This window comes from Strigops habroptila, chromosome 16 (assembly GCF_004027225.2).
Source record: "Strigops habroptila isolate Jane chromosome 16, bStrHab1.2.pri, whole genome shotgun sequence".
Classification (NCBI taxonomy): domain Eukaryota; kingdom Metazoa; phylum Chordata; class Aves; order Psittaciformes; family Psittacidae; genus Strigops; species Strigops habroptila.
In genome coordinates this window covers 1361116-1838213 of record NC_044292.2, presented here as the reverse complement: position 1 = coordinate 1838213, position 477098 = coordinate 1361116, and the positions used below count along the sequence as shown (strand labels likewise).

Here is a 477098-nt window from a genome sequence, read left to right as displayed (position 1 = left end):
GAGGAAGAAGAAGAAGCGGGAGCGAGCGAGCGAGGGCCGCGGCGGGAGGAGGCAGCGAGGAAGAAAACCCTCGTCGGAGGGGGAGCCCGCCGCCCGCCAGCCGGCCCGCCAGCCAGGGGGCCCCCCCGCAGGGGATGGTGTCGTCCGCCGCGGGGGGAGGCAGCCGGCGGCGCTGAGGGCGGCAGGGCCCCGCGGCGGAAGAGGCGGAGGGCGGCGCGGAGGAGAAGGAGGAGGCGGCGGAGGAGGAGGAGGAGGCGGGCGGCGAGCGGCGGCCGGCAGCGCTGCGCGGGGAGAGGCGGCAGCGAGCCGGGGCAGGGGCGGCGGGCTCGCCCCGCGCCGCGCAGCATGGTGCGGGAAACCAGGCACCTCTGGGTGGGCAACCTGCCGGAGAACGTGCGTGAGGAGAAGATCATCGAGCACTTCAAGCGGTGAGTGCGGAGCCGAGGGGGGTGGTGGTGGTGGTGTTGGAAAGAGGCTCCGGCGGGGCCTTCCCGCGCCTTCGGGTCGGGGTCCGCAGCCGGGGAGGCCCCCGCCTGCCCTCGGTGTGGGGAAAATAAGGGTGGAAAAAGCCATAAAAGATGGAAATAGCGGCGAGGGCCGCGGGGGGACGGGGCTGCCGCGGCCTGCGGGGAGCAGGAGGAAAACAAAATCGCTGTAAATAACCCGCGCCATGGCGAGGAGCGCCCGCAGCGGGACGGCGGCGTGGACGGGCCGCGGGGGGAGCTGCCGGAGCCGAGGAGGATCATCACGGTGTGATCGTACCGGTAACAACACCACCAACGGCTGAGCATAAGGCGCAGGAGAGGAGCAGCGTGTGGAAGCTCTGCACGGAGTGGATCTCGTACCGAGGGGTGCGCGGTGCCGGAGCTTGGCCATCTTGCTTTTTTAATCGTCGTTTTTTTTTTTACCGTTATCCAACGTTTTTGGAGTTTTCTCTCTCGTTATTTCCCTTCCTTTTTTACCCTGTTTTTCTCCGTCTTGGAGCCACCCCGGCCATGAGGATGCTGCGTGTGTGTGTGTATGTGCGTCCCACCGAGGTGCAGCGAGCGGTGGGAACCGAAGCGGCTGCGGCAGCGAAAACGTGATTTAAAAACCCCTAAAAATCACACAAACGCACGAGGAAAACACGGGATTCCTGCACGCGGGAAGCACTCCGGACTCCTTACGATATCATGGCTTTTTGGGTGTTTTACCTTTTTTGTTGTTGTTGCGGAGGTTAATCCTGCTCATAAGGAAGTAGTAGCTGTTTGCATGGTTGTGGTTTTTTTTCCTCATGTCTTTTCATGCGAGGAGGAGGAGGAAGAAGAAGAGGAGGAGGAGGCAGCAGCAGCTTCTCCCCCGCTGCCTCAGCAACACCTTTTTCCTCGGGAAATGGTCTTGCACAAAGTTGGTGGAACCTTTTATTTTTAATTATTTTTAGGGGAAACAGAAGGTAAAGAGCCCCGGGGTGGCTGCTCAGCTCACAGCCCCTCCAGCCGGGCTGTTATACACACACACCCCCCCAAAAGGAAAAGGATTTTAAAGCTTCCTTTAATCTTCCTGCATTGGAAAAATGACGGCGCGTCCTTAATAATGAGTCACCATGGGAAAAATAGATGCAGTGACACTGAGGGGGAAGGAAGGTCCCGGCTCCTGCTCGAACCCCCATCCCCACGGCACCTAAAATGGTGTCGGGGCCCCGGCTGAGGTGATGGTCACCCCGGGGTGCACCCCCGGGGTCTCTTCCATCCTCCTGGACTGCCTCCGCAGCAGCAAAGCCCCATCCCGGCATCGCCAGCACTTGGAATTGCTCTGGTTTAATGGAGCTGCTCCTTTTATTCTCCCCCCGAGCCCACAGCACGGGACCGTGGTTCTGTGCTCGAGGTGGTTTGTCTTGTCGGTCAGTCCGGGTGCCGTGACCCAGCGTTGTACAAAGACGGGGTTTTGGGGGAGGAAAACCCGCTCTGGGGTTGTTGGTTTGATTCCAGGCATGGCTAACTGAAGGAACAGGCACTCAAAAGTGGGAATCTGACATTCCTGGGTCTTTATTTTGTCCAGTCCTCCTCCTTTTGTAAGATGTATTAAAGCAGGGAAAAAGTTGCTATGGTACTGTTGCTTGGAGATGGATGGGAAAAAATGGCAGGCGCTGAATTGTTAATTCCCTTTTTTTTCTTTATGGTTGTTTTTACCTTCCTGAGTTTCAGTCGGAGGTTTGGGAAGGAGATTTGCAGCCAGGCAACCCCCCATTCCTGCAGTTCCTCGCTGTGTTTTCCAAACTGCTTTTTAACCAGGATTAGTGTGTTCGGAGGAGGCTGATCTCATGCACGTAAACACGGATAAAATACTCTTCCCGTGGTTTGGCTGTGGGCGCAGGGGGGGGAAATGACACGTCGCCTCTGTAGCGCTTTTGGGGGTGCCAACACCTCGACGTTTGTGGGTGTAGAAGGGGCGAGGGGTGTAGGTTGAGTGTGGTTGCAGGCTCGGTGTGTAGGTGCTGTAGGTGGACAATGGAGCAAGGCTTCCTTTGTATGCTGGTCCTCGCTGGGGGGAAGGGACACGTTACACAAGGATTGCGTGGCAGGGGGGGGTATATCCATAGGGAAGGCGGCTGCCTGAGCGCTGGGGTGGGATGCGGGATGCTCCGTCCTTGGAAAGGATGGTTTAGTTTGGAGAGAAAGTCATTTCGGATGGAGCTGGGCTTGGCAAAACCCAGTTCCCACCCATCCCCCAGCCTGGGAGCAGGGTGAGGAGCAAGCGGGAGGAAGGGTTTAGGGAATTGCTGCCTGGAATCTCAGCCGGGAATGCTGATACCCCCGAAGCCTCTGTGCAACCCACGGTTGTGTTTGCTTTTCCCCTTTCCTTGGGAAACACTGTCATTTCCATGTTAAATCCTGTACACAACTGGTCCTGCTGTTGCACAGCCTCTGCTAGGGGCAAGTTGGAGAAACACAACCATTTTGTGTCTAAAGCAGCAAAAAATCAAGGGAGACTCCAAAACTTAAAACCCAACAGGCATATCCAGTGTGAGGGGGTCGCCGCTTCTCCCCCCACTTCAGTGAACCAGTGGGAACTGCTGGGTTCCCAGTCTCACCAGTCATTCTCTTAAGGGATGAATTAAGATGAAAGAGGTGTTCTCAGACAGTGTATTTTGGGTTTTGCAGAATGCTCCTGGTTGGTTTTGTTGAGTGTGAATTGAAAAAACACTTTTTGCTTATGAATCCTTCCAACTAGAGACTATTGAAGCTGATCTCAAGAAGCGCCGGCTTATGTGAACAGGGTTATTTTTTTCCTTAAAACCCCCTTTTTGCAATCTCCGTATTAAAGTGGATTGCAAAAAAACCCCTCACTTTCTGTGCATTTCGACAAGCTGAAATTGTTCCAGCCTTTCAGTTCTGTAAACCAGCATTCTAATGCACTCTGTTCTCTTTCAGTTGAGTTCTTAAGGCATTCCCAATTCCCAAATAGGAAAGCTGGGACTGGAAATGTGCTGCTCAGATGGAATAAGCAGCAAATCTGTGTGAGGATGTGGGGAAGGGGCCTGGGCACTCAGGGGAGCGGTGGGTTCACCCCATCAATGCTGTCTTGACTAGCAGGGAAAAGAGTCGTTCACCATCGCTGAACCAGATGCTCGGCAGCTTTGCAGAACAAGGGCACTAAATATAGTAACAGTTGTCCCCAGCACTCTGTGGCCTTCCATGGCTTGTTTTTCCCTCTGTGTTTTCTTCCAGTTATCTGAAAGAACGTGGCTTTGTCCCTTTATTGGTGTTTTAAAGGGCAAAGAGGAGTAAAAGCCTCTTAATTATGAAGCATGTGACTTTGGTATGCCAGCTCCTGTTCTGTGGGAGAATTGAGACATTCACAGTGGCAACCGAGGCCAGGAGAAGCTCTGGATTCCAGGAGACAAATGTGCTCATTTAAAATCATTAGAAATAAATTGTGGACCAGCTCAATCTTGGAGAAGACAAATAGCTGTTACGGGTTTTTTTTTGGGGGGGTGGGAAATGGGCTTTGCGTGGCTTCACCTTGTTCTGATTTCTGTGTTGGGGGAGATGCATAGGAGAGATGAGGAGATGCCTTCTGTGGTTTGCATTTTAAACACAGGAGTTGCTCTGCAGAAAAGCTGAGCGTGTGTTTGTTTTCACTAACTTCCAAGGCATATTTGGTCAGTTTACATGGAAATGCTTTGTCTGATGCCTGGGAGTGTAAATTCAGCTTGGGAGAGCGAAACCTCTGCACTTCCTGCTCCCTACGTCACCCCTATGGGCTAAGGTGGAGTAGAGGGGCTGTGATCAGCTCCTCTATGGATTGTGTGCAGGAAGAGTGAGGATTGCTGCTGTGTGCCGGCTTGGAGCTCCCAGAAGGAAAACCCTCTGTGCTGCTTCAGGATGGTGGCTGTTCCTGCTGCTGCCTTTTCCCACGTTGGACACCAGCAGGTCCCGCAGTGCCTGTCCATGGGAACAGGCTGCAGTCAGCACTAGTAGTGCTCCTGTTCTTCTCTAATGTGTTCCCAGGCTTTTATTGCTTATAGTGGAGTAATAGTTCTTGGATATCACTTAGGATGCAAACACACGGATGGTTGTACTAAATGAGCTTTGCATATAGAGATCTCTATGCATGTTATTGTTATTTTAGGAAAATACAGAAGTCAGGTGACAGAATGAACTATTCCTGTTTCTTTCTTGGTTTGTGTCATTTTTAAGTGGTGGTGTTTTCACAGATTAAGTTCCAGCTTTTCCAGAAGGGAGGGGAAAGGGAACATTTATGCTGGTGTGATGTCTAGAATGGGGCAGCATCAGGGCTTGTTTATGCTGTGTTTTACAAATCCGTAAGGTAATTTTAGCTTTGCAGAGTATGAACCCCAGGAAGATCATGGGAGGACATTTAGTTGGGGGATTAGGGCAAGGGGATTTAATCAGTTGCCCTGAATCAGAAGGGAAAGAAAGGTGTGGAAGACACGAGGTGAGGCCTCCTGTCTCAGGTCTTGGTTGGTTCCTAGTGGAAGTCGGCCTGGCACTGGTGGTAGGTTCATCAGTTGGGTGGTTGGTTGAGGAGACGGTGGTGTTGGTTCTGCTGGTGGCTCTAGTCTTTGTTTTCTACTACATCTCCTTTAGTAACTCTATTCCTAATATTGATTCACTGTAAAGCAGCAGCGGCATCACCCCCGTGGTGTTCTGGGGGTGTTGCTGAGCTGTGTTTGTCTGCAGCCACCTACTTCTTCCCCCGAGACTGACTCACGTTGAAGGTTCATGAATCCTGTGGCTGCTCTGATTGTGCTCTCGCAGGCACCTGAGGTGGCAGCTTGCTGATGCCACGCTGGCCGAGGAAATGCCTATATAATTATTTCAAAGAAACTTAATGAAAAGCCACAAAGAACCTAGATTTGGTCTAAGCTTCTATGAAGCGTTTTTATACGCTGAGCTGTGTTACAAAGATAAGCTGATGTCACTCGGTTACAAAACTCTGTCATCTGCTGAGCCTTTCTGGCATGGTTTCTTCTCTGAAGCCTCTTCAAAGGTCCTGGCTGTGCGTGTTTGTGATTTGATGAGAACAGCTTCTGTTGTCACTGAGCTGCTCCAAAGTGATGTTGGCTTTTGGTATTTCTTCTCTTTACTCTAAATTCGTCTGGTACAATGGTGATTTAATCCTAGTGCTGAAGGCAGACTCGTGTGTTGAGGACTTACCAGCCCGTGCGAGGCTTATGGAGGTACTAAATCCATTCAGCAAGTTAGAACAGGGAGTGAGAAGAGGCTTAAATTTGCTTTGTGGTAGCCTTGTTGGCTGGTTTTCCCCCTCCTTGCTCCTCAGAGGGCAGCAAATGATGCCAAGTTCTCAAGCAGATGACCTTGTTGCTGTCGAAGGTGTGTCCAAAATTAGGTCCTTGTCTTCACTGAGGGCAAAGAGGTGCTCGGCAGCTTTCCATAAAAAAGGAAGTAAATGTCCAAATGAGGAGAGGGCAGGTTGCAGGTTTTGGATGTGTTGGTGAGTCAGGAGGAACCTGGGGCTCCTCAGGGGTTCTGTTTTCATGAGCTGATGTGTCACAACCACAGGCTGTCCTGCTGTTGGGTGGTTTCACACTGTTGTCAGCTTGTGAAGAAGAGGAAGAGATGCCTGCTGTGCATGAATGTGCACCTGAGAACTAACAAACATCAAAACAGGCTTCAGAAGATGCTTGGGAAGGGGTAGGGCTGAGGGTCACCCCTCTTGGCTGGTTTTGGAGTACTGAAGGTTTTGGGAGAGGTGCTGGCAGCCGAGGTGCGAGGAGTTGAGCTGCTGCTGGGGTGGGTGCGTTCTGGGTTTGGTAGCTACCAAAAATAAGCACTTGTGAGATGTTTTGCATGTGTTTTTGATTAAGTTCAGTGAACTTGCTGAGGTCTGAGAACGCCCTGAAACCAAAGACTGCCAGGGCAAACATTCCTAAACAATGAACTGAGGAATAAACTAGAAAATATGATTACTCTCCATAATAAGATTCTGAGTTGAGCTGCATCTTCGACATGCCAATTTAGCAGTCTCGTGGGAGGAATATGAGCCCGAAGATGGAAATTCACAGTGCCCAGCCAGCCTTGCTGCTTGCAAGTCTGTAGTGTTCTGAAGACTGCTCAAACAGTTAATGAAAATCACACAAAAGCTGCTTTCTTTTTGTTGCCCCAGCTGATAAATCGGTGTTTTCCCACCTCGTGATGGTACACACCGGGGTAGCATCCTCATCTAGAGGTTTTACCTTGCTGTCTGCCTGGTGAGTGATGGCAGCTCTGGTCTCCTTGAGCCTGAAAAGCCATCTCCAAGGCTGTTCTGCAGTAATATGTGAAGACATGCTGAAGGCTTCTGCACGATGACTAAAGCGCAGCAAATGCTTTCTGCATTTCCATAGTTATTGTTTAACCTGTGAACACCCCGTAATCGTCTCGTGTGATCTGTAAAATCTGCCCTGTGAAGATAACATCCCTTGGTAAAAGAATAAACATTGTCACAGGCTTTCATAAATACACCAGGATGTGTTCCAGGGCCTGCTGCAAGCCGATCTGTTGCAGAATGGATTCGATATGGAGGCAGCATCTCTGAATTGGGTTAAAACAACAACAGAGCATCTACAAAGGTCCTTCTCAGGCTGGAATCTTTGGAAGCATGTCCTGCGGCGCTGCACGGGGCTGGCTCTGGGCTGCAGTCTGTATATTCACGCCTTGTCCCAGGTCCAGACATTCGTGATGATTTGGGTGAAAAGGCAGCAGAATCGGATGTGGAAGGAACATCAATTTTCCACTCAGACACACTCATCATAGGAGAAGAGCAGCAGTCTGTCTTAATGACCTCCTTCTGTATAGACTCAGGTGCCTTTTAAGAACAAAAGGGACCTTTTTTTTTTGCTTCCTTTCTCTTCCCCTTTTTAATGAAGCTTAGCAACTTAACATTGAAAGCACTTCTGGTTTTTTTTCTTTCTTTTTTAAGCACACTTAGATCTGAAGTGTGAGCTTCCAAATCTGATTCAGAACGGCGTGAATGTGCTCTCATCTCAACGCTGAAAAGCAGCTCAATCCAAACATCTCCGGAAGGAGCTTGAATAGATGGTCTGCACTGCTGTCTGTTGGATACCGATGGCTCTCTCCACAGCCTTGGGTGTGTGTTCCTCTTGGATATCCCTCAATCCAAATGGAAGAGCTTGTATGTCTTTGGTTATCCCCTGATGGAAATGGGAGCTGGCTTCCAACCAAGTTCTTGTCACGAAGGTGGTCAGGTGCTCGATCAAAGCTGGGTTTGAAATGCTCTTTTAGCTCAATAAAAAGACTGCTGCAGGATGGTAAATCATTATTTTTATCTCTTAGCAAGTGGTGAATCACCTTCAGCTTCTCTCCAGGTACGGCCCGAGCTGGTGGTGTTTGCTGTCAGTGGGATTCATTGAGGGTAACTCAATGGCCCTGCCACACATCTCCCCAGCTGTGGTGTACGTGTCTGTGGTGAGATGCTCACTGCTTCCGTGCGGCACAAAGGCCTGAGCTGTGGTCCCTCTGCCTCCATCCCCGTTACCAGCAACGCCTGCCAGGAAGCACACAGAGGCTTATTGAAACGTTCCCTCTTCAGGCTCCCTGTGGCAGCTGTGGGTGACCTGTAATAGTTAATAGGGCAAAATAAGAAAAATAAATTGCCACGTTGTTTGGTTAAAGGAGTAGTTTTTGGAGGAAAACGGTCTTCCGGCCTCATTAGCATCCTGACTGTGAGGAGAATAAAAGCTCAGGATGGACAAATATCTCCCTTGTGTATGTACTCAACATCTGATTTAACTTCAGGGGCTGTGTTTGTGTGTGAGATGCTGCAGCTCAGTGTGCATCGAGGCAGTGAATGATCCACACAGGAACCGATGAGCCACACAGGAACCACTTTCTAATCAACGTCTAAGTAAACCTTTGGTCTTTCTCTAAGATAACTTATTGGAAGTGTTGGTAGCAGAGAAGTTGTGCCATGTTTAAAAAATAAACCCAGTTTCAGCACTGGTGCTGTAGATGCTGCACTGGTTGTGGGTATGGCGATACCCACTGGGTTTTGGCAGCAACTCAGCTCAGGAAGCATCTCTTCCTCTACCTCCACTCAGGGATTACAGTCTCTTGGTTGTGGTGGCAGTTCATGCTCTTGCCTAGCTTGGGTCAGAGTGATGTTTGAAAACAAGCATTTAAAGGTGAAGCCGATCACCTTTAATGAGGAAGCAGCTTTCCTGGTGGTTATGGTGACGTTCCCAGTTGTGTTGTGGATGGCACAGTGTACGTGGCTGTATCCTTAAACTGCAGGAGGGGCCCCATTGGTCTGGTAGTACCTCAAGAGAAGGGGCTGCTGAATTCTTCACTGTTGTGAGGCCTCCTTTAGGTCAGTTCCTAAAAACAAAGTGGGAAACCTCCCCTGTCGCTGCGATGACATTCAAGTAGCCTGTTTTCAGCTCGACTTTGCCAAGCCTTGACTTTGAGTTGCATCACAAGCAAAGCCATTAAAATCCGGCTGTCTAAGGAGCTCAGCTGTGGAAAGTTTCATGCTCTCATCTATGCAGAAGGTGCCCGGAGCACAGGTAGTCCCTGCAGACAGAACACCCGCGTGGTGCCTGTCAGCAGGAATACTGGCTTCCTTGGGCTGACGCATGGCTCGCGCCGGGTGTTGCACTGCCAGTTGGGTTAGTCACAGGAACAAGCACTTTCTCCAGGGTGATGGGAGCAATGAGTCATGGACCAGCAAAATAACATTTGCACATCTGGATTTGGGTGACTGTGGCAGGGCAGGAACAGCTGCCAGCTTGAACACAGGGATAAAGCCATGGAGGGGGCTGGACTGGCTGGGAACTGACTTTGTTTTCAGGGTGATTTCCTTTGTTTTCAGGAGTCTTCATCAGGGGCTCTAGCGATAGGACAAGGGGGAACGGCTTTAACCTGCCCGAGGAGAGATTGAGATGAGCTCTGAGGCAGAAGCTCTTCCCTGTGAGGGTGCTGAGGCGCTGGCACAGGGTGCCCAGAGAAGCTGTGGCTGCCCCATCCCTGGCAGTGTTCAAGGCCAGGTTGGACGCAGGGGCTTGGAGCAACCTGCTCTAGTGGAAGGTGTCCCTGCCCGTGGCAGGGCTTGGAACTGGAGGAGCTTAAGGTCTTTTCCAGTCCAAACCACTCTGGGATTTCATGGCGATGGGACTATTTTTTTTCCTCCCTGGTTTCAAGATCGTAACCTTTTAGCAGTAGGTGAGCTTTTGGGGTTGGTGACTTGACTGCAAGTCCCTGGATCCGTGGCTGCTTTCTGTTAGAAATGAATTTCAAGCTGTCCAACCTGAATTGAAGCCGGTTGCTTGTGCAAACCGAGCTGTGGTTCAGGGGAGAAAGAGCAATCCCATCACCGGGGATGGTCTAAGAGATTGCAGGCGGTCTCTTTATTTCTACTGAAATCCTGTTTTCTGGAGAACGTACAAAACCTTGGAGAAGAGGTTGTAAAGTTTGTGTTTGCCTGGAACCAGTGAGCACCAAGACTCACAAAGCCTGGAGATGATACGTATTTAAAGCACTCTGCAGCATGGCAGGGAGACCATAATGTTCTGACTCTGCATTTTCCTCCATCTGCTGCCGAATACATGCAAAGCAGGGCTTGGAGCAGCAAAACTGAGATGGGGAATTACCCTTTTATGTAAGAATGAAAAACTTGATTAATCAAGAGATTCCCCTACAGTTGTGATGCTGCACGTTCTTAAACCGAATCCAAACAAATCCTAAAATCAGGCGTGCAAAAGAACAGGCTGGAGCAATTCCTCTGCAGAAAGCACTTAATGGAGCCTATTGCCACTGGTATTTTTGAAGCAAATCTGCAGATTATACTTTAAGCTGGAAGAAAAACCCGCCCTGGAGATGGAATTCAGGGGCTCTGTGCGCAGCATGTAGCAACGTGATAGCGTGCATCTGCGTAGGTTGGTGGATAAAGCATCACAGCACATTGGACTTGATGCAGCACAGCCCAACATGCAGAGTTTCTACACATTTCCAACCTTTTTGGGCTTCAAACATAGTTGTATTTATTCTGATCTGCTTGGGAGAGCAAAATCACTGTAATCCTGCCATGTCTATGGATCTTCCCTAATGAATTTTGAACCTGTGAGCCAGTTTCAGCTCAACTTGAGGGTGAAGGGGATGCTCATGGTCTCAGAGATGAGATGTTCCTTTGAGTTGTGTGAAAACAAGCGGTTTTAATAGAGGAGAGAGGCCTGATTAGTGGCCCCATGGAGAGAAAAGCTGCAGCGAGACTGCAGCCCTTATTAGACATTAAAGAATCCACATGGGAGAGAGGTGTTCCTGGCCGTGGGAAAAGCTGCAGTGGGAACTGGCAGTTATTGGATGCCGGAGAATTCAACCTCAAGACATGCATCCATAAGAAATGAGTCTTCATTATTTCTGCTCACAAAGCCACTTTGATTTCTACTTTTTTTAATAACACATATAGCAATGGGCCCTGCTGCGGGTGCTCTGTGAGTATCCTTCATTGTACAGAAGTGACAGCTGGGAAAAGTGCCTTAATAACACAGGTTCTGCCTCTTTCCTGGCATTGGGAACAAGCAGCTCATACGGTTCAGCTACACTCGGGCAGCTTCACCTCGGGAATTTCGGGTTCAGCCCTTCATTACAGCTCAGTCAGGATCTGCCTCCTGACAAAGAAGCCTTGTGGCCTGCGGCCGGTCTGATGCAATGCTGGGCTCGCCTGGCGTTGCAGGGAGCTGCTGGCTTGGGCGAGGATGTGCAATGCAGCCCAGCGAGGTGGTGTGTGGAGTGCTGAGGTCAAGCTGGGGCTCTTCCATTATTCATACAGCCTGATGTAATCCCAGTATCCCAAGCGTGGATTTGTCTCCCCTCTGTCGTCTTCACCCTTGGTTGAAATGTTGCTAGGGCTCCTTTTGGGTGTTGTGAGGGTGTTGCAGTGGAGCTGGTGCGTACCTCAAGGAAGGAGTGTACCGATAGTCAAGTTTCACCTGATGTGTGCACACCAGAACAGCTTATCTGTGGCAGAACTTTTGTCATGGGGATTGCAGAAAAATTACCTCATGTGCTGGCTATGGGAAGGTTGCTGCCCACAGCAGCAACCGTGGATAAACTGCTTTGAATACTCCGTCTCTCCCCTCTCTGCTGGTACATAATAGTTTCATTTGTGTATTAATCCCTCAGCAGTACCCAAACGGTGACTTTGCAATAAAGGCAAAAATAAAACGTCTTAATTAAGGATCGCTCTTCCTTTGTGTCTTAAAATGGAGCGTTCAGCTGAGCTGTAAAGCAAGAAGCGAGCGCTTATTTCAGCACAGAGTTATCTCCAGGACTATCTGATCTGCCGAGCGTGTTGCACTTAAATACCAGGGAGAGCAGAAGCAGCAGTGAATGTGCCTGTGCTCGCTTTTTGATTTCCTACTTTGTCATCTCTTTGGGAGGGATTACGGGCTCAGACAAAGCCCCGGCTGTTTGCGGTGCGTGGCAGAAACATGTGCTGTGTCTATTAACAAAACCCCTGTTTGTAGCTGGTGTTGGAGGGCTCCTGTGTGCTGCTGGGGGCTGAAGGGACCTGCACAGTCTGACAGTGGAGTCGTTTGGGGAGAGCTCTGAGCATTGTGCTGAGGACTTGCCTCTGTCTGAGGCTCGGCCTGGCTGTGCTCTGTAACCTGCTTCATGGTTTCTGCTCCTGAATGTTGAGGTTTCCCTGAAGGTCTCCTATTGCTAGGAGGAGAGCTGTAAAGAATGCCCTGAAGAATGTTGGTTTTTTCCCCCCAGAGGATGCGGACCCAATAAAGATCACTCTAAACAGGTTTTAAAGCATCTCAGATTGCAATCTAGAAAATTATGGGAGCTGGGTAATTAGGGCACGTTTCTGAATCACTGCTGTCACAAGGGCTGCTCTTGGTATAGCTTGAAACCAGCACTCCTTGTGATATGAGGAGCTCTCATTTTGCCTGCCTTTGGGAAGGTGAAGGTTTTCAAAGCCTTGCATTGTTGGGATTTATCACTCACTGATGGGTTCTGCTTGTGATCATCCAGAACTCTATCCCGGCTGCTCACGATGGCTGCTTGTTACAGCAGCAGCAATTTATCTACACCAATGCCTGCAGCACCGGCAGAAACCAGGAGGAGCTGGAAGCTGTTGTGCAGCAGGATGACATAGTTGTCATCATGGAAACACGATGGGATGACTTGCACAACTGGAGTGCTGCAGTGGATGGCTACACATTCTTTGGAAGGGATAAGCAAGGGGGGAGAGGTGGTGGAGGTAGCCCTGTGTCTTCAATAGAGTTTTGATGGTCTAGGGCTCGATGATGGTGATGAAAGGGTTGAGTGTTTATGGCTACGATTGGGGTACCTAATTGTAATGGGTACAACAAGGCAGAGATCATGGTGGGACTCTGTTCTAGACCACCCAGGAGGAAGAAGCAGACAAAATACTCTTGTCAGAGCTGGGAGAAGTCTCACAATTGCTGGCCCTTGTTCTCATGGGGGACTACAATAAATACAACACAGCGGTGAGGAAACGGCCAGGGAGGTTCTTACAGTGTGGAAGAGATCTTCCTGACCCAGCTGGGGAAGGTGCCTGCTGGACCTGTTTGTGAACAGAGAAGGACTGGGGGTGATGTGATGGCTGGAGGCTGACTCGGGCACAGCAGTCACGAAATCATCGATGAAGTTTTCAGTTCGTAGAGAAGTCAAAAGCAGGGTCAGCAGAACCAAAGCTTTGCCTTGGACTGCCTGAGGGCAGACGTTGGCCTGTTCAGGATCTTGGTTAACAGCATCCCTTGGGAGAAAGTCCTGAAAAGCAGAGCGGTTCAGGAAGGCTGGACATCCCTCAAGAAGGAACACCTGAAGGCACAGGAGTAGCCTGTCCCCATGTGCTGGCAGTGATGGCAGCCAGCCTGGCTGAACAGAGACCTCTGGAACTCAGGAAAAAAAGGAGAGTTGATGACCTTTGGAAGATGGGAGATAGGGAGAGCTAATACCATCCGTTGAATCTCCTCTGGAGGCTGCTGGAAGTGGTCCATCCATTGCTGCAGCCTTTGTGCTGGTACTCTCATCCTCGTGGGTTTGGTCACTAAAACCTGTTTGGAGGAGGGTTACAAAACGGTGCTGTCAGGCTCTTGAGCAGGGCAGGTCTGTCTGTGTAGGTTGGATAAATGCCCACAGGATCTCCACCGCAATCCTGAGTAGCCAGTTTCCAAATCTCAGCATATATAACTGATGTGTCTGCATTGGTGCGAGGGATTTCTGCTGTCCTGAGGGTTCTGGTGTGCTGTTCCGTGCACTCTGGTGCCCTTGGGAATGAAGGCTCCAGCTTTCAGCCAGCTCTGGATCAGGCCCTTGGTTACAAGCCATGTTTAGTTGTTCATAGATCATGCTGCCTTTGGTCTCCCCACACCAGTGTTCGTGTGTGTGTTGCTGTATTTTTCCCGACATGTTGGAGATACCCTTTGACAAACTCCCTGGAGTTGAGTGACAGTCCTACAGAGACGAGTGATTGTTTCACAGGTCCCTACATTTGTTAAGATTGATTTCAAGTGTAGTTTTCCAGGATGCTGGAATTCTGCTTGTTGTTTCTGTCCAGATACATTGCAGTTAACTGGCATTATTTCCATCCCAGCCCTGGGCTGGTGATGCTCTGTCTTTGGTTTTGGTGTCTGCTACAGACCAGCTGCTCTGTTTATGGCAGGACCTAAGCCCAATAATGTGATCTGTGCATTTGGGGGTGTTTTTTGCTTAAATTCCTTTATTCTTCTGTATCTGTGAGCTCTTAAGTCTTCCTTCCGTGCTGGGCACATGATGATGCTGTCAGAGTTGGAACTGAATGCGCTGCATTACTTGAAGCAGACTGTAATTCCTTGGGCTGCTCAGATCTGAAGGTGGTGAAATACTGCCTGGTATCACTCTTGATGTGAAATTCCCTTTCTAAAAGAAATGTGGAAGTATGTAAGTGTTTTCATGGCAAGTAAAGTAGGGGGCTATAATGAATATGGAGCATGGAGCGAGGAGGGATGTCATTTTCTTAGGCCCAGCACGTAATGACTATTATATGGTATATTTTATTTATTAATGCCCTCGTTGTGATCAGTTACAGTGCCTCCTTCTTTCTGAATGCCTGTGTAAAAACACAAGTTCCTCGGTGTCGCTGACTCAGGAACTTCTAATGTTAAACGCAGTGACTGTTAAACCCTGATGACATGAATGTCTGTGGTAGCAGAAGACCCTAGAGCTGATGTTCATGGAGTTGAACAGACTTCAGCAGCCTGGTGGCAAACCCCGATGGTGCTGGTGGTGGCAACTGCTTCACGGCAGCTTCAGTGTTTGCCCGTCTTGTGCTTCCCTGTGTCTGAAGCAAAACCACACGGAGAAATACAGGAGTAGAGGAGCCCCGAGCATGGGGTGTTTGGACTGAATCGGCGTTAGGAAGAAGGAGCGAGGCACAGACATCTGGAGAAGTATTATTTCAGGTCACATTATGTAGTTACGAAATCACAACAAAGGGAGAGGAATGGGATTGGCCCAGAGCAGCTTCAAGCTGTGCGAGCACTGCACTGAGTATCGCAGGCCGGGGCTTGCCTGGCTCCTATCACACCGCAGGAGAAAGGAGCTGGAGTGTGGCACGGAGAAACCATCCTGCTGCTCACGTGGCTAAAGGTGCCTGGCTGCAGTCTGGCAAACCCAACTGAACCCAGTGTATTCTGATGTCAGGCTCTATGAGGACATCTTGTCTGATCATGCTCTTAATGAGTGGTGCAGGAAGAAGTGCAAACCCCTCCTGCGTTGTTTTTGATCTTGCAGTGTCTCTGGAGCGCAGTGTTGTGCCGGCTTCTCGATGGAAATACAGGGCAATCTTTTACACTGGGATGTAGCTGACCTGCAGAATTCTGTGGGGATGAGAATGGATGGGTAAAAAGGTCGTCAGAGGTGTTGCGAAGAGCTCAGTGTGAGAAACAGGGAGGTAATATGATTTAGACCGGGATTTGGTTTAAGTTAAAAAGCATTATCTCCCCTGATTTCAACCTACCTTTTCCTGTCACGTAGATACCAACTCATAAAGATCCTTATCCTTATAACATATTGCAGCTAGATTTTCTTTTCAGCTAAACAGTGTCTTGCTAAACGTTTGCTGTCGGCTTTCTTGTAGTCCATCCATCCTTTGTTTAAAATGCTTTCCCTTGGGAATAGCAGAGACTGTGTAGAAAAGTCAATGTTCGGAGCAGGGACCTGCGATGAAGTGGTCGCTTAGAAATGGAAAGGCCAGGAGGGTGCTGAGGTGCAGGGTACCCTGTGTAGGGTGAGGGGTGGCTGTGGCTGTGTCTGGGCCACACGTTGCCCCTGGGGAGGACGAACCAGCCCGACCTGGCATTGCCAGAGGCTGCGCTTCCCAATGGGAGGAAGAGCTGGGGAGGAGGAGGAAGGGCCGGAGAGTGAGAGAAACATGCCGAGCAGCCATGCCAATAGCCCAGAGACGTTTCAGCTGCTTGAATACAGAGGTGCTTTGATCTGCAGTGAATAAACCGATAATGCTTAAGTTCTGAATTCCTTCTCTTTGTCTGAAAGCAGGATTAGCGTGGCTTTGTCGGAGCAGTGATTATCCAGCAACTTTCCTGCTCTGAAAGGGCCGCTGGCTCCGTGTTTACAGCTGGGTGCTGGCGGAGGGGCTCGGTGACACCAACGGCTCCCACACATCCTCCTCTCCTCTGCTTCGGTTGGACTGTAAAACCCCGCCGAAAATCCTTACAGCATGGAGCAAATGATTAACCAGCGTGAGGGAAGAGGCATTGGAAGCCTTGTTTTCCTTAGGGCTGCGGGTTCGGAGCGGAGCGAAGGCGCCTCTTTGTTGTCTGCCAGTGATTGCAAAACGCAGCCTTCTTGGAAAAGGCTGACGCACAGGTATAGAGATAGGAGGCGAGGGGCAGAGGAGCCGCTCTGCGAGCGTTACCAAAGGTCGCAGCGGTGCCTGCCCTGGTCTTTTGTCCCCTCTTCCCAACCCTCGGCATCCGGACAAAGGTCGCTCCTCGGAGCGCGTTCGCCTCCATCTTAACTTGGATCCGCGTAACGGAACGGATTCCAGAAGGAATCATGGGTTTTTTTTTTTTCCCCTCTTGTAATGTATTATTCTGCTGCAGTAAACCCGTGTGGTGATGCAGCACTGCAGATCCCCCCCTCCTCTCCCCTCGATGCAGTCAGTCCTCCTCCCGGCAGCATCTGCCAAGACGGGAGCAGCTCGGAGAGACGCCAATGGGTGGGGACGGGTCGGATCACCAGACGGATTAATGCTCGCGGTGGGGGACCGCGGGATGTGTGTAATCACAGGACCACGCTGGGGCAAGGAGAATGCAACCCTTCCTCTGCAGCAGCTGTCCTTGAGCGCGCAGGGCGCTCTGCTGCCCGGTTTTCTTTCATCCCCCCCGCCTTCTCCTGCTCCCTTTCTCCTCACCCTGGCTGCTCCCTCGCTTTCAGCAAAGACGATTGTCACAGATTATCCTTGGGGCTCATCAAGGGTACGGTGCAGGACACCAAACACGGGCAATGTCTGTGAGGATGGATAACGGGTGGATTAAAATGCACCCTCTCCAAGTGGGGTGACTTAGGGCTGCAGTGGGATACAGAAGTAGCCTCCCCCATCCATTCCTTATTTAGGGAAAAAACAATAATTTAAATGACATATTCTATTAAAATCAATCTTTACATTAATGGCAACCAAAGTGCACTTTTCCCAATATAAAAATTAAGCCCCAGCCAAAAGAACTGGGTGTGTGTTGGGTGATTTTGTTGGTCCATGGGGAGCACATTACATGGATGTTCTGGATCTTCTGTGCTCTCTGAGCAGCATTAGCTCAAGTATTTGAACATTTGGACACATTCTGGATCTTGTGCAGCAAAAGAAAGGATAATTGAGGTCTGTCTGTGTATGTGTTATAACAACACATACGTGTTAGGGTTTCAGAACAGGGAAGTGAAAGCACTGCTGGGACAGTGAGCGGGAAGGGAATGCTTTCCGAGCCCACGTCTGATGGAGCTGGCAAGCAGCACTGCATAGGAAGGTCAATTAGGATTTTAGGTTTTTGGAGTGATGCAAAGATGCTAATTCCCCTCCTACTGTACACCAAGGATGTGCTGGTGTTGCCAGAAACAGAACGTGTAAACAGGGAGCAGGAGGAAGGTACGTGTTGTAACCAGTTGCTTCTGTGCCTGTACTGCTAAGGAGAAAATTCAGTGGATGTCAAGAGCTGGAGCACTCTGTGCTCTGACATCTTCCCTTTGTTGTCTGTAGAGAATTACTGCTGAAACACGTTAGAGGGTGATGGTAATGAAGATACTTGATTATTTTTCATATTTCTTGGCATGTTCATGCATGGCATGAACATTTTTGCAAATAACCACTTTCCTGTTTTCCTTCCCCCTTCCTTCCTTTCCTGTTCCTTCTCTCTTTACATGTGCCACGTCCATTTTCCCCTCACACAGATTTTAATGACTATATCCTCTACTTTTCTGGTCTTCCCAAATCTTGCCTTCAAGGCAACATAAGCATATCCAGCTTCAGAAGAGCGTAGACTGAGAAGTATCTTCCTTGCAGTCCCATTTGCTATTACTTGCTCATTGCAGCTTTTAATTAGAGTGAAAACTAACCAGTGCATCGGTTTGGTATCACAGGTTAGGAGACTCCTGAGAGTTACCATCATTGTGCTGTACCCATGAGAACGAAGGCAGCAAGCTCTGCTCTGGAAAGCTTCGAGGCAACCTTACCTTTTTATGCCTAATGTGACACTTTTGATGTGAAAGATGCTCTTGTTTGTGCACATATTCCTTAACAGAGAGTGCACCGTGTTTGGTGGAGTACAAACCAGAGAAAAATGAGGTGTAAATCCAAAGCAGATTAGATACAGAGTCTAGTAGGTCAGGTTGGAAGGGGAAGGCAGCAGTCAGCCAGGCAAGCTCTCAAATCTTATTCAAGGATTAGTCATCCCACAACAATGGGGAGATGTGAAGGTGTGTGGAAAGCTGTGTGTGCTCTGCAGACAGGCAGCTGAAGGAGCTTCTCCCTCCACGTACAGCTCAAAACACCTTTTCTTGTCTAAGATCTGTTCACGGCTGTTCAGCATCGTGCTGCCTCTGTGAAGGTTTTTTGCAAGAATTCTTCATATTCCTTTATCACTTTTTTATTTGTGTGTCAGTTTGTCAGTTTTGGCCTCTTTTTCTCATGGATATATTAATTAAAGACATTTAACCTGCTTTGCTCAAAATCTGGGTGAAACAAGCAACCAAAATATGACCAGCAGCTCTTTGAAAAGGCTGTTTGAAAACGTGGCTGTGTTCAGCCTTCCAGTTTTATCCTTTGTGCTGTGAGTTGACACAAGTTGTGTAAAAACATCTTTACGTCAGGTTTTCTTGTGTGCACAGACGAGTTCGGGTTTATTGTTTGTTTTGCGTAGACATTTACTCATCTGTTTGTGCCTGAGTTGCAGTAACTTGACATACATTCAGCAGGGTGGTGTCACATTCCCATCAGCGTTCCTCAGTGTCCCTGTTGTGTTTCCTGGTCCATGATGGGGGTGTAAGCTTGAACCCCACGTGCAGCCTGGCCCAGGGGTGCCTTGTGGCTAAATGGGTTTGAGATAAGGAACAAGGAGTAGAATGAAGACTCTTGTTTCAGTGCTGAATGGATTAAATATAGATGGGAGTAGTGGAATTGCTGTGTCAAGGTCATTCTCTGAAGAAAATCATCAGGATGTCGTTATATTTTTAACTGGTGGTGACACAGTTTTGTTTTAATTGTGTCTTGCTCGTCAGATCAGAAGTGAGAAGGGCTGCTCTAATTGCAAACACTTTCTGTTCCTCCAGCTCTGTTGTTATAAAAAGGGCGATCTTGTGGTAAGCAACCGAAAGGGAGGAGGTTTAAATGTAGTAATGGAAAGTTAAAATGGCTTTTTCCCCCTCCACAAATGGCTTTTTCCCTTTCTGAAAACACCTCTGCCAACCTCTGCTGCGCTTCGCGATTGATTTTCCTGCCGTGTGGGAAGGGCAAATGGTTGGAAATGGATGTTGATTTTGCAGGAGGCAATGTTATTAATTGTGGGCTGTTTCCACCAGCACTAATATTCCTGCTCTGCTTTGCTTTTCTTCCAGATATGGACGTGTCGAAAGTGTCAAAATACTCCCTAAGAGGGGGTCGGAAGGCGGAGTGGCAGCGTTTGTGGATTTTGTGGACATCAAAAGTGCGCAGAAGGCACACAACTCTGTCAACAAAATGGGAGATAGAGACCTCCGGACGGATTATAATGAACCAGGAACCATTCCCAGTGCTGCTCGGGGATTGGATGATACAGTTTCCATAGCATCTCGTAGTAGAGAGGTTTCTGGGTTCAGAGGAGGTGGCGGGGGGCCCACTTACGGCCCCCCCCCATCGCTTCATGCACGGGAAGGACGTTATGAGCGGAGACTTGATGGGTAAGTTCCAAGGTTTCTCTAGGCAGGTATTTTGTATTTGATATGGTGAGAAACACAAACTCGTATCTAGGGCCCCCAGATGGATTTAAAATTTTGGGAATTATCTATGTTTCCTATTTTGGGTTGGAAACGGAAGTGATTTCTATCCCAGTGGCTGGTACCTTGTGGATCCATAGAGGATGTTTTCCGCAGCTGGTTGGATATCTACACTTGAAATAAGGTGGTTTTAAGATGGAAGATTTCCTTTGGCCAGCACCGATATTGGAGTTACTCTTTTCTAGAAGTAACGATTCCATTTCTTGGATAATATTAAGGCCTTGCTCGGATGTATCCCTGCTGCCAGATGGAGCTATCTTACTCTACAACATGTGGTGAAGTTCTCTGTGGAGTATCTTCGGAATACTAGAACCTAAAATTCTGTGAAAGCTCGATGCCTAGTTCTCAGCTCTCACTATACGCAGCGGGTATGTTAATTGGATTGTCACCACAAAATTTCTAGTAGACTCTAATGATGCAGCCCCTTGGATTCTACAGACAACACTTAGCCCTGGAGATAACGCTTGGATGGAGAAGACCGAAGGCAGCTTGTGATGGTTCCATTTTGGATCTACATCATTTCCAAGTTATTGGGATTATTCCTTCTGATGGTATTGGCAAAAAGAGATGATGGACATTACTAAATTTTGGAAATTATAGCCTTTTTTTTTTTAATGCTGGGATAAGAACTACTGCCTTGAATTTATTGGATGGTATACAGTCAAGACGCCAGTAGCCATGGGGAGTGGATTACTATCTAGTCTCTTAAAGAGCTCTTTGCTGCTCCACATTAAACATACTTTAGCTTTAAGGACGTGGTGCTAATACCAGTTTGTGGATACACCAGTGCAAAATGACTGGGCTGGATGGTTACAAAGGCTACAGAGGATGCCTGCTGGCCAGCAGCGATGAGAGCCCTGCAGCATTGGGTGATCTTCTACCAGCTGCTTGATTCAGACATAGGGCTGGAAATTAAAGTAATGGATCTATTTAAGTGCCTACTGTCTCAAGAAAGAAGTCTGGGGGTTTCAGAGTTACGGTTTCAGTCTGGGACTGCTTCCTTCCAGTGGAATTTTCCTTTTTTTCCTTTTTTTTTTTTTTTTTTTTGTTGTCACTAAGATTTTTTAAAAATTTTTTTCTTGTTGGTTCATCTAAAATATCATTTGACACCCTTGCCCATTAAGAAGGTGGATTACCCCTGTAAGAGGGGCCAAAATTGGGGAAGTTATGTTCAGAATTCTCTCCCTAGATTTAATTGGGAATATAGGTCGTGTTTCCACACTTGGAAAAGGTTGGTATGTCCTGCCCTGTGTATCTTAGCCCCTCTCCTAACCCAAGTCAAACCCTCTCTTTCCACTAACTCCAGTAGTACTTAGTACTAATAGATAAATCCAGAAGCGCTGTAGCTGTTAGATTTCCAGCTCTGCTAGCTCCTCTGTCTGTCTTCTGTGTCCTTCTCATGGATAAGGACTTTGTTCTTTTATGTCAGCTGTATAGCAGTAACCCTCTAGAAAATACTGCTTTTTCTCTTACCTCATTAAAGCAGCTTTCACTGATTAACACTCTGTAGGATGCTAAATGCAATGGTTGATATAAAATTGTTGGTCTTGGTCCTTCAAAAGGGGGGGGGAAGAGACATGTTTCTGTGCCAGATCCTGAAATCCAAAATGCCATTGTTGCGAGCAAGAGATAATGCAAATAGAAAGGCAACAATGAATTTTGAGTGGATGTATAAGATAATAATGTTGTGTTGCACTGGTTGGGTAGCTGCTTATATATAATTTGAGAGGAAAAACGCAGGCAAAATATGAACTAGCTCTGTAGAAAGCTTAAAAATGAGATATAATTTAAGAGCAGAGGGTGAATATATTTAGAGCATTAAGGTTCTAGTGATTCATTGGAGGAGGAATGGAGGAACTTCCTGAGATGCTAATGGAAAAAGATTCAAATCCCATTTTCAGTTCATAAAAGCTACCTGCAATGTTTCTGCCATTTTAAATAGAAGCCAGAGCTGTGATGCAGGAGAGGAGGAGGAAGCACGAGGCAGAAGTGGGTTATTAGGATTCAGGGGATTGAAGTGACTAATAATTGATTCTGAAGAAAGAATCAGAGAAGGCTGAATAAAAAAAAGGTTGAAATGTCCTTCATGCGATGGATAATGAAATTCTTAAATTAACTTTGCCCACACTGACATACTTAGAATTTTACAAGTATTTTTTAAACATTGAACGTGATCGTTCCCGATCTTTCATTTTGTGGATGTAACTCTGACGTACCGTCCTGGTGCTCGTCTAAATTAGACTACTAAACCATTTGTGATGCTCTTTTAACTTTTACCTGTCAGTTTTACTGTCTCTTTATTTGAGAGATCACAAGAACTTTCTCAGAACGTGGAGCCTTTCTCGATTGATGTACAAAATGTTTGAAATACCAAAACAAAATGGACTGTAGCTCCTTGAGAGCAGCTTGAGAGAGTGTAAATTGTGTGATGGCAGTAACAACAGCAGGCTCAACAAATAAAAATACCTGCTGAGAAATGTAATTCCCACTCTTTACGTAGGGTCTTAGTATCTTTTGGGAGCCTGCATCCTACAGTTGAAGTATCCTGACATTAGGGATCAAGATGTACCTTTAGCTGATGAGAATGGAGTGTAGCAGCCTGGTAACAGCAAAATTCCCTCTGAGAGGATGAACTGTTTTAGAACAGCAACAAGAAACCCCCTAATTTTCTGGGTCTTCTCTCTGGGTTGTGCTACCCCTTTTGAAAGCAGCTTCTTACCTCTGGGTCATGCTTTGCACGGAGGCTTTCATGGCTACAGCCCACCTTGCCATGCCATTTTTGCAGAAGGATAATAAGAAGAGCTCCAGTAATCAGCAAATTCCAGAAAATTTTTTGAAGCTCTTAAGCAAAAATGGAGGGAAAAGAAAAAAAAAAAAATGTTAATTTTGATGTCCACAAACCTGAAGTTTTTCCTGTTTATTGAATTTAAAAGAAAAAAACCCCAAATGAGGATTAAATGAGGATTCTGCACTGGAACAAGTGATACTTTTTCCCTGTGCAGGCAAGATGCTGGTCATGAAAGCCCCATATTGTGATTAAAACAAGATGATTGCTCAGCTTGATTGTATATGAATATAACTTTGGAGTCAAGTAAGATGTTTTTAAGTTTGTCAGCGTTTGCTTGATAGGTTATTGCTGTTTAGTGGAGAAGCAGTTGCAAAAATAAGTCCAGTGCTGACGCGAATGTTTGCATGATTTGCTTGGAGTTGTGCTTGCCCCTTTCTGATGGAATATTTTTCCCCCCTTCCTAAATGCAGGGCTTCAGATAACAGGGAGCGTGCTTATGAACATAGTGCCTATGGACACCATGAGCGGGGGACGGGAGGATTTGATCGGACGAGACATTACGATCAGGATTACTATAGAGATCCTCGAGAGCGGACTTTACAACACGGGCTCTATTATACTTCTCGGAGTCGAAGTCCAAACCGTTTTGATGCTCACGACCCCCGTTACGAACCTAGGGCCCGGGAGCAGTTTACATTGCCCAGTGTGGTACACAGGGATATCTACAGGGATGATATTACACGGGAGGTACGAGGCAGAAGGCCAGAGAGGAATTACCAGCACAGCAGGAGCCGGTCGCCGCACTCGTCGCAGTCCAGGACACAGTCCCCGCAGCGCCTGGCCAGCCAGGCAGCCAGACCCACCCGCTCCCCCAGCGGCAGCGGCTCCCGGAGCAGGTCTTCCAGCAGCGACTCCATCAGCAGCAGCAGCAGTACCAGCAGCGACAGGTAGGTCCTGACCCAAAGCGACCGTTCCCTGGGTTTTGCGGGTCGTTTCCGAGGCACGCTGAGGAGTTGTGAGCCAGGGCTGTGAGAATAGAAGGTGTTTGGTGGCAAAGCGTTACTCACTGGTGTAGAAGTAAAGCGGTGTGAAAGGCAGAAGGGCTGAGCTGGCACGAAACGGATCCGAGGAGAATGGTGTTGCCGTGGTTAATTATTTTCCATGGTGGATCTGTGCAGCATCCATCAGGCGCTGGCTGGGCAGCGCGGGGTGCACGGATGCTGCCTGTCTGTGTGGGGAGCGGGGAGCTCCTTCCTTTGCCAAGTGAGGGCATGAGCAGGTTTTAAGGTCAACTACATTTTACAGGACGTGCTGTAAAATACTTTGGGAAAGGATGGATGGTGGTGTTCAGTTTCCTCTCGTTCCTGTCGCCGTGAACATTTACAAGGTTGATCTGTTCCATTTTTCCCCTGTTGCCTCGCAGCAAAAACTGTAGACTTGAAAGAATTAGAAAGAAGTCATAAATCCAAGTGTGCATTTCCTGGTGATACACCCACGGCCTTGGTTCTGCTTTGCTGTGGCTTTATAAACTAGTACAGGGAAGGGAAAAAGAGTGCTGGAGCTAATCATTGGAATGCTGGTAATAATTCGAAAGTTCATGTTGAAATGCCTCTTGGATATTTAGCTTTTTAAGAGTAAATTCACCCTAAAAGTAGAAAGCAAGAAGGTGCCATAGCACCCAGAAGTGTTGGGTGAAGAGCTTTGAGGGGTTTGCAGAGTTGGAAACGTGTCCTTTGTGTGCCAGTTGTTTTCCAAAGCTGAAAACACTAATTCAATGATTATCAGTGTAATTAATAGTTGGGGTTTGATTATCACTACGAATAGAATTCTACCACTGGTAACTCTAATTTGTCTTACAAGATCCTAACCTACTCAATGCTGGACTGTCGGGAAGGGTTTTATGGGCTGATGCTGGGGAGGGCAGACAGAGGGAAGGATGAGGAAGTTGAGAACCACGTGAAGGTTTATTTACTCCTTTTGATTCCTGTTTTCTCCTCCTGGATTTAGAAATCCAGGTCCTGGCTTGGCTGGAGAGCAGGTGGGAAGAGAGGCTCTTCTAGAATGATTGAGAGGACTTTGGGCTGCTCTGTTTATTTCTAACACCTCTCTTTGAATGAGATCTCAGCACTTGGAGAAGGACAACCCCTTGTCAAAGATCTTTCACACCTATTACAGCTTAAAAAAAACTGGTCAGACTTCCATTGGTCTCTAATAAAAAAACCCTGGTGAAGATGAATCAAAAGGAGGTCTGGTTACATTTAAGGTTAAAAAAAATCCCAAGCAGGGAGAAATAAAACCTCTCTCCTCTGGTGCTCCTTTGTGCATTGCAGAATGGGTAGAAGGGAGTCCAAGAAACTCGTCATATTTATAAAATGTCTCTGTTGGGAGGTCGAGATGGGATGAAATAGTGGTTTGAATTTGAGAGGACTGAACGCGATCCCACTGGAACAAAGTTTTAGGATTAATCAGAAGAAAAGCAGTGTCTGCGGCGCTTCAGCGTTCCATCTTGGCAATTTCTAGTTGTAGTAATGGAAAACTAGATGATACTCTGGGAGGAAAGGGAAATAAACATACTTTTTTCCTTACTAATACAGAAATTCAGTACAGCAAGTGGTGGATTCTGGTGGACTCTAGTGTATTCAATTTTGAAGGCTCAGAAAGGAGTTTTACATGTTTCTAAGGGATGAGTTAGAGATGAACAAACATTTATAACTGTATTTTGTAAAGCAAAACCCCAACTGGCCTTAAAGCACAAGTGGACTTTTCTGTTGAATTTTTAACACGCTTTGAATTCAGCCTCATACCCCACAGGAGCAAAAGCCACCTTGTCCCCTTCTCAGTGGCACTCGCTGTGCAAGGTACTCAGGGATCATATACCCAGAGCAGGCAGAAATTGAGTTCCATTTCTATAGCCTGGGTAGTAAATTCTGGCTGTGTCATCCCTGGATTGCTTTACCAAATCCCCTTATTTTTCATTTCTGGAGTAGGATATACCTGGAATAACTGAGGGTGGTTTGTTGTTGTCTGAGGAAGAATTACTTCTTGTAAATCCCATGGTATTTTCTCAGGGATTTCAGCAAACTGGAGATCCTCTTATGGGCTAAGTGGAAATGGCTGATTTTGTGATGCTGTGAAATTATTGAGGTCTTTATGACACTGAATTCTTCTGAAATTGGTATATCTTGATGAACTTTGTCACTTGGGTCTTGTCCTGTCCCTCCACGGGCAGGCTGGAAGAGGCAAAACACGTTTTGCTCACATAGAGGTGGGTCCCTGTTTGGGGACAATGTCGAACGTGGTGGTGTTAAAACACTTGGGAGTGTTTTTGTGTGTGGCACCATCCTTCAGGCACTGTGAAAACCAGCACAAAGGTGGCAGAGGAGAAGCTGGGGCTTTGCTCCATGTGGTTTTCAAAGAGCTGTGTGAAGTAAATATGATTTTTGTTAAATGGAGGTGATTTTCCTGGACAGTAATGTGAGGAAAGATGCTCTGCAGGTGGTTTAAAGAAAAAAAGGGTGAAAAAAGCCTTTATTTCATAAAGGTTTGTTGCGTTGGGCTAAGCTTTAAATGTGTATTTGGAGGCCTTTACAGGGGCGTGTAATGGGAGCTGCACAGGGGTGATGTAGAAGATAAGACCAAAAAGATCATGGTAAAAATAACCCCTGTTCCCTGCAGCAGGGCTCTGTTCAGTGTGTCCTGAGGCCTCGGCAGTTGCTGGGACACTGGTGGCTGCGGACGCTTGAGTCGGAGCCGGTTCCGCACCTGGAATAGTTTGCGATTTGGAGTTGTCTTAACGCGAGATTCCTCATTTTCCACATTCATTGTGGAAAAGGGTCGTTGGGGTTTTTTATCATCTTAAAAGTTTAAAAACCTCCAGAATGGTGTTTGAATCTTCTGCCACCACCAGCCTCCATTTCTCCGCTTTCCCAATGCGAACACGCACCACAAGCGAGCCATTAGCAAACATGTTTTCCGTATTGTGTCATGGACGAAGCAGAGCACGGGTGGGAGCCGGGGGATCCCATCGGAAGCAAACCACATTCTGCTTGTGCCCTGCCCCACCTCCTGGAAAAAATCCCCCCTTTTCTATGCTTTTGGTAGAAAACGATCTTTTGTAGGCTGCTGCTCGAGGTGTTCCAATGTGCTAAAAATAATTTCCATGCTTTTTTTACTGCGTTCTGTAATGTCAGGCAGTTCAACACGTTTCATGCTGTTCCATGTGTTAGTGATTATTTTTAACACTTTGCTGCTGTGCCGCCCCCCAGCACCGAGCAGCGGGACGTGCCGCTCTTAAACACCGGGTGAGGTACCTCATCCAGATGGGACTTAAACTGATGCACAGAATCCTTGGATTTCCTGGAGGGGATGGTCCAGAATGTGAAAGTATGAGCACTGCGTGCACATGTGTGTGTAAAGTCACGGATTGGTGACCTGAGGTTTCCTTTTGTGCCTTCTCTCATGTATTTTCAAACTCTTTATTAGGGACTGTGGTGATAGGACAAGGGGTGATGGGTTCAAACTGGAACAGGGGAGATTGAGATGAGCTCTGAGGCAGAAGCTCTTCCCCGTGAGGGTGCTGAGGCGCTGGCACAGGGTGCCCAGAGAAGCTGTGGCTGCCCCATCCCTGGCAGTGTTCAAGGCCAGGTTGGACACAGGGGCTTGGAGCAACCTGCTCTAGTGGAAGGTGTCCCTGCCCATGGCAGGGGGTTGGGACTGGATGAGCTTTAAGGTCCCTTCAACCCAAACCAGGCTGGGATTCTGTGATTTTTGTGAGTGCTTATTTGGTTGATGTTGATGCTGGATTGTTACTAGTGAGGTGAATAATATCCTATAGCTTGTAAAATAGATCTTGCTCTGGGATTGAAATAACAACTTCAGCTTTGATGCAAGGTGACTTTATTTTCCCCAGGATCTAGGAGAGCACAGTGGTGAAATAAAGCAGAGGTAGGAAGCTGCACATAGAGATGTTTGAAAATGGATTTTAAACTTCTAATGAGGAGTGGGCAAGTAATTAGACATTTTTGTCTAAGTTTTAGATTGTGATGGAATTCTTTCTGCAGCAGTGAGTTACAGTTGGAAAGGAACACGTATGTGTTATTTTATGTGTCTTAATATTGAAATAAACTGATGAAAAATACTGCCAAGAGAATTTTAATCATGGGAAAAACAGGCTCCCTGCAACCTCCCGTGGAGGCTCCAGTGGATTTTGTTTTGTCAGGGACTTTCTTAGCCTGTTTAAACAACTTGAAGTGAAAGTAGAAGAAAGTGAATTTAGTTTCATTGCATAATGCAAACCTTTACCGACCATTGTCTTCATCGCCTCTTTCCCGCTTAGTTTGTCTGCCAGCAAGTGATGAATCACTGACTTAGACTCGGGATTCAGGGTTCTGGAGTGGGTTGAGAGATGCCTCTGCTGGGGACGGCTGAAAAACCAGGAAGAATGAGGTTAAATGGAGCTGTTGATTCTTTATTTCAGAATCCGTGCGATGGCCTTTGCCGATGTGAAGTAATTCCACCTCAGTTCTGCACTGTAGAGATAACCTCAGTATTTCTCATCTCTTCTGGTAGGATGAGAGGGTTGAGCACGTTCCTGTTGTGTGGGGAAGAGAATTAGGCTAAGACTGAAAAAAATACTAAACAAATGACATAGAGCAGGAAGCTTCCTTTTCACTTACCACGAAGGCAACAGTAAATCCTGTAATAGTCAGGTGAAGCAACACCTCATCTGTACCTCCTGTTCCCATACAGCCGTGTGCCGCTTTGATGTTCTCTCTGTACAGGGAAATGTGAATTAAGGGAAGGAAAATTAAAAACTCAGATACTCTCAGGTTTTTGTTACTGACTGTCGAGCGTTTTCACTTTGTTCTTTCTTGTGTTTCTGTTCATGTCAGCCTGCGCTGCTTCTCATCTAAATATAACCCACACCATCCTCTTAAAACATCTTTTCTTACCTTTGGGAGCGTTTCGAGTGTCTTGAGATTGAGCAGAGATGATTTTAAACCCCTTTCAAGAGAGATGAGATCATTTTTGCGCTCAAGAGATGTAACATATGGAAAGCAAACCTTTACATTCTCCTTTACAAACCGGCCGAAAACAAGACGACCACCTCTGCACGCACACGTTTACACATAAATAGATAGTATATAGATATATCGCCCGGGATCGAAGCTCTCAGGGCAGCAAGCGGTGTCTCCGTCCCCTTGTCACCGAGGGAGCCGAGGCCGTGCCCGCGGTGCCGGGGGAGGGCTCCGCTCGCATCACCTCACTGTCAGCTCCGCAGTCAGCAATTAACAACGCGCGTTGCATAAGGAGATTTTAATCTCGCTCTGAAAATCCGCCGCTTTAGGTCGCCGCGGAGCGCTGTGATGGAAGCGGGGGGGGACACACACCGCGGGGCTCGGGGCCGCCTCGCCCGGGTGCTGGGAAGCGAAGGGCGGGGGGTTCCGCGGCCGCGGAGCGGGGGACCCGCAGCGCCGGGGCCGGGGAGCGCGGAGGGCGGGTTGTTTGTGCCGGAGAACCGGTCTGAACCGGCGGGAGCCGGCCGGGCGCGCCGCCCCTCAGCCGCGCTGGGAGCGGGGCGGTGAAAAACACCTCCCGATGTACACAAAAAACCCTTTAGAAACAGTGAAAATAGTTAAAAGAGAACCGCGGCCCCTCGCTGCGGCGCCTTTCGCTCCTGTGTGAAGGGTTTTACCCGCACAGAGCGCAGGGGAACAGCAGCGCCTGTGTGGAAGCGAGGGCTGAGGTAACCGGGCTCTTTGCTCTGCCTCAACCTCGTGAGTTTTAGCTCGCTTTTTGTCTTTAAAACCTTCCTTCGGCGCCCGACGGAGAAATGAGCCCCCAAAAAGAGATCCGAAGATAAATATCATCTGATACGAAGCAGGTAGGACGCAGTTGTGAAATAAAACAGAGATTTCTCACCATTGCCAGCCCCTCCGGGAGAACCCACCCCCCGTTTTTATGTGAATGTGCAATAAAATCCTTGCAGACGGTATCATCAAGTGGCTTTTTTTTATTGTTTACATAGTTTTCATTGCATGAGCGGCCCCAAAAAAGAGTGGAGGTTTTGCTGCAGTTAATAACACCACCCCCCTTCCCCCCAGTACTCACAATAATAGTTGGTAATTGCTGGCTCTAAATGACAAAGCAATTAAGCTTCTTCCTAAATGTGCAGAAGTAGGTGTTTATCTGGATCTCGTCTGTCAGCCTTTGTTTCTGTAGCAAGGCCCCCAGGAGCTGAACTGCTGCTGTTTCAAGGGGCATTTGATTTCTACAGGCAAAGAAATCCATCTTTTTTCCTAAATAAATCTCGGGAAGGTAGTCTTAAAAATGCGTTATGTTGGGGGTGGATGCAAAGGGAAAAGGGGTCCTGAAAAACACCCACTTTATTATGATAACTGTTTTGATCGTCTTGTGACTTTATTGTATTGCATTCTGTTAAAGAGATTGGTTTTGTTTAATGCTGTAAAAGCTTCTTGCAGTTAGATCAGAGTCTTTGTTAGCAAATACAGAGCAGCTAAATCTAGACCCTTGCGTAAACCTGCCTTATCTGCTGAGGGAGGAGAACCTGCTGTGTCTTAAAAACAACATCTCCAAGTCACAGCTTCAGGTCTGCGGGAGCCGGGATCTGGTGTGAGGTTTGGCAATTTGAGGTCTTCCTAACCTCCTCCTTTAGGAACGGTGGGAAAAACCGGAGCCGTATGGAAGGCATTGCTCCCATCAGTGTCGGGGGACACGTCGTCCTCCTGAGTTTTGTGTTGTGCTGTTTGTGAAACCCGTGGGAGCTGCTAAACATTGATTATCATTAATAATAGCCCTCCTCCACGGAGGAAGGACTGGTGCTGCTGGTGGATTGGGTTTGACTTTGGGGTTGTGCGTGCGCGTGTTAACAAAATGGTCACTTCTAATTGCGTTTTTAAGGCTTTGATTTCCTTCCAAGTATTTTGCTTAATCATCTTGAGTAGGCTGAGGGAAGGAAAGAATTAGCTGAGGTCAGGGAAGTTGAAGCTGCCTGTGTTTCATCTCAGAAGCCGGGCTTCGACTGAGGGATCCTGAAGGCAGGAAGGAATCTGCCTCCTGTTCCCTTCCTGCTGCACACCCGAAGAGCAAGGGGGAATCAAACCCCCCAAAAGCCAAACAAAACCAGGGAACTGTGTAATGCTGGGGGCCTCCCGCTGCGGGAATGGTCCAGATTCCTCTTTCTTTGTGAGAAATACAACTGGGATGTGAATCATCACTAAAATAGATTAGAGGGATCATAGTCTAGAAGTGCCTGCTTGTCTGCACGGCTGATGGAGTCTAGACAGCTCAGATGGAGACACATACATTACAGGCACCAAAAGGTGGGGGAGAGGATTCCTGGCGTAAAGACCTTTGGAATAATGGGCTGTTTAATAATTTCTAATGAATATTCACACAGAGGGATGAATAGCAAAAGAGGAAGGTTGTACTGAATGCTTCCGGAAAAAATACTGGTCATTAGGATGATCAAAGGAAGAATCCAGCCGCCGCCTGTGTTCAGTCATATGTGTTGCCATTAAAGCACACACAGAGCGTCCCTTCACATCTTAAAGGTCGGACTTGTAAAAACAGGGATTTGGGGATTTTTTTCCCCAAAGAGCATGTTTCTGGCTCTGCCAGAGGTGTGGATGCAGGCGCTGTTGTACCTTCAGGAGGAGAACCTTCCCCTTTAAACCTCTTTTTGAGGTATTTCTAGGCATTAATCTTAAAAACAACTTTAGGTAGAACATGCTGTGCTTCAGCTGAGGTCACAGGGATGTGAATAAATGGTAAATAAACCTAAGTGGGGTAAAATAGAATATCATCCCTCAGCCTTTGCCAACTGAATTAACCAACGTAACTGATGCACTTAGGTTTGCCCTTAACATCCAAGCATCAAATGTAGTTGATCCGCGACATCGCAAGTGCTGAAACCACTAATGATGGCATCAAGGTTTTAAGCGTGAAAGCTTCTTAGCGGGTGATTAGATATCCCTCTCCAAATCATCTCTGTCAGCTGGTAATGCTGTGTGGAGGGGAGGATGCGGCACGTTTCCCAGTGGAAAATCACAGACTCAAGAGAAGTGAGGGCTTTGTTGTACAGAGGAGAGACAATTCATGTGTTTTGGGCCGTAGTCATAATTTTTTAAGATCTTTAAGGGAAGCAGAAGCTGAGTTTCCAAAAGGAGGAGGAGGGGGACGTTTGCTGAGTAGATGCTGTATGAATAAAACCCATGAACACCTCAGGTTATTAAGTGCCTGATACCCTTTTGTGTGCATGGTATTAAGAAACAAGCCTTGAATCCCTCCTTCCATAAGAATCCCATAACAAGGGTAGGGGGCCTGGTCTTTGGTTTCCTGATGCTTGCTGGGTTTTGGGAGCAAACACCCCGTCTTCTTCCAACTGTCGAGTCCTCTCTCATGTTTACAGAAGTGAAATGTGGAGCGTTTCAAATACTTCTCTTTGTAAAACGTCTGGGCTTATGTGTACAATTGCTTTATTTAGCTCAAAGTGATGATTTTGGCTGAAAGACACTTAAAAGTCTCAGATGGCAGCAAAGGGACCCGTTGGAGAATCCTTTCTATGGGAGGGCAGTGGTTTTCAGGGCCCTCTCCTCATTTCTTCCACAGTTGCCTTATATTTTCCATAGATGCCTAGTAATTATCATTGTTTTTATACCTGGGCAAAAACATGATGAGGAAATATATATATATATATATAAAAATATATAAAATAAGACTCATCAAGCCCTTTAGGAACAAGGAGAGTGATTAAGATGCATTTCCAGCAGAGCCTGGCAGTGGGGGCCCTCATGTATTAAAGTACATTTCATCTATTTGAGAGTAGAAAGCTTTTCCAGCGCTATAAGGGGTGAAAGGAAGGCAGTGTTCTCCTCCTGAACGAGAATTCCCAAGAATGAGCTGCACTGGCTCCCTGTGGGCAAACGGAGCCGGGCTGGGCTGGTTGAGAGATGCAAAGCGCCCTACTTACTCTGGCTGCTACAGGTTTGACCTCCTTGTATCAGCTTGTTTGGTAAGAGGTTGCTGCAAGATCTCAAACCCTCAAATTATGTAAGATTTACACAGTGGCTTTGAAGTTAGTCCCTCCCTTCGGTGTTTGTTTACTGCCTGGTATGCCCTGCTGTCTGGATTGGGAAGGATGAATAGTCACAGAAAGGGAGCTATCGGGTTAGTACCACTTTTCGATCCCTCTTTGCCTTCTAAACGCGTGTGGAGCTGGGGTTATCCCTGATCCAGAGGCCTGGAATACACCACAGACATCCTGTCCCGCGCCGGCTGGGGCTTTGCTGGGTAGATGCTGGCTTGTGAGTTTTCTGTTTGTTTGTTTTGAGGTGGAGGGAGGTGAGGAATGGCTTGTTGGGTTGTTAGAGGAGAAGCAAATAGATGCTATCTAACAGTTATTCCAGGAGTTTATGTTGGGTTTGCTTTTTAACATGCAGTTTCCCCGTAGCTTCTGGAAACCCCATGTGAGAAAAGGAAGATGCTTCATTAATGCTGTGTGTGTGGCTTCTAGACCGTGCCTGCCACGGGTTGGAGGTTGTAAAGCACTGAATCCCGAAAGGGAGGCACGCACGTGGGGCATGTGGGCTTTGCCTGTGGGAATTCCTTGGAGGACTTTTCTCCTGTCCTGGATCCCAGTGTGCCAGCTGAATTGCCTCCTCCTTTCTCAGCCCTGGTAACGATACGCTGCCGTGTGGTTTGGAGGCCAGGGGTGTAAAAGCAGTTGATCCAGGGAGTTGGGAGGATGTTAAGGCAGTTTTTATTTGCATGTTTCCCTATTTTTGCATTTTTCCCACAGCTCTTAAGTCCTCACCCTCGTGTTACAATCCCTAGTCAGTGAGATGGAACTGTCCCAGGCTTTTGGGAAGCGGTATCTGTGGACTATTGACTGTGTGGAGGTTTAATCACTAAACCATTGCCAAACTAAATTACAGTAGGGTGCTTTATCAGAAATTACTCTTAAGAGACCATCACAAGGACCACTCTGATACTGGTTTTATGGGATTTTTACATACCTAAGGCTGAATTACTCTGTATAGTTGCTTGACAAATGTAAAGCCATATTTTCCCCTCCAGCACGATACACATTCACTCTGCTGTGGTGCTTCACCTGTTTCACACAGAGATTGTCTTTCTCATTTTATTTTCATGACTGAAGTGTTTTCTCCCCATGTGAAATCTCACAGAAAGTTCCACTTTTAGTTGTATTTTTATTTGCATGTGGGCAGAAAAATGAAGTAATTCCCAAATATAGTCCTAGCCAAGAGATCCATCTGTTCTCTGCATTTTTAAATGGCAAATTAATCCTTAGCATACAACTCATCAAATGTCTTCTCTTTCATAATGTATGCCTGAGATCACAGAAATGACATTTTTTTCCCAGGCCTTCCATTTTAAGTAGGTCTTTACACAAGAATAACAGCTCCTGTTCTGGTTGTACAGAGTGCTCCTGTGCATCATCTTCCAGTTGCTGTAGCTGGTCTAGAAAAGGCTATGAAAAAAAACCCCTCCAAAATTATTCTTCCCTTCATCTCTTTGGTGTTCCTTTAAAAGGCTGTGGAAGGTAGAAGATGTAAAGCGAGAGAAACTCTGTTTGAAACACAGCCTTAATAAATGTCCCTGTTTGTGATGGAGAACTGGGGTCACTCTGTCTCTTTTCTCCTAGACTGAGCTCTTTGGACAATGGTGACCATTTTTAGAAGTACTAAACTTCCACAGCATTATCTGCCATAAATGGAATTTCTATATTAAGCTTTGTGTGTTCCCAATTTCACTTCACATTGTTTATCAGCTCTGGATCTTGGCGTGCCCTTCAGTGCAACTCGCAGCACAAGAACGATTCCATTTGTTTATACCAGAGGATGCCCTGTTTCAAAACTGCTCCAAATTGGGAATTTCAACGACTGGCATTCTGTGTAACACTAAAACCCAGCTCCTTGAAGAGGGGAGGTGGTTGATGCTGCTCATCTTTGGGAGGGCAGAGCACAGGGCCGGGGCTTGCTGCCTGTGCAGGCAGGAGGTGAGGAGCAGCCCGATGGGAGCTGTCAGGGATGTGGGATGTACAAACAGCACCAGCTTTGGGCTTTTCGAGGCAAGATGTGATGCTTTTCTAAAACACAAAGACAGAATTGATTCCATGAGTCTGTTTGCTGAGATCTACCAGCAGCTCTATGTTAAAAAGCACTTATACCTCTGCAAGACTGAAATAACCCAGCGGTGAATCAGCGCCGGTGCTTTTTTGGTTTTAACATTGTATAAAAAAGGCTTTTCTTCTGAAAAATGGCCAGTGCTCATGTCAGGATCGTTAAAGCCAAATGGTTTCAAAATTGTGTTATTCCCAGGAAATAATTTGACGGTGCTTTTAAGGTGAAAGAAGTTGCTTTTCACTCCTCAAGTAAACACGTAGTAGCATAGTTGGACGCAGTCAGGGTTACATTTTAACTGGGATTTCACGCTCCTGGCTTATGGGCAGTACTTGGAACAGAGCTTTGTGTGGTGTTTTTTTAAGATGCACAGTAGATCCCTTCAGGAAAGCAGGGCAGTTATTGAGGAAACTGCCTTGAAATGTTGCTTTCTTGGTATTTTGAACAGATTTGGCCTCCATGAGCCAGGAGATCGAGTTCCTCAGCCTGCTCCTTCCGTGATTCATTGAATGACCTTTGGCAAAGCCCTTGGCCTCCTCTTACCTTATATTTCCATCTGCAATGCAGGGATGTTCACCCATACCTGCCTCCCTGAGTCTGGAACTAAAATGGTTGTTTAAAAGCAGCTTTTCATATGCTCTGAGGTTGCAAACTATCAGCTCACATCACTGCAGATAGCTGGTAGAAGCTGTTTACTTTAACAGTATTATACTAATTTTGGCCAAAGGGGTGAAAGCAATTTTTCCTCCAGCCCAAACAAGCCGTTCCTGTGCTGCAGCAGTGAACTCTGCCTTGTTGTTCTCTTCTACACCCCGTTGCCATCGCAGGGCTGTGGGTGCTGAGCAGCAGCTCTTCTGCAGGCAGGTCCTGGCGGTGCTTGAAGTGATTTGGCTGAAGCTTGGCATGGTCAGAGGAGGTGGGAATTTGGGGTGGCTGCAGCCAGACTTCCCACAAGGGCTGGTTCTTGACCCAGAGTTGCCTGGATGAAGATAATGTTAAGAAATAGAGGCTCTTTGGGCTCACGCATTCTCACACCCACCCTCTTTCTTCTCGCTTTGCATCGGTGGAAGTTTAATTGTGGGAAAGCTCCGCCAAAGAGCTGGCTTTGTACTTCACCCTTTAATCTTTCCCAGCACCGAGCTCTGTCACCGTGGCTGTTTGCTGAGAAAGCATTTCCTCCAGCTTCTCGGAGTTTCAGTTTTGAGCAGCCCCACCATTCCCTGGGAGCATCCATGTGGTGCCAACTCCAGCTCCTCCTGAGTTCAACAGCAACCCCATCCATGCAGCCAGTGTGGGGAGCAGAGGGCTGAAGTAGCACCTTCGCAGCAGTAGGAGGCTGTGGTGGTTGCTGAGTTGGCTCTTTGCTATGCACACGGGCTGATGTGTTTGTAACCAGGATTCTTCTTTTTCCCAGGTTAGTGTTCTTTATTCCTGCCTGTGCAGAGTTCAGGCCTGAGGACACAGGGATGTAGGTTGAGGAGCAAGGTTGGAACACTGACTGTGGCTTGGGCACAGTCTCCGTCAGCCAGACAGGGATTAATATAAACATCTTTTTAGTATCCAAATGGATACTAATGGATTAATGGATTATTTAGTTGAAAGGAAGAACTGAAAGGGTGTCTTGAAACTCATGGAGCACGTGGCTCCAGGGAAGGTGGTTCTGGGGGTGGGAGTACCCATTTCCCCATCCTTCTGAACAACATCTTCACCTTTTCCGTGGTTCATTTCTCTGTTCTCATTCGAGATCAGGTGTCAGACACCACGATAAAATGACTAAGTAAATACATTAATATGGCCTGTCACAGAAATTAAAATGGGCTGTTAATAAGCCAGTCACTTGGTTTGGGTTAAATAGATGGTATGTTATTATTATATATACAATATTATTTGGAGACTGCATCTTAAAAACTTACTTGTCAAAGGCTGAAAGCGATGCTGCAGCAGCCAGGATCATCGGGCCAGCTGAAGGACACTGAGTTCTTGTGGCTCTGTTGCTTTCCCATGGCCTTTAAACATAGTTGAACTTCATTTCATTCTATTTAGGATCCCAGCCCAGCAGGAGGTTTCTTAAGTCTCTTTTCTGGGTGTGGTAAGGCAGAAAAAGTGAAGGGGAAGAGGATGTCCTGGTTTCATTCATCTGCAACATTAAATGGTCTTTCTTCAGAGCAGTAAATGCTCTTTTTTATTTGTTGAGTGCTTTTTGTGACTGTTTTCCCCTTCCATGCAGTAGGTGTTTTGGTTTTTCTCCTCCGTAGCTTATCATAGCTGTATGTTTTATCATAGCTGTGTGTTGTTAAATACTTCAGGGTGTGTGATGTACAAACCAGAGTTCCTTGGGTGGCGAGTTCTCAGCAGCTTGAAAGGGTGCCAGGGACATCACGCAATCACATCCTGGCGTGCGTTCCACCACGAGCAACAAAGGTGCTGGAGGCCGGGGTGATGGGCACAAGGTAATTACACCATACACCAAGAGAATATTAGGTGTAGCTCTCTGCTCCCCAGCTTGCTTCCTCCACCCTTTCCCACTAAGCAGCTTATATACTGCTTACATATATCTATACTTATATCCTGGTGTGAAATGCAGAGCTTTGGTATGAAGTGGAGGAACAAGGTTCAAGCTCTTTGTGCTGGGGGCTGAGCCCCTCCAGCTGTAGCCTGTGAAATACCATAACAACGTGTTACCTCTTGATCTCCTCATACAAACAAACTTCAGATGTTGGACTGGGTTTTCTGAGATATTTAACTTCAGGTTCAACAACTCTTTTAACTAGGGGGGAAGAAAACCCTGTATTTATTTCCACAGATGTTTTTTTCCCATTACAAACACTGAGGTGGACTGGAATTATGTGGGACGCATCGTTTGTACGGCACTTGAATATTTGGGTCAGCATTGCAATCGGCTCTAACAACGCAGTGTCTCCCCAGAGCTCCCGAGTTTTCATCCTGGTTATTCCTCCTGGAACGTGCTGAACACCCATCTGGATTGCTGGAGCAACCTGGCGGTGTCTCAGGTTTTTGGGAATGGGTTTATTATGGTATGTGTGATTTGAGGTGTGGTTTTTGACCTGCACGTTTATAGAGAATGGGGAAAATTCTGGTTAAATACCTGTAGTGTTTTGTAGTAGGACAGAAATAGCACCTGCAGTAGACCTGTGCATATATGATTTCAGTATATCATTTTTTATCCAGAAGTCAAAGTGTTTCGTGGGCAAAGATCTTTAATCTGTAGCTACACTGGAATGTGATGTTTTTTTTAAGGTTTTTCTTTTTTAAGCAGTTAGTGTCATACTTTCTGCTGGCCGTTGGCTGGCAATAATCAGGTCTTTTTAATTACAAGACATGGGTGCATTCAGGATGCTTTGACCCATTTTCTGGTGCTGTTTTCCCAGGGCCAAGAAATCCAACTGGCAATTTGTTTCCAGAGCCTGTTAATGGTCATAGAACCCCAGACTGGTTTGGGTTGGAAGGGACCTTAAAGCTCCTCCAGTTCCAACCCCCTGCCACGGGCAGGGACACCTTCCACTAGAGCAGGTTGCTCCAAGCCCCTGTGTCCAACCTGGCCTTGAACACTGCCAGGGATGGGGCAGCCACAGCTTCTCTGGGCACCCTGTGCCAGCGCCTCAGCACCCTCACAGGAAAGAGCTTCTGCCCCAGAGCTCATCTCAGTCTCTCCTCTGGCAGGTTAAAGCCATTCCCCTTGGCCTGTCCCTACATTCCCTGTCCCAAGCAGTGCTGTTTGTACAGCACTATCACAAGCGGCGTTTTGCACAAGCTCGTGGTTTTTTGTGTTTGGGATTGTCTGCAGTGACTTAACTCGGATCTGGAAAGGGAGGGACAAGGAATAAAGGGTTCCTGTTGCCATTCAGAGCTGACTGTACATTAACTTTGGATTTCCTGACTCGGGAATCTGCTGCTGACATCAGGCGTGAGAACAACCCGCTGTCAGCTGGGGCTGGAGCTTGTCCTGGGTAGATCTTTCTAGGAGATAATCTTGACTTGGAGATCATTTTGACAGCGTATTGAATCATAGCTGATGTAGGCAGAGTTCCTGATCTCAGTTAATTTTGGCAGGAAAAGGAGTAATCGCTCTGCATATTTCTCTAAAAGGAAGCCTGGATCATTTACCAGTTCTGGTTCAACATATTTTGAAGGCAGCTATTAAAAAAGAGTCATTTTCAGTTTTTGCCCTGCTGAAATTTGGCATTGAAAACTGCAGAGGGTTTCAGCTGCTGTTTGGTGGCCTGGATTTCACCTTGCTCCAGCATTCAGAGGTCCTTTCTGCTTTGCTGGTGTTCTCAAACCTGACGTTTGGCAGCACATCACCCGCAGTGCGCATTAACGCTTCTGTCTGCTTGATTTTCCACGAAGGCCGCGGCGTTTCCTGCCTCCCGGAGCAGTCCCCGGCCTTGCAGCTGACTCACCGTTCCCAAATCAATTCCTAGGAATGACAATTGTCCCACGTTTTAAATTGCAGCCGGGGAAGGCAGGTTGTGAGATGCCTTGATTCAGCTCGGCTGCCTTTGACGCGAAGCAGCGGGTAGCCTGTTCCAGCCAGGGTTTGGAGTCTCCCTTTTATCTCCTTTCTGCTGGGGAACAAAGAGAACCGCTCACTTTGTGTCCTTGGCTCAGGCTCTCTCGGTTTCTCACACATAAACGCAGTGTAACTTCCTAGTTAGTTACTAGAACTGCAAAAGGCAATTACTTAAAGCTGAGATTTTTCTGTGGGAACAAGGACTGGTTATACAGGACGCGTGCACCAGGATTGGAAATGTCGTCTTTGCACTTAGAAGTGAGAAAAGGAAAATTCTGTGTGCTAAATGAGATGCGCCCTATTGAAATCTGGTGTGTTTGGTAGATTTAATTTGGGTAGATGGTAGATGTTGGTAGATTTAGATAGAGGGAATGCTTAGATGAGCTCTTAGGCAGAAGTTCTTCCCTGTGAGGGTGCTGAGGTGCTGGCACAGACTTTTCCCAGAGAAGCTGTGGCTGCCCCATCCCTGGCAGTGTTCAAGGCCAGGTTGGACACAGGGGCTTGGAGCAACCTGCTCTAGTGGAAGGTGTCCCTGCCCGTGGCAGGGGTTGGAACTGGAGGAGCTTTAAGGTCCCTTCCAACACAAACCAGACTGGGATTCTGTGATTCTCTGCTATTTGGGGTTCATTTTTGTGATTCGAACAACATCACTGGATTGTTACATGTTAAATCTTTGGGATTCAGCCCAAAAAAATTAAAGATTACAGATAGATTTTATCTTGATTAATAGGGAATAGATACATAGATAAACACTGTGAGTAAGAACACACACATCTTTATATACTTGTAAGCAATTATGGAAGGCAGATTAGTATTTTAAAAGGGCTTGTAAACTACACTTGTAGTAAAGTGCATGTGTAAGCAAAGGATTTCATGTCCACCTCCTTATTAAAGTAGGAACAGTCGCGTCTATGGCTCAGGGTTTCCATCTGATTTTGCTGACAATACAGTCAAAAACCTCTATTCTGCATCGCAGTGGTGCCATGATAAAAGCTGGAGTGAAACTGATTTTAGAAGCTGTCTGCGCTGCACCAAAGAGCTTCTGAGATCCCTCCTGTTAGATGCTGCTGTTCCTCATACACAGGCACATGTCACCAGGAACAGTCTGCGAGGCACCGAGGAGGCAGCTCCAGCCTGAGCCCGCCGTGTTCAGCAGCAGAGTCCCAGCCCGGCTCCCTCCCTGCGCAGCGCTGTGTTGTGACAGCTCCGGAGATGAGCTTCCCGCGTGCTGGCATTCTGCTGCGCTGAGTTTACAGGGATGTTGAAGAGCAGGTTCTCCCGTGTTGGGAAAAGGCCGGGTGCCAGAGCATGCTTTGCTTCTGGAACACATCACCCCGGGTTGAGTACTGCTAGAAGTGCAAAATGAAGTTAGAGGCATTTTCTTTTGGCCTGCTCCAAGCCCTATTGATCACTTCCAGTACTCTCAAGAAGTAGATTATCAGAGCTGCTGGTTTAACCCATCTGTTACATTCCCACCTTCACATTTCCCCAGCTTGTTTTTCCCAAAAGCCTTAGGAACTAACTTTTGCTAGAGGAATTTTTAATAACTTGTTTTCTGTGAGTTGGCAGCGGACAGTTGCTTTCACAATTACTCCCAAGGAAAAGCAAAGCCATATTCTCATTTTAATATTCTGGGAACATACCCTCATGCAGCTTCCATGCTTCAGTCTTGTGTATTTTTAAAGCTGGGGTAGTTGAAAGAGAGTTCTGTTTTTCTGCTTGAGACTACACAGAATTCCCTGTCAGATGCTTTGCTTTGCCTCTGCTGTGTGCTCTAACTGCATGACACAGCAGCTATAATTAACTCTTCCATCATTCTCCTATTCACACAACATAAAACCTTTGACTGACTTTTGAGTTATTATATCCACATTTCTTCAATTGGAAAAGCGATGAGGCTTTTCCTAAAGAAAGGGGAATTGTTCTTGTTAACGTATTTTTTCCCTTTCTAAAAACAGAGTCAGGAAATAAGGATTTATTTATTTATTTATTTTTCTTTCTGGAATGTCACAGGAAGTCTGGATTTGCTTAGGGACACGTATCCCCAAAACTCCCTGGGCAAGTGGAATTCTCAGCGTGATCCTTGTTTCCCAGAGCCGTGTGGAATTCAGACTCTTGTAGAATTTACCACCCTGTTATGCTGCTGTTTCATGGCTGAGGGTGGTACCTGGAGAGTATCTTTATTTCCCACTGGAATGCTGTGATTTTAACAGCATGTTCCATATTTTAAACATCCTCATTAAATAAAAAGCCAACACAAAACCAAAACAACTAAAAATAGCCTGTTCCATTTTAAAGCACTGCTTAAATAGAAATTCAGTGCTGCCTCTTAAAAGATCCAATCTTAGCAAAGTCTAACATTTAAAATGCTTTAGGAAGGACATTGTTGATCATGATCCTGAGCATCAAGATGTGAGAAGGGAAAGTAAAAATACACACAGGGCAAGAGGCTTGCTGCAGCCCTAAATTCTTTCTTCAGCCTTCCCCAGGGCAATGTGAACCATGTGGCACCACGCTCCACTTGGGAATTATTTTCAGATTCTCCACACACACATTCTCTGACTGTATTTGTGTATTCAAAGAAGTTTTTCTATTCTTTGCCAGTCTGTTTCATAGCAGCAGGCGATTGCTGGTGTTGCCCCTTGAGACTGCTGAGGAGCTGCTCATGTGGGGCTGGGTTTGTCCTTTCCCAAAATGCTGTAGACAAGAACTTCCATTAACGAGGACTTGAGGGGATCCAGCAGTGCCAGAGTTAGCAGAAAGGTGGGAGACAGAAGGAATGGGATAAATCATGAGTTAATGAAGTGGTTTGTGAAGGGACCTTAAAGCTCCTCCAGGTCCAACCCCTGCCACGGGCAGGGACACCTTCCACTAGAGCGCGTTGCTCCAAGCCCCTGTGTCCAACCTGGCCTTGAACACTGCCAGGGATGGGGCAGCCACAGCTTCTCTGGGAAAAGTCTGTGCCAGCGCCTCAGCACCCTCACAGGGAAGAGCTTCTGCCTCAGAGCTCATCTCAATCTCCCCTCTGGCAGGTTAAAGCCATTCCCCTTGGCCTGTCCCTACAGGCCCTTGTCCAAAGCCCCTCTCCAGGTTTCCTGGAGCCCCTTTAGGCCCTGGAGCTGCTCTAAGGTCTCCCCTTGAGGAGCCTTCTCTTCTCCAGGCTGCCCCAGCCCAGCTCTCTCAGCCTGGCTCCAGAGCAGAGCTGCTCCAGCCCTTTCAGCAGCTCCGTGGCCAAAAATGAAGAGTGAATTGCAGCATCCTTCTCTTTTAGCAATTTAATTAACAAAGAGGCACAGAATCAGGTTGCACAAACGCAGGTGAGGCAGAAATAAAGGCAGTTTATGAATTCAGAAGGAAAACGTGGCTGGGAATGGGCATCCTGGTAGGAAATTCAGAGCTGAGTAACAAAAGGGTCTATAGATTGATTTGATAAATGTGATTCCATGTGAAATAACAGGATGGGTGTTGCGGGGTGGCCACCCCTTGGTGAGCACGGAGCAGGGCCCGCTCGGAAGAGGAGGGCAGGAGGAAGGGCTCAGTTTTTCACTCCTCCTCTGGCTCAGCTTTGTTTTCTCTCCTCTCCCCCAGCGACGCTGAACTTCCTCCTCTGGGGATGGAGGAGTAGGAGGAGAGTGTGTGGGAAAGGCACCAACGTGTGAAGCGGCTCGATGTCAACTGGATGGGAGGGTTGTAATGAGAGGGTGAGATGGGAGGAGAGGTTCTCATGTTTATTATTACTTTTGTGGTTCTTGACCTGTTTTGTTTTGGTCTGGTGTGGTTTTACATCCTCCTTCAATTGTTTGTAAGTATTTTGGGACAGAGATTCCCTTCTCTTCTGCGCATCCAAATATAATGGAGACGGAGCCCAGGGGCTTTTCGTAATGTGCCACAGTGCTCATTGCACCAAGATGTTCAGGGAAAAACCACAGTTTTCTGGAATGCTTGAAGAAAAACGATTCTGTGGCTGCTGCCCTAAACTGCACCCCCATAAAAAGGGGGTGTAGTAGAAGAGAGGTCACAAAATCAAGTCAGGAGAATGATTAGAAGCCTGAAATGTTTTTCCTGAGAAAAGGACAGGTGACGTGGTTTAACGTAAAGAGGGTAAGAAACCCATGATATAATGGAGATAAGATAAACTGATGTTTCCTTTTCCTGATACGATGTGGAGAGGAACACAGAAAGCCAATGGCAAGCAGCAATGTACAAGTGCAGGGGTTATTTTTGTACGTGGCAGCTCTCCCCCCGCCAGGCTCCGAGTTCAAATTCCAGCAGAATGTTTTAGAAGGCTGCTCGTGTGATGGAGGAGGAGAGTCTCCAGGGTTATGTCAGACACAATTATTTTTAGCCATGTTATGAGCCCTCGTGCCTCGGGGAAGGAATCAGCCACTGAAGGAGGATGACGTGTCCCCACTGGGCAAGCTCTAATAACATCATTCTCTGTATTTCTTTGCTCTCCTGCGAAGCGTCTAATGATCTGCAGCGTCGAGAGTCGGTGGAATAGATTGATTCCTGTATGATCTAACATGCAAATCCTCTTCTGCTGTAATTATTGTTTATAAAAGATGTTCTTGGGTCTGAATTCTTCATACCCCAGAGTTGAACGCTGTGGCTAAGCCTGCAGATAGTGTTGGCTGGTTCATATTCATCTGCCCAGGTTATCCTATGGTGGGGGGTTGGAACTGGATGATCTTAAGGTTCTTTCCAACCCAAATCAGTCTGGGATTCTATGGTTGACCCAAAAACTTGCCACGGTTTTCTCACACGAGGTTTTTGTATCAGAAGTACAGATCTTTCCTTAAAGATACGCAGGAGGCGACGAGGAGAGCTCCGGGGTCAACTCTTGGATTGACAGCGGCGCCTGACAGCACGATGCTATTTCTTCCTTTACACATGAGAGCACTGGGAGGGATTTTTGGGCTTCATCAGACCTGTGTGTACCCTCTCTGTATCTCTCCAGCCTTCCAACACAGCTCCTAAGCTGATACAACATTGTGTTACACTTAATTAAATCTCCACCATTGTCACGGCGCGTAACAGGATCTATCTGACATTTTACCCATACACCGCTTCCCTGCGCCTCCTCTGAGGGCTCGGTAGGAGAATATTTGTGGAATGACTCTAAATTCCTCTGTATAACCAGGCTGTGTTATGGAAACGGGATTCTCTCCGGCAGGCAAAGGAGGGAGGAAGGTCTTTGGGCGAGCAAAAGCTCTTTAAGCAGAGGCGCCGTGTCCTGCGGGCGCTTTGTGCCTCCGCGCACTCACGCCGCTCCCTTCGTGCCCTCCACAGCAGCGACTCCAGCAGCAGCTCCAGCGACGAGTCCCCGGCACGGTCGGTGCAGTCCACAGCAGTCCCAGCACCCGCAGCCCAGCTGCTTCCGTCGCTGGAGAAAGATGAACCCCGGAAAAGCTTTGGGATCAAGGTGCAAAATCTTCCAGTGCGCTCAACAGGTAAATGCATTCGGGAAAGTGAAGTCGGGGGGGGAAAGAAATAGGGAGTGGGGTAGGGACAGGTTAAATAACCTTGACCGTGTGTCTTTGACTGTTGGGATTCTCTCTCTGCTTGTGTGACAGTGGGAAAATTGCTTAATTAGTGGCCATCTGTGGGAAGGAATCCTGCAGGTTCCAGCTCCAGTCCCTGTGCTTGAGCCCTTCCAGCTGCTGGAACTGTTGCTCTGGATTTCCCCAGGGAAAAACCTGAAGCACTCAAATTTTTCACTTAGACCGTTTATCCTCCCCCCACCTCAGTTTCTGTTTTAATTATTTATGAACATTTATTCTTCTTCTTTCAGTTATACTTTTAAAAACTTCAGGGTTTTCTGTCAGTGTTGAGTGCCCTAAACCCCCAGGAGTATACTCATAATGGCACTGAATGGTAAATAATGCAATAAACCACTTGCTGAGGAGTGCACATGGTCACTCTGTGCTCCCTGTGCTGGATGTAGGAGAGATCCCATGTAAATAACCAGCATGAGGTCACTCGTAAAGCATTTGTCACATAATTCATGTGGAGGCCACTGGCTGAATTAAAATAATACACATGAACTTTGTGAGCAGCAGACCCCACAGTGTTAATATTCTTTCTATAGACTTTTATTTCTATCTTACTCATTCAAGTGGCACGACGCCGAGGTCAGTGCCCTGCAGATCCCAGGCAGGTTGTGTGGCTGTGAGTCAGACTTTGCAAAATCTGATCAGTCTGCTTGGTTACCTTTCTGAGCTGACTGAGCTGAATGCTGTAGAGGTTCCATCTCCAGTCCAGGTGCCTCATCCCAGCGTTGGAATACTGCTGTACGCAGTATCCGTGTGGGATTATTCATGAAGTAATGTTGTTTAGTTTTTCTTCGTCTTGAATTGGGTGTCTCTTAGAAGTAATAGCCATACACTGCAAGCTTCAGAGATGTAAAACCTTGTGTCTGTGGTTTCTTAGGTTTAAAAATGGAGGCAGAGAGAGAGATCAACCAGAAGCTTTTGACGTTGGCAGAATGAGTATCTAAAATTACAAAGGCACTTCTGTGAACACCGAAGTTCAGGTTAAACCGGGTGAAGTCCCATTTCAGAAGGAAGATCAGATTTCTTCACGTCATCTGTGGTGCTGCTAAGTTGGTAAAAACTATGTTTGTTTATTTGTTGGTTTAGATACAAGCCTTAAAGATGGACTTTTCCATGAATTCAAGAAGTATGGAAAGGTGACGTCGGTGCAGATTCATGGGGCTTCTGAGGAGCGGTATGGACTGGTGTTCTTCCGGCAGCAGGAGGACCAGGAAAAAGCACTAAATGCCTCGAAAGGAAAACTTTTCTTTGGCATGCAGATCGAAGTCACAGCCTGGATAGGACCAGGTAATGTCCGTGCCCTGCTTGCACTGGGCTCGTGGCTGCTCTGGGCTCATTCATGGGCTGTTGTAAAGAGGCAGCAGAAACATATTTTAAAGAAACTGGGAAATACACCAAAACCAGAGCAAGAGGAGTGGCTGCCCTTGGGTCAAACAGGGAGAGAGTTCCAGTCTTAAACCTCAGAGAAGGAAACCTGCCATCCTCTCAAATAGTGGGATCTGCTGGAAGAGACAACTTCATCTTCCATGTGTCAGTAGAGCAGAAGCCAGTGGGTGGTGTAAGCACAGCACTGAGTCCTCACAGGCTTGTTTTGTTCTGCTTTTAATTAAACCAGCTAATGATGGCTGCAGTTTTGAGGCCAAGGCAGCATAGCCCAAAAAACCAACCAGTGAACACTCCAGCACTGAGCATGTGGTGAAGTTTTCAGTCTGTCCTTCAACTGCTTGTTTAAAAATTGATCTGTGAAAACAAACTTCTTCCATGTGCTGTTCCCCAAGTACAGTGAGGCCTTATTTGAATTCACGCATTCCAGCATTAATACTTGTTAAAAGAGTGAATTTCTGGGGAAGCAGTTGGAGAATGCAGCCACCTCTCGCCCCAGGGTGCTCAAATTCCTCAGCACTCCCCAGTGGTGTGATGCAGAGGTTTCACATTGCACATAAATAACAATTCACAGGGTAGTTACTGCGTGGTTCTGTCAGAGTGAACCAAACCCACGTGAAAAACCTCTCCCTGCATTACAAATTTCTTGCTCTCTTTTGCTTCTAGAAACAGAAAGTGAGAATGAATTTCGTCCTTTGGATGAGAGGATAGATGAGTTTCACCCGAAAGCAACGAGAACCCTCTTCATCGGCAACCTGGAGAAAACAACCACCTACCACGACCTCCGCAACATCTTCCAGCGCTTCGGTGGGATAGTGGTATGTGAGTCCTCTGTGCTCTGCAGGGCATTGCTTGCTCTGCCCATGCACACCTGTAAAATGCTCCAGACAGTGGTAAATCTGAGTGTCAGCGACAGGGAAATCAGTTTTTATATGGTGATCTGAGTTGTTCATCTTGCTGGAATACACCTGGAAGCTTTTCTTTGCGTTTAGAGTGAAATCTTAGCACACATGTTGAGGGGATAACTTAATCCTGGGAGCATTCACAAGACACGTGTCTTCTGCTAGCTCAGTGTTTGTAGAAAAGCCCAGTGAGGTAGTTGGGGTGAAAATACACCTGGTGTCATTTTCACTTTGAATCACTTCAACTCTGAAGTCTTAAGTTTCCTGCTGAGCTCTGAAACAGAGGGTTTAGTTGCTGCATGTGGAAGCAGCTATGAGCTGTCACAGTCTGTGTCCCAACAGCAGGACAGAAGAGGCACAGGGTGGATGGATTAGTGATGACATGTGTGGGATTTGGAGTTTCTGCTGAGCAGGCCTATCTGAATGAGAGAAGCAGTCACCCCTTTCTTCTTCTCCTCCTTCTCCTCCTTCTCACTTTCTATCAAGTCATACCAATGTTGCATTGAAGAGGAATTTTCCAGAGACGTGCAGCAGCTACCCACAGTCAGTTTAATTGGATCCAGGCCTCAGCACCAATAGTTGATGTGCTCACTGGTAGCTGTGGCTGCTTATGAACATTCTGTGCCTTCCTCTGCTCTGAAATACTTCTGTAACCATTGAGGTATCAGTCTCACGTACATACTTCCCCTCACAAAGGGGGGGTGTGCTTCCTCATATGATGTGGACAAACACAGGATTTACCTTTTCTGATGTCTGGCAGCTCTTGTGCATCGAGCCTCTGCTGCATCCTCAACACCAGCACTGATTTATGAATCCACACGGTGTTTGCAGCTTAAAACCTTTCTAATGTTAAACCAGAAACTCTCTCCTGATAAAGATACTTATCAGGAGTAGTGCCCTGTCTTGTAAATTGGCTTTTCTGAGAAACACCGTGTCCTGACAGCATTATTGATGCTCAGAACTGGGCGGCAGTGCTGCCTCGAGCAGTTTCCATCAGAACTTGCAAGCTCAGGTGCAGAAGGCACCAGCTTTACAACCCTTCCGATGGCTGAGGAGCAAAGTGATGACATTTTATGTGCCTGTCAGAAGGACTTGCTTGCCCAGGGTGAGTGGTCAGGTATAATTTGCCATGGTTGTGATTGTGCTACTTCAGACACTTGGAAATTTAGTCCTCTACTAGAATTCCACTTAAATCATTAGGCCAGGGCTGTAGAAGTCTGAATAGATGTGTAAATCTCCCTGTTTACTTCTGTTCTCCCAGATAAAGTGCTCTTGGGTGAGACCATATCAAACTGCTGCCTTGTCCCTAAATTTATTAACCATGAAATTAGTCTGTCCTGGATGTTGGGAACGTTTGTGTTTCAATCCATGTGCTGGCCTTGGCATGGAGCTCACAAAGGAAGCTTGTGCTCTTTAAACAAATAAAACGGAACACTCCACCTTCTATTTTCAGCTCAGAATGAATCATAATATCATGAGTTTGTTCCGATGCTTTCAGTACATTTGCCAGTACTAGTGCTGAGCTTGAATGTTAACCAAATGTCAGCTCCAAGCTTGCTGGGGTTTTAAATCGATTCAGATCAGCCTTTATTAGGCTTTGGTAGCTCCCTCGTGACTGCACTTCCTTCTGGATGCGCGTGTGGTGGCTGGGGATCAAATACCAGCACCGATGGAAGCTGAGGATCTTCTCTGCCTTTGCTGTGTCAGTGCCACGGCCACATTGGTTCAGGATAGGAGCCCAGCACCACTTTCTGTTTCTAGGAACAGGATGGATCATGTTTATTTGGCAAAGGAACCCCACTTGCCTTTTGGCTCACGAATGAGGATCGGAGCAGGTTGTTTTGAGCCTTTACGAGCGAAGATTAATCTGTATTTCTTTGATTCTGAGTTGTCTCGTGTTGACATAATATTAACAAAATAAAGCTGCTGTTTGTTGATCAGGTCAGGCTTAACTTCTACAGGGTTGGATTTAAATCTGCCTTACGAAGGGCTTTCCCTGGCTCAGTAAGGATTTGAGTTTGACATTGAATGAGACGGAGCAGAACAGTGAAGTTTTAACTGTCTACTATTGTTTAAATCCTCTCTCTGAAGAAAATATTAATTAAAGAGTGCTTGCTGTGCCATGTGTCTCTAGAAAAAGTCCACTTAGATCTGACCGACACTGTGGAATGTCCTTTTGCTGACTGTCAATTGTTCTGTTTTGTGTTTTTTTCCCCAGGATATCGACATTAAGAAAGTGAATGGTGTTCCTCAGTATGCATTCCTGCAGTACTGTGATATTGCAAGTGTGTGTAAAGCCATTAAGAAGATGGATGGGGAATATCTTGGAAATAACCGGCTCAAGGTAAAGAAATCCTCCCGTGGGCTGTATCCTTCTTGTTCCTTTCCTTTACAGCATCACAGGATAATAGTTTCCCTATGCAGCATAGTCTATGGAAATAAGATGGTTTTTAATGAGCAGGTCAGATCAGAGCGTGATGCTTTCAACCACCACCATAATTGGGATTAATCAACATTTTTGTTGGCTGCCTCAGCAAGGAGCCCAGGATTGAGTAGACTTTGGAGACTGACATTCCCTGGCCTTGAAGGTCCGTGTCTGGCGAGGTTGTACTGGGAAGCTGCTCCGGTACCAACAATGAACAGAGGCTGTCGGTCCCCGGAGCTGTCAACCTGTCACTTTGCAGATACATTCAAATTGCATAAGAACAGAATGTTGTCAAACACTGTATTTGTTTAAGCATGCACAGTTATTTTCATTAATTGCCATTTGATTTTTGTCTTGCACCTGCACGAGATGCTAATTTTAGAAAACCCATACAAATGCCTTTAGTTTTCTGCACATAATTAGGTGTGTTCTGTTCAGTCACTTTAACTCTTGTGAATTGTACTGATGGAAGTTTTGCCCTTTTGTGTTCAGCTGGGGTTTGGGAAGAGCATGCCTACAAACTGCGTGTGGTTAGATGGGCTTTCTACAAACGTCACAGATCAGTATTTAACCCGACATTTCTGCCGATACGGGCCTGTGGTGAAGGTAGGTGGGAGGCTTTGGCGTTTGGTTTGAAGTTGTTACTGTCTTCCTTTCTTCCCATCCTGTCCTTTCAACCCCGGCTGTCCAGGGCTTTATAGCTCAGGTAGAGCAATTCTCTCTGGGGTGCAATTTGGCTCTTGGGGCTCTGCAGCTTTGCATCGGGTTGATCCAACACGTGGAGCAGCTGCTTCTGGTGTTTGGAAAATAACAACCAAAAGGATTTTGAATGAGCCGAGATAGCAAGTATTGGAAACCATTTGTTGCTCTTGTGCAGTACAGTCTCTCCCCAACAAAATTGCTTCAGAAGGAGGAACAGTTGAATTCCATAGTTACACTCATGCTAATGATATAATTAGACATAAAGACCTTTTTTTTCCCCTCATCAGGCCAAAAAATGACTTCTTGAAAGCAGTTGGGATAGTCCCACTGACAAGAGTACCTGCAAGAAGAGAGAAAGCCAAGGATGGTGCCCCCTGCCCATATCATGCAGTGGGAGTGTGTTACCTGCCCCGCTGTGGGTTGGTGCCACTGATTTACACACGTGCTTAAACTTCAGCACATGACCTGTCCCGTGTGTATCTGTTGGACATTAATGTGCTTAAAGCCAAGCAACGTGCATAAATCTTCACAGGATCAGGGTCTTGCCTCCTGAAAGGATTTTTGTGGGTTTCTCTTGCAGTTTTGACATTCTTGATTGTAGCTGTTGTTGCTTGAATGACAAGTTGATGTTGGTAAAGGAAGCTAATATTTGGAAATTTGGGCAACTGACGAGTGGTACTGCAGACTGATAACAAAAACTGTTTCCATTTTGGGATTAAATGTTCCTTTTACCTTTTTTCCCCCCTAAAACACATTGGAAATTTTTTTAAAAACCTAAAGATAAACAAAGTGAAACTACAAAACTCAGTCACCAAAGGAGAAAAGTTACAAGTAAAATACAGAAAAACAAAATAAAGGCATAATATACCTCAAGCCACAATATCCACAATTCAAAGCAGTCCCGTGTCCTTTTATTGTCTCTTCATTACAATATGCCTCATCAGAAAAGCCTGGAAAAATTTACCTTGCTAAAAAAATTATCTCCTTACTGGTATCCTCATGACTTAGGATTTTGTTGGGACTGACATTAAGTCCTGTGGATGAGGCTCTTATTTGGTTTTTGTTTTGTTTTTTTGTTTTTTACAGGTGGTGTTTGACCGCTTAAAAGGCATGGCCCTGGTTCTCTACAATGAGATTGAATATGCACAAGCAGCTGTAAAAGAGACCAAGGGGAGGAAAATCGGTGGGAATAAAATTAAGGTGTGCAGAATGACCTCCAAAACAAACCCAAACCAAACAAAAAAGAGAGAAACAAATTGCATTTTAGGCCTTCCCCCTTAAACGCTGGCATTTGCAGACTGCCAGACAACAGGAATACTTAGTGGGACGCATGTCCCAGGCATCAAAGGCTTAAATTATTTTTTATACTCGGCTTATCAAGATGTCAGGGATCTTGAACTGTTACTTACGTAAAGCCTTCTCCAGTATTCTGCCGTTTGTTTCACTGAACTTGTCTCTCTGAGCTCCTGAGTGTTGGTGTCCGTGTTGCTACCACATTTACCCCAATCCAAGGCAAACTTTTGTCCATTTTCATATTAGAAAAGTGGAATTGGAGGGGGTAAGTTGCTCCAGTTTCAACTGCTCCATGCTGATGTCCAGCCTCTTGACCTGGCTAAGGTGACCCATGGTGGCTTGCATGCCCATTATAGGTACACAACCCGAGCATGCAGCCTGCTCTTGTGATGGCAGCTCCTTCTTTGTAACAGATTGAAAACAGTAATAATTAAAAACACTATTTAAAAAAATAGGTAGAAAGTACTTTTTCCTGGAGCAGCATTTCATATTTACAGGGATGTCTTGGATTTGGGTGACTGTGGTAATACCTGTTATGACTGTCCCATGAGTTCCGCTAACTGGGGACATGAGGTGTCAGCCAGCCCTCTGAATTATCTTCCTCCTCCTCCTTTCTTCTCTCCTAAAGAGTGATTTCAAGCATGGTCTCTCATCTGGTGTATTAACCTCGCAGCCTCACACCCCCTGGGGCTAGGAGTTGGATATACTGTAGCTTCTAAGCGTGGTGGTTGAGTATGAGGAGCCTTTATATGCAATAAAACGTGTGGTCGTTCAGAAGTTTCACATCCTGTGTTTGTGGGTCTTGCTACTTAGTGACTTTGGAATAAGCAACACCCTTAAAGCACGTATGCCTGTGCTCCACTGCTGTGGTAACACAGAGTCTAGGCTGATTTAAAACAAAGGAGCCTGAATGTTAAAAATATTGCATTATGTGGCATACACATTGCTAAATTCATTCTAATCCTGAATGTTTTGCATCAGCTGTGCTGTTAGCTTCTTAATATTGTCACCCTTGGCTAGAAAACATCAACTCTGAGTAGCTAGAACAGGGAGCTGCAGTTCAGGAGGTTTGGTTCCTTTCCCATCCCTGCTCTTGCCTTGCTCTATAACCCTGGGCAAATAGCATGGAGCCTGAAATAGGTCAGTGCTGACCTGCTGTAGTGCTACCTTGAGATAAAAGGGACTTTGGACCTGTAATTTGAAGCGTAGTATTAAAAACGTCAATACCACAATAACAAGGACTTTGGAACTGTAATTGGAGTCGTAGTATTGAAAACGTCAATACCACAATAATAATGTGTATTCTCCTGCTGGTTTACTGCACAGAAGCTTCTGGTGTGGCAGCTACAACAACATACCCCAGTAAGGAGGTAGTTCCAAAGCTCCCCACACCTCCACTGAGTTGGGAGAGGAAGGTCTTTACTCGTGGGGATGGGCAGGGCCACTCCCGAGGAGCGTTTGACATGGGTTTTGTTAAATATTAGCCCACTTCCCAGTTCTGCTCCCACCTTCAGGCAGTGAAATGTTGTCCAAAATGGGATGTTTCTCTCACTGAACATGATTTACCCTTTATTTTTCAGGTGGACTTTGCAAATCGAGAAAGTCAGTTGGCATTTTATCATTCCATGGAGAAAACGGGTCAAGATATCAGAGACTTTTATGAAATGCTGGCAGAAAGAAGGCATGTGTCAACATCTTCATTACAGTCTTTTCCTTTCCAGCATCGCCTTTAAGTGCAATCAAACTTTCTTTAAAGTTTTATTTAACAAGATTTTAGCATATTTTTAATATCTTCTACCCTTTTCAATACTTTTAAACAAATCTAGGTGGTCAGACTGCAAGGGCGCAGATAGAGGCAGGCAGGATATCACACAGCTGCACTGTAGTGGGTACTGAAATTCGTACTGAGGTGGAGGTTTTGGCTCTGTCTGTGATCTCTATATTTAGCATCCAGTAACTGTGATGGGTCACCAGGACACAGTTGTGAGTCATTCATCACTTCTCAGGAATGTGAAGAACAGTTGATCTTCCTGTACGTACCCTCAAGAGCAACGTGTATGTGAACAGTGTACATAGAGTCTGATAAACTACTGCTGCTCATCTGTTGAGCAGAGAGTGAAATTTGGTCTTCCACCTATCCCTTTTCAACAGTTTAATTTGTTAACTTGATAAAGTAATAACATACAGGTGAGGCTGCACTTATTTTTCTATTTATTTTTTATGCTGTTTGACATGACAGACGTGTTCTGTGCTGGTGCCCTTCTGCAGCATCTGCCATGGTGGTGTCTGGCAATTTTGCACATGCCGAAGGGTTGTGTCCCCTGCAAGGCCACTTATTTCTGCAGTCCCTGGCTGGGAGCAGCCTGGCACAGCAGCACTCCCCATTTTGTGCTTCATTTTTCTCCAGCAGCTGAATAAAACATCTGTGTTTTATTACCTTCAGAGGCTGGCTTAGTTCTTAGGGTTCTTTACCTATGAATAAGCCCAGCGTGACGTGAGGGTAGATTTAGATTAGTCATTAGGCAGAAGCTCTTCCCTGTGAGGGTGCTGAGGCGCTGGCACAGACTTTTCCCAGAGAAGCTGTGGCTGCCCCATCCCTGGCAGTGTTCAAGGCCAGGTTGGACACAGGGGCTTGGAGCAACCTGCTCTAGTGGAAGGTGTCCCTGCCCGTGGCAGGGGGTTGGAACTGGATGAGCTTTAAGGTTTCTTCCAACCAAAACCATTCCATGCTTCTGTGGCACTGATTATACCTGTGAGCTAGATAAATTCAGTGGGTTTTTTTCAGCAAAACAGATTGATCTAACTTATATGCAAAATTGCTGGATTTAAAAGTGAGAAGGATTTGGAAATTGGCAGTCAGGATTTGCATAATGCAAATAAATGTGTGCGTTACCTGGTCCTTGCCAGATGTTGGGATGCAGCAGCAAGCAGTCAGTAATGATTTCCTCTGAGCTACACCAGATTCAGGAAAGAGAAGTGCATTATCAGATGTCTGCTAACACGCAAGGGTCAGCTGGACTTGTCTCTGCTATGAAGTAATTCTGGGTAGAACACTGATCTCTGGAACAACGTCGTACTTGGGTAGACGTTAGTCTTGGTTTTCCTTTCCTGTCATTATGCTCACATAGTCATTACAAGATACTTAGGAATAATGAATCCTGGGGTGATGGAGCGAGCTCTGCACTTGATCTTGTCATTCCACATCTGGTGGTCCTCTTCCGAGCTCCTCCTGGCACGTGGTGCTCTCTTGCAGGGACACTATGATCTGCGCTAACCAGCTTCTCTCAGGTTGTAATTGTAGCCAGTCTCAATGGGACCCAAAGGGAAAGAAACCCACAAAAACCTAAACAAACCCCGTCATTAATCCTTTTAACTTCACAGCTGCCTTTCACAACATCCCACTTGGCTTGCAGAATGAGGCTTTAGTCTTCCATGGTTTGTTTCTTAGCATTCTTTTTTAAGTTTGTCCCTTTCTTAACACCTGAGAGCTGTCAGCTTTTAATGTAATCATAAACTGTGAAAGCAAGTAAACATGTGTGAAACAGAGTGTGCAAAATCCTCTGTAATGGTGGAGAAGTGGAGCACCAGCTCGCTGCCATCCCTCTGCCAGAGAGGCACGTTCAGGGTTAGAAATGGCTTATTTTTGCTGTTGGAGGTATTGAGGTAATAACATTAATTGCTTGAGTTATTTTGCTGAGTGCTTTCTGTGAATTCACCTGAGCTCATTTTTGTTGAGTTGGTCTTACTGTAAATAGGCAACGTCAGCATGGCACATGCAGAGAAAGAGCTGGTTTTGGAATTAAATGCTTGCTTACAGGGTTTAGGATTTTTAAAGAAACCTTATTGCCACTTTACTGCTTAGTAATGGAGAGCTTCCAACCTTGAATTTTGATTCGACTCAATTTTTCAAAGGTAGGTTTCAGGTTCTTAAGAGGGGATGGTCTTCACCATGCTGGGCTGTACATGGGGGCACAGGTTTTACCTTAATTTAACACGATATTTGAATTTGGCAGAAATGCAGCAGTGAGTTGATAAGCTCACAAAGCACTTACTTAATCCACTTCACACTCGTTTGTTGTCAGACCTCCACGTGCAGCTCTGTACAGTTGCCTCCATACAAAGAAACTGCCATAAACTACATAGCAAAGAACACAGTTGAGGAGGAGAACTAACATGTTTATTCTCATATTTAGCAGAGATGAGCGAAGAGGATCTTACGAGTACGCCCCTGATCGTACTTACTACGAGACTGTTCGGACTCCAGGGACGTATCCTGAAGATCCTCGTCGAGAATACCCAGCTCGAGGCCGAGAATTTTACGCGGAGTGGGATCCCTACCAAGGAGACTACTATGACCCACGCTACTACGACGACCCGCGCGAGTACAGGGATTACAGGGGCGATCCTTACGAGCAGGACATAAGGGAGTACAGTTACAGGCAACGGGAGAGAGAGCGGGAGAGGGAACGGTTTGAATCCGATCGGGACAGAGACCACGAACGGAGACCCATTGAACGGAGCCAGAGCCCGACGCACTCCAGGCGCCCGCAGAGCCCCGGAGCGTCCCCGTCGCAGTCGGAGCGGCTGCAGAGCGATTCGGAGAGGAGGATTTACAGTAGGTCATCGGATCGCAGCGGCAGCTGCAGCTCTCTGTCCCCTCCACGATACGACAAACTCGACAAAGCCCGTGTGGAACGTTACACAAAAAACGAGAAAGCGGAGAAGGAGCGAGTGTTCGACCAGGAGAGGGTGGACAAGGAGAAACGGCTGGTGAGGAAGGAAAAGCCAGAAAAACTGGAAAAGGAAAAGACTGATAAGCAAAAACGGAAAGCAAAAATCCATTCGCCCAGCTCTCAGTCTTCCGAAACGGATCAAGAGAATGAGAGAGAGCCCAGCCCTGAAAAACTGAAGGGTAACAGTAAACAGAGTAAAGAGAGAGGTGACAAAGAAGGAACAGCTAAAAACCGCCTGGAACTAATGCCCTGCGTCGTGTTGACCCGAGTAAAAGAAAAGGAAGGGAAGGTTATTGACCAGCCCGCTCTGGAGAAACTGAGAGCAAAGCTTGACAACGACACTATGAAGTCCCCACTTCTTGAGCAGAAAACACAGACATCTCAAGCTGAGCAAACCAAGTCTGATCAGTCTAAACTGGAACCTGCCAGAACCAAGGTACAGAAAGAGAAAGCTCTTGCCAGTCACGTGGAAGTGGTGGATAAGGAGGGAAAACTGAAACCCAAAAAGCACTTGAAGACAGAGCAAACTTCTGAGGGGGCCAACGCAGTGGATTTAGACAAGTTGGAGGCTCGTAAAAGGCGTTTTGCCGATGCGAATCCGAAGCCTGACAGGCAAAAACTGGAAGCAAAAAGAAGTAGCCAAGATGAGGAAGATGCACGCATGGTTTTGAAGAAGCAGCTTGACACAACGGCTTCGTCTAGAGAAGCGACCATGTTAAGGGAGGGCGAATTGGAGAGAAAACCCCTGAGGAAGGAGATGCTTAAAAGGGAATCTAAAAAACTCAAACTGGAAAGACTTATTCCTGTTACCAGTCCCAAAGAAATACAGGAGACTCTTAATGTTGGTGGGATTGGCTTGCGTCCCACCCTGGATCTGCAGGCGAGGCTCATGGAGGCAGCCGATGAACCAGCAGAGGTTCAGGAACTCTCTGCTAAAAAACTGAACCCAGTAAAACCCCAGCATAAGCAGGTACAGCTACTAGATGACCAAGGAACAGAGAGGGAGGACACAAGGAAAAATTACTCCAGTCTTCCTGAAGACGCACCTGACCATAAACTTGGCCAAGAGAAACCTCAGTCAGCTGATACAGAGGAGAAAATCGGCATTGACATTGACCACACACAAAGCTACAGGAAACAAATGGAGCAGAGTCGCAGGTTGAAACAGCAGCTGGAAATGGAGATCGCCAAGTCCGAGAAATTCGGCAGTCCAAAGAAAGATGTGGATGAATATGAAAGACGGAGCTTGGTCCACGAGGTGGGAAAACCACCGCAAGACGTCACCGATGACTCTCCACCAAGTAAAAGGAAAAAGACTGACCAGTTTGACTTTGAAATCAGCACTAAAAGAGAGAGGAACTACAGAAGTTCCCGTCAGGTGAGTGAGGACTCTGAGAGGACATCCTGTTCCCCTAGTATCAGACACTTCCCTTTCCATGAAGATGACGACACGCTCGATTCTCCGAGGCTAATGCCGTTGAAGGAAACCAAAGAGTCACCCAAAATAGAGGAAAAGGGTCTTTCATATTCCAACATGACTGTGAGGGAGGACGCGCTGAAATTCAATCCTTATGATTCCAGCAGAAGGGAGCAGATGGCAGAAATGGCTAAAATAAAACTCTCTGTACTGAGTTCTGAAGATGACTCGAGTAGGTGGGAAACACAAGTGAAGCAGGAGCCTGGGAGAGTCGATATCAGCTTTCCAAGCAGCATCGTCAAGAGAGACAGCATACGCAAGCGCTCTGTCCGAGACCTGGAGCCAGGGGAGGTGCCTTCAGATTCGGATGACGACGGTGAAAATAAGCCCCATTCCCCAAAAGCCTCATCCTTGTTAGAGAGTTCCAGGTTGTCTTTTTTATTAAGGGACAGAGAAGAGAAGTTACGTGAAAGAGAGGAAAGACTGTCAAGTTCTTTAGAAAGAAACAAATTTTACTCTTTTGCATTGGACAAGACAATCACACCAGACACCAAGGCCTTGCTTGAAAGAGCTAAATCTCTCTCTTCCTCCAGAGAAGAAAACTGGTCCTTTCTAGATTGGGATTCAAGATTTGCTAGTTTTAGAAACAATAAAGACAAAGAGAAGGTTGACTCGGCTCCCAGACCTATTCCATCTTGGTATATGAAAAAGAAAAAAATCAGGACTGATTCAGAAGGTGGAAAACTGGATGATAAGAAGGAAGATCATAAAGAGGAGGAACAAGAGAGACAGGAACTGTTTGCTTCTCGTTTTTTGCATAGTTCAATCTTTGAACAGGACTCCAAACGCCTGCAGCACCTCGAGAGAAAAGATGATGATTTTGACTTCATCTCTGGTAGATTGTACGGGAGACAGTCCTCCTCCGATGGGACCAACAGCGCGGCCGATCTGGTGCAAGAGCCAGTGGTTCTCTTCCACAGTAGATTTATTGAACTGACACGAATGCAGCAGAAAGAAAAGGAGAAAGATCAGAAACCAAAAGACGTGGAAAAACAGGAAGATAAAGAAAACCGGCCAAAAACACCAGAGACTGTTCCTGATAGTAAAGAACCAGAACATAAAACTCCCTCAGTGGTCGGTCCCTCTTCGGTCACTGTCCTACCACAGGAACCAGCACCAGTGGCTTCTGAGAAGGCAGTGAATGAAAAGGTAGTGGTGGAAACAGCTTCTGTGAAAGAAGAAAAAGCCTCCGAACCTGCTTCTGCAGCAGAGGAACAAAAACCTTTCCCTGAACTTGCTGCTCCTGTCAAAATGGAACCACCCGAGCAAACAGAACCCCTGCCAGTCGTAGAAGCCAGCAAAGAAGTTGTTGCTACAACCCTGGCACCGGAGGAAGATGCTGTGGCAACAGAGCACCCTTCATACTTGGATACCAAGCCTCCTACACCTGGATCTTCATATTCCCAAGCAGACAGTGTAGATCCAGAACCTGAAGCTGCCCAGTTAATTCCACCTCCGCCCAAGCTGGTTCCAAAGTCCGATGAAGCTGCTGAACCTAAAGAAGAAAATCCTCCACCTTCTGCCAGCGCTGATGCTGGTGTGAGTCAGAAGGTGGAGGTGGCTGCCGAGGTCCTGCCACTTGTTTCTGACAATGATATGGAAGTCGAAACTCCGGTTGTGGTAAAAGATAAGAAGTCCTACAAGAGTAAACGCTCCAAGACTCCTGTGCAGTCGGCTGCAGCTAATGTCCTGGAGAAGCCTGTCACGAGGAAGAGCGAAAGGATTGACCGTGAAAAGCTCAAGAGGTCGAGCTCGCCTCGTGGGGAGACGCAGAAGCTTTCTGAATTGAAAGTGGAGGCCGAGAAGGTTTCGAGGAACGCTGCTAAATCCCCAAGTTCTGCTGCAGAGCCAGAAAACGTGGAGCCAAGCTTGCCTATAGGCCGGACTAGGCGCAGAAACGTGAGGTCAGTCTATGCTACCACAGGAGACAATGAAGGCCCATCTCCGGTGAAGGACTCTGTGGAGGTCACTCGATCCACCAGGAAGAGAGGGGAGAAGGAACCGCAGGAAACAGTGACAACTGTTCCTACAACCCCGAGGAGGGGAAGACCCCCAAAAACCCGCCGTAAGCCAGAGGAGGACATCTCTCCAATAAAGGCAGAACCAGTTCAGCAAGAGGTGGAGGAGGCTGAAACTAAAGATGCTGTGGAAGCTCCTAAGCCTGCGGAAGGTTGGAGGTCTCCTAGATCCCAGAAGCTAACACACAGTCACTCCTCAGCTGCAGCCAGCCAACAGGGGAAGAAAGGGAAGAATGAACCAAAAGCTGATACATCGGCTGAATCTGAAGATGCCGCTGAAAGAAGCAGTCAGGAATCAAGCGTTGGTGACAACAGCAATAAAGCAAAAGTGACTGAGAAAGAGCCGGCAGCGAGTGAGCAGAAACGTGACAGGAAAGAACTGGATGTGGAGAAAACCCAGCTAGAAATCCCCACGGTTGAGATCATTGAGAAGAAGTCGGTGCCAGAAAAGGTTACGAAATCCAAAAGGGGAAGGTATAAAAATACCAAAACCGTTGTAGATAAAGCATCCGTGTGTCTCAAAAATGTGGAAATACGCCTCAACGTGGACGAAGTCAAGGGCGCCTTGCGGCCAACTGAGGAGGAGGCAGAGCCGGTGGCGGTGTCACCGGCCAAAATGAAGAGCCCCCCAAAGGAGGACATCTTGCCACCTCATTTTGCTAAGAATGAGGTAGAAGATTCATTCCCAGAAACGGAAAAGGAGGTGGTTCGAGAACCCAAGCAGTCCCCTGAAGCTGCCCAGTTGGCAAAGCAGATTGAACTCGAGCAGGCTGTGGAGAACATCGCAAAGCTCACCGAAACTCCTCCGTCCATTGCTGCCTACAAAGAGCCACCAGCAGATGTGCCTGAAGTTCGTCAGGAGGAGGAAGGAGATAAACCTGCGCATCAGGCCAGTGAAACGGAGCTGGCAGCTGCCATCGGCTCCATCATCAATGATATCTCTGGGGAGACAGAAAGTTTTCCTGCACCCCCGACGTATCCTGCTGAATCGGAAGCTGAAATCGCCACCGAGCCCTTGGTGTTGCCGTCGCCTCGGGAGGAGATGGAGCCCGAGACGGATCAGGCAGTGAATAACATCCTAGAAACTGAGGCTGTCATGGAGCCTGCGGTGCAGCCGCTTCCCAGTTCTGCCCCATCCGTGGTAGAGGCAGAGAGCAAGGAGACTGAAGTCAGCTTCAGCGAATCCTCCAACTCTGCACAGGAGACAGAGACCTTGCAGGAGGCTGAAGTTGCTCGGAAGGAAAAGGGCCGTCAGAAAACCACGCGGCAGAGACGCAAAAAGAGCACGGGCAGAAAGGGGGACGCTGCTGAAGTCAACGCCTTTGAGCCGGAGAGGCTGCAGAGCAAGTCACCCCCCACCAGTGAAGTCAAGGCAAAACCTGAAGAAGTCTCCAAGGAGGAAAAGCAAACAAAACCCGTGGCGCAGGTGTCCGTGGATCCAAGTGCTGCTGACACAGGCAAGGCTGCAGCTGCTGACGTTGTGGCCGCACACGAAGCTGTTGCTGAGAGCAGCACGTCTCCAAAAGCACCAGCTCCAGCTCCTCTGGACCTGGCCTCCCCACCGGTTCCCCTCGAGGAGGGCAGCCAGAGCGGGTTCAAGATACGGTCGCCCATGGAGAACGTGCCCATCACTCCACCGAGCGCCCCAAACGCCGCCCTGGCTGCAGTCCCCTCGGCCGTGGCAGCAGCCAAGCTGCCCACCCCGGTGCCCACCACCATCGTCCCCCTTCACTCCGGCGCTGCCAAGGTCCCAGAGTGGATGGTGAGGCACGAGGAGCCCCGTGCCCGTTCCACACCTCCGCCTGCTCTCCCGCCGGACACGAAGGCGTCTGATATCGACACAAACTCCAGCACTTTGAGGAAGATCCTCATGGAGCCCAAGTATGTCTCGGCAACGAGCATAACCTCCACGCACGTGACGACGACGCACGCTGAGCCGGTGAGCGCTCCTTGTCTGGAGGAGGCACCTCTCCACCCTGCCATCGAGGCCATAAAGCCGGTTTCGGAGGAGAAGCCGGCAGTTCCCATCACCAACGCCTTGGACCCACCGGTGGCCGAGGCACCCGTGTTTGGTGAGAAGGAGAAGATAAGCACCGTGATTGCGCCCAAAGCCACTTCTGTTATAAGCAGGATGCCCCACAGCGTGGATCTGGAGGAGGCTCCCAGGATCACCTTGGTGAAGCAAGCTCCCCAAGCCCAGACGTGTCTGGTCAACGCTCCCTCGCCGAAATTTAAGCAGAGGCCAAGCACAAATGATAACAGCAGGTTTCACCCGGGATCCATGTCTATTATCGAGGAGAGGCCTGTAGAGACTGGCTCCAGTCCAGGGCTGCGGGTGAACACCTCGGAAGGTGTAGTGCTTCTGAGTTACTCGGGGCAGAAGACAGAAGGCCCTCAGCGGATCAGTGCCAAGATCAGCCAGATCCCCCCAGCCAGCGCTGTGGATATAGAGTTTCAGCAGTCTGTGTCCAAGTCTCAGATTAAACAGGAACCCATCACGCCATCTCAGCCGACGCCGAAAGGCTCCCAGACCTCAGCGGGCTACGGGACTGTTTCCACCCATTCTTCTTTGGTACTAGGAACGCAACCTTATAACACGTCACCCGTCATCTCCTCCATTAAACAGGAGAAGTCCGACTCGTCCCACCTTTCTGTCCAGACTCCAGCATCTCAGCCTGGGAAGGTCCTCACACAGACTGTAAACACTCCACCCGTACTCGTCCATAACCAGATGGTGGTGAACAAAAAACTGTCTGACCCAGCTGCTCTGAAAGTGGAGACCAAGACTCTGCAACCCTCCAACTTGAGTCCTGGAGTTAGTCCTCACCACCCTTCCCTCTCTGGGAAGATGCATTCGGAAGCAAACCACGTCAGCTCGGGACCCAGCACCCCGACGGACCGGGCCATTTCCCACCTGGGGGTCACCAAACAGGAGCCGCACTCGCCACGCACGAGCGGGCACTCGCCGTCGCCGTTCCCCCGCGCTTGTCATCCCGGCAGTACCTCATCCCCAGCTTTATCCAGCAGCACCCCAGTCATGCTGGCGCCGGGGATTCCTGTTCCCCAGTACATATCCAGCATGCATCCCGAGCAATCTGTTATCATGCCTCCTCACAGCGTAACGCAGACTGTGTCCCTGGGCCATCTGTCCCAAGGCGAGGTGAGGATGAACACCCCTCCTCTCTCTGGCATCCCTTACGGCATCCGCCCTGAAGCGCTCCACTCCCCCCGAGCTGCTCTGCAACCCCAGATAGAGATCAAAACCCAGCGATCCAGCACGCCCCAGCCAGCTCCGATACGAGACATCGTCATGCCTCCTCTGTCCTCTCAACATCCCCCTGAGGAGGAGATGCACTACCACCACACCACGGTGTGCCGAGGACCAGCCCCTGTCCAGTCCGACGTGCTGGTGATGCAGCCGGATTACCGCATGCACCCCACGAGCATCAGGCTCGACCAGTACAACGTGCCCCGGGACGTGAGGATGATCATGCACCCACACATGGCTGCAGTGGGTGAGCACCACTCGGAGACGAGACAATCCCGAACGCCCGAAGGGGCTGTGAAGACTCCCCCTGTCAGTAAAACCCCACAGCCTGGGAAGGAGACACCCAAACCCTCGGAAGGGAAGATGGCGCATTCTCCCCACAGCGAACCCCGGCTCCTCAGCGTCCCCTCCAGCAGCCAGCTGCCTGGACTGCCCCTGTCGCAGCCGGTGGTGGTACCACACGGGGTACAGATCATGCACCCCGCGGGGAGCTCCTTTCACGACTACCGGTCTGTGTACGGTGACATGAGGAATTACCACACCGCGGCACAGCTCGGGCACCCTCAGTTCCCGGGCGCCTCGCCCATCGGGCTGCCTTCCCGGAGCATGACCCCGTCTCAGGTGAGAGATACAAACCTACCTTCTCCTCCTGCCTGAAATCTGGAGTGCTTTGAGCTAATAACAGCCCTGGCATGGCTCTGCGTGGCCTCAGGAGCTGGGTTTAACTCTCTGTGGTTAGTCTCCAAGCCCTGCTCCAGTTCATAGCACAAGAGGAGCCACTTCTGTTTGGAAGTGGGATTTGAAAACTGCTCAGCATTTCGAGGAAGCTAAAATGACCCATTTTCTGAACCACTCTAGGGCTCAAACCAGAAGGTGTGAAGCTGCCTACAGGTTTCTAGACATAGAGGTGTTGGGGGGAGAGTTGTCAGCATTGGGGTGGTGCGTAGGCCAGACATTCTTGGATGGATGCTGTGGCTAAGAATGGGCACGGGACAGGATTCAGGGGCTGTGGTTTCAGCTCTCAGGTGTGAGAGTCTGCTGGGGTGGCCTCGGAATGGGGGGGACTAGTCCAGGCACCACCACAGCAGGGCTGGCGCTGTGTTGTGGAGACCCACATTTCTCCACCAGCGATCTGATGGTGTCCTGGCAGCTTTGTCCTTGAATTAACAAGTTCTGATATGCCCATTGCCTAAAACCTTGCCTTTCTCCCTGCTGCCTGCTTCCCAGGGTCTGTCGGAGGGCGAACACTCGCACCCCAGCCAGCCAGTTCGCAGCAAGACCCCTCAGATCCCTCAGGATCCCAAGGGCCAAGCGGCAGCAGGGCCGGAGCAGAGTCACCACCCCACTGTAAATAGGCATGCAGCACAGATAGACCCTCACGTCCACCTTCAGAGGGCACAAGGGGACACGGGCCAGACCTCCTACCCTTCGCCTGTGGCCATTTCAATCAAGCAGGATCTTCCATCACCGCACCAACCCCAGGCTGTTCCCAAGCAATCCATGTTTATCCCCACGACATCAGGTGCCGGGGCCCCGCCGGGGCTGCCCCTCAATCGCCCTGAGCCCCAGTCTGCGCTCAAACAGGAGCCGTCTCCTCACCCTGTGTCGCAGAGACCTGTGGATATGGTTCAGCTTCTGACGGTGAGTATTGCTCCATCCTCTTCTCCTGGCCAGGGAGAAATAATCAGGTTCTGTGTAGCTTGACTGGCCTCTGGTACCAAAACTGACCTCTCTTGGCATCACACACGTCAGACGTAGAGAAGGAGATCGATCATCTGTCAGCTCCCTGGGCTGTTTCTGTCCCTGGTGAATTTTAGCCACGTTTACTAGATCCTCACAGTAAGGCAGCGTGAATCACAGAACCCAGACTGGTTTGGGTTGGAAAGGACCTTAAAGCTCCTCTAGCTCCAACCCCCTGCCACGGGCAGGGACACCTTCCACTAGAGCAGGTTGCTCCAAGCCCCTGTGTCCAACCTGGCCTTGAACACTGCCAGGGATGGGGCAGCCACAGCTTCTCTGGGCACCCTGTGCCAGCGCCTCAGCACCCTCACAGGGAAGAGCTTCTGCCTCAGAGCTCATCTCAATCTCCCCTCTGGCAGGTTAAAGCCATTCCCCTTGTCCTGTCCCTCCATCCCTTGTCCAAAGCCCCTTTCCAGGTTTCCTGGAGCCCCTTTAGGCCCTGGAGCTGCTCTAAGGTGTCCCCTTCAGGAGCCTTCTCTTCTCCAGGCTGCCCCAGCCCAGCTCTCTCAGCCTGGCTCCAGAGCAGAGCTGCTCCAGCCCTCGCAGCAGCTCCAGGGCCTCCTCTGGCCTCGCTCCAACAGCTCCACGTCCTTTGTTTGTGTTTAATATTCCCTCTCCTCTCTTCCCAGAAATACCCCATTGTCTGGCAGGGCCTCTTGGCTCTGAAGAACGACACGGCCGCCGTTCAGCTCCACTTTGTCTCCGGTAACAACGTCCTGGCTCACCGGTCGCTGCCGGCGCCGGAGGGGGGACCCCCGCTGCGCATCGCCCAGCGCATGCGGCTCGAGGCCTCGCAGCTGGAGGGAGTCGCACGCAGGATGATGGTGAGGGGCTGGGACGGGGTGTTTGGGAACAGCTAAAACCTGTGTGCCAAAAACAGGGCTGGTCTTACCAGCTGGGTAACAAACCCCACCGCTCCTGCCACAAACTTGGGTGCTCGTTCCTTTTGTCACGTTATTTTGGGGTTCTGGTAGTAGGTGGGTGTGATTCCTGCATCCCAGAGAGCGTGTGATACGGATTGCAGTACGTATTGGTAGAAAAGGGAATGGTGGAGGTGGGAAACCTTTGAAGGCACCCACCCCTCAGCCCTGGAACAAATTCCTGCTGCCTCCAAGAGCCTGAGTAAGGTGGGAAGTGGAATTCAGGGCAGTGGAAATCAGTTTTCAGACCTTTTCACCATCGCCTGGGCCAGCCCAGCTGTCAGCAAGTCTGTCATAACTTGGTAGGAGTTCAGAGGTAGGATTTTCCACTGCAGATAATGGATGTGTGTCAGGAAGAGGCCCATTCCCAGCAAACATCTGCCTTCATGAGTGTATTTTCTTGCAGGTGGAGAGCGATTACTGCCTGTTGCTGGCCTTGCCTTGTGGCCGAGACCAGGAGGACGTGGTGAATCAGACGGAGTCGCTCAAGGCTGCGTTCATCAGCTACCTGCAGGCCAAGCAGGCTGCAGGGATCATCAACGTGCCCAACCCCGGCTCTAACCAGGTACAGGCAGGGAAAGCCCCGGAATGCTGTAGATAAACTGCATTGACAGATAATGGGATGTATCCGGCCTTCCCGTCTTTGCTTAAGGGTATAGTTGAGCTGCCTGGTTTAGTATGGAAACAAACCCCCCACATCTACTGTGCTGGCTTCTTACATCACCACTCAAAACCACACCAGTATAATGGATGTAGTTACTGAAAATGATCCCCAAAAACCCCCAAAAGTCTGTTCACTGCACTCACAGCCCTGCGGCTCCAGCCTAAACCAAACCAAGCCTGTTTTCCAGCTCTTCTGTGTTTGGAGTCTTCTTGTTGCATCCTGATTTTTCCAGGATACCTAGGGATTTCTTGCTCTTGGCCACGTATACAAGACGTTGGTGATGTGGAGCATTTACTCCTGGTGTCTTGTTGCATTGAATCAAATTGAATGTGTTCCTTGGGTGTAAACAGCTCAGAACGAGCTGTCAGCGCTGGAATGATAATGGGAATTTTTCAGCCTTTCCTGATAAAACCAGCCAGGTCTTACATCCCCGGTGTGGAAAAGTTCCCTTCCTTGGGAATCACACCGAACAGCATCACCTTTTGTGCACGGTTGTGCTGGTTGAGCCCTTAAACACCCAAACCCCACCCGTTTTATCCCCCCTCGCCCTGGCTCCGCTCTGATCCCTGTTTTTCCCTCCTTGCAGCCTGCCTACGTTCTGCAGATCTTCCCACCCTGTGAGTTTTCGGAAAGCCACCTCTCCCGCCTGGCCCCGGACCTGCTCGCCAGCATCTCCAACATCTCCCCTCACCTGATGATCGTCATCGCCTCCGTGTGAGCCCTTCGCCACGCACTGACTCGAGTCGGGTTTGAGTTTTTAAGTCGTTTTGTTTTCCTTTTTCCAAGGCCCTGCAGCAAAAAAAAAAAAACAAACCACAAACCAACCAACCAACCACACAAGAGCCCACAAAAACCACACACCGAAAAAAAGAGAATTAATGTAAAAATATAAATAAAAAAACAAGAGAGAAAGGAATGAACCAAGAAAATGCTGCCAGATACCAGCCTCCTGCCCTGACCGGCCTCGATCAAACTGTCGCTGGGGAGCGGATCTGCTCCCCTGGATGTTTACATATTGCTTTAGCTTATGGACAACGGCTGCACTCAGCAGGCGCCTGGTTTGGGGTTCCCGTGCCTCCTTTTGGGGAAGAAAAAAAAAAAAAAAAAGACAAAAAGACAAAGGATGGCTTATTTTTTTTAACAAAAAAAGGAAAAAAAAAAAAATAAAATAGAACCTGAACTGCCTTTGCACTAAATGAGTGACTCGGACCTTTGCACAGTTGGAGACACGCTGTGACGCTCTGGATGTTCTTGACACACATCGAAACGCGCCGTGGACTTAGAAACGCAGGACCTGGGGCCTTCCGCCGAGATCTGTGGGTCAAGGAGCATTTCACACATCACCCCCTTCGCTTGAGTTGGTTTTAGTTGACTTTATCGCTTGGTTTTGCCTTTTTCCTTCTTTTTTCCCCCCCTCCCGCCCCGGTTTTTGTTCCGCTCTGGATGTGAACCTCCCTCTCCTGCGCTCGCCCCCCCGCTGCAGCGTCTTCTCTTCATCTGGGATGTACAGTTTACACTGAGAAACCCAACAGAAAAGAGAAAAATAGACAAAAAAACCCTCAAACATAACACGAAAGGGAGAGATTTTTTTTTTTGTTTCCTTCCCGGTGGGATATGCAGAACTCAGTGGGTGTGTGTATATATAAATATATATATAATATATATAAATATATATAATACTGACTTTAAAAAAAGACAAAAAAAAAAAAAACCAACAAAAAAAGGAAAAAAAAAACGAAAAGAAAAAAAAAAAAGAAAATCCAGATTCCCCACAACATACATTTTTTTTTAATCTGTGCCAAAAAAAGAAAAGACAAAAAAAAAGACAAAAAAAAACCCCACAAAAAAAAACCAAACAAAAAGAAAAAAAAAAAAGTGTTTTCAGAGAAAAAAAATCTTATTTTCATACTCAGACTTTGTATTGTCACCCATTTGTAAGTGCTTCATTTAACCACCCCCCGCCTCATCCGCTGTGGAAGTGTTTTACACTTGTACAAAGACTTCCCCCCTCCCCCCCCGATAACACTTTATTAATTTATGGAACTGGTTTATTTTTCCTGTTTTGGTTTTTTTTTTTTTTTTGGTTTTTTTTTTGTTTGTTTGTTTTTTTTTTTTGGTTTTTTTTTTTTTTTTTGGTTTTTTCCTCAGCAGTTTTGTTTTGTGTGTCCATTGGATTACAAACTTTATTAAAAAATACAAAACACTCAGTGCCTGTTTGTGCTCCATTGGCCGGGGGTGGGGGTTGGGGGGGCCAAGTTTGGTTTAAAACCATCAAAGGTATTTGAAGCAGAATCACCCAAATCTCTTGGTTTTCCCCAGAAATAGGGGTTGGAAACCAAAAGTTGCCATTTTTTTCCCCCCTGCTTTCACCACAACTACTCAAAAATGTCCGTTTCCCACTTTAAAGCACCAGAGTTAAACCCAAACACCAGAATTCACCTTTTTCACTGGTTTTACACCCAAAACCACACTGGCCTCTGGTGTGGGACTGGTGCGATGGTGGGAGCCACTGAACCTCCCCCTCAGTTCATCGCTGTTGATGCAAATGGGTTAAAATCAAGAGGATTTGGTAAAAAAATATGAGAGTGAAAAGATGTGGAGGGTGGATGCCCTGGAAGCAGCTGGGGGGGGGGAGAGGAGGGAGGATAAAGGGGGGGGCCCTCATCCTCCTCCTCTGTGTTGGGGTGGGAGGGGGGCTCCAGCCCCCTCCTTCTGTCAAAGGACCCCCTTGTGTGAAAGGACCCCTTGTGTCCTTTGTCCCACTTGGGGCCAAGAGAGGGGGTGTGGGTCCCTGGTAAGGGGGAGACATGGGGATGGATGAGGGGATCCAGGACCACATCCAGGCTCATCCTGGGGCACAGACACCCCCCAGGCAAGTGTTGGGGGGGGCAAGGAGGCAGGATTGGGCCTGAGACACCCCCCCTCCCAGCAGGCCAGGGTGGGAGACGGATATGGGGATGGACAGTTGGATGTTGAGCCACATGTATGGCTCCCCCATGAAGCCACATGGGCAGGATCAGCCCCTTCACCACCAACCCCCATAGTCCGTGTGTCCGTCTGTGCCCATCCATGTGTCTGGAGCTGGGATTGGGCCTGAGCACCCCTCACCAGAGCCCCGGGGTAGGGATGGACACACAGACTGGGCAAGGACACACGGACACTTGTACAGTCAAGTGGCAATGGGTGGCTGCAGGGCCAGACAGACACACGGACTGAGGCAGGACAGACACACAACCAGCCCCAGTCCATGTGTCTGTGCCCTCTCCATGCATCCAGAACCAGGGATTGTGAGCGGGGCCTTTGGGCAAAAAAAGTCCAGTCTGGGGGTCGGGGATTTTGTGCTGATGGGTTGATGAGGTGAGTGTTGGGGGGGGTGGTGTCTGTCTCTGCACATACAGGTGTCCATGTAGCCGGCTGGATGTACAACTGTCCATCTGCCTGTTCACCCATCCAGCCGCTGAGCAACCACCCAGTGTCCACCTGAACATGCTCCTGTCCATCTGTCCAGCTGGATCCAACCATCCATCCATGTGCCTGTCTGGACTCACGCCCGTCCTAGTGTCCAGCAGGACCTGCAGCCACCCCTGTTTCTAGTTGAACGTGGCACAGACATCTGTGTGTCCGTGTGTCCATCCACCCATCCATGCATCCAGATGGACAGGCAACTGTCCGTGTGTCCAGCTGGACATGGATCTGTCCATACATCTGAGCTTGTAACAGTCCATGTGTCCATCCATGTCCATGCATCTGGCTGGATGGGCACGTGTCCATCCACCACCCGTCAGTGCGGCTGTACATCTGACTGTCCGTGTGTCCAGTGGTACAGGCACCCATCCCCCCGTCCCCTTGTCCCTCTGTCCCTTTTGCCTTTCCCCAGCCCATGGTGCTGAAGCAGGGGGAGCAGGGGATGGGCTGAGCTGCGGCCGCACGGACAGACGGACACATGGACACTGGTATGGATGGATGCACGGATGGTTGGATGTGGACACATGGATGGGGCACAGACAGCTGGACAGTTACATGGACAGACAGACACATGGACAGGTCCTGTCCAGCCCAAAGCACAGGCAGATGCATGGAGTGGGGGACACACAGAGTCATCTGTACCCCTGGACACACGGACACTTGTCACACCTCCACATGGATGGATGGACACATGGACACTTGCTCCCACCCCCCAGACGCCACATCCTGCCCCAAAGGCCCCACTCACAACCCACGTGTCCATCTGTCCCCGCCCTGTGTGTCCACCCATCCCTGTTTCCACATGAACATGCAACTCTCTGTGTGTCCAACCCAGTCTCCAACCCTGGAGCCCTGGAAGGTGGTTGGTGGGGGGGGCTCAGGCCTGATCCCAGCTCCAGACACACAGACAGACGGACACACGGACTGGGAGGGAGGTGAAGGGTCTGGCTCTGCCCCCAGGAGGAGCCATAGGGGTGTCTGTCCGTGTGTCCATCCCACATCCCAGGGTGCTGGGGGGGGATGTTTCAGGCCTGATCCTGCCTCCAGGGGCCCCAGGACCCCTGGGATTGGGTCTGTGCTCCTGGGAAGAGCCTGGATGTGGCCCCAAAGCCACCCCTGAACCTGGGCCTCCCCGTAAGATGCAAACCCTAAATGACCCTTTATCATCTTCATTATCTCCATTTCCAACAGATCCCACCCTCTGTGCCCCCCCCTCTTCCCCCTCCAGCATCACCGGGGGGGGGGGGCACAACCTTCCAGCACCATCCCCCCCCCCCCAAGCACCAGCCCTTAGAAAATATTGCCATTTATTCCGTCTCCTTCCCGAAATCCACTTTTTACACCCATTCCCAGCACTGTCTCTTAAATAAAGGCGAAGGGGGAGGTGGGGGGTGTCGGGGTCACTCGGGGGGGGGCTGCCCCTCTCCAGCCGCAGGTTGGGGACCCAAAGGGGCCGGGGGGGGCTCGGGGGCAGCATCCCGGGTGCGGAAGAGCAGCTCTCCAGCGGGAATGACCTGCTCCGTGTGCCAGGCGCCGGCGGGGCCGTACTGCTGGTAAAAGTCCGTGTCGGCCTGGAACATGACGAGCGCCTGAGCCGTGTGGATGCGGACGTGCTGCGCCAGGCTGCTGGCGTCCAGGAACTTCTCCCCGCAGGAATCGCAGGCGTAAAGGATCTGGGTGTTGGGATCTGCAAGGGAAAAAGGGGGGGGATGGATGGAATGGGGGGGGAATGGGGGTACACGGCTGAGCCCCCCCTTTCCCCGTGGCCCTGTTGCTGCTCACCCGCCTCCTGCACTTGCTTCACTGCTTTGGTGATCTCGGCTTTAAGCGCTTCGGTCTCGTCCGCGGTCACGGCGGCCGCCACCGGCACCACTGCGGGAGAGGGGGAAAACGGGATCAGGGGGATCCCGGCTGGAGCGGGATGCTGGGATGTGCCCATTGTGGGGGTTAAGGGCAGACCATGCCAAGCTGTGCTGTTTCCCAACCTTGACGCCACGACAATGGGTGCTGCACCCCATGGATAAGCCTCCAATATCCTTTAGGATAGCTCCAGGAGCCCTGTGCTGCGCCTCATGGATATACCTTGCTTTTGGAATGGGAATCCCCAAGCTGCAGCCTATGGGTAAGTTTCCCTTCCAGAATGGTTCCAAGACCCCCAGCCTGCACCCGATAGCTAATTTTCCCTTCTGGAATGGCTCTTGGAATCCCCGCACTGCATCCGGTGGACAAACCTCACTTGTGGAATGGCTCCTGGATCCCCAAACTGCACCCTAGGGATAAGTTTCACATCCAGAATGGCTCTTGGGACCCCCAAGCTGCACCTCATAGATAAGTTTCCCTTCTGGAATGGGTCTAAGACCCCCAAACTGCACCCTACGAATAAGATTCCCTTCCCAAATGGCTCTTGCCATGGATAAACTTTGCTTTTGGGACAGCTCCTGGATCCCCAGACTGCACCCTATGGATGTTTCCCTTCCAGGAAGGCCCCAGGCTCACCTGTGAGCTGGGTGACAGCGGTGGCAGCCAGCGCCTCGGTGGCCAATGTCACCATGTCATCGGAAGCCACCGTGACGATGTTGACCTCGTCGCCTTCCTCCGGCTCCAGGATTTTGATCCCAGCCTTGCCCTGGTGCACGGTCTTCACGTGGGAGCGCAGGTTGTCCACCCGGTTGAAGCCCCGACCACACTTATCACACAGGAACGGCTTCTCCCCTGGGGTGAGAGGAGGGATTTAGGGAGGTGGTTAGAATCACAGAACCCCAGCCTGGTTTGGGTTGAAGGGACCTTAAAGCTCACCCAGTTCCAACCCCCTGCCATGGGCAGGGACACCTTCCACTAGAGCAGGTTGCTCCAAGCCCCTGTGTCCAACCTGGCCTTGAACACTGCCAGGGATGGGGCAGCCACAGCTTCTCTGGGAAAAGTCTGTGCCAGCGCCTCAGCACCCTCACAGGGAAGAGCTTCTGCCTCAGAGCTCATCTCAATCTCCCCTCTGGCAGGTTAAAGCCATTCCCCTTGGCCTGTCCCTCCATCCCTTGTCCAAAGCCCCTCTCCAGGTTTCCTGGAGCCCCTTTAGGCCCTGGAGCTGCTCTAAGGTCTCCCCTTCAGGAGCATTCTCTTCTCCAGGCTGCCCCAGCCCAGCTCTCTCAGCCTGGCTCCAGAGCAGAGCTGCTCCAGCCCTCGCAGCAGCTCCGGGGCCTCCTCTGGCCTCGCTGCAGCAGCTCCACGTCCCTCTTGTGCTGTTGCCCCAGAGCTGGATCAGGACTGCAGGGGGGGTCTCCCCAGAGCGCAGCAGAGGGGCAGGATCCCCTCCCTGAGCTGCTGCTCACGCTCTGGGGGTGCAGCCCAGCACACGGGGGGGTTCTGGGCTCAAGCCGGGTTGTGTTCAGCTAAAGATGGGGGGAAGGTGGCTAAGGATTGGGGGTGTTGGAGCCTCGTGCACGCACCAGTGTGGATGATGATGTGCTTGGAGAGGTCGCCCACGTTGACAAAGGCTTTGTTGCAGACAGTGCACTTGTGGGGCCGGATGTTGTCGTGGTGGCGGATGTGGTTGGCCAGTTGGCTCGACTGCACGAACCTGGAGGGGGGGGGACACAGTTGTCACCACAGTCCCTGTCCCCAGAGGTGACACCCTGGCACCTCCAGCCCGTATTCCCAGCGTGGACCCTCACCTCTTCCCGCAGCGCTCGCAGACGTAGGGCTTCTCCCCCGTGTGCTGCCGCACGTGGGCAATGAGGGAGCTCGCCTGGGTGAAGGCTTTCCCGCAGATCAAGCACTGGCACGGCTTCTCCCCTATGGAATAACATAGGAAAGGTGCGTGGGGGGGTCACCAACGCCGAGATTCCCCCCCCCCCGGATCCAATGGGAAAGCACAGAGCTGCCTCACTCACCCGTGTGGATGCGGACGTGCCGCTGCAGCGCCCCGGGGTCGGCGAACTGGCGCTGGCAGTGGACACAGACATAGGGCTTCTCCCCGCTGTGGATCCGCAGGTGCCGCTTGAGGTTCCCTGAGGGAGCAGACGAGGGTCAGTTGTGGGGCACAGGGACAGCAGCACCCCCCATCCCTCCTTCCCAGCACCCTGGAAGCTCCCTTGGGAAAGCCTGTGGCTGTTTACAGAGGGATTGAAGGGCACCTCGCCCAGAGCCAAGGATGGGTGATAATGCGGTGGTGGGGACAGGCAGAACAAGCACTGAGTTTTGAGGGGACAGAGAGGTGCTGTTGGGCTCATTCGGACCCCTCCAGCTCTGCAGTGGTTTGGGAAGATGGGAGGAGACTTCCCCATCCCCAGAAGCTGGATCAAAGGCTCCTTCCAGGGGCATTCCTAGGGCGCAATCCCACAGGGGATGCCCCGTAGAGGGAGAAACATTCATACACCACAGTGAGAGGTTTAAAGCCAGGATGAAATCCTCCCTCCAGCTCCGATCCGGACACAGAGCAGTCCCTATTCCCCCTGATCCACCCCAACCTCATCACCCAGCCCCACACTACCTGAAGTGGTGAACTGCTTCCCGCACTCCCGACACTTGAGCGGCCCATCCGCGATGTGAATCTTCAAGTGAGCCTTCAAATTCCCCACCTGGGGACCAACACAGACACCCCCCCCCCCCCCCCAAAAAAACAACCATCAGTCCATCTCCTTCTGGAAGGCTCCAAACCGCCGCGGGTCCGGCTCTTCCCTGAGCCCACCTCACCTGGTTGAACTTCTTGTCGCAGTGGGGACACTTGTGCTCCTTGTCGGTGTCGTGGGTCTCGAGGTGGCGCATTTTGGAGGTGGGGTCGGAGAAGGAGCGCCCGCAGTAGTCGCACTGGTAGGGCTTCTCCCCGCTGTGCACCAGCTGGTGCCGCTTCAGGTTGCCCGAGGTGGTGAAGAGCTTGCCGCAGTCGTCGCAGCGGTACTTGGCCTCCCCCGTGTGCCGCTTCTTGTGCAGGTTCAGGAGGCTGATGAGCCGGTAGCTCTTCCCGCACTCCTCGCAGCCGTACGGCTTCAGCGGGCTGCGGGGGGCACGGCCGTGGCACAGCGTGGGGGAGGAACCAGGCTGCGGAGCTCCAGAGCCCCCATCCGAGCTCCAGCACCCCCCAATCTGAGCTCCAGAGCCCCCATCCGAGCTCCAGCACCCCCCAATCTGAGCTCCAGAGCCCCCATCCGAGCTCCAGCACCCCCCAATCTGAGCTCCAGAGCCCCCATCCGAGCTCCAGCACCCCCCAATCTGAGCTCCAGAGCCCCCATCCGAGCTCCAGCGCCCCCATCTGAGCTCCAGCACCCCCCAATCTGAGCTCCAGAGCCCCCATCCGAGCTCCAGCGCCCCCATCTGAGCTCCAGCACCCCCCAATCTGAGCTCCACCAGCCCCCATCCGAGCTCCAGCACCCCAATCTGAGCTCCAGCACCCCCATCTGAGCTCCAGAGACCCCATCTGAGCTCCAGAGACCCCCATCCGAGCTCCAGCACCCCCCAGCTGAGCTCCAGCACCCCCAATCCGAGCTCCAGCACCCCCCAGCCGAGCTCCACCAGCCCCAATCCGAGCTCTACTACTCTAATTCGAGCTCCAGCATCCCCCATCTGTGCTCCACCAGCCCCAATTCGAGCTCCAGCACCCCCCAGCCGAGCTCCAGAGCCCCCCATTCGAGCTCCAGCACCCTGAATCTGAGCTCCAGAGCCCCGATCCAAGCTCCAGCACCCCCATCCAAGCTCCAGAGCCCCCAATCCGAGGTCCAGCACCCCCAATCCGAGCTCCAGTGCCCCCCATCCAAGGTCCAGCACCCCCAATCCAAGCTCTACTACTCTAATTCAAGCTCCAATCTCCCCCCCCGAGCTCTATCACCCTGATCCGAGCTCCAGTACCCCCCACCCAAACTCCAGCACACCCAATCCAAGCTCCACTACTCCAATTCAAGCATTGCCCTTGGGTGCCCCCCCAAGCTCCAGCATCCCAATCCAAGCTGCACCACCCCCAATCCGAGCTCCAGTGCCCCCAGTTTGAGCTCCAGCACCCCCAATCCAAGCTCCAATGCTCCCCATCCAAGTTCCAGCGCCCCAATCCGAGCTCCACCACCCTCCATCTGAGCTCCACTGCTCCCCATGTGAGCTCCAGCACCCCAATCCAAGCTCCAGCATCCTCTATCTGAGCTCCAGCACCCCAATCCAAGCTCCAGCACCCCCAGCCAGACCCCTCCGGATCCCACAGCATGTCCTGAAGCAAGGGAAGGAGGGCACAGACAGATTTCCTCCCGCACCAACCCAACACCTTCCATCAGGATTTGATCTTATGTGGCAAAAGCCACATCTTTCAGCCCTTCCCATGGCCGCTCCCTGCAACGAGCCTCTCAGAGCCCCCCAGCGCTGAGCCCGCGGTGGCTGCTGGACCAACACCAACCTCTTCCTCCAACCCTTCCCCAGCCACCAGAGCCTCCGAGCTCTTCCCATCCCGGTGGCAGCTCCGGTACCTGTGGGTCTTCTCGTGGGCTTTGCAAGCGGCCGGGTCGGAGAAGGCTTTGTTACACTCCCTGCAGGAGAAGGGCTTCTCGCCCGTGTGGATGCGGATGTGGCGCTTGAAGTTGCCGGTGTGGGTGAACTCCTTCCCGCAGTCCTGGGGGACACAGAGGGACGCTGGCACCCGCTGGCCCCAAGGGAGCAGAGGCACCACTCGGGGCTGGGACCAGCCTCACCTCACACTTGTGTGTGATGGAGCCGTAGGCTTTGGACTCGGTCCTGTCGCTGTAAGTTCCTGAACGCAGCAGGCGGGATTCTCCCGAGTTTTCCTGCCCGGAGTCGGTGCTCCCGGATTCGTTGTCCTCGGCGGTTTCTCCGTTTTCCAACCGGGGCTGCTCTTCCTCAGGAATTTTGGCCTCCTCTTCCTCCTCTGCTGTCATTTCCCCCTCTTCTTCCTTCCCTTCCAGCTCTGTGAGGAGTTAGAAAATGAGGATGGTAAAGATTGAGAGCAGCAAAACGCAAGGCACTGGTGCTGAGAGCCCTACCTGCAGCCAGTTTGGATTTGCAGGTTATTAGCCCTAAAATCCAACCACTTGCACAGACACAGGAGCATTTCCCAACCTTTCCTACCTCTGCCCCAGGAAAACTGCTCCCATAGGCTCCTGTGACACACAGGAGGCAGCGTTGGCCCAGCAAAACTCACACAAACACTATTATTGCCCAGAAAAGCAGGGTCCAACCCCTGCCCGGGGTTGTTTCAGCTCTGCTGAATGGAAGGAGCAGGCAGCAAAGTCCTCACCATCACCCTCGCTCCTCAACACACCTCCTGCTTCAGTGCCCTGAGAGATGCTGCCCTTCACTGCGGGGCTGCTGCTGCTGACCACGCTCTCCGGGCAGCCAGGACCTGCGGTGCTGGGACCCTCTCGTGTGGCAGCATCTGCCCCTGCAACCAAAAGAGCACCTCAGGCACGTCCCAGGACACACACCGCCTTCATACAGCAGAGCCTGGCAGCAGGACAGGGTGTGCTGGGGGGTGATGCAGGATTTGGGGTGCCAGCCGTTGGTGTCTCACCTTCGTGGGCACCCAGTTGCTCTGTCTGTGCCTTGGGAGGCTCTTCCTTCCCCTCCAGGTCAGGAGGAACCAGTTTGGGTTTGTCATGATCGCCCCCTGCTTCTGCTACCGATGGCTTGTCCTCGATGGTCACTTTATCAGCTGCTGTGAGGGAAGAGGCAAAGAGATCCAGGTTCTGCTGCCCCAGCGGCTGCTAGGAGGATTCCCAAATCCCATAAGGATTGAAGGAATTGTTTCTTCAACTGCTGGTGCTGCACAAGGAGATTTGGATGGCCCTGTGCACCACATGTACCCAGGATGTGGGTTTGGAAGGTGGCCAGAGAGTGTGGCTGCATTGTGGGACAATTTCTGGGCTGTGCTCACATCGGGGCTGTTGAGCCTGGAGAAGAGAAGCTGCATGGAGACCTCAGAGCAGCTTCCAGTGTCTGAAGGGGGCTACAAGGATGCTGGAGAGGGACCTTCATCAGGGACTGGAGTGATAGGACAAGGGGTGATGGGTTCAAACTGAAACAGGGGAGATTTAGGTTGGAAATAAAGAAGCTCTTCCCTGTGAGGGTGCTGAGGCGCTGGCACAGGGTGCCCAGAGAAGCTGTGGCTGCCCCATCCCTGGCAGTGTTCAAGGCCAGGTTGGACACAGGGGCTTGGAGCAACCTGCTCTAGTGGAAGGTGTCCCTGCCCGTGGCAGGGAGTTGGAGCTGGATGATCTTAAGGTCCTTTCCAACCCAAACCATTCCATGATTCTATGAATTTTGGGAAGCAGGAGGGTACGTACCGAGCTCGGCAGGGGGCTGGGGGCTCTCTGCTGGTGCAGTGAGGGACTTGAGAGCATTGCAAGCGCTGACAATCTCCTGCATCTGGAGGAAACCCGCCACGGCCAACACATCTTCCACGTTGTCAGGGTTTAGGCTTAGCTTAGCCGTGTACATGAACTCCAGAACCTGGCCCAGGCCTGCAAGGGAGGCGACGCAACCAGAAACACCCTCTCAGCGCTCAGCCACACAGTTCTGAAAAGCCCAAAGCGTGTGAAACAACAGCCCCTGGGCACCAAAGTGTGTTCCAGCAGCTCAGAGGGACGTGGGACAACCCCCCCCTCCCTACCTGCTGCGTTGCTGATGTCGAGGTGCACCACGTCCTTCTGGTCGACGAAGAGCATCCTGAAGTACTCGCTGCAGGCCGCCAGCACGGCTTTGTGGGCCTTGAAGTCGATGCCGTCCACCACGAAGGTGCAGTCACACAGCAAGCCCAGCTGCCGCTGCTGGTTCAGCTGCTCCAGCACTTGTTTGCTGTGCTGGGGGAAATCCATGGCTATGGGGAGCAAAAAGAACCCACAAATCCCAGGAAAAGGGGGTGAGAAGGGATCTGAAACGCTGATTCCACATCAGAAAGGGCCACGAAGCAAAAGGCCCATGAAGGCCCAGATCTCGAAGCCACACATCAACCATAACCTGGCCTCACTGTTAGTTAAAAAACAGGGCCCAAAAAGCCTAATTCCAGCTCCTTGCTACAGCCACCTCCTCCAACACCAAACCCAAAACCTCTCCTGGAACAGCCACAACACCAGCACGGGGCTGGAGAGAGACTTGATTCTACAGTCAATGTATTTGTTGCCCTCCCAACAGCATTTAAAGCACATTGATTGCTCCTCAACTGGTCCAAGCTGCGAGCAGGAACCCTGCTGCCTCCACAAAGACAAGTGCCATCGTCCCTTTGGTGAGCAGAGGGTGCCACTGCTCCCTCTGAGGGCACAGCATGGAAAGAGATATCCAAATCATTAAGTTCCGGCTCATTTTAGGTGCTTCTGTCACGATATTGAGGGATTTTCATCTTGTGCTGTGTGTGTGGAGGGAGCTCTCCCTGCTTGAAGCATGGCTTTGGCTCAGGAATGCTGCAAACTCCCAGGAAAACCACAAAAGCCCATTTTTCAATGGCATTTTTCAAGCAGGTCCTCGTTGGCAAAGCTCGAGGGGCACCACGAGCTTGGTGTGCTGCCACATGTTGGGTTTTCTCCTGAGGGTAGAGAATGAAGAGCTTTCGCTTGGCTTTCTTACCCAAAACGTGATTCCTGAGCGGGCTGAAGGGATCATTTCATCACTTGCTGAGCAAGCAATGAGCAAGGAGGGAGGAGAAAGCAAATGGGGACTTGTTATTGTTCAACCTGCCAGGGCAGGAAGTCCCCAAAGCTGTGGATGCTGGAAGAAACAAGGCTGTGGTCAGGGAAACACTGTTGGATTCGATGCTAAGCCGGTGCTCGGTGTCTCTCTGAAGGTTTCCAGCACACAGCAGTTGCTTTTCCACTTTACCAGCTCTTAAAACCAGCACAGGGAGTCTTAGGTCCGGGAAAGGCAACAGGTCTGGATCCATAAAACCAGGTTAATTCCCAGCAGCAGCGAGCACGTCCCTTCCTCTGGATCCATGTGAGTGTGCACAAGCGCACAGCGGGTGAGCACCATGGGCAGAGGGAGCCTCCTCCTGTCCGCTGTGGGTGTTAGCAACTCACTCCGTGAAAGATCTTCTGGCCAAGGATGAATTGGCTTCCAAAATCATTCCCAGCAGGAATGAGAAGCCCAGACACCTCCAACATCATCAGATCACAGAGAGAGTTTCACACCCCAAAGGTGTTGTTTGTCTTTGTAATTCATCACAGAATCCCAGAGTGGTTTAGGTTAAAGGAACCTTAAAGCTCCTCCAGCTCCAACCCCTGCACGGGCAGGGACACCTTCCACTAGAGCAGGTTGCTCCAAGCCCCTGTGTCCAACCTGGCCTTGAACACTGCCAGGGATGGGGCAGCCACAGCTTCTCTGGGCACCCTGTGCCAGCGCCTCAGCACCCTCACAGGGAAGAGCTTCTGCCTCAGAGCTCATCTCAGTCTCCCCTCTGGCAGGTTAAAGCCATTTCCCTTGGCCTGTCCCTACAGGGCCTTGTCCAAAGCCCCTCTCCAGGTTTCCTGGAGCCCCTTTAGGCACTGGAGCTGCTCTAAGGTCTCCCCTTCAGGAGCCTTCTCTTCTCCAGGCTGCCCCAGCCCAGCTCTCTCAGCCTGGCTCCAGAGCAGAGCTGCTCCAGCCCTCGCAGCAGCTCCGGGGCCTCCTCTGGCCTCGCTCCAGCAGCTCCACGTCCCTCTTGTGCTGTTGCCCCAGAGCTGGATCAGGACTGCAGGGGGGGTCTCCCCAGAGCGCAGCAGAGGGGCAGGATCCCCTCCCTGAGCTGCTGCTCACGCTCTGGGGGTGCAGCCCAGCACACGGGGGGGTTCTGGGCTCAAGCGCACACTGAAGCCGGGTCATGGGGAGCTTCTCATTGACCAACATCCTCAAATCCCTCTCAGGGCTGCTCCATCCAGTCTCCCCCAGCCTGTAGCTGTGTCTGGGATTGCCCCAACCCAGGGGCAGGACCTTGCCCTTGCCCTTGTTGAACCTCATGAGGCTCACATGGTCCCACCTCTCCATCCTCTCATGATCCCTCTGGATCCAATCCCTTCCCTCCAGCGTGTCGACTGCACCACACAGCTCGGTGTCATCAGCACCCAAGGGTACCCTTGATCCCACTGTCCATGTCATCACCAAAGACATGCAACAGTGCTGCTCCCAACTCTGATCCATGAGGAATACCACTCACTGACTCACTGCTGCGACTCTCCCCAGCTCTCCAAAACATGGGCTACTTTTTAACCAAACACCCACAGCCTGTCCCAAAATACATCCCTTGAGAGCCAGAAAAATCAAGTCTTTGGATTAAAATCTGTCTAAACCCCCACATAGGTACAACCCTGTAAGGTTTGCAAAGGAAGTTGTGGGGAAAAATGGGGGGGTTTTCCCAGCAGGATAAACAATGCTGCATTCTTTGCTGGGAAAGCTCTGTGCAGTGAGACCTGAGAAACTGGGATGGTTTGATGTACTAAAAGGCTATTTTTGGTAATTTGTAGGAGGCACTTTGCATCTGAATGATGATTTTGATTGCTCCCTGATTGGACTCGCCTCAGCTTCACATCTGAGCTTTGCAAAGGAAGCAAAATCCCAAGCAACTCAATCCCTTTGGAAAAACTTCATCTTTGCTGTGGTTTCCTCTGTAAACATCACTTTATGGCTTCCTTGGAGCACAAGAGCACAAACCCAGCGCCCAATGTCCCCCAGCAGCCGAGATCTCCTTTGTACACCAAAATCCCTGAGGCGAAGCCTTAAAAATCCCAAATATCTGGATCAAAAACCCCACAGTGCACCCAAAACACCACCCTGGTTCCTTGCCACCGCTCGGGTAAGGCCAGTTCCCATCTCCAGTGCCAAGACCCACCTCCTTCCCCAACCGAACGGGATGTGCCAGAACGGGGATGGATCCAGGGAGGGCAATTCCCAAAGCAGGCATTGCTGGCCCACCACACTATTGGCACTGCCTGAGGACACGTGTCACAAAACCCCCATAAGCCAGGAGTGGTGCCTGAACTCACCCCTGTGCTGCAAGGAGTGGAGATATCCAGAGGACCGGGTCTGCGGGCGAGATGGTTGTGGCTCTCCTTCAGAGTATTCCCCTTTCCCAGTGCTCAGCTCAGTCTCTACGCAGCCATCCTGGGAGAAACGGGATGAAAAGCTCAGCCCCAAACTGAGGCGTTCAATGGGCCATGGTCCGATGTCACCCACCCAGGACATTGGGCACCCCTGATTTCACCTTGTCAGAGGTTTCCCCTCCCAACCTCTCTGCTGAGTCTCTCATTACCCAATTAATCACAGAGAAGCTTCGTTATGAGAACACCCCCATCTGCTGCCTGTGTTCACAGAGAGAAATACAGCGACTACAGTCCCAGGGAGCTCCAACACAAGCTCCATTAAGCTCTCTAGCTTATAACAACACTAATCTCACCCTGTACCTGCCACCCAAGCATCTACCTATTAAAAAAACCCCCAAACCTCAACAAATTAGGAAAAAACCCAGTGGTTTAAATATTGCCTTTTGATGCTGTCACCATCCAGCCCTCCAATCTTATGCTGAGAACAGAAAAAGAAGGGATTACTTTCTGCCTACCGTCATCTCCCTTCCTGCGTGTCAGCTCGGGGAACAAAGCAGCCCTGCTCCTTTCAGTCTCTGCAAAGGGGAGTCTGTCCTCATTTCCAGGAACTGATTCTGCAAGGTTTTCAGTTAAAATGAAAGTTAAGGGCTGATCAAGACACGGATGTGTTAATAAGTTGTGAAATACAGAAGGGCTGAGCTTGTGGTCAGCAGCAAAACCAGAAGGCGAGAGAAATGACTGCAAGTGATGACAGGGTAGCTAAAAAACCACAGGGAAAAGGAACTAAAAGGAGAATGACACGAGGAAAGGGGGGAGCAGAGACTCTCTGGTCACCCCTCATTGAACAGACACCCCCCAGACCCCTCAGTTTTCCAGCGTTCAGGCGCATGGATGCGCTGGTGCAGCTCCTGCTGCCCCTGTGCCTGCAGGTAACCGGAGCCCTGTGCTGCAGCAGGCAGGGAGCCAGAGGAGCCGCTGAGCTCTGCCCTGGAAACCTCCCGTCTCTGCAGCACGGGCTGATTTTAGTACTAAATCCTTGTTTTCCTCATCAAAACCCTGCCTCAGGAGCGCTGCCCCGGCTCTGACACCCCAGCGGGAGCTTCTGGTGCAGAAATGGAGTTAAGGCAACGCGCCTTGCCCATGGAACACAGCAGCCGTGCCCCGGCAGGGGCAGCTACAGCCAGGACGGGCTGTCAGCGCCCAGAACGATGCCGGGACACAAGCACCCTTCTCCCTTGAGCCGCCGCACGAAGCTCCCCCAAATCTCCTCCGCTCGCTGGGGGCATCCCCGCTGCGCAGGCAGGCACCGCGCCTGGTGCCAGCGCTGCCGGGGGGGACGGACAGCGGCTGCCCCACACGTGTGGGGCACGGGCTGTGCTCCTCGCCCCACAGCTCGGGGCGGGGGGGACACAACAGGGTGAGCACCAGCCGCCCCCCGGCCCCCTATGTCGGCCTGGGGGGGATCACTCGAAGTGGGGGGCACAGCCCGGGGGGGGACGGACGAGAAGCCGCAGCCCCACTGAGCGCTAAAGGGACGGGGGGGACCCCAATGCCGCCCCCCCCCCCCGTTAAAACAGCGGTTCCACAGCGCGGTGTCCCCGAAACGGCTCCTTGTGGGGGGCAGCCCCCCAAGCAGCGCGCGGGGCCACGGCCCCCTTCCCCTCGCAGCCCCGAACCCCCCCCCATACACCCCCCCGGCGCCCCCCGGCCCCGCCGCCCCTACCTGCCATGCCGGGCCCGGCGGCGCTCACCGTGACACGGACCAGACAAAGGGCGCCGCCATCTTGGCGCCGGGCGGAAGCGGCGTCGCCCTCCTCCGCCCCCCGGCGGCGCAGGCGTGCAGGGGCGCGGTGAGGGCGGTAATGGCGCCCTCTGTTCCCTCGCTGACGCCGTGGGCGCCGCCATGACAGTGCCGTGATGGCGGCCCGGAGGGTCTCCTCAGGGAGCGGGCGTGAGGTGAACCCGCTCAGGTCTGACCCATGCTCGGGACCTTGCCCTTGTTGAACCTCATGAGGTTTCCGCAGCTCCATTTCCAAAGCCTGTCCAAGGAATAGGCACATCCACACCGGGGTCTGTGCCTGTTCGGCCACTAAATGATGAACTATATCATCCATATGAGAGCCCAGCTCCAAAAGTGCAAACATCCACCCCTGCTCCCACAGCACTGAAGGTCCCAGTGAGTTTGGGCAACCCCAAAAGCTCAATATTCCTCCTTCTATCACCCTGTTTCTCCTCAGGGATGCATTCCCTGGTGTGCCCAGGGCTAACGGGGTTTGTGGGCGCTGGGGCTCTGAGCCCTCGCTGCTCCTTGCTTCAGAGACCTCCCCTGTGCAAAAGCAGCCAGTTTCGGGGAGAAAAAAGGGGATTTCATCCTCTTTTTGCTGGGGTTTCATGGCCTGTCACCACTAGATGGCAATCTGTGACCACAGCAGGTCACCCAGGGCACCCTGAGCACCCTGGGGTGGCATTTTGGGGGCAGAGCAGACACATCCCATCACCCCGGCTGGACAACAGGACATCACCGCTGCTCGTCGCCTCCACGGCTTCAGTTTCCCAAGTGGTGCTGGGGCGTTTTATAGCCATTAAAGGGCTTTTTAACAACTTTTAAACACTTTTCCTCGCAGCCTCCTGCAGCAGAACATGCCCTGGGCGAGCAGGACACCCCTTGAGGAGGTGATGGAGGAGCCACACGTGTCTCTGCGCATCCCTCCACACTGCAAGTGTGTTAGAGCAAGTCACGAAGGGGACAAACAGGGACAAGTTGACCTCAGGGCGGGAGCAGCAACACGAGCTGGGTGCTGTGTGGTAGCTATAAACAGGAGCGGGGCGTCCCTGTTTGTGTGTACACATGGGGAGACGGAGCTGAGCCCGCGGGGGACATTCAGGGCAGCTTTTGAGCCCCTCCTTCTCTCCCCCAAAATGAAGCCACACCATCCTGCTGGCTCGTTGCACTGCTTGGGTCTTCCCCAAGGGTGGTGGGTGCGGGTGGGTGGTGGAAGAGGAGGATTTGGTGCCTTTCCAGGTGGGATGGCAGCCGGACAGCTGAGGGAATGGCTCCGAAATAGAGCGTCCGGGAAGATATGAGTCACCCCAGGCTGGAAATAAACGTGGCCACGGGCACAGGGGAGTTGTGGCAGCTCCTTGTCCATGTTTTTGTTGGGAAAGAGGGGTTGCTCGTGATGTCTCTTACCAAGGGGCTGAACCCGCAGCTCTTTTGGGGGGAAAACATCAAGAAAAGGTTAAAAAGGAGGAGGCAGGAGTCAGGCATTCTCCGTGATTTATCACAAGCTGTATATACAGAGACAAGCTATGGCTGAGGGTCGGGGAAGGGAACCTCCCTCCTGGCAGGGCTCTTGGCACGCCGGCTCTTCCCCATCAACCCATTTGCCAGCTAAAAGTCACCGGAGCCGGGAATCCTATCCGGAGTTTCTCTGATGGGTGATGGGATGCATCCCTCCACGCCAACCCCTCAGGTGTGAGCCCGAGGGGGAGCGTTCCCATTCCCTACCTCCTTCCTAAACCACCCGAATGATTACTGAGGGAGGTGATGGGGGGGGAAAGGACCCCCCCGGCCCCTCAGATCTTGATCTCAGTCCGGAAGGTTTGCTGGACGTGGTCGGGATGCTTGGGCTGGCGCTGAGCGCGGATGGTCAACGTGCCATCGTCCCCCAGCGAGGACGACACCGACGTGGGGTCCACGTCCTCAGGCAGCTGGCATTTGTGGGTGAAGGTGTTCATGACTGTGCCATCCGCAGCCAGCTGGGGGGGGGAAAAACGGGTGAAAAGGGGGTGATTTTGGGGCGCTCGTCGCTCCCTGCCCTTGGGTGAGGCTTGGGTCACGCCTTGTGTGTGGTCATAATATTTGTCTCCCCGAGGGATGTGGGTGGCATCAGAGCAGGGGACAAAGGTGCTGGTTTTGGTTACCACCCCCTTGGGATGGGTGATTACAAGGCATGAGTTTGTTGGGTCTTGTGGGCTTTGCTCCTATGAAATTTGGGGCAAAAAAGGCGAGGAAATGGTGAATTAAACCACTGTGGGGCCGTTAGGAAGTTGGCTGGGAGCTGGGTGAGGATTTTGGGGTCTCCCACGTGTTGGGGGTGAGCGGGGAAGGGAGGAAGCACCCACCTTCTCAGCGTGCACCTCGATCTGGTTGTTGGAGGTGGTGACAATGATGTCCTCGGGGGCAAAGTCGCTGACATCCACCGTGAACTGATAGGTATTGCCCAGGGTCTTCACCGTGCCGGTGCTGCCAGGCCGAGCTGCCGGAGAGGAGCGGTGCGGATCAGTGTGGGGGGGTCCCCCCTAAACACCTCTTTGTATCCCAGCCACATTTCACCAGGGGTGTCCCCCCCCAACATAAACCCTCACCTGGGAACCCCAAGGTCTCCCCACGAGGCCGGACAAAGCTCCCAAAAAGCTCCATGGAGCCGGCGGGCGATGCCGAGCGGTGGAAGCTGCGCTCCGAGCGGAAAGCAGCCGCGGATTGCACGTTCATCCACCGCTTCCACGCCCCCCCCGACCCCCAGCTCCTGCTGGGGAGCAAGAGCAAAGCCCCTCTTCCTCGTCCTCCTCCTGGTGAAGGCAAAATGAGGCTGGTTGTTCCATGGGGGGGTGGCTTGGGGAGCTTTTAAAGCCTGGTTACAGCTCCCGGCCGCCTGCCAGAGCGCTCGTAAAAGGGGCTAAATTTAGGTCTTGCGCTGGAGAGGGTGGAAATTTTTCCCTCTGCGTCCTCCCCCCTCAGCACCATGGAATGCCGTGCCCGTGTGCTGCCTGCTGTTAAGGAATAATCATGAGAATTAATTGAATTACTCATTAAAGACTCCCCGGGATGGATTGGAGGTGATGGGGCGGCGGGGGGGGGAGAGGAACCCGGCTCACTCCAGCCCGAGCGGGTCCGGTGCGTTCCTCAAGGTCGTTTTTAATGAGCTTGTTTGCAAACTCAGTGCTGCAGCAGAGGCCGAGGAGGGAGGAACGGTGAGGGGGTGCTGGCAAAAAGCGGGGGGGGGTGTTTGTTCTGTCCCCCCAAAAAGTCCCCAGGATGAAGCACCCCGTCCCTGGGGGGCTGCGGGAGGAGGAAGAGGAGAGAGTGTTGGTGTCGGAGCAGAGCTGGAGACCCTGCCCCAAAGCCCGGAGGAGGCTCCGAGGTGAGATCCCAACCCAAAGCGAGGGGACCTTGGGGGTGTTGGGGTGTTTTGGGGGGTCAGCACCCTGTTTTCACACTCCACAGGGTGCCTGGAGTGGGTGAAGCAGCAGCTATTCCGTGTCGGGGAGGATTGGTATTTCCTCTTCATCCTGGGGGTCCTCATGGCCATCATCAGCTTCATGATGGACCTTCTCATCTTCAGGCTCTACGAGGGTAAACGAGGGGCTTCACCTGCCAATTTGGGGGTACACCAAGGATGAGAGGGGGTCTTTTTATTGAGGAGGGCATCTGCCCTCCTGATGCTTCTTCTCCAGCCCACCGGTGGCTTTACCAAGAGGTTGGCGATGTTTTGGTGCTGAAGTACCTCTCGTGGACCATGTACCCAATAGTGATGGCAACCTTCTCCACTGGCTTCTCCCAGAGCATCACCCCTCACTCTGTAGGTGAGTTGGCTGCACCCCAACCTTCCCCACTCCCCAAAACTCCCCTCTGATAGCAGGGAGAACCCCAAAACCATGGACACCTCCCTTTCAGGCTCTGGCATCCCGGAGCTGAAGACCATCCTGACGGGGGTGGTGCTGGAGGACTACTTGGCCATCAAGAACTTCGGAGCCAAGGTGGTGGGGTTGACCTGCACCCTGGCTGCTGGCAGCACTGTTTTCCTTGGCAAAGTGGTAAGTGATCCCTCCTAAATGGTTCGCAGCATCACCTGGTGCTGGGATGGTGGTGGAAGGTCCTTCAGTGCCATGTCCCCCCTCTCCTTTCTCCTTCTCGGCACCCAGGGGTCCTTTGTGCACCTCTCCACCATGGTTGCAGTGTACCTGGGGAAGATGAGGACCTCGGTCATGAAGGAGTATGAGGTAGGGGTGACACCCCCAAAAAATTAAAGGGGGAGGGTATTCCCCTCCTAAAATAAGGGGGATTTTATCTTACCCCCTAAAACCTGGAGTTACGAGCAACCTCCTGCCCTGCAGAACAAGTTCAAGCAGAACGAGATGCTGGTGGCAGCACAAGCCGTCGGGGTGGCCTCGGTTTTTGGAGCACCCATTAGCGGTGAGAACCCCCTCACCCCATCCCACCCCACCCCACCCTGGGGACCCCCAAATCCCCCTCCTAAAGACGCTCCACCTCATTCCCCTGTGTTTTCCAGGGGTGCTTTTCAGCATCGAGGTGATGTCCTCCCACTTCGCTGTGCGGGATTACTGGAGGGGCTTCTTCGCTGCAACCTGTGGTGCCTTCATGTTCCGGCTCCTCGCCGTCTTCAACAGCGAGCAAGGCAAGGGGAGCAGGCAGCACGTCCCCCCCCCCATCCCCTCAACAACCCTTTTGGGGTTCTGCAGCATTTTTGGGGTGCCCACCCCGAAAACCACACACTCATTGTTCTACACCCCTCCCAGAAACCATTGCTGCTATTTTTAAGAGTGACCTCAAGATTGATTTCCCCTTCGACCTCCTGGAGACCTTCTTCTTTGCAATATTGGGGTAAGAAGGGTCCTGCCTGTGCCCTGCCTGTGCGCTTGTGTCCCTGCCCATGGCCTGCCTGTACCCCTGTACCCCTGTGCCCTGCCTGTACCCTGCCTGTGCGCTTGTGTCCCTGCCCATGGCCTGCCTGTACCCCTGTACCCCTGTACCCCTATGCCCTGCCTGTACCCCTGCCTGTACCCTGCCTGTACCCTTGTGTCCTTGCCTGTGCCCTGCCTGTACCCCTGTAAGCTGCCTGTGCCCCTGTACCCCTGTACCCCTGTGCCCTGCCTGTACCCCTGCCTGTACCCTGCCTGTACCCTTGTGTCCCTGCCTGTGCCCTGCCTGTACCCCTGTACCCCTGTAACCTACCTGTGCCCCTGTACCCCTGTGCCCCTGCCTGTACCCTGCCTGTACTCCTGTAACCTGCCTGTACCCCTGTGCCCTGCCTGTACCCTGCCTGCCCTCTCCTCCCCAGGGCTGTCTGCGGGCTCCTGGCCTGTGCCTACCTCTTCTGTCAGCGCTGGCTGCTGGCGGCCGTCAGGGAGAACCGGCTCACGGCCAAGCTGCTGGCGACCGAGTCCGTACCGGGCGTCCGTGTGTCTGCACCCTGCACCCTGCGCCCTGCGCCCTGCGCCCTGCACCCTGCGCCCTGCACCCTGCTCGTCCATGTGCCCACCCCGTGCACCTTGGCTGTCCCTATGGCCACCCCAGGCACCCTGAGTGCCCACCCCATGCACCCTGCATGTCCCTATGGCCACCCCACACACCCTGAGTGCCCACCCCATGTACCCTGTGTGTCCCTATGGCCACCCAATACTCCCTGCGTGTCCCTGTGTCCACCTCATGCACCCTGTAAGCCCACCCCGTGCACCTTGGTTGTCCATGTGCCCACCCCACACACCCTGAGTGCCCACCCCATGCACCCTGTGTGTCCCTATGCCCACCCCATGCACCCTGTAAGCCCACCCCATGCACCTTGGTTGCCCATGTGCCCACCCCATGCACCCTGTGCATCCAACCCAGCGCACCCTGTATTTCCCTATGTCCACTCCATGCCCCTTCCACAACCACCCTGGGCACCCCTGTGTCCCCCCCATACACCCTGCCCATGCACCCCATACATCCTGGGCGTCCCTATATCCCTGTTCCTCCCAACCCCGGGCACCCCTGGCTCCACCCCATGCATCCCATGTGTCCATCTGTTCCCACACCCCCAGCCCTGCCTCTCCCCCCTCCAGCAAGCCCGTCTACACGGCGCTGGTGGTGCTGCTCCTCGCCTCCATCACCTTCCCACCGGGGCTGGGGCAGCTGATGGCTTCCAGGGTGAGTGGGTTGGGGGGGACACGGGGCTCCCCAGGGCACCCCGACACGTCCCAGCAGGTTCTCAGGGTGTCTATCTGTCCTTCCAGCTCACCATGAAGGAGTATCTCATCACCCTGTTCGACAACCGCACTTGGGGCTTGCTGGTCCCCAACGCCTCCTCGCTGGCTGACCCCCCCAGCAAGGACCCCTGGGGGCTGTGGCAGGAGTGGTGCCACCCCTCCGCCACCATCTTCGGCACGTTGGCCTTCTTCCTGATGATGAAGGTAGCCATGACCCACCCCCCCCAGGCCCTGCATGTGTCCCCTCCATGGGGATGACCCCCCACACCTCTCAATGGGCTCTGTTCCCCCCTTTCCCCAGTTCTGGATGCTCATCCTGGCCACCACCCTGCCCTTGCCTGCTGGCTACTTCATGCCCATCTTCGTCTATGGTGAGGCTGGGGGTCCACTGGCTTAGATCAAGGGGGTACAGGGGGGGCAGCCCCCTTTGGGAGGCACAGGGGGTACATCCAGCCCTGGGGAGGGGGTACAGGGGGTTGTGTCCATCCCTGGGGGGGTACATCCAGCCCTGGGGAGGGGGTACAGGGGGTTGTGTCCGTCCCTGGGGGGGTACATCCAGCCCTGAGGAGGGGGTACAGGGGGTTGTGTCCGTCCCTGGGGGGGTACATCCAGCCCTGAGGAGGGGGTACAGGGGGTTGTGTCCGTCCCTGGGGGGGTACATCCAGCCCTGAGGAGGGGGTACAGGGGGTTGTGTCCGTCCCTGGGGGGGTACATCCAGCCCTGAGGAGGGGGTACAGGGGGTTGTGTCCGTCCCTGGGGGGGTTACATCCAGCCCTTGGGGGGTACAGGGGTGATGTCCAGCCCCAGGGGGTCACCTCCAGCTGCACCGTTTTGGGGGGTGTCTGGGGGGGGTTCCCACCTTCCCCCTCCCCATTTCAGGAGCTGCCATCGGGCGCCTGCTTGGGGAGACGGTGGCTCTGCTCTTCCCTGAGGGCATCCGTTCGGAGGGGGCCCTGCACCCCGTCGTTCCCGGCGGATACGCCTTGGCTGGTGAGTCGGTTGGGATGGGGTGGTGGTGGGGACACCCATGGGTGGGGGGGCACCCACAAACCATACACTGAGCTCCCCCTATGCCTTGGCTCTCCACCACAGGCGCAGCCGCCTTCTCGGGCTCGGTGACCCACTCCATCTCCACGGCTCTCCTGGTGTGTGAGGCCACCGGGCACCTCAGCCACGTCCTCCCGGTCATCCTGGCCGTGCTGGTGGCCAACGCCATCACCCAGAAGCATCAACCATCCTTCTACGACGGCACCATCATCGTCAAGAAGCTGCCCTACCTGCCCCGCATCCGCAGCCGGCACATGGCGTAAGCCCCCCCCCCTTTATAAACCTCTATATTTTGGGGTGATTTGCTGTGACATGATGGAAATTTGGGGGGTTTCTGGCTCATCAGCTCCTACCAAGTGGTGGTGGAGGAGTTCATGGAGCGCCGGGTGGTGGCCTTGGCCAAGGGTAGTGGCTTCGAGGAGGTGCTGGCAGCCTTGGACACCTCTGCTGATGCTGAGTACCCCGTGCTGGAGAGTGCAGGTGGGATGTGGGGTACAGGGGGGGTCACTGGGACCGGGGGGGACATCACTGGGCTTGTCCCCATCCTCCAGGGTCACCCACGCTGGTGGGCACCGTCAGCAGAGCCCAGCTCGTCACCTTCCTCCAGAGCCACAAGCACCCTCAGGCACCCAAAGAGGAGAAGGTAAATGGGGGGAGGAGCACCTTACTGCACCCAAAAAAGCTGGTTTTCCACCCAAAATTAACACGTCACCTTCCCCAAGCTGCCAGCAGCGGGGACGCTTGGTGACAACTGTGCCATCGAGCCCATCATGCTCCAGCTCTCCCCATGGACCTCCCTGCACCAGGTTTGGGAAGGGGGGGGCATGTCCTGGTGGGGCTGGGAGCCACCAGTGTGCCCCCCCCAGTTCTGTGTCACGTTGAGGGGACGTGGCAGGGGTGGCTCTGTCCCCACATGTCCCCGTTGTCACCTCCCCAAGGCCCATCACCTCTTCGAGCTGCTGAGGCTGCAGCGCATCTTTGTCACCCGTTTTGGGGAGCTGGTGGGAGCCGTCAGCAGGGCCGAGGTGAGGGGGGACGGGGGGGGACAAGCGGGGGGCACGGGGGGGGGACAAGGGAGGGGGAACAACGTGGACAAGCCCCATCCCACCTCCTCTGCCCCCCTACAGCTGCGGAGAGCGATCGAGGAGCTCGCCAACCCCAAGTGATGAATGTGGGACCCCAAAGGATGTCACCCGTGCAAAGAGGGGGTGTCCTTCCCCACCCCTCCAGGTGATTCGGGGTGTCCCAGCCCCCAGGTGTCTGGGCTGGGGGTGGGGGGGGTGCTTTTGCATTAAATACATCATCCATCGAGGCTTCCTCCTCTTCCTCCTCCATCCCTATGGGGTTCATTTGGGGGGGGGGCCATCTCCTCCCCATCCCTCACACAGCGCTTAAACCCCCCCAAATCTGTGCCCAGCCCCAGGCCATGTACCAAAGTGTCCCCCTATTGCCCCCCCCTTATAATTATCAGCACATAATTAGTCTTAATTACTGCAATTAATAAAGGGGGGGTGGGGGTGCTCAGCTCCCCCATCCCAGCTCTCTGGTGCCCCCCCAGCAGGGGAGCAGCGGTTTGGGGGGGCAGCGGGTGGGGCGGGCGCTGGGTGAGGAGCACGGTCGGGCAGGTTGGGCGAGCCCGGGCCCGGCCCGCGGCGGGTGACGCGGGGTCAGCGCCAGGGAGACACCCCAAAAACAGGGCAGGGGCTGGGAGAGGCGCTGGGATGGGTGCGGGAGCGGGGAGGGGTGGGTGCAGCCAGCAGGGATGGGCTGCAGCACCCGTGTGCCCCGTGGCGGGTGCTTGATGGGGTGAGGAGACATGGTGATGGAGACCCCAGCACCCATGGGGGGTGCTCAGTGAGGTGAGGGGACCCCAGCACCCATGGAGGGTGCTCAGTGAGGTGAGGGGATCCCAGCACCCATGGAGGATGTTTGGTGGGGTGAGGGGACCCCAGCACCCATGGAGGATGCTCAATGGGGTGAGAGGACCCCAGCACCCATGGGGGGTGCTCAGTGAGGTGAGGGGATCCCAGCACTCATGGAGGGTGTTTGGTGGGGTGAGGAGACTGCAGCACCCATGGAGGGTGCTCAGTGAGGTGAGAGGACCCCAGCACCCAAGGCGGGTGCTCAATGGGGTGAGAGGACCCCGGCACTCATGGAGGGTGCTCAATGGGGTGAGGGGACCCCAGCAGCCATGGAGAGGGTAAATGGGGTGAGGGGACATGGTGATGGAGACCTCAGCACCCATGGAGGATGGTTGATGGGGTGATGAGGGCACCCCGGCACTCATGGAGGGTGTTTGGTGGGGTGAGGGGACTGCAGCACCCATGGAAGGGGCTCAACGGGGTGAGGTGACATGGGGAGAGGGACCCCAGCACGTATGGAAGGTGCTCAGTGAGGCAATAGGGCCACAGCAAAGGGGGTCCACAAAACCCACAGCCCATGGGGAGGATGCTCAGTGGGACATGGGGACCGCAGCACCCATGGGTGATGCCCCCATCGCCCCACGCCTGCTGCCGTGGGGATTAGGATGGGAGCTGCATTGAAACCGTGCCAGGCACCGGGGAAGGGGCACCCAAGGGTGCCGCTTGCCCTGTGCCTCAGTTTCCCCATTGCCCTTACCCGGCCCCACCATGTGCAAACAGAGATTAGGTGCTGCCATGCACCCAAATCCGGTGTCTCCCCCCTTCCCGGGTGCTGCTGGACGCTGAGCCAGGACTGAGGGTGGTGGCAGGGCTGAGACCGGCAAACTCGTGTCACACATGAGGCATCCACAGGCCCGAACACCCCGAAATAGGGTGAAAACCACCCAAACAGCAGCTTGTGCAGCCAGATGCTGGTTCCCCCCCCAAGCACCCCCCACCTCCCCTGTTCTTTATGGTTTTGGGCAAACAAAAACCCCCTTTTCCAGCTTTTTCCCACCCCGTTATTTGCAGGCACCGGGCAGCCGGCCCTGGCCCCGCGGCTTTGGCTTGGCTTTGGCCAAATTCCTTGTGGATTTTGCTGATGGAAAGAGCTTTTGGATGAGAAACGCTCCTCGAGCTGTGCAGGACCCCTTAAAACCCCCTGAAGAACCCAATAACCCCTTAAACCCCCCTTAAAACCCCCAATATCCCCTTAAAACTCCCTTAAAAACCCAAATAACCCCATACCCCTTAAAATCCCCATCCACCCCTTTAAAAACCCCTTAAACCCCCCAATAACCCCTGAAAACCCTCTTAAAAATGCTGATCACCCCTTAAAAACCCAATAACCTCTTAAAACCCCTCATAACCCCTTAAAAAACACTGATAACCCCCTTAAAAACCCCATAACCCCCCTCTTAAACCCCCTTTTAAACCCTTAAACCTCCTTAAAACTCCCCTTTTAAACACCCCTTTAAGAAATCCTTAAACCCCCCCAAACCCTCTTAAAAATCGCTTTTAAACCCTTTTAAACCCCCTAAAAGCCCTTAAATCCAGCCCCCCCTTTAGCCCCCCCAAACTGCAGTGATCTCCCCAAGCCAAAGATGCTAGAAAACAAAAAAAATCACATTTTTATTTAAATCAAAACCCCGTGAAAATACCTCAAAACCCCCCAAAATCCATAAAAAAAAAGGGGGGAAACCCCCCAAAAAATAAAGGGATCCAGATTTTCTTTCCCTTTTCCCTCTCCCGGCTCTGCCCCGACCTTTGCTTCCTCGCAATAAATATACAAAAATAGAATAAATTAGGATTAAAAAGGAAAGGAAAAGGCAGGAGGGGCAGATCAGCCTGACTGGGGGCTAAAACCCACCCCAAAACTGGGGGGGAGAGGAATAAATAGGGAGCAAAAAGCCCAAATGAGCCAGTTTGGGGGCTGAGGCCTTGGTTTCTTTCTTGAAATGTGGAAAACTAAAGAGGAACCCCCCCAAAACTGCCTCCCCCAGCCCCAAATGAGCGTGAAATCATCATGTTCATCATTTGATCTTGATTTTGGGGGGGGGGGGTGCACCCGTTTCATCCCCAACCCTGGGGATTGCTCGTAATAATAATAATATAAAAATCACCTTAATAATAATAGAAATAATAAATAAGCCCCTCGGGGAGGAGGGGGGGGTCTTCATTTGGTTGCTTTCAAGTAGGTTGGGGGGTCAGAGGGGGCCCCCCCCGGCGCTGGCCTGCTCCTGCAGCCCCAGCAGGCTGTAGGCGATGCGCTTCTGGTGCCCCGGCAGCCGCACACCGACCTTCTTGATGTCACTGGAGGGGAACAGGGAGGAAATGCACAAAAATCAGGGATTTGGGGTGGAAAATGGTAGTGCAGACCCCCCCCACCCCGGCCACAGCATTCCCAAGGGATGGATGCAGCTCATCCTAAGGTCTTTGGGGTGGTCCATGGTAAGGGAAGGGCTTGATTGATCCCGACCCAACAAGGCCAGTGCCACGGAAGTGGTTTCATTTCCCATGGGACAGTGTAGGGACAGTATGGAGATTCCATGGGGATATCAAGAGGCAGCGTGGGGACAATGTGGGAATATAGAGGGGAGAAGATGGGACGCCATAGGGATGGCATGAGGGCAGTGTGGGGATACACCATAGGGACATCATGGGAATGTTGAGGGGATGGCATGGGGACAGTACAAGGACAGTGTGGGGACAGAATGTGAATATGTGGGGATATGGGGATATGTGGGAATGTGAATGTGGGGATAGTAAAGGGACACCATAGGGACAGAGTGGGGATAGTACAGGGACACACCATAAGGCACCATGGGGACAATATGGGAATATCAAGAGGACAGTGTAGGGACAGTATGGGGACACTATGAGGATATCAAGGGGCGGTGTGGGAATAACAAGGGGACAAGATGAGGACAGTACAGGGACAGCATGGGGATGGCATGGGAATATCAAGGGGACAGCATGGGGACGACACAGTGATGGTATTGGGACAGAATGGGAATATCAAGGGGAGACCATGGATGCAGTATGGGGATAGTGTGGGGACAACATGGGGCTGTGGACTCACTCGCTGGTCATCTGCAGGACCTTCTCAATGGTGCTGTAGCCCGAGGCCATGAAGTGCTCCGTGTACTGGGGCATCCGGATGGATTCCAGCCACTCCGGGACGGTGCGGAAGGGAATGCCCTCAGAGCCACTGGTGCTGGGCAGGCGGATGGAGACCCTGCGGGGCACGGGGATGGGACAGGGGGTGCCCAAATGATGTGGGAATGGGAGGAGGGACAAATGGAAGGATAAAAAAAGAGGATGCAAAAATAACACGGAAATGAAACCATGCGCCAAAAATGATGCAGGAAAGCAAAGATGCAAAATATAATGTGGAAGTGGAAAGATGCAGGAAAATGATGTGGAAATGGAAGGATGCAAAAAGTGATGCAGAAGTGGAAGATGAAAAGGCAAAATTGGAAGGATGCAAAATGCAGAACTAGAGAGGAACCCAAGCAAACCAAAAGCAGCAGTGCACAAAAGCAACACCTGAATGTCCAGATGTGTGGATGTGCAAAGCAACGTCCCAGGGCAGAGATGCAAAAAGCGAAGGCAAAAGCCCCAGTGCAAAGTGGAAAAGCAGAAGTGGAACACACAAGAGGTGATGGGGAAGTGCCCAGATGTGGAAAGGAAGGGAGAGATGTGAAGATGCAAAGGGGAAATGCAAGAAGTGAGGCACAAATGCAGGAAACCGTGTGAAAATGGCAAAGGGAAACAACAAAAAGCACTAAAATGCACAAGCGCAAAGAAGGAAATCGGGCAAAATGTGAAACCAGTTACAAATGCAAAGGGGAAGTGGAGAATGAGAGGATAAAATGGCAAAATCAGTTTACAAGAGCACAGATGCAAAGAAGAGCACAAGGAAGCCAAGGGGAGAATGCAGAGGTGCACAAAGGAGCGCGAGAATGCAGGGATGTGAGGATCCAAGCGGGAATGTGGAACTGCAGAGCCAGGGCAGGAATGCAACGATGCAAAAAGGAGCATGGGAATGCCAGGGTGTGGAAGAGCAGCACGGGAATGCAATGGGGCAAAAAGCAATGAGGAAAGGGAGAGCTGCAGTAAAGTGTGAGGTTGCAATGGTGCAAAAAGCAGTGCAAGAGTGCAGGAGGCAGGGATGGAGGGATGCAGGGATGGAGGGATGGAAGAAGCAATGCAAGACTGGAGAGATACAAGCAGCAATGCAAAAATGCAGGTGCAAAACCCAACGTGAAACTGCAGAGATGCACGAATCAATGCAAGAGTGCAGGGGTGCAAGAAGCAATGCAAGGGTGCAGGGAGGCAAAAATCAAGGCAAGAAAGTAGACATGCAGGAATTCAAAGGTGCAAGAATACAGAGATGCAAGGATACAAGGATGCATTCTTGAATGCATCTGCAACCCAAGAATGCAGAGATGCCAAAAACCCAACCCAAGAACGCAGAGATGCCGGGATGCAGATGCAAAAACCAATGCAAAACTCCACAAAGTGATGCAGGGGTGCCAGAATATAGAGGTACAAGAAGCAATGCAAGAATACAGAGATGCAAGGATGCAGGGATGCAAGGATTCAAGCATATATCCTGCATCCCTAGGGTTAGGGATTCAAGGATACACCCTTGAATGCATCTGCAAGCCAAGAATACAGAGCTGTGAGAACACAGAGATGCAAGAAGCAACGCAAGACTGCAGAGGTGGAAGCGTGCAGAGATGCAGAACCCAACCCAAGGCTGCAGAGGTGCTCAATGCCAGGCTGCAGCCCCCCAAAACCACAACCCCCCAAAACCCACTGCCAGAAAGATGCAGGAGGTGCAGCAGCACGTGCAGGGGCACAACCTGCCCGTCACTCACCGGGGGTCGAAGTCCGCCAGCGCCTTGAGGGACTCGGGGGCGCGGATGAGCTTGTCCAAGATGCTGACGACGTCGGCGAACTTGGGGCGCCGGGAGCGCTCCTGCTGCCAGCACTGCATCATCAGCTGGTAGATGGCCGAGGGGCAGTCCAGCGGCGCGGGCAGGCGGAAGCCCTCGTTGATGGCCTTCATCACCTACGAGGAGGAGGAACCATTGAATCCCAGAGTAGTTTGTGTTGGAAGGGACCTCAAAACTCATCCGGTTCCAGGGCAGGGACACCTTCCACTAGAGCCGGTTGCTCCAAGCCCCTGTGTCCAACCTGGCCTTGAACACTGCCAGGGATGGGGCATTCACCACTTCTTTGGGCAACCAGCACCTCACCACTCTCAAAAGGAGGAGGTTGAGAGGTGCTACCCCCCCTCCAAAAGTTGTCCATTTGCCAGAATGCCCCCCAAAAATCGGGGCTGGAGGTGCTCACCTCATGGTTTGAGAGCTCCCAGTAGGGTCTCTCTCCATAGGACATCACCTCCCACATGACGATGCCGTAGCTCCAGACGTCGCTGGCGGAGGTGAACTTGCGGTAGGAGATGGCTTCAGGTGCTGTCCAACGGATGGGGATCTTCCCACCCTGTAGTAGCAAGCTTGGGGTCAACCCTTCATCTTCCTCCCCCAAAACCCACCCTCACTGTGGCCAAGCCCCGTGGTGGCACTTACGCTGGTGGTGTAGGTGGCTTCAGGGTCATCTTCCAACACTCTGGAAAGGCCAAAATCCGACACCTTGCACACCAGGTTGCTGTTCACCAAGATATTCCGGGCGGCCAGATCCCGGTGGACGTAATTCATGTTGGCCAAGTACTTCATGCCGGCGGCGATGCCCCTCAGCATCCCCACCAGCTGGATGACACCAAATTCCCCTTCTTTTTCCTGGGAAAAGGGGGAGAATCCAGCCTTAAATCCATCTCTCAGCCCATCTGCCATGGGGGAAGTTTGAGGGTTCTATCCTTGCCTGGGGTGGTGGGACACACGTTGCCACCACACCTCACCTACCCGCAGGAACTTATCCAGCGCGCCGTTCTCCATGTACTCTGTGATGATCATGAAGGGTTTGTCTGTAGGAAGACCCAAAATGGGTAAAAATGGACTCCAAAAATCCCACCAACCCCTCCCAAAACCAACCCCAAAACAACAACCCCCCAAAAAACCCAATTCCCACCAAATAAACATCACCAAACCCCCCGAAACCTCCTAATCCCCTCAACAACACCCAAAACCACCCCAAAACCACCCAAATAAACTCCCCAAACTCCCGACCCTCCCATATATCGTTGCTCAAAACACCCCATTCTCATAGAGCCATTTTTGGGGTGTTTTGCAGGGAAATTGAGGGGTTTTGGGACACACACACACGACACTCACACTTGGAGACGACCCCTTCCAGGCGGATGATGTTGTGGTGGCAGAACTGGCCCATGATGGTGGCTTCGCTCAAGAAGTCCACCCGTTGCTTCTCCGTGTAGCCCACCTTCAAGGTCTTGATGGCCACCGGCACCTCCTTCTTGCCACGCTTCAGGGTCCCCTTGTAGACCTCCCCAAATTCACCTGCTCGGAGGATGGGGGGATGTTTATCCCTTCACCATTGTCCAACTTTGGGGTGTCTTTGGGGTGACAAAGCCACCTGAGCACCTACCGGCACCGATGACCTTCTGGCGGGTGATGAAGGATGGAGGGATCTCGGTGGTGAACTTGAGCATGGCTTGGTTGGGGTCCTCATAGGTGTGCGGGTCAACATAGGTCTTGAGGGGCTTCAGCTGGTCTGTGGGGTGCCATAGGGGGGTGTCAGCACCCATGTCGTCCCCCACCCATCCGCATTGAACCCACCGTCCCATTGCTCACCTGACTTGGAGAAGTAGACGTCCTCAGCAGACTGGCGTGGCCGTGACCTCCTCCTCCTATGGAAAAGTGGTATTTTTGCCATTTAAACGCCATTTTTGGTGGTGGAAAATGGTATTTTGGGGGATTTTGAGGAGGTTTTGGGGTTTTTTTATCTTCTTACCGCCGGAGGACATAGAGGAGAGCAGCCAAGAGCAGGAGGACAAAGAAGACACCAGCGATGGAGCCGCTGATTACAGTGGCGGATGCCATGGCCTCGGCGCCTGTTGGTATGATTCGAGGGGGAGATTTGGGGTGAACCAAGCACCCCCTGCACCCCCCACCCCAAAATCCTGCCCCCAAGGTCCTCACCCTCGGGCAGGGTCTCGAACTCGTGCTGGGGGCTGTAGGCCCCATGGCCGTCCGAGGTGAGCGCCTGGACCCGCACCACGTAGGTGGTGGCAGGGGACAGCTTGGGGAGGGTGACGGAGGTGCCCTCGCAGCGCAGCACCGAGTAGCTGTTCTCGTCCACCTGGGGACACGGCGGGGTGAGACAGGGATGGAGGTGACAGGGAGGGGATGTGGAGAGGGGCAAGGGTGGAGGTGACATGGATGGAGGTGACACGGATGGCTGGGAGGGTGATGTGGATAGGGTCAAGGATGGAGGTGACATGGATGGAAATGACGGATGGAGATGACATAGATGGAGATGACATGGATGGATGGGAGGGTGTGGATAGGGTCATGGATGGAGGTGACATGGATGGAGATGACATGGATGGATGAGAGGGTGATGTGGATAATGACATATGGAGGTGACATGGATGGAGATGATGGATGGAGATGACATGGAGGGAGATGACATGGATGGATGAGAGGGTGATGTGGATAACGACATGGATGGAGATGATGGATGGAGATGACGGATGGAGATGACATGGATGGATGAGAGAGTGATGTGGATAGGGTCAAGGATGGAGGTGACATGGGTGAGGCGACAGGGTTGGATGAGAGGGTAATGTGGATGGAGGTGACGTAGATTGGAGGAGATGTGGATTGGAGGGGATGTGGATTGGAGGGGATGTGGATTGGAGGGGGCTGGCACAGATCTGGGGTGATGGGCTGCAGCTGTGCCATGGGACGGACCTTCTTGCTGTAGGTAACCTCATACTTCCAGACCCGACTCTGCTGCCGCGGTGGCACCGTCCAGGAGAGGACCAAGCTGGTGGATGTCCGTCCATCCAGGCTCACTGATGTCACCCGGGGTGGCTCTGCCAGGGGGACATGGTGGTGTCACCATCAGGGGTAAAGACATCATGAAGGTGCCCCGTGGGTAACAAGGATATAACAGAGTTGCCTGGGGGGGCACAAGGACATCACGGAGGTGATGAAGGAAGCTGTGGGAGATGCTGGTGGCCCCTTACCCGTCTGGTTGACGCTGATGGTGGCAGTGGCCACGCTGCGGTGGTGGCTGTATGACGACACCCCATTCCGGGCTTCCACTGTGAAGGTGTAGTTGACGTACGGCTCCAGGTCGGTGACAGTGACCCCCGTCCCCGTCAGCCCCCGGGGGGGCTGCGAATACCGGAGCCCCCCGTCGCAGGGCCGGCACTCGCCGCTCTCCGGCCAGCACTGCTCGCAGGTGACGCTGTAGGTGACATCCTCACGGCCACCGGGGTCGGCAGGGGGGGACCAGCGTAGCTGCACCGAAGCCCCCAGCCCGATGGCTGTGACGCCTTGGGGTGGCGAGGGGGGACCTGGAATAAGGGGGGGACACACAGAGAAGGGGGTCAGGAGAGGGATGGTGGCGCCGGGGCTCAGCTTCCCTGCCCCAGAGGTCACTTACGGGTGCAGGGGTCCTCGGGGGGGTCGCTGGGGGTGCGGAAGAAGCCGTCCTGGCAGGGGCAGGCTGCGGCGGCCGCAGGGGACGGCAGCGTGTGGGGCGGGCAGGGCTGGCAGCCCCCCGCGGACACGGTGGCCTTGAAGGAGCCGGGGGGACAGGCTGGGGGGGCACAGAGAGAGGGACACCAGTGAGACCCCAGCGCGCCCCCTCCATCCTCAGCCGGGCGGGCTCTGGGGTGCAGCAGGTTGCTTGGAGCAACCTGCTCTAGTGGAAGGTGTCCCTGCCCGTGGCAGGGGTTGGGACTGGAGGAGCTTTAAGGTCCCTTCAACCCAAACCAGGCTGGGTTCTGTGATTTTTGGACCTTCTTCATCTGTGGGGACCCCTCTCAGGCCACCCCCTCCTGGCTGAGCCCTCCCGCACTCACTGCACTTGTGATGCTCAGAACTGAGGATCCAGGATGGGGGGGAATTTGGGGGGGGCAACACCCAATTTCTCCACTCACCCCTTGGCATGCACTGAGCTGATGGGTCCTCACCCCCTAACTACCTCCTCAGCCTCCAACTCCTCCCATCCCACCCCATCTCATCTCATCCCACCTGTATCTCACCCCATCTCATCCCACCCCATCATGTTCAACCTGTATCCCATCCCATCTGTATCTCATCGCATCCCACCTGTATCTCATCCCATTTCATCCCATCTTGTCCCACCTGTATCCTGTCCCATCTGTATCCCATCCCATTCCATCTGTATCTCGTTCCATCTCGTCCCACCTGTATCCCATCCCATCTGTATCCCATTCAATCTGTATCTCATCCCATGTCATCGCACCACATCATGTCCCACCTGTATCCTGTCCCATTCATATTCCATCCCATCCATCTCTATCTCATCCCATCCCATCTGTATCTCATCCCATTTCACCCCATCTTGTCCCACCTGTATCCTGTCCCATCTGTATCTCATCCCATCTGTATCTCATCCCATGTCATCGCACCCCACCATGTCCCACTTGTATCCCGTCCCATCCATATTCCATCCCATCCATCTCTGTCTCATCCCATTCCATCTGTATCTCATCCCATTTCACCCCATCTTGTCCTGCCTGTATCCCGTCCCATCTGTATCTCATCCCATGTCGTCCCACCCCACCATGTCCCACCTGTATCCCGTCCCATCCATATTCTGTCCCATCCCATCTGTATCTCATCCCATCCCATCTGTATCTCATCCCATGTCATCACACCCCATCATGTCCCACCTGTATCCCGTCCCATCCATATTCCATCCCATCCATCTCTATCTCATCCCATCCGTATCTCATCCCATTTCACCCCATCTTGTCCCACCTGTATCCTGTCCCACCTGTATCCTGTCCCATCTGTATCTCATCCCATCTGTATCTCATCCCATGTCATCGCACCCCATCATGTCCCACTTGTATCCCGTCCCATCCATATTCCATCCCATCCATCTCTGTCTCATCCCATTCCATCTGTATCTCATCCCATTTCACCCCATCTTGTCCTGCCTGTATCCCGTCCCATCTGTATCTCATCCCGTGTCATCCCACCCCATCATGTCCCACCTGTATCCCATCCCATCCATATTCTGTCCCATCCCATCTGTATCTCATCCCATCCCATCTGTATCTCATCCTGTCCCATCTGTATCTCATTTCATTTCACCCCATCTTGTCCTGCCTGTATCCCATCCCATCCATAGTCTGTCCCATCCCATCTCTATCTCATCCCATCCTATCTGTATCTCATCTCATTTCACCCCATCTTGTCCCGCCTGTATCCTGTCCCATCTGTATCCCATCCCATCTATCCCCTGCTCCCCACCCCAACCAACCCCATGTCCTACCTTGGCAGGTGTCCCCCACTCTCTCGTGCCCGGCCCGGCACAGGCACTCCCCGATGGGCACCAGCCACTCTCCATCAGCGTTGCAGTGCAGGGCGGGCGCCTGCTCCGCCACCGCCTCCTCCACGCACGTCCCCCGCACCTCGGCCAGGGTCTGCGAGTCCGCCCCGGCCACGGTCTGCGGGAAGCGCGCCATGCCCCGCAGCACCGCTGGGCACCGCTTGTAGTAGATGCGGACCGAGAGCAGCGCCACGCATGCTCCCAGGTCCTGGAACGCCAGATAGAACCCTTTGCGAGTGAGGGGTCCCACCGACCGCACCTCCACGTTGAGCTTAACATTCCGGGCAACAAAGTCCTCCTGGACGGTGATTTCATCCGGAGCGATGGTGTCGATCTTCTTGAACTGTCTCTTCTGGAAGTTGGTGCCGTAATCCACGTCGGATTCGGCGTAGTAGAGGTTGAAGGTCTCTTTGCAGGTGCCGCCGCCGCCGCTGGGGAAGCTGTTGCAGTCGCGCACGGTGAACTGGAGCTCGATGAAGATGCGCTGGGCCACCCCGCGGTAGATCCAGTTGGTGCGCAGCCAGTTGTCCTGCTCGCCCTCCAGCACGTTGCACACCAGGTAGATGTAGATCAAGGAGTCGTTCAGCACGTTCTGCAGCAGGTCCCACTGAGAGAGAGAAACCGTGGCTACAGGGGGGAAACTGAGGCACGGGGGGTGGTGGCCTCGCTCCCTATGGATGCGCTTGTCCTCATCACCATGGATGTCCCTATTTCTGTCCCCATGGAGGTCCCCATCCCAATGAACGTCCCCAGCCCCATGGGTGTCCTCATCCCCATGGAGGTCCTCATCCCCACGCATATCCCCAAGTCCCAGGGATGCCCCCATCCTCAAGGAGGTCCCCATGAATCTCATGGATTTCCCCATAGATGTCCCTGTCCCCATCCCCATGGATATCCCCAACCCAATCCCTAGGGATGTTCCCATCCATATGAGCTCACCATCCCCCATCCCTATAGGTGTCCTCATCCCCATGAATGCTCCCCCATGGAGGTCCCCATCCCCTTGGAGGTCCCCATCCCCTTGGAGGTCCCTGTCCCCATGGACATCACCATGCCCATAGGTGCCCCTGTCCCCATGGAGGTCCCCATCCCTGTCCCCAGTGCTCACCCCTTTGCCGTAGGGCTGGGTGAGCCAGCCCAGCTCCCCGTGCGCCTTCGCGAAGTCCAGCAGGACCACTGCGGAGAGAGGAATGGGATGAAGGAAAGGAAAGGGAGAAGGAGAGGATGAGGCCCCCAGTGAGCACCCACGGGTGGCCCCAGGCCCTGCAAATGCCACCAATACACCCCTTGGACCCACGGACGTCCCCCAGGACCTATGTGTATATCCTTGGGGAACACAGACTCTGCTGGGACCCACAGATGTCCCAGGAGCCATGGATGTCCTCGGGATCCATGTGTATATCCCTGGGAGCCACAGCTGCCTCTGGGACACATGGATGCCCCCAGGACCTATGGATGTCCTTGGGACCTATGGATGTCCTTGGAATCCATATGTATATCCCTGGGGTCCACAACATGCCCCCAGGAGCCACGCATGCCATTCCAGGACCTGTCTGTATATCCCTGGGTCCCATGGATGCCTCTGGGACCCACGGATGCCCCCAGGACCTGTGGATATCCTCAGGACTCATATGTATAACCCTGGGGCCCACAGATGCTACTGGGACCCACAGATATCCCCCAGGACCCATGAGCATCCCCCAGGACCCACATGTACACCCCTGGAACCCACGGATGTCCCCAAGACCCAACATATGCCCCCAAAACCTGCAAACCCTCCCGGGACCCCCAAGGAACCCACCGGTGTCCCCATTCCAACAGTTTTCCTTTGGATCCCCACACAGGGACCCCCAGAAGAGGGGCAGGACCCCCCGAGGGCTCGGTGCGGGACCTGCTGCGGCACGTCCAGGGCGGTGGCGCCGGGAGGAAGAGGAGGAGGAGGCGGCGCAGGGAGGGAAGCGCTGGCGGGGCCCCCCCCCCGGTGAATCACCCCCCAGGAATGTGCCCGGACGCCGGGTTCACATCCCGGCGGGATGGGGGGAGCGCTGGGAAAGGATGTTCCCCCCCCTCGACCTCCTCTGCTGAGAACGGGCGAGCTCGTGATATGCCCCAACAGGGTAAAGTCTTTTGGGGGGGGGGGGGAACCCCAAGAACCTGGTTTGGGGGGGACACGAGTGGTTCTGTTTGTGCCCCCCCCCCCCCCCCCCCCCCCCCCCCCGCGTCGCCCCGTGCCCGGGGTCAGGAAGGATGCCGGAGCGGATATCCCGGCTTTCCTGTGGCTGGAATTCCCCCCCGCGCCTCCGGAGAGCGGAAAGGGAGGCTGGAGCGGGAGCCGGGCCGGTGGGTTCCTGCGGGGTGTCCCCGTGTGTCCCCCCCGCCCCGGGTGCAGCACCCACCGGTGCCACCTCCATCAGCATCCGCACCCCCTCTGCCACCATCATCATCGTCACCAGCATCAACCCCCATGTGCAGCCCCTGCAATGCTCTCGTCTTCCTCGTCCACCCTCATCTTCCTCCTCTGCAGCTGCATCTGCAGCCCCTTTGCATCAGCGCCACCGACCCCCCGACCCCCTGCGCTGGTGCTGTCCCTGTCCCCATCTGCTGCTGCCATCACCATCATCATCATCACCTTCACCCCACGTCTGCATCCCCGGTCCAGCCCCCGCTGCATCCTTCTCCCTGTCCCCAACCGCATTTTCAACCCCATCCCTCTCCTGTCCCCATCCCCATCCCAATCCCCATCTTAATCTGAATCCCAATCCCCATCCTCATACCAGTCCCCATCCCAATCTTAACCTGAATCCCAATCCCATTCCCACCCCCCAAACCTCAGCCTGAGGTGGGCAGGATCCAGCCAGGGCACCCCTAACCTCCCCATCCCACTGGATCTCACCCTTTCCAAGTGATGGGAATCACACCCCCCCCCCAATCCCGCTACTCTCCCAATGCTTCCCCCTTATTTGCACTTTTTGCACCCCAAAAATCCCAATATCCCCAAAGTTCCTTCACAGGAATTGGCACTTTGGGAACGCACCCAGATCGCAGTGCTGCGGTGGGAGTCTCTCCTTTCCTCCTGCACCTCAAACCCCTCATTTTGGGGTTTTTTAGCCAATTTTTAGTTCCCGGGAGGGGGGGGGATTTTCCATCCCAAACCACCCCCCGGCCTCCCATTTGCACCGGATCCTTCCATCTTTCCCTCAAAAAAACACGGATCCAACCCCTCGGACAGAGCTTTTGGGAACTTCAACGTGGAAAAACTTCAGTCGATGTTTTTCAAAGTGACTTTTCCCACTTTTTGAACCCAAAACCCCCCAAACTGAGCCCAAACCCGGGCCGGGGCGGGGGTTACCAGGAGGAGGCTGGAATGTCGCTTGGTTTTCCCAGCGATTTTGGGGTTTTCCTGACATTGTTCCCGGCTCTCCGGCCGGATCCAGCCCAGCCCCGCGCCGGGCAGGCCCCGCGCTCCATTTCGGGGGCAGATTCCCCCCTTTTTGGGCTGGTTTATTTCATACCCCCCCGAACCCCCACCCCTCCATAGGGACTATTTGTGAGGCGCAGGCGGCGGGATCGGGCCCCAGCGCGCGGCCGCTCCGTATGGGAAAAGTTGCCCAAAACTCCTGTTTTTTCCCCCATTTTAGCTTTTTCCCCGCATTTTACCTTTCCCCCTCCTCTTTTACCTCCCCCCCATCCCCTTCCAGCTTTTCCCCCCCCATTTGAGCTTTTCCCACCCCCTTTTCAAACTTTTTCTCCCTTTTCAAACCTTCTTCCTCCCTTTTCAACTTTTTCCTCCCTTTTAAACCGTTTTCTCCACCTTTTAAACCTTTTTTCCCTCTTTTAACCATTTCCCCCCCTCTTCTAAACATTCTTTTTCTCCCCATTTTAAACTCCCCCGCCCACTTCAACACCCCCCCAACAGCGATTCCCCACCGCACCCATGGGTGCCCCGTTCACAGAGGACCCCCCTCCCCATCATCCTTGACTTTAGGGGCTCCCCCAAACCTCTAACACCCCCCCGCCCCTTTGGGTGCCCCCACCAAAGTGGGTTTGGGGGTGCTCCCCCTCCGAAAAGGGGGAACTCACCTTCCTCTGCTGCCAGGGGGGTGAGCGCGGTGAGGAAGAGGAGGGTGAAGGCCGGTGGGGTGCCCGCCATGGTGTGTGGGGGGGTGTTTTGGGGTGCGCCCCACAACCGGCGGCACCAGCGCTATGGGGCTGAGCACCCTGCTCCTGTTCATTCATGCCCCGAGTGATGTCACCCGGACACGCCCGCTCTGAAAGGGGCAGGAGCTGCTCCCAGTACGCACCAGTATGGGACTGGGAGGGGCCGAGGCTGGGGATGGGCAATGGGCAGGTTGTGGGGGGAGCCCCATTGGGAGCACAACGCGGGGCTTGGGGGGGTTATGGAGGAGTGAGTGGGTTTTGGGGGGGGGGGTGGTTTAGGTCCGGATCGAGCCCACACAACCGGGACCCCCCCGCTCCGGCCCCGAAGGGGTTAACGCGCCCCCCACCCCTTTCATTCATGAAGCGCCGTGGGAAGAGAAGGGGGGCGGCAGCCAATGGAGGCAGGGGGCGGGGCCAAGCGGCTACTACCGGCCACGCCCCCCGCCCACCACTCAGATACGGGGGGCGGAGATCAGCAACGGGGGGGTCACGGCGGAAGGGTCGGGATCGGGCCCCAGCGCCCCACATCCCCCCGAGCCCAAAGCACCCCAAATCTTGCAGCACCCCCATCCCCAGCATCCCATTGCACCCCAAATCCCGCACCATCCATAGCACCCCAACCCCCCAACACCCCAAATCCCCCGCACCCCCCTTCCCAGCATCCCAAAACCCCGCCATGACCCTGCAGCACCCCAAATCCTGCACCATCCGCAGCACCCCAAAGCACCCAGCACCTCAAATCCTGCCGCATCTGCAGCACCCCTGTTCCCAGCATCCCATTCCTGCACCACCCGTAGCACCCTAAACCTCCCCGCACCCCAAATCCCCAGCATGCCCATCACCCCGCAGCACCCCAAATCCCCTAATACCTCCCAGCACCCCAACTGCCACAGGATCCGAAGCACCCCAAACCCCTCAGCACCCCATCCCCATGACCCCAAAGCACCCGAAACCCTCATCACCCCCATTCAGACGACTCAGGGCACCCACAGGGCTCTTTTTGCTTAAGAAACATGGATTTTGGTTAAAACGCCCCTTTTCCCATCCCAGGCACGGCCGAGCCCAGAGACCACGATAAGGGGCCCCTGGTGCTGCAGGACCCCCCCCCCAAAGAAGGGGTTCAGGCCGGGGGGGACCCGTCACCCTCTGGGGCGACACCGGCAGCGATTTGGTCCCGGTGCCAGAGGCTCTCGACCAGAGCATCGAGGATGGGGCTGACCCGGGCCAGGCCCCCCCGGCCCCCCCCGGCCCCCGGCGCGCTGCCCGCCCGCAGCACCCGCACCCCCCGCGCCTCCTCGAAGGCCACCACGTCCCGCTCCGTCACGTCCGCCTGCGGGGACAGGTCGAATCTGGGGGTTGGGGGGGGGAAACATGGTCAAGGGAGACACCAGCAGCATGAGAAACCCACCCAGGGGGAGCAAAACACGCACTCCTCCCCCCCACCCCCCCCGGAATAAGTGAGTCCATCGGTGTCATGAAGTGTGCCTGTTCTCAGCCTACTGAGACGCCAAGTGGGGTGAAACGCTGGGGTGTGAACCCGCTTGTGGGACACACACACGTGGTCAAGGGAGACACCAGCACCCCGAGAAATCCCCCCAAACTCCCATAAATATAAGTGGCAGAAGGCGGCGCATCGGTGTCATGAAGTGTGCCTGTTCTCAGCCTAGCAAGGGGCCGAGTGGTGTGAAACGCTGGCGTGCAAACCCGCTTGTGGGACATACACACACACGTGGCCAAGGGAGACACTACCACCCCCAACAATCCACCCCAAAACGCCATTAAAAGAAGCGGGAGCGGCCGGCCCATCGGTGTCATGAAGTGTGCCCGTTCTCAGCCTAGCAAGGTACTGAGTGGTGGGAGCTATGTTGGGGGGGTGTGCAAATGCGCTTATGGGGGGCATGCACATGGTCAAGGGAGACACCAACACCTCACCCAAAAACCGAGCGTGTGCTGTGAGGCCATCGGTGTAACGAAGTGCGCCCGTTCTCAGCCTATTGACGTGCCAAGTGGTGTGAAACCCTGGGCTGCAAACCCGCTTGGGGGGGGGGGGAATGTGCTCCCCACAGGGGCCCCCCACACCGCCCCGAGAAGGATACTTGGTGCCCACGACCACCCTGACGAGCCTCTCTCCATCAGGACCCATCACTCGGCTCATCTGCGCCGGCAGCTCCTCGAAGGACGAGCGGTCGGTGAAGGAGAAGAGGAAGAGGACGGCGTCTGCTTCCTCCTTACAGGCCTGGAGATGGGGATGGCACCATCAGGGGGGTGCCCTGTGACCCCCAAACCTGGGGGGGGTGTGTGTGTGTGTCCCCAGAAAACCAAAACTCACGGGCAGGAGATGCTCAAACTTCCTCATGGCTCCATCTCCACAGTCCCAGAACTGGAGCTGGAACATGATGGGGCGGCCGCTGGCCCGAGCCTTGGCCGGCCAATACACGGTGGTCACCTCAATGCCTGGGGATGGGGGGCACACAGAGGGACTGTCACCCCCATGGGACACGGGGGGCTCTGTGGGGGTCCCCCGCCTCGACCTACCGAGTGTCTCATGGTGGACGGGGGGCACGGGGGTCCCCGCCAGCGAGGCCACCAGAGCCGTTTTGCCAACGCCGCTCTTGCCGTGCAGGAACAGCTTGTAGGTGACGAAGGGGACGGCGAGGTTGGGGGGCAGCGCCGGGCGCTCCAGCAGGCCTTGGGGGGGTGTGTGTGTGTGTTGAGAGTGGGTTTTGGGGGGGCTGACCCCCCGTTTTTTGCGGGGTGGGGGGGAGCACAGCGGGTGTGGAGCTCACCGAACACCCTGCGCTGGTTCTTGTGCAGGATGGAGGACAGGTAGGGGCGGGCGGCGGGGGACAGGAGCCAGCCCGGCTCCAGCACCGGGTCCCGCTGCGATGACATCGGAACCTGGGGGGGCACAAGGAAGGGACCCCCCCCCCCGCCCCACCTACCCCCATGGGGGTCACTGCTTGGGGAGTGCGGTGGCCCCTTCTAACCCCAAATACTGGGTACCAGCATCCCCCACCCTGGGTACCAGCATCCCCCTACGGGTCCCTGCATCCCCCCCCAGTATCAGCATCCCCCCCGGTACCAGCATCCCACTATGGGTCCCTGCAACCCCCCGCGCCTCAGCATCCCCCCCATGGGATCCCTGCCCTTCCCCATAGGGTCCCAGCATCCCCCTATGGGTCCCTGCACCCCCCCATGGGGTCCCTGCACCCCCCCATAGGGTCCCTGGTCCCTCCCCGCCCCCTGCACTCCAAACGCCGCGGGGGGGGGGGAACCACGCAGCCCCCTCTCGGTGTCTCTGCCCCCCTCTTTGCTCCTCCCCCCCCACACCCTCCCTTTGGGCTCGCCGCACAGGGGGTGCGCCCCCCCATGGGGTCCCCCGTTTTCCCCCCCCGCGGTCCCTTTAAGACGCGCCCCCCCCCCCCCCGGCCTTACCGGTGGCCTCTTCCGCCTCGGGGTGACGTCAGGGAGGGGGCGTGGCGAGTGCAAGCCACGCCCCCATGGGCCGCGCGTGCGCAGAGGTGGGGGGTGCACGTGGAGCGATGGGAGCCGGGGGGGGTCCCCATTCCCAGCCTCCAGCCCCAGCGGGACTTGGGGTCCCCAATGCACATCCCCGGCAGGGTTTGGGGTCCCCATCCACAACTACCGGCACTGAGGTGCTTTGGGGTCCCCAGGCTCCATCCTATCATGCCTTGGGGTCCCCCATTTCCAGCCTCAGCAGGATTTGGGGTCCCCAGGCCCCATCCTGGAAGGATTTGGGGTCCCCCATTTCCATCCTCAGCCTGATTTGGGGTCCCCAGGCTCCATTCCGGCAGGATTTGGGGTCCCGTTTCCATCCCCAGCCTGATTTGGGGTCCCCAGTCTCCAGCCGTGGCAGGATTTGGGGTTCCAAATTTCCAGCCATAGAAGGATTTGGGGTCTCCATCCCCAGCTACCAGCACTGGGATGCTTTGGGGTCCCCAGGCTCCATCCCTGGAGGACTTGGGGTCCCCATCCCCAATTCCCAGCCCGATCATGCCTTGGGGTCGCCCCTTTCCATCCCCAGCAGGATTTGGGTTCCCCAATTTCCAGCCCTGACAGGCTTTGGGGTCCCCATCCCCAATTTCCAGCCTTGGCAGGCTTTGGGTTCCCCATCCCTGACACTGGAATGCTCCAGGGTCCCCCTTTTTCCAACCCCTCCCATCCCTGTGCCCCCTTTTCCCACCTCTATCTCTCACTGTGACCCCCCCCCCCCCGGTACAATCATTGCCCCTTAACACCCCAACCTCCCCCCTGGCACCCCCAACCATGCGGGGTTCCCCTCCCTGACATCCCCCCCCTCCCCATTCCCAAAAGCACCAACCATCCATTTCTTTTCCTTTTTATTTGTTAAACTGCTAAAAATCCACCGGGATGGGGGGAACCCATCACACCCCCCCCCCCCCAAATTGTACACAAGGGCTTAAATATCACCAAAATCTGCGCTTCTCATTCCTACACGGGGGACACCGACATGGGGGGGGGGACACCGGAGGGGACACGGCCCCTCGCTCACAGCACCAGCGGCTCACGGAGGGGTCGGGAATGTGCCCAACTTTGGGATGAAGTCCTGGGTTTGGGTGCGGAACATGCCCCGGGGATGGAGCAGGGATGGACCCGGCGGGGTTGGGGTTGTTTGAGGGCGGGATTTGGGGATGGAGAGGATGGAAGTGCTGGGAAAAGGGGATGTCAACCCAGCGCCGTTGTCCAGCCCTTGGGGACTGCTCTGTAGGGGCTGGATGACGAGGGACATGCAAAGGGAATGCCGAAGCCTTCCCAAGCTTCGAGTGGAGAAACAAGGAATGTCATCCATCACCTCCGGTGCTCCTGAGGGATTCTGGGGTGGTTTGCTTTCCCCTTTGGATATAAATCCAAGCTGGGATTGGAGCTGGACAGGGGGGTTTATCTACAGAGGTGGGAACGCCGCGGATGAAGCAAATCCCTCCCCATCCTCACGCGGCTGCGATGGGGTTTAAGGCTCCGGCCGGCAAAAAGCTCAGTGGGGCTGGAAGTGAGGATAGAAAAGAATCCAACGGGAAAAGGGACCACGTCATGGCGCTGCCGGCTTGGGGAGGGCTCCCGAAGGAGGTCGTTGACCAAAACCTGGCAAAACACACCCGTTTTTCCCACCCCCCCATCGTCTCGAGGGGAAAGGGATGGAGGGAGGTTGTCCCAGAAGGACGCACAGGTTCAATCCCTTTGGATTTTAAGTTGGTTTAATCTTTGCGGAAGGAGGCACGTGCAAAGATGAGCTGCAGTTACCGCTACCGAGGCTGCTCACGCCCTCAAATCCACCCAAATCCATCTTTTTGGCTGGAAAAATACCTCCATTCCCAGGCTACGAGGTGCTGGTTCAGCCTTGAAGGGGTTCGGGCTGTTGAGTGACACGAAACCTTTGAGCGTGGAAGGGATTTAGCAGCCAAATTGCTCAGCTTTCTGGGAATAATGGGATTTTTAGGGTGAACGGGGTGGTTTTCATGGATCAGAAGGGATCAGGGCTGATCCCAAAGCCTGATCCAGCCCAGGGCATGGAGAGGATCCCAGCGCCCAGCTCATGCTTAGTATATTTGGCATTTGGACACACTAAATCCTGCCCTTTCTTCCTTCTTTACGCTCCAGAGGACAGGAACAAGGGGTGAGAGGCAAAACCTGACAAAGGCATCGTGTTTGTGTCAAGCAAAGGTTGGCGCAAGGGAGATTCCTGCCGGGATATTGCTGTTGTTTTCCTAACGGAGTCAAGCAAACAGCCTCCAGCCTGCTGGAATTTGGTGTTCCTCTAAAAACTGCTTTCACTCACATCCCAGGAGGAGTTTGGGAGAGACCCGGAGCCTCCCTGAGCCCCTGCATAGAACAAACCCAACCTCCAGAGCCTGGATGGTGGATTTCCCCAATTCCCTACCGGCTCACCCCGAATCCTTGGCTTGGATCGCAGCAGTGGGGGGGCTCTCCCCACCTGTAAACACGATTCACTTCCCTGGGGGCTCACTGGGAACCAGTGGGGCAGCGCTGGAGGTTTCTGCTTGGATTTTATTGGATTCTTGCTCCCTAATTCACAGTTTGAACGCCGGCGGGACAGGGAAAGGGCTCGGGAAGGAGAGGGAAGAGCCGCGGGGAGGGAAGGGAAGTGGTGGTGGTGCAGGACGGGGCCACATTATCTCTTTGCTCGCACAAAGTACAAGGCATTTGTTTTGGGGTAGTACTTCACGTTTTGCTTCTTGTCCATGAGGCCACCAAAGATGATTAACTCGCCTCTGCCTTGCACCACCGTGTGTAAACTGGTTTCGGGTGGTCCCACCACCGAACTGCTGTTGAACACTTTCCATTTGACTCGTCCTTGTTCCTTGGTGTCTTTAATGTCCAGGACGTACATCTGCATGGGTTTGCAGTTCATGCTCTGGTATAAAGGCTTCCCAACGTTGAGGGATTGGGGAGGGTGGTGGCCCAGGCGCCGGGCGATGGGAGGTAAGGAATGGCCGTCCCCTTGGGTAGAGCCTGGACGTGCTGCTGAGCCCGGCTCGGCGCCCGGGGAGCCCGGGGAGGAGGCCAGGGGAGGGCTCAGCGCCGCCGAAGCCGAGGGGCCCTTGGAGGAAAGGGCTTTGACAGCTTCCAGGCTCCTCCGGAGCGCGCTGGGGGACACGGCGCCCGGGAGGGAGCCGGTGACGTGGGGCGGCGTGTGGATGCCGTTGGTCTGCTCCGGGGGGTTCCTCACGCTCGCGCTCACTGTCCTGCCCTCCACAGCATCCAGCTGGCACAGGATGGAGCCCGGTTTCTGTTCCCAACTCACGTCGACGGATCCCAAGCGGAGATCTTTCTGCTCCGGCAGCGATCCCCGCCGCGGCGCCAGGGCCAGCCCCACTTTGAGGTCGTATCCTTCGGCTGCAGAAGGGGTGCTGGGTGACACGAGCTGCACGGGGCTGTCCAAGGAGGTGCCGCCGGCCGCCGTGGCACCGGGGGACAAAGTGCCACCATTGAGCACGGGGGAGCTGTCCCCTCTGGCTGGGGACAGGCTGCCCTCCCGGGATCCCGAGGGGGTCTGCCGCTGCGCGCGGGGCCGCAGGGTGCCCCAGCGGCCGTTGACACAGGGAGCTTCGTCTGTGTTCCTGACGGGAGACTGGGAGCGGTATTCCCGCGTTTCGGGGACCAGGGCGGGCGGCGTGGCGCTGATGGGAGAGGGGCGGGAGTTCAGGCTGGGGCTCAGCGGGGCTCTCCCGCTGGGAGCTTGGCTGAAGACCACCACACATTGTCCAACCTGGAAGAGGAGAAGGGGAGAGGACGGGTTAGAACGGGAGGATGAGGCTTGGTGCTGTATTAGGGGGAAAGTTACAGAATCATGGAGTCATGGAATGGTTTGGGTTGGAAGGGACCTTAAAGCTCCTCCTGCCACGGGCAGGGACACCTTCCACTAGAGCAGGTTGCTCCAAGCCCCTGTGTCCAACCTGGCCTTGAACACTGCCAGGGATGGGGCAGCCACAGCTTCTCTGGGCACCCTGTGCCAGCGCCTCAGCACCCTCACAGGGAAGAGCTTCTGCCTCAGAGCTCATCTCAGTCTCCCCTCTGGCAGGTTAAAGCCATTCCCCTTGGCCTGTCCCTGGCATGGAGCATTCTGGGCTCTGATAAAGATCCAGGGATGGATACGAGACCCTGGTGTGTCCATACCCTGCAGGCAGGATGGCACCACAGCTCTGGGGCTCCGTGGTCTTCGTTCTCCACCTTGAGCGGCTGCCACGTCCAGGGGTTGCTGTGCATGTGCAGTAACCAGGCGTCTTTAAACAGCTGTGGAGGGAAGTGTGACAGGTTCAGGAGCCTGGTCTGCTGCTGAGCTCAGCCCATGGGAGGCAGGAGCGGTGCTGCGCTGCTGCAGACAGAGGAATGGTGACCCAGATCAGGATCTGACCACCCAGGAGTGACTACACCCTATGTGGCTGTGGACAAATCCCATCATCTGCATCTTCCATCCCAGTATAAAATCTAATTCTCTCTAATTCTTCTGAGGTTCAATTAACCTCAGCGAGCTGCTGGGATAGCGCCTGAGGTGCTTCTTTCTTCATTAAAGCAGCTCTAGCAATAGGCAGACAGCTTCCTTGGAAAATCCATCACATGGGAGCCTGGGATTCATGGAGTCACCGAATGGTTTGGGTTGGAAGGGACCTTAGAGCTCATGAAACGCCACCTGGATGAGGTGCAGGGTGCCCCCCAGTCCCCACTGCAGCACCCAGGGCTCACTGCTACAGCGTGCAGCTCCTGCCCATGTTCCCCCTGGGTACTTACTGCATTGGGCCCACCACAGCCACCGAGGATTAGAATGGTTTCGTTGTCTATGACGATCTGGAGGGGGCAAAGAACAGAGTTTCAGACCGGGAAGGATGTGAACCCATCCCCGGTGCTTTCGGTGAGGCCTCCAAGCACAGACAGAGCCAGGTTCTGGCTTCTTGGCTGCGCAGATGCTGCTGAATTGTGCCTGCCCCGGGATGAGGAGTGGAGCTGGGATGGAGAGCAGGTTTTGCTGGGCCTGAGGCAAAGCAGGACGCAGGGTGCACCCCGCTGCCTTGTCCCGAACGGCTCACAAACCAGTTCCTCTTTGGGAGGAGAGCAATTACCCTTCGTGAGGCTGAGCCAAAGCACAGGGGCCTTAACATCCCTCTTCAAGTAAGGGTGGAAGGGTTGTCTGGGAGGGCATGTGCTTGGAGCAAGGTTTGTTAGGTGCTGGTGGTGGGTGAGAGTCCCTTCACCTCCTTTTCCAGTGGAGGAAAGACATGTTCAAGCACGACCCATCCGATCTCCTCTGGGCCCCTGAGAGGAACCACGGATTGGGAACCACTGACTGTCTTCCCAAGGGACCATGAAGGGAAGCAGGGATGCCAGCTGTGATGGAGACACCTGCATCAAGCTGGGTGACACCCATGAGCTCCTGCCCCAGGCAGGCAATAAACCAGAGCGGGCACAACCCAGAGTCACTCAAACCAAGAAGCAGGAGAGTGGAGCAATCAGAAAGGGCCCTGAGCCAAACCAACGTGTGATAACACACTTGATTGATCTTAACTGCCACGGGGGGGTGATGGCTGGGTTCAAACAGCAACGTGTGCTCTGGAAAGGCTCATTAGAGTCTGAGTCATGTGCCAGATACAGCACGGTACCGGCATCAGTGTTATGGAGATGAAAAGCTCACCCTCACCAAACAGATGGCTTGGGGGGGGAAAACCAGAGCCCGTTGAGCAGAGGTGGTGAAGATAACTTGGAGATCAGGCAGTAGCTTTCGGGCAAGCTGCTGAGAGCTGCCTGGAAGCTGGGAATTAAGCTCCACCAGGTTTATCTTCGGCAGTGTGCTGGTGCTGAGCTCACCTGAGACTGGCCACCTCGCGGGTGAGGGCTGGGCCCGGAGATGTTGGGCTTGGACCAAGCCCACTGCTCCAGATCCAGCACCCAGACGTCGTTGCTCCTGCAAGGATGAGACAACAAGTGTTGATGAGACAACGAGGCTCTGTGGGCACGTGAAACATGGGTTCAGGGCACAGTTTTATGGCAGAATTGGGTATTTTGTGGGCTGGGGCCTCAAGGGGATTCACCGTGAAGAGGCAAAGGGTGTGCTTATGGCAGCAGACTCCAAACCCTGCAGAGATTTCCTTCTGAAACACTATGAGCTACCCAGTGGTCACCACAACACGCTCCTCGCCTGCAGGAGCTGTTGTCAGACGCCTTCACCCCAGACTCACATTTGTCTTGATCCCAGTGAACCCCCAAAGACGATCATTTTGTCTTCAATGACACAGGAGGAGTGTCCTGCCATGGGAGGGGGGCCATGGGTGGTCACGATGCAGTTCCACCTAGGGAAAGAGGGAGGAAGACGTTCACCACTGGATGGAACAGGCTTCCCAGGGAATTGGTGGAATCACCATCCCTGGAAAAGCTCAAAAACCAGGTAGCTGAGGCCCTCAGTGCCATGGGTTAGTGGTGGCCTTGGCAGTGCTGGGCAACGGTTGGACTTGATGATCTGAAAAGTCTTTTCCAACCTGGTTGATTCCACGATTCTATGAATGGCAAAAAGTCCTCAAGAGCATGTTACAGAGGAAAACCTCAGGGAAAACCTCCAAAGACCCAAATCCTAATGAAACTCATTAGAAATCCTGATGTGCTGTAACCATTTCTGAAGCAGGATGAAGCCCCAGGGCCACGCTGGAAATATCGCCCCTTTCAATTAAAGTTCACCCTGAATGATTTCCAACATGGTTTAATTACAGTGTTCTGGTGCCTCTGCACTGCATAATGGACACTTTTGATGATGAGAAGTTCTCAGTGAAGAGGAGCAGGAACCATCGCTGCTTTGATACAGTGTTTGCTCCTTTCTCACACAGCATCAGTGGGAAAAGCTGGTCTGAAACCAGCCAAACGGTGCTTAAAGGGAAAGGAAAATTCCTGCCATCCCTGTGGTCACTGCTGGATGCTTTGGAGCAGGAGCCGTGAAGGCAGAGAGATTCCTAACCTGGTGCAGGTACCTGCATCACACCTCCCTTGGAGGCTGCGGGACCACTGGTAAAACCCAAAACCTCCAGGAGTTAGGGCTTTATCTCCTCCTTTCCTCAGAACGACCTCACTGCTCACAGCCGAATCGATGAAGTGTTTAGAACACACAGAGTCACGGGGTGGTTTGGGTTGAAGGGACCTTAAAGCTCCTCCAGCTCCAAGCCCCTGCCACGGGCAGGGACACCTTCCACTAGAGCAGGTTGCTCCAAGCCCCTGTGTCCAACCTGGCCTTGAACACTGCCAGGGATGGGGCAGCCACAGCTTCTCTGGGCACCCTGTGCCAGCGCCTCAGCACCCTCACAGGGAAGAGCTTCTGCCTCAGAGCTCATCTCAATCTCCCCTCTGGCAGGTTAAAGCCATTCCCCTTGGCCTGTCCCTCCAGGCCCTTGTCCAAAGCCCCTCTCCAGGTTTCCTGGAGCCCCTTTAGGCACTGGAGCTGCTCTAAGGTCTCCCCTTCAGGAGCCTTCTCTTCTCCAGGCTGCCCCAGCCCAGCTCTCTCAGCCTGGCTCCAGAGCAGAGCTGCTCCAGCCCTCGCAGCAGCTCCGGGGCCTCCTCTGGCCTCGCTCCAGCAGCTCCACGTCCCTCTGGTGCTGTTGCCCAGAGCTGGCCTCACATCCCGATTCCCACCTGGCTGGCTGGGAACACTCAGGGAGTTCGGCATATTTCAGGTGCAAGTCAAGAGCCATATGGAAGCAACCACCACCCAAGAGGTGCCAGACAGCCCCATACCCACGGCTCCGGTGCGCTCCTGTGGTTTTTGGCTTTTTATTCCCTTCTGTTCCAATAAAAGCCTGGCAGCCACCCTGGAATGAGACACACTGAGGAGAGCAGGACCACGCCGAGCTTCCCAGGCGGGCTCGGAGAGATGCCCTCCAGCATTCCTTCAGCTCAGTTACATTCTGAAAGGATCAAAGGCTGAGCTTTGAATCCAGATGTGCTCTTACCAGTTTTTGGAGGGTGAGTAGGTATGGATTTCATCGAAGAACCTCTCTGGCTGGTGCAGAGGGTAAGGGCTCGGCCGTGTCCACCCACCAAAAAGCACCAGCAAGTCCTTGTAGACCACGAGCGTGGCTCCAGCCTTGGGTGAAGGGTAAGAACCTGGGTAAGGAAAGAGAAGGGGGAGGTCAGAAGCCACCGTGGAACCACGAGCACTGAACTCTGCATCGCTTGTATTGAAGTGAGACAACGCAGAGGCTCCACCTTTAAAAACCTCCATCTTTAACACTCCATCTTTAAAAAAGGAAGAGGAATAGGAGGAAAGAGGCAAAATTAGAGCTGGGAGCCTGGGAAGAAAACGTCTCCTGCCAATTTGTGTCAGTGTAATTAGTAGGAGCCTGAAAGCACGTCTCATGTGTGGCAAAACTCCTGTCACTCACTGCCAGGAAATTGCTACTTTCCAACGGAGCCCTTGAAATTAGTGCTTCAGCACAGAATCAAAGCAGTAATTACCTCCAAATCCCTCCTAACTTCCCCCTCCCCGAGGAGGGAGAAGGAATCCCAATCCCTCTGCATCCAGAGAGGCTCATGGCAGATCACTGGGGTACTCACGAGCAGCAGCAAACACTGAACCCTGTTTGTGCCAAGCAGCACAATGAAAGCCTAAAGGCTTTGCTGTGTGAATGAACAGTCGCTCCTCGGGGCTGCACGAGGAAGTGCACCTCAAACATCACTGACAGACTTTGTTTGGCTCTTTGAGGTGCAAAAGGCTCCGCAAGGGCCAGGGACCTCCCGAGCAGCAGGATGTGAGCTCTCGGGCTGGGCCATCGCGAGTCACTGTGCTCAGAAAGGGCCACACATCCCAAAGGTTTTCCAAGTGCTGAGCTCACCTCTGAATCTGCTGCTGCTCTGTCAGGAACCTGGGTCCTTGGCCACCACATCGCTGCTTAACCAGCTGGGAGCACAGAATCCAGCCTGGTTTGGGTTGAAGGGACCTTAAAGCTCATCCAGTTCCAACCCCTGCCCCGGGCAGGGACACCTTCCACTAGAGCAGGTTGCTCCAAGCCCCTGTGTCCAACCTGGCCTTGAACACTGCCAGGGATGGGGCAGCCACAGCTTCTCTGGGCACCCTGTGCCAGCGCCTCAGCACCCTCACAGGGAAGAGCTTCTGCCTCAGAGCTCATCTCAATCTCCCCTCTGGCAGGTTAAAGCCATTCCCCTTGTCCTGTCCCTACAGGCCCTTGTCCAAAGCCCCTCTCCAGGTTTCCTGGAGCCCCTTTAGGCACTGGAGCTGCTCTAAGGTGTCCCCTTGAGGAGCCTTCTCTTCTCCAGGCTGCCCCAGCCCAGCTCTCTCAGCCTGGCTCCAGAGCAGAGCTGCTCCAGCCCTCGCAGCAGCTCCGGGGCCTCCTCTGGCCTCGCTCCAGCAGCTCCACGTCCCTCTTGTGCTGTTGCCCCAGAGCTGGATCAGGGCTGCAGGGGGGGTCTCCCCAGAGCGCAGCAGAGGGGCAGGATCCCCTCCCTGAGCTGCTGCTCACGCTCTGGGGGTGCAGTCCAGCACACGGGCAGGTTCTGGGCTCAAGCGCACACTGAAGCCGGGTCATGGGGAGCTTCTCATCACCCAGCTCCCCCAAGTCCCTCTCCTCAGGGTCTGGGCATCCTCTGCAGCCTGGGGTCTGCAGCTGCAGCCTTTCTCTTCAGCAGCTCTGTCTGAGCGAAGGCACCAACCACCAGCAGCGCAGATGGTGCATCGTCAGCGCAACGAGTCTCTTTGGGAGAGCAGCTATCAAAGAATCGGATCCCTTTGAGCTGATGTGAGGAACCAGGTCACAGCCTGCTGCAGAAACACCCTGCCTGCCCCAGCAGCTGTGTCACTGATGTCTTCAGTGCTTCCCAGGAACAGCTAAACCGTCTCCAGGCAGGGCTGAGGCAGCCGAGCATCCTCCTTCCCGCCGTCCCCACCAGCACCAGGCACATTCCTGCACCTCTGCAGTCACCCTTTCAAAACAAACCCCAAACCCCTCACCCCAAACCCATGGATGCGGGAAGCAGGGGCAGCTCAAGGGCAAAGCACGTGGCCACGGGAACACTGTCACCCTGTCCAAAAAGGCTGATGCACCAAACCTCTCCTCCGCTGTCCCAACAGGACCTGGGGAAGCGTTTTTAGCAGGTAATGACAAGCAGAACAGGGACTATTTTTAAAAGAAACCAGAGCAGCTATTTTAAGATGCTGCAGCTGAGAAAAGCGATTCGAGTGCGATGGGTTCCAGTTGGGAGAGGGGGAAGAGCCAGACGCAGAGGAGATGGGAGCCGGGTCCCCGAGCCTTTCTCAAGAGCCAAAACACACTTTGCTGCTGCTCTCAGGTGTAAATTATAGGGAATCAAGTGGTGCAGGAAACAATCCTTGTGCTGGGGCACAAGAGCTACACCCACAATCTCCTCAAAGACCAGAGTGCCAGAAGAAGGTCACATTTGGTTACTCTTTGTTCCCAAATTCCAGTCTTCCTGCTCATTCTGTGGCTGTATGCAATTCATTAATCCCCAGCAGCAGGTTCACAGCCTAAATATTGTCCCTGGTAGAGTCTAAAGTTGCTCTCCCAAGCGTGGTATTGCAAACTAGGCTGCTAGAAATGTTCCTACCTGACTTGTACAGGATCAGCTGTTGGGTTCTCCACCGAGGAGAACCAGAGTCATGGAATGGTTTGTGTTGGAAGTAACCTTAAAGCTCCTCCAGTTCCAACCCCTGCCACGGGCAGGGACACCTTCCACTAGAGCAGGTTGCTCCAAGCCCCTGTGTCCAACCTGGCCTTGAACACTGCCAGGGATGGGGCAGCATCTCCATCCTGGGATGTGTCGTCTCCGAAAGGGCTGGGATTGTTGGGAGTGAGAAGAGCCACCCTGCTCCTGCTGTAACCTGAAGGTCAACCCCAGCCTCAGACACCAAGACGGTTCCCAAATGAGTCAACAACACGCAAACAGCCCAGGGCAGGGGCTGGCCCTGGTTCTTCAGGAAGCTTTGCCTGTTACTGGCTGTCGTAGGGGTGTAAATGAGCGGAGTCTCATTCCGCAATGCAGGAAAAGTCTGAATTATACCACTCAAAGGAGAGTTGGCCTCTCAAAGCCTCTTCCAACCAGGCAGTCAGGGTACCTACGCTGCAAAAGAGCAGCAAGTGGTAACCAGGAGGACTTGTGTTGAGTAGAAACACGTGGACAAAGAGCAGAGAATGAACCCTGCTTGTGTCTAAGGCTGGGTGCTGCTGCCATGGGCATCTCGAGGCAGACAGAGCACCTCCTGCCCTGCCCAGGGCAAAGGGAAGGCAGCCTCTGTGACTTCAGGTCTCAGGTATGCAGAGCAGCAAAGGGACATCAAAGGGACCCGGCTCAATTCCATGGGGCCTCGTGACAACCTGCTCCAGGCCCCAGCTCCCTGGAGGATGTGCTTCAAAGCCTGGCAGCAACACACTTGACATGGGAGGGCTTCCTCCTCGCCGGGACCGTGCTTCCCGATGGAACAGCTCCTGTCCCCCCGCACCGACTCCAGCGCCTGCAGAACATGGGAGCTAATGCACTGGGTTCTGCTGCAGGGTCAGGGTGCAGCGCGGGTTTCCACACCCTGATAACACCACCCAGCCCCAGCTCAGATTATCCTTCCTTCGGGATAAAGATTGAAGCGTGCAGAGGGTGCAGCACAACTAACTGCTCCTAAACATAGAAGGTAACATCTCTTCACAGCTGACGCTGTTTATTCAGTCGGGATAAGCAACTAAAAGCTCGTCTGAGATACTGTGTTCTCCACTTGATGGATTTTCCTGGCTCGAGAAGCAGAGACAGGCTTTTAAAACAAACAAACAAACAAAGATCTCTGGCTTCCAGGGATGTTTGGAAGAGAAATTCCAGCCTCTGATCGCTTCTGACGCGAGCCCTGGGCCTATCTCTTTAGGATCTGTCCTTATAAGCAGTTTTTAAAGCCCATTTATTCAGCCCTCTAATGCAACCGGAGCAGCACACGCAGAAATCGGTGGCCACAGAAGAAAAGGCTGGCTGAGAGAGCAGGAACAGCCCAAACCCCCCCGTGTGCTGGGCTGCACCCCCAGAGCGTGAGCAGCAGCTCAGGGAGGGGATCCTGCCCCTCTGCTGCGCTCTGGGGAGACCCCCCCTGCAGTCCTGATCCAGCTCTGGGGCAACAGCACAAGAGGGACGTGGAGCTGCTGGAGCGAGGCCAGAGGAGGCCCCGGAGCTGCTGCGAGGGCTGGAGCAGCTCTGCTCTGGAGCCAGGCTGAGAGAGCTGGGCTGGGGCAGCCTGGAGAAGAGAAGGCTCCTGAAGGGGACACCTTAGAGCAGCTCCAGTGCCTAAAGGGGCTCCAGGAAACCTGGAGAGGGGCTTTGGACAAGGGCCTGGAGGGACAGGACAAGGGGAATGGCTTTAACCTGCCAGAGGGGAGATTGAGATGAGCTCTGAGGCAGAAGCTCTTCCCTGTGAGGGTGCTGAGGCGCTGGCACAGGGTGCCCAGAGAAGCTGTGGCTGCCCCATCCCTGGCAGTGTTCAAGGCCAGGTTGGACACAGGGGCTTGGAGCAACCTGCTCTAGTGGAAGGTGTCCCTGCCCGTGGCAGGGGGTTGGAGCTGGAGGAGCTTTAAGGTCCCTTCCAACCCAAACCAGTCTGGGATTCTATGAAATGGTTTGTACCTCTACAACTTCAGAGCACTTCAGTATAATCCATCTGCAGAAGAACAAGAAGTTTTGGGGGTTTTCAGCCCAAAGAGCTCGTGTTGTGTCAAAAAGAAGTAGTAAAAAGCCAATTCTATTTAAGAAGGAAACATCTGACCCTGCTGATGGATGTCACAGCAGAAATGAGGCTAAAAGCACGGCTTGGACTCACTGCACTCAGCCTAAAAGCCCCATCTCTCACCTTTCCTCGTGGAGCAGCCGGCTGTGTGGTTGCTGTTTGAACCTGTGTGCATCTCCAGGGGAGCAGCCCGTGAAATGGAGAGGTGAAACCTCCTGGTGCTCAGGCTGGATTTATCAGCCCGGCTTTTAGGCTGGCAGAGACGTGACGATGCCAAATCAGAGCTCCTGAGCTGGAAACCTCCACCTCATCCAGCCCAGCACCACCTCGAGTCCCCTCCATCACACAAAGGTCCATCCCAAACTTGCGCGACAGCACGAAATCCCCAAATCTTCCCCCTTCCCTGGGAAGGGAAACCAGAGATGGAAAAACAAACAGCCCCTGTGCTTCCCAGGCCGGGATGTTTCCGCAGCCGTCTGCGGATCTGCCCAAAAGCTTTTCCCCTGTCAGCAGTTCCTGAGGCTTCCCAAAAGGAGGATGAGAAGCTGGTGAGCAGTGGCCCAGAGGCTGGAACACAGGGGATGAGCATCCCAGCAATCCCAGCATTAGCACTGGATTTGGGAGCCAAAAGAGAGCTCCTTGAAGAGTGGGTATCTCCATTGCACGCTGGCTCTTTCCCCAGGTCAAACCCAACATTTGGGGCTCACTGAGCCCTTGATTCAGCATCTGACCTTCACCTGGTTTCATCCCCAAGCCCCCCAAAACAGGGCACTGGGATTACAAACGTTTTCAAGACTGGCTTTGACGGGCCCTGCCTAAAGCTTAAAGCTTTTAAGTGCCAGGAAAGTATCATTTTCTCTCCCAAAGCCACACGTGATTTAGTGTTCCCTCAAATCTGGCTTCGAGAAAAACCTCCAAAAATTCCTTGCTTGGAAGTAAACAGGAATTGAGCTTTGCAAGAGTTTAAAGAGAAACCGAACACGATGCTTTTGTCTTCCCAACAGGGAGACAAAACCTTTGCAGGCACATTCTGCTGCCTGAAAACCCCTCTCAGAGAGGGGAGGGGAATACCTAACGCAGAGGTTTTCTTGCAGGTGAGGGGGGGATGTAACCAAATCTGACGTCTCCACTCAAACCCCCTTCCCACCACGCTCTCCACGTGGAGTTTCCATGCTCCAATGGCACATGTATGTGGTACAAGCCCAGTCAAACCCACGGTGCTGAACCCAAAGAGCTGGTTTCATGCAATCCTTCGGAGGCGGAGGAGCTATCCCCGCCGGGGAGGATCAGTCACCTCCAGTGCTGCAATGTCACAGTCATTCGTGTGTTTCTTTCTTTCACCCAGGAAATTCTTACATGCTGCAACTCGGAGCCTGATAAAGTGTTGAAAAGGAGAGGCCGTGCCCTTGGAACCCCGCGGAGCAGGATTACTGAGTCACCCCGTGTAACGCTCAGCAATGTCCTTACGCAGCACATTGAGCAAACAGCGGTGAGATAAGAGTGGGGAACACAGTGGGGCTTTGCCCCCTGCTCTCCCCATGCTGCAAACAAGGGTCTCTGCAACTTAAGGATTGCCCAAAAGCTGTGGCTGCCCCATCCCTGGCAGTGTTCAAGGCCAGGTTGGACACAGGGGCTTGGAGCAACCTGCTCTAGTGGAAGGTGTCCCTGCCCGTGGCAGGGGTTGGAACTGGAGGAGCTTTAAGGTCTCTTCCAACCAAAACCATTCCATGATTCTAATCCACGCACCTCGATGCTGTAGGAGAGGTTCCGAGCACTCCCGAGGGTGAGGTCACCCCGTGTTCCCCTTCGCAATCACCTCCCCAGCTTCTGGGAAGTGCAGACCTGGCTCTGCGGTGAAGGGCGCCGCCGTTGCAAAAGCTGCTTTGCCCTGGAGGAGGGTGGAATCAAACCACCAGCCAGCACCCACCTCCCTCTGCTTTAATACTTGTTTTCTCACACCCCCTTGAAGCGATACCGTACCCTGCAGACTACCGAGTGACTGGAGTAACAGTCTGACATCCTACACAAACCAGCCCTGCTGCTAATTACAGAGCTCAGCAGAGAGGGGGGTGATCAGCTCCCGCGGCTCCTCTTCCCTCCAGGAGGCAAAGGGAGAGATGGAAATTGCTGTATCAGACTACACGAGGCCGTAATAACCAGCTAATTGCAGGGAAGGGATGGAGGGATGTGTGGGGCAGCGCAGGAGCGTGCCCTGGCCCTGCTGAGCTCCACACTTTTGGCTCCAGTCACGCTCCCGTTGCGTTCGCCGCAGCGGGAGGGAGGCGGCTGAGGCATCGCAGACGTCGGAGAACCCCCAAATTACTGGTGTTTCAGGAAACGCTGCTGTGTAATTTGGTGAGGTTGGAGCTACCACGGGGCTGAAGAAACCTCAAGTGTCCTTTCAAGAGCATCCTGTGGGCACGGGCAGGAATGTCTGCTCGAGTAAAGCGCAAGAAGCTCAGGGTTGGGAAGAGCTCGTCTCAAGATGTGCTGTGAGGGAAGCGCAGCTCCTCACTGAAACCCCAACATCGACCTGCTGGAAGCCCCAGCACAGCACACAAAGGGATATTCACTCCAGCTCTTTCATCTTCCTTTTAACCAGCCCTTCCCTCACGTGCTGCCTTCCCCCTCACCTTCATTTTCAAGCCATTGGTTCCTGCACTCCGCTCCCTTCACACAAGGACTGTGCTTCCCCCCCTCATTCCAGTAAATCCAGTGCTTAATGCCAAATCTGCTAAATATTTCATGTCAGGAATAAATATTCACCTTTTGGACTGCAGACAAGCATGAGTTAGTGCTTTGTCATTCCGTGTGCCTTCCAGAACTAAGGTTTTACAGCAGATGCTTTTGGGAAAAGAGGTAAAATCCGGCTATGCAGAGTGAGGATTTAAAGAGACTTTGAAAGCACAGCTTGTATAGATCAAAAAGGGAATAGTGCATCTTCCAACTCGAGATTTAAATACAGAATCCTGGTGGATTGGTCCCAAAGGCAAAGGCACAACAGCAGGAACAGCTAAAAGAAGGAAGACTGAAGTACCTGTAGTCCTACATCCAGCTCTGGGGCAACAGCACAAGAGGGACGTGGAGCTGCTGGAGCGAGGCCAGAGGAGGCCCCGGAGCTGCTGCGAGGGCTGGAGCAGCTCTGCTCTGGAGCCAGGCTGAGAGAGCTGGGCTGGGGCAGCCTGGAGAAGAGAAGGCTCCTCAAGGGGAGACCTTAGAGCAGCTCCAGGGCCTAAAGGGGCTCCAGGAAACCTGGAGAGGGGCTTTGGACAAGGGCCTGTAGGGACAGGCCAAGGGGAATGGCTTTAACCTGCCAGAGGGGAGATTGAGATGAGCTCTGAGGCAGAAGCTCTTCCCTGTGAGGGTGCTGAGGCGCTGGCACAGGGTGCCCAGAGAAGCTGTGGCTGCCCCATCCCTGGCAGTGTTCAAGGCCAGGTTGGACACAGGGGCTTGGAGCAACCTGCTCTAGTGGAAGGTGTCCCTGCCCGTGGCAGGGGTTGGAGCTGGAGGAGCTTTAAGCTCCCTTCAACCCAAACCAGGCTGGGATTCTATGATTCTACGAACACCTCCGATGGGATGTGTGCCTGCTGGCAGGGAAGGAGCTCTTGCCGATAGGTGTCAGCACAGCCTGTCTGAAGCCTCCGAGCAGGACCTTTCTGAAGGCTCCTCAAAGCTCCTTCCCAGCTGACAAGCCACGGGATCACGGGGCTTGTAAAGAAGAGAAAGGAATAACTTGATATAAACCACCCAGAGAGCTCATGGTCAGAGACCCCTCCATGAGGGCAGCACCCGGGATGACGGCACCAGCCTGCGGCAGGAGCCGGGTCAGGCTATTGGCTTCCTCTCCAGAGCAGCACATTAATCCTATCTGAGACACCACCAATGCAAACATGCAGCCTGTGCGGCTGGGGCACCCGTTGGAAGGGGTTTAAGCTGTATTTCCTGACAAGGAAATCAAACAGAAGGTTTCAGAGATGCTGTGGGTGCTCCAACCTCGGCTCCACTCAGCCCGACTCGGACAAGCAGGTATCTGCGAGGAGGTGAGTTCTCCTCAGGGCTGTGAAATCAGGTGTCAGGAAAGAGTCAGAGCCCTGAAAGGGAAGAAATCTTATAGAAAACTAAAACAGCTCTTCAAAATCAACCCTGAAGAAGGTCAGGATTGAAAGGTTACAGGCCTGCACGTGGAGGAAGGGACACTGCAGGAGATGTTTCTCCTCATCATCCCAACAGCAGGTACCCAGCTCCCAGAAGTTCCCAAACTCTCTGGGAGATGCTCAGCACCATCAACGAGACCCAACTACTTATTGGTCTATATAAGGCCTCCTAACCCCAAGAACCTATTTTTACAGATCACGGGCTCCTTATTGCCCAACAGGCTGCAACGAGTTTTCCCCAATTTGGGTAGAACCTCGAAAATCCAGCAGGATTTTCCGAGGGCCTGAGGGTCACGTTTCAAATGAGCATGTACCACGCTGGGAAGCACCGTGCACCCACCAGCCACCCTGTCCCTGCTCGTGGGTTCCGTTGTGTGTCAGAAACTGGGACCAGGGAGGCTAAAAATTCCCCCCATCCATCCCGGAAAAAGGCCATAGTGGGAAAAATTCCTCTGTTAATCTCTGGAGGAATCTGTGCCCAGGGAACATCTCTCTGGGAATCTAAATCTGACAAGGTTAAAGCAACAAGCTATTTTTCACATTGTTCTGCTCCATCATCATAGAATCCCAGACTGGTTTGGGTTGAAGGGACCTTAAAGCTCCTCCAGCTCCAACCCCCTGCCACAGGCAGGGACACCTTCCACTAGAGCAGGTTGCTCCAAGCCCCTGTGTCCAACCTGGCCTTGAACACTGCCAGGGATGGGGCAGCCACAGCTTCTCTGGGCACCCTGTGCCAGCACCTCAGCACCCTCACAGGGAAGAGCTTCTGCCTCAGAGCTCATCTCAGTCTCCCCTCTGGCAGGTTAAAGCCATTCCCCTTGGCCTGTCCCTACAGGCCCTTGTCCAAAGCCCCTCTCCAGGTTTCCTGGAGCCCCTTTAGGCCCTGGAGCTGCTCTAAGGTGTCCCCTTCAGGAGCCTTCTCTTCTCCAGGCTGCCCCAGCCCAGCTTTCTCAGCCTGGCTCCAGAGCAGAGCTGCTCCAGCCCTTGCAGCATCAGGATAACTTACTTAATGCCAGCTAGGATCAGGTGGGATCAGGGAGGGAGGAGCAGGGAAAGCCATGCAGTGAGATGGTTTTCAGACACAGTGCTCACAAACAGGAGGCACGGGTGCATTCTTCTCCCTGCTAGCAGCAGTCCCCATCCATTTCCCATCATGCTGACCAGTAGATAGTTTAAGAGCTTTACTTCTGAAGCATCTAACCAACCAGTCCTGGCAAGCAGGCAGCAGACTCCCAAGAGCCATAGTGACCCCTGGGAAGGAGAGGGGAATCTTTGGGCTTTTCCTCCCCGGTTCAGTGAAGGCATTTGCAGGGTAGATCCTTGCAAACAGCAGATTGCACACCCACAGCCCTGGCTTCATTCACGCTATGGGTCAGGCGTGGTGTCCATCCCAAGGAGTGCAGTCACACTGCACACAAGTGATGCTGGAGAACAACAGATCCAGACCAAAACCCTGCCAGAGGTTAAACACGAGCAGCCAGAGAGGCCACGAGACCGGAGCAAGCAAATCAAAGGGAGGGTAGACGTGTTGTAAACCTAAACCCGCTCGGATTAAGCATCTAATCACCACACAGAGCAATCCTATTGAATCAAACAGCGATGGATTACGGCGCTGGAAGCCAGCCCGCCACGCACAAGCTGTGCTTTGCCAATGGCACATCACAGCTCTTGGCAGAAAACAACCCTTCACCTGCTGAGCTTCTGATTTTTCATCTCTTGCCCTTGAAATATTTCATATTTCACACCACAAAGTTCATTAGAGCCGCTTTTCCAAACCACCCAAGCGAGGAAAGGAACAAATGAGCACCCGAGTCTGCCTCACACACACTAACCAAGGGACTGAGAGGCACCGAGAGGCACCCGAGCTGCGGGGAGCCTCAGAGCCTGCCAAACAAGCTCCAGGCTCACTCTCTGCAGGGCACTAATGAAGTTGAAACTCGCTATTCAAGGCTGAATGTGGAGCTCCTGCAGAGAGCAGGGTGTAGCTCGCTGTTTCCAAACGCAGCAGACCCAGTTCCCACTCCCTGCAACGTGGTGTTTTGCAACAGAGGTTGTTTAAGGTTTGCACAGATGCAGTTTTCAGCCAGGAGCAGCAAGCTGGGCAACGGGATGACCCTGGTGTGCTGTGCTTTGGGACGTTTCTACATGTACCACCAGGTAGATCACACTTGTTACGAGGATTCAGCTTCAAAGGATGCACTTTGCCTTTTTACTTCTGCACTGCTGCTTACATTTTGGAATGGTTTCATCCTCCAGTGTTGTCACTCCCAGCCCCATAGGACAGAGGATTTGGCTGTCAAAGGCTACTACAACTTTGCACGAGTGGTTACTCATCTCCTTGTGAACCTGTGAGCTCAAAGAGGGGAAAAAACTCAATCCCTTTAAATCAGACAAAGCAATTCCAAGCAACAGCGTCTGTCCCAAAGGATGGTGTAGAAGGAAGCCCAGAAACTCCTGGTTTTGTTCCAGGACAGTGTGTGATAAGCGAGCTCTGGCCAGGCAGCGGCCTCACCAGAATTAAAGCAGTTTCCAATGGGGTCAAGTCACTCTGGGCTTAAGGGCTCAAAGAGCATTTTGATGGTGGTGGGAAAGTCAGGGATTGGTTTTGATGATAACATGGAAAGTTTTAGCTCTACAAAGGCAGAAATACAGCCTACTGTGACTGAACTGAGCGGACAACGAGAGAGAAACGAGCCAGACCAGGAAAAGAGCTGAGGAAAAAGCTTTCCTCTCCTCCAGGATGCGTTCAATGCAGAGGGCTTGCATCCTTGTCATTAACCTGTTCTACTTTGAAGCACCAGACACCCGCAGCCAGCAGCTGCAGCCACAGAGGTGTTCCTGTGTGCCAGGCACCAGCTTTTCACTCCTTTTCATTCCCAGGGGAGCAGCACCTACGATGTGGCTGCAGAGAGCCCAAGGTGATCCCAGAGTTTAATAATAACTTTGGCATCTCTTTCATTAAAAAGGGATGTTCAGCACTTCACCGAGGTCAGAAACACACAGAACCATGGTTGGAAGGGACCTTAAAGCTCCTCCAGTTCCAACCCCTGCCACGGGCAGGGACACCTTCCACTAGAGCAGGTTGCTCCAAGCCCCTGTGTCCAACCTGGCCTTGAACACTGCCAGGGATGGGGCAGCCACAGCTTCTCTGGGCACCCTGTGCCAGCGCCTCAGCACCCTCACAGGGAAGAGCTTCTGCCCAAGAGATCATCTCAATCTCCCCTCTGGCAGGTTAAAGCCATTTCCCTTGGCCTGTCCCTCCAGGCCCTTGTCCAAAGCCCCTCTCCAGGTTTCCTGGAGCCCCTTTAGGCCCTGGAGCTGCTCTAAGGTGTCCCCTTCAGGAGCCTTCTCTTCTCCAGGCTGCCCCAGCCCAGCTCTCTCAGCCTGGCTCCAGAGCAGAGCTGCTCCAGCCCTCGCAGCAGCTCCGGGGCCTCCTCTGGGCTTGCTCCAGCAGCTCCATGTCCTTCTTATGTTGAGGACACCAGCCCTGCACACAGTGCTGCAAGTGGGGTCTCCCCAGAGCGCAGCAGAGGGGCAGGATCCCCTCCCTGAGCTGCTGCTCACGCTCTGGGGGTGCAGCCCAGCACACGGGGGGACACTGAGACCCTTCAGCAGTTCTCCCTTCAAGGGCTGGCAGTGGCAATGAGCTGTACTAGATTTTGGAAGCTCATTTTCCAGACCTACCTCTCCTGGTTTCCCTCCTTGCATCCACTCTTCTAAGAATCTGTCTGCTTTGCTACGAAACATCTCACAGACCGTGTCTCAGGGACTGGCAGCAGTGCCCAGACTGAGAAATGCTGCTCTAGGGAGGCCATTAGCACAGTCAGGGCATGGTTTTGTGGGGGGGGTTTTAATCCCCAAAGTAAAGATGTGCCTTGGATCACTTGTTACGTTACCAGGAGCTCAGTCATGCTGAAAGGGGAACAGAAGAACATGGGGTCAGGGCTGAGTGTTTCAGTGATGAGCCGGTTCCGCCTGTTCAGAAACAAGATGATGCAGAACACAACCCAGGACAGAACAACCTGCATGCTGCAGACACGGTGGGGTTTAAATCCACACAGGAGGAGGTTTCCACTCCTCTGATGAGTATTTACCCATAGAAACCCCAGCGCTCCCTTGGGGTGCCCGGCGTGACGGTGCTGCACTGATGTGTGGATGTGGAGGGCTGGATGGTGGCTGGATCAGCCCTGCACAACCACCTCCATCCCTTGGGAAGTGCAGTCCTTTGCTGTGGCTCGTGGCTCCTTTTGGCTCCACAAAGCTCACATCCCTGAGGAGGAAGCTCACTCCAGACCAGGATCAGCACTATGAGACTTCACCAACTGTTCTGAGCACTTGCCCTGGTTTCTTGAAGGGGATGATGAAAACAGGGTTGGGTTTTTTTTGGCTCCAGGCAAGGTTTTTGCAGAGCTTTATCAAGGACAAACCACTCCTCAGCTAGCAGGGACCACATCTGATACAACCACCTCGGGCAGGTGACAGCAGAGTCTCTCCTACCTCCTTTGGGCTGTTAGTTCTGTTGACACAACAACATCAAAGGCACCTTCCCCTCAGCTCACAAGGGGAAACCTGAGCCTTAAACTCCTGCAGCTCCCACTCAAAGCACTGAGAGGAGCTGAGGGAAGAACAGAGCCAAGAAGAACCAACAACCAACATGGGAGAGGGCTTTTTGCACACTTACTGTGTTGGGTTAAGGCTACCTGGGAGGTTTGAAGCACAAACTTCAGGCTGATGGTCTCTACTCATTTTCAGGCTAAAACAGGGAGCATCAGCAACTCTGATGTGGCTACGCCTTGACACTGTGAACATGGACAGATGGGATCAGAGCATCTAATAAAGAAGTTTTACCTCCAAGCCTGGTTTTATCCTCAAATCCTGAGAGAGATGAGCAGCTTTCCCGTCTCCCAGCGAAAGCAAATGCAGCAGGGAGAGCAAAACAGCAGGAAGCAAGTCCTGGAGTCGCAGCTCCCCGGCGGAAGGGTGGGCACATGGAGAGCCTTCCACAGCAAACAGGAAGAGCGGAGCCACGACTCTCCTCAAGTCCTCTGATAGCACAGAGGGATCTCACAGCCTGGCAGTGGGAAAACACACAGCACCAAGAGGGGAACTGGGGCCTTTCCAGCTCTCCTGCCTCCCCAGGTAGCTGGAGAGAAGATGGGAGCAAAGGGGGGGATCGTGCTTGGCTGAGGATGATAAAGCAGAAACAACAGGGAGGATGAGCAGATCCTGTAGGACTTCAGCTGACATCCCTCTCCCTCAAATACCTGCTCTTTATAACATCATTCCTTACTCTGCAAGCACAGCAAAAGGCTTGGTTTGGGAAAGAAAAGCTTTCCATCCCTGTCCTTAAGCCCCCGGGAGCATGGGCAAGACTCCTGGCATTTTTCTCTCTGGTTTATAAAAGGTATTTCCCAGTTTAGAGTAGGCAGAGGCCAAGTGCAGGGCTCCTGAGGAATATAAGCTAACAAGTACAGGAAGGGAGAAAGTGTGCAGGAACACACAGTCTGAAATAGCATGGGCAGGCCAGAAGGAAAACTGCCTGGGGATATGGATATACCTCTCAGTTATCCCCTGCAGCCCAAGGAGGACACAACAGGAGACAGAGATGATGGTGAAGCTGCTGGGTCAGTGTTGGTGGCCGAGGCAGCCTCTGCCAGCAGTATTCATTGCAGAGATGGAAGGGATCTCATCCAGAGTGCTTCACAAACACATGGAAACGGGACAAACCTTCCCTGCCACCAGCACAGCAGATCCAGGGCTGGATCCTGCATCAACCGACTCCAACCCCATGCCAAAGCCCCCACCATGGGAAGCCCAGCATCCCCCATTGCATGAAATCCTGGCAATCTCCATCCCAAAGGGGTTTGGTTTCTTTCCTGGCTGTTTCAGCTGCACAAGAGCTTGTTTTTGGGGGGGCACCAGAGGATTATTGCCATCGAAGCCATCCTGCCTGCGCCCTCGCCGCGGCGGCGGCATGCTGCAGCTTGAGTTAGAGCTGAGACTAACCCTTGCCTCCAGCTGGATCAACAGACTCCAGAGTAAACCACCTCCAGTCCTCTCTGTGGGGTTCTCCTCTGTGCAGATAGGCTAAAAGTCAAACAAGTGCCCAGGTTAATTATGCAAATACAGCAAGAATAAAGCAAGCATCCCTAACACATGGAGAAAGGCTCCTGCCCCCCAGGGACCACCTACCCCGGGATAACATTGCAGCCTTCCCACGTAATGCCAGGGCCATTAATTACAACTCCCCTCCTGCTCTGGCAAGACTCACACGTGGGAGTGGAGGAGGTAGAAAACAGCTCCAAAGTGGCCAAAAGAGCTTGAGGGAGAAGAGTTGAGAGGCATTCCTGTTCACGTTCCTAAAATAGAGATCCTGCTGCCTTACGCCCTCCTTTGTAGAGCGTTGAGCCCCACCAGGAAAAAGCCCTACATAAAAGCCAGGCGTTGACTCTCTTGTTCTGCTCCAGCCTAATAAGTCGAAAGTCAATGCCATTGTTTTAGATCTAAGCACAAAAATACTTTGCAACCTCAAAAATTAGGGTTTTTGGAAGCAATTATCTGCCTCCCCCTCTCCGAGACGAAAAGCAACACAGGCCAATTACTCCTTTGAAGGCTAAATATTCACTGCTGGGTGAAGTGCAGCAGCTCGGGCTGGAGGAGAATGATCCAGCTCTGATGTCATCTAATGCCTGCAAGGAAGAAAACCCAAAGGAAAACCAGGTATGAACAAACAACAACAGAAAAGGGTGTTTTCTCCTGGAAAAGCCCTTTGGAGAGGGGAAAGGGATGAAGTTGTTTCAGCTCACCCATGTCCAAGGCATTTAGTGTGGCTCTGGCACTGTTCTCCCAGTCTCTTTAGGTAGCCCTACCCAGGTCTCATTAAATAAGATGCTCACACTTAATAAGGGTGCAAACAGAGTGTGATCCAAGCTCTCTGAGCAAGAACTGGCCTCGTGGAACAGCCGGTGCCTTATCCTGGAGCAAGACCTACCCTATAGAGTCCGTAGGGGCAGGTGTGGGAACTCCTCAAGCTCCAGCAGCAATTAGCCTGCACACAGCGAGGGTTAATCCATCACTGTCAACTCTTTTAAAGAATAACATCTCTCCTGCCTTATTTAGATGTGACTCCCGAGTTTCAAAGCTCTCAGCTTTTGCCCCCTCCAGCCACTATTCTTTCCCAGGCAGCGGGTGCCAACCCTCTGGTTAAGGGCACCAAGTTAAAAAAGAGGGCAGTTACGTGTAAGATACAAAAAGGAGAGCAGTGATGTGTAAGATACAAGCAGTTATGTGTAAGATAGCACCAGGGGCACAAGCAGGGAGTGACTCATCTGCTCTGCAGCCCAAGGAACAAGAGCTCTCTGTTTGGTGAGGCCGCCTGAAGTTTCAGTTGCGATCCCATCTCGCTCCACGCGCTCGTGACAGCATGCAGAAAGATCTCCTCGGGGGATCTTCCCATGGGACTTAACTCTGACACATATTCCCACAGGACTCGTTCTTTTCAAAGTGTAATCTGTTAGTAAGGCAGCGGGAATTTCACTTGGTGAAATACCAAGAGGGTGAGTGAGCAGAGCTGGGTGCCGGCGGCTGGAGCCATGGACACGACTGCGAGTCGTGCCCCACATTCAATGTGACGGAAGAACTCGTTGGGCTGGAAGAATAGATGTCCTGGGTCAGAGCAGAGGTCTGCATCGCCCAGTATCCTGTTTATGCTACCCATGGCCTCTTCTCCACCCCTGAGCACAAGGAGAGAGCTCCAGCTTGGAAGGGGGAAGAGCAAGAGCCGGTTTCCACATACGTGCAGGCTGTGGTTGCTTTTCTCCCTCCGTTTTAAGTCCATGACTGGTTAATTCTCACCTGCAGGCATCATGCAGTGCATGTGCAAAAATCAAACTATGAAGAGTTGCTGGGTGTCAGTCTGCACGGGCAGTCATCAAGCACCGAGTTACATGTTAACATGTCAAAGTGACAGCCCACCAATTCCTAGAGCACACCAGTATGCAGAAACATCTGGATTTGGGAGGATTTCATATAAGGGAAAGAAGTGTCAGACAACAAAGTATGACTTTAAATAATAACTGAGTAATCCACAACACTTAAGAGTACAACGAAGGAGGATCTGCACCCAAGCAGACACATCAGCAAGGAGCGGTTGGTGGATGCTGAGCTCCTTTTCTTCCTCCTCCTCTTGGTTACACACCAAGCTTTCACTGAAATGACTGCTTTAACACTGACTTTCCTCCCCCAAAGAGCTTCCCCCAATTCTTCTGCTTGTCTCCAAAGTTATTTTAGTCAAATTGAGAAGCAGAAGGAGAACAAGCACAGTGTGTGTGTATGTGTGTGTGTGTGTGTGACGTTTGGAGCCCAAACCCCAGTGTGGGAAATCAGTTGTGGTGTTTTCCTGCCCTGAGCACGGGGACTGCAGGAATGTACCTGCTTTCCCACGCTGTGGGTAGCCCGCACGGGCATGTCTCCTCCACTCCTCAACATACCTGAGGTGGCAGCTACCAAGGGTATTAAAGAATACAAATGTCTCAGCTTTGAGACATCAATTATTAACAAGACAGGCTCTTGTGGTCGCAGGGAAGTGTCACTCATCCCGCATAGCACCGAGCTGCTCCTCTAGACAAAGAGGAACAAGCCAGCACGGTGCTGCAGGCATGAGGATACTGAAGTCTGTGGCCAAAAAACCCTCTAATATCACCTGAAAACTGGTCAGGTAATGATAAAACGTGGGGAAAGCCAGAGTCAGAGCAGCCAGCCCAGGGCTGAGGTGGGTTTTGCACATCTGCCACCTCCCCTGACCGAGAGGGGCATTCCTCACCTGATGCCAGGGGCCGGATCCATTCCTTGCTGTTCAGGTCAAGTCTCCAGAGGTCATTGAAGGCAGCGTTGCAACTGCTCTGTGTGCAGCCACCAAACACGTACATCGACTGGTTGGAGTCATAGTAACACGCACCTGGAGAACAGAAACACACACATCAGGCACGGCCTCAACATGTGCTGCTTGAGGTGAAAAAATAGATCATTTTCTTGCTCCCCTGGGTTTCATAGAACCCCAGAGTGGTTTGTGCTGGAAGGGATCTAAAGCTCATCCAGCTCCAACCCCCTGCCACGGGCAGGGACACCTTCCACTAGAGCAGGTTGCTCCAAGCCCCTGTGTCCAACCTGGCCTTGAACACTGCCAGGGATGGGGCAGCCACAGCTTCTCTGGGCACCCTGTGCCAGCGCCTCAGCACCCTCACAGGGAAGAGCTTCTGCCTCAGAGCTCATCTCAGTCTCCCCTCTGGCAGGTTCAAGCCATTCCCCTTGGCCTGTCCCTCCAGGCCCTTGTCCAAAGCCCCTCTCCAGGTTTCCTGGAGCCCCTTTAGGCACTGGAGCTGCTCTAAGGTCTCCCCTTGAGGATCTTCTCTTCTCCAGGCTTCCCTCCCATTTCAGACAGAAGAACAGCAGACGAGCTGCCCCAACTTCAATAAAACCATGGGCCAGCTTAGGGGTATCCCTGCCCAGCATAAACCTCCAGGAAGAACCTTATCCCCTCAAGCAGAGCTGCTCCTGAAAGTCCAAGGAAAGCTGCCTTAGAAGCCTGCAGTTAATGAGATCAGCTATGATTAGCACTCAGCACACTTCCCTTCTCTGAGCTCATTCCTATGATGTACAGGGTCACCAGATTAGATTAAGAAACCAGCCCATGCACCCAGACCTGGCACTCAGGGTCTTTTTCCAGATCTGACAGCATTTCATAGAATTATTTAGCTTGGAAAAGACCTTTAAGATCATCGCGTCCAACCCTTAACCCGGCACTGCCAAGGCCACCACTACCCCATGTCCCTGAGTGTCACGCCTATAGGTCTCCTAAGTCCCTCCAATGATGGTGACTCCAGCCCTGCCCTGGGCAGCCTGTTCCAATGCCTGAGCACCCTCTGGGGAAGGAATTGTTCCTCATCTCCATCTAAACCTCCCCTGGTGCAGCTTGAGGCCGTTTCCTCTTGTCCCATCCCTTGTTCCTTGGGAGCAGAGACCAGCCCCCTCCTGGCTCCATCCTCCTGTCAGGCAGTTGCAGAGAGCAATAAGGTCCCCCCTGAGCCTTCTCTTCTCCAGACTAAGCCCCCCCAGGTCCCTCAGCCGTTCCTCATCAGACTCTAGACCCCACCTCAGCATCACTGAAACACATCTTACACAAGCGTTCCCTTTGCTCCTTATGGGAAAGGATCAGGCAGCGAGATGGGGAACAGGGAGGGAACACCACACTTGACAGCCCCCCAACGATACCCAGGGAAATAAAGAGCTTTTGGCCCCAAACCAAACTGCAGCAAGAAGAAATCATATGCAAGTGTCTGCCTTTGGCAGTGCCCCATGGTACCCAGGCACCTGTGCTGAGAAATACATTAAACATTAGAGCAGAGAGGACTCGCTCAGCTTTTCTGCCTTGGAGCATGAGGAAGATTCAAACGTGTTCAGAAAGTTAAATCCCTGCAGCTACAAAGAGGATTTCCCAAGTTCTGCATTTCCCTCCTCAAATGCAACGAGCCCCATTGACCTCATAGAACCACAGAGTGGTTTGGGTTGAAGGGACCTTAAAGCTCCTCCAGCTCCAACCCCTGCCACGGGCAGGGACACCTTCCACTAGAGCAGGTTGCTCCAAGCCCCTGTGTCCAACCTGGCCTTGAACACTGCCAGGGATGGGGCAGCCACAGAGATGGGCACCCTGTGCCAGCGCCTCAGCACCCTCACAGGGAAGAGCTTCTTCCTGCAGTGCTGTTCAGAGCTGCTCGCCAGTTAAACAATACAAACAGAGCCAGATGATGTGACCTGAGGGGACACGGGACGCTCGGAGCTTGCACAGACATAAAGGTTTTTTTCCTTTTGGAAACAGCAGCCAGAAAATAGAAGCAAAAGAGCCTATAAAAGGAGCATCTGGAGCAAAAAGGCTGATAACCTACTTTTGGTAGCAAGAGAAAACGGCTCAGAGCAAATCCCCATGAGAAGTCCCTGCTCCCAGCTTTGCTCTAGGCCAGTACAAGCACGTCCCTGGTTTCCAGGGATCCAACACCACAGCCCTACTTCTGCAGGCTGGAGGGAGGTAATCCCAGTGTGGAAGAGCCGGGTAACACATCCCACCTGTACATACACCAGTGACACTCATCCTGCTGCGCGCTCAGCACCGTGCTGGGGACACAATGACACCCGGTGGCCTTTGCTGAGGGTCCCATTGTCTGATCCTCTATTGAAAAGCCAGCAGCCCTCATGCCCTGGGCTTTTAGGGATCAATCCAGGGTGCTTGGATTGATCAGGAATGGGGAGCTGGGCATATGGGATGTGCTCGTAGGGTGAGAGCACACAGCTCTCCCTATCTACAACGTCCTTATGTGCAACTGAACTGTCTTCATGCCAACCCACATCTTGGTGAAGGATTTAACACCTCTAACACCACGGCCCATCGCTTTGGAGCTCTGTCTGGGTCGGAGGATCTATAAATGATGGTGCAGTGCATGTACCTGGGACAGGATTGAGGAAGAAATAATGATTGAGAACAGTTTTAGAGCTTCGGCTGCTCCTTGAGACTCGAGCCTGACGCATTTTCACACAGCAGACCCTTGGAGGTCACCTCCACCCAGTACAGGGTGAGGTGCTTCACACCCTAAGCCCATGCAGTTAACACCCAGCGCAAAGCACCACTGGGCCTTTTCTGCTTCACCTTTCAGGAAAGGCTTAGTTCCTTTAGAAACCTAATCCCCACCTAAACCACGACACGTTGAGAGCCTCTTCCTCCTCCCCACACCGATCCCTTGGCAAGCTCAGCCTCCACACCACAACCCAGCTCCTCTGTTATTTTGGAGGGGAGGTGGCAGCATTCTTCTCCTCTATTTGGCTTCAAACCCCAGGCCAGCCAGGCAGGCACCATGACGTCTGCACCAGGAGGCATTTTAATCCTAGACCAAAAGAAGCTGAACTTATTGTGCTTTCCTGCTCCTTGTAAAGCTGCTGAAGCTGAGGAAGGCAGACTGGTTTGGGGAGGAAAAAGGACATTAGAGGTCAGGGGGGGAAAGAAGCACAAGTAAAAGCTGCACTTTAAATCAGGCTTGCAAAGGTGTAGAATAAATCAGGGGAAAAGGGTGCAAGTCCCTGGTGCCCAAAAAAGGGTGGAAAACACTGGATTTGGACTTGATTTTTGTAAAGTCCCAGTAAAATTCAGTGTCCCCCATGTTTCAGTATTGCAAACACACCTATCTTTGTAACTGGAAATGAGGGAAAGAAGTACTTGGGCTGTTTGAAGATGCTGATACCTGAACAGAGCACAGAGCAGCTGGATTTGAATGTGTTCCTGTTCCCTCTCTGTGCTGCACCACAAAGCATCAGAGACCTCTGCCTGGAGCACGAGATAACTGAAAGAAAGATCAAATGGGAAGGGAAAACTGATTGCAAAGCACATGCCCTTTGTGGTAACTGACTTTTTAAATGTCGAGTACCTCAAATAAAGTAACCTGAGTTGAAAGGCTGCATTCTCCATCGGAGAGAGGGGAAAGAGTCAGCTTGGCTATTGGAATCCCACTGCAGCTAAAGGCTGACAGCCCTCGGTGTCGGCATTCCCAGGAGGAGCCTGGGCCAAGCTGATGCTGCAAGTGTTGCACATGGAGCTGCTGGCACTGGGATCGGAGGGAACCTCTCCACACCCAACCACACTTGGCACCGGAGCTGTGCACCGCGGCGCTGAGGAGGGTGAGCTGCAGGTGAAGGCTCCAGGTCCTGCTTTACACCAACCATACACACGTTGTGGCATGAGAAATACACAGCAGAGCTCAAAGCCCAGCTCCACACATCTTCAGGGGGCAAAACCCCACCAATCCATGTCCTTATGCTCTAAAACACCGTTTCCCTGCTCCTTGCAGTGCAGGGACTCAATGCAGCTAAAGGCAGGGCTCCATTGAGCAATGCTGGGTGATACAAGCAGCCCATCCTGTAAACCAAACAACATTCCAGCTTCTACCTGCCTCTCAGGGTGAAGGCAGGGGATTGCTTTCGTTAGTCATCACACTGGTGCCACACTCCCCAGCCTGCACGGAAAAACCAGAATCAGGCTTTAAAATTAGTCACTCTTCCACCAAAGGATCAATATTCCTGGCACAACGGGCAGCATTCCTCTGCTGCTTCCCCCTTCCTGCATTCCTCCTGACGTGGCGTTCTGACCGGGGCCAGCTATTTAACCACATGAGTCACTGCCCTGCTATGATGTTTGTAGGTTCATACTTTAGGGCTAAAAAGGAATTACATGATTCCTGCAAACACCAGACCTGGTGTTCGGCTCGAAAACCTACACGGGAAGTGTTTCTTTCACTAAGATGGTACATTTAGACCTGAATAAACCACCATTATTGCTATAGGGTGATGTTCTGCAGCTTTAAATCCCTCAGAAAAGCCACAGCTCATCCCTGAGGTTTGTTATCAGTTGTATGAGCTTTGCCAAACGCTCCCTCCCCGTGAGACGCCGGGAACATCCATTCATTATTCCTTATCAAACAGTTTTTCTGTTCCTCCCTTTGGAACTGAGAGAAGACATTTTGACCTCCAACTATTTAGAATTCTCTTGCTTGGCCTTTTATGCTCTGTAAGAGCATTTGTGGGATATTTCTAACACATCCTGGAAGTCAGACAGCCCTGACCACTGCTCTGGTGCCAGCGCCTGCTGCCTGTTGCCTTCAGTGGCTCGTGCCTGGGAGATGACGTCTTCTCCAAGAACTGCTGCATTACGCACCCCTAGAAAGAGATTTGTGAGTCCCAAACCTCCTGTTCTTATTCACCTCAGCATCTCAGTAGCTTAGGTTTAAAGATTCCATTTGAGTTTCTGCAATTAATCACTTGCAGCTTCAGTTTAATGCAGGAATCCACCAACACGCGACACTCTGGTGGAGGGAAAGCAGATACTGCAGATCTGCTTTAAAAAATCCATTTAAGTCAGCAAACGAGTTAATCCAGATTAACTTTCTGCACAGAAAGTGCATTAATAACGCTTGTGGAGCAACTGAGGGCTGACCAGAGCCAGGACAGCATCAAACAGAGAGGCTAATCCAGATGACATGCTCCGAGGGCAGTGGCTTTAGGGAGACAGCACATGTTGGATGGAGCGTAACAGCGAAGCCCCCAGTGGGCAGCAGAATAAATTACAGAGCACTCAGTGTCTTTGGAGCAATATTTGGGCTTATATCAGGCATTTCCAGACAGCCTTAAAGCTCACAGGTTGAAGAAGGCTGCAAGAACTGAAGGGAAATACACACAGGTTGGGAAGTCATTAATAAGCACTTTGTGAACACTTCAAAGCAAGCTCTGAACAGAGGGGACTTTCAGTCTTTAGGAGGACAAGGAAGTCTTTAAAGAGCTCCATGGCTTCACCAGAGCTTCCTGCAGTGTCTCCTGGAATGCTCTCTGATGCACTGGTTGCTTCATGAATTATTAGTGGGAATGGAGCCATTTTTGCCTGCTGGCTTTGGGATCACAGGGCTTACACCGCGGTTATTCACCTTCAGAGGTGTGACATTGGCTCCCTGCAGAACGGCCTCCCAGAGGGATCAGAGCCAGGGACAAAGCCCTGGGGATGGAAGTTGGGCCTATGTGACCGTCCACCTGGCAGAGCAGGCTGAGGCAGCACAGTGCTGCTGCACTACAAGCAAGTTTATTGCAGGATCAATTCAAGGCCAGGTTGGACACAGGGGCTTGGAGCAACCTGCTCTAGTGGAAGGTGTCCCTGCCTGTGGCAGGGGGCTGGAGCTGGAGGAGCTTTAAGCTCCCTTCAATCCAAACCATTCCATGATGCTATGAAAGCCAGAAAGCCAAGGTCCCACCCCAGCTCCACTGACACTTCCTAGGAGCAACAAGCCAATAACCACAAGAAGCAGCCACCAAATCCCCATCCCTGTGCAAAGCACTTGTGTTGGCAGAGCTGTGTGTTACTCTGCCGCAGTGACAGGCGCCTGCAGCACTGCTGGATCCCGAGGGATGCAGTGTCCAGTGGCAAACCAGGATGAGCAGAGCTTTCCCAGCAGGTACTTACTGTGTGAGAAGCGCTGTGTGATGGGGGTGCCGGGGTAGGGGTAAGTGCGACTCTCCCACTGGATGTTTCCTTCTTGCACTGCTTTGATAAAGCCGTGATAACACTGATGGGCCACGCCTGGGGAGAAACGAGACATCAGCAAAATTGGGACACATTAGAAACAAACTTGCCTGCACAAGCAGCGTGACAGCAACTAGAAAGAGCTCCTGTATTTAGACAGGCTGAGAGAGGTGGGCTGGGGCAGCCTGGAGAAGAGAAGGCTCCTCAAGGGGAGACCTTAGAGCAGCTCCAGTGCCTAAAGGGGCTCCAGGAAAGCTGGAGAGGGGCTTTGGACAAGGGCCTGTAGGGACAGGCCAAGGGGAATGGCTTTAACCTGCCAGAGGGGAGACTGAGATGAGCTCTGAGGCAGAAGCTCTTCCCTGTGAGGGTGCTGAGGCGCTGGCACAGGGTGCCCAGAGAAGCTGTGGCTGTCCCATCCCTGGCAGTGTTCAAGGCCAGGTTGGACACAGGGGCTTGGAGCAACCTGCTCTAGTGGAAGGTGTTCCTGCCCCCAGCAGGGGTTGGAGCTGGAGGAGCTTTAAGGTCCCTTTAACCCAAACCAGTCTGGGTTCTGTGATTATAAATAAGCTGGTGGGAATTCGGGGGATTAAAGAGAACAGAAAATAGGGACGTGGCAAACGTGGCACTGAGCAACGTTCACTGAACCAATTCACTGTGTTTCTGCTGTCACCTCCAGCCTGGCAAACAAAGCCTCTGGGAAAGGGCAGCACACGCGATGCCTTCACAGAGCGGGTTTCCACCCTCCTCTGCTGCAACCCAGCTCTGTGTTCCCTAATCACACCCCAGAGGAGCAGCTGCCCTTCCCTTAACAGACCTTCCACGACAAACAACATGCACCCTCTTAAAACACCATTCCTGTGTGAGCTGCTGTGCAGGAATGCAGAAGAAATGTGAGAGGAGCCATCAGTGCTAGAAGTCAGCATGTCCCAGGTGACAACATTCCTCCTCGGCTGTGTGAGGGAGCAGATCTGGCTGCCATCAGCTCCTCCACGGAGCAGGTCAGCTCCAGAGCTGTGTATGGAGCTCACTGTGGCTGTGTGTGTGCTGAGAGGGGCTGGATCCTGCTCCCTGCCCAAAGAGGAGCCTCTGGAGAAGTTCTGTGACTGCAGAAAACGTGGTGGCTTCTGCTCCACTACAGAGGATGCCACAACCTGCCAAGAGACTTTGCCAAGGATTTGCTTTCTGGAAGGCCGGTGCTGGGAACAGCCCCAGTAAGGAATCACGCTTGGGATAGAAAGCAGGAAGTTTTGTTAATAATAAGAAATGAAACCCAGGGTCCTCGAGCAGCTGGTCCCAGAGAGTCACGCAGGAAACGGGATCTAACTATAGGATTTGATAGCAGATGTATCCTGACAAACAGGAAAAATGAGCCAGGATGAAAGGAATCAATGCTTTACCTCGAGTGACCCCTCGCAGGTTGGCAGTTTCACTGCCCTTTTGTGCTGTGATGGCCACAAAAGCAGCACAGCTGCCCAGCACCACACATCCCATGGGACTGGGGACTGCAAGGCCAGCTCCAAGGCCAGGCTGTGCCTCGGGCTGCTCATCCCTCCCCTCCACTGCAGGGATGTTTCCCACAGTCTCTTTTGGGGTGAATCAGCGGGTGTTTGATTCCAGCTGCATCCTTTGCATCTCCAAGGCTGCTCCAGGAACAAGCCCCGGGTGAGAAAGTGCATCCAAGCAGCAACTCAAGGGCTGCTGACACTTGAAATCATCGAATCCCAGCTTGGTTTGGGTTGGAAAGGACCTTAAGGTCATCCAGTTCCAACCCCTGCCACGGGCAGGGACACCTTCCACTAGAGCAGGTTGCTCCAAGCCCCTGTGTCCAACCTGGCCTTGAACACTGCCAGGGATGGGGCAGCCACAGCTTCTCTGGGCACCCTGTGCCAGCGCCTCAGCACCCTCACAGGGAAGAGCTTCTGCCTTATCTCCAACCTGAACTTCCCCTCTTTCAGTTTGAACCCATCACCCCTTGTCCTATCCCTCCAGTCCCTGATGAAGGTCCCTCTCCAGCATCCTTGTAGCCCCCTTCAGACACCGGAAGCTGCTCTGAGGTCTCCACGCAGCTTCTCTTCTCCAGGCTGAACAGCCCCAATGTTCTCAGCCTGTCTCCATACGGGAGGTGCTCCAGCCCCTGCTCATCCTCGTAGCCTCCTCTGGCCTTGCTCCAGCAGCTCCATGTCCTTATGTTGGGGACACCAGCACTGCACACAGTGCTGCAAGTGGGGTCTCACGAGAGCGGAGCAGAGGAGCAAGATCACCTTCAACCTGCTGCTCATGCTCCTTTTGATGGAGCCTTTCAACAGGGGTGCAGGCTGCTGCTGCCCCAAAATGATGCAAAAAGAGTCGTTTTGTGCTGCTGAAGGAGCTGTGCTTCATTTAACCTCCAGCCTGTTCAACTCTGGGCAAGGCAGAGGATGCCAGGACCCCGAGCAGTGCTCTCACACGTGCAGAGGAGTCACAAGTGAGCCATCACCCCACACAGCACCCACAGGCACCTCTCACCTGACACCCGCTCTGTGCTCTCCCCTTGTGCAGCAGCGTGCCTCATTCCTCCACATTTACCTGTGGGCTCCTCTTAATCTGCTTGGGTTTAATGAAGTTTGCACTCGAAGCACATGCTCCCAATGGAAACATACTGGAAACAATCCAATGTATTCCAGAAACACTCCGGAGCAGAGCACTCAGGTTATATCCTTGTCCAAACTTTACCTATCTACCTGTCATATCATACCCATCTAGCATTAAAATATCCCCATGAGGCTTCAGGGTTCAGGCTGCGTGGAAGCAAAGAGAAGTATCTCTATCTCAGGGCTACTCTTTGAGGAAGTCTGACTATGCAGATCTATGTTAATGTGCATTTTATACAGCACTTCTCTTCAGCAGAGCTGTAAGAACCAGACAGGGTTTTGTTTCCAGCTGGAAGCAAAAGCTTTGGGAAGGTTATTACCAAGCAAGATGTAAAGGAAGCACAATCACAGCCACATTAGACATGGGATCTGCTGGGTGGTGCAGGTGGAGGGCCAGGTCAACAGGGAGCATTCAAAAGCAACCTCAGTGAGCTCTGTCCTGGGCTTTGGGGGTTCTACTCCTTTATACTTCAAAGAGGTTGAGGGGCTCAATTCTTTGCTGTTATGAGCAATGCCTTGAGCAAAGCAAGTGACCTGGTGGCTGTAGCTGCTGTTTTGGCATCTTGCAGGATTCAGATTTCCCAGTTGAAGGGGAAAAGAAGAAGTGAGGCTAAAACAAAGCAAAGAGCAGGTGGGTTACACATCCCCAGCAACAGAAATGCCCCCTCAGAACCGGGATCTGTACCTTTGATTAGTCGATACCACTGTTTGCAGACAAGGGCAGCAGTTTTGTGCTCCTGGTAGGGTGAGAGGAAGGAGAGGATATATTCCAAAACCTCTTCAGGAAGCTCCAGCATCGATCTGTTGTGCCTGGTCTCCTCCACCTCCAGCTCAGCGTGTGGCTCATCATCTTGCTCCATCGTCCCCTCCACCACAGCGTCTTCTGGATCCACAGCCATGAAACCATCATCCTCACTGTCCGAGGAGCTGGCCATGGCATTCCACTTCACAGCTTCAGGAGGGGGAAAGAGACAACAGTGAGCTCACAAGGAAAATTAACAGCACCAGTGGCCCCACTTGGTTGGTTTGCACCGTGGGGCCAGGCAGTGGTGGGGAAAGGGATCCCCACGGAACTGAGAGCAACTCAAGGTGAGACAGGGTGGAAGCGACAGCTCTGCAGCCCCTGCTCCCCTGTGAAACCAGTTTTGCCAGCGAGGCTGCTCTGCCCCAAGCGGCACATGGGGGGAAAATACCCCTGTTCCATTCCCCCTTAACACCCCCTTTTTTCCTTTATTTTTTATAGGAACCCAGCCTGGTTTGGGTTGAAGGGAGCTCAGAGCTCCCCCAACTCCAACCCCCTGCCACAGGCAGGGACACCTTCCACTAGAGCAGGTTGCTCCAAGCCCCTGTGTCCAACCTGGCCTTGAACACTGCCAGGGATGGGGCAGCCACAGCTTCTCTGGGCACCCTGTGCCAGCGCCTCAGCACCTCACAGGGAAGAGCTTCTGCCTCAGAGCTCATCTCAATCTCCCCTCTGGCAGGTTAAAGCCATTCCCCTTGGCCTGTCCCTCCAGGCCCTTGTCCAAAGCCCCTCTCCAGGTTTCCTGGAGCCCCTTTAGGCACTGGAGCTGCTCTGAGGTCTCCCCTTCAGGAGCCTTCTCTTCTCCAGGCTGCCCCAGCCCAGCTCTCTCAGCCTGGCTCCAGAGCAGAGCTGCTCCAGCCCTCGCAGCAGCTCCGGGGCCTCCTCTGGTCTCGCTCCAGCAGCTCCACGTCCCTCTGGTGCTGTTGCCCCAGAGCTGGAGCAGGACTGCAGGGGGGCAGAATGTACCTCGTTCAACACTTGCTCAGTTGGTGCTGGCAGCTGGGGAGGGAAGGACACGCTCCCTCCTGTCCCGCAGGATTTACTGCTGCTGAAAGCTGGAATATCAAATCTTGTCCCTCCAGCTATTCCGAACATCTGCAGTGTCAGGTAACGCACCGACAGAAATACACCAGGAAATAAATCCACCTTAAGAAGAGGGTGAGGCCAGTTTCCAGTTGGCAGAGCCTGCAGCCATCCCCGTGCTTGTCACTGCAGAACAAACCCCTGGACCTTATTTCCTAGGAAGCGGCTGAGCTGTTTTGGGAAGAGCAGTGATAGTTTCCCCTTCCAGCGCCGCTGGGTGATGACCATGGGATGGAACATTATTGCACAGGCACTGATAGCTCAAACCAGAATCACAAAATCACTTGGGGATCTTCCCTCCCAGAAACTCCCATCACAAATTCCCTTTGCATCCTTTCCCAGCACAGCAGGTTGTACCAAAGGGCCCAAACCAGGGCAAGTGCCAGCTCTTATGAAGATGAGCTTGAGTTCCTCCTGATGGCACAAGGCAGAGGCTGCCCACATCCACCGGGATGATGGGATGCAGATCAACACAGCCCATGGGATAAATCCCACCTGCAGCAAGGCCAGGAAGCAAACTCGCTGCTCAAGAGGAAGACGAGGGTGGGCGAAGATGGATTTATCCATGGAATGTGTTCCATGGAATGTGTGAAGCCCATGGAGGCTTTGATGGGCAGCTCCCATGGAGGAAGAGCAAGGTGAAAAGGGGTGAACAGACACGGAAGGGTGAAGTCCAGCACATGGTGTTCAATATCCATCCTGGTGCATTTTAACATGAGCCTGTAGGTTGGTCATTCAACAACATCCCAAGTCACAAACACACAGAACAGTCGAGGCTGGAAGGAACCTCTGGAGAGCATCTGGTGCAAGCCCCTGGTGAAGCAGGCACCAACCCCCTCAGGGTGCAAGGAGCACCCCAGTGATGCCCCTTGTCGCATGGTTTAGCTTTAGGTAACCCTGCCAGGAGCAGGGAGTTGGACTTGATGATCATTGTGGGTCCCTTCCAACTCAAGACACAGCTTTTAGCCCAACACACTTCGATACAAGGAGGTAGCATCTTGTTTTTACCAAAGTCTCAGCACCACAGAAAACATGGATGGAAGGAATTTAAGTTATTAGTTGTCAGGATTAAACTAAGCTGTTGTAACAAGCTGCCAGAAGTGCAAACTGCAGGGACAGGAGCGATGGGACAAGGGGTGATGGGTTCAAACTGGAACAGGGGAGGTTCAGGTTGGGGATAAGGCAGAAGCTCTTCCCTGTGAGGGTGCTGAGGCGCTGGCACAGGGTGCCCAGAGAAGCTGTGGCTGCCCCATCCCTGGCAGTGTTCAAGGCCAGGTTGGACACAGGGGCTTGGAGCAACCTGCTCTAGTGGAAGGTGTCCCTGCCTGTGGCAGGGGGTTGGAACTGGAGGAGCTTTAAGGTCCCTTCAACACAAACAGTCTGGGATTCTCTGATTGCCTTCCCAGCTAAACCCAGGGTTTTCCCAGCCTGGCATGCACACGAGAGCCCTGGGAACAGCAGACAGCAGAGATTTGGAGCGCAAAAGCTTTCCACGACAACTAATTCATGCTCAGAACCTGACATTTGACAGCACTACTCTGCTGTTGTCAGCTCCGCGCTGCAGCAGCTGAGGAAACCCCAGGGGCTGTCAATCTGCACTGGAAAGCACGTCAAAATGAAAGTCCCAGTTCCCATCCTGACAGATGCTCCGTGTGTCTCCCGTGTCACTAATCCTTCTCCCAGACAATGTTGTGACAGAGAAGGGCTGAAACCGCCCCCCCGGCACCAAACTGCATGACACAGCACGTAAAGCACCAATTCCCAAAGGTTAAGAAATGGAAAACGAAGGGAAAAAGAAGAACAAGTGGAGCTGGGCTAAAAAAAATGATGAAACCCAGAGGGTTGGGGCTTTTCCAAACCAAAGCATCCATCACTGGGAAGTGCATGCACTGATCTCCATCCTGACACAGCGCGGCGGGAAGCCAAAGCTGCCGGTATTCCAGCCTCAGGATGCAGGGAGGTTGGAAGCAGGAGGGTTGGGAAGGTGGAGCAGCACATCCAGCCAGGCAGAGGAGGTGTTTCACACCCTGAGAACGCGCTACAAACCCAAACGGGAGCGTGTCTGCATCCAGAGCAGATCCAAGGGGACACGTGCGGTGCTGGTGCTGAGCATCAGCCTCGGCTCGCCAGCGTCCCACAGACCTGCTGTGGTGCTGAGGTTTGGAAGCACCACAAACCTTGTGGTGTGATTCCCAACAGCTTTTATCTGCCCTTTAAGTAACATTCCAAACCTGCTGGAGGACGTCAGCTGAGCAGGGCAGGAACGAACGCCCAGTTAGGAAGGGGTTTTCCAATTATTAAATCCCAATTTCAATGCTCTGGAGCAGGTTTGGGAATAACACAAGTTCATCACAGGCGTAATCACAGCGCAGGGGTTAGAACAGCACCTCTAAGGCCAATTTAAAAAGGCTGGAGGAGCAGGAAGCCCCTCACTGCCTCAAACAGCACATGATTGTGCACATCACAGAACCCAGACTGGTTTGGGCTGAAGGGACCTTAAAGCTCACCCAGTTCCAACCCCCTGCCATGGACAGGGACACCTTCCACTAGAGCAGGTTGCTCCAAGCCCCTGTGTCCAACCTGGCCTTGAACACTGCCAGGGATGGGGCAGCCACAGCTTCTCTGGGCACCCTGTGCCAGCGCCTCAGCACCCTCACAGGGAAGAGCTTCTGCCTCAGAGCTCATCTCAGTCTCCCCTCTGGCAGGTTAAAGCCATTCCCCTTGGCCTGTCCCTCCAGGCCCTTGTCCAAAGCCCCTCTCCAGGTTTCCTGGAGCCCCTTTAGGCCCTGGAGCTGCTCTAAGGTCTCCCCTTGAGGAGCCTTCTCTTCTCCAGGCTGCCCCAGCCCAGCTCTCTCAGCCTGGCTCCAGAGCAGAGCTGCTCCAGCCCTCGCAGCAGCTCCGGGGCCTCCTCTGGCCTCGCTCCAGCAGCTCCACGTCCCTCTTGTGCTGTTGCCCCAGAGCTGGATCAGGACTGCAGGGGGGGTCTCCCCAGAGCGCAGCAGAGGGGCAGGATCCCCTCCCTGAGCTGCTGCTCACGCTCTGGGGGTGCAGCCCAGCACACGGGGGGGTTCTGGGCTCAAGCACACACTGAAGCTGGGTCATGGGGAGCTTCTCATTGACCAACACCCCCAAGTCCTTCTCCTCAGGCTGCTCCATCCATCTGGGGAAGGAGAAGCTGCACCACGTTTTGTCTGGCCTTACCAGACCACTTGTTAATATTACAAGTATTCGAACGCACCCACTTGTCTGGAGCGTTGCTTTCTGTGTGTTTGAGTGTAAGCAATAACCATCCTCCAGGCTTTCACACCCACCCTGTGCTATTTCCTGAAGGAAAGCAAGGCTACAGCAAGCAATAAACCCAACTCCCAAAAGACAAGACACCGTCAAAACAACCCTCCAAGCCTGACATGCCACGGATCTGGACTTTGCTCTTATGGCCCAGGAAGAACAGACTGGGAATAACCACCCCTGACTGCAAAGCAGCAAAACCCTGTCCTAGAACCCTGCTCCAACACTGGAAAAGGGAAAAGCAAGGCAGGTACAAGAGCTAAAGCATCCCAGCCAGCTCTTATCACCAACTATTCAGCAGATCCACGGGAGACCATCCCACGGCAGTGTTTTTCCTAGAGCAGAGCAGTGGTTCTGTCCCGTTTGCCCTCAGTGGGGATGCAGGAGGTGCTTTCTCACCCATCCTGGCTCTCCAGGCGCTCTCTGCTTGCACCAAGCTGGGCTCCAGCTTGCCCAAGGGCTAAAATGAATCTCAGAGCACTCCAGAAGCCGCAGTGAAGGGATTTAAGCAGTTGTGTTCAATCCAAAAGTACAACTCCATTAACTCACTGGGATGCAGCCAGCAGCCCCGCTCTGCTTGGATCGATCTCTGCGCTGGTTACCACGAGCCCCTTGAAGCATCGTATCCTATTCTGCACCCTCCAAGCCTCTGGTCTCGGAGAAGTGCCTTTATATTGCAGCAGCAGCAATGGTTTATGGTGCTCAGAAATCAGGCTGAAGCTCTACCAAGGAGGAATTGCAGCTGCTTTAAATAACACATAAGGAAACGCTAGAAGGGCAATTGAACGGGGCCGTGCCAGTGCTGATCAGATTGGCCCTTCCTAAAAGCTGCGTCCCTGCCAGTTGGCAGAACACTTTATAACTCTTTTCCTCCTTCCAGAGCACTTCAATTTTCCCTCTCACCCCTCCTGGAATTATTTAAGAAGCTGCTATTTATTCTGCTAAAGTAATTACCCACTGCAGTGGAACAAACAGGTCACAGAGTGATGGTTTGGGTTGAAGGGAGCTTAAAGCTCCTCCAGCTCCAACCCCTGCCATGGGCAGGGACACCTTCCACTAGAGCAGGTTGCTCCAAGCCCCTGTGTCCAACCTGGCCTTGAACACTGCCAGGGATGGGGCAGCCACAGCTTCTCTGGGCACCCTGTGCCAGCGCCTCAGCACCCTCACAGGGAAGAGCTTCTGCCTCAGAGCTCATCTCAATCTCCCCTCTGGCAGGTTAAAGCCATTCCCCTTGGCCTGTCCCTCCATCCCTTGTCCAAAGCCCCTCTAAAGACGAGGAACATTGAATGTGGACAGAAAGAACGATGAGGTTTAACATTTGCTGAAGCCTGGCAGTGCTATCCTGCAGGCTGTAGCCTGCTCCTGCAAACCCCCTCTTGACCCACCAAGGTTCTCCTACCTGCAGGCACCTCTCCCGGTGCCACGGACCCCCATGCACAGCTGTGGGTGGCATCAGTGGTTCCCATCCTGAGCTCCCTCCTCTTCTCCACAGCTCTCAGCTGGTTTAAGAAGCGCCTGAAGAACCCGCAGGGTTTTCAAGTCAACAGATTTTAGTGGTGGTGGGGAAAAGCCTCTGAGGGAAAGCTCTTGAACGAAAAGAAGAGGCCGTGCGAGAGGACTGAGTCAGAGCACGTTACGCAGGAGGGAATGCTCATTTTCACGTGCCACAAAACACTTCTCTCTCCAAACAGGATCACAGAAGTGATGTTCTCACCGGGGGAAAACTAATGAAGGTGTGTGAAAGGACCCAGCCCTGCTCCGGCTGGAAGGAGAAAGGAACTCTGTGAACAGAACACTTAATTGCATTTGGCAATCAGGAGCTCTGGTGTTCGTTTAGGGCTGGGAGATAGCAACTAACCCGCTCCAGACTCTTCCTCAGCCTTTGCAACTGCTTATTGTGCTTGTCAACAGCCCCATCGGCACAGCAGGAGAGCATTTATGGAGATATTTAGACCTTTTAGGCTTATTCTCTTACCCAGTTTAAACTATCCATCAGACTGACACGTTTAATAGTAAGTCTTAGGCGGCTTTCCTGGCAAAACAAGCCTGGCTGTGTTGGAAGGGATTGTTTTGCATGATACTGTATTGCACAGTGCAGCTGTGCCATCGAGGACTTCAGTGGCAGCTTCCTCCTGCCTCCAGTTGGGCTTTTCCTACCATCAAGTCACCCTACAGAAACCTCAAGCCCTTTTCTAGTGATAGAAGGGAAAAATAAAGTGTATTTCTTAGCTAGAAGTGTCATTTAATTAAAACAACAGCACAGGGAGAAAAAGGTCTGTGGAAGCCACTGGATTAGGGTAGGGATAAACACTGATAAGTGAGATGATGTTTCCAGTCCTCCCAAACTGGCACCACTTAAAGCCACCCCATTTGAAACCCAACTGCTGGAGAGGTTCAACAGTGAGGGGAAAAAGCAGATTTTAGTGAAGAAAAGGAAAACAAAGCCTCTGGAAAGCAAATGATGAGCAATATCCTGTCTGTGCTGCTGTGGAGCATCACCCAGAGGAGCGGGTGAGACCTCGGGGATCCCTGCACCACGCTTGTGTCATCCCTGCAAACCAGTTCCAAAGCACTTTGAAGTGGAGCTTTTCCTTTTCTCAACCCCCTTTAGCTGCCTTTCCACAGGAAATGGTGATTTTCTTTCACACAAGAGCCACAAAGCCAGAGGTTTCCTAAATTCTCTCTGCGAGTGTGACAGTTCGAGTACAGACCCTGCAGCACGACTTCCCTGTGGGTGCTTTGCCTGTTAAACCAGGATCTTTATAGAGAATCCAGAGGCAAATTCCAAATGAGCTGACTTCATTCTGCAGTGCCAGCTAACCTGCACCACACTGGGATGAAACAGCAAGAGAGCAATTGAATGGTAATTGATATGGCTGCAATAAAAAGGGTTTGTTACCAGAAACCCTCCTGCTCTGGTGATGAACCACCTCGCGGCTCCTCCAGATTCCTGCTCAGTTTTGGTCTAAGCTTCCATATAAAATAGGAATATAACATTCTGCAGCAAGATTTATTGCACAAACAGCACAGCAACCTAAATATAAATCGTGCTTAACCCACCTTCCTAAAGGAGTACGGAAAATGAGAAGGAAATTGGATTTATTATAGGAACACAAACCTCCATGTGGGTTCTACACTCGGTTTAGTGTACGGTTCATGAGAGCAAGGGGGATGAGCAGAGCTGAATGATGCTGCACTGCAGGGGTACACAGCAGAATGGGACATTCCAACCTGCTCATGGAATAAACAGGACAAAACCTCAGAATGGGCCAAAAAGCTGAATAAAATATTAATAGATCAAGAACTGGATCGAGAAGCAGAGGCACCAGAACCAGCCCTGCAGAACAGTGCCCGGAGCACCCAACAGCCCCACACCAAATGGCATTTGGAGACTTTCTGATTTCTTTTGACACTGTTATTAGCCTTTAAAAGGGTGTAAGTTGTTTAAAACCTGGCAAAAGCAGAGAAGCTGTGGCTGCCCCATCCCTGGCAGTGTTCAAGGCCAGGTTGGACACAGGGGCTTGGAGCAACCTGCTCTAGTGGAAGGTGTCCCTGCCCGTGGCAGGGGGTTGGAGCTGGAGGAGCTTTAAGGTCCCTTCAACCCAAACCAGTCTATGACTCCATGAAACCCAGCTTGATAAGCACTGGCAGCACAAAAGAAGCTGGTTTATTACTTATTTAGGTACCACTTGAGCTCACACGTGTGCTGTTGGCAAAGAAGCCTCAAATTTAGTCCTGCCAGGCATTAAATACATTGACTCTTTGGTTAAAAGGGTGATGCAGGATGGGTCAGGCACCCACAGACTGGGAACTGTGCTCTTTGGGCTTCCCTGCTGGAAATTCCAGCCTCCATGTGTGCACCTTCAACTCCAAATCAGTGACTGCTCAATGACACTGCATCCTTCCAACCAAACCCCAGCAACATCCCTGCCCACGGCAGGGGGTTGGAGCTAGATGATCTTAAGGTCCTTTCCAACCCAAACCATTCTGTGGTACCATAATACCAACCCTAGTTGGGGTTTTCCAAATGTAGGAAGGGTCACTGCAGTAGCTTAGACCCAGATTTGGCTGGTTTTAAGAACTGTTCCTCTCTGCTGCAATAAATACAGAGCAATACCTGGTCTGTATCGAGGTTTGCTCATCCCCTGCACCGAACTCCCCCTACACGCTGTGGGGCTGAGCAGGGAGCAGGATTTGGGGCTCACGCACTCCCTCTGCCGGCTCCCTGCCAGCTCCTCAGGAAGCTTTGGCCTCGCCTGAACTTCACCCCCCAAAACAAACCATCGTGATTCATTGCAAAATGAAGACAAAACTGCACACGAGCCAGAAACGGAGCCCGAGCCCTCCACAAGCGAAAAAGAGGCTTGGAAAGAGAGGATTTACCAAGAAAACGGGCAGATGCTTCTCCTGTTGGAACAGACGCTGAGGATAAACAGCTCGTCCGGATAAAAACAGCTGATGGGATTTATTCAAACCTGTTGGTGATGATTCAACAGCAAGAACTCGGTAACAGCAGCAAACACACCACAGCACATCCTGGAAAGAGCTGTCACCTTCCTGCTTCCCTGAGGGAGCACAGCAGGGCTGGAGCTCATGGGCACCACTTGAAAGCTGCAGGTCAGTTACCTGCAGAGGGGCTTTGGACAAGGGATGGAGGGACAGGCCAAGGGGAATGGCTTTAACCTGCCAGAGGGGAGATTGAGATGAGCTCTGAGGCAGAAGCTCTTCCCTGTGAGGGTGCTGAGGCGCTGGCACAGGGTGCCCAGAGAAGCTGTGGCTGCCCCATCCCTGGCAGTGTTCAAGGCCAGGTTGGACACAGGGGCTTGGAGCAACCTGCTCTAGTGGAAGGTGTCCCTGCCCGTGGCAGGGGTTGGAGCTGGAGGAGCTTTAAGCTCCCTCCAACCCAAACCAGGCTGGGATTCTATGATGACTGTGGGCACAGCCTGTAAAAATGACACAGCACTCCCTGCTTTTCCACAGGCATCTCTTTAAGCTACCAAAGCCTCTCAAACTGGTTCATCTCCATACGGGTTTCAGGCAAATGAAGGCAAATTTCCAGCTGAAGCATGAGGAAATCATGTGCTGCTGACCTGAAACCCAGCCCGGCTCTGACTGCATGAAAAGTAAGTCTGAGAACACAGCTCTGAAACATCATTTCTCTGTTTTCCATTTCCACACAGCCCAAAGCCCATTTCTACACCCAAACCACGCAGAAAACCTGCTCAGGCCAAAGAATTCCACGGAAATGTCTTTGGGAAGGGTTTGCTCACAGGAACTAGGAGGTACCCAAACACACTGGCTGATTTTGACAGGCTGCAGCAATGCTTCTCAGTGCAGTTGGGATGATTTTTGAGACAATCACACCTTTCCTTTGCACAGTGTAACCCAGGGAATCCAAAAAGCTGCTCCCAGCACAATTCCCACTGCAGTCCCCAAGGTGCCCACGTGCAGAGCAACCACTGCCACAGGAAAGCACCATGGCAAGTGTCAGAGTCCGACCCGGCGCACGACTTCCTTGGCCAGGAAAGCCCTGGATCACATCCACCTCCTCCAGCTCAGCCAGCACAACAGGCAGCTCGGGAATGTCGCTTCCTACCAATGCATCGCCTGCGGGTGCCTCTCTGCTGTCTGCAGCCGCCGGCCTGGTTCCTCCTGGGAGCTCCTCTGGTCTGCAGGGTTTGAGCTTCACTGAGGGCACTCACAGGGTTATTTCCTCTCCCTTCCCCACCCTGTGAAACGTGGGGAAGTTTAAGGATCACAGAATGAATCCCAGCCTGGTTTGGGTTGAAGGGAGCTTAAAGCTCATCCAGTTCCAGCCCCCATGCCATGGGCAGGGACACCTTCCACTAGAGCAGGTTGCCCCAAGCCCCTGTGTCCAACCTGGCCTTGGACACTGCCAGGGATGGGGCAGCCACAGCTTCTCTGGGCACCCTGTGCCAGAGACCTTCATCCTTTTGTTGACTCAAGCATAAAGGGACGACAGGATCAGGAATCAGTGTGAGAGAGAAAGCTTTGCTTCCAAACCCAACCCTGACAAAAGCCACTGAGAGACAAGACACACACACGGCTCCACATGACTCCCTTCAGCACTTCAAGAGACTGAAATGATCAGTGTTAATGCCCACACTGCAACACTGGCCACAGAAACCAGGCAACCTCCTGTTGCTTCACACAGTGGGACAACCAGTCAAGATTAAGGCTTCCAACCCTGCTGCAACATTCCAGTTTAATGTTTCACCACAGGAACAGGGAATGAAGTTTAATGCTCAGGAAAATCAAGTGAAGCAAACACCAGGTCAAGGTCAGGGTTTAGCAACAGGCAACTGGTCAAGTGCTCACAGTGAAGCCTCTGGTTCCCCCCCTGCAACGTGGTCTTCGGCTTAGCACCCGCATGGGAAGGAGGAAGAGGGGGGAAGGATTTCAGTTTTGCAAGAAACCAAGTTGTTCTGCAGCTGAATTCACACCCACAACGTTCCTCCATCCACCACGAAATGTAAGTGACGAGCAGCCTGGAGAGACTTCATCTCGGGTGGAGATGAGCTCAAGGGCACTTCCAAGCCAAAGAGAAGAAGGATGCACTGGGAAAAGCCGTGTCTTGGCGCAGACTCGGTGGCCAAGGTTTAGTTTAAATCAATATCCCAGCGCTCAGCTGGTGCTGACTTGGCAGCAGTCGGTGCAATGGTCTGATCATGGTGAGCAAGCAGGGTGCTGAGCTATCTCACACCATCTCCACACAGACATCAGCGGTGTCTGAGCACAGCAAACAATGTTCTCCTCCTGCTCTTAACTCCTCGCCGCTGGGCTGTGACATGTAACACACTAAAATGGGTTCTCATGATGTCCACTCACCTCAGATCTACATTCCACCTTCAAACTAGGCTGTGTAATTCCTGGTGCGAAGCCTTTGATGAGAGCTGCCAGCTCTGCAGTGAACCATCTAGCAAGTATTGCCCAGGAGCAAGGCTGGATCACCCCACAAAGGCAGAGCTGTTTAAGCGGTGATTGCAACAACACAGGAGGTATTTTCTGTCTCTTACTGGTGGAAAAAAAGGAGTTTACATGGATAGATCCACACCCAGACAGAAACCCCTCTGGCCACAGAGCACCCACCTGCCTGCCACAGCCTCCAACACCTTCACACATGGCACAAGCACAGCATCGGGTGTCCCAGCACTGGGCTCGTTGTGATTAACCCCATTTCATAGGTAAAGGAACAAAAGCAGCAAGAAGCTGAGGTCAAATAAGCTCTGGGAAGCACTGGGATTACAAGACAGTGTCCTGGCTCCCTGACCTGTGCTGAGGAAATGAGGCCACCACCTCTCCCCAGTTCGGATGAACACAGAGAGCACCAAGAGCTCTGGGTTTGAGCTGAAAACAAAGGTAGGCTGAGCAAAAGAGAAGGAGGTGATGGGGAGAAGAGGAAGATGCATGAAAAGCAGGCACAGATTTAAGTGCTTGCCTTGACAGCCACGAAGAGAGCTCAACCAGAGCATGCCCAAACCCATCACTGGGGTTTGTTAGCAGAAGATATCAACTAGGGAGGGCAAGCACCTCTCAGTGTCCGTGAATCCAAGCCTACGTACCCCCTTGTCACAGTGGATGGAGAGCAGAGCGGTGCCTCAGGCTCTGCAAGCACGAGATGCTGGCAAAGGGCATCACCAGAGCGTGGTGAAGAGGCAGACCCGGGTCTGGCTGCGGCAGCGTGGTCTCCTCCTCACCCAAACCCCACCGGCGCCACGGGCAGAGGCCAGGCAGCGTCTCCTGCAGTCGCCGTCAGTGCGGTGCCGGCAGCAAGAGCTCTGCTGGTGCTCGAGCTCCTGCTGACCACGTTCCTCCCATCAATCAGCTTCTTAGGGAGGGAAAATCCCAACCAGCTCCCAGCAAACAGCCGTGTCGTTTAAAGCGAGCCACAGAGGATTCCTTTAAGGCTTTAGGGAGGTAAAGCAGATGGGGAGGGAAGGATAAATAGTTTCCTCTTCAGCGATATGAGCTTGCAAGCAGGGTGGTGGCAACTGCAACCCTGTTATTACAGAACAGGGAGGACTGCTCCGTGTCCCCTCTGAGGCTTCAAGGGACAGGGAAATAGGGAGAGAGCCCCAGGGAAGAGCCACACACTCAGTGTGCGGGGTTGCAAACGGCACCAACAAGCCCACCAAGCACAGACCTTCACGCAACTTGAGCCCCCTACAGGGAAACACGACCCAGCAATTCCATGTAAAACACGTTTCCTGAGCCACCCAACAGGCTGGAGGAGGATCTGCTGCAGCTTCCACACATGCTGGGAATTGGCGTCTCTTTTTGTAGGAGTTTCTTTTATTCCCTGGCTAATGATAAAGGGGATGTGCTGAGAAGCAAAAGCACTGTGAGCCAGGGATGCATCACCATGGGCAGAGCTGCTCTTTCTGTCCTACCTGTCATATCTTATGTCCAGTTGTTTAGGGAGGCTTTAAAATACCAGATATTCAATGCTAAGAAAGACAGGACCTTCCTTGAGGAACATCCCAAATGAGAGCACCGCTGCCACTCAAGGACACCCCTTTCTAACTGATAACCACAGCCTGGCCTCACACCGAGCACGACATTATCACATATCACAACACTCTAGGACATCACAGCATCCAAAAGTCAGGTTCAGAGCAGGCTGAAGCACCTCTCGTGTCTGCAGAACAGGTCACAGTGCTCTGAACACTGAAGGTCCAGGAGGTTTGATGGAGTCGTGATGGGGAAAGAAAACAGCTGCCTAAAAACAAATGCAGGAAGAGAGCGTGTTCCACAGGGCAGAGGGAAGGTGGTGGCTCCACGGAGGAGCTGAGCTCAATAACTGCAGGATGGATGTGACAACCACGGCACAAAGTAGCTGCTTTTGGGGTTCTTAAGGTGTTTTGGGCAGGTGCCTTCACACAGTGGCAGGAGGAGCTGATGTGCATCCGATAGCAGCAACAAATGAGATTCACTGCAAGTGCTTGACTTGTGCTTTTTGGACAGGCTGCACACACTGAGCCCCTTCCCTGGAAGCTCACCATGAGGATAACGGCACCAAAGGGGGTTGGGATCACACAAATATGGGGTTTGTTAAGGTTAACGTGTATTTTGGGTAATGACCTTGAGCATTCAGTGACAGCCCCTTGGTCTTGCCCCCGACCCGAGGCAGCAGGACACCTCCTAACACCGTCCCTTCCAACCAACTCAAACCAAAGCATCTCTGCACCAAACACAACGTGCTGTGGAGACCTGGGGGACCCTTAAACGCATCTCGAAGCCCTGATGGGGCTGTCGCTTCTGATCTGAGGTTGGACAAGGCTGGCAGTGGAAGGGAGCATCCCCACTCCTCATCAATATGAACCTCCTGAGAAGCCCCAGATCAATTCAAGCAGCTCGACCACCTCACCTTCAGCCTTCAGAAGCCCACACTGGTACAAAACATGCACAAGCCCAGCATAAAATAAGCCAGACAAGCATTTCAAAAGGGGTCTGGAACATAGGAAGAGATAGAGCACATACGAGTTGCAAACGTTGCCTGGACTATATTAAGGAGGGGGGGAAATGAACATTTGAAGCCACAGATGTTTCAGTAGGCGTTCAGCAAGCAAAGATAAATACCATAGAAATGGGGAAGCAAACAGAGACCACAGCATGGTCCAGTGTGGAAGAAGCAAAGCTCTAAGAGAACATCTGCAGCTTCTGAAAGCAAACTCCCGAAGGCAAAAGCCATGTTTGCTGCACGTTGCTCAACACCAAGCACAGTGTTCGATGCTGATGCATCACCCTGCTCTCCTTTAATCTAAGACACAAGCAAGTTGAAAAGGGATTTTGACCTGAATATCTACACGACATCAAAAAGCTGCATTAGCTGTTAATGGCAGCACAGCCCAGATACCTCGATGCAGCTCTCAGGGATGTCACAACTGCAGATGGTCCCACTCAGGTCAGAAAACGCACTCAAAAGGAGCTCCAACCTGCAGAAACACACACTGAGCACGTTATCAGGGCCACTTGTTCTCTTTTCACAGGGTTTTATCTGGATTTGGACCGAATCTGAGCCTACCTCTGCCTCTGACACCTTTCAGAAGCCCTCTCAGCCATCCCCACACGATGCTGCATTGCAAAGCCAAGGGCTTGAAGCTTATTTAGGTCCAACCTTAAGGACAATTTCCCAGGGCAAAGCTTGGCCCAGTGTTTTCCAACAAAGCTTGCCATGCCTACATACACAGGGAAAAAGAACTTCCCTGCGAGGAGCAGCGCTATTTACACAGAAAGTGGGAAGCCTTTTCCAGCAGCCCTCACTCACATCCTGTGGAAGCAGCTGGAATGGGCAGCGGGCGAAGCTGCCAAACCCCAACGCTGCTTTGAAGCCCTGCAGAAACCTTTACAAACCAGTTGTGTGCTGGGAACACAGGGAGAACGGACCATCCCCATCCTCCCAGAGCAAACTCCAGCGGGTGGCACTCCTCCTGAGGCTGAGGGAACTCCAATCACAACTGGAAAGCACACATAATGCTTGGAAAGCCAACAAGCGGAGCAGTAAAATCCTTTCAAACCCCAGAGCTTCACTTGCTACGGTGGAAAAAATGCTGCTTGGGTGGAGCCACCCATCAGTGAGAACATCAGGTAACACAGCAGGAAAAACACGCACAAACATCTTCGCTATGTGAAAACAAGCACTGGATGGGATGCGGTCTCTGCTAGGAGCACGCCGGTACAAAAGACACAGTGAGGATGGGACACGATGCAGAAACAACTCTTGTTTCTTGCCCCAATCCTGCCCAGGGTCCTGCTCTCTCCTCTCCCGGTTCTGGCAGCAGGGAAAGACCGACCCCAGGCAAACCCAAGGGACACAACCTAAGGGAAAGGCACCGGTCTTGAGCCTTTCTGTGGCACGAGCGTAAGGGAAAAGGAAGGAGAGATGGTGGTGGGAACACGCAGGGCTACGGAAATGAGGGAATAACAGCGAGCCTCTTAACTCTTGAATTAACCACCCAGCTCTGAGATTTGGCTCTTCAGCAGGGCCAAGCCCAGGCTGCAACTGCTGCGTTGTGCTATCAAACAGCTCATTAGGGCACTGCATCAGCAGCACGGATTTGGGGCTTCACGAGGCAGAGGATGGATGCAGGCTCTGGTGGGTAAAGGCATCCTTCCACCAGGTTACAGATTTAGGTCAGCAGCATCTCCAGCGTGATGTATTGTAATTCATGCTCCTTTTAGGAGAGGGGAGGACTTCCAGCTGCTGAGCTGCCAGGCTCCCCAGTGATAATTAAAAGCCATTTTAATCCCAGCACCATCCCCGGTGATCAATCGGGTTATCTACACCCAGCCACAGCCCCCACTGTACCGAACCGACTCACCACACCGCAGCCAAGCGCCTCAGTTGTGTTCTCTTTTGTTCTTCCCCCAAAGCATTCAAGATTATCAAGAGCAAGATTCCAAGGCTCCTGTTCCCGTGGCTCCTACCAAACGCCCTGCTCCATTTGAAAGCCCAAACGGGCTCCAAATGATCCCTTTCACCCCGGAGAGGGCTGCAGAGCATCTCGCAAGCAGCATGAGCTAATCCTCCCGAGCCCCTGCAGTGTGTGCTCAGCCCAGCCCCATCGTGACAAGGGAAATAACAATAAATAAAGCCATTCTCTAATCACCCCACAACAGATTAGCAGCGAAGACAATGGGCGGGAACGACCCAAACGCCGCTGGGCTGATAAATACCAATCTTACCGACTCGACACAACGCTTTCGGGACCAAAACAAGCGCACACACACCCGTGGGGCGAGCAGCACACAAGGCACGAACGCGGATGCGAGTCCAGACGGGGATTCGCAGGGAGTTAATGGGGAATAACCAGAGGCTGAGCCTCACCTTTGTCTTTACACCGGGCAGCCCGGCACCCCGGACGCGTTTTGGGGGGGAAATCCGGTGTTTTTTACAGCGGGGGGGGGGGGCAGGTTTTGCCTACCCGCAGCAGTAACAACACCCGAGGCTGCGCTCCCCTCTCCCGCGGGGAGCGAAGGGGCGAGGAGCACCCCGCAAGCCGGCGGCAGAGCGGACAAGAGGGGCTCAGCCCCTCCACCGTACCCCCCTCCAGGCGAGGCCCGGCCTGCCCTCAGGGGCCCGCCGCCCCGCTCCCCGGTTAAAGGCCAACGCCCGCCCCACGGAGCCCGCCCCGCGGAGCCGCTCACCTGCCGCCGCCCGCCGCAGCCAGGCCGGGCCCTCAGGGCTACCGGGGCCGCCGCGTCGCCCGGGTGACGGCTCGAACCGGCGCCGCCATCTTCCTTCCTTCCCTCCCCTCTCCTCCCCTCCGCCGCCAACCGCCGCTCCGGAGCGCACTGCGCAGGCGCCGCCCCGGCGGCTTCGCCTCACGCAATAACGCGGCGAGGGGCGCCATGATGGGAAGGTCAATTCGCGCCCTCCGCCTTCCTCCATGGGGCGAGAGGGGGGAGGACGCCATGTTGGGGAGGTCCCGTCATGGCGGGAGAGGCGCGGCCGCCATGTTGGGGAGGTCGCGCTGAGGAGAAGGCGCCATGTTGGGGAGGTCGCTTCCCTTGGGTTTGGTGCCCTAGGACATGTAGCCATCTCCCTTTCCTGCACAAAAGAGAAGCTTCCTTTCTGCTGCTTTCCTTTCCACTGGGGAATGATGCCCTGGAAAAGGCGGAGGGGATGGAACAGGAGCTGGGAGGCAAAAGGAATCTCTCCCGCTGCTGCTATAATGGTGCATCTTCAGGCTGAGCTGACACAGGCAGAGTCCTTCCAGGGGTCACCTGGATTTGGGGTTCCCGCTGGGTTTTCCCTGTGACAGGAAATGGTGGAAGTCTTTGCCGTGTCATTGCTGCCCGGGTGGAAGCAGAGGGAAGAGGTCGAGCGGGTCCTGTGAGGTGGAACCCACTGCAGCTCTCATGGCGGTGGGATGTGGCTGATCTGCTTGTGGGGCTCTGAATGGAAAGGAACAGCTTTGGCAGGACGAGTTCTCTGTGTCTCCATGCGGGGAGGACGGGTCTGTGCTGTGCTGGGAGCGCTGCTCAGCCTGGCTTCCATAGGGAAGCTCTGCCCCTCCAAAGATGGACGATACCGTGTGCTGGTGAGGAGGGATGCAGAAGTAAAACAAACCAAGTTGTTCTGCAGCTGAATCCGCACCCACAACGTTCCTCCATCTGCCCGGAAATGCCAGTCCGATGGAGAGGTTCCATCACAAGTGGGGCTCAAGGGTACTTCCAAGCCAAAGAGAAGGATGCACTGGGAAAAGCCGTGTCTTGGGGCAGACTCAGTGGCCAAGGTTTAACGCTTAAAATACAAGACATTAAATATGAAAGAGCTGATAAATCCCTGGTGTCATCACACACTAAAAGCAGCCATAACGTTAATGCCTACCAGCATTTAGGAGCAAAAGGAAGGATTTTGGGGCAGTTCTGCAGCTCCCCGTCCAAACAATGAGTTTATTTATGGATTTATTGATCTTTTAGGGTTTATTGATTGATTTATTGATTTTTTTTATGCTGCTGGAATGGGGGAATGAGACACAACCCTCACCCTGGAGACCTTCCTGTCCCTCAGCACTCAGGTGGTGAACGCACTTGTGTCCATCCCAGCAAGAAACGGGAGGAAATGAATAAATAACGTTTTATTTTGGGTTTAAAGATCGAGGGGCAGCTGAGGCGTTAAGGGAGCAGAGGTGGGAAGGACGGACGGGCCGTGTGAAATGAAGAGACTGGCTAAATCAAGGGAAACCACCCCAAAACCTCGTGTGCTCCCAACCCCGCCCCGGGTCCTCCCGCCCGCCAGGGGGCGCGGGCGCGCCGTCTCTTCTCCTGCCCCCTCCCTTCTCCCCTCCGCTCGGCCGCACGTGCTCGCCCGCCTCACCTCTCCCCGCGCCGCTCGCGGCGGTGCGCGCATGCGCGGTGCGCGGCTGGCGGCGGCGGAGGGCAATTAAAATGGAAGATGAGGAGGTCGCCGAGAGCTGGGAGGAGGCGGCCGACAGCGGGGTGAGCGCGGCGGCACCGCCGGCATCGGGTACCGGGTACCGGGCGGCGGCGGGGCGCGGCGGAGCGGGAGGGGCTGCCGCCGGCGGGGCGCGGCCGGCGGGCCCCGAGCGCCTGCTAGGCCTCTTAAAGGGACCGCGGCCTCGCTCGGCGAGGGGCGGGGGGGCTGCAGCCGGGCCCCAGCGCCTCCCGCTCGCCTCTCCTCCATCCCCCCGGTGCGGGAGGAGCCGCTGCCCGCCCCTCCGGCTGCCCCCCCGGTGTGCGAACACACTTGTCTGTGCCTCCGGCCCTGCGGGGCTGCGGGCAGGGCGGCAGCGGCCGCGCCGGGACAAAGCTGCGGGCGCTGGGGAGCGTGGGGGGGGGCTGCGGGGTCCCTGTGCGGAGGAGCACGGCGGGATGTGCCGCGTTAAGCCCCGCGGGGGGGGCTGTGTCTGCCGGGGGGGTCACAGCAAAAGCCCTTTTGCTCCCTTGGCTCCGTGTTAACGTGCTGCTTCATTAGGACGAACCGTGGCTCGGAGCTGAGGTTCTCGCCCGCTGTTAACAGCAGCTCCAGAGCTGAAGTTCTCCCCCCTGAGAGGCTCTGAAGCGTTTCTGCTTGTGAACTGAAGCCATTGCTTGAGCAGGAGGGTGGGTTGGGGTTTGGGGGGGGCTCAGACCGGGGCAGAGGAAACCCTCTCAGCCAGGCACGCTCCTGTTGGAGCGTGTTCATTAACAACCAGAGGGCAAAAGGACTTTGTAACAATGACTTGGTGAAAAGGCTGAGTTTGAGGCTGGCCGGGAGATTGGGTTACGGCTGCCCAGCAAGAGGGTGGCAAAATAGAGCCTGTAACTCAACCCTCCCTGAGCCCAGCGCTCGCCCCGTGCCAGGGCCTGGGGAGCCTCGTGCTGGGTGCTGCGGTTCAGTCACTCCATGAAGGGACATAACTCGTGTCCCCGGAGCTGCTGATAGCTGCGGCCTTGAGTAATGGTTTAAAATTGTAGGGCTGCTCAAATCCCGGGCAGCAGTTGTCTTTCCTTGTTGTCCTTTCCAGCCTGCACCTCGTAGGTGTGCTTCTGAAGCCCTTAGAAGGAAGAAACCTTTCTCACCCCCTTTTCCAGCCCAAACTCGTGGGGTTTTTGCCTTCATCAGCTCCCTGCTGCTGAGCAGGGAGATCTCTTGAGGAGCTGCTGCTACTCTCGCAACTGCTTTGGCAGTTGTTGGAGTTTGGGAGCCTGCAGAAGCAAAGCTGTCTGTGGTAGGAGCTGCTCTTGTGTAAGACAAGAGCCAGGAGCTGCCTCCTGGCATCTGTTGTGATTTAGAAAGGTCATTTTGAACCCGTGCCTGGCAGGAAGGAGCTCCTCTGCTGCTGCTGCTGGCCGCAGGAAGCACAGTGGGATGGAGCAGAGGAGAGCCCAACCTCGGCCCAGCCATGGTCCGGGTGGATGTCGGTGCAGTTGGGCTGTGCTGCTGCAGAAATCAGAGCTACCAGAGGAGCAGAGGGCAGGGAGAGGCTCTGCTCGAGAGAGCAGCACGACTGGTTCACTTGTTGGCTGGTCTCGGTGCCTGAACCCTGCTGCAGTTGTGGGCCTGGAGCCTGGGGCCTGCCTGACTGAGATGGGCCTGGTGGTGGTGGTGAAAAAGGGTGCCCAGGGCAGGGGTGTGGGGTGGCCAGGTCCTGTCAGCACAGCGGTACCTGCGTCTTCAGGCAGGCTGAGAACACTGGGGCTGTTCAGCCTGGAGAAGAGAAGCTGCGTGGAGACCTCAGAGCGGCTTCCAGTGTCTGAAGGGGGCTACAAGGATGCTGGAGAGGGACCTTCATCAGGGACTGGAGTGATAGGACAAGGGGTGATGGGTTCAAACTGAAAGAGGGGAAGTTCAGGTTGGAGATAAGGCAGAAGCTCTTCCCTGTGAGGGTGCTGAGGCGCTGGCACAGGGTGCCCAGAGAAGCTGTGGCTGCCCCATCCCTGGCAGTGTTCAAGGCCAGGTTGGACCCAGGGGCTTGGAGCAACCTGCTCTAGTGGAAGGTGTCCCTGCCCGTGGCAGGGGGTTGGAGCTGGTTTAAGCTCCCTTCACCCCAAACCAGGCTGGGATTCTGTGATTCTGTGGTTTTCTTCTACTTTTATCTTACTTGCTGTGGGTTGGAGGCGGCACAAGCCAGCAGCAGCCAGTACTCAAGAGGAATATGCACTAAACATGTCACACATCAAGGAGCAGCTTTAAACACAGACTCTTCTCCTCATACTTCAAACACTTGAGGGCCCGAGTTGGTATTTTCTATGTTAGACCCCTCAGCACATCTCTGAGGGAGCAGCAGAGGTGTAGCAGGAGATCCCTGATGTGCTTTGGGATATGTTGCTTGCTTCTCAGTGTGTAACTTGTTAATATTCCACCCAGATGTGTTCCTTAGGACAAAGAGCACATCCGATGTTAGTGCTGGGGGGGTACTTTTGGGTGTTAGGCTGTGAACTTCTCCGCAAGGCCTTCAAGAAGGTGCTTCCAGCCTGCCCAGAGATGCTGCAGCCTCCCAGCTACAGTTCACCTCCCATCCCTCTGATAGATCTGCCTTCCAACAGAGGCAGCACTAAAATCTCTTTGAAGTTGAGGGGAACCCCCCCAAAAAAACCTAACACAGACCTTCTGCCTTGGTTTGGTCAGTGTAGAAGCTGCAAACCAGCTCCTCAAGCATGGCTGCTGGTGTCTACATCTTCAATGTGGCTTCCGTTTGTGTTTTAGCCCCCTGGGCCACTGGAATTCCCCAGTGCTTGGCAGGGAAAGGAGCAGCTCTTTGGGTACGTGCCACCCCCTGAGCGACCACGTGCAGCAGAGCTCTGGGTTCTCTCCATCCCTGTTACCCCACTGCTGCCTCATGACGCCTTGAAAAGGCCCGTGAAAGGGGGAGGTTTTGCTGCTCTCGGAGTTACAGGTGGAAAACAGGGTGTAAATAACAACTGAGGCATCTAAATGAGGAGTCTGGGTTGGTACACACTCAGATGACTTCATACAGGGCTTTCGTGTGGCCTGCCTGGCTGTAGGGAAGAGGGAATCAGGGATGAGGAAGGTCTATTTGGGACAGCTCAGGCTATTTACCTGCCTAAACCTAATAATTAAGCATCAGGCGGGAAGCTGAGCTCCAAAACTGGGCTGGAAGCCCCGTGTCCTGGGTCACAGGTAACCCTCACTCTTGAACTGGTGCCCTTCAAGCTCTTCAGGGATTGCTGCTTCCTTTGTTAAGCAGAATTTGAGTGTATCAGTGTCATCTGAATTCAGAACTTGCTTCAAGTCAGAATCTGTGCAATGAAAACATTACTCTGGCAGCCCAAAATAGGTTAAAAACTATAAAACCTGGTCCTCTTGGGTGTCTTTTCTTTTTTCCACCTCACTTTGCTGCTGAGCACTTTGCTGATGGACAGTTTGCTCCCAACTGCTGCATCCAACCTCCCTGCTGGCGCTTAGCACTTACCCCAGCATGGTCCAGAGTCGAAGCCCCTTGCTCAGGCTGCACCTTGCTTCACTGGTCACCACCAGCAAGAGAAGCTGCCCCTGATGATCTGCTCCCAGCCACCCCGGGAGGATGTGAGCAGCTGAATGTGTGGCACTGAACTTTGTCCCTCGTGTGTGGGGACAGGGGTTGTCGCCTGCTCGCGTTGGGGCACTTGGTGAGGACCCACGGTGGGGAAGAAAACCTTGTTTCTGTCATCTCTGAAGTGGTCAGAGGGCCTGGGTTTGACCCTGCAGCAAAGGCAGAGTGTTCCCTGCTTGTAAAGCTTTTAGCTTTGAGTTGCTAAATGGGATTTGGGTGGGAAAGGACCTTAAAGCTCCTCCAGCTCCAACCCCTGCCATGGGCAGGGACACCTTCCACTAGAGCAGGTTGCTCCAAGCCCCTGTGTCCAACCTGGCCTTGAACACTGCCAGGGATGGGGCAGCCACAGCTTCTCTGGGCACCCTGTGCCAGCGCCTCAGCACCCTCACAGGGAAGAGCTTCTGCCTCAGAGCTCATCTCAATCTCCCCTCTGGCAGGTTAAAGCCATTCCCCTTGGCCTGTCCCTCCAGGCCCTTGTCCAAAGCCCCTCTCCAGGTTTCCTGGAGCCCCTTTAGGATGGGTTTTGACTTCACGGACCAAAATGCTGTTTGTAAAGCTTTGGCTGACTGTTTCCTTGAGGTGTTTGCAATGTGTCACCAAAACCTTAACGCTGGGAAAGGAAAGTTTCTGTTCCTGCTGCTCAGCGTTGCTGGGGCAAAGGAGGTTGGTTTGGTAAGAAAAAACGAGCTGGGAAGGGAATGGCTTTGGGGATGGTGCAGCAAGTCCTGCCCGTGTCACTCAGACCTCGAGGAGCAGCTGGATGTGACCCTGTGCAGGGACATGGGTGCGAAGGCAAAGGTGATCCTCAGGATAAAGGATGTTCCAGTGCCTGAGGAGAGGGCTTTTGCTATGTTTTAATCTCTGGTTTGCTTTTAGGTTGATAAAGGGTGTCAGTGAATTCCCACTCTGCAGCCGGGAAGTGTCTGTCCCCAGTGCTTCCCCCTCCTGTAACGTGTCTGTGCTGGGAATACCGTGTGGCACCCGCCAGGCTTGTTCCCAAAAATACTCCTGTGTCTTGTTTCCCGGTATCCCACTGCATTATCTACCTATGGAAGATGTAAATGCCAACGCAGCTGAGAAGCATCTGAGGCTTTCTCAAGCACCATCCACCGCCAGGGCTTAACATAAGCAGAGTAACATGGGGAATTAATTAATGGAGCAGTTTCGATTCCCAGGATAGCCTCAGGAATGGGAATGTTCCAGTAATTAATAGACGATTAATTTGTCTTCAGAGCCAAGAAGTAGATACCTAATGAGGAGTCAGCGCGGAGGTAGCTGAGGATTATCTGCTCCTGCTTGTACTTGGTGGTGGTTTTGGTGAGTGTGTATCTGCTGCTGTGAGGTGTTAGGAACCGGGAGCAGCTTTGGTAACCTCAGCTCCGAAAACCTGAGTCTTTAAAGAAGAGAACATGAGCCAGGCCTTGAAGGTCATCTCCTGTCCTTTGGAAGATGCCAGAGGATCTGGTGGTGCTTTGGTTCAGACAAGGCTTTGGCTCAGTTGGTGAGGGAGGATGCAGCTCCAGCCCCAATTCCCTCTTTCTGGGTTTGATCTTACACATTGCTTGAGTGAGGAAAGGTGGAAGGTTGTGCTCGGGAGGAATGTCCAGTAAATACATCCCAGACTGTGGTTAATGCTTTTCTAGAGCTGTATATGTGACATGTAATCCCCTATCTAGGAGAGCCTCCTGTATCCATGACGATCCTGGTAGGTGAATCCTGGATTCCTGCAAAGTCACCTCATTTGGGAGGTAGAGGGGAATCATCCTCCCAGCAGAAGGGGTTGGTATAAAGCCCAAACCTCTGCCTGCTTCACACATTCAGTCCTGGTTACTCACTAAACTGGAAATAACCCCCAGCACTGTCTTCTTGTTCCTTCCCCTGTGTCACCAGAGCTGCTGTTTAGTCTGTTCAGAGTCTTTGCTGGCAGGGATGGGAAGGATAATTCCATATCCATGTCTGATGCATTACAGTTACTCCAACAAAGTTCTTCCAGCCACGGCTAGGGCTGACTCCAGCCTCTCCCTGTGCTTTGCAATACTCTGGAAAACTGGGTTTCCTTGGGAATGTGCCTAAACGCCAGGTGATCCATGGGGACACCCCTCCTGAAGGACACGTTTGTGGGGTGTGGGGGGCAGCGTCTGTCTCCAAGTCCCCATAACATCACTGCAGTGTCCTCTGCGCTGGTGGGGTTGTTGTTTAGGAGGGGTCTGAGCAGCAGGTTCGTGTGTTGGTGTCTGTCCAGCTCCCTTCCAGGAGGTATTTTCTCAACCCTTTTATGCATTGCTATTTGTCTCGGGGTTAAAGGGTTGGAAGGATGGCTGGAAGGGGGCTGGAGTTGTTTCCATGATGTCCTCCCCTACAAATGCAGCTTAAATGTCAAAGAACAGTGTCTTCCTCATGCTGTGTGTGTTTGGGTCCTTTTTAGTCCCCAGACATAATAGCCCTAAAAATAGTTTGCTGAGATTCTTTGCTAATCCTTGGGGCGGGTGGTTTGAACTGGGGTGGGTGTGTGTGAAGTATAGAAATAAGGGGGGGGTTTGAGTATAGAAATAAGTTGATTTGGGAAATAAAAGCTGGGAGAGCTTCCTAAGGAGGTTCATAGCTGGGATGTGGGAATGTGCAGCGTGATGCCCTGGGGTGCCAGCTCTGGTGGCCTCTCCTGTGGGCTCGTGCCTTTGGGTTGTTGTAGTGCTTCTGGCATCCACCCTGTACGTCAGGGCCTAATTTTACCTCCTGACCCCCCCAGCTGGGTGGCAGCGTGACACAGCATCGGACAGGGGGTGACATCAGCAGACAAACACATCCCCCGGCGCAGCGGCAGGGAATTTTGGGGTGCTTTTTCCTTAGGAATAAGCCACATAAAGGTGATTCTGCTGCTCCAGCTTGTCCCTTCGTGCAGTGTGATCCCCGTGCGAGGCTGCTGCCTCACCTTGGGGTGGCAGCGTCATTCGGGGCTGCCTGTCTGCACCCCTGATGCTCTCCACATCCAAGCACCTCCACTTCCAGACACAGCCATATTCAACACCCAGAGCTTGACTCTTGCTGAGGGAAAACAGGGTCAATCCCTGCATTCCAAAGGGAACACAACACTGAACACATTGAGAGGTGCATGTGAGGAGGGAGCTGCTGTTTTCACACTAGCCATCCGCTTTGAACACAAAGAGAGGCTCTTTGTAGCCAGGGGAGGCAGCTGGAATCCTCTCAGCAGTGCAGCATCGTGTGAGACTGACAGTTGTGTGGATGGGGTGAAGTGGCACGGGTGTGTTTGGGGTGCTGGTTGTTTTGTGTTCTGCTGGGATATTTCTGAAGCCAAGCACATCGTGGCTCTAAGCTGATGCTGGAACTTGGAGGATATTTTAGCTGCCTTTTACTTTGCTGCTTGGTGAAGAGCCAGCATTTGGTGGCTTGTGAACAGCATTTGGTGACCATTGGCAACTGTGGAGGGATGTGGAGACCTCAGAGCAGCTCCCAGTGTCTAAAGGGGCTCCAAGGACGCTGGAGAGGGACCTTCATCAGGGACTGGAGTGACAGGACAAGGTGTGATGGGTTCAAACTGAAACAGGGGAAGTTCAGGTTGGATCTGAGGCAGAAGCTCTTCCCTGTGAGGGTGCTGAGGCGCTGGCACAGGGTGCCCAGAGAAGCTGTGGCTGCCCCATCCCTGGCAGTGTTCAAGGCCAGGTTGGACACAGGGGCTTGGAGCAACCTGCTCTAGTGGAAGGTGTCCCTGCCTGTGGCAGGGGCTTGGAACTGGAGGAGCTTTAAGCTCCCTTCAGCCCAAACCAGGCTGGGATTCTGTGATGAGAGACAAAATACAAGTGTTTTGCCAGCAGTTGTCTGCACAGGAGCAGGCAGGAGTGAAACTGAGACTGTGAAGGGCTTGTTTTGGGGAGCAGCGTGTCCCAAGCACAGGGTCTGAAGGATTCCTTGGGATACGTTTGTGTGCGTTAAGCAGAGCACAGGAATCTGTGTGTTTCTGGCAGGGCAGCTGCAGGCTCTGCCGTCAGAGCATGCAGTCAGAGGAAGTGTGTGTGTGTGAGGGTGTGCAGCGCTGCTCAGCCCTGTGACAGCCGCATTAATCAGGTGTTTGTCACCCGCTGAGGTCGACCCGACGCTGTGCAATTACAGGATCTCATTGTCCAGCACCTGGACCACGACTTCAGCCCCAGGACTGACCTGCACAGCCACCAGGAATGTAGGAATGTGGCTTTTGTCAAACCCAGCTCCTGTGCCAGGGACGAGGGAGGTGAGAGCAGGCAGAGCCTTCCTTGACATGCTTCTGTGCCCCTTGGGCCTCACTGTGGGCTGCTGAGCTTGTCTCATGTGGTTCAGCACCACGGCTCTTGAAGGTGCTTTCCCCACCCTGCATCATCTTCCTGTCATCCGTCGCCCTTGCTGAAGGCTTGAAAGAGGGATGTTTAAGGATGTTCCTTCCAGTTCACTGCTTCCAGATCCCCCAGGGAGGTGTGATGAGCTATTTGAGTAGGAAAAAGTGTTTTAAAGACCCTTCTCCAGCAGGATGCAGCCTCTCCTGGTGTGGGCAGATGGGAAACCCCTGTCCCTGAATTTGACTTTCATTGTTTGCTGCTCTCTGTGGTCTCCATCCTTACTGGGACATCCATTTCCCTGCTGGCTGATCCTTGGTCTTTGCAGGTGGGAAGCAGCTGACGCACGTGTTATTCCTTCCTCCTGAGCAACTCTGGGATGGGATTTGCCTCCCAGTGAAGAAGAAGGAACCTGCAGGTTCATTTGCCCTCGATGGGAGGCTCTAGCCACAACCTGGCCTCCAGCTCAATGGTACATCAAGTCCCTGGTTTTGTTCTTGCACATCACTCGTCACCTCCCAGTACAGAGTTTGGGAGAAAATCCAACCTCCCACCTTTTGTCTTCACAAACACTTATTTTATTATACATGGAGGCTACTTTGGGCTGCTGGCCTGCAAAGAGCCATAGAATGGTTTGTGTTGGGAGAGACCTTAAAGCTCCTCCAGTTCCAACCCCCTGCCACTAGAGCAGGTTGCTCCAAGCCCCTGTGTCCAACCTGGCCTTGAACACTGCCAGGGATGGGGCAGCCACAGCTTCTCTGGGCAACCTGTGAGGCCTCCCTGGAGCCTTCTCTTCTCCAGGCTGCCCCAGCCCAGCTCTCTCAGCCTGGCTCCAGAGCAGAGCTGCTCCAGCCCTCGCAGCAGCTCCGGGGCCTCCTCTGGCCTCGCTCCAGCAGCTCCACGTCCCTCTTGTGCTGTTGCCCCAGAGCTGGATCAGGACTGCAGGGGGGGTCTCCCCAGAGCGCAGCAGAGGGGCAGGATCCCCTCCCTGAGCTGCTGCTCACGCTCTGGGGGTGCAGCCCAGCACACGGGGGGGTTCTGGGCTGCGTGACCAAGCACAAACACTGTGGTTTGGCATCTTGTTGTGACTTGTGTTCGTTCCCTGCTTACTGGGGCAGCAGGGAGTTACTGTGCAAACCAGTTTCTTCCCCGGGTTGCGGTTTGTGACGGCAGGCAGGGAGCTCACAGTGCAGTTAAGCAAACCAGCCTCAAAAGTAGAGCAGCTGCATCCTGCCAGAAGCTTGGAATTCCTTCAGTATTGCCAGTTATCAGCTGGTGGAACTGGGACACTCTCAGGTAGCTCTTTTCCCCTTTTCATTGATGATTAACCACATCGCTGCATCAATGAGGATCTGATGATCCCATTGAGGCTGGGAAGGTTACCTAAGGAGAGTCCAGGCCTTGAAGCTGGCTTTGTTTTCCTGGTTAGCAAAGATTCCCTGCAGAATTGCTGCAACTGCAAAACACCTTTAGGAAGGTAGGTCCAAGCCTGGGACAGAAGTTGACGTGCTCAGAGCCGCGCTCGGTTGGCACTGGGGGTCTTTGCAATGTCTTTCTGCCGATGGATGACTCTGATGATGGCGCAGAGGGAAGGGGAAGCACAAGGAGGCTCAGCTCTGCTCTGCTCCTTGGGTGCATGTGGGGCAGGGCAGGGCTGGTTTGGGCAGGAGGGTTCATTGCAGCAGGAATGTGGCCCTGCCGGCCAGGCCTCCGGATGGCTGCAGGCTCCGGGGCTGAAATCAGGCGTACAGAAAGATGTGCATCGCCCCGGCCGGCGCCTGCTGCTGCTGCTGCTGCTCTGCCCGAGAGGCTTGGTGCCAGCTCCTGCTCGGATCTGGGAATACCTCGCTGCGTATTCCCATGGCTCCTCACCCTTAATAGAGCTCTGTTGCCGGCTGAAGTCCTTAAAATGAGCCATGAGTGCCCCTCAGCTACCCTCGCGCCGTGACACACGGGACCCACGGCCTGCTGGAGGTGTATTAATGGCTGTGAATGTAGGTGGTGGCTTGGCTTTTGTCTGCTTCTTGATTTGCAAGTCATCCTCACATGGAGACACACAGGCTCTTTCTGTCCCCTTTATGGTTTCACTCTAAAGTGGAGTGAAATGTGGGTGCAGACAGGCTTAAACTCCAATCTCTGAGATAAACCTTCAGATTTTCATGTTTCATCTTCTTCCTTTCTAGGAGATAGACAGACGGTTGGAGAAGAAGCTGAAGATCACACAGAAGGAAAGGTAACGATGCTGCACGGCTTGGTTTAAAACCCAGCCTTATTTTCCTGAGGTGCTCTTGGAGATCTGCAGGTCTGGGGAGAGGGAACAGCAGGGAAACGGCTTCAAACTGAGAACGCACCGAGTGCCGAGTTCAGAAGTAGGGAATTCCATGCTCAAGCCACTAGATGGCCCTTTCGATCCATAACAGGGGAGTGGAAAGCTGCTTGGGAGTGAGTTTATTTCAGAGCTGGGTCTTTAGCTGCAGCTCTGGGGAAGCCAGGTAAGGAACAGGCACTCAAAGGGTGAGTCAGGTAATCCCAGCCCTAAATTGGTTTGACAGGTCTTGCATCAGTGAGACCTTCTTTTCCTGCTTCCTTTGGGTTGGGATGGGGGGGGTGTGTTACTGCCTGCTGGTAGAAACGTTTCTAATCACTTCTGACAAGTCTTTTGTTGGTTTGGGTTCATTTTCAGCCCTTTGATTCCTGGTAGGGCACTCAAGGAGTCATGGTATGGCTTCTCTGGGAATTCCACATAGGGAAGGGACCATAACAACAACTCAGGTGGTGACAGGGACCAAGGCTGGCTCTGAGGTGTGAAATGGCAGCTTGGGCTGGGCAACCCTAATGGTCCTTGCAGGGAATGGAATCACGGTGCTTATACCAATATCTTCACGCAGAAGCACTGGAACTTCAGCCCAGTATCTGCTTCCCTTCACTTGGAGGTGGGGAAGGCGGAAGGGACTGATTTTCCATCCCCTCCTGAGCTGCTCTAGTTTAGGGTTACAAATCTAACAAGCTCTTTAATTACCACAGGCTGCCTCTTAATCACAGGATGACATCTGACGGGCAGGAATTCCCGTGCAGAGCAGGAAAACCCTCTCGGTGCCAGGATCGAGACCCAACCGCGTGTTTTTTCCCTTTCCAACAGCAGAAAGTCCAAATCTCCTCCTAAAGTGCCGATCGTGATTCAGGACGACAGCCTTCCCGCAGGGCCTCCCCCCCAGATCCGCATCCTCAAGAGGCCCACCACCAACGGCGTGCTCAGCAATCCCAACTCCGCCAGCAGGCCGGCCTTCCCGGTGAAATCCTTGGCGCAGCGGGAAGCGGAGTACGCGGAAGCCAGGAAACGAATATTGGGCAGCGCCAGCCCCGAAGAAGAGCAGGAGAAACCCATCCTAGATAGGTGAGAGCAGCTCCTCGTGCACTCTGCGTGCTCCTTGCAAACTCCCTTCTGGAGCAGAAGCTCCTTGAAGAGTCAAAGGGAGGCCATCAAGGAGAAGATGTGCTTTGCTAGCAAGCAGGGTGTCCTTAAGCTCAAATAGATGGGACTGCAGGGAAGTGGAAGTGCCTGATGGGGCTGTTCGGGTGATGTTAGATCCTTGGAAGAGCATGCTGGGGGGAGAGAGAGGCGTGTGGACAGTGAGGGTTCATAGGATCATAGAATGGTTTGGGTGGGAAGGGACCTTAAAGCTCCTCCAGTTCCAACCCCTGCCACGGGCAGGGACACCTTCCACTAGAGCAGGTTGCTCCAAGCCCCTGTGTCCAACCTGGCCTTGAACACTGCCAGGGATGGGGCAGCCACAGCTTCTCTGGGCACCCTGTGCCAGCGCCTCAGCACCCTCACAGGGAAGAGCTTCTGCCTCAGAGCTCATCTCAATCTCCCCTCTGGCAGGTTAAAGCCATTCCCCTTGTCCTGTCCCTACAGGCCCTTGTCCAAAGCCCCTCTCCAGGTTTCCTGGAGCCCCTTTAGGCCCTGGAGCTGCTCTAAGGTCTCCCCTTCAGGAGCCTTCTCTTCTCCAGGCTGCCCCAGCCCAGCTCTCTCAGCCTGGCTCCAGAGCAGAGCTGCTCCAGCCCTCGCAGCAGCTCCGGGGCCTCCTCTGGCCTCGCTCCAGCAGCTCCACGTCCCTCTTGTGCTGTTGCCCCAGAGCTGGATCAGGACTGCAGGGGGGGTCTCCCCAGAGCGCAGCAGAGGGGCAGGATCCCCTCCCTGAGCTGCTGCTCACGCTCTGGGGGTGCAGCCCAGCACACGGCGGGGATTCTTCCTTGGTTATCCCACCAGGACCCTGAGGGTTTAGACTTGAGGAAGCCACCACGTGCAGGCGAGAGGGTGTGAATACTCTTTCCTGCACACAGGTCACTCGGAGGCATTGTGCTGTGAATTCTTTAGATAGAAACTCAAGTGCTAGTTTGGGTTTTGCCGCATTCCTTGTCCCAGGGAGTGATGTGCACCGATTGTCCTGTGGTGCTGGCTTCCCTCCGAGGCGGGTGCAGGATCGCAGCATCCCAGCTTGGAAGCGACCTCAAGGATCATCTGATCCAACCTCCTCTCTCCTTGCAGGCCCCCGAGGATCTCGCAGCCAGAAGACACCAGGCAGCCCAACAATGTGATTAGGCAACCCCTGGGTCCCGACGGCTCCCAAGGCTTCAAGCAGCGCAGATAGAGGCGGGCAGGAGGGAGATGCTGCTGCGGGAGGCAGCCCCCGCTGCCCCGCGTCGCGCCGCCGCCGCCGCGCGGACTTGAGCGAAGGGAACTCCCCGGGTTCTTTGCACTGTGATCCCCTTTGCTCTGCCCACTGTGACCTTCATCCCCACGCACTGTGACCTCCCCTCGCCACCCACTGTGACCCACAGACGGCGAAGGGCTGTCCCCACATGGCCGGGACGACGAGGGGGGGGTTTAAAGGACTCGGATGGGTGCAGGGAGCCGTGGGCGCGGCGCTTGGGCTGCAGCTAGCGCCAGCAATAACGTTTGTTGTCCTCGTCACCCGGGATTTAAGGAAGCGAAACCCCTGGGAATGCTGCCCAGACGCACGTGTTGTCCTCATCACCTTAGGAGCGAGTTCTGGTTCAGAGGATCTCGATTTCGTGTCCTCTTTGCTGTCTGTATGGCAGAGCAGCGGAGCGCATGGGACGGGTTTGAGCTCTTGGGGTTTATTGTGAGAGGGAGTTAAGCTTCCCGCAAGGAATTTCAATGAATTGCTGCAGCTTTTCCCAGCTCGCCTTTGGCAACCGCTTGCTTCTCCTTCTCCATTTCCACTTCTGCCAAGCACAGGGGGAGCAGGCTCCAGATTCCCAACTTTGGGAGCTGTCGGAGCCCGATGACCGAGTTTACATACTGCTCCTGGTAAAGCTTGGCTGGTGTTTTCTGCTGGCTTTGAGGAAAAGCTTCCAACCATCTTCTTTTTTGGTTGTTTTTTTGGCTTTCTTTTTGTATTTGGGGAGAAGGGAGCGTGCCCCATCCCAGGAAAACACTTCCCACCTGGCTGAGAGTGCCAGGAGGTGAAGAATTAGGAATCCATTGCAAGGAGGAGAAGAGCTGGTGCTGCTCAGGTCCGTGGAGTGAGTCTCGTCGCGTGGCCAGGGAGTGGGATATCCCAAGGCTCTGACTCCAAGCGTCACGGATGGTCACGGTACGAGCTGCGTTTCCCTCCCGGAATCACAGACATCAGGGAAGAAAACCAGCGTTGGATAAAGTCTGGATGATTCCCCCCATCGTACTGGCGGCTGCTGGGAAGCGCTATTCCTCCTCCAGCTGCCAGGAAGAGGACAGGGAGGCTGGTGGCTGGTGAAAACGTGGATATTCCCACCTGGATGAAGCTGACCTACCTTAATAGCGAGGGGATTAGATGAACACTAAATGCTCGTCCTGGAGGGGACGGGACCTGGAAAACCGTTGCTGGTTCTGGGCGCATGATTGTGCCGCTTGGTGCTCAGTAGGTTCAGGGGTGAAGGAGTGAATCCCGGTGTCCTCCACGCGCAGGGAAGCGCCCGGGTCCCACGGGACATGTTAAACCCGATCCCAAACGGTGAAATAAACCTGCCTGTGTCTCAAAGCACCCGTTAGAGCATCGATGGGCTCATTGAAGCACTGAGGATGGTGGCGAAGGGGGGGCGGGCAGGGATCCCCCGGGTATCCCTGTGGTTTGGGGGGGGGGGGTCTAATGCTTATCCCGCTCCCAAGGTCAGGCTGAGGCGCTGGGGGGAGCGGAAGGGGAGGAAGGCATCAGCAATAACCGCAGTCACCGCGCCTTTCCTTAAGGATTACCCAAACTAGCTTGGAATAACCCCAAATCCAGGGGGGGTTTGGTGTGGCTGATCAAAGTCGCTGCCTCTGAACTATCCCATCTCCGGCACCGAATCCCCCCCGTTGCCAAACTCTCCAGCACCGGAATCTCTGTTTCCAGCACCCAAAGCTCCCATCTCGGCACTGAAACCTCCAGCACCAAAACCCTCCTTTCCCAGCACCCGTCTCTCCCGGCTCCTCCATCCCGGTGACCAGGAGCCGGCCGGCCCGCGGGCAGGGCTCGGCGGTGTTCCTGCGGGAAGCCCCTTCATCCCGGGAATGCTGAGGATGAGCACGGTACCACGTGTGTTTTCACCCCCCCCTCCCACAACCGTGCGCCGTGAAGAAAACGTTTTATAAAATTGTATTTTAAATAAATGTCTTTAAACTTTTAACGACAAAATCCGTTGGGTTCTTCTTTATCCGCCCCCCCGCTCCACAGGGATGGCTGCGGGAAAGGTGCTGGGAAAGCTCCCGGTGTGAGCAGAGCCGTAGAAATCCCTTGGGAAGGTGAAACCGGGGGAGGGTTTGGGCCATAATGGTGCTGGGATTAAGCCGAAAAGGGGGGATTTTGCCCCGGTTTTAGGCTCGCTGAGGAGAGGGGGAAGGGGCAGCGCTCAGAGGGGGGATTCCCTCACGTTTCCCACCATGGAGGGGGGAAAAAAGGGATATTTAATATTAATTAAATTAACTTAAGTAATTTAATTAATTAAATGTGATTAGTTTAATTGCCACATGCTGACCTCCCTGCTTGGGTGTTGTGCTGGATAACCCTTGGAGGAGGGGGGCAGGCTGTTGGGTGCCTCTGGCTGAATTGGGATGCGCTGGTAGACTCCCTTTTAATTCTTATTAATTAATTATTAATCCCTATTAATTGATTCTTATTAATGAATTCTTATTAATTGATTCATATTAATTCTTATTAATTATTAATGATTCTTATTAATTCTTATTAATTGATTCTTATACATTCTTATTCTTATTAATTAATGCCTATTAATTCTTATTAATTCTTATTAATTCTTATTAATTGATTCATATTCTTACTAATTTTTATTAACTAATTCATATTAATTAATTCTTATTAATTCTTATTGATTCTTACTAATTCTTATTGATTCTTATTAATACGTATTAATTGATTCTTACTAATTATTATTCTTATTAATTGATTCTTATTAATTCTTATTGATTCTTATTCTTATTAATTCTTATTAATTGATTCGTATTAATTCTTATTGATTCTTACTAATTCTTATTGATTCTTATTAATTGATTCTTATTAATAATTTCTTATTAATTCTTAATAATTAGTCCTTATTAATTAATTCTCACTAATTACTTAATTCTTATTTTTAATATCTTTTACCTACGCAGGCAGTTTAAACGCGCCTCTGGCTGTCCCGCCGCAGCGGGGCCGGGCTCTCCGCAGCCGCTGCCCCCATCGCGGTTCCCCGTTCCCGCCGCTTACTGGGACCAGTTCCCCCCCATCCCAGCCCCTCCCTGCAGTGCACCCTCCCGCCCGCCAGGGGGCGCGGCGGCGGCGGCGGCTGGTGCTGAAGCCCCTCCCCTCCACCCCGCCCGTTGCTGAAGGGGGCGGCACCATGGAGGCGGCGGGGCAGAGCGGCGCCGCGATGGCGGGCGCGGCGGCGGAGGAGCGGGGGTACGAGGCGGTGCTGTGCGTGAAGCCGGCCGTGCACGTGTACCGCCTGCCGCCGCGGGCCTCCAACCGCGGATACAGGTGGGGCCGGCGCCGTGCCCGCAGCCCTGCTCCGCCGGGCGCTGCTTCGCGCCCCGCAGCCGCCTCCGCGGCGCGCTCCTGCCGTGGGGTACCGCGGGGTGCTCGGGACCTGCCCCTCAGCCCTGCCCCATAGTCCTGCCTTATCCCTGCCCATTATCCCTGCCCCTCATCCCTGCCCAATAGCCCTGCCTTATCCCTGCCCCATACCCCTCATACCCCGTCCCTGCTCCTCAGCCCTGCCCCATAGTCCTGCCTTATCCCTGCCCCTCATCCCTGCCCCTCATCCCTGCCCCTCATCCCTGCCCCTTATCCCTGCCCCTTATCTCTGCCCCATCCCTGCCCTATACCCCTCATACCCCATCCCTGCCCCATACCCCTCATACCCTACCCATGCCCCATAGCCCTGCCTCATCCGTGCCCCAGACTCCTCATATCCCATCCCTGCCCCATACCCCTTATACCCCATCCCTGTCCCTCATCCCTGCCCCATACCCCTGCCTCCTCTTTGCCCCATACCCCTCACGGGCACCTCCGTCCCCTCCCCGTCACGGGGACGGAGGTGCCCGTGAGGGGTATGGGGCAGAGATGGGGGGCAAACAGGGCTCTGCCCCCCCGAGAAGCTGCTTCCTTGCTGCGGAAAGGGAAGCGAAACCTCTCGCTCGGTCCCTGCCGTCTGTTTGTGTGTGGGGCAGCCCTTTTGGGCTGAAACGAGGGATGTCAGGAGGAACCTTCCTCCTTCCATAGGTGCCCGGGAGGGGGGTGTCTCTCTCGGTGCTGTCGCTGAAGCAGATGAGCTCCACGGGGGTGTTCCAAGAGCTTGGTGGTGGTGTCGGGACCTGCTGCTTCCTCTTCCTGCAGGGCTGCGGAGTGGCAGCTGGAGCAGCCGGCGTGGAGCGGCAGGCTCCGGGTCACCGCCAGGGGCAGCGTCGCCTTCATCAAGCTGGAGGATAAGACCTCGGGTAAGGAGGGGAGAAGGGGAAGGAGGCAGCTCTGTGCCTCTCCATGGCGAGGAAGATGCTGCACCCTGAGCTCAGCCCGCTCCCCCTTCGTGGTTTGCCCCATCCCTGGCAGTGTTCAAGGCCAGGTTGGATACAGGGGCTTGGAGCAACGTGCTCTGGTGGAAGGTGTCCCTGCCCGTGGCAGGGGTTGGAACTGGATGATCTCAAGGTGCTTTCCAACCCAAACCACTCTGAGATTCTGGGATCCTATGCTTAGTGCAGGAGCAGGTGACAGCTGCAGATCACATCCTGCCCTCTCCCAGATGTGGGGTGATCCTTGGGGGTTGAACCTTGCAGCCCCAGCGCTTCTCCCACATCCTCTCATGATCTCTCAGATCCCTTCTCACCACAGCTACTGTGTGGGGATGTGTCCAGACGTCCCGGAGCTGCTGCGAGGGCTGGAGCAGCTCTGCTCTGGAGCCAGGCTGAGAGAGCTGGGCTGGGGCAGCCTGGAGAAGAGAAGGCTCCTGAAGGGGACACCTTAGAGCAGCTCCAGGGCCTAAAGGGGCTCCAGGAAACCTGGAGAGGGGCTTTGGACACGGGCCTGGAGGGACAGGCCAAGGGGAATGGCTTTAACCTGCCAGAGGGGAGACTGAGATGAGCTCTGAGGCAGAAGCTCTTCCCTGTGAGGGTGCTGAGGCGCTGGCACAGGGTGCCCAGAGAAGCTGTGGCTGCCCCATCCCTGGCAGTGTTCAAGGCCAGGTTGGACACAGGGGCTTGGAGCAACCTGCTCTAGTGGAAGGTGTTCCTGCCCGTGGCAGGGGTTGGAGCTGGAGGAGCTTTAAGGTCCCTTCAGCCCAAACCATTCCGTGATTCTATGATTTTTCCAGGGGAGCTTTTTGCCCAGGCACCAGTGGAGCAGTTCCCCGGCATCGCTGTGGAGAGTGTGACAGACTCCAGCAGATACTTCGTCATCCGGATCGAAGATGGGAACGGTGCGTTGTGGTACATGGGGCACATGCTGGGGGAGTCACCTCAGAAAGTGTTCATTGCCCTCTCTGCCCTGATGTGTGAAGGATTCTTGCTTTTGGGGGCTAAATATTCCCAGCATCCAGTGGCAGAGGGATGAGTTCTCCCACTCCCCTGCTTCGGCCACGCTCTTCATCTGCTGCTTTGCAATTCCAGCCCTTCCTCTTCCTCCTTCCCAGGCCGCCGTGCTTTCATCGGAGTTGGCTTTGTCGACCGAGGGGATGCTTTTGACTTCAACGTGGCTCTCCAGGACCATTTTAAGTGAGTTTCTGCCTCTCCCTGTGTCTTCTCCGCTCCGTTTTTGTTGCAGGTGTCCACCAGGAGTGGTGGAGAGGAAGCTGTGAGGTGTGTGTGAGTGGGGTGAAGAGGTGGAAACGCCTGTTTCTCTGTGAAGGCAGCTCTCCTCTCAGATATTTCCCACTCTGCATTAGCAGGGTCCCAAACTGGGCTTCCCAGTCCAAAATCGAGCAAATTCCTTAATTCCTTTCCTTCTTTTCTCGTGCCACCTCTAAGGGGCTGCTCCTGCAGGACTGGGATGCTGCTGCGTTGCTCCAGCAGGAAAGGTGTCAGCTCCCATCCAGCACCTCTGAGTCTCTGCTGCCAAGCAGAGGGGGATGATCTTGGGCAGGATTGATCCTGGAGAGCCTCAGGCTGGTTCCTGACAGCTCCTTTCCTGCTTCTCTGGTTGCTGCAGGTGGGTGAGGCAGCAGAGCGAGCTGGCCAGGCAGGCCGAGAACCCCGACCAGGGCCCCAAACTGGATCTGGGCTTCAAGGAGGGACAAACCATCACACTCAACATCGCGGTGAGGAGCTCTTCCAGCTTGATCCCACCTTTCCCTTGGGTGAAACAAGAGGAAGCAGCAGCTTGTCCCCAAAATCCTGGGCAGAGCCCTTCGTGAGAACGCTGCAGGCAGGGATTTGGTTGTGTTATGGTTCCCAGTTCCAGAGCTGGGTCTGTGGGTTCATGGTGGGGATTTGAGGGTAAAACCCATCCTTGGTTTGACCCTTTTTGCTGCAGAGCAGGTTTTTTCCCCCAGGATAAAGGGATTTGGCTCTGGACGAGCTGTGGCTGGGAGGAATCACGCTCTGGCTCCGGATTGAAACCCGCTACCACCCAAATTCCCTTCTCTTCTTTCAGAACATGAAGAAGAAAGAAGGAGCAACAGGGAACACCAGACCCCGGCCCGTGGCTCCCGGTGGTCTGAGCTTGCTCCCACCACCTCCTGGAGGGAAACCTCCTTCTGGAGAGCGCCCGTCTTCACACTCCACTGCCACCCAGCTCCCGGGCACCCCCATCACAGGTCTGTGCTCACACAGCCAGTAAAGCTCTTTAGACTCTGTTTTATCCATTAAAATGGGGAAATAGAGCGGGGAATCTGGGAAAAAGAGTGGGAAATAACCCTTGGTGTTTGTTTTCTCTCTTCCTGACTGCCCTGGCTGCCGACAGACTCCCTCTTGTCCTGGCCACAGCCGCCTGCTGCTCCCTCTGCCACCACCAGTGACGTGTGGGGAGATTTTGCCAAAGCTTCAGGGTGAGGCCCTGGGTGGTTTGTGTCCTGCTCATTTCCCTGGATAAACCCCCGTGGGGTTTGTGTCCTGCTCATTTCCCTGGATAAACCCCCGTGGGGTTTGTTTCCTGCTCATTTCCTTGGATAAACCCCTTGGTGGGGGCATGGCTGCACCCAAACACCCCTTTGGGATTTAAAAGCAGCTCCAACTGCTGCACATTCCCTGTGTGCAGCGCAGGGCTGTGGGCGCTGCCTTCCTCTTCCTCCTCATCTTCCTCTGGGAAGTTTGGGGTGATCCTGAAGGACTCTCCTTGTGTCCCACAGGTCCTTTTGGCATCTAAAACCTCTTTTTCCTCTCTCTCCAGGTCAGCTTCTACCCAGACGAACACAGGCTGGGTTCAGTTCTGATCCCATCCCCTTGGCTGCTCTTCCCCGCACGGGTGCTGGGATCATTGGGATTCCTTCAGGACCAAAGCAGCAGCTTCAGGACACCCCACTCCTTGCCTTAAATCCCGCCTGGCATCCGAATCCTGCACTAAATGCCAGGAAGCAAACACACACGTGCCTTAAAACACTCCATATGGGTGCTCTCTGTCTTGGGGGGCTTTTCAGCCTGGATCGCAGGAAACTTCCCGAGGCTTCTCCGTTGGGAAGAACAAGCCATCACCTTCATCACCTCCTCTTAATAACAAGAGGGGGAGCGAGTGCTCCCAGCACTGCCCCACGCGAGGTGTATTTTACTAAAGGTTTATGTGTTAGAGCTGCTCCGTGTGTATTTGGGCTGGAAAAACCCTTCCGTCAGCGGGAGCATCCTCCTGGATTCATCTCACCTGCACGATCCCAATGACTGCAACGCTGAGCGTCGCCCTGATCTTCTATTGAGTGCTTACCTCCACGGTGCAGGAGGTGGGGAGCTGGACCACTGCTTTTCCATGCTGGAATTCCTCATTTCTTGCTCTGGGAAGTTTGTTTTTCCTCCTTTATTTTGGGAAGACACGTTTTTACTTCTTCATTTTATGAAGCAGTGAAGGACAGGACATTGTTGGTCTCTTTGACAGAGCTGGGCTTGAGATTCCTCTTTACACAAATAAATATTTTCTTACCTATTCCTGTGATGGCTTTTTTGGTGTCCAAAATCCTGCTCCTGTTTTATTTTTTCCCGGTGTTTTGGGTTTTTATGCCTTCCATTTCCAACTGGATGATGGATTCGAAGCCTCACTGTGCCTGGCAGTGAGGGCGCGCACCCAGGTGAGGGATTAGTGCTTCCAAGTGAGTAATAAAATGCTTTTCATGCCCAAGAGGAATGTTGTTCCCCCCTCGGAGGGGCTGGGATGTGGTTTTGTGGTTCCCCCTCCTTGCTGCTGTCGAGGAGACCGTGTTGGATGGCAAAGCACAACAGACACTCGTTGCTTAGCAGTGGCTTTACGGCTGGGAAAGGCTCCAGGAGAGGAAGGTGAGGAAAAGAAATGGGGGGAAAAAGGATGGTTTTGGCATCCCCAACACCTGGAGGAGCCCTGAGGCAGGGACCTGGTAATGCCATGAATCCCATCCATTCCCTCTGTCCCCCTCCCTGTTCAGCTTCAGTTCTCCAGATGCTTCCCAAAGCTTTTGGGGCAGCGATGGGCTGTGGGTCGGAGCTGGGGTTTAGTTCAGGAGCCGGGATACTCCAGCCCACGGTGTGGGGGATTTGGAGCTCGGGTTGGGCATTTACTCACAGCTTTTCCTGCCGGATGGGGGCACAAAGTCCTTAATTACCCCGGGGGGGGGGGTAAATTTACTGCCCCGGGGTGGCTGTGGAGGCTCCGGGGGGGGGACACAGACACATCCCAAGGGGACTTTTACTGCATCTTGGCCTCGTAGCAACCCCGCACGCTCCTCCCCGCAGCTTTTCCTGCCAGAGCAAACCCCGGGGCTTTAATGAGCTTAATGAGAGCCAGGGCTTAAGGAAAGGGCTCTCTCCAAGGAGCTCCTTTCCCTGGTGGGAGCCAGCACCATCCTGCTGGGGGGGACAGCACCGCGACGTAAGCCCGTTTCCACTCCTTTTGGGCATGGGGATGGGTGGGTTTTAGTATTTTGTGTCATTTTGATCATTCTCCTTTTGCCAAGAGCCTCCTCGGTTGGGTTTTAGTTACAAATCCCTGCGGGGATGGGGGGATTGGTGGTGGTGGATGTTAAAGTGGTGTTGCTGGAGGCATTGGGACCCCTGAGGCAGCCAGGAAGAGGAGGGTCCCTGCTCTCGCCGTCACACAGGGAAGGGGAAGGCAAAGGCCGGGATTTCGGGCTAATCCTGACCACGCATCCGCTTTCCTCTCGCAGACACGGAGCCCCAAAAGCTCCTGGGAAAGGGGTTTTGGAGCAAGGAGCCTGCAGCAAAGGGGTGCCAAGGGCTCGGCGGCCGCCCCTGGGGAGCCCATGAGCGATCCGGAGGCTGTGGTTGAGGTGGGGTCCCCACATTGTCCCTTCCTTGTCCCCCCCATAGCGGGATGTGGCGGCTGCTCTCGCGGGAGCCGCGGCAGAGGGGGTGGATCAGGTCGGTGGTTGCAAAAGGCACTTGTGCAGCGGGTTTTGCCGCTGCAAATGGGGCTTCGGGGAGGGCAAACAGCAGCTCTGCAGCGGCTCCATCGCTGCTGCTGCTGCGGTTGAGGTGGGTTTGGGATGGCAGCTGGGGAGATGCAGCGCCCCAGTGATCACAGACACGAATTCAAGTGGGTTTGCGAGTGCAGCTGCAAATCTGAAGTGGTTTTGGGACCGCAAACCCGTATCTGCAATAGTTTTGTGATCAGAGCTGCAACTTTGCAGCGGTTTTGCGACTGCGGCTCGAAATCTGCAGTGGTTTTGTGATGGTAAACACACATCTGCAGCCCTATTGTAACCACAGCTATAAACCTGCAGTGGATTTGTGGTCACAAACTTGCAGTGGTCTTGTGATTGCCACTGTAAATCTTCAGCAGTGTGATTGCAAACACAGATTTGCAGGGGTTTGGCAGTCCCAGTAATAAACCTACAGCAGTTTTGTGGTTGCAATTACAATTTAGCTGCAGTTTTGTGATCACAGCTGCAAATCTGTGTGTTCTTGCAGCTACAACTGTAAATCTGCAGCGGTTTTGTGATCACAAACACAAATTCAAGTGGGTTTGTGAGTGCAGCTGCAAATCTGAAGTGGTTTTGGGACCACAAACCCATATTTGCAATAGTTTTGTGATCAGAACTGCAACTTTGCAGCGGTTTTGCGACTGCACCTCTAAGTCTGCAGTGGTTTTGTGATGGCAAACAGATCTGCAGCTCACAGCTATAAATCTGCAGTGGATTCGCGATCATAAACTTGAATTTGCAGTGGTCTTGTGATTGCAACTGTAAATCTGCAGCAGTTTAGTGATTGTAGCTATAAATCTGCAGCGCTCTTGTGATCCCAGCTGCAAATCTATAGTGGTTGTGTTACTGCAAACACCAATTTGCAGGGGTTTTGCTATCACAATAATAAATCTGCAGGGGTTTTGTGTTCACAGCTATGAACTTGCAGCAATTTTGTGATCACAAACACAAACCTGCAGCAGTTTCATGGTTGCAACTGCAAATCTGCAGCAGTTTTATGATTCCAATTGCAAATCTGCAGCAGTTTTGTGGTTGCAATGGCAAACGTGCAGCGGTTTTGTGGTCGCACACGCAAACCTGCCCCCCTCTTGTGATTGCAACTGCAGATCCGCAGTGGTTTGTGATCACAGCAAGTTTCCAGTGGAAACCTGCAGCAGTTTTCCCATTGCATGTTAAGGTTCCCATTGCATGTTAAGGTTCCCATTGCAGCTGGAGGGGGGAATATGCTTTTCATGGCCTCAGCCGATGCGTGGGGCAGGCTCAGCCCCTTCCTCAAGGATGGAACAAAGCGGCTTTTGGCAGTGTCTTGGCTCCATCTCGGAGCTGGATCCGTGTCCCGCTGCTCCCGGAGCCGCCCTGAGCCCGGTCCCGGTCCCGCAGCGGGGGCCATGTCCTCGCTGCTGTCCCTCCAGGAGGAGAACCGCATCCTGCAGCAGGAGCTGTCCCGTGTCGAGGACCTGCTGGCCCAGAGCCGGGCCGAGCGCGATGAGTTGGCCATCAAGTACAACGCCATCAGCGAGAGGGTGAGTCCCAATAACCCCCAAACCACCCTTTTTCACCCCAAAACTCACAGCAATCCAAGCTGGAATCTTTGCATTCCCCATGCTGGGAGCTGGAGGTGCTGCGGCATCTCGTAATGTGCCAGCAATGGGAATTTCAGACCTGGCTTGTCCAGACCTGTCCTGGCTTGCCAGAGCTTGTCCTGCGGGATGCACAAAGCATCCTCATCCCCATTTTATTTATCCCGCTGCTTTTCGGGAAGCAGGACCCCCTGCTGTGGGCATCTTTCACCTTCACATCCCTTCACTGTGGCAACAGGGGATTAAAAAGGGCTTTGGGCAGTGGCCAGATGCTGAACGTGGCTCCTGAGGAGACTCCAATTGGGGCACTGCCAGGAGTTTGGGGGGCAGCCCCTCTGTTTGTGCCTGGTTATCCATAAAATACCCCAAATATGAGGATAATACCCCAAAGTGAATCGCTGTGGCTGCACCTGGGATTCCTTTATCCTGGTGCAAACCAGGCTGGGGCTTTGCTGAACCCCCAGCTTCAAAGTTGGGGTATTTTTGAAAGCACCCCCAAAATGTCCTGTTCCTCCCTTCCCTGTGCATGCAAAAGGGAGGGATGCAGAATTTGGGGGGGGGCGGATCTTAGACAGTTTGTATAGGACTCCCTGAAGCGATGGCTTGGTCTGGGACTGGGTGTTGCAAGCGAAGTCGGAGGATGCTCAGAGGGTGCTCAGAGGATGCTCAGAGGGTGCTGGCGGGGGTTCAGCATCCCGATGGATTCAGGGGGTGTCCTGAGGCCAATCCTCTCCCCCATCCCAGCTGGAGCAAACGCTGCGGCTGGAGGCGGGCGAGCGGGATGCGGCGGAGAGCCGGAGCCTGGCGCAGCACAACATCGAGCTGCGGCGCCTGCTGGAGGAGGAACAAGCCGCCTACAAGCGCAAGCTGCAGGCGTACCAGGAGGGCCAGCAGCGCCAGGCCCAGCTGGTGCAGAAGCTCCAAGCCAAGGTAAACCCTTCCCGGGGGACACAAGGATGTTTTGGGGACCCCCGTGTCAGTGTCATCCCCCCCATTCCCTCCATCCAGGTGTTGCAGTATAAGAAGAAATGCGGTGAAGTGGAGCAGCAGCTGCTGGAGAAGGCGACAGAGCTGGAGCAGGAGAGGCTGACGGTGAGGGAGGGATTTAGGGGTCCTCCTGCCCTGAACCCCCCCCAAATTGGGATGGTGCTGAGTGAGATGCTGTCCCTGCAGAGCCAGCTGGATGTGAGCGGTGTGCAGCCGGAGGAGGAGAGCAGCAACGAGCTGGAGAATGCCCTGATCCGGCTGGAAGAGGAGCAGCAGAGGTGAGCGGGGGGTCCCTGAGGAGCTGCGGGACCCCTTTGGGGTGATGCTTTGGCCTTGCATGACCCCCCCATTCCCCACATCCCAGGAGCAGCAGCCTGGTGCAGGTGAACTCGATGCTGCGGGAGCAGCTGGAACAAGCCAACGTGGCCAACGCGGCGCTGAGCGAGGACATCCGCAAGCTGACGGCCGACTGGGCACGGGCGCGGGATGAGCTGGAGCAGCGAGAGGCAGAGTGGAGGCGCGAGGAGGAGGTTTGGGGGGGTACAGGGATCCCACAGGGAGCAGGAGCAGGGAGAGACGGATGTGGGGATGCGGCATGGAAAGGGATGTGGGGATGTGAGAGGGATGCAGGACCATGGTCATGGGGGATGTTGCATGGAGAAGAATTTGGGGGTGCAGGGGATGTAGATTGTGATGGGAAAAGGATGCGAGGAAGAGGGGTGCAGGAATGTGGTATGGAAAGGGATGTTGTATGGAAAGGGGTGTGGGACCACTGAGGAAGATGCAGAACCATGGAGGATGTTGCATGGAGAATAATTTGGGGGTGCAGGGTATTTACATTGTGATGGGAAGGGGATGCAAGGCAGAGGGATGCAGGGATGTGTCATGGAAAGGGATGTAGGACCACCAGGAGGGATGCAGGACCATGAGAGATGTTGCATGGAGAATAATTTGGGGGTGCAGGAGATGTGGCAAGTGATGGGAAGGGGATGCAAGGCAGAGGGGTGCAGGGATGTAGTATGGAAAGGGATGTGGCATGGAAAGGGATGTGGGACCACCGGGAGGGATGCAGGACCACGGGGAATATTGCATGGAGAATAATTTGGGGGTGGAGGAGATGTGGCAAGTGATGGGAGGGTGATGAGTCCCCCAACCCTTGCCTTGCAGGGTGGAAGGGAATTGGGATGGGGGCTGTGGGACACCATGGGGGTGATGGTTGTGGACGCGGGAGGTGTGGCAGGAAGATTTGGGGACCAAACGGAAGAGGGATGCAGGGCCAGGGGAGGTAGGGATGCCCCTGAGGAGGGACCCCACCGCTGCGGTCTCGCACCAACACACTGCACCCCACGAACAGACCTTCAACACCTACTTCAGCAACGAGCACAGCCGGCTCCTGACCCTCTGGAGGCAGGTGGTGGCCTTCAGGCGGCACTTCGGGGAGATGAAAGCCACCACGGAGCGGTCAGTGGGGAGCCGGGGGAGGGCTTATGGCGATCCCTGTGGATGCGCAGGGATGCCGGGTCCCATCCTGCACCTCCCTGCGCAGGGACCTGTCGGAGCTGAGCCACGAGGCGTCGCGGGCGGGCAGGGCTGCCCATGCCGCCTGCCTGCACCTCGCTGCCAACCTGCGCCTGGCCGAGAGCCACGCGGGCGCCGCACGGGAGCAGCAGGAGCTGCGGCTGGCGCAGCTGCAGGAGCAGTTGGCGGCGCGGGCGCGGGATGCGGAGCTGGAGAGAGCAGCCCTCGAAGCCAAGTATGAGGGGTTTGGGGGTCACAGCGGGTGGGTGCTGCTGGGGGGGTCCCCGGTGCTGCCCCATGTCCCGGTTGCAGGCTGTCGGAGCAGGCGTTGGCTCTGGAGCGGCTGCGGGAGGAGAACGTGGAGAAGGAGCGAGCAGTAGAACAGCTGAAGCTGCAGCTGCAGAGCCTGGTGAGTGCTGGGGGTGAGGGTTGGGGAATGGGGGTGCAGGGATGTGCCAGGGCAGGGAGTACCAAGCTGTGGTGAGTGATGCGCATTGGGGCAGGATGCAGTGCACGGTGTATGCGGGGCAGGGTGCATGCAAAAACAGGCTGAGAGAGCTGGGCTGGGGCAGCCTGGAGAAGAGAAGGCTCCTGAAGGGGAGACCTCAGAGCAGCTCCAGGGCCTAAAGGGGCTCCAGGAAACCTGGAGAGGGGCTTTGGACAAGGGCCTGGAGGGACAGGCCAAGGGGAATGGCTTTAACCTGCCAGAGGGGAGCTCTGAGGCAGAAGCTCTTCCCTGTGAGGGTGCTGAGGCGCTGGCACAGACTTTTCCCAGAGAAGCTGTGGCTGCCCCATCCCTGGCAGTGTCCAAGGCCAGGTTGGACACAGGGGCTTGGAGCAACCTGCTCTAGTGGAAGGTGTCCCTGCCCGTGGCAGGGGTTGGAACTGGATGAGCATTAAGGTCCCTTCAACCCAAACCAGTCTGGGATTCTCTGATTCTATGCTGGAGCACGATGCATGATGCACACCAGGGTGTGATGCATGCTGGAGCACAACAGGATGCGCGCTGTGCCGTGCTGCACACCGGGGATGATGCAGGATGCAGCCAGAGCATGGTGCATGCCAGAGTGCAGTACACGTGGGGCTGTATTGCATGCTGTGTGTCAGGGTGTGATACATGCCGGGACAATGCACGGTGCATGCCTGTGATGCAGGAGGGTTTTGCAGGAGGCTGCACGTGCCCAGGATCCGTCTCCAGCAGAGGTGGAATCGCTGCGCTCGGAGGTGGAGCTGCTCCAACAGACACTGCAGGATGTCACCCAGGTGATGGGGACACCCGGACTCCCAGCCTCAGTTTCCCCCCTCCCTGCCTCAGTTTCCCCCCGGTGACACAGGGGGTCTCTCCCCTCTCTCTCAGGCCGTGCTGGCGGATGATCCTGAGCAGCCCCCGCTGTCCCCCCCGTGTCCCCCCACATCCCCTCACCGCAGCCTCTCGCCCAGCGCCGCTGCTGCAGCTGTACACGGTGCCCTGTGCCGCCGCCAGCTCCAGCTGCAGGTGAGCAAAGGGAGGGCTGCAGGAGGAGGATGATGATGATGACCTGGGCAGGCTGGAGAGGTGCGACTGTGTGAACCTCATGGGGTTCAACAAGGCCAAGTGCAAGGTCCTGCCCATGGGTCAGGGCAATCCTGAGCACAAACAGGCTGGGGGAGACTGGGTGGAGCAGCCCTGAGAAGGATTTGGAGGTGTTGGTCAATGAGAAGCTCCCCATGACCCGGCTTCAGTGTGCGCTTGAGCCCAGAACCCCCCCGTGTGCTGGGCTGCACCCCCAGAGCGTGAGCAGCAGCTCAGGGAGGGGATCCTGCCCCTCTGCTGCGCTCTGGGGAGACCCCCCCTGCAGTCCTGATCCAGCTCTGGGGCAACAGCACCAGAGGGATGTGGAGCTGCTGGAGCGAGGCCAGAGGAGGCCCTGGAGCTGCTGCGAGGGCTGGAGCAGCTCTGCTCTGGAGCCAGGCTGAGAGAGCTGGGCTGGGGCAGCCTGGAGAAGAGAAGGCTCCTGAAGGGGAGACCTTAGAGCAGCTCCAGGGCCTAAAGGGGCTCCAGGAAACCTGGAGAGGGGCTTTGGACAAGGGCCTGTAGGGACAGGCCAAGGGGAATGGCTTTAACCTGCCAGAGGGGAGACTGAGATGAGCTCTGAGGCAGAAGCTCTTCCCTGTGAGGGTGCTGAGGCGCTGGCACAGGGTGCCCAGAGAAGCTGTGGCTGCCCCATCCCTGGCAGTGTTCAAGGCCAGGTTGGACACAGGGGCTTGGAGCAACCTGCTCTAGTGGAAGGTGTCCCTGCCTGTGGCAGGGGTTGGAACTGGAGGAGCTTTAAGCTCCCTTCCAACCCAAACCAGTCTGGGTTTCTATGTTGATGATGAATGATGATGATGATGATGATGAAGACTCACCCCTCTTTCCCCGCTCCAGGATGCCCGGGGCCAGGCAGACACCAGCCGGGAGCTGGCCGGGAGCCTGCGGCGGCAGCTGGAGGACAGCGAGAGGCGTCTGGGGACGCTGCAGCGGCAGCTGGAGCAGCTCAGTGCTGAGGCTGAGGTCCTGCGCAGGTACCTGCCGTCTGTCCGTCCATCCCTGCACATCCACCCCCTGCATCCTGGCCAGGATGTCCATCGTCCGTCTGTCCACCCATCCATCCCTACACATTTGTATGTCTGTCTGTCACTGTGCATCCTGCCCTGCCAGTGTATCTATCCATCCATCCATCCATCCCTACACATTTATATCTATCCATTTGTCCCTGTGCATCCTGCCCTGTGTCAGTCCATCCATACATTCATCCCACCCTATACATTATTATTTATCCGTCTATTCCTTTGCATCCTGCCCTGTCCATGTTTCCATCCTTCCATCCCTACACATTTGTATCTGTCCATCTGTTCCTGTGCATCCTGCCCTGTGTTTGTCTGTCCATCCATCCATCCCTACATGTTTATTTCTGTCCGTCTATAGCTGTGCATCCTTCCCTGTCCATCCATCCATCCATCCATCCCTACACATTTATATCTGTCCATCTGTCCCTGTACATCCTGCCCTGTTTCTGTCCATCCATCCATCCATCCCTACACATTTATATCAGTCCATCTGTGCCTGTACATCCTGCCCTGTTTCTGTCTGTCCATCCATCCATCCATCCATCCATCAATCCATCCATCCATCCCTCCCTACACATTTATATCTGTCCCTCTGTCCCTGTGCATCCTGCCCTGTTTCCATCCATCCATCCCTCCGTACACTTTTATCTCTGCACATCTGTCTGTCCCGTTCATCCCTGCACCTCCCTCCATCCCGGCACACTGAGCATCACCCCATGCATCCACCCACCATGTCCGTCCGTCCATCCACCCGCCCCGGTGTCCGTGTGTCCGCCAGGGAGCGGCAGCGCGCGGAGGAGGCGCTGGCGGGGGAGCAGCAGCGCGCGGGGGCCCTGCAGCAGGAGCGGGCGCAGCTGCAGCGCCGGGGCGAGGGGCTGGAGGATGCGCGGGACGAGGCCGCCCGCGCCGCAGAGACCGCCCGGGGGCAGCTGGAGCGCAGGTACGGGGACAGGGGGACACGCACAGGGGGTGCTGCAACCTGCCCCTAACCTGGGTGCTGCAACCTCTCCCCTCCATTTGGGTGCTGCACCCACAGCAAGTGGGTGCTGCAAAATTGCAGTGGGTGTTGCAGTCTCTCCCTCAAACGTGGGTGCTGACACCCCTCCAATGGCTGCTGCAATTCGCCCATGCAGATGGGTGTTACAACACAGTGGGTGCTACAACCCCTGTCCTTAGTGGGTGCTGCAACCCCTGTCCTTAGTGGGTGCTGCAACCCCTGTCCTTAGCGGGTGCTGCAACCCCTGTCCTTAGCGGGTGCTGCAACCCCTGTCCTTAGCGGGTGCTGCAACCCCTGTCCTTAGCGGGTGCTGCAACCCCTGTCTTGGGTGGTTGCTGCAGTAGTCAGTGCTGCAGCATGTATCCTGAGTGGGTGCTGCAATCCCTGTCCTGAGTGGGAGCTGCACCCCCTGTCCTGGGTGGGTGCTGCAATAGTGGGTGCCGCTGTGGTGGGTGCTGCATGCCCAGTGTGTGCTGTAACCCCCTGCCTTGCCGTGGTGCCGCAGCCAGCAGCAGCTGGAGGAGCTGGAGGCGCAGCGTGCTGCGGTGCAGCAGGAGCTGCTGGAGGCGCGGGAGGCGCTGAGCCGGGTGGCGCTGGAGGCCGAGGTGGCGCGGGGCGAGCGGGAGGCGCTGGCTGAGGCGCTGAGCAAGGTGGGTCCCCCTGACATCACCCCCTGTGACACCCTGCAGTGGGTGCATCCCCTGCAGCGTGCAGTCGCCAAGCAGTGGGTGCATCCCCAAGCAGCGGGTGCAACACCCCCATGCATCAGGCTTATCCCCTCTGCAGTGGGTGCTACCTTTCCCATGCAGTGAGTGCAACCCACATGCAGCAGGTTTATTCCCCCCCAGTGCAGCGGGTGCAACCCTTAAGCAACAGGTTCAGCCCATGCAGTGGGTGCAACCCACATAAAACAGGCTTACACACACCCACCCTCCAATGCAGTGGTGCAACTCTTAAGCAACAGACTCAGCCCTTGCAGTGGATGCAACTCCTTTATGCAGCCGGTGCATCCCACATCTGCAGCGGGTGTAATTCCCAAGCAACAGACTCAGCCCATGCAGTGGGTGCTCTCCATCTGCAGCGGGTGCAAGCCCCATATGCAGTAGTTACAACCCTCATATGCAGCAGGCACAACCCCTCAGCAACAGGCTCAGCTTATGCGGTGGGTGCAACCCCTACAGTGGGTGCAACCACCAAGCAACAGGCTCAGCCCCGCATCAGGTCCCCCCCATGCCCCAGGTTGCCCGCATACAGTGGGTGCTGCAGCGGTGCAGAGCCCATCAGCTCCGGTCTCACTGTCAGGCACAGGGATGCTGCGGGGCTCTGGTGGCGGTGCAGAGCCCATCAGCTCCGGTCTCACTGTCAGGCACAGGGATGCTGCGGGGCTCTGGTGGCGGTGCAGAGCCCATCAGCTCCGGTCTCACTGTCAGGCACAGGGATGCTGCGGGGCTCTGGTGGCGGTGCAGAGCCCATCAGCTCCGGTCCCAGTGTCAGGCAGAGGGATGCTGTGGGGCGCTGGTGGCGGTGCAGAGCCCATCAGCTCCGGTCCCAGTGTCAGGCAGAGGGATGCTGTGGGGCGCTGGTGGCGGTGCAGAGCCCATCAGCTCCGGTCCCAGTGTCAGGCACGGGGATGCTGCGGGGCGCTGGTGGCGGTGCAGAGCCCATCAGCTCCGGTCTCTCGACAGGCGCAGGGGAACTGCGGGTCGCTGGCAGCGGCGCTGCGGGAGGCACAAGCGGAGGGCTCCCGGCTGCGGGACGCGCTGGCCAAGACGAGCGAGCTGGCGGCGGGGCTGGCGCGGGACAAGGCGGAGCTGAGCCGGGGCCTGGCGCGGCTGGAGGCGGAGCGGGACAGCGGCAGCGTGCGGGAGCTGCGGCAGGAGCTGGCGCTGCTGCGGGCGCGGCTGGAGCGCGGGCAACGCGCCGGGGCCGTGGAGCGGCTGCGGCTGCAGCGGGCGCGCAGGGCGGCGGAGGAGCAGCGCTGCGGGGGGCTGCGGGACGAGCTGCGGGTGCTGCAGGACCAGCACCAGCGCCTGCGCCAGCACCTCGGGCAGGTGCGTGCGGGTGCTGGGATGGGCATGGGGGGACTTGGAGAGGGAATAGGGAGACTGGGATAGCGCCAGGGGCAATTGGGAGGGATGTGGAGGGTACAGGGAGCAACTGGGATGGTGAATGCGGCAACTGGGAGAGATGGGGAGAGTGTAGGGGTAACTGGAATAGTTCATGCGGCAACTGGGAGGGATGGGGAGGATGCATGGAACAACTAGGATGGTGCATGGGACAGCTGGGATGGTGCAAGGGGGAACTGGGAGAAGTGAGGACCATGCATGGGGGCTGTTGGGAGGGGTGGAGAGGGTGCATGGACAACTGGGATGGTTCATGGGACAACTGGGAGGGATGAGGAGGGTGCAAAAGGCAACCGGGAGAGATAGGGATGGTGCATGGGGTAAGCAGGATGGTGGACAAGGCAACTGGGAGGGATGGAAAGAGTGCATGGGGCAACTGGGAGGGTGAAGAGGGCAACTGGGAGGGATGCTGAGGGGGCACAGGGTAACCGGGCAGAGGCATGGGCTAAGTGGGCGGCTGCACGTGCCGTTGCTGTGCTGCAGGCGGTGCAGGAGCAGAGTGCGGCGGGCGAGGCGCTGGCGCAGGCACGGGCAGAGCAGGAGCGGCTGCGGGAGGACCTGCTGCGGCTGAGCCGGGCCCGCGAGGGGCTGGCCAAGGAGGGGGCCAGCCTGGCCGTGCAGCTCGCTGCTGCCCAGCGCCACGGACAGGATCGGGCCCAGGAGGCGGCCGGGCTCAGGTGGGTGATGGACAGGGGTGAGGGGTGTCCCCAGCCCTGGAGCTGGGCTCTGGGCAGTGTTACTGGTGCTGTTCTGGCTCTGGGCTGTGTGAGTGGTGCTGTTCTGGCAGGTCAGAGAAGGAGGGGCTGGAGAGCAGCATCTTCCAGCTGCAGCAGCAGCTCACCCAGCTCGATGCCCGCAACCAGCAGCTGGAGGCTGAGGGACGGAGCCTGCTCCAGGCCAAGGAGGCACTGGAGGGTGAGGGGTCCCTCACCCTAGCCATCCCCATCCACCCTTATACCTCTGCATCGTCTTCCACATCCCCATCCTCATCCCTGTCTCCATATTCATCCCCATCTCCATTCTCATCTCAGTCACTATCTTCATCCCCATCCTCATCCCTGTCCATCCCTGTCTTCATCCTCATCTCCAACACCATCCCCATGTTCATCCTCATTTTCATCCTCATCCCTATGCATTCCCCATCACCATCTTCATCCCCATCCTCGTCCGTGTCCATCCCCTCATTATGCTCATCTCCAACACCATTTCAGTCCATACTCCATCTGTATCTTCATCCTCATCTTCCATCTCCATCCATCCACCATCTTCATCCCCATCCACCCTCCATCTTCACCCTTGTCCATCCCCATCTTCATCCTCATCCTCCATCTCCATCCATCCACCGTCTTCATCCCCATCCGCCCTCCATCTTCACCCTTGTCCATCCCCATCTCCATCCTCATCTTCACCCTCATCCACCTGCAGCAGGGTCATGACAAGCCCTTCTCCACCACCGTGTGCCCCTCTATCACCCTGCTCCTGTCCCCCCACAACCCCCCTGCCCTCCCGGGGGTGTCCCCACTGACGGGTGTCCCGCAGCGGAGCTGGGCGCCGCGCGGCTGGAGCGGGAGCGGGAGCTGCAGAGCCGGCGCGAGGCCGTGGCCGCGGCCGAGACCGCGGCGGTGACGGTGGCCCTGCAGCGCGCCCGCGACGGGCACCGCGCCGAGCTCGACCGCCTGCAGCACGAGAAGGTGGGCGCGGGGGGGCTGGGTTTTGGGGGGGCAAGAGCTTGGGGGGGGATGGGGATTTTTTGCAGTACAGCGCTCGTTCTTGGGACGTGATGCTGATGTTTGTGGTGGGATGGTGGTTCTTGCGGTGCAACAATGATTCTTGGGGCGCAAAGATGCTGATTTTGGGGGGTTGCTGGTGATTTTTGGGGTTCACTGATTTTGAGAGGTTCACTGTTGATTTTGTGGGGTTCACTGTTGTTTTTTGGGGGTTCGCTGTTGGTTTGAGGGGTTCGTTGTTGGTTTTGGGGCTCTGTTGGTTTGGGGTTCAATGTTGGTGTTGGGGCTCGCTGTTGATGTTGAGGCTCACTGTTGGCGTTGGGGTTCACTGTTGGTGTTGGGATTCACTGTTAGTTTTGGGGGTTCACTGTTGGTTTGGGGCTCACTGTTAGTTTTGGGGGCTCACTGTTGATGTTGGGGCTCACTGTTGGTGTTGGGGCTCACTCGTGGTGTTGGGGAGCAGGAGGAGCTGGAAGCTGAGCGGGGCCGGCTGGCGCGGGAGCAGGAGGAGCTGGCAGCCGAGCTGGCGGCGATGCGGCAGCAGCAGGAGAGTGAGAAGCAGCGGGTGGGTGTCCCCGGTGTCCCCCCGGCCCCGGTGCCCCTCCATGGGGCTGACCCGTGTCGCCGCAGGCGCTGGCGCTGCAGGAGGAGGAGAGGGCGGCGCTGGCTGAGGCGCTGCAGCGGCTGCAGCGGGGCCTGGCCGAGGCCACGGCCGAGCTCGAGCAGCAGCGCCGGGAGGTCTCCAGCCACCAGGAGAAGGAGGAGGTGGGTGTGAGGGGTCCTGGGCCCCCCCCAGGGTGACACAGAGCCCCCCATGGACCCTACTGCAGCCCCCCATGCCTGGGTGTCCCCTCTCATTGCAACCCCCAATGCCTAAGCATCCCCTTCCATTGCAACACCCATGACTGGATGTCTCCTATGTTCCCTCATTGCAACCCCTCCACCATGTCTGGGTGTCCTCCCCCATTACACCACCCATTCCTGGGTGTCCCCCCGATTGCAACCCCCCTCCTTGATGATCTTAAAGGTCTGTTCTAATGCAGTTGATCTATGATTCCCTAGTGTCCCCCCCACTGCAAGACCCCTTCCTCCCCACCGCCCAGTTGCAAGCCCCCTGTGCCCAAGCATTCACCTTCATTATATGCCCAAGCGTCCTCTATGTCCATCCCCCCCATGCCTGGGCACCCCCCCATTGGAACTCCACCATGCCTGGGTGTCCCCTATGTCCCCCCATAGCAACATCCCTACGTCTGGGTGTCCCATATGGCCCCCCCATTGCAACTGCCCCATACCACCCCCATTACACCACTGCAAACCCCCATGCCTGGGCATCCCCCCTATTGCAAACCCCACTTCCCATGGCTCACCCCCATTATTCCAAGACCCCCCACTACACCACCCCCACCGCTTACAGCCCCCCTAGTGACCCCCCCATCTTTCAAGCCCTCCATTGCGATCCCCCCCTCTCCCCCTTGCAAGCCCCCTGGGTGATGGGGATGCTCAGGTGCGGTACCCAAGCATCCTCATCCCTGCACCATCCCCATCGCAATTCCCCCCGGGATCCCAAACAAGCAGAGAAGGGGGGCTCAGGGTGCTGTGTCCCCCCCTCCATGCAGAGCCTGGCAGCGGAGCTGCGCAGCCTGCGGGCGCAGGCAGAGGAGACAGCGGCGACCCATGAGCGGGAGGCAAAAACCCTCCGTGACCAAGTGACAGCAGCAGCCAAGCAGCGGGATGGAGCCCTGCGGGAGGTGAACCCCCCCCAAACCCCTTCCCACCATCCCGAATATCCCACATCCTAAATCCCCCCCCGGCGCAGGCAGAGGATGCGCGGGCGCAGCTGCGGCTGGTGGCGGAGGCGCGGGCCGCGGGGCGGCGGGAGCTGCTGCAGGCGCAGCGGGAGGCGCGGGAGAGCCGGGAAGGCCGGGAAGCGCAGCGGCGGCAGGCGCAGGAGGCGCGCCGGGCGCTGGGGGACGAGGCGAGGGAGAAGGAGGCGCTGCGGCGGTCCAACGAGGAGCTGCGGGCGGCGCTGCGCCGCGCCGAGGGCGAGCGCATCAGGTGAGGGGCGAGGGGTGCGCGGGGCAAGGGGTGCCCCGGGGGGAGATGCAGGAGTTGGGGTGATGCTGAGGGTTGGGATGATGTGCAGGACAAGGGGCTGCTCAAGTTGGGGTGATGCTGAGGGTTGGGATGATGTGCAGGACAAGGGGCTGCTCAAGCTGGGGTGATGCTGAGGGTCGGGGTGATGTGCAGGACAAGGAGCTGCTCAAGTTGGGGTGATACTGAGGGTCCGGGTGATGCTTGGGACAAGGGGATACCTAAGTTGGGAGATACAGGAGGTGATTCAATGCTCAGGGTCAGGGCAATGCTTGGGATAGTGCAATGTTTTGGGTGCTCAGGGTTGGGGTGACATGCAGGACAAGGGGCTGCTCAAGCTGGGAGATGCAGGAGATGGTGCGATGCTTGGAGTCGTGGGATGCATGGAGTGATGCAGTGTTTTGGGTGCTCAGGATTGGGGTGACACTCAGCACAAAGAGATGCCCAAGTTGGGAGATGCCAGGTTTGGAGTAATGCTCAGGGTTGGTGTGATGGTTAGGACAAGGAGATGCCCATGTTGGGAGATGCAGGAGGTGGTGCAGCACCTTGGATGGTGGCGCTTGGGGCTGGGATGATGCTCAGGACAAGGGGATGCTCAATACGGGAGGTCCACGAGGTGGTGTGATGCCTTTGGAGGGTGATGCTCAGAGCTGGGGTGATGGTCAGGACAAGGGGATGCTCCAGTTAGGAGATATTTGGGGTGGTGTGATGCCTTGGAAGGTGATATCTGGGGTCAGGATGATGCTTGGGACACAGGGGTGCTCAGGCTGGGAAATCTATGGGGTAGTGCAATGCCTTGAAGGGTGGTGCTCCATGTCAGGGTTGATGCTTGGGGACAAGGAGATGGAAGTTTGGGCATGGGGAGGGATGTGTAGGGATGGGATGCACTGGAGCAAGATGCTCAGTACACGGGTTGCTCGAGGTGAGGGGTGTTTGGGATGGGGCAGTGCCTTAGAGGGGGTTGTTGGGGGACAGAGAAAGCTGGAGAGGGGCTTTGGACAAGGGCCTGTAGGGACAGACCAAGGGGAATGGCTTTAACCTGCCAGAGGGGAGATTGAGATGAGCTCTGAGGCAGAAGCTCTTCCCTGTGAGGGTGCTGAGGCGCTGGCACAGGGTGCCCAGAGAAGCTGTGGCTGCCCCATCCCTGGCAGTGTTCAAGGCCAGGTTGGACACAGGGGCTTGGAGCAACCTGCTCTAGTGGAAGGTGTCCCTGCCCGTGGCAGGGGTTGGAACTGGAGGAGCTTTAAGATCCCTTCAACCCAAACCAGTCTGGGATTCTATGTTTAGGGTGGCGTCGTTCAGGTGGAGGCTGCCCTGATGGGGTGATACCTGGGAAGGAGTATCCAAAACAGAGGGATGCTCGAGGATGGGGACGGCTCAGAGCGGGATGCTCAGGACAGGGTGATGCTTGGGCCACTGCAGTGTCCCTGTGGGGTGACACTGGCCCTGTCCCCCCTCTCCCGCAGCCTGAAGCGTGCCGGTGAGGAGAAGGAGCAGCGCCTGGCGCTGGTGGAGGACGGGCGGGCGGCCGCGGAGCGGGAGGTGACAGAGCTGCGGGCGGCGCTGCGGGAGCTGGAGCGCGCCCGCCTCGATGCGCGCCGTGAGCTGCAGGAGCTGCGCCGCCAGGTGAGGAGGAGGAGGAGGAAGGTGGTGGGAACCCCCCTTCATCCACTCGGGGTGTCCCCAAACCTGTCCCCATGTCCTCGCTGGGCAGGTGAAGGACCTGGACAGTGAGAACAGCAGGAGGAGCAGGGAGCTGGGCGAGCTGCAGGCGCGCGTGGCCGTGGAGGAGCAGCGGGAGCAGGAGAGCCGCCGCGAAGCCTTCGGCCTCAGGCAGAAGGTGGCAGAGAGCGAGGCCGGGACGGAGGCTGCCAAGAAGGAGGTGGGGGGTCCCCAGAACCCCGTTTCTTGGTGCCCAGCCTATCTGGTGTTCCCATCTCCTCCCCCCATAACCCAATGCCTGTTGTCCCTACGCATCCCTGTCTCCCCATAACTGGCATCCTGTGTCCATCAGTGTCTTCACTGCTCCATTGCTTGATGCCATGCCCCTGGGTGTCCCTATTACCCCATCTGTCAGTCCTCGATGTCCCCATCACCCTTTGCTCTCTGCCCTGCATCCCTTGAGGTCCCTTGTATTCTCCATTGCTTTGTGTCTTACATCCCCATTGTCCCCTTACTCTGTGTCTGGTGTCCCTGGGTGTCTCCATCACCCCACCACTCTGTCCTGCATCTCTGGGGTTCCTTATACCCCATTGCTCTATCCCTTGGGGTCCCCCATCACCCCATTACTCCATCCCCTCCATCCCTGTCACCTATTGCTCCATCCCCTGCATCCCTGGGATTCCCCCATCACCCCATTGCTCCATCCCCTGCATCCCTGGGGTTCCCCCATCACCCCATTGCTCCATCCCCTGCATCCCTGGGGTTGCCCCATCACCCCACTGCTCCATCCCCTCCATCTCTGCCACCCTGTGCTCCAACCCTTGCATCCCCATCACCCCATTGCTCCATCCCTGGGGGTCCCTGTCACTCCACTGCTCCATCCCCTGCATCTCAGCCTTGCTGCTGTGTCTCCTGCTTCCTTGGTGGTCCCCCATCACCCCATTGCTCCATCCCTGGGGGTCCTCATCACCCCAGTTGCTCCCTTGCTGGCGGTTCCCATCACCCCAACTGCTCCATCTCCTGCATCTCCACCCTGCTGCTGTGTGCCGCGCTTCTTTGGGGCTTCCCATCACCTCATTACACCATCCCCTACATCTCCACCCTGTCGCCGTGTTCTCTGCATCCCTGGGGGTCCTCTATTTTACCCCATTACTCCATCCCTTGCACCCTATCACCCACCTCTCCTCACCCTACACCTCACCTCTTCCCATCACCCCATTTCCACCTGTGTTCCCCAGCTCCAGCACCTGCAGCAGCGGCTCTCGGAGGCGGAGGCCGAGTTCCGGCAGCGGGAGAAGGACCTGGCCCGCAGCCTGGAGGAGGCTCGAGGCAACGAGAAGAAGCTGTTGGCCGATGCCCGCAACCTGCAGCTGAAGGTGGACGCGGCGCGGGGCGAAGCGGCCGAGCTGAGCCTGCGCCTGAGCGCGGCCGAGGGCCGGGCGCAGGGGCTGGAAGCGGAGCTGGCGCGTGGTGAGGAGCTGCGCCGGGCCACCGAGACCCGCCTGGGGGGCATCCAGTCCGCCCTGCGCCGCACCATGGGCATCGGCCGCGCTCGGGCCGGCTCCCCCGGCAAGGGTGAGAGGCCCTGGGGACCCCCGGTACCTTGCTTATAGGGGAGAGGGTGCATCCTGCTGCAGCACGTGCCGCTGCAGTGCTCTATCCCCGGCATCCCTGGGGCTACCCCGTGTCCCGTTTTTCCAGCTCTTGCATCCCTTTCGTCCCGTTGCTCCATCCCCTGCATCCCCATCGCCCTGTTGCTCCATCCCCTGCATCCCCATCGCCCTGTTGCTCCATCCCCTGCATCCCCATCGCCCTGTTGCTCCATCCCCTGCATCCCCATTGCCCTGTTGCTCCATCCCCTGCATCCCCATCGCCCTGTTGCTCCATCCCCTGCATCCCCATTGCCCTGTTGCTCCATCCCCTGCATCCCCATTGCCCTGTTGATCCATCCCCTGCATCCCCATTGCCCTGTTGCTCCATCCCCTGCATCCCCATCGCCCTGTTGCTGCATATGGGTCCCCCATACCCCATTGCTTCATTCTTGGGAGTCCCCCATACCCCACTGTTCCATCCCCTGCATCCCTGGAGTTCCCCAATCACCCTGTAAGTCCATCCCCTGCTCCCTTGGGGTTCCCTATACCCTATTCCTTCATCCCTGGGGATTCCCACAACCTGTTTACTCCTTCTCCTCCATCTCCATCATCCTGTGCTCCATCCCTTGCACTCCATCACACTTGCTGTGTCCTCTGCAGTCCTGGGGGTCTCCCATACCCATTTCTTCATCTCTGAGGTCCCTCAATACCCATTGCTCCATCCCTGGGGTTCCCCCATGACCCCTTTGCTTCATCCCCTGCATCCCTGGGGTCCCCTATACCCTATTGCTCCATTCCTGGAGGTGCCCTATCACCCTATTGCTCCATCCCATGCATCTCTGGGGTCCCCCATGATCCCCTTGCTCCATCCTTGGGGTCCCCCATCACCTCATTGGTCCTTCCCCTACATCCCCAGGGTTCCTATACCCCATTGCTTCGTCCCTGAGGTCCCCTGTCACCCCATTGCTCCATCCCTGTGTCCTCCATCACCCCACTGCTCCATCTCGTACATCCCTGGGTTCCCTGTATCCCATGGGCGCATCCCACTGTGGCACATCCAACTCCAGCTTGCCACCCTCCCTCGGGTGCTGCATTGTCCCCATGCCACCCTGTTTGTCCCCATACAGGTGGGGGACTGGAGGGGTCATTGAGCCCCGGCTCATCCCCGGACCCTGACGCAGCATCTGAGCCCGAGGCGGTGCGGGCAGCGCTGCGGGACTTCCTGCGCGAGCTGCAGGATGCGCAGCGGGAGCGGGTACCATCCCCTTTTCCCTTCCCATCCCCATCATCACCCCCAAAAAGCCCCCTTTTCACCCCATTTTCTTGCTGCAGGAGGAGCTGCGGGTGCAGGTGGGTAGCCTGGGCCGGCGGCTGGCGGAGGCAGAGGAGCAGCGGCACAGCGCCAGCGCCCGGATGCAGCAGCTCCAGAAGCTGGTGGCTGAGAGTGAGGAAGGTGCTGGAGGCGATGGGGTTTTGGGGGGGGAATCCCCCTAAATTGTGGGGTTTGGGGTGATTTGTTCCATGCTGGAGCCTCACTTGTGAGTGGGGGGGCTTGTGGGGAAACTGAGGCACACGGAGGGTGATGATGCTGCCTGCTTGGTGGGATGTCCTCCATGCATGGCCGCAAAATCCTGGTACAGTTGGTCAACCTCCCCATGGAAACCCCATGAACCCAATGCACGGCCAGTAAACCCTGGTGAAACTGTCCCCTTTAAACCCTAGTAAAGGGGTTTAAAGTAGAGGGTGGTGAAAGCTCCCATGCATCACTGCAAATCCCACTGAAGCTGGTAAACCCCTGCATGCAGCCTCCGTAAATGCCGGTAAACTCTCCTTGCATCCCCTGTAAATCCCAGTAAAACTGGTAAAACCCCCTGTGCAGACTCCATAAATCTCAATAAAATGGGTAAAATCCTTGTGCATCCACCATAAATCCCAGTACCAACCCTGCATCCCCTTTAAACCCCAGTAAAGGTGGTAAAAGCTCCCATGCATCCCTCTAAACCCCACTGAAACTGGTAGAGCCCCCTGTGCATCCCCATAAATCCCCCATAAATGCATCCTTGTAAACCCCAGTAAAACTGGTAAAACTCACTGTGCAGACTCCGTAAATCCCGATAAAATGGGTATAAACTCTTGTGCATCCCCCATAAATCCAATAAAATGGGTAAAATCCCCTGTGAATCCTCCATAAATCCAAGAAAATGGGTAAACCCCTTGTGCATCCCCCATAAATCTCAGTAAACCCCTTTGCATACCTGTAAACCCCAGAAAAATGGGTAAAACCCCCTGCGCATCCCTATAAATCCCAGTAACTTCCCGCATCCCCAGTAAAAGTGGTAAAACCCCCCTGTGCAGCTTCCATAGATCCCAATAAAATGGGTAACCCCCCCTGTGCATCCTTCCCTGGCAGGGCGCCGCAGCGGCGGGGAGCTGAGCAGCACGCAGGCAGCGCTGCTGCTGCAGGAGGAGACGCTGCAGCGGGGCGAGCGGGAGCGCCGGGCGCTGCAGGACAAGGTGACGGCGCTGCAGCAGAGCCTGCGCGCTGCCGAGGGCGAGCGCCGCGCCGCCCAGGTGAGCATCGCCATGCGGGATGCATCCTGCCCCCTATCCCCATCCTGGAGTGCTCCATGCGGGATGTCCCTGCAGGAGAGGATGAGCGCGGCGCGAGCCGGGGAGCTGAAGGATGCCAAGAGGAGGTTGGAGGTGGCTGAGAGCAGGAGCTCGCGCCTGGAGCTGCAGCAGCGGGTGCTGGAGGGTGAGCTGCAGCGCGCACGCATGGCCCTGGGCGAGCGGCAGGCCGAGGCGCAGGTGATGCAGGACCGCGCCGAGCTGCTGCAGAAACAGGTATGCACACAAGGTCATAGGATCAGATAGAATCCCAGGTTTGGGTTGAAAAGAACCTTAAAGCTCCTCCAGCTCCAAGCCCCTGCCACGGGCAGGGACACCTTCCACTAGAGCAGGTTGCTCCAAGCCCCTGTGTCCAACCTGGCCTTGAACACTGCCAGGGATGGGGCAGCCACAGCTTCTCTGGGCACCCTGTGCCAGCGCCTCAGCACCCTCACAGGGAAGAGCTTCTGCCTCAGAGCTCATCTCAATCTCCCCTCTGGCAGGTTAAAGCCATTCCCCTTGTCCCGTCCCTACAGGCCCTTGTCCAAAGCCCCTCTCCAGGTTTCCTGGAGCCCCTTTAGGCCCTGGAGCTGCTCTAAGGTCTCCCCTTGAGGAGCCTTCTCTTCTCCAGGCTGCCCCAGCCCAGCTCTCTCAGCCTGGCTCCAGAGCAGAGCTGCTCCAGCCCTCGCAGCAGCTCCGGGGCCTCCTCTGGCCTCGCTCCAGCAGCTCCACGTCCCTCTTGTGCTGTTGCCCCAGAGCTGGATCAGGACTGCAGGGGGGGTCTCCCCAGAGCACAGCAGAGGGGCAGGATCCCCTCCCTGAGCTGCTGCTCACGCTCTGGGGGTGCAGCCCAGCACACGGGGGGGTTCTGGGCTCAAGCACACACTGAAGCCGGGTCATGGGGAGCTTCTCATTGACCAACACCCTCAAGTCCTTCTCCTGAGGCTACTCCATCCAGTCTCCCCCAGCCTGTGTCTGTGCTGGGCATTGCCCTGACCCATATATAGGACCTTGCACTTGGCTTCCTCATCAATTTCTCTAAATCCCCATCGCATGGATGAACATTAACTGGTACCTTTCCCGCTGTTGGTGTTTTGGCTGTAGCTGGCAGAGAGCGAGCAGCGCGCTGGCACCTTGCAGCAGGCGATGCAGCGCCTGAGCACGGCGTTGATGGACACCAGCTCCAAGGATGCTGCGGCGTTGGCTGATGGCACCGTGGTCCACGAGCGGCTGCTGCAGCTGCAGAGCGCGCTGGCCGCGGGCGAGCAGGACCGCCGGGCACTGCAGGTGGGGTGAGCACCCTTGGGTGCGGGTGTACCCCCCGGGGTGCCTTTGCTGGGGGGTCACCGCGGTGTCCCCAGTGCAGGAGGGGCTGGAGGTGGCACGGCGGGCACTGGCCGAGGCGCGGGAGGAGAAGGGGGCGCTGCGGGAGCAGCTGCGGGAGCTGCGGCAGGAGCGGGAGGCCCTGCAGCAGAGCAGGGACGAGCTGGAGGCGCAGGTCCAGCAGCAGCAGGAGGTGAGGGCCAGGGGGGGCACCCCACGATGGCGGGATCCCCACATTCGCTGTCCTTTGCTTCCATGCAGCACCTTTTGCCTGCTCCATGAAGCCTGTTTTGACCCCATGCAGCACCTATTGCCCTCGTACAGCACCCTATTGCCACCCCATGCAGCATCCTTTGCCCCCTCACACTTGCATCACCCTATAGACCCCTCTAGAGCCCCAGCACCCTCTTTCCCCCATGCACCCTTTTACCTCCCCATGCAGCACCCTATTGCCCCATACAGCTCCCTGCACCCTTTAACCCTCCCATGCTGCACCCTACACCCCTTTGCCCCACCATGCAGCATCCTTTGTTCCCCCTTGCGTCACCCTATGGACTCCTCTAGAGCCCCAGCACCTTCTTGCCCCCATTCAGCACCCTTGAACCCCTCCAGGAAAGGAGGAAAAGGGTGCTGCTCATCCCAGCACCCTATTGCCCCCATGCAGCATCCTTTGTTCCCCTCCTTGCTCACCCTCTGGACCCCTCCAGAGCCCAGCACCCCTTTCCCCATGGCCATGCTGCCCGCCCGCAGGCGCTGCTGCAGCAGCAGCAGCAGGAGGAGCACGGGGCGCTGCAGCAGGAGCCCGGGGGGCTGCAGCGGGAGCCCGGGGGGCTGCAGGAGCAGCACGGGGGGCTGCAGCAGCGGGTGAGCAGCCTGCAGCACGCCCTGGCCCGCGCGCAGCGGGAGCGGCGGGAGGCCGAGCGCGTCGCCCTGCGCCTCGAGAAGGACAAGGGCGCCCTGAAGAAGACCCTGGACAAGGTGAGGGGGCACCTCGGGGGCATCACGCCCATGGGGACACCAGGACGTGCACCCTTTGTGCACCCTTTGTGCCAGGGCTGGGTGCGCAGCAAATACAAACCCCCAACCCCAGCTTGTTGTAGGGCCTTCATATTTTTCCCAAGCAGAAAATACACTTTATGTATATGCTGTGTGCTGCTCCACTATGCACAGGGTCTATATGCACTTAAAATATGTATTATATATATATTTCTAGTATGTGAAATATGTATCTTTATCATATTTTATATATATTATCTGCTGTATTTTATATTATGTGTATTATCTCCTGTCTATTCCATTCCATTCTATTTCATTCTGTATATTCTCATGTATATTATATAATCTGCTCTTTTATGTATTATCTGCTATAATTTTATTATATACATTATCTACTATGTATTATATACATAATCTACTACTTTTATATTATATATAATCTATATTTTGTATGTATTATCTGCTTTATTTTATATATATGATCTACTCTATAGTATATATAATCTGCTATATTTTATATTGATATATATAATTCTAGATCTATAATACATATGTATTACATTAAATCTGCAATCTGCTATATTTTATAGTATATATAATCTCTGTGGTTTATATTATATATTATCTGCAATATATAATACAAATAACCAGCTATATTTTATATTATATATAACCTGCTATATTTTATATGTATTATCTGCTATATATTAGACAATAATTTATAATGGATATTATATATAATATGCTATATTTTATATGTACTATATATGTTATTTTCTATATTTCCCGTGTCATGTATCTGTCACTTGCTCTCTTCCCATGTCTCATATCTCTCATTCGCTCTCTTCCCATGTCCTGCATCTCTCACCTGCTTTATTCCCATGTCCCGTATCTCTCATTCGCTTTATTCCCATGTCCCAGCGTATATCTCATTGCTCTATTCCCATGCCCCATATCTCTCATTTGCTCTATTCCCATGTCCCGACGTGTATCTCATTGCTCTATTCCCATGCCCCATATCTCTCATTTGCTCTATTCCCATGTCCCGACGTGTATCTCATTGCTCTATTCCCATGCCCCATATCTCTCATTTGCTCTATTCCCATGTCCCGACGTGTATCTCATTGCTCTATTCCCATGTGTTCCCCGCAGGTGGAGCGGGAGAAGCTGCAGGCGCAGGAGGCCTCGCTGCGGCTCTCTGCGGAGCAGGGCCGGCTGCACCGCTCCCTGCGCGCGGCACAGCAGGAGCTGGCGGAGGCGCAGCAGCGTGTCCGCATGCTGCAGGTGGGTGCGATGGCAACGGGTGCTGCTCGCCGCTGGGGTGCCCTTGGCTTGCGGCAGAGTGGGGATGGGGGCTCATCCCAGCCTGGGGAGATGCTGGTGCTTGCACTGGGATGGGGATGGTCTCGGTTTTGGGGTGCTTCACAGACTGGGGCGATGCTGGTGCATGTGCTGCAATGCTGCTGGGCTCATCCCAGCGTGAAGGGAGGTGCTGGGGCTTGTACTGGGATGGTGCTGGGCTCCTTTATGGGCTTCTTCCAGCCTGAGGAGATGCTGCTGCTTGCTCTGGGATGGTGTTGGGCTCCTTTATGGGCTTCCTTCAGCCTGGGGAGATGCTGCTGCTTGCTCTGGGATGGTGCTGGGCTCCTTTATGGGCTTCCTTCAGCCTGGGGAGATGCTGGTGCTTGCTCTGCGATGCTGCTGGGCTCATCCCAGCGTGAAGGGAGGTGCTGGGGCTTGTACTGGGATGGTGCTGGGCTCCTTTATGGGCTTCTTCCAGCCTGGGGAGATGCTGGTGCTTGCTCTGCAATGATGCTGGACGCAACCCAGCATGAAGGGAAGTTCTGGTGCTTGCCCTGGGATGGGGCTGGTCTTGGTTTTGGGGTGTGTCCCAGCCTGAGGAGATGCTGGTGCTTGCTCTGCGATGATGCTGGGCTGATCCCAGCACGAAGGAAGGTGCTGGTGCTTGCCCTGGGATGATGCTGGGCTCTTTTATGGGCTTCTTCCAGCCTGGGGAGGTGCTGATGCTTGTACTGGGAGAGTGCTGGGCTTATCCCATCATGGAGGGAGGTGCTGAGGCTTGCACTGGGATGGTGCTGGGTTCTTCTGGGGGCTTATTTCAACTTGAGGAGATGATGTCCTTGCCCTAGGGTAGTGCTGGGCTCATCCCAGCACGAAGGGATGTGTTGATGCTTGTACTGGGATGGGGCTGGGCTCTTTCTGAGGTGCTTCCCAGGTTAAGAAGATGCTGGTGCTTGCCCTGGAATGGTGCTGGGCTCTTCTGGGGGCTTCTTTCAGCCTGGGGAGATGCTGTTGCTTCTATTGGGGTTGGGCTGGGCTCTTTTAGGGGTGCTTCCCAGCTTGGAGGGATGCTGGTATTTGCCCTGTGAGGTGGCTGGGCTCTTTGGGCTCATTCCCTGTTGGAAAGATGCTGGTGCGTGCACTGGGATGGGGCTGGGGTGACACCACTGCTGCCTATGCAGGCGTTGGCGCTGGAGCACCCATCTCCACCGAGTTCCAGGCCCTCTGCGGAGCTGCAGCGGGAGCTGGAGGCTCGGGAGCGCATCCACCACCACCGCATCCGTGGCCTGGAGGAGCAGGTGAGGGGGGAGCACCCCAGGTGGGACACCCTGATGTTCCTATCTCACCCCATCCCCACCTTACAGATCACGCTGCTGAAGGGGCAGGAGCTCCACCGTCACCCCACCAGCATCTAAGGACCCTCCATGGACCAGGCTGGATGCGGCTCTGGGCAACCTGCTCTAGTTGAAGATGTCCCTGCTCATTGCGGGGGGGTTGGACTCGATGAGCTTTGAAGGTCTTTTCCAACCCAAACTGTTCGATGATGCTCTGCCACCTGCAGAGACTGGCACAACTCATTGCATGGGTGAGGGAGGAACCATTCCCCATCCCCATGCTCAAAACCCACATCCGTTTGTGTCTCATCATCCCCTTTTCTTGCACTTTACCAACGAGACGACAACACTCGTGTATTTTTGATACAAATTGGGTGGTTTTTCCCATTTTCTTATGGCTATTTTTAACAAAAGGTTTGGAATTACTCCTGGTTTTCAGCCCTGTCTTGGCGCCAACCAAGCTACTTGATTTATCCCCCCCCAATCCGTGATGTTTCACAATCCCCACCACTCACTGGATCCTAATTTTCCCGTTTTTCTAACCAAAAAATGACTCTAGGTCGGTGCTTTTGGTCTTATTTTTAGCAAATAGAGGATTTTTATATCACTATTTTTGGAGCTTGAGGTTTTTACTGGTGCTACTGGGTGGCCTGAGGTTAGGGTCTGAGCCAAGCCCTGATGGGGGGGCTTTGAGCCTGGCCCCGACCAGTGTCAGTCCCGGCCCTATTCAATGTGGATAAGCCCAAACTGGAAGCCCAAGAGGATGTTTTTTGTGGGGGCAACAGTGTTTTGGGGATGCCCAAAGGGGTGTTCATTGGGAGAGTGGGATTGATTCAGGTCCCTTAAAAAAAATAGTAATAATAAGCAATAATAAATAATAAGATACATTAATAAACAATAATAATTAATATTTTGCTGTTATTATTGTTATTATTACCATGAGCACCCCCACATTAGAGGAGAGCTGCAGAGAAGCACCAGAGCCATTAAGCGTCATCCTTTTGGGGTGCTGCTGCCCTCCCTTTCCTTGTTTTAAGTGTTTGGGGGAAGATTGAGCCCCAAAGAAGGATGAATCCCATGTGCCCCTGAGGCCGTGAGCTGTGCAGGAATGGCGATGGGCATAGGGATGGGATGGGATGACAGAGAAAACTCAATGGTGAACCCATTTTCTATAAGAGAATTGGAATATAGACCAGCTGCACCCTACATAAGAGAGAGGCACACTAGGGCTTTATATGATATAGGAGAAGTGCAGCCTGTGTAAGAGATGCATGCTACATGCTACGTGCTGTAAGAGAACCACACACTATGGGAGATCTTCTGCCCATGTAGAGCTGCACAATAGAGGAGTATGCACAATATAGAGCTGCACATTATATATGAGAAGCAGACACTGAGAGAGCTATATGAGAGCGGTATGGACACGCTGTGTAAGAGCTGCACACTAAGAGAACTGCATCCTATATGTGCTGAGAACTGTATGCTCTGAGCTGCATGCTCAGAGCTATGCACTGTATAGAGAGCTGCACACTACATAGGAGAGCTGCACAATATAGACAAGAACTGTATAAGCAAGCTACACACTGTATAAGAGCTGCACACTATATATGAACTGCACACTATATCTGAGAGCTATGAACTGTGTAAGAGCTGCACACCACATATATGAGCTGCAGGCTATATAAGCAACGTATGCATTGTATGAGAGCTGCACACTACATCTGAGAGCTGCCTACTGTATAAGAGAGCTCACCCCATATATGAGCTGCACACTGTATGACAGCAGGATGCTATGATGTGATACCCATGCACTGTAGAAATGAGCTGCATGCTATAAGAGCTGCAAGCTATGTGAGAGCTGCATGCTGTATAAGAGCTGCATGCTATATATGAAGAGCTGCATGCTAGGTAGAAAGAGCTGCACTCTATATATAAAGAGCTGCACGCTATAATGAGCTGCATACTATATATGAAGAGCTGCACGCTATATATGAGCTGCACGTTATATATGTGAGCTGCATGTTATATATGAGCTGCACACTATATATGAAGAGATGCACGCTATATATGAGAGCTGCACATTATATATGTGAGCTGCATGTTATATATGAGCTGCACACTATATATGAAGAGCTGCACGCTATATATGAGAGCTTAAAACTATATATAAAGAGCTGCCCACACTGGTTCCTGTGACCTGAACCCCAACCTCCACCCTCCATCTATAGGGGAACCCAAACCCTAAACACCCAAACAGAGGACCACCCACCACCACTCTGGTCGGGCGGGGGGACCTCGCAACACCCCAAAATCAACCCCAAACACCCACTATTTGATGTAAGAGCCTCAGAAACGTTCCACAAACACCCCTAAATCAAACCTCATTCTATAAGCTGTGCTATTTCCCCACCAACCACCCCAAAATCAGATATTCTAGAAGCTCCAAAACACCCTAAAGCACCCCAAAATCACACCCCCCAGCCCTTCCTCTTGTGCACAGGGCTGGAAGGCTGGGATTACTCAAAACATCAGAAATGCCCCCAAAAAATTGGACCATCCCCCCAGAAAATCAGACAGCCCCAAATAAATGGGAAACCTTCCCCAAAAATCAGGAATTCCCCCCCCCCAAACCCCAGAAATCCTCCCAAAAAATCAGAAATGCCCCTAAAATAACAGAAATCCTCCCAAAATCAGAGCCCCTTCCCCCAAAATTGGAACTTCCTCCCCAAAAACCAGACACCCCCAAATAAATTGGAAATCCTCCAAAAAAATCACAATTTCCCCCCGCAAAAAATCAGAAGTCCCCCCAAAATCAGAGCTTCTTCCCCCAAAATTGGACCCTTCCCCCAAAAAAATCAAACACCCCAAAAAAATCAGACACCCCAAAATAAATCAGAAATCCTCTCCCAAATTGGAATTCCTCCCCAAAAAACCACATTTTTCCCCCTAAAACCTCAGAGATCTCCCCAAACTCAGAGCCTCCTACCCCAATATTGGACCTTCCCCCCCAAAAAATCAGACCCCCCCCCCAAAGAAATTGGAAATCCTCCAAAATATCAGAAATCCTCCCAAAACATCAGAAATGCCTCCAAAAAAAAAACACAACACCCCCAAAAACCTCAGAAATCCCCCAAAATCAGAGCCTTTTCCCCCAAAATTGAACACTCGTAAAATTGGACACCCCCCCCCCATAAATCAGACCCTCCTTCAAATAAATCAGATCCCCCCACTCCAAAATACAACGTTCTCCCCCAAAAAATGAGTCTGGAGCCGAGTGACCCTTCCGCTTTATCTCTTGGATACTCTACGTAGAAAACGGGGTGACAGGGGCTGGCGCCGCCCCCCCCCCCTTTACAATATAATAAAGAAAGTAATAAAAATAATAACCCCCCCCTTTTTTTTTCCTTATTATGTGCACAAAAATGGACCTTTTCTTATGTTCTTTCATGCACCGTTTCGTTAGCACCATGTGAGGAGGCTCCGGAGCGGGATGGGGACCCGGGAGATGAGGATCCAGGGATGGGGAAGGGGGTTTCGGGGGATCCCGGTGATGGGGGGGCCCCTGGAGCTCAGCACCCGCCGCAGCTGCGGGCGCAGGAGGCGACGACGGTCTGGCAGAGCCCACTGGTGGCCATCACCCCACACTTGGAGAACTTGTCCCGGCACAGGTCAGCTGCGGGAGAGCGGGAATCAGCCAGGAACAGCGGGAATCCAGCGGGAATCCCATTGGGATGTCATAGTGCAAAGAGAGGGTTCAGCCCACTTCACAATGTGGTCCCAGTTTGGTCCATGGGGTGTGATTTGTTGTGTTGTTGGGATTGTCCAACCCACATCACCATGGGAAAAGGGGGGATTGGGATGGGAATGAGCCCAGTTTGGGGTGTACCCCCCCTTACCTCGCAGCAGCTCTTCATGGGCGCACACGGTGCGGACGCAGATCTCCTTGTTGATCACGTAAACCCGGCGGAGGCTGGATAAAAGAGGTTATGGGGTTAGTGTAAAGGAACAGGGGGGTCCCCAAAATATGGGGATTGGGGGTTAGGGAAGCTCCCCCCCATCCCTGCTCACCTATAGAAGCAGATCTCATTCAGGCACTGCTTGCAGGGCTTGTGCACAGAGTAAAGCCTGGTGCAGGGGTATTGCTCCTCCCTGCAGTCTGCAAGGAGAAAAGGGAAAATCCATAGGGATTTAGGCCTGACACCGTGGGGATGGGCTCAGCATCCACTCAGCCCTAACCCGATGTTCTCCCAGTCCTCATCTTCAACCCAAGGTGTGTGTGCAGAAGCGCGTCCTTATCCCAGCCGGGATAAAAGGGAGGATGAATCCCCCTCATTGGGGATCAGAGAGGGGGGACAAGGACTCACCGAGGGGTCCCGGCTCCGTGGGCTCAGTCTCAGGGGCAGCACCTGTGGGGAGAGTGAATTACAAGGGGGGAGGGAAATTTAGGGATGGAGCAGAGCATCTTTCCCTCAGTTTTGGGGCTGGAGCATCCTTATGCTGGCACCTGGGAGGGGCACAACCAGGATAAGGATGCAGGGAAAGGGGCTGGCACCCACCTGGGGTTGGAGCCGGCACAATTTCCTGCTGGGATTGCTGCTGGGATTGGTACCGAAACTGCTCCTCAGGGGCACGGGGGGTGACATCTGCAAGGAGAGGGACAGTGCGGGCACCCCCCAAAATCCTGCTCCCCCCAATCCAGCATCCCGCAGGGAAACCACTTACCGTGATAGTCGTAGTAATCCTGAATTTCTGGGGAATAAAATGGAAAACAGCAGAGGCTGAGGGTGGGGTTTAGGGAGAAACCCCCCCCCCCCATTAGGGCCAGTTTGGCCATGACCCCCCCTGGTCTGAGTGATGGGATAACAGCCTCCAGCCACCCCAGGAATGACCCTGGGCCACATCCCACAGTGGGATTTTGAGCTTAATAAAGGCTTAATAAATAGTTGGCAGAATGAGGAAGGGGAAAGGAGAAGAACATGTACAAGGAGGGAGGAGGGAAGGTGTTGGGAGGAGGCTGGAAGTATAAGGGATGGGAGGAAAGGGATGGAGCAAAGAGCGTTGAAGCAGAAAGAGGCATCAGACTGATGTATGTAGCCAGAGAAAGCACAAAGAGGAAGGAAAAGGAGCAGGGAGGGAGGTGGGTGAAGCCTCTCCCGGGTCAGGGAGCTCTAACCTGATTGCTGGTCGTACTGGGAATATTGCACCGGCTCGGGGTAGGTGATGCCTTCAAACCTGCTGTACTGTGCCTGGACCAGGAGCGCTGCTGGGATGCAAGAGCCAGGGGGAGAAGCATCATTTAGAGGGGCACAGACACCCCCAGCCTGGATGGGGGTTCCCTACTCTGCCTCCGCCTCTTCCCCTTTGCACCCTCCCCCAAAATACCATCCCAGAGCTGTCCTAAGGGACATGCTGCCTGGAGAAGAGGAGGGAGAGGAAGGTGAGATGCTCACTGACAGGGGAGCAGTGATTCCTGCATTATCCAGGCACAGCTGGGGATGATCCCGATGTCTTGCAGCACCTGGGTACCAGGACCCTGCCCATCCTGCATCCAGCTGACCCCAGTGATGCTCCTGACACCCCCGGCATCCCATGTATCCCTTATGGAGACCCTGGGAGCTAATCCAGCCATGGAACCAGGGGGAAAATGGGGTTCAGAGGCCAGTGTGCATGAGATGATGGTATCACACAGGCAGAATGCTTCTCGAAGTGGGGATCAGGACACCCCCATCCACAGGGCCTGGCAGGGACATGCAGTGATGCTCCATGGTCCGTCCAGATGCCGCATCCCTCCGCATCCTCCATCCATCAGCAATGGGAATGATGCTGGGATGGGATGTATCTTCTCTGCCCACTGCTCCCCATGCTGCCCCCTCTTTCCCAGGCTCCTTCGGCATCAACTGCTTAATGTTTTCCATCTGCTCCCTCCCCTTTGTGTGGAGCTGGTTTCACCCAAAGTTTTCCTGGCTCCAGGCTCCCGGGTCCGTCACCTCCCTCCTTGTTTCCATCCCGCCTTTGCCAGCCCCTCCGGGGGTCACAAATACCACTTCTCTGGCTGTTGTCCCAGCCCCGAGGTGCCACTTTGGAGCCACTTTGGTGCCACTTCGATGTCCCCAAAGCAGGAGGGACACGCTTGGTGCCAGACCCCCCACAACCTCCAACTTAAAACCTGAAGAAGAGCCTAAACTGGGGTTTGGAGTTAGTTTTGGGGTGTAACAGGAGATGAGGTGATGCTTGCCCCGTATGGGTGCAGCACCCATCGTTGGGTGGCTCCTGGTGTCACCTCGCCTTGGGGACACTCACCTGGCAGACCCAGCAAGAAGAGCCCGAGCGCTCTCATCCTGACAGCAGCGATGGAGGAGCAGCGCGGGCCGGGATGCAGCCGGAGTCTGGATGGGATCAAGGGACAAGCAAAGGGATTAGGGAAGGGGAGACACAGACCCCAGACCCCTCCAGTCTCCATCCCCAGTAGCAGCCTCCCCCCCCCAGCACATTGCCCTCAGGGACTGGCTCAAAGAAACACCCAAACCCTAGAAAAATGAAGAAACTTCCCCAAAACTGGGCTTCCCGCGGGAATTGCAAGGACCAAACCCTCAAACATGCCGCGGGCAGGATGAGGGGTGGATGAGAAGTGCTGGAATGTCTGAATCACCACCATGGGGGGGATGTCTGGATTCCCCCCAGTCATTTGGAGCTCCATTCCCGGGATTTTCAGCCCTGCTCCTTGGGAAAGGGATTATGTGGGGGATCCCCACTGCTGGGGGATGCTGTGTGTGCTTGGGAATGCCCTAAATCCAATGGGATGTGGAGATTTGGGAAGGGAAAAACCCACTTTCAAGAGAAATCCTGCACTGGGTTTGGCAGCTTTGGCCGTTTGCGGCTTCCCAGCACTTCCCAAGCGAGATTCCATGTCAAGGTCTGTCTGCCCTGGCAGGAACATGGGCCAAGGCCGGCTGTGCCAGAACCCCTGTCCCAGTGGTGGCTGGTGGGGATGCCGGCGGCTCTTCCCATCATCCCAAACCAGCTCCAGGGGGAAAACTGGGGGGAAAAAGGAGAAATTCTCCCACAAAACTCCTTTAAGATCCAGCTGAACATGTTTGGCTGCTGGGAACGGAGCACATTGGCTCTCCCAGCGTGCCCGGATGCTGCCGGGATGGGGAATCTCTCCCGGCACCCCCTGGAGCAGGGAAACTGAGGCACGGGTGGAGATGACCAAAGCCATTGGTATCCATTGGTATCCTGCCCCTGCTAAGGGGGAGCATCAGGAGGCTCCAGGATCCCACCTGGCTCCCGGCTGGATGCAGCACCCGGGATGGGAATGTGGCTCCATCGTCCCTGCTGGGCTTGAGACCACACTGGGGAACGTAGGGTCAGTGGGACCATCACCAGAGCATGGCAGCCCCTAGTGACCATGTCCTCACCATCACCTTCTGGTGAGCACACCCTGCACCATCATATAACACCTCTTAGGGACCACATCATGTGCCATCACCATAGTGTTGCTCCTTCTGGCCACCATGTCCTTAAGATCACCAAAGTATAGTATTAGCATCCATGTCTTCACCATCACCAAAGCATAGCACCTTCTAGAGGCCATATCCCTGCACCATCAGCAAAGTATAGAACCTTCATGTCCTCACCATCACCAAAAGTGTAGCATCCTCTAGGGACATTGTCCTGCTCATCACCATGGTGTCGCACCTTCTAAGGACCACATCCTCACCATCACCAAAGCGTAGCACCTTTTAGTGACCACATCTTGAGCCATCTCCATAGTGTTGCACCTTGTAGCCACCATGTCCTTAGGGTCACCAAAGCACAGCATCTTCTAGGGACGTTGTCCTGCACCTTCTAGCCACCACATCCTCACCATCACCAAAGCACCTTCTAGCACAGAACCACAGAACCAGCCAGGTTCTTTAAGCTCATCAAGTCCAATCTTTACCCCAGGACTGACAAGGCCACCACTAACCCTTGTCAAAATGCAACCACCACAGTTGCATCTTTTGGGCACCACATCCTCTCCCATCCCAGACAACTGATTCCAGACCCTTCCCAGCTTTGGGGAAGCCAAAGTTGGTCCCTATCTGAGCTGGGATCCGATAACCAGGAGTTCATTAACCAAGAGTTTGGTGGGTCCCAAGCAAAGCACCCAGCAGGTCTCCATCACCAACCCGTGGCTGCACCTTGGTGGGATGTGGGTCCCCACAAGCCCCATCTGCTTCCCACCATGAAGGAAGCCTCAGACCCGGGTTTAACTGAGGCTAATTGTGTCCTGGGATAAAAGGGATTGCGCAGGGATGAGCGGGATCATGGCACAGATCTGGGTTTGGCGGGTGCTTGGCAGGGGGCTTTATCAAGCCTTAGCAGCTGCTGGCAAACCTTGGATCTGGGTCCTGGCCAGGACAGGGCGGCTAGAGGGGACCAGGGGAGCTTGGGGCTACCTCGAGGTGCTGCAGAGGGGCTGGAGATGCCCATCCTGGCCTTTGCCTGGTCTCCAGATACTGGGATCCTGTGGCATGCTGGCACCAACATCCTGCAGCCCCAAATAACCCTGACATGGTGCCCTTATCCCACCAGGAGAGCTTGGGGCAAGGCTGTGGGGCAGATGGATGCCCACCTCCGGGGGCATCCTGCATCATCCTCCCATCACTCCATTGATCATAGAATCCCAGAGTGGTTTGGGTTGGAAGGGACCTTAAAGCTCCTCCAGCTCCAACCCCTGCCACAGGCAGGGACACCTTCCACTAGAGCAGGTTGCTCCAAGCCCCTGTGTCCAACCTGGCCTTGAACACTGCCAGGGATGGGGCAGCCACAGCTTCTCTGGGCACCCTGTGCCAGCGCCAAGGCTCCAGGGATGCGGCTGCACAGCTCGGGATCAACCAGCCCCCCCAGCCCCTCCCGTACCCCAGCACAGCCTGCAGCATCCATGGCTTCTCTCGAGGCCCAATTCCCCCTGAATTCCCCCCAAACATGGAGCTCTTGGACCGAGCTCACATGGTTTGGCCGGGAGCGGGGACAGACGGGTCACGTCTTCCCTGGACGGTGACGCCAACATCCTCTCCTCCTGGTTGAGGCCACCAGAGCACCCACCACCACCACCTCCAGACCCCACCAGGAGCGATGCTGAGGGGCACCACAACACCTTCCTTACACCCCGAGTGTACAAAGAGCAAGGGGGCCACTTCCACCCTCCTCCTCCTCTTCCTCCTTCGCCTTTTCCCACCACCAGAACCGGTGGGGGTGATGCCCCAGGTCCCCTCCCCAGCTCCATTCCCCTCTGTGCAGGGGTCCAGCGACTCCAGCCGCGCCAGATGTTGTTGCAACTGCACATCTGGGAACAATCAACCCCGAAGAAAGAACACCACAGCCTCTCTCTTTCATTCTGCTAAACCCCACCTTCCCTCAGCCTTTCCCCCCTCCCCCAGCTCCCTTTTTTTTTCCCTTTTTCCTTTCTTTCCCTTTTTTTTTTTTTAGGCTCTCCAGTTGCCAGAGAGTGGGAGAACAAAGGGAATAGAAAAGGATTCACTTTTGGGGGGGGACCTTTAACCAAAGGTAAAAAAAAACCCTTCTTTCCCCCCATTCCCATTTACACACATCACAGTTTCATTTGGGTCCCATCCCCACCCGGGACACACACACAAAATACAGAGAAATACTGAAATATCCCTTTTCTACAGTCTCATTCCAGGATGGAAAAAGGAAAAATGCAGTTTCCTTCAGGCATTGGAGGAGTTTTAGACTTTTGGAAGTGGTTAAAAATCAACTGAAGTGGTTAAAAATCTACTACATCAGCTGTCAGGGTGCAAAAATGGGGGGCCCCCCCAAAGCTGGTGGCTCTTTAGCACCCCCAAAAATAAGGTGGGTTTGCTTTATATGAGCTTAAAAGGTTGGAAGCAGCTTTTCCGAGCTCGATTGGTGGAGTTTTAAAGGCGGTTTTAGAAGCCCCAAAGATGGGGTTTGGTCCCGTGGGGTGCGGGGGGGATGCGGGATGCAGGGGTCGGGATAGGGGGGTCCCTCTCGCCTGGTCCTTACCGCTCGCGGTGTCGGTGCTGGCTCTGCCCTCGCCCGGGTCCCTTCTCGCGCTTCCCAAAACTCCGAAATGAGTTAAAAGCCTAAAAAACAACCCAAAAAGCAAAGCTCCTACCTCCAACATGGGGGATCCGCTGGGTCCTAATGCCACACCTGAGCCGGCCCCTTCCTCCTCCCCAAGTGCTGCCTGTAAAGGAGGGGGATAATAATGAAACCAAAATGATCAATAAGCGGCACAGGGATGCAGTGGTCATCAGGGATAGGGATTGGGTTTTCCCAGGTGGATGAGTTTTAAATGGATTTAATGTTACATTGATCGTGAAAGCAAGGAGGGAGGAGGATCTTGTGCAGCGCTGAGCACGGTTTGAGGCTGAGTTTTGTGCTGCTGTGGAGGGAAATGATCGTGTCAAAGCATCGCTCTATGATCCCGGCTGGTTTTGGGGGCAAATGGAGATAAGCCCCCCAAAAATTGGGATACTGGGACCCAAAATCACCCCTCCTCACTCCATGCTTGGCTATAACGCTGCATCTCCCTCTGGAGCAGCAAGGATGCTGCAGCCCCGCAGCAGATTTAAAAGTTTATCCCAGGATGAAGGGAGAATAACTCAAGAATTCCCTGTTTTCCCACCCCGGCACAGGATGCGGGAGCTGATCTGCAGCCCCTATGTGGTGCTGGAGCCAGCACTGATGGCCGTGGGGCCCTCTTTCCCCCGGCTTGCTGGCGGCTTTCTGCAGCACACAGGATGCCGGCTGCATCCCGGTGGGGCTGGGGGTGCTCCATAAACCCCCCTGATACTGGGGGAGGCACAGAACCACCACGGGGGGTGAAATCCTGCGTGTTTTAGGGATGTTTTAAGGCAGCAGTGGAGCAAACAGGGTGATCAAGGGCTGGGATAGAGGGAGAAGCTCTTTGGAGATAGGCAGCGGCATGTGTGGGGATGGGGATGAGCAATGGGGAGGAGGATTGCACCCACTGTACCCATTGACCGATTGCCCACAATCACTTGTGCCAAGGGCTGAGCACAAAGGGGATCTGCCTGCTCTAAAACCAACTTCAGACTAAGAGGAGAAGCAGAGAGGTCTTTAAAGCGCTCCCATCTGCTATAAAGCCTTGTTTTCCAGGCTGAAGGATGGATGAAACCACCCAAATGACTCCAAACATCCAAGAGCTGCTCACATAAAGCTCCTGCTTGTCCCCAAACCCAGTGTTGTCCCTGTCTCCAGCCCTGTTAACCTCTAACCAAGGGCAGGAGCTGCCTGTTAATAATCAAACAGACTTTGCAACCCCCCAAGGCAGGAGCAGCCAAGCAAAACACCCCAGTGCAGGGGGAAAACCAAGGGGCAAAGGGGTCCCTTTTTGCTTTCCAAGTGACCAAGCCCAGGCCAGCGCCTTGCAGGGCTGTGTGTGTTTTGTGTGTGTTTCCAAGCTCAGGAAGCCTGGTTTATTAACTGGAGCCTTGGCTGGGCTTTCAGGAAACCTCTTACCTCTGCTTGTGCCTCATTTCCTGATCTAATCCCCAGCTCCCGGAGGGCAGAGAGGCGCCGCTGGCGCTCGGAGGGGTTTAGACTTTCCATGCAGGAGACTCCCTGCAAGACCCAGCCCTCGATCCAAGAGCCAGGCTGAAACCCCCCTCGGAAGGGGATGCAGACATCCCTGCGGCTCGGCTCAGCCCCTTTTGGGATGCGGCATCTCCATCTGTTGGCTTTTCCTCCCTTGAAGGAGTGAGGTTTTGCAGCCTTGGCGAGGACACCTGGGTTTTTCCAGCAATTATGATGATTTTCTAGGAAATTCAAGCTGGAAACAGGCTCAGGGGTTATTTACATGCTGATGGAGCTGCTGCAATTCCAGCGGTGCCAGCCCTGGGTTCGCTCTGCTTTGAGGCATCAAGGCAGCCCAGATGGAGAATGAGGGGACCCCAAAACCTCTTTCACCTTCTCCCTTACCCATCCACTCCTCACTCTGCCCCACACAGCCCATCCCCACCAGGCAGCACAAGCAAGTGCTCAAGAAAATAGTGCTAATTTATTAGACAACGCTCAGGAAGCACCATCCAGAACCTGAACGTCACGTTTACAGCTCAATGCACTGCAGGAGAGTTAAAAAATACAGATATTTGGGGAGTTTTAATGCTACAAAGGTCCAATAATCCAAAAGCAGAACTGCTCTGCAGGAGCATCACAAGCGGAGGGGGCCCGTGGCTGGTCCGGGGGTTGAGCAGCATCCTTGGCAAGCCGGGGATGGGGTGGTTTGTAAACAGTTCCTACACATCCAGGGCGCTTGCTTGGGGAGGCTGAAGGGTTTTTCTTTCACAGTGAGCAGAGAAGGGAGGCTGGGGTGGGTGTCCTCACCATGAGAGCATCAGGGACCTTCTTCTTGGTGGTTTAGGCCAGTCAGGAGAGAGAAAAGGAGGTGGCATCGCCCTGTGTAACAGTACTGGTGCCCAGGGTGGGGAGACGGGTCCAGGCATGGGAGCAAGAATGGTCCTGGAGGCAGAGCTGAGATGAGAGGAGATGGTTTCTCCTCTTCTTCTTCTGGACGTTCTCCCTCAGTTTGCTTCTCCACCATCTCCTCCCCATAGCCATGATTCCGAGGGTCTCTCTGCAGGATCCTTCCCGCTGCATCCCTCCGTTTACCAGGATAAATAAATAAACAAGTGTCCAGGGGCTGTGGGCAGCAGGAAAACCCGGCCCGTGTTATCTCACGGCGATGGACATCTTGGGTGTCGCAAAGAGCGGTTGGTTGAGGGGGGGCCAGGGCGGCTGCTGCTGCCTCAGCTCCTTCTCCAGCCTCTTGAAAAGCTTCTTGGATGGTTTCTTGCGGCGCAGCCTGCGGAGGCAGCCGAGCAAGCCGTGGTCCAGGGCAGTCTGCAGCGAAGATGAGGGGAGAACAGGCATTGGGGACACCAAAGAGGGCAGAGCTGATGCCAAGGTGAGCCCTGCTCCCTCTGTGGCTCCTGGAAAAGGGGTTGCTTGGACGGACCCAAAGGGATTACGTTGTCCCTTGTGTGCCCAATGCCCACTCGGGGCTCACCTACCTCCAGCACAAAGGCGGTGAAGAAGTTGAGGGCAGCGATCCCCAGCAGCAGCAGCTTGAAGTTCAAGTCGTCGATGCCCTGCAGCTTCAGCAGGGTTTTGGGGAAGCCCAGCGGGTAGAGAGTCAACCATATCATGAGGCCAAAGAGGAGGATGAGGACCACCAAGAACAGCGCTGAGGGTGAGAAGGAAGAGGGTTGAGGAGGAGGATGAAGGTTTGATGTCTCTCTTCACCCTCATGGCCAGCATCACCCTCACCATTGGCGTAGAGCGGCTCCCGGAATGGGTACCCCTTGGACATGGCGACAGCCAGGATCAGGTACTGGAAGCCCGTGACACAGAAGAGGACCGTGTTCTCATAGTTAGGCAGGTTTTGGGGAGCTGTCACTGTGCTGTTCAGTGGCACGTACCTGAGCCAGGCAGAGGACAAGGCAGAGGGTCAACACAGGGTGGCTGGATGCATCCTTGATGCCAAAACCAAGGCCAAGCACTTGGGCTTCATTGTGATCCTTCCCATCACCAAGCCCAGGTGAAGCTGGGTCCCTTACCAGCTCTGTGAGACAGTGATGAAGTAGCTGAGGACCTGCACGGTGATGAGCAGAGCTGTTTGGAGGAGGAGGCTGCCCAGCACGAGGACACTGATCAATGCCCCTTGGGGACGCTCCACTCCCAGCTCCTGGGCAGGACCGGTCCGACCCATTAGCACGGCCACCGTGGTGGTGATGATCAGGTCGAAGAAGAGGAACTGGAAATCGCTCAGGTTGGTGTTGATCTGGGAAGTAGAAACCAGATGGTCTCAGTGTGAGGATAGGAAAGGGTAAAATAGGATAAAACCCAGATGGGATGAGGTGACCCAAAGGCATTTGGGCAACCACAGGACTCACTGTGTAGAGCAGCAGGACGCACACGAACTGCACCAGGCTGTACAGAGCCATGTACTTAAAGACACCAAAGGAGGTGACCAGTGAGCACCTGCCCTCCCTGCAGTGATAAAGAGAGAGTCACCCACCAGCCACAACACCCTTGCCATGAGTTGTCCCAAAGAGGGGTCAGAGGCACTCAGGAGACCTCCCACGCCAGTTGTATCCCCCCTCACGTGGGTCCCAGCAGCTCACCGGATGACAGTGGGCACACACTCGATGTTGGCCACATGGGAGGTGAAGGGTGAAGCCACTGATGCCTCTGCCTCCGACAGCGAGATGCCCACGTCAGCCGCCTTCAGAGCCCCACAGTCGTTGGCACCGTCCCCACACATCCCCACGCAGTAGCTGTGGTGAGAAGGGATCTGATAGATCATGAGGGGATGTGGGAGAAGCGCTGGGGCTGCAAGGTTGAACCTCCAAGGGTCACCCCACATCTGGGAGAGGGCAGGATGTGATCTGCAGCTGCCAACTGCTCCTGCACTAAGCATAGGATCCCAGAATCCCAGAGTGGTTTGGGCTGAAGGGACCTTAAAGCTTCTCCAGCTCCAACCCCTGCCACGGGCAGGGACACCTTCCACTAGAGCAGGTTGCTCCAAGCCCCTGTGTCCAACCTGGCCTTGAACACTGCCAGGGATGGGGCAGCCACAGCTTCTCTAGGCACCCTGTGCCAGCACCTCAGCACCCTCACAGGGAAGAGCTTCTGCCTCAGAGCTCATCTCAATCTCCCCTCGGGCAGGTTAAAGCCATTCCCCTTGGCCTGTCCCTACAGGCCCTTGTCCAAAGCCCCTCTCCAGGTTTCCTGGAGCCCCTTTAGGCCCTGGAGCTGCTCTAAGGTCTCCCCTTCAGGAGCCTTCTCTTCTCCAGGCTGCCCCAGCCCAGCTCTCTCAGCCTGGCTCCAGAGCAGAGCTGCTCCAGCCCTCGCAGCAGCTCCGGGGCCTCCTCTGGCCTCGCTCCAGCAGCTCCACGTCCCTCTTGTGCTGTTGCCCCAGAGCTGGAGCAGGACTGCAGGGGGGGTCTCCCCAGAGTGCAGCAGAGGGGCAGGATCCCCTCGCTTGACCTGCTGCTAATCCCCTCTCCCTCCTCTGTCCTCCATCCCTGGGGGGACTCACTTGAGCTCCTGCAGGCTGCACACCAGCTGAGTCTTCTGCTCGGGCAACATGCGGGCAAACACGGTGGCTCGGATGAGGATCTGCAGAGAAGGGAATGCTCCATGTTCGTACCACAGCATCCTCATCCCTGCCCATCCAGGAGGAGCCTGGTTCTCCTGAGCTTTGCCAGCTCAGCAGGGCAGAGGCATCTTGCACCAGCAAAGAAACTCCCCACGGCATTCAGTAGTGGAGGATTCCCGGCCATGGGACTCACCTTGGGCAGGAGCTCAGCGAAGTGCTCACAAACCACAGCGAAGGATTTGCCATTCAGGGCGAAGTGGCAGGACTGAGGCTGCAGGAAACATCCATCCTGCTGGGACAGATCCTGTCAGGGGAAAACAACTCCTTTTCCACAGCTCCAGCCCCTGGGCAAGGGTCTGAACCAGCATCCTCAACCTGCACAGAGCAGGAGGTAAAGCAACTGCAGGTAAAGCAGCTTCCCTTAAAGCTCCGTTTCAGGCATATAAATGATGGTATTTTGGATAAGGAACTTGTGGGACCAAGCCCTTCATGCCAAGCTGGAGCAGCACAGTGCTGGCTGCATCTGATGAGCATCTGGAGCATCAACTCCAGCCTGATGTGCTCATAGAGAGAAACAGGAGCAGGTTGTCTCCTAACGGAGGCCGTAAGAGGCAGCCTCGCAGCTCTGAGGGATGCTGGAAGAGTCCTCCAAGCTCAGGGCACTTTGGGCTTTACAAACCCCGCTGAGATGCTGCCTCAGGACCCACCTCCGGCTGCTCCTCGCCCTGGGAATGCTCGGCCGGGATGAACTTGAGAGCAGCGGGTTTGTCGTGGCTGGGAGGGGAGGCGCTGATGAAGATCACCCGCTCCTTCGGCTCCACCATGCGGCAGCTCCGGGCCACGTTCATGGCTGTCAGCATGTTGTCTCCTACCAGAGAGAGGTGGAGGGGCTGAGCAGCCACCAGCAGTGATGGCTATACAGGGTCCTGCAGAGCTGCAAGCCAAGAGGGGCAGCTCAAACCTGCCACATCCCCTCTCCCAACCACCATGCTGGGGATCCCTTTGCTTCCCTGTGTTTTGGGGGAGAGCTCATTCCTTACAGGCTGGATGGGGAATGGATGGAGCAGCCCTGAGGAGAAGGACTTGGGGGTGCCCAGGGAAGCTGTGGCTGCCCCATCCCTGGCAGTGTTCAAGGCCAGGTTGGACACAGGGGCTTGGAGCAACCTGCTCTAGTGGAAGGTGTCCCTGCCCGTGGCAGGGGTTGGAGCTGGAGGAGCTTTAAGGTCCTTTCCAACCAAAACCAGGCTGGGATTCTGTGATTCCTGGTGGAGAACCCTTCACCCCTTGCACCACATCAAGGGTTGACCATGTCCCACCTCTTCCCCGAGCCCTGTCCCGCCATTCCCCTCGCAGGGTCACCTGTCACCATGACGGGGCGGATGTTGGCGTTCCTCAGGAGGTGAATCACGGGCGCAGACTCTGGCTTGAGCACATTCTTCATGACGAGGAATCCCAGGAAGCTCAGGCTGCTCTCCACAGCGTCCCTGGTGGATACAATGACCCCTTCAACACCATCTTCAGCACAAGGCAGAGAGGAGCAACTGCTATAAACAGCTAAAACCCCAGCATTTGCTTTAGGATGGGTTAGGAATGAATCCCCTGCAGGCTGCTGGGATGGAGCAGACTTCAGGGCAGTGAAACATCCCATGAAATGCTTGGAGCAAACAAGGTCTAAACAGAGAAAGAAGTTGTTGGCACCAACCTGGGGAGCTGCAGGGCCTCCTCGAACGTGGTCACTGAACTCAGGGCTTTGCAGGCCAGACCCAGGACCCGGAACCCATCCGTGGTGTAGTGCCGCAGCATCTGGGAGAAATCCACGGGCACTGCCAGCCACGAGGGGAAAACCAAGGTCAAAATAGCTCCTGGATGAACCTGGCTGTGTACACTCAAAGGGGACAGCTGGGGCTCAAGCTCCCAAAGAATTAAAGGGCTTTGGATGCTCATCCAGACTCCAATCCCTGCCTTCTAGCTCCTATTTTCTTCCCCCCATGTGGCTGAAGGTCTTGAAGGGTCCTGAAGGTCCCTTCCACCCCTATCCATTCTATGATTCTATGAAGCTAAGCCAAAGCTCTGTGCCTCTGGGGACTGCCCCATAGCACCACCAAGGAGAACTCCCTGTGGGGATGAGCTGCAGGGATGCAGATGGATGATGGAGCAGCAGGACCAGAGCAGTGATAGTGAACCACCGTCCCCATCACGTACCCGTCTCCTTCCTGCAGAGGCTGGCCACCATCTCCGGAGCACCCTTGACATAGACATGGGCTGAGGCTTCACCAGGCAGCTTCACCAGGACGCTCATCCTCTGCAAGGAGGAGGAGAAGGGGAACCGCCGGAGGATCCCCAGAGGTAACTGGTGCTTCTGTGGAGAGAGAGAAGGTGTCAGGGCCAGGCAGGACCTTCTCTGGGAGGTACAACCCCTCCAGGGGCTGTGGAGCACAACCACCCTTTGTCATATGGGGAACTGGAGCTACTCTGGTCCATGGGACATACCCTGTCTCGTGGCTGTTCTTCCTCAGGTGGAGGTTTCACCACAGCCAAGACCTTCATCCCAAACTGCTGGAAGGCAGGCAGCCCCCCTTCCTCCTCCTCCATCATCTCCAGGCGCTGAAACCAAGGGCATGCTAAGATAGATAGATGCTATCCACTCCATGGATGGTCTCAAACACCCCCTCTCCTGGCAGAGCAAGCTGTGTCCTACCTCCCTCTTTCCAGACAGGCACCTTTGCCCATCACTTTGCTTACCCAGCCAGTGGACTCCAACATCTTGAGGTCCACAGGGTCCCCGATGGGCTGTGCCCGCAGCACCGAGACCGTGTGGCAAGTGGCCAACGAGTAGAGCAAGGGCCCAGCGGGCAGGCAGCGGGGCTCGTGGACGATGGGCATGAAGTGGTTGTTCTCCAGTGGAACCACCCCCCACACATCCAGCCCTTCCTCCGTGAGGGTTCCTGTCTGTGGGCATGAGGATGGAGGGTCCACAGCAGCTCCCGGAGATGGGAACTCTGGTCCCATGGTGATGCTCAAGCCTCACCTTGTCGAAGCAAACCAGGCGGATCTTCCCGCAGAGGTTGATCCGGGGAGGGCTGATGCAAAAGATTCCCTGTTTCTTCAGCCTGTTCTGGGCATAGATGGTGCCCACGGTCATCGCAGCGGGGAGAGCCGGGGGCACGATGACAGTGACGAGGTCGAGGGCACGGATGATGATTTGCCCCACAGGGACCTGGTAGGTGAGAAGGAGAAGGGGTGGGCATCCTGGTAGCCCTCACCCATCTCCACCCGCATCTGCTGATGGTCCCAGGCTGTGCTCCAGGACTCCCCAGCTCCAAGAGCCCTACCTGGTTTTTAACCAAGATGAGGATGCTGTAGAGCGTGCCGATAAAAGCTGTGCAGGAGGAGGGAGGAGAACGGGCTTGGTTACAAAGCAAAGCAGATGAAGGGTGAGTTCACCCATGGTGGAGGAGTTTGGCTGCTCCTGGCCATGCCCCCATGCTCACACCTACCCAGGACAGCGAGGAACAGGACAAACTTCACAGCATCCTTGTAGAACTTGAAGCTCACGGGTTTGGGGTAGAGGATGGAGCTGATGAGATCCCCTTTGGCTGTGCAAAACCCTGCGGGAGAGGGGCAGGAGGTAACCACAGACAAAGGCATAGAATAGAATCAGAGAATCAGCTGGATTGGAAAAGACCATTAAGCTCATCAAGTCCAACTGTTCCCCAGCACTGCCAAAGCCACCACTAACCCATGGCACTGAGCGCCTCGTCTGCATGTTTTGGGAACGCTTACGGGGACGGTGACTCCAGCCCTGCTCTGGGCAGCCTGTTCCAATGCCTGAGCACCCTCTGGGGAAGGAATTGTTCCTCAGCTCCATCTAAACCTGCCCTGGTGCAGCTTGAGGCCGTTTCCTCTTGTCCCATCCCTTGTTCCTTGGGAGCAGAGACCAGCCCCCTCCTGGCTCCATCCTCCTGTCAGGCAGTTGTAGAGAGCAATAACGTCCCCCCTGAGCCTTCTCTTCTCCAGACTAAGCCCCTCCAGGTCCCTCAGCCGTTCCTCATCACACTTGTGCTCCAGGCCCTGCTCCAGCTCCGTTCCCTTCTCTGGACCCGAAAGTCCCTGTTCTGAAGGACGCAGCTTAATCCCGGCTTTATCCCTCAATCCCTTACCTGTGCGGGTCACCACGGCCAGCACTCCCCTGCCCACATAAGACTTGGCTTGGATGACCTGTGTCCCACAGAACAAGGTGTGACGCCTGTGCTCCTCGGGGGAATAGATGGTGCTGCCAGCCGGGAGAGGGGTCTTCATCACTGGCACGCTCTCCCCTGTGTGAGGAACATCATGGAAGGGAGGAGGAACGTCATGGAAGGGAAGAAGAACATCATGGAAGGGAAGAAAAACATCATGGAAGGGAGGAGGAACATCATGGAAGGAGGAAGAACATCATGGAAAGGAGGAGGAACATCATGGGAGGGAGGTTTATCACCCTGGGGGGGTCAGGATCCAACCAGCCTGGATGGGAAAGGGGTGCAGGAGGCCCACTGAGATACAGGGCTTGCTCTGTGCCCCCAGGTCCAGCTCTCACCCGTCAGCATGCTCTCGTTGACCATGCACTCGCCCGTCAGCAGCGCGGCATCGCAGGGGACCAGCATCCCATCCGCAGGGAGGCTGATGCAGTCGCCTGGCACCAGGTCTGCAGAGCTCACCGCCATCTCCTCTGGAAGAGACGCCTTGTGGGAAAAGGACTTGGAGGGGTGGGGATTAGGGAAAACTGGGAGCTAATGGAAGTTGGAGTCTTAAGGAGACTTTTTTAGGGTGAAATACAGTTGCTGCTTCTGGGATGTTGGCACACACAGAATTTACTCCACTACAGTTCTCCAGGCAATGCAAGCTGCCACCTTAGCACATGCTAAGAGGAGTAATGGAGGATGAAGTGGAGACACCATAGCCAGGGTCTGTTGTAATCCCTGCAGGAATGGGAACTGGATGGTACCATGCAGCTGATAAACCACAGAGCAGCTGCCATGGAATGGTTTGTGCTGGAAGGGACCTTAAAGCTCATCCAGTTCCAACCCCTGCCACGGGCAGGGACACCTTCCACTAGAGCAGGTTGCTCCAAGCCCCTGTGTCCAACCTGGCCTTGAACACTGCCAGGGATGGGGCAGCCACAGCTTCTCTGGGCACCCTGTGCCAGCGCCTCAGCACCCTCCCAGGGAAGAGCTTCTGCCTCAGAGCTCATCTCAATCTCCCCTCGGGCAGGTTAAAGCCATTCCCCTTGTCCTGTCCCTGTCCCCTTGTCCTTGTCCAAAGCCCCTCTCCAGTGGTTACAGTTTGGTTGTCTATTGCTCCAGGCTGGTTTCACAGTCCGTGTGCTATCACTGACCCTCATCCTGCCACAAACTTGCATTTTGTATAAGAAAAACCTTCAGCTGAAGCCTTTTTTGTGTAAATCTCCAGAGATTTGAATAACTGAAATAAGGGACTTGGTGACACTGTCAGTGCAGGTTGGTTGAATCCTCCCCTCTGATATGGTGGGCTCTCCAGTAGGATCCCCACAACAGGAAGCGGACAGACTGGGACACGGACAGGCTGATCAAACATAAAAGGTTCAAGGAACCCCCCTTTTAACATGTCACACATCATCCCCATCCCAAATCCACGCCAGGAGCCCTCACTCATGGCAGGCATCACACTCACCTCCACTGGGGCGATGGACTCGGACACCCACTGACATCTTGGCCATGTTCTGCAGCGTGGTGCTTTGCTGCAAGGGAGGGAGCAGTCAGCTCAAAAAGCACAGCAAAGCATCCATAAAACAGGTCTTGAAGGCTCAGGATCACAAAGGAAGGACAAGGAAACCTGCTGCACCATTGGGAATACGGGTTGTCCTCACCCAGCTGGGCTCAGAGGGAGTTCAACATCAGCACAGAGGTCAACCAGCATCAGAAAACGGGTTATTTCACCAGAGCTGCTGGTCCCAAATAAGCCCAGCACCAACCTTCCTTGTCTCATAGAGGGACAGCCCTAAGGAGATGGTGGAGATGAGGAAGATGCAGGCAGCGTAGTAGTAGTAGGCATCACAGACCCACAGCACGATGCTGAACACTTGGAAGATGTAGAAGGGATTGAGAACCTGGAAGGGAACACAGAGGATGAGAAGGTTTTGGAGGAAGAGCTTCCTCCAGCCCATTGTCAGAGGAGGGGATCCTGCCCCTCTGCTCTGCTCCCGATAGACCCCACTTGCAGCACTGTGTGCAGTTCTGGTGTCCTCAACATAAGGACATGGAGCTGTTGGAGCAAGTGCAGAGGAGGCCATGAGGATGAGCAGGGGCTGGAGCAGCTCCCGTATGGAGACAGGCTGAGAACATTGGGGCTGTTCAGCCTGGAGAAGAGAAGCTGCGTGGAGACCTCAGAGCAGCTCCCAGTGTCTGAAGGGGGCTACAAGGATGCTGGAGAGGGACCTTCATCAGGGACTGGAGGGATAGGACAAGGGGTGATGGGTTCAAACTGAAACAGGGGAAGTTCTTCCCTGTGAGGGTGCTGAGGCGCTGGCACAGGGTGCCCAGAGAAGCTGTGGCTGCCCCATCCCTGGCAGTGTTCAAGGCCAGGTTGGACACAGGGGCTTGGAGCAACCTGCTCTAGTGGAAGGTGTCCCTGCCCGTGGCAGGGGGTTGGAACTGGAGGAGCTTTAAGTCCCTTCAACTCAAACCAGGCTGGGATTCTGTGATTCTATGATTATGAGACTTCCAAGCTCCTTGAGGACCAGCTGCTTATGCAGAGGAGAAGCTGCCTCTTCCCTGGGGCTGGGGATGAACTAGCTGACTCCTTGCAAACCCTCCCTCCTCCCTGGTTTGGCTCATGGTTGGTACTCCTGAGGATGCTCAGCCACCTCCGCAGCCATCTGGGGATGCTCCTGTCTAAGCTAAGAGGGAGGATGGATCTCTGATCTCTGCCTCTCCTAAAGTCCTCTCCTCCCTACCCAAGAAGAAGGGCCTGCAAAGCGCTGGCAGTGAGGGCCATGGAGCAGGATCTGCCCTGGGACAAGTAGCTCTTTGGGAGCACTGTGGATGCACACACACCTCTTCCACCAACAGCCTCGCATAGGACTTGACTGGCACCTCGATGAGGTTCGCTCCATAGATCTTCCTTCTGCAAAGTGGACAGGAAAGCAAATCCATACCAGGGAGAAGCCGCATTTCCATCCTGAGGGACCCTCACACTGCCCACACCTCCCTGGGGGCTTGGTTACATGGAGAAGCCAAGCCAGGCTAATCCAGCCCGCCTCTGCTTTGAGGTCTGAATGCAAAAAAACCCCAGGCTCTGGGAATTGCTGGCCCCTGGAAAAGCCGCATCTGTGCTCCCCACGTGTCCCACGGAGCTGGTAGATCCCTACCTGGTGTTATGGTCCTGTTGGCTGAGCCCAGCCTGCGAGAGATGCAGATCTGCGCAGGTCCAACCTTCATCCAAGACGCTGGCAAGCACCAGGGGAAAGGAAAACAGAGAAACGGAGTCAAAATCAGCAGGAGCCTGGCCCAGAGGCACAAACACCACATCCAAGTTCTTGCTGACAGAAAAGAACCCTTTCGGAAAGGGAGAGGATCTTGTTCCTCGGCTCCTGCTGCAGCTCACGGGTGCCAAGGAGCAGGAACAAAAGGGCACAGTTCGGAGAGGAGCATCCAGCACGAGGCAGCTGCCAAACTGCTTTGCCTGGTTTCCTCTGCCCCCAAAGACAGACAACAGCAACAGACCGGGGGAGAAGCAGCAGCTTCCTTGACCCAGCACCCTGGGATGGTCGCCAAAGGCTCTGCAGTGCAGAGAAAAGCTCCAGCTCCAGTGGTTGTGTGACCTCCAGTCGGGTCAGGACAACATTGAGGGGGCTGAGGGGCCAAAGGGAGCAGCAAAGAGATCATAGAATCCCAGCCTGGTCTCGGTTAAAGGGACCTTAAGGCTCCTCCAGTACCAAGCCCCTGCCACGGGCAGGGACACCTTCCACTAGAGCAGGTTGCTCCAAGCCCCCGTGTCCAACCTGGCCTTGAACACTGCCAGGGATGGGGCAGCCACAGCTTCTCTGGGAAAAGTCTGTGCCAGCGCCTCAGCACCCTCACAGAGAAGAGCTTCTGCCTTATCTCCAACCTGAACTTCCCCTGTTTCAGTTTGAACCCATCATCCCTTGTCCTATCACTACAGACTCTGATGAAGAGCCCCTCTCCAGCATCCTAACTTTGATGCAGGGAGTTCTGCTGCGGCAAAGGGGACAGAGAAGTACCTGACTTTGCAGTACATCTGCCGCCGCTCGATCCAGACGTAGCGCATGCCCTCAAAGAGATAGTACCGCAGGATGTTTTTCTGAGCGTAGCAGGACATGAGAACAAGGTGTTAGCAGGCCACGAGGGAGAGGAATTACAGGGCAGAGGTGGGAAAGGTCACTGGTGTTACCTCTTCCTTCTCATGGAGCCGGATAGTGTCCCGGCTCTCCTCCTCTTCCGACACCCCGATAGCGATGCTGGTCCTGCGGTCCTCCAGCCTGGCCCCAGGGTGATGCTCCAGGCTGCTCGGGATGGAAAACAAGGGTCAGGCCTTCCCCATCCCACCAGCTCTGCTGCAAATGGCCCCAACTCCCTGGAAGCCAAATGCAGATGCGAACCCCTGCCTGTCCAGATGTGAGCCCCTTGCCTTGTCCAGATGTGAGCCCAACTCACCTGCCCTCGCCCAGTGCCTCTGTGCACACACGGGTGGTGAAGCACTGTCCGAATTTGTCCTGCAACAAAGGCACAGGGGCTGAGCAGAGGGAATTGGGGAGCATCCCATGGATCTCCCCTGTTCAAAGCAGGGACAGTGTCCCAGGTAGGGAGTGCCAATCCCAGATGCTGGCTGGGCTGCAGGGACAATAGAGAGAAATGCAAAGCCAGGCTAGTGGCTCTGGAAGAGGAAAGCAGCAAGGAACATGCCCAAGGACATCCTGGGAAGCCAGTGGCAGAGCCCAACCCCACAACCCCCAGGACTTACTCTGATGATGACCCAGTCGGCCTGGCTGAGGGCACAGGGTTTGCACTTCACCTGCACTTCCAGGCTTGGCTTCCAATGAAAGAGAACAAGGAGCAGCCCTGCGGTCAGCACGGAGCCAATGTGGCACAGGGCCACCCGCCACGTCTTGGTCTGGTAGCCCGTGACCTCCTGGAAGAAAAGAGGTGACCTGTATGGGAATGCTTGTTCATAAAATAACCTGAAATGAAGGTCAGTGAGCATCTAAATCCTGCACTGATGAAAGCCCTGAATCTCCTGGCATGGTTTAACACCAGGCAGGTGACAATAAAGTAACTTTGGAGCTGGAAAACCATTGCCTTGTGCCAGCGTTGGACAGGACAAGGGGAATGGCTTTAACCTGCCAGAGGGGAGATTGAGATGAGCTCTGAGGCAGAAGCTCTTCCCTGTGAGGGTGCTGAGGCGCTGGCACAGGGTGCCCAGAGAAGCTGTGGCTGCCCCATCGCTGGCAGTGTTCAAGGCCAGGTTGGACACAGGGGCTTGGAGCAACCTGCTCTAGTGGAAGGTGTCCCTGCCCGTGGCAGGAGTTGGAGCTGGAGGAGCTTTAAGGTCCCTTCCAACCCAAACCAGGCTGGGGTTCTATGATAACACCCAGTTTTCGTGCCAGCCCAGCACTGCGGTGCCTCCCTCCCCACACTTACCATGCGGGATGTGTCAGTGTCCGTCTGCAGCGTCCCGTATCCCAGCCGCTGGCTCCCCAGCAGCCTGCTGCTGTCTGCAAAGCCAAAGAACAGGGAGGGGGGAAATAAGGAAAGCTGATCCCAGGGATTATTTAGGAGCTGTCGCGGTGCTGGGCTCCCGGCTGCAGCAATGACATCCCTGGCTCAACCCCAAAAGGTGGCTGGACTCGGTGTCCCCTCTTCCATCCGTGCTCCTGGCAAAGCTGCTTTGGGAAGGGGGATGCTGCGGGCACAGGGCACCCCAGGACCTCCCAGTCACCCGCCTGTGGCACGTGATGGTCACACGAACGATGTCAAAGGAGCCCGAGGAGAAAAGCTGGCACGAACCCAGCGGCTTAGCAGCCAGGGGAAGGGAGCGGGGCTGGTCCAGAGCCAGGTCAAATGCAGGGAGAGCTCTCTAAGGCACTTTTCACGCTTGTTTGCTCCTTGTGTTCCTCCCTGCATGGAGGAGGTGGCCACAACATCAGTGATTTCCAGTTTTAAGGATGCCCAGCGTGGCTCAGCACCTCCAATTCCTGATCCCCAGCCTGGGAGATGGGGATTGCTGGAGGTATCACCATCATCACAGAATGGTTTGGGCTGGAAAGGACCTTAAGATTACCCAGTTCCAACCCCTCCCATGGGCAGGGATTATCCCAGGTGGATTTTAATCGCTACTCTCTGTGCCATGAAGCTGAACTTGCTCATTATCCCTATATCCACATGGGATTATGACCTGTGGCGTCCCAGCTCCGGGATCTTAAAGCAGCAGCAGGGAGATAAGACGTGGCACAAACGCCAACCCAGGAGCGAGTTCCCAGCCTGGAGCCTGCAGATAATTTCCTGGTTGAGGCAGGTTCTTGTTTCCAGGAGGTCACCGGATTAACAATTTACATGCCGGGCGGGAGCTGTGCTGGGAAAACCACCCTGGAAGGATGGATTTAAGCTTAAACAAGGGAGATTCAGGTTGGAGATAAGGCAGAAGCTCTTCTCTGTGAGGGTGCTGAGGCGCTGGCACAGGGTGCCCAGAGAAGCTGGGGCTGCCCCATCCCTGGCAGTGTTCAAGGCCAGGTTGGACACAGGGGCTTGGAGCAACCTGCTCTAGTGGAAGGCGTCCCTGCCTGTGGCAGGGGTTGGAACTGGGTGAGCTTTAAGGTCCCTTCACCCCAAACCAGTCTGGGACTGCATGATCCAAGCACAGCCAAGTCTCCACCTGGACTCTGCTGCTACCAACAGCACTTTAAGACCCTACAAGCAGCAAAGCTTTAGGAGTTGCCACAGCCGGCTCTGTCCTTGCACCATCCCATCCCCAACGGGTTCCTCACCTCCTGCTCCCATCCCGGCTGCTCCCCAGACCACAGCAAGCGAGAAAGGGCTGTTGCCTCGACTCACCCCACCGGTTGCACCAGCGCAGCCGCCGCGGTTGGGATGGGATGCGGGGATGGGATCCGTACAGCCGGGAAGCACGCGGGGAGGGGAGGGCACAGCGCCGGAGCTGCGCCACCAGTTTGAATCCTGGTGCAGAGGCCACACCTCGTGGGCAAACACGGTGCAGGGCACCCGCTGTGCCTCTATGGAGAGCCCTGGGACAAGATCCACTGCTCCCTCTGCTGCTAAATGGGGATCAAGAGGGATATAACAGCAAGGAGCGGCTGCAAAGGGAAGAGGGGACCCAGGAACTGGATGCTGGAGGATCTCATTCATCAGGGCCTGTAGGGACAGGCCAAGGGGAATGGCTTTAACCTGCCAGAGGGGAGATTGAGATGAGCTCTGAGGCAGAAGCTCTTCCCTGTGAGGGTACTGAGGCGCTGGCACAGGGTGCCCAGAGAAGCTGTGGCTGCCCCATCCCTGGCAGTGTTCAAGGCCAGGTTGGACACAGGGGCTTGGAGCAACCTGCTCTAGTGGAAGGTGTCCCTGCCCGTGGCAGGGGTTGGAACCGGAGGAACTTTAAGGTCTCTTCCAACACAAACCAGTCTGTGGTTCTGTGATGCCTTCACATTTAGCACATGTCCTGGCATCCAAGCTGAGCTGGAAACCTTGAGACCACGCATTTCATGGCACTGAACACCCCCTGCAAAGCAACCCCAGCCCAGGACCATTTGTGAACACCAGCGCTGGTCCTTGCCCCAGGATTTTGCCCCCAGACACAGCCCTTCTCCCCAGCAGCACATACATCCCGAAAGTAGATGTGTGCTGGTTGCAGAGACCTTCTCCACAAGCTCCCTTTGCGGTCATGGCCCTCTACAAACACCTTTCTTGAAGCAAACATACCCCAAGGGGACTTCCATATTTCCACCTGCTCTTGTGGTCCCAGCTGGATGCTTCTGAGCAGCATTATCCATCTATCCATCCATCCATCCATCCATCCATCCATCCATCCATCCATCCATCCATCCATCTCCTATCTATCCTCCATTCATCCTTCTCCATCCCTCTATCCACATGGTGCTGTCTGGTCAATGGTACAGGGTTGGCAAGGTCAATCTGGGCCCTTGGAGATATGGCAAAAGGAAGGAAGGAGGGATGGGGAAAGGAGAATGGTGTTTGGGTCATGTAGGGCAAGACAAGGATCTTCCAGAGCAGCCTTCAGGCTTTACTCTGGGATGGGAGACGTCATGGGCAGCGGCATGCCCAGACCCAGCGAGGGTTGGGATGAGATGGTGCTGATCCTCCTGCCCTTCCCACCAAGCCAACACAAACTCATCCACATGAGCCAAGCGGTGAGAACACGCTGGAGCCGGAGCAAACGTGTTCTACCAGGAGGTCTGGTCCTACCCGGGCCTGGCAGCAGCCGCCAGCGGGAACGGCCCAAGGCTGGAAGAAACAAAAGGAGATGGTTCGATACAAGGTGGGGATGTGGAAGAGGGAGATTCAGGCTCTGCCGTCACTGGTAATCCCAGGGGAATCGTGCTCGTGCATCCAGCCCTTGAGATGGGTGAGGAAATCAAGTCCTTGCAGGCAAAGTGCTCACCCAGCAGCTCCGTCCACCTCAAACCGGTTTCTGTTTGGATTTGCAGGGAATCATAGACTCATACTATGGTTTGGGTTGGAAGGGGCCTTAAAGCTCATCCAGTCCCAACCCCCTGCCCCGGGCAGGGACACCTTCCACTAGAGCAGGTTGCTCCAAGCCCCTGTGTCCAACCTGGCCTTGAACACTGCCAGGGATGGGGCAGCCACAGCTTCTCTGGGCACCCTGTGCCAGCGCCTCAGCACCCACACAGGGAACTTCTGCCTTATTTCCAACCTGAACTTCCCCTGTTTAAGTTTAAACCCATCACCCCTTGTCCTATTGCTACAGTCCCTGAAGGTGGTGGCACAACCAGTGTTTGCTTCACCACATGCTGACAACACGGGCTGAGGCAATGTGGTCAAACCCTTCCAGCAAGGCAGGTTTCTGACCCAAGCCGGGCAGGGATCACGCTGACCTCTCTTAACCTGGGTTTGCAGGAGCTCCCTGTATGGCACAACCATCTACCAAGCCAGAGAGAAACACCCGATGCTTCAGGGAGCATTCTCGCTTGGGCAACCACTGGCCAGGGCTGCAGAAGAGGTTGTTTAGAGCCAAACCCCACATTTTCCCCAAATCCAGGTTAAATAAAGGGCTCTACCTCACTAAGAAAGAGGGGGACTGTGCTCCTCGCAGCCCAGCATCCCTGTTTTGGGGTGTTAAGGCAGGATTAGAGCATCTCCTGCCTCTGGAGCCAGCCTCCATGGCTGGCAGCGTTCAACCAGGGTGCCCTCACAAGAAACCTGGAGAGGGGCTTTGGACAAGGGCCTGGAGGGACAGGACAAGGGGAAGGGCTTTAACCTGCCAGAGGGGAGATTGAGATGAGCTCTGAGGCAGAAGCTCTTCCCTGTGAGGGTGCTGAGGCGCTGGCACAGACTTTTCCCAGAGAAGCTGTGGCTGCCCCATCCCTGGCAGTGTTCAAGGCCAGGTTGGACACAGGGGCTTGGAGCAACCTGCTCTAGTGGAAGGTGTCCCTGCCCGTGGCAGGGGTTGGAACTGGATGAGCTTTAAGGTCCCTTCAACCCAAACCAGGCTGGGATTAAAAGAGGGTTGAGGTTTAACCCCCCCGAGTGTTGCTATGCTGTAGATCTGAAGCAAAAGATGATGCAAAGAGGGGCTGGAAGTGGGGTGGACACGGTGGCAGCGACCATGGTGGCAGGGACCACAGCCATGGCACAGCCAGGCATCCAAGGAGCTCTGCAACGGGTGTCACCCTCTTCCCTTTCCTGCCACAAAGCTCTTCCTTTCTCATTCAGACGCTCCTCCGTGTCAAGCAGGGAAATTCAAAAGGAAACAAGAAGGTCGCATGGGCTGCACTGGTTCTATGGTTCACTTACCCGACATTGCATTACGCCCGTTCCCGACGCTCGCGGGGTCAGCCAGGCAGCGTGGTCCTTTGTAACCTCAATATCCACCTTGTCTCCACACTGATGCCACCAAAGGATGCTTCACTCCAGCTGCACACCCCGATGAGCTTGGAGTATCCCTGAACGCCGACTGGGAGCAACCTGCTGGCAGGGAAGCAGCTCCCGCTGTGCCGCAGGGATCCAGCCGCAGCGTTTCGGCCGTCTCGGAGCATCCGAAAGCGTCACTTTGGGTTTCGGTTCCTCACGTTTCGGGTGGATTCAGCAGCAGGAGCCTCTCCACATGGTCCCACGCAGCGCTGCCGGCAGGAGCGGGGCTGAGTGCTCGTGTCCCGATGGGATGTGAAGCCAAACCAGTTCTGCAGTAAGGAAGCACCCATTAAAAGCGGCAGCCCCCCCCCCCCAACAGCACAACCCCAGACCTCAGGATCGGCGTTTTCCAGACCCACAGCACCCCATGGTGCGCTGAAGGCTCCTCGGGGGTGATGCTGCGCTCCTCTTTTTGCTCTGACCCCCCCCCCCAAATCCAAGGAGGGGGCTGCACCCCGCTCTGCACCATCCCCACCTCCTCCTCCCCGTGCTGCAAAATAGGGCGAAATAGGGCAAAATAACGCAAAATAGAGTGAGGGTGCGCTCCCCTCTTGCACCTTAACGCAACACCACCCCCCCACCCCCCCCCCCGCACAACACAGGGCACCCGCATGGCAAAGCGCAACCCCGGGGCCACTCAGGATGCGCGAACCCCGCAGCCCCCCAGGACGAGCGGGGGGGTCTCTGCACCCCTTCTGCACCCCCAAACCCCCGGCGCGGGACCCCCCCGACCTGAGCTCATGGCGGGCGGACACGGGCGGGAGCCCCGGAAGGGCGGAGCATGGGGGATGCTGGGACTTGTAGTCACTTAACACACCCCCCCCCCCCCCCCCGAAAGCAGAGCAACACCCCAACATACCCTGGGTCCTGACTCCGAATAGGGCTTTGCACCCCCATATCCTGCAAGGAAACGCACCAGGGTCTGACCCCCAAACGGGGGCTTGTACCCCCACATCTTGCAAGGAAAAGCAAAGGGCTTCCCCGCAAATGGGGCTTTGCACCCCCATATCCTGCAAGGAAAGGAACCAAGCTCTTCCCCCAAAAGAGAGGCTTTGTACCCCCACATCTTGTGAGGAAGGGAACCAGGCTCTGCTCCCCCAAAATTTGTACCCCCACATCTCTGCAAAGAAATGCACCGGGCTCTGCCCGCCCCCCAAAAGCAGGTTTGCACCCCTATATCTTGCAAAGATATGCACTGGCTCTGCTGCCCAAGTGAGGTTTTGCACCCCCATATCCTGCGAGGAAAGACATGGGGCTCTGTGCCCCCAAAGGGGGCTTGCACCCCCACATAAAGATGCCCCCCAAAAGGGGGTTTGCAGCTCCCCCTTTTCTCCCCACTCATTTGCACACTGGTGCCGGGCTCCCTCCTTGAAAGCTGCTCCAAGGGGGATCCTGAAGCCACAAACTGGGTACAGCCCCATACTGCACCCCTAGAGCAGAGCCCCCCGCCAAAGCTCTGCTTCGTGGGGCTCCAGCCACTGCAAACCTGTGAGCAGGGCTGCTCTGACCCCCTCACCCCAAACACAGCCGTGTCCCCCATCCTCATCCCCGCACCAGGGAGCTCTGGTTTCTCTCCCAGGAAGGGAGATAAAGCCAATGTTTTCTCTGGCTCATCCAGCTCCAACCCCCTGTCACGGGCAGGGACACCTTCCACTGGAGCAGGTTGCTCCAACATTCAAGACCCAGAAAAGATGGGCAATTCAGTGACACACAATTTCAGTGCCCAAATATTCCTACAAATGAATATTAAGGCAGCAACATCAGCTCAGCTTCCTGAGGCAGCCATGAGGTTCCATTACTGTGGGATAGACAGATAAAGGGAAAATCCCTGGTCATTTTGGGATTAAGCCTTTCCAGAGCTGTAGACAACTTCTTCTGCCACCTCCATCTCCAGTTGCTGCCCGCTGGCAGCATCTTGGTGAGCACAGCGCATCTCAGAAGCAGCATCATGACATTTCTGGATGTTTTTACTCCATCTAGATACAAATTTATCTATTAGAGAGCAAATCAAAGCAGTTCCCTTCTCTCCACCCCCCTAAGACTGCAAACCACTGCTTCAAGCCACAACCCACCCTGAACATCACAAGTGGGAGCAATCGGGAGCTACAAAACCACTTGTAGAGGAAGATTCAACCCTGTTCTAATAAATCTCATCTGCTTGAGGAGTTGGAACAGAGAAGCAGCATGACAAGCAGGGCAGTTGCAAGACACCTCTTTCCTAATGGCACCGCCACTGGCATTTCACCCTGTGAGCTCCAGATCCTCACTAAGGTGCTCGGAGGATTCCCAGGAGATTCCAGAACAGGGTGAGATTCTTCCACCATTCCCCTTTCCCAGCCACTGCCATCATTTTCTTGCTCATTGCCACAGGGCTTTTGACTTGCAGGTCTCTTCCCACACATCCATTCGCTTTCAAGACATGGGATCAAGGCCACCACAGATACTCTCTTCATCTCTGCCATGGGGCCACAGTCAAATCCTCACCCACAGCAGAGCCTCAGAGGTGACCCCAGCTGCTCACACACCCAAAACCCCATCCCAGCGAGCTTGGGGATGCTACAACAGAGGCAGAAGCATCAGTTCAATATTGTTAATAAAGTAACAGCTCTTATTTGTTCTTTACAGTATTTATTGTATGTGCAAACCTACAGGGAAAACACCAAACTCCCTGCTGGAACCTTCTCTTGCTCAATCAGGTATAAATTCCTTTCAGGTAAAGCATGTTTGTGTGTTCCACTTCCAGTTAGGGAGCAGCATTACGCAGCAGTCGCCTTCTGTTTGTAAGTTGCCATCATCTTCTTGATCTCAGCAATTGCTTTACCAGGGTTCAAACCCTAAAAAATAGGAAAATCAGCATGTTAAAGCCCCCACCTCCTGCTTCACCCCAATCTAAGTCATGGTAAGGTCACAAATGTGCTGCTATTCACACAAATAGCTGGCAGAGATGCTCAGCACCTTTTTTTTCCCCTAAAAGCTGGAGTCCAGCCTAATATTGTGCTTCCTTTTCAACACTGGGAGGTTAAAGGATAACGAGACAGCTCTGAGACAGCTCCAGGCAGGCCAGGCACCACGGCACGCAGAGCCCCTGGGTTACAGCACGTTGCTGCAGGTCTGCTGCACTCCAGCCTCAATTTACAAGGGTAAAAGTAAGGCAGTCTGGAGGAGAGCAGCAGTGCTGGGAGCTCACCTCCTTCACCTGCAGGCTGAGCCAGCAGCACTGCCCGCTGCTGGAAGAAAAAGGCTCATTTGACTTTGGAGGACTGGTTTTGAATCAGCAACGCGAGGATCAAAGAGGAGAAGGAGCAGCTGAGGGATAGGAACTTCTAATGAAGCTTAAGCAGCGTTGAATTCAACAGTTTTATAGGGGTTACAAATGAGTTCTGGAGACAGGAAACTGCCTTGTAAAACTTGACAGTGATGGTACAAGAGATCACAGAATCCCAGACTGGTTTGGGTTGGAAGGGACCTTAAAGCTCCTCCAGCTCCAACCCCTGCCACGGGCAGGGACACCTTCCACTAGAGCAGGTTGCTCCAAGCCCCTGTGTCCAACCTGGCCTTGAACACTGCCAGGGATGGGGCAGCCACAGCTTCTCTGGGCACCCTGTGCCAGCGCCTCAGCACCCTCACAGGGAAGAGCTTCTCCCTTATATCCAACCTGAACCTCCCATTTCCTTGTCCTATCACTCCAGTCCCTGATGAAGGTCCCTCTCCAGCACCCTTGTAGCCCCCTTCAGACACTGGAAGCTGCTCTGGAATCTCCACGCAGCTTCTCTTCTCCAGGCTGAGATGTGGAAAAGCTGATGTGGTTTTTCTCCTTGCTGGAAATAAAACTGTTTTGGAGAACACTGGGGAAGTGAGCAAGGACAAAGTCACCAGCTGAAAATGCTCCTCACACAAGCCAGCTAAGCTTTCCTAAGGAGGTTTTAGTACAGTATAGACGTGTCATGTCACAAAGGCCCTTAATCCTGCAGCACTGCTACCAAACTGAGCGTGGCTAATCTCCAAATGAGAGTATGGTTGAGACTGGAACAGGAAGTGCCCGTGGTGCAGAGCTCACCGTGCAGTCTGTCAGAGCTGATCCAAGACATCAGCCAGGATTAGAGCATGTGAGGAGCAATGTGTTATTAACCACAAAGGTGTCTCAAACTCAAGGCCAAGTGCCTTTTCCTCACACTATGTACATTCCTACATCCAGCCAGATCTTCAAGTTCTTGCTTCACCTTCAGCTGAACACTTGACACCAGATCAAGAGCTTGCTCCCTTTACAAAGGGAGAATTGTGTGTAGTCAGGGCACCACTTGAGAAACACGCACAAAAACGAGCATGCACCGTGTCAACCCAGATCTCAATCACCTCCTCTTCCCATCTGTCATCTCTCAAATATTTACATTCGTATTAGTTCACAGCTCAAGAATTACTCCATCAGGAGCAAGCAAAGGCTGTGCAAAGCACAGCTGGCAGGAAAGCAAAACTCAATAATCTGCCCAACAACAGGCACAAGGTCGTTGCAAGATGAGGAAGAAGCAGGCTCTGGTTTGGGAAAGCCTGCTTAGTTCTCAAAAGAAATACCAGAGAACAGACCATCTGGGAAATGCCCTAACAGCAGGATGTCAGCATAAAACACATCCCCCAGAGGTGCTGAAAGCTTGTTGTAGCCTTCTCCAGTATGTAAGTTGCACAATACACCAGGGACAGTTGCTACTATTGGAGTTTAAAGTTGCACTGTGGAGGGTTAAGAGTATTATGGAGCTCACACCACTGACCACACAGCACAAACCTCCCTGTACCATTTCTGGCAGTGTCCCTCTCATGACCAGCACTTTATTGTCACACACTAAAACTTGGAAACAGGTTCTCAAAGTCACAGCCTCGCTCACAAGGAAGACATGTTCTTGCAGTGTGTAATACAAACTTTGCCACGTCCTCTTGTACAGTCACTATTGTAAGCACAACTGCTGGTAACTCGTTGTGCTTCAAGAGGCTGAACAAGCCGAGGCAAGCTTGAGGGAAAAAGTAAGCTGAAGTGAGTGTTTCCCTGTTGGTTTTCAAGCAGGGTGCTCGGAAACAAGCCAGGAAGCCCACAAGGGACACAGACAGGACACACACATACCTTAGGGCAAGTCCTTGTGCAATTCATGATGGTGTGACAACGGTAGAGAGAGAACGGGTCTTGAAGCTGAGCCAGGCGCTCCTCTGTGTAGTCATCCCGGGAGTCAATCATCCAGCGATAGGCCTGGAAGTCAGTGGCAGTGACACACCAAATGCTTCTTCAAGGTGGTGTAACCAGTGGGAAGTATTAAAAGCAACACCTCCCTCAGGAATTCCAGCCCAAGATGTGGACTGGGTAATACCATCCCATCTATTTGTCCTGCTTTTAGGTGAGGGAGTCCCTCAGCAGCCCCACATGACAAACGGGATCTGTCCTTACCTGCATCAGCACAGCAGGACCCAAGTACTTGTCCCCGTTCCACCAGTAACTGGGGCAGCTGGTGCTGCAGCAGGCACACAGGATGCACTCGTAGAGCCCGTCCTGCATGGGGTAGGAGACCACAGTCAAGTCACTCCAGAAACCCATGACAAAGCCCTCTTTTAAAGAGGGGATTTACAAGAGCATGTGCTTCCCTCACCACGTTTCCCTTCTAGAGACTTAGTGCAACAGAGTGGGGCTCTGAAACCCTTACACTGAAGCAGCATTGCTGGAAGAAAGCAATTCCTACATGCAGGTCCTCCCCACATTCCATCCTCCCAACTCAACCCATGTAATAAACCAGGGTTTTGTGACTACAGGGAAAACAGGATAAACTGAAGAAAACTGAAGAAATGGCTTGATCCTCCAGCATTCCATCCTTCCAGCCTGTCCCAGTGAGTGGCTGAGGAAAGGAACAAACGTGTTACCAAGTAATGATTCAAGGCTGTGTTGCAGAAGAGAGAAAGAGCAATGTCTGCCCCACAGCCTGAGGGAGAAGAGCTCTAGGCCAGCATGTGCTTCAAGGGCATCCCTTACAGAATGGGAATGGTGAGAGTCTTTAGCCATGTCATCATTTTTACAGAGATGAAGACACTGAAGACCTACATGGAAGTGACACTGGGCAGAAGACAAACTCTCCCAAGTCTCCTAGTAGCTCAACCAACCTCCCAGGCTAAGAGACAGGGTCCAGCCCAGCTTAATTTATGCACCTGAATGTTGTTTTGGGCCAAAAGTATCATTACATTTAGTTTGGAAAGGTACCTGATGCCAGAACTCCTGGGAGCTTTAACAAGTCACCTGCATTAGTCTTTCAGAAAGCCTTGCCAGAGCTCTGCAAGTCAGAGCTACCTTCTCACCCCAAATCTGTCTCATTTCTCATTGTAACATTTCAAATCATGGATGATTCAGAGGAAAAGGTGGAGGTTTTTCAGCTGTATCCACGTTTCTCCTGCACCGTTCTCAAAGCAAGAGGAACTTTAGCAACAAGATAAAACAGATCAGACATCACGAAGTGGTGCAGGAGAATTATCTGCTGCCCTCAGATAAAGATTCTTTCAGACTGTAAAACCCTGTGGTCACTGAGAATGTCACAGCACCAGTCTCATGACACTGCCAACATCTCAGGCACATGATGGGTCTATTCACTGCCCTGCAGCTTTGCAGCAAGCACATCCATCATGGAAAACTTTCAAGATGACTGCAGCTCATGTGTTTTTCTTGCATCCCCTTTCATCAGCCTTCCTCTTTGCTGTTCATATTCACCTCTCTTTTACCACTTGCCAAAATGGAGGCTGCCTGCCCACTCTGTGCCTACGCAGTGACAGCCTGAGCTTTGATCCATGAAGCGATGGATCAAGACAGGTCAGAGGCAAAAGAGAAACTGCTGATGTTCTGCTACCTCCTGTGGCAGCCAAGGAAATCCAGACAAGAACTTACCCACACTATAAGCTTTTTAAAAAGGCTGCTATGTCTCAGCTGTTCCTCAGACACCCTCCAGCTTTCTGCAGAAGCTTTGGATCACCACCACTATATTCCTACAAAAATCCCCTCAAAAGCCCAACATTTAAAGACAAGCACAAGCACATCACGCTTGTGCTCCACATCCAAAAGGGTTTAGCTTTTTGCCATTAGTTTTTAGGGTAAAACTGGTTTTAGGGTAAAACCCAGCAAGCAGCAACATGAAAGCACTACTTAGCATGCTGCAGCTAGACAAGAGAGCGCCAAGCCTGACAGCCTGCATGCCAGCACGAGCTGCAGTGCTTTATCTCCACTGGGATATTACAAGCCTGTAGTTTTTATAGTGTTTTTACAGACAGTGGAAATGAGATCAGAGTCCCCATCACAACCATGACTGCATTTCATTAGCAGATGTTATCCCTAGCAACACCAGCGTGCCATGATGCTGCATTTCAGAAGCAGATTCCACCCACGTGGCGTTTTGCACCAGACAGCTTGGTCATTAAAGGAACTAGAAGCTACTGCATGTTAGTATTTAACCTAGGTCTTATCTGGAAGGGATTTCAAGGGTAGAAAAGAAGCAGGGACCAGTTTCTGACGGTCTTCTATGGACTGCAGGTACTGCTCCTTGCCCTCTTTCGACTCATCCTTCTTCTTCAGGTAAGGCTCGATGGATTTGTACTGTGCATAGAAGTTACTCAAGTCCTAGAATTCAAAAGAGGTCACATTTGTTAAGCTAAATTGATGCATGACATTGAACATCTACTACCCCTCCAATGGAATGTGGCATTTTCTACCTCAACCTGCCACATTCCTCCAAGTGAGGACAGATTTAGTCACTGCTGTGAGGCTTAGACCTACCCAAGCCAGAAAACAGGAGTAACACGTGAATTGTGAGACCTGATCTTGTTGGCACCTCCCAACGTTACCCTTTCCAACCCAATCCAAGGCCCACACTGCCTGGAACAGCATCATCCTTGGTGGCAAGCTGAAGGAGGCAGATACTCACTGGGACAAGGTCCTTCACCACATACATGTGGGGGAGAGGGTAGATTTTAGTGATCTTGTTGAGATCAGGGTCAATTTTTTTGATACAGGCCAGCGTGTTTCCACCAGCAATGTTCATGGCACAGGAGCCACAGATGCCTGAGTGGGAAAAAAAGAGTAAAGCATCAGCTATTTACCCTCTTATCCTACTCAAGAAAGATCTTCTTGGCCCCAAGCATGCCCCCAGGCTGTCTTCAGGAAACTCTGTACGTGACAAGGAAAACGCCAGAAGTTGCCATTGGCCCAAACATGTTGCTACTTAAATAAAGAACAAACACAGGAGTCACTTTCATTAAAGCCAAAGCTCATTCTCAGTGTTGAGCTTCCTTCCACAGCAGAAAACAAGTGGCTTGGCCACCTCATCCCTTTCGCATCATTCATTAGCTGTACATGCTGCTTAGGGTGGGGAAAGCATTCAGCTTCATTCACAAGTTTGAAGCACAAGCTCGTATCGATGTGAAGCAGCAAACACCAAGATTATAACGTGGGAACCAGGGGCATCCCCTATCTGCCCTACAGAGATGGTCAACAGCACCCCTGAAGGTCAGCAACATAAAACAAGGCCAATGACATCGAGCTGTGTGGTGCAGTTGACACTGGAGGGAAGGGATGCCATGCAGAGGGATCACGACAGGCTGGAGAGGTGGGACCATGCACACCTCATGAAATTCAACAAGGCCAAGTAGAAGGTCCGGCATGTGGGTCAGGGCAATTCCAGGCACAGCTACAGCCTGGGGGAGACTGGATGGAGCAGCCCTGAGAGGGATTTGCGGGTGTTGGTCAATGAGAAGCTCCCCACGACCCGGCTTCAGTGTGCGCTTGAGCCCAGAACCCCCCCGTGTGCTGGGCTGCACCCCCAGAGTGTGAGCAGCAGCTCAGAGAGGGGATCCTGCCCCTCTGCTGCGCTCTGGGGACACCCCCCCTGCAGCCCTGATCCAGCTCTGGGGCAACAGCACAAGAGGGACGTGGAGCTGTTGGAGCAAGCCCAGAGGAGGCCCCGGAGCTGCTGCGAGGGCTGGAGCAGCTCTGCTCTGGAGCCAGGCTGAGAGAGCTGGGCTGGGGCAGCCTGGAGAAGAGAAGGCTCCTGAAGGGGACACCTTAGAGCAGCTCCAGGGCCTAAAGGGGCTCCAGGAAACCTGGAGAGGGGCTTTGGACAAGGGCCTGTAGGGACAGGCCAAGGGGAATGGCTTTAACCTGCCAGAGGGGAGATTGAGATGAGCTCTGAGGCAGGAGCTCTTCCCTGTGAGGGTGCTGAGGCGCTGGCACAGGGTGCCCAGAGAAGCTGTGGCTGCCCCATCCCTGGCAGTGTTCAAGGCCAGGTTGGACACAGGGGCTTGAAGCAACCTGCTCTAGTGGAAGGTGTCCCTGCCCATGGCAGGGGGTTGGAACTGGAGGAGCTTTAAGGTCTCTTCCAACCCAAACCATTCTATGATATATAAAGTCTCTAAGACAGAAGCTTCTCTCTGTGCCTTCTGCAGCAGGGTAGAGCAGTGCCATAAACTGCATTTATTAACTCTCAGAGGTGAGAGGACAGACACTCATCAGAACAAACAGCATATAAATAGCTTAACAAATGGATTAAATGACACCACTAATGATCTCCCGGTAACAGAAGGATCAGATGAAGCCCCGGAAAGGCCAAGGTTTACAAGAAAAAAGCACCACCACAGAACTGTCACAGATACTGCTCAGGTCAGGAGCTCGGGTGTCCAATTCAGATCAATGCCTAAATCATCATATTAGAAGGAAGACAAATGTTGAAAGGGCAGAATTCTAATTTCAGGGGATTTGCCATGCATCAATTGATATGAGTCAGAGAAATGCCACTGCTCCTCATACTGATGAGCCTCAGCCACATTGGCCTTCCCCCTGCTGCCAGCTAAAGGCTGGCACTTGAACAAGGTTATTCCTCCCACTCGAGAGATGGTTACAAGTATTTTCCAGTCAACTGGAGAGGGACTTGGGACTGCAGACACAGGCCCACAGGTATGCAACAGGAATGTGTGATCAGGTGGTTTTTTAACCCTGCGTGGCAGAAAAGGGGCAAGATTGAACCAGCCCAGCTTGAAAATCTGTCTTCAGGTTCTCAAAGAAAAGTAGTGAGGGCAAGGCAGCTGCTGACTATCTCACCATCAGACTCTGAGAACAACCACACTGCATGGAATTCCTCCACCTGCTATGCAGATTCTACAGGAAACTACTGCTTTAAAGCAGCTTTTCATTGAGATCCAAGTCAAAACATCTTAAGGCATCAACTGCACCTAAATTTCTCATACTCCCAACCCCACCTAATTAAATCAGAAGTCATCCCATAAAGTAATCCTTCCTTCTTGCACTTCCCCAGCTAGCATTTTAAGCTCAGCATCCCAACATTACCCATGAATTAGGATAGTTTTAACAGGGAAAGTCACCTGGACAGGTAAGTTTTAATGCAGTTTAAGCAGACACGTTGATTTGTACCTGTCTGAGAACCAGCTCTGCAATGGAAAACCACCAGATGGCCTCTTCCTCAACCAATCCTTTCGCTTAGTCAAAGGGCCAAAAAAAGATTCCTGAAGCTATTCCTAGAAGTCTTAAGTACTCTTCCAGTTACACCCTTCCTTATTGCCTCAGCAGCCCCTACGATTCATTCCCACTCACATCTGCCCCCTCAATTCTGCTCCTGTCATCTCTCTGGCTAGAATTCCCGACGTGGTCTGTCACGGGAGGGCAGCAGGATGAACAAGATTAGGACAAACTGGAAGGACTGGGGCTGTCTAAAGACACTGCTCATGGCTCAGTGTTGTGTGATTACACCCTGTGAAGATGATCTTTAACTTTACTACTTGATTCATTGAGGGATTTCACATGCAGCAGCTGAAGAGGACAGTGGTACGCTGCTATCTGCCCTGGAGTTTTCTAGTGGTTACACGGATGCTGTCACAACAAATCAAGGACAATCTCCTTGTAGACAGGACAATCTCCAAGGACAATCTGCTTGTGTAGCAGGGGGGGAAAATCCTTCTTACCTTCCCTACACGACCTGCGGAAGGTCAGAGTGGAGTCCATCTCGTTTTTAATCTTGATGAGAGCATCAAGCACCATAGGCCCACATCTGCAACAGAAACCAGAGTCAGTGAAGCTGTGCAATTCCCCCTCCCTGCCTCAGCGCTGGATCTCTGCCACCAACCAAGCAACACTTTCATCAACTACAATTAAAACCACACTTTTTCTTCCAATCCCAGGCATCAAGCTGGAAATCTCTTGATCAGCATGTGCCCATGTGCCTCAGCACACCCCAGGGGCAGGGTGGGAGAGAAGCCCTTTCTCTTGCCAATGCCCAAAAGACGTGGTTCAGCTGCAGAGGGTTCACACAGCACAGCTGGAAACTGAGCTCCTCTCTCCCAGTCCTGTCCTTTTGGGTCGGGTTTTAACAAGTCTGCCTGTCCTTGGTAGACAGAAGAGGCAGTGCTGAACAAAAAAACACAGTCCTGGACAACTTCTGTAATTTTATATAGAGCAAGGCACTACCCAGAAATGATTAACCTGTGCAAGTCATCCCAAAATTTGAGTTCTCCACCATGAGCTGGGTGGTTTTGTATCTGGAGCTTTCAGAAAGGACTTGAGGGGCATTCCTCTGGCAAGAGCACAGCAGCAACTGGAGCTCAGGGAAATCAAGGCACACGTGCCCATGTAAAGGTTTCTGCACCACAGATGAGACTGTCTCCCTTCACAGGGTCACAGAGAAGAGCTTTCTGGGTGACAGCTATACCAAGGTGTGCAGGTCATTACTACAAGTTCAATGTGATCTACGTATGAGAAGTAACTAAGTGGGAAGAAAAACCTGTGATGAGTTGATGAAGCTTCCACCTTATCTCCCAGGTTTGGGACTACCAGTAAAAGAGTTTTCTAATGGAACATGCCCCAAGATTTTCCATGTAAATAAAGCTTATCAAAGCCACAAACACCTTCAAGCCTTCAAAACAACTCAGGAGCACAGGGAAAACCTCATGGAAGCGACAAAACAAAGCGACCATTTCACTGCTGACAGCTATTGAGACACTGGCCTTCAGGGCACAGTCGAATTCCTCACACTCAGCACTGACACATGAGGCAGGGGAAATAATTCCACATGATGATAGTAAGATTTATGAGGAAATAACAGTGATCTCAGCGGTGCTGAGGACAAGGTGCCCTGTAACACAAGCTGAGGCACTACCTTCCTGGCCACTCCAACTAGGTTTGAGCTTAATGAGACTGCTGACACCTTTAGCTGTCAGCTCAAGCACTGCTCCGTTATCACTTGGCAGGTACGTGCGTGCCCAGGCAGCCCCAGCACTTTGCCTGGCAGCAAAGCTTCTCCCTAGCGGGCCACACTCACTTATTCAAATCCACTTCATAGGTCTGCATGCGGGGCTTGTCCCCAGGCTTATCGGGATCCCATCTGTAGATGGCAAACTTCTTGAGACGGGGCGATGCCGCGGCTGCCGTCTGCGCTCCCCGACACACCTGTATTCAAAGAGCAAAAGAGCCCTGAGGTCCCTTGGGGTGGCTTTTAGCCAGGCAGCAGAATGACCTGAGGCCACATGTTTGGGGTGAGGGCTGCAGGAGCCATCGCTGCCATGGATTTGGGCAATTTATGGGATATCCTCGCAAGGATTTGCTGCAGCAGTGGATCCCAGAGCATGAAGCCACCTCCTGCATGAGGCAGAGGAGACAGTGCTAAAACGAAGTGCCTGCAGACACTCCTTCCTCTCCCTGCCCCATAACTGCCCCCAGAAACTCCCAGTCACTTCTCTACCCAGCTCCAGGCCAACAAACCACCTCCTCATGGTATTCCCCCTCCAGACCACCTGCCCCTACTCACCTCTCCTCAAATTATCCCTCATCCCTATTCCTCCTATTCCCACATCTCTTCCCAACGCCCTTCTGGACCTGTCGCAGAACCCCCATTTCCTGACAACCTCTATCTCCCCATAAACCCTTTCTCAAACTCTCTCCCGCTCTTTTTTGCCCCCAGACCCTCCCCAACATTCCCAACACATCCTCTTTCCCCAGGCTTACCCCCCCCCTTCTCCTACCCACTCTGAACCCTCTTCCCATCCTGTACTGCATGTTGGACCCCCTCCTGCCCCACAAACCCCTCTGCAACCACCCCCAGGCCCCTCTGTGACTCCTCACACCCCCCAACCCACCCCGACCTCCCCTGCACCCCCTCCTGCTCCCCACCTCCACCCTAGGCTCCTCTGCACACCCTCCTGCCCCACAGCTCCTCTCCAAGCCCCCCTGCACCCCTTCCTGCCCCCCGGCTCCACCCCAGGCCCCTCTGCACCCCGTCCTGCCCCCCAGCTCCACCCCAGGCCCCTCTGCATCTCCTCTTCCCCCCCACCTCGCTCTCAGGTCCCTCTACCCCCGCCATCTCCCTCCAAGCCCCTCTGCGGCCCCTCACACCCCCCCAGCTCCCCCCAAGTCCCTCTACAACCCCCCAGACCCCTCTTTGTCGCCCCAAGCCCGCGGTCCCCCCTCGCTGCCCAGCTCCCGGCCCCTCACCGGCCGCGGCCCGGCCCGCAGCAGCCGCGCGGGGACGCCGCGCCTCAAGGAGACTGCCACTACAGCCGCCGCCATCTTGGCCTTGCGCAGTTCCGACCCGGCGCCCGCCCATAGAGCCCGTGGAGGGGAAGGAGGGGCTGGGCGCTGCCCGCCGCCATCTTGGGAGTGGCGGCAGCCTGAGGGGAGGCGCCATGTTGAGTGTGGCGCGCCCTGTGGTACGAGGCGAGATGGCGGGGCCGGCATTCCCGGATCCCCCCTTTTTTTGGGAAGCGGGGTAACAGTGCGTTCTTCTATTCCTTCCCAGCCTCATTCTGTCTGCAGGGAAGGCACCCAGACCTGTCCCAACACCATGCAAAGGGCAAAATGGCGGGCACCAAGGGCCAAAATGGCATCCCCCCACCTCACCATCCTTGAGGGCTTCCCTCCCTTTCTCTTACAGTTATTATTTAACTTCGCGCCTTTTTCCTCACAGCAAATTCATTTATTAACTGGACTGCAAGCAACACACACTGAAAAAGCCACTGGGGTGCAAGGAGGAGGAGGAGGCACGGCTATGGCGTTACGTGCCACCATTTGAAGGCGAAGGGCTGGCGCTGGACGTTGGTACCGCAGCGCACCTCCCCGAGCCTGCCGTGGTAGGAGGACACGTCCTCGAGGAAGCGGCAGCGCAGCCCCAGCGGCTCCAGGAGGGAGCGGGTTTGTCGCTCCAGGCAGCATTCCCCCCGCAACATGGGGCCGAAGGGTTTGGGAATACCCAGGTCCTTGGCCAGAACGATCATGGTGACCTGTGGGGTGACACAAGAGGAGCCCCAGTGGCGTTGGGGCTGATGGAGCTGAAGGAAAGATGCTCACTGCACTCCTCCGTCAGCCTCACCCCAAAATGGGGCATCGACACCACTCTTTGCAGCCACCCTCCCCCAGGAGTCCAAATCCGGTGTTGTTTTCCCCTTTTTTATCCTCAAACTCACCCAATGCCTTGTGATTTCACCTCTTTGAAAGGTTTTTGCCTCAAAACTACGCAGTTTAACCCCATCACAAGCAAACTTGGGCTTCTCTGAGCCTGGCTGAGGATATTTTCTTTTTCCAGGCAGGTGTCAATATTGTGCTTTTTTGGGACAAATCTGGGATTCATCCTGACTGAAAAGGCTGGTTTTTGGAGTGGACCTGAGGAGCAGGGACCCCCCTCACCATGTTGGGGAAGTATGGCACGGCTTTGCCCTGCTTGTCAAGCTTGAAGAGCGCCGGGAGGTCAATGATGTCCTCCTCCATCAGCCCCAGCTCCTTCTTGAGGACATCCCTGTTCCAGTCGATGCAGCGCTGGAGAGGATGGAGAACAAGAGGTTGAAGGGGGGGACATAGGTAGGGATGGTCCCCAAAACCGTCTTACACAGGAGGAGAGCCAAAATGCAACACCTCCCGTAAGGGTTTGCACCCCCCTGGGGCAGTTATTGCAAGAAATAGCAGTTATGACCAGAAATAACAGTTCTTACCTGGACATACTGGTTCTGCTGCATCAGAATGTTGTTGGAAAGGACCTTGTTAATGGTGACTCGTTTTGTGTCTGTCCCTGAGTACCCTACAAATGCAAACACCCTGAAAATGAAGCAGTGGTAGCAGAATCCTGGCTTAAGATGGGGAACGGAGATGGTAAAAGTGCCCAAAATCTCTATTTCCTGAGCTTGGGGTCCCAATTCTTAGTTTATTGGGAAAGAAAACCTTTGCCTGTTGGAAAGTGCATTGGAAAGTTCCTGTCATCCCACAGGAATCATTATCTGCTAAAGTTCTCCATTCAGCTCCATCAAGCCAGAGCTGCCACCTCCATGGGGTGGTCCTTGTTTGGGGATGGCAGTGACACAGAGGGACCCATGGAGCTATGGAGACCTTCTCCCACCACCATCGCAGGTGGATGATGTTCAAAACCACAGTTAAAGGGTGCTCAAACTGGTGACCAAAACGTCATTGCTGCAGGGAAGGAAGGACAAGTGATGTGAGAGTGGTTGTCCCGCTGGCATTTACAGATGCTCCATCCCACCAAGCAAGCATCCCCTCCATGCAGAGGGATTTATCCCTCCCATCCCACTCGCTTTCCCAAAATAGGGCTTGAGGAGGCTGGGTATGGTGGGCAGGCATCCCGCTTGCCAGCACTGAAGGACAATGGGGCAGGAAAAGGTCCCCGTGTCCCCCGGTACCCGCAGTCAGTCAGGCGCTGCCGCCCTCGGGCTGGCTGCTCTATGGGGAGGCTCCGGCTGTCTCAGCTGACATCAAAGCTCAGCCAAAGCCACTCGTTGTCCCCTTGCCTTTGAACATGGTGGCTTCACCCTGGCCTTCCTTCTGCTTCTCCCGAAAGAGCTTGTAGCACGCTGCAGGGCTGGCCATCAGCATCCGGAACCGCTGGGGTGGAGGATGAGACAGGAGGGAGAGCAGTCACTGAAACTGCGTTCACTCAGGGGACCTCAGGGGCTTAGTTTTGCAAGGAACCTGAGCTCAAACTCTTAAAATCAGGTGTCTCTGATGTTATTTAGTGTCTTTTTTAATGCATGGTAAGGGGATAGATCAGAATGAGGTTCAGTGATTTATACTGTTGGCAAATATGAACCAGATCACACCCTGAGGGGTTAAACTGCTGCTGAGGCAGGGAGAAAAACTGCAGCCTGGCTGCAGCTGGGTCCAATCCTGCCCACCCCAAGTGGGGTTTATAAACCCCCTGAGGGGGTCTGGTGGAGGTTTGGGTGAGCTGAGATTGAGGGTGAGGAGCACTGCTGCTGTTTAGGTTGGGTTTTATTTCTTGTTTCTGGCATTGCGATGTGGGGGGGAGGATGGAGCAAGTGAATAATCAGGCTCTGACTTCCACAGAAGAAGCCAAAAATCATTATGAAGCTAATCCTATGGGAATGATGAGTATGTAGGATCTGAGCCCCATGTGTGACCTGGTTTGTTTCGTGCTAATGGAAATGGTCTCCTTAGTGGAGCACCAGAGGCTGCTTGCTGCAGTCTTGATGGTACCTCTTATAGAGACTTAGCACAGCCCTGGGGAGGGTGAAAGCCTTGCATGGAAGGTTTGGGGGGATGTGTATGTGTGTAAATACTCCTTTCCTAAACCATCCAGGCCAAGATGTGGTTTCCCCAGGGAGAAATATCTTATGTCAGAAGCATTAGAAACAGTGATAAAGAAAAGAGCTGCTGAGAACACCTGGGAGGTGCTGAGCAGCTGAGAGCCCTGGCCAGCCAGTGTGAATCCTGAGCTTTAAGCTGCTTGGACTGCCTTTACAGGTGCCTTTTTCTCCTCTCTGTGTTGATTATTGCCTCAGCAAGCCCCTTTTTATGTTCAGAACCCTCATTTTTTGGGCCAGGAGTGAACCCCCAGGCAAATACTGTCTGGGTCTGTCAAAGGAAACGTACTTTGGGGTTTTCCTTAGAGGTGTCCCGATGGGATTAGTATCTCAGAAGAGAAACCAGAGAGTGGTGTGGGGTTTTGGGGTACCTTTTTGTCAGAGGTGGGCACAAAAGTGACGAACTCATCGACGTGGCCCACAGCCAACCAGTCTGAGTAGAGCTCCACGGGAGCCTGCACTTGCTGGGCACAGAGGAAATCCCGCACTACCCTGGTCATTCTCCTCCCTGCGGATCTGGGGGGGGGAATATCCCCAAGAGAAAGGGATAAGGGGAATAAATACGAATGCATCCATATGTATGTACGCATAAATCACTGCCGAGGTGGAGGAGAGAAAGGAATGTGCGATATGATGGCAGAGATTGAGCACTGGTGTTGGGTGCACCCATCCCATAAAGAACCACATTTGCAGCTCATCAGGGAATGGCTAATTCAGCCCATTAACATGGTTTTGATGATGTTTAGGGGGTACCTGTGGTTCCTTTGCACCCAAATGGTTTCCCATCTCTTACGTGGGGAAGCTGCTGCCGATGAGGATCCTCCCCAGGGGATACTCCTTTCCTGCCACGGTCACGGGTGGGCTGACCTCCAGGTTGCCAAAGGAGTCGAGGCTGGTGATGGCTTCAAAGAGGGGCTCTCTGCTCACGTAGCCAAAGTCGGGGCCCTGCAGGAAGAGAAATCGCTGTGGGCTTTGCCCTGGGTCCCCCCTGCCTCCATTTCTTTGGTTTTATCCTTCCTGCTGGGCTCAGACCTGCTCCAGTGGGTACAAAATATCAAGAGAGAAGCCTGTCCGTGGATGGGGAGAGGCAAGAAAAGGACAGAGGCAAAGGATAGAGGAAAGGTGAGAGGATAACGGTCTTTGGATTGTCTGGGCTCAGTGATAAGTGACAAATGCCAGGGGCAGAGCTGGGACAGGTCTCTGCTGTCCCAAAGCCAATGTTTAAGTGTCTGCATTAGGCTAATTAGGTGCTGGGGTAGCCCTGAAGCTGAGTTTCTGGGTGGCTCTTGCTGAGCTAGAGGAACTTCAACCCCGGAGGGGAAATCCACCCCAGGCATCAGGGCTGCACTTCACTTAAATTCTACTTAAGCCCTGATTTTCAGGGCTTAATGCATCTGGGGTTTAAGGCGTTGTGCATGCAGGGGTAATGAAGCCTTGTTGTGATGTGCCAGGCTGGAATGCCCACGGGGCAGATTGCAATGCTAAAAACAGGGTGAAAATGACAGAGGTGGGACAAAAATCCTGCCTTGAACCTGTCCTTGGTGTCTGGATCAAGTCAGTATGGGCTTGGAGCTCATGGCAGCCTTGGGATGAGATCAGGTGTCTGCTGGGTTTGCATGAAGTCCCAATCACTTACCAGGGTTGGGTTTCTGGGGGGTAAAAGAGATATGCAGGTCCCTAAAAACAAGCAGGGAGACCTGAGGGTGATCTACAAGTTGCTTTTTGTTATTCAAGGGTGTTGGGAGAAGCTGGGATTGGGAGGGTGCAGCAGGATTGCCTTTCCCCAAGGCTTCCTGTGTGTTTTTGGGGTGCATGGCTGAGGATTAAATCCTTTCCCTGGGTGCTGTGGGAAGGATTGAGCATGAAACACAAGCTCTGAGCTTATTTCAGTGTACTAAACCACGGAGCTGGTACGGTTTCAACTGTCAGGGCCCTGGTTCATCCCGGGTTTGTGGGTCACATCCAAGTCCTATCAGTTCCAGATTGATTTTGAGGGGCTAATTCCCTCTCATCTCCTTTTCCCTGGTGCGAGCTCCCAGGAGCTTTGGGCTTTGCTGGGGTGAGAGGAGGACCTGTGTGTGTCATGTTTGGCTAAATATTCCTAGCTGGAAAATGAGATGGGAAAGAAAAGAGTGGGGATTAGAGGAGCCTTCAGAGCGGCGGTTGGAGTCTAATGCATTAGCAGCTCCAGAGGCTGCAATTGCTTCTCTAAATATGAAGCAAAGCAATTCCTGATGAGGATGGATAGGAATGGATCAGTGTGCTATTCCCATCCTGCCTGATGGTCCCGGGACTGTGTGTACTCATTTCAGATATGAGAAATGATGTGTTTGAATGCTTTTGAAAGCTCTTCACCTTCCCCAAAGTGGTGTGCAGCACAAAGTGAGCTGCCCTCTTCTCCCCCCTTACTGCTGGGGCTGGGCTGGGTCTGTGTGGCAGCAATCTGGGAATGCTCTGCCCTTTCTGCATGGTGGTATCTCAAATGGATCATTGAATCCATCTTTTTTCCCTTCTTGTCTTTCCTGGGCTCTCCCCAAATGCTCACTGCTCCCCCAGGCAGCTTTCTATGCACGCTGAGCCCATGGCTGGCCCTTTGCCTTGGCAAAGAAGCCCCACGGGGATGTTTTTGGCAGCTGGCTGCATCTTGTTCTCTTTCAAGGAAGTAAATTGATCCCTCTCATGTTTTCCTTTCCTGTCCTGCTTGGGAGCTGCTGCATATTCACAGCCACAGAGGAGGAAAGGAAAACCAGCCCATTTCTGGGGTACTCAGGGTGAAGAAATCCACTCTTCTCCTGGAGCTTGGCAGGAATCTTTCATTCCCAGAGGCATGAGATCCTCCTTTTCCCTCTCATCCAGCACCTTCTGGATAAAAGGCTTTCCAGATGGGCCGTGGATTAGGCTCTGATCTTGGTTTGAGGGGTTAAGGCTGTTGGCATCTTCCCAGCTGGAAGTGAATGGGGTTGGTATCTCCATGCAGAGGTGTTAAACTCTCATGTTTCAAACGAATTCATTGTAGGCCCTCCAAGGAGCCAAGTTCAAGTAGGGTTTTAGGAGTGGTGGAATAGGCTGAGCTGCTCCTCAGGGAATACAAGCAACTGTCCTGCTCTTACCAGTAGATCCTTGATGGGGAATCTCTCCAGGCCTCCATCTCGAGGGGAGTCCAGCACCACTGGGAAGCTTTTGTGGGGAGCATGGGTGTAGCCAAACTCAATCTCATCCTAAAGAAAGGAGGGAGGAAAACCTGTGTGGGGCGCATCAGCGGGGTGGGAAAGCTTTGTCCCCTCTCTGGTACCCACCTACCTGCATCCAGCGGTCCCCACGGTTGATGTAGCCAAAGCAAACCTTCAGCTCGCAGCCAGCTTTGTTCACCAGGTTTTTTATCTCCTTGATGAAGAGGTAGTTGTCCTTCATGCTGGGAATGTGGATGGCAGAAAGGATGGGGGTGAAGCTGCCTTTCCCCCTGCTCCTCACCTCCCCACCTTCCCCTTGGCCTTTACCTGCAGACAAAGACGTTCACCGGCGCCAAAGTGTTGGGGGTCATGATCCATGGCGCTACCCTGAACACGACTGTGTCTGTGAAGATTGGTGCATGAGGGATACCCTGGAGGAGGCAAACAGAAATTGGGGGACTTTCACACCCTGTTCACCACTATTCCCCCCAAATACCCAACCCCTGAGCTCATTTTGGGGGTAAATCAATGGGGACCACTCTCCATTCGATCCCCATCCCCTTCTCCATGCCCCTCTTGCAGCCTACCTTCACCCCTTCCCACCTTTACCCCTTCCCTGGAGCCCCCAGACCTCAGCCAGCGTCTCCAGGAGGCTGACATGGATGGAGACGAGCCCAGGGAAGGTGTCATCAGGAAAGCGGAGCCCCTCGACGAAGAAGTCGAGCTCAGCAGCCCCACCAGTGTACTGCACCGTGTGGAAGAGCTTCCTGCGGCCCAGCACGGGCACGTAGCGCTGCCCGAAGAAGGGATCTGCAAGAGGAGAAAGAGGAAAGTGGCAACCTCCAATGTTTCTGTGGTGGTTTCAAGCCTATTTTGCTTGTGTGCAAGGAGGCACCACGATCCCTCTGTGTTGGAGCTTCTCTGCCTCACTGGGTGGATACAACTTCACCTGGAAGAAGCACCTTAAACCTTAAGGGGCTTTCAGTTGGGCAGTCATGCACCAGAAGGGTGAGGAGAAAGTGTCTGAGCCTTTCCATGGATGGAACAGTCAATGGGAAGATGTTTTCATGAGGTTTCTGCTGTTTCAGCCCCCTCTGACAATGCCACCACCCCTCCCGTGGAAGGGCTACCTCTGCATGGAGGGAGAGGACCCGTGTTTCTGGGCTGGATGAGGGTTTTTGGTCCCAGGGAATAAATCACTGTGCCCACAAGGACCAAGGAGGGGAAATGTGTTGTAGAGCATGTTGCCATCATAATAAAGCATCTGGCTGTCAGGACACGTGGCTTTTTTTCTGCTACTCCTGTGCTGGATGAGCTTGATAAATGGCTTTATGGCCCTGGGCCTCTGCTTGTTCATCTCCAGTTTTCCATTTGATTGAGAAGAGAATATTCAACGCTGGAAAAAACTGGAAAAGGGATGCAGAGGCCTTCAGAAGTGCCATTTGAAGAGCACAGAGAGGACAAGGGCAGAGATGGAAAGCAAAGAGCTTGCAGGGATCTCAAAAGCACCACAAGCAAGGAGGAAGGGGTGAGGAAGGACTTACTCTGCACATAAAAGACCCCAACTTTATCAGCTTCGGAGACAGGAATATAGAGAATGATTTCATACCCCCGGGGCAGGCGCTGGGGCCCTTCAGTCCTCAGCACCATCCGAGACATGTCCAGCAAATCTGGGTGCAAAGAAGGAGAACCTGGGTGATGGGTGACTGCACCCTGCAGCTCTGGCTGGTCTGCACCCTCCCTCCTGGGGTTTGCATCTCCTCTACCAAGCTCTTCCCTTGCTACCAGCCTTTGCAAGCTGGAACAACAAGCTGCTAACAAAGCCTGGGGCTTGTGCTTTGAAACAAATGGCCCTTTCCCTCCCCTCACAGCCCTGGCACAGCCAGTCCTTGGCCTCAAAAAGGTGATGGGCACCGGCTCCGTGTGGTTGGAGTTTTCCAGGAACCTGGGTGTATTCCTGCCAGCCTCATGCCTTGCCCCGAGCTTCTTTCACCCGTGTGAAGCATCCCTGGGCCAAGCTCTGCTGTCAGTGGCACCTCTGCTGTGTTTCTGGCTGTGTTTCGTGCCCCTGCTTGACCGCAATTAGTTTGCATGGCATGAAACGAGGAGAATTCCCATATGGGAAGCTTACTCAGCAGCTTGGTGGGGAGCAGCTCATGGGCAGCTGGTTCCCAAGAAAATTTCACCTCCAAAAAGGTTCAAGAGGGGGAATAACGGAGCATTTTTTGCTTTATATGATACCTTCGTTATATATATGTATATATAATCTTTCTATGTTACCTTCTTTGCTGAACACCCTTTCGTCGTCGCGGTCCGATGCTACAGCGAAGGGGTTCTCCTTGTCACAGCTGACGAGCAGGATGGCCCCGTGGCCCTCAGGACCCCAGGTCCAGCTTGCCTGAAACACCCCACTGGGCCTTAGTGAGCTCAGGCTCTGCAAGCCCATGGACTTCACATGCAGTGCAAGAGGCTGAATTACCTTGTTGGGGCTGTTCTTCTCCACTATGCCATCCCGATCCGCATCGACGTCCAGAGAGATCCCTGGATGGAGAGACCTCACCCTCATCCCAGGGTACAGCAAGGTTGGGTGGCTGCAAGAGCTCCCCAGATCCAGCAAACTTGGGTCCATCTCTGCCCCCACATCACAGCACCCTCCTCCAAGGGACCAAGGGGGTGAAGATGGATTGCTACGCAGAAGGTTTGTACTCACCAATGCCAGTGAGGAAGACCCCAGCTTGGTTGATGGGCTGCCCTCCCTCTGCGTAAAAGCTGACAGTTACCTGCAAACCCCCCAGATCCCTGGTTGGGGAAGGAAGTTCTCCCTCTGTGGAGATCCCACACCCCAACACCCCACTTCTTACCTTGTTATCATTGACCTCAGTGCTGGCCCGGCTCATGCTGAACCTCAGCACCGTCCCCTTGTTCAACGGCCACCGCGTCCCACTGCCGGGGGCTGACACAATCTCCACTGGGCTCTGGCATGTCACCTCCATGCTCACCCCCTCTGTGTGCTTCACGCTGAAGGAGACTGCCCCTGCCGGGGCCGCCCTGCCAAAACCACTCTGGTTTTAGTGCTCTGCACCAAAATCACCCTGTTCTCACTGCAATTAATTCCACTGCCCAGAACACAGCCAAGACCGGGCACGCTGGCGTCACCACGCTCCCCGCCGGCACCTTTCTGCCCCTTCTCCCTGCCTGGGAATGCTTCAAGTGTCTTTATTCTTTTGCTTTTTAGGACAGAACATGCTATTTTAACAAAATGAGGCTATTTTGCAGCCATGGGTGCAGATTACAATCTATAATAACCCAAAGCACTCAGAGTTGATGGAACTGAACTTGGGTTTGTACTTAACTGGAGAAATCCATGTTTATTTTCCAGCTGAGGCAAACCTGGGATTTAACAGCTCATCCTAATGGCGTGGCAACCCAACTGGGACTTCACCATGGGAAACTCTAATTGTGGGGTGATTTTGGTCAACCTTGAAGTAGGAGTTGCACCACTCCCAGTCCAATGTGCCCTTGCTCTGCGCATCCCCTGCCCCTCTCCCGCCTCCTTTTCCCTAATGTCCCCATCTTCCCAGGGTTGTTATTTGCAGCTCATGAGGTGCAGGCTCCCTTTGATCCCAACACCCAAGAGCCCACACCGTATCACTGTTAGAGCATCATTTATTGGGTTTCTGGGTGCCAACAGCTCCCCCCCACCCCCGACCTGCAGTGGGAGGGGGGAGAGGAAATCTAAGTGCTCCTTTGCTGCTGCCTAGGTGTTTCTGAAGTTGTTAAATTACATTTAATTATGCATGGAAAAACTGGTTTGGTTTCCTTGTTTCTGGGTTTTGGGAATCCCACTGGGAGGAGGTTTCACCTGGAGAGATGCCAGATGAGTTGTAACTGTGCTGCTTGGCTTGGCTATTGAGGGTGAGCTTTGCAAAAGCAGCAAAGACCAGAATCAACCACGAAATGAGCTTTTAAACTGTTTCTTTTGGAGGGGGGGTGAAATATATCTTGAGGTACACGGTTTGGTTTGGTTTGGGGGAGCAGGGTTGGTGGTGTGGGGATGCTGCTTGGTCACTAACTACATCTTGTTTCCCTCCCCTCTCCCAGCTGCATCTCCTCCTTTGCAGCCCATCCTGTGGCTCCTGCTCCAGCAGCTTTCCAAGGTGACACTGGGTCAGTTGAGCAAAAATGGATCAAACCCATCGCTGTCAGGTAAGTACCACATCATGCAAATACTGATGCTTGAAGCTTTCCTGGGTCTCATCCAGCTTTGCAAAGCCCAGGGAGGATTTTGCCCACAAAATGCATTAAATCGCAGTGTTGGGGCTGTGGAGTTTGGGGAAGCAAAAGGAAAATCGAGGAGGGAGGATTTGCAGAGGGATAAGTGGGGGGTGCAGGCAGGCAGGAGGGTGGGGTGCAGAGGTGGAGGAGCACAAGAGGTGTTGGGGTGTCCCACTCACCCATAGACATCAGCTGAGATGCAGGTGCCCAGCACACACAGGGCCTCGATGCGGTTCCCGTGCTGCAGCCGGAGCGTGCGGTCCCCCGGCATCTCGCCGTGCAGCCGCCCGGACACCCCAGCGATGGGCACACACACTCTTCCCCACCCGCTCTGGGTGGCACTGAGCCCCCCAGCAGCACCCAGCTGCTTCTCCTTCCCCCCCGGCAACGCCTCCCTCCTCCTCCTCAAGTGACCCTGGAGCAAATCAAGCTGCTTTGGGAGCTTGCAGAGTTTGGGATGACAACTCTGCAGCCCCCACCACGCTCCAAAGGGAGGGAGCAGTTGGATTGGACCCTCTAAAGCCCCATGAAAATGATCTCCAAGGGAAGGGAAGGGATGGAGGGGAGGGCAGCCAAGCCCAACCAGCTCCCAGCTCTATGCAAGGAGCTCCCCCAGCTGTCCCCAGCTCCCCTCCAGCATCTCCCTGACCCCAAACAGGGACGAGCAGCCCAACACGGAGGCAATTTTGCAGCACTTCGGCTGGTGTTTGCATCTGTGGCGTATCCATTCTTTTTATGCTGTTTAGGGAAAAGCTCTGGCTGCTCCTGGGAAGAAAGAAATAGAATTTTCCAGCCCTTAGGCTAGAGCAGGACTCTCCTTTTGATTTTTTCCCTGCTTATTTTCAAAGGGAAGCTGGGAAGCACTTGCTGAGGAGGGGAAATCAGAGGTGGTTTTCCACACGTCAGGAGCAATTGCTGCCCACGCAGGCATTTGCATTATTTATTAACATCAAGCTAAATATTCATTTTAAACCCCAAACTTCTGCCCCAGATTTGGAAAGCCACAAGCAATTAGTGAGGAGCAGAAATGTTCAGGTTGATGTTCCCTATTTATATCCCTTTTGGGCTTTTCTTTTTAGTGCTCTCTTCTCTCTGTGGCTGGGGTGTAGGAAAGAAACTCAAACCTGGTTTCCCATCTGAAGCAGATCCTATTTTATTGGGTTTGCTTGGTTTTTGGGGGGGTTTGGCCATGACCTGAGCGAATGTGAGTGAGGACTTTGTGTTGCTAAGCACAAAAAGAGATGGTTTTGCTGCTTTTCTGCACGTGAAAATGGGGTTTTGGGCAATGGGGAGATTTTATTCAAGGCCATAGATGTTCTCCCTGAGGAATAGAAGAAGATATAAACCAGTTCCCTGTGCCTTTCATGGAGCACCATGGTCAGGGCAGCACCACTGCTGTGCCCCTGGTTTAGACACCCTGATCCAGCTGGAAAATATTCCTGCTTTTGAGAAGCATCATGATTTAGCTATTTACTACCTATTTAAACCACCAGTAGTAAGAAGCACTGGTGAAAGAGGAACCAGGAAGAGAAATCATTGAAACAGAGAAAGAACCAAATGAAACCAAACCCACACCATGTTTGCACAAGCAGGCTCTGTTTCCAGCACTGCATGAGACCTGTTTTCCCTCTTTTCACCCCAAAGCAGATCCAGCAGCAGGCATTGCATGGGCTGGGGTGGCCTCACCTCCCTGTGCTCTCCTGGGACCTGTGGGCTGGGGAAATCAAGGTGTAAACCCATCAGTTGGGAAGAAAAGGAGCAAAAAGCAGTTTCTCTTTGACCATTTTCACTTCCTGATTCCTCTGGTTTAGTCTTTCAGTTGTCAGTGAGGAAAACACATGGTATTGAAATCCTCCTTTCCTTCCAAAACAACCCCAACCCCAAATCCCTGCCATTTCACAGAGAGACCCCAAGGTCACTGTGACTTTTAAAACCAGCAGGACAGGGGGGTTGTTTTATACATCCCTATATAAATGTATTTATATCCCCATGGTCTGGCTGACGTTATGGTGTTGGCATGGGTAAAAGCACTTGCCAAGTAGAAGGAAACCTGGGGAGCAAGTTTTATCTGCTGGCAACATGAGATTGAAACCATGGTGGCTTTGGAGATTTTTGGGTGGTCCTGAGGTGTTTTGTGGGCTGCTCCAAAGGGAGCAGCCAGGCTTGAGCGCACCTGCACCTCCTTGGGAGCCCCCAATGAAACAAAGAAGAGGGGAATGCTCTGTTTTGGGGCAAAACTGGAGGAGAGCTGCTGGACTGTGTGGGGAAGGGGCTGCCAGAGCCCGTTTCCCCTCCACTGCACCGGTCCCTGTATTTGAAGCCTTGGTGTGGAAGGAGGGTGACGTCTTTGCAAGCTTCCTGGGGTTTTTGGAAGGCAGGTTTGGTCTTTGCAAGCCGTATGGGGCCTTTCAAAGCTTCTTGGGGGTGTTTGCAAGCTTCTGGAGGTCTCTGTGGAGCTGCTGCGGCCATGCCAGCAGTGGGGAAGATACTAAATCCTTCTTGCAGAGGCTTTGGCAAAGCACCCACCCATTGCAATGTCTTCTGTGGGGAGGAAGGAGAGAGGTAGCTGAGGTATCCTCTCCATCTGGTGTTGGGGACAAGCGCAAGGACGTGCCTGTCCCCATTGCAGTGACAGCTGGGGTGACTCCCCTGAGTGTTGCTAAATAAACCTTGGTTTATGCTGCAAGAATGGGATTTTTCAGGAGGCAGAAGTGCCTCATAGCAATGCAGGTTCTGCCCTGTGCTATCGGGTAGGAGATCAGCCATGGTAAACCATCCCAGGACGTGTGTAGAGAGCTATATTTATACACACACACACACACACGGAGATGTCTGGAGGCTCGTGGTTTCGTGGCTGGAGTCAATCTTGTCCGGGGAGTTCTCCCTTTTCTTTTTAAACATCTGATCTGGCAGCTGAGGAGCTGCTCTGCAGAAACTGCCCTGTGCTCATGGATCCCTGCCTGCCCTCATTTCATCCCAGCTCTGGAGCTCGCAAACAACCCCAGCAACCTGCTTCCTGAGGCTTTTCACGTGCGCATCACCCAACATCTCCTCCCCAAGCAGGACCAAGCTGCTGGATTCAAGCAGGTTTGAAGCTCCGTGGGTGCTTGCTGAGAGGTTTTGGGGTTGTTTTGTGGCTCCCTTCTTGCAGGCACGTGCCTTATTGCAAAGAGTAGGAGGGAAATGTTCCCCCCACGGAGTCCTTTCGAGCTGACCTTTCACGTTTAGGAGGTGCAAACAGGTGCCTGGCCCCACTGAGCCACGAGGCGCTGCCCGTTCCTGCCCATTCCTGCCTGTGTTGGCTTTGTTTTGGAGGCGAAACCAACCCACTGGTGAGGATGCAGGAGCTTGGGTGAAGCTGAGCCCATCCGTGGCTTTATTGCTCTCGATGGAGGAGGCATCCAGCACGCCCCAACGAGGCAGATATTTATAGGGCAGCACATTTCATGCAAAGCTGGGGGGGACCGTGGGCAGAGTGAGCACAGGGGGAAAGAGCAGTTTTATGGGGTGCTTTGCTCTTGCATTGCTAGCTATGAAGTCTCCCAGCAGGCAAACACCTTTATTTTGGGAAGAAGAAAGGATAAAGGGGGATTTTTGTTGCATTTAGCAGCTTTAAAAGCATTTTTTGCTGGTCCACACCTAATCTCCTGCCCTTCTTCCAAGTGGAATGGGGAATGCAGGTCCTTGGGAGGGGACTGCATTGGATGCTCCTGCTCTGCTGTTACAGCTACATGCCTAAAGCAAATAAACCCTCATGCAAACCCAAGTGGGACTTGATAACTGGTTTGATGCCTTGTCCTATTGCAAGTAATTAGGCTGACATGGCTCTTAAAAGTTCCTGTCTGCAATTACACATGCAAGATAATAAATAAGGTGTAATTATCAGCTTAGGGAGACTATCAAACTTTCCTTGACAGAGTGGTGGTGCAGGATGGGTGAGGAAGAAACAACCCAAATGGGGTCTGGCCTATTAGTGGGGCTCCTGGGGAGCACTGGGGCATCAAGTCTTGCTCCATTCTGGTTAGAAAGAGGCTGAAATTGGGGACAAAATGAGCCCCCAAACCCAAGGCTGACCAGCTCACTCAATCTGATGGAGAGGCAGGATCCCATTCGTTGTGTTAAGATCCAGGGATCTTACTAGCAACTTTCTCAGGCCAAGGTGTTATTAGGAAGAAACACTCAGCTCTGAATGGGCCAGATGACTTAAAATCATCATTCTCCCTATGCACGGGCATGTCGGTGCTAATAGCAGGTGGAGGAGGAAGAAGAGGTGAGTGTAGGTACCACCCAGCGAAGATGAGGTGCTTTGGGCTGGAGCGAGCATCCACACTGGCCGTGGTGGCTCCAAATGCGCCGTGACTAAACTTGCTGAAATAAAACCCCAAGCCTGAAATGAAGATGAGGTTTCAGCACCGTGTCTCCATCCGTTCTGGATGGGTGTGATCCCGGCTGGGTTTGGAGAAGCACATCCTCCCAAACCCTCTGCTGAAGCCCTCATGCTCACTGAGAGCCCGAAACCACCATCCTCCACCTCCCTCCAGATTACAGACCGTACCAGCCTGACCCCGTGGGGATTAAGGTGTGTTCCCTGTCCAGCATAGGCTCAAACCAGCTGAGCAGGATACGATGCTAAAATCACAGCAGGCAGCAAGCTCAGCACCATGCCCAGTCCAAACCAGTGTGACCAGCAGCCACGAGTGGGAAATCCGACCTGCAGCTCTCTTTGGTAGGGATGCTGCCATGGCCGGACTCTTCCTCAGAGGATGCAGGAAGCTCCTCACCCACTATCCTGGCTCTGCTTCACCCCAGAAGGGTTTTGGGGGTGAAGGAGAGGGGTGCGTGAAGGCTCATGCTCCCCCAGGAGGGCTCAGGAACCAACAGAATTCCCAACTCTATGAGCATCAGCAGTTTGGCTTGTGCTGGGTTTCGGGAAACGGGGCTTTATCTCAATCTCAAGCAAGGACAGGTCCTGGAGGGCCTGGAAATGCCACTTGTGGTCCCCACTGGAGCATCCTGGCAGACTCCCAGTGTTATTAAAGCTGTTCTCGTGTACGAGACATGGTGCTGGGTTTGTTTTCCTGCTGCAATTAAAGGTGGAAGGAGCCCTTTAATGTAGACGGGAGATGTTTGATCTCCCAGGGGGTGGCTGCTCCTCCGGCTGAGGACGTGCAGCTCGGTGCAGTGGTGGGGACTGGTCCTGCTCGCTCTGCTCAGCTTCCTTTGGCCTTTTCATCTTCAAGGGGTCCTGCTGCTCACAAAACCGGGATTCTCCTGGCTCCAGCCCTCTTGGGCCCATTGCATCACTGATGTGACCATGTCACCCCGTGTCCTCCTTGCTACGAGGATGAACCTTGCAGCCATGGGGCTGTCAGTGCGTTCTCCATCCCTTTTCCCTCCATCTTTGTTGCAGCACCATCCCTGAGCTTAGTGAAGATCTCACTCCTGGCTTCATCCAGGTTAATCCCACGTGGTTTCCTTCTTCACAGGCAGGAAAAGCCTCCTGGTATGGCCCGAAGAGAGATGCCTATCTTCTCTTCCAGCCATAGGGATGTTTCCCGTGGGAGCTTTGCTACCTGCCCCAAAAACCCCAATACCCCTGAAACACGAGGTCCAAGCGAAACACTGTGAACTTTTAATTTCCACTGAAAGCCTCTTGTTGTTGTGTTGTTGTTTGTTGTTTTCCCCTTCCCTGCCTGCCAAATAACCAGTTTTCCCTGCACTCGTTTCTGCCTGTCGCGCTCTCAGGAGTTGTTATGATGGGAAGGACCTACCTGAACAAACATTTCCTTTTGTTAGGCTTTATTCAGGCATTGCCCTAATGGGGTAACTGAGGCCGTGAGTCACCTGCAGAGAGGCCAGATGGAAAATTTGGGTTGTTTTAAAGAAAATGCTTTATATTAATGATAGCATGTATTGTAATAACCCTAAACAACCATGTTGCGCTCCAGGAGGAGTGGAAATGTTTAATGCATTAAGCTTTGGAGTCCTTGTATGGAGCTGTAAGGGAATAAAAAGGTGAGAAGAAAACCCCGTGCTGAGCATCCCAGGGCAGGGCTGGGTGTCACCCACCCTGTCCTGCCCCTCTGCTCTGTGTGCCCTCCCCAAAGCTGCCTGTGCCCCCCCTCCAGGGGCTGCCTTATCACCTCCATCTCCTTGAGCGGGGCGGCAGCTTGCTGGGTGGCGGAGGTGGAGACATCAGGGTCCCCTGCCTAAACCCCGTCATTGAGGGAAGGAGGAGTTAAATTCCCTTGCCTTTTAATCCAGTCCTGCTGGTTTACCTACCAAGCCAGGCAGCAGCTTCCTTCACATGCGGCCGCAGTCCCCGGCACATCATGCCCCAACGTCACGTCATGCAGATGTCCACCAGCCACGCCACCTATGGCGTCTGCGTGGTGGGTACCGAGGTCTTCCTTGATACGCGCCGGTAAGGCTTGGGATGGGGGTATCCCTATGGTTTTCCATAGGGTTGATGGGTTTGGGGAAAGCTCAGTGGTGTTTTCCCTCTTTAATTGGATGAGAAATGGGTGCTAGGGGGGAAAATCAGAGCTCATTTTGAGCCTGCCTCATGAGTTCATCCATAGGTTTTGAGAGAGCCCAATAGTGTTTTTCCTCTTTATTTGGAGGAGGAAAATTGAGCTCATTTGGAGCCCACATCATGAGTTCATCCATGGGTTTTGGGAGAGCCCAATGGTGTTTTTCCTCTTTGTTTGGAGAGGGAAAATCAGAGCTCATTTGGAGCCCACATCACGAGTTCATCCATGGGTTTTGGGACAGCCCAATGGTGTTCTTCCTCTTTGTTTAGAGGAGAAATGGGTACTAGAGGGAAAACTGGCACTCATTTTGAGCCCTCATGACAAGTTAATCCAAGGATGAACTCAAGCTCATTTGGTGCCTGGTGGATATATCCCACTGGATCTGCTTTAGGAGATGATGTCCCATGGGGAGCTGCACCCAGAGGAGGGATGTTGGCTCTGGCAACAGGAGGTGTCAAAGCGTAGCCGAGCCATGATGTTTGCAGGCTAAGCCCATGCACACCCTGGCTAAGTGGGGTCTATTTCTGGCTTTGAGAACATTAGGCAAGAGCAATTCAAGATGAGCAACTTGGACAGAGCTAAAACGGGGTAAGGAATAAAATGTGTGGCTCAGGCAGAAACAATCCAGCAGCACCTTTGCCCGGGTGAGTTCACTAAAAGAGCTTTTTACAGCATGAAATCTAGGGGGTTGCTTTATTGGCCAGATAGGAGGCTGTACTTACCCTGCTCTTACACTGTCATTATTTAATAAATCACATTTATAATGATAGAGACTACAGGACAAGCCAGTCGGCATCGCATCCGGGGCAATTACTGGGGTTGTGTGTTGGAGCTGGGCCAGGATGTGCCATCGTCCCCCCCAAAGAGCTTTGCATTGAGCTTTAGCTGCCCTAAAATAGTGTTATATTTCCCCTCTAATGGATGGGAATGTATAAAACCTCTTATTTGCAATTATTTCCCCTGGATTTGGACTCAAAGCAAGCTCAGACTCATTAAAACATGGAACCTGAACCCTAAAATGGGCTGATTTGGCTCCTCAGTAGCAAATTTGAGCTTTGGCCCAAAAAAGCAGACAGAGGATGCTCTTTCAACTGAAAGAAATGGAACATTTTTTTCCTGGAGAGCAGTGGCCAGGGGGAACTCAGTAATGAATGGGTCAAGCTTTGACTGTAGTTTGGGCTGGTTTGGGGCAGATCATGGAGCACAGTGGGAATGTGGTGGGGATGCTGAGGTGTGAAGGCTGTAAAATCAGGGCAAATAGACCCAAATTGGAGAAGTCTTGGTCCACCACAGCGTGCAGGTGGGTTTATGATGTTATATGATGTTCAATACAAGGGGCAACGAGCAAGATGATGCTTCAATCTCCCCTTACAAGCGGCTGCAGGCACCAGGGCTCCCATGCCACGAGGAGCACCAGGAATAAATCTCTTGTGTGGGTGGTTTTTTGTTCTCCCTGTTAAAATTTACCACCCTGTGTCTTCTTGCATGGGCTGGCTCCTGATGGCAGACAGGTCGGAGCACTCATGCTCCTGGGATGGAGGTGCTGGGCCTGTAATGAGCAGGTAGGCAGCACTTCAAAGGCGAGGGATGTCATGCAGGTGGGGTGCAGGTTCTCCATGCTGGGATTCAGGCTCCGCTCCAGTTTGAGCATCTCTCAGGTCAGGGTATGGTCCTGCCATAACCATCTCCCTGCACAGTTGACATAAAGAATCGTCCTGGCTCTTTGTTGGGGTTTTGTTATGGGGTGTTGAAATTCTGGGGGTTTTCTTGCTGTTGTGGAGGGAGGTTGGATGCCCAAACTTCAGCAATTCACTATCTAGGGCTTAACCACAGCCAGACATGCCAAAGCTCCAGTGGGAGCTCTGCTTGCTCAACACCACCACAGAGATAATACATATAAAATCCAGACGACGCGTTTCATCACCCAAAGATGGTTTGAGTCCTTTCCATCCAGTTACAGCTGGATTTTAATTCCAGGTTCAAGGATTTGGCTCCACAGAGGAGAACAGGAGGGACAACTTGGTCTCTAACCCCACGCTGCTCTCTGTTTCAGATCTACCCCCAAAAGTGCCACGTCATTTGAAGTCCATGCCACCTCCGCGGTTACGGTCCACATCATCCACAGCCCCATGACAAAACCTATGATTAACTCCAGATGGCCCCTGGATCCCGATATAGAGGTTGTAGTGACCATTGATGTCATCAGCAGGACTGTCAATGACAACAAGGTTAGTTGCTTTTCATGTACCAGCACTGAAAACGTAAGTCAGGCTTCCTAGGAAAGAAAGGAGGATTATGGGAAGGCTCCAGAGTTTCCAAGTAATGCTAACATCATGCTTATTTTCAAGGGAAACCCCTCAAACTTAAACAGAATTGTGTAATTAGTGTGTACAAAAACTGAAACTAAGAAGGAGAAGGAGATCACGTTGCAAAAGCTGCTGTCAGAAACCCTGTGCCAGGCACCAAAAAATACTCCAACCTTGGCTTTTTCCGTGCCTGTTTTTGTGCTGAAGCAGGCAGAAATGGTTCAGCTGAACTATGATTAATGGAGAATGGCTTGGATGAACCCTCCAAGAGCTTGTTGTATAGCGTTGGTTGGTCAACCCAATGAGTGGAGAGACCTACTCAGCACGATGGGACGTGGGACTTGGGTCATGATCTCGTGATGTCTTCACAGGTTAAGATTTCATACTATGGATGGGAAGACAATGAGCTTTCGGTGGCTTGGTTGTACCTCACCTGCGTAGGTAGGTGTTACAGCAACACTTGTTCAAACCCAGCCACGCTTTTGGATGCCAAGATCTCGTTGGGTTCCTGGGATGGGAGTTAAGTGGGGGGCGCGGGCTGCCCATCTGTGACGTGCAATGAAGGGTTTGGGTGTTGACTGATGCTGACAAGCAAGAGGGAAATAATTAAAAAGCTATTATGCTGCCTTACATGGTGCAAAAGAGACACAGGCTGGGCCGTGTCCCCACCCAGTGCACACACCAAGCATCCTCCTCTGCTTGCCAACACCATTGCGTTAGTGGAAGAGGATCCAAAGGAGACCATCTCACCCAACTTTGGCTGGTGTCCTCCTCCTCGACCCCTCTTGCAGTTAGGGGAGAGGAATAGGCACCAAAGTGTAGTTGTCTGACCTATTTTAGAAGTTTAGGATGAAGATGAATCATTCCCTTGAAATGCCTATTTTCCTCTGCTGACTACAAAGGGAGTCTAGACAACCAGTCTGGATGCAGAGCCTTCCACTTGGATGGATTAATTACCCTAAACTTGGGATTTTCACATGGCAGACAGACCTGTGTCCTGAAGTCATGCATATGCCTCCCAAAATTGCACCTGAAGATGGTTTCCCACGTCCCATGAATGATGGGCTCATCTAGAGCCACCGCTGTCTGCAGGGCTTCTGCCTGATAAATGCTCTTTGCTTGCTTAGATGTTGAGCTTCATTTCCAGGTTCTCCATGCCCTCCTCTCTGCAGCAAGGATAAGGACAATCTCAGTTTCCATGCCTGTGTTTTCCACATGCCATAGAGCCCATTTGGAGGAGTTTCTGTAGTAAAATAAGCTTAATACAGATTTAGGTAGGGTTTAGATGAGGTTGCTGCAGGTAAACCTCTGCTTTGTCACAGCAGAGGCAGAGATTTGGGGCAAGAAGAGCTCTCTAAAGAAAAGTCCTTCTCAAACATTGCATCAAGCCTAATTTTGGTGCCCGCTCACCCGTGGTGAAAACACTTCCATGTCTTCACCATATTTTAGGTTCATGAAAAACACGGCAGTCAATAAGAAATCGGTGAAAACACAAAATATGCCATGAAGTGGGTATGTCCCTGCTGGGGAACAAAGATGGGTGAAGATAGCTGGAGACCAAAGGGGGAAAGCCATGAAAAAGCCATCAGGCTGGCTTCTCTATCAGCAATTTGACTTTTCTATCAGCATTTTGGCCACAGGCCTGATTTGGGGTGTGAAGGTGGGACTGGTGTTGCTAATGCCAAGGATGAACCAAAACTGAGAGCTCGTTCCCCTGCCAGTGGCTTCCTTCTCTCTCGATGTTTCAGATGTATGCCTGGATGTGGACTTGAGCCGTAGTGGCAGAGTGAAGAGCAAAGGGAAGGACAAGGTAATGAGCAGCTTTGCTGTGGGCAACGTATGGAGGGTCAGTGCTGGGTGCACCCATTTGCAGTCTCTTCTCTGACAACCTCCAGGAGGGAGATGGACTTGGGTGGTGTCACTGGTGTCTGCATTAGCGCAACTAACCTCACAAATTCTCAACCTAATGATTGAGGAGGAGAGGATTATTTTCTTACTCCATGCCATAATCTCCTCCATTTCCAAGGCAGCCCCAGGGATCACGTAGGAGAGAACAGTCTGCTTTTTTTCCTTTTCTTCTTCCTCCTTTTTGAACTTGAAACATGCCACTAAATGAGTCAGCTGCAACTTTAGCAGAGCTTTTCCCCCTTTGGCAACAGATCTGCATCTGCCCCAGCACTTGCACCCGGGTAATTACCTGCAGCCCAATCAGCACCAAATTGTACATCAGATGAGGTGCATTTCTAGAAACAGCACAGTGTCCACATGAGGCCTGGCAGGTACTTTCTGGCTTGTTAGAAGATAAGATCTGTTTGAAACAGTCTTTGCTGGTCCTGCAAGAAGCTGAGATTAGGAACTTCAGTGGCTCGAAAGCATCACTGCTGTCTCCCCACCAGCCTTGACTGCATGTTGTGGGTTGGCCTCCAAGCGTGGCTGCGGTGCTGGGGTTTTCCCATTCCTGGTTGGGATGGGGGAAATCTTGCTTCCATCCCCTTTGGGTGCTTCTTCTCCAGGCGAAGTGGACGTGGGGTCCGGATGGACAAGGTGCTGTGCTGCTGGTCAACTGCGACCGGGACAGCCCCGGCACGGTGGGGATGGACAGTGGTCAGGTGGCCATACGGACCACTGCAGGTAGGGTGTGATCTGCAGGGCTCACTGGGGTGTTTGCCCTTTGCAACACCTCCATGTTCTCCCTCTCTTCATCCTTCTCCCCACCACAGACCTTCAGGACATGTCTGTCATGCTGCTGAGGACTCAAGGTCCCAGCGCTATCTTTGCTGACTACCAGGTGGTTCTGCACGTCCCCGAGTCGGAGGCAGATAAAGTGAGAGTTTTCCATGCTATCCGTAAGTATTCCTTCCTTCCTTCCTTCCCACATATCCCTGCAGATATCCTAGATACTCCAGACCCTGAGGCAGACGAGCCCTGAGCTGAAAAGTTCACTGTGGCTAAGGGCTGGGCACCTGCAACTGCTGGAAACACTTGTGTGTCCCCAGAGCTTCTCTGCAGTTGTAGAAGATGGGGTTATACGGGGAAAAGGGTTAAAAAAGGCTTTTCTCAATGAGCTTGCTGAGATTTTGACATTCCCACGGGCTGGATAACTCCTACGTGGCTCCCGGCATCTTTTTGGCTTGGGCAATGACCCAGCCACCAAAGCAGCCCATCTTGTCAGGCAGCGCCTTCTGGCTTTGAACACGTTGGCAGCTGGATCCCCAGCAGCTCCCCGCCGAAAATCAGGTCAGGGAACCCGAGTATATCATTAGATGCTTAACTCGAGCCGTGCACCTTGAAAGGGTTGGACCTGAGGGTATAGAGTCCTCTTTGTACAAGGCAGATCAAGTGTGTTGCCCAGAGAAGAAGAGGCACACCCGCTCCTCTGCAAACCATGCTGGCATCAGCCACCTCCTTGCTGGTGCCTCCTTCCAGCCTGGTGGACAAGTTGGTCACCCCGTTTTGGGTTGGGTATTTCGGTGTTTCTCCAGGGACTGGCTCACACCTCCAGTACAAACCCGTGTTGGGGGCAGACAGGCTCTCCTACGTGCTGGACCACGTTGGCAGTGGAGAGAACACCTTCTATGTTGAAGGATTGGCTTTCCCTGATGTGGGCTTCTCTGGGTTGGTTTCCTTCAGCGCCAGCTTGCTGGAGGTCCCCCATAAGGTACGTGAGGTTTGCCCTGTCTCCTGCCAAGTCCCCCAATGGTAGGGTTTTAACCGTGGCTCCTCACTGGTTTTGCCCCTCACAGAATTCACCAGGCACCCCGATTTTCACGGATACGGTGGTTTTCCGTGTGGCACCCTGGATAATGACACCCAATACCCAGCAGCCTACGGAGGTTTTTGTCTGCAGGTAGGAGGGATGTCACCCCACTGCTCTCCTGCCTTGGAGGACTCTCCCAGGAGGAGTTTTCAATCCTTCCTTGCTATGTAGCAGCTATAGGGTAAGCCAGGCTTTATACATGTTATACTGGAGGCAGTATTTGGGTAGGGGCTGCTGCGCTCATTGCAAACCCAAGGAGAAAGGCTGGAGGATGCTCTCCCTCATGCAGGACTATTGCCCAGCACATTTAGGAATGAGGAATGGGCTGCATGGTTGGAGTTTGGGGTGCTTCTCATGATCCCCTATTGCAGCCTTCACTCTTTCCTCTTCCTCCAGCATCCAGCGGGGCTCAGACTCCAATGAAGTGTTCCTGGAAGGACTCAGGGTCCTGCTGAAGAAAGCCAACTGCAAACTGACCATCTGCTCGGAGGTGGAAACCCGGAGCGATCGCTGGATCCAGGTCATCAATCGATGCTTGTAATATGTGGCTCTTCTGGTCCTTTATAGGCTCCTGGGGCACATAAGGTGCCATCGGTGGGGGTGACAGTCCTGGTAGGGACTAGCTGAGTTGCTCAGGGAAGCATCTAGATCCTAAGAAATGAGCCAGGCAACCATGAACTAAAGTGTGGGGAATGCTGCTGGTGATTGCAACCAGCACAGACAGGGATGTTGCAAGAGGGATCCCATTGCAAGGGAGACTCCATGGGACACTACAAGACGGACCCAGTGGGGGGCATTGCCAGAGGGACCCCCATTGCAAAAGGGACCCTATTGCAAGAGAGACTCCATGGGACACTGGCCCAGGGGTGACTTGTGCCAGGCACTGTGGTGTCCCCCCCAGGACAGCGAGGCAGCTGCGTCCCTTGGGGTTAAGGCCAACAGCCAGTCTTTGCCAGGTTTGCCCCATTTCCTGCTCCACCCTCACCACATGCCTCGTGGAGATGGCTATCACCCTGCCGGGAGCCTTCCTCTTCCTCTTCTTCTTCCCACAACAGGACGAGCTGGAGTTTGGCTATGTGGAAGCGCCGCACAAGATCTTCCCTGTCGTCTTTGACTCGCCCAGGAACAGAGGCTTGAAGGATTTTGCTTTTAAAAAGATCCTGGTGTGTTGTTGTGTTGCCAACCCCTCTTCCACCCACAAAACCCCCCACCCAGGGGGTCCCTGTCACCGCTCCCCTCTTCCCCAGGGCCCTGATTTTGGCTATGTGACCCGTGAGCCGCCTGGGAGAGAGATCACCAGCCTCGACTCCTTCGGCAACCTGGATGTCAGCCCTCCAGTGACAGTGCGAGGGAAGGAGTATCCCTTGGGCAGGATCCTGATCGGCAGCCCCCTGCCCTGGTGAGATGTGAGGGGGCTCAAGCCCTCCCTCCAGGAGGTGGGGAAGCACCAAAAATCTTTGTATGAGAAAGGGTTGAACCACTCAGAGTGGAAATTCGGGGCCAATTCCCATCAAATCCCAGTTTTAACATGCAAACCACATTGTTATCCCTTACGAAATCATGCCACTGCTCTGACGTTTACCCCTTCCCAAACTGCTGGTGCTTCTGCTTGGATCCTAGAGCCCTGTAAGCATCCGGGTCCTTTATTTTTTTATTCCCTATTGAAAGGAAAAGCAGGGAAATCCAGGAAAGGGTAAAATCCTGAATAACTGGAAATTGTTTTGCCTTGGGCAGGCAGTGCTAGGCAGCCCTGCAGGAACAAGAACACCCTGCAAAATCCTCCACAAAGGAGGTTATTTTCCCAGAGAAATAACAACGGGGACCAATCCAGATCAACGAGGTTTGAGCCGGGATAACAAACGGGATGCTCCCATCCCGGCCCCGCTGCAAGCCGGGGGTTGCTTTGGTTACAGCAGCGGGTAAATGGCCTTTTCCCAGCCTTGCTGGGACTGTAATTAACCCTTATTAGCAGAGGTTTAATTAATGCTTTCCCAGCCTGCTGCTGTCTGTCTAAGAAACCTTCTCCCCCACGCAAAGCGCTGCTGCAGGAGTGAGTTAAGATGCACCAGGACAGGGGAGATTAAACCCAAAGGAGCCTGAGCAGAACAGGGCATGTAATGCACAATTACCTACAGATGTGTTTGACCTAGATATAAATGACTACATAATATAGGGATATATTAATATATAATAGAATAATATGTAATAGAGGTATTAAGATGGATATCTATCTTATTAATATATCTAGATATCCTATATATATTAGATATTATATGTAATACAAAGATATATTTCTCAGATGAAGAGAAGCTGCATGGAGACCTCAGAGCAGCTTCCAGTACCTGAAGGAGGCTACAAGGATGCTGTAGAGGGATCTTCATCAGGGACTGTAGGGATAGGACAAGGGGTGATGGGTTCAAACTGAAACAGGGGAAGTTCAGGTTAGATCTAAGGCAGAAGCTCTTCCCTGTGAGGGTGCTGAGGCGCTGGCACAGGGTGCCCAGAGAAGCTGTGGCTGCCCCATCCCTGGCAGTGTTCAAGGCCAGGTTGGACACAGGGGCTTGGAGCAACCTGCTCTAGTGGAAGGTGTCCCTGCCCGTGGCAGGCGTTGGAACTGGATGATCTCAAGGTCCTTTCCAACCCAAACCAATCTGGGATTCTATGATTCCTCCTGGTGTTTCCCATAAGAATGGGATGTGCAGATGCACCTTCTGCCCATGGCGTGGTGTTTGGGGGAAGGCTGGGGGTAAATCTTGGGGTGGGGTATGATGGCCACCCACTTTCTCCTCCTCCCTCTGCTCCAGGGCCTCCGGCCGGCGGATGTCCAAGGCTGTCAGGGATTTCCTGTATGCCCAGAAGGTGCAGGCGCCGGTGGAGGTTTACTCGGAGTGGCTGAGTGTGGGCCACGTGGATGAATTCCTCACCTTCGTCCCAGCCTATGATAGGAAGGTACCAACCCCTGGAGCCATCCCTGCTCCTGCAAATGCCAAGGAAAAAGCCCTTTTGTAGTTGCTTGTCTTCCCTCCTGCTACTGGGTGATGCACCTTCTTTTGGGGGTGGCTTCCCTGGATAGCATCCCGTGCACCCTGTGATGCCTGGGGCTGGCTTTGGGATCAGTGTGGTGTCTCTCAGCAGGGTGGGGGGATAAAATATCTCACCAACAGCAAAGTGATGACTCCCAGACTCCCTCCCACAGGGTTTCCGGCTCCTCTTAGCCAGCCCCAACGCCTGCTACAAGCTCTTCAAGGAGAAACAGAGGCAGGGCCATGGTGAAGCTACACTATTTGTTGGTAAGGACATTGGCATCCATGTGGTGCAATAGGGACTACCAGCATCCCTTCCTGGGGTCCCTAACCTCTCTGCTCCCATCCCCATGCAGGGCTGAAGAACGCTGAGAGGAAGAGCATCGATGAGATCCTGGCAGATGATCCACTGAAGAATGACAACAGGCACGTGCAGGTGGGTCTCTGCAGCCATGGGTTTGGGTGCATTTGCTTTCTCCATGCTTGCATGTCACTGCTGGGTGATTTCTGGGTCCAAGGAGCATTTTGGGAGATCCTGGGGAATAGCAAGAAAGTGTGGCATGAGTTGCACCATGCAGTGTGAAAGCAGGCAGGCAAGAAGAGCAGCCGTGAAGGAGCAGGCACCCATGGGTGCTGGCTCACCCCAAGCTCGTTGTCCTGCTGGGAGATCATAGAGTCAGAGAATAGTTTGGGTTGGAAGGGACCTACAAAGCTCATTAGTCCAACCCTACTGCAATGAGCAGGGACATCTTCAACTAGATCATGGGAGATGCCCCAGGTGACTGCAGAGATGTCAAAACCAAAGGAAAAAGAGGTTCCTCGAGTTGGGAATAGGTTTGGGAGTGGGATGCGATGGAGCAGGTGAGGATCCAGGCAGGATGCAGTGGAGCACACAGGGATCCATGCATGGGAATTGAGGGGCTGGGCTGGCCTGGGGTGGCAATTCCAGGTCCTCTCTCTCCACAGCGCTGCATTGACTGGAACCGTGACCTCTTGAAGCAGGAGCTGGGCCTGAGCGAGCAGGACATCATCGACATCCCCCAGCTCTTCATCCTGAGGGGATCCCGCGCGGATGCCTTCTTCCCGGACATGGTGAGACCCCAGCACCTCCTCCCCTCTTTTTCCACCTACATCTGATGCAAACACCCCTTTTGGGTGGAAAACACTGGTTTTTGGTCCGGCTGCAGGTGAACATGCTGGTGCTGGGCAGGCACTTGGGCATCCCCAAGCCCTTTGGACCGCAGGTGGGTGGGCAGTGCTGCCTGGAGGAGCGGGTGCGGGCGCTGCTGGAGCCCCTGGGCCTCACCTGCACCTTCATCGATGACTTCTTCTCCTACCATGTCCTCTCTGGGGATGTCCACTGTGGCACCAACGTCCGCCGTAAGCCCTTCGCCTTCAAATGGTGGCACATGGTGCCTTGAAGCACCCAGGAACAGGCCCAGGTCCTGCAACCAGAGCATGAAGGTGCATTTGCTGCATCAGAAGATGCAGCAAAATCAAGGGTTTCACCAATAAAGCTGCATTAACGCCGAGGGTGCAGCTCTTCCCCGTCTCCCATCCTTTATCCTCTGCTCTTGGGTTGAAAGTATCATTTGAATCCTTTTCTATTTAAGCACATGGGGTTTGTTACGGGAATGGTGGTGGTTTTATGGGATAGGGACTACACTTTGGGAGCATGGTGCATGCGAGTCAGCAGGCAAGGAGGATGCTTTGGGATTTTGAGACCCCATCCTGATGGTAAAGGGTCTCACAGTCCCAGATTTGTAGCCAATCCCTCCCAAATTCCCTATATCCACCAAAAAAACACCTCCTGCAGAGGAGATCAGCTCTCCAGCATGGTGTGGACGCAGAGCCCCCTCCTTGTGCTAATCCTTTTACACCTTCTCCCTTTGCAGCCACCCCAACTGCTCTTTCTGTCCTTTTCGTCACAACCCAAGTGCAGCATTTCCCAGTGCCAACCTGGCCCCTCTGCCCTCATCCAGCAGGAACCAGCACTAGGAAATGAAACCAGCCCCTGCCTGAGGCATCACTTAGCCCTGTGCAACCCCGGGGGCTATCATGGAGCTAAAACCACTTTTTGGGGGGCTATTTCTTTCCAAGCAGTACTTTTCGAGGTGTAAAAGCGCAGCTGCACCAACTGCTGTGACGCCACAAGCGATGCTGGAGGTGGAGAGGGAGATGCTCCCAAAAAAGGTCACACATCCCGCTTTCCACCCCTCTTTTTGTCCCAAAAGATGATTTCTAACCCCGTTTCCCCTGCAGTTATGGCTCTGCTGAGTTTTCCCTGCCCCAAAGGAGTGCTATTGAATTCCAGCAGCGCATGACCCTGCAGGGAGTTGGTGGGAGACAGCTGCAGTGGCAAAGGGCGTCCCACGCCGGGACAAGGCTTTAATGAAAACAAAGGCGATTAAAGCTGCAACTGTCCCCGCTGCAGGTGACATACCCACCCCCTGGCCCATGCAGCACCCCGGGGATGGGGCAAGCACCCAGCTTGCACCTTCAACCCTCCCTAAACCAAGAATTAAAGGCACTTTTCCCAGCTAGGCAAATACAACCCTTAGAGGAAGGGAAATAAAACGCCACCGAGCCCGGCGCTGGCATGGCCCCAGCTCGGCTCCTGTGTCACACTGAATATTTTACAGCGTGGGTTTATGGGTGGTTGGTCACATCAGTGTCTCTTTGTGCTGAGGGGGAAAAAAACACCCCTCCCCCCCCCCCCGAGGTTCTTACAAAAGCAAACCCCCCCCTCGTGGGTGTCTTGGGGTGCTTTTCCCCCCGCACTGATTCATGCTCCATCACCGGGAAGCATTGCCGGGCACCGCTCACACCCAGCCCGGAGGCTGAAAGCCTGGAGGTGGGATTAAGCCAGGCTTTACTTGATCTCCTCCCAGCGACCAGGCTTTATAAATCCCCTTGTGCCACCCGTCACAGCACCCAAGGGTGCCCTGGGGGCTCGCCAGCATGGCGCAGCAGCGCCGCGTCCAGCTTTCCACCCAGCGTCCCACCAGCACCGTCTGCGTGCTGGGCACCGAGCTCTCCCTCGATGTCTGCGGGTAAGCTGGGAGGGGGGAACACATTAAAACCTGGTTTATTTTTGCTTTTATCCCATTAATCAAGCTGATAAATCAGTTCCGGGCAGGGAGGGGGTGATGCTGCTGCTTGGGATGTTTTTCCCAGGGGATGCCAAGCTCTGGGAAGACAGGGATGCTCGGAATCGCGATGCATCCACCGAGCAGTGACCCCTTCAAGGGGGATTTTGCTGATTTTGGGCTGCAAAAAGCCACCCCTGGAGCTTTAAGTGGTGCCTCAAGCTGAGTTTCACATCCCAGCCCCAGGGGCACCTGCAATAGGGAATTATTTCCCTGTTTCGGGGAACATGGGGTGAAACCACTGCGGAGCTGCTGGCCGGGGTGTCACCTCCTGGCGCTACGTGTTTCAGCTGCCTCACTGGCCCCAGCCCAAGTTCAAGGGCTTTTCAGCAGCAGGCTTTGCTTTTTGTTTCCTTAAAGCCCTGCCCGAGCTTCCTCGAACTCCAATTTGAGGTTTGATTTTCCTCTAACACATCCAAACCCACCGCGCCACCGCTGCCGACAGCTTCCCATCCTCTCCCGCTGCCCCCGGGGTGGGTTTTTCCATGCTTCCCTCCTCACGGGTCAGGATTTGTGCATCCTTGGCCCATCGCCCGTGGCCTCTTGCACCGGGGAGGAGCCATGCGAGCTGCAGCCTGCCCGGCCATGCAGCTTTGCTTTGCTCTTAAGGGGATGCAACAGGTCAGGGCATGGAAATCTGAATATTTGGGAAGCCCAATGCCATAAAAACCAACCCCCAAACAGCTCCAGGGTTTTGTTGCCATGGAAAACTGCAGGATTTGTTGGAATTGCGTTGGAAGTTGTTGGTGCATTTTGCACCATTTGATGCAGTTGAATATTGCAAGATCCTGTGTGTATCGCAGGGTTTGTTGCCAGGAATATTGTGGGATTTGCTGCTCCTCCGGGATTTGTTGCCTCCGGCAGGATTTGCTGTAATCCCCTTTGCTGGGATTTGTTGCATTTGCCTTTTGCAGGCTTTGTTGTAATCACGTTCCATGGGATTTGTTGCATATTGAAGGACTTGGAGCAATTGCCTGTTGCAGGATGTGTCGTGCGCTGAAGGACTTGTTGCAGTCGTGTTTTGCATGACCTGTTGCCATTGCACATTGCAGGATTTGCTGCATATTGAAGGGCTTCATAGAGCCATAGAATCCCAGAGTGGTTTCTGCTAGAAGGGACCTTAAAGCTCCTCCAGTTCCAACCCCTGCCACGGGCAGGGACACCTTCCACTAGAGCAGGTTGCTCCAAGCCCCTGTGTCCAACCTGGCCTTGAACACTGCCAGGGATGGGGCAGCCACAGCTTCTCTGGGCACCCTGTGCCAGCACCTCAGCACCCTCACAGGGAAGAGCTTCTGCCTCAGAGCTCATCTCAATCTCCCCTCGGGCAGGTTAAAGCCATTCCCCTTGGCCTGTCCCTCCAGGCCCTTGTCCAAAGCCCCTCTCCAGGTTTCCTGGAGCCCCTTTAGGCCCTGGAGCTGCTCTAAGGTGTCCCCTTCAGGAGCCTTCTCTTCTCCAGGCTGCCCCAGCCCAGCTCTCTCAGCCTGGCTCCAGAGCAGAGCTGCTCCAGCCCTCGCAGCAGCTCTGGGGCCTCCTCTGGCCTCGCTCCAGCAGCTCCACGTCCCTCTTGTGTTTATCACCATCGCATGTTGCAGGACTTGTCGCAATTCCATTTTGCAGGATCTGTTGCATTCGGCACCACTTATTGCCCTGGCTGCAGGATTCCTTACCTACTGCAGTATTTCCTGCTCGTGGCAGGATTTGCATCACCTGCAGATGGTCACACACTGTATCATTCCCTCAACACCCCACTCCGGGGTCTCACTTGGCTTTTCCCTTCCCAGATCCGCACCCAAAGACGCCGTCACCTTCCACGTGCAGGGAACACCAGGAGTGAAGCTCTATGTGGTGCATGACACACAGAGCATCAAGCTGCCCTCCAGCGTGAGCCGCTGGCCCCTGGCCTCCAGTGCCGAGGTGCTGCTGGCCATGGATGCTCTCAGCAAGGACGTGGGTGATGAAAAGGTGGGTGCTGGTGCCCCCGCAGGATGCGGCCCCGCTTTGCACTGTGCTGAGCACCCGCTCCTTGTTGCAGGTCAGGATTTCCTATTTCGGGGAGGCCGGCGGGGTGCCCGTGGGCAGAGCCATGCTGTACCTCACCTGCGTGGGTAAGTGAGTGTGGGGAACCCCAAACCATGGTGCTGGTGGGGATGTGCCCCCTCAGCATCCCTCTCCCCGCAGAGGTCTCGCTGGATGCTGACATTACCCGCGGTGGGACGGTGAGCAGGACGCTGCTGGATAAGGTATAAAGCGGGGTGGGAGCCCCCCAGGACCACCTTGGAATGGGGAATGTGATGACTGACTCCCCCAGCCCTGCTTTATCCCTAGGCAACGTGGACATGGGGTCCTGATGGACACGGGGCCATCCTGCTGGTGAACTGTGACCGTGATGATCCTAAAGCCAAGATGTTGGATAACAGTGACACTGCCATCCGCTCTTATGATGGTATCAGCACATCCCATACAACAAACCTCCTTTTCCTGCTTTTTCCCCTCAGATTTTCCTTTCTTACACCCCTTTCCCCCCTCCAGACCTGAAGGATATGTCGCAGATGGTGCTGCGCACCCGAGGTCCCCGCACCATCTTCACCGGCCACCGCCTCGTCCTCCACGTGGACTATAGTGATGCTGATAAAGTCGGTGTTTTCTACGGCGGCAGTGAGTGCCCAACACTGGGGTTTGGGTGGGAAACACCCCTAATTATTGGGGTTCAAGCAAAATCCTTGCAGCAGAGAGGGTACCACTTCTGCAGCATTCAGCCTACATCCCACGTTGGGGTTTATCTGATGCACTGGGTGATGCTCCCTGCTGTGCACACTCCATAGGATCACATACACCTTTTTGGGAAGGGTTTAGCAAAGAAAATAGAGCTGAAACACTGCAGAAAAGGGGGTTCAGCTGCTGAAAGGGGTTGTATCCACAGACAGTGTTGCACTGGAGGAGTACAAGCACGTCCTGGGGGGCTCAAAGCTTGCCTACACCGTCAAACCCAGCCGGCATCAGGAGGAGAGCATCTTCTACGTGGAGGGACTCGCCTTCCCTGATGTTGGCTTTTCGGGGCTGGTGGCTTTCCATGTCACGCTGCTGGAGAGCCCCGAGAAGGTACCAGCAGTGCTGGGGTTGGGTTGAGCCATGGTGGGGGGAGCAGAGCCCAAACACCATCCCTTTGCCACCCAGGGGCTGTTGGAGACTCCCATTTTCACCGACACCGTGGTATTCCGCATGGCTCCGTGGATCATGACCCCCAACACCGCAGCACCGCTGGAGGTCTTTGTCTGCAGGTGGGTGCTGGGTGGGTGGCCGCATCCTGCCTGGTGCTGGATCAATCCTATATCCCATTTCTCTTCCCAGTGTGGACAACAACGAGGATTTCGTGGCGGCCGTGGGTGCTGTGGCTGAGAAAGCCAAGTGCCCGCTCACTGTGTGCCCGCTGCTGGAGAACCGCCAGGACCGCTGGATCCAGGTGGGTGCAGGATGATGCCCAGCCCCAGCCTCGCTGCAGCAGCTCCCTCCCACCTTCTCCATCCCTTCCTTCTCCAGGATGAAGTTGAATTCGGCTACGTGCAAGCTCCCCACAAGACCTTCCCCGTCGTCTTTGACTCGCCCCGTGACCGGGGGCTGAAGGATTTCCCTGTCAAGAGCATCCTGGTACCTGATCCCTCCCTTCTTCCTTCCCAGAAAGCACAAAGCTTTGCAAATCCATTAAAAAATATGACAAATCTTGATTTTCCTGGCATTTTTGGGAAGGGAAGAGCCAGCACAGGGGATGATTTGGGAGTGCTACACTTCGGATGCTTACAGCCTTTTCCTTTTAACCTTTATCATCTTTTTTTACCGCCATTCAGGGCCCTGATTTTGGTTACGTGGCCCGGCAAGCACCGGAGGGTACTTCCAGCCTGGATTCCTTTGGGAATTTGGAGGTGAGCCCCCCTGTGACAGTGCAGGGCAAGGAGTACCCCTTGGGCCGCATCCTGATCGGCAGCAGCTTCCCCAGGTGAGATGCAGGATGGAAGGGTCAGAGCATTGGAAAACAACGCCTTAGAATGGTTTTTGTGGACCATTTCAGGTTGGATGCAAGCAGAGCATCCCCTTGGGCACCCCAAAATGTCACGTCCCTCCTTGTGCCCCCCAGGTTTGGTGGCAGGAGGATGGCAAAGGCTGTCAAGGACTTTCTCACTGCCCAGAAGGTGCAGGCACCGGTGGAGCTGTTCTCAGACTGGCTTGCTGTTGGCCACGTGGATGAGTTCCTCAGCTTCGTCCCTGCACCCGATAGGAAGGTAATGAGTCCCATGATGGGGAAAAAGTGGGGTGAAAACTTTATATCCCCCCCCAGATCTCATCCCTTCTCCCTCCTCAGGGTTTTCGGCTGCTCCTGGCCAGCCCCAGCGCCTGCTACCAGCTCCTCAAGGAGAAGCAAGAGGAGGGCTTCGGCGAGGCAGCGATGTTCCATGGTAAGGGGAGATGGAAAATGGGGCTCAGTGGGTTTGTTTTTCCCCTTTTCCTGCAAAATGCAGTGGGATGGGTGGATGCACAACCCCCCCAAACCCATCTGGTGGCTGGGAAGTGCTGGCAGCAGCAAGGATGAGGGCAGAATGAAGTATAAAGCTGCACAGATTTGATATCCTGGGTTGGGATGGAGCTCACTGCAGTGACCCTGAAATGGGGGGAGCTCCTGGATCAGAGCCGGGAGTCTCATCCCAAATGTGCTGGGGGAGGAATTCCTGCCCAGTTATTGTGCTGCAGGACTGGAAGGGGTGCCCAGGACAACCATAACCGAGATTCTGGCTGACGAAGGGCTCCGGAAATTCAATAGTTATGTCCAGGTGAGAAAGGGAATGGGGCTCCTTTCCATCCATCCCTATCTCCCTCTGTGTCCTTGCATCCCTCTGTCCCTACTTCCATTCTTCCCTCCCTCTGTCTACCCATCCTGCCATCCATCTCTCCATCCCCTATTCCTTTATTGTCCATCCTTCTGTTCCTCCATCCACCTCTCCCTCCATTTGTCCATCCATCCTTCTCTCCACCTCTCCATTCCTCCACCCATCCCTATGTCCATCTTTCCATCCCTGTGTCCCTCCATCTGTCCACCCATCCCTCCATCCATCCTTCTTTCTCTTTGTCAATCCATCCATCCATCCATCCATCCATCCATCCATCCATCCATCCATCCATCCATCCATCCATCCATCCATCCTTCTGTCTCTCCACTTCTGTGTCCCTCCATCTACCCCTCTGTCTGTCCCTTCCTCCTTCCACCCATCCACCCATTCCTCCCTCCATCCCTCCATCCCTCTGTCCCTCCATCTCTCCATCCCTGTGTCCATCCATCTCTCCATCCCTGTGTCCATCCATCCATCCATCCACCCATCCATCCATCCATCCATCCTTCCCTCCCATCAGAGCTGCATCAACTGGAACAGGGACATCCTGAAGCACTCGCTGGGCTTGGCCGAGCCCGACATCCTCGACATTCCCCAGCTCTTCCGAGGTGATGCTGCCCAAGGCGCCGAAGCTTTCTTCCCAGACATGGTGAGACCCTCCCCACCCTCCCCTCTGATGCAAACACTCCTTTTGGGTGGAAAACACCGTTTTTTGGTCCGGCTGCAGGTGAACATGCTGGTGCTGGGCAGGCACTTGGGCATCCCCAAGCCCTTTGGACCGCAGGTGGGTGGGCAGTGCTGCCTGGAGGAGCGGGTGCGGGCGCTGCTGGAGCCCCTCGGCCTCACCTGCACCTTCATCGACGACTACTTCTCCTACCACGTCTTCTCCGGGGAGGTCCATTGCGGCACCAACGTCCGCCGTAAGCCCTTCACCTTCAAATGGTGGCACATGGTGCCTTGAGGTGGCTTCAGCCCCCGTGTCCCTCCTCTCCGCATCCCTGTCCCCATCCCACAAGTGCCTTCAGCGGTGGTGGCAGTCGGCCTGTCCAAAATAAAGCAGGGCTGCAGGTTTCTCCTCTTGCTGGTGCAGGGTTTGCAGCTGGGGCCTCAAGGGGAAGGTGGTTTTTGGGCTTTTGGGGTGACTCTTGGTGGTGGTGCAGCACGTGGCCATCGCGCTCCCAGTACAGCCAGTTAGTGATGGTGGTTAACGGGGGAGATGAAACGTGGTGACTGGGGTTGTGCTGCCCTGGGTGCTGCTGCAGTGCTGCAGGTGCCACATCCATATGGGTATGTCCCAAAACACATATGCAAAGCTGTGTGCATGCCAGTAACGTGTGTATGCACAGAATGCACATGCATGTGTGCACAAAACCACATGCATGCACAGGAATGTACATGCGTGTACAAAACCATGTTCATGCACCAAAATACACGTGCATGGGTGCACAAAACCATGTTCATGCACTAAAATGCACATGCATGTACAGAAACATGTGCATGCACAGAAACGCACATGCACGTGTGCACAAAACCATGTCAATGCATCAAATGCAGGGGCATGTGTGCACCAGATCCATGTTCATGCACCAAAACACACATGCATGTGTGCACAAACCCACGTACATGCATAAAACCACCCCTGCATGTATGCACAGGACTACAGGCATGCAATAATCACTTGTGCATGCAAACATGCAGGGAATCATGCCTGTGTGCCCTAAAGCCAGGGGCATGCACAACCCCCTGAAACACACGCATGTACATGCATGGAAAGCCGCGTGCATGCATGTCAATGCTCAGCTGTGTGTGCTCACATCCTGCCTATGAAATGCTATAGGGCAATATGGAATATTGGATGGGGAGGGAATACTTTGGGATGGAGGGTGCTGCCCGCAGCAGGATGGTGCCCTCTAATGGCTGCGGATTGGGATTGGGGAGGAAAAAACATCCCCCTGCCATGGATCCTCTGGGTTCAATGCATTCCATTTCGCTCAGCTATCACAAGCAGGGGGGGAGCGGGGGGTGTACACAACGACAGCCTTTATTTAAACATTTCCTCCAAGAAATATAAAAAAACCAAACCATGAAGAAGACAATTCCAGCACTAACCCAGGCCCTGCTGCTAAAGGACGCGGCATTCCCACATCCTCCTGCTTTGGGATGATAGTTCCTTCCCGGAGCCTCCTCGGACCCGCAGCCGAAGCGGGGGAGAAGTTTAACCAGGCTAAACCCATGTTGCTTTCGGGCAGGATGGAGCCAAAACGATGTTTTTTGGAGGGGTAAAAGTGGGGGTTTGGGTGATAACACCCCATTTTATTGGGGTTGTGGCTCTGCTTGTGCCACAACCCCCCCAAAACTGACTATTGCTAAAAGAAGTGGAATATTTCACTTTTCCACCCAATTGCTCTCCCAATCCTGGATCTTTGCTCTTTAAAACCCCGCAAAATAACCCCCGATCGATCCTAAAGGAAATGAAAAAACCCACTTTGTTTTACTGCAAAACTCCCCGAATGGGGCAAATGCTGCCTCTGAGACTCACCCCTCCCCAACCCCCCCCCCCCCCCAATAACTCAAAAGAACCCCTAAAAAGACAGAACTCAAAGTCAAAACCACCCTTGGGTTGCGCGGCGGCAGAGCCAGGCTCTGCTAAAGGCACCTCGTTTCTCCAGCACAGTGCACAGCGGCGTAGGAGGGACTTTGGGCTTGAGACCAGGCAAAGAGTTATTAGTAATTAAACCCTAATGAATTAATAACGCCAAGAATGAGCTTTTAGGGGCTCCCCTCTTCATACCTGAGATCTCCCTGGGGTGGGCGAGGGCTGCGATAGCTGGAGGGGAGCCCCAAAATGATGCTGGGGATGGGTTTGACCCATAACGGGGGGGGGAGATCCACATCCTGAATCCCTCCGGGAACAGGGATGCTGGAAATGGGAGGAACCCCCCCAAAATGAAAGCACCCAAAGCAGGGGGTATATGGGAAAAACGCTAAAAGATTGGAATATGGGGGGGGGGGAAGAAGCGTTTTGCTGCTGCTCTTCAGGTCCCCGATTGTATCCCGAGCCCGCAGCCAGGGAATGTGGAGCAGCCAGGGAATGTGGAGCTGGGAAAAGGGAAAACAATAAAAAAGGTGGAGAAAAAAATACAAATAAAATCAAAGTAATTACAAAAAAATAATAACACACCCCCCCCAAAACTAAGCCTGGATGTGCCAAAAGATCCTGCTACGGTCGGGAACGCAGAAAGCCATGGGAAGGGGGAAATACCCTCCCCTCAAGGCTTCGGGAATGGGACAACAGGTAGTTAAATCCGCGGCTGGCTTGGAAAAGCGGGGTTTGGGGGGGTGCCGGTGAAGTTTGGGGGGTCCCAGCCGGGTTTGGGGGGTCCTGGTGAGGTTTGGGGGGGTCCCGGCGGGTTTGGGGTCCCTCAGATGGTGCGGGGGTTGTACTCGGGCAGCTTGCGCAGCTTCTCCTTCTCGGCGTCGGTCTCGTCGCGGGCGATGACCAGGGAGTGGGCATAGCCCATGGCCACCTGCAGGGAGGGCAGGGGGGAAACTGAGGCACGGGGCCACGCACCTCCTGTGCCCCCCCCCCCCTTCCATCCATCCAGGGCCATGCCTGAGCACCCCATGGGTGTGACGAGCTGTGTACGGCCTCAGCTGCTGTATCGATTTAAAGAGGGCCCACCCCCCCCTTTAATGCATCCCAAAGGTGTGATGAGTTGTGTACGGCCTCAGCCCTCCTCTTTATTTAAGGAGAGAGGCCCCTGCACACCCTCCCTTTAGCACCCCACCGCTGTGATGAGTTGTGTACGGCCTCAGCGGACATATTTACTTAAAGGGGAGGCTCCCACGTGCCCTCCCTCCAGCACCCCATGGGTGTGATGAGTTGTGTACTGCCTCAACTACTGTATTCATATACTGACAACCCTCCCCCTTTAGCATCCCATGAGTGTGATGAGCTGTGTACGGGCTCAGCTTCTGTACTGATTCAAGGGGAGGCTCTCACGTGCCCTTCCCTCCAGCACTCCATGGGTGTGATGAGTTATGTATGGCCTCACCCACCATCCTTATTTAGGGCCCCCCTCCCCCCCCCACATGCCATCCCTTTAGCGCCCCATGGGTGTGATGAGTTGTCTACACCTTCAGATGACATATTTATTTAAGGGGAGGCCCCCACACACCCTCCCTCCAGCACCCCATGGAGGTGATGAGCTGCGTACAGCCTCAGCCACTGTAGTTATTTAAAGGGGGCCCCCGCACACCCTCTAATGCATCCCATGGGTGTGATGACTTGTGTACGGCCTCAGCCCTCCTCTTTATTTAAGGAGAGGCCTCCACACACCCTCCCTTTAGTGCCCCATGAGTGTGATGAGCTGTGTATGGCCTCAGCTGCTGTACTGATTTAAGGGGAGGCTCTCACATGCCCTCCCGCCAGCACTCCATGGGTGTGATGAGTTATGTATGGCCTTAGCTCTCACCTTTATTTAAAGTGATCCCCCTCAACACCCACCCTTTAGCATCCTATGGGTGTGATGAGTTGCGTATGGCCTAAGCCCTCCTCTTTATTTAAGGGAGGGTTCTCACACACCCTCCTGTAGCGCCCCATCGGCGTGATGAGTTGTATACAGCCTCAGCTGACATATTTATTTAAAGGGGAGGCTCCCTCGTGCCCTCCCTCCAGCACCTTATGGGTGTGATGAGTTACGTATGGCCTCAGCTCCTGTCCCGATTTAAGGGGAGGCCCCCACGCGCTCTCCCTACACCACCCCATGCGCATGATGAGTTATGTACAGCCTCAGCCACCGTATTTATTTAAGGGGAGGCTCTCGTGCCCTCCTTCCAGCATTCTATGGGTGTGATGAGCTATGTACGGCCTCAGCTGCTGTATTTATTTAAGGGGAGGCGCCCCCACACCCTCTCTCCAGCACCCCCCATGGCTGTGATGAGTTGTGTATGGTCCCAGCCACTGTAGTTATTTATTGGGGGACTCCCCCCACTCACCTGCTCTGTGTAAATCCCATCCAGGGTCTTCACCTCTTGGGCAGCCGTCGAGGATTTGGGCTTGTGGTCCCCGTAGCCCTGCCAAGTGCATCCCATGGAGAGGGGGGAAAATCAATGTAGGAGTTGTGGGAAGCACCCAGTCCCTCCCGCTAGCGGCTGGGGGGTGCGTTTGGGGTGTCAAGGGGTTGGGGGTCCCCACCAAATCCTTCTCACCAGTTCCCCGAAGGTGGGTGAGGGCCCCCAGCTGATGGTGCTCTCATCCGCTGCCACGATGATGCTGCTCTTCCTGCAGTGGATGCAAGGCAGGGTGACCCCGTGCCCCCCCCAACCCACCTCAGACCCCCAAAACGCCAGGCAATTGGGGTGGTTTTGGGGGGGCTGGACTTACCCACAGGCCAGGCTGCGGATCTTCCAGCCGCAGAGGTCCTGCACAGCTTTAGGGTACATGGTGGACTCCCGGGAGGTGTTGGTGGCACCCCAAAAGAACAAGCCACCTGCAAACCCCAACATCACCAGTCAATGCACCCCCTGAACACCCCCAAACCACCCCAGATGGATGCTTTAGACCCCCCCAAAGCCTGACCTGTCTCGCTGACAGCGAAGGAGCACGTGTAACCAGCGTAGATCTGCGCTGCTCCGCGCCCCGGGAAGTCAAAGAGCTTGACCAGCCGAGGCACCATCTCGTCCTTCTGCTCAGCGTGGCCCAGGCGCCCGTAGCCCCCGAAGCCCCAGGAGAAAACACGCTTCTGAGAGTCCAGGACGAGCTGGGGATGGAGAAAAGTCCCCCCTGAGCGTGAGCAGCTGAGACCCAACCAGCTCAGTGCAGGGAAAGCTGCGGCAGCCACAGCAAACGGCATTGACCGCAGCATATGGCAAATGCTGGATGTACGCTGGAAATCTCAGTCCTTCAATGCAGGCTGCAAATCTCAGCCCCTAAATGCAGGCTGCAAATCTCTGGCCTTAAATTCATGCTGCAAATCTCTGGCCTTCAATGCAGGTTGCAAATCTCTGTCCTTAAATGCAGGCTGCAAATCTCAGGCCTTCAATGCAGGCTGCAAATGTCTGGCCTTAAATTCATGCTGCAAATCTCTGTTCTTAAATGCAGGCTGCAAATCTGTCCTCCAATGCAGGCTGCAAATCTCTGGCCTTAAATGCAGGCTGCAAATCTCATTCCCTAAATGCAGGCTGCAAATCTCTGGCCTTCAATGCAGGCTGCAAATCTCAATCCTTAAACGCAGGCTGCAAATCTTTAGCCTTAAATGCACGCTGCAAGTATTTACACTTATGCGCACAACACAAATCTCTATCCATAAATGCACACTGCAAAACTTTATCCTTAAAGGCAGGCTGCAAATCTTCCTCCTTAACATGCTGCACAACTTCCTCCTTAAAATGCATGATGCAGATCTCTAGCCTTAAATATGTGCTGCAGATCTTTATCCTTCCACGCACCCTGCCCAACTTTATCCTCACAGGCACCCTGCAACCGTTCATCCTTAAAAGCTCCCGCAAACTTTTCCCCTTAAATCCACGCTGCAAACCTTTATCCATGCAATTCCATAGGGCTGCAGTAGCCAATGCCTACCGTGTGGTTGGCCCCGCACGCCACATCCCGCACCACCACGTTGGGGACGGGCAGGATCTGCCCATCTTTGGTCTTCTCGATGAAGATGGCCACGCGGCGCGGCACCAGCTCGCAGTCGTACTCTATCCGCTGCGCCCGGGCAATGAACTTCCCATCGGAATTATGCCCTGGGGGGACGAGTACTGGGATGAACATGGGGTATCCCCAGCCCTGCATCCCATTTTTCCCAAGCCAGCTGCATTAATCCCCTTCTCCTCTTGCAAACCCCTTTTTATTCGCAGCTCCCACCCCACTGCTTTTGCTGGAGGTGAATGGGAGGAGTGATGCTTTGCTTGCCCACATGGGGAAACTGAGGCAGGGAGCTTCCCCCCCCAACCCAATAATAGCTCAAGGAATTAGCAAATCCCACCCCCCAAAACAGCACCGTACCCAGCTGTCCATACTCGGGGCACCCAAAGGAGTAGAGGTTTCCTTTGCAATCCATGATCATGCTGAATTCGGCGCCGCAGGCCAGTTTGGTGATGGGCTGCCCGTTGTACATGATCTATGGCAGAAGCCAAGAAAAGGGGTCAGGAAAAACAAGGAGGAAAATAAAAGGCAAAAAGCTGAATTTCCACATTGGAAACCCCCAAATTCCTCAAATGTGGGGGGTTATTTTAAATTCTTGCAGTTTATTCTCCAACTGCAGCTGCAAACGGATCCCAGTGGGATTCTCCGAAAGGGGTTTGGACTCTGCTAAGGCTATTTTTCAGTGGAAAAAAACCCCAAATCTGCTGGGTTTTCACCCAAAAAGGTGAGGGGAAGCATGGGAAGGGCAGTGATACCTGCGTGGGGCTCGGCACGGCATCCGTCTGGTTCCCCAGCCCCAGCTGCCCCATTTTATTCTCCCCAAAGGCGAACACGGAGCCGCTCTCTGCAAGGCAAAAAACTCAACTAAACACCCAAAAAGCAGTGGTGTTTTGGGGCAAAATGAGCTGATTTCAGCCAACTGACCCTAAATACGAGGGGGTTTTCCTTACCTGTGAGTGCCAGGGTGTGATTTCGCCCACAGGCTGCCAGCACGATGGCTTCACCCCCCAGCACCTCGATGAGCTTCGGGGCTTCCACCCGCTTTGTGTCCCCATGTCCCAGCTGCCCCTTTTCATTGCGACCTAACCCAAAATCAATGCTTTTTGCATCAAAACGGGAAGACGAAGCCTCCTGCTGTGCCCAAAGCGGGGGTTGGGGTGGTTTTGGGGGTACCCCCATCCCACCAGTGCTCACCCCAGCTCCAGAGCTTGCCCTCGGCGGTGATGAGCAGGCTGTGAGCAGCGCAGGGTCCTGACACCACACTCCGCACCTGAATACCTGAGAGACACCCGTACCTGTGTGGCCCCCACAGGTTCTGGCCCAGATTCCGATATGCAACTGTAAAAAGACCCCAAAACAACCCCCAAACGTTAATTAATTAAACAATAATTAAGATTAAATGCATCAAAAAGAAGCAAGGCAATATATAATTCAACAGAAATGCATCAAAAACCAGCAGTGCCTTTATTTGGCTTTGGAGAAGATGGGTGCACTCCAAGTTCTGGCCCAGATTATGACATGCAACTGTAACTCCCCCTCCTAATTAATTAGTCAAAGCATTAATTAAGTCTAAACGCACTAAAAATAAGCAGACAAAAAAGAAATGAAATAGAAATGCACTAAAAATAAGCAGCGCCTCTAGTTTGCTTTGCAGGAGATCTGGTGCACCTCAAATTCTGGCCTAGACTGCAATATGCAACTGTAAAAAAGACTCTCCAACATTTTAATTAATAAAAGTAGTAATTAAATAGAGATGTATTAAAAATAAGCACAAGAAATGCAATATAAAGGCATAAAGAAGGAGCAACGCCTTTATTTTGCTCTGCAGGAGCCCTGGCGCATCCCAAGTTCTGGCCCAGATGATGATTTGCAGCAGGAACAACTCCCCAAGTATTAATTAAATAACAATTAACTAGAAATTAATAATAATGAGGTGGGAAATGTGATTAAAGGAGCAAGTTACGCGCAAGGGCAGAGCCCAGCACCTCACCTTGCTGCTTAGGCACTTCTTTGCGGCCGATCAAGTCCCAGTTGGTGGCCCCGAAGATGAGGAGCTGCCCCCGGCTCTTGGAGCCCTCGAGCTTCTGCAAGGAACCAGGAAACCATCAGTGACCCAGGGACAGGGGACATCGGGGACACAGGGGACATGGGGGACATCGGGGATGTGGGGATACATCTGGGGCATGGTGGACATCAGGGACATTGGGGATGTGAAGGACACTGGAGAACATCAGGGATGTGGGGGACGGGACATGGGGGAACATCAGGGACATGGGGGACTGGGAGGACACAGGGGACATCTGGGACATGGGGGACATCAAGGATGTAGGAGACATGGGAGACACGGGTACTATTTGGGACATGGGGAACACGGGAAATACTGGGGATGAGGGGAACATGGGGGATATCAGGGACATGGGAACAAAGGGGATGCAGGGGACATGGGGGATGTGGGGACATGGGGCACATTGAGGACATGGGGGACATGAGGAACATCAGGGACATGGGGGACACGGGATGTGGACGAACATCAGGGACATGGGGGACGAAGGGGATGCAGGGGACATCTGGGACAGAGGGGACGTGAGGACACGAGGCACATCAAGGACATGGGAGACACTGGGGATCTGAGGGAGGGACATGGGGGACATCAGGGACGCATGGGACACAGGGGACATCTGGGATGTGGGGAACATGGGGGGAAATCTGGGAAATTGGGGGTGCTAAGGGGGGTGTAATATGGGGTATTAGTGGGTGCAATGGGGGGTGCATTGGAGAGTGTATTGGGGTTTCAGTGGGGGGGTTGCAACACGGGTGCAAAGGGGGGTGTAATAGGAGATTTATTAGTGGGTGCAGAACAGGGGTGCAATGGGGGGGATGCAACTGGAGATGCATGAGATTGCATTGTGGGTGGAGGGGGGATACAAGGGGGGGTACAAGGGGGTGCTGGAGGGTACAAGGAGAGGTTACGGGCAGGGTATGAGGGGGTACAGGGGGGTATAAGGGGAGGATATAAGGCAGACATAAGAGGGTACAAGAGGGAGTTTCGAGGGGGGGGGATGCCAGGGGTGCAACGAGGGTGCAGGGAGGTACAAGGGGAGGTTACGAGGTGGGGTGCTGGGGAGTACAAGGGGGGGAATAAGGGTGTGCTGCAGGATATACAGGGATATAAGGGGGTGCAAGGAGGGGTTACAATGGGGGGTGCCGGGGGGTACAAAAGGATGTTACAAGGGGGGGTCCGGGGATACAAGGGGGGTGTCGGTGGTCCGGGGGGTGCCGGGCGGTACAAGGGGGTTCTGGGGTACAGGGAGGGGGGTCCGGGGTACAGAGGGGTCCCGGGGGGTTACAAGGGGGGGGTTCCGGGGGGTGCCGGGTCCCTCACGATGCGCTCCTTGCTGTGCTCGGGCTCGCAGATCACGACGCTCGGTCCCCGTCCCGCCGCTCCCGCTCCTCCTCCGCCGGGCCTGCCGGGCCGCCTCCCTCCGGGGCTCCCGTCCCGCGGCCGCCGCTCCCGGGGCGCCTCCTCCTCGCTGCTGCCGCCGCTGCTGCCGCCTCCTCCGCCGCCACCGCCGCGATCAGGCCGCGGCCTACGCCGCGCTCCCGCCGCCGGGCCCGGCCGCCGCCTCCCTGCTGCCGCCGCCCCGTTCCCCGGGGCCGCTTCCCAGGGCGGCCCCGCCGCTTTCCTGCGGGGCATGGCGCCTGCACCGGGAGCCGCCGTCACCGCGCGGCCCGGCCCGGCCCGGGGGGGCACGGAACGGGGCGGGGGGGGACAGGATGGGATGGGGGGGGGGGGATAAAAAGCGGGGTGACCCCCCCGGACCCCAGCTGCACTTGGGGGATGTGTAAGGGGGGGAAAAAGGGGGACAAAAGGGAGGAAAAAGGGGGATTTGGGGGGGAAGGGGGGGGGAATAGGGAAGGGGTGTCTGGGGACGGGGCCGAAGGGAAAACGGGGGAAAAGGGCGATTTGCAAAGGGGGGGGAAGGGAGGATTTGGGGGGGGCAAAGGGGGAGTTACAAAGGGGGGGTTTGGGGGTACACCGGGACAAAGGGGTGAAAAGGGGGGGTAAAGAGGTTTGCGAAGGGGATGCGGGGGGGGTGGAAAGGGGCGATTAACGGGGGGCAAAGAGACTGTTTGCAAAGGGGGGGTTAAAAACGGAGGTAAAGGGGGGGGCACTGGGGGGGCAAGAAAACGTCCCGGCGACAACAATCCCGCCCCCCAACAGTGCACTGGGGGCGGGGGTGTCGTGGTGGGGGTCCCCGCTCCCCCCCAAACCCCACCTGCTCGCGGGGGGGCCCCGCTTGTGCTCCGGCTGCCGCTGCCCTTTGCTATTGGCTTGGGCTGGCGGGGGGGGGGGGGTGGGGGTGGGTTGGTGTTTGGGGGGGGGGGGGAATTGATGCTGTTTTGGGGTATGGGGGGGTCCAAATCCAATCCCAGCCCCCTGCGCGGCCCCGCTTTCTCCTTCCTTCGCCCCCCCCCCCCCATTTTAACTCTTTATTTGATTTCCCCTTTATTATTGCCGGGAACAATGGGATCCCTGTCTGGCCCCAGCACCACGTGGATCCGCCTTCCTTCTCCTTTCTCTCCTTCCCTATTTCTTTTCTTTCCCAGGATTTTAAGCCCCCCCCATCCCTTTTTCCCCTCCTCCTCCTCCCCCCCCTCAATCCACCCTTATCCCCCCCCGCCCCCCCCCCAATTCCAAACCTGATTTTAGGGCGATGGGCGCAGCATAAAGAAAGCAACAACTCGGGGCCTTTGCAATGTTTTTGGTGGTGTTTCCTGTTGTAGAAAAAAAGGAGGTAATTCTTATTCTTTCTCTTTTTCTTACCCTCCCTTAGCGCCCACCCACCAGATGCACTTAAAATGTAAATATGAGCCGCCAGAACAAATGCTACGATACAAAACAGAAACACATGTATGGGCAGGAAAGGGAAGGGGGAAAAAAAAATCACCCTGCTTTAGGGAAGGAAGAGGCTGCAGGGTCCGGCTCGGCACACACAGCTCCATCTTTAGGACAGGAAGACTCGGGGAGGACGAGAGCGAAAGAGGAAAAAGAGCAAAAAGAGGTTTTCCTGCTCGGTAAAGGGTTGGTTTTTTAGCAAAGGGAAAGGCACGGTTAGTGGATTTGGAAGGGGAAAATAGAGTCCGTTGCAAAGGGATTCCCCCTCCCACCCCCCCAAATGAATATACTGCCCTTAGTGCAAAGTGGTTTTCTCCCGAGAAATAAATGGACATGTTGCCTTTATTGCAGTGATTTTTGCCTATTAAATAAATGGACATATTGCCTCTATTGCAGTGGTTTTTCCCTATGAAACAAATTGACATATTGCATTTGTTGCACTGATTTTTCTCTATGAAATAAATGTACATATTGCCGCTATTGCAGTGATTTTTCTCTATAAATGTACATATTGCCTCTGTTGCAGTGATTTTTCCCTATGAAATAAATGCATATATTGCCTTTATTGCAGTGATTTTCCCTATGACATAAATGCACATTTTGACTTTATTGCAGTGTTCTCCCCTCAGTAAATAAGTACACTCACTGCTATTATTGCTGGGTGGGTTTTTCCCCCAATAAATAAATACACATTTTGCATTATTTGCTTTATTGCAAAATGGTTTTTCCCTGAGAAATAGCTGTACAGATTGACTTTATTCCAGTGGGGTTTTTTTCCCCACACAAGAAATAAATGCACATTTTGCCTTTATTGCAGTGGTGTTGCAAAGGAAAGGAGCACTCCTCCCTACTGCATAGGATGGTGTTTTAGAGGAGCAAAGTCACGTTCATCTCCTCGCAAAGGAGTTTTCTCACAGAGAAGATGCTCTCTGACCCCCCCAAAATAGAGATTTATGTTATTTTACAAGAGGGAAGATGCCCTCGCTCTCCTCACTGCAGGAATTTTTAATCAGGAGAAGATACCAAGGAATGTGGCTGCCCCATCCCTGGCAGTGTTCAAGGCCAGGTTGGACACAGGGGCTTGGAGCAACCTGCCCTAGTGGAAGGTGTCCCTGCCCGTGACAGGGGGTTGGAGCTGGATGAGCTTTAAGGTCCCTTCCTACACAAACCATTCCATGATTCTATAGATATATGATGCATTTGCACGTTGTGATGCATTTTCAAGTGTGAAGACCCAGGCCCACGGGATGCTGGTGGGCACCATTTGCAAAACCCACCATGAAATTCCCAACTGCTGGAAAACCCTGGTGTTACTTAAGAATAAAACAACCTCCTCAGTGCTTTAAAGGGGATAAATAAATGAGTATCTACTTACCAAGTCATCCACCAAGCATCTCAGCGCAGCGACCTCCGGTGCTCCGGCTGGGTTTGGAAGATCAAAGGTTGGATGGGGAAAAATTTGGGATGTATTCCCAGGGGAAGGAGGGAAAGAGGCACCGTGGCCTCAGACCTTCAGCATCCCAAAAAAGCTGGTGGATTTAAAAGGGTTTTTGCTGCTGAGGAGTAATTTGGTGGTGAGGATTCCTTTCCCTTATGGGATGTGTTGCAGCGTGCAGCCCGAGCGCCCGGCCAAATTCCCCTCCCAGGCACCTTCTTGCTCCTTTCCTTTAAAATTTGGGATATTTTAGGAATTATTTAGCAGGTTTTAGTCCTAATCCTGGCAAAAAATGAAAATTAAAAGCATTGCTCCCAAGTAGTAGACTGGGGACTTGGTTTATTTAGGGGGTTTCCATGATAACGATAGCAACATGATGTAACTCAAATGCTGCCAGCGCTGGAACCTGGGTTGTTCCTAAAAACGGGATTTTTCCCCCCCGAATGCCCACTGGGTTGGACAGGGTGGATGGGAAGGTTTCGAGGTGGTTGCATCAGGCTGCGGGTAAAACTGGTTTTTAACTTGGATAAGGAAAAACTGGTCTTACCTGTTAATTCCCAAGGGAGTCTGAGATGGAGAGTGACTCACCTAGGATAACCTTGGCCTTGTTTCACCTTTTGCAATCCCCGATCCAGTTGCATTTGCATCCCCAGCCGATGGTATTTGGGGTATCCCTGGGGATGGGGATACTTAGATGTGTCCACAGCAATGGGAAAAGGGGGGTTTGCAGCAAGAACCTCTGCAGAAATCCTGTTGTCCTGGGGAGAGGGTGCGGCGTGGGAATGGGATCCAGGGGCATTTGCATGCCCTGCCCGCAGCCAGGGAGCCCAAAACCAGTTGGTGCATCCCGCAGGAGATCTCCTGCAATAAATCCAAGTCCCTTTCCAGGCTCCTTTTGCACCGCCGGGGTCTTTAAGTGAGTTGCTGGTGCTTTGGGAGGGGATTTATCCTGCGGGTGAGGCACACGTGGAGTTTTCCCAAGCATTTAGTGTAGGTGAGAGGGGAATTGAAGGTCTGGTTTGCCTCTGGCCAGTGGGATGTTGCAGGAAGATGGGGCTTCAGGAGGGTTTTGCTGCTGAGAACACTGTTTTGCTGGGAATTGCATGGCTGGGAGATGCGGAGGAAGCAAGGGATGAGCTGGAAGGATGAAAGCACAATTGCGAGCTTGCATCCACAGGCCCTGCAAGGCGGGTTTGTGCACTTCAGAGGAGTTTTTGGTTGGGACACCAGTGAGAAAACCAGTCCAGCTGCTCTCTTGTATTCTTACACCATGCACCAAGGGCTCTAGCATCTTCATGGCAGCAGCTTTTGGAGCCTCCCTGCAAGGCTTTCCCAAATAAAAACCTTTGGAGAAGTTGGGACGCTTCTTGGAGAAGATGTCCCAAAGCCTTCCCTGGGAGGGTCCCAGCAGAGAGCACCTCCCCACACCGGCTCCATCACCCCAATTACATCGATCTCTATAAATATATCTATCTATTCACATGGATTGATTATATTCAAACAAACACCTCTCTCCATGCACATCACCTGATTCATACACAGCACCCAGTGCACTCCAATGGATATTTAAACGCCAAATACTTCAAGTTGCTTGAAAAAGTCTCTGTTCACACCCAGAAAAACAGGTTTGTTGAGTTCCTGCATTACAGATTGTAAAGTTTTATGGGGAGGGTGTAAATCTGGCACGGTGGGGGGCGGTGGGTGGTGTAATTTACTTGGTGTTTGCATTTTAAACCAGGAACCAGCACCTGGGGCAGGGGGGTGCAGGGTGAGGGTCCATCAGCTGGGCTCCATCAGCATCACTGGGAGAGAAGGAGGAGATGGCTGCTTATTTAAGGGCTGATAATGGGTGCAAGCTGTTTGCTTGCCCAAATCTCCTATGGGACCTTTCCTGGAGGGGGGAAGGTCTGGATCCTTGATGCAAAAACTACCTTTCGGTAGGCAGGGTTAAATCACCGTGGGTGACCCCAACCCCACAACCTCCATCCCTGATGTTTTGTGGATGCATAAAACCAAGTTGATAGATTTCTTTTGGCTAAAAAGGAGGTTGCCCTGTGTATAAGCAGGAGGTGCATGAGATTCCTTTCATGCAAGGAGCTGGAAAAACATTCTTAATCTTTGCAGGGTGCAACGATGCATCCTCACAAGTGGGGTTTGATGGGGCTCTTTGCTGGTCCCAGCCCCCTTGGCTCGCAGAGGAGGTGCTCTGCAGGGTGATGGTTTATTTTTAATCTACTTTCATTTAGAATGGGTTTATTCTGGGGGTGTTGTTTCAGCTCCCAGCACCCCAGGGTGGCCCAGCCCTGCTGACGCCAGCGCCCAGCCCTGCATGAGTCAGTGCTGCCGGGCACCCACATGCCTCCTTGCTCCTAGTTTTGCTGGGCACGGGGTGAGTTTTTGGGGGTTCAGGGAGGTTAATGCACCAGGGTGCATCGGTGCACCCATGTGAGGGGGGTTGCAAAGCGCTGCTGGGGGTGTAGGGTGCCCGGGTAGGGGGTGATGTGGTGTAATTCGGTGTGTGCACAAACTCACCTCCTTTGTCAATGCAACTGTGGTGGCAAACTGGGTAATCGCCAGCCAGCGCTGACTCACCAGAGGGTTAGTCCCTGTATATCCGCATGGATTTGTGGGTACATGGTACCTATGTAGAGCTGCGGGTGCATTGGGACCTTTCTTAGTGCTGCCCGCACTCTGCGGATGCTGGTGCAAAGGCAAAAGCAAGCAGCCTGCAAAGGGAGTGGGTGCTTTGCGTGCTCTTTGCTCCCTTCTCTTTTCCTTTGCGGAGCTGGTTTTGGGGTGCAGTAGCACCCTTGCTCCTTCGGGAGGGCTTGAAGTCCTGGCTTGATTCATGATTGAAATGCAACCGAAAAATCAGAACTAATCTCTATGATCGCCACTGAGATGCTTTTGCATCTCAGCCTCCCCAAAACAGGCTGTGGAGGGTCTCCCCTTCCAAATATTGCGACAGTGGGGATAAAGTCCTCTCCACCATGATCCTGGGGTGCTGCTCCCTCTTGCAAAGAGGTTTTCCATGCAGGGCTCAGCCCCTCCATAGGCAGCAATCCCTGGCATAGCAGCATTCCCGTCACCCAAAGGAAAAGGTGGGTTTTTCCGGCTGCCTGCGAGTCATCCGAAGGGCACTGGGATATAGATATATATATATTTATTTACTTTTGCTGGGCTTGTTTGGCTGGTTCCAAGCTGGAATAAACCTGACAGCTATTTAATGTGTTCGCCAGGGGTGTTTTCCAGCAGGGCTGGGCGACAGCAGCTGGGGTGTGCTTGCCTTGGCAGCAGCAGAAAACTCCTTTCCCAGTGGGAAAAACAGCCCCAAATGCCAATGAAATAGGTAAGACGGGGGCATTTTGTAGCCAGGATATTGCATTTAAATACATACAGGTATGGGGTCCTTGCACTGATTTAATTTAGCTTTTTAGTTTTAATATATAGTGTGTTTTGGGGGGGGTTTTAGTGGTGGGGGAGAAATACAGTTGAATGGGGATGTGGAGTCACATTTTCGGACTTCCAGCCCTGCAGCTGGTGGCTTAGGTGTAAAATATCCCAGAGAAATTCCTCTTTTCCTGGCAATTTTGGAAGCTCCTGCTGCAAAATCCCTCCTGGTCCAGGCTGGTTTTGCACTGTAGGCAGTGAGAGGGTTAACAGGTTGCTCTGGCATATAAGGGGTTAAAAGGCAAGGAGGGGGCTAAATCCTGCTGGAGGTTATTTATTAGGATAGGGAACACCAGGGGTGTAAATCAGAGCTGGTTGGGAAGGAGAAGAAGGGGAGGGAGGGGGGGGAGATGCCCAAAATCCCGGCATCCCTCGGTGCAGCCGCTGGACCGCGGCTCCCATCCTGCTGCGAGCCCTCGGCTGCTGGGATCTGGGGGTGCTGGGGTGGGTGGGTGGGTGCCGGTTGGGTGTCACCCACCCTTTGCACCCCATTGGAGGGGTCTTTGGGATCCATCCCCATCCAGGGGGGGATTTCTCCTTGTTTTCCCTGACGTTGCCTCCCCGCCGGGGGCCTGCTCGGCCGATGCGGATACAAAGCCGGAGGAGCCGCGGCCTTCCCAGGTCAGCAAAACCCCATCTCCCCTCCCCTCCTTGCCCATAAAGCCATATCTCTATATGAAGAAACCTCCTATCTATAGGTGCTCACATCCTCTTGCAGGAGGAGGAGGTCGCCCTTTGCCTCCCACTGCCGCCAGGGCTCGGTGCTTTGGTTTTATATAGAAAAAATACTTTATATTGGTTAAATTACTATTAAGTATATAAGCACAAAGAAGCAGCAACAGGGAGAGAGGAGATGGCTGTTAGTGCATCACGTTAATTCCACACCCATTCCCGGGCTTTTTCACCCCAAATCTGCATTGGGTGCAAATCCCTCCTGGGTTTTCCTGCACCTGCGGGAAAACACAATTTCAGGGGGGGTTTGAGGTTCCTCCAGGATCATTTTGACAGCAAATCATGGGAATTTCCCCCTTTTTAGTGATTTATTTGGATACTGGTTGCACTGGGGTGCAAGGTTGCATTGCTGGAAGGTTGCAAAGGGGGTGAAGTAGCTGCAATATCATTTCCCCTCCATTTTCACCAGTTTTAGGGGTTTTTTAATGTATAGAGTGTTTTAGGGAGATGACAGGTTGCAAAGAGCAGGTTTTGTCCCAAAATACCAGCCTAAAAAGGGCATAAATGCATTTTCAAGGTGAAATAAGCAATATTTGGTGAGGTGCTTGAGTGGGGGTCTGCAAAACAGGCAGAGAAATGAAGAATATTGGGGTAGGTAATCTCAAATCTGGTGCTGTCAATGCCTGATGCTGGTTTTTGGGACCCTTTTCAGCCATAATAAGGTGACCCCTGAGCACTGGGAGGAGGAAAAACCACTTTAAAAGGGTGGAAGGGGTTTTAATTTAGTGCTTTGCAAAAAAGCAAACCCCGAAATTGTTGGGAATTGTTTGGGAAACACTAATAATGGAAAAAAAAAACAAACCCATTTTTTATGCATTTGTTGTTATTTCTGTTTAAATTCTTTCCCTTCCAAATTCCTTTCCGGGCTAGTTTTGCACTGGGTGAACTTTGCAATTGCTTTGCAAAGCATTAAAGGGCAGAGATTGAGGTAAGCATTAAACTGGGGACAGTTTTTGGCGCTAAATTAAGCTTTTTACTGCTTTTTGGGTTTCTTGACAAGAAATCTTTGCAGAATGGGCTCTTTTTTTTACTACTTACGTGCTGTAATTCTGATTTTTTTACTGATTTCTTTTTTCCCTTTTCTCTGCATTTGCACTCATGGCACGAGCTGGACAAGGGATGGATTTTTTCCGGTTCATCTGCGATGTTGAAAAGGAAAATCAGAAGGAAAACGGTGGCAGTTTTCCAGGTTTTGGGTCTTTAGCTGGAATATTTGCCCAGAAGATCCATTTTGAGGTGAAAGGGGGGAAACACCGTGTTGAGGAAAAGCTTTTCCTAGAAGATGATGCCTTTTGGTGGGAGTTTTTCAGATATAATCACAAAATTGCCTTGAATCTTGAATTTTCATGGAGTTTTTTAGGGGGAACACCCTCTTTTGGCTTTTTTTCTGAGAAACACCATTTTTTGGGGAAAACCCCATCTTTTGGCTTATTTTAGGGGGAAAACCCCATCATTTTGCTATTGTTTCGTTCCCATCACCTACTGAGCCATCCCTTATGGCTGCCTCCACCAACCACAACCACATCAAAACACTCAGTTTGGGGAAATCTGGAAGATTGAGGATAACTTCTTCATTGGAGCCCACATTCCCACTGTGCCAACTTCAAATCTCTGCAATTAATTCCTTGGAAAACTGGGAAATAAACCACTCAAGCCCTTACAACACTGATAACGCGCCGCACAGACCCACTTAGGCCTGGGAAAACAACTTACCTTGGAGCAAATGTTTGCTGGCTTCTTTAAAATCATTAATGTAAAGGACTGGGATTTAGGGAGAAAACATTCCTGCTTTGCTCTGGCTCTCCCTGGCATCCTGTGTGCTGGAAATAATCGGAGTTCTATTCCTATTCTCTATTCCTATTCTCTGACCAAGGTGATGGTAGAAAATAATCCAGGTGGGGAAATAACCCTTGAAGCTGCCACTGGGATGTGGGACCATCATTTGGAGGAATTATAAGGAGTTGGAGGAAACTTTTGGGACACAAAAGCTAATTCTTATTTCTATTTCCTACCCCCTCCATCCCTTATAAATAGTGCCAGGGTTATTTATAAGGAGGGATTAACATGGCAGGGATGCAGACAAGAGCAGGAGGGATTCCCAGGGTAAATCCTGCTGCATCCCGCTGTGATCTTATGGAGTTTTGAATCTGTTTTGTCATTTGGGAGCTCCTATATTAAAGAAAAAGGGGTTTTGGTGGGAAGATGCTTTCCTGGGGGCTGGCACCTCGGGGCTGGCACCCATCCCCACCAGCTGGGACCTGTCGCTCTGTTGCGGTGGCTAAAAATAACCAAACTAAAGCCAAATAGTTGCCGGTCGCTGGGCTCTGCACATGCTCCTGCTTTTCTGCTTTATTTAGACCTGGATCTATTTATTTTTCCTCCCCACCCGGGTTGGGAGGGAGACGGGGCTGAACCAGGGCTTGTGATGCTGCCTCCAGCTTACTGGCAACAGGGTGAGGACCCAGCAGCTCCTGCTGGCTTTAAATCCATATTTCCGAGGATGATCTCATATCCCGACATCCTTCTTGGATGACAATTGCATCCCCACGTCCTTCTTGCATTATTCTGCATCCCCTTTTTGCTGTTGCAGTCTGGTTTGGGGCATCTCGCTGGTGCAGGGCAGCTTGTCCCCACCAGCTTTCTCCCCCCTCTCCCATCCCATGGGATGCATTTTACTACTGGGATGCTCCTACCCCTCACAGCAGTTTTGCTGTGACAAATGATGCCAAATAACCCACTTTCTTTTAATTTAGCAAGCCCCAATTAAAGGTCATGGGGGTTGTTTTGGGGACCTGGTGATTCTCCTTGGAAGCAGCCGGGAAAATAACCAGCCCTGGGACAGAATTGGGCTGATGGGAGCTTATGTCAACTGTCAAAATGGGATGTGACCTTCTCCTGTCCTGCTAGTGGGATAAAATCGGGATCGAGCTGCAGGGGCCTGGCTGTACATCGACCTCCTGTTCCCCTCTCTGAATGCAGAAGCCATCGTGTTGCTGGAAGGGTGAACCAAACCAGTAAGCAAACTGGTTTCTGGATAAGCCCATCAGAATCTCTCTGCTGGGCTTATTTTACCCATTTATTAAGTTACTTTTAACTTGCTTTGCTCTTTTTTTTGGAGGCATTGCTGCAGGAGTATGGCTTGGGTTTTGCCCCTCACATTGGTGGATTTATGGCTTGAGTGGTGTTGCATCCATAGGGATAAAACCCGGAGCTTGCAAAAGGAAGGGTGGAGGGAATCGCCTGCTCCCACGCTCATGGGAAGCAGGTTAGGTGACATCTGAGAGCAGCCTTGGCTGCCAACTGCTTTCTGCTTCAAGGGGCAGGCAAAAGAGTTCAAGGAGGAAAAATAAGTGTCCCTGGGTCCTCCTCCCGAATAAACCCCTATTAATGTGTTTGTGGAGGCAACGGGCTCATTGCAAAAGTGGCTGGAAGAGGATTTGCAGCAGTAACGCGGGTCAAGGAGGGGAAGAAGAGGTTTATCTTTAGTTGGTTTGATGTCTGGGAAAGGTTTGGATGGGTTTTAGCTCGATGCTTTGGGGGGGTTTGCAGTGGGATGGGGTTGGGGTTGCAGCTTGGCTGAGTTGCAGCATCAGCTTGTGCATGTGCAGTGATGGCAAGGGCTTTACAGCTTGTTTTCCAGGGGTAAATGCAATTCTACCTCCCTACCTACTTTAAGGGGGTTTGGTATAGGGAGAATAAGTAGATCCTTTTCTTGAGGGTCACCCTGGGTCTGTGCATCCACTATATCCACATCCCAATGGAAATGAGGGTCCAGGCAAGGGAGAAATGGTAGCTGGGGGGTCATGGCTCTGTGGAGCGGGGAAGTGACATCCCTCGTGCACCAGTTGCTGCTTCTAGCAGGAACAAATCAGCAGAGTTTAGTTCTTTGCAGCCTCTCTCAGTGTCATTTCTCTCCTCTGTCATTTCGTCCCTCGGGCGTGGGGGTCCCAGCTCTGTCCTTCCTCTTCCTCTTGGTGACCTTCGTGCCGGGCGCCTCTAGTTACCGGAGCGGATGAGCCATCGATCCCAAGGAGGATTCATGGCACTTCCCACCCTCCAGGACCTTCAAGCCTGAAGCTCGGAGCTGGATTTGCCATGCAGGGGATGCATTTGCTGTGTACAGGGTGAATTTGCTGTGTACAGGGTGGATTTGCTGCACACAAGCTGGATTTGCAGTGGAAACTGCGACCTGGGAGTAACTCTTCTGCTTCCTTGCAAGGTTTTGCAGCAGCCGGAGCTGGATCCATCATACCTGGGGTCTTCACATGTTTCCTCCTCTCCCAGGCATGGATTTGGGGGTATTGATCCCCTCTCTCAACCCATTTCTCCTTCTCTCCCACAGGAAAGCCTCAGGGAAGGGCCCAGGTGGATCGTTTGGACCCCCTGTGCCATGGCATCATCCGAGCTGTCCCCTCACCCTGCAGTAGGTACTGTCAACCCATCGGAGCTGGGGTGATTTTGGTGGGAGGACACCCAGCTTTGGGCAGAAAGAGGATGCATCACCATGGGGCATCCTCCACATCCCCATTGGAACCTCTTGGGATCATGAGAATATAAAGGGCTGCTGCATCTTGCAAGCTTTGGGGGTGATGCTCTCTTCTGTCCCCTGCATCCCTCCATCACTGCATCCTTCATTCCTGCAGCACCATGGGTGGACAACAAGTGACCAGGTTTCTGCTCACAGGTGACCATCTCACTCCAGAGACCCCCAGCCCCTTGCCCCACGGGGAGGAGGACCTCGGTGAAGCCTTTGACTTTGAGGATAGTGAGGAAGAGGAGGAAGAGGAGGACTCCGCGGCTGATCCCAACAGTGAAGTTGTCCTCCGGGCACCCCCTCGCAGGCGCCGTGCAACCAGCTCTGGTGGTGGTGAGGAACACAGCTGAGGGGGGTCCCCAATGTCCCCACCATGTCCCCTTTGGATGCCTGGGGTGGCACTGCTGCAAGCCTGGGTGCCAACACCATTTCTCTTCCCTTTTCCTCTCCACAGACGGGCTGGTGCCAGAGACCCAGGAAGGGTATGTGGGGTTCTGGGTGGGGGATTTTAAGGGGTTTTGAGTTCCTTAAATGACAAAGCACAGCTTTGGGGTTTGTCCCCCCTATTCGATGTGCCTCAGTTTCCCCAACTTCTCACCATTGCTCGCGAAAGGGGCTGCAAGCAGGGGTTTGGGGTGGATTTGGTTAACTGGGTGCTTGGGGCTTCTCCAGCCCCCAAATGGGGAGATGAGGGAGAACCCCCGTGGGATGGGTGTTTGAAGGGGGCTGGTGTTCACCCCAGCTGCAAGGAGGGCTTGCAGCCTGCAGAGGTGCAGTAAGAGGGGCAGGACCCCACCAGGGATGAGGGGATCCTCCCCCTGTGCTCCCCGATGCTGGCACATCCTCCTGCCCTGCATCAAATGAGGCTAAAAAAGCCATTTTTGGGTCTTTTGTATCATTCCCATGCTGGTTGCTTGGATCTACTTAAAAAGCCACTGTGACCCTGAAACCCAGAACCCCCCCAAATCGATGAAGAAGGAAGCATGCAGTTGGGGAGGGGTCACAAACACAAGCTTTATCCTGTGCCTGTGAACCCCAATAATAAGGATATGGAGGGTTATGGGGGGCTGAGGGCTTGGGTGCACTGGATCCCAGGGGATTTGCACCCTGAGGGGCTCCCTGACCCCCTTCCCTGCAGGCTGCCAGTGGGGGTGAGCAATGGGGAGGCTGGTGGAGACCCCCACATCAGTGCCCAGACCTGGAAGAGGAAAAGCGGCCACGAAGGTGTGTTAAAATGCAGGGAAAAGGAGCCTGTCAAGGCTTGGGAAAGGTTTCTCCATCCTGGTTTGATCCTTGGGTGCTGACCTGAGTCTCTGGGGGGGTGTTTGTCCCCCCAAAGGTGAGCGCTTCGAGTTCCCAGAGGTGGAGGATGATGTGATCTATGATGATGTTCCCTGTGAAAACCTCGATGCTGAGCATGATGGTAGGGGCAGACCTATCCCTCTCCTTGGATCCCCATTTTCCATGGGTTCCCATGGGACCACGAGCCCATTTTCCAGCTGGGAAGACCAAGGCATTCTCTGCAAAGGAGAAGCGCATCCTAAAGGAGGATGCAGAGGGGGATAACAATGGGAAAACCACTGGGGTTTGGGAGGGATGAAGGCAGATGTGTTCCCAGCAGGGTTGCAGGACCCTGAGGATTTGGGGTCCCTAAGGAGGGAGAATTGCCTTCCTGGAAGGAAAAGGAGCTGATGTTTGCTTGCCAGGCCTGGGGACGGAGCACAGCCTCATCTACGAGGAGGTGCAGCGCGGCGAGGGGACGCGCCTGGGCGAGGATTTGGGCTGGAGCTCCAGTGAGTTCGAGAGCTATAGTGAGGATTCAGGCGAGGAAACCAAGCCAGAAGCCGAGCCCGCCAAGCAGCGGGCGTCCTTCCAGCCCAAGGTAACACTTGACTTTATTTATTGTTATTATTTCCCTTCTATTCCCCTGGGTTTGCTGCATAAAGGCACCGGAGCAGCCAGGCTTGATGGTGACGCAGAGGATGCTGCGGTTCCCTGGCTCACCCAGTCTGAAGCCAGCCTGAAACTTGGGGGGTTCTTTTCTTTCTGTTTCTTCTTCCTTCCCTTATTCTTTTTCCCTTTGGTTTTGCATTCTGGCACTGCTGGAGCGTGGCTGCTGCCCTTTCCCTGCGCTTCCTCCTTTCTCTGCTCGAGCGAAGCTGGATTATTGGGAAGATCTGCCTGTACTGTGCTGCTTTGGGATGATTTCTCCTCCTCTTTTTTATATTTTGGCTGCTTACCTGGATCTCTTCTCTGCCTCCTCTGCCTTCTCCTCCCGCCTGGTTTGCTTTGGGCTCAGCTTTCTCCAGACCTGAATAGACTAAAGGAGAGATACACCAGGACTAAGAGGGACATCCTGGCTTTAAGAGTTGGGGGGAGAGACATGCAGGAGCTGAAGCAGAAGTACGATTGGAAGGTACTGTCCCTCCTCTGTCCCTTGTCCCCCAGATCTTCCCAAGGACGGGAAAACACCCTCATGGAGTTTATCCAGGCTGAATTCATCCCATTTTATCCCCCAGAAGAGAAGACCATTGAGTTAAACATCACAGAGCTGCCTCTCATGTCCATCTGTCTTGCAACTGCGCGAACCATTTGCTTTTTGGGTGTTTGTCTTTTTCTTTTAAGGGGCATTTGGACCAAGCGAGGTTTCCCATGGGATAGATGGATCTGAGAAGGTTTTCCCCCCTGATACAGGGTGGAAATCAGGTGGAAAAGGAGATTCCTGAGACTTTCCCAGCTCCAAACCATCCAGACTGGTACTTCATGGCCAGTTTGGGGTTGGGAAGGAGACGCTGATGTCAGCTTGGGCTAAACCTGCTGTGATTTGAGGTGTGAAAGTCCAACACCCCCCCAAGCCTTTGCTCTCTCCTACATAAAACCCCAGCCAGGAGGAGGGGATGGATGCGCTTGTGCCTCCCTTCCCTCCCTCCTCTTTGCTTTTGCTGCATGCTCATGCTCTGCCCATGCCTGCTTGCCTGCAGTTGTGTCCCTGCAGAGGGAGGAGAGATGCTGGAGCCATCCTCCTTCCTCAGTCGTGTGCCTCATCTTCCTCCCCATCCGGCTGCATGGGAAAATGGGGATGATGCTCAGAGGGGATGTCCCCAGGAGGATGGTACCACTGTATCTGGACCCAAAATGAGGGATGATGCTTGGAGGAGATGTCCCCAAAGGGATGGTACTGCTGTTACCCAAACCTGAAATGGGGGATGATGCTTGGTGGGATGTCCCCAGGAGGATGGTACCACTATATCCAAAATGAGGGATGGTGCTCAGAGGAGATGTTCGCAAAGGGTTGCCACTCTATCCAGACCCAAAATGGGGTTCTGGTGCTGATTCAAGCCTCCTGCTCCCTCTCATCCCCCTGCCCAGATGACCCAGCTAATGAAAGCGGCGAAAAGTGGCACCAAGGATGGTTTGGAGAAGACCAAGATTGCAGTGATGAGGAAGGTGACATTCCTGCACCGGAAAGAAGCACCAGGTAAGTGGGAAACCCCCCCCCTCTTGCTTTTGAGAGCCAAAAAAACACCTTTTTGAGGGTATATTCCTTAAAAAAAATCATTATGATTCCCATGACTTTCATCTTTCCTGATCTATTTTCTGCATTTTAAGTTCTTACTTGGTATCTTTTCACTCTTTGCATCCACATGCAAGCTTGGTTGGTTTGTCTCGCTCCAAACACTCATGTCCTTTGGGGAGCAAGACAGTGACCCCACCACGCAGCACCCATGGGTGTTCCCTTTGAACACAGAGCAGGATCTGCCCTGAAATACCGATTTTTGGGGGTGTTTTCCTAACCCTCCTGCTGTCATGTAGGGGATGGGGAGCGGAGGAGGAGGGTGGTGGAGGCGGAAAAGCACCGCCGGAGCTCGAGGGTCTCCCTGGAGCATCACAGGGGAGGTAGGATCCTGGTGGGCAGCCTCATGGCTCAGCTGGGGCTGCTTAGAGGATCCAGTGTGTGTGTCCCATCCTTGCTGCATGTCTCCAACGTGGCTTAGCTTAAATGCTTTTGGGGTCCCTGGGATGCTGGAGAGAATCTTGGCCCCACAGTGCTGCAGAGCATGGAAATGTTCTGTCCCCAGGGCATGGAAATGGAGAGAATCACAGAATCAACAAGCTTGGAAAAGACCTATAACATCATCAAGTCCAACCTTAACCCCAGGACCACCAAGTCCACCACTAAACCATGTCACTAAGGGCCTTCTCTACATGGTGTAGAATCATAGAATAGTTTAGGGTTGGAAAAGACCTGAAGTTCCTCCAGTTCCAACCCCCTGCCACGGGCAGGGACACCTTCCACTAGAGCAGGTTGCTCCAAGCCCCTGTGTCCAACCTGGCCTTGAACACTGCCAGGGATGGGGCAGCCACAGCTTCTCTGGGCACCCTGTGCCAGCGCCTCAGCACCCTCACAGGGAAGAGCTTCTTCCTTATATCTAACCTGAAACCATTGTTAATGGGTTTGAACCCATCACCCCTTGTCTTATTACTACAGTCCCTGATGCAGAGTCCCTCTCCAGCATCCTTGTAGCCCTTTTCAGATACCAGGAGGCTGTGTGAACACTTCCATGGACGGTGGCTCCAGCACTGCCCTGGGCAGCCTGTTCCAATGCCTGAGCACCCTTTGGGGAAGGAATTGTTCCTAATCTCCATCTAAACCTCCCCTGGTGCAGCTTGAGCCCGTTTCCTCATATCCCATCCCTTCTTCCTTGTGGGAGACCAGCCCCCTCTCAGGTAGCTCTGGAGCTCTGTGGAGCTGGTGGCCGAGGGCGGTGATCCTTCCTGCCAAAATTAGGGAAGGAAAAAGGTCACCCGGCATCAGCGCCCTCCCCTCCAGCCCGGTCCTCCCCGTTACCGGCTATTTATAGGCGCCGGGATGGGGCCGGGGCGGCCGGTTGCGGCCATGTGGAAGAAGCGCCCGTCTCCATATCGCGATGCCGCTCTGGCGCGCTCACCCTCCTCCTCCTCGGCTGCTTCAGCCTCGGGTAAGGGGTCCCGGTGCCGGGCACCAGGCACCCGCCTCTCGCCTTCCCTATTTCCTACTGCGTGTTGCTCTTGGCTCCTTTCCCACCCTGTTTTCCCTGCTCGCACTCACTCCTGGAGCGGGATGAGGGGGCTTTTCCCCCAGCCAGGGTGGCTTCCTGGGGACAAGGAGCCTTTTTGTCCCCTCCCTGCAGGGAGCTGGCTCGGTCCCTGCTCACAGCCTGACTCATGCTGGTGTCCGGTGACAGTGGCTGGGATTTAGGGAGGGACACGCGATGCTGGGAGGACACTGGATCCATCTCCAATCACAGCTCCAAACCCGGATGCATCCCCAGCCGAGCAGCTGATGGGGCTACAGGCTTTACTTTAGACCCCAAAACAGGCTAAAACGAGGTTGATTTGGTGTTTGGTTGTGGGTGTTTTCCCCGCAGGGGACTCGGAGGAGGAGGACACGGGTTTCCTGGAGGTCACAGTGTCTGACATGAAGCACCCGCCGCCGGAGCTGGGCCCCATGCCCGAGGGGCTGAGCCCGCAGCAGGTCGGTGTGGGGCGGGTTGGAGGGTTCGGGGGGGTAAACCACGGCTTCCCCTTCATACCATGATTGAGCAACCAGAGAAAGGGCAAGTCAGCAGAGTGCGATGCTGCTGTGTCAGCGCTTCTGCAGCACGCTGTGCCCACATTGGCCCCCTTCCATCCTGTTATTTGGGGTTAGGGGGGGACCACGGCTGAGCCCCGGTGTTGTTGTAGGTGGTACGGAGACACATCCTGGGCTCCATCGTGCAGAGCGAGCGGAGCTACGTGGACTCACTGAAACGCATCCTGCAGGTGGGAGAACCCCTTCTTTGGGATGGGGAGCACAGGGATTCAGGGATGCTGATGCACCGGCATCTCCCACAGGATTACAGGAACCCGCTGATGGAGATGGAGCCGAAGGTGCTGAGCGCTAGGAAGTGCCAGGTGGTGTTCTTTCGCCTGAAGGAGATCCTGCAGTGCCACTCCATGTTCCAGATCGCCCTCGCATCCCGTGTGGCTGAGTGGGACTCAGCAGAGAAGATCGGGGACCTCTTTGTGGCCTCGGTAGGAGGAAAAGTTGGGAGACCACTGCTAAACCTCCTCCTGGGCCCCTCTCAGTGGTAGAGGGGTGTGTTGCAGGGTTTAAGTGATGCAATCCCAACCTGGGTACCACCAGCATCCTCAGCACTGTATATATATATATAAGTCATACAATGATTTTGGTTGGAAGGGACCGTAAAGCTCATCCAGTTCCAACCCCCTGCCACGGGCAGGGACACCTTCCTCTAGAGCAGGTTGCTCCAAGCCCCTGTGTCCAACCTGGTCTTGAACACTGCCAGGGATGGGGCAGCCACAGCTTCTCTGGGCACCCTGTGCCAGCGCCTCAGCACCCTCACAGGGAAGAGCTTCTGCCCAAGAGATCATCTCAATATCCCCTCTGACAGGTTAAAGCCATTCCCCTTGGCCTGTCCCTCCAGACCCTTGTCCAAAGCCCCTCTCCAGGTTTCCTGGAGCCCCTTTAGGCCCTGGAGCTGCTCTAAGGTCTCCCCTTCAGGAGCCTTCTCTTCTCCAGGCTGCCCCAGCCCAGCTCTCTCAGCCTGGCTCCAGAGCAGAGCTGCTTCAGCCCTCTGATGGGCTCCAGCACATCATCTTTATGGCTATTCTCTGGACTCACTCCAAAAATAGATGAGAACCCCCCTACTTTCCCAATCCCCTTCTTTGGGGGAGCCCCATGTTATCACAGCTCTCCTCCATCTCCCTAGTTCTCCAAGTCAATGGTGCTGGACGTCTACAGCGACTATGTCAACAACTTCACCACTGCCATGTCCCTCATCAAGAAGGCTTGTCTCACCAAACCCGCCTTCCTTGACTTCCTCAAGGTCAGCAGGACCCACACATGGGTGCACAGTGCTGCTGGTCACCGTTACGGGTGACAACTCCTCTCTATTGCCTTTTCCTCCCTGCAGAAGAGGCAGATGGCCAGCGCTGACCGGGTCACACTCTATGGGCTGATGGTGAAGCCCATCCAGAGGTTCCCTCAGTTCATCCTCCTCTTGCAGGTACGGGTGAGGGGTTCCTGCACCCATCTTGCTTTGCACCCTATTTTTGCAGCCTGGATGCTGTGGGAAAGGGTTCAGCAAGGGACATGTTTTTGGGTTGGCAGCTTGGTTGTAGCTTTGAGACCATCCCAAGGATCATCTCCCAAGCTTTGATTTTGGAGGTGCCGAAAGCGCTTCCAGTCATCGCATCCTCAACGGGGCTGATTTTCCTGGGGTGGCTTTTGTCCCCCATCCTTTCTCTGCTCCAGGACATGCTGAAGAACACTCCCAAGGGCCACGCAGACCGTTTGTCCCTCCAACTGGCCCTCACTGAGCTGGAGACATTGGCAGAGAAGCTCAATGAGCAGAAGCGCTTGGCTGACCAAGTTGCCGAAATCCAGCAGCTCAGCAAGAGCATCAGCGACCGCAGCAGCCTCAACAAGGTGGGTCCTTCAGCCTCACCTCCTCAACCTCCTGGTGGGTAGATTTTGGAGCTGGTGGTTGAGTTTTGCTACTTCCACCTTCTTCTCCATGTTGGGGGTTTCGGGAAGCCAGGATCCCTGTTTTATCCTGAAGGATGCTGAGCTAAAGCAAATCTTGCAGTTGGCACAGGGAAATTCCTCTCCGGAGAAAAGCAAGGACCAGCAGCTTCATCTCATCTTCTTGATTTTGCAACTGTTGGTGGAATAGAAATCCCCTAAATGAAGCTATTGCGACACATCCTGAGCTGGGGACTGCCCTGGTGGCAAAAACCACAGCGGAGCACCCGCTGAGCTCATCCTGGCATCAGGATTTAGGGTTGGGGATTGAAGAGAGACCCAACAGGGGCTGCAAAAAGGGGCTACATTGGTCTTTCAGGGCTCTGCTCTCTTGGTGGTTGGACATACAGGGTGCAAAGGGGTTTGGCATCTTATGGCTTCAGAGCATGTTGCACAGCCGTCTCTGTGGAACTTCGGGATGTGCATGCTCCTGGTTGGAGGAAAACTGTTGCAACAAGGGAAAGGCAACCCCAATGTGGGGCAGGAGGCTTGCAAGAGCCCCTGGGCTGACCCTCCATCCCCTTTGCAGCTCCTGAGCTCTGGGCAGCGGCAGCTCCTGCTCTGCGAGACGCTGACAGAGACGGTGTATGGTGACCGTGGGCAGCTCATCAAGTCCAAGGAGCGGAAGGTTTTCCTGCTCAACGACATGCTGGTCTGCGCCAACATCAACTTCAAGTACGTGCTGGTGGCCCCAGACTCCCAGAATCACTTTGCAAAGCCACCAACATGGGTTTTGCTAGCTCTACCCAAAGGACTTGTAAAACCACCTCACCTTAGAATCATAGAATCAACCAGGATGGAAAAGACCTTTAAGATCATCAAGTCCAACCATTACCCCAAGACTGTCACTAAACCATGTCAAACCTTGCTTTGGAGGGGGAGCCCACTTGGTTTGGGGCTTGTTTGCCCCCCATTTTTGGCATACGTCCACGCAAAGCCTCCATCCCCTGGTGCTGTAGGGTTCTGGAGCTGGTGTGGGGTTTGGGAGCCTGCTGGGACCTCAGGGCTTGGTGGAGGTTGATGCTGCAGAGGGGGAAAGCTTTGAGTGCCCCGTAATACCTCCTTATTAATCATTTTTCCCCTCTTCCAGGCCAGTGAACCCAGGGTAGGTGCTGAGCGTGGTCTGCTGTGGTTGCGTGCCCCACGTTTGGGGGTTCAGGCATGGTGTGGGGTTGCAATTGGGGCTTGGCTTGCACAGTGCATTTTGTGAGGGCTTTCAGGACAAGCCATGGTGCCGAATGGTTTACTTATGTATATCTTTGCATCCTCCCTTGGCAGAGGCCAACTGGAAATCAGCAGCCTGGTGCCCCTGGGTCCCAAATACGTGGTGAAGTGGAGCACGGCCCTCCCGCAGGTGCAGGTGGTGGAGGTGGGGCAGGAGAGCGGTGCCTATGACAAGGACAACGTTGTCATCCACAACGCTGGTGCCAAGAAGCACGCGCCGGCCGGGCAGGCTTCACACAGTGAGCACCCATCCTTTGATCCCGTGTTGGGCTGGTTTCCATGGGGTGGGATGGAGCATCCTTCATGGGCCTCATTTCTCTGTTTCTCCACCCAAGATAAAGTCTACCTGGGGCCACCACGGCTCTTCCAGGAGCTGCAGGACCTGCAGAAGGACCTGGCAGTGGTGGAGCAGATCACCCTTCTCATCAGCACCTTGCATGGCACCTACCAGGTATCTACATGCCAAAGCGTGGTTGAACTCATGGGTTGGGTAGAACCAGGTTTGGATGCTTTGCAATAACCATGTGGTTCCTCAGGGACCACTGGACACTTCATCCTCCTGAGCCCCATGGAAGTTCAGGGATTATTCAGGCTTGTTTTGAAGGCACTTCCATGACTTTTCCCACAGAACCTGAACATGACAGTGGCCCAAGACTGGTGCTTGGCCCTGCAGAGGATGATGAAGGTGAAGGAGGAGGAGATCCACTCCGCCAACAAGTGCCGCCTCCGTCTCCTGCTGCCTGGGAAGCCAGACAAGTGAGTTTGTGGATCATAAGTGGGCTCTTCCCATCCCGAGGAGGAGGCTGAAGATCAACCTGTTGACGTTTTCCCTATGCAGATCTGGTCGCCCCATCAGCGTCATGGTGGTCTTCATCACTCCAAACCCCTTAAGCAAGATCTCCTGGGTGAACCGCCTGCACTTGGCCAAGATAGGACTGCGTGAGTAGCTCTATGGGCATCACCCTTGCTTTGGAAAGCCAAATTTGGGAGCTGTGGGGAGCTTTGCATCTGGAAACAAAATGGGGTGGGTGGAAAAATCAGAGCAAGGTAATGGAGAACATTTTGGGGGTTTGCACACTGGAAATAATGGGAATTGGTTCATTCTGGCTTAAAATACTTTGTGTTTTGCTGCTCTTGGGTGACATCTCCAAGTTGGCATCACATAGTGACGGATTTCTGTTGATTCTTGTGCCAATGGTGTCGGGGCTGATCGGTTTTCCATGAAATACGATGAATCTGTGGCTGCCCCATCCCTGGCAGTGTTCAAGGCCAGGTTGGACACAGGGGCTTGGAGCAACCTGCTCTAGTGGAAGGTGTCCCTGCCCGTGGCAGGGGTTGGAACTGGAGGAGCTTTAAGCTCCCTCCCAACCAGTCTCTGATTCTATGAATAAGCAAGGGAGGAGCCATCCCTCCTGCTGCTTCCCTATCCCTATTCCTATTTAACTCCACCAGCCACTGCAGCAAAAAAAAGAGAGATAAGTTTAATGGGAGACCAAAATAAATCCTTTGAAATCCTATTTGAGTGCTTGGGTGCCCCCAGGCTGGAGCGATTTTTGATTCTCTTGGTTTTAACAGTTTATGTGTTGTTTGGCTTTTTGTTTTCTTTAATCTGGGATGCCTCAGGGATAATCCTGTAGCTGTGAGTTAGAAATGAAAACACATTAAAGCCTAATGTGAAGAAACACATCAGGGTGCATTTTTCCCCCTTTACATATGTATTACCTGGGTTTTGGGGGCGCTTTTTGCTGCTGCTTGAGGTGGTTGCTTGGCTCTGCGCTGCTGTAGGGTGCAATTGCTGGAGGAAAGGAGTGAGATGTATCCCAGCTCCACAGATGATGGGGGTTTGGGGCTGGAGATGAGAGCCCTGCACATAAAATTACTCATTTTGGGGTCTTATCAGGGAAGGAAGGGATGCTGGGAGGTGTCTTGGCCATCCGTGATGTCCTTTGCTTTGCCACAGGGGAGGAGAACCAGCCGGGCTGGCTCTGTCCTGATGAAGACAAGAAGAGCAAAGCTCCTTTCTGGTGCCCTATCCTCTCCTGCCACATGCCTGCCTTCTCCAAGGCCCTCGATCTGCAGGTAAGAGTGATGGCCAACCTCTTCTCCAACCCCTCAATGCCTCCTTCCCCTTTACATCCAGCATTTTGGGGCATAAAGGCAGAAATCCCATGGGGGTAGATGGCCACGCTGGTTGCAAAGGCAGAAGTTTGTGTGATCCACCCTGGAAAATTGGAAATCCTGTGGCTGGATCCCAGATTTTGGGGCACGCACTGATACCTTGCATGTGTTGGGGTAATTTGGGGGTGCTACAGCCCCCTGTATCCTGGTCTCTCCTGCAGCTCAGCGCTGCGGTGCACAACCCGGTGCAGTCCTCACTGCTGGGCTTCTCTGCTGTCAGCACCTCCCTGCCGCAGGGCTACCTCTGGGTAAGCAAAACCACCCCAAAATGGGTCAAAACCCGCTGGGTTTGGATCATGCTGGCAGCAAACCCCCTCTGCAGTGCTGGTGGCTGGTGCCAACACCCCTTTCCTGGTCCATGCAGGTTGGAGGGGGGCAGGAAGGTGCAGGGGGGCAAGTGGAAATCTTCTCCCTCAACCGCGCTGTGCCGCGCACGGTGAAGTCCTTCCCGGTGGCTTCACCGGTGCTATGCATGGAGTACATCCCTGAGGTGGGCAAGGGGGATCCATCAGGCACCCAAGAACCCCGACTGAGCACCGAACAGCCCCCCGGAACCCCACATCCCACCCTGTGCTTGGGATTACAGGATGGCAGGTGAGCCTGCATCTTCTTCGGTGCAATCACCAGCACCAAACCTTGAGGACCAGCATATGATCTCCTGCATCTCCCCCTCTTCTCTCCCCAGCATCGCAGTCTATGGCAGTGTGGACACGGGGACACCGTGCTTGTTGACCTGCAAAAGCCCAGGATTGCAACCCATCCTCTGCTTGAGGCACAGCCCCGAGTACCTGTTTGCAGGGTTGCAGGATGGGACCGTGGCTGCATACCCCAGGAGCAATGGTGAGGACAGCTCTGAGTGTGCTTTTGGAGCAGGCTTTCTGGTGGGACACACAAAAAACAGGGAATGGGAGGTTCTTCATGCCAGTGAGAGATGCTGCCTGCTGAATAGTGATAAATCTCAGTTTTTCATGTATTTTTCCCCTCTATTTCACTTCTCCTTGCAGCCCACGCTAAATAATAGCCCAGATATTTTGCATTGCCACGATAAATGCAAGAGGGGCTTGGTTTTGGGGGAAAACATGTGGAAAACAGTCATGGTGAGGGCTTGATACGGCAGCAAAGGGTTTGCTTGGAGGGTGGTTGCACTAGTGGGCTGCAGGAAGAGTCTAACGCTGGGATGAATGAAGTCTCAGAACTTTTGGCTTTAAACCCCTACCTTTTTAGTGCTATAAACCGAGCTGAGCCCCTCTAAATCCCCTCCACACAAAAGTCGTCTCCTTTATTAGCTCGTTGTTGGGTTTGCTTTCCATGGCTCTAGCTCAGGCCAACGCTTGCAGCTTGCAGGGACTCCTCGCCTGGGCTGTTAAGTACCTTTGCTTCATCGCTAGAGGGTAGGAAAGAGCCTCAAATCATGTGTTGCAATGGCCTAATTTTGGACAAAACCCCTCATTCGAGCTGCGAGAACCTGCAGAGAGCAGCACCCACGCCAACCTGAAGCCACCAAAGCCACTTAAACTGCATTTTGGGGTGCTGCACATCCCTTAAAGACAATTAAAGCGGCTTTCATTTAATTTCGATTGCATAAATGCACATTGAAGGCAGCAAGTGGCTGGCAGGGCTGCGGGTGGGGTTTTTAATCTCATCCCCATCTTTTCGGAAGGCAGAAGCTTTCCTGAAATAGCTGGTTTTGACGTTGGAAATTAGGATGTGCTGAAAGGCAGCTCGGTTGCAAACCCCTGCAGATGGGAGCAGAGGTCTGAGCATCCCAAAAAGGCTCTTTTATCCCTCCGATCTTATGGTTTTATAGAAAGAAAAACTGTATTGGAACTAAGAAAATGAGAGCAATTATCTATTGAAGCTGCTCAACCACTGCTGGTGGTGAATTCATCCAAATCCAGGTTGGATACTGTTCACAGGGACACTCCAGATCGGCCCCGGATGAATCGGCTCTGGAGTGTCACTTCAAGAGCAACTAAATTCGAGGGAAAAAAGGGATTTTTGGCTTTTCCAGCAAAGAACATGCCCAAGTGTTGCAGGTGGCCAGTTGTTTGCTGCTAAAAAGCTGTTTGCACAGGGGCAAAGGAGTTTTGGGGGGTTGAAGCTGTGGCTCCAAACTCCCCCCATCCTTTTGGTTGTGGCATTATGGCGCTCGGAGGCATCCTGAGTGACACTGGGGACATTGAGGGTGGTTTCACCTCCATCCAAAGATGATTTTCCCTTTTTGCTGAGCATCTTGTGCCCCTCATCTCTGCTCCAGGGGGGCTGTGGGACCCGGCAGAGCAGCCCACCCGCCTGGCTGTGGGTACCGGCCCTGTGCGAGCTCTCCTGACGCTGGATGAGACCCTCTGGGCCAGCTGTGCCAATCAGGTCACCGTCCTCGATGCCACCAGCCTCCGTGCCCAGGTAGGGAGCATCAGCAGGACCCCTGTGCTCCATCCATGTGGGGTCACAGTGGTGGCTTTTGGGGGATCACACTGGGTTGAGGCCTAAATGATGCACGCACATGGGCACATTCCTGCCTGTATCATGCCCAAACCAACCCTTTTTGGCTGCTTTTCATCACTTTTGGGTCCCTTCCCTCCCACACTGGGTCACAGGAGGAGGATGCCGACACGTCTCCCGCAGCTGCATAAGCAGGGAATGCTGAATAGTTGCTTTTTGCTTTAAAAAAATCCCCTCTTTCTCCCACCTTTAATTTTCACATTTAGTGCCCAAATTTAGTTTGCATGTATTAGCTGTCGTAAATCCAGCCTAAGGCGCTGCTGGGGATGAATAATGCATTGAGGGCTGGATTCGTTTCCAGTCTCTGGCTTTATTTATGACAGGTGGGAATTTCTGCAGAATAAAAGTGATGGGGGGAGGAAAACATAGGAAAGGGGGATGGAGTAAATAGTATTTGTTGGAGGACTGGGGAATAGGGTCTTGGGTCTGCCTGGATGGGATTGGTGACTTGGGAATAAGGCATCAGGGAGTAAATCCCATGCGGGGTGGAGAACAAGGAAGAATAGAGACTTTAAGGCATCTTAAAGTCTCTATTCATCCCTGGTTTGGGCAGGATTTGGGAGGGAGGGGAGTGCTCTGTGCTGGATCAGGGGATCGATACCAGCTCCTGGTTTTGCTGCTGCTTTTAAATCCTGAAGCAAAAACATGTCTCAAAGCCATAGGAGTGAGGAAGGTGAAGTTGCTCCATGAAGGTTTCTCCCCCAGTGATGTAATTCTTTGATGCAGATATGAGCTTTTACAATGGGCAATCCCTCAATCCTGCCCAGGCTGCAGCAGAGGGGATTTTTGATGCAAAAAAGGTGGTTTTCCTGCAGGCTGTATCCTGTGTCTGACAGGAGATGATCCAGCAGGGAGCTTGGGAAGCAGATGGGTCAGTCTGTGATCCCCGAATAGCTCTTGTGGAGGGGCTGAGCCTTTGATTGCTGACTTTTGGGGTTGGAATCATAGAATAGTTTGAGTTGGAAGGGACCTTCAAAGCTCATCCAGTCCAACCCCCCTGCAATGAGCAGGGACATCTTCAACTAGATCAGGTTGCCCAGAACCACATCCAGCCTGGCCTGGAATGTCTCCAGGGATGGTGGAAGGAAGCAGGAAGGTCTCGTCCCATCTTGGGATGGGTTTTACAAATACATTTAGTCTGGCAAATGAATCTTTTAAAGTAGAAACCAACCCTAGAGGGGTGGGAAAGGCTGTGTCATCATCCCAAAATCACCCAAGAGAGGTTTGGAGAGGTTTTTTCAGTGTCCTTGGCCAAAACCAGAGCTGCTGAGGAGGGATGGGACCTCAAGGTCACTCTGGTCCCCTCCCTGTGCAGGTTTGCAGCCCTAAAGCTGGAGACAGCCCAAACCAGCAGTGATTTTAGGGAACAACCCTTTGATTTCCCTTTTGCAATTCCTCATTGGCAGCAAACCTTCGAGGCCCACCCGGACACAGAGGCCAGTGTCACACACATGATCAAGGCAGGCAGTGGGGTCTGGATGGCCTTTTCCTCGGGCTCCTCCATCCGCCTCTTCCACACCGAGACACTGGAGCACCTGCAGGAGATCAACATCGCCACCAGGACCACCTTTGTCCTCCCGGGTGAGCTCCCCTTTCCCCCTGGCTCTTAATTGCAATGAATGGGCATATTGGGGCATCACCCCATAGACGTGTTGCTTTGCTTTATGGCTGTGCTGGATTGTAGAGAAACTGTGAGGAATTGATCTGCTTAATGGTGTAAAGCTTGGACCAGTGGGGTCTCCCTTCACTGACTGCAGAGGGAGCTGGTGGCATCTCTGCACCCATGTGTGCATCTGTGCATCCCACCTGCACCCGTGCTCCCATGCATCTTATCCATACATTCCACCCTTGCACCTGAGTGTGCATCCCTCATTGCATCTATGCGCCCTGTCTGTGCACCCCATGCTTGCATGATGTGTGTGCATCCATTCACCTCACCCATGCATCCCATCTTGCATCCTTGTGCCCCGTCTTTTGCACTTGGGGCATCCTTGCATGTATCTTCGCACCCCATCTTTGCTCTGTGTGCATCCTTGCACCCATCTTCATCCCCATGTGTGCATTCATGCACCCCGTCTTTGCACCCTTGCCCGCATCCACACACCCCATCTTTAGACTATGTGTGCATCTTTGCATGTAGCCTTGCCCCCATCTTCATCCCCATGCGTGCATCCTTGCACCCCATCCTTGCACTCGTACATGCATCCTTGCACCCCATCCTTGCACCCATACATGCATCCTTGCACCCTATGCCTGCACACACGCCACTGCTATTGCCCTGGGCATCCCTATTTCCCCCAACTTACCATCTAGTACCATTTACCAGCCGCGTCCACCCATCCTGCTCTCACCCCCACCGGGCTCATAAGCATGTCTCCCTCCTTGTTCCAGCTCCATAATTGTGTAATTAGTTGGGAGCACGTTACTCATGTTAAGTCACTTTTCCTCTTGCTTTTTAGGGCATGTTAAAATATTTATCACTTCCTTTTCTTGCCGGGCGAGTGCGTGTTGCTATTAATGCGCTTTTGAACTTGCTCTCCCTCATCCTTTTTAACTCGACAGGTCATTAATAAAGTCCTCCCAGAGAAACCAGAGTTGCATCTCCACAGATAGATTGCTCTGACGAGTCTGATGCTGTGCAGCGTTAAGTCCTGGCAATAAAATATTCATTTGCCATTAGAAATCTTGCTTTATTATTTTTCTCCTCTTCTTTTGATTTATTTATATCTGTAGCGGTCTCCTTGGCGTGAAGACCTTCATCCAAAGGTGCTGCTTGGTTTTAGGGGGCTCTGGAGTACCTTCCCCATGAAGAACCCACTGGTGATGGGTTATTTGGCAAGATGCTGCTGCAAAATCATCCCTCATCCTCCTTTTTATCCCCACAGGTCACAAACACGTCCGTGTCACCAGCCTCCTCATCTGCCAGGGTTCGCTTTGGGTGGGCACCGACCAGGGCATCATTGTGCTGCTGCCTGTGCCCCGCTTGGAGGGCATCCCCAAAATCACTGGTGAGCACCCAAACAACCCACCCTACATGGATACAACCTGATTTAAGGGCTTGATTTTAGCAACCTCTCTCTTCTCATTGGCAGGAAAAGGCATGGTGTCCCTCAATGGGCACGGTGGCCCCGTGGAGTTCTTAGCGGTGGCATTGAGCACGTTGGCACCTGATGTGCTGAAGGGTGACCAAGAGGACGAAGAGGAGGGTGAGGAAGAGAAACCCCCAGAACTGGATGGTCCCCCTCCTCGGGAAATGAGGAAAAAAGGGATTTTATTACAATATCGCCTCCGATCCACCTCCCACCTCCCGGGGCAGCTGCTGTCGGTGCGGGAAGCGCCGGTCGGCGGCGCACCAGCACACACTGAAGAGGATGGCTCCATCTATGAGATGGCTGATGACCCTGATGTGTGGGTGCGGAGCAGACCCTGTGCCCGTGACACCCCCCGCAAGGAGATCTCCTCGGTGGCCATCATCTCAGGGGGTCGGGGTTACCGTAACTTCAACGCCGAATCACCGCGCCGGGGCAGCGATGCCGACAGCACCCTGCTCATCTGGCAGGTCCCATTGATGCTATAGCACCCCAGGACCTGCCCCCTCCACCTGGCACCTACCTCAAAAAGCCATCCAAAAGCTGCCGAGGGTGGTCCTGCCCTGGGGGCATCACCCTGGATGTTTTTTAAAGAGGAAAAAACCTGAAAAATGATCTTTTTTTCCCCCAAAATCCAGCTCTGGAAGGGGAGTTTTTAACGGTGGGAATGGCGACCTCCCTGCAGGCTTTGGAGGTGCCAGTTCTTCAGCCGAAGGCGTCTGTGTGTCTGCGTGTGAATATCTATATATATAAATATATATATAAATATGATGTATATTATTACCTGTATAAAGACAGAATCTGTATATATTGGGGCACTTGGAGATGCAGAAATAGTGATGGGAGCACTCAGTGGGTGCTGGCTGCGCCAAACTGATGGGTTTTGCTGAAATAGGCATTTTTTGACTGTGAATTGAGGATATTTGTTAGAAATCCCCTGCTTTCGGGAGCTGAGTACATGTGGTTTCCAGAGGAAAGGAAATGTTGGGAGTGTGGAAATAAATCCTATAGGAATCAGTGTGTTTCTTTGCAGTGCTTTGGGTGCAAATGTTTTCTTACCCTTGTTTCACCAACAGCATCACATGGACTTGTTCAGGTGTTCACGTTTAAGGATGTACAGATCCTTGGAGCTAAATATCAATAGGAAGCCCCCAATTGCCCTTTTTTCCCCTCCAGAAATGGTGTGGGATAGAGGGGAAAATGGGCAGAAGGATGTACCCCATCACCTCCATCTCTGGTACCCAGAGATGGTACCCATCCATAGTGGAGAAACCCAGGGCCAGGGAGGTGAAAACTTGTCTGAGGACTAAATCAATTTATAATGCCATCCTCTAACTGGCTTCAATTTGATTTTCATTTGTAGCATTACAATTATCAAATTGATATTCCTGACTGCTCAACCTTGAAATGGGACCGCATGGCTCCTGCTGCCAGGGAGCTGAGATTATCTGCCTTGCACCGATCTCAGAGTCGTTTTCTAATTAGCCATCAAATGTGCTTTGCTGGGTTTTTCTTTCTTTGCCCTTAAAGTCTTTTCTGATTAAGTTTTCCCCCCATCTCATCTGCATGAACCAGCACAAAGAGGGTGGTGAAGTCTCTGGACCAGCCATGGTTGCAGCCAAAGGATCGTGAGTGTCAGTGATGCCCATGGGGAGGGTGGAAAAGAGCTTGTGGCTTTTTCCATCTGTTTTTCCTATTTTCATTTGCAATTTTGCTACCTTTGGGGTTGGTGTGTGGGAAAGCAGCTGGTTCTCAAGGGATATCAACCCATGGCATGGTGGGGAGTTCCCATGGTATGTGATTGCAAGTGCAGAATTAAATACATATTTATTGCAGTGCTGTATGTAATGCAAACCATGGAGTTTGCACTTGATTTAGCGAGGAGACATGATAAAAACAATTCATGGAACCCCAGATGCCATCCCTGTGGGCTCAACAGCCACCTGAGCCGTACTTTCAATTAAAATACCCCAAACTGAGGATGCTACATAGAATCCCAGACTGGTACCTTAAAGCTCCTCCAGTTCCAACCCCCGCCACGGGCAGGGACACCTTCCACTAGAGCAGGTTGCTCCAAGCCCCTGTGTCCAACCTGGCCTTGAACACTGCCAGGGATGGGGCAGCCACAGCTTCTCTGGGCACCCTGTGCCAGCGCCTCAGCACCCTCACAGGGAAGAGCTTCTGCCTCAGAGCTCATCTCAATCTCCCCTCTGGCAGGTTAAAGCCATTCCCCTTGGCCTGTCCCTACATCTCTTGTCCAAAGCCCCTCTCCAGATTTCCTGTAGCCCCTTTAGGCACTGGGATGCTGCTGTACCACCTTGGATATTTTTTATCTCATTCCAAGTTAATTCCTTTAGGTAATGAGGATGCTGCTTGCTAGTGGTGGATATTGTCTCAGAAGGAGAGGGGAATCACCAAAGCCAGTGGTGTTTGTTGCTGCCACCTTAATGAGCCACGTTATTAATCCAAGTGTTGTCTTACCCCAACCTCAGCCTATCTGGGAACAACCCTGGGCAGGGTCATCACCTTCTTCTATGCATGAGAGGCAAATATTTTCTGTTTTAACCACAAATGGTGTCTAATCCATTAAATATATTTATGCATTTGTATTATAAAATATATATTTATATCTATTTCTATACTGGTATCCTTTAGAAGATGCTTTTTGCAAGCCTTGTGCCCGCTCCCCTCATTCAAGCTGGGTGTCCTGCACCAAGGCTCATCTTCCCAATCTGCTGCTTCTTATTATTAAATTTTTCTTTATTATTTCCCCTTTTTCTTCTCGGTATTCTCTGTATCGATCCCTTTTCCAGCCTCATCATCCCACCCGGATGCTAACATGCCAGGGCAGCTGGTGAGCTTGTTGCAGGCGGTTGTTTGCAAACACCCAGCAAATGCTGTTAAGCAGAAGCCTCCCTTTAATGACTGTGCCGACAGAAGAAGATAAAACCCCAGAGCTCTGGTTTAGGAAAGGTAGTTCTTTGCTTATTCTATTATAGATGCTGCCTGGGGAGGGCTGTGAGGGGCTTGGGGCAGCCTCTTGGCTTCTGAGAGCTTGCAGGGGGAGGGTTTGGACTTAAAATAGAGCTTTTTGCTGTCTTGAAGGCTTAGAACTGATTGGGGTGTGTTGGTTTTTTCTTGCAGATGTGTTTAAGGAGAATCAGGCTCAGAACCCTTATCCCATGGGGATGCATCATGCATGGAGCATCTCACATGCAAGCATCCTTGTGGTTGCTTTTGTGGTGGTCCACAGAGGATTAGAGAAGGCATTTGCTGTGCCAACACAGCTAAAACCAGGTATGGGCAACTGGGAGCTGCTTCCATCATGCTTTTAAGCCCTGAGCATATGGATCCTCCACCCAAATCAGGCTCTTTGCCCATCTGTGCGCAGCTGGAGTTCTCATTTCCCATCTTCTTCCATCTTCTGTGGTTCTCACCAAGCCCTGCCCATACCCTGGTGGCAAATAGCCTTCAGTTCTCATCCATGTTGCAGAGGATGGAGAGCTATGGCTTCATGAGCAGCCCCTGCTCTAAAGCCCCTCTGAGTGATCAAAAAGCTTCTCCTGCTTTGGGGTGGCTGGTGGCCAGCACCTCAAGGTTCTCTCCAGCCAGGGGATGAAGGATGTTCCTGTCTTGTTCTTGGCTGCAGATGAATCATGCATGGCTGTGCTTTCCAACTTGGTTTGGGTGTAGGTGGGCAAAGGGTCATAGATGCGCTGTGGTCTTGCGGTGGGACTGTGGCTTGGTCAGCAGGATGGAGGGCTGTTGTTGGCCCTAGGGATGAATTGTAGCTGTGGCAAAAAGTGAGGAGTGCTTTCTGGGGTCCCTTGGCACCCCTTGAGAGCTGCTGTGGCGAGGGCATGTCCCCAGGGTGTGCCATGGTGGTATGTCTGAAGGATGCTGTGGGTTTGTGTCCCAAAGGCACTATGGTGGCATCTCCACAGGTCTACCATGTTGGTACCAAAGAGGTACTCAAAGAGGCTGAACATACTGGGCTGTGATCAGTGGCATCTCTGTGGCTTTTTCTTCACCTCAAAGACCCTGCTTTGCTCACTGAATGTCCCTTTGCAGAGGAAGAAGTGTGGCTGAAGCAACTGTGTCCTTCAAGCAGACAGTGCTTGGATGGGGAATAAGCTGCATTATGAGGTTCCTGAGCCTCAGGAGAGGAGAAATTTCCTTTATCCCCTGAAATTTGGGTGTGGAAATCGAATCTGAGTGGTTTCTAGGAGGGGAACGTGGTCCAGCAAAGGGAAAGCAACCTTGTGGTGCTTCCCCCTTGCTTCTGCCCCAGGAGACGCAGACAAAGCTGGTTCCCTTCCTCCCTGTCCATCATCACCCTCTGTTGCCTTTAATCAAGCTGGTTTGATTCCCCTTGGATTTTCCCCCCCTCCTCTTTGCAAGATGTGGGTAGGAAAGAAATAGTAATAAATAGATAATAATAATCATCGTCATAACAAGCAGTGTGGGAGCCCGGGGGGGAAAGGAGCAAAGAAGAAATTGCTTTGAGCTCCAAAGGCAAGGCCCTGCTCTGAAGATGGGCTCGCCTGAGATTTGGGATGAGAAACCTGCCTTGAAAGGAGCAATTAAAAGAGGAAAGCAATTAAATTGCTGCAGAAGAGCAAGGTGCAGGAGCTGGGATGGGATGGAGAGGGCTGGGGTGTTGCACTGGGTGCTGCATCCTTCCTCCGGCCTTCAGGAGCGCTCAGATGCTGCATGTATATAAGCATCATGTGCTTTTTATATATAGATATATATAAAAATATATAAAAATAAATAAATAAATAAATATGCAGCAGGGAAGGAGAATATTGTTTCCATGGAATGAAATTAGAGTCTTTCTGAAGGCATTGGGTTATAAAGTCCTAAGGAAACCTGTTGCCCAGAGAGCTTGTGGTGTGGAAGTTATTCCATCAAATGCAAGTGGTTGGGCAGGAGGAAAGCCCTCCTTAACTTAAATACTGATCAATCCAGACCCCATCTGGGAATGTTTTCTTGGCCCCAGCAAGCGGGGAAGTCCCTTGGGCACAGTTTCCCTCCCCAATTGGTGGGTGCAATCACCATTGCAGGGGGCTATTTCCCCTTTGCTGGGCATGGGAGGGATTTAGGGATTAAAATCCTTGCTATTAAAATCCTTTCTGGTTATTCTTTAATGTTGTTTGGTTTTTGCATTGCCCCCTCCCTGGGTTATAGGGCAGGAGAACCTCCACTTTCCCCCCATCCCTTTGCTTTTGGGGGATGCAACCCCACCTCTTGGTTTCCATGCGTCTCTTTGCACTACTTAGACCAGAATTACAACAATAAATTCATCTTGGGTCTGGTATTCATCCAGTCCCTCTCTGCTCAGTGCAAGGAGCCTGGAGCCAGTATATACACATCTATAATTATACATATTTATGGAAAAAAAACTCAATTTGGGATATATTCCTCCAGAATTCACCAAATTTAGTGCAAATCCTTCAGGATCCTTCCCTCAAACGCCCCTCAGGCCGGGCTCTTCGGTGGCAGAAGCTCCAACCTGCTTTTTGCAGCAGCTCCAGGGGTAAGGACATCATCACACACATGCTCCCTATGGCAAAATAGGGATTTGGAGCACTTTACATGGGAATCAGCTGGGGTTTTAAAAGGAAAGCATATGTGAGGAGTGGTTACACATGTAAAGCAGTGCTAGAGAGGCTTATGCAGCACTACCTCCCCCTATATATAGACATATATATATTCCATGACCATAATGCACAAATGAATAGGCTGGCAATTGTCATTCAGAGGGAGAAGAGCTCAGAAAGACTAGGAGGAAAATATCAAATCCCTTTTTTCTTATTTTCCCTGGAATGGGAGCTCTGCTGGAGAGCGAGAAATGGCAATTTCTCTCCTCTCCCTCATCTTTAGTCTCATCAGAATAGGTCGGGAAAGCTGCAGCATCCCTAATTTCCACCCTCCCCCCACTCTTTTGGGGAGTTGCAGCCTCAACACCCCCAATCTGTTGACCCCCAGCAACACCTTCCCCACAATAACTCAAACCATGGTCATTGTCAAATCAAATTTCCATCTGTTGAGGGTTTTCACGGGAGTTATTACTGCAATAAAAGCCATACGAGGCAAATGATGTATCCGAGGGGTAAGTGCCTCCATTACAAGGAAAAACCTTATTCTAAGTAAGGTTACATCCTTCCTTATCAGCCTGAAAAAACCCTATTTTGAACTGACTGGAGGGGGCATTCCATAAATTCTGGGGAAAATCCCACTGGGAATGGCTATCCCAGGTCAGGCAGTGTGGATAAATGCAAGGAATGAATTGCTGCAGCTTGCTGGAGGAGGTTTTGGGTGTTGGGATGCTTCTGAAGCTCTGGGCTCCCTTGGGATGCAGCACCTTTCGGGACCAAAGCTTGCAAACCGTGCCCACGAGCATCACTCCATCCCCTAAATCCTGTTTCCCTTCATAACAACTCAAGGAGCCGGTGTCCTTCGCTCATCCCTTATTTGACGTGATTGAAGCTGCCGGGGTTGGACGTGCAAATCCTCACCCCCCTCTTTATTGAAGCAGAGGGTTAATGGCTGCAGCTCTTCGCACACTCTCCCGGCGGAGAAATAGCTGCCTGCTTAGAAAGAATGGGATGCAGAGCTGCTTTCCCAACCCTTCTTGCTCTATAGGAGCAGGTAGCAACACACAGAACTCCAGAAGGGTGGCTGCATATTCCCATGAAGCCTTTGTAAGGCAGGAGGAAGGATTGCATGCAGCAGGATGGGTGCCAAGGTGCAGAGCCTGGTGCAGATGGGTGCTGGATGTTGAAGCCAGCTGTATCGCAGGGCGATTTGCTACCCTGCAGCTCAAACAAGAGGGATATTTAAGGTTGCAGCTGCATCTCCAGGTTGTTTTCCCTCGCACGTGTGCACACATTGGGCCGTGCTTGGCTTGCATCGTGTCAGCTTAAGTATGAACTTAAAATCTCTCAGGGTGTTTGCACAAAAGGGCTTCAGGAAAACAAAGCTTGGGCAGGGGGGACACGCACTGATAGCACTGAGAGCAGCAGGATGGAATCACCTCCTGCAGCTAACAGGCGATATCGGTGCCCTTTTAATTCCTCCAAGTGAATTTTGCCTTGGCAATTTGGAAGGATTAAACCCAACTGAACAGCAGGTAATAATCCCAGCACTGTCAAAAGCTGAATCAGCCAGTGGCTGGTTGCATCCTCAGCTTGGCAAAGGAGGGTTTTCCCCTGCCCAGGCCATCTCCAATGTTGCACCTTGGTTTGCTCACAGAAAGGAGTTGGGTGGGATGCTGCTATTCCCAAGGATGCTCTTTAGACCTTGGACTAAACAGGGAGCAGTTTCTAGCTCTACACCTTCACTGTCTCACCTTTGCAACTGCTGAAGGGCATAGATGCTGCAACACCAGCCATCCAGTGTGGCTGGGGGGTGTTTGGCATTGCAAAGCGGACAAGCAAAGGGGTGTGGGGTTTGGGGTTCACCCCCCAGTCCCACTTTAGGAGGTATTTTGGCAGCATAGGTGCTTGCAAAAGCCACATTGAGGCTTGGTGCTAACCTGGTTGGGGTTTGACCGCCAGCCTGGAGCCTGGCTTAGCTAGGATGACATTCAGACCCTGCTCAACCCAATCTGATTGCCTTGAAACTGCTTTTATCCTCTCCCTGGAGTTGAGCTTTGCTTTTCCAAAGGAGCCAAGTCCTGCCCAAAATGCTCCATTTCCTTCAGCTGTGCCACCTGCATTGATAGAAAGGCAGCTGAGGCTCAAGCCAGGCTGGGTTTGGCGGTTTCAACCCAAAAGGGGTTGGGAAGAGGGGGGGAAAAAAGGATAATAAGCTCTAGGAACATTGAAAAACATTGACCTACCTTCCCCATCGAGCTATGACCCCTGCCAGCATCCTCAGCAAGGTATTTATTTGAGCTTTAATGTGGCTGTGACACCTCAATGGCTCTTCATTCTGCCATTGCGCTGCCTGGGACATTTCCAAAGCCAATTTAAGGCAAGCTTTTTACCTTGTAGTTTGTCTCCTCACGGGCAATAAGGGTTTCTCTGCATGGAGGTACATTACTGCTCTGTGGCAAAATGCAAGGAGCAATTTGCGGGATGCAAGGAGCAAAAGCAGAGCCTAGTTTTTAGGTGGATCAGAGCCCTGGAGCCAGACTGGAAAGGGTTTTGCTCAGAGATGACCCCTACCATTGGTGTTTGCAAGTCCCATTGCTGTGAACGCTGAAGTCCCCTTTGCAGAGGGACAACCTGGAGCTTTGCTCCACACTTTGGCAGCTCTCCCTGACTTTTGTGCCTGCTGTTAGTGTTAAGGCAAGGCCAAGTGCAGCTCGAACATGCTCTCCCTGTGCTGACAGCCACAGAACCCAGCTGCAGGCATCGCCGGGAGCAAACGCAGATGAATTTCAGATGCAAAACATGCCCTGTGGTACCTTTGTCTCTGGCTTCTAAAGCAAGCTGGGGAGGTAGCGACCTGCCGGGCTGCAGCTTCCGCTATCAAAGCCCAGCTACACAGCTCCAGCACAGAGAGCAGCCGCCTCAGCCCTGGGAGTGATGATAAAACACCTCCAGACATCCATGTTCATCCACAAGCTTTCCTTCAGGCTCTGACCCTGGAGAGCTGGTTAGTGAGACGTCAAATATAGCAGCAAAGCAGAAGAAATACGTTTTTGTGAGGCTTGAAACTGAGTTTGGGTTCAGGTTTAGAAAAGCTGCTATGCAGATCCACTGCAACAGCATCTCAGACAGAGATAGGAGCTCTGGACACTAAATCCTGACTTTTTGCCCCATTTTTCAGCTAGGAGCAATGCAGCACAGGTACAATAAATAGCATTTGCTAATTGCCTTTGCAGTGCAATAGCGGTATTTAAGCCTTAATGAAGTGACTAATGCTGGAGCAGCAGGACAGGCCTGACTGACAGGCTCCAAGTTGACTCCTGCCATCAATAAAGGATTGAAGGAGCATCTTCAACACAACCTTAGCTGACTGCACTGGTTTTATCACTCACCATTGATTTTTGCTTTAGAGACACCTGACCACCAGTAATAACCCACCAATAACAACCCCTCCCCAGGTGCTATGGCTTCAGTCTTAGCTTAATGAAGTGCAGTAATGGGTGTAAAGCAGAGGGAAAAATGAGTTCCCATCCTGTGTATCTTCCTCTGGTTCTCTTGCTCCAGGTAACATGGGTTTCTCAACCCCATAAGTGGCTCCAAGGGAGGGATGGAGATGAGGGAGGTGATGGGGTTATCCCCATTCATATCATTCTTGATGCCTCAACCAGCTGCTTCGCAAAGCAAGGGGAAGCCAAGCTCCAAAGCTCTTATTTTGCTCTTGGCTTGGAAACAGTCACCTTGAGTTGGGCAGAAGGGAAGCAAAACACTTGAGAAATGTCAAAACATGGGCTGTTCAAAAGTAATTTGCTAAACTAACAATTTGGGCTGCGAGAAGAGCCATGATTGCCCTCTTCAGATAGCTTGGATGGGTTTGTTTTTCCTCCTGGCTTAATGCCCTCCAAGTAGGATTTCAGTTTCTGATTCCTTTTCCTCCAAAACCATGAGGATGGGGAGAGAGTGACCTCAATTTCTTCCCTTTTTAGCCAATAAATAAAGGTTCCAAAGCCTCTGTGACCATCTCAGATGCTCATCTGGGACATGTCACTGTGCTTTATCCCTTGCAAGGCTGAGGGATACCTCTCACAGCTTCCTTGGCATCAAGTGACTAGGAATTGTTGGAACCATTGCAACACCAGTGGGGGTGACCCAGCCCAATGGGCTTGTATTACCCTAAAAAAGCAGGTTCCTCTGCTCCCCTGCTTGCTTGCAATGCCCCTGTGTGCTGAGCTAGGGCCTGAGCACTTGTAGCTGCCTGTATTTTGCTGTGAGGGCAATACTGCCTTTCCTATTCAGTGCAGAGATGCTATAGGTGCCCTGCCAGGCTCTGAATTTGGGTTGGCAGGTTAATTTTAGGGCAACCCTCACTCCTAACCAGGTCTAGTGGGGCCGGTTGCTGAGGGTGCTGTTTAATAACAAGGGTTTTTTATTCAATGTCCAGCTTCCTAATATCAGGTGCCATTAAATGGCACTTAAATGCTTTTAACATTTCACCCTGGCACAGCTCAGCTGCTTGTTTGCCCGTTCATGCTGACAAACACAACTAGTCTGCATCCAGCCAATTTCATGGTCTGATTCCTGTGCACAAGCACAATACAATAGTGTCCCTGGCTAAAAATAATGCAACGTACGCGGGATGAAAGGCTGATTCATGATGTCTCTATGAAGCAGTTGCTTCAGTTCCTTCCATACAAGGAGGGGATGGGAGCATGGTGCATTAGCCAAAGTGTATGCAACTCATATGGTCTCATCCTGGTTTTCTTTTAGCAGCAATATGGGGATGCTGAGCAGAGTTGTCCTGCTTTTGGAGGACTCACTTGCCATGCAAACACCTTTCTGGGATGCAGGGAAGGGAAAGATGGACCTGAGATGCTTCAGGTCTTGTTTCAACAGGAGCTGGAGCTGCTGGGAAGAGTTTCCCCTTCCCAGGGTAGGATATTAGGCAGCTGCCTTAATCAGGCATCATTGTTTGCTAGAGCTGGACCTCTAGCATGCATTGCTATTCTTGGTGATCGGGCTCTGCCAGCAAAGGGTGCCAAGAGAAGAAGTTGTGTGAGCTGAGAAGTAGCTGCTGCCTTTGGGGAGCTTTGCTACAGACAGAGCTTTGGGAAGGGGGAAATGAGGCAACGGGGAGGGTGAAGCCAAGTGTTGCTTTCAGCTCCTCTATTGCCTGGATGTGACCCAGGGTCCTGGCAGTCTCCCTCAAAGAGGTGGAAGGATGTTTGGTGGTGTACAACAGTGCTGGCTGCATCCTATGCAGGACCAGCTTCTGTGATTTAACCCCACTCGTGGATGGTCGCAACTGGGACCAGTAAAGCTGGAGAACTGGGCTCCCTCTTTGCTGAGCTTGCAACACCAACCACTGGATTTGAGGGCTTAAATTCACCCAAGCCAAGTCTCTCCTGGCTGGTATCGAGGACCTGTGGCTTCAACAGCTAAGCAGGCTCAGTGAATTCCTGGTATCCCAATGAGGAAGGGAAAAATAACTCCAGGATTTATTAGTCTAAGTACATTTTCCTAATGTGTTTGACCTCAGCCGTGCAGCGAAGTACCTAAAGCTGCAATCTCCCAGACATTATTGGGCTCTTATTAAGAGTTCATCGCTGGGCTGGACATAGCTGTCCCCTGGGAATGTCATCACATTCCACAAGCAGTGGCTTTGCTTTGCATCGGGGTGCTGCTGCAAAGGGCTGCAGAGCTTTGGGGGTTTGACCGAAGATCAGGGAGGATGGGATGGGTGGGATGGGGACCAAAATGTCTTGCATAGTGAGGGTAACCCCCTTGGGTGTGGATTTGGGGGTCTTGAGTTGCTCGCTGTGGGCTCATCCCTGGCTCAGGGATGTAAACCCATCCTAATAGGATTGCAGCCTGCGAGCAGTGAGAGAAGTGCTCTCTCAGGAGCCTCTCGTAGAAACAAGGCGTAAACGCTCTTTGTGTCAGAGCTTTTTTGAAGTCCTTGTCAGAAATGACAATTTTCAGGTTGTTAGCCAAAACCTGCCTCCGACAAACCCCAATCTGTCAAGCGGACACGTCCTTTCCCTTGACAAAGCCATTTTGATCCACTGCCGGTGCTGAATGTCTTCACCGGTGCAAAATGCTGCTGGCAACACCGGGTCATGCTGGATGGTGGGAATTTGGGGGCAAAAGAAGGTTTAGAAGGCTGTGGGGGGACAAAAAGCAATCCTTAGGAGAGCATGGAGAGCTGCAGGTGAGGATGTGCCCAAGTGGAGTTGGGATGCAGCAGGGCAGGCACCTCCTCTGCAGGGATTTGAAACCTGGGAAGGTTAAATCCTGCTCAAGAGGAAGAAAAATCCTCATCTGAGAGCTGCCAGGTCCTTTGCTCTTTGCTAATGGTGATGCTCTGCCCATGGCCAGGGGTGAAGCATGCTCGGGTTGTACCTCCTGCATCTTCTGTTTCCTATGAACTTATGATCAGGCCAGAGGTTAATGGAAACTTGAACCCAGGGTTGAGCACTGTGGCTTTGCCTCCTTCCAGCCCTCTGCAATTAAAGCCAGAGGAGCAAACAAAGATGCTAATGCAATAGCAAAAAGCTCACCCAGGCCGGCATTCATCCCCCAGCATGGGGATGGTGGAGGCAGCGCTGGGTTTGGGGCTGCATCCCTCCATTCTCTGCAGCCAGGGGAGGGGAAAAAGTGTATTTTTGTTTTGGCAACTGCTTGTTTTTAATCTGCTGACTCGTTTTCGGGGGTTTAAGACTGCAAAGATCCTGCCTGGCTCCGTTTCAGGTTGCCTGACAGGCTATAATCTCCTCTTCTCCAAACAATTGACAATCTCCGCCACAGCACAAAATAGCCATCTGCAACTTTGGGGGGCTTTTTCTCCCCCACCAGCTGCTGCCGGTGCTGGGAGGGGGAATTTTCCTCTTTTTCCCCCCAAATAAGCTGTTTTCTGGGGGTTCTTGATGCTCACTGAAGCCCAGGGAGGGTGGATGCATCCACTGGCTAACTGGTTTATAATGGTTTTGGGAGGTATCAGGCAGTAGATGCCAGCTCCAAGCCCTGCACCAGGTTGTGAAATCCAAACTCATTCCCTTTGGTTTGCTGAGAAAAACTCTCCTGCACCAAAACGCCTCTCCTGGAGGATGCTGTGGTTGCAGTCCTGGCACAGCAATGTGGGGCAGAATGCAGCCCTTTGGGTCGGAGGATGCACATAGATGTTCCCATTCCATGCCTGGCCTCTTCCTTGGGCTTTCCAAGGGATGCAACATCATGATGGTGGTGACAAGCAGCTGTTTTGGCCTTTTTAGGCTATTTTTGTCTCACTTTTTAAGCAAAAGGGTCATGGAATAAGAGATTATTGAATTAGTTTCCTCCAGGCTGGTTTCCTCCTGTCTTTATTTCCCTGTCACTCTGATCTCCCTTGAAACCAGCTTTAAGACTGGTGGCTGTCCGAGCTTAAACTCTCACAAAGGCTTATCCCTCCCTTACCCCTATTTTTGACAACCCTTTCAAGCCATTCAAAAGCTCCACATCTCTCTCTTTTCTTGATAATGGGATTAATTGCAGCCAGATTTGCGTGCTCTGCACTGGGTTTGGAGGAAGTAGTTATATAGGTTGATGGCTTTGCATTCCCCCTATTCTCCCTTGCTTTGGGCTCCTTAATAACTTTGCTTGGAGCTAATTAGCGATGAGGGGAGGTGGAAGACGATGGTGTAAAACTGGAAAGTTGGGAGCTTAGGAGGGGGTATTTTTGCAAACCATGCTGAGCAAACAACTCTAGCTGTGCTAACATGGGATGTTGGAGTGATGAGCATGCTGCTGGGCAAAACCAACCCATAACAATCCCATGGGAAACTTATAACAACGCTGATCCCAACCACCCGGCTGGGTTACAGGGCTATGTGCTGCAGCAAATCCTCACCCCAAGCTTGGGGATGTTGGATCTATGGCCATGATGCTGGGCAAAGCCAACTCATAACAATGCTGACCCCATGGCAAATCCCTAATGATGCTGACCCCAACCATCCCACCATGCTACACGACCCTCAGGGATGCAGAACAGCCTGTCAGTGAGATGTTGTTGTCCCTACCATACCCTTGACCTTCAGGATATCCAGGTCCACCACCAGACCCATCCTTGCACGCCCTTGTGTGCTAATTATGATGGCTGTGTTCTCATTAATGCTCAAGCCCAGGCTATTTCTCAGCACCAGCATCCAAGCTGTGTGCAGCTGGGGAGGAGGTTAGCTGGTCCATTCATAATTACAGGGCCAGAGCCCGCGTGAACATCAAACCATTAGTCTAATTTGACTATCTAACAAGGAGCTGTGATGTTTTATGCATGGCGCCTAATTTTACCCTCGCAATCTCCTGCTATATTTAACATCATTAATCATTGATTCCCATGGGGCTGGAACCCTGATTAGTGTCAGATGTATTATGGGAGGAAAGGGATTTAAAATAACCCCCCCTGCCTTTCTCCTGTGGGAGATGAAGCTTGTTCAGAGGCATTGAGGTGCCAGTCCTTGGCTCGGTTGAGACTGCGCATGTGGCTGGAAGAGATCAGCCCTTTTCTGGCCTTTTTGAGGATTTTAGGGCAAGAATGAGGAAATAGGTGATGTAGGACCATTTCCCCCCTCTCTGCTCCCTACCTTAGTCTTATTAGCTATGTTTACATGGCAGGGATGTCAAGTGATTAATTTTTAATGACTTGGTTTATTGCGGGTTTGAACGGTTTATTGAGTAATTCCCACATTTAAGTGATTAATTCCCCAGGGTTGGAAGCGACTGGTTAGTTTTACATTTATCAGGCCGTCAGGATGCCAATGGAGAGGCGATCGATCAATCCCCACTGCCAGCACCAGGGATGCTGAAATACCTCAAGGTGCAATGAGGTTAAGAGAAAGGAGTAATTAAAGCTGGAGTCCCCTTTGCAAAGCTGGTGCCCGGCCAGCAGCCGTCTGCTCCTGGTTTCCTACTGTTTTCCAAGGAAAACCAAACCCCCCTCATTGATTTGGAGACCCAACTGTAGCTCAATATGCTTTTGTGGGGTAGGTAGCAAGATCAGGGGGGTTCTACATGCACATGGGAGACGTTGCTGCTGTCAAATCCTCCAACGCCTGAGCTGAGATCGATGTAAAACCTCCTCAAGGTCGAGTGTTTTAAGTAAATGACACTAATTACAGCAAGACTACTTCTTCTTTTGGCACTAATTGCCTCTTGCCAGTGATGTGCCAGCGGGATGGGGAGATGCTGTCATGGTTTAGGGGGACAACCGGCTTCTACAGGCAGCTGGTTCTCTCGAGGCGACTGCCCGTGAGGATCTGCTCTGCCAAAGCCGTCCTTGTAATAAATACCTAGTTCACAACCTGGGACAGGGGATTGCTCAGGGGGATGCTTCAGACTGGTCTAGTCCATCACGTCTAATCTTTATTCCCTGTGCAAGCACAGATGGAGACTTGGGTGATGTCTATGAGCCTCGTCCAGCTGGCAGAAACACCAAGGTCCTGCTTTTCCACCATCCCACTTGGTTTAAAGAAGGTTTTCCCCCCTTACTTAGCTCCATCCCTGCTGTTTTGCACGGAGGCAGCTCTCTCCCTCCCCACTCTCTCTTTTTCCTCCCCAGAGAGCGTAAAACCCACCTGCAAGGGAGGTGGGAAAGCAGCAAACAGGTGCTTTGCAGCACATTTCCCATTGCTCCGGGGCTGGCAAATAAAATAAATGGTGCAGGTTTCTTTATTTTATTAGATTTTCCTCTCTTTTAGCACCTCTGCATGGAAAAGGAGCCGTTTGCTGCCAGCCAGGCAGATGTGAGCTGCTAATGACGGCTGCTGAAGGCACGGGGAGCCGCTGTCTCCTGCCTCATCAAAGAAGGCAGAGGTATTTTTAGCTAAGGCTTTGCACTGAAGCATCATCGGTAGAGCAAGAGATGTGAGTGTCTTTTACCCCCCCCCATGAGGCTCTTTTTGCGAGGGATATTTGGAAATCAAGCTCTTAACAGGTAAAAAAGAGCAGGTTTTTGATGTGGTCTCAATCACATCCTCCATGGAAACACAGTTTTGCTGCTATGGGTGGGGGAGGATGGAGATGCTTTTTGTCACCTCCAGCGAGGACTTAGGTGATGCTTTTGGGAGCACTGCCTCTTCTGAGTGCAGCAAAGCCCCCCAACTCCTCCATCTTCAAATCACCATCATGTGCTTTGTGAGCAAATCTGTGTCCAGCCAGCATCGGGCATCCTTGCCCCAGATTTGCTGCTTCTGGCCCCATTTTGGCCCTGCAGGTTGGGAGCATTGTGGTCTTGCTTTTTGGGGAGTATATCTATGGGTTTGTAGGTTCGTCCTGTTATGACAAGAGGGGATCATGACCCAGGGTCTTGCATGAGGGCAGGGGTGACGGTGCAGCAGGGTCTCATACCCTGTTGGATGCTGCTTTGGTGCCCATTATATACTTCCCACTGAACTACCTCAAAATGGAAATGGAAGTCTTGTGCCTGGTGGGCCTGAGTATCCAAGTTTTGGGTCTGGGGGATGTTGGGACCTGTGGGGTCCAAGCATCCAAGTTCTGGGCTAGAGGGATATTGGGACCTGGGGGGTCTGAGGAACCAAGTCCTGGGCTGGGAGGACATTGGGTCTTCCAATCACAGTTTTTCTCCAAGGCAGGAAATAGAGAAAGGAGGTGAAAAAATGAGCAAACCAAGGGATGCAATCGCATCTTCCCAAAGCACAGATGGTGCAATTAGAGGACAAATCCTTTGCTGAAGATGATACCACTCTAAGAAAGCAAACAGTTCCACGGGGGGTCCTTTCCCTGGGTTAACAGGCTGCCAGCAGCATGTAATTCCTTGATGGAAATTGTATATTCAAGTACTTGAGATAGTTATGAGAACAGCAGAGGACGCGGAAACAAGCGTTTTCCAACCTGCAAAGAGTTGCTCTTGGAGTGCTGTGGGCTGCTGGAAAAGAGGGATGAACCCCACACATCGCTTCGACCCCACCAAGATCATTTCAAGAAGCCCAAAATCCCAGGAAAAAGGAATATTCAGGTGCATCACCACCCAATGCAATGGCTGCAGATGGATTTGGGGTTCAGGGGCTGGTGGGCACAGCCCTACCTCCCTTCTTGCTTCCCTCCATCTTCGTGGGTCGCTGACTCAGGCTCTGGAGACCAGAAACAATTTCCCAACACTTTAAATTAAGTGCTTCCTATATGAGAGTTTAATTAGCGCATTACAGGCCAGTTACCGGGCATTAGGAATTTTTATATAATTATGAATATCATATTAAACAATGAATTACCACGAACAATTAAAATTAATTACATTGCTCCAAGTTAATTAAATTACTCCTGTAATAGGGAGACAAGTGTGCTCCACCATAAAAACTCCTGTCCCTCATGGGAGAGTTGGATAACATGTCATCGACAGGAGCAGGGAGGGAGGTTGGTGCTCCCACATTTCATGTCTCTCTTGGTTTCCCTTATTTCCCTGCTCACCCCTATCCCATCTCCATGTCCTCCCAGCATCTTGCTCCATAGGCTTGGATATGGCGAGTGTTCAGGATATTTATCCATGGAAAGGTTTAAAATTGATGTCTTTGCTGAGTTCTTCTGTAGGAAAAGGGATTTTATTTAAGATAAATGATGTTATTTATGGAAGCTGCTGGAGGCAGGGTTTGAGTGGAGGCAATGGGACATGCCCAGGGTCACTCAGGGAATGCTGTAGCAGAGCGTTACTCCATGGTAGCACATTTCCAGCGCTGCAAGCCCCCACATACCCCTAATTCAGGCAGTTTTCCCCTTTGCATTACCCAGCCTGGCTTTTCCTCTCACCAAAACAGGTTTAGGGAATCCCTCTTCACCAAGAGGATGTTTTCAGAGGTTCAAATTCCCCATTCCCCATGGAAACAGCCACACAGCACTAAGCGCAGCAGCACGGCTGCTTTGCACCAGGATCAGGTTGTTTGACCTTCCTTGTTCTTGCGTGTAATAACTGTTATCCTCCATAATCACTCAGAAATCACTTGGGGTTGTTGTGCACCTTCTTGCAATTTTCCCCTTTTTATCCAACAGCGGTTTCTCCAGGCTGGATAGGGATGGGATGTAACAGCTTTATGGGATATTTTTTCCTCTCCCTTTCTTATCTGGATTAACCCTTTGTGGGCTAAAAGATGGGCTATTGAGGTTCTCCACTCTGGTCACGAGTTGGCCAGTCCTCTGCAAAGAAATAACCTTCCTCCTGAGTAAATTTGTAGTCAGGACTGTAACAGGGAATGGGAGAAAGAGGAAAGCTCTAAGTAATGGGAAAGGTGATTTTTTTCTCTTGCTAAGTCTATAATATCTCTATAGATTTATATATCTATATAATATCTATAAGAATTCTTCCCTGTGAGGATGGTGAGGCACTGGCACAGGGTGCCCAGAGAAGCTGTGGCTGCCCCATCCCTGGCAGTGTTCAAGGCCAGATTGGACACAGGGGCTTGGAGCAACCTGCTCTAGAGGAAAGTGTCCCTGCCCATGGTAGGCGGTTGGGACTGGAGGAGCTTTAAGGTCCCTTCCAGCACAAACCAGTCTGGGATTCTATAGTCTAAGATGGAACATTGCAAATCCCAATTGATGGGGCGCTGTGTTGGAATGAAATAAGCTCTTCTTGGGGGTGTATTTAGTAGCTGGGGGGTACCTCAGCCCCCAACCAGCCTGTTTTATCTCCCTTGCCTTGCTCTGAGCTGCTCCTGCTGTCGGCTTCATCCTGCTGCCCTGGATTCATTTACTTGATGGACTTCTCAGCTTAATGTCTTGCTTTAAATTGTCCCTATATTTACCCCATCTGTAATGTTCCCATTACACAGACAAGGGAAAAAACCACAAAACCTCTGGATTCCCAAAAGACACATAAATGCAATAAAATGCCCCTCAAACGCAGCCAGCAAAGCACTTAAGCACCTCTGTAGGGATGCCAACACCTCTGCTGTGATTAGCAAGGAGTAAATATCTAAATTTTGTCTGGATCCATCACATTTGAAGCTGCTGTGGGATGAAGCAAGGACTGTGAGAGCAAGTCCTTGTGCCCGGGTGGCAGCTGGTCCTTGTTTTACAGCCTGACCTATTTGTTTCTCTCCATTGCACTACACGAGCATCTCTTTCCTATTTGCATCGGAGTCACCAAGGCAGTGACACGAGTCAGAGCCAGCCCGGGGAAATGTAAAGGAAACTCTCTATTAATAAAGCATTGGGAATGCTGAGGATGCCCCATGCTCTGTGAAAACCCTTGTCTTTATTTCAGCACCATGGTGCAATATGGTGTATTTTGCTTTGCAAGAGGATTGAAACACAAGGAGAAAAATCCATTTATTGCAAGAAAACTCTTTCTTTTCCCTGCTCCCCTTTATCATACTGAGATTTGACTCTTTTCCAGTTGCAATGGGCACCTCAAACCTGTGCACCGAGTCATGCCACGCTGCTCCCACCTCCCTAACTTTTAACGCTTCACCTTTTAAAACTGCAATAAGGGTGAAGAGTTTTGCAGCAGGGGAAAAGGCAAGGAGAGGAGGGCAAGGAGTTAAGCTCAGCCTACGTTGGATTTGGGTGTTGGGTTTGACCTCAGAAGGAGCTGGAAATCCTGAAGGGGCTTTTGCAAGGGAAGGGGATTGTGAGAAGCAGCTTCTTTTTGCAGTTCTCCTGTGATTTTTGTATTTTTCCCATCTTTTTTTCACTTTCCCCTAAATTTTTACAGCCAAATATCAGTGAGAGGCAGGGCCTTATTTGCCCCAGGTGGGACATCAGCTGTGGCTCATCAGGAGTAGGTGATATCTCAATGGTTCCTGGGTTGGAGAGGTTGTGTGGTCTCTTGCTGCTTGTCCTTTCAGTCTTTTTTCCCCCAAAACTAGGGGAAAAAGTAGTCCTAGCAAGTCTAATCCTCACCAGGTTGCTTTCTCTGGTTGTGGGATTGTGTGTGGAGGAATGAAGAAGCTCATTTGGGAGAAGGAAAGCTGGAATTGTCTTGCAGCCCTTCACTTGCACTGAAGGAAGCACGGTATGTTCCTAATGTGACTTAAATCCTGGCTTTTTGTGAAATGATGGTTTTTAAGAAGGAGATTATCTTATGAAGTTTTTTGGCACATGTGGATTTGTGCTTTGTAGGGTTTTTGGAGAAGTTTGGCTTTAGAAAGGTGGGGGTTTGACCTTATCTCGTGGGCTTTCCTCGCTGCGAGGGGTTTTGCACTGGTTGTGTGTCCCACCAAGAGGGGATTTGCATCGTCTGCTAGAGCTGCTCTATATATCCAAGCCTGGTCTGGAGCTTTTCCAAGCTGCTGGAACACTTCCACTGAGTACATGGGATAGGGGACGCATCCCTGAGGGCGTGTTTGACATCCAGACCTGCTTTTTAGGGTCCCCCCATGACACTGGTGTCCTGGTTTTTGGATTCTGCTCTACTTTGTCCTTCCTCTGGTCCAAGAAGCAGTAATTAGGGCTCTGTAATTAGGGCATTCATTTGGGAGGTGGGAAATGCTGCTTGGTGCTTGCTCTATGAGGATACATCACATCCCAGGGCTGTGCATCCCTTCATCTATCTCCTACATGCAGCCTCCTGTGTGCCATTGTGCTGCATTGCACCAGCTCCCTCTTGCAATGTTTGCAAAACCCCCCAGATTTGGACAAAAAACTTTAAATCAGCCCTTTCTGCCCCATTTCCACCACTTTGAACATGGGTAAAACATCAGTGCTCGGTGAGGTTCAGTGGAGCAAAGCTGAATATGTCCTGAAGCTCATCCCAGGTTAAGGGAACAAAGATTCCACGCAACCTTCAGTTTTGAGCAATAAAAGCTTCGACTGACCTGTAAAGGAGGAAAATGCTGCATTTCCTATAAATTTAGGTTCCTCCTAAATGCAAAACATCCCAGAGAATAGATGGACAGGAGCCGGTCATGTCATTTAGAGCCAGGACTAAAAGCTGAATTAGTTCTGCTAATGGGTGTGAAGGGAAATGGAAAGCGATGAAATGGTGGGGAGGAAAGAGTAATTAATGGGATAATGGAGGTGTTATGGCACGATGGGCTCATTTAGGACTTCAGGGAAATCGGGCTGGTGTGTTTCCCCTAAAATAGCTGCAAAGTTGGTGTATTGAATGGCAGGATGCTGGGAGGTGAGTTTGGAGGAGCTCACAAACATCCAAACTCCACAGGCTGGCTTAGGGGCAATAATTTGAGAGAAAACCCAGGTTTTCTGTGCGTCCTTCGTCGACTTCCCAATCTGCTGCTACAGTTTGGCTTTTTGGTGCAATGTTCCTTCTTCCAAGCACAAGAGGGGATGAAGGGGGGGGACGCCTTTCCAATGCCTGAGCTTCCCAGCTCCTCAGCTGGATATTTGCCTCCCCAGGGGTGCTGCAGACCCCATATTTAGGCTGTACAGGGAAAGCAAGCACAGCCTATTTGTGCCTTTTGTGCCCAAAGCATCTCCCATCTTCTCCACCTTCCAAATCTGCTTTTGCATATCTACGTTATAAAGCTTTTTTCTCACTCTTATTTCCCATCCTTGCACTAACCCCAGGGCTGGGAGATGCCGGGACCTGTTTCCATCCCATTTTCCCCCCTTGCTGCCCATTTATACCCTCTGTGCTTTTCTCCGCTTCTCTTCCGTTTCAGCAGAACACCTTGTACTTTGCTTGCTGCTAGATCAGCACAGGTATATATAGATACAGATGGAGTTAATTTGTAGACAGCCTTTCTCATCTCATCCCTGACCGCCAGTGCTTCTGTTGGTATTCCCTTGCTTGTACCATCTAACTTGCAATCCTCTATTATTGTCTGTTTTCATTCCCCTACCTATAGTGTAAGTGTTTTATACTAATGTCCTCGGTTCTCTGGTTGAATTGCTTGTTTCATGTGTTACAAGGTGATGGCAGGAAATAAATGCAAGAACCAGGCTTTAAAGGGGGGGAAACGAAAATGTCGTTTCATTATATTAAACCTACCCATATAAATACATTTTCATTATCAGGAGGAAAAGTGCAGACAAGGCAAAGGAGACTTTCACCTACGAAAATGTCTTTATTTGGAGGTCTGCGTGTGGAGGGGGAATAGGGATTGCAGGACACAAAGCTGTTGCTGGTCCTGCTGGGGCTGTGTACTTTGGGACGGCTTGGAGCAACCTGGTCTAGTGGAACGTGTCCCTGCCCGTGGCAGGGGTTTGGAACTGGATGAGCTTTAAGGTCCCTTCCAACCCAAACCATTCCATGATTCTTTATCCCATACTGCTCCACCTTACTGGACCACTGATGGGGTTTTCCTGGTGCTCTGCAAACAAGGAACTAAAGGTTTTGCAAGGGTCCAGAGGCTTTGGAGGGATTGAACCCAAGTGGTGGACACCAAGGCTTGGTTTTCCGTCCATCTGGATGGAGGAATTGAGGTCTGGGGTGGCTCAGGAAGGGAGTTCAGATACCCTATTGAATATATCACAAAGCTCCTCTTGGCTTTGATGCTCAGTGGTAGGGATGCATATGTATTTTTTTAACCTTAAATATCCCTTTCCAAAACCAGAATAGGTTGTCGACTGCGGGTCACCAGTTTGGCACTGGAGGTGCTGGCCCTGGTGAACGCTGGATGGGATTACTGGTGTGCTGAAGAGCTGCTTTGCCTAATCTGGTTAGAGGGGAAAGAACTAAACAGTCCCTTTGGACGTGTCGTTTCACGCAGTAAATGGCTTAACAGCTTGGTGGGAATTAGCTGGGCTCGGAGATAACAAGGAGGAATGGTGGCACGTGGAGGGTCTCCCTGTTTATCTTCCAGCTTGGGCACGTTTTAGGTTGAATTCCCAACATTTCCTTTGCAATCACAAGGGAGAGAAATTGGTGGTTTTCTTCCCAAAGCCTGAGCCACTCGTGCAATGATGAGATGCCGGGAGCTTTAGAACTCCAGTAATCATGAGAGCTGTCAAACCGCACATTAAAGTAAGTAATTACAAGTGTGGAGGGTTCCCAATTCTGCACAAATTTTAACTGAACATGGGGGGTTTATATACAAAAAATACCCAAGATTAAATAGATTGTGACTTACTCGGCTTGCAGCCTGTTCTACACCTGCATGCCTGCTGCTCCAGGGACCTATGTTTTCCATTGCTGTCCTCCATCAGTGAGAGTTGAGATGCCATGGCACATAATCAGGAGGAAAAAACACAGGGTTTGGGAGTATTTTTTAGCCTTTCTGGTGATGAGGAACTTTGGCAACAGGGTTAAGTGATCCCATGATATAAAAAACCCCCTCAAATATGCACTGATGAGTGGTTAAGTTTTCATAAAAGATCTTTTTGGGATACAGAAGAGCAGCTTAAATGTTGTCAGTGCTTTTGGATGAACTTTTTCTTTGCAGAGTGCCGTTGTGGAGGTCGGGAAGGGTGATTGACTGACAGCAGTGCTGCTTTGAAGACGTTTCAGGGTGATTGCAATAGGGTTTTATGTTCTGAAATTGTCAAAATGGAGCAGTTTTGTAGTTACAAATTATTTGCTTTGGAAAGCAAAGCTGGTAATGGGAGGAAATTGAAATGGGGAATGAGCAGGAACACGGCTGGGAGCTGGCGTGCCTCTAACTGGCATCTAACTAAATGATGCAAATTCATAGCCCATCGTGGTCTTTTAGTGCAAGTCTGGATTTGCCTGTTGGCTCAGGAGCAACTCCTTGCCCTCTTCTCAGGGATGCTTCAGGTGACAAGGGGGTTTTCAACATGCCAAAAGCTGTGATGTGGCTTGTTCATGGCTTTTTGGTCTCCCTTGGTGGCAGTGTCAGCGAAGAACCCCCTGGTAAGACTGTGGTGGGGAGCTGCTGGCTCCTGGTTGCACACCCAGCCCTGTTGTTTAAGTCCCAATTTGAGGATATCTCTGCTCATGGCAAGGAGGTCGCCATGCCCTTACCTCCTCTGCCATGATTTTGCCCAGAGTTCTTTCTCCTTTTTTCCAGCAGAAGGAGGTTTACTGGTGCTCAGAGAGCAGAAACCACCTTCTTTATGATGTTGCAGGCACTGGAAAAGATGCAGCTCGGTAACATGATGATCTACCAGCTTGTGTTATGCCCCAAGGTCCCAGCATCCCAAAAAAGCTTCGTGCGCCCGAGCTCAAGAGTGTTGATTTACAGCTCAACCATTGGAAAGGCTCCTGGGTGACCTTGCTCGTCTACCTTTCTTGCTCAGTCTCTTATTTAGCATCTGGGAAGGAAAGAAGGGGAGAAATAATCCTCTATAATTCGGAGATAAACCTGCTAATGGGGTCAGAAGCTTCAGGAGGGTCCAAGTGCCCCCTGGGTTGCTCGTGAGACGGGAGGCAGACCCCATCTCTGCCTGCACTGAGATCATTAATAACATTTTATATATATGCAACCTTCCTGATTGCATTTGCTGAAGAAATAGGGAAAATAAAATTAAATTGGGAGGCTTTTGAGTACAAGCAGCATAAGGTGAAGCCCCATTTGAGGCTGTTAAATGGTTTTCGGGGAGGAAACATTCAGGGCGAAATGTACTTTTGGAGAATAGTCACTCCTTATGGTGCTTGTCCTGCCTGGGATCTTGTCCCATCATGTGTTGGGTCTCTCCTCTCTGCAGTATCCCTTGTTTGTGGTTTGTTGGGGTGGTTTGTTTTGTGCAGACTACCTCATGCTGCACCTAATGCTCATCATCCTACAAAAATAAGAGGGATTTCCTTGTGGGAAGGGAAAGCTTTGCTCATCCTGAACCATTGCACTCCAACATGAGGATGCACCTCTGGGAATCAGTGCGAATGCTTCCCCAAGCCAAAACCTGCTAAGGAAGAAGCTCTTTACTATGAGGGTGGTGAAGCACTGGTACAGGTTGCCCAAAAGTGGTAAATGCCCCATCCCTGGCAGTGTTCAAGGCCAGGTTGGGTGACATGCTCTAGTGTGAGGTGTCCCTGCCCATGGCAGGGGGTTGGACCTAGATGATCTTAAGGTCCTTTCCGACCCAAACCATTCTATGATTTATTTGTTTCTCATTATTTAACCTTTTTCTTCCTTTCTTCTTTGGCAACTGGTCTACTTGCCAAGTGCTTTTCATCCCGCTCTGCTCCAATGCTGCTGCCGGACCCCACGGGATCCCTGCCACACGCGCTGGCGATGTCGCATCGCTCTCTGCATCTTGAGCATGAATTATTCACGCCCTTTGCAGGCTGCCTTGTGCATCCCAGAGTCGTCCCACTGTTGATTTTAAGGTGTCGTGACAGGTTGAGGACTGGATCGGTTGCGTTAATACGCAGACATGGGGCACGGAGAAGATGTCGTGTAAGTCACAGTGTGTTAACGCTGCAATGAGGCATCGCAGTGATGCTTCAAAGATGATACTGCCCTGGAGAGTAAATGGGGTGTAGTGGTAATTAAGGATGATCTGCACTGTGAGCATCTCTGATGGCCACATGCCATTAAATCCAGGTGAGGACCTGATCCCTGAAGCTCTGGGAGAGGGAATGCTGTGAGAGGAGGATGTGTTCTGCCTGGGTTTAGGTACCTGGGCTGAAGATATCGGTACCAGAGCAGGCTGTGCACCTTCCTTCAAGGATCAGCAGAGAGAAATAAGTGCCTTTAGGGTGCTGTTACCTTGGGTTAATGTCCTTTTTCTTTGATTTCTTGCTCATACATCCTGTTTGTTCTTGGTTGACTATTAAGAGGGTGAAGGTCATGGCCTAGATGTGATTATCTACAAGGCATCATGGGTGGCGAAGGTGAAGCCTGCCTTGGGTTTCTCTTTCAGTTGCATGCCAGGATGGCCAAAGAGTCAATGTATGAATGTTCTGCTCCCCTTACTGCTTGTAAACTGCCTGCGTCCTGCTGGCATCTTTGTGAGGAGCAAGTCAGCTGGAAGGAAGCAAAATCTTGAGCTTGGATTCAAAGCAGAAATGAAGCTCTGCTAGTGCCAGGCTTGGAAACGCTTCCTTCTGTCGCAGTGTGGGGGTTTGTCTTTGCAGTCTTCCCTGCCAAAAAATAACCACCCCAGGATTACTAGAGACCTCACACAAGATGGCTCATGTTATTTCCAGCTCCTTTGCAGGAAGATGGGATCCCATCCAACACCCTTACTAGCATCCAGGGCCTCATTGAGCATCTCCAATTGGGTTTGGGGGTCTCTTGCAGCCCGGTGAGTTCTGTACCTGGCAGAGAAGGACTTGAGGAGGAGACAGCATGTGGTTTTACTCCACCTTAGTCGGAGTGCCAAAGCCCTCATTAAAACTGCATGAGCTTGGCAGTATATAAATATGAAACTTGGACAAAGATGTGGGTTTTTCCCCTCCAAAGTACAATCAATTCCTTTAGTCTAAGTAAAAGCATCTATATATAGTGATGGGAAGATGCTAAGTATCGCAAAGGGCTGTGTTTAGAGTGTGGCATGAAGAAAAGCCTCTAAGGGCTGGAAATTGGGGGCTAAAGACTCCTTTTCTTGCACGCTGGCTCTGCAAAGGCTGCTGTGCACTGTCTAGCACCCGTGGGGATGCCTTTTTGCTTTGCTATGAGAGGCTAAAGGAGCCCAGCAGCTCCCAGTTTGGGGAAACTGAGGGTTTGGGCTTTTAAAGAGAGGCTTCTTATTGCAAGGAGGGTGTCTGTGAGAAGCAGGAGTCCATAATGGGGTTAATGACTCAGTTGCTAGTTCCCATGAGCTGGCAATAACCTAATAAATTGCTGAGTACACTCAAGCTCACTTTGCCCAGCTCCCGGCTCAGGTTATTTCCTGCACGGTGGAGACCTCCAAGTAGGTCATTACTGCCTAATTACTGCCTAAACGTTCTCATTTGTCCTCCCCTTGTCAGACGAGGCATGGGACTGCGCAGCCAGCGCAGTGGAGATCCCTCCTGGCCTCAGCCTTCGGCATTTCCCAGGCCAGCAGCAAACAGGGAAAGGAAAATAAAAGCGAGTTGGGTTTTTTTTTTTCTATATTGCAAATAAAATAATTTCCATCCCAGCATATGCTAGAGCCTGACTTGGCTTTTGATTCTCAGCACAAGCTGAGCCCCTTGTGTCTTGCACGCTTGCAGCAAGGCTTGTCCCATCTCCTTGCTCGCTTCTCCTATTGCGCACTTGGGTGCGAGCAGCCGCCGTCAGCTCCTCCAGCCAAAAACGCTGCCAGTGTGGGAATATATTCCCAAGTTTCACATTATTGGCACGAAGCATCAGGCTTTGGGTGGGTTTAGATTATTAATATTGTATTTTCCCCTTCTTACTCACGGGGGTGGTTTTTTCGCATTGCACTCGCAGCCCAGCTTGTTGTCACTGGGTGACAAGTTGATGAAAGCTGCTCCGAAAAGAGGGCGAGGAGATGGATTCATGCAGGATAAAAAAAGGGAAGAGGAGGGAAGGGAGGAGGTCACGAAAGGAATAACAAGACGTCAAGATGCCACTTCGCTGCCAGCGCTCGCCTTGATTATCCGATTGCGGCTCTTCGGAGCTGGAGTATGCGCCGCCTCCCTGCTCCTCGTGCGGTGTGATTAATCCCCTCCTGTGCTTCTGGTGCCTTTTCCTATTTTTATTCATATATATATTTATATATATAAAAAAGCAAGAGCTGTTTTGGTGCCAGCTGCATCTGTGCAATATGAAGATGGGGAAGGACAGATGCATGTCTGGGGTGGTCCCTTCCCCAAGTTAAACCTGCAGCGCAAATATCTCCAGGATGGCCGCTGATGGCAAAGTGAATCTTTTGCTTAAAAGAATAAGAATTTTTCCCTTTTTATTTGCCCCCATAGAGAGGGAAAGAGCTTTGCAAGAGAAGTTAATAAAGTTCTTTTATTAATAATACAGTTTTGAGCAGAAGCTTAGCTGTAGAAAAGGGTTTTCAGGACTCTGGTTTCCATTCATGGGATAAGGTGTGCGGGGAATCATGGTCAGATCCAGGGGTTTATTGCCTCTACCCTTCCCTTGGGACTCAGTAGTCAGTGCCTAATCCTTCACAGGGTCCTTTTGGTTTTGGGGAGCCCAAAGCCAGAGGCATTGGGCCACCCCAATTTTACAGCAAGAAGTCCATAAAGTCCAGCCTCCTATTTTGTGGCGCTATGCTTTGGCGAAAGACGGGTTTTCTCTGTGCGTGGATGAGGGATGATGCAGAGAAATGCAAATATCTTTACACATATATAGTTTTGTCCCCCTTTTCTTCTTACCTTGCACTTCCCCCAAGCTGTCACTGGCAGCAGATTCTCCCCACGGCAGCAGCACCTGTCTCCAGGATTATTTTTACCATCTCTTTTTGGCATCACTCTCTCCTCCCGCACAAACCCACATCCTATAAATAACTCCAGCCTGCGCTCGTGCTTGCTCCCCTCCCTCCTTCATATCACTACGTCTTCCTTTCTCCTTGCCTTGTCTGTCCCTTCGCCTGCGGAGAGGAGATGCTGTAAGAGCCTGGAGTGGGGGTTCGTCTTATCCGACACCCTCATGAGCCTTTAAGTCAGCTGCTTCTGTTTGGGGGGATACCCTGTAATTGGATTATACATGGAATAACCCACCCTGGTTTTCTGCCCAAACCCCCATAATGAGCAATTTGTACATAGGATTGAGTTTACTTTCTATCCACGCTGATGCTCCCTGATCCGGACAGCTCCTCCCTTAAGATTTCCCCCCATCCATGTAACTACCTCCTTTTCCCCCAAAAAAACCACCCCTAAAAGTGAGCTTTTCTTGAAGGAAAATGCTTGTAATGACGTTATTCTGTGCACAACAGAGACTGGTTCAAACAGATTGGGAGGGGAATGCTGCACATGGATTATGAATGGGGTCCCTTGGCCCATGGGAATACTTATTTCCAGAAATAATTGCTGGGTCTGGCTGAAAACATAAAGCTTCAAGAAGTAAAAATTACCCTGATGAAAGCATGTTAATTTTTGGATCCATCAAGAAAAACTAAAATGAGCTTGAACTTGGGGAGCACGAAGACTAAATCCAGGTCTGGGTAGTGGAAACTTTGCCCTCTGTGCAACTGCAAAACCAATTTGAGAAGTCAACCAAATCCCTGGTGATTGCATGGATTGCAGATTTGGCTTTTACTTTGGATTTTTCCAAAGGGAAATTTGCTGGGGATGATGGCGGTGGTTGCAGTAATGAAATGCTGCTCACGTGCCCTAATGAAGTGCCGAAAGACTCTGCGCTGGGCTCCTAGCAAATTAGATCTGGATTATTGGAGCACTGAGAATTGAACGATCTGAGATGTTATCAGAGGGGGCGGGAGCACCTTGCCTCGCAGCACCAAGCAGTGTCTATTTAATTACCTGGAAGAGAGTAAAAGGTAGAAAAAACCCTCCAAAATTTGGACTCGAGGAGGATGAGAGGGGAGGGACCATCATCTGTGGTGGTGATGCTCGGTTGAGCGGGGATGCAGCAACTGAGATGTGTAAATGGGGCTTTCCAGAGCATCTCCAGCTTTTCATGGGCTGCATCTCTCCAGATTTGTTGGCAAAAGAAGCTTTTCCTCCAATTCCTGGATTTGGCTCCGTGCTCCTTTCTGAGAGGTCCTTGGGCACGTTTGCATCCAGATGTGTGGTCCAAAAGTGGCGTGTTTGGGAAATACAGTGCTTAAGCATGTATGATGCTAGAGTTTCCCAGCAAAACTCACATCTTCCTCAAATTTGGCCCCTGTGATATATAGGTGCTCTGCCATGCACCAGTGTGATTGCAACAAGCCTGTCCCCCCTTCTCCTGTGCAACTGCAGGAAGGAGGACACATTGGAGCATCCTTCCTCTGCCCAACAACAGAGGCTCGGAGCTCATTTAAAAACAGAGAACAAGCAGATTTAATTAAACATAACCTTCCCTTTAACAAGAAAATAAACCGCCTTCTCCTTATAGAACAATTAGTATTTATAGCCCCCCCTTTGCTGTGCGTCCTCCCTCTTCTAATACCTCTTCTTTATTATCTCTGGCTGGGAACAGGCGCCGTTTGATTTCCATAAATTAGCATGAGGAATTGGGGAGGGGATGGGGAAGGGGGAGAGGAGAGGGAAAAAGAGGTGGGGGGAGAAAAATGGTATTTTTTAAACACTGAACTTGCTACAGAGAAAGAAACAACAACACTCCCCAGCTGGAGGAGGGAGATGGCAGCAGGAGGAGGTGCAGAATGATGTTTTTTCCTTCTTTTTTTAAAGTTCACCTGGTCCCTGGTGTTTCTTGGGAGATAAAAGCTTTCACCGGCCTCGGCAAGGAGCCAAAATCCATGTTTATCTGAACACAAATATAATGTATGATCTGCATGACAGCCACTAATTCCTTAGTTGGTTTGGTGGGTTTTTTTCTTCTTCATGGGGAGGATCCGCCGCTTTCCGGCTTTTCCATGCAAGTGAAATATCAGCTTGAAGGTCCAGGGTGTTTCAGTGTGAGGAAAACCCGTCAGGTACCCATAAGGTCAGGGTTTGAGGATGGGATGCAACAAAACCTGGGGCTTTGGAAGCTCATTTTGCTTCCAGACTGGGTTGTTCTGAGGATTTAAGTGAAGCCACATCATGCAAGCATCACTAAGGTGGAGAGGAGGATGCTGAGCATTGAGGACCACAATGGTCCCATCTATGATGTGTATTTGGGTGATGCAAGTTCGATCAGTCAGATTTATCCAGGTATATATTGAATAAGAAGGACTTAATATCCAAATCTGGACAGGTGGAGAAGGATGAATCCCAGATCTGCTCTGCAATGACCTAAATGCTATTGAATATCATTGTGAAGGTGACCTGCTTTGCTGGAAGATTTCACAGCTAATTGCTGGTGACAGTGGACCATCAAGATCTGGGAATTTTGCTTTTTATTCTTGGTTTCTGAAGTGGCTACACTGTAATTACAGAGCAAGGACAGGCTGCGGTCATCCCTGTGGCTTCATCAAGCCCCTTGGTCCTCAATTTCTCCTCAACTGGTCCTCCAGCCTCAGGCTGGAGCTGGTGCATCAGCAGCTGATGCTTTTCTGAAAGGATGCATTTGTGTTGCATTTACATGGTGTCCCCACGTGAAGTGTTTGCAACTGACTGCAAGAAATATTGCAATTGCTTCTTTCATGGGTCCCGCCAGCTGCTTTGTGATGCAGCAGTAGATAACTGCAAGGCAGAGCTGGATGTGCATTTTTTTGTGGAGTAGTCTTCCTCCTGATGATGGTTTCCATAGGGCTTGACATTAAGGAGATGTTGGGATGGTGCCTGCCTCCATCCCTTGGAGCCTGTCCAGTGCCACAAGCTGCCTCTAGATGATGCATCTTTGCTTATCTAAAGCCTTGATGGTGATAGACCACAGTACACCTCTAAGTCTCACATCTAAATCCCCTATAAAGCTTCTGAGATGTTTCACTGGTTGTTATTTGCACGCCCTAATGAAAAGCTGCTTGTAGAAGAACAGCTGAGGAGGTTTTCCATCCCCGATGAGAAAATTGCCATTCAACCTGACTTATTGCTGAGAACTGGCTGGTTTTGTGGCAGAGATGGATGCAGAGCAGCTTAGGGAGGGGGATTGCATTCAATAAGCCATTTCCCTGTTTCCTGTGTCTTATAACTATTGTGTTATTTGTTCAATTTAATATATACATATAAAAAAACCACTTCATGGGTGAAAAGCACTACCTGCACTCTATCTGTTTATCTCCCTTATCCCGAGCCATCAATCAGCTGTCCTGATTATGTAGGTGTGATGGACGGGTACACAGAGGTGACATCAAATCTGCTCACAATATTTGGAGGGGGATAAAGAATGGCTTGCAGTGATTTATGATGGCGTCGCTCAAGGCGCGTGGTCGCATTGAAACCCCCTGGGCTGTTGCTCAGCCCCTGTCTTGGCAGCATCCTTGAGACACAATGAAATCTGCAAGATTGCCAGTGGTTCAAAACCAGTTCTGGTTTATGTATTTTGCAGTGTGTTGAGGCTGGGGGAACGTGTAAAGCAGCTGAAACATGTAACTGGATTTGCGGAGTTCTTACAGGAACACTAGGACTCAATCTGCTCGCATCGAAGAGGAAGAAATTCCCAGCAAGCCAATTTAACTGACACATCTGAATGAGTTTTTTAGTTAAAATTGCATGTAAATGCCTTTTTCTTCTTTTAAATGACCTCGCTGAAAGATGGTTAACCTGACATCAGGTTTTTCCTGCCTGGTCAAGCCCTTGCCTGTAGATGTTTAGAGACAGCAATTACTGGAGTCAGCTCCCTCCTAGCCCTTGCTCATCCCGTGATGGAAGGATGTCCTTCGGGGACAAGGGTAGGAATATATCTAAAGACAACTTTTGCTGTTCTTTCTCCCACTTCTGAGACATTTTGGGGTATTTTTCCAGTTGTCCTTTGGTTTTCCAGGCTGAATTTTATTCCTTCCCCAGGAACTTTGAATTTAGGCTGCCAATTTGGGGGTGTTTATAAAGGGTTTTTTTCCTTTTTTTATCTGGGCTTGAGCTTGCTTTTCCCTGTGGAAACCCAGTCCTTGGAGGCAATGCAGAGAGAAAATGAGATCTTGAGACACCCCCCGCAATTCTCCACATAGTCCCCTGGGCACATGCACCACCCCAGCACAGAGAAGAGCATCCCATGGGGAGAAAAAGAAGGAGAAACTCATCATCTTCAGTTAAGAGAGAGAAAACAAGGGGTGAGGAGCTGAAAGCTGGAAGATGTCATGCTCAGCATCATTAAAACTACCCCATTGTCTCCCAGTTTGTAGCATATTGGCTTATTCCTGACCTTGCCCTCCTTGTTTTATTTTTGACCCCGCTCTGTTTTATTTATAGATATATAAATATATAATCATAGAATGGTTTGGATTGGAAAGGACTTTAAGATCATCTAGATCCAGCCCCCTGCCACAGGCAGAGACACCTCCCACTAGACCAGGTTGCTCTCTCTTTAGACGTATTTATGTTTTTACATATACATATATAAATAAATAGGTATAAAATACGAAACTAAATGTATATATAGCTAAATATATAACTAAATATATATATACACACACATCTCCCTACATGTGCCTGCAATTTCTCCAACCCTCTCCTTTTTTATTATATCTCTCTTTTTTTAAAGGGAGTTGATTTTTTCAGTTGATAATCCTTTGAATGTCGCTTCTCTTCCCCACACAAATCCCTGCAGCTGTTAGGACTTCAAATCCTTCATCCATCAAGAGAGGCAAGGAAAAAGAGGGGGGGACCAGGAGGGGGAATGAAAGAGCTGCCCGGCACACACAGAAGCACCGGAGCCTGAAAATAGGCGCTGGCGATGCGGTTGATGCATAAACTGGAGAAAATTTCTGGCACTTGCCGTATCATTAATCTGTCTAAAGTGTCTTTGATCTCTTCTGCTTTAATTAACTTATAATTATAATGTCATTATATTATTTCTTTCATTATATTATTTCTGGGGTGAAGCGGTTTTACAGCAGTGCCCATCACTGTCGTCATGGGGATGGGTGACCCTTTCTAAGGCACCTCCGTGCATGGGCCCCTTTTGATTTGGTGGTTCTGGGGGACCTGGTTTAACATTCGTTCTCATTGAGCATCCCTTGGGGACTCAAGCTCATAAATACCTTCTGAAAGGCCATTTAGTAAGAAAACACTGCAATTGAAGTATTGGGGTCAACTATTTCAATGCCTGGCACCAGCAGCAGTCACTCTGGCTTCTCCCATACCCAGGAGCAGTTGAATTTGTGATTTTTGGCAAGTTTACTGCAAAAAAGGGTTTTCTGCAATGGTGAAATGATCTGTGAATTGGCCTAATTTCTAAAATAATGGGGGGGAGGAGAAATTGGGGTGAGGTGCATGGGGCTACCCCAAAATCCCTGCCCTGTGTGCCTGGGGACCTGGACCACAAATAGCCCTTTACAGGAGCAGCTGCTTCAGGGATGGGGAACAACTTGTGCTCATGGAGTTTTTAAATCTTATTTTGGGGTCTATTTGCCTCCTTTCACAACTCTGCATTATCCAATTGCATTATGAGCCCAAGGGTGGATACCGGCTTTTCCAAATGGGACACCTCTGCTGTGCAAATAGGTTTTCTTTAGGCAGAACTCAGGGGGATTGTGGGGTTGGAGGTGCAAAAAAAACCCCAAACCCATCCTTTTTGCAGGTGCTGATGAGGTGAGCTTGCCCTGGGAAGGGGAGAGAGGCAGGATGATGTCAGGTTATATCCTTTTGGGTGATATATATTCCTCCAAAATTGCTATTGAGCAGCTGCTTTGTGCCAGCATCTGGGTTTGGGTGCTGTGGGGGACATAAAAATGCAGCAAAAGGGGGATTTGCACATCATTTTTGCCTGCAGTTGTGCAACGCTGCTTTGTCCTGAGTTTTTCCTCGTTGGTTTTCCTTGCCCTGTGGAACTAGTGGGTATTAGAGCAGGGATGGAGGGCTGCAGAGCTGTGCTGTCTTCCTCCAAAATAGAGGGGTGTTTAGCAGCCCAGTGCCCGAATTAAGGTTGGAGTTTCGTTGGAGTCTTGCTTATCTTCCCTGGTAGCTGTGCCCATCTCTCCGGCCTCCCAAAACCTCGAAGGACCAGGGGCTGCTCCCCTGCTGCTTTCAGCTTCTTCTTCTTGCCAATGTGCATGAGGTTTCTGCATCCAAATTGCAAATTAACTCAGGCAGTCGAACAAGCTGGTATCGATCCACTTTGTGCATCTGAAATTCCCCATGCTGCTCCATGGAGGCAGATGCAGGCCAGAAAATTAGGGAGTTTAGGCAGTAATATCTTCACCAATGATGCTTGGGCATGCTGGTGGATGATCTGAAGGGGTTGTACGAGGAAAGCAAAAATGCATCTCTCCAAAAACCTCTTTGGCACAACCAAGAGCTAAAAGCATGCCTGTTTTCTTGGGAACTTTTGGAGCCAAGAGCCAGCGACAATGGTTATTTGAGGGATATACCACTGGCTGGAGACTCCTGGGTCTCCTGCATCTGTCAAATCATGTAATCCCCATAAATCATAATTCATGGGTTGCTCCAGCTCTCCCTCTTCTTTCAGTTTGTGCCCAGACCCTCTGGGTGTTCCTAAAGCTGGTGGCAACAGCAAAAGGATGTGATTTGGATAGGGCAGGAGAATAAAAGTGAGATTTGGGTGATTCCAAGCTATTCTCACTGATGAAAGCATCTTGCTCTCAAAGTCCATGGACTGGACTGGCCCATAGTCAGACAATCATTGGATTGCCTGACTATGATGGAATGATCCATTGTTCTGCCTACACCGCAGCTCCTGTGCAAGAAGAGAGGTGGAAGCAGCTTCAGCTTTCCTGCCTGGCTCAGAAATTCAATTAAAATGAAACACCTACTGATTTCACAATCAACGTGTCAGGAGGACACCTCTGCTTGCTCACCCTGAGAAAACTGGCCCCATACGACATCTGGTGCTGTGCGGCCAAGGGGACACAGCAAAAAGCAGTTGAACATCTCCGTTGCACCATGTACTTGTTCAAGATTAGGAGCATGGCCAAGACACGCATTTTGGCATCTCCTGGGGATATTTGATGGTAATATTGCCTTTGGATCATGGAAAATTTAGCTGTTCCCCTCCCACAAAGGACTCTGTGGTGGGGTAGTGTCCTGTCCCCAAACATGGGTCATGGAGGAGCCCAGCTGGGCAAAGCTTGGGTCTGGACTTATCCCCACGTGTTTGGAGGACAACAACGTCAGCACTGGGGTAGTTGTGGGACCTCGTGGAGCTACTCTGGCTGTGAATATTGGCAGCTGGGGAGAGTGTGGGACTCTCCAACAGGAGAAATGATGCTGTCACAGCAGCACAGTTTCTGTTTCCAAGGCAATGACATCTCACCAGAAGATGCTCATGCAGAAGGTTGCGATGAAGATCTCATTTGCACCTGACAGGCTGGGAAATAGGCACCTGCCAGCAGGAGAAATAGTGTATCCTACCCCAAAATCATGTTTATTGGTGGTGGACAGCACTGGGGCCACTGTTGGGTGGCACAGTCAGACCAAATAGCAAGGGAGGGAGCTTGTCCCCGTCATTGGACCCAACCCTGCTTCACGCAGGCACTGTGAGAAGGTCCCATTTATAACAAGCATCACTTGGGTGCTTTAATAAATTAGAATTCTAATTTGCAAAATCAAAGAGCTGGTTTCTAAAGATGCATGTGGGTCCCCAGGCAATTCATGTCAAATCCAGCCTTGGTGACAGACTTCCAAGAAGGTGGCAGAGGGTGGGTACATCTAACGGGAGACATCTTGATTGCATTCTAATCTATATAAGAAAATAGCATCTCCATAAGATGCAAAAATGCTTCTGGTTTCACCAGGACTGTGCTTGGGGAAGAAAGGTCCAGAGAGAGCAGACATGCTTTGTTTCATCTTTCATGTTGTTCAAAACCTAACCGCTATATTTATTTCTTTCCTCCGCTTTGAAGCGGTTGGGTTTCAATTTGGTTTTGAAATGCATCAACTGACGTTTCAGAGAAGCCTGAACCGACGCTTTCGGAGGAGTTTTCCTCCGGAGAGTCGGGGAAATCGGGATTTTTCCTTTGATTTTCTTTTTTCTTTGAGGACATCAGTGAAATCCAATTTTCACGTTCGCGGGGCGTGAGTTTCTGAACTTGGCCGTTATCTTCTCAGGAGAGGTGTTGCTCCTCGGGGCCAAAACCCAACTGGATTCCTTTGTGCTGCCTGCTGCACGCAGGAGATCACAAGTACCCCGAGGTTATTGTAGCAGTACAGGTCACCCTGCAAGGGGAAGGTGGAAAAGTCCTCTCTAGAGAAAAGATAACCAGCTTCTGAGCTGTTTGCCTCTGTGCCCAGCTGTAATATAGAATCATGGAATGGTTTGGGTTGAAAAGGACCTTAAAGCTCATCCAGTTCCAAATCACTGGCAATGGGCGAGGTTGGACGGGGCTTGGAGCAACCTGCTCTAGTGGAAAGTGTCCCTGCCTTGGAGCTGAATGAGCTTTAAGGTCCCTTTCCAACCCAAACCAGTCTGGGATTGCGTGACTAATGTTGCTTGGATTTATTATGGATTTGGGATTTATTGTTATAAGCATCCCATGTTAATATTGGGATATATCGATACCGGATTGGAACTAGATGATCTGTAAGGCCCCTTTCAACCCAAATCATTTCATGATCTTAAGGTCCTTTCCAACCCTAACTATTCTATGACTCTATGATATTTATGTGATCTGCCAAAGGCAGGCGGCAAATGCAGAGGGACTGTTCTCACAGTAAGTGTAAGCTGGTGTCGTTCCTTGTCAATCAATGGGACCTGGGAGGATTTACATCCACAGCAGACCAAAATTGACTGATTTTGTGCTATTTTACATGGATTTTTGCACCATTTCATAGTAGCTTATGTGGGGACAGGGAGGGAAAATCGGCATTATCTTCTGTTTCCCAAAACAGTTGGTTCTTGCACAGGTTGGCCAAGATGAATGGGTGTTGAATGAAGCTGTGCTCCTCCTAAGGGTGCTGGGGAGTGGAGGGACCACTGGATCCCACCAAAAATCAGGTTACTGGTGTGGCTGAGGCTGAAATACAATAGTAAATGATGGTGCCCAGAGTGGGAGATATACCAAAAGAAAACCCCAAACCATTGCAGAGCCATAAGAGATGGGAGCTCCCAAACAGCAGAAACTTTCATAAGGAAGTAATTTTTAAAAGGCCCCCCAAAATATCATATAACAAGGCTGAGCTCTTGCAACCTCAGTGTAAATCCTGGGCTGAATTAAGCAGCAGATCAATGGTATTTACTTTTCTTATGATATTTTCCCCCAAGCAGAATTCATAATGTTTTATTGTAAAATCAAGGCAAATATCCATGAATAAAGCAAAGTAGAGGGGAACCAAAGCCATCCAGTGGCACATCATGCTCAGAGGAAGGGGTTTTGGGGAGAAACCTGGGGCCCAAAATCTTATCCCAACCTCAGCTCATCCTTGCAGAATTGAGATCAAACTCAATGGATTTTTAGCTTTCAGCCCTGATTTCCTGCTTTTTAGCCCCAAGATGCTTAATGTGCTGCCTGTTCCTGCTCTTGGGATGGAGCTGCAGGGCTCCTTTGCAAGGATGCTGGGAAAGCATAGAGTGATTTTGCCTGGAAATAACCAAACTAAACTGAATATCCACAAATCATGCCGTTGTTTGCAAGTGGGCATGGGGTGTTGCCATGCGTTGGAGGAGTCTGCCACGAGCTTGTAGAAAGGCTTACTTTTGGGAATTGCGCCCTGAATCCATGTGGAGAATTTATTGCATGTGGTTTAGCTCCTGGGAAATAGTGACATGTTGCGTTTTTTCCATGGAAATCCAACCCAAAGTGCCAAAATATCCCAACAAGAGATGGGCATGTTAGGATTTTGGGTGGATGGAGGCTGTTCTGATGTCCCGCCCGGTGCTTGCTCTGCCAAATCTCCTGAGACTTGTTAAAAACCAACATGAAAAATGGGATTTATGGTCTGCAAAAGCACTTGGAGAATCTGGCTTCTGCCTGGCAGGATATCTCCTTCCCTGAGAGATAGCAATCGGCAGCAGAATGCAGCATCCCCGCCGGAACGTGACAGATAAAAAGGCAGCAGGCACCAATGGAAGTGCAGGAAATTAGGATGGAGGGTGGATGCTTCCATCCCACCACCTCCTCCCATGCGCCAGCATCATGTCATCATCTTATTCATCATGATTAAGCCTCAAAAGTGGCTAAAGACAGGGAAAAAGGTGCCAATTAGAAGCTTTATTTCAGCTATCTGTCTTCCTTTCATGCCCTCGGCTCGCTGGAGAGGGACTAGTGAGTGAAGACAGACTTAAATGTCTCCAAATGACTTCCAAATATTTAAATAAGACTTCCATCAGTCTTCCCCCTTTTTGACCAGGCATCTGAGAACAGGATGATTTACAGCCTATGGCTCCCTAATGGGCTCATCATCACCCCAGGCGGCAGCAGGGGCAGGATGAGGTTGGAGCATGGGGCTAATGAAGGCTGAAGGTCGAGGGAGAATGGTTTCAAACTTGGGGAAAATGAAAATCTATTTAAGGATTATTTTCCTTTTCTAGGTACCTGTGTTTAAAATGTGAGGTCTTTTTCCTTGGAAAAAATAAGGAAAATAAAAGGAGAAAAGGGTCAGGGGAGGAGGAGGAAAGTGTGAAATGGTTAAAGCCGCAGTGAAATGCATGGATCGAACTGATCATTTTTTAAAAGCCTTCATCATTCAGACTTCCTGGAGACTATATATATATATATACACATATATATAATATTTCCCCCCCTGATTCAGGGCAGAAGCATTTATCAATATCCTGCAGAGAAACCACTCCCCATGGTCCCATCTCCCATCCTCCCAGGGCAAAGCTGGGCTTTAGAAAGCAGAAACCAACAGTATTTTCTGACATGAGGACACATTTATCCAAAAATTGGGTTTAAAAACAACACCAACGCCACTCAGTTAGTTTCTTCCTATCACCAATATGTGTTTTCCCCTTTTGTGGGTTATTTTTCGTCCCATTAAAGACAAAGTTGAGGGTCTCCTGTTAGGATTTGCTAAGGCTGGCTGTGTTTGAACCCCTTCCTTGCCTTAATGCTTTGCCTTTAAAATGGGATTTTTGTTTTGATGGGATAAAAATGCTGGGAGTGTTTGCTACTCTATCAGGGCCAGAAATAACACGTAAAAGTGAATATTGGGTAAAAACTGGGAAAATCATGGCTGCAACCACCTCCGAGTTCTCTTTGATGGGGGAAACGTTGGGAATTTTCGGAAAGATGGGATTTTTGAGAAGCTGAAGGATTTCTTTGCCTCTACCAGCCCCTTTTGCCTGTTGCGCTTGTGGAGCAATGGAAGGAGAGCAAATCCTCCAGCGACAATTCACGAGCCAGGATCATCAGTAACAGGAAGGAAAGTAGCTGGAATAAATCTTGTTGGGAAATTAAAGCAGCTTAGGAGGAGACAGGAAGGGTTGGGGGGGGGAGAAAAAGGCCATTTAGGGATTTCAACCTTAAATGAATGAATCCCGAAGAAATGCAAAGAAGGGCGAGAGATAAATGGGATTTCACTGCCCAGAATGAAGACACATGCTGCAGAGCAATATTTGAGCGTGTCCCTGTGGACTTAGTTCAGCTCAGCCCTGATTTATGCAGAATTTAGCTTTGAAGCTTTCCTCAGCATCCTCTTCCCCTCTCCCCTTACTCTCCCTGAGGCCAAATCCCTCTATTTTTTCCTCCCTAAATCCATCTCTTTTCTCCTTAAATCCTTTTTCTTCCTCCTCAAATTTACCTGTTCTCTCGTGTGGCCTTTCCACCAACTTTCATGCCAACATCAGGGTAGGTTTGGGTTTGGAGTAAGGGTTTTGGGGTTCAGAAAGCAGCTTTTTGGGTTCACAGTGAGGCTTTTTGGCTCTGGAAGGAGGATTTGAGAGAGATGGAAAGGTCCCGAGTGGATTTTCCTGTACTTGTCATCAGATATAACTCCTGAGTGAGGCGGGCAATGCAACCTCACCTTGAGGAGAAGAAAGGCAACTGACCCCAAGCTTGGAGGGTTTGGGGGGGCTACTCCTTACCTGGCCCATGGAGGTGAAATCCTGGAGGTCTTTTTTTAGGTGCTGGTCTGAATTCAAGCCAAGCATGGACTTCTCTTTCTTTTCCCCTGGGGAGTTTTAGCTGCACATGTATGCAGGGGGTGGATATATCCATCACCAGGTTGCACTGGGATTATTTTCCCTTCTCCTTTATTTATAGGCGTCCTATGGGGGCTGGAAAAAAATCTTAATATCTTGGGGTTATATAATGCCTTGATTGCCAAAGTGCTGGATGAGGTGGCAATGGCTTCACCCACCAGTGAAAAGGAATTGCTGTGGGAGTGGGAAGCTCCTGGGCATGCAGCAAGCAGCCGGGATGCTGCAAGCAAGTTTTGGGGAGGTTTCTGCTAACTTAGTGCATGTATTGGAGTAATATTGGGTGGGATGATCAGTCCTGATCTATCCCCAGCAAACCAAGGGGAAGTGATAGGATTAACGGTGCCGATGCAGAAAAGCAGGAAAAGAAAATTTTGTGGGAAATTTGAGGCAGTTTGGGGGGGGTTGCAAGAAATTTGGGGGTTTTGCAAGAGCAAAACAACTAATTTGTTCTGGGGTGATGATGGAATTTGTGTTACTGTAAGCTTGAGACCACCAAAGATAGGATCTTCTGCCTCTTTCAATTAACCTGAGCAAAATTGAGAGCAAGAGTTGCAGGGGAGAGATGACTTGTTGATTCAGCATCCTCAGGAGCTGTGGTTTAGGGTCTCTGGGTTTTGAGGCTTCAATGTTTTCAGCATCGAACCCTTGGCAGCAATGATGCTCTGTCAGGAGTAAAGGGCTGAGATGCAGACCCCAGGAGATGGGGTGCTGAGCCCCGACGCTTTCATCACATGGATGGAGGTGCAGAGAAGTGCTGGAAATGGGAAGATTTCCAAGCGTGGGGCTGGAATTAGTTATTCAGAGATGAGGAATCGATGGGCCCTGATCCTAAATAGAGCATTAATGCATTAGCAGCAGTTCTGCAGAGAAGCAGTGGCTCTAATGCGATTTCCCAAGGCTGTGGCCAGCAGCCAGTGGGCACCAGCACTGCTGCCTGTCCTGCCCATACCCCATCCCTGCCTGCTTTCTGATACCCAAGACCAAATTCCCTCCAACTCCATGCTCTCATGAAGTTGAAGAGGCATTGTGTAACTTTCAGAGGTCTCCCACACCAGGTCGCGGTTTTTCCCTCCCCTTTTGTGTTGGGATGTGTGTAAAACGGCATTTACCTCAAATATTCTACCTCCTCATAAATCAGATCGAGGTGTCATCACCCGAGCAAACACTGAGCTAATTAAAGAGTTACTGCATGATGGATTCTTAAAACAATACTCCAAATCTGAAACAATTTCTAGCAGAGGAATTAATTTGGCAAATGTTTGACTTGGGCACCGTTATCCTGCGCTTTCCTTCTCGGTGTCAAAACTGGCACTGGCTAAAAGGACTTTGAGTAATTTCATATTAATCAATCTCTTTTTAAGAGGAGCTCAAAGGACATTCAAGGCCAAGGATGGAAATGAAGGCACGAGGCCAAATTAATCCCCATCGCAATGTTATGGACTCCAGCAAAGCAAGGCAGCAAGGCACTGAAGTAGCAGGAGGCAGGGAGGAGATGGGGTTTCCAGATTCCCTGGAGCACACTTTGCATGGAAATATTTCTAGGGCAAGCAGAGGAGTGATGCTCAGCAGCGGTTCTTTGCTGGTGCTCCCACTGGCTGTGGTGCCACAAACATTGTGGGTACCTAGGTTCTAGTGATGCTGGTGGAAGCGACTTCCACACTGAAGATGGTTTTAATTCATAGAATCATAGAATCCTGGAGTGGTTTAGCTTGGAAAGGACCTTAAAGTTCATCCAGTTCCAACCCCCTGCCACGGGCAGGGACACCTTCCACTAGAGCAGGTTGCTCCAAGCCCCTGTGTCCAACCTGGCCTTGAACACTGCCAGGGATGGGGCAGCCACAGCTTCTCTGGGCACCCTGTGCCAGCGCCTCAGCACCCTCACAGGGAAAAGCTTCTGCCTCAGAGCTCACCTCAATCTCCCCTCGGGCAGGTTAAAGCCATTCCCCTTGTCCTGTCCCTCCAGGCCCTTGTCCAAAGCCCCTCTCCAGATTTCCTCCTCTTGCAGGGATGCACAGTCTGAGCTGGGAATAGGGCTTTGAAGGATGGAGGTGAAGCTGAAATAGCAAAGAATCAGGTCATTGTTACAGCCTTGCAGTGACTTGGGGAGGAGGCAGAAGGGACAGCAAGCAAACCCCGCTTTTCCAGGGAACAACATCAAAACCAGCTTTTATGCCACTGCTCAGAGCCACCTTGAGCAGCTTTGGCTGCCAGCACGGGGCTGCAGAGAGTTGAGTTGCAAAGGGAGCTTTGAAACATGGAGTGATCCTGAGTCACAGGGAAACGGGGCGAGCTTGCAGCATGCTGGGGTACACAGTGTGTGTGGGGGAGAGCAGCTAAATCGGGCTGCCAGATGAATCACAGCACGAGGGACGTGTTCAGCAGCCTTGGAAAAGTTTGCTTTCTCCCAGTTTCAAAGCTTAAGAGAAGAGAAACACTGGCCATCTCCTCATGGAGCCGTGCAAAGGGATGGATTTGAGCTGACTGCACTTCCAGCCTGCACGGCTGTGGGTTGGTTGTTTCTGCTTGGGATTTTTATAATTTTACTTTATTGTGAAGTTTCTCAGAGCTGGAAACAAGACCTGAATTGAGCAGTGGCCAAGGGTGTAGCCACAGCCTTCAGCACCAACTCAAATTACCCCCAAGCACTAAGAAACCTCCTTTTACGTGAGGTCGTTGCTTGTGGCTCGATGCCCTTTCTGTTATTGCAATATGAAACATCTCAGCTGGGTCAGATGAACAGGAAAGTTGGATGCAACTCTTATGGAGAAAGCAGGATTAAAGGGAGAAAAGGAAAGTTTCTGCTGGATATTTGATTTTTTTTTGGCATTGCCATCACCGAGCCCTGCCCTCTCCTCAGGGAGGAAGGGAGCAGCTCTCCAACAACAAGGAAAACAGTCGGCTTTTGTGCCTGGCGCTTTCTTTGCCTTGGCTGCTGGAGGATTTACCAATTAAACGGTTGTTTAGGGCTCTAAACCCACTAATCAGATCTGCCAAAAGCCTTAATGAGAGCTTTTCACTTCCCTTCCTCTTTGTTTTATTCCTCTTTTTCTGGCATGTTTAAAGGTTCATTAAAGACCTACAAAGGATGGCAACGAGTTTCTCAAGCCACGCTCCTCTCCCCAAAATAATTGCACCAGCGGCTCTGGCCCAGCCTTTGCTGTCGCCACTCTCTAACCCACTGCCATGCTGGTGGGAACTGGGGATGGGATGCTTTTCCCTGGGAAGTGTTTTGCTTTTCTCTTCACCTCCTCATTTTCCCCCCTTTTTTATCTTTTTATTTGCATTTTGAGCCTTTTCCCTCCTTTTCCCTTTGTCTTTGTGGGTGCAAATGCTGCAGCAAGCCCTTAGGAAAACGATGTTCGGAGCACGTTGGGTTGGCTCCGTCCTTGACCTCCAAATTCTTTCTGGACTTTTTCCTGCTCTCATTCCAGCTCCTTTTGCTGTTTCCAGCCTTGGAAACTAAACCTCTCCCTAAAGAGCACAAGCCCTTCAAGGGTAGCAGATGGCTGGTGAGGAGGAAAGTCGTGGGCAGAAGGACGCAAATTATATTGGATGTCTTTGCAATATTCATCTCATCAAGGTCGTGCTGCTGGAGAAATGCATCATCCAGCTTGGCTTGTTGCAGGTTTTTACCCTCAATCACCCAAGTTTTGGGGTAATTAATGAGTATTTCATGCTTTTGCAGCACTTCTAATATCTCGGCCGCTATTGCATCATGTGCCAACAAAATATTAAAGCTCCACCAAAAGTATTTTGCAACATCATCCAGGTTTTTCTGGAGATGCTGCTCCAGAACAGCCTCCCTCCATCCACAAGCAGTTTTGCAATGATATCTTCTCTGTCAGTTGGACTAAACCTGCAAATTTCAGGATGTCACAATTTCCCCTGGGATTGAATTTCCCTGTTTTGACCAGGTCTGATTATTGGGTGTCACCGTGCGCTGCTTGTGCCATCTGAGCATGCTGGTGTCTCTAAGATCTCAAGAAAACAACAATTTCCAGTGGAGTTTAGCTTTCAAAAGTTGAGTTTATTTGCAGCAAAATGGGATCTGCTTGTGTCTTGCTAAAAGAAACTCTTGCTTCTAGACCCAGCTCCAACTCTAAGTGTGGTGCTGAGCAGATGTATTTTAATATTGAAGGGAAAAACCATCCTAAACATATGCAAAAATGTTGGGGAGTTTCTCAAAGCCACTTATCAGTGGCAAAACTTCCCCAGCCCTCTTCAAAATTGCAAAACTCTGCTCTCAGATGAGCATATTGCACATTTAATTCTCCCTGCACAGATCTCCTCTGCTTTGCGAGGCAGCTTAAGCCACTTTAATGTGTGCAGCAAAGGCTGGTGGTGACACACATAATTAAGTCTTGCAGAACACCCTTCAACAGTAGAGATCAAAGCAATTTGCAAAGTAAATGTGTGTCATTATCTCGACTTTACAGGGAAACTGAGGCTTAGAGAGGGGAAATCTCCCAGCAGACAAAGGCTTCGAGGCAGGGAGGGGAAAACAGGATTCCCAAATCCCTCTTCTGCTGACAAGGCGAAACTGCGGAGCGCTAAAATTGCCGGTGAATATGTTTGGTTGCCTACGAACAACACAGGCTCCAACGGGGATATAATTCAGCTTGAAAGAAGAACTGGATTGAGATGCAAACAGATTCTCCCCATGAAACGACAGCTTGAAAGAGAGACTTGACTTGCTGCGTGGGAAACTATTTTGAGGAGAAAAATCACTGTGTTGATTCAAGGAGCCCCATTCTGCACGAACAAACTCAATCTGTCTTGTTCTCATGCTATGAGTTGCGGTGACCCGACCTGTTTGTATGCCATAGGCTCTATGTCAACGCAAAACTCTTGCTTACTGCCATGGTATTACACCTCTATAGACCTTGTCTCAGAGATGACATGGAAATCCAAGATGCATCTACACAGAATCACAGAATGGTTTGCATTGGAAAGGACCTTAAGATCATCCAATTCCAAACCCTGCCATAGGCAGGGACGCCTCACACTAGACCATGTCACCCAAGGCTCTGTCCAACCTGGCCTTGGACACTGCCAGGGATGAAGCATTTACCACTTTTTCAGGCAACCTGTTCCAGTGCCTCGCCACCGTCACAGGGAAGAACTTCTGCCTTATATCTAACCTAAACTTCCCCTGTTTTAGTTTGAACCCATCACCCCTTGTCCTATTGCTGACTTGTTCATGTGTCTCCATGACCGTGTTGGTCAAGTCAGAGTAGATCAAACCAGAGGTGTTCCTCAGGTCGGCATTCCTTGTTGCTGTGTAGTGGTGATTTGCTCCAGGCAGTAGTTCTTGTTCATAGTTCTTGTTGAACAGAGCTGGATGCCTCACTTGCCCAAGGCTCTTTGTTTCCAAAAGCCCTCAAGATGGTACCCCCGTGCTTTCTTTGCCATAATTAAATTTAGCTTTGCAACCACCAAGAAAAAACCCTCCTGACAACCAGTAAAAAATAATTAGCAGCACATTGTGTCATGAAACACTAGACTTTAATTAAATTGTGTAGAGATAACTGCCTCTAATGACTGGAAGTCTGGAGCCTCGGGGCAGCCAAGCACTCAGCAGAACGCAGAACAAGACCTCATAAAATAGACACAAGTCAAGTCCTTTCCTCTGGCTGATGAAGCACTTGTTTAAGTAGGACATCACGTTACATCTTCCACCTGAAAATAGCTTATTACTGCTCTTCCTCCCCTGCTTTTCATCTCTTTGGAGCTAATGGGCTCATGTCAGGGTTGGGTTTCATCCTTGGAGGAGATGCTGCTCTTATGTTGGCCTCCCTGTGTTTGGTGACCTCTTTTTCATCTTCATGCCATGGGAAAGGTGTTTCCCCAAGGATGTGGGGTGGCTGGACCTGGACCAACCATGACAGCTACTCAGTGGAAGTCACCTATGGAACCTGACAGTCTTGTATTGATGGGGGCTCATTCAAGTAGTATCTTTGGTAGGCTGATGATGAGGACAGCTTTTTAGAGCACCTAAGCCACCATGTTCCATTGCTTGCCCATGTCCTTGGGCTTCTCTAGAGGGGTTGGAAATCTCGAACACACCCGTTTTCAAGGTCATTTTGGGTCTACCTGTGTGCCGATTTCCAGGCATGTGTTGGCTTTGCCACCTACTGGAAGTCTCTGCTTGGTGTATGTAGGCTGAGTTTGCAGCACTTGTGAACTTCTCAAGGTGTTTGTGCATGTTTACTGGGTAAAAAGGTGGCAGTTGGATTGATACTGGGGGGGGAGAAGGTGCTCCCAAGTTTGCACTTGCTTTCTGAGCTGAAATGTGTAACATTTTCCTAGTATTATTGCCTTGCCCTAAATCCAATTGAGATCCCTCCATCACTGGCCCACCCTGACATTTTATGCTGACTTCTCCCCACGCGGGCGCAAAGCAGAAACCTTCTTCTGCATGAAAATTTAATTACTGCTTTCTCGCATCTTGCTGCCAGACCTATAAAAAGCAGCTTATCAGGAGTGATAAGCCCAACGTCCTCGGGAATCGCACCGTAACTCATGCACAGAACTGAAATGCAAAGGGGCAGCTCCTTTCGTGGCCTTTTTCCAACCTGGCAGTCTTACAGCCAGGAACTTTAATGCAAATACCCAAGGTTTTGGTTTTGGGTTTGCTTTTTTTTCCTCCCCTTTTAAGTTATAATTAAAATTCTACTGCTTCTCTCTTGCTTTTTGCTCCGTCTTTCATCCTCACCTCTAGCAGCCGTAGTAACATTTCCCCCTCCCTACTTCTTCAGCTGGAAATCCTCTTGGGAGAAGGTTTATTTTGAAGGGATCCTGTCGCTGCTGTAAAGAAGCAGAAAGGATCTGGGTCAGACATTGCCAGTGACTCTTTGCTCGCCATCATGTTACAACATCCCCCAAAGCTGCCCCTTTGCAAGCAAATGTCTAGCCATATCTCTAAAGAGCTCACAAACAGAAAGATCGAAAGGGAGGTGAGATACCTCCTTGCTAAAAGTCAGTTTTCTACACATTCCTCAAGGTGCTTTTCCTCCTCATAAAACTGCCCGTTACAGGCTGAGGTCGAGTCTCCAAAGAAAATAGTTGCATGCAGGCCAGGGTTGTGGATGTGCCCAGAATTGAGACAAGCACTGAGCACAATGCTTGCTGTAAAACTGCTCGAGGAGGGCAAGGTCTCCTCTGAAGAGCTTAAAAAAGCCTTAAAAAGCAGAATTCTCTCTTGGTTATCAGCTTGAGCAAAGCAACTGGCTCCCATCCCCTCTTGGCTTTCCCTCCCGTGCGAGCTGGGTTGTGCTTTTTCCCTTTTGCCTCCTGGTTGCTCCACAGCAGGTTGAAGTGCTTGGCTGTGATTTATTATTGCTGGATTTGCCCAAAAGCACCGGGGAATGTGATGCTGCTTCTCCTGTTTCACCTGGGTGAGTGGAGGAGTGAAAGCTCCAAGTGGCACCAAAATCATTATTCATTCTCTTACTTAAAAAAAAAAAAAAAGAAAAAACACGAAAAATAACTTTTATTTTCCCTTTTGCCCTGAAAAAAAACCCCAAAACCCACTGCTTGTTCCTATGATGAGGAGATGCACAGGACCTGTCTGCTCTTCTGCATCATTTAAGGTCAGCTCCATACATTTTCACTTGCAATATTTGGCTGCCAACACCACAGCTTGAGCTGATGCTCAGTTGTGCATCCAATTGGCCAAACCCCTCCTCTCTTGACAGTGCCATTCTTTCTCTTTTCAAAGGTCTGGCTCTTTCTTGAGGTCACTTTTAGGCTCCTCACCCTATGTGATGCAAAATGTGGCTTCTCCCATACTACTGCTGGCTCCGATGCATGAATGTGTGTCCATGCCCATGCAAGGCATTGCTGTTTCTTTGATTTTCTAGAGGATTTGGGGTGGTTTTTAAGGCTTGCTCCCTTAGGAGTAATCTGGTGGGAGCGTGGCCACATGGGTCTGCTCTCAAGTCCCAGCATGGATGGGCAGGAGCTGTTTGCAGGCAGCAGTGGGCCATCTGTCAGGGTTTTGTGTGCAAGCAGGTAGCTGGCAAGGGGAACACTCAATGCTTTCAAAGAAAGGGGGAATAAAAAGGCATTGGAGTCACGGTCACAAAGTTCATAGGATGAAAAGTCCAGCATTTACATTGGGTTGGTGGAAGCATTTCTTACAACCCTTGCCCAAATCTAGTGATTTAGAGGGCAAAAATACTGAGCACAGCAACTTTGCATGGAACAACCCTGTAAATTGATGGTCTGGCTTCAAATCTGAGCTGTGCCTGTATTCCTGGCCTCTAGATGGATAACAACTTTCCTTGGGTTTGGGAGGTTTGGGGTGAAAAATAAGGGAAAATCACAGCATGCTCAAGAGCATGGAGTGATAAGACACCAACGAGTACTTGCCTGCCTGTTCCCATCTCGAGGTTTGCTCCGTGTTGCATTTATTTTGGCTAGCCTGTGGGGAAAATAGTGATTTAGTCCTTGGAGGAAGCATTTATAAAGTCTGTCTGCCTTAGAAGAACTTGTCTCTGAAGAGCAATCGCGAAGATTGGACTTATTTATCCAAGTGGAGAGCTTGGTAGGAAGGGTATTATGGGCCTGGAAAATACAAAATAGGGTAAAGATGAGAAATCAGGCGCCGGCGGTCCTGGAAGAGGAATTGAGGGCTGAGAAATGCTGCAAAAACCCAGTGGGGAAAACCTGACTCGATAAAAGGAGAATTTCACGCGCCTGGTCCATAATGAGACTATATACTGTGGTTGTAGCTGTTTTCTCTTCCAGCTCACTTAACTCTGGGCTGGTGGGTGCCGTGGTAGGTGTATTGGATTTGTTTTCAAGGAGAAAAGCTTCCTTGTTGCCATCAGATGCATTTTTTACCTTGTTTCCATGCAAACTTCAGTCTGGTTTGTTCTGCTGCTCTTCAGGTACTTGGCAGTGGATGGATTCAATACTTAACTACAGCCTATTTGTGCACCTCTACCTGCCCAAGGAGATGTGGGGAGTGATTTGCATAGTTATTAAATATCTTTTAGTAGGATACACAAGCCACACTGCTCATCTTGTTCACGATGCTGGGAGGCAAAGCAGCAATAGGAGGAGGGGGAAACCCACCACCGTTAAAAGATATTGGAGGTAAAATAGGCAGGGATGCTCAAGGAGTCAGGATCTTGCTTTTTCTCCATTATTTCCCCCTTTCTGCTAAACCTCAAGCAGCAAAACCATCCCGGTACTCCCAAAGAAGTCACCTGGAGGCAGAGCATGCATAAAGGTGCAATGGGGAAAGCACTCAGGGTCGTGTTTTTAAGTCTGAAAGACCCATGTTGTGCTTGAAATGTGTTGTTTAACATTGCCTTAATGAAAGAGGAGAGCACCTGTGGTGATGGGATGCTCTTGGAGATCAGAGCATGCTTCATCTCGTTGAATCTTTGATGCCTGCCACACAGATGCTTCACATATGAGCTCATCTTCTGGCTGCTTTTACATCTGCCATGGGCAAAGGTGATGGGCAGCCCCTGGGGTTGGAGTATTGGGATGTTTTTTCCCAAATCTAGCAGCAATTCCTATATTCTGGTGCAGCAGCACTGAACCACTGAGTCCTCTTGGGCTTGCCCAAAAAAGCTTACTTTTCTTCTCATTTTTGCTTTGGTCTTGGTAAGTAACAAGCTGTCCCATTACAAATTTAGTGGGTCCAGTGCTGGGCTGTCAGAGAGCTTGTTTTAACCCATTTTCCCTAAGGAAACCCATCCTGTGTGACTGTTTCTTGTCCCACCTCATGCCCAAATCCTGAAATTTGGGGCCAGTTGTCTCAAAACTCCCATTTTGAGGCTTTCAAGGCAAAAAAGGTCCTTTCCCTTTCCCTCACCCACCCCTCACCACAGGGAACGAAGGCACTAAAGCGACGCTACAAGCCCCATCATGGTCTTGCTTACCTGGATGTTGAGGAATCAACCTAAGTGTCTTAAATTTGGGTCAAACCCAAGATTTTTATGTTCTCCTGCTTTGCAGCAGTGCTTGCTAACCCAGCTGCTGGGAGAGCTTGCATAATTCACCTTTTTCCAAGGCAGAAAGCAAGTATGCTGCTGCTGAGGGTGGAAAAAGGCATGCAAACAAGCAAATCCCATTTACACCTTTGGGAATGAGCTTCAAATGTGAGGACATAAATGAAAAACTTGGCCACAAACTTCCCCAGTGCCCAAATTTCACCTGTTTGTGTCAGTGTGTGTTGCCTGTTATCGCTATTTCTCACTGGGTGATGGGCAGTGCTTAAAGTCAGCATCTAGAGCAGAAAACACACGCTCTCTTCTGAGATAGATGGATGTTCCTCGCTCCACAAAACATCTTATGTGCCCAAGGTGATAGAGACATCGTAAGAGCTCCCTTGACAATATGTAAAAAATTTATTGTTGCTTCAAGCCTGCAGATTTATGGGCTGAGGAGGTAAAGCTGCATGAAAGCAGAGCATGTATAGGGATGCTGGGAGTGAGTGAGGAAGAGGAGGAAGGTCTGGATAACACAGCTGGTGTAGGTCTGTCCTGATAGTGTTAATCCAGAGGGTGCCTTGGAGCAGAGGTGCATAGGAATTGCAGTGAATTTGTTAGGAAAATGCACTTTTCCCCCTGGCAAAGGTCAGGTTGGGCAATTGGAATCCCTTTAGTCTGTGGATGCTCGGTGGTGCGCTGCGAGATGGAAGCAAAGCTTGTTACGTGGGATGCAAAGAGAATTGGGGAGGCAGGGATGAGACGTGAAATGAGATGACAGCTGAGAGAGGCTTGGGTGATATTGCTATTGCAGGAGTGTAAACAGGGAGGCAATGCACCCGATGGCATCTCTGTTTAAACAGACGTCGGCTGCTGTTTGCTCTTGCGGAGTTGGGCGATGAGAAGTGTTGAGAAGCCGCTCACCCCGGTGCCAGCCAGGATTGCCCCAAGACAAGCCGTGGAAATCCCTCTGCAAATGTATCAGGGATGTGTTTGTCTTACTACGGGCAGGGAAATGGGGAAGGGGGAGGTAGAAGCCAGCAGCCCTCCTGCTTCTGCCGTGACAGAGAGACAGACGAGGGCTGGAGGGGACCTTGTCTCATTGCATTTGGCTGGCTCCCAGTGAGCTCCTGCCTTCCCAGCCTTGGCTTTTCCCAAGGTTTAGGGCATCTGTGGAGGAGCTGAGGTCAAAAAGGGATGCAGGCAGAGCTGGAAATGCTCCTGCTGCCATCAGCATCCCTCCTTGTTCCTTGTTTGGGGAGGAAGCACTGCTCAGGTTATGAACACACCTTATTCCCCAAAACACAGCTCTTATATGAAGTGACTTTTCCATGCAAAAATACATATATTGACCTATTAACATCCAGTAAACCTCCAACCTGTGTTCGATAAACCCCAGATTAACCCCCTGAAACACCAGCAAGCTCAGGCATGGACGAGCAAGATGCAAAAAAGACCTGACAGCCTTTTGCAAACAAGCAATAATGACAGGCATTGGTAAATGAACAACAGAGAGAACCATGCCTGAGATGGCAGCAGGGCTGGGTTCTGCTGCCCCTGGCATTGTTGTTACTGGAAGGGAAAAAAACTCTATAAAACACTGGAAATACTAAATGATAGGAAGGTGGGCATGTGATGGGAGGGAGGTTGTGCACTTCCCGAGTCACTGCTCACTCCAGTTACAAAGCAAACAGCCCCCATGTGCAGCCGTGAGAGCAAAGCTGCAACAGGGAGACGCTCCCAATGTGTTTTAGCAAAATACAGTAACATTCCAATGGCTTCTGGCCGCATGAAGCAGCCCTGAGCTGGTGGGGAGCTGCCCTCTGCCTTTGAAAGGTGGTTGTCCCTCTGTCTGTGTGTCTGTCCATCGTTGTCTGCTGTTGTTTAAGGGCAGAAACAGGCCGCATGGGTTGGGTTTGGGGCTGGGAAGATGCTTTGAGGGTTTTTCCCCATTGTCTGAAGCAGCAGCTGGGATTTTCTGATTTTGCAGTGAAAATTTCCCCTGGAAAGTGGCCCTGCCCATTAGGAAGAGAATCTCTGCTCCCTGTGCTGCCTCCATCCCAAAGGATGCTGCATCCATGCACTGATCCCATTTTTTCCCCAACATCCCCATGCCTGCACTTGAAGCCCTTCTTCCCAGTCAGCAATCAATCCCATGGCACCCATCCCAGGACAAGCTGCTCTCCTGGAGCCCTCAGTGAATACCAAGGATAAATTTGCCCCAGAATTGTAGATATCTATTTTTAAATCCCAAATCCACCTTCCTCATCAGTGCAGGAGCTTTGAGACTCAGCTCTTTGGCTCTTCTTTCTTGGTAATCATTCATTGTACCCTGTTGCAACAAGGGAATATGAATTACCCCTTTTCCTGCTCTTTCCTAGGCTTCTCCATGCCTTGCCAAAGCCACCATCAGTCTAGAACAGGATCCATCCCCTAGGGCTGGTAGCTCAGCCATAAAACCCCATGAGATGCTGTAGGTAGCTCTGACCCAGCACCATCTCCATCCTTTACCTTCTCAGTTATGTGGTAATGCATGTTAAAATTACATATTTATTTATAGCCTTCATTTTTGCCATCCCCCCCCTCCCTTCCTCATCCCCACAGTTTTTTACAGCTCATCAGACGTAACAAATTCGACTTCATAAAGCGAAGGTGCAGGTTATTATTGCCTCATGGAAATAAACGGGAGCAGCCGATCTTTATTCCCAGGCCTGGCATTTGTCTCCCTCAATGCTTAACACGGTCTCGGTCGACACTTCGGATTTGTTCCAGTCACTAAAGACGCTGACAAGCTCGGGGCGGGGGATATTCCCTCCCTCTCCTCACTGCTGGTGCTGGATATTGCTGGTGAACATCCCATTATTTGTTCACCAGGGGGATGCTCCGTTGCAGAAATCTCTGTTATTTGTTCAAGGAGGGACACTCCATTGCAAACCCCACATTAGTTGTTTGTTAGAGGGATGCTCTGTTTCAAATCCTCTGTTGTTTGTTCACCAAGGTGATGCTCCTTTGCAAACCCCCCATTAATTGTTCAATGGAGGGATGCTCCTTTGCAAGCCCCCTGTTATTTTTTTGCTGGGGAGACGCTCTCTTGCATATCCTCCATTATTTGTTCAAGGAAAGATGCTCTATTTTAAACTCATAGAATGGTTTGTGTTGGAAGGGAGCTTAAAGCTCCTCCAGTTCCAACCCCTGCCACGGGCAGGGACACCTTCCACTAAAGCAGGTTGCTCCAAGCCCCTGTGTCCAACCTGGCCTTGAACACTGCCAGGGATGGGGCAGCCACAGCTTCTCTGGGCACCCCGGGTTGCCCCCCAGAAGGGATGAAGGAGGGATGGAACCAATGGGACAGACACAGTGACAAGTGGACAGTGCCCTGTCCATTGGCCACTGCTAGGTGAAGATGCCCAAAAAGCCAACAGGGTTTTGGGCACCACCCCATGGTATGGTGCCCTGTCCTCTCATCCCAAAATTGGAGGGATGATGGAAGAGACAGGCAATGGCCACACTCTGCTGTTATTTCTCCACTTGCTCATTTTTATAGTGATTTTCTTCTTTTCTACCCATCCCATGGGGGAAAGAGCTGAAGCAAGTGTTCAGCAGGTTTGCCAGCATCACAGAAAGGCCCTAAAATCACTGCTTACTATTTTCTTAACCCATTTGCAAGGCTGAGGAGCTCTGTTTGAGCATTAGTGGGAGTTTTATGGAACTGGCAATGTTGGGGACTGGAACTGGGAAAACAGGAAAAAAAGGAACATTTTTGCCTGTATCTTGCATTGTTTGGTGGAAATCAGTTCAGTGAAGATGAGGATGGATGTAACCCCTATCAGCTTAAGCCATAAAACTGGTCCTGAGCAGCTTTTGAGGCCTTTTCACCCATCTATTTGCAAACAACATCATTTTAGTGCAAAAGTGGGGTTTGGTTGAGGCTGGACAATGGTATTTTCCATTCCCACTGCAAGATGTGTGGGGATGGAGACAGGAAAAGTGCCGGGGACAGGCTGCCTGCAACTTTTAATCTTATTTATATCCACCTCGTGGCTGTCATCAGCCTATTTATACAGCTGCGAAGATGTCCTCTCCAAAGTCTTATATGCATCTATATCTGTGCATGCGCACTTATACATTTATATTGCTCCTAGGAGGATTCATTTAGTGATGGGAGATGTTGCTTGGAGCTGTTTTGGGGTATGGGATGAGCAAAGTGTTTTTGAGATGAGCATCCTATGAAAAAGAAGCAAAATGCTTCCGATAGTGGTTGGTGTTAAAGGAACATTTTTCCCCTTCCAACTTGGAGAAGCTGCAGGAGCATCGGGTACAAAGCACAGCCCCCAAATACAGCACCTAAATTTGGGGCCAAACTTGGGGGAGGTGATTCTGGGATGGAAAGAAATTATTAAGTTTTCTGGCAAATCATGGGTTTGGGTGGGAAATGAGAGAAGTGTTTGGGCCCAAAGGTGATGTGAGCAGCTGAACTGTTTCAATTTGGGGCTTTTTAAGGCAGAAGTGAAGCGATTTCTGTTACAAAATGTTCTTTTCAGCTGAAAAACCTGAACCCTCCATTTGCAGGGAGGGAGGGAAAGGCCACGTTAATCCTTTCCAAATACTCCCAGGTTTTCTAAAAACATGACATTCAAACCCCACCCCCCGAGCGACTTACAGGCGTCAAATACTGCAGCACTGTGTGAAAAAACAGGAGCGTTCCCTCCTTCACATCTTCATTTTAGTGGAAAGCAGGCTGAGAACATTGGGGTTGTTGAGCCTGGAGAAGAGAAGCTGCGTGGAGACCTCAGAGCAGCTTCCAGTGTCTGAAGGGGGCTACAAGGATGCTGGAGAGGGACCTTCATCAGGGACTGGAGCGATAGGACAAGGGGTGATGGGTTCAAACTGAAACAGGGGAAGTTCTTCCCTGTGAGGGTGCTGAGGCGCTGGCACAGGGTGCCCAGAGAAGCTGTGGCTGCCCCATCCCTGGCAGTGTTCGAGGCCAGGTTGGACACAGGGGCTTGAAGCAACCTGCTCTAGTGGAAGGTGTCCCTGCCCATGGCAGGGGTTGGAGCTGGGTGATCTTAAGGTCCTTTCCAACCCAGCCATTCTGTGATTCTAAATCCAGACTTAATATTGACTCGTGGGCTTGGGGGAAGTACTGAATTTTGCCTATATAGGAGGGGTGTTTGCCCCTCTCATGTGCCCATATATTTTGCTGTAGGATCCCATTTTGGTGTTCAGATGAATGAAATAAGGGCTTTTAAAATGTATTAACCACTGCCATGGATTTATAATTATTAATATAAATAATAATGGAATCATTATGGCCCCAGACACCAGCCCTGGGAATTAGTCAATACGTTGTGGAGCTGAAGCAAGAGGCTGGCTTGAATAATGCTTTAATTTTGAGAGATTTGGGGATAAAAGCACATTTATCCACATGATGGTGGGTTTGGAGGCTCTGGGGTTTGCTCCTGCCTTGCAGAATTGATGCTGGAGCATATTAATTATAGTTTATTAATTATGGCATGCACGCTATGAAAAGCCCCGTGCTAACATGAGGATGCTTTTTTGCTCCTTGTGGTTTTCCACTGCTCAGCTTGTCAAGGGAGGAGAAAAGCATTGGGAAAATCACTTTAATTCCCTCCTGCATCACAGGGCTGGGATGCTTCATGTTATCTGGCCAGAGCGGGCTCGATTGAGGGCATTCAGCACTCAATGATACACTAAAAATAAAGCCAATCAGGTTTTTGAATGTGGGAAACAACTCTTTGGCTTCAGCTGTTTTGTTAAGTAAAACTGGTGGCAGGAATGCAGAAAAGCTGCATTATGGAAACACGATTGTTTCATTTTTACAATGGGGTTTTATTGCTGTAAAATGGGTGTTGTGGGTGGGAAAAGCCAGACCTTGGGCTACTGTTGTGTGTGCAGACGGTTTGGGTTAAACGTGATATGTTGGATCGTCCCATGGTGATGGTTTTCTGCTTTTTTGACTGCTGGTGTTTCTGGGTTTGATGGAAAACTGCTTGCGAGAAGGAAAATGGATTATTTGAAGTCAGGCACCTATGACTTGATCTAATTTTGCCCCAAATTTCAAGCCATTTGGGATGCAAAGAGAGATGAACTCGGGCTTGGGAGTGCTATGGTGGTGTATGTTTTTCCATAGGGTAATTAGCCAAAGAAAAAGGGAATGATCTGCAGCTAATTACCCCTTCACACCATGGCTTTGATAATGGGAAAGTGGATGGGAGGAGGTTTTGCTCTCCAAGCAACATGGGAAATCTCTCTCCTTGCCCAGAGAAGCTGTGGCTGCCCCATCCCTGGCAGTGTTCAAGGCCAGGCTGGACACAGGGGCTTGGAGCAACCTGCTCTAGTGGAAGGTGTCCCTGCCCGTGGCAGAGGCTTGGAACTGGAGGAGCTTTAAGGTCTCTTCCAACCCAAACCAGTCTGGGATTCTGTGATAATGATTCTCCTTCCTGATGGCTTTGCAGTAGAGACTGCGGGATGCAGCCGAGGTGGGAGCTGGGATGCTGAGGGATGACGATGCTCTTGGGGTGAGAACTCTCATCCTTTACCGCCCAAGTTAACTTATTTTAGCTCTCAGCAAGCATTTTCCAGCACTAGGGATGATGCAAGATCTGGGTTTTAGGGACTAGCTGAGATCTTGAATACATTACATAGAGTTTTCCCACCTACAGGGAAAAACCAGGTTATTGCAGACTTCATAGGAACATTCTCCACCAACTTGCTTTGCCAAGAAGCATCCCCCGAGTTTGGGATTTGCCCCATTTTGGAAGGCACTCAGCTCCTCTCACAGGGCAGGGGGTAGCTGTGTACTGCTCTTTCCCTGTTTCCTCATTAATCTTGATTACGGAGCCCTCGTGCCCGACTTAATTTTCTTGTAGATGCCTATCAGTCATGTAGCTGGGAATCTTTCAAAAGCTAATGAGGAATTGCATCCTCGCCACTGTATTACTTGGATAATTAGTACACGAGCTTCTTCTGGAAAGGTCAGGAGAGAGGAGCTGAGAAATTTAGCCTTTTGGAGCCTTTTTTGGACCAAATCGGGGTCACTCAGGACAGATGGAGGAGACTCGCCCCCAGTACTGTGCCCTGGATTTAGGCTGCTCCCAAAGGATGTCAGCGATGAGGTTTTGGACCTAGTTTTCCAGCTGGATCCATCCCCTTGCAAGGATGGGAAGGACAGGCGGGTGACAGCTCCATCCCAAAATAGTGATTTTTTTAGGGTATGATGCCTCAAAGAAGTGATCCAGATGGAATGGGGTTGTGGGAAAAACCCTATTTATTAAACATACATGGAATAACCACCCTCATGGTCTGGATGGCTGCGTTTGGCTGGGAAAGGAGCATCACTCCCCGTCGGCTCAGCTCATTTCATGCCTTTCCAGGGGATGGAAACCCCGGGGGCTGTCAAGTGAGTCGCTTTTACCAGCCACTATATTCACACGGAATTAAAACCCAGGCGAAACCCAACTGAGCCAGACACCGCAATACAAACAGCAATATTTTTATCCGACCATTTACATCCCTTACTGTCTCCTTCAATGTCCTGAGATCCGGCTGATGGCCCGGGTGCTGTTCACTGGGTTTCCCTGCACTCAAATACTAAATCCGGAGGCTGCCAAAGACACTTTGCCATGGGAAAACAAGGCCTGCTCTAAATGTTTCGGGATATTTAGTTTATGCTTCTCACACTGGGTCAAGGCTTTTGCTCTGGGGAAGGTTGTGCAGTGAAAAGGCAGAGCTGGAGCTGCGAGGGGCTAAAATTCAGCTTGAATAGGCATGGGATTTGTTTTGTATTTATTCTTATGTTAGAAACATAGAATCACAGAGTGGAAGGGACCTTAAAGCTCATCCAGTTCCAGCCCCCTGCCACAGGCAGGAACACCTTCCACTAGAGCAGGTTGCTCCAAGCCCCATCCAACCTGGCCTTGAACACTGCCAGGGATGGGGCAGCCATCCCTGGAAAAGGTTTCTGCTTTTTCTTCCGGCCAGCAGCCCTTTTATTCTTGCAAAGAGGTATCTCAGAGAGCAATTATTAAACCTTCTCCTTCTTTGGACAACCCTTTTCCACTTCCTAGCCTAAAATCTTCACCTCTTTAGGCACTTCACCCATGGGTTACTGCATCCCAGGGTGGAAAACATTGTTCTGCAACCTTTTGTCTGAGCAGACATTTACATTTAGAAGTACAAAAGGAAATTAGAAACTATTTGGTGTTGTAGATGGAGATGAGATATAAGGTGTCCAGAGAAGCTGTGGCTGCCCCATCCCTGGCAGTGTTCAAGGCCAGGTTGGACGCAGGGGCTTGGAGCAACCTGCTCTAGTGGAAGGTGTCCCTGCCTGTGGCAGGGGTTGGAGCTGGATGAGCTTGAAGGTCTCTTTAACCCAAACCAGTCTGGGATTCTATGATTCCAGCTTGCTTGGGGTGGGAATGAAAAAGGGGACAGTGAGTGATGGAGCCGGGTTCGCAGCTCAGCACAGCAAAGCAAGAAGAGGGAATAAAATCCCACATCTCAGTGGAGACATGTCGGAGCAGCAGCTCTTACAGGAGCTGACAGCACCATTTGGGTCGTGCGCGGGCTGTTAACCCGCAGACCGGCTCTAAAACAACAGCGCACTTGGCTTGGCTGAGCTCGGTTATACCTCAAGGCCACCTAGTTAGGCTGAAGCTCTTTTAGGGTGTGCTGGGGTATGTTCTGCCTCCCCCTATCCATTGTATTCCCAGGAGAGTAAAGAAAAGGCACCGTCTCTCAGGGGGTCCATCAAATCCGCGCTCAAATAAAGTGAGATTTGATTTCCAGACATCTCCATGCAAGAACGAACCGCGGCTTTTCCCAGCAGATGAAAGGCAGAGAGAAAAGGGAGAGAAAATCCAGCTCACTCAAAGGAAATTCAGCACCTAATTGATTTTATTTAATATTTTATGGACTGATCTGTGCAGAACCTGATTGCTTGGAGGGTGGTTATTTAAGAAACAAGATTAACCCACCAGTTTTAGCAGACTGGTGCCTCTGGTTGCGCCGAAATCTCAGCACAGGGACTGTTCCCCATCCCCATCTCAGGGAATCTTTTGCTTCAATGCTTTTTTGGGCATATGTAAGCCTCAAAAGATGATTCTGGCTTCTTTGGTGTGGGGTTTTTTTGCATGGGGCTGGCTTTGTGCAGCTGGAGATGTGGGGCCTTTGTGTGATTTAGGGAAGCAGTAGGGTTAAGCTGGGCTTGAGGGCTGTAAGGAAAGGTGTTGGGGAGACAGACTGACCACATGGGACAGGAAAAAATCAAAAGCAACTGCAAAAAAGTTGATTTTACAAAGGAAAGAGGTGTGTTTTTTAGGAAGTGCTGTTTCTAAGGTTGAATAGCAACAGAAAGAGGCATCCATCCTCGAGGAAAAGCTTCTTCCAGCCCCCTAATCTCTTCTGCCGTGGTTGTCTGCAAGCCCCAGGCCATCAAGCTGCCTCCCTACCTGGGCTCTTCATAAATAATAGTCACATCTTCCCCTATGTCCAGGAACTAATTGGATCTGGGGAGTTGGAGGAAAACAAGGTCGTCTGTGCAGCAGGACCATGGAGTGATGTGCATCCTTGCCCTGCCATTCAGACAACCTTGTTCTGGGGGTCTGAATGGCTCCATGGCTGGATCCTTCTGCTGGGGGGCTGCAGGGAGAGGGAATTCCTGAAGGAAAGGGGTCAGGTGGAAACTGCTGTCCCAGGACTCCCTCTGGCTACTTGTGCCTGCGCCCCGCATCCCTGCCTGCATCCTGCCCCCATGCCTGCACCCCACATCCCTCCTTATTCTGGACCACATGTCCATGCCTGCATCCCTTCCCATCCTGGACCCACATCCCTGCCTGCACCCCACATCCCTGCCTATATCCTTTCCCATCCTGGACCCCATATCTCTGCCTGCATCCTGTCCCCCTTTCCTGTATCCCTCTCCCTCTTGCACACCCACATCCTGCCAGCACCCAGCATCCTTCCTATGCCCCCACCTCTCGAACAGTGCCCCCTGCCTGGATCGCACACCCCCTCCTGCACCCCCTCCCTAAACTGCTCACATCCTCTTGCACCCCACGCCCCCCATACAGTTGCCCCCCTCCTCCATCACCCTGTCACCCCCAATACACCACGCACCCCCTCCATACACTGCACAACCCGTCCTGCACTCCCACCCCGCACCGTGCACCCCCTTCTCCACCGCTCACCCCCGTACATCCCACACCCCCTCCATACACCGCCTTAAACTCCCCGACACTGTTCTGCCCCCGCCCCGACCGTGCATCCCTTTCTCCATCCCGTATCCCCTTCGCATACCCTTCTCCTTGGACACCCCCACCTTGCGATCCCCCCTTGCATTCCATCCCCTTGCTTTTCCCCACTTGCACCCTCCCTTGCATCCTTCTCTCCTTGGACGACCCCCCCCCCCGCAGAGATACTCCCCCGCTTTGCATCTTTTCCCTTTGCATTACCCCCCTTTGGTTCCCCTCTCTCCTTTGGTTCCCCCCCTTCCATCCCCTCCTCGCAACCCCCGCCCTCGCTTCCCCCCTCCTCCCTTGCATCCTCCCCCTTTTGCCACCCCCCTCCTTTTATTCCCCTCTCGCATCCTCCTCTTCTTGGGCCACCCCTTTGCATTCTCCCCCTCGTATCCCCCTGTTTCTATCTCCCGCTCCTTGGACCCCCCCCCCGGCTTTGCGACTCTCTCCCTCTTTGCACCTCCCTCCACCCCTTTCTATCCCTCCCCTGCATCCCCCCATACACCGCGCTCCCTCCCGCTCCCGTCCATCGCTCCCGCCCCTCCAGCACCTCCCGGGGGCCGGGCCGGGGCGGGCTCAGCCTGGGGGGGGGGTCGGCCGCAGCTCGCTCCGCTCCCGCTCCAATAAATCGGCTTAAGGGCGGCAGCGCGGCGGGATCCGCGGCCGAGGAGCTGCCGCGGGGGGGGACACACGCACGGAGCCGGGCCGAGCCCCCGCCGCGATGCCCGCCTGCCCCCCGGGCAGGGGGCTGGGGCGCCGGTGAGCCCCATGGGGCTGCCCCCCCCGCGGGCATCATGCGGACGATAAGCCCCCTGTGCCTGCTGCTCTGGGACCTCCTCGACCTGGCGCTGGGTGAGTGTCACCCCTCCCCTCCCGGGTACAGGGACACCCCGTTCGGCCTCTGAAATAAAGGGGTGCTCACCTGCACCCCGATAAACGTGAGGCGTCTGTGGGGTCTGCACCCCCTCGGGGGTTGGGGGTTGATGGGGGGGCTATAGACGGTGCAAGGTGGGGGCAGACACTCCGTTTGGAGGCAATAATAGGGCACCCGTTAACAGCACAGCGGATTTGGAGCCGGTGGTTGTGCACTTGCTAATGGGGCATCCCCCTGACAGGGGGATGGTGTTGGACCTGTTAATGAAGCAGCAGTTAATAGAGGACTCCTTAATAGGGTGCTTTGGGTCTGGGAAGGGGTGCTGGGGGACAGGGTGAGGAGATGGGGGGATCCTCATCCCTTCAGCCAGCATCAATGGGGGGGAGGGCACCTGTATCCCCCTTCCCTGCTACTCTGTACTGCAGCTCCGAGCCCCAGTCCTCCTCCTGATCACTCCATACAGGAAGGGGTTGGTGTCCTGGGGACCTCCATGAGCTACAGCTTTATTTTGGGGGGGGGGATTGCAACCCCTTGGACATGCCCTAAACCCCATAGGTGGGATGGAGGGACACCCAGCAGGGAGAAGCAGCCTCCAAATTCCCACTGTCCCAGGGGTTTGCAGCTGGCTGAGCACCTAAATGAACATCTTGACCCCCAGTTTGCCCGCAAAGGTTTTAATAAGAGCCCCCCCACCTCCTCATCCCCAGAAACAGGGCTCCCAGGAGGTGGAAATTAACAGGGCAGGAAACTTTCCCTTCCTCACATCCCGAAGGCTGTGGTGCAGCAGCAGTTGAATTTCTTGTGCATTGAAGGCAATTTTCCTACTCTTTCCATTTATTCCCTGCATGTCCCCCCCGACATCACTTGCTGTGGGGTCTCAGGTGGCTGCTCTGTAATGAGCACAGCGAGCCCGGCTGCTCTCCGGAGGCTGAGAGGCTTTGGGTGATGGAGGGATGAGCAGGACCTGCTCGAGATCTCCTCTTTTTGGGTTAATAATGTACTTTTTCCTCCCTGGAAAGCCGTCATCAGCTGCTGCAGGGCACAGGGAGGGGGAGCAGCAGCCGTGCTCTGCAGGGCTGAGCGGGGAGAGGGTCACACAATGGACCCAATTCTTCCACTGGCATCTCAAGCAGCTCCAAAACCGTCCCTCAGGGACCAAGGACCATTGAGTTAGCCAGATCCCGGCTTAGATTTGGCTGAATCAGGGGTGGGAAGGCACCCTGCATCTGCTGCATCCCTCTTTGATGGGTTTTGTGCGCTGCCAGGCTGCGGCTGATGCTCTTTTTGCTCTTCCATGCATCCTGAGCACCCCACCGGCACCATGCTGCCAAACACACGGTCCATAATAAAACCTCTGTGGCTTGGGGAGGGGGGAAACTTGTGCCAGATCCAGTCCTGGATCTCCACTCCACCTCCACCATGGTTTTATGGTCACAGGTAGATAATTGTCATGGAACAACACGTCCCCCTGGCTTTTTCCCAGCATGAAGTTATCCATCACTGGTGCATGGATCATTTTTCCCTACTTTCTCCTCTTTTTTATCACTGTAAACTGGGTGATTGCTCTTCTGCTGCTGGTTTGTGAGAACGGGTAAGGCTAAATCAGTGTGTGCAGTGTGTGTATTGGGGGGAAATAAGAGATAAAAGTTATTTTGTGCTGGATCTAGAGCAAGCCAGTGGTACTGGGGGGGTCATGGGTTATGAAGTGATGTGAGAGGAAGGTCTCGTGAGCAGATTCAATGGGCAGCGCTTGTGTTTGGACATCCAGGAGCCAGGTTTTGGCTTTTAAAATCATGCTGGAACTTTGCTGCTTTCCCATATCCCTAGGATCAGCTGCGTTCAGTGTCCCCTAGTGCTGGGCAGAGAAATGCTGTCCCATAAACGAGCCAATTTGCGCTCTGCTTTTTCAGTAAACAGCTAAAAAACACTTGTTAAAGGCTGGTTTTGGGGTGGGTGCTCCCATCCTGACACCTTCCTTTGCTCCGGGCAGCAGGAAGCTACACAGGCCGAGCGCTGCTCCCAATATTCAGCGGGCAGATGGCTTTTCTGTGGCTGACAGCATCCTTGGCTGGAGCTGCAGTGTTGTAGCAGCGAGAAAGGATGTGCCCAAGGAGGTCCTTCCATTCCCTATCCCAGCACTTTCCTTGCAAGGGATAGAGCAGAATCCGGCTGCGAAGATGCAGTCAGAAGATGTGCTCTTCCCTACAAGCGCATTTGCTCTCGGCCTCTTCCATACATCTCCAAAGGCATCTTTAGGGGGAATCTTGCCTGTTTTTATTGTCACCTTATATATTGCTTGTCAGAAAGCTGCCCCAATGCTGCTGCATCCAGGAGGAGCAACAAAGTCCTGCTTATGGCAGAGGGGAAAGCATTAGAAGTGCTTCCCATCCTGTAAAGCATCTGCAGCCTTTTGGGGATTTCCATCCATCTCCTCATAATGAAAAACCCTTTTCTTTAGCCGGAAGAAACTACTTGCTTCCTCACCTCACGGTAGGTTGGCTGGATCCTTACGGATGTGTTATACATCCCTCCGGGGAGCATCACCCCTTGTAATACAGCTTTTTGCTTTTCCTTATAACAAGCTCAATCTCTTCCCTTGGCCAGAAAATGCTGCCTAGGGCAGGGCTAAGTGGGTTAAGGAGCCATCAAGATGAAAAAATCAGGGCATGTGGAGGAGGCGAGCGGCTGGACCATGGATAATGATGGAGCTGTAGCCCCAGGGGCCCCCCCTTCCCTGCTTTTGGAAAGCTGGGAAGCCCCATCTGCAAGCAGAGCGATGGTTTCTTGGCATGGCTGAAATCAGGGCTGGCTGATGAGCCGGCACTCATCTTGTCACCTGAAATATGTTTCCCATAAAGTGTTCATCGGGGTTTGTTTTACAGCCGTGTAAAATCAGAGCCGTGTTCTGCAACCGTGGAAGGGAGGGCTAAATATGGTGTATTTTGATCTCAATGAGATATTCCTGTACTCTTTTTCTGAGTGCTTTGCTTTAGCTTCTATATTCCTCCCTCCACAGCACCTCCTACGATGGGAAAATTCAAGCGTAGCTCCTTATTTGAAGCTGCTTTGGGTTTGTTGGGCTTTGCCCTAGAAGGGCAGCTTTCCTGGGACTGGGCTTTGCCATGGGAATATCCCTGTGCTGCTTCTCCAAGTCAAAAACCAGCTTGGAAAAATCCCTTTACAGTCATTATTTTATCAGCAAGCTGGATTTCTACCCCCTCTTCATTCCTAGGAAACGTCCGGAGCTTTTCCTCACAGGGATTATCCCAACTTACATGCAAGGCTCCTCCTTGCAAGCCTGGAAAAGCTCATTTTGCTCCTTTCCATAGGAAAATAACAGTGTGTGGCTTTTACCAGGGTGATGGGAGCCACCTGCTTGTGTCTCTGTTGAGCTCAGCTAAAGAAAAGAGGGTTTTGGTAGGAGTTTGTGTGTTTGGGGGGTGTGAGAGGAAAGAAGGAGCATCCTCTGCACCACGTGGGCGCAAAACCTGCTTTAATTCACCTGTAGATGCACGGCACTGAGCTGAAAACCCATCCCATACTCCCTCCATCCTTCTCTACTTGTGCTTTTCCCTCGCAAATCTTACACTCAGCTTTAGGGTCAACCTCTCTTTCGTCCTTTCCTACTATTTCCATGAGTTCTGCATTTCAGTGAAGGATCTTCCCTTCACCTTGTACTTAATATGTATCATCGGGGGGCTTAGTAATAAGCATCACTGGGAGATACTCCGGGCTTTGTTTCTCCATGGAACCCTCACACATGAATTCATGGCTGGTCCCTGGCTGCCTCTGACCATTCCTGAAGCTCCCCCATGTGTCAGAACTCAGATTTGGGGTATTTAGCCCCACATTCACTTGCTGTAACAAGTATTCTGTATTATTAGCACCCCTCCAAAAATAAGCCTAGGGGTGCTGTACGGTTTGGGATGTTGGTCCCAAAATAAATTGTGTTAAAGGTTCTGGATTAGCTTTTAGGAGCCTTGAGCTAAACAGCTTCTGCTATATGCAGTGTGCTAAATGCTCTATACAATGTGCTATATGCTAAATGCAACGTGCTAAATGCAGTGTGATACTTGCTAAATGCAAGGTGCTATGTGCAATATGCTAAACACATCACAGCCCTCCTATATGCCCTGGAGCTTCTCTGATGCCTCCAAGCATTCCAAGGCAAGGTCCACCCTTGTGTTGCATCCAGGCTTGAGCAATGTGGAAATGTAGCTCGACTCCTGCGTGGATGGGTTTTTGTGGAGCATCCAGACATGATGTTAACCATGTTCTCACCAGCCTCCCCTTCCCATGGAGGTGTTTTGGGGCTTCACATGCTCCATCTGCCTTCTCTTTTCTGGTTGTCATTGTAGAAATGGTCTTTTCTATCTGAAAGCCCTCGACTGGGATTGTTTGATTTGCTATTGCTTTGCTCGTTTCCCCAGGTGCTTTAAGATCTGCCAAGGAAAAGCTCTCCACCGTGTTGGAATAAGAGCAGGTTTTATTGAATCCAGATGCACTAATGGCTTAAGAACTAGGCTGAGGCAGGGACAAGGATCATGCTAAGGTTCCTGCAGCACTTGTTGGGGGAAAAGACTTCCAGGGAGGTCATGATGGAGCCAATACCTCACCCTGGCAAAGATGGAGGTGGCCGGGACCTGCGTGGGACCGCATATAGGGAGGACGAAGCATCACCTCTTTGGGACCCACTGGTGATGAGATTTCCTCAGTGCTTTGGGGTTTCTCTCCTACCTTCTGAAAGAAAACCTTGATTTCAGTGCCACCAAGTCAGGCTCTTTGCTCAGACATCAGCGGAGAGGGACAGGAAGGGAAGGAGCCCCCAGATCCCTATTTGTTGGAGGTAGGAGGTGCAGCTCTCGCCTTGCAAACTTCTCTGCTCGTAAATCCTGCTGCAAAGAGCCGAGCGGGGAGGATGCAGCTGATGTGGCTGGTTTTGTTCCCTTGCCAAACTGCTCTCTTTGCCCTTTTGTTTGCTTTCTGCCGAGGCACTTGGAGTACTGATGGGCTTGTTTATAACTAATGACTGGTGCTCACATTATCTCTCCGCAGCATTATCTCCTTCCCACTTTTCCCCTCTCCTTCCTAAAATAAACCGTCAATCACAGACTTGTTTTCAACGCTTTGGGGACTGGATTTACCGTAAGTGCCAAGGGCAGGCGGGCTAGTAGCAAAGTGCAGGGACAATAACCCACCGCTGTGGTTGCCTCTATCATGTCAAATTAGGTTTTTAGGGTCTGCAAAGCCATTTGGGATTAGAGAAGGTGCTTGCGCAGCTTGTTTCCACTCTCAGCTGGCTGTGAAATGGGGTTCACCCACCCTAAATACTGCATCAGAGCCCTCCTGATACGCTTCTCTGGTGGGGTGACCTCGAGTCCTTCTGGGGTGACTCCTTGCTGTGTCCCTGTGACCTTACAGGGTTATCAATTGGGGTACGTGTGTGTTTGCAGCAGAAGCCAGAGCTGGAGCTGGTCCTTTGAAATGCAATTAGGGCTTGTATTAGCTAGAAGCAAAACTATCATTAATAGGGTCTTGCCAGCCCCAACAAGGGAGGTTTGAAGCAGGGAAGGAGGTTTTTCCAGCACTGGGTTGAATCCACAGCAACGCCCTGCCTGAGGCCTCCAAAGAGGTTTGGGGCAGCATCAGGAAAACCCACATTGCCCAGCAGAGGGATGTTGCAACCCAACAGGAAGGGGCTGTGGATGTGGAAATGTGGCATTGCCAAGCCCTTCCCTGCCTCCAGACCACACATTTTGCCCTTTCTGGTGCTGGAAGCACATCTCCATCTGCAAAATCCTTCTTGGCTGGAAGAGTGGGTGTCTCAGAGGCATTGCAAAATGGAGCAGGGGAGGCAGGGATTTAGTTCATCTCCTGCCCAAACCTCTGTCTAATTTCCCATTTATGTAATGCCTTCAACAATATACTTCAGAGGGGAGGGCATAGGGGATTAGCAGTGGTTATTCCAGCCCTGCTCCTCCTCCCTGGGCTTGTAGATAAATCCTGATGCTGCATCCTACCTGGCCAGGACAGGGAAAACCAGAGCTGGAGAACTCTCCGTTGGGACACGCACGCTTTGCATGTGTATTTGTACCGATTTGTTTCTTTGCAAAGGGATCTGCAGCAACGGGGATGGGCCGGAGTGATGCAGAGATGCTCTGTGATGGGGTTTTGTTCTCCCCAAGGGAGCAAAATGGTGGGTGGGATGCCGGGTGGCAAGGGGACATGGTGGGTGGCACTTGGATTCACTTCTAGGTGGACTGTCACCCGTGGAAACGTTTTTGGGAAGGATGGATTTCATGGATAACTCTGGTTTTGCTGGTAGCAACATTGCTTTTGATGGCGCTTGTGCTGGGGAGCTTGTCCCCAGGGTTTTGCTCTTGGTGCTGATAATACTTGGAAAGAGGAAGATGCAGAAAGGGGTAATTTTGGCTGGTGGTTGTCATCGTCACGGGTGCCAAGTGATGGGTTTGGGAACTGCTCGCTCCTTGTTGGGGGACTGAGACGGACCATAACAGCAGGAGGGGGAGAAAAAGGCTTCAGCTCAGCAGGTACAACAAAAGCATCAGGATCAACCCAATTTTGAGGTGGGGGGGATGTGGGTGAGCCAAGCTCCTTGTACCCTAGTAAGCCCTCTTGCAGAGATGAACACATTCTACATCACAAGACAGCTGCTGGCTGTGTCTTTCCTCCTGAAACTAGTCTGGAAGGGGATTTTGGTGGCCAAGTGGTTTAGATTTCTACCCCAGCTTTACAACTCTGGAGAGTGAGTTTCAGAGCTTGGCTCTAAGTCTTGCTTAGGAAGATTTCCATCCTGAAATCAGGCAGTCCTCTATGTACTGTGATCTGAGATACTTTTTCTGCTCCATCAAGCATCTTTCTTGTATTTTTAAGCCCAGGAAAGCCCTTTTCCCTGCAGATTTAGCTTCTGCACAAGCTGTGAGAAGGTGGGAACCACATGCACAGGCTTTGCCATCCCACTCCCATGCCCTGCTTGCAGCACCGAGAGCATCCCAAGAGCTTGTGGTTGAATCTGGCTGGTTTCCTTGCTTTTTCTCCTGAAGACATACCTGCCAAATTGTATTGCAGAAGGACGTGGTGACTCAGAGCGGGGTGGGAGGATTTGGGCAAGTTTGCCTTGCCTAGCACCCCAAAATATATACAGCCAGCTGCTGCAGAGCGGGGGTTTTTCCACGTAGGATGAATAACGGACTAGGTCTGCTGATGGAGAAGCACCATGTAGTGGGTAGATACTGCTCCAGAAAGGGTGCAAAAGACGTATCACCACCAGGAAGAAGGTTGGGTGATAACGCTGCTGGTTTGGCTTCCAGACAGACCATCATTCATGGAGGAAAAACCCTCTCTGCTCACACTCTCCTCCCCTTGCAACTTGATAATGAGATGTTTTCCGTAAGTGCTTTCTGAGGTGCCTCTTTTTCATCTCTATTTGTGTCTTCTTGCATTATTATGCTATTAGACGAAGGAAGCCCTTTGCAAGCAGTTGATGTGTGCAAACTGGCTGGAGATAGTTGGGTTTCCTCCTGACGGGGAGTGAATTTACACCGCTGTAATTATAGCAGCGGCGTGGGAGTGGAGTGATGCTTGAGGAAGTGCAGGCGAGCCCTGTTTCCAAATTAAACCTTTCTGCTCCTAGAAATGTGTCTTTTAGTTTTGTTGTTGGTTGTTTTTGGAGCAGGAAAATGTATCTGGGCAACTTCCTGGTGGGAAATGATTTGGAGGGGGCAGGATTTGGGCATTTGGATGTTAAAGGATGCTCGTGCCTCTGTGTTTGTTTGCATGGACCCCCCTCCTCTGCCTCCTGATCTGCTAAAAGCTCCCTGCCGCGAGAAAACAAGCCAACTCTTTAAAATGGAAAGGGCTTATTTAAACAATGTTATCTCTCTGGTGAAGGGAGAGAGCATATTGAATGGTTATATTTAGTGCCGGGTGTAGGACAAAGCAGATGCAGAGAGATTTTTAACGCGGGAATGTTGATCACGCCACACCGCCTCGGAGATATGTGTATGTATATATATATTTATATATGCAACACACACACGCTCAGACACCCATGTACTCACTGAGGGTGAGGATGGCAGTTGAATAGCCCTTCCTGATTTGCTTTTTGAACTTTTTCCACCTGGGAAAGCCCATCCTGGCAGGGCAAAGTGATTCAGCTCTGGGAGCTGGGGACCCCTTGAAGGGACATGATTTGGCCTATGGGGATGTGCACAGCCTGTCTTCCTTCTGCCCCCCCAAAATGGGGTGGGGATGGGAAGGAGAGCACTTAGAGGCTTGCAAATGGGCTGTTTAACAACCCAGCAGTGCTCTCCCCACAGCGAGCTGTGAGGAAAGCCTACTGCATTACCCAGCCTCTATTACCCACCCTCGTGGGAGCACTGAATTAAAGGAAATATTTTATGATCCCATGCTTCATTATGTTTTATTAAAAGCAGAGCATCAGCCTCCCCTGCCACATTCATCAGATCAGAGGCTCTGTTGGGCTTTTTTTTCCCTCTCTCCTAAGCTCTTGCTGGTGTCGCTGTTGTTCCCAATGCATCCGACTGCTTGGGTTGGTTGTGGGGCCAGTCCTGGGTCTCCTGGCAGAGGAGGAAAATAAGCAGTGGGGTGAAATATGTGGCTGTTTGGTTTATCTAAGGATGCTCCATATCTAAACAAGCTTGGGGATGTGAAGTTGTGCTGCAGGAATAGGGATGGATGCGGGAAAGTGGAGTCACAGGGAGGTATCACCCCATGGAAGTATTTTGAGTCATGGATGGAGCTGAGCATATCCCCATGAAAGGATGCTCAGAATAGCCTCCCCCCATTTTTCCTCTTTGCTCGATCTCAGGGTGATCAAGCCCGGGGTGGGATGGCACCATTTAGGAGGAAAAGACCCCCCAAAAAGCCAAGATCCCCTCTGCAGAGATAAAAGCAGCGAGCAGGGCTGGGAGTTTGCTATATAACTACATATAAAGATTATATATATATATATAACCTTTGAGATCAGCAACAAAAAGCCAGACAAATATTGATAGCTGGGCAGATCTGGAAGCAGTTGGGAGACAGAAAGGTATTAATTAGCAGTGATTTCTCAACGGTGCAGAGATGGATAGGGATTAAGGTAAGAGCCATGTGCATCCTCTCAGTGAGAGTGGAGGAGTAGCGGTAAATCAGCATTATGAATCGGGGCTGTAAGAGGGAGATATTCTTTAATCTTATTAGCAGCACGGCATTACTAGGACACCAAAGGGATTATTAATCACGGAGTGTAAATCGGGGTAAAGAGGGTAGCTTCAAATTAGCAATCCTGTTCTGGACAGCACGAGGGGTAGCAGGGATGGAGGAGAAAAAGCAGCAGGTGGGCTGAGTCAGGGGAGAGGTACCAAGGAAAAAGGCAAAAAGCCCATGCCAAGGGATGAGGGTAAGGTTCGGATGCAGCTGCCCGCTCACCTCAGCCAAATTGGTGCCCACTACCAAAGCCCAGAGCTGGAAAATCCCTGTAAGTTGTATCTATTATAAGGTAGGCAGGTGTCTATCCTATCAACCCAACTGCCTGCCCCTCCATCTCCTCCCTTCATTCCTCCATCCTTCCCTCCACCCATCCCTCTGTTGCTCCCCCCATCCCTCTATCCCTCTATTCCTCCCTCTATCCTCTTTCTCCATCCCTCCCTTTCTTCCTCCATCCAGCCCTCCCTTCGTCCTCCTCTCCATCCCTTCCTTCATCCCTCCATCCAACTCTCCCTTAATCCCTCCCTTTATTTCTTTGTCCCGCTCTCCAACCCACTATCCATCCCTCCCTTAATCCCTCCCTCTGTTCCTTTCTCTCTTCATCACTGTCTCCACCCTTCTTTCATTCCTCCGAGTCCTTCTCTGTCCCTCTCTCTTCCTCTCTTCATCTTCACCCCTCCATTCCTCCCTTACTCCCTCCCTCTGTTTTTCCACTTCTCTCTCTCTCCATCCCTCACTGTCACTCCTTCCATCTCTCTCCCTCTGTTCTTCGCTCCGTCCTTCTCTCCATCCATCCATCCCTTCCTTAATCCCTCCCTTTATTTATTCACCCCTCTCTCCATCCCTCCCTTAATCCCTCTCTGTATTCCTCCATCCCTCCCTTTCTTCATCCCTCCTTCTGTCACTCCTTACATCCCTTGCTCCACGTACAACCAGCAGAAGACACCAGGTGCCTCCAGAGCACTCCCGGTGGGAGCACATTGGGTTTTGCAGCGCTGGAGCAAAGGAGCAGTGTGGCTTTGGCTGCTTTTTAGCACTTAACTCAGCTGGTGACCGTGCCAGTCTGGCTGCCCCAGGCTTCCCCAAGGTCTTTTGGGGTAAAAAGCTGTGTTTCACACCTTAAATAGCAAAAAAAGAGTGGATTTTTTAGCACTTGGGACTTCAGCCCAGCACCAGGTTTTTTCTTCCCCCTTCCTGTGCCTGAGGTTGTGCCTTTGGAGAAGTTGTTCAGAAGGAAAATGTTAATAATAATACTAATACTAATCCTTTTCCAGTTACACAGAATCGATGGTGTGGGAAGAGCTGGCTCATGGCAGACACCCAGGGAGGGAGGGGAGGATCGATGGCTGCCTCATTTGTCACCCATCAGAAATATGGGATAATTGGATTTCCTGCAACTAGAGAAATAAATAAGAGAATTCATCATCTGGGTCATGGTCAACTACTTCTCCTGAGCTGCCTTGACCACCTTGGCAGAGCCAAACCCTGCTGGCGCCTTGCTGGGACTCTTAACTTAGTGGGAAACCTGATGGTGGCATCTAAACCTAAATCCTCATACTTGCTCTTCAGTGAAATTAGTTTTCCCTCTTCTGCCGACTCCAGGCTGGTGTATCTGCAGCAAAAGCTGGAAGAAAGAAGATTTAGGGAAGATTGTGGCATTTTAGGTGGGAAAATTCAGAACTGTGCTTATTTGTTGGAGGAGTAGCACCCCTAACAACTCCTTGCTATTAGTCCAGGATGGGATTTTGCATCTCAGATGGGTTTGGAAAGGGACTCACTTTCCTCTTTGCAAATGGGGAAACTGAGGCACAGAGCAGGACTTGCTCCAAAAGCATCCTTTGAGCAGCTTCATGCTGCTTCGAGCTTTGCTAATTATCCTTGGCTGGGATTATGCTCTAGATTAACACCACGAGCCATGGTTTCATACAATGAGCTGCTGGGGTTGTAATCCTCGCCCTGATGTAGGGCGAAGCAGTGGCAAAACCATCGGCTGCTGCCGGCAAAACCATTCCCAGTTCCCCCAAGAAGTGGATCCAGCTCTGCCAGGGGCTTGGCATCTTTTCCCCAGGTTTTAACATCTGTATCTAATCCATCCGCTCCAGTGTGTGGGTCTAACAAACCAGGCTACATACACATAATTTGCCTTTTCGCTCCTGAATTGCATCTCCGGGATGGTTTTTGCTCACTGGTGCTTTCAGCTCTGGCTGGACACAAGATCCTTGATCTCGGGTGAGGTTTTCCATAATTCCCCATGCTTGGGGGAAGCATCCAGATGTTGCATCTTCCAACCCTGACCCTTCTATGATCTTCCTGATGCCAGCATGGGGAGAGATACCAGCAGGGATCCAGCTAATGGGGAATCTCTTCTGTGTCAGGATGGAAAGCTGAGCCTGCTGCTGGAAGTCTGGGCATTTGCTGGTGTGGGGAAGAAACGCGTTTCCAATCCTTTGCAGCGGAGGATTATGATATGGTATCTCCTTCTCCTGCCACACTTAATTCCGGATTAAACCCTGCATCTGCGTGGGGAGGATTTTTCTGGGCAGCAAATGGGGATGAGCAGATCCCACTGCCCTCGCTGTGATGCTGCTTGCTTAAAAGTACTGGAAAAGCAGAGGGGTGTGAATTGATGAGCCAGGTTGCAAGGAATCCGAACATCCCAGTCCTGAGCATTATTCCACATTGTACCCAGGCATCAGGAAGGCATCTATTGCAAGGTTTGGGGGGGTATTCTGCACCATCCCTGGAGGCATTGCATTGAATTTGGTGGCCAGTGATTGCTGTTGCTCAGCAAAAGCAGGATTGTAGGAAAATTCCTTGTCTGGTGAGCTTGGGATTTGCTGGAGAAAGAGAAGATCCCGCTGCAAGACTCCGTGGGAATACTTGTAATTACTGAGCTTGGAGGAGTGGTTCAGAGTTCAGCATGGGGGAGAGCTGGTAAATGGGGTGAAATAAGGAAGAATTGGGGGGTTTTAGCAGGTTGTGAGGTTAATTGGGATCTGCAATGAGGCACTAGTAGGCAAAGGAGAAAGGAAATCTCTCCTGAGAGTTATTAGCAGAAGTGGCACACAGGAGGGAATTATTGCTCTGCACTTGAGGCTGGGGGGTGGCAGCAGTTTTGGGTGGAAAAGCTTTAAGGAAAATCCGGCTGCTGTGGAGGAAATCTGCAGGAGAGTGAGAAATCCTGCAGGAACTGTGTTTGCTTCATTGGGGAAGGGGAAAATTGGGGTGAAAAGGGAGGGATGTGTACTTAGAGCTGGTGCAATGCAGTGTGCATGAGGAAAGGTGGCATCTCCCACCCTTTACACCTTGTTTTACCAAAACCTGTTGGCTTTAGCTCATGGAGTGGGAATAAAATTGGGGTGCGATGGGTTTAGAAGGCTCTGCCTTGAATAGCTGGTGTGGGCTTTTCAAGCAGCACTGCAGGCAGTCAGCCCCTATTTGCACACATGCAAATGAAGAACACCATCTCCATTTAAAAAATGGGGCATCTGAGGCCCAGGTTGACCCAGGCACTATTTGAGCTTCATTTTGGCGCCAGCAGCTGCTCACACAGCTGAGGAGAGGCCAAGAGGCATTGGCAAAGCCATTGAATCAGTGATGCAATTGGGTTTTCAAGAGAATTTGGCTCTGCTAGACCCGGCTTCCCTCCTCCCCTGGAACAAGACATCATTTAGGACCCTGAAACCCCCCCAAAAAAAGGCAACCAGGATGGCCAAATCCTTAAATAACCTGGAAATGGGGATAAAAGAGCAAGAGCAATGAGCACCATAACGATGACAAACATCCTCCCCTTCTGAAAACCAAACCAAATGACCCATCTCAGGTCGTGGCCACCCATTTTATCAGCTATAAACCACAGCTGGGTGCTTCAGCACTGCACTAAAGCATTATATTTTAATGGTCATATCAGTAGGGTGAAGATGTGGTAGTAAAATAGACTCATTCCCCCCCACCTTATCCATCGTTAGGAGGTGGAGGTGTGCGTTGTAAGCATTAGGAGGTGTGTGTGTTGGGGATGCGCTGAGCACGCCAGCAGCGTGGGGAGGAGATATTATAAATAAAGCTTTACTGTGCTAGAGTAAATGCTGCTAAACATACTTCACGTCTGCGTGGTGGTGGGAGATAAATATTCAATCTATAATTTATGTACATGGCTTCCCAGCCTGTCCAGGGTTTGGGAGCAGCTAATAAAATGCAATATATCAAGAAGACTTCTCGATGCAGCAAGCGCAACCCTGCTGATAATCTGCGTGGGGTGGTGAGACCCATCATCTTCTTGTTGGGCGCTTCTGTTGGAGTTGATTTATAGGAGTTGGGTGGATGTTTTCCAAGTGGCTCTTGGTTTTGGTTGGGTCTCTGGGTTTTCTTCAGGGACTGTTCATCAGGGACTGTAGTGATAGGACAAGGGGTGAGGTGTTCAAACTGAAACAGGGGAAGTTCAGGTTAAATATAAGGCAGAAGTTCTTCCCTGTGAGGGTGCTGAGGCGCTGGCACAGGGTGCCCAGAGAAGCTGTGGCTGCCCCATCCCTGGCAGTGTTCAAGGCCAGGTTGGACACAGGGGCTTGGAGCAACCTGCTCTAGTGGAAGGTGTCCCTGCCCGTGGCAGGGGCTTGGAGATGGATGAGCTTTAAGGTCCTTTCCAACCCAAACCGTTCTACGATTCTATGTGTATGTAGAGAAATGCTCATCATGGGGTAACCTCAGCCTTCACCCTTGGGGGTGTTGAAATATTATCCAAATGGAAGATATTTCCTTTCATCCCAGTAATCCTACTGTTCCTAGTTGTCCACTGCCTCTGCTTCCCTTCAGACCTCCTTTTTCTTGCATTCACCCTCAAAATGGCACTTCTCCACCATCTCTCATGTTGTAGTTGGTGGGTTTGGCTTTGCAGTGGCTCACGTATCTTGGGGTGAGCAGGATGTGGACCTTGGTTTCGTGTCTTATACCACCAACATTGCGCCTCTGAGTTTATCTCTGGGAAATCACCCGATTTTTAGGTTGAGGGATCCATTGAGAATCCAAACGATGCATCCGAGGTCATCTGGAGTGTTTGTAGCAGGGCAGGAGCTTGCTCCAGCTGAATGCTCCATCCGTTTTGCCTCAAAACTTCCACCTTTTTACTGGAACAACTGATTTCCCAAGGATATCAGGCAAACGCCTTGATGGAAATGTAGTACAAGCACTAACTTGGTGCTGTGAGTAAAAGAAGCCAAGCTAGAAACGGGCTTTCTCATCCTGTGCTCCGGTGAGCTGGAACAGCCTTGCCAATGAGCCTTCACTTAGAAAAGGTGTGATGAAGATGTTAAAGCAGGTTTTGTTCCAGTCCGTGCTCAAGCCACGTAGCTGATACGGACGGCTCTATCTACTGTGGATTTGTTTGTCATGAGACACGCACCAAAGGTGGCAACAAGCTTGTGGAAAGCTGATGTTTCCACCAATGTTATTAGCCAGCGCTTAGTGATGGATAGAGCTGGGGCTTGAGTAGTTGATAGAAGCAAACAAGAGAGGGGAAGGTGGAAATATGGGAAGGGGGAGATGGAGACGAGCAATGGAGAGGGAGAAGGAGGCACTGCAGCACCCCAAGGCTCCTATAACCCAACCTACCCACTGCATTTGCATGCCCAAAGTGGTCCAAACTCTCTCTTTCTGTGTCTGGGGTCATTTACCACGCTGAGGTTGTGCTGATGTGCATGAAAACCCCACTGAGCTGAAGCATTTGAAACATGTTTTTAGCCCAGCATGATCCATTTTGAGCCTGGGTCTTTGTTTCTCTGCATCTTACAGTGTTACTGCACCATACCAGGGCTTAGCTAGAGGCACTGGTATATAAGAGCCAATCTCTGCCCTTAAGAATATCAAACTGACTCTAGTGTTCATAATGAGGACAAAACTAGTGTAAGAATTGATTTTTCTGAAGGTATATCGACATAACTCTTTGGGAAGCCCTTACTTGATTGCTCACTGTTGAAGATGCTGTCCGTGATACTAAGACGGCTGCACACAAGTGGTGTTGAGTACCATGGCATGGCATGAAATCAGGCATCATTTCTTTCTCTTTTTGACTAGGATAGTTTTTCTAGGAGAAATCTGAGATTTAAGGAGCAAAGGAAAGCTGTGGATGGTGTCCAAAAGTCCAATCTCAATTGGGTTCTGGCACCAGCATTGAAATCATTAGGAGTTGGGTTTGGGTTTTGTGTTGATGATAAAATTTGATGAGTACATCTTCATCATTTTGCTGCTTTGAACCATTTTGATCATGAAATTCTAACTGAACCAGACCCCTTCAGGCCTGTCTGTCCCCAGGAGCCCCAGTGAAGCGGTTGTCTCAGTTCATCTTTATTTAAAAGGGGTCAAAAGGCCAAAGCAGCCACACTCAATCAATCCATTGATTAAAATTATTGACTTACATTACAAGGAGCTAACAAGATACGAGATGCATCCATAGGACCTGTCAGGCTCAGTGCACCTATTGCATCCTATGTAGGTAAAGAAAAATGGACTAAAGCATGTCCTATACATACTCCCTTTATATTCTATATATCTTCTCTGCATTTCCTAAGGACCTAGGGGCTGGTTTGGTCCAGCAACCCCCCATCAAGCATAATCAAAGCTACAGCTGCAAAGTGTTTCCTCCCACTTATGCAAATGGCTGAGGTAAGAGGCATCTAATGAAATGTTTGTACTTTAATACACCACCATGTGAAGGAAGATGAATTTTAATTATGGGCTCTTAATTGTTTGGTTGGCCTGTTAATATCCTATTTACACAGTATTAATACAATTTGCTCTCTGCCAGCAGGGCTCTTCCTCACAGCGGGTGATGCTGTTTCAGTGGGTTTATTTCATGGACCAGCCCCATTATGCAAAAGCCAATAAGATTTTGGGGTGGGCAGTGATGGGTTGGGGGATGCTCAGCCCTGCTGGAGCTCAGCTTTTGGATTTCTTGAAGCAAAAGCTGAAAACCCAAGGAAAACTCAAGTAGTTCACGCCTTTACAAACACAAACAGGGTGCCCCCCCACCCATGGTTTTCCCCTTTGCAAAAGGACCGTCCGCTTTGGAAGTGCGATGCTGAGTCCATCTGTCACATCCTATTCCACTTGCTGTTGTTAAACCTGTGTTAAAACACTTATTCCATCATTTACAAAAACCATAAATAAATCAGTGCAGCAGCTTTCTAGGAGGAAAAGCTCCAGATTCAGCAAAATTTGGCCATTCCAGACCGGGACAGACGCAAATCCTTTACTGGTTCTTGCCCCTTGCAGCCCTCCTGGGTTAGCAAGGACAGACAGCAGCGCATTATCATTGCAAATCGGCCTGGAATATCATAAATAAGGCATTGCTGGAGCTTGGCAGGGAGGGAGAAGGTATTTGTGGTGCTCCCAGGAACAGGAGCAACTGCTGGTGTTTAATCTTTAATGAACAAGATGTTGCAAAGTGCTGCAAGTCAAAGCGCATTTGCTTAATGCTCCTCAGCCTCGTGCAGCAGGTGACATCCCTGTCCCCAAGGCTCCATTCATGGCCATGCACCTTTGCACTCCACGACCTCTCTTTGTGCTGGCCATCATCTTCCTCTGGTTATGGATGGGGAGCTGGATCACTCTGGGGGGTGATTTGTAATCCTTTAGCACGGCAGCTGGCTTTTTTGCAAGGGGCAAAGTGCCTTCTTGAGCAGCAAACGCCTTAAATCCTGGAGAACAATCAACCCTGCACCAATTACGGAGCTCCTGGTCCCTTTTTTCCTCCCTCCCTCCTTGTATTTGCACCCCAAAATACCATCGTGGGTTTGGCAAAGTGACTGCCGGAAGGTGGTGGAGAAATTGATGTGAATTATGTATGAGCCCCGCTAATCACAGGCTGATTAAAATGATGATGTGTTAATATTATCTCTCCCTGTCGCCTCCGCCGAGGGGGACGTGTCGGCACCTGATGGATGGGGGAGACACGGTGGGGGCAGATGGGGCAGCTGCATCCCCACGTGTCTTCTCCTCTGGCTCCATCAAGAGGTGTTGCTCCGCTCTCATCCCTGGAAACACCTTTGCTGCTCCAAATGACCATCACCAAATGCAAGGATGGGGATGGGTTAAAGCCTGGGGATATGTCCCAAAGGGGTAAGGTCCATCACTGGTGTAAGGCTGGCTTTTTGGGAAGTGCTGGGAGGTGAGAAATTAGGGAATAGGAGTAATTTTGGAAAATCCAAAGGAGCTTGAGCAGCAGGTCGAGGGAGGGGATTCTTCCCCTCTGCTGCGCTCTGGGGAGACCCCCCCTGCAGTCCTGATCCAGCTCTGGGGCAACAGCACAAGAGGGACGTGGAGCTGCTGGAGCGAGGCCAGAGGAGGCCCCGGAGCTGCTGCGAGGGCTGGAGCAGCTCTGCTCTGGAGCCAGGCTGAGAGAGCTGGGCTGGGGCAGCCTGGAGAAGAGAAGGCTCCTGAAGGGGACACCTTAGAGCAGCTCCAGGGCCTAAAGGGGCTCCAGGAAACCTGGAGAGGGGCTTTGGACAAGGGCCTGTAGGGACAGGCCAAGGGGAATGGCTTTAACCTGCCAGAGGGGAGATTGAGATGAGCTCTGAGGCAGAAGCTCTTCCCTGTGAGGGTGCTGAGGCACTGGCACAGGGTGCCCAGAGAAGCTGTGGCTGCCCCATCCCTGGCAGTGTTCGAGGCCAGGTTGGACACAGGGGCTTGGAGCAACCTGCTCTAGTGGAAGGATCCTGGCCCATGGCAGGGACTTGGAACTGGAGGAACTTTAGGGTCCTTTCCAACCCACACTATTCCATGATTCTATGTAGGTTAAAAAACACCAGGCACATGGGCAAGATGCAGAGGGGCTGCTTCATGGTGCTGGGACACACCAAAAGGCTCCATCACCCCGCAGTTTCCTAGGGCACCCAGGGGTGCTGTGGTGGATTGTGTTTGAGTGGCTGCAACCCACCCACCCAGCTGCTCTCTCATTTCCCCTCCTCAACAGGACAGAGGGGACCTCAGCCTATTTGGGATGCTCAAATGGCGCAGAAACGGGGTTTTCTGCCAGCACCTTAGTGGAAGCATCCGTTTGCGTCCTCCGCTTGCGTGGCCGCGGTGAAACCTGCCTCCTCCCTCGCAGCTATTCTGTAACTGAAAGCGCTGAACATGTTCCAATGTGCTCCTTTTATTAATGTGTCACTCCTGATTTAAAAGGACATTTCATTTATCTCTCCCTTCCCCCTTCCGCTCCTTTTTTTCCAACCCCCTTAAACTGGATGTCGCAAGAATTCCCACCGCTCACTAGCAAAAATACTCTTCTCTCCCCAGGGATGCGATCTAATCAGAGGGCTGGATTTCCATAGGGCTGAATCTAATCCGAGGGTGGCCTGGCACAGCTTGCAGTAAGGAACATGTCTCACTTAAAAGAGCAAAGGGGAAGGAGAGGAGCCTCAGGGTTCAGAGCTGCCTTTGGGATGCTGATAACACAGAGGATGATGGAGACGGTGGGTTGGGCTCTTCCTTTGGAGGTGCAAATCTGCTGCTCAGCCCTGCTTAAATGGTCCTTAAAAGTCAGTAATAATTGTCACCGGCGGTTTCTTTGCAATAAATCCAAAAAGGGACCAAACTGGGGTTTTGAGGACTGGTGACACTTTGCCATCCTCTGCTGTAGGAAAATAAAGGGACGGGAGGGGAAGAGGGACGAGATTCAGGGGATGAGAGATGAGATTTTCACATCAGCCACAGCAAAACGGCAGGTTTTGGACAGCTCCATCTGGATTCGTGCATGAGTTTTCAGTACCTGGCTTTATTTTCACTGCTTTTCCCCCTCCCTTACACACATCCTTAGCATTTTAAGGGCTGGCTCCTCCAGGGACCATGCATCTGTTTCTCTCTGCTCTCGCTCATGCTCTTTCCCTCCTTCTTTTTCCTGTCTTCTGGGGTTATTTTGCTCTGAATTTGGGCAGCTGATGCTCTTCAAGTGGGTGGGTTTTCACCTTCCGTCCCCTTCTCGGCATCGCTGGGGCTCCAGCATCAGCCGTTTGTGGGCTATGCCCCCAGCAGTGGTGCAATAAACCACAGAGCTCCAGACCTTTGTCTTTGCCATGCAGGATCTGCTCAGGAAAACCAGAGCATCCTCTGGTTACACTCTGGTGATTTTAAGGATCAGATATCCTCCCAGCACAGCTGAGCCCAAATTACTGGGCATGGAGATGAGAGCTGATGGGCTGCAGCCCGGTTGCCAACTCAAAGAGGTTTTGCAGCACAAGGAGGGAGCAGAGCCTATTTGGGCTGGTTTTTGAGCCATCTAGAAGGTGCAGGTTGGGGATGTGTTTGCAGTGGGATTTACTCAGGTAAACGCTTGGGCCAATGCATCTGCTGCACATGAGTGGAGGTGGTTAGCTGCAACCATCCCAAACTTGGCTATTTTTCACTTTAAAAAACCACCAACGATTAGGAGATGGCCTAAGCACCACCAAAACACTTGGCTGGGCTGGAATGGGGATGCTTTAGCTTCCCATTGTTGTGCATAGGATGTGAAACCCAATGACATGGGAAGAGGGATGAAAAACCATATGGAGATGATGCGATTATGAACCAGGAACTCCCATCCCTCAATAATTCGTGGGCATGAGGGAAAATGCAATCTTAACTCTGTCTTTGTCACCCATCGGCTTTATTTAATTGCCCTGTTGGTCCACACTGAGGCAGGAGGGAGATGGAATCTTGCCCGGAGGCTCCTAATGCTGGTTGTTGAAGAGGCAGAGCTTTTCCACATGCATGGAGGCTCCATTCCTGGCTTGAATCCATCCCTGCTTTCCTGTGGGCAGTTGCAGAACGTTTTCTCATCCCCCTCGCTTTGCTTTCATGCCTGTTGCTCACCTCCCTATTGGAAATGTCAAAAGAAAAGCAAGGGGAACTGGAGCACCCGCTGCGAGACCTCGCCTGACCTTCCTCGCATCCCTCCTCCTCCTCCCGCTCCCATCACTGCCTCTCTGTATCTGCAAAGCCCCCAGTTTGAGGGGGCTGTGTGCTGCGTTGGCAGCCGCAAGGAATTAATCCCTGCTTTAGCATGCTAAAATAAACCCTGTCCAGGCAAGGAGAGAAGCCGGCCTGGAATGATTGTGAGGATTTGGGTTGCTGTCAACAAGGAGGGAGGCGTCAGGCTGGGGCTGCAAAGGTGCAGTGTTAAACTTCTTCTTGCTCTGCACCATTTCAGGGCTAAAACAACACTTAATTCAGCCCCCATCCCTGCTCAGTGCTGCTGTCTACCATGTACTTGCTGCATAACGCTGCAAATGCTCACTACTACTAACAAAATCCATGTTTTATCCCATTTCCTTGCATCCAGCAAACCTGCTGTTGTAGCTCCCCCCCAAAAAGCAGCACACAGAGGGATTCTTGAGTTTTAGAGCCCTCAATATGCCAGGCCACGCTGCTCTGCTGTTGAGGCAGACACGTGTGCGTGCAGCGTGCTCTCCCACAGGTCGTGGTTGAGATCATTGCGAAAACACCAGCAACTTGGTTTACAGGTGGTGGGAGCCTCAAATCACTGCCTGTGGAACATAGAAAACCACCTTCCTCTATTCCAAGGGATCCTCTGTAGAGAAGTCTCAGTTTCTGCAGACCCATTTCCAACCCTGCTTCCATTATTCAGGTGCTCCAGGGGTTTTTTTCCATTGTTTTTCCACCTGATGCAAGCAAATAATGGCTTTTTGCAGTGGGTAAAGTGCTGGTTTGGGGTGTCCTGGCTGCAGATATGGGTACAGTCAGGGCAAGCATGCCAGAGGAAGGTTTGGATCTACCAGGCTTTCAATCTAACATCTTCCAGCAGCCAGAGGAAATAGAGGAGAATAAAACAGAAATGTGAGTGCCTGCCCTCCTGACCCTGCTGCTCCGTGCTCCTGCAATCCTTCTGCAGCAAATCGAGGGGAAACAAGGAGAAAAGGGCCAGACGGAGTCGCCGTGCTCTGACTTCCCGTCTGCTACAAGCACAGCTCCTGAATCCAGCCATAGGGAGATGGGGAAGCAGCAGGCTGTCAGCCAAAGCTGGGCAGTAAAACCACAGGTTGGGCTTTGCACATCCCCTGATTAATCTGTTCCTGTAAGAAATGAGTAATTTAAAAGGTTTTAAAGCAAAGCAAGAGGCAGAGGAACTTGGTCTGCAATGGGGAGAAAAGCAACAGGGGAGACAAAGTGGAAGCTGGGTTTAAACTTAAATAGGGGAAGTTCAGGTTAGATATAAGGAAGAAGCTCTTCCCTGTGAGGGTGCTGAGGCGCTGGCACAGGGTGCCCAGAGAAGCTGTGGCTGCCCCATCCCTGGCAGTGTTCAAGGCCAGGTTGGACACAGGGGCTTGGAGCAACCTGCTCTAATGGAAGGTGTCCCTGCCAGTGGCAGGGGTTGGAACTGGAGGAGCTTTAAGGTGCCTTCCAACACAAAGCATTCTATGATTCTGTCTTCATAGGAAGGATGGGTTTGAGTTTGCAGGTGGAGAAGGTGGCTGGTGGGACCAAGGCTTTATGTGTGGACCAGCGTGAGCCTCAAAATCTGGGTGCCCAGGGTATATTTGGGCAAACATTGGCAGTTCTGCAAAGCTGGGGAGGGGAGAAGCAGCTAAATGCTTGTTCCTTGCATTTTGCTGCTGTAAGCTGGTAAATAAGGTCAGGAAGGATTTTTCCCATTGTGCATTGGGAGCAGCCAAAATTCATTACAGCAATGGGGCACGATGTCACATTGATGGGCTTGCCCATGCATTATCCCTGTGTGGGATGCAGCCAGAGCTATTAATACCACAAAACAAGTTGAGAACAGTATTTCACCCCCTTCCCCATCCTTCCCCAGCAGCTCAAGTCTCATTTTCTCCTTTTCTGTACCTTTTCCAGCCTACCTGACAGTCAGCATCGAGCCGCTGCCGCCTGTGGTGGTGGGAGATGCCGTCACTCTGAAATGCAACTTCAAGACAGATGGGAAGATGCGGGAGATCGTCTGGTACCGGGTAAGCAGTGCCAGTGCCTCTTCCCTGCCCTTGGGGACAGGCACATGTAGCCACCTGGCTGCTTTGCTCCTGACCAACAGAAGGTCAAGGCTGGATGGTGGAGAAAAAGGCAGACGGTGCTCTTGCCGATGGGAATATCAATTCGGTGAAGCAGGCAGGCAGCCTGGCCTTTGAAAACCTGAGCAGGGAGAAATGTAAAATGGATTTGCAGTATCCTGAGGGCTCCATGAGGCTTTTTCCAGGCATTTTGTCCTGTTTTCCAGCTGGATTTGGGGTTGGCAGGATCTGTTCGGGGGGGCTTTTCACCGGGGGTTGGAGCTGATTGGGGTTTAGGAGCTGGGGACTCAGGTTAGCACCACTGTGTGAAGAGGATTTGTGTATTGAGTGTGAAATGATGCAAAAAGGAGAGTGGTTTTCATGCAAAATTAGGCAAAATTGAGGGTGTTCAGGGCTTGGGGAGCAGTGCTGGGCTCTTTACACTGGGCTCTTGAGGAAAAACCTTTCCCCTTCCCGTCCCTGTCCCTGTAATGCTCATGGATGTGGGATGCTGGTCTGGAGCAAAGCAAGACTGGTTTTATGTGGGGAAGGGGGATTTGGAGGCTGTGGCTTTCCCCCCCCCCCACCATCACTCCCATCTGCACCAAACCTGGATCCAGCCTCAGCTATAACAGTCCAGAGCAGTACTTTTGGCTTTCTCTGGGGAATTTCAGCATAAGCTGCCAAACACAACTAAACTCCCCATGGTGGAGAAAACTCAATTTTCCAGGATGGAAAAAACCAGCTCTTTGCTTGGATGTTTGCTTGCAAAGGAGGTGAAGAAAGAGCCAAGGGGGCTGGTGGCATTGGATGAAATCACTGCCCTTCACCGAAGGATATGTTTTGGTTTTACCATCTTGTTTCTGCTCCCCAAAAAAGGAGCATCTTCTGCCTTAAAGCTCTTCTTTGCATCCTGGCAGGTTTATAGATAGGGAAAGGTGCTCTCTGGACTGATACATATTGAATTGCTGGAGCGTGGTGCATGCACAGGAATATTTCCATCATGTTCTGGCTGCTGTTTGCTAGAACTATGTGTGTGTTTAGCTGTGTAGGGGATGCAAGCAGAGAAATAGCAAAATACAACACAAAACCTGTCCTGCACCTTAAACTGCACCTTGCAATTTGCTTCATCTCCCCCTTATTTTGAGGAGGAAGCTTTTTGTACAGTGCTTCTTCCACCATCTCCACCAGGTTTTTCCTTCCCTTTCCCACTCGGTAAGATTGGATTAACCCACTTTCTCGCGAGCTATGGCTGGATTTGTATAATCCCCCTGCGTGGAGGGATGCAGGAGCCCTTGGTGAGAGGACAATGCACTGGGGTGGCCGAGCAAATTACACTGTGAGAAACCACAGAGAGAGTGGGAAGGGAAAAAATAACCCGGCTTTTATTTTTATCATCACAAATCCGCTTTTCTTCCAGGTTTTTTTAACTCCCCTTCCCTTTTTCTCCTTTCCCAGGCAGCTTCCTGCATTCAGAAAGTGGTTTTTTCTCATAGAGCATCTCAGGATTTCCCAAATTCCCTCCTGATTTTAGGGGTTTTTCCCCTTTCCCCCCCCCCCGTGTGTTGCTCATGGACTTTTGCAGCCCAAAGCCTTGTGCAGGAGGTGATGCACGGTCTCGTGTGAGCCAGGGGGAGATGCTGGGGCTGTGGAGTTCTATTCCTGCCACTTGTAAATCATCCTCACAGCATCTTTGTGTGTGCACTTGTGTGCTTGAGTGGGGTGGTGGGGACTCTCTGGGGCTCCTCTTTCCCTTGGCTTGTTTTACAGGGATCAGAGCAAGCTCCTTGAGTTTAAGGATGCAGAGTGGCTCCAGAGGCACACACTGGATTGGGGAGGGAGGAAAAGCAGAAAGGGGAGCACAGCAGCAAACTCAATGGCAGCAGTTTGGTGTAGAGCGTAGGGTGGGTGCATAATCCATGGGGTGCATCCATAACTCATAGGGCACATTCGTGACTCATTAGGTGCACCCATAACTCATTGGGTGCAACCATAACTCATGGGGTACATTCATAACCCATTGGGGTGCATGCATAATAAGGTGTTGGGAGCATGCAGAACCACGGGGTAAGTGCTTAACCCACTGGGGAGCATGCATAACCCATGGAGTGTGTGTGTAACCTGACAGGAGCACTGTTGGAAGTGTGCACAATCCATTGGGATGCATGCAGAACTCATGGGGGTATGGGGTGTATGTATCACCAACCCATTGGTGTGCATGCATAGCTTGTTGAGAACGTGCATAACACATCATGGTGGGGGTATAACCCATGGGGTGCATGCATAATCCATGGGGTGAGCGCATATAACCCATCAGGGTGGGTGTATAACCCATGGAATGGGTGCATATAACCCATCAGGGTGGGTGTATAACCCATGGAATGGATGCATAACCCATGAGGTACATGCATAACCCATCAGGGTGGGTGTATAACCCATGGAATGGGTGCATATAACCCATCAGGGTGGGTGTATAACCCATGGAATGGATGCATAACCCATGAGGTACATGCATAACCCATCAGGGTGGGTGTATAACCCATGGAGTGGGTGCATAACCCATGGGGTGCATTCATAACCCATGGGGTGCATTCATAACCCATGGGGAGGGTGCATAACCCATGGGGTGAGTGCCTAACCCATTGAGGTGTGTGTTTACCAAGGCTGAAGGCTGTGAGGTGTAAAACAGCTTCTTACCATGTGTAAGGCAGGTAAAACCCCACTGAGAAGCACTGTGCTGCAAACCAGCCCCCCCCAAACACCCTCTCCAACATGGGAGCCCCACAGCTTTGGGGCAGCAAACAGGGGTGGCAGCAAGAGACAACTTCTTCCTCAGGTCTCGGCATGAGGCACTGCTTTAGATTGTTTAATGCAGAAGGCTGAAGGAGGCCTGGGATGAGCAAAGGGGGCTTTTTCACAGCCCAAACAGGAACATCCACCATCTGCAGAGGTGATAATTAATATTCACCCACCCCCCTCCGTGCTAAAGCCATCTCCAGAAGCTGTGATGTGTCTGAGAACATGTGCAAACATGGGTCTGGACCTCTTGTGCGTCAGGCAAGCGCCCAAAACCCCCTTGCAGAGGACAAGGGCGGTGGCATCCTTGTAATGAGTCCAGGAAGACACGGAGCTGTCAAGCTGTTCTCTGCCTCCCAGCACAGGTGTCTTGGGGGTCACACTGAGACCTGATTAGTATGGTCAGTGCCGCATCGCAGCAAGGGATGGGGAGGGAGAAAATGACTGTTTGCAGCAGTGCAGAGCTCTAAAGGAAACTAATAGGAAGCGGGAGAGGGAGGGAGAATCCTCAGGGTGTCTGTTGTGGCTCTGTACAGACATCTGGCAGCAGCCTGTACACACAGCCGGGGGCTCGAATGATGGCAATCGCAATAAAGCCTTTTGCACAGTTCTGGTGGCAGGCAAGGGCTGGGCAGGATTCCCTGGAGGAGAGCAGTGATCCCACACGCAGCATCCCTCTGCCCAGTGGGGACCAGGGGCTTGGCCTGGGGATGTACAGCAGGGGAGGTGGGGATGGCGGGAAGCCCTCGGGTCTGGGGGGAGTTGCTCTGCCTCGATTAATTAGAGTTTGGTGCTCAGTCTAATTAGGAAGAAGGAAAATAACAGAGAGATGGGGATGGTGTTGCTGCCTGCAGCGCTCTTGCGCAGGCATTGCTCTCTGTAGCACCCTCCCTGCAGTCCTGGTCCAGCTCTGGGGCAACAGCACAAGAGGGACGTGGAGCTGCTGGAGCGAGGCCAGAGGAGGCCCCGGAGCTGCTGCGAGGGCTGGAGCAGCTCTGCTCTGGAGCCAGGCTGAGAGAGCTGGGCTGGGGCAGCCTGGAGAAGAGAAGGCTCCTCAAGGGGAGACCTTAGAGCAGCTCCAGGGCCTAAAGGGGCTCCAGGAAACCTGGAGAGGGGCTTTGGACAAGGGCCTGTAGGGACAGGCCAAGGGGAATGGCTTTAACCTGCCAGAGGGGAGATTGAGATGAGCTCTGAAGCAGAAGCTCTTCCCTGTGAGGGTGCTGAGGCGCTGGCACAGACTTTTCCCAGAGAAGCTGTGGCTGCCCCATCCCTGGCAGTGTTCAAGGCCAGGTTGGACACAGGGGCTTGGAGCAACCTGCTCTAGTGGAAGGTGTCCCTGCCCATGGCAGGGGCTTGGAACTGAATGAGCTTTAAGGTCCTTTCCAACCAAAACCACTGTATGATTTTTACATATATATATATATATATATATATATATATATATATATATACACGATGCTGAGGATGCTGGTGGTACCCAGGTTGGGATTGCATCACTTAAACCCTGCAACACACCCCTCTACCACTGAGAGGGGCCCAGGAGGAGGTTTAGCAGTGGTCTCCCAACTTCTCCTCCTACTGAGGCCACAAACAGGTCCCTGATCTCCGCTGAGTCCCACTCAGCCACATGGGAGGCGAGGGCGATCTGGAACATGGAGTGGCACTGCAGGATCTCCTTCAGGCGAAAGAACACCACCTGGCACTTCCTAGCGCTCAGCACCTTTGGCTCCATCTCCATCAGCGGGTTCCTGTAATCCTGTGGGAGATGTTGGCACATCAGCATCCCTAAATCCCTGTGCTCCCCATCCCAACCCCCCCCACCAGAACAGGGGTTCTCCCACCTGAAGGATGCATTTCAGGGTGTCCACATAGCTCCACTCACTCTGCACGATGGACTCCTGCCTGGCAAAGGCTTGGGGGGGAGCTCCAAAACCGATGGCCACGGCAAGCAGGAGCCGGTGCATTACAGATGGTGGTGGTACTTCTCGGAGCTGCCTGATCGATGGTGACAAAGCTCAGTCCCCACAGGGGCTGCCTCTGCCACTGCCCATTAGGAGAAATGAGATGTTACAGCTCCCGCCAGCATCTCCCGTGGTGGCTCTGAGCGGGAAATGTTGCTGGTGACAGTGATAAAGTCACTACTCGCAGCAGCATCAGCTCCAGGGGAGGGGGAAGACAGGATGGAGGAGCCAAGCGAAGGACACCCAGTGTGCTGAGGCTGTTGTAAGCCCTTCCTATACCATACAATCCTGCTGGGAAAGCCCAGAGCCTTGGCAGATTTGGGGATGGTGGGGATGGTCCAGCCTGGAGGCATCGGCATGCTGCTTTTTACCTCTCACCCTCCAGATTTTCAAGCCAATCCAATTTATGTTGTGGCCTCTGATTTATAAACCTGCTCTTCTTTAGGGTAAAAAACTCGAGTTCTAAGGCTGCAGAGAGGTTGAGTCAGATCTGAGCAAAGCTGCTGATGGAGAGATCTTGGGCTGGTAACTGCAAGAGGTTTGATTCGTGCCATTCATCTACCTGGGAGATGATAATTTACATGTCAGTGTGGAGAACTCTTTTAATTCCTCATGCTCAGGCAGGGAGAGAAGGTCACAAGCAGCAGCACAGTTTATTGAGTTCTTTATTACCTCTGGGTAAGGGCATCACTCTGGCTCCAGGAATGCAGTGGGGAGCCTGGGCTGCGCCTCCCAGCACCTATTTGATCATGCATGTGATTTAGTGATGCTAAGGAGGAGGGTACCAGCATGGGTCCTGCCCTTTGGGAGATGGATATGGGTTGTAGTGCTCATTCTGGGATCAAACCTTCCAGATTTGAGCAAATAAATCAACTACTCTGTATTTTTGGAAGCCAAATGTGCTGCCGGTTGTGTTTTGGGTGGTTCTGAGCAAGGAAGGACCAAGTGGCCCAGCAAGCTCAGGGCAGGAGGAGGGATATCAGCTAGAAAAGGGGTTTTCCAGCATGATGTGCTTCTCCCAGTGACTCTGACATGGATTTGGACATAGGGATGCTGCAAACCCCTGGAAGCACACTCAGCGTTGCGGTCACCCCTTGCGGCCCCCTCAGGGTATTTTCCCTCTTGCCACAGCAAGTGCTTGTTGCAGTTCCTTGGAGAAAGGGTGTAAATTCAGCCCTAGGACTGGATCCCAGTGATGCTTCATGTCCCAAGGTGCTATGGAGACCTCCTGTCCCTTTACAATCCACTTTGTCCTCCACAATCCCTCCCCACCGATCCCCTTGGTCCCATGCCCATCTCTCTCTGATGCTTATCCAACATGTGAGCACCCTGGTGAGAGGCTCCAGTACTATTAATGGCACCAGTGTATTTTGGGGACAGCAAAGGACTGGGTCACCAGTGAGAGGAGAGAAGCAGGAGAGGGCTGCCTCTGTGACAGCAGGAAGGAGCAGGAGGTTAATGTCTCCCTGTGCAGTGGCAATTGCTGGGTTTTTGTCAGGAATAAGGTTTTTACTAGGGTTTATACATAATGCAGCAGGCAGCCGAGCTCAGCTCTGCTGCCCTAAACCTGCTTTTTCCTCACCATGTGCCCCTTTTCTTCCCACTCCTCAGTGTGGGCACATAATGTGGGGCAAACACCATTGCATGCTGCTGAATTATCATCCTTTTTTAACCCAGCAAGAAGTGGCTTGGCTGCTCCTGCACCCCTGTGGCTTCACCAACTTCATACGTAGCTCCTCTCCAAAATAATTGACCCCAGGGCACACATAAAAGGCTGAAAGTAGGTCTAATCCCTGGAGAGAGACTATTTTCTGTGTGCCTTTCCACAAGAGCTTATTAACTGCCCGTAATTCCCTAAGGATGCGACCAGGCTGCAGCATCTTCCCTTGCTGTGCATCCTCAGGGCGATACAAGGGTCCCACGGGTGGCACTAGTGATGCTTTGAGCTGCATTTTTCCACTCCCATCCTTGGATGTAGCTTGATGTTTTCTGGCTTTGCCCACATCTGTCCAGATGTGCTGGGGAACTCCTGTGGCTGCAAACTCCTGTTCTATGAGAATCACCTCCACTGCTCCCCATCCGCTTTCTTTGTGCACCCCTCTTTGAACCAACCGCTTTGTTGCATCCCCACCATAATCCCTGTGAGATGATCCATGAAGAGCTTCTCAGTCTGGGGACAGCTCCGAGGTTTCTTCCCAAACCTACCCCAGGGCATGAATAGAAGTCAGGGAAAATCAGACACGTCCTTGAAAACTTCCCCTCATTCCCAAGGCTGGAGATTTACAACTCTGATAATTCTTCTTGCAGTTCTTTATCCCATATCCGTGCCAGCATGTATTTTCTTTGCTATAAAAGCCTCAGCCTTGACAAATAAATGTGAAGAGGTGGTTTTAGTGTCAGCAGTTTGGTGTTTTTTCTCCTTTCCTTTAGCCATAAAAAAGGGGGGAAAGATCAAATCTGGAAGCAAAGTTGAGTTTTGTCCAAGTGGGGAGAGAAATGCTGGGTGGGGAAATGGGTTTCCTGCCTGAGAGATGCTGGGTTTGGGGGTTAATCCCAATTCTTCTGCACCTAGCTTGTGTTAAAAAATGACTATTTAACCCTCTGATGGATCAATCTGAGCTGTTCTAGCCCCAAAATGCTCATATCCCCCTCCTCCCGCATTGCTTTCCACTGCCTTTTCCTCCTTAATTTCATACTAAAACTTGGCTCCTCAGAAGAGGGGGAGATAAATCTGAAGGCACTGGGGGGGACAGGGAAGAAATGAGTCCTCCCTGCTCCTAAAAAGAGCCTTTTTCCACTTAAAAATTACAGCCCCACTGAGCAGATGGAGATGGGAGTTGGCAACACGATAACGGGATGGAAATGCACTGGATTTGCTTTTGGTTTCAGCAAGCTCATACCAGATGCATAATATTTATTGATTCTTAAGGAAAACATTAAAGAAATTAAAGGTAAATATAACAAAAATCTATTACAAATTAAAAAGTGGGTGTGAAGCTGTTCGTGCATTTGCAGGAGTGACCCCGGGCATCTCATATATGGGTTTTGCTTTTGCAGGTCACAGATGGTGGCACCATCAAGCAGAAGATCTTTACCTTCGATGCCATGTTCTCCACCAATTTCTCCCACATGGAGAACTATCGGAAGAGGGAGGATCTGGTCTACCAGTCCACTGTGCGGTAGGTCACCTTGATATCCCCTTCTTCAGCATGCTTGCTGCTTTTTAATGCATGTTTTTAGGAATCTGGCCCCATTTTGGGGTAGTTGAAGGTACTACATGAGAAGGACATGGAGCTGTTGGAGCAAGTGCAGAGGAAGCCACCAGGATGATCAGGGGCTGGAGCACCTCCTGTATGGAGACAGGCTGAGAACATTGGGGCTGTTGAGCCTGGAGAAGAGAAGCTGCGTGGAGACCTCAGAGCAGCTTCCAGTGTCTGAAGGGGGCTACAAGGATGCTGGAGAGGGACCTTCATCAGGGACTGTAGCGATAGGACGAGGGGTGATGGGTTCAAACTAAAACAGGGGAAGTTCAGGTTAGATATAAGGCAAAAATTCTTCCCTGTGAGGGTGCTGAGGCGCTGGCACAGGATTCCCAGAGAAGTGGTAAATGCTCCATCCCTGGCAGTGTTCAAGGCCAGGTTGGATGGAGCCCTGGGTGACATGCTCTAGTGTGAGGTGTCCCTGCCCATGGCAGGGGGTTGGTAGTAGATGATCTTAAGGTCCTTTCCAACCCAAACCAGGCTATGATTTGGGCAATACTTGATGTGTCCTCTTTGGCTGTCTTGGGGATTCATTGCATTGCAAAGAAATTATCACCCCTTAATGCTCCATCATCAAATATCCGAGGTTTGTCCCAATGTTCCTTCTTGTCCCTAGGGAAAAGGTGACACTGGTGGCGATTTTCAGGAGTGAAAATGGGCAGAGAAAAGCAAGGTTTTGGAAAACAACAAAATAGCTATCTATATTTAAAGCAGGCAGCATGGAAGTTTGTCTTTGCTTCTCTTCCAAGTGCGAAATCACTTGCAGGGGTGTCAGCTTTATTACTAATTACACACTTGCTTTATTGCCAATAGTATAAAAGCAAAACCAAAGCTGGTAAAAACTGTCAGGGGGAGACTTAATACAAGGTAAAAAAAAACCGGGTGAAGTATTTATTTTCCACAATTATTACCTTTTTCCTCTTTGTTTCCTTTTCAAATGAGAAGTTGCCAATTGCATTCCATAGCTCATGTTTCCCAGCATCGGGTAATAAGAAATCTGTGGCTGACGGGGAAAATACAGTCGTTTCCTCAAGGTGATGTGATGTTTGCACCTCCAAATGCCTGTGTGTGGTTGGAAAGGGTTTGGCAGGGCTGGTCCCATCGGATGAGCATGTGTGCAGGTGGGAAATTCCTTCTAATTCTTAGGAATTTGAGTTTTAGGGGGTGTCGGGTGTTTTGCTATATTTTTGTGTTGCAGTCAGAGCTATCTTTTACTACAAGGAAAAGCAAGTGTGTTGGATGGCTGCATGGGAATAAAGTGACTATGGAGTGGAGAAAAAGCAGGAAAGCAGGGCTGGAGAGGAGATGGTATGGGGTTGTTCGGGACATGCTCAGGGGAGTCTCAGGATGCTCAAGAGTTGCTCAGGAGGATGCACATGGCTTGCTCAGGGGAAGCTCAGGAGAAGCTTGGGATGTTCAGAGGTTACTCAGGGGTTGTTCAGGGAATATTCAGGATATTCAGGGTCTTGCTGAGGAGATGCTCAGGGGTTCTCAGAGGATGTTCAGGAGATACTATAGGGCTTGCTCAGGGGATGCTCCAGCAATGGTCAAAGGTTGCTCAGGGTGATGTTCAGGAGATGCTCAGAGGCTTGCTCAGGACATGCTATGGGGTTGCTAAGAGGATGCTCAGGAAATGATCAAAGCTTTCTCAGGGGGATGTTCAGGAAATGCTATGGGGCTTGCTCGGGAGATGCTATGGAGTTGGTCAGAGGATGCTCAGGGGCTTGCTCAGAGGATGCTCAGGCAATGATCAAAGATGGCTCAGAGGCTTGCTCAGGAAATGCTATGGGGTTGGTCCGAGGATGCTCAGGGACTTGCTCAGAGACTGCTAAGGCAATAGGTCGCCCAGAAGGATGCCAGGAGATGCTCAGAGGCTGCTTCACTCCTTTATTTTGTTTCCCCGTGGAGCACAAGCACCGCTCAGCAGCTCGCTTGGATGTTGTACACGTTTCTGACACAACTAATTGTTGTTTAGAGCTTGTGTTGGCGGCTTCACAAAGGGATTACACATTCCCTAACTCACCAGCTTTGCTTCATGCCATAAACCCAGCAGTTTCACTCAACGCTGGATTTGGCCATTGCTCTCCTCAAACAGGGAGCAGTGGGAAAGTTGGGGAATTAAACCAGAACAAAACATCCTGTGTGTATGGAGCAGCACATCACTAGCATCCCTTGAGCAAGGGACAAGGACGCACCATGTTCACCCGGTTATGGCACATTGCACCACCCCAGTCGCTTTTTTTGGCTCAGAACCCTCCATTTTCATCCCTTTCACCACATATTGTAGAACTAATAGAATTTACAAGTAGAAAATTTCACCGCCCTAGGACCAAGCACTTAAAAGCATCGGTAATCGGCGGCACGGTGCCGGCAAATCATCCGTGGAGCCAGGGATGTTCGTGGTAAAAGTCTTTTCACACAGTTGCCTTTTTTCAGAGGGAAACAGCAAGTTGCCTGGAGAGAAAGGAGATATTTCTTGGAGGCTTTGAAAAGAGCTTGTTTTCTGAATCATTGGCTTGATGCTTTATTTGGAGGGGGGGGAGTCCTGCCTTATTTTGGGCTCTGGTGAAGAAATGGAGCACTATTAGGAAGGGTTTAGTGCTGGGTCAGGCGCTTCCCAGCCGTTTCTAGCCAGTTTTTCTCTCCTTTTCATTTTATCCTTCTGGATTTTCATCTATTCTTTTCATCTTTGCAATGGCACGGGCACGTCGGTGCCGTCCCACGGAGCGTTATCCCGCGCGGCGCGGCTCTTATCTGCGCGGCACAGAGGGCTGCTGGGGCTGCCTCTTTTCACAGCAGCTTTGAACACCGCCCGTTCAGATGTGAAGAGCAAAGCTGAGAGATATCCAAGCCTGGATTATTTCCTTTCCCCTCCTTTGATTAAAAACCCACCCTTGTCGAGTAAGGCACTGCTTTATGAATATCTATATAGGCTTTTTTTCCCCTTATTTCCAGCACGCTTAGAGGACACAAAGGACATAACGGGCAGCATTTTGGTTTTGCAGGGCTGGGAGGCCCCTCCCTCTCATCCTTACCCATCACAGAAACATCAAACTGACCCAATTAGGACCATTTTACACCCAAATCCACGTGCAAACCTAAAGGGCTTGTCCTTGCAGCCATTGGGACATGGCGTCCCCAGCTTGGTGGGGACCAAAACTGCTCCTGCAAGCCACTAACGAAGGGTGTGGATGATTTCCCACTCTCTGCGTGGGTAATTAGAGGCTGGAACAGATGGAGGAGGCTTAGTTGAAAGCATCAAGGCCATTAAAAGGAGCTGCCAAGCGACTGTTCGCTTCGATGGGGGCTTGTTCATGCTGGTGGGGAGCTTGTGTGGCGAGGACGAGATGTGGGAAGGCAGCCAAGGGCTTCCAGAAAGGATCCAGCAAACCAGCACCAGATTTCCCCCCCAGGGTAAGGAAGCTCTGTGAGGCACGTGCCTGGGTTTGACCAGAAAAGTGGAGGGGGTTAAGCTGAGAGTGGCTTGAAGGGTGCTCCGTGTGGGAATTGCCCCTATCCTTATTGCTGTGGTGGGATACTGCTGGCCACTGAGGTGGAATAATGCTGGCTGGCAAGGTGGGATGGTGCCAGCCAGCAAGGTGGGGTGATGCTGGCTGGTGATGTGGGATGCTGCCAGCCAGCAAGGTGGGATGATGATACTGACTGATGGGGTGGGATGCTGCCAGCCATCAAAGCCGGATGATGCCACTGGCCAGAGAGGTGGGATGCTGCCAGCCAGGGAGATGGGATGATGCTGCAACTGGTGAGGTAGGCTGCTGCCAGTCGGCAAAGTGGCTCCTTTGCAGCTGGTGTGACCATCTCCACCTCCAGCAGCACTGAGCCTTTTGCATATCTCCTGGTTTTCTTTATATCTCTATAAAGACCCTAAATAATCTATCAACCCATGTGTGCTCTGAGTTTGCTTGCAGTTTTTGATGCTTTTTATCCACCACGCTTTGCTACAGCCATTGCATCACCTGAACGGTCTGTAATGTCCAGTGTTGAGCCTTTAACATCAGCGTTCCGCAGGCGTTTGCTGTCCAGGCTTTGTGGGATTCTGCTCTTGGTGGTGCTTTTGCCTCCTGTACGCTTCTCCTTTCAATAATGCAATTACTTCCTCTCCTGAGGAGCTGTCAGTGCCGCTAAACTCCAGCTGCTAAACCACATTACACAGCTCTCTCCTGCAGCCTTTGCAGTTATTAATAGCGTATTGATCCCCGTCACCGGTAAAAAGCAACCCCATCCGACACCTTGAGATCTGGATTCTGACCACTGCACCCCCTGGGAATACGGGGTCAGGATGGAAGGGGGAGCAGGTGGTGAGCTCTGCCTCTCCTCCCCAGCCTCCCTGAGGTGCGCATTTCGGACAACGGTCCCTACGAGTGTCATGTGGGGATTTACGACCGAGCCACACGGGAGAAGGTGGTCCTGGCCTCCGGCAATATCTTTCTGAACGTGATGGGTAAGTGCAGCCCTCGATGGGTGGGATTGGAGAGGGAAGAACTGCGGGGTCTCAGGGTTGGGGGACAGCAGGGATTTGATTCATTTTCCCATCCCTAGGTATGGGGGAGAGGAATGAGGATGGGGACAGGGATGGACTAGCGTGACCAACAGTTTGAAGGAGGTGATCCTGCCCCTCTACTCTGCTCTTGTGAGACCCCACTTGCAGCACTGTGTGCAGTTCTGGTGTCGTCAACATAAAGAGGACATGGAGCTGTTGGAGCAAGTGCAGAGGAGGCCACGAGGATGATTAGGGGCTGGAGCAGCTCCCGTATGGAGACAGGCTGAGAACATTGGGGCTGTTGAGCCTGGAGAAGAGAAGCTGCATGGAGACCTCAGAGCAGCTTCCAGTGTCTGAAGGGGGCTACAAGGATGCTAGGAGAGGGACTCTACATCAGGGACTAGAGTGATAGGATAGGAGGTGATGGGTTTAAACTGAAACGGGAGATTTAGGTTGGGCATTTAGACAGAAGTTCTTCCCTGCGAGGGTGCCCAGAGAAGCTGTGGCTGCCCCATCCCTGGAAGTGTTCAAGGCCATGTTGGATGGGGCTTGGAGCAACCTGGTCCAGTGGAAGGTGTCCCTGCCCATGGCAGGGTCTTGGCACTGGATGATCCTAAGGTTCCTTCCAACCCAAACCAGTTTGGGATTTTATGGAGATGGAGATGAGGACTGGGGATAGGGATGAGGATGGAGATGGGTGGGTGTTGAGGACATCACACTAATACCCCAGCTCTGCTCCCTGGCAGCTCCTCCAACGTCCATCTCAGTGCTCGCTGCTGACACGCCGGCGCCCTTCAGCCGCTACCAGGCGCAGAACTTCACCCTGGTGTGTGTGGTCTCTGGTGGCAAACCTGCTCCGCTGGTGAGCCCCCAGGGTTTTCTTCCATATGTATATGTGAAGCAAACGCACATATATATATGTGTGTTAAAAATATATCACGTATATGTGCTGCTTTTCGAGGCAAAATAAGGCAAATAGCTGCCTGCTACCCCAATTTCACCCTGCAGCATCTTTCCATGGGGACCTTGGGAAGGAGCTCCACCCAAAGCCACCCAAGGGGTTGGGATGTGGGGATGTCCGGGGTAGTGACCATCCCCATTGTTCTCACTGTCCCTTTTGTCCCTACATAGGTGTATTTCAAGCGGGATGGGGAACCCATTGAGGCCACGCCACTGCCGGAGCCGCCGGTCGGCACCGGGAACTGGGCACCACGTAACCTCCTTCACCGCGACTTGGATGACACCAAGGTGCCAAAATCACTGGCGGCTGAAGGGGAGGTGGGAGCTGGGCAACCTCCGGCCACATTGGACCCCCCGAGGGGGCTGGCAGCTGAGCGGGATCCCGTCACCGAAACCATTCCTGAGACGGTGGTAAGCCGGGAATTCCCCCGGTGGGTGCACGTGGCAGAGCCCATCTACTACTTCCGCCACACGCATGCACCCGTGAGCGATGGGACGGTGGAGGCGCGGGCCACCCTCACCTGGACCCTCAACCCCCAAATCGACAACGAGGCACTCTTCAGCTGCGAGGTGAAGCACCCAGCACTCTCCATGCCCATGCAGTCCGAGGTGACGCTTGGTAAGGGTCCATGCAGCCCATGGTGGCTTCGTTGGACTGTTTCTTAGGTTTTTTTTCACTCTTTGAACGTTTTTTGTACTTTTTTCCCCTCTTTTTCTTGCTCTTTCTCCTTTCTTTTCGGGGTCTTCATGCACCCACAGGCCAAAACAAGGTGCCACATAGGGCTGCATGATGGTTGGAGGTGGTGGTGCCAGGGTGTCACAAGAGTAAGAGTGCGGGTCCATCAGGCATGAAGAGGGGTTTGCTGTGTGTTGCAGGGGAGGGATCTGTGGGGCAGGAGGGGGGATGAGTTAAGGCTGTAGAGGGGTGGTCTGGGGTCTATGGGGTGCAGAGCCCTTTGTGCATGGGGAGGGAAAGAAAGGCTGTGGGGATGCTGCCCCCCCTCTAAGTCCTCATAGCTTTAGGGTACCCCGTAAAAGGGAGCAAGACCTGGCCCTGCAGAGGGGTGCTGAGGCCCCCCTGGCCATGGGGGATGCTATAGGGTGGGGGTTGCTGTGTTGACACAGGGCTGGGGAGGGGCCTCTAGATGCAGGCAGTGGAGGTTTGGGGGGACCTGTGGGGGGAATTGAGGTTCCTGGGTTATCAGAGCAAGGCAGTGATGTCAATGGCAGGGGGTAATGCAGGCACAGCCCTAGATTTTGGAGGGGGGTGGTGTGTGATGCAAGAAGCTCCCTTGGTGAGAAAGGAATGGGTGTTTGCATATAGGGTGAGGCATAGGACTGGGGTGGGGGACAACGAGGGGCTGGTTTTGAGGGGAGCCGGGGCTGTGCTGGGTGTGGGGATGAGAAGGGAAGGAGGTGTTGGAGCTGAGGGTTGGGTTGGGGGAACCTGGTGTTTGGTGGGTCTTTGCCTTGGGTGCCTGCAGGGGAGGTGGTAGCCCCTTAGTGTTACATCCTATGGGGTGTAACTCTGGGAGGGGATGGGATGGAGGAGCTCCTCTGGACTGGGGTCATGTTGGGGGGGGACACCTTCACCCCATAGTGATGTCACCCCCATCCATCAACACCCAGTCCCAAGAGACTCGAGGACATGCCATGACCCTTATTGGCCATCACCACCCAACTCATCCCAATGGGGATTGCTGGGGATGGGCCAGGCTGGCCCCCGCATACAGGGAATCTGTGGGGCTGGTGAGGCCCCATCTGTGATAGGGTAGTGGGATTGATGCCAGGGCCTCCCTGTTGGCTCCCAGCATGCTTAGCACCCTAGAAGAGCAGAAGCTCCCCAAGTGGCCATGACAGCCAGTGACCAACGTAGTTAGTGGGGACCCCACACAATCTCCCACTGCGGCTAGGTCTCCCCTACATTCTCCTACTTCCCCATCAGAAGAGGCTGAGCTCTCCACTGGGGTTGCCAAGCTCCAGGGTACCCTCCTGGACAGGCTGCTCCAGCCTTCCTCCCCTCGAGCTGGGTGAGGAAGACTGGGCTTTGCTCCTGGCCAAGTAGGGCACTTGGCTCTCTGCATCAGCAGTGATGCACCACCTCCTGGAGAGCTTCACTCTCTTGGCTTCCCACCCATCTTTGGCACAGGCTTCAGTGTGCACAAGTCTCTGTGCTGTGTCAGTGCTGGTGCTCTGTCTCTTCAGCTCATCAACAACCTCAATTAGTGGGAGTCTGGTGCCAATGAGGAGGTCAGTGAGAGGTTGGCAGTCAACAAGGAGGAGCAGCAGCTCTCTTGCTAATAGAGGGCTCTCCATTACCTGTTCCTCCCCACAGAACATTAAAGCTCTCTCAACCAGCCAAAAAACATCCCAAGTCAAGTCCTGCATTTTCACACCTTCTGCAGCTTATCAGGCTTAGATGTCCACTCTCTGGGGCTCCCCATGACACCAAGACCTCGATGGCTTACTACTTCTTCCCCAGTAGCTCAAATACCTGTAATAGCAAAGCTTATCCCAAACTGCCCCCCAAATCCACAGCCCTCCTCATCCCCTAAGATGACGTCTTAGGCGTCATCCCCTAAGACGCCTCCAGCCTAGGCACCTTTTTGGGCACCCCACTGCCACCATCCACACCCAGTTTTCGGGCAACCTCACAGCACATCTCCCATTAAACTCCTCTCTATATATAAATAGTATATAAACATTATATAAATACATATTCTCAATAAAAGCCACATTGAAACCAAGACAAACCACTTGTTTTGGTACAGAAAGCTGTCTTTTGGTACAAATCATAGCATGGTGCAGCATCTGCAGCCCATCCACCCTGCTCCAACACTGGAAGGATGAATCCTGCATGGATATTGTAGTCCAAGTGCACAACCATGGTCTTTGGTGTGTGTCCATGCAGAGCATCCTGGGCCACAGATGCCCTTTCCAAGGTCCAATGTCCACCACCACAGACTGATGTGCTTTCTGGTGGCTGTTTGTCCCTTTGTGTCCTGCTGGGGTGATGTCCAGGCCCAGCCTGTCCCATCCACAGCAGTGCTTGAAGATATAAAGGATGAAATACATGCTCTTAGCAAAACATAACCTTCTTCCTGCCCATTTTCCCCTTTAAGCCTGCAAAAGGCTCCTTCCATGCAAAGACCAGGCAGCTCCTGGTGCTGTCCCATCCCACCCTGACCCAGGCGGGGTCAAGGAGCAGACCCAGCATGGTGTCTGCATCACTACTTCTCCCCACAATGCACTAGGAAGAGTCTGGCATGAGAAAAGGGGTCCCCTCCTTTGTACAGGGCTGTGCTCAGCATTTGGTGCCAGCAAGGCTTTGTGGCCATCTCCCATGCTAACAGCACTTGTGCAGGACTCACCGAGGCCACCTTGTCCTGAGGATGCTTTTCTGAGGTCTCCATCTCCATGGCTTCAAACCAACCTGACCCCTCTTGACTCCTGCTTCTGAGCAGAGAGAGGCATGATTAGGAAATTTGTCCTTCACCATCAATGCATCCCATTACAGTCATCTATCAATCTCAGTCTTCCCGTTCATCCGCCTGCAGGGTCCTTGCCTACCTGTCTATCAGTCATTTGGACATCCACCAGCCTGTCCATCAATCACCAAGCTGTCAGCCCTCCCTGGGCTGGCCCAGGCCATGCCACCACTCACCACAATAATTCATCAAACCGTCATTAACCCAGCCAAGGGCACCCACCAGCACTGGGAATGCTGTGCTCAGATGACATCCCTTCCTGTCCCCTTACCTTGCAGTTGCTCCGAAGGGCCCAAAGATCACCATGACCCCAACGAGAGCCCGTGTTGGAGACACCGTGCGGATCTTGGTGCAGGGCTTCCAGGTCAGCATCCCCATCCATCTATCCATCCCTGTTGCCATGGGGACAATGCCATGTCAATGGACAGCTTTGCATCCACACCAGCACTTTATGGGGTTGGCTTGGTGGCCTTGGGTTGCATTTCAGCTGGACCCCATCCTTACTCCAGCCATAACACAGGGTTTGCTCACTCCTTATACCCATCTCCTTGCAGAATGAAGTCTTCCCTGAGCCCCTCTTCACCTGGACAAGGGTGGGAAGCCGGCTCCTCGACGGCAGCGCCGAGCACGATGGGAAGGAGCTGGTGTTGGAGCGGGTTCCAGCCGAGCTCAATGGCTCCATGTACCGCTGCACTGCCCAGAACCCTCTGGGCTCCACTGACACCCACACCCGGCTCATCGTTTTTGGTAGGGCAGCACCACGGGGTCACTCCACAAATCCTCACTCATCTCCCCCACACACACACAATAAAATTGTCTCTCTCAATTTCTTTCCCATTAGAAAACCCAAATATTCCCAGAGGAACAGAAGACTCCAATGGTGAGTGCTGGTGGCATTGGTATTTCAACCCAAGACACCCCAGGGAGTGAAGAACCATGCAGAGCATCTCTCCTTGCATGGCCCCAAGCCCTTGGCCAACTATCCTTGCATTGCCCAAGCCCTTGCCCTTAGCAGCAGGGATGTCCTTGCACCAAAAGGGGCTCCACAGATGCTCCCTGCAGCATCCCTGGCCTGCTGCCTACCCCACACAAGCTCCAAAGCAGATTTAGGAGGGTGATCTCCCCCCAGAAAACGTGGTGACCCCATCCTGCTTCAAACCCAAGTGGTGAGATGCAGCTCCCTAATCTCCCATCCCTTTTCTCCTCCTGCCTAGGTTCAGTCACCGGCCACTGCGGCTTCAGACTAGTTTTGGCGCTCACCCTAACAGTGATCCTGGAGCTAACGTGAAGCTTTGCCTGCCTCTTCCTCCTCCTCCTCTTCCTCTGTACGGCTCCACCCAGCATTTACACCTCCATCAATTGGTTCTCTTGATCTCTTTTTGGTTTTCTATACTCTTTACAGTCTCGGTCTCTTTCTGTCTGTGTCTTGGCTTCCTCAGACAATTTAATTAAAAGGAAAAAGAGAAATCTTCCCCCTGGTAGAAGGTTGTGCTTCATGTTTTGCCTTGTGCTGGGGTACCCAGCACCATCTTGGGGTACCCAAAGGCTTTGCAAGGTTCTTGGAAGGGGTGTTTTCTATGAGACAAGGACCAGATTTCCCCTGGAGAATCCATTTACACCATTCCCACTGCACTGCCACAGAAATGGTCAGGGGGATGAAGCACCTCTCCTATAAGGAAAGGCTGAGAGAGTTGGGGTTGTTCAGCCTGGAGAAGGCTCCAGCAGACCTTATGGTGGCCTTTCAGTTCTTAAAAGGGGCTTATAAGAAACATGGGGAGAGACTTTTTAGCAGGGCCTGTTGTGACAGGACGAGGGGTGATCAGTTTAAAATAAAAGAGATTCAGGCTGGATGTGAGGAAGAAATCCTGTACAATGAGGGTGGTGAAACACTGGTACAGGTTGCCCAGAGAGGTGGTGGATGCCCCATCCCTGAAGACAGCCAAGGCCAGGCTGGATGTGGTTCTGGGCAACCTGATCTAGTTGAAGATGTCCCTGCTCATTGCAGGAGGTTGGACTGGATGAGCTTTGAAGGTGCCTTCCAACCCAAACTATTCTATCATTCTGTGTTGGAGATGAGCCCCACTCAGCCTGCACGCACACAGATGGTGGTTCCAGGAGCCCAAGAGCTTGGACCACCAGCCTTATCCAGACCTTGGTCAGGCCAAAGCTTTGCTGGAAGACAGGCATCACGCACATCACTTGTCCCAGGCTGGACAGTCAATCTCTAGTGACAGGCAGCTCCCAACCCAAAATGTCAGCACTCACACATGAGTGGGCAGCATGTGCTCCATCGGGCAGCGCCAGCACTAGCTGAGTTTAAAGCACCCACGTTTGGTCTGTTCCACCCTCCTCATTGCTCTTGGCTAATTGTCACTATGGAAACAGATAACAGTCCAGTATGGCCAGATCCTGGCCATCCTTATGGTACCCTGTGTCACCAAGCACATCCCAGTAGAGCACTCATCCTGCTGCAAGATGGCTTTTTGCAAAAACCGGGTGGTTTTGCCCCAATCCTGCCCCGTTTTCCCTGTTGCTTTGCATCCCCATGATGCCCCGAGAGCATCCAGCCCCAGGCCAGGATCCCTGGGGAGCAGATGGAGATTGGGAGGAACCTGAGGACAGGGTGCTTCCTTGTCTTTTCCTCTGGGAACTCTTAATCCTATAGGATTAGTCAGCAGTCATGTGGTGCTTCATCTTTGCAAAGCCCTGTACTAGTGCTAAGCATTATTATTACTATTATGATTAATTATTATTAAGCAGATTCAGTCCCCGCCATGCTCTGTTGCCAACCTGGCTGTGAGCGATTTCCCAGCCTCAAAGGAGCAGAACAGACACATTTCTTCCCATATACAAAAGCACATGGGTTTACAATTTGGGTTGGAAACAATGCAGGGACAGATTGGAGCTGGCTGGGATGTAGGAGGTTCAGCGGCTCTGCTTTCATCCTGAAGCAACAGCATCCAAGCATCCAGATCCCTTTGGACCAGCTGCCCAAATGCCTGCTCCCTCCCTGACTGCTTTCACTGCTCCAGCCCATTGCATCTCCCTGCGCAAGAAGGGAGAACATTCATTTTTTAGGGGAACCTTCCTTTTTTAGGGAAATCTGCATTCTTTAGGGAAATCTGCATGCTGCTCTTTCCCCCCACACTACTGAGCAGACAGGAGAGCCCCCACCATAGCACGGATGCTTCTCGCCCTCCTCACGGCATTGGAGATACTCCGTGAGCTCCATCCCAACGTGATTAAACAACCATTAGTCCTTCTCGCTTCAAAAAATGAGGATTTACAGACACCCAGACCTCCATTTAAATGCAAATGTGGTGGCTTTAGCCCGGAACCGTGGAAATGAGGAGCATTACAGTGGCAGTACCACCATCATCCAGATCTACTTGGTGATATCTTGGGAGCAGCACGACCTTCACATCCAGCAGCTGGGAGGGGACCAGTGGCCTCTGTCGTCCTGCATCCCAAACCCACCCCTCCATGGACATGTGGATTGCTTAGCTTTTTCCCCAGGGATGCCAGCATGGTGATGGATCAGGCTATAGTCTGGGACCTTCCCGGCACCAGCAGAGCCAAAGTAATAAGAGAGGGGACATGAGAGCTTCTCATTGTGTACAGTGATGCTGCCTGCTTTCCCAGAGTCCCCCCAGGGTGATGGACACAAAGAGATGCCATCCCATCAAACAGTGATCCAAAGAAAACCACCCGCACTGTGCTGGACCCTGCCTTCACCTCCTGCCCTCTCTGTCTTCGCCCACCACCAACCAGCCCTCACTCTCCATCCCCATCCACCTTCCTACAGGTAATTATGATGGACATCAATTAAATCCCTGGCTCCCCCCTACCACACACCCCATTGTTGGAGAACCTGGCAGTGAATAATGCAGGAGGCTGGAGGGGGAAAGAGCTGCTCAGGTTGGTTCATTATTGATGAGAGATGACAGATCCACTGCTGACAACCTACCTATGAGATACGATTAGCTTGTGAAATATTAACAGTGCTTCTTCGAGATGACGCCAGCAGAAAGCCCCAAGGAGCAGCGTTATCGATGGTCCCTGATTTCAGGGGACTTTGAACAGGGTTTAGCAAGATTTGGAAGAGGCAATTACATTCAATTAGAGTCACAAGTGACGAGACGCCGCGGCTGCTCTGAGATGCAGCCCCTGCTCCCCTACGCAGCTGCTCATCCTCCTCACCTCAAGGTGCATGTTTCTACGTCAGACATGGGGATCCTCCTTCCCGACATCAACCCTCACAGCTCAAGCTCAGCAGTCAGGCTCTAATCCCCCCATCCTGCCATTTGTGAAGGCAACAGCAAGCAGAGCACGCTGCCTGCTGGAAACTCTCCCTGTGCTCCATGTGTCACCCTCCCAAGGTCCATAAAATGACAAGGATAACCCTGGCGTGCACCCAGACTCAGGGTTTTGGCAACCCAGCCCTGCACCTCTCAAGGTTGTGGCTCATCCGAGCCCCCAGGCCTTTGGGATATTAGTGTGGGGGGCACAAAATCAGGGATGCTCCAACTCAGTGGGGCTGGGAATAATGGTGGGAACAGCAGTGGGCTTTGCTCGGTGCTTTCACTGCCTCCCCTACCTCATTACTGGGCACAGTTACTGCTATAACCAGGTTCACAGGGCCACCAAGTACATGCGTAATTCACCCTTCCCAGCTTAGGAATAGAGGGATCTTTGCAGATCTACCTGCAAGTTAAAGCAGGCACCTGCAGCTGTGAGAGAGGAAGAAACCCAGGGGCCACAGCTCTGCTCGGGTGCCCAAACCCTTCATCAATTAACTGAGCCCCAAACACATGCCCAGCCTTGATGTACATCCTGGTTACCTCAGCTCCAGCCTGGATTCAGGCCCCCCTGGGTTTGCAGGATGATAGAATACCACTTTCCCTGAGGTTTTGGCCAGGCCAAGCACCCCAGTGATAGATTTTGGGTCTCCATTCCAAATAGGATGGAGGGAAGCAGGTGGGTGGGTTTTGGCTGGTGCTGCTTTGGCCCCTGGAGCAAGCTCATCCAAAGGATGCATCCCACCAGCGCATGCCCTGCTCCAAAGTCCAGCTTTTAACCTAAATATCCTCATTCTCCCAACCTCTTACTTGCTGTATTTCCCCACACTGCACCCATACAAGGTGGAAACTTCCCCAACATCCCCCTAAAAGCCACTGGTGGGCTGTCACTATTCACAGCAGGGATGAGCACAGGGATCCCTGACTGCTGAGCCAGCATGAGAAGTTACCCCTCTGCTCCCTTTCCATCCCTTTTATATACATATATATAAATATCACACTGTTTAGCACATGGTCCTCCACCTAATGAGCATTCTCAGCAAGTCTAGCAGCAGATATACAACCACCCCCAGACCCTTTGGCATCCTGTGCAAATCCATAAGGTGAAATTTAGCATCTCAGCCCTTGCAGATGCTGGTGATGGTGGGGAACATGCTCCAAGGAGGTTCTGGTGCTCCTCCCATCACAAAAGGCAGTACCCAACCTCATGCAGTGGCTGGTGAAGATGAGCTGCTGCCCAAGGGGTGGTTTGGGAGGCTATGGACACGAGGTATGAGCTGATGAGCATCCACCCCTTATTAAAGACCCATGGCAAGACCTCCTACCACATATAATCATGACCCATGCATCAGGGACCCACCACACTTACACCTCATATAATGAGTAGTTTTAGCATCACCTGGATTCATTTCTCTGGCAAATCCCACTGGATTAGGACCAAGCTAGTGAGTCTCTGCATACAAACAGGAGCAGCTACCCACCCCCAGCTACATTCGGGCCTCGTAGGGCCTCGTTGCTTTCTGCATCTCTCAGCATGTAAGACATTCCCCTCAGGGAAAAGGAAATTCATTTTATCCCTTTGAATTCAGCTCGCTTAGCATCAGTTACAGCGGGATGCCATTCCCAAGGCTCCCTCCTCCCTCCTTCCCCTGCTACAATCCAAGCATTGGGACTTGGCTGCCTCAGGCATGATGGGGACAACAATTCCCCTGCATCTTTGAGATTCAGAACAGGACCAGACACATCACTGACATCTTTCCAGGGGGAGAAAGAAGCAAATGTGACACTGTCTGGCATGCTCTGTGCCTCAGTTTCCCCACAGTGACTCCAATCCCTGTGGACACCCCCCACGCAGCAGCTCATCACTTCAAAATGACAACTCCCATCTCTCCCATCCCAGATTTCTTCTTGGTCCCAACGCTTTCATTTACTTTCCTTAGTCCATCCCTCTCCCCGTGCACATGGATGCAGGTCTCTAAATGTGGCAGCAACCAGCTGCAGTTTAACTCCTGCTTTGATTTCCTCTTCAGTGATGGATTTTCCCCCCCTCTCCCAAAACCCCCAGGTCCTTTTCTACCAGCTCTTAATTCTCCTGCCACTTTCACGCTGGGCTCAAAGAGACCCCAGAAGCTTTCAGGCTATTTCCTGTCACCCTTCATTAGCTAACATGCTGCAAACGAAGGCTACTGAATTAGTCACCCGCAGCTGCTGGGTGTCAGACCAAAGGTCTACCCTGCACTGGGCTGCTTCTCCCTCCCTTTCCCACACCTGCACTCAGGGATGAGGGACCTTTCCTGGACAAAATGACTTATTTTCTCCTTTCATTGCATGTTTGCTTCTAAATAACCAAAGAACCGAGGAGGCAGCACCATCGGGCTGCTCACAGGAGATACGTTTCCTCTCTTTGTGTTTCCTTTTGCTTTCGTCTGAGCCTCTCTGTTTACCAGGCTAATAAAGCCGGCTCTGTGCTGCCAGCTCCGGGCTGCACCTTCTCCCCGGAGCCCAGCCCATCCCAAACATGCAAAGCTTATCCAGAAGCCTCCTGCCAGCTTTGTCCGCTCAAAGTCACCTTGCCCCAAACCTTCAGCTCCACGCTCCGGGCTCGCTCGACAATCATTAATCGGCTTCTCCGCATTCCGGGCATGGAAAAATGCCCCAGCGGGTAACCCTGTCCTGGCATTCCGACATGCCGCTGGCCGGCAAGCTGGTCCTCTCCGCTCTGCTCCTCCTGACACTGGCGTACAGGTTCTATAGGTCCCGTTTGCTTGCTGGGGGTAAAATCTCACGGGCCAATGAAGAACAGAGGGAAAATGCTGCCTGGGATGGGGATGGAGATGGGGACGGTGCGGTGGGTCTGCGGCGGAGGAGGGTGTTTGGTGAGGAGGTGAGGATGGGTGGTGGGAATGCACAAGTGATTGGCACTGGGACACGGCGCACGGCTTCCCAGTGGGATTGGAGTCTGCCGAGGGGTGAGGAGGGAGAGATGGTTTCTGAAGTGGGGCTGACTGGCGGGAAAGTGGGGATGGGCAGGAGGGGAAGTGAGCTGGGAAATAAGCTGGGAGGTGAGACAGGAATTGAGCCTGGAGGTGACCTGGGAAGTGAGCTGGCAAGAAAACCAGGAATTGAGGCAGGAAACAAACTGGGAAGTGAGGTGGGAAGTGAGGTGGGAAGTGACCTGGCAAGTAAGCCAGGAATCAAGCCAGGAAGCAAGCTGGGAAGTGAAGTGGGAAGAGAGCTGGGAAGTGAGTCAGGAAGTGATCTGGGAAGCAAGTCAGGAAGTAATCTGGGAAGCAAGCCGGCAAGAAATCTGGGAAGTGAGCCAGGAAATGAGCTGGAAAGTGAGTTGGGAAGTGATCTGAGCTCTTATGAGCCTGCGGGTGCAGCCGAAACACTGAGCAGCGCTGGGGAGAGGGGCACACTTGCTCCCAGCACCGGGCTCTCCCCCAGGACTGCTAATGATGATGACAGCCTTGTCCAAAGCATGGAGCAGGATTTGGCCAGCAGAGGCATGAGTCAAGAGGTTGAGAAGCATGGGGAGATGATCCAGACCCTCAGTGTCACCTCAGACCTGGCACTAACGATGACGACGAGCAGCATAGGGTCAGAAACCTCCTATTCTTTCTCCTCGGTTGCAAAGATTCAGGTGGAGGAGGGGTACATCACCGAGCAGCGGGTGAAGGACGGGGCTGGGCAGCCAGGCCCTGGCCTAAAAGGCAAAGTCTATGACTACTATGCCCAGTCCATCTCCCAGTCAGTGTCAAAGAAGAGGTCTCTCCCCTACATCCCTCTGGGAACATCCCAGTGCTGCAGCTCGGAGTGGGTCAATGAAGAGATGCAGAACTTTGCAACAGAGGAGCCAGACCCAGCTTTGGCAATGCAGGATCCCACCACCTCTTCTGTAGTTCCAGCATCTACGGGGAGCTTGGAGCCTTCTCCTGAGCCACCATCTCCTGGCCGCAAGAACAGCATCCTCCACATTGCTGAAAGCCCCCACCTCCAGCTGCCCATGGAGGGGTTTGGGGTCACAGCACCAGTTGACACACCACCTGCAAGCCCCTGGCCAGGGCTGGTGGCCAGTGTTGACCAAATGCCACCATCCACCCACCTGGACCTGGGGAACTGCTACGAGGTTCTCTGCACAGCCAAGGCGCAGAAGCTCCGCCACCTCCAGGAAGCTGCCTACAAGGTGATGAGCGACAACTACCTGCAGGTGCTGAGGACACCATCCATCTACAGCCGTCTCAATGCCGGTGAGCGGGACCTCATCCTGCGGCAGAGGATGAAGGGTAAGATGCACATGGTCGTGGCAGACGTCAACCTGCAGGAGCGTGGCCTCCACACCAGCCGCCTCTGCTACTATGATGAAGGAGGCGACTGCTGGCATCAGCTCTGCCACATGCCACCAGAGGTGGTCTCCCAGGGGTGTGCTATGTGCAGCATATTCAACTACCTCTTTGTGGTGGCTGGCTGCAAGGGCATGGGCCGGATGCAGAGACCTTCCAACCGCGTCTTCTGCTATGACCCCCTGACCAACATCTGGAGGGAGATCTGCCCCTTGAACCAAGCACGGCCCCACTGCAAGCTCGTGGCCTTGGACGGCCACCTCTATGCCATTGGTGGTGAATGTCTCTACACAGTAGAGCGCTATGACCCCCGGCAGGACCGCTGGACCTTCACTGCACCCCTGCCCTATGACACCTTTGCTGTGGCCCACACGGCCACAGTGTGTGATGGGGAGATCTACGTGACAGAAGGCACTTTGCGCTATGTGCTGCTGCGATACGCTGCCCGCTCGGACAGCTGGAGGGTCAGCCCAGCCAGCGGTGACAAGAACAGGACAGTTGAGATGGTGAGCACCAATGGCTTCATCTACCGCTTTGACCTCCACCGCCGCACAGGCATTGGTGTCTACCGCTGCAGCGCCAAGGCCAAGCTATGGTATGAATGTGCCACCTACACCATGGCCAACCCAGGTGGCTTTCAGTGTGCTGTCGTGGGCAGCTTGGTCCACTGTGTTGGCCGGCACTTCCACATACGCTTCTTGGCTGACCACATCTCACCACGCTTTGGGACCAAGGAGCTGCAGCCCTTCCCGTCACCCCATGGCAGCCTCCTCCCAGCTGTCCTGGTGTTGCCGGAAGGAGGGATGCCACAAACACAGGTTTGAGGGACGCATGCAGCAGTGGTGGTGGCTTAGGCATGACATGATGGTGAAAGCTGCTAGAAGAAGCCACCAGCCCACATTGGACTACATAGCATGGGACCAAGATAGAACCAGGACAATGTTACCCACACATACCACCTAGCAGGCATCCTTCCAGGCCCTGTAAGCAAGGAGACAAACTGCCTTTGGATACTGCCAGTAAACCCAGCCTTGAAGACACAAAGAAGGACAAAGCCGGAGCTGGGTGGACTTGTTTGCGTAGAGGTATTTAAACATAGGTGTGCTTGCTCGGATGCAAATAAACCACAGCTTGCTGCAGGCTCCCAGCTGTGCACTGCCTGGGTGATTAATACTGACCTGGACACACAATACAAGGGGGATTTTAGGGTGGAGGAACACAGCAGGGAGGTTTGATCACTAAGGAGATATCACCCCATCAGCATCAAGCCACCATTGAGCCTTTAGGCTTGATCGTATACATCACGCCAAGGCTGGAGACTGGGGTGCACTCCTCCTACTAGTGCCTTGTTATCTGTTACATAGAATCATAGAATGGTTTGGGTTGGAAAGGACCTTAAGATCATCCAGTTCCAACCCCCTGCCACAGGCAAGGACACCTTCCACTAGAGCAGGTTGCTCCAAGCCCCTGTGTCCAACCTGGCCTTGAACACTGCCAGGGATGGGGCAGCCACAGCTTCTCTGGGCACCCTGTGCCAGTGCCTCACCACCCTCAGAGGGAAGAACTTCCACCTTATATCTAACCTGAACTTCCCCTGTTCCAGTTTGAACCCATCACCCCTTGTCCTATCGCTGCACTCTATGGTGAAGAGTCCCTCTCCGGCATCCTTGTAGCCCCCTTCAGACACTGGAAGCTGCTCTGAGGTCTCCATGCAGCTTCTCTTCTCCAGGCACATATTTACCTTCTCATCAGCACAGAATTCTATATATATTTATATGTACGTGATGTAAATAGACACTATAGATTTATAGACAGCTGGTCTTAAATGAAATTAAAGTGAACACTGGGTAAAATTAACCATGGCTACTGTTGTGCATCACTTCAAACCGTAGCCAAGTCTAATGGGAACAAAGAGGCTGATGCATGTTTTACATCGCTAATTACTGCATGAACATATCTGAGGAGGCAACCAAAAGCAAAGCAGGGCCCTGGATGTGAGCAGCTGGTCTTTTATCGCCTTTTCCCTGAGTTTCACCAACGCCACTCCGCTGTCTCCATGTCCTGCCAAAAGCCTACTTCTGGTAATCACATTTTCTTCCCCTCAAAAGGTTTGTCATCCGTCATCAGATAAATCCAGCTCCCAGATGGATAAAACCCTCCTGAGCCTGCTTCCTTGATGGCAGTGGGTCAGGAGCACGAAGTCATGGATGCGCTTGAAGCGCCTGGAGATAAAGAGATGGTGCTGGAGCAGCCCATGGTTATCACCATTTACACCCTGCTGCTCATAGTGATTTAGGAGAGCTTAGGTTAATGTTCTCTTATAGTGCTCCCAAAAGTATTACTTCTCTCATCACTGTGTGCAGGCCTTGTGTTTCCACCTTCAGGGCTTCCTATGGAGGTCAGTGGCATCCACCCATGGCAGGAAAGCTTGAGGGGCTGTGTTAATGAGCCCTGCCTCTGAGGTTTATTCAGTGGCTGTAGCATGTTTCTTCTGCTGGTGGAGGGTGGGTGATGCAGCCTTTCCCTGTGCTACAAGCTGCCGTGGTCCAGCCTCTTTCACCCATGCTGGGTCCACCTCTTCCTACCCCAGGGAGACAACCCCACCAAAGATGTTCCAGGGCTGCAGCCTTCTGTACCCCAGCATCACTCTATGCTGGGATGTTTGGGCTGGTAAACGTTGAGAGTCAAAAACCTCCTCCTCATCATCAAATCCTTGTTATTTAGCCACCTCCATAGCCAGCACTCAGAGCAGCAAGCTCAACAAGATGAGTTCACACATACTCCAACACATTTCTACTTCTCCCCCAGCAAAACCCAAGTCGTGGCTGCTTCCCCAGAGCAGCCCAGTCCCTTTGCAACCTGCAAAAGCCTCTTGTCTCCATCAGCATCCCGGCTCCATGCCCTTCATCATCCCTGCCCCCCCTGGGGAGCAGAGGACACGTTGGCTGGATAGGAGCTGGGCAGCTGGAGCCCTTCCAGGTGACAGCTCTTTTTTCCCTCCCCAGAAAAGCTTTCCCGGGATCCTGCCCTTCTCGCCATGCCTCTTTGCTTCCGCTTAATATTTCACCTCTCCTTTAACTCCTTACTGCCAGGCTGCAACCTCAGAACCCAGCAGCTTTTCTTCATTCCCCAGTGTGACAGTGAGCAATGAGTAATAATGGACCATGGGCAGCTCTCCCCCTGCTCCTGCACTCTCCAATATTACCATGATTCACCTGGGGATGCATTTAACAGATTAAAAGCTCTGGGGACATCCCGTGCTGGGGCACTGCTTGTTCTGCAGGGAAGGACAACCAGGTTTAGAGCAAAAGCATGCAGGGATCCCGTGACTGATGGTGAAATGACTTTTGGCTGCGGTTGAGGGAAAGCGAAGGGGAAAGGACAAATGCAAACTGATACTCAGACCTGGATGACTGGTTTTTTGCTCCCAAATACCAGCGTGGTGTCACCGGCCAGCTCCTGCCACCACTGCCAGATGCTCTGTCAGACCCTCAGCTCTGTGTTTCTGCTGGGCAGCAGTTTTGGTTGGGACATTATTTATTTACACTGATTGGATTGGTGAAGCTGCCAGGATTTACAGGGAGAAGGGTTGGGAAGCATGTGGTGCATCCTAATAAAGCTCCACAGCATGCTCCATGGAGCTACAAACCACCCCGAGCAAGTTCAATTAATGAACACTTAGAGGTTGCAATAAGCTCAACCAGGCTGGGGGTTGAGCTCCTGCTCTTGGGAGCCTCTTCTCTTGCTACAAGGCCAGTCACTGAAAGCCAGGACCCTCACTGGGTCAGGAACCACCAGGACTGGATGCTGGAAGAGAACACAGCAACCACCAGGCTCGTGAGAGCAGGGAAAACCTATTTCCACCATCCACTAGCAATTCTTCCATCCCTATAACTCCCTCAAGAATGCTCTCTCCAGCAGAGAGCTCCTTCATCACCAGCGCCTGCACCCATCACTGCCCTGTGAGCCCCGCACTCTGCTTTATCTCCAGAAAGAAGAGTGCAACCACTAAACCATGCTGCTTGGCAGCCAAACAGAACCTTTGCACTAACTTCTTCTAATCAGGAAGACCCATTATCTCCCCCTGCCAAGTTTATTTAGGCAATTATATAGTTTAATGTACATTGATTCTGATTCTTCATTTTGACATTTTTGGTGATGAGAAGAAACCGCGGAGTGACGCAGTTCTTATTTGCTCAGTGCTCTTTTTTCCCCTTCGCAATGTGCTGGGCTGGATGTGAATGGAAATTGGAAGTCAATTAAAGAAGTGCAAAAGCAGCATTTTAAACTCTTTTTTTATTAGTTCAACACTGTTTCCTCCAATGTATCGGCTACAGCAGGGTGGGAAAGGAAAAAAACCAAGCAGAAAAAGCGAGCTTATCCAGACATGTTTTGCATTTAAAGCCAACGTGATACATGAAAGAAATATTAAACGTAGTGAACTGACAAATTAAGTCTCTTGTTCCTGACAAACGGGAGCAAACTCATGGTGGTGGTTGAGGACCCAAGGAGGAATTTCAAGCCAGGGGGAAGGGAAAGACCCATCAGAGCATCTCTAGGTGCCAGGAATGGAGGTAGCCTTGCTCAGCCCCTGGCCATGGTTTCTCTTAGACCCTCTGGAGAGTTGCCTGCAGCAATATCTGCACTGCTATGGATTGTGGTGCTATCAGGAGAGCCTCCGTGAGAGGTTTAAAGCCAAGGAGAGGTGTCTTGTCCTCTCCCATACATTTCTTCACCCCTCCTGCACCTCATCCCAGCTGGCCACCTATGCATGGCCACCAGCAACCCTTTGGTAGAGCAGATCCTGGAGGCACCAATCCCAACCAAGCTGACCATCAGCAACCCCTTGGTAAAGCAGATCCTGGAGGCACCAATCCCAACCAAGCTGACCATCAGCAACCTCTCAGTAGAGCAGATCCTGGAGGCACCCACCTCAGCCTCTCTCCACGCTGGTTCACAACCAGTTGCGTAAACAGGGAGCTGCACCCAAGCTGCAGAACCTACAAGCAGATGCTAAGAAGCCAGGGCTCAACACAACCCCATCACTTCTAAGCCCCAGCCGTGCTTGGCCAGTGCCAAAGGGACATTTCCTGGCAGCATCCATGAGGCACCACTCTGGGAATGTCAGCCAGCTCCTTACGAGCACGGAGAGGTCAGTGCTAATGAAAGATGCTATCGCAGAGCCGGCGTCTGGCCAGACAAATGTAATTAGCGGTATTTGCAGAAGACAAACCTTGGCGGGGACAGGGAGGGGGGAGCACATCCCCTTGTGATCATTTTGGGGAGAAAACACGGCCATTTGGAGGCGTTCCAAGCCAGAACAACAGCCTCGCCAACGACTCTTTAATTAAAACCCGGGCAGCGTTCGAAGGGAGAAGGGCTGAGTGTGAATAAGCGCGGTGATAAAATATGCATCGACTCCAGCAGAAGTTCTCCCTCCCCGGCACAAGCTTTTGCTTCAACTGTTGATGGGGTTTTGATTCACAAGCTCCAGCAAGGAGGGAACGTTTGCCAGCCACTATTTCAACCCCGCCGGCTTAAAGCCACGCTGTAGTTTAGGATGTGTCAGCACCGGCATAGTAAACACAGATCAGAAATGCTATAGAAGGAGGGGTGAAACGCCAAACCATGCTCCTGGCTGGAGTTTAGCATCCTGAGAGCACAGGCCAAAGGCAATTCTCTGTTACTGGAATACAATCAATAAAGCTCATTTTTATTTACAGAAAAGCCAAATAGGGGAGAAGGAAAAACTCCTCAAACTGCAGAAGGGGGATAGGGGTGTTTATGGATTTCAGTCCCACAAGGCACTGGGCAGTGATTTCAAGGTGAAAAGCACCAGTTGGGCTCTTCTCAGCTGCCTTTCACGGACCTTACTGAAAACAACCCTAAGTCCTTTAGAGGTGCCAACCTTTGGGTGAAAACCCTCACCCCAAGACAACCTGGGGAGATGTTCTCTTTCAAGAAGCTACCATTTAGCTAAATAAAGCTACATTTATTATTGTATCAGCTATTTTGGTTCATCGCTCTCCTATAACATGCTTTCAGCATGGAGAAGGGTTGAGCATGTGGTTTGTGGACAACGGACTCCATTTGGGGTCGCTGCCCCAAAGATACCTTAATTCCCATCAGGGTAAATAACCTTTTAGTTCATCACTGTTTTCCAAAGGAGAAGATTCAGGATGATGCTCAAGTTGCTTCAAATCAACATTATTTTTTCAGTTTGTACCTCCCAGAAATTGCCTTTTTGCCCCAAAATGAGCAGCTGGTCTGTGCTGGGCCTGCCTCCTCCTGAAATAGTGACACTTCAATCTAGTATTTAGTTCAGTCCCAGCTTGCAGTGCCTGCTCAGAGACAAACAGCAACACACCTCCCATGGAACACTGCATGGGCATCACCCAAATCCTGACCATAAGAGCATCCCTCACCCTTTAAAGCTCCTTAACCCATCACAGGGGAACAAGGCGTCTCACCAAGTCCCATTAGGGATGGTGGACAGGACACAGGTCACCCTGGATTAACTGCAAGGAGGCAGCAGGCAGGGTGATTTCTCCATGGCCAAGGGATTGCCCAGCAAAATGCCCTATCTCAAGCCAAGATAAAGCCTACCCCTTAGGTCCTTCTAGTTCGGGATCTTAGAGTCTTACGAGCATATTGTTGCTGTTTCTTAATTTATGGTGTCTCTAAGCAAACGACAGCATCACGCTGAAAGCACCCTTGCCAGGCTAAGAGGAGCTGCAGCAGACCACACCATGTGTGTGGGCAGCCAAGAAGACCATTAAGCCTCATCCGTTATCACCATCCGAGCCAAACGCAAGGATCATCCATCCCATGAGCAGTTCAGGACAGATGGGAGCAAAATGTATCAGCCCTCCAGGGATGGGGTGGTCAAGAGAAGCCCAAGCAAGGGGCTGTCTCCAAAATGCTGTGGGGATGCTGCAGTCCATTCTCCACCTCCTTTTGCTTGTAAAGGTCATTGGGGCTGCCCAGGGCCATGCCCAGCACCAGCTCCAGGTAAAAGCTGCCCAGACACAAGACCAAGGAGATCTCAGGGACTCACATTCCTGCAGTGAGCTGCATCCTCCACCTTTGTGGCTGGTCCAGAGCCACCAACCCCACCAGACAGCCCACGGGAGCCACCCTGAGAGAATCCTGATTTGGCTGTTGTTGCCACAGGTGCTGGGTTATGACCAGCTTAATTTCAGTGACGGATTTCAAAGACATCATTACTGGTTAGGAGACACCAACATCAAGAAACCAGCACCAGCAGCCCCTATATACAACTCACAATGCAAAATACGGTGAGAGGAAATTCACTAGTGAGCCACATGAGGTCAACATGATGCTTGTAGCAGAAAAGTTCCTGGCCCAGCACTTCTAATTACTGCTCAGGATCAAGATCCAGCCCAGGGACCACACCCCACATGAAAACCCCTTAGCTCCATCACCCTCAACTCCTCCAGCTCCCACAGCATTTTTCATCCCCAATGTTGACCCTTTCATACCACCTCCCCAGACGTGCTGTTTAAGCCCTCGGCTCTGGACACAGGAGGATTTTTTTGACCCCTTCATCCTCCTCCATTCCTTTATCTGCAGACAGGAGGTGAGATGCCAGCCTCAGCACCAGCCGAGCTTGAAGGCACTCAGATTGGCCACAGCCGATAAAGGGCTTAGGGTTGATGCCAAGAGCCAGCGAGGCTCCAGGAAGGGTCTGGGGAGGAGGGACACTGGCTCCATCCCAACCATCCCATGGAAAACCCAAGCCTGCAGCAGCTCAGCCAGGTCCTGTATTTCGCTTCCCCAACAGGACCTCTTATCCTCCAGCACCTTCCCAGGAGAGGAAGAAGAGGTGGGGGGGGATTACATTTATCGCAATACTCATCGATACATAACAACTATCAAGAAAGCAGATGGAAAGCCAATAAAAGAGAAAAATAATACAATAAGGTACCAATGGAGATGCTTCCACATTGGGAAGGAACCGAATAACTGGATGCTGCCCGAGTAACCGGTGCAGCTTGAGAGTTTTTAGCCATCAGAGGTGGAGGCAGAAGGGTTTCAGCTCAGCTGCACTGTAGCGGCAAGGGGGTTGATTTGCTGCTGTGATGGATTTCCAGTGCCTGAGGTCGATAAACAGGGCAGTAATTATGTTGCATTTCTCTGATGGCTGCAGATCCTTAATAAAAATCAACACAATAGTTCACTAAATCTCAGTGACACGCAAATTCCATCCATCATTTTGCTCCCAGCTGAAGCTTCCCAACTCTGCTGCTTTGGGGGTTGTTTGATGTTTAAACCTGCCATAAAAAGGTTTACATCAGTTTCATGCCACCGCCACCCCTTCGGTTCCAGTGGGAGGCATCCAGGTTTATGCCTCCCTCCCTAAAAGCAGGATGAAATACCAGCAAAGGGGCATTTTAACAGCATGCAGCAGAGAAACAGTCAAAATATTCACAGGAAGAATGAAAAACCTGAGGCTGGGAACAGCTTTGCACTCAGTTTGGTGACAATAAAGCCCTTTTTCTTTCTCTTGCCTCTCCAAAACTGAAGAAACTTCACCAAAATATCATCCCCATCACAAAGCAGCACCATTTTCACTCCCAAAGCACACTGCAAACAGTTCTAAACCACCCAAGTCCATCTTACCAAGGGTCAAATTTTGCATCAATCCAGAAAAAAGTCAAGAATTCTCCCTTTTCCCTCTTTTCCAACTCCTGGCCAGCAAAGCATCACAACGTTCAAGAAGTCAGTGAGGTTAAATGGAAGCCCTCCTCGTTTTTCATCGGTTGAATTCACAATGAACTCAACACATTTCATTCAAGGCTGAAACTTTCTGCAAGCCCCAGCATGTGCTATTGATTCACAGCTGTAAGACCTCTGACCTGGCCTTCCCAATTGCTCCGCTTGGATGCAGAGCACCCTAGAGGATTTATTATACATGGATTTCGCTCCAGACATCCCACCAGGACGGAGGATGCTTTGGGGGACCAGTGCCAATGCAGCCACCTCCAACCCTGCTATTGTGGTACCCTGTATCCCTGCCTCTTGCACTGCTTCACACGGGTGCCGATGCAAGACTCCAGCATCCCCATCAGGGATTCGGCTCACCCTTTGCTCCCTTCCAGCCTGGAAATGTCACACATGCACCACAAACCCACTAACTGGCACCTCCTCATTAAAAATAATTCCACAGACGTGGAAGAGAAGCGCACATGGAAACACAGACATCTAAAGCACCAAACCAACATTGCCAGACCCATCTAGAAACCAGATTCCTACATGTTAAATTTAAGGGGGATTGGCTCCAAGCTGCTGCAGCTTATAATAATTTTCCGTGGGCTCCAGACCCTAGGCTTGCTTGGACTGGGAATGTGCATCTGCATCCTCTGCCTCAGGAAAATGAAGCCTTACAGATTCAAGCGCCAGCCCTGGGCAAGCATCCTGCCTGTTGTGCCCAGGAGGATGCAGCTTTCCCAGCATGGCAACATCACTGGTACCCACCCCATCACCCTGCTTATCCATTACTACCCTCCTTGCCCATGCAGAATGCAATCCCACTGCTTCCCTGCAGGAGCAAGGGAGATTGATGCGAGTGGTTGGATACCCAAACTCCCGCTCCCCACATGAGCTTTAACCTTCTCAGTTTGCACCCGCAGCCTGGGGCTCCCAGCCTGACATCCAGCTGAGGCAAGGATACGGCCATGCTAACACCAGATGTGCTGGGAGGAGATCTCCTGGGTTGCTACGCAGCTGCTCTCCCGCCTTTTCTTTGCAAGCAGATAAACAGAGATGAAGCCATATCAACCATTTGCACAAAGAAAAGCATCTGCACCAAGCCAAGCATCCGAATTCTTTATTTCTGCATGGAAGGCCTATTGGAGAGCTTTTTATTTGAAATTAAAATGCAGCCATTACAAGTATTTCATTCCCTAATTGTTTTCTTTGCTTTCTTTCCCCCCCCCTCCCTTCCTTGTTTGGGATGATAGACGAGGGCTGAAATAGCAGGTCAGGCTGGCTGGGAATAGCTCCTATAATAAACCCAGCCCTTACTAAAAGAGAATCAGGTCTTGCTGCTGCATGGCTGTACTTCCTGACTTTCTTCTTTATTGGGTTTTTTCCCATTCCCCAGCCTGTAAACACAAGCTCATTAGGGCAGGGTGGCTCATTAGCAAGGGTCTGTCTGCCTTGATGTTTCCCTCAGCAACATGAGGGCACCAGGCTGTTTAAGCCAGTCTATCATCACCAAGCACTGCAAATACCTTAATCCGCATCAGGCAAGAAACGCATCTCTCTGGAGCATTGGGTTTAAAGATAATAAACAGGAATAACGTGGGAACGGCTCCTTAACAGCCCAATTCCCTGCAACACAAGGTGTGTGCGGCCATCCTGAGTCCTTCAAACCACTAGCCATCTGGTTCCCTATGGAGCAGTGGAAGTTCTCCACTTTCCCCACCTTTTTCCCAGAGCATCCAGCATGGAAAAAGGGTCAGTGAGCTAAAACATGGCACACTGCAGCATCCAGCTACTTGCAGGGGTCATTTGGATAGCTAAAGGATAGCAGCAGATGGGCGATTCCCAGCCACAATGGGCAGGGAGAAAACTTCAGCAGCTTCAATAAACACAAAGTTTGGGCCAAGATTTGAGGGAAGCATATGCAGGGAGAGAAGATAGAGGATGATTCAGGATGAGCCAGAAACAGCCCCCGAGATGCAGGAGAGTGATGGGTACAAGACTTGGCATTTCGTGAGCCCCAAAAGATGGAGATTCCAATTTGGTGCAAGTAAATAGGACCTGGAAATCTCATCTCAGCCCTTGGGGGCTCATGGGCTGTTCCCTAACCCCTTGCTTGCTAGGCTGGGGGAGCTGCTATGACTTCCAAAATATGACGATACTGGGAACTGCCTGTGCTCCCTGAGTGGTTGATCCCACCCAGATCAATCTCCCTTTCTCCTGCAGGGAGCAGCAGGGTTGCATCCTGCATGGGTGAGAAAGGTAATAACAGATAAGCAGAGTGATGGGCTGGGTACCAGTGTTGCTCCCATACTGGGAAAGCTGTATCCTCCTGCCTCTAGTTACCAAAATTGGTCACAACAGGCAGGATGCTCTCCCAGGGTTGGTGCTTGTATCTGTAGGGCATCATTTTCCTGAGGCAGAGGGTGCAGACACACCATTCCCAAAGTTACTGCTGGACCAAGGGGCAGAGCTGTAGGAAGGGGTCACCGCAGTCACCAGCAGCATGAGCATCACCAGCCCTGTCCAAACACATTAGGCATTTCTGCCTTTTACATAGCAGCAAGACACACTGGGAGCCACGTCAGCACTCCAGTCATTTCTGCTTTACAGCCTCTTTGCCGTTTTGCTTTCTTGGCATCAACCCTTCCGCTTTGTTTTTCCTTGCTCTGCTACATGGAAGGTGCAAAGTTGCCTCTTGAGGAATGTCAGCAGAACCAAAATCCAAGGAGCGGAAGAAAAGCTGAGCCGGCTCCAGGTTAACCTGAAGGGTTTTGCAGGAGAAGGATGCGGCTTTGTATCCCCACTGCTCAGGATAAAGGTCAGGGTGGATGCTCAGGGGGGATGGGGGTACCCAGTTACTGCTGCATCCCTTTGGATGACCTCTCTCATCCATTGCTGGCTCCATCCCTAAGCACCCAAGCTAGTGACTTGTAGCAAGAACCAGCCTTGAAGGGTCATTATCCTTCTTTGCAAATGAGACACTGGAATCACAGAGGGAAAAGGAATGGGTGAGATATATCCAAAAGCATTACACCAGGATGCGAGGAAATTTCCATCTCCATCCTGACAGGCAAACATGGAGATCTACCAAGTGCCGGAAGAGCTCTACAGGGGAAACTGGACATGGGCAAAGCTGCCTCTGATAGTTTCTTCTACCACCAAGACTGGCTCTGCCTCTTTCTGAATGCTCAAATCTGGAGATATTTACTCATTTCCTGTTCCAAGATGTGACCTTCAGAGTTTTGCTTCACCAAAAAGAAGGAAAATTCCTTCTGTGCTGCTGACAACCCTCACTCATGTCCCTAGAGCAAGGATGGATGCCATAGTAGGAGGATGCTTGCCCCAAATCAGCCTCCAGCCCCATGTGAAGCGCCCAGACCAAGCTTGGGCAAACACCCAGCAGGGATGGAGGAAGATGTGGAACAGCAAATCCCACCTCTGGTTCATCAGCAGAGGCTACAAACACCTGATCTGCATCTTCCCCGGGGGCACTATCCATTTGTCTACCCCCCCCCATCCCCGTCATCTGCTGCAGCCTCCTGCTCTCAGCACACTTCACTGATTAATGACTAATGAGCAACTGGTTTGTGTCACTTCCCTGCCCTCGCCAGACAGCGCTGGTGCGAAGGTCTGGCGTGGTCCAAGCCATCTGTTCAGGCCGTGAACTCCACACCACCACTTCCCATTTCAGCAGGGGAGGAGGAAGGAAGAGCCACCTTTGTGCTCAACCCCTCTGTGCTGCAGGGCAGACAGGCTGTAGACAGATGGGAGACGTCTCCCTCCCAGCCCTTTCCCTCTCTGGCTGCTGGATGCTTCAGTGATGGAGATTTGCATCCTAAAGCTTTTGAAGCTTTAGTGGAGCTTGGCAGAGGGAAGCAGCACTGGCTGGGGCAGGCAGCACCATGAGAACAGAATCCTTCATGGGCAGCTGAGGATTCCTCCAATGTTAGTAATTAACAGCACCAGTATCAATACTGGAAGGTAGTGGCATTTTGAAACCCATACTGGTAGTTTGGCAGAATATCAGCCAGCAGCCAAGCATCCCTACTACCAACCTGCCCCACACCACCTCTGCTAGTAATTGACATCTTCACCCACCACTGAATGATTTCCTTGCAGGGGCAAAGGGATGTGGAAGATCCCTAGGGGTAGCTGATAGTCTTCACCATCCTAACAAGGACCGATGTGGTCCCCAAAGCCACTGCCACGGTGTTGGTACAGGCGATTTTCAGAGCGATGGTAGTGCAGGGCAGAGTGCTCTGTGGTCCTCCCTCCTCCTGGTCCCTTGCCCGGGCACCCCCTGGCTGCTCCCCTCGCAATCCTTGGGCTGTGCTGACCCCTCCTGGCCTGCAGCCTGCACAAGCAGCCGCCTCTCCTTCCTTCTCACTATTAGAAACCGGAGAATAAATCCCAACCTGCTTCCCTTCTAGCCTGAAGGCATCCAGGGGCTGCCTTCGGGCCAAAGCACACGCGCACTGCCCAGCCTCGATGGTCCCAACCTGCTGCCGCATCCCAGGGATAGCTGAAGAGCCTTTTGCCCACCAAAAGACATTGGGAAGACCATTGGACAGGCGAGATGTTCAACCAGTTTTCTAACTCCCCATTCCCAAAGCAATAATAAGGGGATAAACAGAACAGCATCCACTGATAACAGTCCTGGACCACATCCTTCAGAAATCACCCCCAGATGGTGTGCAGTCCTGAATGAGCATGAATTTAAGGGGGACAGTGGCCTTGACAGCATGAAGCAGAAGGATGCTACAAGGATGTTGAAGTTAACAGGCAGTTTCCAGCTCCCGAGACCCCCTATCAGTGACTCCCTCCCCGCAGTCATTACCCTCAGTGAGATAATGAACTCCTGAGCACAGCACTGACTGCAGCAGTCAAATGACAGCTCTAAGAGCTTCTGCTGGAGGAATCATTAAAAGTAACTACTGGACTTCAGAGATCAGTGGCAGAAGTCGTCTAAATCCATACCTGCAGCCCCGCTGCAGTCATCAGTGAGCTGCTGTTTCCAGAGATAATATAGCATCAGCTGGTTGCTCAGCAGCCACATGGAGACCCCTGATGGGTGAATGCCAGTTGAGGGCAGACCTCTTGTGCATAGCACAGGGAAGTCCAAATCCCTAGGTTGCTCCCCATGGGTACCACAATGCCCTTCTCAAGCCTAGAGCCCCCTATAACACAGTTGCTGTGCTTCCCTCCTCCCAGCCCTATTGCCCCATCAATGCCCCTGCAATGCCTTCATCTCTCTTGCAGCTGATATGAAGGATGGCAAAACATTTCTATTCCTTGGATGTGCATAAAATGACAAAGACAAAAAGCTGGTGGGAAACAGTGTTTTAAGGGTTGTAAGAGGGACAACCACCACTCTGCTTATGTTGCAATAAAGTGTTGCAGTAGTGGGGATTTATGGCCTATAAAAAGCACAAAGCACTGATCGGAGATGCCTTCAGCAGTTTAGAAACACATAAACCTGCACCATCCCCTTCCACACAACAGTGCTTCTCCTTGGTGGAAAATGAATGTGCCTTGCGTGCTTGTGAAAGCCCACCAAAGCTTGCTGGGCAGTCTGGAAGGCACATGGAAAGCTCACAAAAGCCCATCAGCTATTCTGGAAGGCAACATGGGCCGTTATGGACTGGTGCAAAGCCCAACAAAGCCTTCAGGGTGTTCTGGAAGGAGAGCTATCTGAAAATTCAAGAGCAAACTGAGCATCTCTGTGTTTCCCCAAGGGTATGGGGTGGTCCAGAAGAACAACACAGTTTGGGGCAGAGCACCTTCTTGCAGGTCACACTGGGAAGAATGAAGCCACAAGTGCCCCTTCCAGAGGGAAAACAGAATATAACGTTGGTTCACTACATGCAGAAGTGCCCAAGGTCCTGTCCCCACAGAACACAGGTCCTAGATAAACTACCAAGGTGAAGGTATCTTTTAACCAAACTCCACGTACTTTTGTACCACTCGGCCTTGGATTGAAGCACTCTGCCATAGAGCTTTCAGAGACAAGCCTGGAAGACATGGGATGATGCTCTTTTCCTCCCTTAGGAAACTAGGCTTTATAAAGAGGGTATATAACTGGACAGAGCCAGCCCAGCTCAGTCAGGAGGTCTCCTGCAGATGGTCAGAACCCTAAGGCAGACCTGCGGGACCCTCATGACCTGCATCTTTCCCTGGATGCTCCCAAAGACCTTTTCAGGGCCAGATTCCTTTGGAGTGCGGTATTTGGGATTTAAAGAGAGGATCTTCCCCCAGACATTAGAAATAGTGAGAGGAGGAAAGGAGAAATAATCAGGCAGTCCAAGAACAAGCATGAAAATAGGTTTTAAGGTTTTCCAGGACCACTAAGTCATGGACCATCTTTGCTGCTGCAGCAGTGACAGCCAACCTCAGCATCTTCTTCCAAACAGCTTTTCTACCACGAACAATGGCAAAGTACAGCATCAGATGAAGATTTGTCCCTGCCCACATAAGTAATCGATTGAGTGGAGAAGTTCCAACACTGCTTTGCCCCAGCCCTCCCATGCACACATTAAAGATGCTAAATTGCAACAGCCATAAACTAAACACCGCGGTGATGTGCCGGATGCACTCAGAGACAGTGCTGGAGGGGAGGGAACATCCAGGCATCAAATGTAGCTCAGGATCTCCCCAAAATTCACCATTAGGAGCATCTTCACTCTGTAGCCCAGCTGCCAACTGCTGGCAGGGTGTTCTTGCCATCTAGTGGCTCCTCGCTTGAGTGCAAACACAAAGTGGGATTGATTTTTCCCTCTCCATCCACTATTTCCACCTTTAAGCAGCATGAGACCAGAAGATACACGGCATTAGTTTTGCTCTTCATCTGTATTTTAATCACCGAATTACTTCTGCATGCGTATTATACGAACAACCAAACTATTTGATAAGGAACTGTCATTCTGAAGTGACAGGGACTCTCCTGACTCAGTTTGTGTCTGCTGGTATGTCTAAGAAATCCTGGTGTCTTACTAAGGGTGTGATATTTGGAAGATCTACCCAAAGAAGTAGTGGCTGCCCCATCCCTGGCAGTGTTCAAGGCCAGGTTGGACACAGGGGCTTGGAGCAACCTGCTATAGTGGAAGTGGTGGGAACTGGATGAGCTTTAAGGTCCTTCCCAACCCAAGCCAGTCTGATGCTGTGATTTTCTCCTACTTTATTTGCAGCTTGGACCCTTCAGAGCTTTTCTTCTTTCAATCCTGCCACAGTCAGTGTTTTTCTGAGGTTTATTACTGCTGCAGCAAAGGATCACGTGTTTCTGCAGGAAAAACTTGAAGCTATAGAAAGACACCCTTGAGGCTCAGCTTGGGCCATAAAACTGTATTGCCAAAAATCATTTAAGCCACACAGTCATTTCTGTGTCCCACCACAGCTCCCAAAGCCTTGGTCACACCAAGACCCTTAGTCCCTCTTCCACTCTACGATGGAAGACACTCACTTCTTAACACTTTTGACCCCAGATACAAAGGAAAGTGCAGAGGAAAGCTGTAAAAAACAACCCCAACCTACCATTTCAGTGGATTTTGGCCAATTTATGGTCTGACTCTTGGCTCTAGCAGGGTAAGACTAATTCAGATGACCGATGCACAGTGCATTGTGTGATTTCATCCCTCTCAAGAGCCCTGTTCAGGCCAGAAGTTGTCAGCAAGAAGCCTTCACAGCATCCCAATAAGCCTTTTCACAGGCAATAACTTGCCTTAGTCTGCCATCATGTAGACTGCACTGAAAAATCAAATCACTATTTGACAAGGCTCAGTGCTTACTCAGTGGCATATTCTTCCTATCAACCCACTCAAACCCACGGTTAGGAACAAGATAACACTCGCTGCTGTTAAGTGAGCATGCAGGAATACTCCTCCTCCTTGGTGTGATATATCTCATTGCTAATTCCTCTCTCTATTTTCATTTTTAAGCAGCCAGAAAGCAGTTAACCCCTTATATTCATCTTCCAAAGCTGTTTTATGCGGGGAAATCTGGATTTTGCCATAGATATTCTCTAGAAGGAAAACAAGCACCAAAATGAATCCAAGGAATGGGAAGCTTAGAGAAAAATGCAGCTTAGCAAATTGATGAGGCACAGCCAGATAGAGGAGAATCAAAGGCCATCTCTGTGCAACATGAAAGGAGAGATGGTATCGCTTGGGATAGTCAGGACAAGGGGGAAATCACACAATAGGATGCTGGGGAAGGCAAGAGGGGGGAAAACTCCAGCCAATTTTGTCCGGAAGTTTCTAAAGGCCATCTCTGCCCACATCCTTTCTGCTTTCCAGGGCTAGGAATTGACCCAACTGAAGTTATCAGTCATCTTGAAAGACATGGTCACATTGGCTCTTCTTTCCTGGCTTGATAGGAATCTCCATTGGAAATCAAGCCTGGAAGCAGCCTCCAGCACAGCAGCAGGTCAGGGCAAGTACATGGCATTTTGTGATGTTTCTCTGTGGTTTCCCAGTGCAGAGGAGGTCACTTGGGGAACAGAAGCAAAAGACTCTCCAGGAAAGCCTGGAAAAGAGAGAAGCTGTTCTTAGACAAGGCCAGGTAGACATGTTGACCCCAACTAGGATGCAGTGGTGGAAAGAGCATCTTGGTCTGCTCCAGCAAGACAGGAGGACAGTGACTGTAGCCTAAAGAGGGCCAGAAGAAAGAAGAGATGCTCCTGTAAGTATCTATGCAACAGGCTTCACTCCTGATTCCAAGAGAAACCCTGAAGGCAGCAATAGCTCTTCTCACCACTGCGATGAAGTGGTTTTAAATCAAGCCTAGGGAGAAGGTTTAGGTCAGGTCATGTTTCCTGGAAGACAAGGGTACACAGATGGCGAAGAGACCAGTGGAGCTAAATATTGCAGCTTCTGCCTTCATCCTGACTTGTTGTGACACAAGAGCTCCAGCAGGATGGCACAAAGTGCTGTTTGCCCTTCCTTGGGGCACACACCTACCTGGTGTAGGGATACATTTTCACTGAGGTGGCTGGACACAAGCTTTAGGAACCAAGTCAATGCTTTTGAAAGCAAAGCAATTACCTCTCTTAGGTCAAAGGGTCCTGCAGGTTGTTCAGAGGCACATGGTCACACAACTGTTGTGCTGTTTCTGATCTCAACATACAGGATATCTTGAGAGAGTCACCTCATCTTGTTCAAATAGCCCTCTCTGGTGTCCCACCTACCCTTTAGCTACCAGGCTCCAACCCATCCTGTGAGCAACTCCAGTACCAGATCTAGACTTCCAGGCCTCTAAACCATTCCACTCCACAGTAGATCTTAAGCCAACATCTATCTTTATTACCAACCCAAGGCTTTCAAGAGGCAAACTTCTCTTTCTGAGGATTATTGAGACCCAGCTTCAACCCATGAAGTCTAGAGGTGAGCAGCTTCTACTGTAGTATCAACTGCAAGCCCCCAGCAGTGGCAGGACAGATCTGGAGAACCACTGTCGGATACAGTCCAGCACTGTTTATATCCAGGATATATTTCAGGAGGATCCAAAACATCTATTTATAGGCTTCTAACTCTGGCATCTGAGATAGCTCTAAGCACGTCACATCCTCCCCCAGAGAGGATGCTTACCTCCTGGTGTGCCTTTAATGTGACATTGTTTGAAGGGATGAAAAAGCCTGTTACAAGCTGGGAAAGTGATGCTAGCAGTATTCTATTTGACTAAGCTACATATTCCAAAGGTTAGAGAGTTTCATCCATATGGAAACAGCAGCTGCATTGCCTCATCATTCCTGCCTGCAAGGAAGAACTCGCTTGGAGCTCATCTTATCCAGCTGGCTCTTCTAAAGTGATCCATCAGTGTCCCTGTTTGACTTCCACTTTCTTTACTGATGTCTTCCTCCAAGCAGAGGTACCTACACAGGAGCTACAGCAGCAAAGCACTCATTTAAAGGTCAGGGTTTACTTGCATGAATAGATTGTTTTGCCCCATCCTTTTCCCTATAAAGCAATACAACTCTGCTCCTAACCAAAGGAAAGGGTCTGCTATCAAGGATGACTGCTCCCTATATCCTTGAGCACCATCAGGAGGGTTTTTCCTGAGCTGGACAAAGCTCCTGCCTATAAGCACAACTGGCAGCTTCTTCCCTTGCCATTTATCACTAACCAAGCAAAAGCACAACTCAAGCAAGGGTGGCAGCACGTGGCAACGTAAAGGCCAGGGAGCTGATGAACAGCAGTTCTGCAGCCAGGCATGTTGTGGTGGCATGGAAGCAAAATCAGGAAGATCTGGTACCCTCATCCCATGGCATAAACCTGCCTTGCTCCAATTCACATATGAATGTGCTACTTCACCAGTTAGCAAGCACAGCTATGATTTACAGCCCCTGAGACTCACTTCTTCATCTTCCCTGCAACCACTGACCTCCAGCTGTACATATGACAGCGTGCTGTGATAAAGAGCCTCATACAGGTAGCCAGGAGGCAAGGGCATCTCATGGTCTCCATCTGAACTGGAGGAATAGAGACATCTTTCTCCCTGTTTTTTGCCTTTTTTACAGCAAAAATTATCTTATTGCCTGGATATGAACCTTAAGCAATGCACAGAGTGGCCTGGCCCTGGGGAAGGGGCCAGAAATAGGGTAGGAAGCTCTAATGTGCTGAGAAGTGCAGGGTTTGGAACTAGATGATCTTAAGGTCCTTTCCAACCCAAACCATTCTGTGATTCCATATAGAAATAATTCTTTCTGCTTATTTGGGTGGACCCAAGATGGACTTTACTGACTGGTGCTGGGCTGAGGAAAGGAGCAGGCAGAGCTGCCGAGAACAGGAGGAAAAAGCAGAGATTTCAGCACAAATCTGAAAAATCTGGTCGTAAATCATGAAATGATGTTTCATGGAGCCATAAAGCGATATATTGGAATTGCAGAGGTTTAACCCAGCTGTGCACACACAGTGTTTTCTCTTCAAGGGAAAGGCTTTGCTTAAAACCACACACCCCATCTGCCCATGCCCTAAGTGCCTGTCAGACACAGCCTCTGTTATCCCTCTCTGCCCCATCATGTGCATCCCTATGCACGTGTCAGTCTAATAACCCAAAGGTCCCCGTGTTCCTGGGGTTTTTTCAACTACGCTATTTTATCTAATGACCAGAAGCTTTCTAATTTGTCTTGCCCATTTAAGGCTTCCCCCCTGGTGACCCAAACTCATTTCATGTCAGTCCAAAGGCCTCCATGCAGACAAGGCTCCCTGTGAAAAGTCAGCTTTGATGGTGTCCCTGACATGTTTCTATCACGTGTCAGCAGCACCCACTGTGACCAAGGCACTACAATAACAAGTCTATCCAGTGCAGAGGTTGTCACATGCATGGCTGCAGGGAGAGGAGATGAAGAGCAAGGTCATTATATATATCTCTTCAGATCATTAATTACTCCTCTTCCTTACCCTTATGTATATGCAAGCTCCATTTAGCCAAGCCAGACACCACACCAGAGGCTACTCACAAAACCTGGGTCAGGGCAACTTTTTATAGCCTTGAGTAATGAGAGGGGGGACAACCTTTTCTTATGGAGCCATTCCTCATCATCACATGGCATCCCCTCATGACACGCATGATCTATATCCAGTCCCTGGCATGAAGCTTTTATCACCAACTGGACTGTGCAAGTCTGTCCCTTAGGATAAGAAGCAACACAAGACCTTCAGAATCTGACTGCTGAAACACTCACGTAGCAACAAGTGTTTGTGCAAAGAGCAGGTCCTGTGGTATTAATAAGACCACCTGAATATAAATCCTTCCCTGTGAGGGTGCTGGGACACTGGCACAGGGTGCCCAGAGAAGCTGTGGCTGCCCCATCCCTGGCAGTGTTCAAGGCCAGGTTGGACACAGGGGCTTGGAGCAACCTGCTCTAGTGGAAGGTGTCCCTGCCCATGGCAGGGGGTTGGAACTGGAGGAGCTTTAAGGTCCCTTCCAACCCAAACCAGTCTGGGATTCTATATGATAAATGCCCACACACAGACTTTGGGTGTTTTGTTTGTCCTTAACTAGTGATGAAGTGCCTGAGCACAATGAGTGCTGTCACACACTGCAGCAGGTTTTACACAGGTTTTTATGCCCAAATCCTGCAAATACTTCACTAAGCCCACAAGTAGTGCTGCTTTCTCAGAGCTAAGCACACGTAGTTAGTCACTGAAGCATGGCTTAAAGAAATGAGAGCCAGACAATGACTCAAGTTACTCATTTACATATATAACAACTTCTAACACAGAGAAATCAGCTTATTTCAGCAGTGCAACTGCAGACCAGATATGAACACAGCTACTGCTTCTGCTCTTTGTGCCGTCAGTGTTCATGGGTGTGAAATACACACAGAGACCCTTGTTGACAGCTTCTGCTGTTGAGTCCAGAGGAATCAATAGCATTTCAAGTGGCAACATAACACCCATGATGCTTGGCCATGATGGACTGCGTCTAATGAAGGTGTCCCCGGCCATGGCAGGGGGTTGGAACTGGATGAGCTTTAAGGTCCCTTCCAGCACAAACCAGTCTGTGGTTCTATGATTTCAGTGCTTGCCAAGCACCCGTGGCCATGACTTGGAGCTGATCACAGCTACCTCCAGTATTGAAATAGAAATCATTTCATATGATGGATGTTTGCCTCTCACAGCCCTGTGCCAGGGGCTGCACAGCACGAGCCAGTGGGACCCATGGGCTCAATGCTTGTTTGTTCAATGGGCAGTGTGCTAATTAGGGGCAAACTTCTTGGAGGCTTTTGTGGTCCAGCAGCAGACCAGAGGGTGGAAGAAAGCCACAAGTGTGACCTTTGGATACCACAGTTTGACTGCCCAAGCCCAACTCCAGCTGGTTTCCTATCCAAGATGTTTTGAACCAGTGTCGGAAGTTCTCGCTGCAGTGCCTCAAGGCTGTTCAAACCTCTGGCTCCATCAGCTTGATTCCCCAAACTGACACTCAGACCCCCAGGGCAGGACATAAACCTTCCCTCCTGTATCAGCAGAGGCTGCTCCATATTGCATGTCCAAAACTGATGACAATCATTTGGGCTAGACTCCAGTTTATGGGTAATTAATTGTAGAAGAGCTTCATAAAGGATGCCAAGCTTTGCACTTCAGAAGAGTCAGAGCCCCAGGACCAGCCTCTCTGCTCAGCCCTGCCCTGGGCTTCTCCAAAGCTTTCCTTCTTCATTCAGAAGATCTTCCTCCCTATACCTCATCATCCCCAGAGCACATGGTTAGAAGAGGTGGTACCATAGCATCCCTATCACCACCTTCCGTCCAGCCTGTATCCTTCCTCTTAACATGATTTTAGTCCACTTGGTAGACACGTGATGGATTTGCTCTGCTTGCTGGAGGCTTCAGGAGGTGATTCTGCAGACAGAAGGAGGCAGCTGCTCTCTGGACCCTGCAGTTGGTGCTTACACAGGTTTAGACATGCTCCATCTGCCCAGAGCCCATGAAGGGGAGCACTGAGCCTTCACAGGCTGACCAGCAGGAACAGAGTGAAGCAGAACTCCAAAAACAGGAATAGCAAGAGCGAAATGAAGGAGGTTTTATCCTTCCCTTGCTTAAGCCATAGGTGGCAGCTAAAGAATGATCACTATTCAATCCAAAGGGAATTGGAGTATTTCTTATTGAGGGTTTGGGTTTCTCAACCTAAAAACCCTCATAATGCCATCTGTCACCCCCCCCATATAGGTGGTCTGCCCACCTCCAGCTGCCTCCATACCCAACAGCCAAAGATGCTACTCAGAGCACAAATGCACCTCCCCTGGTTGCCTACCAGGGGTTAGAGAGGTAACACCGTGTTAGTCAACCCCAAAGCATGAAGGACATGCAAATAAACCCACTCAGACACAAGCTGTGGGGCTGCAGGTGGAGCATGCTCCATCTCATGAGGCAGTGATACATCCACCAACCCACCAGCCCTTTCCACGTCTCACTTCTAATGCAAATGGTCCCTGTTTAGCTCCATTTCTCCTGTTCAGCCAGTCCTGAAGTTCACCCCTCCTGGCCGGACTGGGTGAATACAAGGACTATTGCTCACCAGCAGCTCATCACCTTGCCAGACCACTCGTGTTTGGCAGAAAGCCTCCATCCTCAAGCAACAATGCTGCTTCCTCCCTTCAAGTGACCCTTACATTAAATCATGCTAAATAAAAACCCAAACAGCAGCCCAGCATGAAGCATTCCTAAGCTGCTATGGAGCCACTCCAAGCCTTCTGCATCAAACAAGGAGACAGTGTGACAGTGCCTGTTTCTGATGTCTGCACCTTATTTTTCTCCCCCCTCCTTGTGTTTCCCAGCTTGATATCCATTCACACTGATCTCTAGGCCTTGACACTAACATGACATAGCAGGTGAAACGTCTGTCTTCCGAATTTCCCTGCTCCCTTTCTCTCCCTTTTGACATAATCTTGGCACAGAAGTGCTACCAAAAAAATCCTCTGTTTGGAGAAATAAATGACTCTGTCCAGAACAGGAGCTCTGAGGAGGAATGAAGGGCATTTCTCACAACCCCTCTGGCTCCTGTTTCCAGGGCTGGAGGTGTTGCAGGTGCTAAGCAGAGGACAGGATTGAGTGGAGAAATGCGTGTGGTGAGCAAGGGCTGTGCTTTAGGTGGGATTTCACTTGTCATTATTCACTCCTGTGTTACAGCTACCAAGCAGGGCCGTCAGCTGGCTTCACCCATCTCCCACCTCCCTCCATCCAGACAGTAATAGATGTCATGGGAGAACTCTTACCAGCATCTCTATTTCACGCCCCTAACCGAATCCACATGAACCTCCTTAGAGACCCCCACACTGAGCTTTGCCACCTTCATGCACTTCTGACAGCAAGGAGGGAAGATGATGAACACAGCTCCCCACATGCACCCATCCTGCACCCAGTACCAGCTTCTGCTGCAACCTGGCTCAAGTCCCTTCCCCTTTGGGCACCTTTATTGCTTCCCTCAAAGCTTTTTGCCTGTTTAGACCACCAGCTCTTCCAAAGATGAAGCCCAGCGCATTTTTTTCCTTGTTTAAGTCCTTGCATGCCACTAACAGCAACAAACACTGATCTGTTGAGCAAAGAATGCCAACACTGACTCATACCCAACCCAAATGATTCTATGATATGATTGAAGCCTTGTGTGCACCTCATTAGCAATAAACACCCTGAGGCTGGCTATAAATACACTGACAGTTACTCAGAAGGACTTTGCTGGCTCCCCTTTGGGATTTGGGCTCCAGAGGGAACCCCTCTATCCCACAGCAGAAATAGAACTGCCCCAGCAGCACTGTGTTTCGCCCCCTCTCCATCCTGCAGGGATGCTTCAAGCAGGATGCAGGAGGAGCAACATGAGGAGGATGGTTCCCAGCCCAGCAGATAGAGCCCTTGCAGATGTTTTTCCCCGCACAGAACAGGCGGTGAGAAGCACACAAAGCACCCACCCTGCATGAAAGCCCAGCTCTAGAGGTGGGCAGCTTCCTGGTGCCTGCCTGGTGGTTTGATGATGCTGAGCACTGTGGTAGATCAGAGCCCATCAGGGCTTTGTGCATCGCAGTGATTTGGAGCCACCAGGTATGAAGACGCAGGGCTCTCCAGGTCTCCTCCAAAGCCAGCAGCACCTCAATGCATGCTCTTTTGTGGAGCTCCCCAAGCCAGCAAGTCCTGCATCTCCAGAAACATCTATCCCCGGGGCCTCTCTCCATAGTTGGTTGATGGCAAGTGGTGGAGATAATGCCCCAGGAACGCCTCTCCTGGCTTACTGCAAAGGGAGCTCATCCACCAGCTTCCCTCAGCCCCTGCCCTAAGGTGTCTGTCTTGCTCCCAGTCTCTTCAGGCTTGGCTCAAAGCCTTTGCTGCTCCACAGCTTCCAGTGCTCAACAGAGGATCTGCCCTTCCTCCACCCCAGCTTTTACATCCAGTCATCACCATCCATCCCTTTGCATCTCCTCCCTCATTTACTCCTCCTTAACCTGTATATCCACACAGATGGCTTGCTACAAGCTTTGAGGGGCTTTTTCCCCCCCCCAACATCTATGTTATTTCTCCACTGCACATGGGGCCACCCACCTTAAAAAGCAACAGAAACATACTGAAGGACACAGCTCCCAAATGCACTAGATCAAACATCTCAAATGCAGCAAAGTTGCTGAAATTTGGTCTTTTGGAAAGCAACAAGCACAAGTCAAGTTTCCTGAGCCAGAGCACTTGTGGGTCTGGTAGTGTTGGTCTACAAGCATGAACACACTGTAGGGACTCATGATTTGGCTTTTGTTCAAAGGTCAAGTGGGAAATGAAGGGTTGAAGTCAATTATCATCTTGTGACCATTGAGGAGAAGTGTTTGAAGTCAGTCTGGGGAAGGGTATGGGGTGAAACTTCAGCCTTTGACATCTCTCCCCCATGTTTAGGATGTTTTTTAAAAGGATTTGAAAAGACAAAGTCATCATTTGAATGCACAGCACCTACTCTGCAGCAAGGTTTTCAGCAAGACCAGGCAGGGAGATACACATACAAGACATCATTCAAAAGGAGCTTTGCCCTTGGAAGCCAGTCCCATTTCATTACTATTCCTTACATTTCTCTTCCCAAACTACTGCCCAAGCAGAGTGCTCCTACATGGACCAACCTTCAGACCAAAGAACTACCTGGATTAGAGCCTTTATTCCACAGTACAAGCAGTAAATGGACATTTATTCTGTTTCCATTCTTAACACTTATCCACAATGAGATGGTTCCTACTCAGCTACTAACACTGGGAGCTTAGGCAAAAGATTTCACCCCTTTAATTCATTTTCTTCCTATTTCTTAATACAGGAAAAGGCCCACCCAGATGAGGTGAATTCCCATTTCCTATGTACTGTAATCTTCCTCTAAAACAAGTGGAAAGCCTGAAGGGGCATTTCTGCCTTTTCATGCTCTGAGACCTCCTGAAGCCAGGTGATCATACCCAGAACTTGGCAATATCCCATCTGTCAGGTTAAAACCCTAACTCCCCTTGGCCTGTCCCTCCAGGCCCTTGTCCAAAGCCCCTCTCCATGTTTCCTGGAGCCCCTTTAGGCCCTGGAGCTGCTCTAAGGTGTCCCCTTCAGGAGTCTTCTCTTCTCCAGGCTGCCCCAGCCCAGCTCTCTCAGCCTGGCTCCAGAGCAGAGCTGCTCCAGCCCTCGCAGCAGCTCCGGGGCCTCCTCTGGACTCACTCAAGCAGGTCAACACTGCGCCAGCAGCATTTCATCTCTTGGTATCCGGACTTTGCTTTAAGCAACCCTTTAACTGGCAGAGCTTCCACAAATCTGGAAGTTTCAAACCTAACCTTGACCCAAACCTGACCCAGAGTAATCCAAGGGCAGGCAGAACATGCTCACAGTAGTTTGATGGCTCTGGAGGCAGGGGGAACATGAGCTTGATGTTGCAGGGAAGGATGGCAGCATACCCAGGGCAGAGTAAGCCAATAACTGAGAAATGCAATGAGACATCCTCCCTCTATCTGCCTCATTCACCTTCAGCAGCAAGGCACAAGGGCTTTCAGCTTTGAATCACTGCAGGGCTGTTCTCACTGCTGCTGAAGCCTTTCATGGAATGATTGGGTTTTGAACAAATACAGGTTTTGCTGGACTCCCAGAAAAGCCTGAGCCCAGCTTTTACTGTTGTTTTAACTGCTCTTGTGATATAAGCAAAGTTTTACAGCAGCTAGAGGAGGCACAAGCTCCAGAAGTAACTTGGTCAAGGGGGTTTAAGATGAGGGCTGGGGCAAAGGGGAATAAAAGCATGGTCATGCATCATGCTTTGCCTCCTTCTGCCTCTATAAACGGCCTGAGCAAGAACTGGGTCTATTTTGCCAAATCACCCACTCAGAGAGCAGGGTTACAACCAACCTGCAGTACTTCAACCCTTCACTCCACTAGGTGCCAAAAGCAATGCCACCAAGGTGGAAAAACAGGACACTCCGTTCCCCACTTTGCAGAGGGTGACACCTCCAGCATGTCCTTCCAGGCTCAGCTCCCTTCTGTACCGCAAGTAGAGACTCTGACGCATGCTCAAGGTCTGCTTGGAGCTCCTGCTAGAGGCCACAGCTACACTCAGCACCCAGTCTCATTGGCCTCTATCAAGGCTTTGTGATCTAGACACGAGGTCTGTGAAGAGTCAAGGCCACACACCACACTGTCCAGGTCCCTAAACTAGGATGCTGAAAGGTCTGAGGACTTAAATGGCATTCAGACCATCAAAAGCAGGAGCTTTATGCTCCAAGAAGGATCTGAGGCTTTGGTATTGCTAATTACACCCAGTCCAGCATCCTCCAGGTCTGCAAGGCAACAGGCACCAAAGGGAAGTCTGACAGATCTCACACACACACCAGATACAAAGCCCTTAACCCAAGAAACCTCTTCTCAGGGCTTTCACGCATACCTAAGATTACCAAGAGTATTTAAAGCATGCTCAAGTACCTTTCCTCTCCATCACGTCCTGCAATCAGATACTCCCATAATGAATATTAGAGAGGGCAGAGCAATCCTTACTGCATACCTAACCCTACAGTCTGCAAAGCAGCTCCAGCCCATCTTCACTGCACATGGGTGTCAATCCATCCAGTCCATGGGGCACTGCAGGAAGGGTCTGAGCAACAGGGACTATGTTTTAGCACCTGAGGCCATCAATGAAAAATACCCAGGTGAAGTATCAAGGACACCACAAAGTGCAAGGACGGCCGTATCCCCATCCCATGAAGGCCTCAGTGACCTTAAGCTCCTGCTGTGATCCTCAAGAGCTTCAGATTCACGTACAGCAATAGACAGGCTAAGAATAAGGTAAGAAGCAAGTCACCAGCCAAGCCTGAGTGGTTATCTTGGAAATTCACCGTTGTAGTCATATCTGTTCCCTCCTAGACCAGAACAGACTTCAGTGAGTCCTCAGGTTTGCCAACAAACTCCTGGCTGCAAGGAAAACATGTCTTATACTTTGCAAGATGCCAGTAGAGGAGAAAAAAGAGAAGACTAAAGTCAGTGAGATCAAAGCAGGAATCACAGTACATGCTCCACCAAGTATCAGGGCCTGCAGGAAACTGCTGACCTTGACCCCAAGCCAAAAGCTTGCCCAAAACATCCTGTACCATGCCCACCACTCACAAATGCACCACTTCTGGGCTTCCAAGGGGTGAGGAAGGGTTAAATGACCTGCCTTTGGCTCCATTGTATTGGCCCAACACTGGGCAAGCAAAGCCCTGAGAACCCCAGACATTCCCATCCAGGAGCCTGTTGCACCAGCCCAGGGGCCAAGAGCCTCCCTCTAAAACCCACCAGAATTTCAGAGGAAAAAGCTTTAAAAACATGGTCAAGAGACCCCTTTCTCTTCCTTTCCTGGAGGCACTGGAAAATCATTATCAATGGGAATTCTTTCATTTTCTAAGATTAACATGAGCTCCTCTAAACACTCATTGTATGGGTTTGATTTTCCACCCCCCCAGAGCCCAACCATGGCAAGGGGAGGCACAGCAGTGGTTATGACCCAACTTTGTGCCTAATTAAGCTTGTCAAAGAGCAGCTTCTCTTGCAGCCCAGGGCAGGAAGGGAGTGCTATCCCACAGCACATGAGCCAAGCTCACAGCTCACCACACTCCTGACTGATGAACCAAGGTGGAGGGAAGGGTGACAGCCCTGTGTCACAGCACCCAGCACATACAGACCCCCTCTAAGCTGGGTTTGGTAGGTGTTGGGAGAGGCATCAGGACCAGGGAAGGTCCTGACCCTCCCATTCTCCATTCTGTACCACTGTATTTAGCTCATTTTATCAAACTCAGGTTTTCTTCTGTCAAACTCAAGTCAAGATACAATTCGGCAAGACACAAGTACCTGCTTTTAAAGGAAAGCTGGGAGTCAACCTGTGCACAAGCACCTCTAAAGGGCCCCTTTTAGGGCTACAGAGCTGCTGCGAGGGCTGGAGCAGCTCTGCTCTGGAGCCAGGCTGAGAGAGCTGGGTTGGGGCAGCCTGGAGAAGAGAAGGCTCCTGAAGGGGAGACCTTAGAGCAGCTCCAGGGCCTAAAGGGGCTCCAGGAAACCTGGAGAGGGGCTTTGGACAAGGGCCTGTAGGGGCAGGCCAAGGGGAATGGCTTTAACCTGCCAGAGGGGAGATAGAGATGAGCTCTGAGGCAGAAGCTCTTCCCTGTGAGGGTGCTGAGGCGCTGGCACAGGGTGCCCAGAGAAGCTGTGGCTGCCCCATCCCTGGCAGTGTTCAAGGCCAGGCTGGACACAGGGGCTTGGAGCAACCTGCTCTAGTGGAAGGTGTCCCTGCCCGTGGCAGGGGGTTGGGACTGGAGGAGCTCTAAGGTGCCTTCCAACCCAAACCAGTCTGGGATTCAAAAAGATAGGACAGAAAAGGACTGAAACCACCAAAATCCTAGGGGAAGGAGAAACCCTTGTCAGCAGGCTATTCGCACATCTTTATTGCAATGGCCTAACCCAAAAGCAGTTTCATCCCTTTCCCACAGGTAGTCAGCCTAAATTCCCTTTCCCCTAAACTCGCTTAGGGAGCAGCTCACCATATTGCCACCCCAAAGAACCCATTAATTACATGAAAAGGCTGCAAGTGGAGACACACAAGGCAGATACAGAAGGAAAAGCTCAACTAGTCTGGAGAAAAATGAAGTCTCCAAATCCCACTAAACTTTTTTTTGGGGGGGAACATCAGGTTACTTCTCCCCACCTCCCCCCCCCCTTTTCCTTTTTCCCTCAAGTTTTCCAGACTGCAGGAATCGCCTGGAGCCAAAGTACAAGAATCAGCCTCGAAGGAGCTGGTTCATGTCCGTGAGGACAGACACAGCACCTCCAGAGCTCCAGGTCCCAGTGGTGGGGCCATGACTGACCCGGTGCAGCCCGGAGGAGGAGGGTGACTGGAAGAAAGGCAGAAGGGCGCTGCTCCCCGAAGCTTCCCGGCAGAGGCCACGGGGTGGCAGCAGGCATCTGCTGATGGAGAGTGGTCCCAGCTCCTCCCGAGCAACCGCAGAGCTGGGAAACCGAGGAGCAGTTCGCTTCTGATCTGATGCTTTGGGCAGAGAGGACAGTGAAGGTCTGCCCTTCTCCAGGGGGAAGCCAAGCATCCCATCGCAGCTCCAGCGGTGACAAGGCAAAGCTGGTCCCTCTTGCGGGATGAAGGAGACACACTAGTGACATCCATGACAAAACCCCTTTTCCCCCTCTAAGGGCTCCCAAACCCCCTCCTGCTGCAGGTGGGCAAAGGCACCATGGCCAGGAGGGCACCAAGCCACCCATCTCCTCTGCTTCCTGTGTGGTCCTTCTGGACATGGTTTGCTGCCAAGCTCCTGGTGTACCCAGATGCTTCACCACATGCTAAGCTTGTATTAAAAGGTCACTGATCTATTCTTTATGTTACAGAGAGCCTTGAACTGGAGCCCCATCTTCACTGGCCCATGAGGAGCAGCAAGGATATGGCAGCCTGCAGTTGTGCCAGGCACTGCAAAGGGGTGGCCTTAGGGGCCGGAGGCTTAAGGAGGCTCTCAAACACTCCTCCATCCCCTGATGGAGAGCTGCGTCCAAGCTCACAGCTCTCAGACCACATGTTGATCCTATATGAGCCACAGCTTCAGGTATATGCATCCCTCAGGTAGCAATATGGGACAGTGCAAGGACAGGCTGGATGTGAACAGTCACAATTAGGAACTGCAAACTTGAACCAAGGAGGTTGGTGGGTGTCCTTGAAGGTGGTTGCGTTGGCACAGGACACAGTTGGATGGACCAGCACATTTCACCCCAGGCCCTGCATTGCTCATCCCATCAACTCTCTCCTTAAGGCTACCAGGGGATTGGGACCACCCCCCCCAGAGGAGAGCAAGAGGGGAGCTGCCAATCCTCCCCCTCCACATGCTTCCCAGCAGGACCACACGGGTCCCGCCTGCTGCTCGCCACAACACTGTGCACAACGGAGACCTTTAAACATCAAGACAACATGACATTTGTGAAAGGAGAGATCTTAATAACACATCTGAGCTTAATCATTCCACTCCTGTCAGAAGCGCACTGTGATTTATCACCAAAAGCAAGTGTGAGGACAACATGGTGCAATGCCATTGAAGCACATACAAACAGATGCCAGGCCTCATTCCCATGGCATCCCCCAGAGTTCTTGGTAGCCATTTATTTTCTATTCCACTCTCAATGCATTGCTTATAACAACCTCTTTTGGCTTCACTGGGGCTGGGCGATTCCTGCCATAGGGGAAAGGAGCATTGCAGCCACTCGTATGCTGAAACCAGCTCTATCCACAGACCTTTTGAGGTTACAATATGGTAAATACACTTCCAAGGTTATTGCTTCTTTTACTCCATGTTGTTCTTTGAGCCAATAGGTCTTGTCCCATTCAGGAGTGCATCTTTCCAGGGAGGCGGGGTGAATTGCATCTGCATTTAAGGCTGCTTTTCTCCGTGTATTGCCAAGCCTGATCTTGAGAAGGAGAGCAGATGAAATGCTGGGCTAAGTCACCTGCTTGCTGCAATAGAGCCAAAACAACTGATAACAAAGCAATCCTGCTTCCTAGATTTAAAAACTTGGGAAACAAATGGATTTACAGAGAGCAGCGGGATACCCCAACTGCCTCCATGGCTGTCTTCCCTTCACTCTCCTACATGCCCTGAAGCCACAAAACCCCTACCTCCAGTGGGCTCCCTCCACTGCTGGGTTCAAATCACTTTAAGCACAGCTTAAATCCTCCTGGATTTCAGAGGACACCCTGGAGGCATCCACAACTGCTGACTGAGCTGGAACAGAGACCCAGTGTTCTGCTGAGCCAGCACTGGGAGAAGGCAGGGCTCTTGGCAGAGGTCTCCAGTGCCCATGCAAGGTCTATGTGGGTTTAGCAAAGTCCAGGAGCCAGTTTTAGAAGGCTCAGCTTTAAGCTGCACCCTGGTTTCAGCCTTGCTCTGTAGCAAAGAGGAATGAAGCAAGGTGCTGGGTACTTATTGCATTGGCACAACCCAGCAAGGTCAGCCCAAAGACACGCTCTGAGCAGCCAGGGGTTGTGGTACAGCTTTGCCTTTCTCACCTTCATTTGGAGTGTGTTTCCAGGGTCTGATCTATCAGAGCCACTGCATAAGAGCTTTAAGTCTTGAGGGAAGGGGAAAAAACTTGGCCAACCTGAGGCTTTCAACCCCCCAGGAGCAGGGCAAGACCAAGCACGAGCCTGATTTTCATTCTGTGCAGATCCCAGAGCCTTCTCCTCCGAGGATTTCCACCCTTTAGAAGTTAATTCCCCAGCAACTTTAGTTTAGAGCAATTTGCAGTTCCCATTACGCCCGCTGCGCTGGGCGATAAGTGTGCGGCTCCGCTACTATCTGGCTCTCTCCAGCCTGGGAAGATAGCTCTGCCTCTGCCCACAAGAGTGGAGGTGATGTTAGGAAAGTGGGTCCATGGATTATGATAAGGGAACAGGTAGTTTCATATGCTGAGCAGCCTTGTAACTTCCCTCCCTTTACCCAGCCTGGCGCAGGCTATTTTCCATGCTGCTCTATCTCCTATCAATAGGAAACAGTCAAGAGCAGCCAGCACGTTAGAGCAAAAGACTTTTCTTTTACAGATACTGCATCATCCAAGGCTAATGTAACCATGGGCTTAAAAAATTGGCCAGGTAATGGCTTCAAGAAAATCTAAACCCTCAAAAAAAGTGTCTTGAAGATAGAAAGATTTTAGTTTTAAGGGGCAAAATGTGAAAAGAAATAGCAATTTCACCATTCCAGGAGAAAAAAAGCCTTTTGAAGGGGTGTTAATTTGTTTTCCCTAATGTTGAGAAGTTGTGAATGTTAAATATCTGCTTTTAGGAGAGGGCCCCCAACCCTGCTTTCCATTACACCGGGCATCCATCCAGCCCCAGTAACTGCACTGAAGTCAGTGGGTTACTTTGGATTCAGGCCAAAACAGTTCAGATCAAAATCTCCTCCTGTGTTTATGTTATGGGGACCTGATCCTGTCCCACTGCTGCCCAAGGAGTCAGGTATTACCATGACCATGCCGTCTTTTACATGGACCCATCCCTTCTCCCAGTGCAGCAATAGACATCACAGGCTGTAACAGTGCCAGAAACAGGAGACCACTCTTCAAATACTTGAGCAGATTGAAAGCAAAACAATTAAATTACCTACTTCCAGCAGTTTGTCACCAATGTCAAATACTAAAGCCAAACACTTGATTATGGAGAAGAATTAAGAGGAAAGAAGAAAACCTCTCCCCTCCTTCCTAATGGAAATTCAGGAAATGAGAATTGACTCTTGGAAAGAAATACCCTCCTGCCTCTTTCACTGGGTTTGTCAGGGGATATTTTCCCCCTACTTTACACAGCATTAGTGGTCAGATTGTCTTTCTTCTCAGGCCCCTGAACTGGTCTCGACTGAAAGAAATCATGTTTAGAAGTCAGCATCAATTTCAAGCAAGCCACCACAAGCTGCCACCAAAGGGGTTCTTGTGAGCTAACATCCATCCTTTGCTTCCTTAGTGTTAAATACAATAAATACAACACTTCTTCAGATTTAAACCAGTCTGCAAAGGGCCTCATGGGCTTTGTACGCAGTTGAGATCTCAGCACCAAACTCAACATCAAGAGCATCTTCTATGTGCTCCAGTACAGCAGTATAACACAGATCAGAGACCTTTCATCCAGGTCTCGCTACACACAAGCAAACCCCTGAGATATATGGACTCCATCTGGATTAAGAGGATTTATCCTACAGACTGCTCCTATGGACTCTATTAGCTGCAGAGCTCACACCAATGCAAGCCCAACAATCTGGGCTCCAGATCCAGGTTGTTGCATCAGGGATAGGGAAAACCCACCCAAAGAACATACATTGCTTAGACCAGCGGTTCCCCCCCAACCCCCTTAATGTTTTGTGTCACTGTAAATTGGTGTAATCACTATTATAGGATGAGGAAAAAAATGGCTGGAAAAGTACATTTTAAAAGGGAGACAAACCACCAGAGTCTCACATTAGAAAATCAAACAGCTTCATCTCAATTTAGCAAGGTCTTACAACAGCACTCAGAGAAAGCATTTTAGAGAAGCAGGATGGATGGGAAGGAAATAATCCCTCATCCCAAGCACTTCTGGGCAGAGATGGAGACAGAGACAGTTTTCAGGCTTCATGTGCACCAACAATACAACCAAATGCAGCCCCAAGAGCTCTAGAGAGCTCTGCTCTTCTCCCCACAGCACCACCCAAGCTCATGGCATCACAGTGATCTGAATTAATATGGAAATCACAGCCTAACATTAAAGTCCTATAAACCAAACCAATACAAGGACTTTTTTCCACTTTAAGATAATACCTGGCCATCAAAGGTATCACCTACAAGAAACAGCTCAGCATTGCTGAGAGTCTTAAGCCTGCAGAGAGTAGCAGGGTGCAAGGGTAGCCTGGGCAGGGGGTGGCAGCCCTTAACTTAGTAGCTAATCAAACATTTTCCACCCTATTGTAGCAGCCTCCTCCCACCTCCTGACCTTTTTCCTCTTGGAGTAATTAGAAGCTACCTGGTGGGAATGAAAGAGAGGAATTGGAGGCTTGCTCAGTGGGATTTAACCTTTTCTTCCCCTGGGCTTGTTGTTTCTCTCTTGCTTAACACTAGAAGCATCCCACATTGAAACTGGCTTTCAGGAGGAGATGCATCAACCTCATGTAAATCATAGCAGAGAAATCACTGAACCATCAACATCCTACAGGGTTTGTGCACAAGACAGCAAGTGGAGAACAGAACTATCACCCTGCTTTTACTAAAAGGTCCCACCAAAGTTAAATTAAGAGAGGGAAAGTAAGAATTAAACCAGTTATTTTAAGGCTAAAGCAAAGTTGCTCAACCAGGAGTTCATCATCTACCACTGCAACAGAAGTTTGCAAGCCAACCTCCTTAGAAGTAAATCATGTTTAGTAACAACAGCTTCTATTTGCTTAAAACCACCTTGTTTCAAGCTCACACTCCTCACCCAGTGATTTTTGGATTAATATAAGATATATAACTGATATAAGAAATATCCCCAGGGAGCTCAGCTTATTCTTACATCCACATCTTTATCTGCAGTGCCAGTGGAACACCCCATATTCCTGACCCAGCACAGGACTCAGAGCAGAAAAAGCCTTTTCAGCCTCCCTGAATCCATTTGTAGAGACTTAACTTTACTTACTACTGCCTTACTCACTGTAAAGTCACTTAATACAGCATATTCCTTCACCTCTGCTGCCCTGCCAGCACTAACCTATCACCATCCACCTCAGAACCCCTTACAAGCAACTACATAACACATACCTTGATGCTGGAAAAGCCAGCACAGAAACAAAAGGAAGCTTTCCAGAGCTTGTGAGATTTGATCCCTTCCACTTTATGCTTTACATGTACCTGACTTTAAGCTTTCTAACAGCTTACCAACTAAGTTTGAGAGTTATATTAGCACTCTAACAGCTTTCTTCACCTACTTGTACTCCTTATGAAGCACAAAGCAACTGAACACCCCCCCCCAATCAGCTCTATGAGTAATCCCACATAGAGCTCACACAATCCAGGTGTGTTGTGCCCCCTCCTATAAGATGGGATCCAGAGAGGGCTCCAGCCCTATAAAAATCAATGGTGTCTCCATTTTCCTTGTTTATTCCTGGGCAGCATCCTGGCCAGCAGTCCCTGGTATGTGCTTTACTCTCTAACATCAGCTATTTAAGTAAAGTAATATTCTTATGTTGGTTTACTGTGTATAATCTGGAAGGTTTTGCCTATAGTGAAGGTACATTATGGGGATTTTAATTCTCAGTATTATAATTAAACACCAGAAAAAGGTTTCCAGCTCTCTTGCTTTTTCCTTTTTATTGCTATAACAATACATTTATGCAATGTTCAAGTTGGCAACAAAGCAGCTCCACTTACCCAATACCAGAGCTAAATACCTGGCCTTGGCTGAAATAGGAAGAAAAAGCAGATTTTGCACTCAGAAACTAAATAATTTTAAATGAAAAGGTTTAAGTGAGAAGGTTCTAAGCAGTCTGAATAACATTGGGGTTACAACCCAGCAAGCAGCAAGCCTGATAGAATCATGTAATGTTTCCTGAAGGCTAATACGGTCTGTGTGAGTCCTGTGTTATTGTTATTGCTTGATTTCTATCAACATGTGGGTTAGCTGAGTTGTTCCTGCTGTTTCCATAGGGCATCGTGTAAAGATGGGCTGGTTTCAGAGTACCACATGGTTATAATCACCTTCTGTGTTACATAGAGATGTGAGAAAGCACAGCACTGAACTTCTTCCTTTCTTCACTACCTGTCTGAATCAGCCTGTGCATTAATTCCTCTTTTTCCATCAGAAAGGGAAGCATCTGGCACAGTCAGGGAAGTCTGGTGCCTTTGAGCAACTGCTGTTGCTAAAATCTGTACATTTAGTGAAGTCTTACCTTTAAATCTCTCCGTTTCTTTGCCTTCCTCATGGAAATCCAGGGTTCTGCTGCTGTCTCAGCTTTCCAATGCAATTGAGGCCAGGTCTTACCTGATTATAAATCACGTGGTGAAATAGGTGAGTTGTGTCTGCTGCTGGGATCAATACTTAACCTTACTGATCCCAATCAGGGTGAAATACCTCAGTTGTGGACTGAAGCAGGACAAAAAGGGCTTCTCCTGTCCATCCCTTTCTCCTCTGCAGCAAGAGGAGCTGATGGTGAATAATGTAGTGGCTTCCAATTCAAGTCTTTTCAGGACACAGGTGAGCTGGAAACTATAAGGGAGAAGGGGAAGAAACCTTTGCAAATGCACTTTTTGATCTACCTTAACAACTGCTATAGAGAATTAAATGGAATTCATTGCTGTGATGAAGGAATTAATGGCAATACGGAGAATCAGGTTCAGGTAGGAGACTTGAATCCAAAGGAGGGAATAAAGCCTTGAAATTCAAATGAAAAAATTATTATATAGGCATAAAGGGAAGCTATTTTACACCTGTAAAACTAAATGTATAAATATGAAGCAACCGCTCCCTCTGGGAAGAGAGGATTGTGCTTTTAATTCACCCAGACAAATATGCAGCTTGGCTCCATCTGATTCCTTCCACTTCAGGAAGGACCAAACCAAACCCTTTGTGTTTTCTCCCCTCTGTGCTCGCTACTTCTTCCAGGACTTCTTGCTGCTACAGTGGCAGCATCCAGGGGCCAGACCAGGCAGTGAGATATAAGCCCTGAGCTCTGGTTAACCTGGTTCTCCAAGGGCTTCATCAAGCTTGATGTCCCCTTTGCCTACATAATGGGCTGTCTACAGTAGATTCAGCTCCCAGAAAATCCAGACAGCTGTGGAAGCACTGAGAGTAGCTGGGCTGTTAGATCCAGGCATCTGCATGTGCTTTCCTTACCCCCCAGTGTAAGGAAGGAAGAGTGATGTCTTTATGGGGGTGAGAAATGTTCTGGCCCTTAGTACTGAAGTGGGACTAATCTGGGAACAGGTGAGTTATGAGGCAGATAACAGGGGATTTGGCTGGATATCCAGTGTGGAGGCAGCTTGAGTTATTTGAGGGCAGGTGCTCTGCTCTCTTTTGTCAATCCATCTTTAGTGTGCCTGAAGTTGGGCTCTCAAAAGTCACCCTAAGATCATGACACCCCCTTATTCCCAGCCTGTCCTCTTTCCTTTTAAACCATGTTAGTCCCTGGGTGCCCAGCCTCAGTTTTTCCACCTGGGATGAGCCGTGTCCTTCCCACCTCCTCCAACCGCCTGTTGCCTGGAAATATATCATTTGCTAAGCTGCAGGAAGGCGCAAATTGGGAAAATCCCCTTTTGCATCCTCATTCTGCCCCAGCAGCAGCTCTCAACGTGGTCAGGTCCTATTCCAGTGTGTTATTTCTAATGCTGAACAAATCAAATGCGCGGAGAAGAGTGTTCTTCCTGTCTTGAAAACCCACACGAAATGGGAAGAGAGGCCAGGAGTGGGAGCATAGGAATCCCGTTGTATGCAGGGAAAACCCAATTAGTGTGTGCCCCCTGACAAAAGTAGAACTGAACCTTTTAGCACGGAGTAGTTAATCTTCTTTAGAGAAACTAAGCAGGGACTACCAGTGGAGCAGAAGTTGGTGCGGGACTGTTGAATATCTCTAAAGCCACTTATAGGTTCAAAGAGGGAACAAGGCCATTGCCAGCCTGATTATTTTGATTTGTTTAATGAAAATACTCTGCTCATTCCATAGATGTTATGCTTTGATAAAGTAATTGTTCAAGGGTGCAGCTTACATCCTATTAATACTGCACCCTGGGCAAATTAAACCTGACCCAATGGAGAGGCAGATCCAAGGAGCCCAGTGGTGTTGTGACACTCTGCCTTTTGTTCAGCATCCTGATGGGGAGCGGGAGTGGAGGAGTTTTAGTCTTTGATTTGGGTCTTGTCTTCCTTGGACAAAAGAGACCTGAATTCCTGTTAGATGCACAAATTAAGAGCAGGGTTAACCCAGATCCTTGCAGAGCTGTAGAGTCAGTGTTGATGGTGTAGGAGCACCCGGCATTGGGGAAAAAAGTGCAAACTTTTCCTTTAGAAATACTCCTGGAAGCGGGAACTGTTTTGTCCCTGCTCCAGGGATTCAAAAAGGGACTTTTTTCCTTCTTCAGCAGTGAAGTTAAGAGCATCTCTGGCAAATAAGCAGAGCCTCGCTCCCCCGAGGAAGGAGGAGAATTGCAGATGAGAACACAACCTGAGGGCCATGCTCGGAGCTGTAGAACCTTAAATCTCCCTTCCCTACCCTGTATTTGCTCCTTCGAACCCACCTGCAACCAACAGCAGATCTTGGCGATGAACATGGTTCGTTTTATGCCTGCAAGTCCCTTTGAGGAGCTGCTTTATCCCAGGACACATCTGGGGTCTTCTGAGACCCGGGACATGGGAGGGCTCATCTGCAGCAGCGGGTTGGGGATGCTGCGAGAGGCTTGAGTGGGATCAGGCACCAACTGTCTGCACCCAGATGCCATCTGCTTCGTGTCTGGGCTTTAATGGGAAGAAGGAAAATTCATTCCTTTGGTTAGGTCGGGGACGGATGGATTTGGCTTCCCTGGTCCTGGACCGGGAGCTGCTTTTGCAGCTTTGAGCCACCTTTTGAACCAAGCAGCCCGTTGCAAATATTCCTTTGCTCCTTTGTGGGTTTCCTGAAAAGAAACCCCGAACACTTGAGGCTCAATATGGTGCTTTTCCTTTCGCAATCTGTTCAATGGTCATCTGAAAAAAATGCAGAATTCCCTCCTAAATATTATCCTAAATAGATATTTTTTAAATCCACGGTTTTCAAGGTGGATTTATCGCCCTTTAAAGAGAGATTTATTGGATAATCGCTTAAAAAAATAATGCTTATTACTCCGGGATCTCAAATGGAAAACCTTCCCACATTCGTAATCTGCTTGTAATTGCAGAAAGTAGCAACTTTTCATTAAATCATTCATCCCCGGGCGGTTTTTCTTTTGCATCCTACTTGTGGAAGGGAAGAGAGGAAAATCGGGATCAAAACCTGCAGGTTTTAGTCGCCCAGATGAGACGCGTTTGACTTCTCTTCTAAAGAGATATCTTATTCCTAGATCCGCATCGCTCTGGAAATGGGATGGCATCCCGAAAAGGAGAAGAGTGGGACTTTCTCTTGAGGAGGATCGGGATTAATAGCAATGGGTGGCTGGGGCTGCTCGCCGCCGGCGCAGCGCTGATGCTCCGGTGATTTTAGGGGCAGGTTTAGCCAACCTGTGTGTATCTTTCTCAGGTCGAAAATTGCCCATAGAGCCCCTTTTTTCCCCCCAGCCTGTTGGCGTCAGCCCCATCCGGGGAGATATCCAACGTGAGAAGCTCCTTCCTCCCGCGGAGGATGCAGGGGATGGATGGTGGGGTGAGAGATGCTCCTAAAAAATCAAGCCAAGCCCATTCTCTTCTGCTTATGAGTTGGCTTTCAGCGGCTGATTTACAAGCCGTTTCTCCAAAGGGAATAGCGATATACGGCATTTATCAACCAGAAACATACCTTAGGAAACCATGGAGATGCGCAGGGAAAGGGGAAAGCGGGGAGGAATTCTGCCCCTGTTCCTTTAAGCAGTTACTTGCTCCTTTCCTGATTGATGCTTGTTTTAATCTATTGCTCGCTGCTCCCAGGAGAGAAAAGAAGGGGTCTCTCTTTTGTGAACATGGGTAATGAAGCAGAGCACTGGGGGAAAGGGAAAAAAGGGGGGAATGTTAAAGATAAGCTAAAAGAGGGGTTCCCTGATTCTCCGCTGGCTGCTTGGGTGCACAGGTACCACCCGGCCCCCCGATCCGCATGTGAAATCGCCATTTCACCCCTGCACACTCCTTAATTGTTAGAAAAATGATTTGTGAAATTGCTTTCCAGCAGGAGTGTGTGTGTGTGTCCCCTCTGTCCCCCTCTGTGACAGCCCCTGTCACCCCCTGATCCCCACCCCCCCCGAAACCACATTCGGGGCTGTTGCCACACGCCAGCGCATCCCTGGAATTCAAAGCAATACCAAAGAAATAACAAAAATCAAAGTAGCTCTTTGCTTAGTGGCTGCCCGGAGCTGGCAGCAAGTGCTGGAGGAGAAAGTGAAGGGGTTTTTGCCTGAAAGTGTCAAATCTTACCCCAGTTTGGGGAGGGAAACAACTGCTGTGTTTGACGGGGGAAAGCAGGGACCGGCCCCGGCTTCTGCGGTTTAATCTTCCCCCGGTGCTGGGAGAGCAGAAACGTTTAATTTCCAACTTTATTCCCAGGCTTTTCCCCCCGCTTCATCCGAGCAAATAATTGAATTACGGCGGCGCTGGAGGAAGGCGCCGGCCGAGGGGCTCCGGAACGGTCCCGAGCGGCTCCACCCGCGATTTTCCTGCAGAAAACTTCGGGAATGCCGAGGTTTTGGGGCGGAGGGGAGGAGAGAGGCGTTCTTTTCGTTTGCCAGAGACCCGAAGTCGGGGCAGCGCTGGGGCTGCGGAGACTTCAGGAGCAACTTGACACCTTGGAAAGCATTCCAATATTGAGGGTTTTTTGGTTGTTTTCCCTCTCTCCCGTCCGATCTTTTTTTTTTTGGCGAGGGGGGGTGTTGGATGAATTTTAGGCGTGGAAACGGGAGAAAACCAACTCGGGGCCACGCAGCCGGGGTTAGGCTGAGCTTGGCGGCAGCGGAGGAAGAGGGTGAGGGATGAAGATGTGGCCGGACTGGGAGGGGTCCAAGCAGGGCTTTAATTTCAAAGCAAAACCCAGCCCTGGGGAAGGGAGGGGGGGATTAGGGGTGGAGACGCCCTCGAGGAGGACAGGGAGGGGATTTAGGGACCGCATTTTGGGTCCAGCCGGGTCAGAAGCGTCGCTGGCTGCTTTATGCCCCCCCCCCCCCCCCATCACCCGGCATGGTTTTAAGGGGGGGGGGGGAAGTTTCCAGCGGTTTGCACGGCGAGTCCTTTTACAGCTGCAAACAAAAGGGGCCGTGAGCCCTGGCGTCATGCCCCGCTGCGAGGAGGATTCCTGCCCCGCTCCTGTTTTGGGGGGAAAACATTGGCTATTTGTTCAGCCCGGCCCGGCGAGCGAGCGAGAGGGCAGTTCGCGGGAGAACCGCGGGGAGCACCGCAGCTGCCCCCCCAAACACCCCCGTGGTACCAGCTGAGCAGCTCGGAGCCTGTCTCTTAATTAAAAGACGGAATGTTAACGAAGGAGGCGCTCAGGGAGATACCTGGGGCTGGGTGGAGGAGACGGAGGGGCCTCTCGGCTGCTGCCGGACCCGGCCTAGAAATGGGGGTACGAGGCGGGGGGAGAAGATGCACTGAGCCCGGGTGGGAGCGGGACAGGACGAGCCGGCTTCCAAAATACGGCCGG

At 52.3% G+C, this 477098-nt stretch overlaps 21 protein-coding genes and 1 long non-coding RNA gene across 48 annotated transcripts; 11 read left to right on the top strand and 11 right to left on the bottom strand.

The window, feature by feature from the left end:
- The first annotated feature begins 277 nt into the window (after positions 1-277).
- Positions 278-67682, top strand: SPEN (spen family transcriptional repressor). Of its 8 annotated transcripts, none has more exons than XM_030507892.1 (15): positions 278-428; positions 19599-19919; positions 23274-23750; positions 44788-44948; positions 46137-46337; positions 47100-47251; positions 49554-49679; positions 50253-50366; positions 51549-51662; positions 53336-53436; positions 55952-63872; positions 64479-64892; positions 65621-65815; positions 66318-66476; positions 67162-67682. In XM_030507892.1, exons 1-15 carry the CDS (start codon positions 346-348, stop codon positions 67291-67293), a joined length of 10671 nt encoding a protein of 3556 aa, XP_030363752.1. In that variant the 5' UTR covers positions 278-345; the 3' UTR covers positions 67294-67682. The 8 variants fall into 8 exon arrangements, with proteins under 8 accessions (XP_030363752.1, XP_030363751.1, XP_030363754.1 ...); XM_030507891.1 differs by having other exon boundaries at positions 55949-63872; XM_030507894.1 differs by lacking the exon at positions 51549-51662.
- LOC115617440 lies at positions 27051-29256 on the bottom strand. Its single transcript, XR_003994595.1, has 3 exons — positions 28755-29256; positions 28479-28575; positions 27051-28393 (listed from the first exon to the last, which is right to left on the bottom strand). It is a non-coding gene; the product is annotated as an uncharacterized LOC115617440 (long non-coding RNA).
- A 3648-nt stretch (positions 67683-71330) lies between the features above and the next one.
- On the bottom strand, positions 71331-83853 carry ZBTB17 (zinc finger and BTB domain containing 17). 6 transcript variants are annotated; one of them, XM_030507909.1, is made up of 17 exons: positions 83754-83853; positions 82546-82644; positions 81974-82091; positions 78637-78843; positions 78311-78542; positions 77539-77682; positions 77266-77409; positions 76703-76935; positions 76481-76623; positions 74730-75030; positions 74527-74614; positions 73928-74044; positions 73709-73829; positions 73484-73614; positions 72537-72752; positions 71823-71912; positions 71331-71727 (listed from the first exon to the last, which is right to left on the bottom strand). In XM_030507909.1, the coding sequence occupies exons 5-17, from the start codon at positions 78462-78464 to the stop codon at positions 71441-71443; spliced, it is 2169 nt and encodes a 722-aa protein (XP_030363769.1). In that variant the 5' UTR covers positions 78465-78542; positions 78637-78843; positions 81974-82091; positions 82546-82644; positions 83754-83853; the 3' UTR covers positions 71331-71440. The 6 variants fall into 6 exon arrangements, with proteins under 6 accessions (XP_030363769.1, XP_030363770.1, XP_030363765.1 ...); XM_030507910.1 differs by having other exon boundaries at positions 77290-77409; positions 77539-77679; XM_030507905.1 differs by having other exon boundaries at positions 78311-78487.
- A 1437-nt stretch (positions 83854-85290) lies between these two features.
- Positions 85291-86799, bottom strand: HSPB7 (heat shock protein family B (small) member 7). The gene is made up of 3 exons (XM_030507889.1): positions 86399-86799; positions 86156-86289; positions 85291-85789 (listed from the first exon to the last, which is right to left on the bottom strand). The coding sequence occupies exons 1-3, from the start codon at positions 86523-86525 to the stop codon at positions 85607-85609; spliced, it is 444 nt and encodes a 147-aa protein (XP_030363749.1). The 5' UTR covers positions 86526-86799; the 3' UTR covers positions 85291-85606.
- A 173-nt stretch (positions 86800-86972) lies between these two features.
- LOC115617429 (chloride channel protein ClC-Kb-like) lies at positions 86973-92378 on the top strand. 2 transcript variants are annotated; one of them, XM_030507887.1, is made up of 19 exons: positions 86973-87174; positions 87258-87386; positions 87488-87616; positions 87708-87847; positions 87956-88033; positions 88148-88226; positions 88324-88449; positions 88571-88655; positions 89113-89214; positions 89876-89960; positions 90047-90223; positions 90321-90390; positions 90899-91009; positions 91112-91325; positions 91413-91546; positions 91618-91709; positions 91789-91872; positions 92005-92091; positions 92194-92378. In XM_030507887.1, the coding sequence occupies exons 1-19, from the start codon at positions 87069-87071 to the stop codon at positions 92230-92232; spliced, it is 2067 nt and encodes a 688-aa protein (XP_030363747.1). In that variant the 5' UTR covers positions 86973-87068; the 3' UTR covers positions 92233-92378. The 2 variants fall into 2 exon arrangements, with proteins under 2 accessions (XP_030363747.1, XP_030363748.1); XM_030507888.1 differs by lacking the exon at positions 89113-89214.
- A 2207-nt stretch (positions 92379-94585) lies between these two features.
- EPHA2 (EPH receptor A2) lies at positions 94586-107718 on the bottom strand. The gene is made up of 17 exons (XM_030507884.1): positions 107572-107718; positions 104600-104667; positions 103435-104098; positions 101569-101724; positions 101147-101479; positions 100869-100993; positions 100095-100254; positions 99907-100006; positions 99747-99802; positions 99541-99666; positions 99270-99452; positions 98901-98962; positions 98568-98777; positions 98332-98481; positions 97854-98047; positions 96050-96205; positions 94586-95280 (listed from the first exon to the last, which is right to left on the bottom strand). Exons 1-17 carry the CDS (start codon positions 107639-107641, stop codon positions 95175-95177), a joined length of 2919 nt encoding a protein of 972 aa, XP_030363744.1. The 5' UTR covers positions 107642-107718; the 3' UTR covers positions 94586-95174.
- An 898-nt stretch (positions 107719-108616) lies between these two features.
- Positions 108617-111143, bottom strand: CPLANE2 (ciliogenesis and planar polarity effector 2). Of its 2 annotated transcripts, XM_030507885.1 has the most exons (6): positions 111085-111143; positions 110436-110587; positions 110185-110337; positions 109979-110103; positions 109746-109885; positions 108617-108998 (listed from the first exon to the last, which is right to left on the bottom strand). In XM_030507885.1, the coding sequence occupies exons 2-6, from the start codon at positions 110539-110541 to the stop codon at positions 108770-108772; spliced, it is 753 nt and encodes a 250-aa protein (XP_030363745.1). In that variant the 5' UTR covers positions 110542-110587; positions 111085-111143; the 3' UTR covers positions 108617-108769. The 2 variants fall into 2 exon arrangements, with proteins under 2 accessions (XP_030363745.1, XP_030363746.1); XM_030507886.2 differs by lacking the exon at positions 111085-111143 and having other exon boundaries at positions 110436-110613.
- A 1722-nt stretch (positions 111144-112865) lies between these two features.
- On the bottom strand, positions 112866-163242 carry FBXO42 (F-box protein 42). 3 transcript variants are annotated; one of them, XM_030507726.1, is made up of 10 exons: positions 163133-163242; positions 146477-146743; positions 143102-143218; positions 136880-137014; positions 119130-119283; positions 117378-117488; positions 117007-117103; positions 115936-115992; positions 115324-115440; positions 112866-114916 (listed from the first exon to the last, which is right to left on the bottom strand). In XM_030507726.1, the coding sequence occupies exons 2-10, from the start codon at positions 146724-146726 to the stop codon at positions 113819-113821; spliced, it is 2136 nt and encodes a 711-aa protein (XP_030363586.1). In that variant the 5' UTR covers positions 146727-146743; positions 163133-163242; the 3' UTR covers positions 112866-113818. The 3 variants fall into 3 exon arrangements, with proteins under 3 accessions (XP_030363586.1, XP_030363587.1, XP_030363588.1); XM_030507727.1 differs by having other exon boundaries at positions 163137-163242; XM_030507728.1 differs by lacking the exon at positions 163133-163242 and adding an exon at positions 146112-146401 and having other exon boundaries at positions 146477-146547.
- Positions 163243-163418: 176 nt separating this feature from the next.
- SZRD1 (SUZ RNA binding domain containing 1) lies at positions 163419-179480 on the top strand. The gene is made up of 5 exons (XM_030507981.1): positions 163419-163476; positions 164730-164929; positions 174992-175041; positions 175948-176202; positions 177358-179480. Exons 1-5 carry the CDS (start codon positions 163419-163421, stop codon positions 177458-177460), a joined length of 666 nt encoding a protein of 221 aa, XP_030363841.1. The 3' UTR covers positions 177461-179480.
- Positions 179481-180674: 1194 nt separating this feature from the next.
- Positions 180675-185404, top strand: NECAP2 (NECAP endocytosis associated 2). Its single transcript, XM_030507873.1, has 8 exons — positions 180675-180823; positions 181682-181782; positions 182652-182756; positions 182970-183051; positions 183485-183593; positions 183929-184091; positions 184238-184322; positions 184664-185404. The coding sequence occupies exons 1-8, from the start codon at positions 180687-180689 to the stop codon at positions 184704-184706; spliced, it is 825 nt and encodes a 274-aa protein (XP_030363733.1). The 5' UTR covers positions 180675-180686; the 3' UTR covers positions 184707-185404.
- An 809-nt stretch (positions 185405-186213) lies between these two features.
- CROCC (ciliary rootlet coiled-coil, rootletin) lies at positions 186214-212226 on the top strand. Its single transcript, XM_030507868.1, has 36 exons — positions 186214-186319; positions 186615-186737; positions 188303-188413; positions 189215-189400; positions 189479-189562; positions 189644-189735; positions 189822-189987; positions 190812-190918; positions 191004-191210; positions 191288-191384; positions 192143-192238; positions 192333-192470; positions 193383-193519; positions 194343-194504; positions 195067-195211; positions 196247-196612; positions 197168-197361; positions 197472-197599; positions 198224-198375; positions 198875-198976; positions 199042-199176; positions 200028-200159; positions 200228-200466; positions 201969-202128; positions 202217-202384; positions 203403-203739; positions 204884-205011; positions 205089-205209; positions 206167-206327; positions 206403-206600; positions 207468-207650; positions 207730-207879; positions 208437-208664; positions 209835-209966; positions 211166-211282; positions 211349-212226. The coding sequence occupies exons 2-36, from the start codon at positions 186711-186713 to the stop codon at positions 211397-211399; spliced, it is 5337 nt and encodes a 1778-aa protein (XP_030363728.1). The 5' UTR covers positions 186214-186319; positions 186615-186710; the 3' UTR covers positions 211400-212226.
- A 2362-nt stretch (positions 212227-214588) lies between these two features.
- On the bottom strand, positions 214589-221458 carry MFAP2 (microfibril associated protein 2). Of its 2 annotated transcripts, none has more exons than XM_030507865.1 (9): positions 221351-221458; positions 217619-217704; positions 216492-216581; positions 216041-216067; positions 215875-215961; positions 215683-215724; positions 215387-215474; positions 215215-215288; positions 214589-214991 (listed from the first exon to the last, which is right to left on the bottom strand). In XM_030507865.1, the coding sequence occupies exons 2-9, from the start codon at positions 217653-217655 to the stop codon at positions 214888-214890; spliced, it is 549 nt and encodes a 182-aa protein (XP_030363725.1). In that variant the 5' UTR covers positions 217656-217704; positions 221351-221458; the 3' UTR covers positions 214589-214887. The 2 variants fall into 2 exon arrangements, with proteins under 2 accessions (XP_030363725.1, XP_030363726.1); XM_030507866.1 differs by having other exon boundaries at positions 216492-216578; positions 221351-221448.
- Positions 221459-223351: 1893 nt separating this feature from the next.
- Positions 223352-241484, bottom strand: ATP13A2 (ATPase cation transporting 13A2). 4 transcript variants are annotated; one of them, XM_030507656.1, is made up of 30 exons: positions 241358-241484; positions 240509-240894; positions 236147-236220; positions 235470-235637; positions 235163-235221; positions 234900-235011; positions 234730-234809; positions 233857-233934; positions 233543-233612; positions 232462-232596; positions 232161-232227; positions 231049-231180; positions 230633-230788; positions 229970-230080; positions 229805-229851; positions 229501-229689; positions 229215-229421; positions 228963-229076; positions 228675-228831; positions 228175-228295; positions 227832-227956; positions 227180-227340; positions 226666-226776; positions 226413-226492; positions 225496-225648; positions 225265-225361; positions 224929-225152; positions 224639-224790; positions 224383-224555; positions 223352-224212 (listed from the first exon to the last, which is right to left on the bottom strand). In XM_030507656.1, exons 2-30 carry the CDS (start codon positions 240513-240515, stop codon positions 224042-224044), a joined length of 3531 nt encoding a protein of 1176 aa, XP_030363516.1. In that variant the 5' UTR covers positions 240516-240894; positions 241358-241484; the 3' UTR covers positions 223352-224041. The 4 variants fall into 4 exon arrangements, with proteins under 4 accessions (XP_030363516.1, XP_030363517.1, XP_030363518.1 ...); XM_030507657.1 differs by having other exon boundaries at positions 226666-226761; XM_030507658.1 differs by having other exon boundaries at positions 235521-235637.
- A 1752-nt stretch (positions 241485-243236) lies between these two features.
- On the bottom strand, positions 243237-254230 carry SDHB (succinate dehydrogenase complex iron sulfur subunit B). Of its 2 annotated transcripts, XM_030507662.1 has the most exons (8): positions 254127-254230; positions 252958-253085; positions 251606-251691; positions 248560-248696; positions 248139-248255; positions 246054-246155; positions 245736-245858; positions 243237-243459 (listed from the first exon to the last, which is right to left on the bottom strand). In XM_030507662.1, exons 1-8 carry the CDS (start codon positions 254199-254201, stop codon positions 243382-243384), a joined length of 846 nt encoding a protein of 281 aa, XP_030363522.1. In that variant the 5' UTR covers positions 254202-254230; the 3' UTR covers positions 243237-243381. The 2 variants fall into 2 exon arrangements, with proteins under 2 accessions (XP_030363522.1, XP_030363523.1); XM_030507663.1 differs by lacking the exon at positions 248139-248255 and having other exon boundaries at positions 254127-254217.
- A 355-nt stretch (positions 254231-254585) lies between these two features.
- On the bottom strand, positions 254586-264952 carry LOC115617322 (protein-arginine deiminase type-2-like). Its single transcript, XM_030507659.1, has 16 exons — positions 264861-264952; positions 263268-263454; positions 263117-263186; positions 262886-262947; positions 262687-262804; positions 261951-262076; positions 261038-261216; positions 260734-260837; positions 260537-260648; positions 260347-260454; positions 258030-258181; positions 257608-257752; positions 256409-256517; positions 255617-255687; positions 255315-255443; positions 254586-254911 (listed from the first exon to the last, which is right to left on the bottom strand). The coding sequence occupies exons 1-16, from the start codon at positions 264950-264952 to the stop codon at positions 254678-254680; spliced, it is 1998 nt and encodes a 665-aa protein (XP_030363519.1). The 3' UTR covers positions 254586-254677.
- A 6079-nt stretch (positions 264953-271031) lies between these two features.
- On the top strand, positions 271032-277924 carry LOC115617465 (protein-arginine deiminase type-4-like). Its single transcript, XM_030507979.1, has 9 exons — positions 271032-271105; positions 273268-273442; positions 273892-273961; positions 275269-275330; positions 276034-276151; positions 276241-276366; positions 277003-277178; positions 277264-277367; positions 277674-277924. The coding sequence occupies exons 1-9, from the start codon at positions 271032-271034 to the stop codon at positions 277816-277818; spliced, it is 1050 nt and encodes a 349-aa protein (XP_030363839.1). The 3' UTR covers positions 277819-277924.
- A 251-nt stretch (positions 277925-278175) lies between these two features.
- On the top strand, positions 278176-281827 carry LOC115617323 (protein-arginine deiminase type-1-like). The gene is made up of 7 exons (XM_030507660.1): positions 278176-278440; positions 278525-278676; positions 280082-280226; positions 280474-280567; positions 280657-280736; positions 281267-281392; positions 281488-281827. The coding sequence occupies exons 1-7, from the start codon at positions 278279-278281 to the stop codon at positions 281719-281721; spliced, it is 993 nt and encodes a 330-aa protein (XP_030363520.1). The 5' UTR covers positions 278176-278278; the 3' UTR covers positions 281722-281827.
- A 1298-nt stretch (positions 281828-283125) lies between these two features.
- LOC115617367 (protein-arginine deiminase type-3-like) lies at positions 283126-289403 on the top strand. The gene is made up of 16 exons (XM_030507746.1): positions 283126-283353; positions 285231-285411; positions 285482-285554; positions 285628-285689; positions 285775-285892; positions 285979-286104; positions 286370-286548; positions 286624-286727; positions 286798-286909; positions 286987-287094; positions 287292-287440; positions 287579-287723; positions 287804-287897; positions 288190-288269; positions 288847-288975; positions 289054-289403. Exons 1-16 carry the CDS (start codon positions 283262-283264, stop codon positions 289285-289287), a joined length of 1986 nt encoding a protein of 661 aa, XP_030363606.1. The 5' UTR covers positions 283126-283261; the 3' UTR covers positions 289288-289403.
- Positions 289404-290349: 946 nt separating this feature from the next.
- Positions 290350-300350, bottom strand: RCC2 (regulator of chromosome condensation 2). Of its 2 annotated transcripts, none has more exons than XM_030507747.1 (13): positions 299680-300350; positions 298361-298677; positions 296969-297062; positions 296173-296316; positions 295929-296060; positions 295734-295822; positions 295339-295453; positions 294910-295076; positions 293908-294088; positions 293713-293818; positions 293538-293610; positions 293325-293402; positions 290350-291853 (listed from the first exon to the last, which is right to left on the bottom strand). In XM_030507747.1, exons 2-13 carry the CDS (start codon positions 298670-298672, stop codon positions 291749-291751), a joined length of 1596 nt encoding a protein of 531 aa, XP_030363607.1. In that variant the 5' UTR covers positions 298673-298677; positions 299680-300350; the 3' UTR covers positions 290350-291748. The 2 variants fall into 2 exon arrangements, with proteins under 2 accessions (XP_030363607.1, XP_030363608.1); XM_030507748.1 differs by lacking the exon at positions 299680-300350 and adding an exon at positions 299256-299306.
- A 4256-nt stretch (positions 300351-304606) lies between these two features.
- ARHGEF10L (Rho guanine nucleotide exchange factor 10 like) lies at positions 304607-327611 on the top strand. 5 transcript variants are annotated; one of them, XM_030507743.1, is made up of 28 exons: positions 304607-304659; positions 309835-309915; positions 310177-310359; positions 310481-310508; positions 311165-311250; positions 311366-311449; positions 311733-311908; positions 312326-312442; positions 313396-313504; positions 315435-315541; positions 315751-315828; positions 315901-316080; positions 316779-316895; positions 316983-317075; positions 317324-317497; positions 318123-318268; positions 318872-319056; positions 319153-319268; positions 319446-319573; positions 319656-319756; positions 320778-320896; positions 321157-321243; positions 321360-321589; positions 321681-321835; positions 323253-323398; positions 324904-325078; positions 326383-326505; positions 326590-327074. In XM_030507743.1, exons 8-28 carry the CDS (start codon positions 312410-312412, stop codon positions 327072-327074), a joined length of 3087 nt encoding a protein of 1028 aa, XP_030363603.1. In that variant the 5' UTR covers positions 304607-304659; positions 309835-309915; positions 310177-310359; positions 310481-310508; positions 311165-311250; positions 311366-311449; positions 311733-311908; positions 312326-312409. The 5 variants fall into 5 exon arrangements, with proteins under 5 accessions (XP_030363603.1, XP_030363600.1, XP_030363601.1 ...); XM_030507740.1 differs by lacking the exon at positions 304607-304659 and adding an exon at positions 305153-305381 and having other exon boundaries at positions 309835-309919; positions 326590-327611; XM_030507744.1 differs by lacking the exon at positions 304607-304659 and adding an exon at positions 305369-305381.
- Positions 327612-387411: 59800 nt separating this feature from the next.
- IGSF21 (immunoglobin superfamily member 21) lies at positions 387412-428438 on the top strand. Its single transcript, XM_030507784.1, has 10 exons — positions 387412-387758; positions 409852-409964; positions 417815-417936; positions 422361-422479; positions 423265-423380; positions 423650-424097; positions 427245-427330; positions 427521-427713; positions 427808-427846; positions 428181-428438. The coding sequence occupies exons 1-10, from the start codon at positions 387701-387703 to the stop codon at positions 428252-428254; spliced, it is 1368 nt and encodes a 455-aa protein (XP_030363644.1). The 5' UTR covers positions 387412-387700; the 3' UTR covers positions 428255-428438.
- Positions 428439-433744: 5306 nt separating this feature from the next.
- Positions 433745-437448, top strand: KLHDC7A (kelch domain containing 7A). The gene has a single exon (XM_030507978.1). It carries the CDS (start codon positions 433915-433917, stop codon positions 436429-436431), a length of 2517 nt encoding a protein of 838 aa, XP_030363838.1. The 5' UTR covers positions 433745-433914; the 3' UTR covers positions 436432-437448.
- Positions 437449-477098: the final 39650 nt, after the last annotated feature.

Excerpts from the sequence above, each read along its gene's own strand:
- SPEN (XM_030507891.1), top strand. The coding sequence starts at position 346 with ATGGTGCGGGAAACCAGGCACCTCTGGGTGGGCAACCTGCCGGAGAAC. Across the intron at positions 23,751-44,787 it reads AGCAGTACCAGCAGCGACAG|CAGCGACTCCAGCAGCAGCT; the intron begins GTAGGTCCTGAC and ends TGCCCTCCACAG. Across the intron at positions 66,477-67,161 it reads CCAACCCCGGCTCTAACCAG|CCTGCCTACGTTCTGCAGAT; the intron begins GTACAGGCAGGG and ends CCCTCCTTGCAG.
- ZBTB17 (XM_030507905.1), bottom strand. Across the intron at positions 77,410-77,538 it reads GCAACTGGGTGCCCACGAAG|GGGCAGATGCTGCCACACGA; the intron begins GTGAGACACCAA and ends TTTTGGTTGCAG. Across the intron at positions 76,936-77,265 it reads GTTGAGGAGCGAGGGTGATG|AGCTGGAAGGGAAGGAAGAA; the intron begins GTGAGGACTTTG and ends AACTCCTCACAG.
- HSPB7 (XM_030507889.1), bottom strand. The coding sequence starts at position 86,525 with ATGAACGTGCAATCCGCGGCTGCTTTCCGCTCGGAGCGCAGCTTCCAC. Across the intron at positions 86,290-86,398 it reads GGAGACCTTGGGGTTCCCAG|CTCGGCCTGGCAGCACCGGC; the intron begins GTGAGGGTTTAT and ends CCTCTCCGGCAG. Across the intron at positions 85,790-86,155 it reads TCGAGGTGCACGCTGAGAAG|CTGGCTGCGGATGGCACAGT; the intron begins GTGGGTGCTTCC and ends TCCCCCCCCCAG.
- LOC115617429 (XM_030507887.1), top strand. The coding sequence starts at position 87,069 with ATGAAGCACCCCGTCCCTGGGGGGCTGCGGGAGGAGGAAGAGGAGAGA. Across the intron at positions 89,215-89,875 it reads GCCAAGCTGCTGGCGACCGA|CAAGCCCGTCTACACGGCGC; the intron begins GTCCGTACCGGG and ends TCCCCCCTCCAG. Across the intron at positions 91,873-92,004 it reads CATGGACCTCCCTGCACCAG|GCCCATCACCTCTTCGAGCT; the intron begins GTTTGGGAAGGG and ends CACCTCCCCAAG.
- EPHA2 (XM_030507884.1), bottom strand. The coding sequence starts at position 107,641 with ATGGCGGGCACCCCACCGGCCTTCACCCTCCTCTTCCTCACCGCGCTC. Across the intron at positions 99,453-99,540 it reads CCAGAAGGTCATCGGTGCCG|GTGAATTTGGGGAGGTCTAC; the intron begins GTAGGTGCTCAG and ends TCCTCCGAGCAG. Across the intron at positions 98,048-98,331 it reads GGGAGCTCTCAAACCATGAG|GTGATGAAGGCCATCAACGA; the intron begins GTGAGCACCTCC and ends TCCTCCTCGTAG.
- CPLANE2 (XM_030507885.1), bottom strand. The coding sequence starts at position 110,541 with ATGTCATCGCAGCGGGACCCGGTGCTGGAGCCGGGCTGGCTCCTGTCC. Across the intron at positions 110,338-110,435 it reads GAACCAGCGCAGGGTGTTCG|GCCTGCTGGAGCGCCCGGCG; the intron begins GTGAGCTCCACA and ends CACCCCCCCAAG. Across the intron at positions 108,999-109,745 it reads AGGGTGGTCGTGGGCACCAA|ATTCGACCTGTCCCCGCAGG; the intron begins GTATCCTTCTCG and ends CCCAACCCCCAG.
- FBXO42 (XM_030507726.1), bottom strand. The coding sequence starts at position 146,726 with ATGGCCAGCTCCTCGGACAGTGAGGATGATGGTTTCATGGCTGTGGAT. Across the intron at positions 119,284-136,879 it reads GATCCGGCCCCTGGCATCAG|GTTCTTACCCTTCACCCAAG; the intron begins GTGAGGAATGCC and ends TTCCTTACCCAG. Across the intron at positions 115,993-117,006 it reads CGCGAGGTGGCCAGTCTCAG|ATCGTCATAGACAACGAAAC; the intron begins GTGAGCTCAGCA and ends TGCCCCCTCCAG.
- SZRD1 (XM_030507981.1), top strand. The coding sequence starts at position 163,419 with ATGGCGGGAGAGGCGCGGCCGCCATGTTGGGGAGGTCGCGCTGAGGAG. Across the intron at positions 164,930-174,991 it reads AGGAGGCGGCCGACAGCGGG|GAGATAGACAGACGGTTGGA; the intron begins GTGAGCGCGGCG and ends CTTCCTTTCTAG. Across the intron at positions 175,042-175,947 it reads AAGATCACACAGAAGGAAAG|CAGAAAGTCCAAATCTCCTC; the intron begins GTAACGATGCTG and ends CCTTTCCAACAG.
- NECAP2 (XM_030507873.1), top strand. The coding sequence starts at position 180,687 with ATGGAGGCGGCGGGGCAGAGCGGCGCCGCGATGGCGGGCGCGGCGGCG. Across the intron at positions 182,757-182,969 it reads CCGGATCGAAGATGGGAACG|GCCGCCGTGCTTTCATCGGA; the intron begins GTGCGTTGTGGT and ends CCTCCTTCCCAG. Across the intron at positions 184,323-184,663 it reads GATTTTGCCAAAGCTTCAGG|GTCAGCTTCTACCCAGACGA; the intron begins GTGAGGCCCTGG and ends CTCTCTCTCCAG.
- CROCC (XM_030507868.1), top strand. The coding sequence starts at position 186,711 with ATGAGCGATCCGGAGGCTGTGGTTGAG. Across the intron at positions 197,362-197,471 it reads CAGGAGGCGGCCGGGCTCAG|GTCAGAGAAGGAGGGGCTGG; the intron begins GTGGGTGATGGA and ends CTGTTCTGGCAG. Across the intron at positions 206,601-207,467 it reads CCGAGCTGCTGCAGAAACAG|CTGGCAGAGAGCGAGCAGCG; the intron begins GTATGCACACAA and ends TTTTGGCTGTAG.
- MFAP2 (XM_030507865.1), bottom strand. The coding sequence starts at position 217,655 with ATGAGAGCGCTCGGGCTCTTCTTGCTGGGTCTGCCAG. Across the intron at positions 215,962-216,040 it reads GGATTACTACGACTATCACG|ATGTCACCCCCCGTGCCCCT; the intron begins GTAAGTGGTTTC and ends CTCTCCTTGCAG. Across the intron at positions 215,289-215,386 it reads AATGAGATCTGCTTCTATAG|CCTCCGCCGGGTTTACGTGA; the intron begins GTGAGCAGGGAT and ends TCTTTTATCCAG.
- ATP13A2 (XM_030507656.1), bottom strand. Across the intron at positions 234,810-234,899 it reads GGCTCCATGAGAAGGAAGAG|AAAAACATCCTGCGGTACTA; the intron begins GTAACACCAGTG and ends TGCTACGCTCAG. Across the intron at positions 229,690-229,804 it reads TCATCTTGGTTAAAAACCAG|GTCCCTGTGGGGCAAATCAT; the intron begins GTAGGGCTCTTG and ends CTCACCTACCAG.
- SDHB (XM_030507662.1), bottom strand. The coding sequence starts at position 254,201 with ATGGCGGCGGCTGTAGTGGCAGTCTCCTTGAGGCGCGGCGTCCCCGCG. Across the intron at positions 251,692-252,957 it reads TATGAAGTGGATTTGAATAA|ATGTGGGCCTATGGTGCTTG; the intron begins GTGAGTGTGGCC and ends TTTCTGTTGCAG. Across the intron at positions 243,460-245,735 it reads GCACAAGGACTTGCCCTAAG|GGTTTGAACCCTGGTAAAGC; the intron begins GTATGTGTGTGT and ends CCTATTTTTTAG.
- LOC115617322 (XM_030507659.1), bottom strand. The coding sequence starts at position 264,952 with ATGCCGGGGGACCGCACGCTCCGGCTGCAGCACGGGAACCGCATCGAG. Across the intron at positions 262,805-262,885 it reads AGAAGAACAGCCCCAACAAG|GCAAGCTGGACCTGGGGTCC; the intron begins GTAATTCAGCCT and ends GGGGTGTTTCAG. Across the intron at positions 256,518-257,607 it reads TGCCCACCTCTGACAAAAAG|CGGTTCCGGATGCTGATGGC; the intron begins GTACCCCAAAAC and ends CCTCCACCCCAG.
- LOC115617465 (XM_030507979.1), top strand. The coding sequence starts at position 271,032 with ATGCAGATGTCCACCAGCCACGCCACCTATGGCGTCTGCGTGGTGGGT. Across the intron at positions 273,962-275,268 it reads GTTGTACCTCACCTGCGTAG|ATGTATGCCTGGATGTGGAC; the intron begins GTAGGTGTTACA and ends TCGATGTTTCAG. Across the intron at positions 276,152-276,240 it reads GGCCATACGGACCACTGCAG|ACCTTCAGGACATGTCTGTC; the intron begins GTAGGGTGTGAT and ends TCCCCACCACAG.
- LOC115617323 (XM_030507660.1), top strand. The coding sequence starts at position 278,279 with ATGGCTATCACCCTGCCGGGAGCCTTCCTCTTCCTCTTCTTCTTCCCA. Across the intron at positions 278,441-278,524 it reads TTGCTTTTAAAAAGATCCTG|GGCCCTGATTTTGGCTATGT; the intron begins GTGTGTTGTTGT and ends CCTCTTCCCCAG. Across the intron at positions 280,737-281,266 it reads ATGACAACAGGCACGTGCAG|CGCTGCATTGACTGGAACCG; the intron begins GTGGGTCTCTGC and ends CTCTCTCCACAG.
- LOC115617367 (XM_030507746.1), top strand. The coding sequence starts at position 283,262 with ATGGCGCAGCAGCGCCGCGTCCAGCTTTCCACCCAGCGTCCCACCAGC. Across the intron at positions 287,724-287,803 it reads TCCCTGCACCCGATAGGAAG|GGTTTTCGGCTGCTCCTGGC; the intron begins GTAATGAGTCCC and ends CTCCCTCCTCAG. Across the intron at positions 288,270-288,846 it reads AATTCAATAGTTATGTCCAG|AGCTGCATCAACTGGAACAG; the intron begins GTGAGAAAGGGA and ends CCCTCCCATCAG.
- RCC2 (XM_030507747.1), bottom strand. The coding sequence starts at position 298,672 with ATGCCCCGCAGGAAAGCGGCGGGGCCGCCCTGGGAAGCGGCCCCGGGG. Across the intron at positions 294,089-294,909 it reads CGTGCGGGGCCAACCACACG|CTCGTCCTGGACTCTCAGAA; the intron begins GTAGGCATTGGC and ends CTCCATCCCCAG. Across the intron at positions 293,819-293,907 it reads CTTCGCTGTCAGCGAGACAG|GTGGCTTGTTCTTTTGGGGT; the intron begins GTCAGGCTTTGG and ends TGGGGTTTGCAG.
- ARHGEF10L (XM_030507740.1), top strand. The coding sequence starts at position 309,883 with ATGGCATCATCCGAGCTGTCCCCTCACCCTGCAGTAG. Across the intron at positions 316,896-316,982 it reads CCTTCCTTGACTTCCTCAAG|AAGAGGCAGATGGCCAGCGC; the intron begins GTCAGCAGGACC and ends TCCTCCCTGCAG. Across the intron at positions 319,757-320,777 it reads CTTGGCCAAGATAGGACTGC|GGGAGGAGAACCAGCCGGGC; the intron begins GTGAGTAGCTCT and ends GCTTTGCCACAG.
- IGSF21 (XM_030507784.1), top strand. The coding sequence starts at position 387,701 with ATGCGGACGATAAGCCCCCTGTGCCTGCTGCTCTGGGACCTCCTCGAC. Across the intron at positions 417,937-422,360 it reads GTCTACCAGTCCACTGTGCG|CCTCCCTGAGGTGCGCATTT; the intron begins GTAGGTCACCTT and ends TCTCCTCCCCAG. Across the intron at positions 427,847-428,180 it reads AGGAACAGAAGACTCCAATG|GTTCAGTCACCGGCCACTGC; the intron begins GTGAGTGCTGGT and ends CCTCCTGCCTAG.
- KLHDC7A (XM_030507978.1), top strand. The coding sequence starts at position 433,915 with ATGCCCCAGCGGGTAACCCTGTCCTGGCATTCCGACATGCCGCTGGCC.